Source organism: Siniperca chuatsi, linkage group LG2, assembly GCF_020085105.1.
Source record: "Siniperca chuatsi isolate FFG_IHB_CAS linkage group LG2, ASM2008510v1, whole genome shotgun sequence".
NCBI classification, from domain to species: domain Eukaryota; kingdom Metazoa; phylum Chordata; class Actinopteri; order Centrarchiformes; family Sinipercidae; genus Siniperca; species Siniperca chuatsi.
Window position 1 is genome coordinate 6,017,613 of NC_058043.1, and position 444,839 is coordinate 6,462,451.

Consider the following 444,839-nt stretch of genomic DNA (forward strand, 5'->3'; position numbering starts at 1 on the left):
GAAACCAGAGGTGTGGAGGCTGTTATGGCAGCAAATTAATGCCCATGGTTTTGGAATCACATATTCAACCATCACTTGTGGCTGGAATGTCCAGGCGTCCACATACTTTTGACCATGTGAGAAACTCACTAAGTTACTTCACCTCTGCTGGTTTTGTGTCTCAGTTTGACAGCTTGCTGGTGCCATTAAACATTTTTAAATCTAAATAAAGGTTGATAAACACACATGTTTCAGGATTTGTCATTTCTTTCTCTCTCTCTCTCTCTCTCTCTGTGCTTCCAACTCTCAGTAACCTCCCAAAATTGCAGAACTGCATACAGTCGCCTCAGAAAATAATTTCTGACGTAAAAGCTGCTGAATCTTTGGCTTTGTGTCGGCTTCCTCCTCTGGCTGCTGCAGGACTCGGAGCTTCACTTCAGTTTGCTTTGAACTCATAGTGGTGGGTTTCATTTGTTTGTCTGTTCTCTCCGGTGAGTTTTATACACTTTTTTTCCATTTATTTTCCACATATGTGTTGATTACATTTTACTAAATTGAAATGTATTTGTAAAAGAGAATCTGCTTTCTGTTTCTCCTTTCATTATTATTGTGATTTTGTATTTTTTATTTATATTAAAAGAGGACTTTGATACTTGATCATTATAATCTGATCTCACATTTCATTTGTTATACTGAAGAACACTTGAATGAGCTATTTTCTGTCAGCAGATGATTCAGTTGCTCAGAGGCACTGTGGTAGATTTGAGCACTGTTATTACTGGGGACTGAACCAGCAAACTGTCAGCTTCTGTCTTGCTTCTCTCCTCTACCTCCTCTCTCCTCCTCTTCTTCTCCACTTCCTCCATCCTCCTCTTCCTGCTCTCTCTCCTCTCTCCACTTTCCTTCTTTCTCCTTTCCTCTTGCTTCATCTCCTCTCTTTCCTCTTGTTCTATCATCAGTGGCGGAAGAAATATTCAGATTCTTTACTTAAGTCAAAGTAGCAATACTACAATGTAAACATACTCTGCTACAAGCCCTCATTCAAAACCTTACTTGCATAAAAGTGCATAAGTATTATCAGCAAATTGTATTTAAAGTATCAAAAGTAAAAGTACTCACTGTGCAGAAAACTGGTCCCTGTCAGTGTTTTACTATTATATATGATGTTTCTGGATTAATCTTACTGCTGCATTAATATGTATGTTGCATTTTACTACTGTAGATGTTTAAGGTGGAGCTCAACTACTTTATATACTGTTGGGTAGTTTAATCTACAGCAATGCAATGCATCATCTTCTATAAGATCATCGTATGTTTGTAGTGTCGCTGTCCTTTTCATGACCTCAGAAAAACAGCCCTGTTTTCGGCTTTCACCTCTCTTCTTATCTTTCCTCATCTCATCTCCTTTTTCCTCGTCTCCTCTGCTCTTACCTTATCTTCTCATCTCACCATTCCCTTCCCCCTCTATCCTCTCGTTTCTACTTATTTCTTCCTTCCTTTCTTCGTTTCCTTGTCTCCTCTCATCTTTCCTTGTCTCCTGTTCTCCCTGTCAGGTGGTCAATATGCTCCATCATTGTTTTATCGTGATCTGTGCCCTGCTCTCATTGGCCATACCCCTGCTGGTCGCCATGGAGTCCTGCCCAGCAATAGGGATGCCCGGGATGCCAGGTATGTGCATGCATGTTTGTATATGTGTATATACTGTATGTGCATGTGCGTATCTTTTTTGTTTTGTTTTGTTTGTTTATCTTTCTTTCCATCCTCAGGTATTCCTGGACTGCCCGGCAGAGACGGTCGTGACGGAGAGAAAGGACAGAAAGGACAGCCAGGTATCCAACACATACTGAACAGTCATGCACAGAGCTGGTTAGGTTAGGAGCGGCAATACTGATCCATCTTAAGTTTGTACAGATACTAGATAGAATACAGGAAAGGAGATTTAAGTTTTCAGAGTTAATGGAAGTACAATGCATACAAAGTATGCTAGTAAAGCTAATTGTCAAATTATTAGCATAAAAACATTTACTATTAAAATTAATAAAGTTAATTTGACAGGATTAGAGCATTATCATGACATTAATTCAACTAATTTCAAGTCACAAGACTTGAACCTCTGATTATACATTCTAAAATGGATCTGAAGGTGTTAAGTATTTTCTTTCTATACCTATTTCCTTCAGCAAACTCCCACTGTGTGTGGATTAAACAAACAATTTAAAGCATATTAATTACTGGGCTTTGGACAGAGCCAGACTAGCTGTTTCCCCCTGCTTCCAGTCTTTATGCTAAGCTAAGCTAACCATGTTTATGGTCCAGCTCCGCACATAGACATGAGATTAACATTGATCTTCTCATCTAAAAGAAAAGAGCTAAAGAAAGCAAATAAGCATATTTCCCAAAATGTTGAGCTAATTTCCTTTAAAGGTGGGGTATGAGATTCTGGAGAAATCCAGTACCATGACAAATACCATAATACAGAGCGAACAACAACACAGCAAATAATGTAACTAACGTTAGCTTGGTTGTGGGTTAGCAAACTGTCCCTACAGTTGCTGCTGCGAAGCTAACAGCCAGAGAGGACGAGACAGTTTCCCAGAGCCAGCACAGCAGCTCCAGACAGCGATACTCACAACTCTCCTACTGCTGTAGCTAACATCACAACAGCAGCATATCTTGGCAAACTAGAAAGTTAGCTGAATGTCCGTAAGGAAGTCATTTAAAAGTACCTGACACACAGATCATGGCTGGAATAGTGTTGTGTGGCCCGGTCCGAGCCACTTTGTTTATTTTCCATTTACAGAGCTGGGCCTGTGTACAAACACCAGAGTTTTATTCAGCACACACACTGAACAGACAGCTAGCGGACGGTGAGGACATATTCGCTGAATTTGACAAAAAGGCGTGTATTAGATTAGAGTCGCACACCCCAACTTAAACTGTCGGACACAGCGGGTCAGTGAGGCAGGTTATTATGTATAATGACCGGTCTATTGTTGCTGTCTGTAGGAGCAGAGTGGCACGGCGGCCTCGTCCCACAGAAGGGAGAGAAGGGGGAGCCGGGGCTGACAGGATTCGCTGGTAAACGAGGTCAGAGCGGGGAACCAGGAAAACCAGGGGGCCCAGGGATTGACGGACCTCTGGGAGAACCAGGAGAACCAGGGTATGTAATCAGACAAACCCTTGAGTCTTCTAATGAGGACAGCAGAGAAGTGTGGTTTTTGTTGAATTTTCTTTTTTATTATTGTTAAAACGTCCATAAAATCCATTGTAACTGCTCCAGGGCCCCACAACCTCAAAGGGGCTGGCTGCCCCAGATTCACTGTGTGGTAATATGGTAATTTTATTAAATGAATAATATAAATAATATGAAATAGAAAAGGCAACTCCTGCATTTTAAGCTGGTTGTAAAGGCCTGGCTTGCAAAATCTAGTTTTAATACCTTCACCCCAAAATCAAAACTACATATCTTCCCTCTTACCTGTGCTGTTATTTATCCATCTAGATTGTTTTGGTGTGAGTCGCCGAGTTTTGGAGATGTCGGCCGTAGAGATGTCTGCATTTTTTTTAATATAATGGAACTAGATGGCGTTTGGCTTGTGGTGCTCAAAGCGCCAAAGAAATACATTTGAAAAATTCAACAGCAATGTCTTTTTCCAGAAATCATGACCCGGTTACTCAAGATGATCCACAGACCTTGTTGTGAGAGTTTCGTGTAGGAACTATTTTCTTTCTACCGATCTAAACCCGCCAACTGTATCTCCGCGCAGAAAGAAGCTAGCAGTATCAAACTATTAGTTAGAATATTTATAATAATAATAATAATAATAATAATGTTTACATCCTGCGCTGTCACAAGCACAAGCCTCCGTCCATGAGATGCACCCTTCTTTCTGCGCGGTGATACGGTTGGCTGGTTTAGTTCAGTAGAAAGAAAATAGTTCTTACATGAAACTCTTCACAATGGAAGAGGATTATCTTGAGTAACCAGGTCATGATTTCTGGAAAGAGACATTGAGACAATATCTATTTTTGATTTTGATTTGGGGGTAAACAGTCCCTTTAATATTCCATTTGATATTATGTTTACATGGGCCATATTCTTAAATAACTTAGTATTTAATAGATTAAGTTGGGGTTCAATAGGGTCCACAGTTCACTTTTTACCCCGGGGCCCACTAGTGGGTTAATCCAGCTCTGAGCATCACTTTGTGTTGTTTCTATGGCTGCAGGACTGCAGGAGTCCAGCAGCAGGCGGCCTTCAGTGTGGCCAGAGGAACCAATGATTACCCGGACAAAGCCAGCGTCATTCGGTTCACCAACGTCATCACCAACATCAACGATGACTACAACACAGCGACAGGACACTTCAGGTGACAAAACCACCTGCTTACAGAAACCAATTAACATATTTTTATTACAAATTTGTATGATTATCAAACAAACTTTTAAACTTTAACATGCTCACAATGACAATGTTAACATGTTAATGTTAATCGGGTATAATGTTTACCATGTTAACCATGTTAGTTTACTGTGTTAGCATGCTAACATTAATTAGTACTAAACACAAAGTACAGCTGAGGCTGACGAGGCTGTCATTAGTTTTAGCAGGTATTTGGTCATAAACCATAAACAAGTATTGAACAAATTGACATTTTGACCTGATGATGGCACTAGAGGAAAAATCAAGTTGAGTAGTTGTGTGCACATCTCAAAACCTCAGTGGAATAGGTGCTGGATATAAAAATCATTTAAAATTGCAATACAAGGAGTACACTGGAATCATGGCTCCCTTTAATTCTATTAGCAACATTTCAACCAACTACAGGTTTTCCTCAGGCAAATAACATCTCCCAAGTTGTGACACTTCATCCTGAGGGGGACATGAATGTGATGTATGTACCAAATCTTATTGTAATCCATCTGATTGTTGAGATATCTCAGTCAGGACCAAAGTGGTTGACCAACCAACAGAATGACCACCACTCTCAGCCATCCATACAGCCTTACCGCTAGCTAGCACAGCTAAAAACGACACAATTCCCTGATTGGTGTGCAATTTTGAAAGCAAGCCAATCAAAATAAAGGTATTTCTGTTTCTATTTCCAGTGTGATCAAGATGCCCAACCAGATGGGAGGAAAAAAAAATCCACTTTTAATTAATTAATTAAGTTTGTGTTGTAGGTGCCGGGTCCCAGGAACGTACTACTTTGTGTTCCACGCCTCTTTAGAGGACCGACTGTGTGTGCTGATGAAGCTGGATCAAACACTGCTGACATCGTTCTGCGATCATCGTCGCAGCAGGAGACAGGTGCGAGAATAGAACAATACTACAGATTTATTTTATATTATTGTGCCACCAAATAATACACAGATGTTTATGAAAGTAAATGAATATTAAATCTGTTGAGTTAGCACAAAAAAACAAACATGGATCAGCATGTCCACGAAAGTCTAGATTTGATAGTACAGAACAGTGTTATTATGTTATTAGTGTATAAAGCAATTAAATTTTGACCGGTACTGATTCCAGGTGACTGCCGGCAGCCTTGCTGTCTACCTGTCGAGGGATCAGGAGGTCTGGCTGGAGACTAAAGACTACAGAGGGATGAGAGGAAAGCCGGCCGGTTACAGCATCTTCTCCGGCTTCCTGCTGCACGCTCACTGACCCACAGGCCGAGAAACACAAAACAGTCTTTTTCCTCACTTTTTCTAAACAGTTTTACAGCAACACTCCAAGGCTGAAACTTCAGGCAAAATAATTTCTTCCCTTCCTTCCCTCTGACCCTTTAACCTTTTTAAAAAGTACATATTAGTTACTTTTCATTTTGCCTTTATTTAACTATTAAGTCTCTTTGTGATTAAAATCTCTTTTCAAGAGAGTCCTGGCCAACAGGGAAGCAGAAAAACATTTGTACAACAAAAAATAAGGTAAAAACAATACAATTTAAAAGCAAACACATTGACTAAGAGTGCTATTTTCCAGATCATTTGATATATCTATGAAACTTGACTTAAATTCACCAACAGTCGTCAGCTCTGACGATTTCAAGTCCTTCTGTACATTGTTGGTGGAACGGGAAGCGTATTTAAAAGCTTTCTGTAGAATATCGTGAAAACGCAGGCCAGATTGGTTTTGATCTGTATGTATACAGGGAAGGAGGAGCCTACTGAAGTGCATTGCATTTACCAAAGAAAAACTATCGGAGACCTTATCTCGTAATTAGGACAATCTCATAATAACGAGGTCAGGTGTTACACCGTATTCTCTGACCCATCCGATTCTGTATTGCCTCTGCAAACATTTTTATCATATTTTATCACATACTTTATTTTGACAGCTGTTACCAAACATGATGGAACCACAGTACTTAGAAAGGGTCACACATTTTGATGGCTGTGATTTTGCTGTGCCGAAATGTGTGACTCATCAGATTCTGTGACACCTGGTCATCAATTATGCAAAAAAGACCAAATTACTCACTAATATCCATTTTTAAGCAGATGACACAGTCTTGTATGCTTTGGACTCCTCTTCAACTCAAGCTATATCAAGATGTGTTTTATTCTCAAGAACCCATTATTCCAGTTTTTATCATCCTGCATCCATACATGTGATGGTACTGTATGTAATAGTCCAGTTCTTATATCTGAATAAAGAACATTTCTGTCTTGAGGACAGGAAAATTATTCAACCATCATGACACGACCCAATTCAATCTGTTGATTTTATTTTCTGTCTGTCAGTAAACAGATCATTTGAACTGGAAAACCCAAAACACCCAAATAAACTGCTTGACAACAAGGCTTTGTATTTGTGTGTTATTTCTCCTTTTCTATCATTTGTGCGTGCCATATTTTTAATTCCTTCTCAGAGTGATCATAACAGTTACTTTGAAGAGTATCTTAATTGAATTTAAATTGTAATAATGTGTGCATCTCCATGCATTGTTTAAAGACAGATGAGGCTAATGGTTTTATAAAGAATAAGAATAATGAAACAAACTTTAATATCCTTTTTTAGTTAGGTTTGTGTATATTATTGTTGTTGTTTATTTCAGGTATAATGTACAGTGTTAGTTCAGGCAGAGCACTTAGGTCACACTTCCATTAGCTGATTGGTATCAGTTGTTGCCTTCACCAGTTAAACACTTTAATGTGAAGCAGCTGCTGTAGGATCTTGTTTGCATTCTCAGTAACTTAATGCAGCTCCGATGGTGTAAAGAAAGCAAACAGTAAACAGTGAGGCCATTAAAATTACACTGGATTACATGCATGCCTTGTTTCCAGAGAAGGCAATGGCGGACTCCGCCACTAACAATGAAACCTACTATATAGAAAGGTAATTACAAAATGTAAATACATCAAATGGCTATTGCGGAAAAAAGATACTGACCTTAGATAGTTTCAAAAATGGGGTTTGATTTCATGAAAATCTTAAGGATCATAACTTTAACCTTAAAGTGACATTAAAAATAGTTGATTGGATGAATTTATTAGGCATGACAACATGATTCAGACCAACACACAAATAATCATCTGTAGACATTTGCAAGTAATAGGATGACATGTCCCAAAAACAAGGTGGACAAAACAAATAAAAACCTCTACACTATAGATCCAAACATGCAGAAATAGAAAACAAAACATGGACAAAATCCAAGAAATGGAAAGAGGATCTGAGAAAGACAAAAAATGACAAACTGGCATATTTCACAGGATGTACTTATTAAAGATATACATCAGCTCTTTGCTGATAGATACTGATGAGGAAATTAAATATTTTGTGGAACAGATACTGACATCCAGAGTGGGGTTGGGAGCCCCAGTAACACACTGCCAGGAAACCAGTTTGTATTTGAGGCAACAACAAAGAGGAAGTTCAGAGAAAACGAAGAAGGATGTTTTTAATCAGATACATTCAATAATGCTTCATCATCAATTCTTCATCAGGTGGAGTTTGTCCTGACTTCTCGTTCAACTGTTTCACTTCTTCTGACGGGGGATTTGCTTTGTCAGATAAATGCAACAAAATAATAACAGATTCACAGTAAAAGGCATCAAACCCACAGAGATGGAACTGGTATGAGAAATTGCCAAAATGTAATAAATATACAGCAAAGATAAAAGACGTGAACAAGAACAGAACAAACAGGAGGGGTGATAAACAAAATGCAAGAGGATTTAAAACATGCAGGAAATCTACCTGGGGTCAGTGGTGCAAAGTAACAGTTATAGTCAGTTATACAATAAAAATAAACCTATTTTGAAACCTTAAAATAACAAAAACAAAATCAATGCAGGATAGTTTGAGGTGCAGGGCCATCCTATACCAAAGCCCTGGCTTCAAAATGTCACTTGAGTAAAAGTATGTAAGTAAGAAAAATGTACTTATAGTACGAAGTATCAATTAGTATCGAAGGTAAAAGAGTACTAACAATGCAGAAAACTTGCCCCTGTGAGTGTTATACTATTACAAATTATATAATTAGCTTATTATTACATTTAAATAGTTTCTGTGGTGAAATCTACAACTGTGCATATTTTATATGCTCTTCATGTATTTTATATGTAAAATCTTAATCTACAAAGTAATTACTAACTCCAGTTGTCAGATTAACGTATTGTAGTGAAAAGTACTACATTTGCCTCAAAGAAGAAGAAGTATAAGTAACATGAAATGAAAATACTCAAGTACAAGTACCTCAAATTTGTACTTAACTACAGTACGTGAGAATATGTACTTTGTTTCATTCCACCTCTGACAGCAGAAAACAAAGTTTTTTTCTAGCTCCCTGCTTCAATCAGTTTCACTTCCTGTTTTCTCCTGACTGAGCTGCTGCTTTCACTCTGAAGCAGGACAGCTCTTCACCTCCGCTCTCCATCAGCTTATCACTCCACCACAAGACGAGTGACAGCATTACCTGCAAATGGTGAGACTTTTGTGCCTTTCAAAACCAAAGAACAGGCAAAGAAAAAATATAGGTATATAGACAGTGAGGGAAAGTCACTTATTCAGCATTGTTAATACAGAAGAGGAGAGTTTCATTGCATTTCTTGCCGGAGTTGTTTGTATGTCCTTAAAATGCTTAAAATGTAAACTTAAATTTAAATGCACAAATTTAGGCCTTTAGTCATTAATTTATCTTAAACTTATAGTTATGACATGTTAATTTTAACATTGTATATTGTATCGTACATATGATTTGTGAATAACAGGTTAAAACATTCAAAATTCAGTATATACTTATACTTATATACTATACAATATTCAGTAGGGTACAGTTGTATAAGAACCTTGAACCTCCAAAATGTCAACACTTCAGGAATGTCAACTTGCTTTGTGTGGATTTTACTGATCAAATTTCTAATTATAATATATTTTTTAAAAGCTTGTGGGGAACTGGTCCCCGTGAAGCAAAACATGATATTATTTATGTTAAGACTTGGTGTTTATTAAGGTTATGATTGCGTTTAAACATGTACTGGTTATGATTAAAGTTTAAGGTAAGTCTCCAGGATATTAATAAAAGTCAATGCATTGTCCTCCTAAGTGACAAAAACAAGTTTGTGTCTCCAAATGTGTGTGTTGCTCCAGGCCCCCCAGTGGCTGAGCTGCAGTACTGCAGTGTTTCTGCTCCTGGTTCACGTCGGCCAGGTCACCACACAGTCCTGTGGAACCCCTGGGATTCCTGGGATTCCGGGCACCCATGGGCCCAACGGCATAGTCGGTCCCAAGGGAGAGAAGGGAGACCCTGGTGAGCTCACACTGGACATGAAGACATCAGATACCTTTTACACATTCTGTTCACATGTTTTTCTTCATGTTGTTTCCGATTTGAGAAAGTGTAAATGTAAACCAAATCTGACTAACACTAACGTGTCAGTGTGACTTTATGCAGACGTTGATTAAACTTAATATGTTAAGTTTATTGAACTTGTTTCCTCAAGTTCAGTGAACGTTGCACAGCTCAACACACTGCAGATTAAGAAAACACATGCAAATAGAGATAACTCAGGCAAATTAAGAAAACATGTTCACCTTTTTTGTATTTATTTGTGTTTTCTATATTTGCAGCATGTTTTGTTTTGCTGCACGTGTTGGTGAAAATTGGTGAAAATGCTTCATTTTGGGGCTTTTCTTTGTGTTTTCTTTAGTTGCAGTGAGAGAGTTAGATGCAAAATTAAAATGTCTTATGATAATAACATTGGTGGAGTGCTGTCTAGTCTTATTATATATTTTTTTAAGTAGACTACAAGTATAGATATTCAATTTACAGATAAAATATAACTCCTATCTTTCATCTTGGTGTCAGTTCACACTAACAACCTTGTGCCATGTGATGAGTGATTCTCTGTGTGAGCAGGTGAGGGAGGTCAGCCTGTCAGGGGCCAGAAGGGGCTGCCGGGTCTGCGGGGGCCCCCAGGACGGCCTGGGTTGAAGGGGGACGAGGGTCTTCCGGGGCCTCGCGGTAATCCAGGCCGGCCAGGGGAGAAAGGACGACCCTTCAACCCTTCCAACCAGCAGAAATCCTACTTCTCCTACAAACGGGTGATGTCTAATGCACCAGAGGTCGACACTGACATCTTCTTCAACAGGTCAGTGCTTTGAAGGTTAAAGTCACAGAGAGAACAGGAGTGGTAACATGCTAACATGCTGATGTTAAGCACCATCTTAGTTTAGCCTGTTAGCATTCTAACATTTGGTAATGAGCACTAAACAGAAAGTACAGCCGATAGGAATGTCATTAGTTTGGCAGGTATTTGGTCATAAACCAAAGTATTGGACGAATTGAAATTTTGACCTGATGATAACGCTAGATGAAAGATTGTTGAGACATTTAACTCACAGCTACAAATGTCAACCACATGGCACTAGAAGAAAAGTCAGGAGATCATCAGAGTCATTACCATTAATCCTCTGGGCATCATCATATCTGTATCAAATTTCATGGCAATCTATGTAATAGTTGTTGAGATATTTCAATCTGGACCAAAAAAAAACATGAGATGGAGACACAAAAAATTGTTCATGAAAGTTTTGATGATAGAGCTAGAAGACAACAACCATAAAATAATCAATAAAAACTGAAACATTTGTGTCAACTTCCCACAGACAGATTCTGCCGGACCTGGATCAACAGTTTCAAGGAGAATTGCTGACAAACGGATCGTTCACATGTGTCATCAAAGGCGTCTATTTCTTCAGTTATCACGTTTCAGCAAAGAGCAGAGTGAGTCTGAAGAGTTCGTTCTCACAAAACTGATCTGTGTATCTGTTGGTGTCGTTCCAATTTCCTCTTTTCAGTCTCATCTGCTTTATTTTGTCTTCAAGAGTTGGATTTAGTCACTCAACCAGTGGTTGAAAATCACTAAGTACATTTACTCCAGTGCTCCACTTAAGTACAGTTTTGAGCTACTTCTGCTTTATTTGAGTATTTCCACTTTATGCTACTTTATACTTCTACTCTACTTCTACACTATATTGTGCTTTCGCTGCACTGCATTTATCTGACAGCTGTAGTTAGTAGTTACCTACTCCTTAGTAGTTAGTTTCCCTGTGTGGTTGTTTATGTTATCTTATAAAAAATATGATGCATTAAACATGAACTTCACCTCAACTACCTACAATGTTAAAATACTGCGTACACCTTAAAGCATAAACATCCAATAACACAGTGATAATGTAACATTTAGAAAGGGACCATTATGCATAATGAGCACTTTTAATTTAGATATTTTTACTTTAATACATACAAGTAAGTAAAGTAAAATAATACTTCTTTATTTTACTTCAGTACACTTTTGAATGCAGAACTTTTACTTGAGTATGTCTCGTTGTGGCATTGGTACTTTTACTTGAGTAAAGGATCAGAGTATTTCTTCCACCTCTGCATTTAAATAAACTTAATTAAACTTAGGACATGTTCAGAGGACCCTGGCTTAGGGGTTGAGATGCTGACCATGAACTAAAATGTCCCCAGTTTGAGTCCAGTTTTTGTTGCATCTCTGTCTCCCTTATTTCCTGTCATCTCTCTATCATTTATAAAAAAGGCTTGAAATGCCCCAAATATATTTTATTACTTTATTGTCTTTTCATCAACCATAACTACAATCTTTCCCTAGCCTTAACCATACCACAGATGCCATTGTGGCATTTGACATAACCTGGGGTTTTGCAAAATCATCAAATGTCAATGTTTTTGTTTAGAATAGGGTTGGTTATATGCAACCCACACGTCCTGTAGGTTACTTTAGTAGATGCAAACTACGTCTCGACCTTTACCTTCAGTGGATAACAATGTCTCATTTTGAGTAGAGGTACAACACTGGATATTTGGGCTCCTGACTGTATTTGTATGATCATCTAGGTGTGTCTGAAGCTGGTGAAGGGCAGCGACAGTCACATGACACTGTGTGACTCATCTGAAGGTTTCCTGGTCACCTCCGGCTCGGCGGTCCTGGAGCTGGAGGCCGGAGACACAGTCTCACTGCAGGCAACCAAGTACAACAACATCGTGACGAGCCAGAGCAGCACCAGCCACACCTTCACCGGCTTCCTGATCTTCCCCACCACCTAGAGCCCCAGCCTCTGATCCATAAAATTATTGTTAACAACATCACAGACTTTTTGAGAACATTTACAGCACTTAAATGAAATATGTGTGTTTTCTGTAATAGTGCAAAGATCAGCAGAATTAATAAAGATTGGCTCAATAGTGGCACTGCTGTCATACCAGTGTGTTTTCATGTTTTAGCCAATTAACTATAAAGAGTGTGTACAATAGCCAGTGTTTTTTTTTTGTTATTTCAGGACAATAAATCCCTCACAGTGCACAATTCACTATCTTTCAATTGTTTTAGTGAATCGTTAATGTAGGAAATAAGTCGTGTCCTCCTCCAGTCCCAAGAATCCCTGAAAGAAGTTTCCAGCAATTCATGAATTCTGCTAACAAGTATTTTCTGTGTATCCAAAGTTTGATATATCTTATTCTTCTGTGCCATAGAGCTTCATTTTTGTCCAAAAACTATTAAAAACATATCAATGAGCCGCACTATTGCACTGGGTGACATGTTCCTTCATTACCATGAACACACACACTGTAGTTGTTGGTTTTTGTCTCTTTATGAGATTTGTTGACAAATCATGGCTCAACAGCATTAACTTTGAAACACTCGGGGGTGGAGCCCTATAATGTGTAAACACACCTGGGACCAAAAGAAAGAGAAAAGGTTTGTATCGGCTTATTTAAACATTAAATAAGTTTATATGTTATATGCTAATACATCTGTACAACAGTAATAAAACTACACTGCTTGGAGGAAGCATAGCAGAATTACTATAACTGATTGCAAATAAAATATTTAATGTTGTGGTGTGTAATATTTCCTCCAGTGGCTGACTATTTAAAAACACTGAGGTATTAGGTGTACATCTTTCTGACTGATACCAGGCCAGGAGTTCATTAATTATCCATCACACAGTATCAGTATAACCTTACAACTGTGCGGATGGTAAACAGACGGTGTTACAGGAAGCAGAGGATTGCTGGATGGATTTATCTGTTGCATTTGCATTTTTTTCCTTCCATCATCATCATTCCCACAAGGAACCTGAAAGGACAACCCTGTCATAAATATTTGTTGCTGCTTCAAATTTGTCATATCTGACCAATCACTGCTCTTTCAGTTGTTGTCTAACATCTGACACTAGCGTTTTTGTGCGGGAGGAAGAATCAAATCACTCAAACACAAAATAATTAACCTCATAAAAATTAGAAAGCTTGGTTAAACAAAAAAAAATACCGTGTAATTTATCAAGAGTTACACTAGTTTTGTTAGAGCAATTCTGACCCAGAACGGTTAATAAAACCCCCAAATCCCCAAATGACATGACCTGAGGGGACATTTGGGGATTTGTTAGCACTATTGGCCATTAAAACAAAATCAGAGTGTGTCTTAAAACAAACAGGAATGGTGTTTATCACATGAAAGCTTAATCGCTGTTCTACACTCTCATTAGAGTGTCTGAAGGCTGAACTTCAGCCCAGCGTGTCGGTAGCTGATGGGCTGCTGAACACACCATTCCTGGCGTAGAAGGTGTTCTTCACCACCGACGACTTGGCACAGGACGGAGTTCTGTAATCCAGAGTGAAGTCACCTGTGGATCCAGACAGACGCCATTAATCTGGAGAGAAAAACTGATCTAGAACAAAGAGAATATGATGATGATGGTGGCAGCTTGCTATAAACATATTGTTAATCTACACAAGTTCAATCTAGAACAGTTTAAATTAAAGCTAAACACGGATATAAATGAAATATGGACAGTTTTATCCAGAATTAGTTGCAGAAAGCAGTCTGAAGATTATCAGAAAAGAAGATTGTCCTAAAAACAAAAGACAAAACGATTTTGTGGATCCCCTGACTTTTCCTCTAGCGCCACCAAGGTTCACATTTGTGGTCCTGAGTGAAATGCCTCAAGAAGAGTTGGATGAATTGCAGGGTCATACAGATGTTCGTACAGGCGTACCTGTTCAGCCAGTCTACCTATAAACTCGTCCATTTTGAAATGAGAAGCCCTGTGTGTGCAGTGAGCGCCTAGCCTCAAAAATTAGGAGTTGCACGACCACGCAACACGACGACTTGCGGAGCCTAGGCGCTCAACGCAAAGCTTAACCGATAGAAGTGAAGCAGACAGTGCTTCTACAGTAACTTACCCAGCTTCCACCCATAATCCCAGGACGAAAGCAGAGGAAAGTCAAACTTCTCCTCAGGTCTAATGCGGCCACGTCTGTGCAGGTACAGACTCCGCCCTTTCCCCTGCAGAGGACATTTAGTTTAAAATGACTTTTAAATATATTATGTTTAAACATTTGCCAGAAATACTGATTAACCAAATTATGAAACAGCTGGCTGTGTGTAACGCTGTTATTGTCAGCTAATTATCATTATTAGCATTAGCTTTTTGGAAACAAGTAAAATCTTAGCACAAATATGCTTTGGTTTGTCATTTTTTATAAACTGTAACTATTGAAGAGACTTTTGTTTTATACATAATATTACTGGGAGGTGAAAGATTTCAAATTAAGACAAGTTTTAATTTCAAGCTGCAAGTAAATAAAAACCTAGACAGTCTGAGAAAGAAACAAACAACTGTACATTATACTTGAAACTACTGGAAGTATCTTATTCTCATGAAAAACAACAGTGACTGGGACGTTTTAAACCAAACAACGGTTAAGTGTCACAGTGATTCGTACATGGTGAGAGGAGTCCTGATAGAGAGCATGTCTGGTCTGGGGAGAAACTGGCCTCATTTGGGGGGCCACATTGAACCGCCCCTCCCCTTCCAAAGAGAGCACAGGAGGAGGAGGAGGAGGAGGAGGAGGAGGAGGAGGAGGAAGGTCGCTCTGCTTCTCAGGTTTCCTGGTAACAGGAGGCAGGACAGCCCTGATGGGAGGAGCATAAATGTGTATAATCATTAGTTTGCATGATGCATTTATATAATTTTACAAAAGTCTTCACAAATAACATTAAACAGTATAGAATGAATTAAACAGTATACAATGAATTCAACGGTGCCTTGACACTCCTTATTATGGGCTGACGCACATGAACTGTTCTGTTTTCCAGCACTGACACCATCAACTCTCCAGAAAATCATAAATTTTATCACATTAGTTCTTTAGAGTGCTTTTTTCTTGACTGTATGGCACATCTGGTGTCTGCTGGGGGTATAAGGTGACGAATGTCAAATGATGTGACTCTACGTGATGCGGCCAATGTTCGTTGCATTTAAGGAGTTGACTCTAAAATTGTTTTGAACTTTCACTAGACCATACTACTTTAACTAGACCTACTGAAAACACAATTTATTTGGACAAAAAAATTAGACACAGCTAACATGACACACTTTTGGATTCAGGCTGATAAAAGAGATCTGCTGTATTACACGAGAACGAAAAACGAAAACCCTCCGACAGCAGATTTAATGTCAATAAAGCAGCTCACCGAGGGTCAGCAGGCAGATGGGGCCGCTGTGCTGGCTCTGTGCTGTTGTTTTGGGGATTGTAGCAGGACGGGTAAAGCTTAGCGTAGCGGTTCTTCCAGGCCAAACGGGTCAACGTCTCCTTCTGGATCTGCTCTCGGTAGCAGTCCTGGCTCTGGGTCGTCAGCAGGCAACGCATCTCCTGTCAGAAGGCTTCATTTAGCAACTCAATTTACCATTTTGACACAGTTTTACATTGATTTATATCTTTATGAGACTAAATTTAAATAGTATCATTAATGCAAAGCACCTGAAACCAGGTTCAGCCAGTATCACAAATTTGTCCCATTCTTTTTTTCATTGACAATGTTAACTGACTGACAGTTGGAGCTCTTCAAGCCTTGAATTGACATGAAACTCTCCCAGTTGAATCATCAGTACAAAAGATTAACAAAAAACTGACATAAAAACTGAAGGAGAGAAGTCAATTCCCAAGGTGCACTTGGGTAAGAAACATCCATTCACAGAGCTTAAATTTTTGTTATGTATGTCCCTAACCGCTAGCGGTTAGGGACATACGTTGTTGAGGAAACTGATGTCACAAGCTGCATCTTAAATGAAATCACACCGTGTTTTGTTCCCAACTGCAACGATAAAGCATTTTGAATATACTACAGCTCTAATTTGCACCTTTTGGCTTCTTCTACATTGCAATGGTGGCTGAGGTTTATGGGTACTGTAGTATTTAGAACCATCCTCCTTGCCATGCTTATGGAAAAAACATTTTTTCTCTTGAAATAAAGTTGAAATAATTGAAACTGCCAGCCATGACACAAAACTAAAGGGCTGATAATTATCTAAGAGACTCCTGTGTTTTATGTTTACTAACACTGAGGATATCATTAAAAAATTAAATGCAATTTCAGAGTAGGAACAATACTTCTGGAATCAGCAGCGCCTCACTGCTCCTTCTAGTGGCAAGAAGAGTTACAACAGCACTCTGGACCTAATGTGCTCCACCTACAGGCAATGAGAGTCATATCAGCGTCTGACTTTGACAAAGGAGAATCCTATTTGCACACCACCTCCTACCAACAGTCAGTGTTGTTTCTTTAAACAATTACCTCAATCTTTCTCCAATCTTAACCAAATAGTTTTAGTTGCCTTATATTAGCCAAACCTTAACCATACAGATGGCAGAAAATGAATGAATAAAAGAATAAATCCATCAAAGATATTCTCCTGCCGGTAGGGGTGTCTGATCAGAAACACTCCTGGGTCGACTTATAAGGTAACAACAAATTACATTTTTTGTTGTTTAGGTTGGATTACTTGTTGTATTTACGAATAATCGCAAATTTTGGTCAGATAAAACTTTCAAATGTTCATGTAGAGATTCCTGTCATATACTGGATGGGTTTTCGTCTTTATCACATCTGATCATTTTGTTTCTAGTTTGAAACATCTCAAAAGCATTCAAAATAACTTGTATGAGTCTTGATTCAGTTTTGACTGATACTGCAAATGGGTTTGAATAGTAAAATTTTAGCTGTCGTTCTGGATTGAATTCCTTTAGATTTCGACTGTAACTCCATGAATGTGAAAAAAGTCCATAAGCGTTGAATATTTTGTAAAGAATCTGCTGAAGATAACAACACCAGGACAAACAGCACAATAAATGCAAACTAATGTCTTTCATGACCAAAAGAACAAAGAAGCATTGGATGCTTTGAAACCCCAGTTTTCCTTGACTTAGCATGTAACAAGCTGTATGCCATTATTTAGATGGTGGAGGTGCTTCAGTGCTGAAATTCCATTATGAAATGATTAGATTAGATAATTGTTAAATATCTTAATTTACCTTTGGTGTACCTGGTGCAGAGCTGTGCAGGATCAGCTTCTCACTGTGGAAATGAGATGTGGATCAGATAACACTCTGTAACATAGGGAAACATGAGACACACCACCATCTTCCACCACTGGAAACATGTTACGCTAACCTAAATCAAAATTCTTTTTCAATGCCTAAAGCCTTTAACCTTTGCCAAACAGCGGGCCCTGTGGTAATTATACAATATTATCACATTAAAAGATTCTCTTGAATCAGTTGCTTTAGTAATGCCATCACTGGGTAAATGGGCATGTAGGTACCTAATGGTTGCTTTGTAGCCAGTTAACATCTGTTGACATTTGTTTATTCTTTTTGGCAACTGGGAGATATCATAGGAGTCAGAAATTCCTGATATATCTGACTCAGAATTACTCGGCTCATGTGTACATTTTTTTTCCACTGGGCTGCACGATATGATATGATTTGATATGTGGTGTTATGATATGGGAGCGTTCACAAATTATTCTAGTGCTAGCCCTGTAGTTAAACAGATAAATGGAAAAGTATCTTAAATTTACAGCATTAATAATCACAATGCACAGTAGGGAACCTTTTATTTACCTCAACAGGGCAAGTGATGGTACACACCTAGCTGGCCGGGTATCAAGCTGGGTTGGCTGGATGTTTGGCTTGGGAATAAAATTACACTGTGGAGTCTTCTTGTAAACAATCTCAGCTCTCACCAAAACGCATCATCCATGAGGCTACAGTGAGTGCATTTCCTTCCTCTTAAAACATTTGCAAAGCAAGGTTTTATAATATTTTGAAACCTGTATTCCATGTTTACTTACTAGTAGAATTTATTCTTCACTTTGTTGGCACATTGCTGTGTGTGTTGATGCATGACCTCAATCAGTAGAATAACGTGAAACCATTGAATGGACTATGTACCACGACACCACCATGCTTGTGCGCATGCATGTCCATCCTAATATGTAGGCTATTTAGTAGCCTAACACGACAAACAAAGCATTTGCTGATGTGGTAATTCCTTAATGCTGCCTTGAGATGTTAATAAAAGACAAATTTTACTGAAACCACCTTTAATTAAACTCTGAATTAACAATATGCCATCAAGAATTACATTCTCAGAATTATTGTTACTGTAGTCTGGAGAAATACAAATCCACAATGCCCTTAATTTACATAACCATTTACAATACAGTACCTACATTTGTCAAATCATTCTTTTTAGATTTAAACTTACACACAACCTGATCTGAATGGGAGATTAAACTGGTCTGCAACACACAGGAATGAAAAGAGTTCACCTCTGGGACGGTATGTACAGTTATTTAGATTTCGACTGTAACTCCATGAATGTGAAAAAAGTCCATAAGCGTTGAATATTTTGTAAAGAATCTGCTGAAGATAACAACACCAGGACAAACAGCACAATAAATGCAAACTAATGTCTTTCATGACCAAAATAACAAAGAAGCATTGGATGCTTTGAAACCCCAGTTTTCTTGACTTAGCATGTAACAAGCTGTATGCCATTATTTAGATGGTGGAGGTGCTTCAGTGCTGAAATTCCATTATGAAATGATTAGATTAGATAATTGTTAAATATCTTAATTTACCTTTGGTGTACCTGGTGCAGAGCTGTGCAGGATCAGCTTCTCACTGTGGAAATGAGATGTGGATCAGATAACACTCTGTAACATAGGAAACATGAGACACACCACCATCTTCCACCACTGGAAACATGTTACGCTAACCTAAATCAAAATTATTTTTCAATGCCTAAAGCCTTTAACCTTTGCCAAACAGCGGGCCCTGTGGTAATTATGCAATATTATCACATTAAAAGATTCTCTTGAATCAGTTGCTTTAGTAATGCCATCACTGGGTAAATGGGCATGTAGGTACCTAATGGTTGCTTTGTAGCCAGATAGCGTCTGTTGACGCTTGTTTATTCTTTTTGGCAACTGGGAGATATCATAGGAGTCAGAAATTCCTGATATATCTGACTCAGAATTACTCGGCTCATGTGTACATTTTTTTCCCACTGGGCTGCATGATATGATATGATTTGATATGTGGTGTTAATTTGCTGTATAATGGGAAAAAAGGAAAAACCTCCTGTTATGATATGGGAGCGTTCACAAATTATTCTAGTGCTAGCCCTGTAGTTAAACAGATAAATGGAAAAGTATCTTAAATTTACAGCATTAATAATCACAATGCACAGTAGGGGACCTTTTATTTACCTCAACAGGGCAAGTGATGGTACACACCTAGCTGGCCGGGTATCAAGCTGGGTTGGCTGGATGTTTGGCTTGGCAATAAAACTACACTGTGGAGTCTTCTTGTAAACAATCTCAGCTCTCACCAAAACGCATCATCCATGAGGCTACAGTGAGTGCATTTCCTTCCTCATAAAACATTTGCAAAGCAAGGTTTTATAATATTTTGAAACCTGTATTCCATGTGTACTTACTAGTAGAATTTATTCTTCACTTTGTTGGCACATTGCTGTGTGTGTTGATGCATTACCTCAATCAGTAGAATAACGTGAAACCATTGAATGGACTATGTACCACGACACCACCATGCTTGTGCGCATGCATGTCCATCCTAATATGTAGGCTATTTAGTAGCCTAACACGACAAACAAAGCATTTGCTGATGTGGTAATTCCTTAATGCTGCCTTGAGATGTTAATAAAAGACAAATTTTACTGAAACCACCTTTAATTAAACTCTGAATTAACAATATGCCATCAAGAATTACATTCTCAGAATTATTGTTACTGTAGTCTGGAGAAATACAAATCCACAATGCCCTTAATTTTCAGAGTCCATCTGGACTGGAACAGAAGAAAGCTGTCATTCTCTGATCCTGATACTGACACACACATACACACCTTCACACACACTTTCAACGAGAAGCTGTTTCCATACTTCAGCAATGCAAATGCACTCCCACTGAAGATATTACCAGTGAAGGACTCTACAGAAAGCAAAGTGATCAGCAAGAGTTGGTGGTCTTTTAGATAATCTGTCTATCACATAATGCTCAGATTACAAAATATTCAAGCTGATTTATCCTGGATTTGAATAAGAAGAATTAGAAGAGAGTTCTGTTTCATTTTTGTGAGAATCTGGACCAAACGCCAGACTGGAGAAGAGAAAGAATTGACAATGAAAGGCAAATCAACTATGTGGACAAAAAGTTTAAAAAAAAAAAAAAAAGAAGTCATTTATGACTCCACTTATGAAGTCTATCTTGATGATGTTCTTATATGATTTTATCAAAATTTGAAAATGTACATTTGAAAATATAAATGGTGTTTATATTGTATAGAATGGCTCAGTCACAATTACAATGGCAGTGATTGGGGTCTAGTAGAGATCTTGGGAAGTATATATGCTATTGTTATCAGCTTTTGTTGGGGGTTTCTATACTGATTGTTTTGAAATTGTAATTGTTTAAAATGTTTACATGTAAATAATATCATGTATATGATCTATTATTAAATCACCAAGAATGATTGAGAGCTGATAATGCATTTTGTAACTCACAAAGTGTACATATTGTTATTGGCATATTTATGGTTGATCAGTTTGAAGTTTGAATTCCACTTTTTACTGTTTATAATGTCTGAGAAATAAATACAGAATCAGCCTTTTGAATATTTAATAAACTAACAAAAACTTACAAACTATCAATAAGAAGAGTAATCACACACATTTACAGAATACTGCTTGTTGTGACATGAATTGACTTGGTAGGTTTTTAATAATGCTACCTATAAATAAAAAAAAAGTGTAGTAACTACTACTGCAACTTACCACTATAGTATTAGTAAGAGTACTGACAGTAAATATGCTAAAATTTAAATTTTGTGCTTGGGTTAGTGTTGACGTGGTTTTAATTTAACTTTTATCACTTACAGTAACACATTTGACACATGACGTGTGATCCTAAACTGGAGAATGAAGAGCTGTTAGTCCTGTGCAACCAGTCTCCAAACCCTGGCATTAAACTCCTGCATATTTACTAAAAGCTTAGACCTTAACAAATAACCAGTTATGTTACAGAGAGTCAGTAAGTCCGTCCGACTCTTAAGTCCTGAGCAGAATATCTGGATGACTACTAGCCACATTGCCAGTGGTTGCTAAATTGATTACATTTCCTGTAGATAATCATGAAGATGACCCCTTTTGATGCTTTTAAGTATATTTACAGGCTGTTTTGCCTTATTTAAAGGTGGACGGAAGAGAAATGACAGGAAATGAGGAGAGAGAGGGGAAATGACATGCCACAAAGACCCCCCCCACCCCCCACTACACTCAACAGTCACTCTTAGGTTATACTTCAATATGCTTTGGCAGCTACAAGCACATCAGCATTTTAACACTTGAACTTAATACAAGCAGCAACGTGAGCTGCTTTTGGCTGATCGAAGACTAGACACGCTGCCATGTTTTCAACAGTTTACAATGGTTTTTCTGTGCAAGCTGAAGCCAGAAGGGCGTTACAGTAGTCAAGGCAAGAGATGCCCAGTACCTGTACAAACAGTTCAGCGGCATACTCAGTCAGATCAAACCTGATCTCTCTGATGTAATATACTGCAAAGCAACATGGCCAAAATGACTGATACAACATGCTCAGATAGAGCTGGGTATCATCAACACAGCAATGGGAGGAAAAACCATATGATACTCAGACCAAGGGAGGTGGTGTATGTTGAGAAGAAACATAAAATCCTACAAAGCTTTACTTTGTGTTACGTGCTAATTAGCAAATGTTATAATGTTAACATGCTAAACTATGATGGTGAACATTACCTGCTCAACATCAGTATGTTGTGAGCATGTTAGCATGTTGACCTTAGTATTCAGCTCAAAGCCTGAGTAGTACAGCCTCACAGAGTGTAATTGTAGACTCTGAATCTTGATAGCTCTACTACTGGTAAGGCTATGGCTAATAAAAGCCACATCATTAAGTATGTTGTTTATCTCGTCTAACAACTCACACCTGTGACTCTCACCTGCGACCGTATATATTTTAGTAATGAGTAATGAAAAGAAAGGGTGTGACAAAGTTCCACAACTTTCCTGAGATTAAACATTGAAGAAATACAGGTTATATTTGTTGCACGGAAAAGACACATATTCTGAGAGACAATAAGATTTATCATCAACTTTTCAACAAAACTATCACTTCCACAGAGGGAGAACAACTACAAGAGAGAATATTGGGACTATCTGAGTACTGGAAAAGTGGATGGAATCTTAGAAAAAGCTGATCTAAAAGAGAAAGTACTCTTATGTTACATGTTCCCGTGTTTTCATCTTCACTCAGAGAGAAAATGGCTTCAGAAAGGAGAAGGATCTCCTTGGCAGGATTTCCTATCCTGTCTGCCATAATATTTTTAAAAATCCAAAGAGGAGCAGCTGAGAGCTGAAGACGTCTCATTCCTGCAGAACTACAAGGCTGCAGTGGAAAGAGTCCAGCGGCGCCTCCTGCTGGATGATCCAGAGCTGGTCTCAGGAGCTCTGATAGACGAGGCCAAACACCTGGGCAACCTGACCTTCAACATCTGGAGCAAGATGAAGGAGATGGTCTCCTACACTCCTGTGATTCTGGATCCAAACTCTGCTCATCCAGAACTCATCCTGTCTGAAGATCTGACCAGTGTGCGACGTGGACAGAGACAGAAGCTTCCTGGAAACCCAGAAGCGGGTTGTTTTCTATTCCTCTGTCCTCTGTACTGTTCTATGAAGGTGAATACATGGCACGCTCCTCATCAGATCTGGCCACTGTTCTCTCAGTGAAGAAGCTCCAGAGGATCAGAGTCCATCTGGACTGGAACAGAAGAAAGCTGTCATTCTCTGATCCTGATACTGACACACACATACACACCTTCACACACACTTTCACTGAGAAGTTGAGAGGCTGTTTCCATACTTCCGCAATGGAAATGCACTCCCACTGAAGATATTACCAGTGAAGGACTCTACAGAAAGCAAAGTGTACTTTAAATGTTGGTGGCCTTTTAGTTAATCTGTCTATCGACTAATGCTCAGATTATGAGATATTCAAGCAGATGTATGCTCGATTTGCCCATGCAGAAAATTAGAAGAGTTCGGTTTCATTTTTGGGGGAGTGGACTGGAGTAAACTCTCAATAGATAGACAGAAAAATTCCCCTGACTGAATTTGGGATGTTTTTCTTTTTAATGAAAATATATGACATATCAGAATTTTTAAATTTCAATTTTAAAATTTAAATGGAGTTTGTTCTGTATGTGAGTCATACTTACAATGGCAGTCAATGGGAGCGAGCAGCCTGTCATGTACTTAATATCTTGGGGAGTATAAATGCATTCTCTATCTGCTTATATATGGTTTTCCATACTGACTGTTCTGAAACTTTAAATTTTAAATAGTTTAAATTTAGATTATATCATGAATCAAATCACATTATTAAATCACTGAGAAGGATTGAGAATAGATAGACAATGCATTTTGTAACTCATGAAGAGTTCATATTGTTATGGGTGTATGTATGAGTATCAGTTTGAATTACATTTTTACCGTGTACATTAGTTTTTATCTCCATTGACTTAATTTTACTTCATTCAAATCCAATACAAATACAAAATACAATTGCTGGTGTGTTACGTTTAATACTAAATTGCATTTAAACTGGTTGCTTTGTAAGCTCACATTTAATCAAATTATTTTTTGCATTTAAAATAACATATTAAACATGTTGCAAAAACAAAGTTGTCACATTAGTAATGACAAAATTAATGTTGGACCACCAGAAATAATTAATCATCTTTAATAAACATTTTATTAATATTAACCATAGAAATCTGTTAAGGGTCAGATTGATAGGTATAAATACATCAAATACAGCAATCAATACTCTGTGACTGTACCCAAAACATAAAAGAATATATTTGTTAAATAAAAGTGACAATATACTAAAGGTAAACCTAAAATGTTTAAATAAACTCTTTTTTCCTGGCAACAACAGCATGATTTAAAGTTTTTATGGTTATGTTCAGGCAACTCATAGCACTTGGTTAAGGCTAGAGAAACATTGTGGTCATTGAAAGAAAAGAATGGTTAAGGTTTGGTAACTAAAATACTTTGGTTATGGTTAAAGAAACATCATGGTCTTGAGTAAATACTGAAAAAGCAATGCTGACTTTAAGCAAAAGACTACTACATATGACCGTTGGCATTGTTAAAAAAAACCATCACTCAATCAATACTTCCTGGAACAAACCTATACCAGTGAACGTCATACAGGGGATTATGTTTTGTAGAAAACATATTAAAAATATACAGACAATTCCATTTTCCTTGAGTTTGAATAAAGATTTAATTATCACAACACAACAAAACATTATGCATCTGAACATCTGGATCCAAACTAATTTTGAATTATTTACAAGTTTAAATTTGTAACGTAAAATGTTATATGAAGCAGTTTGGCAAGTTAAATCAAACATACAAAAACTGCTTTTAAACACCTGAACTGAACAATTTTTGTTGTTGTTGTGTTGCAGCCATTTTGGCATCGGTTTGTTGACACTTGTAGTTCTTTTCACCATGTGGGAGATATTGTGGTTTTCAGAAATTCTTCAAATGCTGGCCTGATATGGTTAATTTACTAATGTTAGTTAGTATATTAACGCTAATATGAAATTTAGCATTAGCTCTGGCGTGTTCACTCATATGGTGGCAAAATAGCTACAAAGCCGCCATCTATTTAAATAAAATCCCATATTAACACTAATACAATTGATTCAGCTAATTAAAGGACATATACACTGTTTGCATCTGGTATTACTTTTTAATGAACAATAAACATGATGAAAAAGCTAATTTAGGCTATTTGTGACTAAGGCTAGCAGTGGGGGTAACCATTTTGTAATAATAATGCCTGAACACTCCCAAGTCAGAATAACAGGAGGTTTTTGACCACAGCATTAATATGATGTAAAGTTAGCATAATGTTTGCAGGTCAGCATGCTACATCATATGCAAATATTCACACTAGCTTGTTAACCCACTAACACTAGCTTACTAACGCTTAAGTTACCATGTTGATTTAATATAGCAAATATATCATGCTAACAGGAATTCAATAATTAATTAAGTAACTATCCTGTGTGAAAAATTGGGGGCGCCATAGGTTAACAGGTTAACGTTAATGTAATGAGTGAATACATTTAACCGAGTAATTTTATTAATTTGTTTTTCCTTCCCTTGAGCAACGTCTACCTCCGCCCACTATGCTTGTGTGTGCGCATGCGCTAGCACGTGTTGACGGTTGACGGTTTGGTGCGCACTCGTGAGCGCGCGGTTCGTAACATTTTCAGGCTGTGGCGGAGGTAAGCAGAGCGGAGTTTAATTAAAGTTTTTTGATTATATTATTCACAATATTAACGCATTCTAACATTGAAATTTTGTTATATGTGACTATGTTACATCTGTTCTTGTTCTGTGTTGGTTTTGTTGAGGTTTGACGCCGCTAATTGCGGTTTTAAACCGATTTTGTTTGTGAGCAAACGAGGAGCTAGCTTAAATCTCTGCAGGGGTTATTGGTGTTAGCGTTAATTGTTTCCTTGTTTACTTTCCTGTCAGGGTGGTGGAGTATACCACACACATAGCTGATGACTTCTCTAAAAAGGTAAGAAGGTGTTTGAATTAATGTCATTGCATGTGTTTCGATGCGTGTCCAACTGTAACGTAATTTAGTTTCTGAAAGTGGCAACGTTAGTATGATAGAGTCTGAGTCGCATCTTTTTATTGCTGCCAGTCAGGCTACACAGTTTAAGCCGTTATCGTCGTTATCATTTGTTATTTTTATCTGTTATGTTGCGTTGGTAAACTTGCTGATAACATTACAGTCAGTAAATCTAAACACACCATTTTTTATTTATTGGTTTAAAGACAAAGTTATTCAAAAGTAGTTGAAAACAATCAACTGTTCATTAATAAATACATCAAGTCTGAAGCTAAAATGTGATGTTCACCTTAAAATACAACAACTCTGACAAAATGACTGACAGAGCAGGGTTAAAAGGACAATGGATAACTGAATAAAAACTCTAGATCATCGTTTAATGTTGAATGAAAAACTGCAAGGTTCTAAGAGACATATTTTTTATTGACAATATAGTTACATTAAATGAAAATTTCTTCTTATCTTTTAGAGAACTCTATATAAGAAGTAAATTATGTTTTTGTACAATTTAATTTCATTTTCCAAATATTTATTGATCCAGATCATATACACTTCACAACAGACAAACAAAACACCTTAACAATGACCACCACATCAAACTCACAAGAAATAAACAGCATATAAACAAAAAATAATTCCCAAACACCCAAAATAGACAAGCTCAACTACACTGTCTTGATATCTTGTTAGCATACTGGATGTACATAAAATTTAAATGACTGTAAATCCAACATAAATCTTCATATTCAGTTAATCTTTCTCAAGAACACCCTTCAACCCTCAACTAATTGAAACTTAAACATCTGGAAGGCACAAAAAGTTTGACTATATGACACAAGTAAAATGCTTGAGTGGAAAGATGGTACAGTTCTGCTGGAACACTGTTATAGAGACCTATATTGGCAGTATCTTTAGTGGGAGTTTATACCAAGTGTAAATGTATGGAAACAGCCTGTCAGTAAAAGTGTGCGTGAAGGTGTGTATGTGTGTGTCAGTATCAGGATCAGAGAATGACAGCTTTCCTTTGTCAAAGTCCAGTTGAACTCTGATCCTCTGGAGCTTCTTCTTTACTCGAAGAACAGTTAGTGGAGCTGTTAGGGACCATGCTCCGTATATTCCATTGTAATATGCAATAGCCAGTAATCCAGAAATGATGTCACACTTCCTCTGAACAGACCCTGCTAACACACCTATTTTCCAACCATTATTGTCTCCAACCTCAACGTCCCAACTGTGAGTCCCTGAGTCAAAGCCCTCTGAGCCCAGGACACAGTGGTGGTTATCAAACCTCTCTGGGTTTTCAGGAAGCTTCTCTCTCTGTCCAAGCACCACACTGGTCAGATCTTCAGACAGGATGAGCCCTGGGTTGGCAGTGTTTGGATCCAGAATCACAGGAGTGTAGGAGACCATCTCCTTCATCTTGATCCAGATGTTAAAGGTCAGGTTGCCCAGGTGTTGGGCCACATCTATCAGAGCTCCTGAGACCGGCGCTGGATCATCCAGCAGTAGGCGCTGCTGTACTCTTTCCACTGCAGCCTTGTAGTTCTGCAGGAATGAGACGTCTTCAGCTCTCAGCTGCTCCTCTGTGGCTCTGATTGTGTCTGAAAGAGCTGCTATCTCACTGTTCAGAGCCTCAATCTTCTCCTTCATCATCTGACTCTTCTGCTCCTCTTCCTCCCTCAGAGCAGCGATCCTGGCCTCCTCTTCCTCTTGTAGAAACTGGTGAAGCTTCTTAAACTGCTCCTTAATCTGCCTCTCTGTGTTTCGGGCCTGGACCTTAATGTGTTCTGCTGTTTGATCACAGTTTCCTTTAACTTGTTCAAAGAGTTTCCGTTGCTCTTGTAAAATCATCAGGGTTTTCTGGAGCTCCTCTTCGTGGCTGCATGACAGGACAACAGGATCTCTAAATAAGTAATTTTGGTAGACAGGACAGGAGAGATCCTCCTCTGACCAGGCAGCCATTTTCTCTGTAGAAGAAGTTGAAAACACACCAGTCAGCTCAGTCAGTCAGATGTGGCGCAGAAGATATTCCAGTAGTCCCACCTGTATCTGCCGTCTTTCAGTGGAAGTTGTCGGTTTAGTCTGGGGGTGAAACTTATCTGTTTCTGTGTTTTTATCTGTGAGAGTAAGAATAACAGACTTTGTTTCCTGGTCTGTTTCAGGTGAATTGGTGGGTGGGGTTTTGTCAGACCAACACTTTCATTTCAAAGTGGCTGTGTTGGTGGAGGTGTGCAGGTGGCACATGATGCAACATGTATGAAGTTAAATTTCAGCTGTTGATCAGACAGTGGCAGAGGCTGTAGAAACGATTCTTGTGCAGGATGAGTTGTGTTAAGGTAAACTAGAAACAGGTACATCAACATGTCTAAAAATAGCTATATTTTTATCAAGAAATCATTAAGAATATACAATATATTTGGTTTTGCATGTGGGCTGCAACTCCTTCTCCTTGTTGTGCTTTATATTGTTTGGGGAAATTTTGTTATATGTGACTATGTTACATCTCTTCTTGTTCTGTGTTGGTTTTGTTGAGGTTTGACGCCGCTAACTGCGGTTTTCAACCGATTTTGTTTGTGAGCAAAGAGTAGCTAGCTTAAATCTCTGCAGGGGTTATTGGTGTTAGCGTTTATTGTTTCCTTGTTTACTTTCCTGTAAGGTAGGCGGAGTATACCACACACTTAGCTGATGACTTCTCTAATTTGTAAAAAGGTAAGAAGGTGTTTTAATTATTTGTCATTGCATGTGTTTTGATGCATGTCCAACTGTAACGTAATTTAGTTTCTGAAAGTGGCAACGTTACTATGATAGAGTCTGAGTTGCATCTTTTTATTGCTGCCAGTCAGGCTACACAGTTTAAGCCGTTATTGTCGTTATCATTTGTTATTTTTATCTGTTATGTTGCGTTGGTAAACTTGCTGATAACATTACAGTCAGTAAATCTAAACACACCATTTTTTATTTACTGGTTTAAAGACAAAGTTATTCAAAAGTAGTTGAAAACAATCAACTGTTCAATAATAAATACATCAAGTCTGAAGCTAAAATGTGATGTTCACCTTAAAATACAACAACTCTGACAAAATGACTGACAGAGCAGGGTTAAAAGGACAATGGATAACTGAATAAAAACTCTAGATCATCGTTTAATGTTGAATGAAAAACTGCAAGGTTCTAAGAGACATATTTTTTATTGACAATATAGTTACATTAAATGAAAATTTCTTATCTTTTAGAGAATTCTATGTAAGAAGTAAATTATGTTTTTGTACAATTTAATTTCATTTTCCAAATATTTATTGATCCAGATCATATACACTTCACAACAGACAAACAAAACACCTTAACAATGACCACCACATCAAACTCACAAGAAATAAACAGCATATAAACAAAACAGAAAATCCCAAACACCCAAAATAGACAAGCTCAGCTACACTGTCTTGATATCTTGTTAGCATACTGGATGTACATAAAATATAAATGACTGTAAATCCAACATAAATCTTCATATTCAGTTCATCTTTCTCAAGAACACCCTTCAACCCTCAACTAATTGAAACTTAAACATCTGGAAGGCACAAAAAGTTTGACTATATGACACAAGTAAAATGCTTGAGTGGAAAGATGGTACAATTCTGCTGGAACACTGTTATAGAGACCTATATTGGCAGTATCTTTAGTGGGAGTTTATACCAAGTGTAAATGTATGGAAACAGCCTGTCAGTAAAAGTGTGCGTGAAGGTGTGTATGTGTGTGTCAGTATCAGGATCAGAGAATGACAGCTTTCCTTTGTCAAAGTCCAGTTGAACTCTGATCCTCTGGAGCTTCTTCTTTACTCGAAGAACAGTTAGTGGAGCTGTTAGGGACCATGCTCCGTATATTCCATTGTAATATGCAATAGCCAGTAATCCAGAAATGATGTCACACTTCCTCTGAACAGACCCTGCTAACACACCTATTTTCCAACCATTATTGTCTCCAACCTCAACGTCCCAGCTGTGAGTCCCTGAGTCAAAGCCCTCTGAGCCCAGGACACAGTGGTGGTTATCAAACCTCTCTGGGTTTTCAGGAAGCTTCTCTCTCTGTCCAAGCACCACACTGGTCAGATCTTCAGACAGCATGAGCCCTGGGTTGGCAGTGTTTGGATCCAGAATCACAGGAGTGTAGGAGACCATCTCCTTCATCTTGATCCAGATGTTGAAGGTCAGGTTGCCCAGGTGTTGGGCCACATCTATCAGAGCTCCTGAGACCAGCACTGGATCATCCAGCAGGAGGCGCCGCTGGACTCTTTCCACTGCAGCCTTGTAGTTCTGCAGGAATGAGACGTCTTCAGCTCTCAGCTGCTCCTCTGTGGCTCTGATTGTGTCTGAAAGAGCTGCTATCTCACTGTTCAGAGCCTCAGTCTTCTCCTTCATCATCTGACTCTTCTGCTCCTCTTCCTCCCTCAGAGCAGCGATCCTGGCCTCCTCTTCCTCTTGTAGAAACTGGTGAAGCTTCTTAAACTGCTCCTTAATCTGCCTCTCTGTGTTTCGGGCCTGGACCTTAATGTGTTCTGCTATTTGATCACAGTTTCCTTTAACTTGTTCAAAGAGTTTCCGTTGCTCTTGTAAAATCGTCAGGGTTTTCTGGAGCTCCTCTTCGTGGCTGCATGACAGGACAACAGGATCTCTAAATAAGTAATTTTGGTAGACAGGACAGGAGAGAGCCTCCTCTGACCGGGCAGCCATTTTCTCTCTAGAAGAAGTTGAAAACACACCAGTCAGCTCAGTCAGTCAGATGTGGCGCAGAAGATATTCCAGTAGTCCCACCTGTATCTGCCGTCTTTCAGTGGAAGTTGTCGGTTTAGTCTGGGGGTGAAACTTATCTGTTTCTGTGTTTTTATCTGTGAGAGTAAGAATAACAGACTTTGTTTCCTGGTCTGTTTCAGGTGAATTGGTGGGTGGGGTTTTGTCAGACCAACACTTTCATTTCAAAGTGGCTGTGTTGGTGGAGGTGTGCAGGTGGCACATGATGCAACATGTATGAAGTTAAATTTCAGCTGTTGATCAGACAGTGGCAGAGGCTGTAGTAAAGATTCTTGTGCAGGATGAGTTGTGTTAAGGTAAACTAGAAACAGGTACATCAACATGTCTTTGACTCCACATAACGTCATATTTTACATATTTTGCATTTCATGACACCAGCTGTATTTGACTGGTATGATGTCAGTTTTAGAGAGCTGTGCCTTCTTCCGCATGTGACACCGGTACCACTGTAGTAATAACGCATTCTGCTTGATAAACTTTATGACACAAATATTAACACAGGCCTTTCTTTCTGTCTAATATACTGAAAAGAAAACAGTTTTATATCGCCACATATCGGATAACATATATGCCGATATGTCTGAGATTGGACAATATCGGTTGATAATTTGGTCAGGCTCTACTTTTTAGACCAGTTTGATCCCTCTTAAGCAGAACACAAGATTAACAATTTGGTCCAACCATAGCGTAATTTTCCCAAATAGGTTTTTCCATATTTCAGACAAAGCCACAACAAATTTAACTTAATTTAATATGTAATATGTTGTGTAATATGTTGGGGGAATATACCCTGGGGTCTATAAGAGTGCATGGCATACTTTTAGGTAGTAATGCAATGTGCGGCACAAATTACACAAAAACAAATCTAATGAAAATAAATTTATTTTGTTGTAGAAACAGCAAAATGCATTTCTAGGTAATACAGTTAGCATAGACAGCCTGTAAATGTACAGTTCATCACACATAGGTTAAAGCACTATCTGCTCTGTTTCACAAAAAATGTGAGATACCTATCAATTACATAAATACAAAATATATTAATGAAATAATTAAAGACAGTGAATTTCAAAATGTGAAGAACTCAAATATGACTCAACCTCAACCCGTCTGTTCTCACTGACTAAACTCGACCTCAGATTACCGACTTCCTATGACAATTATATATAGTATGCTGTATTTGAACACTAAACTAAAGCGGGTCAAATTGGACAAAAAAAACAACTGAATTGGGGAAACCTTTTACTTTTTGAATACCTTCTTCACCATCCCATCCCCAATAACAGCCCTTTTTATTGATTGCAGAAATTGGGGTTAGAATCTACATTTCATGCTTATCTGTGTAGTCTCATCTAATTCATGTCCTCCATGAAGCCTGTTGTGCAGCATTATTTGCTGTATGTACTATTTTAATCTTGTCTGGCGATTCAGTGAATAATGACAAAAGTCAGAGCACTGCAATTTTACATGAAGATTACATTATTTTGTTATTATAATTTCAATTATGTTTTTTTTTATTGCTCAAATACACAATTTAAATGGATTTTGTGGCAATTATGGGCCAAGCTAGTAGTTTAAGAAGCTGTTATTATTTGTTAACAGACTATCGATTGTTAACACGTTGAATAATCAATTAAGGAAGACCCTTGAAATTTGCATTCCTAAATAGTCATGTAATTTGTGTAGTAATCACCATCATCATCCTTTGTGAAGATATTTGCTCACAAACTGGACATTCACGTGTTTGCTTCTCCGACCACCATCTTTGCAGACAGTCTTTACAGAAACTCTGGCAACATGACAGAACAACAAGATCTTTAAAGATGTCATAGCAGACAGAACAGGAGAGGTCTTTTTCTGATCGGTAAGCAATTTTCTGAAAAATCCCAGACATAAAGCACTGAGTCTCTCAGTGTTCATCAGTGCGTCCTCTCAGAAGAAGAATAACGGTCTCTGTTTACTGACTTGTTTGGGTGAGTCAGAGAACGGGTGGAGCTTTGTCAGATCAGGGGTTTGTTTAGTTTCAAAATGTTTCTCTGACATTTTTCACTGGGTGAAGTAGACTAATGGCGGGTCCAGTGGGCCAATCAGCAACCAGGCAGCCACTGTTACTGATTTCAGTAACAAATGAGAAATCCAACAGACAGATGATCAGAGACATATAGAGATACTGACTGATGAACACAGTTTAGCTGTTGTTGTTTCCAATCTGAATACAGAGAATCGTGGGAAATAAACTCTAATAGGAGACATAGCAGACATTGCTGGGTTAAAGAGCCTGAGATAACATTTCATCAGATTAGGCCTCCAAACAGTATTTGTATGATTAAAAGGTTTATCTACACTTACTAGGCGCTTTATTAGGTACACCTGTACAATCTGATGCAAGTCAATACAACAGCTCTGGCATGAATTCTACTTTTACGAAGCTCATAATTTTTTTTTACACTGTTAGAAAGGTGATAATTCTATTAATTTTATTATTGAGGTTGTAGTGCGTGGTGGTGTTGTACTGGAGTGCATTAAATTGAAAGGTGTTTTGAATATTTGGCCCCCCTCATGTATGAGGCATACTGATTATATGATTATAAAATGTACAAAATGTAAAATACACCAATCATAACCCAAGATACAGTTATCCATAAACCCATTACTTTTTACAGCAAAACTAAACTTGATATCTGATGAAAGACTCACAAAAAAATGTACATATAATCTTTTCTCCAGAGATTATTAATATGAACACTGTTTACACTGGTCAAATTGAACTACTATAAATAATACTTAGAGCATAAAACTCAAATGTATTATCATTATTAATATACAATATTTCATATATTATTAGCCTACAACACAGAACATCAACTACAACATTGTTTTGTGTGAGTTGTACCAATGATCAAAAGGCACATTTGTACACAGATGATACACAAGGTTAAACAGTTGCTAAAACCATGAAATGACTACAAAAATATTAACTATATACAAATATTCAGATTATATAAGAAATACAAAAAAATCTCATATTTAAATCTAAAAAATAAAGAAAATAAAGAAACACTAACATCAGAGCTTTGGGATCATTTGTTGTTTAAACACATGGCCACTGAGATCTAGTGCAGACTACCAGACTTGCCTGTCCCAGACAAATTTCTTAGAGACAGAAACCCTCAAGTTGTCACAGACTCGGTGCTCGTGTTTGTCTCGATGGTTCCTCGCAGTTCAGAGACGTGTCTACTTCTTATCGTGTCCCAGACACTACGAGAGTTTTAAAACATGTTTTTCTCGTAGCTTCAGAAGCTGACATTTTCTGTGTCTAGATAGATAAGGTAGATAATATAGATAGACGATAGACAATTATGTACTTTGTGTAGTCACCACCTGAATCATCTTCAAACTAGCCACCTCTATTCATACCTGTTACACTGTTTACAGAGACTTAGATGCAAATATCTTCTGAGACTTAACTGGTAATATCTTCAGTGGCAGTTGATTACAAGTTTGAAAGTATGGAAACATCTTCTCAGTGAAAGTGTGTGTGAAGGTGTGTATGTGTGTGTTGGTATCAGGATCAGAGAATGACAGTTTTCCTCTGTTCCAGTCCAGATGAACTCTGATCCTCTTGAGCTTCTTCTCCAAAATAAGAGTGGTTGATAATTCTGGTAGTGAGCTTACTGAATATTCACCTTTACAGAACTCTAGCCATAATCCAGATATCAACTCTCCCTTCCTCTGGACATAATCTGCTGCCACACCCACTGTCCAGTCTGTACTGTCTCCAACCTCAATATCCCAGCTGTGAGTCCCTGAGTCAAAGCCCTCAGAGCCCAGGACAGAGTGACAGCAGTCAAACCTTTCTAGATCATCAGGAAGCTTCTCTCTCTGTCCACATCTCACACTGGTCAGATCTGCAGACAGGGTGAGGTGTGGATGAGCAGAGTTTGGATCCAGAATCACAGGAGTGTAGGAGACCATCTCATTCATCTTGTTCCAGATGTTGAAGGTCAGGTTGCCCAGGTGTTTGGCCTCGTCTATCAGAGCTCCTGAGACCAGCGCTGGATCATCCAGCAGGGGGCGCTGCTGGATTCTTTCCACTGCAGCCTTGTAGTTCTGCAGGAATTCGATTTTATTTATAATTTTTTTTTTCAGTGAGACGTCTTTAGCTTTCAGCTGCTCCTCTGTGGCTCTGATTGTGTCCGAAAGATCTGCTATCACACTCCTTAGAGCCTCAATCTTCTCCCTCATCATCTGCCTCTTTTGGTCCTCTTCCTCCCTCAGAGCAGTGATCCTGGCCTCCTCTTCCTCTTGTAGAAACCGATGTAGCTCCTTAAACCGCTTTATAATCTCCCTCTCTGTGTTTCTGGCCTGGACCTTAATGTATTCTGCTGTTTGATCACAGTTTGCTTTAATTTTTTTAAAGAGTTTCTGTTTTTTTTGTAAGAACTTCAGGGAGTTCTGGAGCTCCTCTCTGTGATCCGGTGCAGCTTCATCGATGGGTCTGAATCTGTGCTTTTTATGTGTTTTTGAATCTCGACAGACGAGACACACTGGCTGCTGATGGTCCAGACAGAAGAGTTTGAGTCTCTCAGAGTGCAGACTGCAGAGAGCCTCAGACCCTGCTGAAGCTCTCTGATCTCTCTCCAGTAAGAAGGCCTCACACAGGTTCTTTAACACCAGACTAACAGGTGGTTCACTTTGTGAAGATATTTGCTCACAAATTGGACACTCACGTGTTTGCTTCGTTCTCCACCATCTCTGCAAACAGGCTTTACAGAAGCTGTGGCAACATGACAGGACAACAGGATCTTTAAAGATGTCATAGCAGACAGAACAGGAGAGATCCTCCTCTGCTCGGTAAGCCATTTTCTCTCTTAGTGAAGCTGAAAAATCCCAGACATAAAGCACAGTGAGATAGTTCTGGCTCCTTTCCCTCCTCTGAAAGTTCCCTGAAACTTACTTTAACTTTGAGTTGTGGCTCCACTAATGTTGAAATTCAGTTTGTCTGCATCAGGTCCAAGTATCAGTCTTTCAATATCCCAGTTTCTTCCTGTAAGTTTCCTCTTTTCATGTAAGTCCGTTGTTTTAGTGTGAAGGTGAATCTTATTGTCTGTCTCAGTGTTCATCAGTGCGTCCTCTCAGAAGAAGAACAACGGTCTCTGTATACTGACTTGTTTGGGTGAGTCACAGAACGGGTGGAGCTTTGTCAGATCAGGGGTTTGTTTAGTTTCAAAATGTTTCTCTGACATTTTTCACTGGGTGAAGTAGACCAATGGCGGGTCCAGTGGGCCAATCAGCAACCAGGCAACCACTGTTACTGATTTCAGTAACAAATGAGAAATCCAACAGACAGATGATCAGAGACATATAGAGATACTGACTGATGAACACAGTTTAGCTGTTGTTGTTTCCAATCTGAATACAGAGAATCGTGGGAAATAAACTCTAATAGGAGACTTAGCAGACATCCAACAGACAGATGATCAGAGACATATAGACTTACTGGCCACTTTATTAGGTACACCTGTACAATCTAATGCAAGTCAATACAACAGCTCTGGCATGAATTCTACTTTTATGAAGCTCAGACATTTTCAGTTTTTGTTGACACTATTAGAAAGGTGAGAATTCTACTATATGTTTATTATTGAGGTCATAGTGCGTGGTGGTGTTGTACTGGAGTGCATTATATTGAAAGGTGTTTCGAATATTTGGCCCCCCTCATGTATGTAAATGAGGTGGACAAAATGTGAGTGTTTCTATAGTTCCACCAACTCCAAAAGAGTGATCAATTTAAAGAGTTACAATTAAACTTTAATTTATATCATATCAATAATTTAATCTTATCGACGTAATAGTTTGATACCTTTGGTATTTTGATCAAGTTGCTTGTAAAACATAAGGTTTGCCAAATTTAGAAGCCTACAGCTGTTATTTCAATGTGTCAGATACATATTTAATCAACATCTAGGTAGGCCTAAATCAGTATCGGATAGGACTCTGTATCGGCAGATACCCAATATTAAAGGACTTGGACTAGGATCAGGGCCCAAAGAAATCTTGATCAGGACATTCCTACCTAATTTATCTTGTTATATTTCTTGTGATTCCTTTACTTCTTAACTACACACTACTACTACAGTCTTTTGTAATAGTAGAGAGACTCTATAGCTTCTTCATCTAGCTTTTTCCCCATGTTAGCTGCTGCCTCTGTTCTTGAAATGTCCATCTTTGCTTACTGTTTGTATTGTTTGCTTAATTTTTCTTAACTTCTCTTCATTTTAAATGTCAGATCACCCTAAATGCAACACCATGGTGTGTTTTCGAAACAAACTATGCTAAAACTGCATTACCATTTACTGATAATGTAACTTTAACAAAAGGTTTGCTAAATGTTCCCTGTCAAGGAATCATCATCTGCAGCAACTTTCAAGCCCTGTTAAGTAAAATTTATAGTGAACTGAACTGAAACCTATAGCTGCCTGGAATGAAGGAATCATTTTACAAATGTATGTTGTGCTCTAGTAAATTGTTTACAGTCATAAATATGTCATTTGTAGTTAAGGCCCAGTATGTAGGATTTAGTGGCATCTAGTGTTAAAATTGCAGTTTGCAACCCTTTGATTACTGCTCGCCTTACCCTCCGCTTCTAAGCGTGTAGGAGAAACTACGGTGGCCGTGAAAAATGTGAATGGCCCTATCTAGAGCCAGTGTTTGGTTTGTTCGTTCAGGGCTACTGTATAAACATGGTTGTGCAACCTCCTTGGAAGATAGAAATGGCTTATTCTAAGGTAATGAAAACACAACGATTCTTATTTTTAGGTGATTATACACTAATAAAACATACTTATAAGTATTATATTCCATTTCTGCCAATAGCTCCTCCTAAATGTTACATACTGGACCTTTAATTGGCTAAAACATTTCAAATCACTTTGGCCTTCCAAATAAGAAAGTTTGAGCTACAGTATGTGATTTCAGACTGAGGAAATTCAGGGGATTTTACAAAAGGAGTCGTATAATTTCATTCTACAAGTTGTGTAACACATTGTGTTTGATGTGGGGACTTTTTTTTTTACAGAACCACCTGTGTTGAAGAGAAAACCACTTGTTGACTTTTCCATGTTCGGCCGTAATGCTGTTGAGGAAAGTCATTAACATTACTGCTTACAATATGTATGTCAGTATATTGTGGCAACTTGTGAGGCATCAGGCAGTTGAAGTGGTCCTTGTTGGGTTATAAAGCCAATCCGACCTGGGAAGTCCTGGGATTTGACATGAGGTCTCTTGTGGTAACTGCTTTTTCTGACTCTTGCCAGGTTTTTACTTTTTTAGGATTACTTCCACTTTAATAATGTTTAAGTATGTTTCAGGTTTTTATTGTAAAGGAGCTTTTATTTTGAAGAAGTTGCAGACACTTGAGGCACATCAAAGAGTGTTGTCTTTATCTTGTTTTCCTATTTCAGCAGATTTGGCAAATTGTCCTGCACCCAAAAACAAAAGCAATTATCAACTATTGCGTTATGATCCAGCATATATAATTTTTTTGTATCTAACATTCACTGTGTAAGCACAAGGCAACAGTGTCATGACGAAACTCAAAAAGCTATTTTTCTCCGATTGTGCTTTCTGCCTGGGGGTTTGTTGTGTCCCTGAAACGTACTTTCACTTTGAGTCACGAGTCTAGTAAAATTTAAGTTCAGCGTATGGAGCTGCAGGTCGATGTGTCTTTTTGTAATATGGTATTCGCCCGTTACTGTTCTCTCTAAGTTAAAGTTGTGGTTTTCATTTCAGCGTTTGTCTCCTCTCAGTAGTATGTACAGTTTGACACTTGATGTAAACACGTCTTCAGTCGTGTGTTTGCATTTCAGTACTTCTGTCTGCTCCACCTGTGTGTGAATGAATATTTTGAACTTGACTATGGCGATTCATCATGTATACTGTAAATCGTCATCATCAAACACCAAGAAAGTTAATGACTATCGTGCTCATGTTGAACCACACTTTACAAGATGCTTCACAATAAAAGGATAAAATGAAAAGAATGTAAATAAAAGTACACCTCCAATGTAAATAAGAATTACAATTGGGCACAAGTAATAATTCAAAATTAAGCTTTTTACAGATCGCTGTGTAGACAGAAAAAAAAAAAAAAAATCACTAAAACAACCCTAAGGGTTAATGTTTTAATATTGACAATGACGTCTGTGTTTTTTGTGAGTATGCATCGTTTATACATCTGATTAGTTCCCCTGTGGCAACCCTCTTTGGGGGGTATTTTAAGAAATATGTTCTGCTGGAAGAGTCTTACTAAAATGAAAGTAAAATTTGTAATGTAAGGTTTCAGCACAACAATTGAACTTCTACTTCCAACCTCCTGTAGTCCCTGAATGAAACTGGATGTAAAAGCTTTGCTGAAGAGAAGAAATTAAATCCAGGAAATCTTGATTCCAGCTGATTTTAATTATCAAATGTACATAATCTCAGGGTTTAGTTTCACATTAAAACACCCATTCCCTAATACAAAATGAGAAGTTCTTTTTCCCCATACAAAAATCCTCTCATCCTTTGAGTATCAAAAGCAACAACATTTAGACAAAGACAGATTCATCCAGATTTCTACAGGATTTACACACAAACCAGAAGTCTGACCTCTAACTTTCCAGCTCAGATTGGATTTTTTTCAGTGATTGACAGTGTGTTTTGATTGTACTTTCACTGCAACGAGTATGGCTGGTAGAGAAATACTGAAGATGATAGACCGACTTTGATTAATATCAATATGAATCTGGTTATCCAGCATCCCTGTGATTTCTACTCTGTTCAGGCAGATGTGAAGCAGATCAGAACTGAGCCACAAAGGTAAAAGTCAGATCTGTTCATGTGAAAATGCAGCTGAAGGAACAACACAATGAACCCAAAACTCCAGCACATAATTAAGTAGTCTGTTGTACAGTGCAGGAACCAGTAGTGTGAAGGCAGCTTCATTGATTTGTTATGGCAACATTATGTACTCAAGGGATTCTGAGCTAAAGTTCAAGAGCAAGAAATCAACAATAAACATCAGTAGTCGTGTCCAGTTTGACACTTCCTGTCGGAGCGAGTCGAAACGGTCCACACTTAAAAGAAACATCATACTGACAATAAACCAGACAGATAATTCCAGTTTTCTTCTTTAAATTGAGATGTTAAATCATTTGTTTTGTTCACAGCACTTCGTAATTTTGTTGAAGTTCTGCACAGATTTGGTTATTATTGGCTGGTTCCCTGTGGCACCTGACCGACCGAAGAAAATCGAAGGTTTCAAAAGGATTCTGGTCATTTGGCTTCCTGGTTCATAATCAATCAGTGTCTGTCATTTTCATTTTGTTCCTGGCACTGTAACCTGAAGCAAAGTGCTGTGTAATTCCAGTTATGTTTCCAAATGTAAGCATTGAAAAGTGTGGCTCCACTCGTCTCGATCCAGACCTTTTCCAAATCTAGTTTTAACATTTTGGAAATGTGAAGAGACACCAAGCTGTGGTGTCGGGACATTCTCACCAACTGTCTTCTTGTGTAAAACCAGCGATCTTTAATTTACCAATCTAGTATAAAAACTATGGTCAAGTGCAAAATGTGTCAATTGATCATTTCAGGGCAGCAAGAATCAACAGATGAGATCTCTATTTTATTCACAGCCCCAGCTTTAGGCCAGATTATAATATTTACCAAATTAGTTTTAAAAATTGGACACTTTTTTCTCTTATTGAAAGGCGGTTTGAAAAACATTTAAATCAATTGTGTCAGGGCAGAAAATCCGTGAAACATCTGATTTGTACTGAACACATCTGAAAACAAAATTAGCACACATAAGCTTTGTTAAGCAACTTGTTCATTGGACTGTTATTTGCAGTGCAATTAACGTGTCCACTCAAACAGGGATGCAAAATGGTGCAGGAAGAGTGACAGCGGGTTTCTTGGTGCATCATGGGACGGTGACGTGGAAGGGGGAGCCTGGGATGTGGTCGTCGCCCCACTTGACCACCAGGATGTAGTTGCCCCGCTCCTTCAGCAGGTAGCTTACATTGTACTGCAGGTTGCCCAAGTGTTTGACCAGAACTTCCTCACAGGGGACCTGAGGACCGTGCACGCCCACCAGAAGCATGTTCTTACCTGGGAAGAGGAGGGGAAGATAACAAGTAAGTAAAATATCCGAACATCAGTGTTGTTAAGTGTTAAAGGAAAATTCCACACAGAGACATCACTAGACAGCTTTACAACTGAATCCATTAGAATAGCAACAAAATCAAGAAGATGAGACAGGATGTAAACAAGTCCCAGGTTTAACCATATTTAACCAAGTCTACAGTTACACGTGAGGCTCTAAAACTGTTGGGTAGATGAAAAATGGAGTTGCTATTCTTAGATTCTATAAATGATGCCTCTGTACAGTGATCATTGTAGGACAATGCCCAAGGACTCCTTATTTATTTCAATTAATAAAAGGGTAAGATGCATTGAAAAATGTTGCATTTTAGCATGCTAACATGCCAATAATGTTTCGTGTAATAGTGTTTAGCATCTTAGTTTGTCAGCATGCAATGTTAGCATTAACCTCAAAGTCATTAGGATTTATCCTCTGGGGACCATTTATGTCAGTAGCAAATTTCATGGCAATCCCACAAAGATATTTCACTCTAGACCTTTGGAAGTGTTGGATCAACAGGCCAATACTCTCATCCCCACAACGACATAGCCAGTGTGGATAAAAATCAAACCTTCTTATTTGGAAGATAAAACAGATACCGTGGTGTTTATGACTCCAAAATGCCCATTGTAAATGTCACTTAGCTTTTGCACCGTAGCATTGCTTGTGCATGCATCTCCTTGCCTTAGCTGAACACACAGGAAGTTGCACAGGGATAAATGAATTTTGTTCCCAGATAATTAAAACAACTGTGTTAAATTGTGGAGCTGTTTGCAACCTGTGTGATCAATCTTATTGCTGCCCTACTGGACTCTATTTGTTACCTGAACACAAATCTTTCCCTCCTAACAGAAAGCACGTTATGAGTAGTTCATGTACACTGTCATCACAGGTCAAGAGTGAGATCATGTTGTGGGTGGAGTCTTCCTTACCGGCCTTGCTGCAGTCAACGAAGAAGCTGCTCTTCTGGCCCACAAAGGCCTTGCTGAGGCCGGCGCCGCGGCTCAGCACCTTGCTGGCGTCAGAGTCGGCCAGTCTGGGCATGGCACTCTGCGTGAAGCTGCTGCTGGATGCCCTTACTGCCGGATCCACCGTCAGGGTCGACGTCTCGCTGGCGTTGGTCACATTTACCAGCCGAGGACCTAACAGAAGGGGGAAAATCAGGTATAATCATTTTTAAAAATCAACCTTATTGTGGTAGCTTTAAAAAATGCTCATTAAAGCAGGAGTGCAAACAATAGTGAAAAGAAGTTGCTATGCAAAAACTAGAAAATTAGTCCACACTATTAAGTTGATCTTTGAGTTTAGATTATTTTGTCACTATACTGAATGGCAAATATATTTTTTACATTTGAGAAAAAGAAAAGTCACTCAATTTACTGTTGATGCTTATATAGATATTTAACTGCCCTGGAGCTAGTGTGACAACACTTCTTATATGATTAAGCTGTTATCCACAGAAAGAATATTACACCAAACGACTAAACAGAGCCATGGATTTTACATACATACATTGCTAACACCTGGTTTCTAGTATAAGTATGTAGTTGTGGTGGCACAGTACAGGTAAGTTCAGCAGAGTGACGTTCACCAATTTACCTGTGACTTTGGCCTTGAAGGGACTGCCAGTGATGTGGTTTGGTCCTCCATATTTGATGCTGACCAGGTAGTTTCCAGGTGCCATGGGAGTGTACTGCACCTTGTAGCCCTCTGGAACCTCCTGGCAGTCCATCTTTACCTTGGACGGACCCTCGATGGTCACGGCCAAGGCCCCGGGGCCCGCTTTAGTGTTGTTAATGATGAACTCTGACTGGGTACCTGCCAGATTTAAGAAAAATAAATAAATAACACTTTGTTTTACATCTTGCAGTGGTTGTCACAGTTTTGTGGTCCTTTTGTTAAACATACAAAACTTTATAATTTTATCTTTAGTAATAGTATTCTTATTTTGTTTTGCTGACCCACCTGTCGTGCCTCTCTCCAGTCCAGCTCCATACGCTGAGACCAGACCGGGCTCTCCGGTCTGTCCTGGTTCCCCGACTCGGACCTGGAAAGGACTTCCTGGGATGTGAGAGCCATTGAACTTGACATCGATGGAGTGGACACCATTCTCCCTGGGGATGAACCGGACAGCGTACTTGTCTGGAGGACAGGACAGAGGGATTTGGTTACCAGCAGTCCCAATATTAAAGATTTTGCCGTGTTTGTGAAGAGCAAGAGGACTTTAGGTAGCGACTGTCTGGCTTCTTCAGGCCTCTTAAAGTTGCCAAACATTGCCTTGAAAACACTTCTAACTCTAAAACACACAGACCTCTTTCCAGCTCGGTGACGACACACTCCTCCAGAGCTCCAGAGGGGCTGTGGACTTTAGCCGCCATCTTGCCCTGTGCTCCGTTTAGACGCACCGCAAAGGATGCTGGGTGATTCACCTTCAGACCAGATTCCTACCGAGGTCGGACACACACAGAGTCAGTGCACATGGATGGACAGTTCAACAACAGGGAAGAAAATAAAGTAACACATCAAAACACACACATATACAAATACACTCGCTTTTAAGTTGTAGAGTGAAGTGCTACAAACAAAATACTCTGTTCATGTTCACAGTTTCTATTCTATTATTTCTCTCCATGTCTTTTATTGACTGTCTTCTAGTCTTACCTGAGCTCCTGTTGGTGCAGCTCTAGCAGACAGAGGCAGACAGCCACAGTGTTAAAAAGCAGAGTTAGTCCCATTGACACTGCACTACAATCTTACAGTGTTATAGTACAGTCTTTAAGTACTCAGTAATTCTGACATGGTTTACAACATTTTGGAGTAAAAAAAAAAAAATTAAAAATCTGGAAATGATATTGCCGGCCATTCATACAAAAATTTTTGATAAGGTGGAAGAATTGCCACTAAAATATGTACTGAGTGGGACATTGTTACATTTCATAAAAGCATTATCGGGGTGGACAGAATGGATGGAGACATCTATGACAGTTTGAAATCTTTCAATACCAGCGCCCACACCAAAACAGTACTTTTTCTATACTGTACTTTGGCTTCTTTTGTAAAATGAAAAGGTGTTTTGTACAAATCATTATATTTCTCAAAGTTCTATTACAAATGTATAATAGTGTAAAGTGCAGTGTTTTACTAAATAAAATGTTCTGAAATTGGCAAAGTTTATATATATAAATAAATATAAAAAAACAACTTGATGATGTCTGTTTTTGGTTAATAGGCTGAATTAAATATTGGACAAATCAAGGTACTTCATCACATTGATGAAGAAAATCGTGTAAATCCAGCCATAAAGCAGTTCTGCTCACCGATTTGCAAACATTGCCCACAGTGGCTAAATACAACCAGAGATATTAGAAGGGATATGTAATTTGGCAAAATCCCTCTCATATCTTCCAACACTAATGCATTATTGTCATTAAGGGAGCAGCACTTTATCTGTTGACTGTACTATAAGACCCAGATTTAACTAACACGTGAGAGCGTTGCAGACTGAACAGAGCAGATTTTCTTCTACAGCTACAGACAAACAAACCACAGTCCCTAAAAGGACAGCAGGAGGTCCGCTGTGGCCTGCCTCCGTCTGCTGTAGCTAGGCAACCAGGATGATGCTGATGAAGATGATGGTGCTGTTAAAAGCCTTTAAATGAAACACAAGAGAAACACCAGCAGTTCCACACCAGACAGAAAAGGGATGACCAGAGCCAGGCAAAACTGAAGATTTCCTGACCAAATTTAAAAGGAATATTTGGATAAATCCTAATGTTTTTGGTCACCTTCTGACCTTTCCTCTTGTACCACCATCACAACAAGATTTCATGAGAAGTACCTAAATCTCATCAGTTGAGTGTGTTCAGTAAATGTCAAAGAAATGTGTCTATTTGATGATGAGATATTTTGTTTTGAAGTTGACATTTTGTCCTTAGGGTGACGCTAACAGAAACATCATAGTGTCCAAAACAATTAGTTGGTCGACTGACACGATTTTAACAACTATAAAAATTGATAAATTGTTTAGTTATCAAGCAAAAATGATGGTCACTCTTTGGTTCCAGCTTCTCAAATGTGAGGATTTGCTGCTGTTTTTAATCTTCTCCGTGACTGAAAATTCTTTGAGTTTTTGGTTGGTCGGACAAAACGACATTTGAAGACATAACTTTGGTTAATTACAATTGGCATTTTTCACTGACATTATATATTAAAAATGGTATAATCACTTACTGGATAATGAAAATAATTGTTAGTTAGAGCCCTAGTTCATCCTTAATGTTAATGATCCATTTCCATTTTTGACTCTCAATGATGATTCCTTTAGCACCTTTCTGTGGCCAAAGTGTCAACTTCACAGAAACTGCGTGTTTGCTTGGCTGTGGTCACATCCATGAGGCCAGTTGCATAAAGAAAATTTAAATAGTTTATCCTGACCATCTGTTCAGCTGCGAGGGTTCGACTGATATGGGCTGTTTAAGGCTGGTGCTTAGCAAGCCTTAAAAGGTTTTTTTTCTATTTTAAATGAAAAACAAATCCAAGCGTTGAGAGCCTCCAAAAGTACTTTCTTCTTGTTGCAGTGGAAAGGGCTCTAAAAACATGTTTAGACTCATTTATTCACATTACAACTCTTTAAAATACACTTACTCCCAGCTCACTGACTCAGCTATGAACTGTGTTGAGTTTTAAAACATTACAAGTGGGATTTGGACACTATAATCAACGAGTTGGGTTTTTAAAATAGATTTCAGTATAGTATTGTTTTAAGTAGCAGTATTTAGAAACTTGTTAGTGCTATTACTCGCCAGAAATATGATCCCGATAGATAATCGTAATCTGTGTTTGATCAAAAGCCCAAACCAGTCGAACCATCACACCCAGTTCATCTTCTCTGTATGGGAGAAATATTTGTCTTTGCTCCTAACAACACATTTTTATGCAACTGTGCCCCAGAGCCCTTTAGCAAGGCAGGGCAGGCTGGGTGTGGAGGTGTCTCCTCATGCCTCACCTGAAGGCCGGTAACAGTGAGGCGGCGAGCATCGTTCGCTGGAGCAACAACAGGAACAAGGTAGGGGCTGTCAGGTATGTGCTGGTCGTTAAACTTCACCGAAATCTCATAATCACCTGGAGAGGAGGAGGCAAGAATGTAACTCAGGGTCAAAGAGATACATCAATGAACAATCATCACGGTTAACTGTGTGCGTTTTCTGTACCAGGCTCCTGAGCGATGTAAGAGACACCGCAGGATCCGTCTTTGCGGTCGTCGAACGAGATCTCCGCCCTGCTGGGTCCCTCCATGGCGATGGACAGACCGCCGGCCCCCGCCTCCCTCGTCCAGATACTGAAGTCAGCTGGTGAGAGAGAGGATATAAGAAAACTGTAAATCCACAATACACAGACCTCTTTCTTACAGATTAGTCCAGGCCTTCTCTGCTGCTGTGCAGTAGGGGTGGGACGATACCACAAACTGGCAATACTAGGTTGTGATCCTATATGAAGTGACAACAATATTTTAAAAGCAGCTAATGTAATATCATGTAGGACAGAGCCATGTGTTTTGATTTATGAAGCAAGATCATCATTAATTGGCTATTTCTGAATACATTACCACTGAGTGATTTGCCAAACGTTAAGCATTTAATGCTTTATGGCAAATGTTTGTTGTGTGAATTCTCTGAAACAAGAAGATGATCGCTGCATTCACAAAATAGCAGCACTAAGAAGAGTGTTCGTGTGTCCAAAATGGGATTAAAGAGGATGGATCCAATTTTTTGGCATCAAGCCTTGTGTTGCTAGTATCAATACTCAAAACAAGATTTAATATCAGTTGGGCAAATGTCTGATGTAGTGTCAATGTAAAGTCCCTGTAAGGATAAAGTGTGTGTGTGTACCTGGCTCTCCTGCCTGTGCTCCCTCCAGTCCCGGACCTCCTGCTCTCACCTTGGCGGCCCCGCCCTCTCCCAGCGGTCCCACAGTGAATTGGAAGGGGCTACCCGGCACATGCATACCCCTGTACTTCACACTCACGCTGTGCACACCCATCTCTGTGGGCACGAAGCGCACACAGTAGGTGTCGTTACCCACGGCGACCAGCTCGGCAGGCTGCCTGGCTCCAGAGGGGGAAGTGACCTCAGCAGTGACGTCCTTCATGTCGATCGCTGCAAAGAGAGTTTTCTTACTTCTTTGTGTATTTGTTGACTTAACTGGTTTATTATTAACCTTATCCAGTAACTCCTAATGTATATTCCTTAGCATGTTTTATTTATTTTTATTAAAACATGCCAATGAAGTTGAAATGCATTATTTGGGGGGGAGACTACAAGGACGAGAGAAATAAGGAGAGAAACAGGATCAGGTGGAAGAAGAAAAGAGGGAAAGAACAGGAGAGGAAGAAAATGATCATGAGTGGGTAGGTTCTGATTTTCCAGTTAATCACATAATTGACAAAAAAGTGGACACCTTTAGAAAAACTTGTTACTTTTTAGTTATTTTTTCTCCAGTGCAAAAATTTAAATTGCAGTCTGCTGATCCAAAAGAAAACTTGACAAAAGTACATTGAAATTGTCAGTGTATATCTGCTATTTTAGTTTCTTTAGTGAATTTTAATAATACAGTCTTTTTGTCCACAGTGTGGAAATTGGTCTTCACTTCCTCTATCATAAGACATAATACATACGTAAATTGCATGTGCAAGACATTGTGAGTCTCCAAGTATGGTGCTTATTATTGTATTACTGTTCGGGAGGTTCATGGTGGAACAACAACTTAACATACTTTATGATGGTTTTCACTGTAATTTGTCACCCATCTGTGTATGCTGATATTGGAGAAAAGTCTTCTGGTTATTGTGATATAGTAATGGTATCACCCAGCCCTAAAACGAAAACAAAATAAAGCCAGAAACCGATAAGTGGATCCTCTTTCTCTCACACACACACACACACACACAGCGGCAACTTAATAAAGCATGTTATATTGCAAACCTTGTGCTGCCAACCCCAGCATTTTTTCCCCCTAGGGCTCTACAACGCACCCTCCACCCTGGTATCGCCCACCGAGCAGCGGGCATCAACGAACCAAACACCCCTTGCCGCCCTTGCCCCCCCCGCCAGCACCAGACCAGAGAGGCCGGAGATGAGGCGGACACGCCCAGGGGAGAGGCTCTGATTCTGGGCAATGGCAGAGGAACGAGTCCCACGACCGCTGCATCTTCCAGACCACCACAGGGAGCAGTAGGAGCGGGAGGAGGAGTGAGAGAGGAGCTGTCGAGACAAGACCAGGAGGAACCAGCTCACTAGAGGAGGAGGAGGAGGATGACAACAAGGGGGAGGAGAAAGAGAGAAACAATTGGAGACAGGGACAGAAGGTAAAGGATGAGAAAATGAGGAGGTGAGAAGGAAAAGAGGGAGACATGATGAGAAAGAGAAAGTGGATTAGAAAAGAAAGAAGACAGACAATAAGTAAGGCAGAAAGAAAGATTAAGAAAGGAAAAGGAAGGCAGAAAAGCAGAAAAAAACGAGAAAGAAAAAAGGCAAGAAAGGTAAAAGAATACAGGAAAGGCAGAAATGTGAAAATATAGATAGCGGGGTGAGACAAAGGGAAAGATAGAAGAAGAGGGAAAGAAAGACAGCAAAAGACGACATTAAGAAAGGACAAAAGACAAAGCTGACAGACTACAGTCAATACAGAGCAGCAGTAAGAAACAACAGGCAGAAACCACAGAAATGTCAGAGCTTCAGCCAGAAAACCGTTTTAGAAAAGGAGGAGGAGCAGCTCTGACGACGCAGGATGTTTTCAGTCTGAATGTTGTCTTCGTTCTGAACGTTCAGCCTGACAGAACACTGACGGTCTGTGCCACGTTGAGGCTTAACGAGTTCAGGACCTGCTCGCTTTTACCTAAAGGGTTATATCATTGACTTATGAACCAAACACACAATGCTATTACTGTTCAAGACATTTGCAGGTAATAGATATAGATAGGACAGCCAATCAGACGAGCCATCAGATTAGCAATGTAAGAAAGTGTGTGTGTGTGTGTGTATATATATATACCTGGTATCTTCAGACTGAGGTCACACACACTCCCCACACTGGCAACAGACGCCGCCTTCTGTCGTCGGGTGATGCTCTCCCGGATACGACCCTCCCCTGTCACCCGCACTGTGAACGGACTTCCTGTTGACAAACACACACACCTCAAATTATCTGTCTGAATAAAGACTTATTCCATTATGGTTCATTAAAAATCTAACTTAACTGCTGGACGCAATGTGTTTCCTACTTTACTGAAAAGTGTGAGCTTAGTTTTTGAATGGGGCCCTTTTGGAAGGCACTGACTGATAATATCACACAGAATAGTAACGTTGGTTTTCTTCCTATAAATACTGTTTTCTGGAGAAACCTGACTTTAAAATACTATGCTTGACAGTTATTTCCATCCTCAAAAATATTATTCTGGAATCAAATTGTTTTCTAGACAAAAGAATTGTTAAAAATTGTTGTATCTATAATCTTTTTGGTTGGTTGGTTGGTTTTTACCTGGGACGTGTTCCTCGGCAAAGCGGATTGAGACGATGTAGTTTCCTGGTTCAGTAGGACAGTAGGTGACTCCACAAGTCCCATCCTCCATGTCCTCTGTCTGGATGTCCACCTTACTGGGACCTTCGATGGACAGAGCCAGGCCGCCATAACCTGAACACACACACAGATATATTAAAATAAATACTATATATATATATATATATATATATATATATAAAAATAATCTGTCATGTTCCCTAATCTCAGAAATTTAGTACAATGTTATTACAGAGTAGTGTAATGCTAGCAGTTTTGTGAGGCTGTACATAGGTACAGCACTGCTTTGAGCTAAAAGCTAAAGTCTGCATGCTAACATGCTCACAATGTCAATGCTAACATGATGTTTAGCATGGTATAATGTTTACCATGTCCAACATGTTAGTTTAGCGTGTTAGCATGCTAACATTTTGTAATTAACACTAAACACAAAGCATAGTTGAAGCTGATGTCAGTTTTGGAAGGATTTGGTCATAATATTGTACAAATTGAAACTTTGACCTGATGATGGCGCTAGATGAAAAGTTTGGGGATCACCAATCACCATTACAATTAATCCCAGGAAGGAGATGAATGTCTGTACCAGATTTCATGACAATCCATCCAATGGTTGTAACCATAAATGTCAACCTCATGGTGGCACTACAGGAAAAGTCTGGGGATCACCTAAATCAGGAGGATTTATCCTCTGGGAATCATGAATGAATGTACAAAATTTCATGGGAATCCATCTAATAACTGTTGAGATATTTCAGCCTGGATTAAAGCGGTGGACCAACAAACCGACATTGCCATCCCTAGAGCCACAACGCTTGCATGGCTAAAAAAGAAATTTAAATAATTAAAATACAGCTGTGGCGATTGAAGCCCTGCATACTGACCGGCCTCCCGCGTGTCGACCACAAAGCTGGCGTTGTTGAAGGTGGTTCCCTGGACGAGGCCGTCACCGTGAGCTTTGACTTGGCTGGCGTCGCCGATCTCAGACTGGACGACCATGATGGTGATGGGACTGTTGGCGACGTGACGGCCGTTCTTCAGGATGCTGACTCGGTGTTCACCCACCTCCCGGGGGATGAAGGAGATACCTGGGAGGAGGGAGGGAGGGGGTGACAAGAGGTAGAGAGGGGCAAAAGTAAAAAGAGGTGGAAACAAGAAGGAGAGGAAGGACAGAGGAAGAAGAGAAGTAGAAGGGGGAGGTGAAGAGGAGGGATGGAGAGAGGAAACAAAAAGCAAGAATATGAAGAAGGAAGAGTATGAGGAGCAGGAATAAAAATTGAGAAGAAAAGTGGAGGAGGAGGGAGAGGAAGAAAAAATGAAATGGGGAAGAGGAAGAGATTTAAATGATCACATTGTTACAATAACTTTTAAATTACTTTAGAGCTTGTGTGTTTTTCTGTTTATGTGTGTGTTACCGATGTGGTTGTTGGCCATCCTCTTCAGCAGGCAGGGCTCGTCACGGCCGGATGGCGCCTTGATGCTGGCGGTCAGCAGGCTCAAGTCCGTCTCATTAATGTCCAGAGAGAAATCTGCCGCTGAACCCAGTTTGACCTGAGAGCGCCGCTGGTTGTCCACTGAAACACACAAACACAGGTAAGAGAGGTAGTAAGACAGCACTCTGGACATTATAAATTATGTCTGTTGTGAACTTTTATCAACTGAAAGTGAATCAAAATCTGCCTTTTATTCAGTTTTGCCTCCTCCCTGTGTGCAGCTTGAATTCAGCAGATGTGGTGAGCCGAGTGTGACTTTCCATTACTTTACATTCATTTGGTTGATGCTTTTTGTCCAGCGACTTACAATAAGTGCATTCTACCTCCATGCTATAGGACAGAGCTGGGGGAAGTATCCAGATGCTTTACTTAAGTAAAAGTAGCAATAACACAAGGCAAAAATACTCTTTTACAAGTATAAGTCCTGCACTCAAAAGTAAAAGTATATTTTCAGGAAAATGTATTTGAAGTATCAAAAGTACAAGTACTTATTATGCAGCGATCTGTCAGTGTTATATTTCTATATATGATGTTATTACTGATGCATTAAAGTATAAGCAGCATTTTAATGTAGCTTGTCAAGGAGGATCAAATTCTAACTACTTATACTGTTTGGTAGTTTATCAATAACAATGCATCATATTTTGTATGTAAAATTAAAGCTCTTCTCAGTGCAGTATGTGCATGTACAAACGGTGCTTGATTGACATCTTTCTCACCATTTTGTTGTTTTGTTGTATCTGTTGGGGCAGAACAACTTATTAGTACACAGGATTTGGTGACATCACGTAATTCACAGCACAGCTCCATTCAGCGCACATCTACGTCAAATCAGCCAGAGTACTTGCAAATTAAAGGCTCGGCACACCCACAAAGGTGTTTTCAAAGTAACTACAGCTGTCACATATATGTAACTGAGTTAAAAGTACAATCTTTCTCTCAGAAATACAGTGAAGTATAAAGTATGTATAATTCTAAAATGTACAATCAAATGAGCTTTTGACAGAATCAGAATTAGAATCGTTAATAAGAAAATGCAATGTAATGTACTGAATTTACATCTGAATCTATACCAAAACCTTTTATTGAAAAACCTGTTAACTGGCTTTTGAGCTGTGCTGCTACATAAAAACAAACACTAATCAACTAACCAGAGGGCCTTAAAACAAAATCCTGCCAGTGAGGAGAGATTATTTCATGTTGTTTCTGTATTTTGTTTAAATAAAAATAAGTTTGGAAGGATTTGTTTTACAGTGCTCCTATAAAGGTGTTGGATTATTGATCATTAATAATCTGCCTGTTCATGTAGCAGTGTGTCTGTGTGTGTTGGTGTGGAGTCTCACCGGTGATCCTGGCGGTGAACGGGCTGCCGGCGATGTGATCGTCGTTGTATTTGACCAGAATATTGTAGTCTCCGGGCAGAGTGGGCAGGTAGCTGACACTGCACGTCCCATCCTTGTTGTCCACACAGCTGATCTCTGCTTTGGATGGACCCTCAATGGCCAAGTCCAGACCGCCTGGACAGACAGACGCACAGTCAGACAGACAAACTGAATATATTTGAAATAGGATGTTATCACTGATTTACTAGAAACTAAACAAAAATAAAAACTCTTGTTCCAAAACACTGATATGCTGATACTGATATTACATCAGATAAAAAAATAAATAAAAAAAAAAAAACAGAAATACAACTTTAACTACTAATCTTGCTGGACTTTAGGAAAGTTTTCCTCTATAACCACAGCAAGCCAAAATCTGTGCAAATCTTTAAAAAGCATTTTCCTAAAACTACCATTTTACTTTTGTGCATCATTGCTGCTATTTATCTCCAGTGAGACTGAAGGATTGCATGCACCTTCCAGGGTTGACAACATTTTAATGCATTTTTAAGTAAAATGCTTTGTCGCTACGTTTGCTAGGCTGTTTTTCTTGTTTCCTAAAAAAAATTAATAAAAAGAATTCCAATTTGGGAATACATGTTTTCACTGGACAATTTAGCTTGCTGTCATGTGGCGTCACAGCGCGTTGCTGTCTGCAATGTTGCAGCCACAAATGTGCAACTTTAACAAATACAACTGATAACTCTGCTCCTCCTGTAGCTAACGTACCTTCAGAGGCGTCGTCTGTGAAGACAGTGAATGTGGCTGTCTTGTTGGCGACTCCGTAGCTCAGACCAGGACCATAGGCTGTGACATTTGGACTACTGGCGTGGTTCACATAGAACTGAAGGGGAGACTCTGCAACACACACACACAAAATCAACATCAGTACAACAAAAAGCATTAAAACTACAGGTACAGTAAACCCTGACTCATGTTGGAGCTGGAAACCTCAGTCCACATACTTTAGTGTGCCTTTGGTCCACCCCTGTTTTTCCTTGTTTGAGCTCCTTAGCTCCAGTGACTTAGCTACAGTAAACAATGACATTTATAGTGTTCTTTCAACTTTGTGTCAACAGTTTGTCGAAGGCCCTTTCCTGTTTCAACTTGACGATGCCCCCATGCACAAAGCCAGGTCCATAAAGAAAAGTTTTTCCAGTTTGGTGGGGAAGAACATGACTGGCCTGCACCCCATCCAACACCTCTGGGATGAACTGTGAGCCAGACCTTATCACTCAACACCAGTGTTGGATCTCACTAATGCTCCTGTGGCTGAATGGGAGCAACATCTTGTGGGAAGACTTCCCAGAAGAGTTGGGCTGTCAGAGCAGCAGAATAATGCCCATGGTGTCGGAATCACATGTTCTAAAGTCACATAAGGCTGGAATGGTCAGGTGTCCATATACTTTTGACTATGAACTGTATATTAAAGCTGAAACAGTGACATCAATGTCACACACAGATTCTCAGGGTGTGATGTCATCGCAGGCTGGTGGTTAATGGTTTTCTCCTGCAGATCCCCGACACACACACACACACCCAAGCTCTTAATCACAAACATACACCACACTACACAGTCTTCTTACATAGCTTTGACACAGTCCTAATCACACACTCCTCTCGATGTTTAAACCTATGACGTTAGTGTCCAAACATCCTGACAGCAGATTGATGTCTGAGAGAGAACATGCTGCAGTTCTCCTTCTGGACACCAGGTGTCTCCATTTTATCTTTCTAACCCAGGTCATGAGATCTGTGTGTGTTTGTGTGTGCTGACCTGGGATGTGTGTGCCGTTGTATTTGATGTGCATCTCATGCAGGCCAGCCTCAGTGGGGGAGTACTGCACTGTGACCGTTCCATCCAGGTTGTCCGAGATCAGCGGCTGAGCTGATTTACCTGAAGGCATCAGCACCTCACCTGCGAGAGTCAGAGACAGATGTAAATACATTTTGCATATTTCCATTTGAGTTTTCTGTTATTTTTCTGTCATTATTAGGTTTAGTTCAAAACTAATGACGTTCAGCCTCAGCTGTTTTTTGTGTTTAGTGCTAATTAGCAAATGTTAGCATGCTAACATGCTAAACTAAGATGCTGAACATGGTAAAAAATGACCTGCTTAATATCAGCACTTTATGAGCATGTTGCCATGCTAGTGTTTAGCATTTAGCTCAAAAGCATCAGCCTCAAAGAGCTGCTAGCTGTAGACTCTTAGTCTTGTTCTCCTACTGGCCTCAGGGGGCAGTAATAACCTCAAACCCAAAAAGTTGGTATGTCTGGTTAACGTTTCAATGGGAAGCAACCAGGACTGTCTCCAACACAGTGGATGAGACAAACGGGGCAAAGCACTGCCAACACAAACAACTTTAAATTTCTGAATCAGCAGACAAAATGCTTTCAGTTCATCAGTTCCTCTCTCACCAGTGATCTCTCCCTTCCTGAAGGAGAAAGGTATCACCATGTCAAACGGTCTGAAGCCACTTCCATTAACGCTACTGCTGAGTGGCTCGTAGCCGTCTGATGTCACCTGGAGAAGACAGACAGACAGAGTTTAAAGCGTCTATTCAACACTAAAACAACTTCCTGTCCGACTCAGCGACCTGCATTAGAAACATGCTGCTGCTGCGTCCAAGCCCCGCCCACACAGGAGCATCCTGTGTGGTTAAGTGCGAGCCACAGCGATGAGTGCACTGAGGAAGAGGAGAAAGAGAGAGACCACCACAACAAAACCCTTGGAGGAAAATAAATAAGTAAATCACCCGTAATCATAGCAACACCTTCTGCAACACATCTCACAAACACCTGGGTTTTATTATTTATGTTGTTAGATGTTTGCTGCGATCCCATTGGCTGACACAAAAAAGAAAAGCGATGACAGAGGAGGCAAAGCGGTCGAGCGAGTACACTTTAGAAGAGAGAGAGAGAGAGAGAGAGGTCAAGTTTAACCAGCAGCCATTCACCTGCAAGAGAGAGGAGCTGTGTGTGTGTGTTTTGTGCCCTTTAACAGATGTTATGTTAAAGGGTAATTTCACCAAAATCCAAAATGCATATATGGCGTGTTCAAGTTAGTGTGTGTATACACAGCAAGTAAGCTTGTGTGTGTGTTTTTGTGTGTGTGTGTGTGTGTGTGTGTGTGTGTGTGTGTGTGTGTGTGTGTGTTGGGGGTACCCAGGGCTGGAAGCCAGCTCCAGGGGCGCTGGCCTGTTGCTGTAGAGACTTCTGCTCTTGCATCATGGGTACCTCATCAGTAGCCTGAAGACATGACAGCAAGGGTTAACATCTGACCTCACACACACACACAGGCTGAGTCCTAATCCAGCCACTCCCTCTTTGTTTGTACGTATACGTGGAGGTTTCTCTGTATTAGGGACCATCTCAAGCCAGTTAGTGTGAGAGGGAACAACAGTGAGTCTACAACTTGTCACTTACCATTTATATCAATGAGGGTAGAGTGAATATGTCAGTACACTTGTCAGTATAATGCAATACAGTTCAACATCACCACAAATTACATCCTCCAAAATGATCATAAAGTTGAATCAACACCTCTCTGAACATTTTCAATAAAAACTGAACATTATAACTTTCATGAAGTTAGGATTTATTACAGTTGTATTAGACTGCTTTAGTTTAAGCTAGGTGAAACTAATAAAATGGCAACTGAGTGTGTTGCTACACTACAGGTATTTTAAAACAGCCTTTTAAAACATGGGTCTAAAAATTACAGAATGTCCAGTAAAGTAAAATAAAAGAAACCATTATTTAATTTGTTTCCTACGTATATACGTATGCATCGATCTAATAGTAAAGTAACATCTATTTTATAGCATATGCTAACTCTTGTGGATTTTATTTTACAGAAACAGGGTGAGATGGACGTCTGACAAGTGTCTGGATGTTAGCAATAAAACTCAGTGGCTGGAAGAGAAAGGTGTCTCTTGGTATCCATGGCGATGGATGTTTTCTGCTCATGCAGGAGAGACAGTTTACCGTTTACAGTTTGTTCATGTCCTCCACCACAGAGTAACTATGTGTGGTGACAGGCTGTGGTGAAGGGCAAGTATGTAGGGACTGGTTTGGGAAAGTGCGACACACAGGATAACAGACAGACAGACGTGTTGATGCTGACATACACTGCTGTGGCCTCGTGGGTAAATCCTGGTCTGAAACCTAAAGGCACGAGGTCAGAAAGTTAATCTGTATCCAATTTATTTAGTCTCAACCAATAGTCTCACTTAAACCCGCATTAACTGATTTTTGGACACTTGAGGGCAGAAGAACATCACAACTATAACGCAGTGGAGACTTTTCAAATAAATCTGCTTTACCACACAGTGATAATATACTAATAATAAATAAATAAATAAAATAAATAAACTTTATGTTCACAGTGATGGATTATACTAAAACTCAAGTTAGCTAAAAAAGTCTCTTTAAATAGAGTCAGCTCCATGTCTCTGGGCTACAGCAAGATCTCCATCTGTCTCCATGTCTCTGGGCTGCTCGTCTGTTCAAAGCGGCAACAGATGACTGCACTTGGCATAAGTGAGCCCATTTTGGATCCCTAATCAGTGTAAGAACAACAAACGCAATTCTGCATCTCTTCCTCACCATGACTTTAAAGGGACTGCGTGGGATGTTTTCCCCTCCAAAGCGGACGTAGATGACGTAGTTCCCGGGGGCAGGCGCGGTGTAGAAGATGTCGAAGGTGCCGTCCTCGTTCTCCATCACCTCGGCCTCCACCTCGCTGCCGTCGGGCTGAACAACCACGCAGCTCACCTTCCCCTTCCCAGCACCCTTAGCGTTCACCACCAGGCCCAGTTCCTCGCCGATGGCCACCGTGGGGCCCACACCTGGACCTGGGAGGGGGAGGAGGGCATTTTATTAGATTTTTTTTTTTCACCCCCAATGTCTTACATTTTCATAAGCGTTTACGCTTTTCGTGCATTCATCAGTGGTCACATACCGATGACGGTGCACTTGCTGGCGTCTCCAGTTGCCGTGGCACGGACTCTATAAGGCGAAGCAGGGATGTCATCACCGCCGTATTTTATGACGATGGTGTACCGGCCCGCACGGTCAGGGATATAAGACACCCGGTATGTCCCATCACCGTTGTCATGGATACTGGGCTGCTTAGGTTTACCATCCTGGTCCTGAAGTGGGAGGAGAGAAGCGAAAGTAAGGAAGAAGGGATGACAGATAGTTTAATGTGATGTCTTTTTTTCATTTGTGTGTATAATTATGAGTGTTTGTGTGTGTGTGTTACTGACGGTGATGAGCACGCTCAGTTGACCCTGGCCGGCGTCCTTGGCGTCGATGTTGAACTCGACAGGGAAGCTGGCGGGGACGCCACTGGTTAGCCCGGGGCCGCTGGCTCGCACTTTACTGGCATCGTGAGTGGGCAGAACCCGAAACTTGAAGGGACTGAAGAGACCACAGACACAGTTACTACAGACGCCGATCGTCAGGGACAACATGCTGCTGACCAAAGCACCCGAATCCCACAAACACTGCAGCCACTAAGCTTCAAAAGGTGCACATATTAACTGTATCCCAGGACCAGACTACAGTAAGTGGATTTTTTTTTTGTCAGTTTGGTGATTTGAGTTGACAAAATATTTGACCCGACTGAGCTGCCTGAAGGAGAAAATAAAACTTTGTTTTTTCCTGCAGACAAAGGAAACTATTTATTTTATCTGCTCTTCTGCTTTTCATGCATTTACAAACTGTACATTTTAAATTCAATTCTCATTACAGACTGAAAATTTTACTTCAAAACTTCAGCTTCCTGTTAAATGATTCCAACATTAGTACTTCTGCACTGCAGTTCTTCTGTGTACCTGCGGGGGACGTCCTCCTCTGCGTACTTGACGGCCACAGAGTGCGGTCCCTCCACAGACGGAGTGTAGGACACCATGTGAGTCCCGTCCCTGTTGTCAGTCACCTCCACAGGCACTGCGACGCCTTTAGGGGCGGTGACGGCCACTGCAAGCGGGGCCACACCCGCCTTCCTGCAGTCCACCGTGAAGGATTGTGGGGTATTAGCCCTAACCCCTGACCCCACACCGGGACCAGATACCTTGACCTTGCTGGAGTCCACCATGTCCTTCACTGGGACCTTGAATGGGCTTCCTGGAAAGAACAAGAAGAGAAAATGTTGGTTTAACAAAAATGTTGTAGTTTTTAAAGGGTCAACAACTTTGAATGTTTGCTACAAATATGGTTTGTGAGACCAATAATGTTAATTGTTTGTTAATTAATACAAATGTTACAGAAACATTTTAGTTTTATTACCTTCATGATCGCATTCATGATAGTCATGCTGCTAATATTTACTTTATTTTGAAGAAATTGGCCATTTATTGTTGTGAAGACAGTTGACAAAATTTCCTTAAATGTTACTTTGAGAAGAATATTTTCGATCATATTTAAGTGTGTTTTAATAATACACACTGAAGATTTTCATCTAATTTCAGAAATTTTAGCCACACAATGTCTGTCAGTCCACACTTTGGTCCAGACTGAAATCTCAACAACTATTGGATGGATTTCATAAAATTTTGTACAGACATTCGTGGTCACCTTTTCCTTACACCGTCATGAGGTCAAAATTTCAATTTTGTCATAAACCAAAAAATAAAAATACCTGCAAAACTAATGACATTCCCATCAGCCTCAGTACTTTGTTCTTTGTGCTATATAGCAAATTATTTCAAGATGTCAATTAAGGATTTTGAAAAAAGCTATGGGAATTTTTCACTATCTTCTGATATGTTATAGGCCAAACAAACATAAAATCGAGAAAATAACTGACACATTATAGATAATGAAAATAATCGTTAGTTGCAGCCCTACTGTTGCCCATTGCTCGAACATATTGTCCCAAATTCACCCTTTCCATCTCGCTGTGCATCACTGACCTCTGATCCTCAAACTCCATCTTACTTTAGCAAGTCACCAAACTATTGGCTGATTGCAATAGCTCTATAAAGTTTAACCTGGTGTTACACTCTTTGTAATGTGGTTTCTGCATCCTGAAGCTTTCTGTACCTCCAGCTGATGCCTTCGCACAGCAGAACCAACAGCTGTCTATGTAAGGTGCCAAACAAGGAACACGCTGAGCTTTTCCTGAACAAAGTCAATTAAACTGAGCTGCAGCTTTTTAACTTCAACCACATCTTTAAAACATTAAACTGAAACACTATTTTATCAGCCAATAACATCAGCATCATTTTAACATTAACCAAACACATTCACCACATCAGTGGTTGTTTATAGGCAGAAATGAGGGCAAAGCCAACTAAAAAATCATCATTAAAATGCCTTTAGGAAATTAACGGACATGTGAGGATGTGAACGGATCTTTGTTGCTGATGAGAAGTTGATTAGATTTTTGCCTTATCTTGCCATGAGCTTTCTTAAATTGATTAGAATTTAGGGAGTCATTAATTTCTGCAACAATTTTAATGACGATCTATCTAGATTTAAAAGACAAGTCTGGTTATAGTCTGTATTTTTCAGGGTATTTGTCAGCAAATCCTATAAAAAGACAAACAATTAATTGATCCACTAAGAAGTATTGTATGTGTATCCAAAGTCTGATATATCTTATTCCTTTGTGCCACAGAGCTCCATTGTTGTCCAGAAACTATTAAAAACACATCAATGAGCCACAGTGTTGCACTTGACATGTTCCTCCATCACCATGAACACATACACTGTAGTTTATTATGAGTCAGTCCCACATACTTTGTCATGCTGCTGGAAATACTCACTAGTGCACCAAATGTGGATTAATCCGCTGCTCAAAATAGTCCTAACAGATACACTGTTTCTTCCTATGAGTAACATTTGCTTAAAACTACAGTGACCAGCTGTTTTAGGAAATTACTGAGCATGTTTGTAAAATAAAACTACATATTTGTGAGACTTTTTTTTTTTTTTTTTTTTTTTTTAAGATTTACCAATGAACTTGGGGCTGAGTCCCACAGACAGGGTAGGAAACTCAAAGTATTGAGAGAGCAAGACATTGTTTGGTCTTTTAATGGGCTTTTTTGACTATAAGAAAAATATAGAATAACACCAGACTGATCCTTTAAGATATTTCACTCCACAGTGTTGGACCAAACAATCCTGCCAATCATAAAGCCACACAGTGGCATTAGTCGCCAGCATGACATGGCTTTAATAAATAAATAAATAAATAAATAAATAAATAAATAAACAAACAAACACACTCCATAAAAATGGTAAAACATCTAATCTCACCGGGGATGTGCTCTCCTCCATAAGTGATGTTGACGTCGTAGAGGCCGGGGGTGAAGGGAACGTACTCCACGCTGCAGCTGCCATCTTTGTTGTCTTTGCAAGACATCTTCGACTCTGATGGGCCCTCCACAGTGATGCCGAGACCGCCAATACCTGCCCCTCTGGTGAAGGATCAATACACCCAAAATCAGGAATAGTTTGACCTGAAGTCTGAGACTTTTTACTACACGAACAGACATTCACCTGTAAAGATTTTAATCAAAACGAGTCTGCTTCCCAATGGTTTTGCTACCAACAGTACCTGGTGACGATGTTGAAGTTGTTGGGCTTGTCAGTCAGGGCTTGTTGGAGCCCGGGGCCAGTAGCCATCACCCTGCTGGGGTCACATCCCTCTGACACAGAAACCCTGAATGGGCTCTTAGGAACCGGTGTGTCATCATACAGAACCTGGATGCTGTGGACGCCTGAAATACACACCAAGACAGTCAGCAGCTAATGAATGTAGATTACAGTAAAATGGTTTGTTAAAGATTACAGCTTTATAATTAGTGTGTTACCGTTCTCGAAAGGAGTGTACTCGACGCTGTAGATCCCGTTGGCCTTGTCATTGACCAGACAGTCTGTCACCGCTCCGGACGGGTTCCTGACCTCCGCCTTCACGTGGTCTCCTCCTCGCCGGGTCAGAGGACGGGCATCCACAGTGAACTCTGTGGTGGCTTCTCTGAAAATACCTGAAGGGGAGAGAGAGAGAACATGAAGATCAGTTTACTAGTCATGGTTAGTCCTACTCAGCCTGTGAAAACAGTTGTTTAATGTCTTCTGTGGCGCTGAAGGAGCGAACAACCCTGATGACTAAATAATAATAATAATAATAATAATAATATTGGACTTACAGAGCATCGTTATCATTCATTGGGAGTCGTGTTTGTGTCCACCTGATAAATGTAACTGCTGGATGTGTAAATAAGTAACTCAGTTCGCCATATCAACTTAAAAAAGGGGATGATGTGTCAATGCTATGTTGTGTAGCCTGATGCAAAGAAATGTGAAATTTGTCAGACCAAGAAAACATAATCTAAGTGAGTTGCTTGCATTTAACGTTTTTATGATATGTGGACTACTATTTTTACTTTGGATTTAGTCTGTTAAACAGTCTTGTGTTATCTTCAATGTTCCTTAAACAAATGTAAAAATGTTAACAATATTGTTTATTGTTTTGTTGATTTGAGAGCACAAAATAAGTAATTTGCACACATGAAGGGATATAGGGATTTGTGGGTCTCTGTAAATAATATTATAAAGAGTGCAGTCTAGACCTGCTCTATATGAAAAGTGCAATGAGATAACTTGTGAATTGGCGCTTTATAAATAAAATTGAATTGAATGAATGCCACCTTTTCTCAAACCAAACAGAGATACACACTGACTCAGATGGACCACACTGCACCTTGTCCCTCCACTCCAGGTCCGAACACTTTGACCTTGGAGGTGTCGACAGCAGGATCCACCATCACCTTGGCAGGGAAACCGGGGACGGCCTTGCCTCCGTACTTCAGCAGCAGGGTGTACATGCCGGAGGTCAGGGGGACGTAGGTCACCGTGTAGGTCCCGTCTTTGTTGTCCACCACCTCTGTCTTAGCTTTAACACCTGGAACAAACGGTCTAGTTTTTACATTTCCATCACAGAGCTCAAGACTTTTTGCCAGTTTGTCAGAGATGACTCGAATATTAGACATATTGACACACAGACTTGAGACCTGCAGCAATACAACAAGATCTTTTCCAGACCTGATTAGTTTGAAGATCATTTGGACCTGGCCTGACTCTGGTCCGGTAAGATCTGGCTAACTGGCTGTTTAAATGCATTGTATTAATGAACTATGAGGTCTAGATAGATAGATTAGATAGAAACTGTCAGTTTCTTGGCCAGGTTTTTGTACAAATTAAACAAAGTAGATACAGCGTGTTAATTAGTGAGCTTTAGAGGAACTGGCAGACTGCTGTTACCTTTTCACAGAGCCAGGCCAACTGTTTCCCCCTGTTTCCAGTCTTACTAGCTGTAGCCTCATATTTAATGGACAGTTATGCAGTGGTATCGATCTTCTCATGTAACTCTCTGCCAGAAAGTGAATAAGCACTTTTCCCCAAAATGTGGAACTATTTCTTTAAAAGCAAACATGAGGATGACTGATTATTTATCAGCAGCAAGTTTCAAGTCTCTGCATCTTGTCTTTCATCCAAATGAACTGAAAACAATGGCTGCCTGGAAGGAAGGAAATATTTGTAACAACTAATGGATGACTTGGAAAGTGGCTGCTAATAGTGTATATACTGGCTCCTGGTGAATCAAAGCAGTGTTGGTCTTACCAGAGCCTGGTGTAGAGCCAGTAGGACTGGTCGGGGAGGAGTCTAGTGCGGCCTCCAGGCTGAGTTGTCCTGGTCCGGCCCGGGAACAGTCTACATTCACCACACTGGTCTCTCCAACCTGCAGAGAAACACAAGCTGGATCAAACTTTATAATTTTAATTATAAAACGGACCGTTTCTTATTTTAACCTGTTAGTGTCAAAAGATAATTTTTGGAAATCACAGCTGAGAAGTGGAAGGAGTTTGAAAAGGGAAAATTACAAGTTTGTTTTTTTTTTAATGATCTCAATGTTCCTCCACACAAACACAGGAGTCTCCTGGACAGTTTAACCATGCTATAAGATTGATGTTCTTTGTTTCTGAGATTTTTTTTCTACCAGTTTGGTATGGTGGATAGCTCTTAATACTCTGAAAACCCATGAGCCTCTAAGCTTTAACAAATTGAGAAGCTTCATTGTTGCAGCTGGAAACAAAACACAACTTAATTTATGAATTTATCCAAAATTACCCAAAATCTGACAGTGAACGGATTTAACTGCTGAATATTTTATCAGGTTTCTAAAAAAAAAAAAAGCATAATCTTCATCTTCAGCTCGCCGGTCTTTCTTCTTCTCCAGACGCTCACCTTGGCTCTTTTCAGGCCCGAACCAGACGCCACCACCTTAGTGGGGTCAAAGGGCATCTGGACGTCGGCTTTGAAGGGCGATCCCGGGATGTGGACCTCCTCAAACAGGATGTTAACCAGGTAGTCTCCGGGCTCAGTGGGCAGGTAGGAGACAGAGCAGGTCCCGTCGCCGTTGTCCGAACACTCGATCTTGGCCTCGGTCGGCCCCTCCACCGTCAGCCCCAGGCCTCCAGTGCCGGCGCCCTTGGTGTCGATTGTGAACTCTGCTGGGTTTCCAACCAAACCTCCCTTCAGACCGGGACCGAACGCCTTCACCTGGAGGGGGGATGAGAGTTGCTGTCATTCAACAAATATATATATTTTTTTTTTTTTTTTTTTTTTTTTTTTTTAAAGAGCCCACAGAGAGTAACAACTTTAAGGAATAGAATAGAAACATGAACATCTTTTTTCTCTACAACCATGTCTCGATACCTCCTTAAGGACCACCTTAAGGATCAGATGCTGATGTTACCTTGCTCGGGTCTGGAGGCAGCTGGGCCTCCACAGGGAAGGGGCTCCCAGGTATGGGGTGTCCGTCGTAGGACACGTTGACAGCATGGACGCCCTCCTCTGTGGGGGTGTAACGGACCAGACTGATGCCCGCTTTACCGGGCTGAGGCTCCACTTTATAGGGTACCGCCCGCTGGCTGGGACTCAGCTAGTCACACACACACGAGAACACAGTGAGTTTGGTCATATTCTATATTGTTCATTTTTTAAACTCATCCCATGAAAAGACCAAAACCGACAATGAAATGATCCCAACAACAAGTGATTTCACCTTATAGTGATCTCATTGAAACACATTAGAAATAAATACAGCATTCTCGGACACTCACCACTGCCACCTCCAGGCGACCTTGACCGCCTGCACCCTTGGTGTCCACCATAAACTGCTGTTCCTGATCGACCTCAGCTCCTGAAAGACATTTATCAAATTTAACAATAATGTAGAAATGAGTCCGTCCAAAGTCCTAGAGAGGCCTCAATCAATACTAAAGACTTATTTTGTAAATGATGTAATGAGTTCTGAAAATGTATTCACTAAGAGAAACTTTATATTTTAAATGTTTGCTAACAAGTCACTTTATAGTTGGACGGAAATCTAGCTGGACGCAGAGAAAGACGGATTTCTTACTTCCATCCAGGTTGTCCACGGTGACCCTGCTCAGATCCAGCGGGGCAGCGACGCCGACCGTGAAGGGGCTCTTGGCGATGGGATCTCCTCCAAACTTCACCACGACCGCCATCTCCCCCTGCAGACACATGCAACATGCAGATCCAACACTTCAATAGTTACTCCATTTTAAAAGCACTTGGTAAGACGACAGCGTTTGATGTACAGTTTGCTGAGTAGGTTTTGTTTTTAACGTACCTATTGAACAGGTGCGTGTTTGACATATCTGTTACACAACCTCATGTACTGCTTTTTACTTAATGTACACGTGATAATAAACCGTAATGTACCTGTTCTTCATGTGAGTGAGTATTTGGTGTACATGGTGTACAGGTGCGTGTTTGACGTACCTGTTGTGCAGGTGTGTATTTGACAGTGTGGGAGTAGTCGTAGTTGTCGATGATGTCAAAGTCTTTGACGGGGGAGGAGAAGGAAACATCCAGCGGTGCTTTACCTGCCCCTTTAGTCGACACTGTGAAATGAGTCGGCTTACCGCTCTCTATACCTGCACAGGTAGAGAGAGACAGACATGGATAATTTAATAGAATTAGGAGTAAATTAAAAACACATCAAACATGTGTGCGTATGTTTGTGTGTGTCTCACCAGTGCGAGCCAGTCCAGGACCCTCTGCTTTAACCTTCGATGCATCGTGGGAAGGATCGACTTTGACGTGAAAGGGGCTCTGTGGAACTTCCTGTGTGGAAAAATTCACACTGAAATTCATCAAAGCAAACTGCTGTACATGTTTACCTTTCACACCAACATCTTCACAGATCTATTCAGAGATTAAAACCTGCAAACCTCTCAGCTGTGTGTGTGTGTGTGTGTGTGTGTGTGTGTGTGTGTGTGTGTGTGTGTGTGTGTAGTTGTACCTTGTCAGTGAATAGGACTTTAACGGTGAGTCTTCCAGCAGCAGGCGGCATGTATTTGACAGTGAATGTGTCGTTGGCGTTAGGGATGATGTCAAAGTCCACATCAGCCTCGTGGTCACCGACCATATTGGCATCACACTTAATGCCCACGCTGACATCACCTAAATGGACACACACACACACACACACACACACACACATTATTTGAACAGAATAGCAGAGTTGGAGCAAAATACAGGTTCAGACTTCAGTGTCGGATGTATAACAGATCGCAAGATTTATGAATTAGAAGGCATACAATATTTATTCTTTCACTTGCTACTGTGACAACAAGCTGTTCGGAGAAGCTTGACCCGTGTTGGCAGCTTTTTTCTTTCAACTGACACTGACTGCCACAAAGGGGTGCTAGAGTGTTTGTTTTCTGCTGTTCATTCATTTCATAAATTCATGTCAGAAACACTTTGCCCCTGGGATGCTGTACAGTCATAAACTCTATGTAAACAATTAACTAACCATGCAGCACAATCTCTGAAGCAGAACTGAGCTGTCAATCACAGCAGAGGAATTTAAAGTATGAGAGTAATGAAGCGGGAAACCACGTCAGAAACAGGTCAGATTCTTCAACCACTGACTATCTGAAAACTCCTCTCGCTCTTTTAGCCATACATTCATCATACACAATGAACTATTGTGCACATGGCAGCCAAAGCCAATACAACACAGAAAAGAAAAAACTTCAGGTAATGCAATATTGTTTAATTTAGATCATTAGATGAAAATCCTCTCAGTCTCAAATACTCGCTGCCTGCGGGCCACTCCAAATGCTGCGTTGAGGAACAATCGGTGGTGGAAGAAGTATTCAGATCTTAAGTAAAACTAGACGTACCTCAAGGTAAAATTATTCCACTACAAGTCCTGTTTTCAAAATCTTAAGTAGAAGTGCAGAAGTATTAGCAGCAAAATGTACTCAAAGTATCAAAAGTTAAAATACTCATTAAGCAGTAGAACGCCCCTGTCAGTGTGATATATTACTGGATTATTATTACTGAATGCATTGATGAGCATGCAGCATTTTAGCTGGTTGAAGTAAAGCTAATTTTAACTAATCTATTGGATAGTTTATTCTTTAGCAATACATTATATTTTATATACTCTTGTATTTTAAATGAAAACCTTGATCTTCTAAAGAAACTATAGCTGTCAAATAAATGTAGTGGAGTAAAAAGAACAATATTTCCTTTTGAAATGTAGCGGAGAAGTAGGACGCAGCATAAAATGGAAATGTACTTCAAAATTGTACTTAAGTACATGAGTAAATGTACTTAGTTACGTTCCATCAGTGGGAATAATGGATTCCGATTTAGACCCAGAGTTACAGCAAAAAGAAAGCATAAAAATGTTCACATTAACTTCTCAAACCGCTCCACTTCTCCACCGTTATTCGGTTTGTTCCACAAAATCCTCGTTTTGACAATAAAACAGCTGAATATGTTACTTTAGGCTTCGGAGCTATGAAGAGGCGATAGAGCAAGACAAATGTAGCGTATGTAGCTCTGTTGAGCGTGTTAGGAATATACTGAAAACACAGATAAACAGTGGAGAAACGGAAATCTATGAATTAAGGGCGACAGTAATGTGTATTATTTTGCATTAACACAGCTAAAACGTGTTTGAATGAATTTCTTGAATATGTAAAGGGGTTGTTAAGTTGCTCTTTAATGTATGTTTGTACTTGGTTTGAGCAGGTAGACGATGATGTGTGTGTGTTGCTCAGGAAGGTCAGAGTGATGAATTTCCTGTCAGGATGTTTCTGCCTTGAGATCATCGCCAGGACATACCAGGGAAAAAAGTGTGTGTGTGTGTGTGTGTGTGTGTGTGTGTGTGTGTGTGAGAATCGTTCACAGACAATATAAAAAGTGAGTGTTTGTGTGTACATGGCAGAATGTGAAAGTGTGTAGACTTGTTTAGTGTAAGTGTGTGACTCTTTTTGTCTGTGTAGTTCTGACACAGATGGAAACTGCTGTCACACCAAAGAAAACCGGGGATTTTCAGTCTTATTACTGTGTGTGTGTGTGTGTGTGTGTGTGTGTTTTACCGTCTCCAGCTCCTGAACAGTCCACGGTGAAGTGTGTGGGCTCGTTGGCCTTCAGTCCGGTTCTCTCCACTCCAGGACCGAACACCTTCACCTTGTTGGGGTGGCTGCCTTTACCCACATGCACCTACAAGCAGGAAATGACATCATTTATTTTCATTTTTAAAAAGGTTATTTAAAGGTGATTTCCCCCCTCAGGTCCTGCGAACAGCACAGCAGGTATTCTTATCATTACAAAGAATGAGCACTAAACATGGAGTGCCACAGGGCTCCACCCTGGATCCACTACTTTTCAGTCATTATATATTATTAACTACAACATATTTCAACACATTTTGAAATATGTTATGTTTTATCTCATCTGGCTTAATTTCACTAAACTTTATTAAATACAGAAATGACATGTCATTGTATTTTAGGTAAGAATGGTGAAATTTGAAACAAATCTGTCAGCACAGACAGCTGAACAATCATTGCACCCTAATCTTCATATCACCTGCCATCGAAGTAGTTTCCTATATTTCTAATTGATCCCGGGGGCCTATATTTGGACAGGAACCCGGAGATATGCCAAGAGTTTTAGACAATGCACCTCTAGGAGCCCTTGAAAGTGGTACCAGACTTGTGGTACTTTGGTAAAATATTTAAAATTGTTAAATTCACCAGTGTTCCACCAATGTGTATGTCAGAACGTTAGATATGTATCTACAGAAATAGGAGGCTCGTCTTGCTGGTCAAAAACCAATGACACCAAGATGGTGTTCAAGTCAACAGATTTCAAAGAGACAAAGAGAATAAGTTGTTATTATTTATAGTTATATAATTAAGTTAGTTCGCTTTCCAGCTGCAGCTTCAGAGGCTGCAATAAAGAACTGATGAACGATTGTCAAACTTGATCTCAAGAGGTAAAAATAGATCTTTGAATGAATATGTAGAGGCGGATCAATTCTACAATCTACCCTGTGACAAGGTTTTACCCCTAAAATAACAGTTATATTTTATAGCTGCTCAAGGTATGTTTTGCAGCATGGTGGCAATCAAAGAGCAGTAAGAGGTTAACGGTTTAATAACCAAGAGTATTGACAAATCCTGTGGGGTGGAGTCAGTGAACTAGTTTTACCCAAACATATCCAAGATTGAGCTTAATTAAATTTTGATATAAAGAAAAAAAAGGTTATTTTATATCAAACCTTGCTCATATTTCTCTCAAAGTCACAAGAATAATTCCTAATACAAAGAAAGTCAGAGCTTCATGCAGATTTTCCATTGTATTTTCATTTTTGCCAAGCTTTAAAACATGTTTCAACAATATTTCTATTTTTAACACTACGATTAAAATTATATTGTTAAGGACTATAAAATCTTTATTTCTGGTTGGCCCTATGTAGTAAAATATAACATTACACTGAAACTTGAAATACATGATCAAATGACATATGAAAGAATAATAATAAATAATAAACTGTAAACAAAATAACATCAAGGTCATGCAAGTCAGAAAGCTCTAAAGCAAATGAACCAAACAACACAGTAAAACATTTAAATGAAATGTCAGAATTTATTTTGAAACCAATCTAACTTCAACTTGATGGTGATTTAAAGGAATATAAATGACTTTGGACTTTAGTACAGCTGATGATTAAGGTGAGTTTCAGTCAAATGTTGGTTACAGATTCACTCTTGCTAGACAAAAAATGTAAACATTAGAAAATGCATTGGGAATGAATTTGTACATGCAATGTATGCACGCACACAAATTCATTAACTAAATCAGGCTTTGGAAAACAAGTTCAGGAATAAAAAATCTTTCCCCTCAAAGCTTTAGCTTAAAAGATACCCAGTCATTTTAACATATTACACAGATCAAAACTCAATAGACTAGAAGCTAGTCTGGAGAGTGCCTAGAAGCAGCCTTCTCAGCAATCTGAGTTTGTTTATCAGCTGTCTTCCAGGTTTGTTTTAAAAAGTAAAAAAAACAAAGACAGAGACCAAAGTTTTATTTGTCAACCTAACTCCAACCAAATCTCACTTAACCCTCAAAGCCAACACTGCAGAGGATTCAAACATCCATGGATGAACTTATTGAAGATGTAGATTTGTGTGGTGACTACTTGTGGGGACTTCCTGGCGAGTAACATGGTAGCTCTAGCCAGCCACAATAGCCCAATGTACCATCGACTCCTGTCTCACAACTGACTGCAGACCATGTCTTTTTTTGAGGGGCAGGTTATACTCTAGCAGAGCAGGATAACAGCACATAGTCAAGTGTGTGTCACCAAAGTTGAACTAAACACAAAATCTTTACCTCAGTGAGTGAATCCAGTAAAAGTGGCAATTCCAATGCAATTAAAAGGTGGGGTATGCGGGTCCAAAATGAATGTTTTGTTTATCTCTGCGTGAGATGTCTGACATTTGGTTCCTGCATCTAACAAGGCTTGTGTGCCAATGGAATAACGACAGCGACAGTTCTCACGTTAATATAAAAATCTGAAAATACTGACATGATCTCACAGTTGTCCTTTCTCTCTGAAGCCATTGTTGCAAAACACACGACTAATGTTAAGTCAACACTACGCGCTAGCTAACGTCAACTTTTACTGTAGCTGTGTGTCTGATGTCCAGCGCTGTGGGGTTTAATAGCATCCCTACAATGTACTGTTCTCTCTGACTGGATTAAAATGTAAATATGTACCTAATGACTTATAGTGTAAGGATGACTGAAATGTCATTTAACAGTAAGTGTTGCAATATAGGGCCCCTCTAATTATTAAATGATGAGGGGGAAAAGGGTTACCTAAAGCTAGCTAGCCATATCCTAAGATTACCATAACGTTACGTGAAACACCACTGCACAAAGTAATGAATTCATTTTGCAACATACAGCTATACATTGGCTATAGATTTATGTTACTTTATCACGAAAGATTAATCACTTGTTATGACTGACTGAGTCTCACTCCTCCATGAAATATGCAGGTTGTGCAATGAACTGGCAACCACTGGAAATGAAGGGGGGAGTACGTCATCTAGTGGCCGGATGTTATCAATGTTATCAGTAGCACCTTTAATCCTGTGTGCCTCAGGGCAAGTGGCTTGGATGGTTTTTCTTACAACCAAAACTGATAGTTTGAAATTATAAATTTAACTATCAAAACAGAGCACTTACTTTATATCAAACCTTTGTCAGCAAAGGTAAATATTCTGTTTTCAAAAACTTTGTGACAGTTAGGTTGGGTCAGGTTTACACCATGAGCCTCTCTTCCATGCTGGCTTCTTTACCTTCTCATGTTAAATTAAAAGGTGTCACTGCTGTGTGTTCCCAGCAGTGCTGAGAGCTGGGTGTGACTGTTTACTTTCTATTAATCTCCTGAATCAACATTAAAGTCAGAGAAAAGGTGCAGTCGATGTCAGGCAGGCTTCTGCAGCTCACAACAAGCCTGCTGAATCATCACAGTGACATCAGTTTTAAACCTGGAATAATACATTTCAGACAAGTACCAACGACCAGTTGAAGTACAAATGTTAGTGTTTCTTCTGGCTCTGATGGCTCACAAACATTGTGTTATGTTGCAGAATGTTCTTTTTTAACTAATAATGCTAAGAAAAGCTTTGTACAAATATTATGAACCAGTGTTCAGATATAAACACAAAACAAGCAAATTGAATCTATCATTTACTTATGATCGCACAATCGAATTTTCACTTAGCAAAGTCTCTAAAAACTCTTAAAAACTCCATGAACTTGTCTTGTCTGAAGAGTTCTTCTACCTTGTATCTTTTGGATTTTGTAGTTCTGTCGTCTCAACACAAAGGGAATGTCTTTGCCAACTAAAGCCTGTTGGCATAGTCATAAATTCCTGAACAGCATATCCAGACATATCTAAGGCCCTTTGCGAGTTTCTCATGGGACCTATTTGCCCTGCGGGTGAAACTATAAACACCTTATAACAAGAAGGAAGTAAGACAGCTGATAAACAAAATCAGAAACCCAACAGCAATAACTACAAATCAAACAAATTTCTCAAACTGTGATTAAAAACACAAAATTAAAAAGGTGGTTACAGTGCAAAGACGACAGGTTAGTGCATATCTCAACTGTAAAATGAAAACCTTTTCACTCTGACTGTTTTATGGTTGTTTTTTTGGTTTGTTTATATAATTAAATTGACAGTTTTGTCCTGAGAAGACTTCTATAAAATTAAATGATGGAACATCTTTCAGTCCCTATAATAAGGAGCTCAGGGGCCAAAGGTCACTGCATCTCTGACACAATTCATGTTTGACATGGATATTGCAAGTTTCATTGGTCAGTAAAACTCTATTGTAATAGATGAGATTTTTACTTCATGAGTTGCACACACAAAGTGAAAAGGTTTTCATTCAATATGAACAAAACTTAATAAAAATTATAAACCACATGCTGTGAAGATGACAGCAGAGCTTCACTTATCTGAACCTCTCACGCTTCCCAACTTAAACAGGTTAAACATAAAACCACTGCACGCACACACGTTTGTACTCTCAATGTTTCACAAGTTCCTTTTAACCAGCTTCACCTGGAGGACGTAGCACTTGGCAGGTTTACGCTGTCGCCACAAATCCCGCTCGCCTCTCTGCAGGTGCCCCGGTCAAGCGGTAGGAGTCGCTAGTGCAGCAACAAGGATGTGATCTACCAGCACGAACTGATAATTGTCGTAGTTGGGACAGACAACCAAGGCGGAGTTGTTGTTGCTGGGAAATTCGATTTTAACACTAACTACTCTCTTTTATTGGACCAGCAATTAACACTCCGGTTAACAACAGTGGTCAAGAGCTCCACGCACTGGATCTTCCAGAAAACACACGCAAATAGCGTAAACGCTGTGTTTGCATGTGTTTTCTGTATCTCACATGTGTTGTGTGTTTTGATTCATCTGCATTGGGATGTCTAAATGCAACATTTATGCGTTGTCAGAGTGGTGCAGATGTCTTCATTTGCTTGTGTTTTCTTAAATTGAGCGCTGATTGTCAGTCTTCATTGTTGTGCTATGTTGGCCAAGAGAGCTCAGTGCACAAATATGTCAAAAGTTGGCAAAACAGAAAATGGAGTATAATTATTGTCTACTTTGGCAAAACACATTGTGTGTCTATCAGTTTCTTTCACAGCCATTAAATTATTATTTGTACTTAATGTGTAATTAGGACCCTGCTTATGTTTAAAGTAGAGCTGTCCAGAGGCAATGCTAAGGATCGGTACAGGCCAAAATTTATACATGTCTGTCTAGAGTCCTCTCTGCAAGCTGGTGGCTGTACTCAGCCAAAGATCTTTGGTGAGGGAAGATACTGCACTATAACACTACTGTACAATCATGAGTGTTTTTTGTAATTTCAACATCTCAAACATCTTATAAACTTAATATTTTTTTTTAACCAGGACCTCAAGTATTTGGCTCAAGTAGCTCGTGAAAAATAACGTGTCAGATTAAGTAGCTACAGCTGTTAATTACATGTTTATTAAATCTGACACATTGAAATAAGTATAAGCATGGGATCGGACTATCGGCAGATACCCAATATTAAAGACTCAAACCAGGATTGGGGCCGAAGAAACTTGATGAGGACATCCCTAGTTTAAAGTATATAACAGATATTGATGGTTGTAGTTGTATTACTAGTGCCTACTTTCTCCATTTAAAAAATAGTTTTTTTAAAGAGGTTTTCTAAAGATTGTTGCTAACTGTTGATGGGATTCAATCTACTTGAATTATAAAAGCTCTTCACTGGTTTGTTGCTTGGATCAGAAAGGTTCAGAGTAGTGAAGTTCTAGTGTAGCTCAACAAAAAAATAAATAAATAAATAAAAAGCACATTGAGATACAGTGCATGGACAATGGTTACAGTGCAGAGAAGACTGGTTAGTGCATGTGGTGGTTAAATCATCTTCAGTAAAGTCTACATAAAAACAATTTCAGTAAAAAAAAAAAATCTAATTTTAAAAACGTTAAGGTTAGTGAGGGCCAAAGTGAGGTTGTAAAAGACAAACCAAAGGTTGTTGCAGTGCATAGACAGAGGTTACAGTGTGGTTAATGAGTATGGTGAATAAACTACTACATATAAAATGTGAAAATGAAACAAAATACAATAGGGTTTGTTACACATATAAGTTGCAGTTTTGATCATATAGTGGACATTAGTGATAGGTAGTCATCTTTTCAGTCAACAAAACATTTTATGGTGTTGATTATGTGTTAGTGTCAATTTCATATTTAGAGATTTAAGAACAAACACAAACCAACATTTAGTTGTCACTTCGGCATATAACCAACCAACGTGTGTTGGCTTCATGCCACGACACACACTCTGTGATGGTCATATTGGAGGCAATAAAATCTGAGAACTTTTTACTAAGCTGATGTTTCCGACATGTTTTTCAAGTACCAGCTTCTTAGCTAACTAACTACAGTAGCCGCCTAGCACGTTTATTACACATCTGATTAGCAAACAAGGAAGTATCTGGTAGAAGCTAATTAGTTAGCCTGTTGATATTGACTGCTTTTGCTAAATGAGCTTGCTGGCTAGTTAGCTAGTTACAGTAACAGTTTGTTTGAAAGAATACTTCAACATTTTGGTATATACGCTTATTTATGTTTTATTACTTTAAAGAGGTTGGTAGATTTTGTTTTTTTTTTTTTTACTTTGGACAGAGTAAAACAACAGAGCTAGCTGTTTCCCCCTGCTTCCAGTCTTTATGCTAAGCTAGGCTAACCACATCCTGACTCACTTAACACAGACATGAGATCAATCTTTTCATCTAAATCTCAGATAAAACGAAAAAGCGTATTTCCCAAAATGTGTCTTGTGAATGAAATAACACCTTTTAGTGTAAGTTAGTCATGATAAATTCTGGAGTCATTAAAACCTTTATTATGCAATATTCTTGATACGATCTAATCACTTCACGTATTTTTTGTTAGTCTTTTCTTAAGGCGTTTAACATTTTAAGAGTTGTATCTCTCCTCAGTATATGTAGTGATGATAATCAGAGGCTTCTTAGTTTTACTGCTCGCACATTTTGACTGCACCTTCTTAAAACTTTCCTCTGGAACAATCGACTCTAATTGGACAACTTTGGTGCTTTCTGCCTTTACTAAAGGTTCTGATTGTACAACCTTAGCACTTTCTGCCTCAACTGGATCCTTGGATTTGGGCGGGATATCACTTCCTGTTTTAACAGGGTGCTGTGATTGGCTGCTTACCCTGAAGGGGCTGTTGGGGATGCTGACTCCTCCCCAAGCGACGGCCACAGTGTGTTTCAGAGAGGAGGCGGGCGTGTAGGAGCAGGAGTACAGCCCGTCACCTTTACTCCTCACCTTCACCTCCACAGGAAGTCCGTCTGCGTCCTGACAAACCGACAGACAGGAAAACAGTTAAGAACGTGTTCAAAGCTTCCTGAAATAGAAACAGAAGTCCGCACATGTAGCTGCATACAAATGTTTGTTTGGAGGTTGCAGTCATGCGGTGGAAACATAACCAAAGAAAATTTTAAATGGCACTGGCAGAAATACAAGAATTAATCTAATGAAAAATTTTGAGAAATGATTAATCTTGTAACGCCAAACATTCTCTGGCTCGAGCCTCTCAAAAGCAAGGATTTGGTGCTTTCCCCCCCCAAATAGTAACAGGAGCCAGAAGAACTACAGTGTGAGCTCCAAAAGGGCACATCAGATACAACATTTAGATATTTAAAGTGCTTTTGAACAAACAAATTCCAGGGATAACTGTTAAATAGCTAGCTTAACTAAGTTAAGGCTATCTCAATACAATACCGATATTCACATATATACATAGAAAGGGTTACTGGTTGTGGTAATTGTTCCTCCCATCCATACTCGCTGCCAAGAGATTCACTTTGTAAAGTGATTTCAATGTAAGTGAGGGGGAACTAAATCCACAGTCCTCGTTCTATATAAAAATTATTCTTAAGTTCAGCTGAAGCTAATATGAGGCTTCAACAGTCCCAGTCAAACTAATTAAGTAAATATCTTCCAAAGTTAGTCTTTTTAGCACTAAATGCCTGCTTTGTGTTACTATCCCTCTGCCGTGGCTCAACAAGAAAACACAGTATGAGGAAACACAAAGACTAACTTTGGGTAATGAACGTAACACTTAATTGCAGCTCTATGTATAATTGTTAGTATTACTACAGACTTCATTGTCTGACACAAAGCACAAGATGCCTCACCGAACACATTCATAGAATTAAACCTTTGTTGGTTTCAAAAGGGGTGTGTGTGTGTGTCTGTATTGACTGAGAATGAGAGGTCTTTCTGCGTCCTACCTGAGCCGTGATATTCAGAGGTCCTTTCCCAGCATCCTTAGCGTTGACAGTGAACTCAGCAGGTTGGCTGACCACGCAGCCGGTCTTCTCAAGTCCCGGCCCGAAAGCCTGGACCTACAACCACAAAACCAGTAGTAATTATTAGAGATGTCCCGAGTGGATCCTAAGGATCGGTGGGCAATCCGGGAATATTTTAATGCAACGGTATTTGCTAAAATAAAGCAGATCAAAAGCCGATCCCTTCTTTACTGTATTCTACTGTGTTTTGTCCACCTCAGCCTGCTGTTGCAGCCCGGCTCTGCTTCACCACAGCCGGGCTTCTGCAGTGCAGCATTTCACTACATACGAGAGTCAAAATTAGAGTGTGATTTCACTGGTGACTGACAAAATACACAGATTCGCTAAGCTCCAACGCCATTAGTAAAGATCAGTGTACAAAACATTCAGGTAGCAGCTTCTCATTGTTAATCAGCACTGACCGTCACTTTCACTGGTAAAAATGACTAACGGCAGCGGCAGGTCATATCAGCTGTCACTAATTAATGTTAATTTTGTGAGTAACTTCATGCCAGGCCAAAATTAAACTCTATTGTCAGGTTTGTGTGATTTCTGAAAGCTGGTGTCTGTACTGTCAAAGATCTTTTGTGAGGGAAGAGGCTCCACTCTGTAGCACCGTTGTACAATCAGAGTGGACGGAGCGTTTCTGTAGTTCCAACAACTCGAACAGAGCGATACGTCTTCTCTCTAACTGATCGCATCACGTCAACTTTAGGAGTCGCATTCTCCCAGTTCATCTTTCATCTAGAGCATAATAATTTAAGCTTAGAAATTTTATATTTTTGAACCAGAACCTTCCGTATTTGGATCAAGTAGCTTGTAAATAAGGTGTGTCAGATTATCTATAGCTGTTATTTCAATGTGTCAGATGCATATTTAATTTTTAGGTGAATATTAGTATCAGACTCTGTATCGGATATACCCAATTATTTTCAACTCACCTAAACTTAACTATCTCAAGTAAGTCTTATATCTTAACATCTTATTGATTATATGCCTGAACCGAAGTTTGGTGGGCCAATCACAGCATTATTGCCCTGGTGGGATTCTGGGATTTTCTGTCCTACTGACCTTTTCTGGGTCAGTGGCGTTGTTGTCGGGGATGATGTGGGCCATGAAGGGGCTGTGTTCGATGTCCTCCTCATCACAGGTCACGTGGACGGCGTATTCTCCGGGCTCTGTCGGCCAGTAACGGACATCACATGAGCCGTCATTCTGGTCCTCGCACTCGATTTTAGCCTGGGAAGGACCCTCGATGGCAAAACCTAAAAGACACAGCAGGTCAGATTAGAGTGGATGTAAAGTAGGGTTTGACAGCATTCAATCCAATCTGACTCCAGTTTCAAATCAAATCTGAATCCTTTATATAGACCCTTATTAAATCTGTTTGGATTCAGCCTTCAACACTGGCAGCTAAACTTAATAACGAAAACTCAAAGATGTTTTGTTGGAAAAGAAGGCGGAGACAGTTTTCAGTGGCAGCCTAATTATTGTCAACAACTACAGGTGTGAAACAAACCTGGTAACGCCACCACAAACAATTATTACCATCATTACAGTGGCTACAGTTGTTTTTAGAGGGCACCGTGAACACAGCACAGCGCTCCTGCCTTCTTTAGCAGTTTTACTTTGATTAGCTACATTACCTCTGTTTGACAAGTATAGAGTGACCACAGCAGGGCCAGCGAACCAGGCTCCTTGTTTGTCAACTGTTTATCTCTGACTACTGTGGCCATGACTCGCGGTGCTAACATTAGCTAGTTGACCTACTGAACTTGAAGGGAGAAAGAGAGCGCCGAAGAGGAAACTCACTGCTATTCAAGATTGTACACATCACGTTTCTCCTCACGAGTCAGCTTAATCTAATATGATATCAGTGAAACTTTAACTGAGAAGTTTCTATCAGAATCTGATCACAGAAAAAGTCCGACTGTTGGCGAGTCAAAAATCAGCCTGATGAATATTGGTAAACCAAAAATATACCTGGTATGAAAGACTCACCCAGCACTCCGACATCAGTGCCGACAGACTCCACTACAAAGGTGGCAGGTTTACCCACAATGCCTCCCTCCAGGCCAGGACCCCAGGCCCTGATCTGCTGAGGCCCCGCCTCCCGACCAACCGCCACATCGAATGGACTGAAAAAAAGAGCGAGAGAGCAGAACTGTCAAAATGCACTGCACAATCCACTGCTCTGTGTGTGTGTGTGTGTGTGGTACACAGCATGAGATCACCTGTGAGGCTTTCCACACACACCCTCAGTGCCTCACAGAACTGTAATCCAACCTTCAACAGTTACTGGCTCTAAGTGTGTGTGTGTGTGTGTGTGTGTGTGTGTGTGTGTGTGTGTGTGTGTGTGTGTGTGTGTGTGTATAATGAAGACAGTAAATCCCAACAGACAGTTTTATTTGGCGTGAAGTTAGTTTCCATCTGAACACACACACACACACAGAGGACCTTTATTTTTTCCTTTTACCTTCAATTTTGTCTGTCTGCCTTTTCAGAATTTTCCCTCAAAATCCTCCTCTGACTACTAATAAATGATTTGTTTTATTCAAATCACAGATTTATTTTGTACTTATTTGGTCAAAATTGTAATTACCAAAAAGAAGACATTTTAATTTCATTAGTTTTTCTGCAGTGACAGTGCCAGTTTTTAGTACCAACTGATGACATCTGAACGGGCCGAAGCTGTAAGTTACTCTGTGTCCTGATTTGAACTATCGGTAATGTATGAAGTGCTGAGGTCAAAGCACTACCTGTTGCTGTGAGTTTTGACAGTCTGGAAATTTTACATCACCACATCTGGATACTAGAGAGGCTCAAGGCTTAGATGCAGTTTCCACAAATTTGTCCAAAAAACGTTTTACCAATTTTTGAAAAATGGAAAAGAAAATGCAAAAAGCTCCACTATCATTATAGTTTCTATTTCTTAACACAAAAATTAAGTAGAATTAAAATTTCAGTTTGACTTTAAAGAGTAACTTAATCCCTGAAAATCTTATCTTTGCTCACCTCCAGTGGTTTAACTTCTCACCCTGCTGCAGTGATGTAGCGGTGTACTTGAGGAACCTGTGACATCGCTATTGGGTGTGGTTACAACAAAACACTGCTTTTCAGCCTGGTAGCTTTCCCTTTCCATATGTCTGTCTCTTTCTCTCTCTCCGTCCAGCAGAAAAACAGAAAGAGTGACAATTTTATATTTTGTGTGTGTGTGTTACATTAGTCGCATGAGCTAACTGGATGAGATAAAACAGAAACCTGCTCAAGGACAGCTTCTCAATTCCCCCAAGATGTGAAGATGGCTTCTTTATTGTGGGAACCTTCTGACCCTGTATGACCTGTGATGGTGCCTGTAACATGATTCTGCTCTGGATTATGACTGAACCACGTACAGTCACGGTTCACTCTGTTGTTCTGTGAAACGTTTGTTTCATTTAATTATGTATTTACAGGTATTTCTTACATGTACAAATTCTGATCTACGTCTTGTTTGTCCAAGTCTGGCTACTCATCAGTGCATCTTGCCGCCCTTAGTTGGCTTCACTTCCCATCTGGCTGGCTTCTCAGAAATTTGGGGAACTCCCTCTACTAATACTAAACTCACGCAACAAAACACTCAATCTGCTCTACAGAGAGGTGACAAAGAGAACACGAGGCTCAGACTAAAACTCTTCGTTCCCCTGCGGATCCAACCATTCAGATCAGATGAGGTAATGTGTTGAGGTAATTCTTTGAAAAGCACACACACACACACACACACACACACGCAAACTGAACAGCTCACCTCTTCGGGATGTGCTGACCCCCCCAGGTGATGGAGACTGTGTATTTGCCAGGACTGTTGGGATAATACTCATAGGAGAACACACTGTCCTGACTGGAGATCTGCTTCACCGGCTCTTCGATGCCCTCTGAAGACACACGATCAAACAGAGTGATCAGAAATGAAATCTGAGTTAAAACAACATTCTGACATTTTGGAAAAAATTTCTTATTTGCCATCAAGTGACCAGAGTCACATGCCAGACAGGGGTAGCTGAGCCCCAAGTCTATAGCCATGCTAACTGCACTGTGAGGTTGTGCTTTGAGGTAAATGCTAACATCAGCATGCTAACATGCTCACAATGACAATGGTAACATGCTGATGTTAAGCAGATATAATGTTTATACCATGTTCACCATTTTAGTGTAGCATGTTAGCATGCTAAAAGTAGCTAATTAGTAATAAACAAAGTCGATATCAGGTTGATGGGAATGATGGCGCTAAATGAAAAGTCAGGGGATCACCAAAGAGATCACAGTTTATCCTGAGGGGGACTTGAAAGGTTTGTAGCAAATTGAATGGCAATACATCCAACAGTTGTTGAGACATTTTACTCAAAACCACAAATTTTAACCTCAAGGTGGCGCTAGAAGAAAAGTCAGACGATCACCAAAGTCCTTAGGATTCATCTTCTAGGCACCATGAATGTCTGTACAACATTTCATGGCAATCCATCCAGTAGATGTTGAGATATTTCAGTCTGGACCAAAGTGGTGGACCAACAGACATTGCCATCTCTAGAACCTACGTCGCTAGCATGGCTAAAAACTACAGCTCCCATGAAGCCGGGGTTTGGATTAAAGAGCTGCGGACCTTGACCCAGATCAACCTGACCAGGCAGACATGAAGGCAGCTGCTGTGATCCCCCCAGGAGGAGAGGAAAGACAGCTGAGATAGGAGCCACGCTGGCCCAGCTTGGACTTAAGGCTGCTCCTGGTCAATGTCTGGTCTGGACGAAATGGGACTGGCCAAGAAACAGGAATCAGAGACTGTTGTGCCCACATACTAACTGAGACCTGCTCCATCAACATCCCGGATCAAGGACTTGATGGGCGGACCGTGTTCCCAGCTGACAAACTAGATTTACATTAATGATGCTCAGTGATCAAACGCAGGTAAAGTGGACGGACACTGTTTCTCAAATGTTGAACTTTTTATGTGAAGAGGGAAACAATATCATCATCACTATCTATCTGCTGTTTATATTCCAGCAGACACAAATTCAAAAAATGTGCAGCAGAATTATTTCCTGGGTGTATACATGCAGGCTATGTATATAAATAACTGTATATATTGTTTTGTTTTATTTATTTATTTATTACCCTATTCTAATATGAATTTAATTATCTGTTATGTTCTATGTGTGTGAGCATGAAGGGACTACAAACCTTAATTTCATTATACAACCTTGTGTTGTAAAATTAGAAATAAATTACCTTGTGACTTCGAATAAGGCTTTCTTACTTCTGGAACAGAACTCAGAAGTTCCGGTTTTACTTTGTCTCTCTATAAAGCCTCTACAGTGTGAACTGTACTCACTGGGTCCTTTGACGAGCACCTTCAGGTCTCCACTGCCGGCGTTTCTGGTGTCCACCTTGAAGTCACCGACCTGTTTCACCCTCATCCCTGATGGCTGGAGACCACGACCTGTTGCCCTGCACGCCCCTGGCATGCATGCTGGACCAGCCAGAGGAAAACACACATTCAGGGATGATGAGATGTATTATGGTGCGTTGAAGTGGGGTCATGATTACCATGTTTACTGATGTGGAGAAGTAAAAACGACTCACCAGGACCCACGTCCACATTGAAGGGGCTCTTGGGGATCCCCACCCCTCCGAAGGTGACGGTAACTGCGTGCGGGCCGGCCTGGGTGGGCCGGTAGGTGCAGCAATATAAGCTATCGCCCTTATCCTCCATCATGACCTCCACGCTGTTCTGGCGGCCCTGAGGGTCTCTGATCATGGCCGTCACATCTCCTGTGCCGGCTCCTACAGAGAAGACGGAAAGAAGAGGAAACTTTAACAAGTCAGTCTTCAACTTCAGTCACTGCTTCTGAGAAACAGAGAAGAGCAAAACTTTTACTTTTGAAATGGTGAACTCAGAGAAAACACATCGCCACGTTGAAAAGATGCTAATAAATTCACTGCTTCTTCTTACAAACCTTTTATTTGTAAGAGGAAGAGGCGTTATTTCTTCTTTCAAAAACAACGTAGTCTCACTTTAAATGTTAATTCCAACCAAATTAGTTTTTTAAGTGAGCAATGCTTTAGCGGCTAGATGCTCGACTCTACAGTTTGGAGCTGGGCAGGTTCAGCACTACAAGCAGCACTTTCACATTACACATTTGATTCAATGTGAATATCAAAATGATCAATTAATGGAGACTTTAATCATTTTAAACTTCCGTTTTACGAATATTTTCTCCATCTCCTCATCACTTCAATTGAAGCCCTTATGAAGGATGCATTCAAGGTCATGCGTTTCCTGTTTCAGTGCAATCTCTCAGCTCACCCTTCACCCTTTCTTGAACGTAGCCCTGAGAATTCCCGCCATTAGCCAATAGAAATAGTGACGCATCGTGTTTGGAAATAGAGAAGTTGCGTAATGTAGCGTCTTGTCATTTGACGCACACACTGAATCCAACGTGTACAGTAGACAGAAAGAGTATTCAATGTAGCCTGGGATACAATTCTGGGGAGTGAATGTGATAAAATTGCTGATTTTCTGGAGAGTTGACGCTGGGAAATGGTGTAACCTAACCAGTGTTGGGAAGTAACGCATTACTTAGTAAGATGTTAGAGTAATATAGTACAGTTACTAATCCCAGTAACACTCCATTACTTTAACATTCTTTGTCCTACTGGAAGTTTGATGGAGGGCAGGTATCAGTTTGGTGGAGAAACTGGTCCAGGACGTATTAGTGTGGCGTAAGGACTGGAGGTGTAGGGAGGTGGTTAGCCTCTTCCAAAAAAAGGAGAAATGTGACTCCTGGTAACTCCAAAGTCGTCTTACATGGTGTATTACCTTAGCTGCCTTGCTAACGTTAGCAACTGGCAGGCCTACATCAAGAAATCCCCTACTTTTGTTCAGAGTTGGAGGGTGTGTGAATCCTGCTGCTTCACTGTGAGGTAAGGACTCACGGGGCTAAAGTTAAGGCTGTTGATGGTCAGTAAATACCTCCAAACTGTAGGCGGAGTGTGGAGGCTTTAGAGTTGTTTAAAAGCACCTTTGACAAAGCCGGGCTGAGTAACGCAAGTAATGTAATGAGAAATGTAACAAACTCCTTTTGCTGTTACGTAATTAATAAATACCATATTTACTTTTTCAATGAGTAATGTGTTAGCGACTTGGCCAACACCGATCCTGACAAGCTGACACGTGTGCGCTTACATAGAATAAAAGTGGGCGTTTTGAGTCATAGGCCACCTGTGTGCGTTGCTCTTTACACAACTACACTACAATCTGCGGCTTCTCTGTTATAGATGGTTTATAGTTTGTGATTGTGACGTCACATCCTTTCTCAGGGCTGAGTGATGAGACCTTTTCGTTGGACTGAAGGCTAATTTGACCATATCTGTGTCTGTTTGAAACACCCTCGGAGGTCGTTTGTGTCTCTGATTTCTCTGACCTGCAGTGTAGATTTCAAAGTAGGTGGGTTTGTTGGCGATGTTGCCCACAGGTTCGATTCCTGGGCCTTTGACTGTGACCTTGGAGGCGTCACCAAGCGCCTTGTCCACGTCCACCTCAAATGGACTTTTGGGAATCTGCTGACCTGCAAACAACACCGTCACCTAGGAAACACAAACAACTATTATCTGTAGGCAAAAGAAGATTTCAGATATAAACAAAGATGTTTTCTTCCCGTCTTTCTTCCTTTTATCTTTCACTAATAAAATAATCCTAAAACCTCCTTTTATAGAATTTTTTTATTTAAAAAAGCTTTTAAGTTGAATAACTGCGGTTTGACTTTACAACTTAACTCTGAAAATGTAAGTATGAGATACATGGTTTTCACTGCAGTGATGACATGAAGGCTTTGATTACCTGTAGAAATAATTTATTTTTCTATCAAACCAAAGAGATTCTCAAGAGATGTTAGGGTGCGGGATTCAAATTAAGAAAACACGAGTATAGTGTGGAATGTGGCTTCAGAGTTCAAGTTTCAAAAGGCAAAATACATTATGAGCCTGCCCTTGCTACATGTGAAAATACATATCGAATGTACCTTCTCAGAAACCGTAAACGACAGATTTCACTCAAACTGCTTCCAAATGCATTTAATTATTTTATTCATCGTTACAGGTTGAAGCTTACCTTGTGATGTCCCATGACCTGAGGAATGTAGGTGACGTTGAACGTCTTCTTGCCATCATTAGGCTCCGCCTTCAGCTGATCAACACACACACACAAAAATGTTAGGGTTTTGTGGGGGGGGAGGGGGGCATGTGCCAGTTAGAGACCATGGTTCATCAAATTTTATACAAAAACCATAAGTCATTTAACAGGTTGGAGGACACTAGTAGTGGATGAGAAAGAGGAACAGGAGGATTTGGTGCGTACCTCCTCTCTGGTGCCGTCAGGATGATCCAGGTAGACGGTGACCTGACCCTGACCAGCACTGAACGTGTCCACTGTGAACACAGCAGGACGCAACACCCTGTTCCCCGTAGGTTCAATACCTACACAAGAAGAAAATCAACACATACAGTCAGGTAAAAACTGTTAATTTTCTATATTCTCTAACAGACAACTCTACGTCAGGATGCCACAAACACTGTGATCTCACTGAAACGAATCAGGGGGTACAGAGGGAAGTAATGCAGTTTTTTTTTTACATCCAGTGCTGCTGTCGGGCTGAACACCGCCTAAAGGAAGCAGATCTACAAGCTGCTGTGAGAGTGTGTTACTATGTGTGTGTTTGTGTGGTCCTGCTGCCTCTGTACCCATGTCCAGGTATTTCCTTCTCAGGGTTACAGTCACTCAGTCTTGGATTGTCAAACTAGCCAATCTGTGTGTGTGTGTGTGTGTGTGTGTGTGTGTGTGTGTGTGTGTGTGTGTGTGTGTGTGTGTGTGTGTGTGTGTGTGTGTGTGTGTGTATCAGATATGAGGGCAGTCCTTTGTTCAGACTAACAGCTGCACACTTCCTCACATTGTCAGACAGACCAGTGTTTCCAGTGTTCCCATTAGCAAACATACACAAGCTCGACAACCTGATGGCCTTTTCAGGGTTTTCAAAAATAAACTAAAACCTATGCAAAGGTGTATGTGACTAAACATAACAGGATATTAAAAAATGTGATTCGTTTATTTTTTGTCATTGTCTGCTGCCGCAGCAACTGAACCTTCCCACAAATTAAGTGAATCAGATTGTTTCATCTAATAGAAAGTCAAAGTTTGTGTTTTACATTCTTCCTTGTATTTTCTCTCTTGAGTTTCTCGCTTTCTGTGTGAGTGTGTGTGTGTGTATACCTGGTCCGTATGCGCGGGCCTTCTTGGGGTTGAGTTTAGGTTTGAGTGGAGCTCCTGGCTTCAGTTTGGCTTTGGGGAACTGAGACAAGTAGGTCATCACCGACTGTTCGTCCACACTGGGATCAATGATCTCCTCTGGAGCTATCACCTGCACACACACACACACAGTTCAGGTTTGTCATAAATAAATGTGCTTTATACCTGAATTTCCCCAAAAGCAGATTTGGGCTGCCAGTGTGAGCGTGGCCTTCCCTGAGGACTTGGTTGGATGATATGTTGACGAATAGGATGAGATATCAGATTTATCTACAGTCAGAGATTTTGCTGAACAGTTTCTAAGATATCTATCCCTTTAATATCTATGGTTGAATTAGGTAATTGTGGGCCATGTTGTAAATCAATGACCAGAACTCTTTTATGATAATTTTTAAATTTTAAAATCAATGTCATGAAGTACTTTAAATTGTAAGGTATTGGGCATTAATCAGCTGCTCTAACAGCCCCCACTCTTGTGGTTTCAGTCTTTCCACCAGATGTTGGAACCTGGCTGCAGGGATTTGCTCCCATTCAGCCACAAGAACATTAGTGAGGTCGGACACTGATGTTTGTGATAAGGTCTGGCTCCCAGTCAGTGTTTCGGTTCATCTCAAAAGGTGATGGATGGGGTTGAGGTCAGGACTCTGTGCAGGCCAGGCAAGTTCTTCCACTCCAAACTGGGAAACACATTTCTTTATGGGCCTGGCTTTGTGCACGGGGGCATTGTCATGTTGTAACAGGAAAAGGCCTTCCTCAAGCTGTTGACACAAAGTTGGAAGAACACTATTGTCTGAAGTATGACTGTATGCTGTAGCATTAGGATTTCCCCTTATTTGAACTAAGGAGCGCAAAACATAAAAAACAGACTCTGTATGTGGACAGGGGTGATGATGACAAAGTCTTTTTAAAAAGAGAGTGACAAGTGAAAAAGTAAATGGGTATTCAGAAGATACAAATCCTTTAATTTTTTACAAAAGCGGTGAGTATTTAAAGAGTCTTTCGTAGCAGTGAACACTCAGGCTCTTCAAAAACAAAGTGAATCATTATCAGTGAATCTGCAAACAGGCCGAAGTGACCGAGCTGAACTCACAGACCAAAGAAGAGGCGTGATGTGGACGAAGATGAGTGATGATTTAAGGAGGAAATGTGGCTGTGGATGAACTCTGACAATCGACACTGAACTCAGTGGCACACCGGTGTCATTTACAGTCACCGCTCTTTTCTTTCTGCTCACGTCGTGTTCAACATTTTCCCAAAGTCACTCTGCTTCACAGGCTCAGGTTTTAAAAAACACAAACTTTACAGTGTCAAAGCCCGACTGGAATGAACTACTTTTCCATCAAACAAAGATGCCCTAAATTAACATGGGTGTGACAGTGAAGTTTGTAGGCTATGTTTTTTCTGGAGGAGACTTCCTGTGGGTGTCAGTTGACTGACAGGAAGCAGAGCATAACGTATTGCAGCCATGACAGAAAAACATCCAACTCAGAATTAATGAAATCAGAAGGAAAGAAAGTTTCTTCATAATTACTGCTGAGGTTGCTCTTCATACTGAACAAAATGCAGAAAGGGTTTTCAAGGATAAAGATGAGCTGTACTATCTGCAGAGAAACTGATTTCATTTGTTTAAAAAAAAAAAAAAAAAAAAAAAAACCTCTAATCAATTATTCCAAAAAAAAAAAAAAAAAACACCCATTTCAAAAGTGACAAATACTTCAAAGTATTTTCCAGGACCAGTCATTTGTACATAAGTCATTATAATACATTTCCCTTTTAACAAACAAAAGCGTGTAAAAAACAAACTCTGGTTCAGTGAATTTCCTCTGTTGTGAGCAATCAGGAAACCAAACAGCATCTGTGCGAGAGGCTGCTGGCGACCTTTGACCTCTGGAGGAAAAAAATCACAGCAGGGCGAATTCTGACTCTATTGGGCTGCATGATACAGGATGTGTGATGTTTGTCGGATATTTGCATGGTGATATAGGATGCAAAGCAAACATTTAAATGTCACTGCATCCATCTAAATCTGTTAGACGTTAGCATTGTTAGCAGTCCAGGCTACAACAAACAAGGTAAAGGTAAAAAGCCCCCACAGACAATAAAAACTACAGACAGGTTAAAGGTCACAGTGAAGAAGCAGAGAGCAGCGTGGAGCATCGTCAGAGAGGAATCTAACCTGCGGGATGCCCAGCCAGTCATCAGCCAGCTGCATGGCTTCAGTGGCATTCTCCACTGGTTTCACTGGATCCCAGGTCTCCCAGTCTGGACACAGACCTGCAAACAACACACGCAAACAACACTGTCAACCACAACACAACAGTACGAGCTCTGCTGGGGAAATACTGCAATAATGAGCTCAAGTTTCAATGTACGTTAAGGAGTTTTGTTTTAAATTAGTTAACCAGCAACTAAAAAAGAAAACTTAATTTGTTTCTGGTCTCATTGTGTCAGTTTTTAGTTAATGTCTCCAGCCCAGTTTGTTGTCCCTCGCTGACAGACATTACAAGACATTATAGAACCTTTTTCATAAACGCATCTGTATCTGGGGTGTCGCTGGTTTTTGCTTCTTATTTACATACTGAAAAAACATGGTGGCAGTTAGAGAAATAAACTCAGATGCTAGTTTATTAGAAACCCCTATCTTACAGGCTCAATGCATGTCACAGTATGTGAGATGGGTCTAACAAAATCTTGGTCGTAATCTGTGTTAGACTGTACTATATCTGTTTTTTTCAAAAATCTCCATTAGCATGATATTTACACTCCAGTGTGGTATCTATGTGCGTTTGTCTTGAAACTACAACCTCCAAAATCAACGTAAAGCTAAACAACAACTGAGCATTAGAAACTTAATGAAGTGAGGGTTTATTGCAGGACTGTTGTATTAGTTTTAGCTAGGTGTACCTAATAAACTGGCAACTGTATTTGAGTGAGTGAGTGTATTTATTATCAGTCAAAATACAGTTTCTGAATAAATCTGCAGCAAGTCACTGTCCCCTCATTTAAAAGCTCCAGTGTGTAACATTTAGGAGGAGCCATTGGCAGAAATGCAATATAATACTCATAAGTACGTTTTATTGTAGTAGTGTATAATCGCCTGAAAATAAGAATTGTTGTGTTTTTAATCTACAGAGGGAGCGAGTCCCCTTCCACGGAGGTCGCCAATGTTGCACCGCCATGTTTCTACAGAAGCCCAGAACGGACAAACCAATCACTGGCTCTAGATTGGGCCTTTCACCTTTTTCGTGAGTTTTGCAGCCACCGTAGTTTCTCCTACACGATTGGAAGGGGAGGGTGAGGCGAGCGGTATTCAAATGGTTGCAAACTGAAATTTCACCGCTAGACGCCACTAAATCCTCCACACTGGACCTTTAATAACTGTTTATGAGGTTCAGTGACAACAAATCACAACAGACTCCCAAAAAAGCTTTTTTTTGACTAAAAAAGGTTCCAGGAACTATGGACTGCATCTGAACTAAAGAACTGTAAATATTAGACGTGAATATTAGAAGTTAGAAAAGAAGTTAAAAAAACAATGACAGAGGTTGAAACAAAATTTTCATACACAGGGAGAGTCATCATGCTGTTATTTGTATTTACTGTTGTGTGACTGATGTGTGAGTTGGATTAACGACTGAATGTCGACAAAACACCATGAAATTATCAGCAAATAAAGTTATTTTTTTTATTTCTCTTTCTGATTTCCTTTTTTTTTTTTTTTTTAAATGAGTTGGGAAGCTGACAACAAAGCTCAACTTAACAAAACAAGAAATGTCCAACTCTCGACGCAATATGGATACTAGAGTACTGCCTTGTTTTATGAATGAAGCTGTACACAAGTTGTAGTTGCCTCGGTGTCTGTGTTTGACCAATCAGCAACGTTCAGCCCTGAAAACTCCGCCCTCTTAAGTTCCCCGGAGCATGGACTTTTTTTTTTAATTTTTTTTTTTTATTAACACCTGGAATTATCCTACAGGAACTAAATGTAGTTTCCTGGTTCCTTAAGTCAAATCACAGGTAAAGTTCCTGAGTTCCTTTAAAAGGTTCCTGTGTTAATACTCTGAGTGGTTCTTCTCCAGACTTAGAGATACAAATATTTCCAGATCATTATTATATGTTATATTGATCAAAAACACTATACATGACAATACTAAAACTTTGAACCCACATAAAATCAGCTCTACAGCCTTGAGACACACACACACACACACACACACACACACAGTGTACCTGGTGCACAGCTGTCTACCAGTGCTCCCAGTGCCTTGCCATTCCTCCAGTCCTGGCTGAAGTTGTTGATTGGCAGATCAGGCACTTTGTGTTGGATCCAGCCCAGAAGACGTTGTTTAGGTGTCTTTGACTCCGCCTGAATAAAAAAGCACCAACGTAGTCAGTCAGCTTTCTAACAGTGGTTATTAATTGTGTTAGCAACTATTTATTTTCTCTTTAATTTTTAAAATCAGGTTTTATCACTTCATTAGAAGAACATAAGTTAATAAAAACGCCACTGGATGTTACCTCTTCATCCTCGCCCTCCCAGACTGGCATGGAGATGGAGTAGTGCAGGATCAGAGTCCAGACCAGACCCAGGATCAGCTTCAGGTTCCCATCCACGATGGCTTTAGAGTCTGAAGGAGAGAAACAGACAGACCTGAGGTCAGATTCACATCTTGCTCTGGAGATAAAACGATCCAAAGAACTACAGTCATCTCTGCTGTTTGTTGGTTCTCCTGTGTTGCTGTATATTACTACTAATACACCAACAACTAAACCACTGCAACAAGACCAGTTCCCAGCAACACCATTCCCACCAGAACTTAAGAGCCCTATTCCAACAATCTGTCATTGATAACGTAACTTTAACGATAATAAAACCCAACATGACGTTCACTATGATTGAAGCAGTGAGACGTTTTTCCTTAGTGAGACTTTAAATGTACTTCAGTTCAGTAATCAATCTGCTGCCACTTCTGATCAACCTGTTTGGCATCCCACCCCACAGAATTACAGTTTATTGCCAGACAGGGATGAAAAATTGTGCAACACTGAGTCTGACCTGTGAAACACAACATCTGAATACAAGCTAGTGCTCCCAGCTTACTATGGATATAAATGTTTTACCTTTGTAGCAGAGCAGAACAGAGTGCTGCTTGATAATGTTTCTCATTAATCAGACCTCACAGTACCAGCTGGTACCTCACACCAGCTAAAAGCACACACACACACACACACACACACAGCTATATTAGCTAATCTTTGGCTGCAGCACACTGAGTTCAGAGTGAAGCAGACAAAACATCCCAGTCATTTTTAATCTCTCTGTCTCCATTTCTCTCTCCCATAATAACAACTTATTCGTTAAAGGGAAAATCAGACATTTAAGATCATTCATTTCCTGTCGGGCGACGATTTGGTTTCAAAGTTGGTAGAGACGCAAGGGTGGGGTGAAATATGTCAAGGATACAAGTAAATCAGAGATTATGATATGGTTAACTTTGTTACATTATTTATTCTAACTTCAAAAGAAATTTATTAGCGCTTTTACAAGACATGGCAATGTGCATGCATTCACATAGACATGGCAGCAAGCATGCTCAGTGTCTTGCCTAAGGACATTTTCGACATGTGGACAGGAGGAACTCTACCTCTGGAGCCACAGCTTTGAAGATGTCAGGTACATGTCGGTCCAACATTTCTTTCAGTGTAGAAATAGTGTGGATGGCTTGAAGCAGGTATGTGATCGGGGAATGTAGCAAGAGGGGCGGGTCGTACACACCTATGCACACACATGCTAGAGCATCAGGTGTGTCATTAATCTTTACACCCCTACTTTTCCCCTAATTGCGACATACTGCTCTGAGTAATTTCTGTGTGGCGAACATATGATGTGAGCTATCAAATCGATTTCCTGCTGAGCTAAATCAGACATGCCCTGATGCATCTCATCTCGTTAATGTAGTTACTAGATAACAGATGCTCCTCACTGATTAAATATGTGGCTTTTGCTGTGTGATGTAGCACCTCTGCTTGTTTTCCCTGAAGCATAATAAGCCTAATATTATATTTCATAAAATCGTCTTGTGATGTTAGCAGAGGCGCTCTAGCTTTCAGGCGAGGCAGGGCTCCTCCACTACAAAATGCTTCAGGGAAATCTTGCACTGTATGTGTGTATTTAACACACGTAGTAATAAACGAGACTACCTACATCAGCATCCATGGCCACCACACACACTTCACAGGAATTATAGCTCTATAACAGCACTAATCAGTAAACAGTCTCATACTTCACACCTTCATAGTTACCAAATATGTTTGTCTCTGCTCGCTTATGCAACTGTGTTGCTGCAAGCTGACTTTCGACACTGTGTACTGGTGTGTTCAGCATATATGAGCCCACAGTGTGTGTGTGTGTGTGTGTGTGTGTGTGTGTGTGTGTGTGTGTGTCCACCTGAGAGAAATCTGTGATCCACCTCTGGATCTACAGCTCTGCTTCACTGTCAGCAGACCAGCTGTGGTCCAAACATGTTTCAGCAGCTCAGGTTTAGGTGGAGCTCTGTGAGAGTGCTGCCTCACCCACGGGTGACACAACACTGTTAATGACCGAGTATATTATATTATTCAACACACACACACACACGCACGCATGAGGGGTTGCGACATCCTGTTTTCCACATTCCTAATCTTTCTCTCTTTTGCCAGACTCAACACACTTATCTCTTTGTGTTTCTGTCTTTTTCTTCGTCTATTTCAACTCGTTTTTCTTCTGGTCCCTCCTCTCACCTGTTCACTCTCTCCACCTGTTTGGTTTTTCAAGTCTCATTTCTCACAAATCTCTTTGTGGCTTTCCCATATATATTCCCTCCTCTCGTTTTCCCTCTAAGGTTTATCTGCCACACCTGTGTGTGTGTCACCACCAGCCGCCTCTCCAGCAAACATCCTGTCAGTGAGCAGCTCTAGTCAGCGGCCTTCACCCTCCACACACACACGCAGCTCCACCCATAGCTGAGCTCACTCACTCATTTTAACACTAATCAGTCACCAAACTGGACACTTTTCTTTATGGAAACCAGGTGAAGAACATGCAAACCGTTACTGTTATGATATGGTTGATTCCTCTCTTACCTCTAGTGCAGTGGTTTCTAACCTTTTTGGCTTGTGACCCATTAAACCAAAGCAATTTCTGTTTTTGACCCATTGACCAGTTGCACAAGTCTATGATTTAAAAAATAGTGATTTTTGTTCACTGTTTTAATAAATAATGGGGTGTCCGTACAGCATAACAACAATTTTGTTTAGTATACAAGTTTTTATTCTGCTTTCCTATCCTGTTATTGTTTGTGATGCCTCAGATTTATCTTGGGACCCCTTAGTCGGGAACCACGGCTTTAGTGCCATCTAGCCATGTGGATAGTTTTGGTTTTATTTGTCCAGGTTTTGAGATATGTAGTTTGGGTGAAATGCTACTGTTTAATACAACTTAATTTCATTCCAACATGCTGGGAACTAAAAACTGAGTGGGTGTACGTGTATGTGTCTGTGTCCTTGCCGACACGGTTTTGTGAGTAACAAGGCTATTGCCATGGTAGCCTATTGTTCCCATAAAGGACGAGAGTAAGAGAGAGACAAAAAGAGAGAGAAAGAGAGAGGGAGGAGGGATGGAAAAACTTAAATGCAGCGAGTCAAAATAATGATAGAAGAAGAGCAAAGCAAGCTCTCAGGTTAGGTGTGTGTGTGTGTGTGTGTGTGTGTGTGAGAGAGAGAGCGAGTGAGTTTGTGTGAGTGCGACACAGAGTGTGTTACAGAGGGTTTTAACAGCTCTAATAATCTGCTGCTTTGTTTCTTGCTGCTTAAAGCCTGACCTCTCCGAGTCCCTCATCCTCCTCATGTGATTGACTCGCAGGTCTGGGGACACAAAATCGCTCAGCATTCTACTTATTTGGGGCCCCAAAGTGACAGTTATCTTCTAAACAAAGAGACAAAACTAATGTTTTACATAGTGAGATCTAAGCGACACTAACATAACACTGTTACACACAATAACACTGATTGTAATGTTCTGGGTTTTCTCCAAAGAGCAGCAGCAACATGCCAACCCACACACACCTGGACAGGTAATGACAAATGCTATAAATCATATCCTTCATGCCTTCGAGGACTGGCCTTGTTAAACACAATCATGTAAATGAGAGTCCTGGAAGTACTTGACCCCGCCCAGCCCAAATAAATAAACTGAGGATCACATGTGAAAAAGAGTGGTTTTCAGAGACTGGATGAAGACCCCAACAAAGATGATGGTAAGATTAAAAACAGGTCTAAATAACATTTAGAGTTCTTGTAATATCCTGAGTATCGGGGCATAATGTAATGGATCAGAAACCATTAAAATAAAATGCAGATCCTTTCTTTATTGTGCTTTTCTATGGCTTTTACTTAGCAAAGGCTTTCTTTAGCCCTCACACTCTTTTTAATGGATGGTCCAGGTGACAACTGAACCAGTAACCCTCCTTATCTACTGACCTACACCTACTGTAGTACTGTATGTTAACATGCTCCAACCAATAAAGGCTCATGTAAGAGGTTTGCCATGACTCACCTGCCCTCTCAGCAATATTAAACACTACAGTCACCTCCTCTTTCATTCAGAGATTTATCTGTCCACAGATCCATTCACAAAAGGTCCCTGTTTAATTCAGCCCGGATCTGCGTCAGATAAACAGTGTTTAAGCCTCTCAGGCAGCCACTGTCGTTGCTGATAGCTGCTGATTTGTTGACCCGTCGTTATGGAGACAGACACACAACAATACCGAGGCAACAAGGACACTTATAGAGAAGTGGGGGCTGGGAGAGTTTACGTTGGTATTAAGAGAGACAAAGAATGTGTACAAGGAGAGACGGAAAGTGAGGGAGAGAGAGATAAAGTAAGTTTGGGTGTGTAAAGGTGAATCGGGTTGGAACAAAATGCCTCTCTTATCAGCGTGGCACACCCTCTCTGGTGCAGGAAGTTACATAACACATAGGTAATTTTTATAATGGGGAAACATAAATTTAATTTGTGTGGGACAATTTTACGCCAAATCTGTTTACGCACGCTATTCTGTCTGTAGCTGTAAGCGTGGTGGGATATAGTATGTCAGGTAGTGAGACTAGGTAACTGTTTGCTCTGTGTCAACATTTCTTTTCTCCCACCTTGTGACATCAGTTACATAAAAATGCAGGTCTGAAGCTGCCAGTATGCTTTAGAAGTGCTTGTCAGATGGTCGAATAGCTTCTTTTCTAGCCTAACCCGACCCAGAGACTGATGACTCGATGCATGTCTCCCATTCAGGTTAGTGGATGTGGGACATCTTTTTACAGAGGCGTGACCCTACTGTAGGTTTAGTCGACATGAAGTTAATCTAGCAGATCTGTCCCTTTCAATCCAATGTAAACACACACATTAATCTGTGAAGTCCAGTCACACCTTGCCTACAGGTGGAGATAACTGGAACAGTCTCTTTGTCAGGTAACTGTAGCTCACACTGTTGAATCCCTGCCACGCTCTCTCTCTCCCTTTCTATGTCTCTCACCCTCAGAGGCACAACTGCTGTCAGATTTACAACATCTGTTCCTTCACACGATGACTACATCACCATCTCACAAACACACATGTTCAGCTTCCTACCCAACAATTTACTGCTGGACAGTACAGAACAGTCGACGCCTGAGGCAGATAGTCACTGATGTCAGCTAACACACAGCCGGCCAGGCGCTGCAGGAAAACATTTACTGTCCCACGCCAGCAGCCAGAGACAACACCTCATCAGTTATAAACCTGTTTAATTATACGACACATAACTCTTCAAAACCTTGTTCTATAAATTAATTAGAAATCAAATAAAGCCTTATGTTACTGAATTAGCTGGCATTTCTTACATTATAGATACACACATTAGCAAAGGTACACTGAAGTGAGATCAGAAGTGTCAATGTACCTACATACAGATTATTTTCAACTATTTTCAGTTTTTATGAGTAAACCAGTTGTGAACAATGCAAAACTTGTCACAAATATGCATTTACTAATTGGTTCGGTCAATTAAACCTGCAATTACAGATTTTTTTGCCCATTTGGGGGCAGCGTCATCACCTTTGTTCGGTTATATTACACATCCAGCAGTTACGGAGCAACATTATCACACATGATTAATGTAAGTCCAGTATTTACTCTCCGTTTTTAGTCTCCACCAACACCTGAGGGAAATATCCGGCTCTTTAGCTGCTAAATGCTCCACTATGTTCACCAGCTGGTCTCTAACTGGTCTGTCTGCTGTTTGGTGCAGAGCAGGTTTTTGCACGTTTTATCTTCTCAGTTACAAATGCTGTATACTTTTACTGCTGACAATTCTTAAACGCAGAGTTTTGAATGTTAATTTCCATTCAATATGAAAATCAGCAGATTCTTGAAACTTGCTACAGATAAAATACTGAATAATTTTACTCCCTCAAGGCTGTAAAAAATGTTTGTTTGTTTTTTTAAATCACTCTCTGGCTGTACTGGTTACAACTGGTGATGAGAGGCTGCTTGGTTTGTTTAAAAAAAAAAAAAAAAAAAAAAAAAAAAAAAGGTCACAGGCCAAAAAGGTTAAGAACCACTGTGACACTAAAATAATCCATCCTTAAATGCAGACCTGATGTTCAGACAACTCAAGCAGGTTTTAAGAGTTTACTAACTGATTTTCATACCATACAGAAATAAATGAACACCAGTGGCTGCCTGGAAGAAAAATGCAACAAGATTTGCAAAATGGTTTGCTGGGATGTTAAGTACAGAGCTTTTAGTGAGTAGGCTAAAACGCTGATATATTCCTTGAACAGGTTTTAATACATTTTTGACATCAGTGACAGTTATTACACAACGAGCTGCAACAGGGCGTCATTAAATTGTAATTAGGAAAAATTAGCCTAAAAACAATAAAAGTCTGGTGGGGAAAGTGAATTTTGGGTGGAAATGCCCTTTAAACCGAGGTACCTGCAGTGGTAAACAGGATGTCGAGCTACCGTGTGTGTACAGACTGTTTGACCCATGGTGCGCACACACACACACACATTCCTCAGTGGTGAGATCATAACCCCACCCACCCCCAATTCACCACACACACACCCCCCCTCTGAGAACCCAATGGGTGGTGGCAAAGGAACAAAAGCCACACACACACACCCAGCAGTGTCGCTCCATATTCTTTAAACATTACAACCACTTGATTTAAACACACACACACACACACACACACGTCCAGGTGTATGACATCACTCCTCTTTTCTGACAGACTGATCGCATGTCAACAATCCAACAAAGAATACCATCATCATCCGAAGGCCAATCAATATTGTTTTATCCTTGTGGTTTTAGGGTGTGCACACTTAACTTGGTGTGCCACGACTTTGGAGAAACTATTTTTATCTGTATATTTCAATGCATTTATGTTATCTAAACATTCATCCAACTAAACCCTAAATATGTTTTAATTAAATGTGAGTTTATTTTATTTTCTCACTGTCACTCTATATAGAAGCTTTTACAATGAACGGTAAAATCTTACTTACACCCATACACAAACATCATATGAACTTTGAGAATTAAGTTTTTTAACTACAAACTCGTAGTACAACAAGTTAACTACAAACTGCAGGTATGAACATGTTGCTCAGTCTGCTTTTTCAGGAGACTAACGTCCCTTAAAAAAAAAAAAAAAATGTAATTTTGATGAACACATAAAAGTGGTCCTTTATACAAAAAGGAGGTGAATGGAATAAACTATTTTCTCCTAAGGAAATAGTTCCTATAAAAACAGTTGACAGCACGTTCTGTGGATTATCAAGAGTAATGGGGACAGTAATCATTGTTCAATGCTCTGAGCACCAAAAAGTCACCACCCCTGTATTAGGGTGGAGGCAGACATTTCATCAACATTGTTAAGTATGACTAGAGGTAAGTAAGAAAGTGTGTTTCTAATAGTTTGGGTGAACTGACCCTCCTCCAGTGAGGTTAGTTGTTTTAAAATTATCACTTAAAATCTACTTTCAAGGTCTAACATTTGAACCGTTTCCAGAAAATAAAGTATTTCTGATTTCTGAAAAGTCAGCAGTCTTCCCCCATAGCATCATGTCGGCACTCCCAAACTGTGTCACCCACTGATGACATCACTGCATGATGCATTGCTGTAATAACGGTGCCACTTAATAAGAGTCACATGAGTCATGCACCAGCAGCTCAGAGGGGGGCGATCCCACCAAAAAAAACCCAGATTACAGAGAGAGAAGGAGGCAAGAGGCTTTTAAATGTCTTTTATTTGGTTAATGAGGGGCGACCGAGATACAGTCTGTGTCATTCTCTCTCTCTCTCTCTCTCTGTGTTTAAATCGGTTCATTGGTTGGACTCAAACAGCTGCAGAGATGTGGTTAGGGGCCAGACCTTGAAACCAATTCAGAATTTAAAAATCGCTTGAGATCTTTGCTAAAACTGCAGTCGAGACAGAAAACTGTGTCTCAAGCAGGGCCACATGTAATTGCCATAGTCCAAACTTTCTCCAGCACAGCAAGAGATAGCAAAGATTTGATTTGAACCAGGGCAGGGCGATCATCAGAGATGCCATCAAACTTCTCCAGACCAGTAAGCAAGATGATCTGGTCCACTATGTCAAATGTAACGCCATGGTCAAATAGTATCAGAACGGAGCATCACCAGCAACCAGGAAAGAAAATAAAGTTAAACATAAAATACCATTTTTAAAACTACATAAATAATAAGTTTCCACTAGGAAGACTGAGGAGCTAAAAGAAGTTTGATGCGAACAAACAGAAGAAACATGAAAATATGAGAACCGCAAGAGAGCTGAGTAACCAGCACAGTGCTGCCCTGTCATTAACACACACACACACACACACATCTGGCATTACATCTGCATGCATAAACAGGACACATACTGACAAACACACTGCAGCGTTTAGCCTTGCATGACCTCACCATCCTGGTTCCCAGGTTATGATGTCATCAGAACCAGCCCGGCCATGTGGTCAGGAAGAGGAGGATGAAGAGAAGAGAGGGGATAATGATGGAGAAAAGAGAAAAAGAACACGACAGAAAAAAGGAGAGGAAGAGAGACAGACAAAAAAGAAAATTAGCTAATTAACTAAGAAGAATAAAAGTGTGTTTAGGCAGAACATAAAGCAAATTTTAGGAGGTCAGATGATTTCAGACAAAGTCAATGGAAAGACACCAACAGTCGCAGGTTCAAAAGCTCCAGAAAAGCTACTCAATGGACCCTGAGGGGAGATTGTTTTGTCAGGTTAAACATGTTTTAACTTGAGCATTAAAAGGACTAAGCCTTGATACCTTGTACGCAGTCTACCAGGTGAGCTTACCAGGGCGACCTTTTTAACTATTTTATTTGTATAGACCAAATGATTAATTTAAATCAAGAAAATAATCAATGACAATTTTTAGTTGCAGCCCTATTACAGCCTAAATGGTCAAATACTTCATTTAAAATCAGGAACTGTCTGATCAAAGAACAAACAAACTAGATCACAAATCGGACCAAACGTGTGGTGCCCAGGTGATCCGGACATATTCTGTCAGTGCCAAAAAAGTGTCGAGGTTCAACACCAAGGAGAAGAGTAAAGTAGAAAAGAGAAAAGAAAAGAAAGAAGAAGAGAAGAGAGGAAGAAATGGGACAAGAGTGAGTGAGAGGAGCAGAGTTTGAGATGTTTGTATCTGAGCCAGGCTGCAGGAGGTTCACCACAGTGATTATCACTGAACAATCCTCAGTAAACCACCACAACCACACATAAAACACACAGGCTGACTTCAACAACACTGTGTGTGTGTGTGTGTGTGTGTGTGTGTGTGTGTGTGTGTGTGTGTGTGTGTGTGTGTGTGTGTGTGTGTGTGTGTGTGTGTAAGTAAGAGAGAGGGACAACAGTTTTTTGTTGGAGTGAAATGTCTGTCCGTCATCTTCCTGCCAGTCAGATTACTAAATATTTGGTTAATGATGAACAGTCACTGTCTGTAACTCTACGTCATGTCTGCTGCATCTCCAACCAAACAACAGAGGTGTGTGTGTGTGTGTGTGTGTGTGTGTGTGTGTGTGTGTGTGTGTGTGTGTGTGTGAGATTATATTCCCCACATCAAAAACAATTCAGGATCAAGACACCAGCGGCACGATGACAACAATTCAGCTTCATAAAGACATGAACGTCTGCTGTGAGACAACAGCACGACTGGTAGTGACAAGGAAACAAAGAGACGTGTGTGTGAGTGTGTTTGTGCGTTGGACGTTTATTTTTGTTTGCAGTGGTTTTAGCACCACAAAACAAAGTCTCCATTAGCCTCCACTGTATTCAGTTGGCATCAGAAGACCCTCAAGACACCTCAGACACCTCAAAACCTTGACAGAGACTAATCTACCTAATCCTTTTTGTGATTTGGGTGAACTGACCCTTTAAAAAAAAAAAAAAAAAAAAAAAAAAAGGTGACTTTGCATTACAGATATTGTGATTTATACTAACCCCCGCCCAACACGTTTTTCCATGAGCGGTTATGTGACTGACTATTTCTTGGCTCTGAGCAGTTGCCAGAAAACCAGCGGAGACTCCAGGAAGTTACTAATCACAGGCAAAAAAAATTGTCTGGCACATGACCACCTGCACAACTGCAAACTGATCTTTTTAAACTATAAATTGTTGAGCTTTAATCCTGGTAGGTGGATTTTATTACCTTTGGACAGAGCCAGGCTAGCCGTTTCCCCCTTTTACCCGTCTTTGTGCTAAGATAACCGGCTGCCTGCTGTGGCCTACTATTTCACAGACGGATACGAGAGTGGTCTCAACAACCAGCAGACAGACCTCTTGCTCGAGTCACAAGCCAAAAAGGCTGGGAACAACTGCACTGAAAATTTATAATAATCTAATTTAACATGTGTTCATCGTGAAACATGTAGAAATCTGACTTTCTGTGATTGATCCTTTAAATTTTTTCTCAAAGTGGATTTCAGTGACATTTGTTCCTTTAAGCTTCACGTTGAAAAAACAGCACAAAGCTGCAACATTTAGACCTGAAACCAACAAAGACGCTGTTGTGTGTGTGTGTGTGTGTGTGTAAGTAAGTCTATATCCCCACCACTCTCATGTTACCTTTTCTGCAGCAACACAGAGGTTCTGTGTGTTGTATGTCTCACACACACACACACACACACACACACACAACAGCCTAGCGTGAGAGGAGAGTTTACAGAGTGAAATGATAAACAAAACTTTATTTTTGTGTAAACATAAAGCAACTTCAAGGTCAACATTAAAACAGAAATAATCCCGCTGAATAATCTGTACAGCACTGAGCTGCAGGTTTGGGACACACTTTGTTGTTCAAATTGGGAAGCTTCGTGAGCCACATGTCCAGCTTCTTAAATCCTCAGACTGAAAGCCTTTAACCTTTATGGTTTAGTCACACCTGAATGAGGCTTTTGGCAGAGTCACCACATGTCTTACCTCGGCATGTCACATATTGTTATTTTAAGGATAAGTTAGCTAAGCTACTCAGAAATGGCATCAATTTGCATGCGAGTGGTATTATACATGTTCTGGCAAACTCCCAGAATTAACATTGATTACAGCTATCGTAGAAAAGGTTTCAGTCGTAGTCATCTGGACACCGTTTTCAGAATCAAGACGTTCGGCTCCCATCCGGAGCTCGTCCCGTCTTGATTCTGAAAACAGTGTCCAGATGACTACGACTGAAACCCTTTCTACGATAGAACACTCCTGGACGAATGAGGGACTACACCGTCTTATTGATTACAGCTGACCAAACTTGCCAGTGATAGTAGCTACGAGGTGGGAAGAGCTATATCTGGCTTTTTCCTGGTTCCAGAAGAAGAAATCTTTTAATCTCTAATTGTTAATGTTATGTGACTTACATTTGGAGCAGTTCAAGTCTTGGATGGGCATGAAACTCTCCCAGGTGAGTTATCACAACAAAAGATTAACAACTGCGTTAAAAACAACTGGTTCTTGGAAAAAAGTCGAAGGTACAAGCATGTGGACTTAAAAACATTGGGGGGGAGAAGTTAACTACGACTCCCGACTACGACTTGCATATTCTGTTGCGCGTGCTGCTAACGTCGAGTGGAAACTAAAGATTACGCTGTTGAAAAAACGGATTCTGGGTCAATTTTGAATTCAGCAGCGATGGCGCCATGTTTTGTGCACAAATTCAACAACGTAGCATTTTGATTTTGGGCCTCTGACTGGCTTCTTCTCCAGAGTAACAGTGGCCGAGGCTCATGGGTATTGATTATCAGAAACAAACTTGAAATAACTAAAACTGGCAGCCACAACATATGATTGTTACATCATCCAAAGTCCCAAGTTTCCAAGTTCAGTAACAATGAGGATATCTTTTAAATAAAAACTTGAAATGGAAATACAAAATGGGGAAAAACCAGCGGCCTCTCCCACTTCACAACCCTATAGGCAGAGAATTTGACGGTTGCCAACCAAACGTGTCTGTAAACATGTTTTCCAGCTTGCCACGTCATTGTTAATAATACAAAAAATGCTGGCCGTGGCAAGTTGTGCACAAAAACAGTTCGCTCTTTCAGATGTGTGTTGCTGTTTTCTGCACTGATGGTTTTATAGTGTTTTGACTCAAGCTCTGTTTCTTACAGTGTAACCTGAAAGCAGTTTTGTTCTTCCCCCAAAAATTGTTCCAACACCACAAGTCACGCTTTTTTAATTCCTCCAAAACCAGCCTTCGTGGTGGAGAATCAAAACATCGATAGAAAATTGCCAAAGTTATCCAGGCCTGATACTTTTTCTAGTTTTGACCTTATTGCGGGTGACGTAAGTTGTGATGTGGTTGTGATTATTGATCTGGTTGCAATTATTATCGTGGTTGTAAACACTGATCATCTCGACAGAAGCAGTAAACAGAGAGCTGAAGCAAAGAATCTGGACTTTGAAACCATTTTATCTGGACGGCCCATGTTTATGCTCCTCTGCCAGCGGACACAGCTTGGCTTTCACTGCACACGTTGCTACTGCAGCTCAACCAGAGATGAGAGCAAAGGTCAGAGCCATAAATATGACAGCAGCTCTGAATTTTCTTCTCCTGGAGGAGTGAAACCGAAGAACTGAAACAGACGAAAGAAAAGAAAGACGGAACAAAACCAGCCGAGAAGCAAACGGGATACCGCAAGAGTAAAAAGGAGCTGTGAGGTTTCTATGTGAGTGAGTGAGAACACGGCCAATTCAAACAGTCCTGCCAGCTATGACTTATAGACGTGGGAGACCTTTGCATGTAAGAGCACATTAGAGTCTTGATGGTTCCAATTTCCGAAGGAAATTAAAATGATTCATGAACTTCCTCATCTCTGCACTTTAGTTCACTGAACTATTATTGTTTTGTTTAAGTTTTTGCTTAACGTCACTGGAAATCGCTTCCATCATTAGATATAAACGTACTCTTAAATAGTGTAATTTTAGCCATGCTAGTGGCTCTGGGGATGGCAATGTCGGTCTGTCCACCACTTTGGTCCAGACTGAAATCTCTTAAAAACTATTAGATTGTCATGAAATTTTGTAGAGACACTTCCCAGAGGGGTGAATCCTCATGATCCTGTAACGTTTCCTCTAGCGCCACCATGAGGTTCACATTAGTGTTGGATGGATTGCCATGAAATTTGGTACAGACATTCATGTTCCCCTCAAGATTAATTGTAGTAAATTTGATGAGCCGCCTCTCATCTAGCGCCATCTTCAGGTCACATTTTCAATTTGTCCAATACTTTGGTTTATGGCCAAATCCCTGCAAAACGTTTTCCAGGCTGCTGTATGGGAGGGCCTTCCTTACATCTCATATGTAATCTATTAGATAGTGACTGGAAGACACTCAGAGATCGCGTACACCTGTTCGAACTTCAATAAAAAGGCTGTGGTTAAATCACTGGATAGTATTTTTCCACATTAAGACAAATATTGTGCGCCCCCATCTTTTCTATTGTCGCCTCGACCTCTTCACCTACTGAAAGCTCAGACAGTCTTATCTCTCTCACAGGACCTGAACGCAGCATCAGGCAGCTCTGGGTCATTGAAATTTGGTGACACTTCCTCCTCAAAGCCACACCCCCACCCCCCCGGTCGACTCCAGCCAATCACTGACTTTGTTTACTGAGGTTGCCGGGACAACAGGTGGAATGTGCCTCATCCCGGGCTGACCTTGGGACACTTTTCTCTCCAATCACCAATCACTCCAGGGTGTGTGTGTGTGTGTGTGTGTGTGTGTGTGTGTGTGTGTGCAGCCTCTAAACCTCCGTCTGCGTCTTTGTCTCGGTACAAACTGTTCTTTATTGCGATAAAAGTGAACAACAATGCTGCCAAATCAGTTTCAGCTGAATCTTTTCCTGAACTTGGTATGTCTGAATACCACAGTTGTTGTCATAAATACCTTTTTTCATAAATGTATTTTAGGTCTAGGTGAACTTTATTTTCCTGAAGGGGAAATTCATGTGGTCGAGCGTGTTTGAAACATCAAAACCACGAGGATGACAAGACAGCATTCAACAACATGACATGCACAAATCTACAGAGTTACTGTAAATAGACAGAAACCCAGGAGCATAAATAAAAGTTCAACCTGTACAACACCAGCAGGTTTGAGAGTCAAAAGAGTGAGAAAATGCCAGATAAAACCACCTCGGTGACAAAACAACAGCAGTAAATAAAACAACGACATGACACAAAAATGAAAACAGAAACGTACATGTCAGAAACCGAGAGACACAATCCTGGTAGACTGAAACCAAACATGTATCAGCTGTCAGTTCAACGAGCCAAAGACTGTTGTTGACACACAGCACCATGGCAACCGAGTGGCCGAAAGAGAAAGAGTGAGAGTGAAAGCGACAGAGAGTGTGTGTGTGTGTGTGTGTGTGTGTGTGTGTGTGTGTGTGTGTGTGTGTGTCTGTCTAAGTATGTCTGCAGTGTGGTTTCTGGTCCAGGACGGGGGGGAGAGGGAGAGGCCGACCAAGTTTCCATCCAAATGTAGTGCAAGTGTTAACCGAATTTTATGAAAAATCGGCAAAAGAAAATGTGAATTAATGCCTGTTTCCACCCACTACCGTTACAACTCCTAATACAAATATTAGGAGTTGGTTCGTCAAGATAATAAACGGTAGGTGACGCTAATTTTCCAATTGGGTGCCATTACACCATTGCTGGAGAAGAGGACGCAACAAGATGATGTAATTAAATGAACACCAGTCAAACCACAAACATGTTGGATTTATTTTTGTTTCAGGTATTCATTTGAGGAAGGTTAAAGTCTCATCGCTCCACACTGATCTGATGTTTTCGTCTGCCGCTATTTTTCATCTCTTCCTTGGAGAAAGTCTGTTTCCGCTGTGCTTTGTCGCATTTTGCTTTTATCGATACACCAACTTTTACCACTTCAGCCAAACGTAAAAACTTTTGAAAATGAAAAACCAAATTGAAAATGTGCATAAAAACAGGTGAATGGAAACCCACCTAGAGACAGAGAGAGCAAGATATGTCTAAATTGTAGCTATTATTACCATAAAAACACCAGCAGTAAATGCATTTAAGTGTATTTCAGAGCTGTATGCAGCATGATGTCACCAGACATTAAGACTAGGGTTGTAACAAATTATTATTTTCATTATCGATTAATCTGTCAGTTATTTTTTCAATTAATCATTTAGTCTATTCTGATCATGCAGATCAGCCATGATATGAGTGATCCACATTAAAGGGAGACTCCAGCAAACAAGTTGGGGGGGGGACTTGAGACACAATGATGATGCTCAAAAATCAAAACAGGAAGCACTCCACACCTCCCATGTGTAACGCAGGCTGTGTCGTCTCCAAGCTTAAAAATAAATAAAAAATCCGTATACCTTTAAAGTGGCAAATTCTTGTAAACTTAGCTGCTTGCTGAGACAAAGCAGCCCCTCCTCCCTCTACCAGCGGTAACTTACCTGCAGTGAATCCCAGCAGCGGAGGACAGAGGACAGGAGGAAGGACACTGACTGATGTTGGAGTTCTTCATTCTTTCTAAACTTTGCTCTTTAATGTCAGGAACATGATTTATTTTAGGGACATTTGAGATTTGTTTCCAGTGAGATATTACTGAGTTTATATAGTGACTTTGTAAACTTTACTATTGCTGTCCTAGAAACAACATTTAGTTATATTTAAAAATATTCAAATTCTAATCCTGTTCTGAATTTAAAAGACAACCAGGTTGACAGTGACTGTATAGCTAATATGCACATTTCAAAATTAGTTTATCGTCAGTCATATCGTCATCGCAGATTTTCCTCATATCGTCTACTGGAAAGTTACCAGACAAAGAGTGTTTAGAGCAACAAAGACCAAACAAGCTTCTAATGAAGTGGACGTAGGCTGAATCACTGCTGCATATTAAAACGTAACAGATATGTTTACGGATGAATGACTGTCTTCCAGGCAAAAACAGTCTCTTCACATTGCGAGCTAATTTACTCTTCAAAAACACAGCCTGGAGGCATCGCAGGTTAAGTGTGTGTGTGTGTGTGTGTGTGAGAATGAGGTCACACAGTCTGATTAACTGTAAGCTACAGATCCCATCGGGCCTGTTCTCAGTGTTTTATTTTAACCTGGTTCCTCTCACCCTCAGCGCTACAAGCAGGGAGGCAGCAGCAGGTAAATACCTTTCAGGCAGCTTTAAATTTGTAAATTACATTTTGGAAGAAAAAAAAACTAAATTCAAAACCTGTACGATGGCTCAGTGGTTAGCACTTTCGACAGTAACGTTGTGGTTTCTTGCTGGGATGTTTCTCTGGAAGCGGATGGGTCTAATTGCTGGTGTTTGGCACTGTGAGCCCTTGCACTCTGCATGTTTTAATGGACCATGTTAAGCATCATGATCCAATGTTGATATAAACTTTGTTTGTGGTATTTCCAATCTTTGGCACATATCCTAAAGATTTTACAATACGCAACAGCAATCTCTTTGTTTGTCACTGTTTTAGCTACTAGTTTTGGTTTTTCAGCACATTTACTGAATGTTTCAGTCTCTGCGCTCTCATCAGCAAGCAGCTGTTTTCAGCAAACAAGCTCTGATTATATAAAGAGTACGGTCTAGACCTGCTTTATAGGACAAGCGCAATGAGATAACTTCTGTTATGAATTGGCGCTATATAAATAACATTATATTTAATTGATAAACCCACTGTACACTATCTGTCAAGCACCAAACAGCAGACAGACAGAGTTAGAGTCTAGCTGGTGAAGAAAGTGGAGCATTTAGCAGCTAAAGAGTCAAATATTTTTCTCAGGAGTTGGTGGAGACCAAACCAGAGCTAAAAGGAGAGTCAATATTGGACTCACATTCATCAGGTGGACACAAACAACACTACGATCGGATGTTGCTCTGTGTCTGATGGATGTGTAAATAAGCCGCTGTTTAATATCAAATTAGCCACAACAAATTTAAAACTTGTCAATGGTGTGTTTACAGCCTAAAGTGGCCAAAAAAAATATATTAAAGAAATTTGGGGGGGCACTGGCAACCCACCTGGCCCCCCGTCTGATAATAAATAAGTGATTAACAAAATATTCTAAATGTTCTGTTGATTGACTAATTGATTAATTGACATTTCAGCACTAGTTAAACCTACACAAACAGGCTGAAATCCCTCTTCCACTTCAGTTATGATGCACACACACACACACACACACAGGCCAACGTCCAAACAGGCAGGTTACACACACACACACACACACACACACACAGGGTTTTGCAATCTCAGAGTGATAAAGTCTCAGTCGTTACGTTTGTGCTCCACTAACTCCAAACACACATGCTCAAAGTGAGTCACTGGTTTTTATTCAATCTACATTTGAGTTACTATTAATTTTATATTTTTTTTTTTTTTTTTTTTTTTTTTTTAAAGTGAACTCAGAGAATCCTGACTTTCCACTTAAAACTCAAACTTCTGTGCTGCATTAAAGGACCATGTGGTGATTTTGCAGTTTTTTGCCCGTCAATTGAATATCGACGCACATGTGACAAAATATTTCAGGGTGAAGCTGCAAGCGCTGAAGGAGGTCGGAGGACACTGAAACTTCACTGAAGCTGATAGACGTTAAAGTCAAACTCATCAACACTGAATTCTTGAGAAAAGCATTTCGAAAGTGCGAAACTAAAAGCATTTTCTGATTAAAAAAAAAAAAAGTAGCTGCTGTCACATGATGGAACTGCAGTTATCAGACAGAAACGGCAGAAGATGAAAGATGAGGTCGATCCTCAGCTACATCAGGAACAAAAAAAAAAAAACACAGCTGGTGGATATGAAGCAGGGTGGAGTCCACACACACACACACACACACACACACACACACACAATGTGAGCAGCGTGAGAAGCTCTTCATTCATTTAGAGACTCCGATCAGGTTTCACCCTTTATTTCACCCTAATGTTCTGCTGGGTTTAATCAGCTTGATACTTCATGACGTCTCCTGATTTTATGAGAATTGCTTCCAAACATGATTTTGAACTGACGACATGTTTCAGAAGTCCACTAAAGAAAATGTCACATTACTTCTGTTGTGCTGTGAAACATGGTTAAATACAATAGATTTTCATCTGCTCTTTATCTGCGTACCTTCCCTTATTAGTTTAATAGGATTTCTGTTATTGCAGTTTTATAACAGTTTGTAAGAGGGCTAACAGGGAGTTATCCCAAACATAAGTAACCTCATTATGTAGGTTAACATGTTGGATAACTGTACATTTCTATGTCTGTGAAATTACTGTTTTGGCAGTCAAAATGAATATATATTTGTTCATGCATAGCCCATATAATTTCCTTAATAGTAATAACTGTGCTCTATGGTCATTTCCATATTTAGTCAGATTCATCAAATACTCCAGCAGTCTGTGGCAAAAGAAACAGTTGGCGCTTCAATACTTTTCTAGATATTAATTTTTTTATAAACAATATTTTTAAAAAAAGGTATTTTTTAAATTAAATTAAAATTATTAACAAAAGATACCCACAAATATGTATAAATACTAAAAGAAACTGCAGTCCCACCCCCAGAGTGTTTTAAAGCAGGTTTTTAATTCACAATGAAGACAAAGAAAACAGCATGTCGTTCTGTAAAATCAGCACAGTTAGTTTGAGACAGCAGAGAAATGTGAAGTCCATGACACGTTGGATTGGTAGTTAAATACGGTAGATGGCAGTTGTGAGAAAGTCATATAGTGATTTTTTCCCCCTTCAGTGGGCTCTGTAGGACCCCAACAATGAGGAAGTAAAGCCAATGTTAACAAAACACACAGGTTAAAACGCTGAGGATGTCAACGTCTCAGCAGACAGTGAAAGCAGCAGAGCGTCGAGGAACAAACAGTCTGACGAGAAGCGAAAGAGAGACTGGGAATTGAAAATTTAACTGCTCAATGAATTAAAAAAAAAAAACTTAATGAAATGCTTAAACATGAGATGTGCGTTATTTTTAACTGAACATGTGCTAAAAATACTCCTTTGTCTGTCTCAGTGTGTGTTACAGACAAAAGCCATGGGGCCTCCCTGAGGGGCCCCACAACTACAGCTAACCATTACACACACACACACACACAAAAGAAGATGTCGTCTGACAACAGCAAACATCTCTTTCCCACGCTCCCTCGCTCCGTTTGCCCGGTACACTCTTCCTGTCGTGGAGGTGAGGTATCTGACAAACTAACGTTACCTGTGTGACCAGACTGGATCCCTTCCAGCGTGTCCAGACTTCAGCTACCCAGATTCGGACTCGCTGAGGTTTTCCCCTCGTGATAGTACCAAAGTGTTAACAGAGTTATATAAAATGTCTCGATAAAGAGTCCAGTTCTCATGTTCCACAATAAGCACTGAACTGTCCTGACATGCAAAATACAGTTGAGCTGTTGCACTGACAGCTCAACAGTTTTATCAGGATATTACATATATTACAAAATATTCCTGCTGCAGGTATTAAAACACAAGATGAGCCTTCTGAAACTAGTAAACATCACCTGTGTTTAAAGTAATAATCTCGATGATTTTCATTTAAATAAATGTCTGTTAAGTCACTATCGCCGAATGAACACAATGGTGATTGAGCCTATGACCCACTGATTAAATTATATGAAAGTCCTTGCATTTGCAGTGTTAAGAAATGGGTGTCTGTGGCGACATTCCCCGAGAAATTGCTGTACGAAGTTACAGCTAATGCAAACCGAACATTTCCAACAGCTGCAGCTTTACGTTAAGAGCATTTAACTGGCAAAACACGAGTTGACTTTTATTATGTAGTCACAGGAAATGCAATGTGTTTGTCAGTGAGATTAGCACTGACCGCTATCTTTCATCAAAAACGCATCTACAAAACAAGAGAACGGTCATTCGACATTTTTTGACAGCGGATCAGTTTGAAATACTGCAGGGAGTAATGGAACAAGAAGGAGCCGCCACAGTGAGCTGTTAGATGAAGAGCTGCAGGCGACAGGCTGCACTCCTCCAACTTCTCAGTGAGGTAACCACCTCCTTTCACGGACTCATGCTGTGTGCAGCATTAAATCTGATCACGGTTGCCAGAATGATGGAAAAAGGCCAATTATTACCTGACTTTATTAAAATAGTAATAAATAGACAATAGTTTGTTTTGCTGCCCCCAGAATTCTGTGACCTGCAGTATTAAACCACCAGTAACCACAGGTGTCACCAAATCAACCAGGACTGAAATCTTAAGGATAACAAGTTTAATATGAGACACATCCTTCAGTCAGGTCTCTGGCCACACTAGCAGACACACGAGGCTGTGGGGCTCATTACACACCAGCGTTTGCCTGTTCGGTTTGGTTCGTTTAGGCAGGTGTGAAAGCTGTCAATCGAACTCTGCTTCAGACCAAACAACCGGACAGAGGGAGAGCGTGTGTGTGTGTGTGTGTGTGTCACCCACCCAGTTATTTCCTCTCTACTGTGGAAAATCAAACCGCCACAGTTTTACATGACTGAACACGCTCCGACCTCGGCTCACTCCCATCCCCAAACACCGGCCAGCCTCCGTGTCTCAGGACGGTTTCACACTCGAGCTGGATCGTTTTTTTTTTCCTGAACCAGAGTTTAACCACAGATGTCAGTACATCTGATGAAGTATAAAAGCTTGTGTTGAATCTAGAAAAGCAGTCTTGGTACGCCGCCAAACAGAGGTCTGGATTTCAAGTGAACTCTGGTGCGGTCTGAGAGTCTCGCAAAAACAACTCACGAGCTCAGTTCAGCTGTGGAAACAGACTTCCAGAAGATACTCAGTGTCAGTTTTCTTTTAGTCTGACTTTCAATTTAATTATTTTGAATAAGAGGAAAGGCTGAAGTGCATACGGATCCCATAAAAAGACCAGGAAATATGAATCGTGAACAAGATTCTCCTCCTGTAGTTCAGCTCACCTTTCCAGCTGAGAGTGATGCTGTTTAAACTCCATCAGCAGCAAAGAGACGTCTGATAATGTCTCAGTCCTCTAACAAGAGACTACTACAAGAAATGACAACAAAATAAAAGGGATTGTGGGTAGAAAAGATGGATGCAGCTTGTCATGCCTGGATACCTGGATTGGTGTGAACACCAGAGAAGAGGAAAAGTCTCGCTGAAGTTAACAAGACTAGAATCAGATCCGAGCAGATCCGACACGTTTACCACAGAAGAAAAAACACCACAATGTTTTTCTACCACAGCAGTGAATGAATGAACGAACACAACTCTGTATTTCCTCTTAATTCTCAGAAAAGTTAAAATATCTTTATCAGAATCCTGAAAGCACTTTACATCAACTGTGCTGTGTTTAAAGCTCTATATAAATCAAGCTGACCTGTTTAATAGTGCGAAATGTGCTCCACACAACACAGAACACATTTCTCCATGTGTTACTTTGCAGAGTATAAAATCTAAATCGTTTTTGAAGTAAACAAAATAAGTCAAACTTCTTAAATGCACGAGTGTTTAATGTCTGAAACAACCAAACAAGAACTTTGACTAAATACAGAATCAAACTAACTAAATTATGATTTTAAATCAGAAATATCTGATCACACAAGAAGTAAACAAGGCTAAGAAACAGAGCAAGCATTCAATACTGTGAGTACAAGACAGTTTTAATTTGATATTAAACACACTCGGCCCAACATGGAGGAAACTAATCAGTCAACGAGGAAAAATGCAGCTTTGTTGGTAAATTCTATTTGGCAGCGACAGAACGAGGCAGCAGAAGAAGATGCACGAGAAAGTTTACGCTTCCATGCTTTCAACAAATTCAGTAAAAACTGTTTTTTAAGATTGCATGTATTAATTTTGTATATAAAAACTATTTAGGCCTCGATAACCAGATGTCATTAAAAGCTGGAATGAGGGACTTTTACATATAAATGAACGTCTGTTACATTCAAGTCACACAATGCTGATTAAGCCTATCACCGCCAGGTAAATTGCTCTGTATTTCGCAGTATACATAAATCTGGTGTCCGTGGCGACATTCCCGCGCTGACGCAACTATAATGATGCGTTTTACGTCAACCAGCAATGATTGGTTTGCCAGAGCTGAAGGGGGGAGCAACTGTAGCGACGGAGTAGGCAACGGCAACTGGGAGTATGGTGGAAAAACGTAAGACGTGCCCAAGAAAAGTTTCTCATGCTACAGATTAAAAAAAAAAAAAAGAAATTCAACGTTCAGAAGGATTAGAGTCAAAAAACGAAAGCGATCGACGGCGAGGACCAACACGGATAACCATTGGTGTAGCTTTAGCTTTTCCTTGTTGGAGAGCGCTGAGAGAAGAGAAGGACTGAAGACAGACACAGATGTCACGTTACTGCTTTTGGACAGTTGGTAAAATATTTGGAGTAGGCTGTGTAGCTATTACATTTACTCTACCTAAATGATTGATTAATGTCTTGGAACTGTGGAAATTTCTCTGTTTGTAACTATTTCTGAACACGAGCCTGGGTCATAAGCAGGACGTCGACAGCGTTTGTGTAATTACTCTCACTGCCAGGAGGGGGGGGACACAAGTTCAGCACTGCGGGTTTAAATTTCCATTCGGCTAATGTTAGGTGATCAATCCAAAACTGTGATCTTATATACGTCACTGTGAGACTCGTCCACTGACGGACGATTCAGAGCTTTGGAGACCAAATACAGCCAATGTCAAAAAAACTCTGAGTGTCCAAAATCTCACAGTGTGACTGCTGCTACGACCCTCTTCTACAAACCAAGTAGTCTGAAAACAGCATGAAAGGATGCAGAATACACTGGCTGATGAGGCATTTTAAGTCGTATAACAATACGTAGAGGGTAAGTGCCATTTTTAACAGCAACAGCTACGACCAAAGGTTGTTTTTTGCTGAACTGATGACGTGAGATTCACCAGACAGACATTCAACACACAATGTGACATGCCTCAAAACTAATAATCAGTCTGACACAGATTGTGACCAAGATTTTGTTAGACGAACCTGTAACATCGCTGCTGTGATCCCACCGTGTATAACAAACAGCCAAAGAGAGACACACACACACACACACACACACACACACCGAGGTGTTACTATAGAGTTGGACAGGCAACAACCGACCTCGACATTTTAACAGCAGTGTTCACTTGACTTGGCGTTTCCTGAAGCAAACAGTTTTAAAAATCACTTCCATTACAACGCTGTCGCACCACTTTACTTTCAAAACCTTATTCTTTCATTTAATTCATCTTCTACACACCAAAACAGGCCCAGAACAACTGAATGAAGACTTGGATGCAAAATGTTCACAAATAATTAAAAAAAAAGGCTCTGACTCTGCAAGGATAGGAGAGCTGAACTACGACCTCCAGCACAGAATCACAACCGACCAGGAACTTGTGTAAAATACTTTTTGACCAGACAGCGCCTTTAAAATCTCACAGCAGTGTGACAAACCAGCATTGACGTACACTGTTGATTGAATTATTTGCACAGTTTCTGCCGGTCTGCAAACCTGCTCACAACATTCAACAGCAGCAAAGACAACAAAACATCTCACTCATCTAAAAACATGACTGTGGAAGGGAGGAACAAGGACAAACAAATCTGAGTTATTCACAGGTTGTTATCTTGGAAGCTAATTTAAGAAAACAAAACTCAAACATGAATTTACATTTCTTTTTGTTCATCTGCCTTGAACGGCTTCTTAACATAATGCGCTGACAGCTGAAAAGAAAATCAAATTGTTTGAGACAACATATCAGTTCATTAAAAGAGCTTCTTGTTTGCTAAAAATAAACCTAAAACAATGAAAAGTCTTTGATGCCGTTATTTATATAGAAAGATATTCAGAAAAATAACTGCATTATGATGATCTGTCAGTGTTGTGCAGCCTGGGTGAAAGGCAAACAACATGAATTTAAGTCAGATGTGCGGTAATTGTGTTTAGGAGACAACAACAAGGTTGTTAAAAAGATGAAGCAGAATAATTGAGCAGCAGGTGGAGGCTGATCACATTCAATCTCATACAGCTGACATTAACAACAGTTTGCTCTGGCTTTGTGAATTTTGGGGTGAAATATTTTCATCCGAGACCCAAACCGAGAGACTTCACCTCTCCACATGGAGCCAGGCTCATTAACACAGGTGTGTCCTCTCTCTGTGGGAGCCTGCTCATTAAAACACGCTCTGCTGTTGTCGTGTGGAGACTCTACACCCACAACATGCCAAACTCCATTCAGAAATCTGTCAGTTTAAAGCTATTGATGACAACATGATGCATTTCATCAGTAATTATTGTGGGACCCAATCTGTAGCCACGGATATGACTGGTTCTCTCAGTAACCCATACTTTACTGAAACTTTTAGAGGTGATTTGGTTCCAGTTCTCACAGTCGTCTTTCACAAAAATGTTACACCGAGGTGGGAGGCAGCAGAAATTTAAACATTGTCAGAGATTTTCAATAAAATATTGACTTAACTGTGAGTTGTGTGTATGCCGATTTGAAAATAAGTTCCTGTCAAATCCATAAATACTCTAACAAAATATTTATATTATTCTAATGTCGCGGATAGGCAAGGCGACATTAAACTGTACGATTCTGAAACACAGTTTGGCAGGGAGTTCTTGTCACACAGAAGCGTTTCATTTACAGGAGCTAACAGGACCCAAACTGACTAAAATGGGGATAAATCTCATTAAAACGTGTAATTTAAGTAAAATTATTTCTTCTACCACGCGAAGACCTTTCATTAACGGGCTAATTTTGGTTAACATGCTGGTTAAAAAAAAAAAAAAACCTGGGAACCCCGGGAAACACAAATGAAAGGACAAAAAGGTACGGATTGTACTTTGGTCTCCAGCAAAAGTGCATAGCCTACATTATGAAACACAAGTAAAAGTTTTTTTAGAAGCGTCTTAAGTCACTTTTTATTTCAACAGAACATAAGACACTCAATAGCGCGAAATTCAATGAAATATCAACTTTTAAAAAGTGGTTTTCCTCTTGATTCCCAGCTCCGTCTGTCACCTAGCTAACTTAAATGCAGCCAGGTGGGCGGCAGCTACCACTTATAAAAACTAAGTTTTTGTACGGAATATTTGTTGCTTTGTGTATTAAATGTATGCCGAATTGAAGAGTGGGTCTGACTAATTCAAGAGACATCCTTTACAATAATGTATGATATACCTATCTGTGTAGAAAAGCAATTAGACTTTGAAATGCTACATTATTAAAAGGGCAGCCCATGCTTTTCCACGACAAAAAAAAAAACAAAAACGGTGCTGGGGCTATAAACTGGGAAAACTGGAGGGGGGAAACTTTACTGGGACAAGTAATATTAGCAAAGCCAGCATCCCTGTCATGTGTAGACTCTCCACTAACAGGCAAACACATTTTGGGGCCAAGAGTTGGTGGTTTCGGCGCCTTAGAGAAGCCTCCAGACGAATGAATGGACCGCCGCTACTCACCTATGGAGACCAGCTTTATGTTCTCCTTGTCCAGGAACTCCAGAGCCACAGACACGTTCTCCAGCTTCATCTGCCTGAAGTTGGGCCTCGGGTGGTACTTTCTGTACATCTTCTTGTGGCTGAGGACCTCCAGCAGGGAGATAAGCCTCAGGCCGTCGCCCAGGTCCAGCTGCAGGTCCCCGATCCGCTTGTTGACGCACTTCAGGTGCTCGTTGATCCATCGGGTGAAGGTGTTCTGCTGGATCTTCTTCCACGGAGCGTCCTCGGCCAGGTCCTTCTCTGTGGCCGGCATCTTCAACGCTTCTTGTTCGGACTTTGGTCAAATGTGACAGGAGGTGCGCCGGGGAGCGTGCTTCGTGTTTCCTCGGAGAAGCCTGAAGGTGGTTTGAAGTTTTTTTTTAACCTCGCGGAGCCCGACTCGGCTGCTGCTGCGTTCAGGTGCTGCTCGGACTTCTTCCGCTTCTTCTTTGAGGTTTTATGGCATTTGGCATCCTTAACGTTGCATTACTGCCTCCTTCTGGACAGCGGTGGAATATAACAGAGTACTTTTACTCAAGTACTGTACTTAAGTACAAATTTGAGTATTTACATATTGAGTATTTTCACTTTCTGCTACTTTATACTTCTATTCCTCTACATTTTGGAAGCTAATATTGTAGTTTTTACTCCACTACATGTATTTGACAACTTTAGTTACTTTGCAGATTCAGATTATTAATACAAAATAAATAATGATGTATTATTATGGATAAAGATAAGACTTTATTGATGCAGGGGCGAAACTCACAAGCTACCAGGCAGTATATAAGTATTTACCTTCACCAACATTAAAGTGATGTACACATGAATGCACCACTAATTATAATCCAGCAATTTAATATATTTTATTCTGAAACGGGCCCATTCTGCATAATGACTACTTTTACTTTTGGTACTTTATATTTTGAGGTTAATACTTTTGTGCGTACTTTTACTTAAGAAGGCAGGACTTTTACTTGTAACAGAGTATTTCTACACTGTGGTATTGCTACTTTTACTTCAGTAAAAGATCTGAGTACTTCTTCCACCACTGCTTCTGGGTTTAATCTTCCTCAATGTCCATTTCTTCTAAAGTCTTGTAGTTAGTCCAGTTGCTCTCATAAAACCAAACAGCCATTTTCTTCCCTCCGCACTCTAATAAACTTTTTACACTGGCTTCCAGTCGTGGAGGAAGTAGCTTTCTTAAGTAAAAGTACTAATACCACACTGTAAAAGACTTGTAACACACTTAAAAAGATTAAAGACAGAAAGACAATTTATTTACTTGTACATAGAAGTAATTGTTTAAATAATTCATAGAAATAATTTCAATTCAAATTCCCAAAGAAATATTAGAAGAAAGCAAATGTATATTTAAACATTTTCACACACATACATGATTGAGAATGATACAGAAAAACAAAATAAAAATGACAATGAGATAGCTTTTCTATTTTAAATTAATAATCCGTTTTCACAAAATTCACAATAACATTTCATTTGTATTTTTGAATAAAATGTCGCTTTTTATTGTAATAATTTTATGTTTATATTATGTTACATTTCTATGATTATATGTATATTATTTATATTATGTTTTTGTACTTTATTTTTATTTAAACAGTGAAGATCAACATGGTCACACAAATTTCTGCAAAACAATTACAACATATGTAATTATTAAGTTTCACAAAGAATGAAATATAACATAACAGAACGAATCACAGTTATGTTTTATTCTCTTATTTCAATGTGCCTGCATCATATAAACTCAGCACTTTCATTGGAATTAGGGAAACAAATTTCACAATCCCCAAATTTCCGGCATCCGTGAATGCAGCATCAGCCTTGGTCAACTCACTTTCTCAAAGATCGTCTATGTGCACGAGCAGATCAACAAAACCATAAAATAGGTGTGGGAATTGTTATATATGTCTTTTTTAATATGTTTGGCATTTCCATCGTGGTCTAGAATGAGAAAATAAAATGTGTACTTCATAGTGACATGTTGGTGCTTTTGGTCATGATGAGCAAACTGTTATAAATAAAGGATACTATTAAAAACAGGGAGAAAAGGGAGGCTTTAGATAATAAGAAACACCTGCAGAAAAAGAAATGACAGGCTGATCAAATCTCTCTGTTGAATATCTAATTTACAGTTAATATGCAGCTATAAGAGCATTTATTAGGCTGTTAGTGAAAAGGTAAACTATGAAGTCCCGTTTTAAACCCAAAAAGGACACATGATGATGAAAAAAAAAGTTTCTTCACTCTCCGACAAGAGTTGGTTTGTTCAGCATTGTGGGAAAAGTGATTCTGCTGATCTATAAAAAACATCAGTTTGCTCTGTTAACGTTTGTCCAGAAATAAAATACTTAAAAAAGCAACTCAAAGTGCACGTAGTATCTTTGTTCTGAGCTTTCAGCTAAATCTCATGGTCTTCCACAGAGGATGGAGTTTGCTCCTTGAAAGCTCCGGAAATAGCTAGTTTTTAGTTTTTAGTTTTGTTGTCCCTCAGCTGTGTTGAGTTGTATTATGGGATGTATAGTTGTGTTTGGTGAAGTTTTCTGTTCCTGGAAAAAGAGTCAGAGTGATGCATCTCGCTGCTCGGATACATTCATTAGAAACCGGACAGATTCTGAAAGATGAGCTGCGATTATTGATCTGCTCTGTTATTTCCTATCGGTTTGGTCTGTTGTTGTTTTTACCTTTGGACTCACACACGGATCAATAAACTTTGATCTGATCAGCTATATATATATATTTTTAGATCTTAACGGTGAACAAACTGAGCTTGTGTTTGTTTGCAGTCAAAGTCTTTAATCTGCTGTTTAGACAGAACAACCCTCCACACACATATACACACACACACACACACACAGCACACACAGCACACACACACACACACACAGCACACACAGCACACACACACACACACACACACAGCACACACACACACACACACACACACACACACACACACACAGCACACACACCCTTCTTTGTGCTGATCCTGTAGTTCTGTCTGTTCAGGATAAACAGAAGGAAGTCACAACATGATAAACTCAACCAACATGATATCTGCAAAATGTTTCACCAAACAAGGTGAAAAGATTTCAGGTGTGATTTCTGTGTTTGCTCCAGTTTGTTTTCAACAGCTGGGACTTTTGCAACGACTCTTTCAACCTGTGAAATAAACACCTCCTCTATTTTTAACCTGTTTCACAAGGTGCAACGCTTTTCTTTGACTCAAACAACCAAAAAAAAAAATTATTTTTTTTTTTTTTGTGTGTGTGTGTGTGTGTGTGTTGGGGAATAAATTGGAGATCCGCCTTTTAAAACAGGTTAAACATTGAAAGAAGAAGAAGGCAGGAAGGCAGGAATCATACAAATAAAAATACTCGTGGTAAATAAAAGCTATGCATCTAAGATATTGACTCATAATGTTGACTTTTAAAGACAAAAGTAAGTCAAAATTCTGACTTTCAGGTCAAAACTATTAGATATATTAAGTAAAAATGACATTTGAATCACAATTATGAAGTACTAAGTCAAAATATTGATGTAAAAAGTAAATTATAAAGTACTGAGGCAAGTTTATTTGTATTGCACATTTCAGCAACAAGGCAATTCAAAGTGCTTTACATAAAACACAAAAGCAACATAGGCCAATATAAAAAGACATTTAAATATAATTAAAATAGTTAAATATAAAATAAAAAGATAAAACAGGAGTAAAAGTTACAGTGTAAGAAATGAGTTATTTTATTTAATAAAAGGCAGCGGCAAACAGAAAAGTCTTGTGTGCCGAATTGAAGAGTGGGTCTGACTAATTCAACAGACATCCTTTGCAATAATGTTTGATGTGCCTATCTATGTGGAAAAGCAATTAGACTTTAAAACGCTACATTATTCAAGGCAGCCCGTGCTTTCCACGAAAAAAAGGTGTTGGGGCCATAAACTGGGAAAACTGGGAAAACTGGGGGGGATTTAAAAGAACTGAGAGTTGCAGCAAATCTGCAGTTTTCTGGGAGGTTGTTCCAGATATGTGGTGCTTCTCCATGTTTAGTTTTGACTCTGAGGACAGAAAGCAGACCAGACGACCTGAGAGGTCTGGATGGTTCCGAACGAAGCAGAAGATCAGAAATGTATTTATGACCTAAACCATTCAGTGCTTCATAAACCAACAGCAGTGTTTTAAAATCAGGAAGCCAAGTGTAAAGACCTCAGACCTGGAGTGATGCGATCCACTTTTCTGGTCTTAGTGAAGTCAACATTTTACTATTTAAGACAAAACTACGAGATAAAAAATCTGATGTTTGACTTTTAAAGACAAAACTATGAGATGCTACATTAAAATGATGACTCTTTAAGTCAAAATCTGAATGATTTATAATGTTTAAGATGCCAAGACGATGACTTTGAATAATGAAGTTGAATTTTCTTTTACCTAAAAAGTCATTAATTGTGACTTAGAACATTGTAATCTTAATTTACCATGAGTGTTTATATTTTTCTCACGTCTGAATTTTCTTCTTTTCCTGGAGAAGATGGGCTTCTTTAGCCACCGGTAACATTAAAACAATACTTTTCTCCTCAGCAGGAAGTCTGTCAAACAACCTGCTGGGTTTCGTTAAAATGTAAAATATTACATTTGAGGATTACAGTACGGTATCTGTATAACTGTATCTGTGACATGATGTAATTTTGATGTGAACTTTAATGTCAAACTCTCAAATATTTTAATAAAAACTGATTGTACAAGAAGAACAAACACAGCCTTGTTTCGGTTCTGTAAATAGTTAAATGATGTTCCTAACAGCTCAGTCTTGATTATCATTTTATTGGAAACAACGTGAGTTCAAGCTAATAACCTTTAAACATCAGAAAACACATTCCTGATTTTTTTAAATTTATGTCTCTATGAAGTAAACTCACCATTTTGTTTTTAATCTACTAGTTTGGAAGTTTTCTGATGCAACATTAGACTCAATAAACGAGAGACAGTCAGAGATGTGTGTGTGTGTGTGTGTGTGTGTGTGTGTGTGTCAACAGCTGATTCCTTCTGCATGTTGCAACCGTCTCGTAAAGATGACATCATGCTCCTGCTGGATGATTGATACGTGTTTGTCGTGTGAAGACATTCAGCTAATATCAGAGTACACACACACACACACACACACACAGGTCCAGGCCTGTTTAATGGTGCTGTATTACATCTCACTGTGTTTTCATCAGTGTTGGAAAGTAACTAAGTTCATTTACTCAAGTACAATATTGAGGTACTTGTACTTGAGTATTTCCATTTCATGCTACTTTATACTTCTACTCCACTACATTTATGTGACAGATACTTTTCAGATTAAGATTTTTAAAACTTGTAACAACTTTATGAAATACAACGTATTGTTTAAGATTAAACCGATATTTACAAAAGCAGTGTCCAAACTTGGAAACCTGGGCATTAACACCTCAATTGGATTATGGACTTCCTGACAGACAGACCTCAGTTTGTTAGGTCAGGCCACAACTGCTCCACCACCATCACACTCAACACTGGCGTACCACAGGGCTGTGTGCTGAGCCCCTTCCTCTACTCCCTCTTCACACTCGACTGCAGGCCTGCGCATGGATCTAACGCCATCATCAAGTTTGCAGACGATACTACGGTGATTGGTCTCATCAGCAACAACAATGAGACTGCCTACAGGGAGGAGGTCCAGCATCTGGCCACATGGTGCTTAGACAATAACTTGCTCCTTAACACCTCCAAGACAAAGGAGCTCATCGTGGACTTCAGGAAGGAGAGAGGAGGCACACATGACCCCATCCACATTAACGGGATGGATGTTGAGCGTGTCTCCAGCTTCAAGTTCCTGGGGACCCATATTTCGGAGAACCTGTCCTGGACCACCAACACCTCCTGCCTGGTCAAGAAGGCTCACCAGCGCCTCTTCTTCCTGAGGACACTGATGAAGACCCAACTGTCCTCAGCTATCCCGGTGAACGTCTAACGCTGCACAGTAGAGAGCATCCTAACCAACTGTGTCACAGTCTGGTATGGGGACTGCTCTGCTGCAGAGCGCAAGGCACTGCAGCGGGTGGTGAAAACTGCCCAGCGCATCACAGGGACTCCACTTCCAGCCATTGAGGACGTCCAGAGGAAACGCTGTCTGTGTCGAGCCCGCAGCATTCTTAAGGACTCCTCTCACCGAACCCAGAGGCGGTTTTCTCGCCTCAGGTACCTCCGGACCAGGACCAGCAGACTGAGAAACAGCTTTTTAACAAGAGCTGTCTTCCTACTGAACTCTGCCCCCCGCTGATTCCACTGTCCCCTCATATACCTTAACTTTAAATGCTGCTATATTGTTTTTGCTGCATGTACCACATGTTCATTTGCACTACCAGACTATTTATTTATACATATACTGCAATAACTCATCTACTGCACTGTTAACTATTTCCATAATTTGCACTACTTAATATTCATTGCACTGCTGTTCATTATTGTACATATCCATCAGTATACTTCTGTTTATAGTAATGCCATCTGTATATAATGCCCATAGTACCACTTGTAAAATATCTTCATAATATTGCTCTATCCTGCATTTATGCACACAGTTTATATCCTGCACTTGCTTATTGCACTTCTGGTCAGACCTAAACTGCATTTCATTGCCTTGTACTTGTGTAATGACATTAAAGTTGAATCTAAAAAAAAAAAAAAATCTGAGGCCCCTTGTCATGTTTCAGATGTCTGATTGGAGAAAAAGTCCTAAAGATTTATACAAATTTTCGTTGTAGAACTTCGTTTTTTTTCTTCTTGATTGTCTCACAACCCCAAATTTAAAATCCTGAAATGATGAGATCTCAGTCTTGTAATTATGGGACATGAAGTCATAAGTCTCCAAATGTTTGCCTTCTGTGAATGAAATGTGCTTCCATTACTGAAAAATTACCAAGATCTTAGATTTAATGAGGTCTCTTCTTGGCAGCTTTACACAAATGTACATTTTCACCAAATAACTTTACGCTGTACAAATATTTGCACTCCACATTTGATCCAAAATACTGATTGCACTGCTCGTATCTCTCAACGTTCATAGTATCTCTGCACACAATGTACAATTTAACACATCAAACATTACGTCATCTGTATACTCAGTTGCATATTTGTATATTAATTTAACATGTGCATACTCATTCTAAAACACCTCATTTTATTATTTTTCTTCTATACTGACACCCCCACCAAAAAAAGATACTTTACTCATCAAGTACACGTGTACAAGTCTGAAGTAAATGCTGTGCAGCTGCAGTAAAGATGTGCACTCTGGGCGTAGTGACGCCCAGTCGTGAGTGCTGACAGCAGTGGAAGAAGTACTCGGATCGCAGTACAAGTGTAGAAATACTCTGCATTAAAAAATTTACTTCAGTAAAAGTACAAAAGTATTAGCATCAAACATACTTAAAGTACCAAACATAAAAGTACTCATTATGCAGAATGGCCCATTTCAGAATCATATATGTTATTGAATTATAATTATTGATGCACTGTTGTGTTCATCACTGTTGCAGCTGATAAACGTGGAGCTAATTTTAATTTACTCTATATACTGCCGGCTAGCTTGTGAATTTCACCCCGGATCAATAAAGTCTTATCTCTATCCAAAATAATACATCATAATATATTTGTCAATTCTATTGTGTTATTAACCAGAATCTGCAAAGTAACTAGTAAAGTATTGCATGTAGCAGTAAAAAGTACAGAAGAAGAACCTCAAAAATAGTACTTGAGTAAACGTACTTAGTTACTGAGAGCTGATTGTGGTTTCAAGAGCGTGCTGCTTTTAAACTTTTAACATCATCCCAGATTAACAAATCAAACATCAAACTGCCCGTGAAAAGTTATCTGGATGAGAATAAACAGGATCATTTCATCATGTCAGCCTGGATTAGTTAAACCATGTTTCAGGACCGGTGCCTTGATGTGTAACCATTAGTTTTTATTATTATTACCGATGATCTGCAGAGTTCAGCGCTCATTGTGAAGTTTGTGAATGAATGAATGAGCCGGAAGCTGGTTTGGTGGGTCAGCTTGCTACAACTTTAATCCAAACATTTCTCTGCTTATTCAATACATCATCATCATACTGTATCCTCTACATAGCTCCCTCTCATATCTCTAAACAATTTTAACAAAATAAGTCTAGTAGCACATCATTCAATAACATTTTATTTTACAATTCTCTCTCTGTACTGTAGTGTTTTTCTCTTTAAACATCAGGAATATTTGTTCATTTTATTTATTTTTTTAAACACAGAGACAAGACAGAGTACACGAACGATGACAAACGCTCAAGAGTCCAGAGTGTGAACCACACACACACACACACACCTCGAAATAATTTAATGTCTGCTAAAAACATTTCCACAGAGGCCCGAAGTGTTTGAAGTTTGTTTAGAGAGAAGCTGAACCTTCTTCCTATTTTTAAGAACAAAAACATTTTAGCAATGATTTATTATTCTTAAATCTTCACACCACTAGTGGGTTCGTCCTGAGGATGGCGCCAGAAGAAAGGCCGCGTTGTTCCCTAAATTAAAAGAGACGTCTTAACAGATGGATGGTAAAATTGTCACGTTTAAGACTTGGGAGCGCTCACGTCATCAGACAGACTTTGGTTTGGTGTCCGTATTTGACGATTATTAATTACTAAGCATCAAGTCGAACATATCAGAGCTTTAACAAAAATGTGAGCTTCTTGGTCATAATTACGTCTTGGCGAACACAGTTAGCGCAGTTGTCATGGGGTCGGTTCTGAACCAACGCTATGACAACTGCACTAACTCCATTGGTTGAAGAAGTCCATGAGTAGCAGTTGAAAGCTTGGAAAAAGCTAGTGAGACATTGCGGATCACCAATGTACAGCTTCTCTCCACACCCTTGACGCTGACAGACCTCTGACAGTCAAATAAGCCATGTGTGTGTTTGTGTGTGCGTTTATCAGAGAAAGTGTGTGTGTGTGTGTGTGTGTGTGTTTGGCCGCACACATACACAAACTGTGGTGTTAATTAGTTACATCAGAGGCACGTTGACCCCCTTTTCTGTGCCCCGAAAATGAAAAAAAAAACCAACAAAAAAATAGAAAATAAATCTGATTTTTATTTTAATAATTTGGCTTCAAGTTTTCAACCCTGAAAAGAAAAAAACTAAACAGAGAAAACGCCATGTTAGACATCCAACATGGCCGACTAAAACCAGAACAGAACAGAGCAGGACTTCCTGAAACCGCCTGTATGTGAACACTTTCCAACAGAGCCAGGTACAGGTGAACTGAGGCACTCCGTCAACAGCCTGGATGCAGATTTACTATGAAGGTGATTTTCATGAAGCATCAACGCAGTATTTTAATGTGGATTTACTTTATTGTTTTACTGACATATGGAGCTGAAAGCTATTGTCTTTTTGTGAAAATCTGATGTGGTCCGGTCTGATGTAGATTTACTGTATAGAGGCACTGCGTTTGACGGAAACAGGACCAGATTAACCCACTGGGAGGACCCGGGGCAAAAATGAGCAGTGGGCCCCCAATGATTAGATAAAGTAGGTAAAAAACATTAGGGTCGTTACCATTACAGTTTTTACTGTGCAGATTACCAAACTAATTAGCATTTAATAAAATTACTATAAAATTATTAAAGTAAAATGCCACAATGACAAACTGAGGGTCTTAGGCAGTTGCCTGCTTTCCCAAATTGGTAATTTTTATTTTGATCAATTTTTTAACCTGACAAGAAAAATCCCGACCTCTTTGGGAAGAAATGGCTAAATTTAAAGATTTAGAGTTCATTGGTACCAAATATCAGCAGCTAAAATCCAAACGTTATCATATTGTTCTAAGAAAGCAGCACACTGAAGATGTCAAAGAGACATTTATTTTTAGGAGGCAGGTGAAAGCACGGTGCTGGTTAGAAGAATTTTAATGAGCAAAATTAAAGCTGAATATGGAGGTGAATATGCAGCCCAGTCCATCCAAACCAGTTCTGACAGGGCTACAGGTAAACACCGCTTTCTAACAGACGCCAATAGCCAATGAAATCGATCAAAAGGTGCGCAGATGCTCCTTCTAGCAAAAGCAGACCTTGCATTTTTCAGTGATGAATGTGGCTCATGTTCCCCTGACTGGACTGAGGCTGCTGGAAAGCGTTACGTTCGCCTCCATCCCGCTCGTGTACGACGGGACGGGTGTGAACATCATCTCTGGCAGGTTTTTCGTGTGGAAGCTCGGCCTGCTGGAGAACGCTTTGTTACCCAGAAATCAGCAGAGAGACGAAAACCAAAAAGCCCCCACCACAGCTGAGAGAGAGAGAGCCAACAATAAAAACGACAACAAAACTCCCCGCCACAGAAAAAAAACACTCAAAAACAAAATAAACCAAGAAGCTTCTGAATCCTCTGTAGAAACCACAACCTTTATATTCCCTCTACAATTATGTACAATTAGACTTTATACAAGTAAAGCAGTGATGCTCTCCTCACAGCGCTCTGTGTGTGTGTGCGTGCGTGTGTCCTAGGTGGAGCTGCTCTTGGAGAGGTTGGGGTAGAGGACGGCTGCCGTCACGGCGACCATCACTGCGATGACCGGCATCCACGGACTCCAGCCGCTCTGTCCGAGAGAGAAGAAACACACACACACACACACGAAAATACAGACAAAGAAAATCAGGTTAGTCTGCATCGTCATGTCCGAACATTTTGACTCAAACTGGACTAAAGACTGAAACCAGAAAAGAGAGAATAAAGAACGAAGATGAAGAGGAGCAGAGGGAAAGACAAAGTTAAGACGACTGCAGAAAATAGAAAAACATGGGGAAAAAAGCAAAGCCTATGAAGCTCCCAAAGTCCAAAATATGATATTTTTTCTTTATCTAATTTTTATTTAAAGAGGACGGTGTGCATTAATAAACATTGTCATTTTAAAAACATCAGAATAACTGTGCGAGGGTTAGGGGTTTGGAGCTGTGGTCCCAAGACAGCTAAAACAGATACAAATCATTATATATGGCAAAGCTGCAATTAAAATAAGAGGAAAAATGAAGATGTATGTACACTTTATCCTCACAACCTTAAACAATAAAACAAGTATAAACACTATACAAGCCAATCTGTAAAAATGTCAGACCATTCTTATATCAGAGTCGATTATTATTTTTTTTACAATATTTTAAGTTTGACTTTAAAAACACAGCGGACAGAAACGTTCCTTATTTCCACTGGTATTCCAGAGGTTTGCTGCTCTCACACAAAAAGCTGATTGTCCCATTTTACTGCACCAGAATGGGACAAGACAGTCGCCTGACAACTGCACTCGTTTTCCTGGAGGTACAGGAAATTACACTGACAATAATTGTGCTTTTGTAGAGTACTTCAAGTGTTTGTTTACAGAGCGAATCTATTGGCTTTAATATGAAAACTGCTGTTTGGGACCATCCTGCAACACTGCAGCTGGAGGGGAACCATTGCATGTACTGTACAGTCCTGCAGCATCTAGTGGTGGATAAGGCCAAGATAAGGTTTGGAACAGCTACCTAACGTAATGCTTCTTTAAAATGTCCCCCAATAACTTCCTGGTCACCATTTCTGGAGACATTCAGCCAAATGATTTTCTGCGAGAAGCTGTCAATACTAAAATACACACTTCAAAAAGGTTTTAACTCATCCTTTTGGGAGAAATTCTGTGTAATGAGTATTTGGGTTCCAGCTCAACTAATGTGACTCTTTGTTTTTCTTTTTACTTTTGAGGCCACTCTCTTGGCATTTCATCAACATCTAAACCTCTGCATCTTTCAAAACCACGTAATTGATCTAAGATGAAGTCAAGGTCTAAAATCTGTGTAGTCCTTTATCAGTTAGGCCTGTTGTCTGTCAATAGACACAACAGATGGTTTCTGCTGAGCACAGCCAGTCTTCATTCAGAGTTTCATTACATGACCGGTGAAAAGAATAATTAATGGAGTTAACTCCATTTTAAGCTGACTATGTGCATCAAATATGAGCACGCTGCATGGCAGAGAAGTAGGTTTATAGTAAATGATCTTGTTCCCACAACTCGTGCAAAAAAGATAATGACTTAAATACCGAATAATAAAAAATAAACAAAAAATATAATCTTTTGGGACTTCAGGAAAGGTAGAGGAAAGGAGGAAATAAAAAACAAAGTAGCAGGCAAGTAAACGAGGCCAAGGAGGTTACCTGAGTAGAAAAACACAAGTTACAGACCAGTTTTCCTTCACTGCAAATGACTGGAAACACTGGTCAGACATTCCCAAATAAACAGACAAGCAGCAAACACAACCAGCACAACACAGGACGAACATGATGGACAGAATGATGGATGTTTTAAAAATAAAGAGAAAAAGCATCAGTGACTGGAGGGGGAAAAAGACTTGAAGACAAAAAGACAAGTGGAAACAAAAACACCAGACCTGTAAGCAGGTAAAGTAAGACGACAAATAACTGAGATTAAGCAGCAGACTGGATACAAGAAAGGGAAGGAAAAATTAAAAAAATAGTAACCACAAACCCTGTTGCAAGAGATGGAGAAAATGATGCATAAAATGAAATAACAAAAAGAAGCACCAACACCCTGAAAATGAGCGGGAGCCGTGAAGAGACAGTTAGTGAATGAACGAATGAGGCCGGAGGAGAGTTTCATAAAGAGGTGGTCAGAGCCCGACTCTTTAAAGGGATAACTATCTTCACGAGGCGCTGCATGCAATTCTGCATTATTTGAGAGAGCTTGTACGTTTGTCTAATACTTGGGGGGGAAAATATCAAATTCTAATTGGTTGAAACGTAGCAAATTTTCATTTGCCCTTTCCACATGAAATAATAAAATTTAGGACCACTGTAAAATTTTCAAATTGCCCTAAAAAATGAAATGCCTTAGCCTAAATAAACTGTAACTGAACTCCCCCCCGAAATTTGACTTCTTGGCCTGAGCTTTAAAGCTGTGCAGACAGTGTACGGATCAGTTGACCGGCCACAACATGGAGCTCACACTGAAAAAAAACTCGGACCCCCGGTCGGTTATGTCCAGTGACAATTCCAATCAAGTTTATTCAAAACAGATGTCCTCAATGTTGACAAAAAGACAAAAAAAAGGGAGGGAGGGATTTCTCCCTAAAACCTTTCAGCTCAGCTGCCCACAGGCGGTCACAGCTTATTACCTGACATGTAGCAGCGACATTATATTCACAGTACCATGCTAACAAAGCCAGAGAGCTTTTCTTGCGGGAACCTGAGGACCAAAGATGTCGGGAGCCCGTCCCTTTAAAGAGCCGAGTTTAGTGTTAGCTGCAGCAGAGCAGAGCAGAAGAAATGTGACTGACAGGCAGACAGACTGACACCCATGCAGTTAGAGCTGCTCAAACCAGAACACAAAGACAGACCGCCGTGATGATGATGATGATGATGATACTCAATCTTAAAGGGAAGTGTGGGAGGTGAGGAAAGCGTCCTGCTGATCAGAATTCAGGGTTCAACACTAACAGCCTGGTTACCTTTATGTAACAGCCGTCTACACCATGATGCACTTAATTATAAATTACTAAACTTTACAACTTAACTTTCCGTAACTAAACCCAAATGCCCCCAAACTGATCCTCCCTTCTCACTGGTTAATGTTGTTATAAGTGATGAAAACTAAGGTATGTAAATGTTTTTTTTTTTGTAACTACTTGGTTCCCCGTCAGATTTCACCAGCTAATATTCCTGGGGTCCACAAATGTGTGAAACAACATACTGTTACATGTATGTTCATCTAAACTTTCCCTTCCTGGTAAATAATGTAAAAATTTGAGGCTAGGGTATTAAACTTCAATACTTTACTGGTACTGACCAAATGTGTCCAACAAATACTGTCAAATACTGAAAGTTAGCATTGAAAGTTTGGTCAGATTTGTTGTTCTTGTTACTTGTTTTTGATCAGATAGTTCCTGATTGAAACCATAATTTAATCAATTCTTCAATATTTTATTTAGACAAAATTATTGTACAGCTTTTTAAACATTTAAGGGACTTTGGTTTCTTTTGTTGGGAAAAAATACTGTAACTCGGTATCGTCTCAAAACTAGTATAGAAACATTTCAAAAGAGACCCACATGGATGCCCCTATCCATACGGTGGTCATAGAAAACACACGGCAATAAACTGCCAACTACTTTTTATAGGAGCACAGAAGGTTAAAGGTCATGAACATGGTTTAGATTTGGCAGGAATAATCATTTTAGCCAAAGGAAGACGTTGTGGGGTCAAAACATTGCTATTAAAAACTTTAATGAGTCCAGCGAACGGGTACTTTTCTTTCTTATTCTCATGGTTCTCAACGTGTGACCCTCAATTCATCACAGAGCAGGACGATGTTTTCACCTCATCTTTCCTTTCACAGATGATGAACAGATGGAGGAAAAAGAGACGGACAGAGAGACAGACTGATGTCATGTCGGTGTGTACCTTTCTACCACAACTGGCCGAAACACCAGTACAGCAGAGCCAGGACAAGGCCAATGAATATGGCTTGGGCAGGCTGCAATATGGATGGCTAGAGGGGAGGGAAGGAGGGGGGGAGGGGGAGGAGAGGGATAAGAAGAAATCAGCCGGCAAATCAACCAAAACCAACATGGAGGATGGAGCAGCTAGAGCGAGGGGGGAGGAAGGGGGAGAGAGAAAGAGAGAGAGAGACAAAGACAGAGGGGGATTTGTAGGAAGGCAGGTTTGTATCTAATCAGTCGTTTCTACAAAGCAACAATGCCATTTCTACACATTCAACAGCCACATTCACCCAACACCACAGAACAACTGCCATCCATCACCAGGATCTTTTAAAACAGCAACATTTACCTGTTGGATTTCAGCTCATTAACTTTCTGCACCAGGACATCTCATTAGCACTCAGAAGTTAATCTCTACCAGCTGCTGACTGACAGTGATAACAGTCCACTGGTTTTTAAAGGCCACCGTGAAATGTTTGGATCTTTTATTAAAAATACATAAAGAAATAGAATAGCACAGCAGATATCACAAAAATACTAGACACTGGCGGAGTCTCTAGTGCGCTTGCTCTATAGGCCCCACTATGTGGAAGATCGGGTAATTTTATACTGGGAAGTCAAACTTTTTTGGCTTCATGCACCACTGAGCAGCTTTCATAGAAATGAACGGGGCCCCGCCTCCGACGCTGTATCCAGTTCTCTTTATAAATCCATGGTGCCAATATATGACATGTTGTGCCATGTTGCGCCTAATGGACTTAAAGGATAATTCTGGGTTATTAGAACTTGAGTCTGACTTTAATAGTTTGGTCCATCATTTTTATGAGCATCATACTGTAATCACCAAAGTAATTGCTGAGATCTGGGAACACAATGACGTCACTTAAAAAGGCGAATGACGCATGTCAAAACACTCACACCTATTATTTTCTGTCAAAGGTTCCTTTAACTAGCTGAAGAAAAAGCTGTTTTTGGGAGCCGACTGTCTGGTCTCAGCTCAACTTATAAGGTCACAAGGTGAGACCGAGGTGGGGCCCATGTATGTTAAGTGGGCATAGACTAAAAGTCTTTAGTGCTGCAGAGCGAGGGATGAACCAACCAGCAATAGCCTTAAAAGGGCCTCACCAATGGGGAAACTCCAACACTTGACTGACCAATGCTGTAACTTCATCCTCACTCAGTCAGTAAGTCACAGAGTTTTGCATTTATAGGGCTGGTGCTGCTTTGCTGAGGTCCAACCAAAAAATCTGGGGGTGTGGAGTTAGAAAGAAGTGAGCTTACCAGATCTCTGTAGCCCGCTCCTCATCTCAACTTAAGGCTAGAGGCTACATTAGCCGCTACTAGCAACACACACCCGTATCTCTGTTGGCAGTTGAGTTGAGCATTGTGGGTAATGTAGTCACCCACATTTTGAAGAGGTAGAAGAATGCAAGGAATATAAAAGCCAATATCTCTGGTTCTGCTGCTTCAATATTGATTTTTTGTTTGTTTTTTACTGTCCATTGTGAGTCTGACCATGTTATAGGGGTGCAATGCTAAATCGGTGGAGTATATAGAATTTTCCAGCATTGAAATTCACCAACTCTACAGCAATTTTAAAATCACATTCACTCCCGAGCTTACCACATTCTGGCTACTGCATCCTGACTCTTTAGCATCCTGTGTGTGCTACAGAAGTAATCTGATGTGGCTGATATGTTTCGCACTTCAGATAATCAGAAAGGTTGTAAACAAACCGTTTATCCAGATTATCTATCTTTATTTGGAGGTCAAACTGAAAGTGAGTGCACCTGAATAATGCCTGATTGCACAGGAAAACTGTTTGCAAATAACTACAGTAAATATGGTAGGTCAAAATTGGAAGAATTGTCTAAAAACTGGATAGATGTTTACAAAGTGCACTTTGGATCATAACTTTACTGTTCACCTACATTCTCTCTTCCACATAAGTTTGTCAAACCTGGAGGTTTGTTTCTAACCTGTCTGATCGTCTGACTGCTTATGTTTCTTGAACTTCTTTTTAGTCATGTCACCATGTTCCCAGATCTCAATTATTAACTCTATGAGTGCATAGAGTGTACTGAAAGAAATGATTGCCAAAGCTATGAACAATAAGACCAAAGTTGTAATAAACAGAAATCATCCTTCAGAAATGTTCATTAAAACAAAGTCTGTTGATCTAGTCCTGAGAGTCTGGATCAGGACTCTTATTCTGAAAAGCTCTGGGGAAACAAAACATGAATAACAAGACAAACATCTACTGTCACATCAACAAAAGGCTGAAGAGGAGGCAGAGCTGAAGACTGGTAGATGAGAGAGAAGAGGAGAAGAGGAAGAAGAGGGGTAACAGAGGAGGAGGAGGCTGCTCCGCCTCACTGTCATCTTCTGATTTTCTGATTTGTATCTCCTGGAGTTTTCACAGCGGCAGAGACAAACTAACAGCTGTTATTTATCAGCTAAGGATGAAAAGGCAGGAGAAATGATGAGGTCACATGTCTACTGTCAGTGTAGTTGAATTAAAAAAAAAAAAAAAAAACAGTTGTGCATTTGTGTATTAATTGAGCTGCATCAATCTGCTGGGATCACACTTCAAATTTTATTCTTGTTACTTTGTAAATTATTATTTTCTTATCACATATTAGATTCTGTTAAAATTATTTATTCCATTTGTTTTTACCTCCACCACAGAGGTTGTTATCAGTCCTCTTTGTTAGTTTACAGGACTGAAGGTTTGATTTAAGATTCATTTGGAGATTCAATCAACAGTGGTTGGTGAGACTTTTTTGTGTCCCGAGTTAGCAAGTAAGCAGTGAGGACGGAGGCTGTGAACTGGAAGTGTTGGGTGGGTTTATGGGTAGCAAGTCCAAGACTGCCACAGTGTTCATAAGCAAGTCTGGTGCTTCTCCTGCATTAATCTTTAAGCAAATCCCCCCCCCAAAACTGTGGGGGAAAAAAACATCAAGAAAACAAAAACATCTGGATTTAAAGCTGAGTAAACACAAAAATAAAGGTTACAACACAACTAGTCCGTATAGTCTTTGGTCTTGTTAAAAAGGAAGAGTGTGTGTGTGTACTCACGGAGCTGGTCTTGTCCTGCAGCAGCTTCAGGCTGCTCCTGCATTGCTCCAGCTCCTGGTGGATGTTCAGCTTCTCCTGCTCTGTTCTCTCATAACGCTGACGGAGGTCCAAAAGCTGAGACTGTGTGTCTTCATACTGCACATGCACGCGCACACACAAAAACACACACATTTCTATAAATTGTCAGGTCATCAATAAACATATAGAGGTGACTTAACAACTTCAAGGGATTGTGTACCTCTCTCTGCAGTGTGTGTGGGTGTGTGGGTGTGTGTGTGTGTGTGTGTGTACCTCTCTCTGCAGTGTGTGTGGGTGTGTGTGTGTGTGTGTGTACCTCTCTCTGCAGTGTGTGTGTGTGGGCCTGGGCCTGGTCAAGCTGGCTGTTCAGCTTGCTTGCGTCCTCGAGGTGTTTATTCTCCAGAGAACCCAGTTTGTCCTGCAAAACCCCCTCCCTCTTCTCCAGAGACTCCAGACTGCTGCTGAGGACCAGACTCTGCTCCCTGGTGCTGTACACACACACACACACACACACACACACCACAAACATGTCCCGTCATTAACCTCCGAAACACATTCAACTCCAAGAATTTACAAACCTATGATCTTAAGAATTGACATAAAAATCAACAAATTCCCACATTTGCAAGAGCCTTCAATTTTTCAAATAAGGCAAGTTTCCTGCAAAAACGGTCAAACTGGAAAAAGTTCACCAATTTTACTGATCACAGCAGCTTTCACCTGGAAAAACAGCCCAGTCCAGAAAAACTTTTGGGAGCTGAAGTCAAACATAAATCAAGCCTCAATCTCCAACACACTTCGCTGTAACAAAGGTGGAGACAGTTACAAGCACTAAGGTGACCTTTTTAGACTAGATTTAGGGCACAGGCTACTTCCCATGAATAGGTTCATTACTGAGATCCTGATAGATTCCTAAACTGGTTTTTACTCTTACTGGAACTTATTACATACTATGATAAAAAAAAAATTGCACAAAACCCACCTCACTCACAGAAAATTCATTTTAGGCCACAATGATGACAAAACACACTGTGGAGATTGGTAACGACATGTATGAGGACACTGAGAGGACTTCAGGTTACTAAGATCAGAGTGTTTATTATTTTTCCTGCTCAAGCTCCATCTGTTCACTCTCACTGACCTCATTGGCCTTAAAAATTGATTCTGATCTAGGAAATTATGTGTTGAATGGATGGATTTCATTTACTGACAGCACAGATCTTGATCTGATGGGACATTTTGCTGGCCCGGAGGAAGTCTCCCCTCTGTGACTGAGTTCATGAGGAAATTCCTTCTGACACAACTTGCAAATATGATTATCTGCTTATGGAAGCACATGTACGATACACTGAATTATGGAATTTTATACATGTGTTAACATTTAGAAAAACCTGGTTTTAGATATGTGGATTGAAACTTTTGAATAGTACTGTGTGTTTGATTGTTACATTTTTATTTATTTTCACATGGGTCGCATGCACACTGTGCTGCCTTGTATATGAAGAGTTCTCTATGTATTATCTACACAGAGGAAACTATAAGTCAGAGTTAAAATGTTGCTGAATTACTTGAATTTCAAAAATAGTTTTTTTTCCCCCTCAGGATGGGCTGCGATTGGCTAGCTGTATCACTGCAACGCAACACAGAGGAAGAGATACTTCCATTTTCCAGCTGCAAGCAGCAACTCAAGTCAAAGCGTCAGAGCTTCACAAAGAAGCTGTTTTTTTTGTCATATCAAATGACATTTAATGACAGTCGATGCTGTAACTTTGCAGTGTTTTTCAGCTACAAATGTCTGCATGTAGGGTAACATGTACAGCTGGAGTCTAGTTTCTGTTGCTTCAGAACTTTTTGTGCTGATGTGTCAGCTGGGTGTCACTGATGCAACCAACGCAGACCTGCTGACATTAAAATACAGCTGATCAATATTTAATTTTAATGATAACTTCAACTCGACACAGACTGCATCAAGTTGAATACTGTATTGGGCAAAACGTGTCCAGCTGTTGATTATCAAACTAACTTCATCCTGATATTTGACCAGCAGCGCCGCTTGTGCTCCTCTGCTTGTGTGGTGAGTTTTTTGTCTGATTGTGACTAATGGAGCCGACTTCTCCCAACTTCTAAAAGCTGGTTCTCTTTTTCCCCCCGCAACATTGCGTCGTGCTGCTCTGGTTTATTACTGTAAAGCCAATGTATGTGATCAATCAATCAATCAATCACGTTCTGAACTGAATCAGACAGATCCTGACACATCTTATCTCGTGATCAATTTAGTTATTACATAATAGTATAAACAATTGCCTCACTCATTAAATATGTGGCCGTTGCTGTGTAATAAACAACCTCTGCATGTGACCCAGAAGGTTATTGTTACATTTCATTTAATAATTTCTTCTGACATGAGGGCAGGTGGTCTCTATTTTACATGAGGTGGCGTGCCTCCATGATAATACATTGTGGAAAAATCCAACTGTTTATTTAAACAGCATTTGCACCTGAATCAGGAAACAGTGCAACATGTTTGTGTTGTGGAACAGTTGGTTTTTGACTTTTGTTTTGAGCTGCTGAAGGTAAATATTTGCACTAAACTGAGACATTGTTGAATTCGGCTTCATCTCCGATTGATCATTTAAAGATGTTTAGGAAATAGTTTTAGGTAGTACAACATCCCACAGCGAGCTGCAGCTGACATCTGCAGTTAGTGCAGTTTTACTGGAGTGGTGCATTACAGATATTCATGAGAAGTGCTGCCAATGGCACCTACAGTTTATAGGAAACTAGTGAAAACACAGCTGATGTCCAGATAAAATCCTGCTGAGCTCTCAGCTCCGATGAGAACATGCAGTGATGTTTTCTGTCCATTGAGAACAGACAGAGCATAGAGGTGCAGTCGGTGAACCTGCTGACTGCTCGGTCTGGTTCAGTCAGCTGTCAGTCAGCTGTCGTCCCCTCGCCCTGTTCTGCCTGAATCAGCTGGACATCATGTTTCCTCCTGTCCTTCTCGTCCTCAGTCCTTCTTTTAATGCTGAATCCAAACACTGAACCTGCCAGAACCCGTGGACTTGGCCGCGCTCCTGTCAACAGTCCTGAGCCAAAATTCATCAACTCGATCACGGCTGTCACAAAGACTTTCTAGGTGCAGTTTTAATGTCCACCCTAGCAGTTTGACACGCATTCCTGATATGTTCCACGTTGAATCTCAGCTTTACATTCAGTTAAGTCTATATAGTTTTAATTTGAAGTGTATTAAATTAATTTATTGTTATCTACTACAAAATATTTACTATATTAAGTTTCTTTTCATTTTATAAAGACATTTTTAAAGCAATTCTCTGAAATGTTTACAAATCTTTTCAGTTCTGTCAGCTGGAGTTTAGCTTCTGGGTATTTGAATTTCATTCATGGTTGTACGTAAAATCACCACCTGTAGTACAGAAGTTGTTGCATTTGTTGTGGTGTGCTAGTTCCGTTGGAATTTAACAATTATTTTAAAAGGCAAGGACAATTTAAAATCATTTACTGTATTTAATGATGGTTGATGACTTGCTTTTGGTGTTTGAGGCTACAGAAAATGCTCCCAACCTCCTGACAAGAAAGTTATATTTTAGGGGACCATTTATTTTACCTTCCCATGTGATGACTTGCTGCCTGTCAGTTTACAGTAATGTGTACAGTAGTGATGGCAATATTTCTAATGATCTGTACTGTAACATCTCTAACACTATCTTCAACGCTGATGATGTTTTTGTAGATGAAGGACAAAGTTTTAATGGTCTGTGTTCTTGACCTGTACATGTATAAAGATTTTTCTGATAAACTGATCAAATATCAGTCTTTGGTTGCAAATATCACTGAGCTAGGATATGGACGTAGGTTAGTGATACTGATAATCGGCAGCATTGGGCATGTTCACAAACTGACTGTTAGCTGATTGGCAGGCCGACCAAAAACTCTGACCCATCTCGGTTTTAACAGTTAGCCTGTGTTGTTATCCATCTAGATTGTTTTGGTGTGAGTCGCACCAAAACAATCTAGATGGATAAATAGCACTACAGGTAAGAGGAAAAATATGTATTTTTGATTTTGGGGTGAACTGTCCCTTTAAGTGTCAACCAATGTAACCTCTGTAAATATTCCTGTATACCTGGTGGATTTAAATAAAGCATTTAACATGTGTGTTTGTGTGTGTGTGTGAATACCTGCTCAGCTCAGACTCCAGGCGGTGCAGTTTATCCGTAAGAGCTTTCCGTTCAGCTCTCAGGCCGTCACAGTCCTGCTGCAAACACACACACCGCTGCTGCAACGTAACACACTCCGCTGAGACAGAGAAAGTGGGAGAGAAGGTATAGTTATATTTAATGTCTGAGGAATTTTCATATTGATAATCTTGACTCAGAAAAAAAACATCATCAAAAAAACCATCATTGGCATTTTGAGGCTCCTGCAGTGGAACAGGAAACTAGCAGCCACACACACACACACACACACTCACCCTGCAGCTGGTTGGCTGTATTCTGCTGTAGTTGCTGCTGTGTGAAGGCCTCCTGCAGCCGGCTGATCTCCTCCTCGTACTTGGCGGCCGTGTTCCTCCAGTGCTCCAGCTCAGATCGCACGTTGCCCAGGTCAGCCTGCAGGGCGGTGATCTCACGCTCCCGCTCCACCGTGGCTGCCTCCATGGTGCGCCGCAGGATGATAATCTGACAGCAGAAACACAATCCCATGGGTCAGTCAGTGATGACACATGACTGGGATTTACTGTAAACTGACAGACAGCAAGTCTCATTCTGTCCAAGAGGGCGTGTGGTTTCTTAGTGTGCAGGGAGGACTCAAAGAGAGTCAGAGGAGAGACAGGGGGTGTCAGATGGAGCCACAAGGAGTCAGAGGGGAGTCAGAAGCAAGTCAAGGAGTCAGGAAAGAGACCGGGGGGAGTCAGACGGAGCCACAAGGAATCAGGAGAAGTCAGAGGGGAGTCAGGAGGAGTCAGACTCAGGAAGAGTAAGAGAAAAGTAAGAAAGAGTTGGGAGGAATCAGCTGGGAGTCAGGAAGAGTCAGAAGGGAGTCAGTAGGAGATAGAAGAGAGTAAAAGGGACTCATGATGAGTCAGAGAGGTGTCAGGAAGTTTAACAGCTGAGAGTAAGAAGGAGCTGAGAGGTATCAGAGTGGAGTCAGGATGGAGAGATAAGGGATTAACTGGAGGTCGGGTGGAGTCACAGGGGATTTAGGAAGAATCAGAAAGCTGTCAGGAAGAATTGGAGAGGAGTCAGAGGGAAGTCGGAAGGAGTCAAAGAGGTATCAGAGGGAGTAACAGGGTATCAAGAGGAGTTGTGAGGAGTGAGAGCGTAATAGGCCGGAGTGGTAGTGAGATGGAGTGGTACCTCCTCCTGGGCGGAGTAGAGCTCCTCTCTGGTGGTGCAGATGGTGCTCTCCCTCTGCTCCCTCAGTGCCTCCATGTCAGCCTGCAGCTTCCCAAGCTGAGCTAAACACACACACACACACACACACACACACACACACACACACACACACACACACACACACACACACACACACACACACACACACACACACACAAAAACAAAGGGAAGTGAGGTGGTCGCAAAGTAGATCATGACACATACAAGTGTATAGTATCTCACTGTTCTGTGTGTATATGTGTGTGTTTGTGTGTGTGTGTACTAACTCTGCAGGTACTGAATCTGTCTGGTCGACTCTTCAGTCTGCTGAGAGTTACTCCTCCTCTCGTCCTCCAGCAGAGCTACAGACAGACACAGAGTCATATGGTCACCACCTTAATCTCACTGATCTGGTATGATGTCATGTGACGTACAATGAGATTAATATCTGAATTAAATTTCCTCACAACAATGTCAGAAACTCATTTTCAGAACATCAGGTAGAAGAATTTGTGGATCCTGATTCGAGCTAGGATTGTAGTGGGATTATTTTATACTGTTAGTTACCTTGTAGCTCCAGACATCTCTGCTTGCCAGTGTTGGCTAATTCCTGGGCCTCCAGAAGCTCTCTGTGAAGATGGTGGATGACCTGCTCTGTGTCTCCAGGCTCTAGACCAGCCCGATGTAACTCAGCTACACACACAAAGAGTAACTTAACATTTAAAAATGTTTTTCTTTAATGAAACAACATGTGTAATGGCCATGTCATACACTACAAATTAATTAAGTGAAAAACAGAAAAAAGCCATTTTAACAACCTGCAGCCACCAACACAACTGCACAGCTCCCCCTAATGGACAGTTAACTGTATTACTGAAACTGTCAAATACCTTGGCTCATAACCCTGGTTAATGTTGATCGTCTGTTAGTGCAGAACAGAGCAGAACTACAAAGCAGAGATGAGCTGCCATGGTTACCTTTGAGCAGAGCTACTCTGTTCTGTGGTTCATTTAGCTCCTGGTCGTCCATGTTGCCGTCTGAAACACACACACACACACACATTTATAAAACACAGTGCTTTAAACAACCATATTTTTTTTATTTATATATATTTCATTTTATTTTTTTTAAACAAAGACACATAACAGCATTTTAATTTCAGCCAGTGTTGCCTGGTCCTACAAAGATTTACTTTTCTGAATTATCTATAAAAATATTAGAAAATAAGTTATTAATGAGTTCTTAGTGGGTTACTTATTCTATAATGAATTCATAGATGCAGACTGATGAGAGAACAGACTTCAACACTGTTAAAAGTCAACAGCAGTTGAATTGAAAAAGAAAAACCTTGAAACTAAAACAGATGAATGAATGGGAGGGATTGAATCACATAAATGAGACTTAAATACTTTAAATACTAACATAAATTTTTTTGTTAAAACATGACTCAGTGTGTGTATGTTTTACTGACCTGACGTGTCGTCACTGCTGCGGTCTTTGCTGGGACTCAGCGTGTCTGACATGTCCGACTCTTTGGCATCCATCTGATTCCCTGTGAACGAACACACACACACACACACACACACACACACACACACACACGTTAGCCAGGTGGGAATAGAATGGGTGTGGAAAAACTATCCAAAGCAACCAGCAAACAAAATAAAGGAATAAAAAAATAAACCAAAATAGCCAGGCACAGAATACCAAAAAAGAAAGGCACAGAAAAATGTATAAATAGGCATCCACATGTGTGTGTATAAGTGTGAGCGCGCACACACACACTTGTGTGTAGTGCACTGGATTATAGTGTGTGAAGCACAGCAGGGTTCAGGTGGTGAAACAGAAACAACAAAATGTGGCAGTTTATAGCCGCTTTAGTACCATTCACTTTTACTGTGTGTGTGCATGCGTACTCTTGTAAATCCGTCTTTCTGGATCCAATCTGACAAAATGTACAGACAAAATGTTCTCACTCCCAAGGTCTAAAAATCAAAAGAATATTTGATGGTTTAGAAGTGATTTGAGGGTTAGATTAAGGGTTGGGGTTAGACATGTAGTTGTGGTGGTTTAAGTTAAGGTTGGGGGCTAGGAAATGCATTATGGCAATTAGGGTCCACAAAAGTATAGAAATATAACAATTTGTTTGTGTCTAGAGAAAATGTATTTCAGCACAGTGTGAGAGCATTGTGTGTGTCCGCAGACAATCCAAAAGGATGACAAACAGTCAGACCTCTCACAACAGCAAAGACAGAGGTCAAGGGTCAGAGGTCACTATAGTAGGATATCTCCTTGTCAGCCGCTTTGCCCTTTGTGATTACTGCTTCACAAAAAGTCAGCCAGTGTAACTGTAGAAAAGCCCTCTAATGAAACCCAGACACGTGAGGATATTGTCTAACATTTAATAATACGTTAACAAGAATTAAACTGAGTAACTGGCACAAAATATATGAGTTGGTAAGTTTCTGATGGTTATTTTATAACTAAGATGATGCAGATGACACACAACTACCATTTGAGGACAAAGTTTCTCCAGGGATGTTTTGGAGCCTCATGTGCTGAGATTGGAAAACTAAAATCTATTGATTTTAGTGAGCATGTTGGCATACTTCAGTTTATCATTGTTCCACTGAACACATCACATACTCAAAACATGGTTCCAATCTATTATAATTAGTATATATTTAGCAGCTGGGACACAGAGAGCGTAAAGGTGGATTTATACTTTTGCGTTAAGGGGTTACGTCGTACCTACAGCAGCTACGTGCGTAGGCTCTGAATCTACGCTGTGTGATACACCTGTTTAATGTTGCGGCGGTGAAATCAATAGAAGAAATCTGGCGCTTAACTATTATTCAACTATTATCCTGCGCTGGAGGTATCAACAGTGGGATTCCCATTAACCCCTTGTGTAAAGTATAAATCCAGCTCAAGTCTGAGTGTGCATGCGTGTCCTCTACCTCTGAGTCGATCGGGGCTGGCCAGGAGGTCGTCTTCTGCCGTCTGGTTGTTCTGTAGGTGCGCGTCCATTACTTCTACAAACACACACACATAAACATTACCTGTTACTGATGATAGACTATGGTTCAAGAACACACATTTTTATCTTAAAGCTTCACAAAGTCTGCCGCTCATTCACTGTTTACATAGAAACTGATTTTACATCAGTCTCATCAGATTTAGAGTTAGTTTTCACTCGGATTTCTAGTGTTAGTTCACAGACTGAAACTGCTCCAGGACTCAGACAATAGAAGGAAATTGTTGATAAGTACTTTTTACTTGAACCTAGTTGAGCTCTTACCATCAAAGTTGGCCAGTTTGTGGATTGAAGAGCTCACAGTCTCCTTCAGCTGTTTCACCGCTACAGGGAGAAAAAAGAAAACCAGGAGAATCAGTGAAAAAAGCCAGTTTAAAATTTGTAAGAAATTCATATCTGTCCCTAACTCTGCAAATGTCCAATAGCCCAACAACCAGCAGTCATACAGCCATTTACACTGACTCAGGGTGAGCTATCAGCTTAGTGGCTTGTTGATGTAAATTGTAGAATCTCACTGAACTAACGTTTCACTTTAGTTACTGAAGTTGCTCAAATATGGGAGGTTGTTTTCATATTTATATATATCTCCTTTATTTAACCAGTGAAGTCTCACTGAGATTAAAATCTCTTTTTCAAGGGTGACCTGGCCAAGAGAGCAGCATAAACATTGTTACAACAATAAACACAAACAATACAAATAGACAAATACAACTGTCACACACTACCGAGTGAACACAATATCCAGTTAATATGCAATACAAGGTCACAGACAAAAATCCAGTTACAATGCATAAACAGGTACAATTTCCTAAAACGACTTTTAGTGAAAATTTAAGAGCAATCACAATGACCAAGAGTACTCTTTTCTCGATCTTTAAAACTGACTTCAATTCCTCCATAGTAATCAGCTCTGACAAGTTCAGGTCCTTCAGTACATTATTCCAGGAAGAACAGCAGCATATTTAAAAGCTTTTTTTTTTTTTTTTACTTTGCACATCAAAAGAATCTGTGACGAGTTAGCGTAAATAGCTTTGTAATAATACTGATGTGGTTGTCTTGTTTATCACATCAAAAGTTGCAGGTATTACATGAAAATGTACATCTACTGTGGCTACCACTGTACAAATAATAAATGAGTTGTTTGTATTACAGTTATGTTGTAACCAAAGATCTGAAAGTTGTGTAGTTGGCTCTGGACAGGGGAACCAGATGAATGACTAAAACATGTAAAATATGGACTAATCCAGGTTTTAGATGAAAGTAAACAAGTCATTATCACTTCAGTGGCATCTCACTTGTATAGCTGTGCAATAACATGTCGTATGTAAAGGATTTTCCTTTTTTGATGTGTTTGTACAGCAACAAATAAGTCCAGCAAAACCTGTATAAACCTACTACACGTTGAAATGTCATTAGAAAAAAGGGGACTACCAAATCTAGACCTCTTAATGTTTAACTTTTCAACGAAATCAGTTGCCGAGATGTCTTTTCATCTGCAAAAAATACACTTACTGGGCTGTGCTGTTATCAGCTGCTCCCACAATGAACTTCATCCACAAGCCTGAACTCAATTTAATTTTGATTCATCTCTATATGAAATCCTCCTGTTTCATCAAAAGACAGACGCTCTACATATAAGTTACGTTTTCTAGCTGCAAAGAAGAGAATTCTTGTTTCACTGTTCTTCAGTGTCAGTGAAACTGCATTAGGTTCGACTGTGCCACCACAGTAATGGCAGTGTCAGTAGAGAGAGCAACACATAATGTCTACTGCAACCAGCCACAACGGCAGCAAGTGGGACTGCCAGTAATGCTGCTATGTAACTACTAGCAACACCTGTATGTAACTGGCAGCTGATAGCAAATGTCACTGCAACCAACAAACAAGGAAAAGAAGCGATAACAGCTCAACATTGGCGGATGTGTGGCTGGTATCAGAAATGTAGGCAGTCAAGGGAAGTTTCAACAGACTAGATACTTGAACTGCTATGGTATGGACACAGGGTTAGCATTTCAATTGTTAATAGAAAAGGAGCTGAACATCCAAAAGAAAGAACCAAAAGAGAAGGACGGCAAAAGAAACACAAGAAGAAAGAAATGAGGAGGTTAGTGAACTAATCCAGTGAAAAGCTATAAAGGCAGCATGCAGAAAAAAAGAAGAAAAGAAGAAGTGTGTGTGTGAGTGATGTTTGAGAAGCTGAGAACCAACCAGTCAGATGTAGGTATGGTTAGAACCACAACATACCCATAAAATTACCAAAGCACCAGTAAAACCAATTACTACAAGACAAGTCAATGAGCGCATGTGGCTGAGCAACAAACATTTCCAGCAAGACAGTTCAGCCAGCAGTGAGACAACAACAACAAAAAAAAGATTATTTTGCCCCAGGGGTATCTATGTCTTTCCATAAATGGTGTCCTTGTTACTCATGAACCACCAACTTCAATAATTTTAAAATAGTTTCGAATGCAAACTGCTGACAGTGAGGTCTGTGGATTATTCTGAATAACAGGGACATAGCTTCTGGAAAGAGATGCTGCTCTTGAGATTTTCAAATGTAATTCTTCGATGCTTTGAGCACCACAAACGAAATTTCATTCACATTCATTGTGTTGAACAATGAACGAAACCAAAACTATCTGCATGGATAGATACAACTGGAGGTAGGTTAGAAAACAACTGTGTAATTTGGATGTGTTGACCTTTTAATACAACATCTATCTTGTGACATAATAATCTGTACTACTCAAGTCAAAGATGTCTGTTATACTTCACCTCCAGACTTTCTTTACATTGTGTGGAAAAATCAAAAGTATAAAAAACAACTGGAAAGGTCAAAACATCAGGTCTGTCAAGAATCTCTTTTCCTGCCTGAAAAGAAACTAGTTCTGCCAAGATAGCCTTTTATCTGTTATGTATATTCTCATATGTAAACAATTTCGAGTTATAAACCATATATTCTTCAACCAAGCATACATCAGGTTTAAGTGCAGTTAATTGTTCTTAAACCAAGATCTACAACCTGCTCCAACAAAGAAGGTTCCTCTGGAGAAGAAGCATGGATGGATGTATGTATGGAAGCACATTTCCACCAGGAAAAGAAGAAAACAATATGTGTTAGGCATTTTAAGAATGAGCAGAAATCAATGAATGATGAGATATCACAAGAATTCTGACAATGTAAAATTTAAGATTTTTAACTATTTCATAATTTTGACATAAAACGTCAAAATTTTGATGTATCTTATAATTGAGAAAGTCAAGAAGTTCGAATTACCATCTTATAATTTTGATTTAATGAGTTTTCTTTTTAAACAAACACTTGTTTTTAAGTCCGTTGTTTTCTCTTAATCTTTTCCTGGCATCCGTGCTTCTGTGTGTGTTTGTGTTTTTGTGTGTGTGTGTGTTTGTGTTTTTGTGTGTGTGTGTGTGTGTGTGTGTGTGTGTGTGTGTGTGTGTGTGTCAGCATATAGCAGGAATGGATGTTTGTACTCACGCGGACACTCAATCAACTGTTGGATTCTAGTCGAGTCTCCTCCGCTGTTGTTAACATGACAATTGTCTGATAGAAACACAGAGCACGGACATTACTAAGATGACTATCAGAGTGGAGTTGGGTATTTCTTTCAGACTTTATTGATTCTGCTTATCAATGCCTCCAACATATTTTGTTTCCATTTTTAAATAATAAGATTCAATGAGATGTGGCTAACACATTTGAAGCAGATTGAGGCTGCCAGTTGTCATTTTTGGGATTATTTTTTGTAAAAGATATTCACGTGTTTCCACTAATTCTTTTTTCCCCTCTGGTTCCATCATTAGCTGATTTTGAGGCATTATGACATCAAAACTACAGGAAATGCTTTATCATGTTAGATGGACTCCCTTCCTTATAGCAGCTATGTATATTGAAGAGCAGAAGGTCAAAATTGTACTTTCTGCGATCGATAAGCAGAATCAAAAACCATCTTTCTTAATGAACAAATTTGGAGCGGGTTCCAATTCAGAATCTGCTCTCAATACCCAATCCTGTATCAGAGAGGACGAGATAGAAGAGCTGAAGACAGACAGAGAAGATAGAAATCATGACAGAGAAAGGACAGACAGATACAAGCAGGTAGAAAGCATGACAGAACTAACGAGTTACAGAGAGACTGATAACTACACGGACAAATAGATGCTCTAGAAACAAATGGACAGGGCAGAAATCCAAGCCATACATGGCAGGTATTTTCAGACAAATAAAAAGGTATAATAAAGGTGGTTCTGGACAGATACCACAACACTAACAACAGATAGTATGTGGACAGGCGGACAGCAGACAGACAGCTCAGGCGTAAACTTTCATCTCTCAATAACTCTTCAGTTCAACACAAAATGTGGAATTAACCTATTATTAACTACACTACAACTTCCTGAATAAAATCATCAAATCATCTCATTATTTTCAATCAGGAAGAGTCACGAGCACTCAGAGAACTAACTACTCCATAAACTAAAACATGAGTTTTTACAGATTATATCCTGTTGTCAGAATGGAAACTTTCAGGATATCTTCTCCACACAAGATGTGACCAAAATTAAGAGTGGAACCCAAAAATGTCTCAGTCTAAAAAACAAAAACTGCCATAGGTTTACTGAAGTGCTCCAGTCAGTCACCTAACATTATGTATGTTGAAAATGAGCAGGATTTTTAGATCAAACAAAGGCTCAACCGTTTTATCATCCCCACAAAAGACAAAATCTACACTAAAATTACTTCTGACAAGCATGATCCAGGACTGTGATACCATATTGGTTGCCTAATGCATTAAACTACAACTACTAAATAACAGTATATTTAAAGCGTGAACTAAATTAGACTATACCATTTTAATATAAATGAAAATTTTCTCTGGATCAAAAGTTAATTAAGCATTACTAATAAACATTTGAAAATATGGAAAAATAGAAAAAAGATTTCAGTAAAGAAAGACAAACTCCAGTTAGATAAACTATAATGTCTGGAATCACCTCAGACGATCGGGTTATCTATATTTTTGTCTTTTATAAAATCTTATTTTATAGGTTTGATTTTTATATTATGTTATTATATCTATTCACTGAATAGCATTTTATTCTACGATGTTTAAAATTTATCGCGATTAGATTATTCTTTCTTAATTGTACTGTACTTCTATAGGAATGTTTTCTTCTATTCTGTAAAGCACTTTGCAAAAACTGCTATATAACAGTGCTACATATAAATCAAACTGTCTATTATTATGATAATCAAACTAACTACCATCAATATCTTCATCTTGACCAACTGCACCATCATCTGTGTCTGTATCCTCCTCATCCTCATCCTTGGCTTCCTCCTGGCTCTCAGGTGTCTGCAGGCTTTGTTTGTCCTCGACAGGCTCCTCTACTGGTCCGTGGGAGACAAAGTCGACATCTGTCATGTGACCAGATCAGATATATACGATTTTGTCGAGACTTTACCAGCCAAACACATGATCAGACCAGAGTAAAAGTCCCAATGACGGCAGGTTCCTTCACAAAGTGGCTACTGTGGCGAAGTGAGCAGTGAGACAGTCACCTCCAGCATTCATATTTAGTGTTGTCATTCAATCACCAGAAGTCAATCAGTGACCAAAAGCTCTTTTTCCCCCAGAAGAAGAAAAACAAAGCAGTGGACAGTTTGGCAACCATGGAAACAACCCAGATTATCCAGAAACCCCAACAAACCCTGTTTAGGCTCGACAGAGTGCCACCGTGTCGCTAAGACAGCCTGTCTAGTCTGAAACAGCCACACCAAATGGTTACACAAACCATCCTGTCATTCAAAGATCACATGTTTGAATCCATGTACACCCTGGTGTTGATCCTGGGGACTTGGTTTTGGCATATGGCCACAGTTGAAACTGCATGTCACGTGACACACTTTGACTAAGAAAGACTTTTATTGAAGCTAATTAGGGTCATTAATATTTTGAGCTTGTGAAATGATGTTCACAAATAATTTCACAGCCTGCAATTGTATATCACCTTTTGTGTGCATATGAAAACTATTTGCATGCACGTATCTGAACGTGTGACTTTGTAAAGACGTTTTGCAGCTGTAGAAATATTTTGTGTACCTGTAATTAAAATATGTGCAAAAATATTTTCAACAGTGAGGTTTCACACAGTCTGAGAGCAGACACACAAATGTCTTATCTTTGTATTTGACACTGAAGTTACAAGCCACAAGCTACGAGTTACAAGCACGAAGTTTGCCCTGTTGAAACACCTGAGCTGACTAGCCAATCAGCAAGTTGCCCACTGACCATCCAATCAGAGGAAGTCATACTATCCAATCAGGGGGCAAAAGGTTCTAGCGCGTTCTGGATTACTTCGTCCATCTGTAGTATGCTGGAGTCAACATAGAAGAGCCCGAGGGAGACGGATCCAGTTTGTTCTCAAGTCTTTTCTGTAGCAGTGATCCTCTCCTAACTGTTAACGCTTTGAACGGTAGAAATACAGGTTTGTTTTTTGTTTTGTTTTGGTAAAAGTGATTTCTAACTCATACATAACTTAAACTTAAACAGAAGGGCAAACTATTTGTGCAGCATAATTAAGCCCTTATTGTTGGCTAGCTAATATCCACTGTGCTATCGCTAACTATTAGCCAAGTTGACTGACAAAAGAACCACTAGTTAACCAATCTTTGGCTAGCTTTAATATTTATACTGCATAGGTTGTTGTTGAATGTGCATATAGGCTACCTGTAAGTTATAAACCAAAAGGTTACACACACCAAACAAACTTTATCATAAACAATCTTTCACTTGAAACTTTAATTTTTGGCTGTGCATTTGACAAGATGTCCACAAAGCTGCAAACAGCTATCTCTATTAAGGAGTTCTGCTCCTGTGTGTTTGATATTAAAGAAATTTAGCAGATCATGAAAGAGGTGTATGACAGATGAAACAATGACAGATGTTCAGTTTGACTTCCTCTGATTGGATGGTCAGTGGGCAACGTGCTGATTGGCTAGTCAGCACAGGCATTAAAACAGGGTCAAACTTCGTGCTTGTAACTCGTAGCTTGTAACTTCAGTGTCACATACAAAGATAAGACATTTGTGTGTCCATCTCTCAGACTGTGTGAAACCTCACTGTTGAAAATATTTTTGCACATATTTTAATTACATGTACACAAAATATTTCTACAGCTGCAAAACGTCTTTACAAAGTCACACATTCAGATACGTGCATGCACATTTTTTTCACATGCACACAAAAGGTGATATACAACTACAGGCTGTGAAATTATTTGTGAACATCATTTCACAAGCTCAAAATATTAATGACCCTAATTTGCGTCCATAGACTTTCCCCATACACAATCATTATAAAATAAACTAATTTAGTTGAGAACTTTAAACACTGATATTGTGAAATTTCTCTGTGTGTTATCACAATCTGGGCCAATAATAAAAAAAAAAAAAAAAAAAAAAAACTAAAAAAATTCTCAACAAGCCGTATCAGTATAGTATTTTCAGCCAGAGAATAATTTTTAATCCTTATGCACTACGAGGCCAAAAACGTGCAAGCCTAAAGAACTTTTTCAGCGTATGAATGGAATGCCATCTTGAAACAAAGAGTCCAGTTCTCTTAATACAGCCAGGTGTCCTGTCCAATTGTCCCTGAACAAGACACCTGTATGCTGTGTGTGTCATCACACAGTATGAACAAGATTTTACTTTAATTACAGCTAGTGGTTCTCATTGAAAACAGTGAAGAAACAGTAAGACACTGCATTTCAATGACAACACCTGTACTGAATGATTGTACTTTTGCACATTCTATAAAGTTTATCCAAATCATCCAGTGCACTGGCTTAATCTCTTCCCATTCCATGTACGTCTGCACACTATGCACATTTATTTAAACACTATACACATTTTATAACAGAATCACAGATTTCTGCACTGCACTAATCCCTTAACATTTCTTGTATCTTTGCACGCTATGAACATAATTAATTTAACAAAACCCTTACTTTGTCTGTAAATTCACTTGTATATATCAAAGCCTGACCTATACATTGGCCGATATTTTTGGTCAACATGTCTTATCTAGATGTCTTGGTCACAATTTGTCAAAAATGTTTGTTTATGCTACATGTTTATGTTAAATATTGAACAATATATTGTTATTTGATTTTTTTGGACTCTCGAAATATCAATAAGGGTATCAGCCTGAAAAAGCCAGTATTGGTGGGCTCTAGTATATATTTGTTTATGTGTATTTGTATATTAGAATATAATGTATTTATGTATGTTTTTAATCTCCAGTATTTTTAAAATGTATTATACTGACTGAATAAAGCCTGCAATTATACTTCTTAAGTTAAACGGTGAGTGTAAATTAACATCACATGTCCCCATAAACTATCAGAGGACAACCTGAGGGCCAGACATCAAGCTACCATAAACAAGACCAAAACAGAAGATGACGAGCCAGACTCCCACTGTCACAGACAGAGAGACAAAGAGAGTGAAGAGAGCAGCGAGCAACAGGAAGTAATGTCGACATCATGCAGGAACTTGTCATGCATCATTAGTGCAGGATAAGGAAGTGAAGTTAGCGGCCACAAAAGAGACAAACAGCGGCGGAGAGGACGAGTGTCCCAGAGCAGACCAGAGAAGTGTGGACTCACCCAGACTGTTGTTCTCTTTAATGCTTTTCTCTTGTAGCTGTTCTAACCGCACTGTAAACAACAACAACAACAACAGCAGAGAGAAGCGTTGACTGACAGGAAGTCCCAGCCGAGCTCTCTGATTGGTCAAAGACGTGTTCTGACCCGGCCACTGGTTGCTATGGCAACTCTTGTGTTAAAGTGATTGGCTTGCAGTGTGTCAGCTTGTTAAAAGTTAGGGCAGGACTGTGTGTGTGTGTGTGTGTGTGTGTGTGTGTGTCTGTACCCTGCAGGGCGGCGAGCCTCTCGTTGGTGAAGTCATTGTCGGCCTGCAGAGCTTCGATGCGAGCCTGGAGTACCTGCTCCTTCTCCTCCATCTCCTCGATCCGCAGCTCAAACTCCCTCTTCTCCGTCGCTCCCCGCTGGGTCAGTTCCTCTTGCCGGCCCTCCGCCACCTGGACGAGCAAGGTAGGGACGGAGGGGATAGAGGAGGGAATAGAGGAGGGGGAAGAATAGGGGAGACGACAAACCAGGAAAGGGGAATAAGGCAGAGGACAGGGGAGAGCCGGGGTATTAGGAGCAAGTAAATAGAAAAAGATGAGCGGCAGAGGAGGGAGAGGATCAAGGGAGGAGAGGAGAAGAAAAAACAGAAGACAAGAGGGGAGAAAGGGGGGGAGTGAGAAAGGAGGACAGAATTCAAAGTCAGAAGGAAGTAAAAGGGAAAAGAGGAGAGGAGCAGGACAGAAAAATGAGACGGAGAGAGAAAAGTAATAAAATGAAAACTATTAGTGTTTAAAAACAAATTAAAAACATTTTTTTAAAAGCAAGCAAGCACCATACAGTATATTAAACATATTTTGCTCCAAACAATCTGCTAAATTAAATATATTCGGTAATAAATCAAGTATTATTGCAGGGAAATTAAATCCTATGTCATTCAGAGTAACATCAGAAACCATATTCCAGTGTCTGTGCAGGTACCTTCATTTTGTCAGTTAGCTCTTTGATCTCGTTGACGGCGGCGTTGTACTTGTTGGCGAGTTCCCTCAGCTCCTCCTGGCCCCTCTCAGACATCTCCTTCAGGTGGGTGCACTCATCCTCCGTGTTACTGAGTGAGCGCTGCAGTAGAAACAAAAATCTTTGGTTCCACCAACACAACAGCTCCATGTCTCAAAATGACCATCATATGAGTGTTCATACAGTATGTATATGTGTGTCCTACCTCCACCTCTGACAGCTTCCTGACCACCTCGATCTTCTCCTGCAGGACTCTCCTCAGAGACTCCTTCGCTGTCGTCTCGTAGTTGTGTTTGTCCTCCTGAAGAGCCAAGAGCTCCTTACGGATCCCTTCCTCCGTCTGGGACTGTGATAGAGGAGGAGAGGATTTTAAAAAAGTGGATGATAATTTTGATTTAATTTTGATCCATTTATTGTAGGAGAATTTGTTATTTCTGTCAACAAGAGATATTCTGACAGAGCCACATTAGTGTGTGTATTACCTTAGAGTAAGCCTGTAGCTGACTGCCCATAACCTCCAGTCTGGAGAGCAGACGGTCTTCATCAATCAGAGCCTGGTGAAGACAGACACAAATTCAGTTTACAGCAGTGTTGAACATATTTGTTCAAATCATAAGAGATAAAGGGGAACAATGGAAAAACAGACAAACATGCAGAGTTGGTAATTGGTGGGGGGGGGATTACAGTGTGCATCATCAAAATAACATTAAATGATGGTTTAGTTATCTTACACAATAGATTTGCACTGAACTGAGGCCCATTTGTTTGTTCTACAGACACTAAATCACTGAAAACAAAATTCCCAGTGGTAATGACCATTTTAATTTTGAGATTAATGTTATTTACTTGGAACATGTCATTTCCATATGATGTGATCACAGCAATACAGTAAAATGTGTACAGTACATTACAGTGTAGTGTGCTTTTGAGATGTCAGAATGTAGGCTTCCTATAAGAGATCAGAACGTAAGGTACATATGGGGGGTTCAAGTCAGAGGTGGGAAATCAGAATACAATAATATCACAATATGCTAGAAATGTAGAAAACGGTATCACTATACATTAAGTGTGTGACTGTTATATAAGATATATAATGTCATCTGTGTGACTTTAGAAAAACATGTTTTCAGAGAGCTAGAAATCCATCATAAACTGCATTCAATTTAGTGATTAATGCAGGAGTGTCTGAGCCTTTTTAACACACAGACAGCAATGTGTACACAGCTGCCATCACTGCCATTACATTACTAAACAGATAAACTGACCAAAGGCTAAACTGCCAGAAAGAGTGAAACAGCTGGAGTTACAACCTAGAGGATGTATCCTAAATTTGTACCTCTCTGTGTTACAGTACAGGACTAAAGTATGATAATGGTATTTCCTACCTGCCAGCTGCTCTCTGAGGCCTCCTGAGTGTTGGCTAACAGACGCTGCAGAGTGGCTAACTTCTGCTCCAACATCTGCTCTCTGTGTAAGGCCTCCTGGCAGAGAGAGACAGGGAGAGAGGTGGGTAATCAATGACTCGAATAAGAAAAATCAGGAGGAACAAAAGCAACAGGGTCATTTATAGTGAAGAGAACAAGGTCTCAAGTGTCATTTTAAATATGTTCTTAAATATGTTCTTCTGTAAAAAAGAGCTTTAAATTTTAATGAACTTAGTAACCATTTCATAAACTGATACAAAATTAGTGCATTAGTTAACTTCAATTAGTCATATTAGTTACACATCAATGAACAGCATCTGTCAACCTGTTAATCATTTTATATGGCTGCCAATTCCCTGCTGGTTACTTTTAACTAGTGAGCTCTAGCGACTCTTGTCTGTGCAGCTTGTCTGTTTGTTATACTGTCATGATCGTTCAGACCATTTAAATATCAAATAGCTTTGCAGTATTTGTTTGGTCTCCGTTGATCGTAGGTCTGTTAGTTGACTCATGTTACTTTGAAAACTTGCATCAAATCTCTTTATAGATCAGGTGTGTTTTATGAGGAAATCACATCATTTTGGCTGTGAGGGGAACATGTTCTTGATTCAAGTCCTTCACAAATCAAAAAGAGGAGGTTACTTAAGTCTTTAGGAAAGATTCCCTTGCACTTCTTTAAGAAAACATTTCCACTTACTCCGCAGCTTTAGATCTTTTCTGTGCTTCCCTAATCAGAGATTATTATTTTTTCTTAAAAAGGAATATTATGTGATCTCTTCTACTATAATGTATCAATGTATAATGTTTTTATATTTTTATTGGTATGATTTTGAATTGTGTGTAATGAAGAACAGATGATATATGCTTTGCACTGTGTAATTAGGTCATTTCTGATCAATGAGACAAAGTCATCTCAGATCACTGCAAAGAAATGCTGCAGAGTTCCTCCTCTGCTCATGTGGATGCTGAAAATGTTCACAGCAGTTAAGGTTACATGATTTGCTATCTGACATCAAAAATGTGTTAAAATGTGTCTGATGACTAATGAAACCAATTTGTATGTCTGACTCCTCGGATTTACTCTTATTATTTTTAATGTAGTTTCACAGAATGGCCAGTAGGTGTCAGTGTGTTACCTGTAGATACTGGGAGAGCTGGAACAGTTCCTGAGAATACATACTGGGAGTGTTGGCTGCAACCTAGAAGACACAAACATACACACACCATGGTAACATATTGACAGTTGTCTGGAATTCATTCAGCCTTGTGTTTGAATTGAAGGCAGACAAAAAGATAAAATACCGCAGAGGTCAAAAGCATATGCTGCACGCGCACACATACTCAGTGTTTCAGTATTCAGTATCACTGCGGATGAGCCCTGAATCTCCTGCACAGTAGTTCTAGCAAGCAACTCCCCTAAAACCACAAACTGTGTTTTTCACTAGAGCTGTAACGATTAATTGATTGGTTGTCAACTATTAAATGAATGGCCAACTATTTTGATAATTGATTAATCGGTTTGAGTAATCTAATCCTAAATCTAAATTCTCCGATTCCAGCTTCTTAAATGTGAATATTTTCTGGTTTCTTTACTCCTCTATGACAGTAAACTGAATATCTTTGGGTTGTGGACAAAACAAGACATTTGAGGACGTCATCTTGGGCTTTGGGAAATACTGATCGACATTCTTCACCATTTTCTGACATTTTATAGCCCAAACAACTAATCGATTAATTGAGAAAATAACCGATAGATTAATCGACAATGAAAATAATTAGTGATTAGTAATTAGTGAGCTTTAGAGGTGTTGGTAGTTGTATTTCTGAACTTAGGATAGAGCCAGGCTAACAGTTTCCCCCATTCATAAGGGCTGTGTATTTATGTCTGTGTATGTTGCCTATATCAAGTTTACCACAGGTGGCAGTATAGGTTAGTGTGGTAGGTGAAGTCTATATGGGCACAGGTGTAACAGACAGTCTAATCATGCACGGGTGATGGGGAGGTCTTGTGTTTTTTTACCGCCTCGCACGCTTCAGGCAACCACACCAGAAAGCCAAGCCAGTCATGATATCATTACCAGGTTTGTTTGCAATATAAAAGTCATGTTTTGCTGTGAACTAAAATCTCCATTAAATGGGAACCTCACACAACAGTAAATACTGCCTGGACATCCACTCACTGAAGCACGTCAAAAATAAGGACTGCCCGCACCTAGCCGGGTGGCTAACTGCTGGTCAGGATAGTCGCTACACCCCCTGTTTCCAGTCTTTATGCTAAGTTAAGCTAACTAAGTCCTGACTCCAGCTATGTAGACATGAGACAGATATCTATCTGAACATCTAAGCTTATTTCCCAAAATGTTGACCTACTACAATTTTGAGTAACTATTGTGAAACCACAGCTACATGTAGTGTTGTCCAAAAACTACACTCATTCACATTCTGCCTGTGCATTCAATACATTTCCTCATTAAGTCAATGTGACAGCCTGGGTGTGTGTGTGTCTGAGTGTGTGTGTGTGTGTCTTTCTTTTGAGACCCGGGAGGTGCAAGGATTCTGCTGTAGGACACTTAATTATGTTAGAGAAGTGGTTCAAATCTAATCACAGCTCCTCCCTGACACAGACACGGCACACCGTCAGCTCTAGCCTACATTCCTCAGACAGGTTACACTGAGGCCCTGTTGTTTTTACTGTTGGAGGGAAACACAGAAAAGGGCGAGGCAGAAGAGAAACCTAACATGGTAAAGCATGGTAAAGGACAGTTTGGAATTAACCTGGCAATGTACCGTACGATATCAAATGATACAGTACGCAGCTGTACAAGAATTTCTAAATAAATAACATCTAAATAAAATACAGTAAAACAAATTCCATTTATCAGGAAGTGTCAAGTAAAAGAGATTATAAATCTGTTCTTGTGACCCCAAAGCAACAGGATTTCAACCTATATAGAGAACGTCACATCTCCTGTATACAGTATCACAACCCAGTTTCAGCTCCGGACAGAGAACAAGACAAATTGTGTTCTTGTGTTGTGTAGCAGGCTGCTATCTGGCTAATGCTATGTTCACACTAGCACTTTTTTTTTTATAGATGGAACAGGAATTGTGGGGAGAGAGAAGGGGAAAGGAAATGGTGAAGCAAAAACATATGATTGGTTGATGCTTCACAGCGTCATTGGAGCGCTGAAAAGGCCAGCTCAGCTTTGAATCTACCACACCTGTCATGCAGCGACAAGTGTCGGGCGTGAGTTTGTAGCTTCATGTCACCGGCTTCCATTGAAAATGACTTGTAGCCTGTTGCTCACCAGTAGTCTGAACACAGCGTTAGTATGACCATCGGCTCTGCCTCTGATAAAACACCGATGTTACTGCTTTATGCAAGATTTGCTTGGCTGTACTGAAATAAGGTCTCCATCTACATTGACGGTTACCAGAACAGTGTTCTGTCAAATTAATGCAAAACCATGAAACTAAAAAAAAAAAAAACAAAATATAAATGTCTCCCTTTTGGTTTTTTGTTTTTTTTTTCCTCAAAGAAGAACACAGGACAAGGGATGTACAGAGCAAATATGTATGCTGCAGCAGACCAAAAAAATGCAATTTAATTGGACTAAATAGTTTTGGAGACACCTAAAGACACAAAGCACTCCGAGTGAACGGTGGGAAAAAAAACTGCCCCCTGATCCACATGAAAGAAACTGGCAGCTATCCCTGCATTCCTCCATCAGCTGACTACTCTACTCTACTCTACTCTGTGTGTGTGTGTGTGTGTGCGTGCACAAAGACTAGTTGCACACAACACACAAACTCAGCTCCATCACTGAGGAGCATGCATACATCAAAATCTGAGACGGAGACAAACAATTTGCACATGGGACAGAACAACACCACACACATTTCTGTTCTTACCTTGTCTACAGGTAGTGGTAACGGAGCCTGGATGACACTGAAAGAGGAAGAGAGAGGAGAAAACAGTTTGTCACCATGGAAACAGCAGGGATGGAAGACACATGGAGTAACCACGGCGACAGAAGGAAATAAAATGGTTCTTGAAGGTCTTGTAACACTTTTTTTCACCTCCTTGTTAAATAAAAACCTCATCATAGCACATCAAAAAGTCATTCATGTGAGAAATCTAATCTCTACTTCCTTATTTTCCATTAATTCATTTTTTCCCCCTTTTACCAATTTGATTAATCGGCTAGCTTAATTCCCAGACTCAATATCAGCTTCAACTAGAGCCTCAAAAAAACTGACACACAGACACACAAACAACTACAGCCTCAAAAAGGAACGTCAAGTTCAATCAACACCTGTGATGGTCACAACAAAACCAAAACGCTATGAGCACAGAGGAACCACTGAACAGGCTTCAGGCTAGAGGGTGAGTCCAGCAGGTAAACACTGCAGTGGCTGTTAAGTGTGTAAATCAGCGTGTTGAAGTGACTGAACATCAAACAGTGGTCAATAAGCTAACAGGGATTCCTCACACAGAGAAGCCTGAGGCCAGTTTTCAGATGCAGAATGAGCCTGTAGACAGCTTTACGCATGGCAAGTCATACAATGTTTGCCTTTAGCTAGCTCAGCCAATCACAACAATGCACCAATAATGTAGCAGTCAATCAGGGCCCAAGAGTACATTACATAAAGCTCTCTACACATGATCAGCAAGGTGCAGAGCTCAGTGCGCAGACTGAGTGTATCGTAGGTTTAGATCACCATGTAGCAAGAAAAGCACAGACAAATTTGAAAAACAGAAGAATGAGCTTTTCTTTACAATGCTGGCAATGATCTTCTTTCAGGAGGAAGATGGGTAAGAGCCTGATGATCAAGAAGGATTTAGGTGCATTAAACCTTTTTGTCAATTTCATCCATCACAAGTTGCTGTTGCTGACAGCTGTCATTTCACTGGTTAAAGGTTGAAACTGAATCATAAATTTGTATACTTTTAAATCATATAAAAAATAATAAAAGTCCAATCAATCAATTCACTCTCAAACTCTGAAGTGCTGATAGAACACTATATATTTATTGTTAATCATGACATTTATTTTAAACACGCAACTCTTTCAAATAGGTGTAATTGTCAGTATTTTCACAACCCGTATAACAAGAACTGAGGTCTCTTCTTGAATGTATGGCAGCTATGTAAACTACAGAGATTAGCTCAGTTTATTTAGCTATGTACAGAATGCCATTGAATTAAATTAACCAGCCAACAAGCAACAAAAATATTTGATCAACAAAACTTAACAGTGCAGAATAATTCAGTTTTTACATATTTTCAAATGTACCACAGACTCTGGATAATTGTCATGTTCTCCATGTTATTTTGTTAGCAGTGCAGTTTGGAGCTACAATGACTGGTCAATTGATTAGCTGATCGAAATAAATTAACCAGCAACTTTTTTAATAGTCGTTTCATTGTTTGAGCCATTTTTAAGCAAGAATACCAAACATTTGATGACAACCACAAGGTGGCTCGTTTCCTCACAGACAGTGTGCTGTAGCACAGGCCAGGTGTTTTATATGACATAACACAGATGGTCCTGTTATTCCCCTGTTAGATTAGTGCAAACCATGTGTATTAATCATAGTGAGTTGTTTCCACCATTTTCTCTTCTGTATTAATCAAATGGACACAGTTAGGAGTTATGACTGTAGTTGCATGGATGGTGATTTAAAAAACTGAAAATTCTGATTTAACGCATCAGAGCAAATTAAAAACAATTAGAAAAAGATTAAAAGAGTTTTTGATCACACATCACTGAACCAACACCAGATGTGAAGCCACATTTCTACCCATATTGTGGGAAAAACTGGCCACCCTCAGTTTCTGCCCTGCATGAACATGACATCAGCCATTCAGTGGAGATATTTATCCAAAGTACTGTATTCTACAGCAACACAAGGTCACACAGGTTTGTTTTAGTGGGGGTGAAGATAATCCAGAATTTACCTGGAAACAGTCAGAGTTCAGGAATGAAGGTAAACTTAACTCTGGGCAAAATATAACCTGACTCTGTTAATGTGTAACTACAAACCAGCAGGAGAGTTGCAGACTGCAACAGCTCCTACAACAACTATGAGGAAATAACACAAGTCTATCCCAGCTCACACTGGACGAGAGGTGGGGTACACACAGGTCACCAGTCTGTCACTGGGCTGACAAATACAGATAACCATTCAACCTACCAGACCACTTAGTTGAGAGCAGACCACACCCATAGGCATTTGAACCTAGTGCTAACCACTGTACCACTGTGCTGCCTGTGTATTCATATTGTCATAATTTCTTCATGTGTATCAGGAGCCAGTTGCACCAGCTGTTTGTAGCTCAACCTTATCCTATTTGTAATATGTTTACTAAGTGGAGATTTAATCTCATAAATACACTTAATTAAAATGGTTTGCAGCACAAACGTAGATGTTAGCTGTTAGTTGGTTCAGGAAGATAGTGGCTGTAAATATTTACTAGCTAGCTAATGTATATAACCTGTTTGGTAAACGAGGTAATAGATTGTCAACATATCTGACCTGAATGTTGATCAAAACGCTGTTTAATAATGATGTAAACTGGTATGGTATAAGAGTTATAGTATGTAGGCTCCACTCTCAGACATTGACGGGCGTCAACAATAACCTTGATAAACCAACATCAAGATTTTAACAAGACATTCCTATAAACTGTGAGTACCATTAACTACATTTCACAAAAGAACACAATATACATCAAATTATAAAACATTATGCAAATAATATTAGACTAAATGACCAAATAAGACTACTAGTTCTGAAACACATTTTTGCAGACACAAATAAAACAGTCATGCCCACAGTAAAGGATCGTCAGGTGATTTAAATATTCTGCTTGCCTTGGTCCCTTAGAAATACTGATTTACACATTGCTAAGGTCTTTACTCACTAAGACATTCCTTAAGTTTTACTGATGCAAACAATTTTAGAACAATAGAGACACCAAGAAACAAACAAAAGAAAAGAAAAAATAAATGTTTGCTAGTACTAAAATCCTGGCAGTTTTTATTAATCTAAAAAGGCAGAGACAGACAGAAAATAAAGGAGTGGGGAGGGAAGAGTACTTTCATTAATGATTGCTGCTTTGTACTCAAGGCCAAAGCTTAGGTAAGCGAATAGGATAAAATACACTTCAAAGGATAAGCCAATAATTTTAAAAAGGACTTTTTTTTTTACATTTAGCACCCACAGTGCAGGTTCTCTGCAGAGATCAACATCATCAATCACGGTAAACACCAGAGACTCTCTGTTTGATCCTGATTTCACTGTGCTGAGTTAAGTGTTTTCATATCAGAGCTGCATTGAGCTCTGCTGCCTGTTGATCACCTGACACTCAGGAGGAATTGCAAGTACCTTCCAGGAAATAATCCTCATCGTCTTACAAACTTCCCAGTCTCATTTGGTACAAGACTTTATCTTTTAAAAAAATCTAGTTTTTTTTAATAAGTCTCTGTGAGCTGTGACAGCAGATAATTTCAAGCTACATTTCACATTGTAAAAATTAATAAATTAATGTTACTTCCTGTGGTTACTACTTTGCAAAGGGGGTTACTAAAACTTGACAGACAGAATGAAACTGGCTGTAATTTTGAAGTACACACAGGATAACACGTTAACTTTTTTCTAGAGAGCACTTTTTGCCATCTTGATTTGATATTTAGTGGCATTTTTGTCTTTTTCCAGCTGCATACTAGCAATTAAGCACTTTTTTGTTCCAACTTCTTTCTGATTACTAGACACTGGTGGTGGGACTTTCTGAGGAAGACTCTTGTCCCTAATGACTCCATCATACTGTGTGGTTCCAACAGTTTGTTTCTGCTACATTCATTCAGTCACAGCGGTCTGTCACGCTTTAATTTTCATCACCAGGGCAATCACTGTGCATAATGTCTTATTTATCACCACAGCCGGCAGCAGTTCTGTCACTCAAACAGCATCATCACAGCAGGAGGCCTCCTGTTCATAATTAGATTTTTTATTTGCCGATTCATTCATATGAATCAAATAACCCTTTTCCATAGTAGGAATTTGACAACCTGTAACGTCACACAATCTGAACTCATGAGGTAGAACACATTGCTAGGTTTTTACTCGCGTTGCCACTGTATTTTACCACAGGGGTGTTTGAGATATACGTCATTAAATAAGGCAGAAGTGGGACCGACCTCATTTAGGCATGCTAGCAACGCAATGTTGGTCTGTCTGTCGTTCAGTTGGGCGACCACTTTGGTCCACAATGAAATATCTCAACAGTTGTTAGATGGGTTGCCTAAAATCTGTACAGACATTCACGATTCCCAGACAATGTATCCTAATGATTTTAGAGATCCCCTCATTACATCAAGCGCCACCATGACGTTCACACATCTGAGGTTTTTTGTGAAGTGCATCTACAACTATTGGATAGGTAGTCATTCATGTTCCCCTCAGGATGAATTGTAATAACCTTTGGTAATCCCCTCCCTTTTCTTCTAGTGCCATCATCACGTCAAAACTTTTTTGCCCAAAGTAATTTGTCCAACACTTTGATTTATGCATTATACCTGCAAAACTAATGACATTCTCATCAGCCTCAGTCATACTTTGTGTTTAGTGCCAATTAGCAAATGTTAGCATGCTAACACGCTAAAATAAGATGGTGAACATGGTAAACATTTTACCTGCTAAACATCAGCATATTAGCATCGTCCTGTTGATGTTAACCTTTAGCTGCTCAAAGGTTTGGCAGGCGAGAGAAGTAAGCGGTTGTGGGACAACAATGGAAAAAATGCTTGAGCATCCTAGTGTTCTACGGGTTTAAGACCCTAACCACAGTGTCCCCTCATGTAGTCTGGCAGCAGACTTTTGCTGCATTGAGGCTCAAACTTCAGGGTGTTGTGAAAACTGAACTTAAGTTAAAGCTTCACAGCAGATTCTGTCTATATCAAGCAAATCACGCAAATCACGCATTTTCAGTCATCATCAAACACTGACTGCAAGAACCAGACCAGCACTGCTCCAAAATAACCCATTTTTAAAAAGACGGAAAATATCCACAGCATAACATGACCTAAATTCACAGCTCTTCAGCTGTGGCTCACAAGAACATCAACTCTACCTACACACACACACACACACACACACACACACACACACAAAGCGCAGCTGGTCCACAGGAATCAGTCATCCACATCAGATCTAGCGGAGTCTGTTTTGCAAGCAGTCCAGCAGGGACTGATGATGGAAAACACTGGCAGGAGTTTCCATGTGTGACCTGCTCGGATATTTCTACCACCGCACACAGACATGTAGTGGAGGAGACATAAAGCTGACTTGGAGAACATTTTGACCTGTCCCAAATATGGCTCAGCATCAAATCTCAATGCATATTTGGCACTGACTGAAATATGTCTGTAGCACCGACTATCAAAAAACGGTCAAGTACCAAAAGCTGGCATCAAATGTCTCATCAGATTCGTCCTCTTCTTTACTTACTTTTCTTTTCTGTAAAAGTTCCTGATATAAAAATCAAGATTTTGCCAATTTTATACCATCTTATTTAGACAAAGTTCCTGTAAGGCTTCTTGTGTTTAGATCATTTTGGTATCAATACTAGTGCTGAAACCACTGGTGGATCAATCGATTAGTCAATCGACAGAAACGCAACAACAATTTTGATAATCGATTAATAACTACTAAACTAATAACTCAAATGTGAGGATATGGTGCTTTCCTCTGTTTTATATCATTGTAAATCTTTAGAGCTTTATATATTTGTTCATTGCTTGCAAAAAGAGTTCTCTCTCTCTTGGAAGAAGACCAAAGTTTATTAATTGGATTAAAGAACTGTCCTTAACTCCTCCTCTGGATAAGATTACTTACATTATTCAGAAGGTACACAATCGCTCTTTTGGGGTCCTTTATACAATATATGGAGAATGTAGATTTAAGTAATGTGATGAATGTGGAGGGCAAGCTATAAATATTAGTTGTCCTCTGCAGTTGCCTGAACTATCTGAACTCCTTTTATTATTTGATTGGTCTGTTTCATGTGAATTATCTCTGAATTTGACAATGATATACAAATAATGAAAATATGATGTGAACATGACTATAAGGGAACCCTTTTGAAAAGCAGAGAAATGTTTTACTATAATTATTTACATTTTATTTATGATTATTGTGATTATTATTGTTTTGTAATTATCTTTGAAATGTCTGACATGTAAGTGAGGGCCCAATCTTAATGTTGGACTTTAGTGTATTTGCCTTTATATTATATTATTTATATTATATTTATATTATACATTATATTATCCCTCATACTGGATGTAAACAAATTAGCTTTTTTTTTTTTTAACTGAACACGTCACTTTGGATTCTGGGAAATTGTGATGGGCACTTTTCAACATTTTCTGGAATGTTTTTAGACTAAACAAATAATAGATTCATCATAAAAACAATTGGCAGATAATGAAATCGATAATGAAAATAATCCTTATTTGCAGCTCAGTTGATACCAAAACATATGGACACTAGAATCAAAACATTTCAAACGATGCCTAGCCCTAGTTCTGGAGGACACTTTGACCAATCCAGGAGGACCTCCCTACTTGCCACAGATTTGTACAGAAAGACTGGCTGTTTTTAAAGCAACAACTACTGTATATAAGAAACCACAAAAGAGTAAAGGATGCTTTCCACACAGCTGCTGCTTCAGGTTTGGTCCCATGCATTTACCTGCAGACAGCAACAGTAATTGGAACACCCCACAAGAAATTGCTCTCTAACAACTGTCAAGCACTTTAGACTTCCAGCTTCATTTTCTGACAGGATGTAGATCATTCAGGGCCCTTTAACAGATACAATTAACAGTTCACGCCTCACATTGTGTTGTAAACACAAATCTTAAAATCTTAATAGATTTAAGCTATAAAGCCAGATGAACAATCAATCAGCAGCTTGTCCTGGCCTCATCAGGACTGTCTGAGCCTAAATAACCTGGCTCAGATTCTGGACAGCAGAGACATTACCTGTCAGGTCTTCTTCCTGTGTGTGTCAGCTGGTGATTTGTCACAGGACAAAGTTCACTGTTCGGCCTCTATCTCAGCCTGACTCAGCTACTCGTGTGGGAAAATGGATCCTTCCTCCCTTACTTCATTTTCTTTTCTAGTTTCAGACCGAGCAGCTGATTCCTCGCTACTTTTCCACAGTGTGAGTGAAGTCATCCCATAACACAAACTTTCTTTCTTTCTACTCTTTGCTCCTCCCCTCCTCTGAGCAAGATTTTCTTCCTTTAACTTGTGCAAGTTACTGTAGCTCCACCCCTCCTGGCACTCACTGTGAGGAAACAAACTCTCCTCCCTGTGTATGCGCCTTCACTGCCTTTATGGTCTGTGGGACGCTAAAGGTGTGCTGGATAACTAACTTGCCATTGCATGAGGGGGCTGAGTTATCATTTTTCTAAGCAATGGTTCTGAAAATGAAACATCCTCTCTAACCACTGGACCATGAGTATGTGTGAGAGTGTGGGTGTTTTAAAGAAAATATGGCAGGTGATAACAGACTGATAAGGGAAACAAAAGAAAGCTATTGTCATTAACAAAACAACGACTGGAGATAAACAATGCTGGATAAACCTGAAACACTTTGGAGGTGTAACATCTACAGGTCTGACTTTGTTATTTCAGAGACATATTTTTACCTGGTAGAATTATTTTTCACCAGATAAAAGAAGTTGCATGTTTCCTGTACAGAAACTGGAACTGTGAGACATTAAATTAAGCAGAGTTGGAGCTTTAATTTACATCTTGCTCCAACTTGTGAATTGGTTGTTTTTGTGTTGTCCTCCATGTTCTCCTCTCGGTGTGTCACCACATTAATAATAATGTGAAAGAATGACTCCACACTGAATCACACAGAGGAAGAGAGCTGCTGCTGCACGTTTTCAAACATTTCTGGCCACACCCCAATCAGTGAAGTCACAGCAGGTGTTTTGCATTAAATGGAAAACACAATAATATGGGTGTGTTCACACACTGTTCACACACTGTTCACACACTGCCCCCCCCTTTACATAAAATGTAATGGAAGTGGCTGCAGGGAGCTAAGACTGCAGCTATTTCAAAAGACATTGCATCCACTTTTTTTTGGCAGAGCAAAGTGCTCTAAAGATTAAACTTTTCAGAAAAGATTTTCTTATTAAGTTCCTCTGACTGTTAACTATTCTTTTGAGTTTTCAGGTTCACACCTACAGTTGTAATGAAAGATAACACTGAATCAAGTTTTCAAAGGACACCGATTTTGTCTCATGTATAAATACAGGTGCTTAGCTCACACGTAGAAAGCGACTGTATAAAGCTGTATTTGGCAGACTTCCAGATGGCTAATGCAATAGAAGCGTAACAGAAACATTCTTCAGGTATTAATAAATCTGATTTAGCTTCACATCACTCTCTCTCCAGCTGCATTTCATAGAGAGAGAGCTGCATAGAATTAAATACAATAAGTGGGGCTGTCCTCGATAAAGAAAATGTCCATTTATGTTGGTGAAAGTTATTGCCATATGTGGATTTGTGACTGTACATGGCACCACTGATATGTAAGCCTATGATGGTGTAATTTACTCCATACCGTCCCTACAAGGGATGTTTAATTAAGTAATGATCGATTGACAGTTAATGGGTTAGATTAATCAATAATATTTTGATTCTATGAAGATTATATTAAACTGTAATTCTGCCCGGTAGTATTTGTTTATTCCTGAGACATCAGTTGCATCTGTGCAGATGTTTTCAGTAGCTGGTCTTTGAATTTCCATTTCATTTGGATAAACTGTGAGGCAATGCAGCAAGACTCCAATGTCTGTCTTGGTTATGTGTTGGAGGTTTGAGTTCATCTCAACTGGCCACCAGTCTTCATCTAACCAGCTCACGGCTGCTGCATATTTGACCATTCTTCCTGTCAACATCAAACCTTTGCAAAACTGACCTGCCAAATTTTTAACAAGTTGTTGCATACGACTTGGCCCTGACCATGTAGATATGCTCACGTTCTTAAAGTGGCTATAAATCGAAATTTTTATTATAACAATGTATCAAATGACTGTGAAAATTGTGACAATGTGAAAGGGGTTGCTCGTAGTGATGAACCTACAGAGAATTATCACCCGAATCTGCAGCTCCCCTCGGCTATACAGAGATTTATAGTTTCAGCTCATTGTTTAGCTGTAGCGCCCACAACTATACTGTTTGGGTTCACTCTCATAGCATCGTTTTCAGCTAAAAACCTCTAAAAACCCACTGTACACTACCTGCTCCGAACCAAACGGCAAACAGACACATTTAACAACTAGCTAATGAACATAGTGGAGCAGTTAGCAGCTTAAAGAGTAACTAAACCCCCAAACCACTTTTTTCAACTGAAAACCAATGTATATGGGTATTTAGTAGTGTTGTTGATGGATTCAGGTCCAGATCTTGACATTTTAGGGTAAAGTATTTGAATTCTACATATTGTGTTTTATATGCATAGCGACTGCCCTCTCCAGGTTCAAACACGGCTAATGCAATTCAATTTTGCTACTGGCTGATCTAGAGGCAGGTGACATATATGGTGGCAGCTTTCGTTTGGGGTTTAGTTGCTCTTTAAGAGCCAGATACTTCTCTCAGAAGTTCACCAAAAATAGAGCTAAAATATCCTGAAACATGTAAATGGTCATGGAGTTTTAGAAATCAACTCTTCGTTTGCCAACACAGACAGCAGGAGCAGAGCAGACCCAGAACTCTTTATTTCCGCCTGTATTCATGCAGGTCAGGATGCTCGTCTGTGTTTTGCAGACTGAAAGCCGGACAGCAGGGCAGCAGATGGCACTGCCCACCATGGCACTGTGCCCCGGCATCACACACACAGATTCCACATGGTATCTACTGTAGCCAATTACAAACTCACTCTCTCTCTCTCTCTCACACACACACACACACACACACACACACACAGGTGGGACTCCCAGTACAGTAGGAAGTTCCATGCTGGGTCAGCTACTGGTCTGCTACGGCCCATTTAACTGAACACACACACGTTTGTGGTACTACAATTTGTGAACATTCTCCAGCCCTCAGCGTGAATTAATGTAAACATCAAATGACCACTTGACCAACACCAGCAATAGTTTTCAAATGGTCGATCGCAAAGATCAAAAACATGAAACACCATTTCCCTCTCAGCTTTTTAACAAAATGGCTGTCCATGTCAACAACTAGACTGACACTAATCACATCACTATGCAAGCAGGAATTTGGTGTGTGTGTGCGTGTCTATAAGCAGCCATACAGGAAGTAACAGCATTATTTACAGTAACCAGAGAACTATTAATACCACCACTAACTGGTTCATTCTGTCCAATGATAATGTTGCATTAACAAGCATTAACAAATCACAATCTGTCATTCAAGCCGTAAATATGAAAGATTCATGGCTCAGTGTTAACCAATGAGAATGCTTACTCGCTTCGGCGGCGTGCCTCCATCCCATCAGGTAGGAAGAGTTTGATTGTTGACACGATGCAGCCATGGGTGACTGGAAAAACAGACAGACAGCCATCACGTTAATGTACAGCCCTTCAGTACTGGTTACCAGTTCTGAGTCAACGTCATGGCGGGAGAAATTTGAGTTCTGCAATAAGGTTCACCATCATCAGTGAATGTGTAGAGAAGTACTGAATAACACTATCACCCACCAGCTATGGAAAAGTCCAGACTACAAGACTTTCAAAATCTCAGAACTGCTTAACTGTTCCCACTATAAGACTTTGTCCCCAAAGTGTTGTCATGTTGATGTGGGGGTGCAAAACCTCAACAACTGATCTCACACGAGATGGAATAATCTTGAAACCAGCTTCTTGTTTTTGGCGAAGATAAAAATCACGTATGTTTGAAGACTTATCGTGTCTGGGACAGCTCACTAAAATAAAAATAAAAAATCAAGACTTGTCTAAGAACAGCTCGAACTAGACAATCCATCGTGAATAGTACAAACAAGAACTCCATGTGGACTTAATTTATTTCCGTACAGTATGAAAATCTATTAGCTGTCTCTACAAACTTGCTTGAATTGTGCAATCTATTGTAATTAATGTTACGTGTGTTACTTTGTCAAAGTTACTTTATCATTTTGTGGTAATGCAATTTAGGTGCTGACTGATATAACTCAAGCACGTTTCAAGAGCCTGTCAATTCATTTTCATACTGTTAATGAATGGAAACCAACGGGTGCCCAGAACGGTAGGAAAAATGCATCTAAAAATATAAAACTGTATAGCATGCACTGATAGATGATCAGCAAAAAAGTAAAGTACACATGACTTATAGTTGAAGAACTAAAACCTGCCAACACACATGGCTTTATTACAGTCTTCCAGAGAAAAGGAGCTACAACTTAAATTTATTTGGTGCTTATTTTATCTAATGTGATCCTGTGTATTTCTCTCCAATGGAGGTTGAATGCACATTGGGTCTCAGAACGAAAGGGATATTAGTGGAGCTGAAAATTTGACCTCAATATCTGCTCTGCACTGTGTTTGCGAACAGCACTATGTAGTCTATGACCTAAGCAAAATAAGCCCTAAGGTACCCTTGAGGGTTAATCAAGTGTAATTATTTCAGGGTTGTATGTGTGCATGATCAACTACAAGGCTGGCAGATGAAGGAAAAACCTCTCTCTGTTCTAACTCACCATGACCATGTTTCTTTGATTCTTTCAATTTTCCATCTCTCAGCATAACACAAAATTTGTCCAATATAAGCGGTGTTTGTGTGTACTAAAACTACTAGAACTTTAATATATTTTGTAAGTGCATGTACCTTTGCGTGTGTTCTCAGTGACGTCGACACCAAACTGAATGATATCGCCGGAGAGAACCTCGCAGGGCGGACTCTCCTCCGAGCCGCGACTCAACCTCTGGCTGTTGATGAACGTCCCATTGCTGCTTTTAGTGTCCTGCAGGTAGAACTGACACATACAAACACAGCCGGTGAGAACCATGTGAAGAATTCGATAAAACAATGTCACAAAAACAACAGACATGGACAGACTATTATACTCATTGAAATAAAGTAGAAACTTAAAATCATTGAGGACACTGACAGAAGGGAGAGAAAAAATGTGATACGGGATGATAGTAAACATTCAGCTGCAGCTCATAAGGAAATTTCACAACCGTCAGTAGTAATTTTCAAACTATACATCATACTAGTGCCATATGACAGCAGCTAAGAGCTGCCATGTCCAGAATGTCACGATCAGCCAGCAGGAAGGAGATGATGATACATTCAATACAATAATAATGCTGTCTTTTCATGATATATCAATATACCAACCACTAGTCAGTTTTTAAAGGTATTTAATGCATTGAGTTGTATGCAGGTTAACTGGTTAGCTACAGTCACTTGTTTAATTTTGTAAGAAGCTGAGCCCCTCCAGACACACAGTGTTAGCTTTTTCCTGTACTGTGTTTTGTTGCTTGTTTTGAAAAAAACAAAACAAACATGATTCTCAGATTATGATTAATAATAATAATAGCAGCCATGCTAGCATCTCTGAGAGACTGTACTTCAGCCAAATGCGCATATCTGCGTGCTAACATGCTCACAATGAGAAGATGAACATGCTGATGTTTAGCAGGTAGAATGTTTATCATGTTCACCATCTTAGTTTAGCGTGTTAGCATACTAACATTTGCAAATTAGCACTCAACACAAAGTACAGCTGAGGCTGATGGGAATGTCAGTAGTTTTGCAGGTAGTCGGTCCAAAGTATTGGACAAATGTAAATTTCAACTGGGTAACGGTGCTAGATGGACAGTCAGGGCATCACAAAGTCAGCAGACTTCATCCTCTGGGAACCATGAATGAATGTGCAAAATTGGATGGCAGTCCATCTAATAGTTGTTGAGCTATTTCAGTCTGGACCAAAGTGGTGGACAGACCGGAACTGCTATCCTGGGAGTCACGCCGCTGATGGAGCTAAAGAGCACCTACACATTTTGACGGTATATTGATGTTTCTTAGGTCTGACGCCAAGGGTCTTTTATCATCCAGCACATACGCAGAAATATTTTTCTCTTCTTGGTTTGCCTCCCTATTATGCCACACACAAAACATGTTCATTAGTGTGTCTATCCCTGAACCCCTGGGCGTGTTCCATAGACTTTGCACTGAGATGACATTATGTAAAAAAAAAAAATTTTTAAAGGAGAATGAACAGCTTTTCTAAGCTCTGGGGAGGTTGTTGAAATGTGTATTGTCTAAAAAGGAGTAATAATTGACCTTGTCTGGCTTACAGGGTATCTTGTCAACAGTCATCCTGTCAAAACATCTTTAATAATTGCAGTCTGTGAAGAAAATGCTTTCTAAACTGCATGTTTTGTTGTTGTTGTTGTTTTTTGTTGCAGTACTACACTTGGCCACCGGGACAAACTAGCAGCAATGCTGACTGACTATCCAGCTCCATTAATATATCCATGGATACACAATAGATAAAAGTAGTTATTTGTATTTGTTCATTCAGTTTTTTTTTTTTTTTATGTATTTGTTCCTCCATTCACAATGAACTCATCATTTCTCTCCTCCCGTCAGTACAGCGGTTATTTGTTGATTCAGATTTTTTTAATGTATTTGTTCCTCCATTCACAATGAACTCATCATTTCTCTCCTCCCGTCAGTACTTAGGGCCGTGTGACTAGTGGTTCATAATTGAATCCTGAGGCCATACTGTAATTCCACAGCCCAGAAATATACAATGATAATATATAATGATACTGACAATACAGCAACATTTCACGTCATTTAAAAGCACTTAGACAGTCACATAGCCTGAATCCACGAGGACAATATCAACAACAACCACGACACAAAACAGCAGGAACTCAGTTTCATTCACATATTCAGAAAACACACATATGCTGAAATCAATTATATATTCACAGACATAGAAATGAAGTGAATACACACTCACACACACGTACGTTAGACAGGAAACTGAACACACTAGCCAAAAAACTGCACATGTACAGGAGAACATACAAACATAAACCTGATGCAAGAACACACACAGACACAGTAAGGTATACATTACACTACACCACACACACACACACACACACACACACACACACACACACAGTGATCTGAATGCCAGAGGCCGGCCTGCCTGCCTGCCTGCCTGTCGTTCCAGGAGTTTCATTCATCAGCTCTCCGTAATAACTGAAAACCACTGTCGATTATCAGAGAGAGAGAGACAGACTGAACACTGAAGAGAGGAAGGAGGGACTGAAGGAAGAAAAAGCAACACTAGGGAGACAGAGATGCTGAGACGGACTGGTTGACTTCGCTGTTTATCCGACTGCAGTGTGCTACAAAAAGATACCAATTCACAGATCATGATAGCTATATACACGCACACAGACAGACAGTTACCGCCTGTCCCCATGGTAACCTGGAGACAGGGAGGGACCTAACTATAGAGCTTTTCACCCAGCAACAACACACACACACACTATGCGTCACATACCTCACATATGGCTCTCACACACTTATGCCCAGTATGTCTCTCTCTCTCTCTCTCTCTCTCACACACACACACACACACACAAAAAACATGACGTCATCAACCTGTGAGCAGCAGACTGCTGGTTTAGTTTCAGTCTCAGTCGTCTGTCTGTGTCACTTGTTTTTGACACATGATTTTTATTAAAGCACTTGACATGTTGACATGTTGAAGTAATAATCAAGTGACAACAGCAATAAAATGGAAAGTAAAACACTGAAGCCATGTTCAGACAGACAACAGCATGGCATGAAAAAAAATAAAAAATAAAAAACAGCCCCCCATGTTCCTTTGAATGGGACCACTGTATTTGCACAGCAGGGGTCTCAATGCAGAGGCTACACCAAAAATAAGCAAAACTGTTTAACCTGACTCAACTTTTGTCGCAGCGAAATGTAACATAATGAGGCAAGGCGCTGGCTGTGTTAGGCCATTCGAACAAGTGCATTTACATGAAAAGGATAGTAAAAATGTAAAATTTAAAAAACAAACAAATGAAAAGCAAGCATGGTCCTTTCAAATAGTGACAGAAGCTGGTAAATTGTGAAATGTCTGATAAGATCTGTGGGGTTTTTTCATTTCATTTACAAGCTGCTGATCAGTGCGTCTGTGAGATCTCAACACTTTCACCTGCTACAGAAACTACTTGTCCATCTCTTCTTTCCCCATACTTAAATTCAGGGGACAAGTAAACTAGGCCTTCAGAGGAGTTCCCAGTATCTTTCTGTCGGTTACAGGTTGTTGCCTGATGTCAGTCAGTGTTTGATCTCCCAAAGTAATTTTAATACCTGAACCTTATAAATCATACAGGAAGTCCCTTTCATTACCACAAATGAACTTTGGGTTTATGCTGAATCACAGTTGCTTCATTTCCTCATTTATCAGCGTTAGAGGGCTGGCTCAAAATTCATTTTGAGGAGACATAGTCCATCAGCAGCAGTCATTTTCTCACTCTGCACTAATCCCAGCTGACTAACTATGAAGCACTGGTCACACTGGCAGTCCACCAGTAGTTCAGACAGACTTCAGTCAATTCTGTAAATCTCTCTCAAAAGAATAATTCTGGTTTACTACAATTTGAGTCTTCTTTTGGTATTTTTGTCCATCATTTCTACTGCACTAGAACACTGTGTGCACACAACTACAGTAAGTACGGTAGGTCAAAGTTGAAGCAGGAAGTGGAAATGTAAGCTGTTATGGATGATTGCAATAGACAGTTTGGGTAATAATTTTACTGTTGGCCTTCATTTTCTTTTCTAAATAAGTTTGTCTAACCAGGACGTTTTTTTAAACAACCTGTCTGATTACTGTGTTTCCACATCTCAGATATTAATTTCGTAAGTATAGTGACATCATAATTAACTTAAATGATTAATTAATTGAAATAAACTAGAATTATCCTTTAAGATGGGTTTATACCTGTGTGTTAGAGGGTTAGAGGGTTACGGCGTCCCTACACAGGTTACGTTCGTAGCTGAGGCTTTAAACATAAACTAGCTACCTACCCAAACCAGATGTGCATACATTCATTTTCAAAAAGAAAGACACAATCCGAAATGGACCAAAGAACAACCAGACACGGTCCGAATATACCCAAGGATGATAAGTAATAATAACATCATCATCTTAGAAGTTTTAGTCAGGTTTTAGAGATCTACATAGCACAGAAACTGCCCTCCTCAAGGTAACCAATAACCTCCTTTTAGCAGCCGACGGGGGGAGAGCGCAATTTAAATTCTTTTAGACGTAAGTGCAGCTTTTGACACAGTAGATCATGCCGTTTTAATTGACCGTCTTAAAACCTGGGTTGGCATCAAAGACACTGCACCATAGGTAACTACTCATCCTTTACAACTCATATTACCTGTGGTGTACCGCAAGGTCCAATTCTACATGCTTCCACTTGGCCAAATCATTCAGCATCACAACGTTTCTTTTCATTACTACGCAGACGACACACAGATATACCTTCCCCTGAGACCTGGTGACCCAAAAAGCCTAGATGCTGTTTTAGATTGTCTCAGTGATGTCAACTTTTGCTCAACTCAATAACTCAAAATCAGAAATAATATTGTTCAATCCCCCAAACCCCATTAATCTCACTGAGAATAGCCTTGGTCCCTTGTCTGCAAATGTGAAGCCCACTGCCAGAAATTTGGGGTACTGTTTGATTCTGATCCAAGCTTTAAACCACAAATCAAAATAAGTTGTCCAATCCTGTTTCCTCCAACTAAGAACCATCTCCAGAATTAAACCAATGCTTTCACACTTGACCTGGAAAGAGTTATTCACGCATTTATCTTCTCTAGACTAGACTACTGTAACTCCCTCCTTTCTAGCATAAACCAAAAGTCACTCTCTCGCCTCCAACTGGTTCAGAATGCAGCAGCTCGGCTTCTCACTGGTTTTAACAGACGACATCACATCACCCCAGTCCTGGCTTCTCTCTCTGTATTTTAAGATTTTACCGATCACTTATAAAGCATGTATGGGTCTGGCAGGAAGCTACATAATGTAAATGTTGACCCCATATGAGCCACCTCGCAGCCTTAGAGCCTCAGGTGGGGCCCTTCTGGTTGTTCCAAAGTCGAGGCTTAAATCTTAAGGGCCCCTCGACTGTGGAACGACCTGCCTGAGGAGATGAGGCTCGCAGAATCAGTGCCTTCTTTTAAATCACTTCTTAAAACTCATCTTTATAGACTTGCTTTTATGTCATGTTGTCCTTTTATTCGTCTCTTTATTGCTTTTATTGTTTCCATTTGTTTTTATTTCCTTTGTCATGTCCATTGTTTTTAAGTTGTCATAATTTTTGTGTCTTGCTTTGTTTGGCTTTCTGCTGTTATATTGCCCTCTGGATATCCTGTTTCTACTATGCCTTGTCTGTCAAAGCACTTTTTAAACTCCGTTTTTAAAGGGTTGTTGTTGTTGTTAAATGTGCTCGACCTGAACAGACCCAAATAGAGAGAACAGCGACACTGGCAGCAACATGATACTCCACCAGTTAACGAGCAGCCATGGTGGAAAGTGCATTTCAGAAGTCATTTTTACATGCACTTTTTCAACACTCTTCTCACCTCAAAAACACTATTTTCTCCTGTGATGATGATGACGCACCACGTAATCAGAACTAATATAGAGTCCGCTAGGATCTATTAAGGTATTTAACTTATTGACACACAGATCTGATAGGTGTGGCAATACAACGGGACCCTACCCAACCAGATTACACCAAATTATGTCTCTGTTACTAGAAACTGTGCAGACCTGCAAAGATCTATTTCGTAAGCTCTGTTGCTTCATTTCAGAAGTTACTGCAGCAAAAATGTCACACCACAGCAACAGTCTGTGGCTGGCAGTTTTGAATGTCAACCAGAAGAACTATCTGGTCAAAATAAATGCCTCCTGAACATAAGAGCACTGTGGAACAGACTTAATGCTGAAAGTCTGGCTGTGTGATTCTGATCTTCTCACACACAGTATTTAGAACTGTAACTAACTAAATTATTTTCATTATCGATTAATCTACTGAATATTTTTGTGATTAGTCGTTTGGTCAGTAAAATGTCAGAAAATAGTAGAAAATGCCCCTCACAAATTCTCACCTTTGAGAGGGTGGAACCATCAAACGTTTTGCAGGTTTGATTGACTGCATCAATTATCAAAATAGTTACCCATGAACTTTCTATCAACTGACTAATCAATCAATCAACTTATCGTTGCAGCTCTACTGTCTCTTTCTGTTCCTTCTCCTCTCTCCAATCCATCTGTGTTCTCCGTTCATCCCACTGTTTCTCTACTACAGGCATTAGTGATTAATCTCCATCCCCATTAACAATTACGTAACAACAATAATCCTAACGCCCTGACAATTACTAATTTCTATTAATTTCTGGATTGTATGAAAAACTTAAATGTACATTAATTTAAGTCTGCTGGTATGCTGAGTTCAAGTGCTGGTGAGAGGCTCTGAAGTATGAGACTGGAGTGTTTCCTGGCACCCTCAAGACTAACGAAAACATTTTGAAAATGATTAAGGATATTTTGTAAGCTTCTTGTATTAAAAAGGCTCTGAAAATAATTATGGAAGAGGAAGACAATTTTTCCGATCCATACATTAAAATCACACAAATGCACCACTTTTCAAACCAATCTACATTTGCGACTGACTTTCACCACCACCAACATTCCTGCATCACTTCCACCCACTAACAGAACATTTCTCGGGGAAACACTGCATCCCTTTATCCCTCTGTCCTCCTCCTCCCTTTCTCTCTCCCCATCTCTCCTCCCTCATTAGAGTCAGCTAAATGAATTCCATGTAATTGTGTTTGGATTTTAATTTGCCCTCAGCCTCCAAAAACAGTGCAAACCATCAGCTGGCAGCCAACAGGCATGACAACCACTTAACCAGTCAGCAGGTCAACACATGACACCAGTTAGGTGGGACGCTGCACACACACACACACACACACACACACACACACACACACACACGTGTTAATAAACCAACAGCAGTAGTCAGCAGACCGATAAACTCTGGGCCTGTATTTATCAAGTCTCAGAGTCATTCAGATTCACACTGAAAGTTTGACTGCAACTAAAAATATTTCCACCCCAGAGTAGGACTTTTATTAGTAGATTATTTCTCCAGCGTCCTACATTCACTCTCTGGAAGAAGGTGGTCTCCTTTGAGAAAGAATCCCCATTTTACTACACTGAAGACTAAAATGAAATGAATGACATCTTTTAGTTTCTTCTGAGTAAAAATCAACACATTCATGAGACTTACAGGCCGATGTAGACAATTTGATGACTGTTGACAAATGTGTTTTCATTTACTATTTAAAATTACAACCAGTTGAGTTCAATCCTACCTTGTATCTTTAGCTGTTTAGCCTGTAGCCTTTTAAGCCATGCTGTAGGGATGTTGCTGTGTCAAATCCTACTGACTGTGGTGATCCCCTGACCTTTGAGAACTATTGTATGGACTGGTACACACATTCATGTCTCCCTCAGGATGAATTGTAATAACTTTGGGTATCTCTGACTGCTGTTGGTCTACTGTCATGGTCCAGATCTGTGCATCAGGCTAACCAGACTATTTGGCCCAAACATAAAAAGATCATGCATCTATGACCACTTGCATGTTTTCGAATCAGCAGGAATGTAATATAATGCAAGCTATAATTAAACAGATGACAAAGAATTAAGCCACCAATTTGTGTAAAATATTTTGAATCACATTAGTAGCACAGTGTTGGAGCTTTTGTGCAGTAAACACACTAAGTTTCGAGGGATCAAACTCATCACTGTAGCTGTATTTTCTTGCTTGCAATTACACATTAATAGCAAAAATGTGTTTTCTATCCACTGAAAAAAGTATTTTGGAGCAACGAACACAGACAAAGTCACAAGAAGTTTTAAAGATTCCCAATTTTTCAAGTCTTAAAACAAGTCAGGTCCCTATGTGTTAATTGAAACAGGTTTTGCTTGCTGCAATCATTCCTCCTGTTCATACAGGCCTTTAAGAGATCCCTTCTTAATGTCCTTTCAATGTAAGCGATAGGGGACACAATCCATAGTCTTTGTTCAGTGGAAAAATACCAAGTTTATCTGCAGTTAATATGAGGCTTCAGCAGTCTGAGTTAGACACCTCAAGTGAGTATCCTCCAAAGTTGTAGTTTTTCTGGTACACTATTCTCCCTCCACAGCTCAGCGCGTAAACACTGCCCGGGAAAACACAAAGAGGGAATTCTGTACTACAAAACCTGCAACTTTGTAAGATACCCTACATACATGATATGATTAAATCAGACTGCTCAAGCCTCATTAAGCTCAGAAACTTACCACTTCTGCACTTGAAGCATGTTAGGAAGGGATATTTGAATGGCCAGTATGAAGAAGAGGAATAATTACAGCAAGCAAAAACTGTTTCAATATGCATATGGGTATGTAAGTATTGTGTTAAGACAGACTTGAAAAAATGTGAACATATCCTTTTATCCAGTTAATATCTTTAAGGAGAAGTGCTGAATGTCTTTTGTCCAATCATTTACCACCTGCTGGGAAGTCCTAACAAGTCAGAACAGCTCTGCGGCTCTCCTACATATAGAGATAAGATGATATTCCTTGGTTAGGAAAGATGATAAAATCAGACCAAATATCTGTCACAGAATTTTGGGCCAGTCAGGACAGATTTCCTTCTGAGATGCTTGATAGACATGTTCTCTGAACTCTCAGAGCCCACCACTGAAGCAAAGCAGCTATGCCAACCCTAAAAATACAAAAACACTGAGACTCATATGTTCATGTTATAGTTCAATTTTTATTTATTTATTTATATATATATATATATATATATATATATATATATATATATATATATATATAATATATATATATACATATATAAATATAAATGGAAGACATATCTATAAATGGCAGACATATCTCCAAAACTCAGCAACTCACACCAAAACAATCTAGATGGATAAATAGTACCACAGGAAAAATATGTATTTTTGATTTTGGGGTGAACTGTCCCTTTAAAACGATGCTCAGTTGGTACTAAGGGGCCCAAAGTGTGCCAATAAAATATCCCCCACACCATTACACCACCACCATCAGCCTGAACCGTTGATACAAGGCAGGATGGATCCATGCTTTCATGCTGTTTACGCCAAATTCTGACCCTACCTTCTGAATTTCGCAGCAGAAATCAAGACTCATCAGACCAGATAACGTTTTCCCAATCTTCTATTGTCCAATTTTGGTGAGCCCATGCCAGTTGTAGCCTCAGTTTCCTGTTCTTTGCTGACAGGAGCGGCACCCAGTGCTCTTCTACATACCTCAGTAACGGTTATTTGAGTTACTGTTGCCTTTCTATTAGTTCGAACCAGTCTGGCTATTCTCCTCTGACCTCTGCCATCAACAAGGCATTTTCACCCAGACAACTGCCGCTCACTTGATATTTTCCCTTTTTCGGACTCTATGTAATCCCTAGAGATGGTTGTGCGTGAAAATCCCAGTATATCAGCAGTTTCTGAATTACTAAAACCAGCCCGTCCGGCACCAACAACCATGGCACGTTCAAAGTCACCTTTCTTCCCCATTCTGATGCTTGGCTGAACTTCAGCAGATCTTGTTGTATCTAATAAAGTGGCCGGTCAGTGTAATTTATTACTGTACAGATCAAAGATCATAGCCCCAGCAGTCAAGTGGAAGGTCAAATGGTAGACTAAGAAGAAGCCATGAAATGTGTGTTAATAATTACTGATAGTAAAAGTATGAAGAGGCTCCTTTGTGGGGCTGGATGTCAAAGGATTGGTCACACCACAGAAAAGGAACTGAGGCGTGGGATTTTCTCCATACTTCCTTAATGAATGAAATCGGTCACAGTGAAGGGAGCGAGTCATGACTGGTACGTTTAACCTGTTATATTAGCACTGTTGTTGAGCAGAGAGACAGAGGCTTGTAAGAGGCTGGCTAGCTAGCGAGCGAGAGAGCGAGATTTCACACATGTAACCTGTCATATTGCTGGGTTCCTCTATGTGTTTATATAATGTATTTTTAGCATTCTCACACACACACACACACACACACACACACACAGGTCTCTGTTCTGGAAAAGTTCCATGTTGACTGTTCAAACTAAGGATGTCCTGATCAAGGTTTTCTTTGGCCCCAGTCCTAATCCTCATTCTTTAATATTGGATATCTGCCAATACAGAGTCCGATCCAATACTTAAATTTATTTAAATGTTGATTAAATACCGGTATGTATCTGACGAATTGAAATTCCAGCTGTAGCCTACTTAATCTGGACACACATTTCTTTACATTACTTTTCACAAGTTACTTGATCCAAATATTGAAGGTTCTGATTCAAAATTTATAAGCTTAAATTATTTATATGCTACGAATGAAAGATTAACTGGGAGAATGCAGCTCCTGAAATTGACGAGCAGTGCGACAACAGCAGCCTGAGGTGGACACAGTAAAGATTGGATTTTGATCAGCTTAATTTTAGCCGATACTATTGCATTAAAATATCCCTGGATCAGCACTGATACCATTTCTTAGGATCGGCTCAGCACATCACTAGTTCAAACATTATGGAACCATTTTGGACAGTGCTGCAGCACTCATGTGATATTTGGCAACTTCCACATGAGCCGAGCCAGAGCAAGAAGTTATGTGTAATTTATGTGGTGAAAGATTGGTTGTTAAGTTAACTTGGGGTGCTTTTCAAACATGATGCAGGCACATAAAACTGGCAGGGCATTTACAGGTTACAGTGTATGTCTGAAAGAGGCTGTAGATGGATAGAGAGCAGGAGAGTTTGTTGATCCCGGTGTGTGTCGGTGCAGAGAGCCAGCTGACTGAAGCCTGGACTACTGCCACTATTTCCAAAAGAGGCGGTTTGCTGCTACTGGCAAACTGAAAGAGGGTTTTATAAGTCAGCATGTGAGCATATTCCTGCAGCACAGTGTGTGTGTGTTTCCTTGAAAGGTGAGTGTTGGTGTGTGTGTGTGTTTCAGCTACAGATTTCAGCTGCCTATTTTCAGCTCTGTCACTGTAGTGGTCAATATGGAAGACAGGGGGAAGAGAGAGAGAGAGCGCACAATGGACAGTATCTATTGAACTAGTAGCTCACGAGACAAACTTGTCAACAAAATATCATTGATTTTACTGTCATATGTAATTATTTGAGCTGATTAGTCAATAGACAAAATTAAATCGACAGCAATTTTGATAATCGATAAATGATTTAAGTAATAAATAAAGCAAAGATGTCAAACTTCTGGTTCTATCGTCATTTGGAAATCAAATCTGTATTCTTTATAAATAACACATTTGTCCTTTAAAAAGGAGCAGTGTGTAGGATTAATGGCATCTAGTGGTGAAATTGCAGTTTGCAACCATGTGAATACAGCTCGCCTCACCCTCCCCTTCCAAGCGTGTAAGAAAAACTATGGTGGCGGCGAAACTCGCGAAAAATGCCAAAGGCCCTATCTAGAGCCAGTGTTTGGTTTGTCTGTTCTGGGCTACTGTAGAAACATGGCGGTGCAACATGGCGGCCCGCTCCCTCCAATGCCAATAGATCTGCCAATCGATCTTCCTAAATGTTACATACTGGTCCTTTAAGGAAACCGAACAGATATCTACTTAAGTGGCATGGGGAAGCTTTTTTACCAAGCAGAGTGAATATAGTGTTTTCTAGTTCTGCTTAGTTTTATGAAAGTTATTCTCAAACAAGATACTGTATTAATTTCATGATCACTGTGGTTCTGATGTGGAACTGCTGGGAAGCACACATTTGGTTCATGGGTACTTTTTTAATGATACTCTATATACCATAATGTTCATTTAATAGCAACAGTCCTGATGCCAACAAGATCAATCTATCACATAATACACTGCAGTGACTTAAATACTTTACCATGTATTATTAAATGCATTAAATGCAGAGGTTTTTGAATCTCACATTTCAATTTGTTGCCTTTTTGAAATGATTTCTGTAGTTTATTTACAAAGGAAGTACCTTACACAGAACATGTATTTCTTAAGAATAGCTTTTTGAATCTGCTGCAGTGTCTGGAGATGTAACTTTCCTGTAATTAAACTAATTACCTAAATTTATAAGCCACATGCCAGGATTTAGCATCATGTGTTCTGGTGGCTGGTGGTGACTTCTAACAATACGCTCATGAAGGCAGATGGTGTCGACAGCATCCTCCTCCTTCCTGTCTGAGGAAGTGTTGAAAAGTTAAAGACTGAGGATGAGTTGTTTCACTAGATAGTAAAACAAACTGGTTCACCTGTCAACTGGAGCTTATTCTGGTCAACATGAACAGCTAACATGTTAGTTCTTCTGGCTTTTTGACGACCACCTTCCTACCAGGCTGGATAATGAGCTGTGGTTGGTATGTTAATCTTTTCTAAGGTTCACACTATACTTTCACTTATTTAGCAGCCAACAAGACCTGTAGAAATAGGGCTCCTCATAATTTTTGGTGTAGAATAGAGTGATGTAACAAACGTTAAGATAGTAAAAGGGCTTTAACACCGCTGCACTCTTAAAAAAAAAAAAAAAAAAAAAAAAAGATATAGTGCTTTAAAAGGCTTGCATCATGTATGAACGAGTTATGCAACCTGCCTCTAATTCAGCAAGTTTAAGTATCAAGTTCAAAATAGTAAAAGTTAATATCACGTGTCAGGATCAAACACTACACACAGACCACACAAGAGAAATAAAAGAGGTTCAAAATGGAAGAAAAATGTCTAGAAATTTCCTAATTACGTGAGTCTTACGTTCTATGGTGACCTACTGAAAAAAGGTTTCTACTGGAAGTATCTAACCAAGCAGGCAGACCATGCATTTCTAAACATTGTGTATATTAAAAACTGTGTGACTTTAAAACAGCGCAAAACACACATTTTTCTCATTACCAGACTGTTTTACCCAACTTATTATTATTGCTCTGTTCTTTCCCCTCTGGCATCCATAGGGTTGGGTACTGAACCTCAATGTAAAAGTAAGATCAGACTCTAGACTTTTAACAGTTCCAAGGACTCCAAAAAAACAAAACAAAAAAAACTTGCTGAAGCAGCCTTTAGCGCCTATGCCTTAAAACTATGGAACACAGTACTACCACATATCCGACAATCAGATTATTGTCTTTGGTTTTTGCCATGGCTCTCGGCCCTCTAATATTTTATTTTATCTTTTATCTTATTCTTTTGTTGACTCATTACAACTTAGCATGTTTTTTTGCTTTGTGTACCTCAGGTAAGGTTTTTTTGTGGGGGTTTTTTATAATTATTATATCATCATCATCATCCAAAATAATTTCAATACCTCCATCAACTGTTTTCCAGGCACTGTGACCTCTGACCTTTGATGTCCTTACCAGTGGTTGCTTGTAATGTAGAAACTGAAGCATATTCTACTATTGACTACACTGCAAGTCATAGAGGAAACAGCACATTTAGCAAAAAGATTGAAAAATAAACAGTTGAAAATTGGTCATCTGTACTAGCTTCACAACCATCAGAAGTTTCACTTCTAATAAGGGGTGGGTGAAAAATGATTGAAAATTGATTCTGAATCGAATCTTATTCTAATGCTTCATTGTGGTGTCCTGCTGCGGTATCTGCATGCAGTATTCCTATCACTGAACACACACATGCACAATGCCAGAGCTGAGTTTGCCAGGGTGCCTTTCCTGCCAACAGTGTCTTATTCCTTCACACTCACACACTCAGATAAAAACAGAGCTACAGAGCTGTGTCCTGTCTGTGTAACAGCGTTCCTGTGCTGTGTTGGTATTCAGATTGAGGCCATTACCATGCCGTGGAATACTGATACCAGACAACAGCTTGGCTCTACTGTCAGCACTGCTTTCCACCGGCTGCCTGGTTGACTGCCTGATTAGCTCTCTGGTTGTCTTTATCACAAACTAACTACCCTCCTGTGCAAAAACAGACTAAAGAGGCTGGTGAATGATGCTGTATTAAAACCGTGCCCTGACTAACTGAATGTGGCCTGTGTCTTACAGTGATGTTAGCACTCTTGTTGCAGTGAGGCTGTAGCAGTGAGGATTTATGCTTTGCAGAGGCAGCTTGGGATGGCGGTGTATTTTCCAAACAAATTATCCTTTTAAAAAACAGTCAGTGTTTTCATGTACACCATATTTATTCAGAGATTTTAGGATTGAATCAATTCCAAAAACAGCTGACAGCTGTATAAATTGCCTTTCTAGTCATGCAGCTATACGCGTATCCATTCACACACATTACGTTTGTGCTTACTGACGCTGAGTGTTAGGGGGCACTTGTAGTGCAGCAGTAACACAAAAAAGGTATAGGGAATGGAGAATCTGTTCCCTATTTCAGAGTATATCTGGCCCCACCTGAGGCCTACAGCAATCTAATGACTCATCAACTGTAGGGAGTGTGTGTGTGTGTTCTCATTATAACCGAACAACTAGACTGACAACAACATAATCTTTCACCAAGCACAAACAAGACCTGATGTGCTTCTATAGGATGAGACATCCTGGAAAATTAATTGCTGTTGTGCCACTGCCAAAATTGTAACACCCAGGTCTGACAGCTGCACAAATTGCAATTTGAGTCCTTAAATCTATTTACGTTGACCTTAAATCAACAACACATATTACATTAGTCATGCTACTAGACAAGTGAGGCTGTAAAGTGCATTACACACCAGAAACTTAAATTGTATTCACTCGGGTAAGTTTCTCCTGAGAGTGGAGAAGAGCGGAGGACATGTTATTACCAAAATCAAACAGTTTATCCTCCAAAATTCAAATGTCAGCTTGTTAACATGCTAACTTTTAGCCTGTAATGTTAAGGGTGTTAACATGTTTGTAAGCATTCTGCAGACATGCTTACAAATGTGCATTTCCATCCCTAGAGCCTAGAACCCTAGTTAAAAACACAAGAGGAAAAAGGAAACAGCAAAAACTTCTGCCAAACTCGTAGTTAAGGTTTAAAGCATGCCAAGTGTTTGCTTATCAACAAAAGGGCTGTAACTTTTTCAACAAATCAAGTTTGAATGAAAGAGAACCAACACATAAATTTGTCCAAATTATTTTAAATGCAACCATTATAGCCTAATCCTAAACTACATTGCATAATTTACATGGTTCTGTTAATTTGTGCCGTCTCCGTTGTTTAAGTGCCTTACAAATAAGGTCAATTCATATTTGTTGTTGTGATAACCTTCCTGTAGGGCAATTGCATTTTACCATAATTTGCAAAGGGCAACGGGGCATGCACAAGATCAGAGTGAAATTTTACACTCCCGCTAGATTACAAGGCACAGCCTGTTGCTCTCAAAGTTGGGACAGATCATTAAAAGATTGAATATTTAATTTTTCCCCACCAAAAAGGTTCAAATAGTAGTTTGAATTTCAAATGAACCTTGACAGCTTTAGTCAATATGCTGACTAAATGCTAAATATTGGTCAGTGATGCTAAATATCACTGATCAAGAAATTAAAACTGAACTGATCAGAGTTGTTTTGTTTCACATCCTTCACACTACCTTTACGGTTTATTGCTTTGATGAAATTTAAAAACTTAAGAAAATGTAAACATGATATGAACTATAATTTTACTTCCACTGCACTTATTTCCATCATAGTGGAATTACAACATTTGCAAAAGGATACATTCAGAGGTTCAGTATAAGCAGACAGCAGCTGATGTTCTCATTTACAACCACTGAAAAATATGATTTAAACAGGTCCCAAATGAGCAGCAGCCGTAGAGCTAAATACAGTACATAACTCACCACGGAACCTTTATAATAGTACGATAAACACTAAGTACAAAATGACAATGTTTTTTCACCTGGCGGGAGGGATATTCCCTCTGTGGAGCTCAGCACAGGCTTCTACTTGCCAACTGGTATACAGCTGTTTAAAACCATGAGACATCAAGCTGATTAGACTCTTAAACCATTTATTCATATTATAATTAAAGTCTGGGTTTCCCCTGCACTCTTTTCACTTCTCAACTCTAAATCCTCCACAGAGGACTGACCAAACGTGACAATAGCCTGCAGAAAATACTGCGGATCCTGATGTGAGGTATTGCATGGGGCATATAAGCCGCCAGCAGGGAAACAAGCAGCACAAGACGACAAATTTTGCTCCAACAATGTATCACACATAGCTGCAGCACTGATGCTGCAGTATGTGGACTCGCTAGTAGACTATTAATGAAGCAGGAAGCCCGACGATTCAACATTTCGGACGCTTACCTGCTAGTATAAATAAACACATGCTGCACCCAACCAAGAATTGGATTAGCATGTTGAATTCATTGATATTTCATTTACTTTTTCTTGTAACATTTACTAAAACCTGGTTGTAGCTTGGACACCAAAAAAGTGTTGTCTTTACAGATCAGTGTCAGGGCTCTGTAGGTGGAGTTACCAAGTAGTGTTACAACTGTGACCTCCAGAAGGGTAAACCTGGTCTGATACGGTCAACTGGCACGTGTTAAGGTTCAGTGTCCACACTCACTGGATGAATGAATGAATGAATGACTGGATGAATAAGTGATACAGCTGCTTTACAGAGATCTCCACTGTGAGTGCTAAATCTGGTTTAATCTACTACGTATCTGCCTGTGCACACCACCGACTGACTGACAGGCTGTTCAGAGCTTTCTGAGTGGCTTAGTGACAGCCTGGTTGGTTTAATGACAGTTACTGAAAGCTGAATAACTGCTCTGTCTCAAGTATAAGGACACTTGTTAGGTAGCATTTCAAGTCGTTTTCACAACAGAAAAGCAGAGTTGCAACATAAACAATGGCTCTGTTCCATCAAGTGTCCCAATGAGTCGTTATACACACCACCATGGCCTTGGAACTGGCCTTTATTGGTGTTAATACATCCACTTGTTTTCCCACTTTTTTTCAAGAGAAGCAAAAGCTCTAAAATGTTAAGTATAAGTCTGGTGTCATTCTATAGGTTTCTTATTGTCAACAAATCCACAAAAAGACCAAAACCAACAATGTGGTAGTCCGTCTTTCAATACTTTCTGACTTCCCTACTCTGTCTGTGGCATTCAGCCCCAAGTCCACTAAAGATCTATATCTTTAAAAAACACCTCACAAATATTTTAGTTTAGTCATTTCCTAAAACAAATTGGTCAATGTAGTTCTTAACAAACTTTACCTAAACAGGAGAAAGGTTGTTGACTATTTTCAGCAGCGTAATTAATACACATTTGGTGTTCTAGTGAGCGAGTATTCCCAGTAGCAGGACGGTTTGTGTGGAGTTGACTCAAAATAAACTTTAGTGTATGTGTTCATGGTAATGAAAGTGGTGGTAATGAATGGAGGTCATGTCACACAGTGTAACAATGTTTTTTAAAGTTTAGTGTTTTAATAGTTTTAGTCAGTGCTAATGACAATCGGCAGCAAAAAAGTACCCAGCCCTTATTATAAATCAGGCAGGGCATATGCAAAGCTCCCCTGAAAGTTCCTGTTTGGGGAAATTTTAAAGCAGGAGTATTTTGAATTCAATGTCTCCATGCTGAACAACCTTGGGACTGTGAAAAACAAGTTACATTCAACATTTACCACTAGCATGGTTATATAGTTTTTGTCTTGTTTTCATGGAATGTAAACAAACTTCAGCTGGGGTTGACATATGGTTGCTGTAGCAGTGATGATAAAAAGAAATAACTATAAATGGAAAATATGTGATAGACTCCAGTAGACAAAAACTATTTATACAGTATAAACCATGAAATCACAGTATCTTTAAATCACATTTCAATCTGGGGACAGTTTTTTAACGTTACGGAGGAAGGAAGCAACAATGAATAGCACTGACATCTCATCTGACTGTCCTTCGGTTGGACAGCAGGCTGTCTGATTGTCTGGATCTCAGCTCCTCTAGAACTGTGGTTCCCAAACTGAGGTCCCAAGACCTTCGGGGGTTAAAAGAGAAGCAGCTGGGTCTGATCTGACCTTCCCATGATGGCTGCTGCTTAAATAAGAACACACTTTATTATTCTTTAAGAGCCCTTCAGATATTCATCCCACCAGCTGTGCTCATCTCAATTACTATCCTTCCTTCACAGTAGTCAGTGTCAAGGCAACACTCCCAGCAGGAGGCTGTGACATCAGCAAGCTACAGTACATAACAGGTCACAATCCTTAATCACATTTCAGTCTGGCTGCAAAACAATAAAACTGACCAAACATAGAAGACATGATGTCATCATGTGGTGATTTTTTCCAGCGGCTCTAGTGGAACATCAGGTTTTGCCGTCAGTCCCTCAGAATCGAAGAGTGAGAGATCTTTGCGGGGATCTCTTCCAGTCCTACAGTAGCAGACCCTGCTCTGATGTACAGAATGACAACATCAATAATAAAGCAATCTGCTGGATCACTGGGCCAACTGATTGATTCATCAATCACAGGATGCGACCAATCACACCTGTTTCTCTCCAGTGCACACTTATTACACACACAGACAAGATGGAGGTGAAATCTGCTGAGCACAAAAACCACCACAAGTATGAATATGTGCCTAACACATTTTAAAACAGTTTTCATCGACATTTTACCTTGTTCTACTTTTGGTTGCTGCGTGGTATGGTCGATCACAACGCTCATAGTCAGAACAATTCAGGCAAAAGCAACAAACTTGGATCAAACTCTGTTTCAACAGGATATTAGAGCAAAGTGAAACTATTGGCTGGTTTTTGAACAAACTTAAACTGCAGACTCATGTGACAGACCATGTTCTTACTACAAGAGGAACCTACAGTTATGAGGTATTGGTTAGGCAAGCCAGGTCTATGTGCTTAATTCCTGTGTGTGTGTGTGTGTGTGTGTGTGTGTGTGTGTGTGTGTGTGTGTGTGTGTGTGTTTTTGCAAGAAAAAGTGAATACTGAGCCATTGCCGTTTAACAGTCTATCTGCATCTCTAAAAGCATCAAATGTATCAAAAACCTACTATAAACCAAAAAACTCCAAATTCTTGTGACCCATTTAAAGTTTGACTGACATTTCTGGCCTAATGTATAATGAAGCAATACATTACCATAAAAAAAGAGAAAAAAGAAATGTAATGTTTCTTTTCCCCATTGACATTCATTACTAAAAAGAAAGCCACAAAAACTTACATTTATATTAGTATGTTGTATTTAACTGGAGTACAGTTCAAATGTGAGCAACCAAGCATCTATCCAAAAAAATAAAAAATAAACCTTGTAAAGTGTTTCACATCTTAAAAAAAGTCTTTATCCAAAAACAGGTGTTGCAAAAGGCAGTTCTCTTATATTTGGGTCAAGAGAACACCTTTTGAATATTCATTCAATATCGGTGAAGCCTTTCTTGTACGATCGGGCTACTTCAGCACTACTTCAGAGCCCGTCAGTGACCAGGTTCATCATACTGAGAAACAATTGAACGGGTTTATCAGCTCAACAAAGTACCAGTACAGCTCTTATCCAAGCCATAAAAAACCTCAGGAGGTCCAAATGTTTTTGTGATTATCATCAGTTTCATCCATTTCAATACAGATATATTGGTGAATCGTTAGTGAATGTAGGTGTCTGCATGTTGGTCAATCCATGTGTGTGTGCATTTATTCCTGAACAGAGGAAAGGATGACGCTACTGGTGTCATTATAAATAGCTTACGGTGTGTGCGCCAACACACACAGGGTATTTCAAAGTCCCTGCAAGCCACATAGTTGGGTAATCCCATGGCTGTCTGAGCCTGTTCAACCTGTTCTACATAGAAACTACAGACACACAACGACAGATGCTACGACACGCAGATTTGATCCATTTGCTGCAGATCTCAGACCTGTGGATTGTAAAGAAATTACAGGTTGGTTTCCCAGATAAGATTAAGTCTAGTCCTAGACTGGACTAGGGACATTCCTCGACTGGACTAAGGACATTCCTCAATTGATATCTGCTCTGAATTTTGTTTAGTACAGGACTAAGTTTAAGTCCTGACTGGAAAATAAGCCCTGCAGCTGTTTTTTACTCTGTTCTATTCATTCATAAAGTAAAAGGAATTAACAATAACAGTTTTGACCTTCAACACTGACACTTTTCCTAATGATAGTTACTTTATACAGAGACAAACTGTATAAAAAGAAGACAGTAGTGCCTATAGGATTAGTGGATTTACAGAAAAATTATGATGCCAACATTAAGTGGTTCCAGCTTCTAAAATGTGATTTGCTGCTTTTTTCCCCTGTTTTTCCTCATGTTTTGATTTTGTAGCTTCTTGATTTATCACACAACAGTGAGGATAAGCAGGGTGAGTTTAAGATTTTGCCTTTAGTGTACCCAAAAATGACAACTTTGTTTTCAAGTTATTTGTGACATTAAAATGGTGCAGATGAAGAAGACAGGTCTTATGAATCAGGGCACATAACAAAATAGGACCCTGTATTTGAAACAAATCTGAGCCAAATGTCCAATAACAAAATAGATGTTCCCACAAAATAAAATGTACAATTTTTTTTACTGGATCTTTGTGTTTAAAATCTGAGAAAATATCCCTAACAGACAACACATATTGGTTTTAGAATAACACATTTATTATGACATACATCCTAACCTTCACGGTTGCAGAGTGGAAACAGAAAACAACAGCCGGGGTCATGACCTGAAAGGCTCCAGGTATGGAAAGTTCCTTGACATGGTAAAGAAGGACCAAGTATTTGTTGGATTTTGTTCATTCAGGTTCACACTGCACAATTACAGGCAGAGTTTGCACACAGAAGTCTCACAGGTAGCTTGTCAACTGGACAGGGTTTCGGTAAGCTGTCTTCAAGCAGGATAGATATTTTTGCAGAGGGCGGAACATAAATCCAGAATCCATCCAGACTTTATTTTGTTCTGCTTTTTTCCCCAACTTTCCTAGCATGAGGAACAGCATCTGTGCCTTTCTACCCATAATCCCTTGAGTTTTGGGAACATTTCCTGTGCTCAACTGGGATTATGTATTACAGTGTTGGATATGTCCACAGGAGGCAACACTCCAGAGTTTGATGTTTCCCTCCAAACATGCTTGATGTGCTTGCCTGCTGGAGAATTTTGGACAAGGTGTCTCAACTATTCAATTATGACTTTTCAACAAAAAGTGTGCGAAGAATTGCACCAAATTCATCTTAAATCCTGGAGGAAAGTCGATCCTGAAGGGAAAATACAGTAATAAAATAAGCCTGTCATTATCATCTTCTCTTACCTTGCCGGTCTTGTGGTCAAACCAGACCAGGGCATGATTCCTGGACAGCACCTTGCAGTCGAAGGTGGCATTGTTTTGTGCCGGGCGACACCGAGCCACAGACCTGCCGATCTTGACTGGCTCATCCAGGTATACATGCCGCTCCTGGAATGGGTGCGAGTTGGGTCGGCAGGCGAACACGGCCAGCGCTGAAGGCATTGATTTTGGCTTGAGAGTACTACTCCAACCAGAGACGAGGGACAGGTTTTCTTGATCCAGAGTGGCGGGCTTCTGTTGCAACTCCCCAATGAATAATCTACAATATCTGTGGCCTATATGTAGGCAGAACTGTTAGTCCTCTAAGCTTCTAGGCACTAACTAATAAACATTGTCCACTGTACACAGCCCGGGCTGCACCGCTTTCCCACTTCGATTCAACAAGACTCTCCTGTGTTTGAAAAAAATAAAAAACAAACCAACAGGTATAAAAAAGACAACACATTCCCTTCACTGACTGTCCACCAAAGCTACATAACGACACTTACATCTGACAGCAGGCACTATGTACAGACCAGGGTGCCATGTGTCAAGACATACATGACTGAGTATAGCTCTGACAGTCTGGCAAACAGCCTCCCACGTCCATCAAACTATTCCAGCACTGAAGCAGGTGAGGGAAGCCAGTCAGCCACCACAGACTTGATCTTTAATCTCCCAAGATAGCAACAGCTCACGCCAATAATTGTGACTACTGATCGAATGAGCTACCAATCCAGGAAACTATCTAATGTGTATGGGGAGCAGTTAATAAAAATATTGCGCGCTTTCTAGTTGTGTCAAGTCTTGTCTTGCGGTAAGATATCAAGGGGCACACACCCCAATGTGCAACACGCCAGTCGGTTTACACACGTTTGGCGTTTAGTAATGTGTCATCTGTAATTTATTAATTTACAGCCTGTCATAATCTGAGTGACATTTTTACACTGATACAGGGAACCTTAGCTAGCTACCTAACGTCACCACTCCCTCCAGAGAACACCTATAAGACCGCTAACGATACCTAGCAAGACTTAACGCCAAAAACAACCCTGAGTTGTAAAACATTCACGGTCCAATTATGGTTCGCCAACTAAAGCAGTCGCCACTCTTCGTCTGAATTAGTTAGTACAGAGGCTTCAAAACACTCAGCCGGGATGAACGGGGGATTAGCAGGTCTTCTTGTGCAACTAAAATGCTAATTGGCTAGCTCGCTAGAGGACAGGCAAAGCGCTAACTCTCGGCCAACGTTTTCTGGCGTTGTACCAGCAAGCTAGGCTAGGCTAATGAGTGCTGACAAACTTATCACCCAGGTCCTCAAATGTTTTCTCCCCACCCCTCTCAACCAGTTCGCTTACCGAATGGAGGCGAAATGCCATCCCTGTCTCCTGGAGCAAATAAAAGCATCAAGCTAGCCCGTCTTTTGGCTACTACGGAGCCCTGCAAGCGAACGTTAGCATGAATGTGGTGAGCTACCAAGCAGCTAGCCGGCTAACTGACAGTCAGGGCAGAAACAGACGCGGAAAAATCAGGGGAGTTTCTTGACTGCGGGTCCTCACGCATCACACCAGCCCGATTATCTTCCAGGAAAGACCTCGGTAAAAGCCACAAGTTGCGCAGTCGTCGTCTGTCTCAGTCCAGGTCGTGTTTGCCGTGACGGTTAACAGTTATAGCCGCCGCCTTCCTACAGTTTTTTGGAAGGAATCTAGAAGAAGTTGTCCTCCTCCGCAAGTCCAAGCCGCCATACTGTAACTAAAGAGCAGACACACAGGGTGCGTTCACTGCCCGATCAACTCCGCTCACCGCCGAGCTCATTAAATCACTTGACTCTGGGGGAAAAAACGTAGTCTTCGTTTTGGATTAAATGATATGCTGTTAATTACGGATACTTTGGAAGCCCAGTGCTGCTGGGTGGAAATGATGAAAAAATAAATAAATAAAAATACTTCGGATTATGAGTCATGATTTTGATTTACTAAATCAAGATTTCGAGATATTTAGTCAAAATGACGATTTAGGAAGTCAAAATTATTAAGACTTATTAAAAGGCATGTTTTTATTTTGGTCGTTCATATCTATTCTGTTAGGACATTAGGTTCCACAGTAGGCCATACACAGAGCCTTAGCTTTATATTTGGAAGTCAACTCAATTAGCCTAATTTTTTATTGGTTTAATACTATTCTTTTCAGGCTGGTGTAAATGTATCATATCTATCACATTTTGGATAAAATATGGTGTTTGGATTATGAAGGTAAAAATATAGGCCTGACTGATACGGCAGTCATGTCTTAATGAAAACATAAAATACAATATACCTACTATATTAACTGAAAATATTACTGATTTTGGTCCATGCCCAATATTTAATCACAGATAGTAGGCCTTTATCATGAACAACAGAACAACTGTAAAGTTTGTATTACAATATCTAAAATATTTAGATGTATTACAAATGTCAAAGCAATACAGTAATATTACAGAAATATTACTGTGATTTTTCAAAAGGGTGAAGATTTCACTACTAGATGGCAGTAAAACAAGGCTTTATGTCCTGTTTTTCATCTGTATTATATCATTTCATAATTCCAAACACATTTACAGTAAAAAAACAAACAACAAAAACATATTTTAGAGGTTTTCCCATTGGGATGCCGCAATTCTGTGATTTGGATTATAGTTTCAAAGGAAAGGGAATTTGGGGAGTTGGGGCTCCATTGGTTGCTTCACGAAACCCAGGGAGTCTACCTTTAAACTGGTTTTCTGTCTGAAGTTCCTGTTGTTGTGTTATGGTACTTTTCAGTAGACATATTCATAATACCACTACTGTAACTTTCCAGTATCACAAGAACACCATATGACAATATTTTACAGTTCCATCTTAAGGTTTTGTCCAGGTGACTTGATTTACGGACTGGGACAGCAGGGCGGGGTGGGGGCGACGTGTGAGGAGATCAAATTCTGCTTATGGCTCCAGAAACGTCCCTGCTGTGTTCTGGTGAACCGACAGCTGAGACCAAATCAATGTTGGATGAGACAGTAGAGCAGTTAAGTATGGGAGGATAAAACACCAGACATCCCTGCTGCTCATTTTGGGTTCAATTCAGTCATCATTTAACAGGAGATATAACAAAAAACATTCATAATTTATTGTTAATGTTTCCAGTTTCGTCCATCAAAACCTGTTCTCAGCCTTTTTTTGCCTGTCAGGCTGCATGTAGAGTCATGCAAAGTTTGACCCTTGTCTGATTCACAATTATGTGGTGAAATAAGAATACAAATCAACTATTAATATTATAACTATTAACTATTATTATAGCTGTAACCAGCTGAACTGTGGGTCCAGTCTATCAAATTATTCAGGAAGGGATAAAAAGATTTTTGCAGTTTTGTTCAGAATTCACTAACTGACTAAATTTTAAACAATTCACCCTCACTTTAAAGGTTTTTCACAAAATTGAGTTTTAACATTCAGATGGTTGCTATAGCGCCACCATTTGGGGAAACTGTTCCCTCAGTCTTGGCTTGTTTAGCAAAGTTCAGTGCTTTTCCCATTCTTGTTAAGGCACACTTGCCTGTAAAATACATTTCACAGAGATTAGATAAATATTGCCTTAAAAATATAGAAAATTGTTTATAGTAGTATTTACATTTGTACATGTTTTTATTTTCTGACCTATATTTTAGTGTATTATATTTTTTGCTAGTACTTCTATTCCTGTGTGCACTGACGTGACAGTGAGCTGCTGTAACAAAAGAGTTTCCCCTCGGGGATCAATAAAGTATTTCTGATTCTGATTAATGGGCCCAAATTGTGATTAATGATCTTCTTTGTAAAATAATATTTTTTATTTGAGTGTTAACATATAGGACATGTAGTGATAAATTTTCAAGAAGAGCAATCTAAATAGGTCTAAATAAAAAAAAGAAACAGTCAGCTTAAAAACTAAAAGCAGAAAAATCCCCATTTAAAATGGGTCTAAACATGCATTTAAATATTTAAATGTGCAATTCAATCACATGTGAATTAGGTCTTTTTATTCTTGTGATACAGTCTCTAGTAGAAATATATTTTTCTATCTACAAGTAATTTCTCAACCTCCCTAAAATAAACCCCAGATTGAGAATCTTTGATATAATTTTAAAGGACAACATATTTAATTTTCTATTATTATTATTATTATATTTAATAATAATAATAATTATTATATGGTTATGTTAGTTTGTAAATACTAGTAAAAGCATTTTGTATGTATTTATTTTACGCTTATATGTTTCATGTTTTGAATTTGTTGTGAGCAGTTTCATGCAGGAACTATCAGTAGAACGAAAATAGTTCCTACATGAAACTGCTCACAACAAATCTGTGGATCATCTTGAGTAACCGGATCATGATTTCTGGAAAGAGACGTTGCTGTTGAGTTTTTCAAATGTATTTTTTTGGCGCTATGAGCACCACAAGCCAAGTGCCATATAGTCCCAATATATTAAAAAAAGACAGACATCTCTACGGACGATATCTCAAAAACTCAGGTAACTCACACCAAAGCAATCTAGATGGATAAAAAGCACTACAGGTAAGAGGGAAAATATGTATTTTTGATTTTGGGGGTGAACTGTCCCTCTCAAACGACATGTTGTGGTTTTACAAAGAGTTATGTGCCGAACTATTTCTTGTCTGGGAACAGTAACTTGGGAGTCTCTGCTGGTTGCCTGGCAACCTGACAGTGATGACAAGACTTCAGGAAGTTACTGTGTTAGACGCGCTGGTATAGGCATATTTTATAATATTTGGACTGTTTCCCCCTGTTTTCAGTCTTTCTGGATGCTGCCTGTGGCTTCATATTTATAACCTGCACACATGAGAGTCTCAAAAGAAAAACAAATAACCATTTACTGTATTTTATTCACAACCATGTGTTGCTGATGTTTGGTGTAATATAATCACAATTTCTGTGCCAACAAGTTCTTTTAACACAACATCAAAAGCTGCTTTTCCACCAAAAGTACCAGGAACTTTTATCCCCAGGAACTACTTTTCAAGGAACTAAAAAGTTTCTTCAACCCATTGTTGTGGGTCATACATATTAGTATGTGGTCCTGCTGGGGGTCTCTGCAGGTCTGAGAGGCCTGAGGATTGATGCAGGGTTCACTTCGGGATCAGACTGATTATCAGTCTTTGACCAGAGTGAAGGACGAGACAAGGACTGAGCGACTAACACAGACTGTCAAGATCAACCAGAGGTGACAGACCCATCAGACCTTCACAGCCAAGTCTTGCAGCGTTATTGTAACGTGGTCCTGGTCCAGGTCTTGGTCATGGTATAGATCCTGGTCCTAGACCCAGCAGTCATGCCCAGCCCTCCAACAGAGCGAGCAGGGGACCAGCTGTCACTGTGCTAACAGTCTGACTATTATTTGAGATTTAACAGCATCTTACTGTGTTTAGCTTCTTAGCCCAGTTTGACATCACAGCGTCCAGTTACACAGCGTCTGTGTGTTGGTAACAAGCACATCACTAAAATATAAGCTGCGTTAAAAACTTACTTTTATCAAAGCACATTTTTATAAATGCTATGGTTTGTTTTATGTTGTCCTGTTTGCTAATCACTCTTGTTATTTAATTATCTACTTCAGCTTCATGTGAAGCACTTTGTAACATTGCTTTTGAGTTCATTACTATTATTAGTTCAGCAATAAGGATATTTTGCATTTTAAAGTTCTAAGGTTGTGTTATATTGAACGTTGCATTTTATTCCATATCTATTTAACTATTTGGCATATTTAATTTGATTCCATATTTAAGCTGAAATGCTTGCAAAGTCCTTAAACTGCTTACAAAAAATAGAAATGTGAACATTTACAATTTCATGACAACTGGCAACTGATGAAGATCCTGTGATATGATCTAAATATCCAAAACAGTTGCTATGTGGACCTCAATGTGAGATTTGTTTTCTCAACAACTGTTGTTGAATTTTCTATTAATTCATTTATTTATCTATTTATATATTAAGCTTATTATTTGTATGTGTACTGTATGTTCAAGTTAATTTGGTCAGTTCAACATAAATGAAATGTCAATTCTCTAGAGTATAAAAACCAACCAAAAATAAAAACATCAAAACCATACAGAATATACAGATAATGTGCAGAATTAGTTTAGTTTTAGTTAGTATTATATTTACTATTGGTTTACTGTAATACAATATTAGTAATTTAGCAAATATTAGTTACATTTCTGGAAATAAATCTGACTGATTTGCTTACTCAGACAGTGGAAGCATTGCTTTTTTTGTTGTTCTATCTGCTTACCTATAATAAGGTGGATTTGTGTCACAACTTGGGTCAGCAGGGGGTGCACCCCTTTCCTTCTGTAAGCACCCCCACTCTGGTTCATCCATCTGCTTGCCCAGTGATGGAGCTATTAAAGGATTTAGATAAAGCTGATTTACTGCCTTGTTCCTGAATGAGAGTCGGGCTGTAATTGAAGAAGTAATTCATTCAATGATGTGAGTTATCCTCAGTGTGAAGGGGAAGGACACGGATCAGCAGAATAGGTGCAAATGGTAAATCTTTTTAAATATGACAATTATTTGGCCCAAAAGGTCAGTGAGGAAACACAGCGTACTTTACAAAAACTGCAGATTTCAAAATGACAAAATCACTTAAAAAGTGCAGCACTTTTGTCAGTAAAAGTTTCATAATTTCTTATCAATTCTAGTTTCTAGTTCTAATCTAATGTAGTTGGACAGAGGTCCACTTATTAGATTTTTCCAGTGCTTTCAACTGCATATCACAGTCTTCCTCAGTGGATGGAGTTTGAGCTGAGCAAAGTCCATCCATATGTGATTCTAGTAAACTTTTGATTAAAGAAGTCAAAATTATGACATTTACTAAGCAAGTTTAGCTAATTTAAAAAAAATAAGAATTTTGACTTAGTATAAGTAGAAATTTTGATTTCCTAGCTCAAAATTATTACTATGCATCTCATAATGGTGATTAAAAAATGTGAATTTATTATCTCAAAATTTGACTACATATGTCATTATTTTAATTAAAACATCAAAACATTGATTTACAAACTCAAAATGATGACTATGTATCTCATAAATATAAATAAATAAAATCTATTTCATCTCATAATTAATAAACGTCAGAAATTTGACTTATCTCATAATTGTTTGTCTCGTCTCATTATTATGACATAGAAAGTCAAAAGTTTGACTCAGTATCTCATTTGACTGTAAAAGTTTTGCATCTCATAATTTTAATTTACCATGAGTACTTTTAGTTTTATCATCTCTAACTTTTCCTTTTTTAATTTCCTGGCGAAAATGGTCTTCACTGTGCGGTTTACGGAGCCCTATGGACTTAAATACAACTCAGTGCCAGGGACGGCTTTACGTGATGGCGTCACCACGTCGTGCGTAAGCTTCTGCTCCTATGCTAAGTGCTAGCTAAGCGGCTACTTTCTGTAGCGCTGCCTGCCTTCTGTTGTTTGAGGGACGCTAACTAGAAATTTTAGTGAACTTATTTAGGAAACCGTTAACAGTCTCCAGAGCGCGCCTGAGTGTCGGGCCGTCGCCATGGCTCTGCAAGGCCCGGAGGAGTTGGGGGAGCAAGTCGAAGAGCCGGAGGATCTGGACGACCAGGACGCTAGTAGCATCTCCCCGGCCGAGGAGATAACTCTGCCCCCCGGGCCCGGAGGCGACGAGGAGCCGGAGGAGGCTCTCCTACTGCCCTGGGACCGCTTCTCCGCCTGGCTGCACTGCATCTGTGTGGTCGGCTTCGACCTGGAGCTTGGACAGGCGGTGGAGGTGAGTCAGAAGGGGACAGCTGGGCCATGTAAAACTCCTACACATTGTAGCTAAAAATGCTTAAGTTAGCAGTTATCGAAGGCTCAGACTATTTCCTGGACTGGAGCACACAAACCTCTCCATGAAGCTGTGTGTTTGGCTCTTTGTTTAGTTATTCTTTAGTCTAACAGTGCTGACATTTTTACACACTAATGCAACTAAAAACAGCAGAGTAGTTTTTACTATAGGATAACAGTTTCATTAGCTGATATTGTTTATCGTAGCCAAGGTGAATTGTGTGTGTTTTTTCTTCCCAAGAGTTAGTCTGGTCCAGCAGCATCAGCTCAGCTCCTATTTCACATGGATGCATCTTTGCTGAAACTCTTCCTCAGACAGAGACACACACATTGAACTTTATCAGCGTTAAACCCGGGGAGTTGAGCAAGGCATCTCTGACATGGAGGGTTTGAATCCCACTGTTAGTCCCCAAGGCTAACAGCACAAACACCTGTTGTTCTCACAGGAGTTTGGGATACATAATCAATAAGCTGACAACAAGTTTTGAATACAATACACTGCATGTGTTAATAAGGTTTTATACAGTGATCTGGGTTCATACTCCTGCAGCTCTTTCTATTTCACTTTCTGTAATGAACTGAACAAGACAGACTGCAGAACTTGCTTTTATTTTTTTATTAGAGCAGTTTGTCATTTTGACCTACTGATTGGCTAAAGTATTTTTGGAAATGAATTGGCTGCAGGCAGATAATTTTATCTTTAGTAAAATACCATCACAATTCCCAGAGGCCAATTACCAGTTTACACAATTATAATCTGATTGAAAGAAAACTGATTAATCTTATCATTGCACTGCAAATCTAATTCAGATATTAGTATCTAATCAGTACTTCACAGTTTTTGATACTCTGTGCTATGGACATATTTCAGTCAATACCTTGCCGTAGATATTATATTAGGTCACACTTTATTTGGATAGTTTGCCTACAGATAGTTTATAGAGTATTTGTAACATTTCAACAACTTATTAGTTGAGATTCAACAATTCAACTGTTTCACAAATAAAACTGTTTTTCTAGGTTTGGTTTAGGCACAAAAAACATCTGTTATGTACATGAATTGTCACATATACTCTTTTCTCTTTTGATAATCTGTCAAACATCTACAGACAATGCGAAACAGTTGAAATGTTACAAATACTCTATAATAATAATAATATTATCTGTGGGTGGACTATCCAAATGAAGTGTTACTTTATATAATCAAGTTATTTATTTAATGCTAACCCTATTTAATGCTAGGGTAAAGGGTAGGCTGCCCCTGTACAGTACATTAATCACTTAAAATCACTTTATATCACAAATTTCCTTCCTTTTAAACTTGTTATACTGAAAAATAAATGTAAAATTTGTTTTGGCCAATTCAGGAACCAGTTTTAAATAAATACCTTATCACAAAATTAAAAATGGGTGTATTGTAATACAGTGACCACTAACTCGAACAAAATCAAGTGCAGCAAAATGGCAGATAGCATTTACAGAAAGTAATGGATCCAGTGACATTAGAGACAAATAAATGTTGGTAAAGATGTCCAAGTTTGAAAAATCTGTGATGAAAAAGTGCTGATATTTTGTTTTTAACAACCGGTAACCGTGTTCATCTGTCTTCCAGGTTATTTATCCTCATCATTCCAAACTGTCAGAGAAAGAGGTGAGTCAGACTGACGGGGTGGGATTTTGAATAAAAGAATTAATTTTTACGTTATGTAACATCCTTTTTGTAAATAAAGTCATCACATGTACATTAAATTCTAGAAGATCCTAGAAGTGGGGTAGGGTTTGATAGATTTTGTAATATTTTTGTTCATCATAACGATAATCATTGATCTCTTGCTGTTTGCTGTCTGTTGTGTCATTTGTGTTGGGTGTATGAATCACTGACTCAAACTGAGATGACACTTGATGTAGATCCTTTTTCTTTCAGAAAACAAGCATCTGCTACCTTTCCTTTCCTGACTCCAACTCAGGTGAGTTCCTGTTTCGGCCTTTTAAAGTTTTGTGTGACGTCTCTGAACGCAGCAGAACACCACAGTGGAGACTTTCGCCTTTTTATGGTGATGTGTCAGATTAAGGGCCGGGTTATGTTAGAAAAGAACTAGTTCCTACGACGTGTTGTCCGACCACATGGGAAGGCAAAAGTGTTTATAGCTCAGAACAGCCACACTTGAAGGCAGAGTTAAAAGTTGGCTGTCACAGAGCAGAGGGAGGTGTGATAATCATTTAAATACGAGGATAATGGTGCAAATTATCAAACAGTCTCTCCTGGAAGACATTCATAGTGTGGGACTTAGTTGTGCACATCGAAAGTGACAGTAGTAGTTGTGTAAGGAATGAAAAAAGAGGGCTTGAAAGGGAAGTTCAAACCCTGCTTACTTTCTCACCTCCGCTCAGCTGGCCAATTGCTGCATGAGGTGCGTGTGAATGTTGGATTGTTGGTTTTGGAAAGGGAATGTATTAGAAACACCTCACAGTATAACACAACACAGTTAAACACCACCACAAACTACAGCCTCCAAAATTACCATGAAGTTGAATCAACACCTCTCTGAAACAGTTTAATAAAAAACTGATCATTATAACCAAATATAGGTAGGATTTATTGCAGGTCTGTAGTATTCAAAGCTTCAAATGAACTAGTTTGTATGATGTGTCATCTGAACACATCTGAAAGCAAAAGTGTTTCTGCCTGGTCTGAATGGCCACATGTAGGCGAAAAGCTTGCTGTAATAGAGAGAGGGGCGAGATGCAATGAATCATACAAATGGGGATAATGATGAGACTCTCATGCTGGTGACCTTTAAGCCTTGGCGGTCTTGGGCTTGTGGTAAATAGTGTTCACACACACGTGGACAAACACCTTTTGTGGAATCGTGTGTGTGTTTGTCTGCAGGTGTGTGTTTTTGTTCACTGTGAGTCAGCAGGCGGTAGAGCTGACGAACCTGCTGTCCTCAGGATGACGACAGGATTAGGACAAAATGCTTACAGGGCTACTATATATATACTGTAGGTGTGTGTGTGTGTCAGAGAGACATTACACTGTAGATCTGCAGCTCTCTCTCTCTCTCTCTCTCTCTGTGTCTCCCATAATTCATTCTCACATCTTGATCACAGCTGGCATCATTTGTCTTTAAGTTACTTTGATTCTTATTAAGGATCAAGAAAATTCAGTAGTAGTGGCACATGATTTGTTGTGTTGTCTCTGTACTCCAGCTGCAGTTTAATCTGAGGGTGTTTACATCCACATCAGATGGAGAGTGGAGGAACTTTAGCACCTGTGTTAGAGATAGGAATAGGACCAAAACAGCAACAGGATTAGAATAAAAAAACTAAATATTCTCACTTTTTTTTTTTTCCTGATCAGGTCCTTAAATTGAGCTCAAACCAGCAGACATGAAACATCTTTCATAGAGCCTCAACCATCACAGCATTTAATGAGTCAGATTAAGGTCTGAATTTTAACATGACATATGAATGTCTACAAAGTACTGCTCTCTATCTTTTTTTAAACATTAGCATGATTATAGCTAAAAAAAAATCCTTATTATTTTGTACAGTATTGATATTACAGTTATTTTTTAGGATTATTGGTCCATCTTTTGCAACAAAACACTGCAATTATGCTGCACTTGAACACTGTACATAATACATAAGCCCCCAACATGAAACTGTGATAAACAAGACTTGCTTCAAATGTACAAATACTTAAAGCTGCATGAATTGTTATTTTGTACGTGAACAATGGATCAAATGACTGTGTAATATGTCAAAGATGTGAATCTTGTGTAGTGCTGAATCCACAGAGGGTTCTCACCAGCTCTGCAGCTCTACAGAGTTTCAGTCTTTTAGCTCCTAGCAGCAGCAGGCAGCATTTACTGTTTGGTTCGCTTTAAACCCATTGTACACTACCTGCTCAGCACCAAACAGCAGACAGTTAGAGACTAGCTGGTGAAGAAAGTGGAGCATTTAGCAACTAAAGAGACAAGATATTTTTCTCAAGAGTTGGTGGAGACCAAACCAGAGGTTTTTAGGATGATAATGTTGCGCAGTGTGAGAGTGAATATTGGACTTTCATTCATCAGGTGGACACAAACACAGGCTCCAATAGGATGATAATGTTGCTCCGTGTCTGCTGGATGTGGAAGTAGGCCAGGTTAACCACAGCAACTTTGAGGTGATATAATATAATATGTCAGATGTTGTATTAACAGCTTGTTCCACAGCTCAAAATTAATGAATGCAGCTTTAAATAAGAGCAGACACTGGTATTTGGTAGGCATTCTGAAAGTAAAATGTCTTTATTGTATCTAGAGTTGAAACAATTTGTTGATTTAATCAATAGTTGTTGTCAACAGAAAATTAATTGGCGACAATTTTGATAATCGCTTCACCATTTAATCTTTTTTTCACGCAGAAAAAAGACAGAGAAAGGTAATTCTCTGGTTCCAGCTTCTCAATTGTGAACATTTGCTGCTATTCTTTGTCTTGTATGATAGTACACTGAATATTTTACTGTTTCTCGAACAAAGTGAGTCATTTGAAGATTTCAGCATGGCCTTTGAGAAATCGTGATTGGCATTTTTAACATTCTCAACAATTTATTTTTACTATATTTTTTGTAGGCCAATTGGATTATCCCTTATTTAAGAAAATAATCTGCAGATGATTAAAACAATAGTGTAATCCAAAAATATGTGTAATCAAGAATATATAATTTGTTATCATTGTAAGATACATTTTCCAGCCCTTCTCAGCCGCTTTTATCAGCAAATCAGACATCTTGTGATTTATGAAAATAGGGCCACAGTTCTTCCAAACTTCAGACTTTTCCTCATGTGATGATGTTGTAAGTAAATTCTTCTGGCAGTGATCTCTTCTTCACTCCACTGCGTCCATTTTGCTAATGAATTCCTCAGCGTTATAGACAGTGCTGGCAGGGTCACAGGGTCAGACACATACTCCGATTGAGGTCAATAGAAACGCACAAATAAAATGAGGAGAATTTGGAGCCTGTTAAGTCCATTGAGACTGAGAGTCAGAGTTGTGTTTCAGCTGCTAAAGGTCTGGCCACACCGGGTGGTCTTGAACGCAACCCAACTGCATGATGTCATGGAGTCTTGGCTGAGCTCTGGGAAGTGTGTGTGTGTGTGTGTGTGTGTGTGTGTGTTCGGAATGTCTTAAACTCTTCATAATTATCTCATTTTCTCTCTCATACTTCTGGCGTGTCTGATGGAGGATGTGTGGAGGTCACGTTGAGGTTAAAGGCCAGTCGGTGACTCATCGGGCATTTCCTATTTCCTTTTCTTTTTTTTTTTTTTTTTTTTCCTGCTTCCTGCTTCCTGTTCCTGTCTAAAAATCAGGAGGATACCGGGAAGACACTGAAGAGCCGACTGGTGCGCATCAAAAATCACAGAAAATGCATCTAAATCAAAGCAAAATATAAACTCTCGCAACAGTTTTATATAACCTTTAACCAGAGTAGCTTGGATTGAGTGAGAGGCCGAACTTTTGCTTACAGGCATGTGGAGTAGTAGTGATGACGGTTAAATTTATTTTTGTGGTGTTCAGACGGTCACTGATGTAGTTTTCAGAGATGTAGCTGTTGAATGCTGCAAATAAATAGTAAAATCATAAATATATATGTGTGTGTGTATAAATAGGTTAGCTTATAAAAGTTTATAAAACATTATTAAAGGTTAGATTATTAAAGTCTATAAGAAAATGGGCATAATTTATTACTTAAGAGGCTGCCTGGGTTTGTGTCCATCAGCAGTGAAATGGTGTGCTTCATATTTAACCCATAGATTTCAGAGTTGAGGTTCAACACGGCAGTTGGCCTTTTTCAGAAAACGGATCTCCTTAATGAGGCTGAGTATTTGACCCAAACCCAAGATCCCCTGGCTTGTTGCAAAAATAGCAATTTGGAGATTAATGTAGATAAGAGTAAAGGAATTATTATTTGTGACAAGCAGGATTTTATAACTGGGCATGTTGTACTTGATGACCAACTTGTTTAAACTTTTGAAAGTTTTACAGATGTTTTGGTACACTGCTGTCTGAGCTCTCAAAATACGAACCATGTTTTTGGAAAGAAATTTTGGAAAGAGTTTACAGAAGTCTGATTGAGAGTGTTGTAGCATTGCACATCTTGGTTTGGTCTGCAGACTTGGGAGTGACCTGGCTACAATAGTTGGCATGGCAGTTTGAGACTCTGAACTCTGGGAGGCAATAGGCTGCCTCTGGCAACCAAAATATTTTAAGGAAGTATTCTATCCCAAGTGCAGTCAGCATTTTGAATTCAAAAACTGTGCCACCAATCGGTATTTAATTTGATATTTTATTCTTTTAAATAAGTCTCTGAGTCTCTGACTTTGTTTGTTATTGTGTGTGTGTGTGTGTGTGTGTGTGTGTGTGTGTGTGTGTGTGTGTGTGTGTGTGTGTGTGTGTGTGTGTGTGATTTAATGCTTTTCTGCTCTCAATGCTAAATACACAAAGCTAGCTAGCTAGCTAAGTAATTTAACACAAAAAAAGAAAAGGTCTGATAAAACATATGCATTGAATAATAAAATATAATAAAGAAAAGTATATAAATTATGTCGTAGACAAAAAGTTCCTAATCCTACCCAATACCATGTATTGTGTTCCCATGGTAACCATACCATCACTCTGCTGTTTTCCCAGGTTGCCTTGGCGACACCCAGTTCTGCTTCCGCTTTCGTCAGGGTTCCAACAGGAAGTCATCACTCGGCTGCTTCCTGGAAACCACCGACCGGGACGCACCGCCCTGTCTGAAGGTTCCGACTCTCACACACACACACACACACACACACACACACACACACCCCACTACAGACCCACATATATAAACATGCTGCAGTGCATGTGACATACATGAATTGTTCGATTCTGATTCTCTGTGTGTGTGTCTGTGTATGTGTGTGCTGCAGAGGGAACAGGGGCATTACTATGGTTACGTGTACTTCCGTCAGGTGCGAGACAAATCCCTGAAGAGAGGATACTTCCAAAAGGTCAGTGTCAAAGTTCAGCTTCAATGCATCGAAAACTTGCCAACATATGTAGAACCATCAATGTAGAGTCAGACAAGACTCATAAATAAATCTGTATTTCCAAAAGACATTAAAAATGATAAAAGAAACGTTCAGAGGACACAGGTTTAACAGGAAACACTGATGTCATATAAAATGATGATATTAAAAACATGTGAATATAAATTCTGTGTGTGTGTGTGTGTGTGTGTCTACGGCCCTCTACCAGTCTCTGGTCCTGATCAGTAAGCTGCCCTATGTGACCTTCTTCCACTCCCTGTTGAAGATCATGGCTCCAGAATACTTCGAGAAACAGGAGCCCTGTCTGGAGGCTGGTCAGTCTGATTACCTTTCTCTGTCTGTTTGTCTCTACCTGCCTGTCTGTCTGTCAGTATCTGCCAGTCTGTCTCTACCTGCAAACAAACGCTCATAAAGAGAGACTGTGAGTGTCGTGTCTCGACTCCTGCTGGTTCAGAGGTCTGCAGAAAAATCCAAACAAGCCTCAGGGCACACTTTACACCCCCATCATGATTTAAAAAATGTTTAATTTTGACACACAAGGCATCACATGCTCGGGCCACTTTGTGCTTAAGAAAAAAGCATGCCACTCTGACCACTGGCAGGAGCCTCAGGTCCTCAGAAGACAGACTTGTGGCTGTTCAAAGGTCCTGGCAGGAACCACAACTGATCATGCTTTTGTTGTTGTTGCCTCTCGAATCTGGAACAGCTTCTCAAAGTGTCACAGAAGCCAAATCAGTGCACATATTTAAAAGCATCTTAATGGGCCAGTTCACCCAAATTACAAAACATCTCAACCTCTGCTGTTATCTATCCATGCTGATAGTTTTGCTCTTGTCTGTCCAGGTTTTGAGAAATCTGTCTCTATGATTTCTGCCTCCACCACATTACAATGGAGGTGAAAGCAAGTAATTTTATGGTGCTCACAGCCATGAAAAATGACTTAAAAAAATAGAGTAACACATCTTTCCAGAAACAGTGTCCCTGTAACTCAGGGACACTGTTTTGTGGTTTGCACAAACAAAATTCAATTCACCTCCAGAGACAAATAAAACCAAAACTATTTGTGGAGAGAAACCACAAGAGGAAAGTTGCAAAAAACTTGTTTACTTTGGATTTTTCTTTCTTATAACTTTATAGTTTGTGGTTTGTAGAGTTTGTGTTAATGTTTTTATACACCATCTTGCCCATCTCTTCTTTTTTTCTCTCCTTGTTAACTACTTTGTAACTACAGTTTTGTGAAGTGATATATATACACTTCTCCCTCAAAACCTCTCTAAAACGGTTTCAACAGAAACCTGAATCTGTGTTGTCCCAGTTAAATAAACATTATTACTTCATGATAGTAGGGTCTATTGCAGGGCGGTTTTATTAGACTGTATTACTTTTAGCTAGGTTTACCTTTAAGAAACTAGCAACTGAGTGTATATAAACGTTATTTACTTACACTCAGTAAAGCTCTGTGAGAAAAGAGTGAATGCTTTGATCTGTATAAAGATTCTGACTCAGATCGCTGTTGTTTGTGTATTTGACTGACAGCTTGTAACGACATAGACCGCTGGCCGACGCCCCATCCTGGACGAATCCTCACGCTGCCCATTATGGGCGTGGTCATCAAGGTACACACACACACACACACACACACAGTAACTCTATGGGTGGAGACCAGTAGACGTTTCATTTTGACTTGTCACAGCAGGTAAAGCACAGGTGCAACTGATTCATTAATGATAGCTCATGCACTACATCAGGGCCCTGCAACTGGAACACTTAAATGGGATGCAGCCAATATTAGTGTAATTAGTTACACCCGTGTTTGATAAGTCAAAATGTCCTTCATGAGAAAAGCTTAGTTTCTTTTAAAAATACATTGCAGACTTTCTGAAGCTTTAGTTCTGAATGTGTTAAGTGTGTTGTGAACTGTGACTATTGGACTACGGTCTTCTTCCACAACCCCTCCACTCAAGAAAAACATTGCTCAGAACACAACCATGACTAAAGCCACCCACATTTATAGTACAATGTACTGTGTCCACTACATTTTTTATCATATTTTGGAGCATAAACAAGTAATGTGATGCCCAAAACACTATGACTGAGTGACTCATGACTCACGTTCTGTCCATGTGCAATCTACTATGACGCGTACGCTATTATCTGATCTTTGATTAAAGCAAGCCGAAGCAGTGTAGAGTGATAATCTGTGTTAAATGGGTTTCTGATGAGTGTTCAAACTGACTGTGTTGAATCTGTGTGCTGCTGCAGGTTCGCATCCCAACCTGTTATGACAAACCAGGAACGTCACAGCTGGTCCAGTCTGCCCAGGTTATCTCTCTCACACACACACACACACACACACACACACACACACACACACACACACACACACACACACACACACACACACACACAAAAAAATAGTGCTGTTTTCTAAGTGAAGGAGTTGTTCTTTCAACATTTGGTATTTTGTATTAATTTGTGTGTGAACATGCATTCAATTTGTGATTATTTCAGCTGAAAGAGATTGTCTGTCTGTTTTTCAGAGTGACAGTCAGGTGTCCATTGTGCTCCCAACCATCCATGAAGTCGACCTTTTCAGGTGAGACCTGCAGGTCACAGTGTTTTCCTTCTCCACAATACACTTGCTTGTGTCATACTGTCCCCACCTGCTGTTCAGTGGTGGTACTGCAGCAGTAGCTGAATCTCTCACAGTCCTTACTTTTTCTTCCTCTGGCGGTACCTGCTGACACGTGGTGGACAAAACCTCCTTCTCCCCTAAAGATTACCTGCCAAAAATAGTTTTTATGGGACAAAGTAAAGATGGATCTTTCCTAGAAATTCTTCATTGCAATATTCAGATTGTGTTTCTAAAACTTGATTACTCTTGTACAGTTAGTGCCCTTTTTCACAGAACTCACCCACAGGGTCAGTGTGACCAGCATGAATAGTCATGGTTATTGTTAAAAGGTCAGCTTGACTGTTTTTGTTGCGGCACTGTCACCCTGTTGTGTTAATTTGCATATTCTGTGTTCAGGTCAAAAAAGAACAATAACCACCTCCTGCTCACATTCATGTTAATTTCTTTATTTTGCCCTTTATCACAGGTAGCTCACAAAGAGAAGTAACAGAACTGAAAGAAAAGAGTATTTGGAAACCAAAAACACCATTTGCTCTGCTCAAAATGTGTACTCTATTTGTCAAGTAAAGACGAATAAGGAAACTCTCCACTGAGACAGCCTCATCAGTCTGTAATGCCTACAGTTGTTCCCCTGTCCAAAACAGATATTCAGCAAAGCACACAAAATGCATTTTAAACAAATATGTGTTCTGTCAGTATCATTTTGTGCTGGGAAATCGGCGAGAACACTAACAGAAGAAGAAGAAGACTATAATCCCCCAAAAATCACCTTTGTCTTCATTTTCTTAAAAGACCATATCAGGGTTTTTCCATGATTTAGTACTACATATGAATTCTTTACATTACAACCAAAGATTTTCCAAAGCATACAACAGTGTTGTGGACTGTTGAAGGGGTTTTTCTACCTTCCAGCCAATCATTTGTTTCCGATAATTTCAAAACTTTGTGAAAGTCAACCTGAGAAGACTTGAGTCTTGCTCAAGTAAATTATATCTATACAAATAACCTTTGCAAACACCCCAGTAATGTCACCATAAAGCTTTTTAGTAGGGAATGAAACTGTCTTATATACACTCCAAACCTTTACCACACACTCATTCTCTCTGTCTCCAGGTGTTTCTACCCGGTCTTCTTCCACATCCAGATGCTGTGGGAGTTGGTGTTACTGGGGGAGGCACTCGTCGTTATGGCGCCATCACCAGCGGAGTCGTCGGATACCGTGCTGGCATTGGTCAGGTGAGTTGGAGAGGGTTAGGGGCAGGACATTGTGCGAGAAGGTACCGAAGTTTGACATTAAATAGAAAATTTGAAGTTAAATTTGATCAAATTTGTATTCTGACGTTAAAAAAGACATAAAATGTGTAGAAATATGTTTTCATGTCTTTAATCCAGTTAAATGCAGCATTTCACATCTTAGATTCAGTTTAAAGGTCTTGAAATTATTGGTTATTATTATTATTATTATTATTATTATTATTATTATTATTATTATTATTATATTGGTTTCTTGGTGAACTGTTTGGTAGGGGATACCTAGAAACAGACTGGTTACATGTCATTTTTTTTTTTTTCTTTCGATGATGGCATTAGTTGTATTTAATTCAGCTGCAGCTCTCTGCTCATTGGAAACTCATGAAGCCCCACACGGAAGATTCAGACTTTAAACAGTAAGATGTCTCTGTTTTCGTCTCTCTCTCTCTCTTTGCAGCTGTATCTCTCCTCTGCGTTACTGCAGTGACTTCCGGCCATACTTCACCATCCACGACAGCGAGTTTAAAGAGTACACCACCAGGACGCAGGCTCCGTGAGTAACGATGAACCAGCACAGCAGTCACTGATTTTTCCATCTGCATCTACTGAGTTGTGTTCTGTTGGCTGCTGAGCTGCCACACGGTGCCTTGCTTAGCAGCACTCCAGTGGTGGTCGGGGGGGAGGAGTGTCTTGGGCACTTTCAAAGCCTGTATGATTCCTGCTGGTCCACGGATTTTAACCAGTGACCTTTTGTGAGTCTGATCCTGAGAGGTTCAACGTGGCTGTGTTGTGTAGTGTTGTCATACACAACCCTGGACGCTCCATACAGGCAGAAGAAGTACTCGGGGTACAGTAGCTGTGATGTTCTGATGTAGGGAGAGTATGTGATAAAAATAGCTGATTTTCTGGAGTGTTGACTTGCATCAGTGCTGGGAAATAGTATGCCGGAGTATCCTCATGTGTCGACACGCCGCTGATGTGCGGGCTTAACATAGAAAACAATGGGCACAACTGATCTGATGTGTGTCATAATCACATGTAACATCCTCTAGGGAACATTTGACACTATTTCACCAAGTTTCAGTTAAGTTTCTCTCTGTCTTACATACTGTACATTTGTGTGACCAAAGCATATGAAGGAAAATAGTGTAAAAAAAAAAAAAAGCAATGGTGGTTTTGTACAAAATGGGTATATAAAAGAAGCATCATGAGCAGTGAACGTAATAAACATAATTTCTCTTTTTTTCTCTCCTTATGAGAATATTAGTCATGTAGTCAGTTAAATTTAATAAAAAAAAATTTATTTTGGGGGCTTTTAGCTTCATTCGATGCTGACACAAAGACAGACAGGAAAGATTGGGAGAGAGTGAGGGGATCCCCAACTGGAATTACATGGCATGTGCCTTAGACCACAAGGCTACAGGGACGCTCCTGTTAAATATAAATAATATTACACAATTACATTTTTCTTAAGAAGTTGATTCTGCTCTGCTGTCAGTTAGGCAGTAGTTTGTGGTGTAACAAGTTCTCTGTTTAGAAGTTTTTAAAGTAATGCTATCTGGGACTTTTCTCCTGAAGGTCTTCTGAACACAGTCCTGTACCTTTTGATTTATTTTGAAGCAGATTTTCTTTCAGCTCAGTGTCTCATTGTTCGTACTGATGATTCAGTTGATTCACAGTTTTGTGTTTATCAGTGTTGAAATGTTCCAGCAGTCAGAAATTAGACTTTTACTTCCAGAAAGATAAAGATCTTAATAGTGTTTGTTTAAAAGAATTGAGCGTCAAAGAAACTTCAGGAGGTTTGCTGTTTGAATCTGGCTCCTTGTTCTTGTAATTGTGCAGAGATTTGATATTATTTGAATAAGTTAATAATTGTAGAGTCATCTGTGATCTTTTTGTTCTCTCTTTTTCTACAGGCCGTCAGTCATTCTAGGAGTGACCAATCCCTTCTTTGCTAAAACCCTGCAGCACTGGCCGCACATCATCCGCATCGGAGACATGAAGCAAGCAGGTAGATGAAACTGCTACTAGTCAAGAAGTTTTCAAATATTCCACTTCAGTGAAATGTGATGTTTGTCTTTAATTAATAAAATACAACTGTCATAACCTTGCAATGCAATGAAGTCCACTGCAACAGAAACTTCAGCCTCAGAAATGACCTCAGAGTTGTACAAAAATGGCCAAAAGTATGTAGAAGCCCTTGTCCACATACTTCAGCGTACTTTTGGTCTGGGTCTGGTTTTCTTGGTTTGGTCTACGACCCTCAGTTCCAGTGAAGGGAAATGTTAATGCTACAGTATACAATGATGTAAAGGGGTTTCTAGTTTTCTGGTCACTCTGTGTGTGTGTGTGTGTGTGTGTGTGTGTGTGTGTGTGTGTGTGTGTATATATACTGTTACCATTCAAAATTAAATACTGTATATATACATTGGTGGAATGTAACTAAGTACTTCTACTCAAGTACTGTACTTAAGTACAAATTCGAGGTACTTGTACTTTACTTGAGTATTTTAATTGATTGCAACTTTATAATTCTACTCCACTACATCTCAGAGGCAAATATTGTACTTTTCACTGCACTACATTTGTCTGACAGCTTTAGTTACTTTGCAGATTACAATTGTTCATAGCCTTCCTGTCCAGTGAAACCCATGTATCTCCAAATTTGGTGATTTTGAATTTGAATGTTTGTGATAAACTGAAGGGTGAAGCGTTCCTTTATGGGTTGAGAAATGTCTCCTACTACTTAAGCTAAATAAACTATTTAAAATCCCTCTTGAACTAGCTGGAAAATGAATAATCTCAAAGCTGAAAACAGGGCTGTTTTTCTGAGCTCATGAAAATGTGACTTTATAGAGATACATTATCTATAGATGCATTGCTGTATTAAACTACTAGTATATAAATTAGTTCAACCTTAAACGTCTACGGCAGTAAAATGCAACATACACATTAATGCAGCAGAAATATTAATCCAGAAACATCAGATATAATAGTGAAACACTGACAGGGATCATTTTACTGCACATTTTACTTTCAATTTTGCTGATAATACTTACATACTTTTACTTAAGTAAGGTTTTGAATGCAGGACTTTTACTTGTAGTGGAGTATTTTCACAGTGTGTTATTGCTACTTTTACTCAAGCATAGAGTCTGAATATTTCTTCCAACCACTGTAACACGTAGGAAAAACTCTGCACTGTCTGTCTTTCCTCTCAGGAGAGATGGCCAAGCAGATGAAAGTCAAGAAACTGAAAAACCTCAAAACACTGGACTCTAAACCTGGTAAAAGCTTCATACTCAGCATTTTTTTGTGTTTGTTATTCAGTATGATTTTATTTATTTTATGTGAAGCACCTCACAGAACTGACCTGCAACTCACTCTCAAACTCACATTTACATTTAATTTATGAGGCAGCAGATTCTCCACCAGGAGGAACTGTTCAGTCACTGTCAGACCAGCTGCACGCTGTCAGCAGGGTGAGCTTCTGTTTCTTGACCTGTGTGTGTGTGTGTGTGTGTGTGTGTGTGTGTGTGTGTGTGTGTGTGTGTGTGTGTGTGTGTGTGTGTGTGTGTGTGTTTGCAGGTGTTTACACTGCATATAAGCCGTATCTCAACAAAGATGAAGAAATCATCAAACAGCTTCAGAAGGTAAGACACGGGTCTCTCATCAGTATCCTGCACATGATTTCACTTGTTTTATTGATTGACTGATTGGAGCCATGCACTTCAGCCCACATTGCTTTAAATAACACATTATTATTATTTTTGGTAATGTTTTTATTCAACTTCGTTGTGGTAACACCATTTACAGTGGTTTCATTAAATGTGAGTCGTCCTTTTTCCAGGCTAGATCCCTTTAACTACCTAAGAAGTTACATTAGCATAGCTACTGAACCGCCATAGGCTCCATAGCTGAAGTGCACCGCCTCAAAAATGTAACTACATGTCAGGGCTACTGCAGCTACAAACATACCATGTGGAGTAGGGCTGTGAGTAACAACTGTAGTATATAAGTAGATATTAGTTATCGTCTCCTTTGCAGTAAGACACATTTAGCAAAACCCTCTGCTCACTGCGACCCCACGCTTGCACTGCAGTAGCCTCCGAGTCAGTAATGAGAGGAGGCGAAATAGAAGTTACCTGGATGTAACTCCTGTTCTATAAGTATGCACATTGCCCACTGTCGCTCTATATTACAAAGTGAAGTGAAACCGTTAATGTGGGGAATATAATCAAAACACGATATGGCCTGATCACATACATCCATCTTGTGTTGTGATGGTGATATCAAACGGAAAAATATGTATCAAAACCTACAGTACAGGACTCTCTTTAACCCCTTGTGTGAAGTATAAGGCCAGTTTAAGGATCCCACATTTTGTGAAAGTAGAAAGGTTTGTTCTTCAGAGCTCACATTTGGCTGCGCTACTTAATATAAAAAAAATTGCCCGCTACTATGAACAATACGTGGTTTTTAGCTATACTACCAAACTACTACTGAGAAATGTACTTAAAGTAGTAGCATCACTACTCCCCAACATTGCTGGTTGGCTGCTGCAGTGTGTGGAAATGTTCACCCACAAATGTGAGAGCAGTTTAATGTTTGATAATTCTGTTGAATTATGATTTTTGTTTTTCAGGGTGTTCAACAGAAGAGACCCTCAGCGGCCCAAAATGCAATTCTTCGACGCTACTTCTTAGAACTGACGCAAAGCTTCATCATTCCTCTGGTAACAACCAAAGTTGGTCTCATAGTGACATAGTGCTGTTTAGTTTAGTCTGTTTGTGTGTTTGTGAATCCATGTCAGCTGTACAGGGACGGTAGTGCTTTTAATACGCCATCTCGTGGACTGATGTACACTAGATAATTCATTATTAGTTAACTTGGGGCCCCTCTGGAGGATCCCCATGCTGAGAAACACGGCTCTAAATGAACTGTTTCATGTTTTCATTCAGTGCTGCTGCTGGGTTGAACTGAAATAATTGTATAATAACTGTGTGTGTGATTGTGTGTTACAGGAGAGGTACGTGGCCAGTCTAATGCCTCTCCAGAAGTCCATCAGTCCATGGAAGAGTCCTCCTCAACTCCGACCGTTCATCCAGCAGGACTTCATGAAGACGCTGGAGAAAGCTGGACCTCAGCTCACATCCAGACTGAAAGGAGACTGGATAGGACTCTACAGGTACACACACACACACATACAGTTGCAGCTCCCTAGAACTAAAAAAAAGGTATTTTCTGTGTTGTAACCTTGTGTCTGTGTCTCTGGATGTATTATAACACTATTCTACACAATATATAGATACCGTGACTTTTGAAATGGTTGTCAGGGCAACTGCAGAGAGAATACGAGCCTGTTTATTTGAAACAGGCTCGTATTAGAGACACACCTTTTATTACAATTTGTGTGACGCAGAACGAAAGAACGAGAAAGTAGAGGTATTTGGAGTTAATCATGGAAATGCACATTATCCTGAGCATTATGTGGACTCCTGTGTGACTTTTATCTGCGTCTGAAGGCATTTCCTCAAGTCTCCAAACTTTGACGGCTGGTTCCGCAACAGGAGGAGAGAGATGACACAGAAACTGGAGGCTCTGCACCTTGAGGCGCTGTGTGAGGAGGTGAGGAGGGAGGGAGGGAGTGTGAAGATCATGTACAGTCAGAGTGATTGTGTAAACCTGAAATGCCAATTGATATTTCAGGAAAAAAACCTGAGTGGCAATGCCGAAAATTAAAAAAAAATCTCAAAGTATCGCAAAAATGTTTTTATGCTTGGCTGAGGTGGAGAAGTTGGTTTATTGATAAAAGCAAAATGCTTTACTAAACTTAAAGTTTAATCATGACGTACATGAAGCAACTTTAACATTCACTGAAGAGACAAAAACATCAGATCTGTGTGGAGCGGTGAGGAGACTGTAACCTTCCTCAAATTAACACATGAAACAAACATAAATGCCATATTTCCATCACGTTTTCTACATTCTTTTCACCATTTGAAGTTTGACTGGCGCTCCTCTAATTACGTCATCTCGATGCGCCCTCTTCTTCTCTACTGTTTTAATGGCACCCGACTGGAGAATTTGTTCCACTAGCTGTTTATCTCGATGAATCTACTCCTAATAATCGCATAACGGTAGTGGATGGAAACACACATTAATTCGCATTTTCTTTTGCTGATTTTCTCGAAATTCAATGGAAACTTGGCTAATGATAATATATCAGATCACCACTTGTAGAGTTTGTGTGGACCAAACAAAAAGTCCATCCAGCATCATTAAACAGGTCCAACTGACCATTTCTGTCTGTCTGTCTGTCTGTCTGTCTGTCTGTCTGTCTGTCTGTCTGTCTGTATGTGTGTGTAGGATCTGCAGCAGAGAGTCGAGAGACATTCAGAGGTGGAGACCGTTGATCTGGTTCTGAAGCTGAAAGATAAACTGGTCAGTACAGATTCATCAATACAAATATTACTGCTTATACTACTACTGTTCATACTGCTAATACTAGTGCTGCTTCTACTACTACTACTACTACTACTACTACCTATACTGCTGCTGCTACTCCTAATGCGACTGCTAATATTACTACTATTGCTCATATTGCCATTACTATTGCTACTACCATAACTACTGCTAATACTGCTTCTGTTACTACTACTACCACCACCACTGATATTACCACTGCTAATACTACATTTACTGCTGTTTAATACTGCCCCACTACTGCTAACACTTACTGATACCAGTACTATCACTGCCACTGTGATTACAACTGGTACCAGTTACACTACAACTGCTACTAGTAGTGATGCAGCTGATACTATTACTACTCCTGCAGTAGTTAAGTGTACTGCTTGTGCTAGTAAAAATAATACATAGCATTTTGTCTAAAAAAGATATCTTATATTTGGGCCAATATAGTTATACATAAATATTAAAATATGACCGCCCCAATTCAACATGACAGATACCATGTTTAACATCTTTTACACGTATTGTCACATTTAAATAAACAAATAACCAACAAATATATCAAACTACAGTCAGATAGCCTCTCTCCATTTTATAACTTTGAAGATATTCAGCATGAACCAGTAGATTCAGCTGTTCTGTCGTAAACTTACAGCTTTGATGTCAGTCCAACCTGTTGGGAAAGTTTCCCAGAGATACATGTCTCCCAAGGAGAAGGTGGTCAGCAAAAATCCCATACAAGTGCTGCTAACAGACAGTCATTCATTCTGAAACTGTTGTAGGTTGAACTAGGCTAACTAAACACTTTTAGGGCTGACTAACTCTGAAAGACTCACTATAAACAGGCTTAAAGAAAGTGGCTAGCCAGCCAACATTAAGGCTACAAACAACCCATAATGCAACACTCTCTGTAGAAGCTGTTCTTTAACCAATACTTTCTTCATTCTATCTGATGTTGTGAATAAAATATGACCCCCACTTTTTCAAATATAATTTCCAGAAAAAAAACGACGTCTTATATTCTGGCCAATACAGTACTACTGCTGCTTCCACTACTACTACTACTACTACTACTAATACGTCTACTACTTTTACTGCTAGTATAGCTACTGCTATTGCTAAAACAAGGGCTACTACTGCCATTGCTAGTACTGGTACCAGTACTATTACTTCTACTGCTACTAATACGGTTTGGATCACTGCCACTGCTATTACTAATACCACTTTTAAAGGACAATTCTGATTTATCACAATTTATACCATCATTACAGATAGAAATGATCGTCAGAAGTACAAAAATAAGTTGTAATACACCAGAATTGTCCTTTTTTTTAAATATGCTTCTTCTACTAGTTATAGCATTTTGACATGAAACCCTTCATATGAATGTTTCACTGGGGATTTAAATTAACAACTAATGATTAGCAATGATGATATGTATTAATTTATAAGTCTAATAAAATGTGAACATTGTTGAATGCTCTCTGGCTCATGGTGCTCTCTGCTGCAGAGTCAGGCGGAGAGGGAGCAGCTACCGGTGCGTCCAGGGACTGTGGCCAAACTGAGGGCCCACATTGAGGCTGTCATCCTGGCCTTACCAGAGGACCTGCAGGGCATCCTCCACAAGCCCTCCACACCCTGACCTTTAACCCCTCGGTCTGCAACTCTAACCCCAGTTTGAGCTTGTTTTAAAGTTTGGGGGGGTAGTGGGTCTCCTCCCAGTTGGCTCCTAGGTGGAGCTCAGACTGGGTCGCTGTTTGAGGAACTCTTCTGGTCTAATATGGAAAGCACACAGCACAGTTTATGTTTCCTAAAATGTACATCTTCATTTATATTTACCTTTTTTCCCTCAAAACCACTACTCACCACTCAGTGGAATTCAGACTAAACGTGTCCCTCACGCCTCAGTGATCATGTGGTATTCAAACAACCAGCCGGACCAGCTGGACCAGGCCGGAGCTGCCTGACATAAACTAAAGAAAGGAGTGCTTGATGCATTTCTAATTCATCACAGCTTTGCTCTTTCAGCATGCAGCTCAGTACCAGAAGTTCATCTGAGCCTTTGGTGGCCTGTGTGCAAAGGGATTTGTCATCACCTTGGAGGTGAGAGCAGGAAGATGAACCCAGCTGACCTTTTAACCCTCAGCATTTTTACCTCCTGACGTTTTTAATTTTTACTTTTTTAACTTGACGATGGACTGCTGCTGTCCGGCGGAACTAACTTTAAAGTTTTTCATCCATTTTAAAGAAATGTTTTTAAAACAAGTGCACTTCATTGCTAACTGGACCAGTGTGCCCTTCACACGCACGCACACACGCACACTTTTATGCAAACGGACTAACTCTAGCAGAGCCAAGCAGTGCTTTATAATTCAATTTTACTAAAATGTTAAAACACACACAGAGCATTAAGCACCAGCGACCCTGTAATAACTGTCAATGCAGTAAACGCTCTTGTCTCGTGTGCTGTAGAGCAGTGTGCTCAGGAGCCAGTCACATCCTTGTATCCATGTCACATGATCTTTGTGTAGCCTATCATAAAAGTCCGAGGAAATATTCAAAATTGTCCTGAAATGTTGAGAAATATTGGTGTGGGTTGTCGTTATATTTGGATTCTTCTGAAGACTGAATCCACTTGTGTGTCACTTTTGTTGTGTGAAAACGTGGTTGTATTTTAGCTGACTGATTCTGAGCTCCTCTGAGGGTTGAGAAAAGTCTTTGGCCCACTGGACTGTGAAACTCTATGGAGAGCCATTTCCACCAAGAAAGAAAAAAGCAACAGAAATTTTAAAAATACCCATGGTAAATCAAAATTAAGAGATATACGAAGACAAAATTATAAGACATGAATTACATTGTGACATGACATTGTCTCTTAAATTAAAATTATGAGATCTTAAGTTATAATTTTGAATTAAATCAAACTTATGACATTGTAATCTGTAAGTAAATAACTGTCATGATATGTCAGAATTTTGACTTGTTCTTAATATTTCATAATTCTGACTTAGTCACAATTATTAGTCATCATTTTAAGACAAGATTTTGAATTACTATCTTATAACTTTGACTTAGTATTAAATTTTTTGACTTATCTTGAATATTTTATTTTTGTCGTTCCTAATATTTCATCTGTTTGTTTTTCCGGGGATGGTCTTTTATAGTGAAACCCTTTGAAACTTTGATAAACTTGAGCTCAGTGCAATACTGCTTTCCTCCCTTTCTGGAAAGTTTTCACAGGGCAGCAGTGACACAAGAAATGCATTTGGGAAATATCTACTTTTTGTTTCTAGTTCACCATTTAAAATGACTAAATCTGGCGAATCTAATTGAATTAATTGCGGTCTTAAGGCTTTTAATATTTTTTAAAAGTTACTTTTGAGGAGTTTATTTTGTGCTGTGCATCAGTTTGTAAGAGCAGGTTTTTGAATGGAGGAAGTTAGATTTTGTGATGAAAATCAAACTTCTTTGGTGAATGAACTTGGCTACTAAAACATTTATATACACAGATGAACCTGCTCTCACACTTCCTAAGCTGCTCTTTCAGACTCAGCTGACATGTATATTTGGGACAGTAATGCTAAAGTGACAGTAACGGCAGGTTTATACTTCGTAAATGTTACATAAATTATGCAAAGTCAACAGTGTCAGCGACAGATTTTGTAATCTCACAGACGATGTTGTTTGTGTCACACAGCTGTCACTGGGTGTGTGATTACGTTTTGAGAAAACAGACGATGATAAAATGTCTCCCTCATGTGCTGGTATTAATTTCTCTGAATGTAAAAAGAAAATATATAAACGTGGGGCGAGGCCTCTGGTTGCAGTAGTAGTAACAGTGTGTACTGTTGCTGACAAATTATTATTATTTGAGCTAAATCTTATATAATATGACGCAGTGATCACATTTTAGCGTTGCAGTGTAATCAAAATGAGAAAGTTAAGGTTTAAGATGAATTATGTTTCCTTTTTTTTCAGTTGTAATGAGACACTTGTACAGTATGTTCCTGACAGCAGTCAAACACTGACATATTTATAGAAATTCAAAATGTCTTCCAGAGGCAATACATTTCAAACCCAAATATGGAGTTAAGTATGGAAGCCCCTTTCTGCCAGGGGAAAAAGTTAGGAATGATAAAAACAATATCCTAATTCTTAGATACTATTTTCATAATTCTGATTTTAAGTGCATAATTGTGATTTAGTAAATCAAATTTGGCTTATTATTTTAACATTTTGACTTAGAAAGTCACAATTTCAAGTTAGTATCTTGTAATTTTGATGTAGTATCACAATTTTGATTTAGTAAGTCAATATTTGGACTTGTGTTAATAATTTTGACTAAAATAACCATAATTTTGAGTTGGTGTCCTGTAATTTTACTTAATAAATCTTGCTATTTTGACTTGGTACAGTACATTAAAATCTTGATTTAATTTTGTCAAGACCTATAAAGTCATGCTTTTGACTTAGTAAATCTCATAATTTTGACTTATGTCATATTGACTAGATCATAATATATTATGATTATAATATATTTATATAATTCTAAACTTTTTTTTTCCTGGCAGAAATGTGTTTCCGTACTTAGGTGTAATTAGTCCCGCCTCCACACACCTACATTGAGTTACTGTGAATAAATTAAAAGTACAAACTGTCAGAGCTGAAAACGGATACAGTCAGAAAAAGTCCTGCAACAATGGCTAAACAATCAGACACGTTTTAACCAGTGTGCTTTTAGGAGTGCTTAGTAAACTGTATGGTGGCTTGTGTGCATCTGAGAAAATGGGGAAAAATCAACACTACAGGTAGCATCGTTTTAACTGATATTCAACAGATGGAGCAGCTTTTTGATTTGGGTTAAAACGATGCAGGTAAAATGAAAGCAGAACCAAAGATTTGATAAGTTAGTCTCATTCTGAATGAATGAAGACTCGTTCCTGTAAAGATAATAAGAGCAATGCTTATTTAACTGCAGCTCGAGGCTTTGTTCTTACACTAAACTAAATTTACTCTGCTGAAGAGTAAGACTCTGACAAAAATTGGCCTCTGATCACCATCCTGCTCAGGATCAGTGTTGCCTTCAGACAAAAAATATTGCTGATGTCTGTTTCAAGTGTTTTCTGATGAACAAGCAAACTACACAGATGCATTGTAAAAAATAAAAACCAACACGAAGTCCTGTAAAATACAAGAAACTACCGACAAACTCTCACTTCTAACAAAGGGATAATTAGCACTGGTGGGTCTATCAAAGCATCATTTCACTGCATGTTTTGGCCCATTAACTACAAATTGTGTTTAATTTGCATAAATCCACTTCAGACTAAACTAAACATTTCAGTTTCAGTGAACTTTGAGCTAAGTTGTCAAAATCAAATCCTCAACAAAACAAAATTAAACATGGACATCGAGAAAAGAATAATGTGAAATTTATTGTAATCTGTTCTTGCAGCCGGCTAAAATTTTGAAGTTAAAGGGCCAAAACATGCGAAATCATCTGTCTTTGAAATTACAATTTTTCAACTCAAAGCTTCTTTAGGTCTGATTTATTTGAATTCAGGAACATTTCTGGACACCTAACAACAATGTAAAAATTAACAAAACCATATATAATGACAGCAATAACAGCTTAACAGGTCATTTAATTGGTTATAGTAATTTGTATTTTCAGAGTGTAAATTACTATTACTGTCACTTATTAGCAGAAGATTTGTATTTTCTGAAAGTGTAGATAGTGTTACACATAATTGCACATACAGTTATTTTATGTTTGCATTTTTCAAAATATCAGTTAAAAATGTTAAATGAACCTGTTGTCAAACTTTTGGATTGTCTTTTTGTTTTTGTTTTTTGTCATTTTCCTTTGAGCATCATGTAACACTTTGAAATTTGCCTTTTTTTGTCAAGCAGATAATTGTAAAGAAAAATAACAAATGTATGCTGGTTGGAAAAACCTGTGACATCTGGTTGTTGGGCAACCATGTAAATTTTATATTTGTAAAAAAAAAAAAAAAACAACAACCACCTTATTTTAACAACTTTGAATTTTTATGGAGGGCTATTCCACTCTGTAGAGAAAGAAGAGTTTTGTACATAATGCTGTAAAGTGAAATAGTCGCCCAGATATGACGTACAATAATTATTTTGCTATTACAACAGATGTCTTACTAAATACAGAGATATAAATAAGAATCGCTCCATAAATGTGTTCATTTACCTTTCTTTGAATAATTACAATGTTGTTGAGACACCTTGACGTTTTGAATTTGTAGTTTGTTTGTTAACAGACACTGTGGGAATGGAAAGTTTTAGTATTTCTCTTAGCGAGGTGTTTTCAGGATCAGTTAACATTGTCACCATTATGTCACATCACTGGTTAACCACTGAGTAACTATTTTGCTAATGTCCAGCTATTTATTGGTGTCAATGACCATATGTTCTTATAAAAATGTGATTTATAATGTAATTAAAAGAACCTAATACCAGAAAACATTGATATGGACAATTAACCAAAACCCTAGATTACATTCAAATAATGTTTTTAAAATATGTTTTTACAACTTTATCAATCATCTAACTATGGTATGGTTAAGGTTTAAAAAAAAAAAAAAAAAGATATTGTTTATGGCAAATAGCCTACGGTTTAAGGTATAGTTTAGGTTAACATAACTGTAGGTCTGCAAGAGGACACAAAATATATTTTTGTGATCTGAAGGATGTCTTCTGTCAGCCCAGAAAGATGAAATATTTGCCTGCGATGAAACCAACAGTGAAATTAAATATTTCCACAGACTGAGCCAGCCACTGCCCAAGCCTGCCATAGCTAATGCAGCGGACTTGATGCTTGATGCAAGAGCAGCACAATATGTGGAAATGTTGGATTTCAACATTAGTTTTTACCTCAGGAAAACATTTTATCATCAAGAGCAGACAGAAGACATATGTGAGATCACAAGAAGATTTTTAGTGGGCACTATTCCTATTTAATCACAGAGTAACCTAACATACGGAGCACTGAGGTCACAAATGGGGCTAAAGTAAACCATAGAGGGCTAAATAAGTCTTATTATTGGTAGAACCCATATTTGAGGTATCAATCTGCTCACATCTGCTGCCTGTTCTATCAAATACAAATTTTTGACGTATAATCCATGACATATAAATGAGAGAAAATGGGTAGCAACTATTTTCAAATCAAAGGTTTCCTTTCCTTACAGTTTGTTGGTTCCTTTGAGTAATGACAGCTTTGGCTGCTATCCATTGGTGTCGGTGAGTAAAAGTTAAAAGCCAGCTGATGTGGACAGAGGAACAGTCATAGCTGTCTAGCTAAGTTAGCTTGTGGCTATCTTCAACCTTTTTTCAATGCTAGCAATACTTTCATATTTCTGTGGAAGGGCCAAAATGTTGGACCCATTTTTACAGTGCAGTGGGAGAAAAATAGTACGACACTACAAATTCAAAATGTCAGCTTAAGCTAATAACATATAGCTATTATGTTGCATAGCGACACGTTTTTTGCTCCAGAAGCCATATAACCACTACACTAAACCACTCTGATGGCCTGAAGGACTACAGGTTTCATAAAAGTACTGATGAGAAGTGTTGTCATGAAATTGCTCTTTGACTTGTTTTAAGATGATGGCCTACAGTCGTTTTTCTTTCAAATGCAAATATGTTAATCAAAGTCTTATGTTAACTTTATTGTAACTTGAACCTTGAGGGAATATACTCACTGAGTATCTTTCATGACGTTTGTTTGCTTTTGCGTGATACAGTATTATAATAAACAATTCACACAGCGGCCATTTTGAACATTTGGGAACTTTTATCTGGAAGACTAGCTAGCTCTGCGCTACGTAACTCCTGCTAACCAAGATGAAACACACATAGCATATTTGTGTCACAGTTTTTTTTAAGTGAAAAACATGTTACAAACAGACTCCAAATATCCAGAGGGATAAAGGTTCACATTTTATTTTGGCCCGTAGCTAATGTTAGTGTTAACTAACGTTACCTAATGCAAGCTAAGTTCTCGTATTGTAGTAAGCTAGTTAGCTTCCCAGCTAGCTGTTACAGTGGCTTCTTATGTTTTGAAATAACACCATTGTGTTCTGCTTCGTATATTCATGCTAGTTTCTGACCAAATTTTCAAGAAAGCTGCTGTGAGAATAAAGTCAGATGGGATTTTCCATGCTACATTTCAGGTTCTGGTGAGGTCACTGTCCTCGATTGTATTTTTAAAAAATTAAAAATTATTTTCTGTTTTGCTGAACTGACAGTAACAGCTGACATTACTTCAGCCATGGTGGTTATTTTTGTCATTAAACAGACTGCTTCAATTTTAAAGGATTCTCTTGCCTGTTTTCTATGGAGAGCACTATGATTGTGTCTAATCTGTGCACATGGATTGCTGTAAAGAACAGATTTTTAAAAACTGCACAAAAATGTATAAAACCTGCAATAACTTGATTTGTTTTGGCCACTTGGCGGCAGCGGAAGCAAGTTTGAACACAACATTTGCATATCAGCCATTTAAATCGATATAGCAAACAGTTGCTTATTTAAACATCCAGCAGTTACGGAGCAACATTAGCATTTGTTTAGAGTCTTGTTTCTGTCCACCTGGTTAATGTAAGTCCAATATTCACTCTCTTTTAGCTCTGATTTGGTCTCTACCAACTCCTGAGGGAAATATCTGGCTCTTTAGCTGTTATATGCTCCACCATGTTTGCTCTTACTGTGTCTGTCTGCTGTTTGGTGTGGCCAAAAACAAACTGAGAGTGAACCAGAACAGTAAAGTTGTGGGCTGGACAGCAAAACGAGCTGAAACTCACTATAAAGCTCAATAAAGCCGAGGGAGCTGCAGGTTCAGGTGTTGATTCTCTGTAGGTTCATCACTACGAGCGACCCCCTTTCACATTGTTTCACATTATTTGATACATTATCATAAAAATATTGATTATACCCACTTTAAAATGTGAGGGGAAAATAGTAAGGCTTCCAAATATTCATCAGGAATTCAAGGTAAAATCAGGGAATTACAATAACAAGTTTTTTAAGGAATGTAACACAGTCATTTAGTGCAATACCAGCTAAATTTAAAAAATAACTAGTTACTGGTTTCAGAAAAATAGTAATAAATACTATTTATATTCCATATGCTGCCACAGACTCTTATAACTCACAAATGACTGCATGCTGAGCTATTAACCTTATAAACAGTGCTTGTATAAGCTAGTTTGGACCAGTACTACTTGTAGTGAACAAACCGCAGTCAGTGACTACAAATCTTAAAACTGAGCTAAACAAAATGATTCAAATCAGCTAAGTGATTTGTTATTTGATATCCGTCTTCTCATCTCACTCTCAATCACAATGGGGTCTGACGTCCGAGCTGCATGTTATATAAAATGTACAATCAATAACAATATTCTGTCAGCAATCTCTTTTTTTAATAATATACAAAATGAAGGAAACAAATACTCTTAAAAAGAGAATGATATAAAGTCAAAGATGTTAGTAAAAGTTAATTCTTTTACTGAGACTCGTTTGTCATCTTGTCTAGTAAATATAATCACTCATACTTCAATCAAATCAGGAATGTTCTCATTTCATTTATGATGAATTATTGATTGATTAATTGTTAGGATTTTATTTATTGTTAAATTAAGAACAGAGGATACAGCTCTTCGTACACATGCACGTGTTTCATTAAAGCTGTTCTGTCTTTCTCTCGTCCCTTTCCCCCACGTTGATAAACTCCCACATCTTCTTCTCTCCCTTTGGTCGATGCCCTCTGCGCTTGCTGCTGATTGGCTGTCTTGCATGCCATTCATAGGCGTCCTCCAATAGTGTGTTTCCTCTGGGAGAGTAGTTGATGGAGGACCAGGTGAGGACGGAGCCACAGTACGGCCTAAAAGCACAATTATATTTTCAAATAACAAATAATACAAGTCCATAAGTTTATAAATACTACAATAATAATAATAATAATAATTTATATATGAAAGGACATTTAAAGAAATTTTTAAAATAACATTGTTTTATAGCGTCATGGAGAAAGCTCACATATTCCAAAACTGGGTTTTGGGGACTTCAGAATAAAAAACCAAACAAAAACTCTATGACTGTTGTCTGTGTGTGTGTTTTTGTTTACAGGCTGATTCCAGCATGTCTAGACTAGACCTGATATAGGTGCCTATTGGATACCTTACTTTGGGGAATTTAAACATATTTTGACCAGACGCATTTTATTTATAAATTATAGAATCATTTCTGTCTGATATGGCTTTTTCACAAAAATAAGTTAAGTTAAAAATTCTTAAAATTGCATCTACTCTTTTTCCCTCCTTGACAAATTCAGAGTCTATGAATGTGCAATTTTTTTTCAGCTATTTCAGCCTCACAATGTCTCCATACTGCTCAAGGCATCAGTTTTAAATAAAAAGCTTTTCCTCAATGAAATAAAGTCCACAACTGAATAAAATTCAGAAATATCTCCCATTCCCCTGAACTACCCACCAGCAAATGTCAGGCTTAATATTAGCTGCATTAGCTAGCAAGCTAAAGTTTTGTGACTTTATGCAGGAATGAAACATAGTGTAGATTAAATGCTTTTAAGATTTTACTGTTACTTTACTTTTTGTACTGTTTGTAGACGTGGATACTTGTTGTCTGTGTACATTTTAGTAATGTTGGGTAGATATACTTTTATTTTTTATTTTTTCAACCCGACTATAGATTACTAAAAAAAAAACTGATCACACACACACACACACACACACACAAACACATACAGGTAGAAACCGCTGGTCATGTAGTTGAAGATTTCTTTGTAGCGGAGAGGATAATCCCACACCTGGACGTCTGTCACCTGACCATCAAAACCTGAAAAATCAATCACAGGCTCACCTGACCAGACATACTGAACACACATACACACAAACATGGACACAAACAGCAGATAAATAATATTAGAGACAATGATGAAGATTAAAAATGATTACATACAAAATCCAACAGGTTGTTAAACTGTTTGTAGTCAAATAGTCAAAGTGTTAAAGTCCTTTTCAGACATGAATAGGAAACACTGCAGGCTTCATCTGTCTGTTAAAGTGATGGCTTTTTGTCATTCAGACATACAGTAGCTGTCTGTTAATGTTCCTTTGGGCTTTATTCAGACGTGACAGGATAGTTAGGGAAAAAAGCCAAGTGTTTGTGCAATATTATTACTGTAGTTGTTGTTTTTATCTCTTTTGAGGAGGAAAAAAAAAATCCCAGACTGATCTGATGCGAGCAGAATCTCCTCAGCATCTTCAAATGGGCTCATTCAAAGTGATTTATGGTTTTTTAAACTGATTATCTTTTACTGAGACCTTAATAAGACGAGGATACCCGGTTAAATAGAGTGCAGGCTGCATGTGAGGCAGCAGGTGTAATGATGAATCTCTATCAGCTGATAATCAAACAGCAGCAGGTGGTAGAGATGCTGTGATAAACTTGAATCTTTTTACAGCTTGCGAGTGTTGGCAAAGACACTACAGAACCTTTTCTGTTTGGATTCAGCCATGACAAGCTGTGTGAAAAATGTTTTCTGGCATTTTGTTTACATGTCACACATTGCCGTCGATTCAGGTCAGCATAAGCAGTATGTCGTTTTGAGAGTCAAACTCAAATGGAGTGAAAACCATTACCGGTTGTAGCCTACACCTAAGTGGAGCAGACATATACGGTGCCCCAGAAGGATCACACATAGAAAAAATACGTATATTGAGGCCACGAAATGTATTGCGTGCCCACGAGATACAATTCGGTGGCACGTTTTAATAAACTCGTGGCCACGAGATACGTGTATATAGTGAGAACTGCTTAAAGGGCTTAACCAGCCGATGTGCAAAGACAGATCTCTCTCCATAGCCTTCATGACGGGAGGAAAAGGCTGCAGCCAGGGTTTAAAGTGTAATATTTAATGTTATCTGTGCTGTCATTCTCTTGTTCCCCTTACTTTAAGCCCCACAGCAAAGCAAGTACACATTTTGACTGTAAAAAATCTACTAACGGGCCGCTTGTGTTAACTTTCCTCCCCGACAGCAGCAGCTGTAGAGATGTCGACTCTCAGCTCAGGTGTCTGCTGTCGGCTGTCTGGAAGTGGAGGAAAGTTAATATAGAAAAGGGTCCGATGAGGATGTGCTTCCTCTCCACACCCCAGTGCTGAAAAGGGACAGATGACATCATTATGAATAATAATAAGCCACATGCTTCTGAGAGCATGGCTTATTATTATTCAGAATGACATCATTAAACCATCATTTTCTGTGTTAACCTCCCTCTATCTGTAAACCATAAACAACTGTTTATCTTCTAACACCTTTCCAAGCCTCCCATTCAGGGCTACTTATGTTTTATATCCATAATAATATCATCATAATATCACCTTTGTTCATGTGCAATGATATTCTTGGTTTTGTGTGATACAGCAGATGATGACCATGCACCTTGAAACAGAGCACTGTGTCCTAGAGGCTTGCTTGGTGAAGATAAGCCGAAGTTTGGATTCATCAAGCAAGCCTTGGGGGTGACGTTGCGAAGTCTAGACAAAAAGCCAGTGTTTGTGCTCTTAGTTTCAATGTGACACACAGAACAAGGCCGGCCACTCCGTGACATCTAAAAAGATAATCAGAAGATCAAGAGGTGTGCGTTCAGGATGTGCTGTAATTGGTGCGTGAGGATACAACCCTCTATGACAAGATATACAAATACTGAACTGTATGTGATTTCAGTCGCTTTGCAAATCGATTCAGGCCTTTATGCTTTTCAATGCTTTATGCTTTTCAATAAAGGTCTTGAAATGACTTTGCCTCCAAACTTTTGATTTCAACCACAAAGCAGTTCTCACTATATACACGTATCTCGTGGCCACAAGTTAATTAAAAAGTGGGAACGAACTGTATCTCGTGGGCACGCAATAGCATTTCGTGGCCTCAATATACATATTTTTTCTACCTATGATCCTTCTGGGGCTCCGTAGAAATGATAGCCTACGTATGCAAACAGGTGATTCAGGGCGTGTCTTTCCATTCGTGGCCGACTGTAGGAGTGGAAATCAGGCTCATGCACATGTGCTCGGCTCCACAATTATTGAGATTTATAAAACAGAAACATACAGATGCACAACTTTATAAATCCGACGAAACAAATGCGTATGTATATTTCTGATATTTTTGTGTTTGTGCCTACACAGAGTTTTAGCAGAAATTCAGACCGAAAAGATTCCTGCGTTAAAAAAACGCAGGGGCTGCGCATGTTGTTTGCATGCACCGGTGAGACGTGAAATCTGATCCAGGAAATCCAATTGGAGCAACAGATTAATGCGTTTAAAGGTTTATCAGACGCCAAAACACTGCACAACGTAAACAGCAAATACAGTGTTTACCTTAAAAAGTAATATACCAGGAATGTGCGCTTGCATGTAGGCTATTGGATTGGCCAACGCAGCGCCTTGTTGGATGGCGTTGCGCTGTGTTGCAGTAAAAGTTGACCCTGTTTTGTTGGAGCACCAAGCTTGGCGCCCCTGCTGCGCCAACGCACTGCGTTTTTTCACGCAGGGCTACTGCCGCTCTGAACGAGGCCAGACATCTGGTCGAGAGACTGCAAATCTACAAAAATGTGTTGCCTGATTCCAGACCTCAGAACTGCTGTCCACATCTCCATTTTTTTCCAGCTATTCAAATGAAATTCAGCCTGATTATCAGGGTACAAAAATGCTAAACAAGTCAAATTTGCTTCAGTATGTGCTACTCTGTCCTCACCTGAACATTGGCAGGCAGCATCTTCCTGATGCTAATGCTCGAGTCGCGAAACACCTGGGCCACATTCTTCACGGTGTCCACGGTGAGGCAGACTCTGTTCCAGATGTCCGGTCCAATGTTTGACCAGAACCTTATGTCAGGATGCAAATCCAGGTTGTAGTAACTGTAGCTCCCAAAGTACAGTGTATACCAACCAACGTTATTGGCTCCCAGCTTCAGAGGGGTGCTGGATGGACTGAGTGTGAAGATTGAGTTGCTGCTTGTTTGTTGATCGATCAGGTAACGCAGACACACGGACACACCTGCAGGGGTCAGTGTTCACATGGGGAGTGTTGATTGAAAGTTAAGTAAAAAACAAACACATGAACAACTGTTTGGTTGTTTTAGTGCATGAATTAAAAAATACTTAACAAACTAAAGTACACAATATATAGTGCAGACAACTGGCCTGTGCAATGACAATCCACCAAAGACAGTGGTTCACATCTTCTTTCATGCTTCAAGTTAGCATTGACTTGACTTGACATTATTTAACCTTAAACAAGTGCTTTATTTGTCTTAACATAACCATAAAAGCCTTAATCATGATTTAGTTGCTAGTAGCAGATATTGTAGGGGAAACAAGTAAAAATATTTTGGTAAATATTTTGCAGATATGTTAAATCTAAACATTTTACAGTGACAGTGAACATTTGCTAACTGTGCACTACCTGCCCAGTGCAGAAGCTAATCCAAGCTAACTGTATGTTGTCTGCCAAACATGAAACAGCAGAAAGCCAAGGTAAATGAACTGATGAAGTTAACACGTTTCTGGATATGTACTGGGTACAGGCCTAGGGGCCCAAAAAAGCTACAGTAACTACAAAGAAACACAAAACAACCACAAAAAGATGCATAACCACAAAACAACCACATATACCACTATACTACCACAAAAACATGCAAGTTAACAATAAAGAGACACAAAATGTCTACAAACGACGTGAGTGAGTGAGCAGACTTTTGAATTTTGTTTTGTTTTTTGGCCATATTTCACAACCCAAGATTTTACAGGCTTTTTTGCTCTCAAGGACAGAATTAATGGATTTTCTCTGGGAAAAATGCAAAGACCCGCCATAATACTGAACCAGAATAAACTGATAGTATAATAAAGTGACGTTACATATAGTTTACTAACACAAAAAAAGTGGATTTTGTGTTAAATTACTCTTTTAGTCTTTCTGCCCCCTGGTGGTCAGAAATCACTTAATGCAGCTTTAATCTGCAAAACATAATGAAGATCATGATTCCAGCCTTTTGACAGGAGATTTCACAAACAAGCACAAAACCGATTAATGTGGTAACAATGTGCTGGATTCTGTTCCTGTTCGGCCTCTTTCCCACTCAAGAATCAAAATTGTATCATCTAACAGCATTACCTCTTAACAGGAAAAAAATACCAGAGAGAACACGAGAGCAGATCCGTAGATTAAAATAACATTTTGGATTTCACATCCTGAAACTGTGTTTCTGTTTGGTTATGTAGTTTGTGAATGTACTCACCTCTAGTAGGATGTGGTGTGGTCGTGTGAGGGGTGGTGGTGGTCCTTTTCGGGGTGGTGGTCCAGGGAGCATAGGTGGTGGTGGTCCTGCGACGGCTGGTGGTGGTCGTGTGAGGGGTGGTGGTGGTCCTGTGACGTCTGGTGGTGGTGGTCCAGGGAGCGTAGGTGGTGGTGGTCCTGCGACGGCTGGTGGTGGTCGTGTGAGGGGTGGTGGTGGTCCAGGAAGGGTAGGTGGTGGTGGTCCTGTGACGGCTGGTGGTGGTGGTCCAGGGAGCGTAGGTGGTGGTGTAGGATCGGGAAGTCCAGGAGGGACTGGAAGGAGAAAAATTGGGGGGAAAGAAGGATATTTCTCCTCTATTAAGAGACAAAGTGAACATCTTCCCGTTTAAATTTAGTCCATAAGGTCCTGGAGAAAGAAAGAGGAAGAGATATCACAAAAACAAAGTTGTCAGCATAATACAAAATCTTCTGTTTACTCATGCATCCTATGAACGTTTGTTTTCTTATGTGCTTATTTTTAAACGTGTGATTCTCACATTTATACTATACAATACTGTATATATACTGTGTTAATTAAAGTTGATTGCCTCGTAACATCATTTAAGGAGACATTTGGTGATATAGTCTGTCTCTCAATGCTTTCTGACTTCCCTACTGTGTGTCTGTGGCACTCAGCCATAAGTCCATTAGTTCCTACTGAAGATGTAAATGTTTAAAAACGGCTCACAAATATATAGTTTACTTTTTAAAAAAAGTCTCAGTAATTTCCTAAAACAGATGGTCACTGTGGTTTTTAGCAAGCAGGAGGAAATAGTGCAATTGTTGGGGACTATTTTCAGCAGCGGATTAATCCACATTTGGTGCTCTAGTGAGTATTTGGGGGCAGCAGGACGGTGTGTGTGGGATCGAGTCCAAATAGTGTGTGTGTGTTCATAGTGATGAAGGAACATGTCACCCAGTGCACCACTGTGGCTCGATGTGTTTTTAATAGTTTTTGGACAACAATGGAGCTCTGTGGCACAGAGGAATAAGATATATCAGGCTTTGGATACACAGATAATATTTGTAAATAGATCAATTCATGGTTGGTTTTGGTCTTTTAATGAGATTTGTTAAATACAGAAAACATTAGTCATTAATTATTAGGGTTTGATAATCTATCCTGAAGTGTAACTAAATTACACCAAATCACTGATAAACTAAAGATAGACATATTTCATACTTACATCTTAAACAGACATTTATACCATTTTTGTTTACTCATTTCAATCTGTGTGTGTGTGTGTGTGTGTGTGTGTGTGTGTCTGTGTGTGTGTGCCTGTGTGAATTTCAGGAAGTAGGACTTGGAGATTTTTGCTGGCTATGTCCCAATTCCATACCACATACTAAGATTACACAGTTTGCACAGTATACTAGTTTTCATACTGTACCTTTTTCTGCAGTTAGTATCTAACTGAAAAACACAACTATCGTCCACACACATTAGTTAAATTGCGACTTTGAAATGCAGCCAAACAAACTTCATAAAGTGAAAAAAACATGGTTTTCCAAAGATTTTATTTGTTTTGTTATCCGCTATCCACAAATAGTTATACTTTTTTTTTTGCATTTGCATTGTGCTTTGCATTGGTCTCCATCAACAGCAGACCACAAAAATCCTTTTTTTAGTGTTTTTCTAATGTGAACACAAGACATAATAAAGTTATTTAACTAACATACTCAAAACCTGCTTGGAGTCAGTGTGAACCGGGAGACAGCTTCGGTCTCACCAAGACAAAAAAACTTTGACACCTGACCTGATTATATTTTACTCGTGACATGTTGCACAGTGTGAGTTCCTCTGCATAAAAGTGTCTGCTAAATGGATAAAATGTGAATTATGTGTGATTTGGTTTTGTTTTTATAACCTGCATTTAATCAGTAAGTCATTTGAAATATTTAAACATCTGTGTGTGTGCGCACCTGTTGTCCTCGTCCATGGTGTGGATTTGGTGGTCTTGAGTCCAGAATTTGTGACGACCAATGCTGACATCACTGCCATCACCATGGGAACATAAAGCAGCTTCATCTTCATCCTCACCTGGCTGACCAGAGTCTCTACAGTGAAGCGTCTGCGTGTCCTCGCCGTGTGAAAGTGTTTATGTGTCTGTCGTCCCTCTGAACAGGCTGCACCTCAAGCTCGTATATTTTCATTTCCTGGTTCAGGCGTCAGCAGCCACTTTAAGTTTCATTTCTGTGCAGTGTGGGAGTGAAGACAAAACAGTGAAGCTATTATCAGTTAGATACATTTTTAAATTGCATACTGCATCAGTTCCTGTAAATTGTTCGCGCTTATGTAGGCAATCTGAGATCAGCCCTTGGTGGCAGACTCCGCCACTACCAATAAAAAATACTATATAGAGAGATAAATAGCATAAAAATGGGGTTTGATTTCATGAAAACCTTAAGGATTATAACTTGAACTAGAAATAATGAACAATACCAAAAACTGAACTCACAAGGAGGAGGTTGGGGTGCAGGTGGAGGTGGAGGAGCTGTGAGAGGAGCAGTGTCAGGTGATAATGGCCATGCCTGACACCTGCATGAATATGCTTGGATGTTACTAGTCAGCTGGTAGCCAAGCAGCTGATGAATGAGCCACTGAGGGTGAAGCATGAATGAGGCAGCTGATTGTAAGCTCGACTTCAGGGCCTGATCTAATGCTGTGCTCCAAAAAGGCAAAAATGCCATAAAACAAAAAAAAAATTTGTTTAAAAATGTGAATTAATTGAATTTGTGGAGCTCAAAGCACAAAAATATTCAACACGCATTATGCCTTTAAAGAAACAATAACGTCCTTCTCCTGGGTGTTGTTGTGTGTTGTGAACAGTTTTCATAGGAACAAGTTTATTCTGAAGAAATAGTCCCAATGAAAACTGTTCACACTGTGTTGAGTTGACAGGTTGCTTTTGAATTTTAGGCTTGTTTAAATATAGTTTCTCAGTGCTGTGACAAATAAAACCAAAACTGTATGGATAGATACCACAAGATTTTTGGTAAATGTTCTTAGAGTTTAATAATCATAATAATAATAATAAACAGCACAATAAATATAATAATAAACTTTATGCATAGCACAAGCCTTTCATAAAAGATATGCAGCTCAAAGTGCTTTACAAAAATACAAAAAATAAATAAATAAAAAGAAAACATTTTAAACAACAGTTAAAATATTAAGTGTTATAAGGTTTGGGGGAGGGGTATCACTTTAGGTTGAACTACATTTACTGTGTTTACTTGGTTTTATTTTTGACATTATTTACGATCCGTCAACAAACCAGACAAAGTTCTGAAATAGACGAACAGTTTGGATATACAGTATTTCATGGAGTATTGTGCAATCACCACTGAGAGTGTTGTAATAATCTACATGGAGGAAACCAGCTCAGCCAGAGTGATGTGTGGAGCAAAGAAGACCACGTGATGTCTGACTCTGCTGTGATTTCCCTGAACCACAAACACACCACAGTTTCCTCTTTGTGTCATAGGTACCACCGAGGTTGTGTTCTCTTTGGGTATAAATACTGTAATCTCAGTGTATTTAGACTAAAATACAAACATAAAATATAAAAGATTCTGTTTTTTTCCTTACAGTGAAAATATAATTGAACAGTTAAAAGAAACAATAAAATAGGAAAAATTTAAATGATGAAAAATGTTGAGACTTTGTTGTGGGGGTTTGGGATGGTTTTGGTTCATGCTCCTGTTCCCTGCCGTGTTTGTGAACTCCTCTTTTCACGGACATCTACAGAAACTTCACCCAGTAACAAACCACTGCAAAGCAGAACTAAAATTAACATTATATTAACGACTTGCTGTGTCAATATGTCTCATCTTTCAGTTCCTATAACCTGCTTTATTTTAAAGGTGGATTGAGCATTTTCCATTGGCAGGGTCGGATTAACCCACTAAAGATCCTCGGGAAATTATGAGCTGTGGCCCCTTATTGAGCCAAACAGGTCCCCCGAACAAACCAGTATTTTCAGTATTGTCAGTGCCCTTCAAAACCAACAAAAGAAATAATGTGGCAGAGCTATGGTTTAAGTTTCACATTTTGTGAAATACTCTCATTTGCTTCCTTGCAGAGAGTTAGATGAGAAGATCGATACCACTCTCATGTCTGTACCGGACTATTTCTTGGCCAGGACTGGTTACAGTTTGTTTGTTGTATGGATTTTGTACGGAAATTAGATTAAATATCTGGCTGCTGAAAAGCAGCAGATTTTGTTACCGTTGGACAGAGCGAGGCTAGCTGTTTCCCCCTTTTTCAGTCTCGAGTGTTAAACTAACTGGCTGCTTCATATTTACCAGACAGATATGAGAGTGGTATCAATCTTCTCATCTAAATCTCTGCAAGAAAGCGAATAAGCGTATTTTCCAAAATGTGGAACTTTTCCTTTAAAATTTGGTTATGTTTTCTGCACAAAAATGACTTGGTTAGGGTTTGGGAAAGACCATCATCATGGTTAAAAGAAACCAACGTTGACTGTCGGTTGGAAACAGGAAACAAAGTCCAACGTTGTATTGATAAATCCATCCAACCCGACCTCCACCCTCTGTGGACTTGGTGGCTTTCCTGGAAGGACAGTCTCTCAAGATCAGGTAAACATGCCACCTCAGGGCCCTACCATTCAATTTCTATTGTGTTTTAGTGGTTGATGTTACCAAACAAATTAGCAGTTAATCAAATTACAAGTTAAAGTAGCTGCCACCCAAACAACCTTCAGGGCCCCTGCAGGTCTGGAGCCCCGGGGGAGTTGCCTGTTTTTCCAGCGGTGGAAGTACATTTACTCAAATTCTGAACTTAAGTACAGATTTGAATCATGTGTGCTTGAGTATTTTCATCACACTGAAAGATTAATTATCTTGTCAACAAATGATCTTTGGAGAGATCTGTTTGTGTGTCTCAGCCTGATGACATCATCACCAAACAATCCAGACTTCCTTGTTTCTTCTTTTACTGTTTTATTTATTAACCCTAGTTTTGCTGTTTTAAGTACTCCATTTTGTTTTTATATTTTTACTTTTATGTCCTGTCTGGTAACACTTTATTGTACCCCTATTTAGCATGTATAATCAATATATAGTCACTTAATACATCGTTTATAACACAACGATGTAAATGTAAGAATATGAACATTTTTATGTGTTTCCAAATGTATTTGTCAACAATTTGGTTCTCATCTGCGTATATCTGCATCTGTAAACAGTTAATGAATGATTGATAACAGCATAACAGCTGTAATCATATTAAATGATATATGAACAAACACGCAGGAGCAAATACATTGTGTTATAAAACATTTATTATCAGCTTATACAGATGTACAAATCATTCACAGGTGTGTTTGAAATTATGTATAAATGAGTTAAAATCTCATGAAAGACAAATTGAGACTTGCTAGATTTATTCCGCAGCTCTTGACCTCATCTTGTGGCCTTCATCAGCAGATGGAGTTTGCTTACAGTTTTCATGAGACTGAAGAGGAAGTTCTTATTAAAAGATAAATTGTTAATGAATAAATATAACGAATAAATTATGACAATATAATTACTAAATATAATAAATAAATACTTCATATTTAAACATGAAGACATATTTTGTACATTTTGTGTAATGCACCTTACAAATCAACATATCAGTCAACAATTTAACAATTAACAATTTAAAAACTTTAATGCTGTTTAGCACTGAACAGGTGATGCAGAGTTGCAGATTATTTGGTCACTGTGAGCAACGGAAACTTAGAAAGACACAAATACAGACTGCGTGAAGACGATCCAGGCCTTTGACACAAACCTGGCAACGCAGAGAAAACAGACTGTGTCAGTTCTGCCAACAGCAACAAGAGGAAGAGACAGAGCAACGCTTCCTGATACACTGCAGTCTGTAGGAGGACACAGGAACCAACGTTTGTACCAAAATAAAACTCAAACAACAAGAGTTCAACACTTGAATATTTACTGACCCTGCCATGGTTGCAACAACTCCTCTTTAGGGTTATTATTCTATTATTCTTACCATTGCTATTACATAACATATTTCACCTATAACTCATCTTATTACTATATATAGTCTTTTATTTATTATTCTATATTTAATTAAATTTGTGAATACTATGTTTTCCTTATTTACATATAAGTTACAATAACTTATATAAAAAATATTTAGAAAAAAGGGGGGGAAGAAAGTGAGGTCAAATAAATTTTATTTATATAGCTCAATGCAACAAATCAAAAATTTGCCTCAAGGGGCTTTACAACCTGTACAGCGTACGACACCCTCTGTCCTCGATTCGGAAAAACTCAGAAACTTTTTTAATGATTAAAAAAATAATCTTTTTTTCTTTAATTATAGAATACTATGTAGTACAGTGATGTACTAGCAGCATGTTGATTGATGGTGTACAAAATGTAGTACTTTGTAAACCATTTGTCCTTTTTCCCTGCATTCTTAATTACTATGCGTACACTGAAAACACTGTACTTAGTGTTAGTCTATATTTTCTTTATTGTTAACAAATCCCATGAAAAAAACAACAGTGTGTTTCTGACGTCCCTACCCTTTCTGTGGCTTGCAGCTCCAAGCCCATTTGTTCCTACTGAAGACGTGGCTCATCACAGTATAGTTTCTTAAAAAAAAAAAAAAACGTGCTCAGTAATTTCCTAAAACAGCTGGTCACTGTAGTTTTTTGCAAACGTTACTTAAACAGGAGGAAAAAGAACATTTGTTGGGGACTATTTTCAGCGGCGGATTAATCCACATTTATTGCTCTAGTGAGTGTTTGGGGCAGCAGGACGGTGTGAGTCAAAATAAACTACAGTGTGTGTGTGTTCATGGTAACATGTCACCCAGTGCAACAGTGTGGCTCATTGATGTGTTTTTTAATAGTTTTTGGACAACAAAGGAGCTCCATGGCACAGAGGAATAAGATATATCAGGCTTTGGATACACAGATAATGCTTGTTAGGAGATCAATTCATTGTTGGTTTTGGGATTTGTTAACAATAAGAGAAATAAAGAAGATTGGCAGCCTTGAGGTCACGGTCACATTAAGTTTCTTTCCCTGCACTCCGAAAAAGGGCGCGATGTCACGTTTCTAATGCGGGTAATAAATAAGTGTGATAAATCTGAGTGATCACAAACTATAAACGGTGTGTAACAGCGACCCTACGGTTTGTAGTCTGGTAGTGTGATAATGTACTAAAAACGGTGAAGAAACAAGCTAGAATAATAACTTCTACAAGCTGAGCACATCTAAACTCTGAATTTATCTCCTTGTTCGGGCTTCAGGAGAAGAGAATGGGAGGCAGAGTGAATATTTTTATACATGTTAACCATATATTTATCCTTTCATTATGTTCATGTCGATAAAGTAAATTAGAATTTGAAAAAAAGAACATATCAACATGTGTGCCTTTATTTTGAAGGCTGTGTGAGCGGAAGTATTGTCTTCCGGTTTGCAGTGTTGCAGGTGCTGCTGCCACCGTGTACCGAGCTGACAGCAGCCGCGATGACATGGAGAGCAACACACACACACACACACACACACACACACTGCCGCTGCTCTATAAAACCACAGACACAAACACAGACGGAGACACACAGCGAGCTGTTTAGTGCTTACTACAGGAGCTTTCTACAGGAACCATGGGCGTCATCATCTCACACATCTTCTCCAGGTTCACCTCCAAGAGACCTGTCAGGATTTTAATGGGTGAGTTTTGATTTTCTTGTGACAATTCATAACTTTATTATGGTGATATTTATTATTATTATTATTATTATTATTATTATTATTAGTTATATATAGTATTATGGTGGGGAATTATTCAGATTATTATTAACACACTTAAAAATAGTCGACAAAGCATTGAAAATGTTACTTAGGTATGTAATCAGGAAAATGTGCAAAGTAATAAGTAATAAAAGTAAAAATACTCAAACGAAAATCAAATGATTATCAAAATAGTGGCCAATGTCAATCGGCTAATTGATTAGTTGACTAATCATTTCAGCTGTACTTGTATAAACTGTTGGGGAAGTTTAATTTATAATTAAATATATTTTATAAGTCCTTCGTATGTTTTGTATGCAAAACATCTTTATTAGTAAAGTAACTAGTAACTAAAGACGTACAATATTTCCCTCAGAATTGTAATGGAGTAGAAGTAAAAGGTGGCATGAAAAGACTCAGGTAAAGTACAAGTACCTCAAATTTGTACTTAAGTACAGTACATTAGTACATGAGTAAATGTACATTCCAGCACAGGTAGTTGCTTCTCTTGGATAGTTTTGTAGTTTTATTTGGTTATTTTTCTTATTAACAGTGGTGTGAAAATAAAGGTTTTAAAGTCTGTAGCAACACTAATAATAGTAACTAGTGCTGAAACAATTAATCGATTAGTCTATTAGTTCAATAGTTAACTGTCAGTTTTGTCGCCATGTTTAATAATCGATTTATCAAGTAAAAATGTGAAACATTAACTGGTTCCACTTTCTCCAGTGTGAAGATTTAATGAACCAGTAGTGGAAAGTAACTAAGTACATTTACATAAATACAAATTTGAGGTACTTTACTGGATTATTTTCTTCTCATGCTACTTTACGCTTCTCCTTCACAACAGTTCAGAGGGAAATATTGTACTTTTTACTCCACTACACAGTCATTAGCATTACTTACGGGTTACTTTACTACAGTTTATAAGATTAATTAGTTCCACCTCGACAACTACAACAGGAAAATATCTGGCTAATATTACTTATGTTCTTTAAGTGACATTTTCAGTGCGTGACTTTTACTTGTAATGGAGTATTTTTATATTGCAGTTTACTTGTACTTTTACTTAAGTAGAGGGTCTGAATACTTCTTCCAGCGCTGATCTTTGTAAACTGACGTCAAAACAAGACTATATGAAAATAGTGTTTAGTTGCAGCCCTGCTATTAACAGTAATAGTAACTGTGTTGTGTGTGTGTGTGTGTGTGTGTGTGTGTGTGTGTGTTGCTGCAGTGGGTCTGGATGCAGCAGGTAAAACCACTCTGCTGTACAGACTGAAGCTGGCCGAGGTCGTCACCACCATCCCAACTCTTGGTCAGTGATCTGTTTATATTAATACACACATTTAATGTAAATATAAGATAATACAAAATCATAAAATAAACTGCTGTGTGTGTGTGTGTGTGTGTGTGTGTGTGTGTGTGTGTGTGTGTGCAGGTTTTAATGTGGAGACAGTGGAGTATAAGAACATCAGTTTCACAGTTTGGGATGTTGGTGGTCAGACTATCATCAGACCTCTGTGGAGACATTACTTCACTAACACACAGGTAATACCACTGCTGTTACCACTACCATTATCACAGAGTCAGTAAAAGTAATTTTTATGACGCAATAATGTCTGTCTGTCTGTCTCTGTCTTCAGGGTCTGATATTTGTGGTCGACAGCAACGACCCCGAGAGGATTAAAGAAGCAGCTGACGAGCTGCACAGGATGGTAACGAGCGGCCATCTTTAGTGCTTCAACGCTCCTTCATTCATCACTTAATACGCGCACACCTGTGCCAAAATGTTACCTTCAAGTGCCGAGACGTGATGAGAAATCTTTCTTTTAATTAATTAGTACAGAGCTGTCTAATTAAAGTAGCAGTTGTAGTAATCAGAAACAGAATCAGCGGTATTGGCCAAGTATTTGTATACATACAAGGAATTTGACTCTGGTTTTAAGTTGCTCTCAGTGTTACACACAAAACAATTTACGGGAAAATAGAAATAGTAAAATAGTATATAAAATAAATATATATAAATATCAACAACTACCAACAATATACAATGTCTATATACAAGTTTATAGTATCTATAATACGGTAGTTTATTGTTTTATAGTACTGCAACTGTTGCAGAAGTACAAAAGATGGAAACTTGTTCATAATCATAATCAATCCCACCACGAGTGATCAGTTCTACATATTAAACTGAATTATATTAGAGGAGGACATCACTGATGGGTTGATATCTAAATTTAAAAACAACTCAAACTTTCCTGTTAAACTCCCTCGCTTGTGTTTGTGTGTTGCAGTTGGAGGAGGACGAGCTGAGGGGCGTGGCCTTACTCGTGTTTGCTAACAAACAAGATTTGCCCAGAGCCATGTCCGTCAGTGACATCACCGAGGCCCTGGGCCTATCAGGAGTCTCCCAGCCGGTAGTGCCCAATTTCTGCTGATAAACCCACAATGCAATTCGTCCCATTTTATAGCTGTGAAAATTACCATTGTGATGACACAAAGTGATGATGATTTATAAACATCTGAAACAACAATTTACTGCTCACTACAGAATAAACTCTTATATAGAGAGTAGTGAAGGAGTGAATCAGCTGGATACACAACACTTTTCACTTTTCGTCTCCCAGTTAAAAATTTGTAAAATCGAAACTTTTAATTTAAAAAACCTGTAACATGACTTTAAATATATTGAATGTCAGAATGTCAACGTGATCATTTCAGCTAACTTTATTGTGCCACACAGTGTTGGCACAGCATACATTTAAGTGATCAGAAAAGAGGAAATCTCCATTAATCAAAGTTAGTCTGAACTCTTAAAGCTCATGTGTACAGCAGGTTTAATTTAAACCTCAAGTACAGCGACCTCTAGTGGCAGGGAGCTGGGTTCAGACTAAACTGCAGGACACTGTGATTGAGTTTAAGTGATTTTTAAACTGCAGCTAAGCTAATGCCTTTGTCCCTCTGTGTGTCTGTGCAGTGGTTCGTCCAGGCGTCCTGTGCCGTCAGCGGTACAGGTCTGGTCGAGGGTCTGGACTGGCTCTCCAACCAGATCCTAAAACAGTAGACGCTGCCGTGACGCTCTGGTGTTCTGCTTTATTTTGTTTCCTGCTGATCTTCGAACACGTCTGGCAGTCTGCTATGAACTGAGATGATCCGGTGAATCCAGGAGAAGCGTGAAGGATCCCTCGTAGCTTCGACTTGTTAAAAACACCTCGATCACAAAGACATTTTACTGCTGCGTTCACAGCACACATAAGATCCTGTGTATCCCAGCTTGCTTCTGGAAAACACTAAGATCAATTTGAATTTTATCACCTCAAACTGCTGTTACACTGCAGTGAATGCCACGAAAAGTGACAAATATCTGTGCCTATATATTATATATGCAAGTATTCCTACATGTGTTTTTATTGTTTCTTCATATTTATGGTAAAACCAGTGTGTCTCAGTGTGTATTGAAAAGTCGACGAATGTCAAATCAGACAAACATCACGCTAATTCATTGATTATGATTCATAAAATGACACTGCAGCACGTAAGTCAAATGTTTCATTGCTAAAATCAAAGTGGCCAAAAATCAGACGTATATATATTATTTTGTGTAACCGGTGGTCCTGCAAATTTTTTTGGGCCCCCATATTGGGAACCACTGTTTCTCACTGATTCTCTTCATCTTTTCATCTGTTTACAAATTATTGTACCGCAGACGTTAATCATCAGTGATTTTACACTTGAAATAAACTTATATTCGTATGTACTTTTACAAGGCAACTATATGTTTCTAGTTAATGTCTTGCTGGTTTGTTGCATAAATTTGTACTTTGTTCATTTTTTGTGTTGCTATTTGGATAATCAGTTTAGGTATTTCTGTAACATTATGGCCTATTCTTTTTTTCCACATGTATAAGATAAGTCTTAATGAAAATGTATATTTTTATATTTGTAATTAATTTTGTTCATATTTATTTTATAATAAAGTTATGGTGGCCATTTGTGCGTTTGTTTTATTTTAAATACAGACAGACCTGTACCAATTCTTAGTAGCTATAATTCATATTACCAGTGACTCCCAACACCAGGAGGTACTTAGCTTAGCTTGGTGATACATGGAGAAAATGTGAAGTAGCTAAACTAATTTGAAAAAATTGAATTTGAACAATTTGAATAACAAGTACATCCTCATATTGAGTCCACTGGAAGTTCAGAGTTTGCATAAACTAGTTAAGCGAGTAGAGAAACAGATGGCTAAAAGTAATGGAATAAACAGTTAGCATTATTTTAGCTATTTCAACTGATTATTACTTCAAGCTAACTATTTCAATGGCTTATCCATCACTTTAAGCTTCACTTTTAAACTGTTACTTTTAGCTTTATCACCATTTATCTATTATTTTCAGCAATCCATTACTTTTAGCTATCTCTTTTAAATATTTAGCACTTTTAGCTATTTCACCAAAATACTTTTAGCTATCTGAATTATCTGTTACTTCAAGCTAACAATGTTTATCTGTTACTTTTAGCAGAATATTTCATCCATTTATCCATTGCTTGGCTTTTTCACAATTTATCCTTTTCAGATATTTCACCATTTACTTTAAGCTAACTATTTAAAACTGTTTATCCATTATATTTAGCTATCTATTACTTTAAGCTATGCATAAATTGTTAAAATAGATAGTTCAAAGTGATGGATAAAGTGAAGCTGAAAACAGCAGACTGACTCGGGCGGGTGGAGTTAGTGCTTTATTTATCACTGAAAAGCCTTTTTATTATTCATGACACTGAAACAATTGAACAACTGAAACATATTTACAGTTCAACATCATTGATCGTGTTGTGTTTTCCTGCGTCAGTAAAGTGCAGCTCCATCAAACACGAGTCCTTCACCTGGTTACAGCAAGAAAACATCCTCCCCAAAAAACAGAAAAATAACATCATCATCATCATCATCATCATCATCATCGTCATCATCAGTAACTGTTGATTTAGGCTTTTAGAAACGTCTTCACCGTGTTAACTTCCCCACAGCAGACTGAAGAGGTTTGTCTGTTGTCAGAAGGCTGTGACCTCTGACCTTTAACATTCCTACATGTAATGTCTATGATGTTGGAACTGAAGCGTATTCAGTTGTTTTTCTACAGATAATCACTGTGAATCACTCTGGATAAAGGCAGATTAATGAATAAAACCAGTGAAGAACATAAAAGGCCCCAAACAATGATCCAGATAAACACCTGTGAAAGCACAGATCAATATTGCGATGTCAGGAGAAACACTCAGCTGATTATTTGGCAGAGATGTCGGACTGTCCGTTTTTATGAAGCAAGGTCCTTACTAAGGTTTTCGCGATACCAGAATTTAAAATTTCGATACAGTACTAGTATTAAAAAAAACGATACTCGATACCTCTTTCGATACCACGGCAAAAAGACAACCGTAGTCCTTACATACATCAAGATGTTACATTTCTTCAAAGTTTACTGAATGAATAAAATGTACCAAGACAAAAGTTGAGCCCCACATTTTTTCTTTGAGTTTTCAAAATGGAGAACTCAACAAATACTGCAAAAGTGAGAAGATCGTTTGATCAGATTTGTGCTCGTGTTGTTTCACAATCCAAATCTGAACCGTTGGTCAGAGGTGAACGGTATATGATTCTCATTAATGAGCACTACTTCCATTCAAATATTAATTTTGTATGAGGCAGAAGTTGCAGATTTTGGAATAAAAAAAAAATCTTTAAATGAAAAAGGGTTTAAGATTTTCTTTTCTGTAGTTTCACACCTTCGGGGGTCTCCTGTGGCAGCCATGTTGGTCCGCTCCTGATAACATGCTAATGCGCATTGCAAGCAAAAGGCATGAAATGCTGGGATGCTGGACAAAGCATTGCTAATGATATTTTATGTTGTATTACAATTACCTCGACAAACACAGAAAGTTAATATTGGCATTGGAAGTCGTTGAAGGTTTTTCTTATAGATCAGGAGGAGGTCGGGGCCAAAATATTTTCACCGTGGATAAAGTAGAATTGACCTTTGACCCCAGAGAAGCAGAATTTGACCCTGGCTGACCTGACGAGTTTCAGAGTGTTTCATTCATAACTACTATGATTTTAGTAGTCAATATTTTAAAATAGCAGATAGTTTAGTCTTCAATAACGTTTTTACATAAAATACTCAGGGAGCACTGACTTAATGATTTACAGTTCAATAAGTCTAACGTGTGGTAAAAACTAAAGTTACGTAACTTTAGTTTCAACAGCATTTTAATGACTATATTTCACTGTGAAGCAGATCATAACTACATGTTGAAACTACATGTTATTACTCATCTGTCAGGAGCTTGAAGTGGTGAGACGTTGTTATAGCGCAGGAAAAACACGAGGATAGGGATGAGGTCGGGGTGGATGGACGGGTCAACAAAGCGAGTGACATGGAGCGTCTTTTCAACCAAATTCAGCCCAATTTTAACTCAAGACGTCTAGAATATCGTTTGACCTGCAAATCACCAAATCCAAGTTGACCAGCTGATGTTGTAGACCTCTGAATATGTTTCTCTTCACCTTCCAAGCAGCCGCTGGCTTCAGTTCATCTTAGTAAACTATGAAAATCAGCTCGCTGGGACTTGGGACTTGCTTGAGTTTGATAATCCACCATAAACAGGGATGTGGCTGTTGTTGTGATGTAGCAACGCAAGACTTTTCCCATCGGTCTGGACTTACGGCTGCTTTGAAAGTAGTCATAATGACTGTGATGTAGGGCTGCAACTAACAATTATTTTTATTATCGATTAATCTGCTGATAATTTTTTTGATTGATCGATCGGTCTATACAACATCCGAAAACAAAAAATACCAACCACAAATTCTCACATTTGAGAAACTGGAAACATTAAATCTTTGACATTCTTTGCTTGAAAAATGACTTATAATGATTAATCAAGTGTTAATTTTTCTGTTGATCGACTAATCGATTCATGGACTAATCGCTGAAGCTCTACTGTGATGATGACTCAGCAAGTTTCACGACTTTGCAAGTTGATTTTCATTCTGCTGTAAAATAAATGACATATGAATGAAAAGCAGCGACTGCCTGGAAGTAAGGAAAGAATAAAAAAAATATCCTGCAGGACGTTTTAACAGCCGACACTGACACCGTCCAAATCTGACGTCCGTGTTTTCTCCCGCATCTCCTTCAGATCCTGGTTTATTATTCCGCACATGTTGTTTTGCTTTAAATCCTCTGTCCTTGCTGTTAGCTCTTTTTCTAATAAAATAAACATAAAAAAACAGAAACGTACAGGTTAATCTATATTTGTGGAGCCGGTATAAAAAGCAGCGTTTTTACACACAGAATAAAACACAAGTCCGCGACGAGGTGTTTCCACGCCACCTTCTCTTATAGCGAGGGTGTGTTTAGTTTATCCTCCGTTTTCAGAGTGACAGGCTCCACCACAAACTTCAAACAGAGTTCAGCAGAGAGGGAGCACATGTTTTTCAGTCCCAGGCATCCCAGGCGGGCGGGTGTTGTTCCCCTCCTCTGATTCCTGAGCTGTTGCATTGACAGTACCAGACTGGGACTTGCCTGGGTGGTAAAACATGCAACCTCCGTCAGCTTTGTTAGGCTTCAGACTCGCCCTTCTTCTTCCCCTCCTCCCCGGCATCGCTGTCCTCTGACTGGCTGTTGCTGAGCACTAAGAATTGTCCGTCAGAGGCAGGCGGGTTAGCGGGGCGACTCGAGGCGGCGATCAAACGGCTCTGCTCCTCCAGATCCTGGAGGCAAAACGAGGAAAAAGACATCACTCAAGTTAATATCAGTACAGTCGGTTCTAAAAATAAAGGGACACATTACGTTGCTCTGTGTGTGTAGTAGATAACTGTATCTACCATCATCCTGCAGCTCCACATTTACCATTATGGTGTTTGGTCTCTGAAAGTCTCTTATTAGCTTCAAACATAGATACTGCACTTGTTTTTCAGAATAAAACAGGGCCATTTGAAAATAAAGAAATATTAGATTTTTATTAGAATTTTAAAAGGTTTCAAAGATAGAAACAGTAATCCAAATAATTCAGTGAAATCTGAGAGGTTTTTGGGTACAGGTGAAACCTGACTCAAGATACATCAACAAATGAGTGATTGATCTAGAGCTGCAACGATTAGTCGATCGACAGAAAATTAATTGGCAGCTATTTTGATAAACGATCATTAAAGTAATTTTTTTTTTTATGGGGATTTGTTTTTTGTTTTTTGTCCTATGTGATAGTTAATGGAATATCTTTGGGTTTTGGACAAAACAAGTCATTTGACGACGTCATGTTGGGTTTTCAGGAAATTGTGATTAGCATTTTTTATTTATATTTTATTGACCAAACAATTAATCGAGAAAGAAATCTGCAGATTAATTGATAATGAAAACAATCGTTAGTTGCAACCCTAGTTTAATACAGTTAAAAATGATGAGGATTCACCTGCTTCTACGACAGACCCTATATCTATCACAATATGTTATTTCTGCCACTACGGGTCCCCCATTAAAAACAATAACAAAAGATGGATGACGTCGTGAAGTAGTGTGGGATCATGGGAGTTGTTGTCTTCATTGTTACACAACCACCATTGCTGGTAAAAATCTATCTGACGTGACTCAGGCAGAAATCATTGTATTAAAGTTTTACGGGGGGCAGCTTCGGCGACAGAACAGTGGTGAATAATGGCGCACCATCACGAGTGAGCTATACAAACAATAGTAAATAATAGAGTGGCTGGCTAGCTTCGCCGACTTCCTTCCTCCCTCATCTGGTGTTTCCACAGAAGTTAGAGCAACTAGAGCGGATGACGCCGTTGACAGGCGACCAAATGAAATGCACCGTTACCTTGAATAAAATTACAGATTTCTCTGGGTTTGAACATTGTTGGAAACGTTTGAGATATTGTAAGTACAACTCAACAAAATATATAACATACGGTAGGTTTAGTTGTTTTTAGACATTTTAATGCGTAAATGTTACATATGAGAGTACAAGTAAACAACTATGTTTTAGTGTCATGGTTAAAGTGTGGGGTTAAAGGTCACCTTCTCTATCTGTCTCTGTTTGCTGAGTTCTTCCTGCTGTTTCTCTTTGGCCTTGTCCTGCTCCTTCCTCTTCTCCACTGCCTTACGGTCCTACACAACAAAAACAACAACAAGGCAACAAAAATAATTAACCCCTGACAACAACACCTGAAGGTACCATTACCATCACCAAAATGTGAGTGAGCTAGCGTTAGCTTCAGTTTAATGAAGTTTTAAATCAGTCTCACCATCTCAGAGTGGAAGGCTATCTGCTTGGCCAGACCGATGCTGTCACAGATCTGAAACACACGAAGAAGACAAACAGGTCAGACAGACCAAACAGAGCGTTAGACAGCGAGACTAACAGATAAACACACACACGACCTTCTCTCCATCGTTGTTGGACTCGAAGATGTAGCAGACGGCTCGGTTGTCACCCTGCCCGCCTGCTGTCTGCAGAACGAAACCAAACAGCCTCTTGTTGTCCTGATGGGACAAACACTGAACCACACTGGAGAGAGGGAACTATAGGAGGAGAGAGGTGGAGAACAGAGGGGAAGAACATAGAAGAGAAGAGAGGAAAGAAGGATGAAAAAGAAGGAGGAAAGAGATGATAAATCATTAGAAACGTGTCTGAGATTAAAACTATCTAAGCAGGGAGACAGAGATCATCTTACCCTGAGACGAGTGACTTGTGTCTGAGGATCAATGAGCCTGAAAAGAAAAAAACAAACATCGATGTAAAAGGCGTTTTCATGCATAGAAAGAAGTGTTTCCAAAATGAAAAACTGAAAATAATTAGTTATTAATATCCTCTCCATATCAGTGTCATGGTGAATTCTCATTTAGTAGTTTGTGAGTTGTCTGGAAGGTGCAGAACGCCACGATGTGAACACACAGCACTTCAAATGCAGCCAGAGGCAGATGGTGTGTGTGTGTGTGTGTGTGTGTGTTTTTTTAACAGTTAATTAGTACAATCATGATAGAAATAAATAATAAAGAAAAAAGAAATGTGTGAGTCTGTGACAGGCAGGATTAATTAGCTCCAGTAATCTGACTTCTCCCACATAAAACAGGCAGAATAATGAGTTATAACCAGGACTGGCACAATTCATTGACGTAACCGATGTCATCGATTACGGAAATAAGTCGATTTGCATATCGTGCGTCAGCACATCGCAATGAAGTATGGCTGCACCCACAGTCTCCCCTCGCTCTACCCCTCCCGTGCGGTCTACTGACTGTCGCACATGCTCTGCAGAGAGAGAGAGTCTCCTGTTTATGTAGGCCTACTTATGTCATTGTTTTGTAAAAGTTGGAAGTGCACCTGTTGGTGCCGATGTCATTCGGTGCCACGTTGGTTTAAATTGATTCGATAGGCGACGTCATTAACAACAAGCCTCCTCCACATGCGGCTCACCTGCTTCTGTGAAAACGGCACACATGTTACATTTGTTTGTTTTTAAGAGAAAATGACTGAATAAAATATTGAAATAATAATAATGAGACAAGTTTTTGATATTTATTTTGGGTAAATTAATTGTTATATTAATCAAGTAATGAAAAAATAATCTTTAGAACAAGAGATAAATTAGTAATTAGATTAATCGATAAAAAAAAATCGTTAGGTGCAGCCCTAATTATAACTGATCCGTCTGGTGTGTGTGGCTATTTTGTAGCAGTCTGATGTGATTTAATGAAGGTAAATGCAGTGAAAAGCTGTGCATAACGGCACTGCGCTCTAACACATCTCCAATCAGAGGCTGCAGATTTATCAGCATGTCTGTCCTGCTGCCTTCAGACGGCTGCAGGGATTTAATGAACTGATCGAGAAACTTTTCATACAGTCTAAAGCAGCTGTGGACGACAGATCCTGTAAGAATCACCTGTTTTAATGTATGTATCAATGCAGGCAGACTTACTGACTGCTTTGATCACATTGAAAGTAATTTATTTATGTAAATTTAAACGCATCTACTGGTTGGAGTGGTCTTTAACTTAAATTAGTTTATTTACGTTTTAAATCATCGAGTAATTGCTGCGCCTGTGCTTCCAAGTATTTAGTTTTCTTTTGTTGACAAAATCATCAGACTGGCAGCAGATTGACGATGAGCCAGAAGTATATTCTCAGCATAATGTCTAAGACACATTTTCCACAATGACACACACACACACTCTCTCTCTCTCTCTCTCTGTGTGTTTCATACTTGAGGCAGTCACAGGTGACCAGCAGGTGTGATTCGGTCATCCTGAAGATGTTGTGGATGGCTCTGGCTGCCAGGATCTGCCTCATGGTCTCAGAGATGACCTCTGCTGACTCAGCAGTCCTCACCTCCATGGAGCCCAGGAAGCGAACGATGAAGAGCTGATGGAGGATGGAGTCTGGACAACAGACACGGGGGAGAAAATTAGAATTAGAAATTAGAAGGAGGCACACTTGATAACTTACTTGGACATTTTCATTAAAGTTCCCCTCCAGACGTTTTAAAGTATGTAAAAATACTCTGCTATGATTAATATTTAAGTAAAACAAAAAAAAAAGACTCTGAAAAAGGGCTGGAAGCACATCTACTCCTTCTCCCTCATTGAGAAAGTCTGGATCTATGAACACCCCGCCCACCACCGCTGCATGTTAGGTTGACCGGTGAAAGAGCAGTGCGCATCAAGATGAAGATGTAGACTAGAAGATGTATCAGAATGGTAAGTGTAGTTAGCATCTATTATTTGTTTATGTTGTTTGTTAGCTTGCAACTGGCAGTGGCTGACACAGCGTTAGTGGTTGTGAAACATACAATAATATCTGCTACGATGTGTGTTCACATTGTTATTATGTAACGTTAGTAGATAGTGGAAGGAAGCTCCAGGGTTCAGTTTACATCCAAAAACTGCACACTCTGTCATGTTTGCTGTCAAAACTTTCACTACGCTAAGTTAGCTCAAACTCGGCTCTGTACTGACAAGTCCGCTCTGCGCTGGAGGTTTCAGGTTTCTTTGCTGATGGTGTTCTTTGTTGGTGGTCTTTCGAATTTGTGACGTCCCAAATCTAGCTTGCTCTGGATTACGTTTGATTCTCAGATTTTAGGGAAGTGTACAGACATCTCCCCCCTTCAGTAGAGGAATGTGAAAACACCTTTCTAGCGACAAACTTTGCACAAATACAAGTCAGTAAAGACATTTTAGGGGACATAAACATAAGAAAAACACATTTTTGAGTGGAGGGTCCTTTAAACAAAAGAGTGACTAAATTGGAACCGGATGCATCACTGTAACAGAAACCATGAAAAAATGGTTTCAATAACATGAGGAAGACAAGAGCAGACGGTACCTTCGCTGTCTTCTGATGTGCTGTCTCCTGACTCTCCAAATGGATTACTTCTTCTGTGGACACACACAGAAAAACACACAGAAACACACACACACACACACACACACGCACAGAACATTGAACATTAACCATCAGCTGCTGCATTAGACAGGACTCTCACTCACTCACATCACAGGGATACTTTGATCGACCAGGTGCTGTTGAGAATCACAAATTACTTGATTAGTCTTCATCAACAGTTTTCATAGAGTCACTTCCTGTGGTAACAGTAGTTAAACTGTGTTCTCTGGATTATACAGAGTAACGGGGACTCTCCGTCCCACACCCTATATAATAGACATTGAATAGTTTACTCAATAGAAAGCAGTAAATCGAGATTTCGGACACTTACTAATCATTATTTTGGCGCTCAACTGTAATTTTCGGATCTGTAAAATGTGGGGCATTGCTTTGTGGGATAATTAGCAGAAAGCACTTTTTTTGTTCCATTGTGGGATTTTTAAGGGCACTATATAGAGGATCCACTACACTACTATTTTACTGTGGTCTTTCCAGGTCTCTCTGGTGGAGAGGAGGTGGTGTGGCTCAGATCCTTCCTAGTGGGCGACACCTGAAGCTTCTGAATTGTCCTCCTGGATCCTCTTCACTTATGTTTTACAATCTACATTTTGTCATAATTGTATACTGTCATGTATGACTTTCTGTTGTGAATCTATTCTGTACACACAACATCTATTGCATGTCCGTCTGTCCTGGGAGAGGGTCTAAGGACAGAGGGTGCTGTGTATAGATTGTAAAGCCACATGAGGCCAGTTGTGATTTGTGATGTTGACTTGACATGACTACATTTACACACACAGAATTAGGACACTCAAATAAAATGGCGGACAGTAAATATAGTGCACTGTATAGTAAATAGGGAGTGATTTCAGACACAGCCTCTGTTTCTGGAAAGAGATGTTGCTGTTGAATTTTTAAAAATATAATTCTTCAAAAGCTGTGAGCATCACACACTAAATTCCATTCATCTTGATTGTATTGGGGTGGAGGCTGAAATCTCAAAACCTGGACAATAAAAAAAAAACCCTACATGCTTGGAGAGATGCCACCAGACATGAGACAAACAATACGTTTTTTCATCATCTGGGTGAACTGAAATAAGAGGAAACAGACATGAGGCTTTAGCACGGTTTGCAACACACACACACACACCTACCTGCCGGACTGTGCTGCCGTCTTGCTCTGTCCTGAGTTCTCCTCGGTGACGGGGGAAATTATGTCAAACTGGATGGGTGTTTCCGGGGCAACCAGCGCATCCAATGAGAGCACGGAAAGGGCAGGCGATGGCTCTGAACCCACAGAGCTAATACTGCTCGCTCGGCCCACACGCCCTTTACTGGAATAGAGAGAGAGAGAGAGAGAGAGAGAGAGAGAGAGATGGATGGTCTTACTGGTGGAGGCCTGACTCGTCCAGTTTTCCCACAGAAAAATCTGATTGGCCACCAAGGGTCCATCTTCCTTATATCTGGCAGCTGATAGGTTATAAGGTTGTCGATCACACCATGTAGCTATGTAGTTGTTGTATGTAAAGTGCTTGCTTTTCAAGTGTAATAAAGACAAGATACACACACCTGCTGGGTCTCATGCTCTCATGTCTCTGCTGGAAGGACGGCGACGGTGTCACGGCCTCAATAGCTGATTGGTTCACTCTGGCTGCCAGCTCCTGCCAATATGATGACAATACTGTCAGCATCAACCAATAGGAAAAGATTTTGAATGTATGAATTCAAATCGCTTTTCAGTAAAAGTTTGTTCTGTTTTTTTATTTGTACAGTGTCTCGCTACTCTTATTTCATACTGTGTATATATTGATATTAGATACACAATACATGGCCAAAAGTATGTGGACACCCAGACATTCCAGCCATGTTATTAATGAACATGCCATTCCAAAAACAATGATCATTAATCTGCAGTTAATGGGTTTAAGCGCTGACTATCGTGCGACATGTCTCCAATTCGAGTCCAGGCGGGGACCTTTGTTGCATGTTGTTCCCCTTCTCTCCTTCCCCTAATTTCCTGCAAACTCTCTAATGTGTGTCTAGTGCTGAAAAGATACATTAAACCCTGTTGTTTCCCAGCAACAAAGACATTTTCTCTTTTAACTTCCTGTCTACACTGGAAGTGGGAATGTGTCGCATTTTGTCATCCAAGTAATCCGCTGCTTGTGACCACCTTGCACCTGCATGTCAGCAAATATTTGACCAGTTTTACATAATAACGTACTGTGGTGAGGACTGCCATCGCCATCACCTCTATTAGCTGTTGCTGAGACGCTAATCAGATCACTTCTTCCACACAGTTCCAGGATCAACTAGTCAAGTTATCATAGTTAATACTTATGGTGACTAGTGGATCTGCGGGGGTTGTGGAAGTGCCAGGTCATCTGACGTCTTGTGGACGTTTTGCTCTGAGTGGTTGACTGTTTTTCCAACTAGGGGAAATAGCCATCAATGAGCACAACACCAGACAGATTAAAATCACTGGACAAATCAGAGGTATGGGGCTGAAACCAGGCCAGACTTCACCTAAAGATAAGTGCCAAAATTTCCACTACAACCTGTGACCAAGTTCATGAGGGAAGTAGGACACAGACCTCTGCGTTCTCACTCAGGTAGATCCTTTTGGAAATGTTGTTGATGGTGGAGATCCACTGGTGGAGGAAGCAGCAGAGAGACGGCGTGAGGAGACAACAGAACGGCTGACAGTCAATACAGAGCAGGTCACATGACAGAAAAACATTTTACCTCCTCGCAGTCCTTCCTGCTCTCCGACTGCAGCGTCACCACTCTGACAGAACACAAAATGAGAAAAACTCAAATACTTTTTTACAAGTGGTATTTATACTCTACTACACCTCTGAAAAGTTAAACATGGAGAGAAGAGTTATGCTGTATTCATGAAAGACAAAAGGTAAAAAACGGTAGCCCTCTCACTTCTTTCCATCAAAGGAAGTGACCTGAAAGCAGAAGCGGCGGTCGTCAGAGTCGACCGCCATGACGGAACAGTTGTCGAGGTCTGTGACCAGCCCGCCCGCCACCTCGCCTCGGCCCTGCTGCATCAGATTACCGCCCTGCGTGAAGAAGTACTGACGCTCCCAGGACGACGACACCAGCCCCGTCTTACTGAGAGACAGGCAGAAGAGCTATTTTAACTTATTGGAAGATGACACAAACAACAAATTAAGTGTAAAGATCCTATTTTCCAACTTATTTCCAACTTTAACACCAGATTCCAATATTGCCACAACAGCAGTCCAAGCACATGACAGAAAATGACTTTAAAAGTAAGTAAAGTAAACTTTATATAACCATTTTCGGAACGGTATTTAGACAAAGATAACATAACATACCTTACAATTAAAACTTTGTCGTCATTAAAGGAGAATGGGGGGTTTACAACTTGGGTCTTTTTTCATAGTTTTGTTTGTTCTTTCTATTAGTTATAATAACATTGTATCATACAAGTTAATATCTGAGATCTGGGGACACGGTAAGATCACTAAAAAGAAGTCTGACAATTCAAGAAACACGAGCAGTCAGACCATCAGACAGTTTGGAAACAAACCAACAGTTTATTTAGATGCTATTGATATTTGGAGATCAAACTGAAAGTGAGTGCACCTGAAATGTTGTAATAACCCCTCAATGCACCGGAAAACTGTGTGCACACAATCCACACAACCACAGTAAGTACAACACGTCAAAGTTGAAGCAGGAAGTGAGTCTGTAAACTGTGATGGATGTTTACAGTGGACATTTTGGGCTAATAATTTTACGTTTGCCTTTGTTTTCTCTTCTAAATAAGTTTGTTAAAAACCTGTCTGATCGTCGACTGCTCGTGTTTCTTGACCCGTCTGACATTTTTTTAGTGATGTCTCCATCTTTCCAGATCTCAGATATTAACTTGGTCGGGACAGTGTTATCATTACTGATTGAACTGATGGACAAAACACAGAAAATAAGAAAAAGTTTCAGAAAATGAAGAAAAGTTGTAATAAATTGGAATTATCATTTAAAGCCGTTTTGGATTTGAAAGTGTCCAACTACCCGGTGGTAGAATCAAAAAACACACTGCGACAGAGAGCAGTGCACGTCAGCGTAATCCGACCCAGGGACTGCATGTACATAAAATGCACCAGGATTTCACCAGGATTGTTTAATTTTTTTCTTCTGACATCAGAATGATTTCAAATGATATTATGATCAGATAACAATTGTACACATGTGGACATTAAATAAAAGTATTAAAATATGTGTGCATGTCCTACTTGCGGATGTACAGGTAGCCCTGTTTCCTGGTCAGGTTGCGACAGACAGGTGAGTGGGCGGGGTCAGGGTCACACGGTGCGTACAGCAGGTCACATGATCTCTCCATCTCCTGGATGGACTGCTGCATCTGCCCAACCTCCTCCTCCATCTCGCGACGCACACTGCAAACACACACACACACACACACACACAAACACACACACACTGAATTCACACGTTCCCCTCACATTTGTCACTGATGTCTTCATATTGCTAACATGTTTCCATCCATTTGCAGTTTCTTCAAAACCACAAAACCTTTGAAACGTTAAGTTAAGTATTTAAGACCTTGATTATAAAAAAAACATTTAAGACACTTTTGGTTGTGGTGTTGGTGTGTGTGTGTGTGTGTGGGGTCTTACTTCTGGACACTGGTTCCAATGGTTCCCAGGAAGTCCTCCCACTGCTGGGTGAGATTTTCTGAACCCAGCTTAAAGAAACTGATCTGCACAGAACAAACACAGATAAAGATAAAGACACATCAGCGGGTTTCAGTTCTGTTCAGTCATTTTATTATTCCAAATGGGAAGTACAAAAACAACAGTACAAAAACTGTCACTGTTAACAGAGAGAAACATGGTAACAGCTCTGAACCAGTTGGGAAAACTTCAGATTTAAAATGAATTTGACTGGTTCAGTCTAATATTCACTGCCTGCTCCACTTCAACATCACAGCAGTCTAATGTTTCTCTCTGTTAACAGTGACGCTTCTTCACATATATTATAAATAGAGTGAAATTCACTGGGACTCGTTAACTCAGGGACAAACTCAATAACTTCTCCTTAGGAGCTGTTCCTGATGAATGACACCCACCTGTGTGTGTGTGTGTCTGTGTGTGTGCATGTGTGTACCTGGGCCTGCATGTAGCCCAGCAGCGGCTCCAGCAGAGCCGTCTTCTTCTTGTACTGAAGTGTGTTCAGCGAGCAGAAGTAGTGCATCATGGTCTGGTGCTGTTTCTTGCGGGAGGTGTAGACATCCTCCACAGCCTCCACCCGCAACTGCAACACACAAGACTTTCCTCTTATTTCAGCGTCAAGGTAATATCATATATTTTTGGTCAAGATAATCAGAGATTTTCATATTGGCACATAACTTCTGCTGACCAGCTTATGCAGCTGCTGGTTTGAGGTCATTTCTATGAAAATCAACCTGCAGAAACTTGAACCTTGCTGCAGATATATAGGAAAGTTTTTAAGATGCAGTTGCATCCCCACATAACAATCACTGACTGTAACTCTAACAAAAAACACAACTGACCAATGGGCTACTCTGAAGCAGGTTTCAGCTCTCTGCAAGCTTATTTTCATACAAATAAACTGAAATGGGTGCCTGGAAGGAAGTCAATCTAATCAATCTAAAAACTGAAGTGTGCAATAAAGTGGTCAACAATAAAGTAAAAGATATACAATTAGAGGTTAAGGGCTAAAACACTCAAAACCAGACTGGATGAACCAGAAGTTTTCTAACGTAACTTATTACAAATTATGGGAAAAATAGAGATATTTATTTAATTCCATTTAACTGCACAGCAAGTCAGTAGAAAATGGAAAATGTGGAAATTGTCAAAAAGTAATTGAATGGATACTTGAATTGGGTTGAAATGGAGCAGTTCTGTCAAGGAATTTCCTCTAGAAATCAATAACTGCTGATAAACTCAACACAGCTAACTACACAAACTCAGAAAAAGTTTCATCTGTATTTTCCCTGTAAACAAATTACACAGTTCCTTCAAGGAAACTTCAGAGAAAATAATTTAGATATTACGGACCCGTACAATAAAGAATCACCTAGAAGGTTAGTATTAGATTTTAGTAAACCTAATGTGAGGAGTGTTTCTGTCAACAAAGTGATTACCTTGTCGTTGTCCCTCTTCTTGGAGAGGCGGCTGTATCTGTTAATGGCTGTGTCATGATCTGCAGACAGAAACAGGTAGGTAAGACTTTTTGGTAGTATAACATTTTCTTTTTCATTTCTTTTTCATCAGTAACACAGGTTAGAAAAGAACAGAGCAGTAGTCTTCAAGTGAAGACAAAAATACTCCAGTAACCATAAAAACAAGGTGAAATCTCCCTTTAAAGCCAAGAGCCAAAAGAGTCATGCTGACACAGAGATCTGCACATTTTGTTCTTTTACATTAAGTGTTACAACTCTGACCAAGTCTCTGTCAGAGTTAGCGGCTGTAAATTCTCATCTTATCTTCATTCAAATTAGGACAGACTGCCCTCCACGTGCACAAATAAAACAAAAATAAAAATATGTTTAAGAAATGTTAGATCGATTAATTGTTTTAAGTAAATTATGCCAAACATGTTTATGTTCACACTTCAAGCTGCTGTGAATCCTTTTGGGTTTTAAATGGTTGTTGACACAAAATAGGCAATTGACCAATCCTTAGCCTCCGTAGTTATTCAGAAACAATTAACTAACTTAATCCCATCAAAAATCGACAGATGTTAAGATAAGATGCTCCTTTGATTACTTTATCTCAGTTTACCCAACTGACTCTACCCGAGCTGCCAGTAGGACGGATATTATTTGTTTTTGTAGCCGAGATGTATATTCAGTAAGGTAATAATTGTATTTAAAAACATAATGCTAGTCAGCAGAAGCGATATTAACATAGCAACAGTAGCTAAGGGTGGGTGGTTCTTAAGATCGGTCAATTGGAGGATGACTCCTTGATGCAGAATATTAATTGCAGCCCTAAGTAGCAGTACTAACTTACCATCACTGGCTATTTGGAAGACTTCTTTCAGAGTGAGGATCTCTGGAGAGAGACAGAGAGACAAAAAGGACAGCAAGTTAGAGTGCAAAGGATATTTCTGCTATCTGTGCTTATGTGTTTATGTTTAGCACAAGTGTACTTTTTCCCAAGTTTGGGCCCCTTAGTTCCACTGAAGGGAAATCCTATATTTTGGACAACAGTGTGCTTCCAGTTCTGCGGGAACAATCAGTTTGGGGAAGACATTTTCCTGTTTCATGACAATGCCCCCGTGCACAAAACCAGGTCCATAGAAAATGGTTTTCCCAGTTTGGTGTGAAAGAGCTTGACTGGCCTGCACAGAGTCCTGATCTCAACCTCATCTTTGGGATGAACTAGAACACTGATCCAGAGCCAGACCTGATCTCCCAACATCAGTGGGCGACCTCACAAATGCTCCTATGGCTACTATTTTTGGTCATGTAGTCAACAACAAAACTCTTGTCAGTTGCTAATCTGACAAATATGTCAGAAACAGTTCTCGTTCTTTGATCCACAGTGTGGCAGGATCGGATTATTAGTGTGCTGCATGTGTGTGTGTGTTTCCTACCCTTCAGGTCTCTCTCTTTAAACTGAGTGATAGGAAACATCATGGCATCTGCAAGCTGGGTGGACAAGACAGCATGACAGGAACTCAACTAGAAAGAGAGCGAGAGAGAAAGAGAGGAAGTTAAGGATGAATCAGCGGGGCGAACACACTGTGACCACAGAAGATGAACATGGTGTTTCTTACTCTCCTTCTCACAGATATTAATAGTAAATCGATTGTGACGTCATATCATGTCAGGTAAAATCTGTCTGTGTGGCACATCCAGAAGGATAAACAAACTGGCCTGACAGCAGCTATGGTGTGTTTGTATTCTCTCTCACCTCATCAATGACTTTTGCAAACTGCTGCAGGGTGGAGCTCATCACCTCATCATCGCCCCCTAGAGGAAAACGCTGCAGACAACAGCAGCAACATGGAGAAATGGATTAGATCGATTCCTGTGAGGAAAATATCTCGTGAAACGCACAGCAAAGGAATCTGTGAATTCCTGGCAGTTTTCAAGATACCTCGTCGTGGAACAAATGGTGGTTAAATGAAGACCTGAAGTCGCCTCTAGAGGAAAGGTCAGGGGTCATCAAAATAATTACAAAACTGTCAAGATCTTGTTTTGAACCAAAGTGTTGGACAGACAGATGTGCCAAAAATTTCAATCCTAGTTACCTGGAAAAATCTTAAAATGTAACAGTGTTGCATATAACCAGAGGTGTAATGAAGGCATACGTGTGAAGTAACAGAAAAGGCCAGTGGCTAGTGATAAGCCTGTTGATTTCATGATGTTGGTTCATAAGGCTAATGGCTAGGGTCAAAAGGCTGATGCTAGTGTTATAAAGCTGACGTCTAGTGTTTTAACGCTCGTGGCTTCCGTTTTAGGGTTGGTGGCTAGTGTTATAATGCTGACACCAAGTGTGATAAGGCTGGTGGCTAGTGCTTTGAGGCTGATGGCTAGTGCTATAATGCTGATGGCTAGTGCTATATGGCTGGTGGCTAGTGCCATAAGGCTGGTGGCTAGTGCCATAAGGTTGGTGGCTAGTGCCATAAGGCTGGTGGCTAGTGTTATATGGCCAGTGGCTAGTTTTAAAAAACTGTGGGTAGTGTCAGAAAGCTGTGGCTGTTGATATACTTTATGGCCTTTGGCTAGTATTATAAGGCTGATGGCTAGTGTTACTAGTCTGCGGTCTGCTACTAGTGTGTTATAAGACTGGTGGCTAGCATTATACTGTAAGGCTGATAGGTGGTGTAATAACGCTCATGTGTTAGAGTTAAAAGGCTGATAGCTAGTGTCATAAAGCTAATGATTAGTGTCATATCAGGCCAGTGGCTATTGTTATATGGCCTGTGGCTAGTGTTATAAGGCTGTGTCATAAGGCTATGGCTAAGGTTGTAAGGATAATGGCTAGGGTCACAAGACTGATGGCTAGTGTTTAAAGGTTGGTGGCTAGTGTTAAATGGCCAGTGGGTAGTACTATAAGGCTAATGTCTAGTGTTATAGCATGGTGGTTAGTGTCATACAGGCTGGTGGCTAGTGTCATTCGGGCTGGTGGCTGGTGTGACTTGGCCTACCTGTTTGTCGTACTCTTTCAGCAGTCTGGAGGTCAGGTGTGTTGCAGCACTCAGCTCATTCTGAAGGAGAAATCAGCAGACACACTTTCCAATCAGCTGCCACCTACTAACGTTCATGTACGTTCTGCCCATACCTGCAAAGCTAGTGACACTACACCTGTCAACAGTGTGTGAGTGAGTGTGTACCTGTGCATCATAAATCCTCTGCATGGCCTGATAGAGCTGTGTGCAGTAGTTGGAGATGGCTGCAGTGTCCTCCTCAAACACTCCCAGCAGAGAGCGTGTCTATATACAAAACACATAATAAAACTGATGAAAACAAAGTCAGTGTTAATCATTTGACCAGTCCATAAAACCTCAGCGAGTGAAATGATCCCTTGTGTAACTGCCAAAACCAAACCCACACCTATCTATGTAAATCCACACCTTCTACCTGTCACACAGTACAATACTGTTCTCAAGGTGTGTCTCAACTACATGTTTTGACTTAAGCTAGCCAGCAAGCTCATCTGTCATTGTGAGAGATAAAATAAAAAAAGATTTTGAATTTTGGTGCATTACTGACGGCTGGGTGGTTGGTCTAATCCTACCAATTTATTAAAAGGACAGGTGGCACCAGTATTTGTAATAGTTACAGAGGTATCGTAGTCCAGGGGCCTTTATCACAAACAGACATTAATGCTGGTATATCACATTATTGTTGTATAATTATATTGGATATATTTCACCTCGTTGTAAATCACATTTTGCTGTAGCAATGACCACATTTCCCTAGGGGTCTCACTGTTTCATGCCTGGGCAAATTGTTTAGAAATGAACTAAACTAAAACATCCAAACAATCTACTCATACATCTACACACTGAACCTTTTCGGCATATCATACTCTGGCCACACCCCAAATCAGTGATGTCACAGCAGGTGTTTTGCCCTGGATTTGCTGCAGGAAACAACATCACTGATTAGGAGGTGTTTCAGCTCATCTGAATCAGTGCAGCTGCAGCTTTCTGCCCTGTGTGACTATCTAACAATAACATAAAGCAGCAGAATTGGCTGCTTGAACACTCGGAGGAGGGGAAACTACTAGCCAAGTGGCTAAGGAAGTACCCAGCAAACTAGTGATTTGACGAGTTCATTTCTGTGCAAACAGACACTGAATAGCGTGCCTCCGTTTGACATTTTGACCTCGCATCTTGACGTAAACCTCCACCAGCTGATCGGTATAGCCGTGACATTTTGATGCCGATGCACAGCTGGAGTATCCCGTTTCAGCTGTCCGCTTGACAGCTTTAGTTAGCTGGGCCGTTAGCGGTTAGCATGCTGCTTGAACTTGGCATCTCTTCGCTGGTTGTTAGCAAACACTGAGCCTACAAAGACAGTTAGCCTAGCCGTACAAATGGCTAACGTTAGCATGCTATCTAAAGCCACCAGGGAAAAGCGAGCTGTTACCTGCGGACTGTCCTCCAGCGTCTCCTCTATCGGCAGCTTCTCTATCCCGGGCATGGCTGCGGCAGGCGCGTTGGTAATCGGTGTGAATCGACGGACAAAATGCACAACAACACAGTCCGACAACTCCCACTCAAGATTTCTCTTGGCTACACGAATTCACAACACCCCAAAACAGCTCCTCCCGGTTCCGCAGGTCCCGCCCTCCAAATGGATTTTGATTGGATAGAAAAAACTTCCATGAATTTGATTGGTTTCTTGTTTAAAGGGGAGAGGCGCCATTTTGGCTCTCACCAGGATCGCCCTTTCACTGTACTCGTATTCAATTCAGAGCCATAATGGCGGCCGGTTCTTAGTTTGCAGATGAGAATTTCTTTTAATTTATAGCTTGTATTTATTGATACAATTTGATCATGCCAACTGGTTTATAAGGTTTCTATCGTTATAAAAAGCGTGTTTTCCTGTTAAAGGCATTTTTGTGCGATATAGGATATTAGATATATCTTCAGTAGGCCTAAATTGTACAGATTATAAAGATCGCTAAAACTATTTTTTAATATTGATTACTCAAACATAACAGAAATACAAACATTTTTTGTGAAAATTTTCAACTTTTAAACATCCATTCACCCCACTCCCTTCTACCTCTATAAAAAATACATGCACTGACAGTGGGTTTTATCTAGCTAAATCTGTAACTAACAAATATTTTCATTCTAGATTAATCTGTTAATTATTTTTTGGAATATCAATTAAATATCAGATCATATTGAAAAATGACCATTACAATTTCCCAGAGTCCAAGGTGACATCTTCAAATGTCTTATTTTGTCTAACAAACAATCTAAAACCAAAAGATATTCAGTTTACGATGAAATAAAACAGTGAAAAGCAGCAACTCCTCACTCTTGTGAAGCTGGAACCAGACATTTTTGTTTGACAAATGATTTAAACGATTGATTGATTCGTTGAAGATGTTAGGGATTGATTTTCTTTTTATTATTGGATCACAGGCAGATTTTACCTGACTTATGAGATCACAATCAATTTACTATTAATGTCTGTGAGGAGTAGAGTAAGAAACACTGTGTCAAACACTAATCGTTTCAGTGCTAGTTTTATCTGTCAGGTAAGGTAAGGCTGTAATACATGTTGAGACAGGTTCACAGTCACAATCTGTTGTTAATGCTGTCCAAGAATGGGCTCCATTATTTCAAAAACATGTATTTTAAACATGTATCTCATATATTCCAATGTGCTCTTGTAATGCTTTAGTCACTAATTTGACACAAACATATTAAAGGCATCTGTAACAAGGATATACACATAATAAACACATATCAAAGCAGAATAAATAAAGACAAAATAAATATTATGACCTTCAAATTGTGAAACTATTATTTATGAGTTATAAAACTCAGCTGCTATTGTGAAATGTTACTTCATCCTGCTTCTTGTCACAGCAATTTATTGCAGGTCATTTTTAATTTTTAAACATTTTGGGTCTTGAGTTATTTGTTTCCTAAACCAGAAAAGCTTGTTTGTTCATTTATTTACTCATTTGTTTATTCATTCATTTACTGAGTCAGTGAACTCACAGGTTACAGCAGAGACAGGCTAATGTGCAAAAATAATGAATCCAGTAGTGCAACTCCAAAACCCTTGAGGTAGAGCAGTGACCTGTTATCAGTCATACTGATGTAGAAACAGGCAACTAGCATATGTATCCATAATATGAATACAGGTAAAAGTATGAATAAAAAAATGCATTTAATTTTTCATAAAAACATATGAAAATATATATTTATATAATGGAATAATAACAGCACCTCTTCTTTGAACATGTAGATAAAATCACATTATTTATTTAAAAATGACACTTCAGCTTAAGTGTCTTCCTCTACAGCTTCCTCCACATTGGGGAGCGACTGGGAGCGAGGGAACAAGTTCTCCGCCACGCTGTAGAGTCCGTGCAGCACACTGCAGCTCAGGCCGCTGCGGGACATCTCAATGTTGGGGGCACCGTACCACATACCAGCCTCCTCGTCGTAGCGCTCCACAGCTAACAGAGTGGTGGAGCCGTCGTATCCTCCGACCACAATGAGCTGGTCGTCCACCACCTCAATGCCAAAGTAGCTGCGGGGGTTGTACATTGATGGCAGGGGGCTCCACCTGTTGGTCCGTGGGTTGTAGGCCTCAGCACTGCGCAGGTGGGAGGAACCACTAATGGTGCCACCAACCTAAGACAGAGAGAGGGTGGAAAGTGAGTCCAGTGTTTCAGTAGAGTAAGAAATCATACTGAGTCTGGAGGAAACCCTGAGCAAGTCTCACACCATAAGTTCAAAGTTAAGGACTAAGTCCAGCCACAGGAGTCCTAGAGTCACAGGAAAGCTAATAGAGAAGAGCCCCAGTGTATATCGAGCATGCACTAGAGTCCTTCTGCGGCCTAGCTAGTTGAGCCAGCTGATGTCCTGCTAGCTTCCTGTACACATGAATGGCATAAAATAATTTTATGATACGGCTCTTTTAGATTTGAATTTTTTTTTAGGACCAAATGGCCCCAATTCTCATTATACAAGGAGTCATTTTGAAGTAATTGTGACGCTCAGAAACATTTATTCACCGTTTTACAGCCATTACTTTTCTAATGATTGTGTATGGAAAAAGGGCTTTTCAGGCCAGTGTGTTTCATGTGATACTGCAATACAGATTGTGGCCACTAAGCCAATATTCCCTCACAGCACATTGCTGTTCCTGGGGGTTTGTTTTGACCAATAGAAAACCATCTTAGTCCCAAAATAGAGGAAGCAAAATAGAGGAAGCTTTCAGAGCTTTTTAGCTGTCGCACCATCCAATTTTATATAACCCTGTTCTGCCTAAGTATAAACTGCTCCACAAAAAAGGCAGACAGTTATGAGACAGGAGCGACGTTTTTTCTTTGGTAACTTGTCTTCCAGTTAGTGGCCGAGTAAGCTAGCTTGCTAACTAGCGTGCTACTGGTTAGCTCGCCTGCCACAGAAGCTTGCGAAAAATAGCCCCACCAGTGAACAAACCTCCAGAAGTACTTATTACGTGAAGACTCGCAAATGAATGTCACAGTGCCACTTACTGGTCTGACTGCGGCTTTATCCTAAAAATTTGTTTTTCCATTCACTAATGATCATCATACAATTAATTTTCCCTGTTTATGACATTTAAAATATTTTGTGATTGCTTTAACCTAAAGATGAACTAAAGATTTACTTAACTTACTTAACTTACTTTATTAATGGATTATAATTAAACAGAGGCCAGAAGGCCTAGAATAAGTAAGGGATGCTGTATAGCGAGCCGATGATTATTACGAAATTAACCCGAGAGAGTGATGCAATCACTAATTTGACACCAAATATTGATTTAATTGATTTAAAAATGATTTTAAACGTTTTAAGGGCCACACACTTACTGCATAGATGTGGTCTCTGTAGGCAACGACTCCCAGGCCGCTTCGGCTGCTCCTCATGGGGGCGATCATGGTCCACTGGTTGGTATCCGGGTCGTAGCATTCAGCCGTGCTGAGGCTGCGTCGCCCGTTGAAACCCCCACAAATGTAGACCTACAGACCATGTTTTGGAGTTATCGTAGTTGAAAAAATAGTTGAAAATTCATGTATCATTGAGTGTCACTGAAGATAATATTAACAGAATAATAACAGAATTCAGTTACTGATTACTGTGTACCAGTAATTTAAAAATGTAACACTGCTACATGATTGTCAGGAACAAAGAAAGGGAGATTTTTTTAATGTCAATGAGAGTGTGCTTGTAAAATCACAGAAATTAAGTTGTTTTTGTTTGTTTGTTTTTACAGTTTTTAAAGCCATTATATGCATAACTTTATAGTGCCGCTGCTGTAAGGACTCAGCCTTGTACATGGGGTGCACGCTCTACCAGGTGCGGTACCGGGGCGCCCCGAAATGCTGAAATGTTTTTATTTGTCTTTTATTTAATTTCCTAAATAAACTTAATTTTGGTTCACCCACCCCTTTGTTTCTTCCTTTTTGTTGCTTCCTCCCAGAGCTGGGGTTGTAACATAACAGAAGCACAGTAAAGTCAACAAACTGATCCAGCAACATGTTTTATACAGCAATATCTATCTTAATTTTGTTTACTTAGTCACCTTAAACTGACGGTCATACCAGACCAAGTAAGGCTATGGTGGCAAAACCTGTTGAGAGTATTCAACTGAGCAAACGTGCGTCTTGCAACCACTATCACGACTTCCGTGTCAAACGGAAATGACGTTGAAAAGACAAAACGTAACGAAATGACACCCCTCTCCAACAGGAAGAAAATGGCTAACGTGAACATGATGTCAGATTGAATAATGAAGTGAAAACATTGTGGCAGTTAGGTCTGATTATGAGGCTAGTTTGGTGGTTAAATCAACAACGTCATTGCTTGTTTCAGTCATCTCTGCTTCACTCACCTTGCCATTTAGAGTTGTGGCGCTGGCTCCACACCTCTTAGCACGCATGGGTGCCATCATGGTCCACTTGTCAGTCTCAGGCTTGTAGCACTCGACAGTGTTATAGTAAGCTTGCCCATTGAAGCCTCCCATGGCATAAATGCACCCATTCTGCACAGCAACGCTGACATAGCAGCGGCAGAAGTTCATGGGTGCCACCTGGTGCCACGTGCAGGTGACAAGGTCAAACCTTTGCACAGTATTCAAGTAAATTTCATGGCTGCAGCCACCGATTAAGTACACAAAGTTGTTGAGGACAGCAGAACCATGGTGAGCGCGCCAAATCTCCTCAGCGCTCACAGTGACCCAGCACTCAGCTCGGACATCATACGCCTCGAGGCTGGTGGCAGCAGTGTTGCCATCTTTGCCTCCGGTGGCCAATAAAATGGCAGGAGGGAGGCGTGGGCGGTTCAGCAAGTTACTGTAGACAGTTTTTGAGCGTCCGTTGGCCCTAAAATCTATAAATGCTGTCACTGCATCATTGATGATGGGCATACATTCGACGCTGTCCTTTACCATGGCGTTGTCGATCACGCTGTTTTGGAGGTAATCAGCAGTCATCAAGCCCAGCCGCACCTGGACAAATATAAGATGCCAGTTAGAAACAGTCTAAATAGATATCAATCTGATATGAATCTTATATCAATCTTATAAGTCTGTGTGATGAGTGCGGAGGTGGAGTCAGGCTGTGATTAGCCTAGCTTAGCATAAAGTCTGGAAGCAGGGGTAAATTGTTAGCCTGGCTCTGTCCAAAGTTCAAAAGTTCAATAGTCTGTCAACCATCAACCATCCACCCTGACCTACTCCCTAAGACACACAATCACACAATTTCTGCCTTTTCTCCTGAGAGAATAAAGTTTTTAGTTGCGCAGCCGCAAGAGTTTGCTTGTCAGGAAAACATAATCATATGTTGCTGTAAGTGTTTGAACAAGTCACCAATGCTGTCGTTTTTCTTGCTAGTTTTCAGCATACAGATTGGGCTTTTTCTGTAAAAATGCAACCCAATGCATGCTATGTTAAGCTGACTACAGCTACAGTTGACTTATTGTTTAGTTACCTTGGATAACAGCAGAGAGATGTGTCCTCGTCTTTGGTCAGGCAGGTGGTTAATCCAGCGGAGGACGGCCTCAAACACTGAGTTTTCTCGTTTCACATTGAGGAGATCGCTCTCAATGATAGCAGCTAGCTGCTGCGCAGAGAGCTCCAGGAGCTCCTGTGAGACACAAACTATCTCCTCAAAGCAGTGCAGGATGTAGAGGAAGACCTTGTCCCTCAGCTCAGGGCAGTGGTAGAAGTCCACCAGCCTCCAGATGCCGATGCAGTTCCTCTGGCACAGCTGGTCCTCCAGGAAGAAGCAGCAGGTCTGAACAATCCCCAGGACCAAGAACTGGTCTGCAGCTGCCAAAACCTCCACCACATTATCCTTTGTCACGGGAACAGAGTGGGTGTAGGCATAATTGATGATGAAGTGCATCATCTCGGGCAACACCCCAGGGATAGTGTAGATCTGCTTCTTTGAGGTCGCCCAGGCACCGGTGAAGAGAGTGCTGTGGATCAGGATTTAGAGGACATCAGGGTTTTAGATCACCTGTACCTTTTGGACCAGATAGTCCCAGGAAATCTGGGCCTTGTGTTCTGAGTTATCTTGATTTGATTATTGATCATTCAAAACTGGCTTACAATTTATCTGGAGATGTTGTCATAGCAACAAGTCGATAAATCCAAACCTTAGTGCATGCTTGTTCACAGCTAAATCATGACAAAGACTTTTCAAGGTAAACCCCATAAACCAATAGCAAAGTGTTGATGATTACACAATTATATATGCTGTGATAGAAGATTTGATCCATATTTAAGCTGAATCCTTATGATTTTCTCCAGAGGCCGCTATCAGGCCAAATGTTCTACTTGTTTGCAACAAATGTAAAAATATAATGGGCAGATTGAAGTGAAATTTGCTGAGACCATTCTTGCCTCCATGATGATAATAATCTCACTGGATTTCAATGACCACATGACCTGATTGTGATAAAGTAACTGCTTTTCTGGAGAGTTTGACGTGCATTGATGCAGGGAAATATGACAGTGGCATATCCTGACACATCAACACATGTCAACCTATGATGACATGCATCAAGATGCTGCCGGTGTGTGTTGTCAGTAAGATACTGTAGTGGTTTCCCTTGTCGGTCAGACTCCCCCAAGAGGTTGCAAAATAAATCTGAGTGGTACTGAGACAATTAACAGGATAGCTTTTTAATTTTTAGATACTCTTCTAATCTTTGCTTTTTTCTTATAAATCAATGGATTATTTTACCTCCACAGGCCTAAATATTTTTCATATAAAAGTTTGTTTGACCATATGCAATCAGTGACGATGGGTCACAACCACTGCTCTAAGAAACACATCGGCTCTGTCCAAAATAAAGTTCATTATTATTATTAAAACAGTGGGTTGATATGAATGATTATAATTCAGTTTTTTAAAAAAAAGACTATTTTGTATTGGTTTTCAGATGCAGTTCATACACTGTGATCATTTTGGAAGTTTGCATCTGTTTACCAGCTTGTTTGAAGAGTTTGATATTATACATTATTATAGCTGCTGAGATAACCTACTCACCGAAAGTACGGGCTGCAGCTACAGAGGATGATCTTGTGGGCATCGAACTCAGCGTCACCCACCTTGATCACCACATCACACAGCTTCCCCTCCAGACGGAGTTCAGTTAAGACTGCAGATGCCATGCCACTCATCCTTTCCTCCATTTCACTTCTGTGAGAATTTAACGCAGCGGAAGATTCTCCTTGCTCACTCATTTTTTTTCTGACACGTTAGTCACTGTGTTTTGTCTCTACTCTGTCGCTCCTTAGAGATTTCTTCAGATGTTTGATTTCCCCCAGAGACTTATAAAGTGTCAGAATCCTCACGACCAGATTCTAGAATGTTTCATTGTGACCTCACAGAATCTGGAACTGAAGGAACTGTTACACGATAACAACTCATTTGCATAATACAACTTTATATTTATATTTATATATACACTCAGTTGCCAGTTTATTAGGTACGCCTAGCTAAAACTAATGCAGTCTAATACAACAGTCCTGCAGTACAGATGGAATGTACATTCACTTATCCATACTTTTCTTGAGCATTTCCAGTTCATGGCACTTTATACTTCTACTCCACTACATTTACAGAGGGAAATATTGTACTGTTTTATTTCACTACATTTATCTGGTAGCTGGAGAGTTACTACTTACTTTATAAATTAAGATTTTACATATAAAACACACGAGGAACTTTTGGAATACCCAAGAGTATATAACATTTGAGCTTAAAAGATCCGTTTGTTGATTAATTAATTAGTTGATTAGTCAATTATCAAAAAAAAAAGTCATTTCTCATGCAAAACTGCCAAACATTTCGTGGTTTAAGCTTTGAGTACTTTCGCTTTTGATACTTTAAGTAAATTTTCCTGATAATACTTTAATACTTTTACTTAAGTAACATTTTCAATGCAGGACTTTTACTTGTAATGGAGTATTTTTACAGTGTGGTACTGGCACTTTTACTTAAGTAAAGGATCTGAATACTTCCCAAAGAAATTCAGTTTACACTGATATAAAAGTAGAAAAAAGTCCAAAAAGTGGCATTTTTGCTTGATATGGAGATCGTGCAACTCATTCCACCTTAAAACAACTTGATGCAGTTTACCGTTGTGCTGTGTGTTTCATTACTGTGTACTACATGAAAAAGTAGACTGTTCCTCACTAGTAACAAGAAAAAAACTATACTTTCCTTTTTGTTTTTAAATGCCTCCTACTAAAGCTGCCTCAGTATATCACAGCTGTTCTCAGAGTTAAATCTACTGTTAATCAGAGCAGATCCCAAGACTGGCTGACTCTTGTTTCTGATGCTGTCTGTATGTGTGACTGGCTGTGTTTTGTTGTTTTTTCTTATTTCTAACTAATCAGTTAATCATTCATTGTTGCAGCTCTATATGCTATATAATCTATTTTGCTTTAACAGACTACTGTGGTTATTCACATGAAGCAGATTTGTGCAGGAAAACGCACCAAGTGAGCACAACATAAACTTAAATAATGAAAGTATGAAAACTAGTTTTTGACACACAGCCCTTCCACAAGACAGGGATTCAAGATGCAGGGCCTGCTATTTCAATTTCAGTTGATTGTAATTTAGTGGTGCATATTTTTAGACATATTTGCAATTAAATTAAATTTCCACAAACCATGCACACACTGAACCTGGATATTATGGGGCCCCTGAGGGTCTGGGGCCCGGGGCAGGTGTCAGTTTTGCATGGTGGGTAATCAAGCCTTGATTTTGCAAAGGCCTGAGCAAACATGACCAAACACAACCTTTTAAATCACACATTAACCAACAAAAATAATGGAAATACCTTTCATTGTATTATCAAATTATATTCTATCTGCACACATGTGTTGTCTTCCATAATGACTTAGTGTGCATCATTTTGTGCAACATCAACACATTACAACAACTTTAAAGAAATGTCATTGGTCTAAATGAGCTGACAGCCATTTAGAAACATAACTGTTCTGCCTCCTTTGTCTTGACTGACACAACTGATAACGATATATCTGTTAAGATAATAACTGCTGGAATTAAAGAACAATTACCTCCAATAAACTCTGTTATCTTGTAAGGAAGCAGGATAAAATAGCATTTTATAATAGTGAGTTTCATAAATGTATCAGATTATTTCACAATTTTAAGCGTTGTCTCTATTTATTCATATGCTCATCTATTTCAACATGACTTATTTATTTATTTAATACTGAAAACTTTGGGTCTCCATGCACTTTTAGCTCTGCCTGTTAGACAAATCAGTGTGAAATGATGGTTATGTGTCCCTTGCATTTTTTTGTGTTCAATTCTTGATTGTTGGTGTTTTTGTGATGTGGAAATTCATTACTTAGTACTTATTTATTTAAATGTTGCGATAGTTACTGTACTCCCTTTCCCTACACAGAGACCGGTGGTGCAATGTACATTTACTCAAGTACTGTACTTGTACAATTTTAAGGTACTTGGACTTAACTTGAGTGTTTCCATTTCATGCTACTTTCTACTTCCACTCCGCTGCATGTCAGAGGTAAATGTTGTACTTTTTAACTCCACTACTAACTTTTGCCACAAGAGGGTGTGAAGCGCTCGGCCTGTCAGGAGCAGTCAGTACTGGCTCAGTAAATTAAACAGAGTACAACTTAAAAAAACATGGGAGAAACCTGAGAGACCACCCTCCACAGAAAGAATTATACAGAACAAGCTTATATACAGGTTTACTTACTGTATATACTTATATATAGGCTTTAACAGGCTTCTATAAAGACTCATATAAAGACCTACATAGAGCTTTTATATACACTTTTATACAGACTATGGCTGCAACTAAAGTTTGTTTAACATTTTTTCAGTTAATTGATTTATCAGAAAGTAGCAAACAATGCTCATCACAGTTTCCCAGAGCTCAAGGTAATGATTTCTAATGTTTTTTTTGTCTGACCGACAGTCCACAACTACAAAGAAATTCATTTTACAAAGATATAAAACAGAGAAAAACTAATCCTCATATTTGAGAAGCTGGAACCTGAGAATGTTTGGCATTTTTTCTTGATAAATGACTGAAATGTTTAATTAATTATCAAACTGGTTTCCTCTGTCAAGTTATATCAAGATGGTGTAACACAGCAGCTAATCTTCCTCGGGTCCATATAAAAATATACAAGTCGGCACCATTTACACAGAACTTACAATTACATAATGACAATGACAATGCAGCACGCAACAGCTACACTCATGAAGACATTAACTTAACAAATTAGAATAAGATCATATCCATATAATATACATACAATATAACATTTGATACATAAGAAAACACAGACATGGACAAGCTCAGAGAAAATAAATGGTGCTACAATAATCAATAATGAGAATATCTTAAAATTGTTTAACTTTATCTGAAGTCGCTTTTCAGAAGATGCTTTTTCAGTAAATTCTAGACACAATTTTCTTGAGTAATCTGTTTAGGAAGTGAATTATACTCATACTGCATATATGACAGTATGCTGGACTGAGTTTGTGTTAGTTTTGGGCAAAATGCAGCATATCAAGTAAGATAATTGTGTGTATCAATTCAAATATACAGGGTCTTTGTCATTATCATTGTCACTTCTAACAAAACAACCTGATAGATTAACACATTCAGAGATCAAGGACAGGTTAGAGTAGCCTATTTTTTGAATATTTTTCAAAGAATCATTTGTTTAAAAATCAATGCTATTTGTTTCAGACAATATATATGTTTTAGACACACCGTGATAACAATAAATGTAACAATAATATATATATTTTAATACACAAGCATGTGTATTTCTTTTTCTTTGTTGGTTTGTTTGTGATATGTTTGTCCTGTTTAATTATTGGATAAGGATGTGGAGTAAAAAGTACAATATATCACTATTAAATGTAGTGAAGCACAAGTATAAAGTAGCATAAAATGGCAATTCTCAAGCACAGAGTACAAGTACTTCAACATACACAGTAGTCTAACTGAGTAAATGTACTTAGTTACTTTCCACCACTGCTGGTAATCCAGCTTTACTCAAAACACTGATTTTGTAAGACAAAATTCAAAGTCAAACACAGTTTTTATTATTTTTATTATGCTTTACAATGACAGCAAAAGATCCAACAAGGACTAAGCATCTAACTAACTAAGATCTATGATATATGATTTACCTAGCACATAATATACTCAAAGAGATGATTTGCCACTCACATAAATGTGTTGTGGAAGTATATATATATATATATATATACTTCACAACACACACACTATATATATATATATATATATATATATATATATATATATATATATATATATATATATATATATATATATATATATATATATATATATAAGGTAACAGTGAAACACATATATATATATATATATATATATATATATATATATATATATATATATCTTCCCATATACAGGAAACACTCTTTCCCATTACAGTCGACAGTGATGCAACAAATAAATATCTGGAGACAAAGAAGGGTAAATAAAAACTATACCCAAAAATATCAGTTTGCCAATTTCCATTACTGCAATCTATCATTCATTTTAATACTTGTAAGTCTTTTACCAGTGTACTTAAAGAAGGAAGTCCACATCTTGAAAGAATAATTTCATAATTTCATTCGTTTTTCTCTCTCCTACTGGCGGATATTGACTTCCATGCAGGTCCTCAGGTCTCCAAAGGGCTTTTGGAGAGGAGGGGACCGGACACAATGTTCTCACCTTCACGGTCTAAAACTCCCAACTGGTCCCCACAAAGATAGCGAACACACACACACGCACCTCCTTCTCTCTCTCCTCTCCTCTCCTCCTCCTCCTCTCTCTCTCTCAGAGTTGTTCAGACTTGAGGGAGGAATGGCGGCTCCTCGGAGTTTCTTCATCTCTCTCTCCGGTGTGTTTCTGGTTTTATATTCCTCTTGTGGATCTACGACGTCGGGCAACAAAAGAGCAAACCAGGAGCGATGCGGGTTCAAGGTAAAACACAAAATTATACTTTTGACCTGGTTGTTTTAGCGACATTTTAGTTCAAGCTGCTGCTGCGTCGTCTCAAGTCTCCAAAAAAAGTTCAGTTTTCGGAGATGGTTCCGTCTGTTTCTAGATAAAACGTTACGGCCAGTTTGTGAAACTAAGTTAGCAGATGAAATGAACTAGAGTTTGAAGATGCAGTTTTGTTTAAAGTCCGCAGTGTTTTTTTAAAGTCAGGTTGCATCAGTCACGCTACCTTTCTTACCTGTCTGTCCGAGCTGCAGCTGCGGTTCGGCACGGTTTTACGTAACGTCAGAAACCAAACTCTAACTTTAAAAAGTGCTAATTTAAAGATCACGAGCTCTACTGTAAATCTGGAGACCTCAGAAAACGGAATTTAAACGTTTTTTTTAATAAGTCAAGTGTCCTCCTAAATTCGGCACACATGTAATCTACCATAGAGATTTTATATCTGGTCCACACAATTCCCTGTATCCCAAAACAACGAAGAGACAGCATGTGACTGTGGTCAACTTTATGAAAATACGTTTGATAGCTATAGAGTTCTGGATCTATGCTGAGTTGAAAATTGACTCCCAAAGCTCATGTGATTTATTTTTTTTTACAGTATCCTTAAAGTCAGACTAGTCACACTCCTGTCCTACCTGTCCTGTCCGTTGAGAGGTAGACGTGCTGTTCTCTGCTTTAAACCAAGTTCCTTTAAAGAAAACGGTAATTAGAAGTTTCCGCCCTTTTGAAGCAAATCTTATTATCATTAAAGTACATTTGCTTTATCTGGTATATCTTTGGTTACATTCGGCATATATATAATCCACTAAAGAGCACATAATTGTGATAAAACCCTAAATCCAACAGCCAAGGTGGAAGGGTAAATTTAAGCAGGCTAAACAAAACCAGATAATCAATGGTTAAAGCAGAAATGATAGTGAAATAGCTTCTTCTTGGTGCTGAATTATATGATTGAAGGGTAAATCACAGAGCTTCCACTTCTTTCCATTTGAGTTTTGTGGTTTAGGGGAATTGCAGGTAGTGAAGCTGATTTCCTGCCTTTTTGTTTGTTCAGTTAAAAACATTTGATGTGGAAAACAGGAATATGTGAACCGACTCACCGCCTCCACACTGCTGTTCTGCTTTTGCAGTTCAAAATGTGTGCACTTTAAAAAAAAAAAAAGTTCAGTCCTGGGGGGGAAAAAAGCCACCAGTTATGTTTAAGTCAGATTTTAGCCTCAAAAATAAAACTTTTCTGTTGGCAAAAGGTCTTCAGATACCTCAAAACTTTAACATGATGCCATAATATTCTTTACTCTTTTACTCTCATGCAAACAATACATTACAGTTATTGATCTTTTCTAAAGGTTTTCTCCGGTTTAGACTTGATTGTCAAGTGAAAATCTTGAATCTAGAAAATGACAACTTTTCCCAAACTTCAGTGTGGCATTTGGAAGTCCACACGCAGACCGTGATGGGACGTACCAGACTACTGTCACGGTTGAATCCCTGGTTACTCCCATCCACTCAGAGACCTGGTTCCACATCAGTGCTAAACCAGACCTCGGAGCTTTACTCCACAACTTGCTGAACGCTCAACAGTCATGTTAAGTTATCTTTGTCATTGAGAAAAGTTGGGTTGAAGATGCTGCCAGTAGCTGCTATAGGGTTACAGGTTGCCATAGTAACCATAGTGTAATTCAATAGTCACTATACTAACCAGTTTTTTACCCTTTTTACGCCGAAGCTGAGCAGCATGTTGTTGAGCTCAGGTCACCTCTCTGTAGATGTCCACACAACTAAGTGGGGCTTCAATTAACAGTTATTTTCATTATCAATTAATATGCAGATTATTTTCTATTTTAATTGATTAACAAATTGCAAATTTAAAAAAAAATGCTCATTACAGTTTTCCAGAACTGAAGGTGAGGTTTTGTCTGACTGTCAGTCCAAACCCAGAGATATTCAGTTTACTGTCCTGTCCTCTATGACAAAGTAAAGCAGCAAATCCTCACACCCGAGAAGCTGAAACCAGATCATGTTTTGGCATTTTTGGTTTTTAAAAATGACTGGAAATGATTAATCAATAATCATTCAGTATTCTGTGGATGGACTAATGGATTAATCGACTTATCTTTTCAGCTCTACAGTTAAGCAGTGTGAAAGACAAAGGTTTAAGAAAGTTATGGGAAGATTTTTGACAGTGAGGTGATTTTCTTTTTCATGTTTGCAATGTGGAAAGTACAATTATCTGATCGTGTGTGTGTGCGCGCACTCTACAGGTTTTAATTTTCCTGTGTTGATAGATGACTTACCTACCTTTGATGCCGTGTGTGTGTGTGTGTGTGTGTTTGTGTGTGTGTGTGAGTGTATTGTCCTGGTTTCCTCTCTCTGGCTTTGAAGTGTTTTCTACAGGAAGCTTCACACTGTTTACTCTGCTAAAACATTCCTTCCTGCACCCCCACCCCCACCCCCACGCACACACACACACACACACACACTTTGTCTCTCTCTACCACCTCCCCCCCTCTCTCTCCTGCTTCCCCTTTCTTTTCAGAAACACACACATCAAAGGCTGCTGGATGGGGGTGTGAGGACCTGCTATTCTACAGGTGTGAGGTTATTAGAGCTGCGTGTGTGAGAGAGACCCGTAAATGCTCTGCTAGTTTTACATGTTGGCATCATGTATGAAAAGGCCCCTGAGTATATTGAGCCACAGCTGAAATAATTACTTGTTTAACTGATTAATCAGCAACTATTTTGATAATCAATTAAATTGTTGTTGTTTTTTTAAGCAAAAATGCCAGACATTCCCTGCTTCTTGTTTCTCAGTTGTGATGATTTGCTGCTTTTATTTATTATTATTATTATTTATTATATATGTGATGATATATGTGATAGTAAACTGTGTATCTGTGGGTTTTAGACTGACAAAACAAGATGACTGAAGACGTTACACAGGTCTTTAAGAATTTCTGATGGCCATCTTTCACGTGTTTTTGACATTTTACAGATCACATGATAAATCGATTTAATTGAAAATAATCAGTGGATTATTCGATAATGAAAATAATCATTACTTGCAGCCTCAATTTAGACATTTTTGTTATGCTAGTGCCCATGTGATACCTGAGTTTTAGTATGATACCAAAATTAATTACCGTACTGTAACCGTATGTTTTTCTACATCGATTTTTTTTTTCTAGTTTTATTTTGTGTGTTTGCTTGTGAGAAAAATGGAGCAATAGTTTGCATTTGAAGAGTGATTTTTTTTAGGTCACTCATTTCCTTTCGCCACTTCCTCAAAGGCTGGAAGTCCTTCTTTCTCTTGACACTAAGAAATTAAACTTTCAATTTAGCAACTTTCAGTCTCAGTTCCAGAGTTAGGCCGTGTTCACACCGGCGTCAGCACTGCATGATTAAAAAAATGCTGTCTCCTCATTCATTTCAATGAGGCTACCTCACAAGCGCACATTTGTGGTAGAATGTGCTGTGTTTCGGTCTGAATGTGATTGTAGTGATCTTTCCTTTCATCTTACCACAGTAGGTTGATACTTTCACTCTCATTGCTCTTTGTCCTGCACATGTTCATTTTTTTTATACTTTTATACTTTACTACCTATACTTACTGGAGCTGGAAGGATGTGGAAACAACACGTGACAGTAGCAGAAATACAACATAACATAGAACAAATAGTTGTTGTAAGGTATTCAGATAGATACGTGTTCATTTCCAGTTATTCCATATTTAAACAGTAGTTACTCATTCAGCATCATATTTCTTCTTCTTTCCTTCTTCCTGGACAATATTGAGCCATTGGATCAGCTTCTTGTTATACTGCATCTTTTTTGCTGCCATAAGCAAATGTTTTGCCAGGTATCAGTCTCTTCCTCGTATAGCCTCCTCAAATGTTCCCCAGGTACAACACAACTGTCAACTGTCTGCTTTTGATCTGGGTTTGTTATGAAGAACTGAGTTGCATTCTTCCAGCAGGACTCTCTCCGTGGTTTTTTGCATTGATTCCCAAATGGTTTTATTTTTATGTGTAGTGTTGGAATACTTTTGCTTTCCCCTAAGGCTTAGTGAGATGATATGCTACATATACTGACCCTGACATATAAAGACCCTGTTAGCAACCCAGCTGAAAGAGAGCTCCGCTGATTTAGCATTTCACTTCTATAACATAGTTGGACTCAAGATGGACAGTTTAAAAACAGCATAATCAGTGGAGTTTGTCTACATGGACAAATAATCAGGCTTCTCCAAAAGAAATGCAGGTGTGTTAAAAATAGAATTCACTTAATGGTTGTTTCAGAAGTCAGGTTACTGCTGAAGGCCAGAATAATAGATGGTTTTGGTCCATGTAATCTCTCTCTCTCTCTCTCTCTCTCTCTCTCTCTCTCTGTGGTTAAACACATCTGCTGAAGCCATCACATCTGTCTCAGCGGAGGAAGACACACCAGGAAATCATTCAGCTTCCTCCTCTTTCTCCCGCTCTGGATTCTTCATCCTCCTTTCTCTCTCACCCTCCTGTCATTTATAAGCAGGTTTCCTCTCTGTAACTATGTCACGTATCCCATCCTCCTCCTGGGCTCCAGTGTGTTTTTGGCATCAGAGAGCCTCACAGGGCGTCACGGCTGGGTGGGCGTCCGATGTGAAACACGTGTGTTTTCTGGTTTTCTGGCGACAGAATTAGGCAGAAGGTGAAGGATCAAACTTCACCTCTTATGTAAAACATCTCAGGGAAATATTTCTTTATTGTTGTCTTTGTGGGAAGTATCCTAAACAATACCCTAAATAAGGTGATGTTAAGGTGATGTGATCTAAATAATTAGATGCAGAGAAAACTCATTGATGAACAGAATGAAAATGTGTCAGAGTGTTTGGTGACGGGCAGAGGAAACCTTGTGGAGTCTTCATCTCCATGTTTTTGTCCACATTTGTTGCTTCAAGGAATACTTCTCCCCCTGTAGACTTGGCAGGTAGCTCTGAATAGTTTGTAGATTGGCCAGGTTTAACTCACAGTTACAATGGGTTTACAGGGCGACATATACATAAACAAAGGCGCTCTCTTGTCGCTCATGAGCCTGTGGCGTGTTAAGCGTTGAGCTCTGATTTTCCTCTTATTTTCTCACATTGCACAAAACCTGTGCATAATGAAGTAGTTAATTTGCCGAGCGATGTCCCAGTAGCTTGTTAAAGTTCTGTCATATTGAATTGTGAAGCCAGCTTTTCCTTCATTTCGTTTGAAATTCTTGTCCGTAGGTAAGTGAATTACGGTCAGAGTTCATTTGCATAAAGTTGAATCTTTATCAACCTCGCCACGTCGCCCTGCTGGCAGCACCAGCATGTTTTTCAAGGTTTAATTCACAAGGAACAGCATCCTGTCGCTTCACCGTGGTTTGTATGAGTGAACAGGGTGTTAAGAGTCATGGCAAGAAAGAAAGTGTCAAAATGTATCACAAGATGTTAAACATCCATACTAGTCAAGTTCATAATCATGTTTACTTATTCTTTGATCAGACAGTTCCTAATTTAAGTCATAATTTTACCAAATTTATTCTTTATTTTATTTAGGCAAAGTTCTTGTACAGTTGCTTGAGTTCAGACACCATTTAACATTTGAGAATTTTGGCTTCTTTTGTTTGTATATTATTATATTGTTGTTATATTTCTCAAAGTAAGGATATCGAAAAAAGTCTAATTTCGGTATCAGTGCTATAACTCAGGTAAACAAACAATACCCAGCCATAGGAGAGACTCAGATCTCTTCTTCTTTTCATGTGTGTAATGTCATTGTTAGAGTCTGACTGGTACATTCGTTTGAAGCATATCTTGAGAAGAGGGTTGCATGCTTGTGGCCTGCTCCAGCCGCCGCGCTCCCTTCAGTCGCGCTCGTGTGGCTCCGCCCACCCTGGTAACTGTAGGTCCAGGTCACATGACTACATTCTCTGTTTTCTCGGCCTGGACCTTTACACATCGACTTTACTGCACATGAATGCGGTTGGTGGTGACCAATGTTGGTTTGTGTCTTTTCAAAGAAAGTCAGGGTTTGTACCGGTCCTGTCTGTGTAACGAGGGAGAGTCTTTTAAAGGACAAACTGTCACAGCAGGAGTAGCTCCTCCTGGGCGAGGAGGACTTGTGATGAAGAAGAGTGGTGGGGGGTCATTGAGGGGCAGTCATGCAGGAGGAGGAAGCTGCAGGTTTTGTTCCTGTGGTGGGAAATCTCTGGTTGGCTGCTCCCGAACACACACGCACACAGAGTTTTTCTCAGAGTTTGCATTGTTGCACCTCACTTTTGTTTCCAGCTTTTTCTTTCTGGACTTGTTCTTCCTCTGGAGCTGCAGAGCTGAGATCAGATGTGATTTTTATTTTTTTTTATTTTGGTTCAGCAGCCGATCAAATCAAATATAAGCAGAGAAACAAAATCTGATCACATCTGCCAACATGACGCACTTCAGAGACACACAAACAGGGCAGGAAAGACAACTCTGAAATTGGTGCATTCTAATCATCACCGACCAGTTATCAGTTTGCTGATATTTATCATCTGATCATTTACTTTCAGTGATCAGTGATATGAATCCAGTTAAGTTCTATATTTTGGTCATTATGTTTTTTCATATTCCAAGTGAAAAATTAAACATTTGTGTTTTGATACAATATGACAATGTTATTTTGTGTGGGGGGAAAACGTTCTTGATGTATATAACAAAGTTATTTTATAGAGGTCCTGCATATTAACGTTTATGCATTTATATATCTTTTTGACAGGACTAAAGTAAATCAAATAGTTGTTTGTAGTCAGTTCCAGGATTGTTAGATTTCCAGAAATTCAAATTGTGAATAATTGGTATAGAAACTGGAATCCCACATCGTCTGTTGGATTGATGTTTACAGGCTCACTGGCTGAACTGCTCTTCACTGCGTGTCGGCAGTCGATTTAACAGTATCTGGTTTTCCCATCAGTGTGCATCTCAGGTGATTTACTGATCTGCTTGACACCCAGGGACGAAGCTAACCTCTTTCTTTACAACTTTTCCGTCAACACTGAAACTCCAGTACAATAAAAAGTTTAGTGGCTCTGATCAAAGAACGAAACCGAGCATAGCGCCACCACCTGGTGAGGTGGGGGTTGGAAAGATTTTGACAAACTTCGGCTGTTACTCAGTTTGGGGGTGAAGCTCTGTTCTGTTTCTGTGAAGTGTTGTTTTGTGTTTCAGCGCACCCCGTCACACAGTTCATGTGTTCATATTGACAGTCAGAACTGAAAAAAGTAGTTGACTAAAATTGACCATTGATAATTGAGACCTGCAGCAATACAACAAGACCCTACCAGACCTGAGTAGACTGAGTAAAACTCTGACCCCGGGTTTTGGTTACGAGCGGCCGATTGGACACCATGGACGTGGTGTTGTACCAGCTAGTTAACCCCCCCAGAATACACTCCAAGATATTCCAGTGCAGCCATGTCGTCCCATATGGTAGTGTTTGGAGATGTGTGTGTGTGTGTTTGTGTTTGTGTGTGTAAGAGACAGGAAGATATTAAGAGGAACTCAGCCCTGAGGCCTTTGCATGAACAAGACCCTCATCAACATCACACACACACACACACACACACACACACACACACACACACACACACACACACACAGTGTTAGTGTTAGGTTCTTTGTGGTCATTGAACTAAATTCTCATGTTTTTAAGAATAAAAAGAAGTTTAAGGCTGTTTGGTGACTTTGTTAAGCAGGTACATGTTAGTTCTCCATCAGACCAGAAAGTAATACGTTTGTACGTCCATATGAAATAGAATTTGCTGGAAGCTTGGTGACGTGCGGGGCGAAAGGTTATATTAGAAAAGAACTGATTTTTGAAATCAGAAATTTAAAGGTGTTTATAGCTGTTCTGAGTGAAAAGCCGGCCGTCTTAGAGAAAATTACAGAAATTGTTGCGTAGCGAATGAAAAGAGAAATCTTGAGAGAGAAGTTCAGACCCTGCTTACTTTCTCACCTCCGTACAGCTGACCAATCACGGCGTGAATGTCGGATTATCAGTTTCGGAAAGTTACAGAAGTTCTCGGATCCAGACCCGCCAATTCTGGCATTGGAAAGGTGTGGGAGGGGGTTCTACCATCTGGTCTGATGAAACATACTGGCAGCTTAGGTGAAAATCGTGAATCTTTTGGTACTTGACAGATACTCTGTACCAAAAATGTAATCCCAGCCCAAACAGAAATTTTCTATCTGTTTGTACCTCAGCCCATGAGCAGTATGTTGATTAAAGGTCAGCTTGTGAGTGTGTCCCGTGTTCTCTGTCCCACATCTGGAACTGGTCTGGTCGCCCCAAACAAAATGAGGGAGAGGGAGAAGTCTGCTATGTGAACCTTGAAAGCCGTAATTGAAGGAGTTCCTGTTTAATCAGATTCCTCCTTCTCTTCTTCCTTACTTCCTTCCTTCTCTGCAGGGATGGTGATTACTTCTCCCATCATCCTGCACTCCCCCGCCTGAATCTGAATCCTCCTTTTCTGTATCCTCCCTACTTTCCAGCCTCCTTTCCTTTCTCCTTGTATCCTTCCCTCCCTCCCTGTTTCCTTACCTCCAGCACTGTGATTAATTGCTGTTGAAGTTCAGCTAACTGAGCCTGCAATTAGCTGTCTGATTACAACAGGAACTGATTCTGTGTGCATGTGTGTTTGGGGATTCCCGAGGGAAATTCTGCTCTCGTCAGGGATCAAGTTTTTGTGGTTCCCTATGTTTATAGATTTGTAGTTCACTTCTGTTCTTTGTTGCCAAAAAGTGCACCACAGCAAGGAGTCGAACCTACCACATTTTGCCAAACATTTAGTGTGTCTGCTGACTGTGTGTTGGATGTCCAACAGCTGCTTTTCAGTTCTTTTTTTGTTACTAATAATGAACTGTTCCTTTCTCTTCTTTTTTCTTTTCTTTCTTCAGTTGTTTACTGATGTGACTCAGTCTGTTCAGGCCTCAGGGTGTGTGTGATAATGATTATTACTAGTGAGAAACACCTGGCAACAGGAAGGAAGAAAAGTGTCTGTCTGTTTGAAAAATTGTCAGTTGTAAAGTATGAGGATTGGCTCGTGACGATGGGCAGGGTCACCGGCAGAGTGCCCTGGAAGAAAAAATGCTTATGGTTTGTGGTTTAAATCCAGAACCGGGCAGCTTGGGCCTTTCTGTGTGGGGTTTGCATGTTATCTCCGTGTCTTGTGTGGGTTTCCTCCCAAAGTCCAAAAACATGACTGTGACCCTACACAGTGTACCGAAAGTAACCTGGTTATTAATCTCTCTGTATATATGAATCTAACATCATCACGTTCAGCCATTCAGTCTTGTATTTGCGAATGTACATGCTGCAGAAAAAGTCCGACCAGAACCAACTTCTTTTTTTGGGGGGGGGGTGTGCAAACAATCAGGAAGTCAGTGAAAATCTTCCCTTGATTTTAATTAGCCTCCCATTTCATGCTGCCAGCGGGACATATGTGCACACAGCAGCATTTAAATCTCTAAAGGTCAAAGGTCACCAGTGGAGGCAAACTGAAGGCAAAATATCATAGGATCAAACTGTGTGTGAATTTGTATCTTTCTTAGGACCATTTTGAGGACATTCTTGGAAAGTAAAGACATTTTGTCCTATCCTCACTTCTTCAAAAGGCTGTTGATGGTTAAGACCAGGTTTTAGGGTCTATGTTAGTATTTGTTTTTAAGGTCTAGGGAACGGAGTCTGGCAATGAGGGGCTTCACAAGTATAATTACAAACGTGTGTGTATGGATGGGTTGTTGAAGTACAGTGACTGCTAATAAGCATGGTACACTTTCTATAACACACACACACACACAGTAGGGGGTCTCTCTGATTGGTTTCAGGTGTATACGTGTGTGTGGTTATGTGTGTGTGTGTGTGTGTGACCACAGTCTGACACCTCTGTAACAAGCCTGAAGGTGGAGTGTGTGTGTGTGTGTGTGTGTGTGTGTGTGTGTGTGTGTGTGTGTGTGTGTGTGTGTGTGTGTGTGTGTGTGTGTGTGTGTGTGTGTGTGTGTGTGTGTGTGTGTGTGTGTGCGTGCGCAGCCGGGCAACATGAAAACAAGGTCAAAGCTGTAAAACTGCTGAAACAGTTGAGGCTGAAACCTCATGAGAATCCATGTCTTTGTGTAGGACCCAGAGAAAGGGATTCTGGGTAACTGTAGCTCACAAGGGAGTCGATATTCACACCTCATCTTATCTCTCTAATCATCATGCGGTACTGTATCTGCTGTCCTTTGTATTAAATAGAGCTGCTGGGTGGAGCTTGGAACAATATCCAGGACCCTTCAGTTAAATAAATGTAGAACCAAACAGCTGCTGACCTTCCTCCATCAGCTAGCTTTTACTCTAAAAATACCAAATCCAGCGGATTTTTCTGGAAGATTTCCACTACTGACGCCATCCGATGGTGTTACAGGTTGTTGTTCCTGCTTCGGTCAGTTAGAGAGGAGCACCCGAAGAGTTAGCAACAGGCTAGCAGCTGTGTTTTTGTACCGAGGTGCTTACAGATACTGAATTCATTCTTTTATGTTTACATCGTACCACCGTGTAGCCTAATGCAGTCCAAAATAAACAGTTGTCAGATCATGTCTAATCTAAAATAGCTGCTTGGATTTAATGCAGTTATATGAGGATATACGGTTGCATCATCCTTGACATACTTTTAACATACTGTATGTTAAAATGTCAACTACTAATTGATCAGGTGACGTATATGGTTCACATTCTTGAGGCATTTTTTGAATTTCCAGGGTTGAGGCACTTCAGCCAAAACTTTGGAGTTTAGTTGCTCTTTAAGAGTTGTTATTTCTGTAACTCGACTTACAACAACCCTGTACAGCTGCTTGTACTCGTTTGATGTTGTTTGTGGCAACTTTTCTGTCACTATTTTCTGGTTCTGGTGCAGGATGACATCCCCATTCTTAATCCCACTTACAATGCTCTGATTGATCGACTGTTTCTCACACCTTGGAAACAGCTGTTGATGTGCACAACACACCAGACCTGAGATGTGGGTGGTGATTCAGATTCAGGTCTGGAACCAGGCGACTTACCAGGCCCCTGACAGCCACCCCAATAAAGACAAAGACAAATTTAAATATCCAATATTCTTATCTCTAAATAGGAATCGTAGCCTACATTTGATTTAAATGATTTTAAGAAGCCTAAATGGTCTAGCAAACAAACAGGACCTGGCTTACAGGGAATGTTTAGAGTTTAAATACATTTTATTTACATAGCCCAACATCACAAATCACAAATCTGCCTTTTTATTTTTAATGTTGTGTGGTTCTCTCTCTCTCTCTTTCTCTCAGGTGCAGTCTGGTGCAGATGGAGGTCGCAGGTTGGCCGTCACCCTCAGAGCTGACAGTGAGTTCCTCTGTAATTCAGTAAATTTGGATAATGACTTTGGTTTATCGTGAATTCCCAGGTGCTGGAACCCTCTTTACTTTAGGTAATTGCCCAGATGGTGGCACTATTCCAAGCAACCTAATATTTTGGCATCAAACTCATAACAGTAAAACCTACAATAGAACTTATCTTCATGCAGGCAGTGGGGATTGGGATGTCAGTCAGTCCCTATTTATATCCAACATTTAGGTCCCTGACAATCTCTCCCAAAACTTGTTTTGCGGTGTCATAACATCATCTGTGAATATGCATATTCCTTTTAAAGTAAAAATCAATCACACAATTTGATCAGAGCCTAAAATCATTTTTTATTTTCCGTCATCTTACCCAGCGTGAAAATCTGAAACCCCCCTCACCCCCACATCTCCACCCCCATCATCCTCTTCCTCCTCCTCTTCGTCTTTTGTTCTTTTCTCTCTAAAAGTCAAGTTCCTGAGCCGTAGCCGATCCCTGCTTTCTGCTTTTGTCTGTGACCATGAGCGAGAAGCACTTTCAGATTACTCTTTGTGTGTGTGTGTGTGTGTGTGTGTGTGTGTGTGTGTGTGTGTGTGTGTGTGTGTGTGTGTGGAGAGTTTGCAGTTTTCAAGCAATCCCTGTATCAAACTGCAAGTTTAAAGGAGTTCTCTTCCTGAAAACAGAGAGAAGTAAAATAGAAATCAGAACAAAATAAAGTGTAAAAACAGTGTAATAATGATCAATATGTTCACTTGTTTTATAGGAATAATACATTCACAACTATATTTAGCTGCCTTTTATGATTGGATCATATAATATAATTTAGATTTCTGATTATGACTCCAACTCTGCTAATCAATTCTGTTTTTCATTGAATCCTGATTCCCTGATTCTTGGTGCATTATATGAGAAATAAAATAAAATAGATTGAAACCACAAACCACCTCTATTTTCAGCAGATTAAATCTGTCATAAATTACATAAATCCAAAATTGGATTCACATAAGAATTGCAATTAGGGCTGCAGCTAAATTTCTTTTAAATTAAAAAAATAAATTAAATAGCAAAAATGCCCATCACAGCTTCCCAAAGCCTAAGGTGGTCTTCAAATGTCTTGTTTTGTCCGTCCAAAACCAAAAGGCATTCAATTTACTGTCATATATGACAAAGAAAAGTAGCATTTCGTCGCACTGTAGAGCCGAAACCAGAGAATGTGTAGCATATTTTCATAATTTCTGCTTGAAAAATTACTAAAACAATGAATCAATTATCAAATTAGTTGCAGATTATTTTTTCTGGCGATTGACTAATTAATTAATTGACTAATTGTTTCAGCCCTAATCACAATTCTTGTCGTCTACAATTCTGAGTTGATTCACAGATTCCAATAATCGATTTTTGTACATTATTTATTAAGTTATGTTGACTGACTGGACAGAGGCAGGCTAGCTGTTTACCTCTGTTTCCAGTATTTATGCTAAGCTAATCTAACCATGTCCTGGCTGTATTGATCTTCTCATCAAACTCTTGGCAAGAAAGTGAATAAGCGTATTTCCCAAAATGTCAAACTATTCCTATAAATACAACGTATTATCATGACTATTCAGTGTTAGCAGAGGGTCGTTCGGTCCGAGGGTCTCCCAGTGAATTTAAATGTTCAGCTGCTTCCACGACTCCTTTTCTCTAGAAAAGCGATTCATTTTCATTTAATCTAATCTTAACACATATTAGGTCACCAATGATGTGGGGGTCAGAAGGTCATGTGACTTTGAAATAATGATGCATCCTGTTCTTAAGAAGAGATGAAATGAAAAGTGTTGAAACCCACTCACTTTAAGCCAAAGTAAAGCGCTGAGGTGTTTTAGCATGACAATCAGAACCAGCTCATTGTGTGTGTGTGTGTGTGTGTGTGTGTGTGTGTGTTGAGGGAGTGACACACCTCACTGCTTCCTTTCCTCTCCACCTCCAGCTTTCAGAGGAGGATGGAGGAGAGTCAGAGGCTTCCTCTCTCTCACTCTGTTTGCAGTGATGTCATGGGGAATATAAAGCAGGGTGACCTTTGACCTCCTGTAGGTCACTAATGGAAGATGATGAGATCAGCAAATCTTAACACGAGTCTGATGTTATTCTGTACGTTTCTTATTTCTCATATAAACAAATGTGTATCCAGAGCCTGACATATCTTATTCCTCTGCGAGCAACCAGGGGGCGATCAAAATGTTTTGGCTTCACTTCTGGGGAGCTGTCATGTCGTCCATCTTTATATACAGTCAGTGCTCTGAATGGTGCCTTGAACTGGCTTCTTCATTATAGCAACAGCAGCCGTGGCTCATGGGTATTGTAGTATTTAGAGTTATTCACCATACCACACTAAAAAAACAGATTTCTCAGAAACAAACTTAGAATAATTAAATATGATGGCCATAACATAAAGCTATAGTAGCATTGATTTATCCAGGAGACAGAATCACACTTCCTCTTGCTTCCCTGATTCATCTTTGAAGAGGAAGAGAGGGGTGTGTGAGGGTTACAACCTCAATCTCCTCCTCTTTGCTTCTTAAACTAGAATGAGAACAGGAGGAAGAGGAGCGGGGAGGTGAGAACTAAAGATGAAGGTTTTCCTCTTCCTCCAGCAGTGAACTTCTCCTTTGGCCCTCACATCCCTCTTTCATCCTCCTCTTCCTCCTCTCCTTTGTTTTTAAAAAACTGACTACAAAGAGGAAGAGGAAGAGGACGCACAAGCTGCGACCTTCCCCACCTTTATATCCTAAAGAGAAGCTTTATGATTGAAGAAGAGGAGAAGAAGAGGAAGAGGAGAGACCAGCCGTGACCTTCTTCTTTAGCCCTGAACATGACCCCCGCTTTGAGGAGGCGAGAGGAAGAGGAGCAGTGACTCGTGTCGTATCCCATGCTCTCTTAACCTCCTCTCAGTCATCTCCATCCTTTTAAGCTCCTTTCCTCTGTCCCATCTTCCTCTTCCTCACCTCAATCCACTCCGTCAATAGGTGGCTGGCAGGAGGAAAGAGGAGCAGTCAGTCGTGTCTGAGCTCACGCCCCCTTTTCTTTCTGCATCCTAAGTCCATCTTTTCTCCTCCGATTCCCTCTCGGTTCATGGCTGGCTGCTCCTCCCCCTCCTCCTCCTCCTCCTCCTCCTGCCCCTCCATCTTCGTCCTTCACGAGGTAAAACAAGAGAAATGTTGGGAACAGGAGGAGGCGGGATAACGGTACATATGGTGATTGAATGAGTGAAGGTGTGGTTTATAAAAATATGAATGACAGGTCTGTGCTGATGTAGCTCTGACAGCTGGGGAATGTGGAGATATGATCGCTACATTATGCTACTGCTAACAATATGTCAAGTCAAACTATGCGTGTTTGCTAAGCATGACTTGACTTTATGTTCCTACGCTTTTAATCAAAGAACCAGATATTTTCCAACACAGTTGTTTCATTCAACAAGGAAAGTTTCATTTCCATGTTCACGTCATGTCCAGCTGTCAGTCTCCTAACATTGTCTATGACAAAACAAACGTGACTTTCACTGCAGCAACCCTGGAAGCCTGAAAAATCTCCTCACGTCACTCTATTCAAAACTCTTCCTCGCTGCATTTAGGAACAGACAGAACTTTTACAGCTCGATGTGCCTCATTGCTTGTACTGACGAAGTTTCATGTCCATCACCGTGTTGAAATGCTCCAACGGGCTCACTGTCATTCAGTGGTGGAAAGTAACTAAGTGCATTTACACAAGTACTTTACTGGAGTATTTCCATTTTCTGCTACTTCATACTTCCACTCCACTACAATTCAGAGGGAAATATTGTATTTTTTACTCCACTTATGATGTATTATTCCAGATAAAGATAAGACTTTATTGATCCTTTGGTGAAATTCACAAGCTACCCGGCAGTATATATAGCAGAAAATAAGGCCCACCTTTACCAACTGCAACATTAAAGTGATGTACATACTAATGCATCAGTAATTATAATACAATAATATAATATACATTATTCTGAAATGGGCCATTCTGCGTAATGAGTACTTTGCTGATACTAATTGTTAGTAATGCTGATACTTAATAACATTTTGAATGCAATACTTTAACTTGTAACAGAGTATTTATACACTGTGGTATTGCTACTTTTACTTAAGTAAAAGATCAGAGCACTTCTTCCACCACGAGTGGTCAATGATGTCACCATCTGCACCATGAGGTCATAGGTGTTAAAATATGTAATAATTTGTCGGAGAGGATGAAGTGTGGTTGTATGTGCTGTTGTTGATCTCTCTCTATTTCTGTCCATGTCTCTCGCCCTGCAGACTGTTCATTAAACTACCCGTTGGGGAAACATGTGATTCATGAGGTCACCAACGTCTCCTTCAGCCATCTTTCCTGCGAGGATCAGGCCGCCGTGGTCGTCCACTGGTCTGCAAGTCCGCTAGGTACCTGTCTGTCTGTTTGCTTACATGTTTGTCTATCTGTGTGTCTGTTTACCTGTCTGTCCATTGTCCCTTTACATGCCTCTCCACAGGGAGAGATTTAGAGAAAGGAGGGAAAGTGAGGGAGTAAAACCTTCAAAGTGCTCAAATCTGTAAATTTACCCAGCTCTGTGTGTGTGTGTGTGCGTGCACGTGTGTGCGCGTGTGTGTGTGTGTTTCCCTTTGATCAGGCCTGGAGAATAAGAGAGAGGATCACATCTCACACTACAATACCACGATTTGACCGTGAAGGAATTGTGTGTGTGTGTGTGTGTGTGTGTGTGTGTGTGTGCTCAGTGTAAGGTGAAAGCTCTCTCTCTCTCTCTCTCTCTCTCTCTCTCTCTCTCTCTCTCTCTCTCTCTCTCTCTCTCTCTCTCTCTCTCTCTCTCTCTCTCTGCAACAATACAGCCTGTTGTTTTCTCACAGAGAGACAGAAACCTTCCAGAAATGTCACAGTCACATGTGAACAGCTGCCAGAATCCGTCATCTGAAAAACCAAAAATCTGTCAGATGTCCTCCTCGGTACCTGCACAGCTTCTTCCTGCTGACAACTTCAGAGCCGAAAGTTTAAAAACAAACAAAGTTGGAAATGTTTTTCTTCAGCTGCCCAACATGTTTGTCGGACCCTGCTGCAGCCAGAACAGAGCAGTGTATATGTATAAAGCGAAAACTGGGGTTTAATTTCGATCCAGTGTGATTGTCGCTCATCTTTTATCATACTTTTCTCATTTTACAAGATATTTGCAGATTTTTCTGAAACATATATACTTTTACTAAAATTATTTATCTTGAAACACTAAATATCACTAAATCATGACACATGAATAAGACAACGTTCCTGTCAGTAAGCAGTAACAGTTTCTTTTCTGATTAGATTTTACAGGCTGTAGCAGGTGGAGGAGTCCTGCTTTGGTTTATTGAGAATTCAGGATATGACAAGAATTATGTGACTGCCAACAGTCATGTGATCCTCATCATATTACATAACCATTTCACGTTGTTTTCATTGTAAATTAGTTGAATGTTATGAATTAGGATTAGGAATTTATTGCAGTTTTAGAAAGGAAAAAATACTCAGGTCATTTAGCAGTTTCTACATTCAGTCCTCTTGAGTTTAGTCTGTCCTGCAACACCTGATATTTGCACTTGGGGAATCACATGACGTGCCACATGTGTTTTACACTTTAGCCATAATACTTTATAGACATTAACTTTTATTAGGTGGGCGAAAGCTAAAGGTCTTAATAACATCATGCAGAGATTTTTTCTAGTCTTATGTGATTATGTAATCTGGGCTTAGATCTTACATAAAACACATCACGGAGAAGTGAAGTTATTTTAAATAATATAAAAAATATGGGTTCACCAAAATCAGTAGGATTCATCCTTTAGGGTAATAGAGCCATGCAGCTAAAAACTGAGCACAAACCTGCCGTCACACTGCAGCTGTCGTTAAAATGCAAAAACATCCTCGTCTGTCCTCGAGAGAGAGAGAGAGAGAGAGAGTTAGAGAGAGAGTTAGAGAGAGAGAGAAATAGGTGTTCAGGAATCTGCCTCAAGACAGAAAAACCTGTTCTACTACTCGCTCGCTCGCTCGCTCTCTCTCTCTCTCTCTCTACTCCCCACAGAGCTAATAGGAAAAACATGTCCTATGGATGTAAAGATATAATTACAAGACAGCCGTGTTTTCAAAGAGCAGATAGGAGGAGGGGAGGAAACGAGAAGAGAGGAAGAGGGGGAGGGGAGGGGTAAAGGAAACAAGGAGAAGAGATGGGTGGAGGAATACAACAAGAAATACAACAAGAAGAGGAGTGGAGGGGAGGAAAGGGAACAAGGAGAGGGCAGGTAGATATAAGAGGAAGCCAGGAGGGGAATGAAGGGGAGGGGAGGGAAAGAAAAAAGGAGAGGAGGAAATAATAAGAGAAGAGAAAGGGAGGAAAGGAAATAATTAGAGAAGAAGGGGGAGTAAAGAAAACAGTGAGAGGAGGAAAGGAAATGAAACGAGGAGACGGGGAAAGGAAACTTACTTGTATTTGTATTTTTAACTTTAATTGTCAAAACCTGTCAATATTTTTTAGAATTACTATATTATCTTACTTATCTGTATATATTCTAATAGCACATTTTTTCTGTTTATGTTTTTATTTCACACATGCTTTGGCAATGTTAACATCTGTTTCCCAAGCCAATAAAGCCCCACTGAATTGAACTGATAGGAATAGCAGAATGAGGTAATAAGAGGGGAGGAGAAAAGGAAAGGAAACGAGGAGAGAAGGATGGATGTGGATCATTGTTGGAGGATGGAGAATCTGAACTTCTTGTTGTCTCTCTGCAGGAATCGAACACATTAAAGGCTTCAGAGTTTATCTGGAGGACAAGAATCCAGAAGGGAAACAGTGTCAACATCTCATCCTCAAAGACCCTCGACAGCTCAACTTCTCCTACAAGAACACGGTAGGACCAAAAATAATGACAAACTAACCAATCACAGGGAAGGCAGCTGCTTGTTGTTGTTGTTGTTTACAAGTGTTAGCTATAGTATATTTTTAGTTTTTTTGGGGGGGGGTTATATTCATGTATTGCTGGCTGGCTGGTTAATGTTGTTACCTTTTTTTTTTCAAGCATTTGTTCCCAAAAATGTCAAATCTAAAAAGCAGAGCTTAAAGAGATTGGTTCTGTTTCTGTTTTACTCACATGACATATGTACGTTGAAAGAGTTATTGTTGGCTGTAATCATTTCCCTCCTCTACATACTGGCCGGGAAGTGATCTCTTCCTAACTTGACTCAAAATCCACAGTCCTCGTGTTTCTGTGCTGAGCTCCGGTGGAGGGATACGTCCCGATATTCGCATGTAGATTTGTTGCAGGGACAAAACACAGGCAATAAACTTACACATGACGGCCAGGAAAAGATAAACGCTTTATTATTTCAACGAACATATGGGCATGTATGTGAGTATTGTATTAAGATAGACTTGAAAACATTTTTAACCTATCCTTTAAATATCTGTATCCCTAAACTTTGGAATAATTGCCAAACAGACAGGCTGAATCTGTAGACATTTAAGTAGCTATTGCATTTATTATTATTTATTTGCTTGTTGGTGTCTTCTTTTTTACTTTAGCCTGCCAAGGGACTGCAGATGAGAATAAGCCCTTTGGCCAAATCTGGCACATTACATCACACGAAACTCAATTAATGTGCATTGTCCCTGATGAATAAATACAGCAAATATGTTTTTTAAACAAAAGATAACCTTCTTTTTGTGCAGCACTTTGTAAACTTGCCTCCTAAGACTATTAGTATACAGTGTTTTCATTGTTTCCTTCCCTAACTTTTGATGTTCACCGCAGTGACCAAAGATGTTCGATGGAACCTGTTCATGTCTTTATTTTACTGTTGTTATCAGACTCTTTGTATTATTTATTGTTGATTCATTATTGTTTTACTCATACAGAAGCTGAGCAGTCAGCCATTCAGCGGTTTGACCTTTGACACCGACTACATGGTTCGTGTTGTTCCTTTCCCGACTCTGATGAATGAGAGCTTCTTCCCTCCGTCCTTCCTCAGGACCAACTGTGAGTCCAGCTGTCTCCTCATCCAAACAGGATCAATTAGTTAACTGATTAATTAAACAATGCTTATTTATTGTTTTACCCAGAGTCAGATGACAACATCTTGCATGTGTTTAGCTTAGCACACTAGAAGCAGAAGGAAACTGCTAGCCCAGCTCTGCGAAAGTAAAAATGATGCAGTCCAACAAATCCAAAGGTGATGTGGTTTTTAACAAGGTTTACTGAACTGCAGCGACTGGAAACAGCATCTCTAAATTCTTTGTATAGTCCTCATAGTGGGGTTGGCAGGTTTGAGCTCTGTCTTTACTGTACTGTCAACAAAATACAGCTACCTCTTGATTGGGTTGGTTACTAGCTTATTAGCTAACAAGAATCAACACGTTGACAGAGTTGTTGGAAGGCTGATCCCCCTCCCCTTATGCTAAGTAACAACAAACAAAGGAACTCTTCTTCTTGCTGTCTGTAGCGCATCATCTTGTTTTCTAGTGCGCTATGTGCAGAACTTGTCTGTGTATGCAGACCCAAGATTGTAGTATGTATAGAAGCGCTTTACATCCTGGACCTATCTCTGCACTGGACACACAGAGATGAAAAAAGTATATTGCCCTGAAGTGAAGATGAGGACAATGAGAACAGAAACAGACAGGGACAAGCTCTCTAACCATTTCTGTGTGTGTGTGTGTGTGTGTGTGTGTTCATCTTACAGCGTGTGAAGTCCTCCTGGGATCAGACAACCTGGTTTGTAAACCATGTAAGTTCCTCAGTGTCATCGTCATAACCAGAGCCATATGGAGACAGAGTTAGTCCAGGATTGTCTTGTTTTTAGAGTAGTTAAATGTAAGTAATACATTCCCTTGAACTAATTTTAAGCCTAAAAGAGTTGACACAGTTTCTCTCTGTGGATGGAGCAATTACAAAAAGTTTTAATCCAATCAGCACCATGAAAAAGTTTGCAGTTATTTGAGATATAAAGTTATTTCTACACCCACCTGAACAAAAAAACCCGGTGCAGATGTTTTACATTAAAAGCCTACAAAGAGGGATTATGTTTTGTCATCTTTGCCGCATCTTTGAAGTGGTTGAGTTTGAGTGTTGAGTTTGACAGTTGCTTAACAACGACTGAAACACATGATTAGTTACTGAAAACAGTGTTAATGTTAAACAGAGAAATGGAGAGCAGCAGAGTGGTGAGTCTGACATGACTCTTGTTGTACTGAAAACAGAAAACAGGGAGGCTTCTTACTAAAATATGATCAAATATACTTAAAAAGAGGAAATCTAGAAATAAAGACAGTTATCTCTGCTGTTGAGGTAAACAAGAAAATTGAGAATTTATGGTAATTGGGACATTTAATTAATACTTTTTTACTACTAATTGTTAGTTCCATCATTAAAGGGCAATCAGTGCATGTCTAAAAGAGTGGAGGTTAAGTTTTGTTTCTGTCTGCGCAGTCTGGAAGCCAAAAACCCTGAACGTGTCTCAGCTGGGGTCGAACCTCCACGTGACGTTCGACCACGCTCCGGCCTCCTTCGGCTTCCACTTCTACTACCTGTACTACAAACTGCGGCAGGACGGACCCTTCAAACTGCAGCGCTGCAAACCAGTAAGTATGGTCAGGTTTGGAAAGTCACAAAACATTTCTGATTCTGCCTTCGGAAAGCAGGTTTCAGACGCTGTTACAAAGTCTTTCAGTAGCCAATGGTACAGGCTGCAGTTATTTTGCACTTTTCTACCTTAGCAGACAAAGCACTTAACAATTAGCCTGTGGCCTGGTCATAAATTTGGGGTTCAGTTTCTTGCTCAAAGACACGTCGACGTGTGGGCAGGTGGAGCTGGGGATCAACCACCAAACCTCGACCACCGAGATGAGTGGAGGCTGGAGGTTTACGTTCTGGTGTACTAGTTGTTGCTCATTGAAAAGAAGTTGATTCCAGCTCTGAAAAGAACATTATGACTGTTGGTCTGATTTCCCAGCCCTTGTGATTTGTACATTGTGGGAATTAATTTGTTACTTGTTGCTGATAAAGATATGATGCTACCTGAGTTTTCAGTTGATTTAGTCAATTTTTTAATAAGTTTACTGTGTGCAGGACGAGAACCAGCCCAGAACTACATGCATCCTCCAGGACGTCACTCCAGGGACCTACACTATAGAGGTACATAAGCACAGCACAGGACTGAGCTTCATTTACACAACACATTTGATATAATGCAAAACACTTAAATGATAAAATTCATATCTATCTGTTCATATGTTGGATTGATAATTTTTCCCTTTCTTTCACTACTTTACCTCTTTTCTGTGTCAGTTGAGAGATAACAGTAACACGACCAGGAGGCAGACTCAGTACCACGTCAGCCAGGGTGAGACACACACACACACACACACACACACACACACACAGTAATCAATTTAACTGTCTAGGGCTGCAAGTGATGATTATTTTCATTATCGTTTAATCGTTTGGTCTATTAAATGTCAAAACAGTGAAAAATGCCCATCACACTTTCCCACCCAAGACGATGTCTTCAAATGTCTTGTTTTGGCCGCCCAACATTACAGTTTTCTGTCAACTAATTGATTAATCGATTAATTGTTCTAGCTCTTTAACTGTATCAGTTAGGCACAAACTTTCTCAAATTACTGTTAAACAGTACACTAAAATGTGTTTCTGAAAACATTTGAGTTGGGATAGGCAATGCAGTAACAGAATCTTGATTCATATTTGATCAGCACTGCCTAGTTTGACAGTTTGATCTGAGTTTCGTGAGCCTGGTGCCTTGCACTGTATCAACCAATCAGAGCAGCAAAACGTGTGATTTCAAATCTGGACTGGAGACGCTCCTCTGTCAGTCATTGTATCAAACCCGCCCCATGTTAGATAAACAGCTGCCCGACTGAATCCAGGATGGGTGGAAATCTGTTTGAATGGGAGAGGGGCCAGATGTTTTAGCATTTACCATTATCCGTAATTCTTACATAGTTGTCACATACTTATATAGTTACATAGTGTTACTTTATAGGACTTTGTCTCACGCTGGGTGTTTGTGTTTCGTCTCCAGTCCACTCCCCCTGGGCGGGGCCTATCCGTGCCATGGCCATCACAGTGCCTCTGGTCATCATGTCCGCCTTTGCCACTCTCTTCACTGTCATGTGTCGCAAGAAACAGCAAGGTGAGAGCACTAATTATTGGTGATACTGCTTGTTTTAGTTCACTATAAGTCTCCTGCACACTCGTGTTTAATGAACATTACAGGCTCACAGGGCTTTTAGTCTTGGTAACACTGCGAGGTTCAAGGAGACCTCAACATCCACTGTTTAATGAATTTGTGAGCTGGGACAAGGATGCTCCATTATTTGAGAGTGGACAGATGTAACATTATTCTAAATCACTAACCCGTCTTGTCCATTTGTCTCCTCTTAGAAAACATCTACAGCCAGCTGGACGAGGAGAGCAGTGAGTCGTCCAATCACAGTGCAGCTTTGAACACGGAGCGGCCATGGCCCCGCCCCAAAGTATTCATCTGTTACTCCAACAGAGACTGTCCCAAACACATCAGCGTCATCCAGAGCTTCGCCTACTTCCTGCAGGACTTCTGCAACTGTGAGGTGAGACAGAGGCAGACAAACCAGACAATGGATTGATGATAAGGAGGAAAAGTGAAATTATAAATAAAATGTTGAAATTAAATGGCCATTTAAATCAAAGTTCCTTTTTGAAGGTTGGGGTGTGGTTCTCAAATCCCTGTTGACTCATGTTCAGGTTGTGTTGGACCTGTGGGAACACCTGGAGATGTGCAGAGAGGGTCAGATGTCGTGGCTCAGCAGACAGCTGGACGAAGCCAACTTCATCATCACCGTCTGTTCCAAAGGCCTACGGTACTTTCTCTTCTGTCTTCCTGTCAAAACTACTGGTGACGTTTTCAAAATGCCTTCAGCTGCAGTTCCTCCAGTGGCCACTAGGTGCTGCTAAAACTTTCTGACTGCTTTGTGGTGAATATCCCCAAAATTCTCTAAAGTAAAAACATAAATATTTAAATTTCCATAAGAAGTTAGGTACTCAGAAGTTATTGTATGTGTTGGTAGATTGTTTCATTACATTAAATTGATGCTTAAACAGCTATATGTTGTCCCTCCATCCTTCCATAGTTCTTTCTTTACTTCCCTTTTTCTTTCCATCCTTCTTATTGGTTTCCTATTTTTCTTCTTTTCTTTCCTTTGCCCTTCCATCCTTCCTTCAGACTCACCCTGTTTCCCTCTCTTCTCCCTTTCTTCCCTCTGTCTCTCTTCCCATATCAAATGTTTTTTGCTCCCCCAGAGCATATATATTGCCGTTGTATCTACTTGGGGTTATAATGTTAAAATAAGTAAAATATGTAACACAAATTCCATACGTTACTCATGCCAAGAATGCCACATCATGTCTCTCGGCATATAATTCAACAAATCTGTCTTATATATGTATAAACATACGTTTGCCCATAGGCACATTATAATCCTACATCACAAACATACACACATACATAGCATACATACATATATGTGTAGATACACACATACCAGTATCTACTCACATGCAGTGGCGTTTTTTGCCACTTTGGGGCATTATCACCTTTTAAGTTGATATGGTGAACTTGTTAGGAAAAAGTTGATTAATTACACATTCAGCAGTTAAAGAGCAACATTATCATTCATTTGCAGTCATGTTTGTGTCCACCTGATTAATGTATGTCCAGTATTTACTCTCTTTTAGCTCTGATTTTGGTCTCTACCAACTCCTGAGAGAAATATCTGGCTCTTTAGCTGCTAAATGCTCCACTATGTTCACCAGCTAGTCTCTAACTGTGTCTGTCTGCTGTTTGGTGCTGAGCAGGTCTACAGTGGGTTTTTAGGGCTTTTTGCCTGCTGAAAAAAGTTGTGGGCCGGACAGCTAAACAATGACCAGAAACTCACTATAAAGCTCTGTAAAGCTGAGGGGAGCTGCAGAGTCAGGTGGTAATTCTCTGTAGGAGTGATTACTTTCGCATTATCATTTGATACATTGTTATTATTAAAATATCAATTATAGCTGCTTTTAATGAAATAATCTCACCGAAGGCTCACCCAAGTTGAGAGAGCCCCGAGCTACAACCGCCCCCATGGTGTGTTTGATTACGTTGAAAGATCTGGTGGCTATAGTGGATGTTTTCTCAAGCTAATCGAATAGACCACCCCAAACTTATAAAACGTATTAACTGATCCACAGATGGAGTATCAAATCTTCTCTAGACTAAGACATGACATTAAGTCATGGAACCAACTTCTTGCTTTACATCTTTCCTTCTGTTCTTCCATCCATCTTTCCTTGTTTTTACTTCTTTGTATTGTATCGTATTCTAACCGGTTCGGTTCTCTTCCTGCAGCTACTACGTGGAGAAGAAGAGCCGCAGAGGGAAGACACCAGTCAGTCGCCGTAGTAACAGCAGCAGCAGCTCTCCGATTGGTGGATCAGGTGGTGACCTGTTCATTGTGGCCGTGGCCATGATTGCTGAGAAGCTGCGACTGGCAAAGCAGAGCGGGACTCCGGAGCTGAACCGCTACATGGCGGTTTACTTCGACTATTCAACAGAAAACGACATCCCTACAATGTTGAGTCTGGCTACCAGGTAAATGCAACACTATGGACAAAATAACAGATAACACTTTCAAAAACAACAACAACAGCAGCCCTACACTATCTATGTGACCAGTGGTTGATTTATCAAGAACATAATTGGAAGATTAATCAATAATGAAAATGATTAACTGCAGCCGAAGAGAAAATACAACATTTTTAACAAAGTAGAGGAATATTACAATTCTTCTATTATGTACATTTTTGTTGTTTTTATTTCACACCTGCTTTGGCAATGTAAACGTCTGTTTCCCATGCCAATAAAGCCTTTTTGAATTGAATTGAATATTACAGGAAACAACATGTGGAAGATGGTTATTGATATTTTCTGGCGTTAAAGTTGAAAATAATGTCCTGTGTTTAGGTTTAAGTTGATGGATCAGCTGCCTCAGCTCTTCAGTCGGCTCCACTCCAGTCAGTCCAGTTTGGCTGATCGCGAGTCGCAGCCTCTCAATGTCTCCAGGAGGAACTACTTCAGAAGTAAGTCCGGACGCTCGCTCTACGTTTCCATCTGCAACATGCACCAGCACATCAGCCAGAACCCCGACTGGTTTGAGAAGCAGCTGGCTCCTTCAGGAGGTAACTCAGCCTCCTCCGGCCCCTCCTTGAAACATCCTCCTCTCCCTGCTGACCCGGCTCCAAGCCCTCCTCCAAAGTCTCCCTGCGCCTCCTCCTGTTCTCAGCCCGAGCAGAAGTTTGACTCCGGCTTGGTGCTGAATGAAGTGGTGGTGAAAACACCGTCGCTGGAGGGCAGAAAGGGAGCGCCAAGGAGGAACATGCTCCTGCTGGCCCCTGGCTCCAGTCCCAGCCTTAACCTAGGCCCCAGCCACAGTCCCAGTCCTGGTCCCTGCCCCAGTCCTGGTCCCTGCCCCAGCCCTGGCCCCTGCCCCAGCCCTGGTCCCTATCCTAGTCCTGGTCTCTGTCCCAGTCCAGGCCTGCCACATTGCTCTCTGTCTATGCTGGGACCCACTTCAAGGTAAACAAGGTGTTATATATATACATTTAAAAAAAAAAAAGAAATTTGATGTCTTCTTTACCTGAGGTCTTCCTCATACACCTGTATTTATTTGTGATTTGTGAGATCATCATCTCCTGATTAGATAAGATTAGAGAAGCGGCCAAATCAGTCTCTTATCTTTCTGAAAATGTCTAATATCAGATGACTCATTTAGGCAACTTAGGAGAAAAGGCCGTGATGTTTCATCATTAATTGCCTATTAAATACAGGTGTGTTCGCTTCTTTACTTTTACCTGAGGAAGACCATCTGTGGTTGAAACATTATATCAGTCATGTCCACATGAAATAAAAGTAGCGTCCTTTTTTTCGTGTGCATAATTTGGTCTCCACTTTTCTGTCTCTCTTCATCAGCTTAAGCATGACTAGTTAAATGCACACCGCTCCACACCGTTAGCTTGAATATTTACATTATGGCAGAAAGCAGGAGTAGTAGTAGTAGTTTTGAAGCATGATAAACTGTGTATATATTATTAAACTGATTAGCATTAACACAACAGACACACTTATTGCTCTCTGTCAGCTCAGTGTCAGCATGGTTCTCTGATGCACTGACCTCAGACCAGCCTGCACAACCGGACCCCGCTGCGCTGTGCACTGTTAATTCGTCCGTAAATATTAGCTGCTAGTGCTGTTTGAAAGCCATACTCCTGCTGCAGCGTCAGCCATTATGCTGCTCTGAACAGAGCACAGGAGGATAACAGAGCGCCAGCAGATCTGGGACCGGCTGACCACCTGCCTCTTAACGGATCACGAATGCATAAAATAATTAAATAAAAGCAGCGCAATTAATATATCATAACGGATTAAAGAGTAAAAAGTATGCTGCATTAAAACTACTCTGACAAGTACAATTTACTCAAAAAAGGTTACTTGAGTAAATGTAACTCGTTGGTCTCCACAGCAGATAACATGAGACCACTTGTCATTCTGACTGCTGCTGCTTTTCTGCTCCTTCAGGTCCACCTCTGGAATATCTGGACTGTTACCAGAAGAGTCTTCCTCCTCCTTCTCCTCCTCTTCCTCTGCTCCCTCCATCCTCCAGGATGGGGTGTGCCCTGTCCCCGCCCTGGCAGAAGAAGGCCATCCTTCCCCTCCAGAGCTCCCGCCTCCTCGTGATTCGGGCATCTATGATTCGTCTGTCCCTTCCTCAGAGCTCTCCATCCCCCTAATGGAGGGACTGTCACATGACCAGGCTGACTCCTCCTCCCTGGCTGACAGCGAATCGTCTTCTTCTGGGCTGGGTAAGGCTGGCTGTTTGGCAAATACTACAACTTTTTAGAAACTCGTCTGATGTTTTTTTACAATTAAAATACCATTCTGTACTATTATTCTGCGTTATAATTTCATTTTAATTTATTATATGTCATATTACAAATTCTGCTCTCATTTCCTCATGCAACTGAGTGAAGGCAAAATAAATGACGTCGCTCACACCTGGCCGTGTGTCTTTCAGGTGACGAGGAGCCGCCTGCTGTCACGTCGCTCAGCTGCGGCGCTGCCACAGTTTGTAAAGCTGAGCTGCACCACCATCACCACCTGGAGCACAGTGACGGACTCGCACCTGTGGCGTCATTGTAGGGGACACTTCCTGCCGATCAAAAAAAGGACAAGCCCAGTGATGTCATCACCAAAAATGTATTGGTCTTGGATCTGAACCCTTTCTTAAAAGTGCTGCCAGCCATCGTCGTGGAAACGAAACTGGAATTGATTAAAAGGCACTACTGTGGTTCACCTATGGAAATGACTGACTTCTAGAACGTTGGTCTGTAGTAACTATAGTAACCACTGAGTTAAAGAACCCTGGTAAATATGGTTACCACTGAGTTTTAGAACACTAGTCGTTGGTGACTATGGTAACAGCTGTGTCGAGAACACTAGTCCCTAATAACTATGGTAACCACTGAGTTCTAGAACACTAATCTTTGGTAACTGTGGTAACGACTGCGTTTCTAGAACACTGGTCCTTAGTATTTACGATAACCACTACATTCTAGAACATTATTCTGCAGAAATTATGGTAAACACTGCATTCTACAACACTGATCCCTGGTAACCACCGAAGCCCCAGAGTTTTAGAACAGTAGTCCAAGTAACTATGGTAACCACTGAGTTCAAGAACACTGCTGCCTGGTAACTATGGTAACCACCGTGTCTAGAACACTAGTCCCTAGTAACTAAGGCGACCCGCTGGTCGCCCTACCTGGATGATTTTTGAAGGGCTGGATCTCCAGACGCTGGCAGAGCGGACCACCAAACCAAAGACTGCCGCAGCACTGTTGATTGAGTTGATGTTCGGTACCAAAACATGATGTGGAAACAAACTGTTTGTTCAGGCACTTTTTGATACGGAAACACAGGAAGACACAACGCCATAAACACGTCCAGATGTTTCCCGGCAACAACATCCAACGGGCTCTAAGCACCTTCTGAGATTCTGTTATCCACAAAGATTTTTTTATCAAGAGCCGCTGAATGTGTCATCACCTTAAGGACTCTGAAAAAATGACAACATTTCAACTCAGAGGATATTTTTTGTATTATTCTCAACATTTAGGACCAAAACCAAGTAAACAGTAAATACTTTGGGGAAAACCACATATTCATCAATGAATGCTGTCTTTTAAAAAGTGCCATTCATTTAATGTGCCTTTTTATTTTAGGAGGAGCATTTTCATTATAAAGGGGAATTCCCCCAAAACAGTTAGTAATAGAACATTTTATCAATATTCATTGGATTTTAATGAGCGCTGAGTTTTTCCTCTTATATGTTTTAACAGCATACCTTATTTTAAAATGTTTTCAACATAGAAATGTTTTCTAAATGTTTGTTGACAATGACTCATCGTTGAAGCTGGCTAACCATAAATCATTTAACTGTCAAAGAATATTGACAAACTGTTAAAGAACTGTCAAAAATGTACTAAAACCTGCTAATGTGATGTAATATGGTGGACGAGCTGTGTGAATTAGGGTTAAATTGAAATTTAGTTTTTATTGAATTTTATTTTCTCTGTATTTTAATTCACAAATCCAGAACATACAGTACATTTGAAATTAATTTGGCTGGTGGTGCCACTCCTACACCATAACGTATTGAATACCGTGGTTACATTAAGCTTGTGATTACATATTTTAAAGTACTGAATATACATTTATATATACATTTATAGTTATGTATTTCTTAATGCTTTGTAATCCTTTTCTAACATTGTTGCGGGAAGCAGCGATGATGGAGGCATTATGAAATGTTTTAAGATTATTAATGGAAGTCCATTCCTGCCAGAACAAGAAATAGATACATGAAAGATGTCAGATGAAATTATGTCACATTTTTTATCTACTAAATTAAAATTATGAGATAATATGTTTGGCCCCTTGAAAGTAAGTCAACATTCTGAATTCAAAATAATCAGAAAGTAAGTCAGAACTTTTTACTAAGTCAAAATTATGACTATAACTATAATTTTGGCTTAAAAAGAAAATACTTTTAATTATCTCATGATTGTGACTTAGTAATTCTTATTTGAATAATTCCTAACTTTTCATCCTTTGTTTTTTCATTTCTTGGTGCAAGTGGGCTTCCATACACGTCTCAGTTATTGATCCCAGGAACACATTTCATATCTGACACATGTATAAAAATGACTGTCAGTTAATAATTCTTTCATGATCAGCCGCTGCGGTCATTTTGTTCTCTCTTCTGGATCGAACCATGAGCTCTGTGTTTAAAGTTTTATAAAGTCTTATATTTTTTGACTCAAATATTTGAGTTGCTGCTGAAGGCAGAGCGACGACTTCTGATTCGTCTGCAGGTTTGAGTTTGTCGGAAGGGAAGATTCAGCATTTCCTACTTGTAAATATTATTTTTATTTTTTCCTGGAAATGTCTGCTCTGCTTCAATTTTGTATAGTTAAACTGTTGTTTTACTATTATTTCTACATTTTCTAGGAATGTACTGTTTTATAGTACTTTAATGTAGGAAATAGATAAATCCATCTAATAAAACATTCCTCTTTTCATCTTTGATTTTAATCTCTGACTGTTAAGGGTTTGTGAATTTAATAATAAGCAGTTTTTTTGCAGTTACTTAAACCAGATTACTAAAATTTATAAAATCACAATATGCATATTTTTTAATATGTAGGAAGTTACGGAGCAAAACGTAGTTTATCAGGTAACCAGAAGGATAAATACTTGAGTACAGTACAAATTCATGAAGAAATACTCGTATATAAGTATTTATATTGCTTTACAACTGCTGATCATCTCTCATTTGCTTCAAGCTGACTAACATGTTTTAGTTTCTTACAGTAAAACACACACACACACACACACACACACACACTCTGACATAAAAACCAGCAGACAGCTGTATAGTGTTTGAGCTGTGAAGCTTCAGTGCTTGAAACAACAGAAGCCTCTAAAACTAACAGACAGCCCAGCACTGGTCTACCTTCAGAATAAAAGCACAGGCTTTGTCCCCGTTAGGAGTCAGGCTGCAACTAATAATTAATTCATTATTTATTAATTTTTTAATAATCAACCTTAATTGTTTTTGGTGCAGATTGAAACGTTTCTGTAGCTCTGATATCAAAAATGTATCTTATATATCTCATATTTAAAGGGTTTCCCCTCGGGAAGTATTTCTGATATCAATTGCTGAAAAGCTGCATTGAATATTAGATTTAAAACTAGTATTGAATCGACTCTAGAATTGAAAATACCATAATATATTCAATTTTAAAAGTTATTTTTTCTTGATGAATGACTTTTATTCTATTTAAAGAATTTTGCTGATTTATTTTCTGTTGATCAACTAAACGATTAATCGACTAATCATTTCGGCACTAGTTGGGAGACAATTTCTTCTAAACTGTCTCCTATTTCCATCACATATAACACAGATTTTAATAGGTAAGTCTGTTATTTAATGGGTAAATATATTCACTTGTTGGTCATTTTCAGTATTGGACAGTAACTAAGTACATTTACTCAAGTACAATTTTGATGTACTTGTACTTTACTTGAGTATTTCCAATTTTGTACTTTTTACTCCACTACGTTCAATTGACACTTACACTTATTAGTTCATTTTTACATTAAAAAATATGACATACGATATGATACAGTACTATATTACTAATCTACCCAGTAGTATAAAGTATCTAAAATTAGCTCCATATTGATGAACTACAACATTAAAATGCTCTCACATGTATTTGTTAGTGATAATATAATATTCTGTAATAATATAACTCTGTGAAAGGAGCCATTCTGCATAATGAGTACTTTTACTTTTGATACTTTAAGTACATTTAGCTGATAACACTTCGGCACTTTTACAGAAGTAACATTTTAAATTCAGGACTTTTACTTGTTACAGAGTATTTTTAGACCATGGTATTTCTACTTTTACTTAAGTAAAGTATCTGAGTACTTCTTCCACCACTGGCAATTTTCAGTGGTGGAAAGTAACATTAACTCACGTACTGTAATTAAGTACACTTTTGAAGTACTTGTTCTTTACATGCATTTCCATTTTAAGCTACTTTATTCTTCCACTCCACTCCACTTCACAGGGGAATATTGTGCTTTTTACTCCACTACATTTATCGGACAGCTTTAGTTACTAATTACTTTTCAGATTTTTATTTTACAAAGAAATCCTATAATACGTTTCTAAAATTATATATTGTTAAGGGTTGAACTACCAAATAGTAAGGTATATAAAGTATGGTAGTTAAAATTAACTCCACCTCGATCAGGTACAAAATTGATAGTATAATAATAATAATAATAATAGGATAATGTAGTATATGACACAGTAGCATTACAATGACAGGGGCCACTCTGCTGCCTAATGAATGGGCTACTTTTACTTTAGTACTTTTTGTTGCTAATACTTTTATTTAAGTGAAATTTAATGAATTTGAATGCATGACTTTTACTTGTAACAGAGTACTTTTACAGTGTGATATTGCTACTTTTACTTAAGTAAAGTATCTGAGTACTTCTTCCACCACTGGTCATTTTCACCTCGGAAGTGTCCAATGAATTCAGCTGCTCTTATTTTGAAGGCGCCACCGGAAGTCGGATGTCTGGCTGTTACTCGCGCTTGGCGCTGAGATGAAACGAGGCTCTGCATTAATCACAGCGACTCACAGTTTGTTGTTCGGCTGAATCTTCGGGCTGAAGTTTGACTTTGACTTATTTCAGAAGGAGAAAAGTTCGTTTTCACTCACCGGAAACGGAAACGGTTCGTTTGCTGCGTTTGTTCTTTTTTTAAAAATCAGTCGATTGTGGATCTTTTGTGGCTCGTTGGGAGGAGCTGCAGCCCGATGCAGACAGGTGATGGATGTCGGCGGGGTTCAAGGTGAGAAGCTGCGCTGCGAGCCTCGAAAGGATTAGTTCTGGTAAAGAAAAAGGCAAAAAAAAAAAAAAATAATAATAATAATAATACAAAAAGACGATAATAATGGGCGTTTTCTGTTAGTGTAAGAGAATCAGACAGGGAGTTAACTCTTCCATCACATGTCTGTCTGTCTGTCTGTTACGTTATGAAAGCTGTGGGGTCATTGTATAATGATCAGTGGCCGAGAGACCCTGAAACACACTGTCTACTAGAGAGAGCGGGGGGAGGGAGGCAGAGAAAGAGAGGTTTTTATTGCTGCCCTGTGAGTCACAAGTTTGCTGCATGAGAGTGACTTATAGCCTGCAAATACACACACACACACACACACACACACTTCTGTAAACAGTTTGATATATTAAAGCCTACTGATACTACCAGAAGTAGCCACTCAGATCCTTTACTTAAGTAAAAGTAGAAATAACACACTGTGAAAATATTCCACTACAAGTAGAAGTCCTGCATTGAAAACCTTATTTAGGAAAAGTGTGTAGTATTATCAGCAAAATTTATTTAAATTACTCATTCTGCAGTAAAATGATCCCTGTCAGTGTTTCACTATTATATCTGACGTTTCTGGATTAATATTACTGCTGCATTAATGTGTGTGTTGCATTTTACTGCTGCAGATGTTTAAGGTTGAGCTCATTTTAACTACTTTATATACTGTTATATACTTGTAGTTTAATCTACAGCAATGCATCATATTCTACTAGATCATCATGTTTGTAGCGTCGCGTATCTCTACAAAGTCAACTTTTCATGAGCTCAGAAAAACAGCCCTGTTTTCAGCTTTGTGTCGATTCATTTTCCAGCTGATCCAAGAGGGGTTTAAAGAGTTTATTTAGCTTAAGAGGTAGGAGACTTTTCTCGACACATAAAGGAACATTTCACCCTTCAGTTTATCACAAACATTCACATTCAAAAGCACCAAATTTGGAGATACGTGGTTTTCACTGGACAGGGAAGGGTTTGAAAAATAATTGTAATCTGCAAAGTAACTAAAGCTGTCGGACAAATGTAGTGCAGTGAAAAGTACAATATTTGCCTCTCAGCTGTGGTGGAGTAGAAGTATAAAGTTGCATAGTCTGGCAACACTCAAGTAAAGTACATGTATGTCAAAACTGCAATTAAGTCCAGTACTTCAGTAAATGTCTTTAGTTACATTCCATCACTGGATACTACTGAATCCAGAGGTTGCAGTACAATAATAGAAATAATAGCATTAGCAATATTAGCCGTAGTACTGGACCACAGCATTATCAGCACCAGTGAAAACATGCCTAATACTGCGGAGCTGGTGTCAAAACAACTGCCAGAAGGGATTCAGAAAGAATTCAGACACAAGTTTTTACATGTAACGTGTTAACTACCCAAACTCAGTTTTCTGAATGAAACTTGTAATTAAGATCTAAAATGTTTTTTAAAAAACAGCATCTCATCTGTGGTTTTGATCAGAGTGACAAACACTGCTTTAAAATAATCTCTAAGTAACTCTCAAATTTCTGGACACATTTCAACGTCCGTATGCATCACTGTCAATTTTCTGTTCATATTCTGAGATCAATAGGTATCTATTACTGTGCTTGATTGTAAAAGTTGAGCTCCTTGTCATTTGAGCAAAGATAAAACGATGATTATTTTGTCGACACCTAACAACTGCAGCTCCCGTGAGGCTTGAACAGCGCTTCTATGGGATGGCGTAGGGACGGGTGATCGATCTATCAAGGTGCATGTAATGTTATATTGCAGTATCAATATACATCATGATATTGTACATTTTCCAGAATTTATGGACAAACCATTTATAGATCAAATAAGCATTTTAATAGACATCTTTTTGGGATAATCCAGCAAATTAAATACCTGAAAAAAATCAAGGTACTTCCTCATATTGATGCTAAATTACTATAAATCCAGTATTGCTATAATCCCGATCTGCTCATCAATGTGCAACACTGCCCACAAAGGCCCAAAAAACTGAGATATTTAATAAACATTATTGAGAAATCTGTGACGCTTCCCAAATTTCCATCATCTGTCATCATATTGCCCAACCCTGGGATGGCAGGTCAGTTTACACAGTTTCGCCTCAGTTTTATGTCCTCACACATCCGAACGTTGCCCAGTTTCCTGCTGCAGGAAGATGATGTTCACTGCAGTTTACAGTAAATGAGGTCGTACTGCTGCAAAGTACTTTTTTTTTTTTTACATGATTTTTTAAATTATTGATTAATTTGCTGGTTATTTTCTCGATTAATTGGTTAATTATTTGGTCACAAATTAGGTAAAAAAAAAAAGCCGTTATGATTTCCCACAGCACACAGAGATGTCTTCAGATGTCTTGTTTTGTCCAACTAACAGCCAAAGATACGGTTTTCTATCATGTATGACAAAGAAAAGCTGGAACCACCAAATATTTGGTATTTTTGCATAAAAAACATTACTGAAACTATTATTTGATTATCAAAATTGTTGCTGATTAATTTTCAGTCATTGACTAATCGTTTAATCAACTAATCGCTGCAGCTCTAATGTCTTTTACTCTCTTTTCAAAGCTGCATTAATTGATTTGTTTAGGCCAGTATGGGGCACAAGACCGCCATAACAAGATGACTGACACACAGCCCTGAACTAGGAGCTGACCTTATGAGTTGTTATGGCAAACTACTTCCACATCCAGCAGCCAGAGTAACATTATCACCGCATCAGAGTCGTGTTTCCACCTGATGAATATGAGTCAAATATTCACTCTCCTTTTAGCTCTGCTTTGGTCTAGAATATCTGGCTCTTTAGCTGCTAAATGCTGCACTTTCTTCAGCAGCTAGTCTCTAACTGTGTCTGTCTGCTGTTTGGTGCTGAGCAGGTAGAGTACAGTGGGTTTATCAGAGCTTGTTTGATGAAAACACTGATACTGACCACAAACGGTAAGTGTGCAGTAAAACCAAAACTAGAAGAGGTAAAAGAGGCTAAAAACTCTACCAGAGACACTTTCACATCTCACAGAGTCATTCGATTTATTGTTAATATAAAAATATTGATCAGTGGTGTTTTTGTATTTACAGTAAACAAAATAAATCCCCAACATTTTAAGTAAAAGCTGAAGCAATGCGACCGACATGTGAATGCGACCGTGCAGTCGTAATAACAGATGAGGAGACTTGAAGCAGTCGCTGTTGATCTTTTGGAGGAATGTGGTTCTGCCACTGTCGAGGGACAATGAAGAAGTTGTTCAGGTGATGTTTGTTCTGCTGCTTTGTTCTGTAACTAATCATCATGTTGCTACCAACAGTATGCTGTCCTGCTGGTTCCAGGAGGTGTGTGTGTGTGTGTGTGTGTGTGTGTGTGTGTGTGTGTGGTGATTAACAGTCTTGATCAGTTAAAATGTCAGCAGCAGTCCACAGCTGAAAGCAAAACCATTGTGCTCTATATTTGAGAGTTATTTTAAGTTAAATAATAATTATTGGATTTTTGCCTTTATACTTTTTTAAATCTGTAGATAAATCTGGTGGCCGATTTATGAACTGAACACATTTACACTCACAGTGAAAGCAGAGATGTTTGTGTTAATCACGGTTGGCAGTCTGATGGATGAAAGTAGTCTGTGTGAATACTGAAGTTATTCATTCTCACTAAAATTAGTTATGACTGAAAAAAATCACATTAACGTTTCTGTCCGACCTCCACAGTGTGGATGTGAAAGTTGTGTGTGGAGTAATTAAACTCAGCTAGAATCAGTAGCTTATGATTATAAATCATCAAACGCCACGATTTCTTGCATTGTAATCAGAAGAAATGCATCATTTAATAAAAATCAGAAACGTACAGTAATATAAAAGTGGAAACTGAAAGAGTAGCCAGCTAGCAAAAGACATGCAGGGTTGCGGCTCACGATCGGCGCTGTGTAGGCCGATTGCTTGGTCTTTAGAGGTCTTTGTTGGAGGATATAGTGTAGATTTATAAAAGTAAAATGGAGTTCATGGATCAGAGGCTTGCAGCTTTTACTTTTTTTAGTTTTCTCTTGAAGCAGCTGATAACAGCACAGCCCAGAGTATAGGTCTGGCTGTCTGTTTAAACTGGACTAAAGTTCTGGGGGGGAGGTTGCTTTTTTTGATTATTATTTATTTGAATGGCATTTGATGACAATATTTTCAACATGTAAAAGGATCTCTCATACAGATTTCTTAGCAAAAGCATTTAAAAAGTGAAGTCCTTTACATACATTACAGCGTTATACGTGGCTTTACACGTGCGGTGCCGCTGCAGCAATGGCAGTTTCATAAAGTTCTTGTACGGCTTCGTGTGTTTAGACAACATTTAACATTTGAGAACTTTTTCTGTTGAATGGAAAGAACGGTTTTGTAGAAAAAAATTCTCTAAGTAAATTATTGAAGATAAAACATATTCTGGTATTAGTTATGAAACTATTAATCAGCACAAGTATTAAAAAAGCACAAATATATTCATATAAATTTTTGCTCGATGAATGACTTAAATGATTAATTACTTTTTAAAATGGTTGTTGATTAATTTTCCGTCTATGGTTACTTGACCACTCAAATCATTTTAGCACTAAATGTTTGTGTGAAATGTTCTAGAAAATTATAGTTATAATGAGCGATAATCATGATCGTGTAGCTTTTGATTTAGAACAATTGAAATATTTCAGTTTGGTGGAGCAGCTTCGGTTCTGAGCTGAGTTTGTAGGTCTGACCTGGGATCAGCTGGTCTCTGAAAGAGACCGAGAAGGGCAGTGTTTCCTGATCGATGTCATCACATCGTGTTCAGCTTTTTCCTCAGCATGAAATCATCCCACCTGCCTGGAAGATAAGATGGTGCTAACATGTGGCCCCTCTGAAAGTCACATTATTTATATCTGTTTACATCAAATGTTTGTTTTGTTGGTGTTTTATATCAGAATCCCAGAAAATCAGAGAAGCTTTGAGGTTTTTGTTTCTCTCATAATCGCAGAATAATCGAGCTTGACAGTTCACTCTTGACCTCGGAAACAGCAGTTCATAAAACATACTCCACCCAAGGTCCACTTACTCTCTTGTTCTGGAGCTTTTGATCACATCACACAGCATATAAAAGTTTGCTCACTAATCGTGGAACTGTAGATGTTCTTTCCATTTTTCTGAGCAATTATCCAATCCACTTAATTGACCAAAACCAACAATGTGTTGTCTGTCAATACTTTCTGACTTCCTGTCTGTGGCTCTCATCCCCAAGTTCATTGGTTCCTACTAAGGAAGAAAATCTTTATAAACAGCTCACAAATATATAGTTTTATTTTTTTAAAGTCTCAGTAATTTCCTAAAACAGCTGGTCGCTGTAGTTTTTAGCAAACGTTACCCAAACAGGAAGAAATAGTGTATCTGTTGGGGACTATTTTCAGCAGCGGATTAATAAACATTTGGTGCTTTAGTGAGTATTTGGGGCAGCAGGACAGTGTGTGTGGGATAGAGTCAAAATAAACTGCAGTGTGTGTGTGTGTTCATGGTAATGGAGGAACATGTCACCCAGTGCAACAGTGCGGCTCATTTATGTGTTTTTAATGTTTTTTGGACAACATTGGAGCTCTATGGCACAGATACAATACTTGGATCTAATAATTGTTGCTTTAGGTCTTTTCATAGGATTTGTTGACAACAAGAAAAATAAAGAATATCACCAGACTTATCTTTCAAAACTAACCACGTGTGTCAACATATAGAACAGAGTTTGTGAAACAATATGTTAGTTTTACTAAAGTTTTGTTCTTCACAAGATCTTCTTATCCTCATTCTGAACACCAAAACTCCCAGTTTGAGTCTGAAAAATGTTTACTGAGAGACAGACAGAGATTAAAAACAGATGGAGGGTAAAAGATTCAACAACAGAAAAGAGAGAGAAAGACTAAGAGAGAGAAGCAGGAGCCGCAGCCAAACACACCTCTGATCTGTATTAGGCTATAAGTGTGTGTGTGTGTCCAGGGTGGGATGATTTGTGCTATTGGAAAAAGCACTGCAACTCCCAGGAATGAATGAGTCACACACTTAAACACACACATATTTAAACACTTGTAATGTACACACACACACACACACACTCATGGAGTTTTGAAAAAGCTTTGATCAGATAAAAATGCAGAACAAGTTTCTGGTTTGAGGTTTGTTGATAAATGTTCTGTTAGCATCTGGAAACTCAACACTCCTAAGTGTGTCTAACATTTTGTTGTGTAATGCCTTATAGAGTGGACTCATATTGCTGTACAATGCAGTACACTTAACTCTGTAGAGATTGTTAGGTGTGTGTGTGTGTATGTGTGTGTATGTGTTTCCTATTGTAGATAAGGTGACCGAGGGCAGGAAACAGGACTGGGTTGCACCAGCTATTCGTAAATCCTTCACTAAGTCCTAAGTTCTAAACTACTTGCTAGTTTCAAGCTAGTGATTTACTAAATGCACCAGTAAAACTTAAGGAATGTCCTAGATAGTAAAGACTTCAGTAATGTGTAAATCGATTGCTAGGAAACACTGTTGCTAGGTAAGTAAGTAAGTAAACTTTATTTGTTAAGTGCTTTTCACAGTCATAAGTCACAAAGTGGTTTACAAAAACATTAGCATACAAGAAAGAAATAGATAAGATGACCACCCAAGCCAGAAGAAGAAAAGTGCAACTAAAAACACAGTACGTAATAAAATACACAATAGCTATACAATTAAAATACGCAATAAATACATAAGGTGCAGGCCTGGTGCATACAGGTTACCCAAACGACTGTCTAAAAAGGTACGTCTTTAGCTGCCTTTTAAAAGAGTCCACAGTAAGGGTGCGGGCAGAGCTTTCCATAGTTTAGGTGCTACGGCCTCAAAAGCTCGATCACCACAGGTCTTAAGGCGAGTGCGCGGGACAGACAGCAAATTTTGATTATCAGACCTAAGAGAGAGAGCTGATGAGTAAGGGCGTAGTAGTTCAGCCACATATCTAGGAGCGTGACTGTGCAATGCTCTGTAAGCAATAGTGAGAATTTTAAACTTGATCCTATATGCAACAAGGAGCCAGTGAAGAGATCTTAGTATTGGGGTAATGTGAGACCGTCTGTTTGACCTAGTGAGTAATCTTGCGGCATTTTGTATTGCCTGCAGGCGATCAAGGGCAGACATCCTAAGTGAGGAAAAAGTGTGTTACAGTAGTCAGTGCGAGATGAGACAAAGGCGTGTACAAGCATCTCTAATTCAGTAGTTGAAACTACAGATCTCAGTTTACTAATATTTCTTAGGTGGAAAAAACAAGATCTGGTCAGCTGTTTAACATGGGTGTCGAACGATGAGGATTGATCAAATATTACCCTTAAATTACGCAGGTTGGAGTGGGCAGCAGAGGAAAGATGTCCAATACTCTGCATAATCATTGGGGCAACTTTTTCTGGAGCAACAACCAGAACCTGTCTTATCAGCATTGAGCTGTAAAAAATGTTCTGCTGTCCAGTTCCTAATAGCATTAAGACAGTCTAAGAGCCTAGATCATCTAAAAGCCTCACTGGGTTTGAATGAAAAGTGGAGTTGGATATCTTCTTATAAATGACAAGCGATATTAAATCTGTTTATGATCTGTCCTAAGGGAAGCATACATTGAGAGAATAACAGGGGCCCCAGAGCCGAGCCCTGAGGGACACCACAAGATATTGGAGAAGCCAAATGATATATTAAATTTAACTGCCAATCCTTTGTAAATGTGGGTGTGACTTTGCTTTATTTATATATGCATTCATGTAGAAATCTGTGTGTTAAGAGTGAGTGGAAATATCTGATTAAGCTAACACAACCGACAGTATTTGGACATTAAGTCAACATTATTCGCATAATGTTTTGCAATTTGAGGTATGTTGTGTTTTTTGTGTCTTGTCTGATTGCATCATTATTAGACAGCATTTTTAAGTGTCCAGCATTCAAAACATTACTTAAGTAAAAGTATGTAAGTATTATCAGGAAAATGTATTTAAAGTATAAAAAGTACTTGTTATGCAGAGACCTGTCATTTCTACGTAACGTTAGTAGATAGTGGAAGGAAGCTCAGGGTCCAGTTTACATCCAAAAACTCTACCATGTTTGCTGTCAAAACTTTCACAACGCTAACTTAGTGCAAACTCGGCTCTGTACTGACAAGTCCGCTCTGCGCTGGAGGTTTCAGGTTTCTTTGCTGGTGGTCTTTCGAATTTGTGACGTTCCAAATCTAGCTTGCTCCGGATTACGTTTGATTCTCAGATTTTAGGGAAGTGGACAGACATCTCCCCCCTTCAGAAGAGGAATGTGAAAACACCTTTCTAGTGACAAACTTTGCACAAATACAAGTCAGTAAAGTCAAGGTCTGACAATTTAGGGGACATAAACATAAGAAAAAGGCATTTTTGAGTGGAGGGTTCTTTAAAGTACAGTAGATAAGTAAATTCACTTTCCACCACTGCTCTTTTACTCCTCAGTCTTTAAAGGGGTCATATATTTGCATATATGACTAACTGTATGTAACAGCTACAACTGGCAGTACCATCTCTCTCTCTCTCACACACACACATGATTATGTAATGTGTTGGGACTGAACAAGGCTTCTGGTATTTTTGACCTTTGTTTGTGTCTTTCTCATTCACTTTGTGTTTCCTCGCCGTCTGCTTCGTTCTCTGCAGTGATGTCCAAAAAAACCCCCAACAACCTTGAAATAAAATAAAATTTCAGATAAAATATGGCCGACTCCAGACCTTTTAGTTTGTATATGGTTTACTTGTACTGACCAACAGATACCACCAGGGGGAGCGCTTGTCAAACTCAAACCTGAACCGCACAGCTGTCAACGTACAAATAACAAACTGGCTTGTTTTCTCACTGCAGAGACACAGAAGAAGAGTCAAACCTCCTTCTCTAGGATTTATACGCCTTAAAGACTTTTCAAGTCAGTCTTAATGGAATACTCACATGCCCATATGTACAATTAAAGAGTTATTGGTCGCTGTAATCATTTCTGCTATTCACGCTGGCTGTGAAGTGATTCCCTTCAATATAGAAGATGGATCCACAGTCCTCGTCTCTGTGTAAAACTTACTTCTGAAGTTCAGTTGAAGATAATCTGAGGTTTCAGCAGTCTGAGTTAACAAAGATGTAAAAGTAAAACAAAATCTCAAAGGAGAGGGATGTAATTATTTCTCGTGTATTATTTTCACACGAGTGTTTTATGGGGGGAAAATCACACACAAAGTCATGTACACATAAAACGTGAGAATAGTAAACCGTAACAATTTTAGGGGTGCAAATAGTGATTATTTTCATTATTGATCAATCTGCTGATTATTTTTCTGGATTAATTGATTAATCATTTGGTCTATAAAATGTCAAAAAGGGTATTTTAAATGTCAAAAATAGTTAAGAAAATAAAAATAAAAATTATATTTTTTGCTTGAAAAATGACTTAAAGTATTAATCGATTATTAAAATAGTTTCTGATTAATTTTCTGTCAATCAACTAATTGATTAATCGACTAATTGTTGCAGCTCGAAAAACTTTAGATTACTTCATACATACATGATGCAAGTGTATTACACAAACCAACTTGTGTACACACATAAATACACAAACAAATTACACAAATTAAACAAGGTCACAAAAAAGCCAATAAGCTTATAAAAATGAAATTATTTTCATCAGATCTCGAAACAAACCAGGTTTGATTCCAAAATAAGTTTTCATTGATCATCACAATAAAACACATTTCATAACTTCCTGTTTGAGGTTCACAGTTACAACATAGTGTAGGTGGCTCGTCATCTGTCAAGTCAAACTAAATGCAAAATAAAAATCACTCCTTTGTTTTTGAAGTGTACACTGAAGGATTTTATTCCTGTTTTTCAATCTTGTCTTGACAGCTTTTCATCAAAACAAGGTTCTTATTTATTTTGATAAAAAACTGATTAATGTCTTTTATGTTGTGTGTGTGTCCAGTGAAGTTTAGTGGGGGTTCTTGCACATCTCAGTTGCTCTGTAGAGTTAAAAGAGAGTGAACGCTGATGAATTAATCTTCTTTTCTTCTCTTCTGCCCTACCTTCCTTCTTCCTTTCCTTCTCTCCTACCTCCCCTTCCTTCATCTGTCTCTTTTTCCTTCCTTCATCCCTTCTCTCATCCCCTTCAGGTCGAAGCTGCAGAAGAAAACTTCCTCCTTCTCTCTTCTCTCTCCTGACGGCTGGTCCCTCAGAGGGGTAAGACCAAACCTGATTCATATTATTTACTGTGTTATGACAACTGTACACTTTATTAAGACATAATGCACGACAAGGTCCAGATAATAAAGGATGAGATAGAAGTGAAGAACCTCAGAGTGCATTATGGCTCTAATATCACATACAAAAGGAGAAATGAGAGCATAATCTGATTTTCAAATATGTCATCAGTTTTATTCGTGTTTGCCAAGTTTCACCAGTGAGAGGTAACTGGTGATGTTGTGTGGAACAAGTGAAATTAAGTAAGGATTCCTTTAACAAAACTAGACATTTGGCATTTAATGCATTTAAGTGCCATATTACATTCTGGGTTTTATAGAAAAAAATTCTGAAATGCAAAAACAAACACCGTTTGCTTTAAAAAAAGGTATATATACTAAAGTTTCAGAACTACAAGTTTCAGCCTAACTCAGCCTAGCTCAGGCGTAACGTAAGCCTTTACTGTCGTCTTTGTGGCATTTGTAGGAGGCAGAAACGAGTGGACAGGAACTGTGACTATCATAATAATAAATAACATGAATGAAGCTCAGGCTTTCACAAACTGACCGCAGCATTTTATTTTCTGTGGTTAATATCCTGAACAAAACCTAGCTAACTTAGGGACATCATAACCAGTCACCACATTGATTTACGTTGTTAATTTGCCATTACATGTAGTCATAATTAACTTAGCCTACATTGTTTACTAGCCTTCATACAGCTTGTGTCGGGTCCGCTCTGTGGACTGGATGCAGAGACGTCGGGCTGTTGTGGTAGGCTAGTTCGGTTTTACAATAGAAACACTGTACAGAGTTTTCGTGGACACTTTCTGTCGCTTTCTCTGGCCTGTCTCTTCTCTGCGCCCCTCGCTATTTTCTCTCTTCCTCCTTTTTGTAATCTGTGCTGTCAAATCACACCAAAGACGCTCTGAACCGTCTCTGATCACATACAGTGTCAGCACGTTGTGCGACAGTAATAATCTGTGTGAAACACAGTGCGCTGTATATAATTATATGGATTAAACTAAGCTTTGATGCAAATATTTGAATTGATGATTTTAGTAATCAAGTTACTCGAGGAAGCGTTTCAGCCCTAGTCCAGTGTGTAACATTTAGGAGGATCTATTGACAGGAATGGAATATAATACTCATAAGTATGTTTTCATTAGTGTATAATCGCCTGAAAATAAGAATCAGTGTTTTCATTACCTTAGAATAAGCTGTTTATATCTACAGAGGAAGCGGGTCCCCTTCCACGGAGGTCGGCATGTTGCACCGCCATGTTTCCACAGTAGCCCAGAACGGACAAACCAAACACTGGCTCTAGATGGGGCTGTTCGCATTTTTCGCGAGTTTTGCAGCCACCATAGTTTCTCCTACACGCTTGAAGGGGAAGGTGAGGCGAGCGGTATTCAAATTGTTGCAAACTACAATTTCACCATTAGATGCCACTAAATCAGACACCCTGGGCCTTTAAAGAAATGTTTTGATTTTGGTAAATAAGTTTATTTGCGTTCTTTCTGAGCACGAGACCAACAGAAATGTAACAACCACAGTTTGTGATTTTAGGTGGAGTTATATGCTGTAACTATAACAGTAGGATGCTGATGTTTAGAAGGCAATATTTACCATGGTCACAATCTTATTTCAACGTGTTAGCATGCTAACATTCGCTAGTTAGCACAAACATGCTAATAAGTACAGCTGAGGCTGATTGGAATGTCATTAGTTTTTTGCAGGTATTTAGTCATAAAACCAGTATTGGACAAATTAAGAGTTTGACCTGATGGTGGCGCTAGATGGAAACTCAGGCGATCACCAGAGTTATTACAATTTATCCTGTGGAGAACATGGATATCTGTGCAAAATCTTATGGCAGTTCATCGAATAGATATTGATCTGTATATTGATATGTCTGGACCAAAGTGGTGGACCAACCAACCAAGACTGACATCCATAGGGCTGCTAGAGAAGCTAAAATCATTAACAAACCAAGAATAAAAGCCTAAACTATTAATTAAGACGCTTGTTGTAAAAAAAATTTCTTTAACTAAGTAGGCCTTTTGGCAGTTTCATTGTTAACTGACATAAATAGCATATACTCGTCACTTTCTGTAAGATGTTTTTTTTCTTTGTATGATTTTTATAAACCAGATTTAATGTTCTTTGTGTGTCGATATTTCTACTGCTGGTGTCTCCGTGTCTCCTGTAGCTCCTAATTATAGACGGCCTGTTTCCCCCGACGACCGTCACTTCCTGTTTGTCCAATGGGAACTGAGTGGACACACACCAACACACACACAAACACACACACACACACATTGTGAGAGGTTCCTGTTCCTGAGGGTCTGTAGATCCACTCAGAGAGGTGGTGAAGCTGAGGAGGACAGAGCAGCTGCTGAGGAGGTTTGGACTGTGACTAAGGAGGTGGAGGAGGAGAAGAGAGGAGGGCAGCGGACAGAAGAAGGTAGAAAACGGGAGGAGGAGAGAAGAAGTGAGAAAAAGAGGAGAAAAGAGAGAAGGAGGAAGAGAAGAAGATGAGGAGAGCAAATTGTGAAGTTCAGAAAAGGAAAGAAGAAGAAAGGAGAAAGAAGAGAATAGCAATGTGACTGAAGGAGGTGATTCAAAGGAGGAGAGAGGAATCAGGCAACAAAAAGAAGAGAAAGGAGGAGCAGGGATCACAGGTGCCGTGTGAGGAGGAGAAAAGAAAGGACAGCTGATGTGACTTTGGGGTAAAAACAAAGTGACCTGGAGGAAGAGGAGAAGAAGAAGAGGAGGAGGAAGAGGAGCGGCAGATTACTGTCTGCAGAGAGAGTTAATTGACACTTGAACTGTGTTTGAGAAGCAGATCTAATCTCGATGATGGGCTGCTGTCTGTTTGTTTACTATCGGGTGAGTCTCTGCGTCTGTGTTAGTGATTTCTAATGTATCCCAGAATGCCTTTCAGTGACAACCAGAAAGGAATCTGAGGGTTTACTAACACATTACAGGTCGATCATATAAGGACAGATGTACGGTGTGTTTGTCGCTTCATGTTTTATTTGCTAGGTATCTTCAACTGTTTCGCACATTTCTTATCAGTGCCACTCAGAGCAAACAGTTTAAGGTGCAGTGACAGTGTTACCCTGCGATGTGTTTTTTGAGGTGGACACGTTCTTGTCAACGTGACCTACGACAGTCTGCTCCATGCGATGCCTGCATTCATGAATTCCTGTTCAAGTGTGTGATTCATACATTTCATATTACAATTTTGTGCAATTTTTCTGTACATGCGGATGTCTTCACGTGAATGTTCTTCGTCAACACATCTTAATGTACATATTGTGCAGAGAGTATGATGCAGTAATTATATTGATTCAATGTGATGTTCTGATGATCACAGACTTCATTTGCATTTCATCTGTTCAGCGAGGTACACAGGTAAGAGAGGACAGACAGACAGATAAACACAGACCACATGGTATAAAGAATGGTGCAAAAACAAGTGTCAAATGCAAGTACTGACATAAAAGTAAAAAAGTATGCTCTTTTAAGCACGGGCATAGTGTGCAATAAGGTGTGCAAAATGAATGTAATTATAAGTTATGAGTTAAAAAGTTACAAAGATGTATCGCACTGTCCCGGAAATGTAATTATAAAGTCCATTAGCACAGCTACAAGAGCAAATGGGACATTAACCAACATAATGCAGACTACCTCCCAATATTCATTGCAATTGACCTGCCAACAAAAAAACAAAACATAACAAAACCACCACAGACATTGTTAACTTCAGCTGTAAAAGATTCACACTATGAGAGTGCAGGAATAACTGACATCATCAAAACCCCCGTGTGCTGGCGTACATTAATTTTTTTTCATTCAATGAACGTCACACTATTGAATAAAAAAATATTGTTGAATTATCGTTTTTACACGTTGATTTTGGTACAGATTAAATAAACAAGAAATAACGTGTTAATTGTTGAGCTTGAGAGCTGCTGGTTGGCGGATTTTATTACTGTTGGACACAGCCAGGCTAGCTGTTTCCCCCTGTTTCCAGTCTTTATGCTAAGCTAAGCTAACTGTCTGCTAGCTGTAGCTTCATATGTAGCGTACAGACATGAGAGTGGTATCAATCTTCTCATCTAACTCTCTGCAAGAAAGCAAATACGTCTATTTCCCAAAATGACAAACTATTTGTTAAAAGTCACAATAAGTAGCATTTCGAAATAATGTACTTTGGGGCCATTAACACAAAAATTTCAAGGATATATGGGCTGGAGGACCAGACTCCTCCTCTCCTGGTTTCTATAGCGACAATGAGTTAAAGGTAAAGTCTGCCAGGTTAAATAACATCCAGCCAACAACAAAGTCTCAACACAATACTGAACAAACAGCAGACTTCCTGCTATTGTTACACTCTGCTACACTGATCCCAACATCCTCCTCCTCCTCTCGTCCCCTCTCCTCTCATGTCCTCTTCTTCAAACCTCCCCTTTCTTCCTTACCTCTCCTCTTGTCCGATCTTCATCTCCCTCCTCTCCTCCCTCCTTCTTTCCTCTCCTCATTGTTCATGTCCTCACCTTATCTCACTTCCCCCCCCCGCTCTCCTCATCTCCCCTCCTTCTTTCACGATCCTTCCTCTCCTCTCCTCTCCTCCCTCTTCTCCTCTTCTTCTATCTCTCCTCCCTCATCTCCTTCTCTCATCTTTTTGAACCTCTCCTGTCTTATTTTGTTCGTTTCATCTCCTCCTCCCTCCTTTTCCCCTCCCCTTCCCTCTTTCTTCGCCTCCTTTCTCCTCCTCCTCTCCTCTCCTCTCCTCTCCTCTCACACATACAGCCATTTGCCCTCAGTGACCCAGCTCATCAGGTGTTTGTGTGATTTCTTCCTGTTTTTGTCGTCATGGCAACGTACAGGAACTGTTTGGCTCCTTCTCAAGTGTAGCTGCACCTGCGCAGCTTCCCACCAGATCATTGGTGGTTGCCATAGTTACCACAGAGGTTACCTGGCGTAAGCAGATTCAGCGATGAATGTGTGACCACTTGTTTAAAATATTATACACAAAAGCAACAAATCATCATGATCATATTGTTAGTAGTACTTTGATACTAATACAGTAGCATTTGAATTATTGGAGTTTAAATGTGATACAAAAATTAACAAAAACAAACTCAGCATCATCATGGCATGCCAATTCTTCTTTTTACTGTTGTAATATTTTTGTAAATAACTTGTAACTTGCCAACGAACGGAGTGGAGCAGGTAGCTTTATATAGCGATTTATGGGTGTTATGCTAATGATCAGATATTACAAACACGCACCTCCTCATGAACAGGTGGATCGATTTACGACTCTTCAGTCGAGCAGTTAAGAGAGTTTGGTGAATCCAACTTGGAGCATTCGAGCAGTAAAAACCTCACCGTAAAAAGTAAGAGAGGTTTAGGGTAAGAATATGAAAATGTTCTTGCATGAGACCCAATGACATTAGCTAAAATCCTTGACCCCTGACCTTCTGTCCAAGCACCGCCGAGACCAGTGATTCTCAACCTCTCGTGACTCCTTAACACGGAGCAATGCGACCCCTCGTCACTGATTCCATACCAGTTGTGACCAGTTCAACCAAAGAGCAATTTGTCTCCTTTTTTATTTGAATAATTTTTTACAATCCTGAAGTGGTAACATTATCCAGTAATTCACAAGAAAAAAAAGAAAAGATTAAAGACATAATTTTGTGTAGCAGAAATATGTTTTTTTCAGCTTTCCTGTCTTGATCCCTCATTTTTATCTTACGAACCTTTATGGGTCCCGACCCTCATGTTGACAACCACTGTCCTGAAGATGCTAGTGGATACAAAGTCAACGAGACTCAGAGGAAGAAAGTACATTTAAGTGACTTAAGAACAGTTTTCAGGTTCTGGTTCTTTACTTTTTATAGCCTGTTTCTATTTTGTCCATTTGAGTCTTTCCACTTTTACTCCATTGCATTTATCTGATGGCTGCAGTTACTGAACATGAGAGAAGATCATAAAATGTCGCTGTTGTCGGGCAAAAATTTCCACGATGAGAACTTTTAAACTCTGAAAAACAGCCTTTCTTTAGTGTGATGGTACAATTAATTTTAGACATTATCGAAAGAGAGAATTGTCTCAATCTGGACAATACTTTCTCTTTTCTGCTTTCCTTCATCCTCTTGTCCTTCCTACTTTTTCTTCTTTTCCTTCTTCACTTAATGTGGAAGTATGAAACTCTTCAAACTGTAGATATGATTTTTTTTTTTTTTTTACCAGAAGGCAAAACAATGAGTACTTTTACTTTGGATACTTGAGTATCTTTTACTGCTCAAGAGCTGTATAAACTGACCAATCTGTAACTAAAGCAATGAGCTAAAATCTGCATATAGAGCTGCAGGTTGTTTATCACTACAAACCAAACTTTTACATTATTTATTATTAATATATTTGAGTCATTTGATTCAGTGTGAAATTAAAACATAATTTATTGGAGCTGTAAAAGACAGTAACTGGACTGAAATAATGAGAGCATGTTTCTTCGAACACTTGCTCTCCATCTAACATAACGTTTGCTGTGTTTTGTGTGTTGCAGAAGAAGAGGAAGCAGGCCAGCAGAGATGCAGACTCCCTCAGTCTCTGCAGTCTGGACATCAACGTAAGTTCAGCTCCTCTAAACTAACTCCTCTGTTGTGGCTTAGTGTGTGCTGTCAGCAAAGTTTTGGACTCTGCTCTTGCCTCAGAAAGTGGTGAAATATGTCAGAAAATCTTTGCTGCCCTTAAGAGCTGTTGACTTTTACTTTGAAAAGGCTAAATACTTCCTGATTCTGTGGTGACAGGATGTTCATACCTTTAAAATATGATCTAAAAATGGAATGCAGTGTTGTGTATGTTCTGTCTATCCTGATCTATGGAAGTGTTTCTCAGTGTTGTCATCTAAAGTGTAACTGTATATAGCAGTGGTGAAATGGGACTTTCTGTCCAAGAAGTTTTTACATACAGCTTCAAAGAGTTACTTAACGCTAAATCCAAGTTTTGAGTTTGGAAATTACATACAGTATATGTACTATCATTCTTATCATGGTATCAAGTGTTTCTGGTCTATATTTAGTCATGATAGGTGAGCAAACAACTTTAACGGCAGACCTTTTCTTCTGTATGTTGTGTTTTGATCATGACTTAAGGGTGCCGCGTGGAGTTTTCTTGTAAACAAACAAAAGTTGTGTTTACATTCAATGTTACTCACCACGTGTTGAATGCATTTCTTTCATCATAAAACATTTGCAAAGCATATTTTAAACCTGCATTGTTTACATCCATGTTTGCCAGCTAGCAGTCTTCTTCTTCACTGCCTTTTGTTGGTGCATTGTGATGTTTCTTGACGTGTTACCGCCACCTGTAGATCTGTGAGATAGTGTGAAACTATTGGCAGCAATATTGAAGTCCCCTTTACAGATAAGTGTATTTTAGCGTTGGGCTTTGAACTGTGTGCATAAAATGTTAGATAATGAATTGTAATTCAGGACATTATAGAACATTTGTCAAGTGTGTCTTAAAGGCTTAATGAGAATTAATATTTTTGAGAGAGAATAAAATGAGATGTTATTGTTTCCTCCTCAGCCACAGGGTATTGTTTGTTTATTTATCTAATTATATATAGGGGGAATTTTGTGTAACTGATAGCAGTGGTGAAATGGGACTTTCTGTCCAGGAAGTTTTTACATACAGCTTCAAAGAGTTACTTAACGCTAAACCCAAGTTTTGAGTTAGGAAATTACATATATTTACTATCATTCTTATCATGCTATCAAGTGTTTCTGGTGTATATGATGATAGGTGAGCAAACAACTTAAATGGCAGACCTTTTCTTCTGTATGTTGTGTTTTGATCATGACTTAAGGGTGCTGCGTGGAGTTTTCTTATAAACAAACAAACAAAAGTTGTGTTTACATTCAATGTTACTCACCACGTGTTGAATGCATTTATTATATATTTATTTTACATTTTATAACTCTTTTTTGAATTTTACAAGTTATATACAAAAGAAGTAGCTCAATATAAACAGACACACAGGAGAAAAAAAAGTACACAGAATACGTCTGTCCTCTGAAACCCATCCTTCCCTCCCGAATTTGCTACAACAATACATTTATAATTTAAAATATGAAACCACAGGAATTACAATATACAAAGAAAGAAAATTATACACTATAAGATGCACTATTAATCAGTTTATATCTTAGTGACGATGGACAAATAGGATATCGAAGGTGTCCATAGTCTCCTAAAATTAGCAGATTTTCCTCTGATGGTAAATTTGATTTCCTCTAGTTGAAATGACCAGAGGAAATTAAAAACTTGACATCTTTCTACCACCAGGCATGAGAAGGTGGTTTTGGATTTTTCCAGTTAAATAGGACAAAACAACGTGCTAACAGGCAGCTAAATGCAACAGCATTGTAAATATTCGTAGACGAGGCAGTAACTGATTTTTGAACTTTGTACTTTGTTATCTCCAGGACTGACCGGGGGGTATTGTTTATTCGGACCCTCGAGGGCTCTCAGTCCTCGTGTTGGGCCCCTCCTCATGTACATGTCTGTATTTTTAGCCCTGTGCCAGCAGCCTGTTCCTTCCCGGGCGTCTCCCTCCCTGCTCAGTCTAACACAGGATGTCCACCTTGTTCAATACACCCCAATGTTTGTCTGACAAACAGACCCAAACACATCATCAGTCTTATTTTGTTCCAAACCAGTGCCGGCAGATCATGAACCTGCACTCTATTGTTTCTCTACTGTCATTCCCAGTAGCCCAGTGAGTCACACACACAGTCATATTGTGTTCTTACTAAAACTCCAGGACCTGGAGGCTATTGTAATTGATTTAAAGGTCAAAGGTCATGACAAGGGGTTAGATTTTATATCAATATTCTGGAGCAGCAGATGTGTCACACTACCAATTAAATAAGGGTTTGCTTGAGTCAGTAGAGTCAACTGAATCCATTCTGGGATCGGTAGGGTGACTCTTGTTCCTCTCTGGGTGTCCACAATCCAACTGTCCCATTCACAGACAATGGAGCTGAGTCAGAAGGGCAGCTTTTGTTAGCTGAACATGAGGTCTGTTTCATGTCATGTCAGATGTCAGCGATGATGCTCGGACTCTGATACCAGTCACAGTTTTCTAAGGAAACCATGGAAACGTTTTCAACAAAATTACACAATGATCAAAGTTGTTCTGATGCTTCATTACCGCATACAGCTGATCCAGGATGTGTGTGTATATAAGTTTTTCTCTTTCTTTATTTAGTCTGCTAATGTACCCAAATCTGGTTTTCATTCAATGGACATTTCATTAATTCCCTGGAGACTTACACTAACCTTAACCATGCAAGTAATGATTATTTTCTTTATCGATTAATCATAAGTGTCTTGTTTTGTCAGACCAACAGTCCAAAACACAAAGATATTCAGTTTACAGGTCCATTTGAGAAGCTGGAACCAGAAAAGTTATTGGAGTTTTTGCTTGAAAAATGACTGAAACGATTAATTGATAATCAAAATATTTGCAGATTCATTTTCTGGCAATCAACTGATCTTGTCAGCTCTATACCCACTACATGCCTAACCCAAACCCTTACCCTAACCTGAGGGTACCTGACCACATGAAAGGGTGAGAGGCTGGGATCATTGTTTTATTCCCCCACCATTTTCTTTTAATAAGATGTTTTATCATTAGAGCAGTTTTATATTGATTTTTACTTGTGCCCGTGCGCCACAGACTTCATCCTTGGGATGTAGTCCATCTCTCTAAACCTAACCTGAACCAACAAGCAAGTCTTAATATTAAAATTAAATGTTTTTGTCCCCACAGTGTGGCTCTGTAAACAGATGTTTACCACATCACCACATGAGTACTACAAGTAAACACACAAACACACACAGTAATTGACTTGAAAACTACTGGAGAACCAGGGCAGAGCTTTGGCTGCCTGCAGGCTTCTCTCTCTCTCTTTACCAATTACAGTTCAGATTAACATTGACTGATGTTGAACCGAACAGTCCCAGCACCACCAGTAGCTCCAGTATCAGCTCCAGTCAGCATCATGATGATGACAAACTGTTGAGTAAAGATACTAAAGTTCAATTTCGAGGTACTTCTACCTGCTTTGTTCACATCTACTTTTTTACAGCGATATATTGTACTTTTTTCTTCACCACATGTACCGAATGACTGAAGTTTATTTGTAGAATTAATTTTGCTTGTGAATTATATGATGATGCATTGTTGTAGATTGAACTATCAAACACGATAAAAAGTAGTTAAATCTCACAGCAGCTGGATTAACTACAACATGAAAACTTTGTTACGAATTAGTATTTTTGGGATATCCCTTCCTACCCTGTCTGTGGCTCTCAGCCCCAAGCTAAGTGGTCAAATCTAAAGTTTCTTAAAAAAAAATACTTAGTAATTTCCTAAACAGCTGGTCACTGTAGTTTTTAGCAACCGTTACTCAAACAGGAGGAAATAATGGATTTGTTGGGGATTATTTTTATTGGTGGATTAATACACACTTGGTGCTCTAGTGAGTGTTTCCAGCAGCAGGACAGAGTAAAAATAAACTACAGTGTGTGTGTTCATGGTCATGAAGGAACATGTCACCCACTGCAACAGTGCGGCTCATTGATGTGTTTATAATAGTTTCTGGACAACAATGGAGCTCTATGGCACAGAGGAAGAAGATATATCAGGATACGCTTTGGCTACACAGACAATACTTAGCAATAGTAGGTTCAAAATGTCTTGTCCTTATCTTATCGTTTGTAAGTAAAGGCTCAGAATATAAATGAAAAAAATTGATGCTAGGTGAAAAGGGAGAAAGGAAGGAAGGAAGTGAAGAGAGTGAGTGAGTGAGCCAGTGAGTGAGTCAGAGAGAGAGAGAGAGAGAGAGAGCGTTAGCAAGCTGTGAGCTGTCAAACCGACTGACAGTGAGAAAGCTTCAACAGCTATTTAATAGAGAAGTCAGTTAGAAACCTGGAATAAGAGATCCCGACCTCCAGATGGTCTAAACCTCCAGACCTGTCTGAACCCTGGTGGGATCAAGCCTTTACTGGACCTGAAGATCCAGCAGACCTGTGTTTGAAAGATCTGCTAATAGCCAGGCGTTTTCAGGAGACTACCAGAGCCGGGTTGTTAGGAAACTCTTCTGGTTTCTCCACTAGTATCAGGCACTTTTTGGATACTAACAGCACTAAAGACTTTGTGGATCTCATTCTTAACGTTTTGTCAGTATCACACTTTTCACACACAATTTCTCCAGACTACTTCTGGACGCTCTGCTGTTTCCAGACTCTTAAATGGACCCTCTACCAATACCAGACTCTTTTCTACAGTAGATGCTCTGCTGGAGTTTAGTTCTTTGTATCAGACTATTTCCGGACTCCTTACCAGCGTTAAACTGTTTCTGAAAATTACACAGCAGCATATCAGCACCAAACTCTTCCTGGACACTCCACCAGTTTGAAAATATTTCCGGACACTCTCTTGGTACTGGGAAAAGTCCAGATCCTGTGCTGGGCTTTGTGGTGAGCAGTATGGTGGTGGGGCTGAGCCCCCTCTGCCTGCTGGTACTCCGGTTTAAGTCTGGATGCTCTGTGGAGTTCAGCAGAGGGAACAACAACATGGGGAAACAGGTGGAGGTAAGATGGAGAAAATATCTTCTATGGAACTACCGTCTGATTAAATTCAGTTATTTTCCTCATTTCTCCTCAATAAATCAAAATCTCAGCAGTGAATTATTTAGTTGTACTTATGTTGTATTTTTAATCAATGTCTTAAGTATCTTTTAGTAGTATTTTGGTTCATACATTTCACGCAATGAGTCCATGCTAAACTTTGTGCATTTTTTATATTTATTTGTATTTGGTGTGACTAAATACGCCCTCATGTTGTGATTTACCAGTTTTTAATCTAATATAACGTAATCTGATTGAATCTAATCTAATGTCAATTAATATAATGTGATCTAATCTGACCTCATCTTATCCTGTATAACATAACCTAATCTAATGTAAAGTAATCTGATTGAATCTAATCTAGTTTCAACTAATATGATATCATTTTCTTAATTTATTAGTTATTTATTCTAGTCTAGTCCAGTCATTTCCCTATAATCCACGATAATTTCAGGATTATAAAATTATTTTGAGAACAAATCAGTGGAGAAATTCCTGTAGTGTTTTGTTGAGCGTCTGTGCTGATCAGCGGTCAGTCATTATTTTTTTACTCTCATAGTGTTATTTTAGGAATTTGTGCAGTAAGAGTTTAAATTCTTTGATAGTTCAGAATCGTAACTATAAAACTGACAATAAGATATTAAAGAATATTAAAACTAAAATATTATAAGAAATTAATAATAAATAATAAAGAATATGTGCAATGTGCAACATATTTACATGTGAACAAGACAAAACAATGCGCACCAAAACACAGAGACCATCTTGAACTCGAACACAGCGCCCTTCTTTGAATCTACCCATACAGATAGTCTTTGTTTTATCAGATGTTTGCCACCACCTCGATACAGTGGAAGTGTTTGTGGGAATAGAAACAGTAGAAATATTTTCTACTAAAAAAATGTACTCTGCCTATGTAAGTTTGTTTGTTTCACTGTTAAATGGCAAATGAGTTCTTTCATAGATTTCCCTTTAGGTTTTTTACACAGAAGGTCACTTGACTTTCTGTGACTACAACATCTGGGGGGTTGGAAAAACAGATTGAGCTCAGGGCCTCAAAACAGCCTGGGCTGCCTACTAACACTAAACACTTTTTGTCCCAAGGGATTGTTTTCTCCAACTTGAACAAAAAACAGTGAAGTGGCAGGCTGCATACTCCCATATCATCATGTTGTTTTTCACGATGTGGAGCTGTTCTTAGATTTTCCGCGTTTGTTCTCAGGCCTCAGCTGTCCTCTCAGCTCTGTGAACACTGTCCTTCCCTGTTCAGGTGTCACTTTCGCCTCTAATGCCTCTTTTCTAGCCTGGTTCCAGCCTGTCGTGCTCATTGACCAAACGAGTCCTCCAAATCAAACGACAAAAAACGTATTCCTTCTATGCCCTCCAGAACAACACATATGAGCGTTTTCTGATCTGATGCCACTATTGATAAGATGTTAGATTTTGGGAAAGATCAAATTACGGGTTAAAATTACTTGGTTTAGGTTAGGGGACCTTCATCGTCATGGTTACAATAGTAACCACTTGGTTACAGTTAGCGAACGGCTGCGGTCACGGTTAAAACAACAATGCTGACTGTCGGTAGGAAACGGGAAACAAACAGCTGTCCATGCCCATGTTAAAGTACGACATTTTGTTGACACATCCTACCACCCCAACCTCTTCCCTCTGCGGATTCTGTAGCTTTTTAACAACGTCACACTACTTCCTCATTTGCTCCCAACATACAACAGTCAGAATCACTGTGGAAACGACCAGGCATTCGTTTTTCTTGGGAGGAGAGTCTCCATTGACAGCTGTTTCTTTGGTTGAAACAGAGAACAACTGATCGAATCAGAGCTTTGTAGGTTAGGACCGGGGACATCATCTTGCTGTGTCGGAGCCAGAAAACTAGTGGACAGAAAAATGGCCACAAAAACGACAACAAGCATGAGATGTTTGCAGCTGTACAGGCTGTTGTACAGAAATAACAAATGTTTCAAGCGCATGCAATCGCAACATCGCTGGTTCGACTCCAGTCGACAACCTTTGTTGCATGTCGTGCCCCCACCCCATTTCCTCTCTGCCTCTTCACTCTCACTCTGTCCAATTAAGACGAAAAAATGCCCCCAAAAATATCTTTAAAAAGAAAAAACAACTCTTAAAAAGACATATTTCTTTGATCGACATGACAGATGTTAAGTTAACTGCTCCTAACAACCTCTAACCATGGCTTCTGTGTCGACTGAAAAAGACGTTGATGGGACTACATCAGTCACTACTGATATGTTTGTGCAAAATAACCCCCTCCCAAACAGCTAACATGAACACGATGTCAGACTGCATAATTAAGTGAAATGAAATGGCACCTCAGTCTGATTATCAGGCTTCCCCTTTTTCATTACAACAATAACAAAATATAATGTAACAAGTTGTTTTGGGTTCTACTTTTTGTTCCAAGAGCAAAATTTTAGGGTTGCAAATGATGATCATTTTCATTATCAATTAATCTGCTGATTATTTTCTTAATGAATTGATTAATCATTTGGTCTTGACAGCGTCAGAAGATAGGGACAAAAAGCCCATCGCAATTCCCCCAGAGCCCATATTTAAATATTTAAATAGTTTGTTTTCTCCAACAAACAGTCCAAAACCCAAAGATATCCTGTTTACTATCATAGTAGACGAGAAAAAACAGCAAATATTCACATTTGAGAAGATGGAACCACAGAATGTTTGTCATTTTTGCTTAAAAAAAAGACTTGAATGATTTACATTTACAATCAAAATTGCAGCCAATACATTTTGTGTCAACTAATCATCTCAGAGGCTGATACTAAATCCAAGTCCCAGATACTTTCAGGTGGTTTATGGAAAGTCTCAGGTCAGTGGTTGTTAACTTCCTGTAATGGAAGTGCATTGTGTGTCACGCACTTAGGACACTAGGACTCTGAATCGCCAGTTTTTACAGAATATTCAACATGTCATGTGCTTGTGGGTCCTGCTTTTTCTGATCTATAGATACTTTATCAGTTTAATAAATACTCAGTATTATTACTGATGTTTTTCTATCAATACACCTCACCTAAGATTATTAGAAATATGTTATTCAAGGTCTTGCCCAATTACAGTTCAGCGGACCTGCAGAGCCGCCCCGCACTAAACTCCTGTAGCCGACTACATGAGTCTCATGTTTTACCTGTAAGATCCGTGATGTGAAAACATCAGATTTCCACACAGTCAAAAAAATATAAAGTGTGCGTCCTGTTCATAGTCCAGTTATAAAATCCTAGCGCACTGAGGAGCGTCTCTCCTGCCGGGCTCCTGACAGCGCTGTCAGCCACCACCAGAGTCAGTCACACTGAATGATGGAGGAAGTTGTACCAATGTCTGATTCAAAAGTAGTTTAGCTGACTTGGCTGCATTCATTGCCGGAGATGAGCGTGTCGGAGCAATGAACAGGAACTCTGCCCTCTGTTTCACCTTTCTCTGTTTCCATTAGTTAGTTTTGTAGTTTGGTAATTTTGAGTTTACAGCCTACTGTGCTGTTATCCTGCGCTGCATAAAAAAAGTGCAGTGATTCGGCTTCTTGACTGATGATTCGAAGCATTGATGTTTAGGGAGTTTTTTTTATTTGACTGTGTGGAAATCTGCAGTTTTCATATCCCAGATGAGACAATAAAACACAAGTTTTAAAGGTAAAACATGAGACTTGGCTGTTACAGGAGTTGTTCTTGGGCTCTAGCTTATCCACAGTTGGCTTTTTGTTTTATTGTATTCGAACTCAGTCTCAGTCAGTCTGCTATAAATCTCCTGTAATTAGATAACCAGTCTGTTGCTGACCAACTGCTCTGAATTGATCTTTGTCACACTGAATCAACTGAAGCGCCATCACACACAGAAACTCATTACAATATGTCCAATGGAAACTTCTCAAGTGTAAAGCAAATAAACTGATTATTTATTATCCTCAATGAACCCCCACATTTTTTTTAAAACAACAGTTATAGCTTTGATAAATACAACAATATCATCTGCTAAGAGAGAGAAAACACACTGACTTTAATTACATACTTTAACTGGTGTTTAAATTTTATATTTTAGACACTCATCAGACCTCCAACAGCAACTTTAGAGGCTACCAAGTCACAGCTTTAAATTGTGAGAGATGAGAAAAAAACTCTTTGGTTTTGGAAAAATCATTGGGACTTGAACTTGAAGCTGAAAATCTTTCAGTGACTCCGGAGCGATCAAGGACAAAAAAAAGGTCTGCCAGAGGTTGATTTATTTTTGGTCGACTGGTTCCTGACTGGGAGCGCTGATGGAAACAAAGTTTGATGGTTCCTGTGTTCCAGTAGGTCAGCTGACTTTGGGACACACACACACACACACACACACATACACATATTGATTTACTGTAAGTCTGTATCGGGACAAACAGCCTGGTGGCATTTTCACACACAGAGACTGACCCTGACAATATGGAGGCCTGATATCAGTGTGTGTGTGTGTGTGTGTGTGTGTGTGTGTGTGTGTGTGTGAGAGAGAGAGAGAGTCTGGCAGAGAGGGAAAGATTTTGAGTCACACTATTGTTTAACATGCAATATATCAACAATACAGAGTCAACTTTCCCGCAAACTACTAGAACAATTTACACTAAAGTTTGTTCATAAATTCCCAGAATATAGCATCATTAGCACCGTAGCATGCAGATCTGTGTGAAAGTGAGTTAAGCAGGTTGTGGACTCATTGTCTGGACTTCGATCTGTGTGAAGCCACAAGTGAATCACAGGACTTTTTGTGTGCTAATGTGAAGATAGTTTGACTCTGTTCTCTCCTCCAGGAGCCCAGCACCAAGCGCAGCAAACTTGTATCCAGGGTGACGTCTCTGGCCAGCCTGCTGCCGCCGGTCAAGACCGCACCACTAAAGAGGATTGGTCAGACGCTGCAGGTGAACCGCCAATCAGATGTCTCCACCTGTTTTTCACATTGAGTCAATTAAGTTGCAAAGTGGTAGATGCCCGCTGCTTCCGGAAGGTTTTTCCCTAATATGTATTCCTATTTAAAATTTTTTTTTATGATATCCTCAATGTTACTGAACATAGAAACACAAGACTTTCCCGAATAATTTTATAATCCCACAGATTAATGTTATGACCTTTTAATTTCAACTTTGTTTCTTCCGTCAGTTTGGCATGGCGGACAGCTCTAAATACTACAATACCCATGAGTCTGAGATGGAACCAGTCAGAGGTGCAAGTCTGAATGGTAGTGAATTAAAAACGCTTTGTTGTTGAATTTGTGAACAAAACACGCCATAGTTACTGACTTCATCCAAAATTGACCCAGAATTCAAAAGTGAACTGATTTAAGCTGCAAACTGTAAAATCAGTTCTCTCAAAGCTGTTATCTTTAGCTTCCACCTGCCGTTAGCGGTGCACCTTGGGAGTCGTAGTTAACCTCTCCCCTGTTATAGTTTTTATGTCCACAGGCTTTTACCTGCAATGTTTTAATCAAAGAACCAGATATTTTCTTCACAGTTGTTCATCCTTTGAACTAATGGTCCAACCAGGAGAGTTTCATGCCCATCCTCGCTGTAGAAGTGTGCCAACTGTGGGTCACGTAGCCTAACATTGTCTATGGGAAAAATGAATGGGACTTTAACTTCCGGAACCAGGGGCGCATAAACTAGCTCTTCCCACTTCACAACTCTGCTACAGATGCTGAAAATGAGACAGTTTGTTGCTCTGACAACCAGCAGTAAAAAAGAAAACATATCTGAAATACACATTGATATTATTCTACAGACAGTTCTGTCTCTGTCTCTGCAGCGCTCCATCAATTTTCGCAATGAGAGTCAGATGGAGACAGACGCTCATCCTCATCCCTCCTCCTCGACAATGAAGACGCGTGTTATCTCAGCGACGGTCTCCAACCCTTCCTCCTCCATGACTGTGACACGGGTTTCCACGGCAACGGCCCCGGCCGCCAAGCGCCGTGACAGCAAGCTTTGGAGTGAGACGTTCGACGTCCGACTGGGAGCGACGCAACCTCTGAGCCCAAAAGAGATAAAACGACAAGAGGTGAGAGACGCTGCTGCTGGACCGGAAGTTTTTTTTTGTGTGTGTCACAACATTTATTTTTCATAAAAATACAATGTAAACAAAACAGCATTCCCATTGTCTTTTTAGAATATTTTTTACAAAATACAGTATTTATTCTCAATGGATAAAGAAAATTACAAGAGAAATATAAATGACAATAAATACAAAACATACGTCATTACAATCAACTTTTCAGAACACATTTGACAAAAACAATCCTAATCCATCAGGGGGTGAAAAGGTTGACTCTCAATTTTACGTTACAAAATTCTTTCAACCTCATCGAACTCAACATTTTTCAAATCCAGCACAATCCATCAAATTTTATCCTCCTCTTAACACTTATAGATAACCCAAACTAATTTATAACATAATCTACAGTTGTCTTTTTTCTCAGACTCTCTCTCTCTCTCTCTGCAGGCTATATTTGAGTTGGCTCAGGGCGAGCAAGACTTGGTGGAGGATCTCAAGTTGGCTAAGAAGGTAAATAAAAACCTTTATTTTTCTTTGAAGAATTGACTTTCCGCCTACATTTATTCTACAATACCGGTATATTTTGAGTAAGCTCGTGTGTGTGTGTGTACAGGCCTACCATGACCCGATGCTGAAGCTGTCAATCATGACTGAGCAGGAACTGAACCAGATCTTTGGTACACTGGACTCACTGATACCCCTGCATGAAGGTAGGAGCATCTGATGGAAACATGCAGCAGCCTCCACAGCTGAGTTCTGTGGAGTAAAATGCCTTTACGTTAGTCTGATTGCAATTAACATGTCAGTCTCATGTCTGAATAAGCATCCTGGTCACTTTTACTTAAAACTCTGAGTCTGAACTGAATGCTGTCAGGTTAACAAAAAGACTGCAGCAGCACAAGTTTAAACTTGCACAGAGAGAGATTAAATGTGCGTCGGCTGCCACCTCAATCTTCAATCTCAGTCTGTTATGCTTCTCAAATCAGATCGGTCTATAAAAACTAATTTGCCTTTGCGTACACAGTAATAATCTGACCAGCACTCTCTCCCTAAATTTCCAATGTTTCATGCCAACTGCGTAGGTGAATAAATGATTGAATATCCATCAAAATGCTTTACATACAGTCCGCGAGTTTATAGGAATTAAATGAGAGTCCCAATTTAACGACCTGTCATCCAATGCTTGTGCATTGTCAGGTATTATAAAACAGGCATGATGAAATATAAATAAATGTTAAATGATGAAACTGATGCAAGAATGTATCAGAGGATTCACTGTGAGAAGAGGGGTCTCACAAAGATCATTAAGGCTTTAATGGTAAAATAAGATTTAAAATCCATCTGTTTTGCAGCTCTCTCTCTCTCTCTCTCCAGGTGCCAAATATCGTGCGAGCAAGCAGCTCTTTCCATAATTGTCCTGTCATGTCTGAATAAAGGAAAATTAACATAAAGAGACATCTATGAATGTCAAAAAGTCATCACTTTAAGAGCTAGATGAAGCCAGCAATGTTAATGATCACAATGTTGATCAAAGGCTGCAGTTCCTCTAATTGCCACCAGATGGTGACTGTGTAGAATGAATGAGAAACCGCCAACATCTTGCTGCACATATAAAGTTAACACTGCAGAAGTGGTGCAGCCAAGGAGACTGAAAGACTTCACACTAACTGAACTTTAACCTGAGAAATAGTGAGCCTCTGAGGAAAAGGAGCAGTAGTCCAAACACTGAATATTACAAACTCCTAAAAATTTTAATCATACGGCATTTAGGCAAAAATCCATGTAAACCAAAAGCATTGATTTGGATGGGACGTGTGCATGTTTGGCTAAATGTTTTGACAGGTTGAGATCTGAAATTTAAAAAAAGGATTTTGTGATTTGGTGTTCAGGTGAGGCAGACAAAAACTGAGCCATCAGGTTGGACTTGAGGTTTGTGATTAGGGCTGCGTATTGAACGCTGAACGGACTGAAATATGTCCGTGGTACCAAGTCTCAAAAACTGTCAAATACCATCAGTGGACATCAAATGTCTGGTCAGATTTGTTATGAGTAAGTTTATGATGTAAATAAAAAAATTCGGCCAATTTTAGATTGTATTTTATTCAGACAAAGTTCTTGTACGGGTTATGTTGTTATGGACATAAAAGCACGACTAGGACAGTGGAAGTGAAGTAGTAGGTTACATTTATTTATAGGAAACACAATGAGGAACCAGGAATGTGGAGGTATTGCTGGAAGCCGGTAGACTGGAGGCAGACAGCGGACCGACACGAGGCTGGGGAGAGCAGGTAGGATGAGGCAGGAACAGTGGTCTGAGGGGAAGCAGATGAGAGCTGTGGTGAGGTCCTCCTGGAAAGCCAGAGGGCAACTTGGAGGCAGGTGACACAAGCGAACCTGGACACAGGGGAGTCAAAGAGTTAGTCAGGCGTTCCGACATGCAGGTAATATCTCTAAGACGGTAGTCACGAGCCAAGTTACGCCACTAAAGTAAACGGACGATCTGGCAAAGACTGGTGAGAAGAGCCAGGTAGATATATTGTCAGGTGTGATTGTGGATGGAGAGCAGGTGAGCAGCAGCAGATGGGTAACAGGTGTGTCAGTTGCTGATTGGCAGTTCCTCAGAGGCCCCGCCCCACTGCGCGCACACATACACACAGGAGGAGAACCAACAGGGGACAAACAGACAGAAACACTAAGAATGGTACAGCTGTACCATGACATATGTAAAAAACATATTTATATTTCACAAAATATTTTTACAAAAAACTTCATATGATATACTCACTAGTATTTGAAAATTTCAAAGAATACCAGCCCTATTGGTGACATGGATTGAGTTTGGACATTCACTTCAGGCTCATGCTGTTGTAGCTCTCTCAGTATTTCTGGATGGCACTAAAAAAGTTAGTGTTGCCATTGTGTCTTATTTGATGTTCCCCATGCTGCACTCGATCCTGACCCATGTCAAAGCATGTTTCAAAACTGTCTGTCTCTCCTCAGACCTGCTGAGTCGCCTCCGAGACGCCAGAAAACCTGACGGATCCACAGAGCATGTGGGACACATCCTGACTGACTGGGTGAGTTTTTCTTAACAAATACATCATACTGAAAATAATTACAGTCTGCAGCATTCAGATGTCATTTAGTCTCAAGTTAACCATCAAAGAATTTTCACGTTTCCTTGTCTCCTACTCTGCAGTAACCAGCTCTCTGTTTCTGTGTCCCTGCAGCTGCCCTGTCTCTCATCCTACACTCCGTATTGCAGTAACCAGGTGAAGGCCAAGGACTTGTTGGACCAGAAGAAGCAGGATCGGCGGGTCCAGGACTTCTTGCAGCGCTGTCTCCAGTCTCCCTTTAGCAGGAAGTTGGACCTGTGGAACTTCCTGGACATCCCCCGCAGCCGACTGGTGAAATACCCGCTGCTGCTCAGGGAGATCCTGAAGCACACGCCCAACGACCACCCAGACTGGCAGCACCTGGACGAGGCGGTGAGGAAAACCAACGTTAAGATACTGTACACCTTTGTCCTACAGGTCTGGTTCACCCTACTGTCGACTGAGGTAGTAGGAAATAAAAGGATTTGTGTTGGAATTTCTTAAAACCAATCAGAATTGTCAAACACACTGTGCAAACATAATCCTGAGACAAGCTTAAAAAGTTGGGAGTAACCCAGAGGACTTGGTATTAACCCTGAAATGTCAGGTATAAGTCTGGGATAAGCCTGAAAATTAGAGAATGATGGCCCTGGTCACGCCAGCATTTAAAACGGCAACATTTCAGTAAATCCACATGAACATTTTGACATTTCGTGAATTTGCCCGGTTGACCAAAGGGAAGCTGTCACTTTCAGGGTCCCCTGGTTCCAGAAGTAAAAATCCTATTCATTTTCTCAGACAACTTTAGGTGACTGACCATTGGAGCACTTCAAGGCTTGGATGGCCATGAAACTCTCCTGGTTGAATCATCAGTACAAACCTTTAAAAGTCAGGAAAAAAACCTGCTGTCAATACTGAAAAACTATTAAGTAGTCAGGAAGAACCCTGAAGAAGATTTGGGAGTATCTTTGAAAGTAGGGGTATTTGTTTTATTTATGTATTTAATTTGTATGTTGAAAACAAATAAAATCAGATCAGTCTGGGTCCTCATTTAAGGTGGTGTCCTCTGCAGCAGCCTATTCTTTGCACATCTCAACTTTTTTCATCATTTCCATGTAGCTTGTTTGCTACATTGACAGGTTGTTGTTGATTCTCATAGAAAATGGCAACAGAGAGCAGAAAGAATCAGAATCTGTCAGTCAGCTGTGGGAGGGGGTTAACTCAGTGGGCCGCATTTGTTACATTAAATGATGAGAAAACGGCTCAGATGACGTAAAATGCATCTTGATGGGGTTAGATTTTGTCTGTTTGCTCTACAGATGCAGATGGTTCAGAGCGTGGTGGCAGACATCAACAGGCGGACGGGGGAGTCGGAGTGCCAGTACTACAAGGACCGTCTGTTGTACACGGAGGACGGACAGAGGGACGAACTCATTGGCCGGTCCAGGACCCTCAGCTGCCACGGAGAACTGAAGAACAACAGAGGACTCGTCAGTAGATTTCTGCAATTTTATACCCACCACCAGCCCCCAACCGCATTTTCTACTCTGTCTCTTCTGTACTTGACAGTCCTTCTTTTTAACTCATGCGGTCCAAAAGTTAAATGTTATGGTTTGGATCCTGTGGAGGCCGCTCTGAGGACTGTCTCTGTCCTACCTTTTATGTAATGTATTTTGATGCTTTGTAATGTGATGGTGGGTTCTTTAAAGGTCCATAATGTATAAATGTAACATATAACTCTAATAATATACACTATATTTATAACAATCATTTAAAAGTACACCTATGTAATTGTGATTGCTTACTTTCAGTTTTTATCTTTCTGAAAGTAATTTCTATTTTAATTATTTTACCAATTTGATGACCAGAGCGACCAGGATCCAAATATTTTAACTGCCATTTGTTGAAAATAAAGTACACACATCTACACAAAAACACATGACTCACCAAGTTAAGCTCTCTCTGTTTGTCTTTCCAGAAGCTCCACGTGTTTCTGTTCCAGGACGTCCTGGTCATCACCAGGTCCGTCTCGCTCAACGACCAGCCAGTCAGCTACCAGCTCTGCCGCCAGCCAATCCCCATCCGGCAGCTGGACCTGGAGGACCTAACAGACGGAGAGATGAGAGTGGGCGGGTCCATCAGAGGAGCCTTCAGCAACAACGAGCGGAGTTAGTAGATCTCATATACCACAGATACTAAAACACAAATGCATTTCATGTTGTCGTTCCACAAGAGGAAATCAGGATCGGTTTGCATGCATTCACTTGTTTTTATTTTGTCCGTTGTAAAACAATTTCTGTGTACCAGTTCCATACAATGTACTAATACTGTAATGTACATTGATGGCCAAAAGAAATTTAGTGTACTTTAGTTCTCAGGCTCTCTGAGGCTGGTTTGGGCCCCTTAGTTTCAGTGAAAGGGAATCTTAATGCTACAGCAACAATATTTTAGTGAACTTCCAACTTTGTTGCAACAGACAATGCCCTCGTGATCAAAGCCAGCTCCATAAAGAAATAGTTTTTCCAGTTTGATGTGGAAGAACTTGCCTGGCCTGCACAGAGCACTGACCTCAACCCCATTCATCACCTTTGGGATAAACTAGAATGCCAAGTGGGAGCCAGACCTTATCACCCAACATCAGTGTCGGACCTCACTAATGCTCTTGTGGCTGAATGGGAGCAAATCCCTGCAGCCAGATTCCAACATCTGGTGGAAAGACTGAAACCAGAAGAGTGGAGGCTGTTAGAGCAGCTGATTAATGCCCATGGTTTGGAATCACATGTTCAATTATCACATATGGGTGGAATGTGTCCACATAGTTTTGGCCATATAGTCTATAAACTAGTGTACTAATGTTGTAAATAGCCCCTCCTTTTCTTTTGTAAATTGCATTGTGGAATAATAGTTTCCATCAACAGCACACTCAAAAATCTAGTGAATTCAGTATCAATACTGACGTCTTTGAGTGTTCATTGATTTTTGTCACTTTTTCAGTGTGAACACACTATATACTCAAAACCCAACTAAACCTAGTATGTAGTATGGGATTACACAGCTAATGAAATAACCTGTGGATTAATGTTTGTGTCAGAAGCAATTGAATTTGGTAAATCTGAATTCCTATTTTCCACTTTTTTTAAGGTATTTGATCATTTGAACATTCGATCAGTATTCGACCATATTCTGATTTTGTATGTAGAGGTTTAAAACAAATGAATGCCAAAGATACTTTTGATGCAATTTAGAAACAGTGTCTTCATTTCATTGCATAGTTTGTTAACCAGACAGCACTGTAAAATGATTCGCTTAGTATGTATCTTGGTCACTATTCTTTAAGAACCAAATTTAAAGGATCCTTTTTAAAAAATTCTGTTTATTCTATGTATTTATGTACAAAAATGACTTTTTTAAACTCTCAAATATAGATATGGGTATCGACACATTCTGGATGGAAATGGAGAACAGATTCAGTTTGATAGAATTCAGCGTCAGAACTTGAAATTACAAAATACAAATTTAAAACCAATTAGCACGGATGTATAACCATAAAATCCACCCATGTCTCTCTCCTCCTCACAGCAAAGAACTTCTTCCGGGTTTCGCACCGTACTGGAGGTCAGCTGCAGAGCCACTGCTTCCAGGCCAGCGACGCCTTCAACAAACAGCAATGGATCAACTGCATCAGACAAGCCAAGGAAGCCGCAGCACTAACTGGAGACCAGCCACCACAGACAGGACAATGTCTGGAGACAGGGCTGAGTGGACAGATAGGGCCGCTTGGTGAGACAGGTCTGAGTTCGCTTGGTGATTCAGGGCTTGAAGATGAAAAAAGGATGTGGGGGGAGATGGAAACAGGGCGGGGTTTGGAACGAGAGGTGGGTCTGAGCGGAGAGAAAGATCCCGGGTTGGGTAAAGATGCTGAGGTGGGTTTGACTCCAGAGACAATGAGGGGTAAGGAGATGGAGACAGGTTTGGGTGTGGACGGTGAGACGAGGCTGACCATCGGTGAGACAGGTGAGATGGAGGCAGGGCAGGGGGTCGGTGGCGAGATAGGGGCAGAGCCAGTAGCCACAGCAGACGTGAAGATGGATGGAGGAGGAGGAGAGACTCTCAGCATAGGTGCTAATGATGTTCCCACCTCCTATCGCTCCTCTGCTTCTCCCTCTCAAGAGGAGGAGGAGGGGGAGGAGGAGAGGGAGGTGTTGGAGGAGGAGCGGCGTGGCGCTGAGGAGGAGGGAGAGGTCGGCATGGACACCTGCGAGGTTGACTCACTGCAGTGCGAGGAGCTGACCCTCAGGTGCTGATGCTGGGAACCAAACGAAAAAGAGGATGACACACTGAGGGACTGGCACTTCAGCCAATCAAATCGAGGACTTGATGATGATGTCACTGACAGACAAAGTGAAAAGAATATCAGCGATCGGACAACCTATACACATTAACCGTCGTGTTCCGGAACGCTGCAACTGCTGTATCCTGACTGCTGGTAACCACGGTAACCACAACAGCGGCCGCCACCACGGCCTGGAACACTGGCCCCATGTAACTGCAGGGATACCGTGTTCAAAGATGGTGCCCACCAGGCACATACTGCAAAAAACATTTTCAAGGTTCCTCAGGCTTTCTCTTTTTTTTGGGGGGAGGGGCATAGAGCAACTTCCTGCTGACTCCCCACACACATGTGAGGCACAAAAATTATTTTCTCGGCTCTTTGAGACTTTTTTTTTTTTTAATCTGACCTAATGGCTAAGATTCTGATAATACAAAGACTAAAGTTGGAATGTTTGTGAAGCTCAGAAAAATGTATTTATGGTTTTACTGCCTTTTGAAATGATATATGTGTATGTGTTTTGGGCCAGTGGCTGTCACGTGACCTGCAGTTCCAACTGTGGCCGCAATGCCAAACATCACAAGCTAACGCTGTTCCTTTTGTCAGGTCACTGTGGCTACCACTGTGTTCCACATCAGAGGCACCATGTTATTATGGTTATCGCAGTTCAACAGATTAGAGGGTGACACACAAGAGTGAAAGTAGTTCATAGCTTGTTTGATCCCAGTTTATCCTGAATTTATTTCTTCATAACATTAGCTCACTTACTTTTTTGTAATTGTAATTTTGCACTTGACCTGCCATTTGGACAAACTGGTTTGCTGCCAATAGTCTTGACCTTTGCACAAGGCCAGCACCTCTTATTTAACTCACAACTGTCAGCTGTTTGGGCCGTTAAAGTTACCCTGTGGAGTTTGTGACGAATACTGGTGCTATGAGTGGGTTGTTTGTATCTCGTGCTCTATACTAGCATGTGCATAAGGACGTACATGTAGGCGCACAAGCACGCCTATTATGCATTACACTTACAGTTGGTGGAGGTAACGAGGCCAGAGAAAGTTAGCAATGTGCTAAACACTGAATGTAAACATAACTTGTTTGTTTATAAGTAAACTCCACAGGGCACCTTTAAAACACTGCTCTACCAATCAATTTAAATTGACTAGCAAAGAAGAAAGATACTTTGTGAACTTCTGCTATTTGCTGGTTCAGGACAGTGGGATTTTCAGGAATCCTCTGCACACACTTCTGTTGTCAACAATATCAGTAGCATTCCTAGTAATACACACAAAGGGTTATGACATGGAGACCAAGTGAGCCAATCATAGACTTCAAGTAAAGTCAGTTGAAGACAATAAAATAGCTTTTTGCATTTAAAACACTATCAATGAATGATAATGAATCATGCTTGCAGCTGCAACTACCACTCAACACTAATGCAATACTTAAAAATATGAAACTGAGCATTGCAGATGTATTGTGACTATTGGTCACGTACCACCTCTGTTGTAAAGATGTGGGAAATGCAGACTCTGGCAAGAACTATGCCAGTTGGAGTCAGGAGCGCAAACCTTGTACAGTTTTCCAAAACCAACTAAACAGTAATCATCTCAAACTTGAAACTTGTATCTACAATTTTGGTGATTTTCATTCTTCCAGATCAGTTGAAGGATTCCTTGCTCGTCAGAAATTCTCCTAACTTGTTGTGTTTCTAAAACTCTTTAAATAATGTCTTAAAATCAGTTACAATGTCTGAAAACACTGGAGAAAACAGAGCTGTGCACCCAGTTCTCATGAATTATCAAAGTTCCAAATAACTTATTAGCCTACATTCACGACGATTTGTGAATGTACATTCAAAAAGAAAACGCATTAGCAAATACATTTTAGTGAAAAGTAATGCAGGCCCACATTGCAATGATTACAGTATGTGCGATGTCAATACTCAGTGAATTTCATTGCAGGCAGGAGTGATGTTCATACAGTGGACTGAGATATGGTTGTGGTGGTGGGGTGCATAGGCTTTTGCCCTTGACACAGCATCCTGTCCTATCTCTTATTTGTAACCAACGGTCAATATTTTATTTAACCATGACCATGATTTTTCTGTAAAAGAGCTTTAATTACCTATTGCCTCAAACCTGCATTTATCAATATTTTTAATGTTAACATGAAATAAATTGACTGTGTAATGTGAATGGTTGTAACACCTTAGAGGTTTTCAGCAAACAAGCTCTGATAAACCCACTGTACACTACCTGCCCAGCACCAAACTGCACGCAGAGAAGATTATTAATAAGAAAATTGGACAAACACGACTCCAATGGGATGATGTTGCTCCGTGTCTGCTAACCCGTTAGTGATAGCAACGTTATAAAGTGAGATGGTGGCTGTGGATCTGTCAGCTTGTTTGATGTTTCTCCATCTAGTTGCCAAAAATTGATTAATGCAGTGTTTATAATAGTTGGCGTTTACAGAGGAATATTGCTGAAGATAAATAACTATAAATAAAATGTTGTCAGTGAACATTTTGCAGACATTTACTGTGAAGAAAAATTTAAGATCTCCACGTGGTATGAACTTTCCCTCAAAACATATTTTGCTAATCCCAAATAGTTGTGTATGTGTATTACAGATACAGTATTGTAATTTTAGCATGTAGTCTACTTAACGCATTCCAAATGCATTAAACGCATGTTACGTGGAAGAGCTGAGCATCAATCCCTACAGTTTTGCCACAACATCCTGTAAAACTGAAGCATCTTGCAGCTGCTGTACGTGTCACTACAAAGCTGCTGCAAAGTGAAATGTTGAGTTATTTGTCTTGTCAATCAGAGAAGTCCTAAAGGAGGAGCCTGTTGTGTATGTACTGTATGTATGTAAAGAATGTATATTAGTCTATCTGTATATGAATGTAGGAACAAAGCCAAGCATGTCTGTTTGATTCGTGTCATGTGCTAACACACAACACGTGAAATAAGACTTGCATTGTCAAGACAATCAGTTTAAATGACCACTTTCCAGCATAGTTGTGATGCTGAAGTTGCTAATTATGATGATGATGATGATGATGATGATTGATGATGATTATTATTATAATGGTTTAAGGCTACCACAGTGTTAGGGCTACCAGACAGTTACCACATTTTGATTATTGGTGGTTATTTGCACATCTCAGACGTTAGAGAAAATGTCCCAGACAAAACTTGTGCACACTATCAGTTACTCCTTATTCTGTTGAGTAAAAAATAAAAAGGTAACATTTAGTTAAGGTATCAACTAATGTGTGGATTGTCACAAGACCAAAGCCTCAATAAACTGTTAAAAAAGAAGCCTGTCACTGAATGGGTGTTTACTGGAGGTTGCAAAACAGACAAAATGAAAATTTGAAAGGTTTTTGCCTTTTAAAACAAGTGCAATTGGCAGTTATAAACATACAGCCCTATGATATTACTGTGGATTGTGAAAAGGGGAGGACCTAAGATTGAGCCTCAAAGAACACTCCTATTGTCAAAACACCTTCAACCATGACATGAAACCTGTTTTGCAGGTAATTTCTCGGCCAGCCACAGGTACTATAATTAACGCCAGTTTCTCTAAAGAATGTAAGTAATGTAAGGAAGTGTTATCTGTGGTATCACACTCTTTAGCAGAAATGCTAAAACCTGAAGTCTGAAATCAGATTGCCTTAGCTGTGCATTGCATTAAGGACTCAAACATTTTTGCAAGGCAATTGCAAAGTGGGCAATGGCAATAGCTGCCATTATATAAGGATATAGAGCAGAATGTATTACTCTGCAGCCATTAGCGTGTTAGCGCCAACTAACTGAAATCACATGAACTTGTTCAAAACTTGAAAGACTTGTTGAAAGATTAGTCTGAGGAAATTTGATTAAAAACTACTTCATTCAGGATGATGCAGCAAGTGAGCACAACAGCTACAGAATAATAATAATAATAATAAACCTCTTAAAACTGGATTTTGACTCACAGGCTTTTTACAAGGCAGGGTTGATATTGTACCTTAGTGTTGCTAATTCCTGTAAATATTTGCAATTAATCAGATTATGTGCAATTAACTGACATACAGTGGACCTGGGGCTTCTGGGGCCCCTGGAGCAGTTGCCCACTTGCCCTTATAAGTAGAACTTTAGCTACCAGCAGTGGCTATATCAGCTTTTTCATTTGTCATAATGCCTGATAGAAATATTTCAGAAAGCTATTGAAAAATTATGCATTAAGGCAAGTTCAAGGGCTGCTGAGTGTGTGTGTGGTGTTTTAAATGGACCGCCAGACAGCTCAGTCTTATTAATTATCTCTAATGATAAGTTAAGCCTGTTAAATCCTAACTGTCTAGATGTTCTGCAGTATATTTAGGAAATAGTAGTGATAGTATATTTAAAAAATATACAGAAAAATATCTGGATGTTTTGATTTATTTTTCACTTGTGTTTTAGCTGTTTGTAACTGTTCAGCCTGATCATTACTGTCATCTGTGCAAAAAATACTGATGGTAAGTCAAAGGTTGGATTCTGAATTTAAAAAAAAATCAAAATTACGAGATACCAAATTAAAATGTTTATTGTCTCATAAGTTACTCTGCCATTATTTACTTAATATCTCTTAATTTTGAGTTAGTAATTTTGTACCTGCTATCTCACAATTTTGACTTGCCTTTTGTATTCCTTTCATCTGATCTATTTATTTTCTTTTCCTGGAAGAAAACGGCTTCCATACTCAAATTGCAAACTGACACTGAAGGAGATAACCGTGGTGCAGTTATAGTAAAGCAAAAATGAAAAAGCTTCAGGTGATGCAAGTCATATGTTTGTGACTAGTAATGTCCCCACCTTCCATGCTGTGTTGAGGAACTTTATGTACAAATTCATGTGTTGATTAATTGATTCAAAAAAATGTAAACATAATGGCCTTAACAAAGTGACACAAGGCACTCCTCTTGTTTCTGGAAACGTAGGAACAAATGTCTGTATGTGTTTTAATAACTGTGTATTTCTATGTTGTTTTCCTCGTATTGTATTATTTTTTTCATACTGACACGTGGAAATAAAGTTGAACAATAAGTATGTCCAAAAGATGGCAGTAAAGCAGCATTTAGTAAACCAGCTGCAGTTAAGTTAAATCTCAGTGAAGAAGAGCTCAGTTCCCAGGAAGCATGGCGCGGGTTGTGTATTGGTTCGATTCCCTGCGCTGCGGGATCAGGAGGTAACAGCGGTGTCGTCGCGGGGCTCTATCCGAGAAACAGTGACAGAGTGACGGTTGGGAAGAGACGCGGCGGTTTGGTCGAGAATCTGACAATGGACGACAACCTGGTTCGGAGGGAGGCAGCCCGTCCGAGGAGGGTGTCTGCTGCTGCGGAGCTTGAAGCTAATGTTAGCCTGCAAGATGGCGAGGTAATCGAGGTTCACCCAGCCAGAGAAACTCAACCAGGTCCGGGCAGACTGAGTGCTGCTGGTGGGAGGATGGAGAGGAGGAAATCGGCACCGCAGGGTCTCTACCAGAGATATATGCCGATGGAGCCCCTCAAGTTCCCCATACCGAGGAAAACCAAGGAAAAGAGAGGTGAGCTGGTCCGCATTCTTCGTGCAATTCAGTAAAATTATAATACAGTTAATAACCAACAGTTGTATTTTTCTTTAAATTGACCATTATACCGTTAATTAAATGTATGTTACGTCCTGAAGTTACCCGTCCCTTTAACGTTCGGGTGTGTAACGGAAACAACTGCTAAACAGCTAAACCAAAGTTTATTTCTGACCTGTTTTACTGTGTCAGCTTGATGACAGGCTACAGCATTATATCCACCTGTGTGTATGTCATATGTTTGACTGTGCTGTCGTGTATATATTAACTAAATAAAACTATAAAAGCTTTGTAGAAGCTGCAGTGTGTTTTGAGGTAGTTAGCAGCTAATGCAAGGTAAGGATGCAAGCTAGCAGTTAGCCAGCTAGCGTCAATTACGTGCTTATAAGTTACTACTTGCAGTCTGTTTTATCCTACCAGCTAATTGCAGTTTTGTTTGCAAGTAACGGTAAATCTGCATGGATTCAGCTCTGCGTCTAAAGCTTGATTTCAGCTTCATGTTGACGTTAGCTTAACGAGTATTAACGCTAACCAACGTGAGGTATCTGCCTCCTGGATTTGTTTACATTTGAGTTAGTTGGTGTGTGTGTTTCTGGTTTGGGTACCAGCACACACACACACACACCAACTTCCACACACACTTCCACAGTCTTTCTCAAACACACACTCAGAGCAAGTGTTTCTTTGTTTTCTGCTATTTTCTTGATATATATATTTTTTTAATGAATTGTAAATGTTTTCTTTTTAAATCTCATTATTACTTGATGCTTTGGCAATATTGTCTTTGTTACACTCATGCCAATAAATCATACTGAATTGAAACTGCCATCAGAGCGACACTAAGTTAAGATGAAGTACTTCCTAAATGAGAACATTTTCACAATCAAAAAACTTTGACACGACTGCAGACTGTACAAAACTCAGCTGCTCTGCTTTTAACCAGGACCAAGAGGTACGACCACATCACACCTGCTTCAGCCTCTTTACATTGGCTCCCTGTTGGTTTTAGGATTGATTTTAAGATCTTGTTGATTACTTTTAAGGCTCTTCATGGCCTGGCCCCAGATTATATTTTAGACCTTTTAATCCCTTATGAACCTTCACATAGTTTGAGATCTTCGGGTCTGTTCCTGAGTCCAGGATGGAAACTAAGGGGGGCAGAGCTTTTGCTATCAGGGCCCGAGGCTCTGGAACAACCTGCCCGAAGAAATTAGGTTGTCTGAGTCAGTGTCTTCGTTTAAGTCTCGTCTCAAAACACATTTTTATCTGAAAGCAGATCCTGATTTTACCTGAACTGGCTGTTTACTTTACTGTGTATTTTATTTCTTTATATCTCGTCATTCACTGTGGTATTTTATTTCTCTTGTTGTGAAGCACTTTGTACTTTGTTTTGATAAGTGCTCTATAAATAAAGATTTATTATTATTATTATTATTATTGGTCTTCCCTTTTAAACAAGTCAGTTCAGGGTAATTTAGGGTTAAGTTAGGTTTGGTGTGATGTACAGGTTCGAGATTAAGTCTAGCTGTAAATTTGTCCTATTGTTTTGACACTGTAGAGGTTACGCTTCGGGCTTAAAGGGTGTTGTGTAGAAGTGTTTGTCCAAACTTATCCCTTACGCCAACCAGTCGTGTTCTGCTAAGCTTTACCCCAACCTTGCCCTAACCAGTTACAGACGGGTGACAAATTAAAGGAAAAACCAACATAAAGTGACTTAGTAAGGTGTTGGGCCACCACGTGCCGCCAGAACAGCTTCAGTGCTCCTTTGGTGTTGATTCAACAAGTCTCTCTGGAGCTCTACTGGAGGGATGGACGCCATTCTTCCAAAAGATATTCCCTCATTTGGTGTTTTGATGACGGTGGTGGTGGAGAGCGCAGTCTAACACGTTGGTCCAAAATCTCCCATAAGTGTTCAACTGGGTTGAGATCTGGTGACTGTGAAGGCCACAGCATGTGATTCACATCATTTTCATACTCTTCAAACCATTCAGTGACCCCTCGTGCCCTATGGATGGGGGGCATTGTCATCCTGGGAGAGACCACTCCCATCAGGATAGAAATGTTTTATCATAGGACAAAAGTGATCACTCAGAACACCTTTGTATTGATTTGCAGTGACCCTTCCCTCTGATTGTGTCTAGAAGGTGACTGTAGATTTGCGAAACTCTTGCGATATTTGTATGTGTTGTTTCTTCAAGGGCTTTCTGCCAGAAAGCCTTTCACAAACGCAGGACTTTCACACAGGTGGCTGCTGTTTGTGTCCCCGTGTCAAGTCAGCGTTGACTTATTATTTTAACCCAAACCATGATCTTTTCCTAAACCTACCCAAGTAGTTTTGTTGCCTAAACCTAACCACTACAACTGAAAACTGAAAATTAAAAAGATAAAAATAAGTCAACTGAGTCTAAAAATAATAAGTCAACTTTGACTTTTGGTTTCACAGGACACAAACCCAAGTTTCCTAGGTGAAAGTCCTGTGTTTGACCCATTCATCCACGAGAGAGTCGAGTGCTGCTGTGCTGAATCAAGTGCTCATGTGCGAAAGTTTCACAAATCTAGGGTTACCATCTAGACATGACCCTTCCCTTCCCTCTAAGGGGATAAGTGGACCCAAACCATGCCAGCAAAAACATTATAACAGCGCCACCAGATCCTCTTACTTTAGGGGTCAAGTATTCAGGCCTGTACCTTTCTCTTGGTGTACGCCACACATGCACTCGCCCACTTGTCCAGAATTTGGTGAAGGATGACTCATCTGACCAGATCACTTTTTTCCACATCTCTGTAGACCAATGCCAATGTTTTTTGCACCACTGAACTCTCAAATGTGCATTCATCTTTGTAATGAGGGGTTTATGCACTGCAACCCTACTATAATATCCAACTCTATGTAATTGTCGACAGACTGTTCTTGCTGACAGTCTGATCACATCCTGCATTGACATTCTCAGTCACCTGAGGAAGAGTTGCTCTTCTGTTTCCAACACTGTTATGCTGATGTCTTTCCCACAGATCTAAATGCAGATGTCTCTTTAGTCACTGTTCCTATTGAAACTCTCTTTGTGACTGAAGCTCCTGCAATCCATGCCCAAACAATTAACCCTCTTTCAAAGTCTCTGCGATCTTTTCCTCTTGCCGTCTTGATACAAAATCACAATCACCTGGGCCTACTTAGCATCTTTATACATGCCACAGAGCATGATTGGATATTAATTGCTTAATTGTACCATGCAGGGCACCAGTGTAGAAGCATCTGCATTCGTTATGTTTCTCCACTCATTTATTTAGGTTTTTCCTTTAATTTGTCTAACCCCAACCACAGAGGACAACTGTACGTGAAACTGTGTCCGAAAGAGACAAAAAGACCTTGACACAGGAGGGGCACGCCACTGATTTTTACCCATCAGCATCAGTTTACTAGAATTGGCTACTCAGCCTGTGAAATCAGTAGTGTAATGTCTTCTATGGCTCTGCAGGAGCTTTGTCAAGGCTGAGAAAATAACCCCAATGATGTCATAATGATGTCTCCAGCTTGGGCTTGGAGACAACAAATTATAACAGAAACCCTGTGTTACAGGCATGCCTGAGTTTTAATCAGGCATGGTCCTTATTATTCATTGGATGTCTATGTAGGCAGATGACTTCACATGTGTACAATCATAAATTTTGAGCTGCATGCAGATGATGACAATTGCGTTGCGCGGTACCTCACAGACACAGAAAGTATAATTTGAGCTTATTGAAAAGATGCTATTGAGTTGCATTATTGGAAGCATAGGATCCAGCATTTTTAAAGGAATAGTTCGACATTTTGAGAAACAAGCTTATTCGCTCTCTGGCGGAGGATTACATGATAAGATTGATACCACTCTCATGTCTGTATGGTAATTATGAAGCTGGAGCCAGGCGCTGGTTAGCGAAGCTTAGCACAAACAGCAATCCTGACTCTGTCTGAAGGTACAAAATCCACATATCAGCAGCTCTGAAGCTCACTATTAACACATAAACAAACATATCTCATTTTGTTTTAATCCGTAGAAAAATAGACGTGTAAAAATGCTGTTTTATTTGGGGGGGTTATGTGCCAGACTATGTGCTTCAGCTCATGACACTGCCACCTCCTTCTCCCCTTGTCCTAGACTCATTGAGTACATTTACAGTACATGCACACTAGTATCCTGATTTTGAGTATCATCCTGTTTTTGATTAAATTCGAGGTGTGCCATAGATGTAGAGAATCTGTAGCAGTGCAGGTGTGTCTTTGACTTTTCCACATCCAACAAATCTGTTTTATTCTCTGTACTGACTGAGTCACTTCACAGATAAAGGATGAAGTTTGGTTTCTGGCTACCTGGAATGGATTTATCTTCTCCATCTAATATTCAGTATTTATTTATTTTTAAAAAAGCTGACGACAACAATACAATTTATCTTCTGCATTAAGCTGTGTCACGCTTTCATTTCAGCATTTAGACCATCATCACATAATTATATTTTTTGCTTTTACTAGCTAACGTCTTCATAACTCAAGTTGAGCACACACATCAGAAGTATGTGAAAGCTTTGATATTTGCTCGAAGGTGCTCTCTCTTTGTTGTTTTTCATTCAGCTCTGGGTGGAAACACATGATGTGATTTTGCATGTTGGCTAACTTGCAGAAATATTTTACCATCGCACAATACAGCTTGCATACTGAATTACATAAAAGTATTTTGGAGCGGTCATTACATTTAGCTGTATCACTGTTTGTATTTTGCAAAACCACACTTTAGTGCTAGCTTGGGTCCACCATATTGTAAACACTATATACATATACAGTATGTCCATTGCCTTATGTGTGACCTGCAGTGTAGATGGAAAAGCAGTAGGTTGCTTTCAGGCACTGACAAACGAATTGAAACAAACAAATTACTGCTCCTTTAAAAAGTGGAACCAGCTCTTGCCCAGTGTTGTTCCAGTGGTTGTGAAAAAGCCCTCAATGCTATACTTGTGGCAATTTTACCATGACAGGGAATGATCTTTTGTCAAATTTTGGTCATGAGTGGATGTGTTTGCACACTGACAGCACCTCTCTCTGGTGTTTGACGCTCCAGCTGAGTACTCTCCTCCTCATTGAAGGAGGCAGCTACTGCAGGTTCTTTAGTCTCCTGAGAATTTGGCACAAAGAAGGCTGTTATAATTGGGGCGGACTAACATCTGTTTTTGTGGGCTCCCCAGATGCCCAAACCTTCTGTTGTGGGCGAGGTTCACCTGAAAGGTGCTAAAAGCTGCATAGAGGATTGGCAGTATTGGGACATTTATTACACATTTATTTCTGATTTCTGATATGTGTGAAAATAAATAAACTACTACATTTATAAATATTGTAAATGAGCTCAGGTTAATGTCTTTATAACTTAGTGCTCAGCTTGTAAATAAATATTTGGTCAAAAAGTATAGTGTACTTTTGGTCTGGTGTAGTCTGGTTTGGTTCCCTTAGTTCCAATGAAGGGAAATCTTAATGTTACAGCAAACAGTAATATTTTAGACAATAGTGTTCTTTCCTGTTTCAACATGACAATGCCCCCGTGCACAAAGCCAGCTCCATAAAGGAATGGTTTTCCCAGTTTGGTGTGGAAGAACTTGCCTGACCTCAACCCCGTCCAACACTTTTGGGATGAACTGGAACACTGACTATGAGCCAGGCCTTGTAACCTAACATCAGTGGCTGACCTCACTGATGCTCTTGTGGCTCAATGGGCAAATCCCTGCAGCCAGGTTCCAAACTCTTGCGAAAAGACTTTCCTGAAGCGTGGAGGCTGTTATATTATAGTAGCAGATTAATACCCATGATTTTGGAATCATGTTCAACAGTCACATATGGCTGCAAATGTTCAGACTTCCAAACACTCTTGTCAAACAGGGTGTAGGGTACACACATCCCAAAAACTTATACAGGTGCTGGATCAAAAAGCCAACTGAAGGCAATAATCAAACAAAAGATCTGCTGTGGGAGAAATTTTGTGGTGTTTAAGTTATGCGATGACATGATAGTTAATCTGAGAAACATCCCTGAGTCCTTCAGACTTGGCATGCTTTATGCTGGGGGGCTTTGAAGGTAAAAGATAAGCCGAAGACCTTGGAGAATGCTTCACGTTCATAGTAAGCATGGATGAGATCTGGTCTTGGCCGTCAGACACTGTGTCTACCCCCATCCTTATGGTGTGATTACTTCAAGGCTTGGATACCATATAAAGCTGAGACAAGTGTATGAAGAGTTTAAGTTTTTGGTCTTAATCTTTGGTGTAGATCTCTGATATCTAATTTGTGTTGTAATAAACTCATTTATTCAAGTAAGGACAACTGAGGCTCATCAAGTTTATTCTTCTATTCAACAAAGCGAAGCTTGACCAGAAGTTTTCCCACATCATCCGCACACTGTACTAATAGCGGCCAGCAATTTTATTCGTCAAATTGACGATGTCTGACGAAGAGCTCTGTTAGATCAAAACGTTGCTCTATCAAATACAAATAGCTGGGAGCTATTAGTGCAATCCACACACTCTTGACCATGTAGTGTATGTGGTAAGCTCGAATCAGGCTTCTTGGTCAAAGGCAGAAGCTTTTGACAGATGCTAATGGATAAAACACAACACGCTGGTATAGGTTAGCCAGTGAATCACTACTCCTACAACAAACCTTTTTCACTGTACACCCTGCACAGTTCTAATGGTTGGGTTGTCTACACATGCTGAGAGCTCATTGGAAAAGGATTATTAGTGATTATTAATGATCATTAGTGAGAGTCCAGGTGTAAACACATACTGACCTTTGTTTCTATATTTCAGCTCTGTTCCAGTATGTCTCCACTGAGTCCAGGGAGTATGAAGACATGATGGCCATCCTGACCTCCGGCTACATCGACACTGGCTCTGCTGGCTGCTTCACCTACTGCAAACCTCGGCTCGTCCACAGTGAGGTGCTGGAGAAAGAGGTGAGTAATGGACAGGTGGAGGGACATACAGGGCTCCAGACTAACTTTTTACATTGGTGGCACTGGTGCGCCTAACTCTTTCATTTAGGCACACCACCACATAATTTAGGTGCACCCAATAATACATTTTAAGCGTTACCTTTTTTTGTTAGTTATACACATTGGTCATTTCTTAACACATAAATGATTGTAAACAGGAATAAAGGTGCCGATAAATGTTTTTAATGGACTTAAATTTAATAAAATGTAGCTCTTCTTTGGCTCTATTAGGAGCAGTATTAGAGCAGTATATCGCCTCTCCCCATTTAGAGAGACGCTGTGCACATTTACGCACGAGCCACAGCAGCGTAACTTCTTTGATACCCGACAGGATCGGTCAGGATCTAATGTTAATTAATGTTCTTCTACGCATCCGCAAGGTCACAACACAGTCCAGGTTCACACATTGAGATTGTTTGGAGTAAAGCAGCCGTCCTCCTGATAAATCCTGTGCTCCATCAGAGCTGTAAAAATTTATTTCAGAAGCTAAAAGATGAATTCTATTTCCTCTGTGGTGATGCCATCACCACTGCACACCCAGTTGGTGTTTGTTTAAAAAATATTTTCATACATTATTTTTTTAAATCAGACCTGCTAAATTTCAGGCGCACCAGTGTGACCAATGAAAATGTTTAGTCGCAGATTTCTGGTCGCATGTTGGACCCTGGAGCCCTGCTTTAGCGCTACCTGTAAGTGAAATGCCATCATATTTTGGAGAGTCTCTCAAAGATGAAATGTTCACCCATCATCTAAATTTGGCTGCATTTGCATAATGTGTACAAGAGTTTATGGATTTTCTGTCAAAGAATTTGGAAGCTAATTATAGAGACGTGGTGATAAATATACTGTAAGTGTTTTGAGAAAAATTTTAATTTTATGATGAATGGTCGTGGCTGCCCTATGTGGTTAGATTTGTTTTCAACCAAGGAATCTTGAAAAGGCCATTCAGACAAACTGGGATATGCTGTAATTGTTTACTATGGAGCCATGTTTGGTATGACCAGCTGAGCTTCTTATTTGTTCATGGATTGATTGTGTGTGTCTGTTTCAGTTTGTGGAGAAGAGGAGGGAGATGAAGGCAGACGGGAGGACAGACAAGGAGCTGGAGGAGAGCTACTGTTTCCTTTTGGCTGATACTGTTAAGGTGAGATTAACACTGAGCTGTGTTGTTAATTGTTGGTGTCCAACAGGGCAGGAAGAGGTCCTAGTTAGATGAGCACAATCAAGGCAGTAACTATTTACTTTTGTTTGTTTTGGCATCTATCCTGTGCCATAGGCATTTTGTACCAGTCAATCTACTTAAATTAAGTCTGAAAAAGGATTATACTGAAATAATGGGATCAGTTCACTAATATGCTTTAATTGCAAAAAGAAACCAAACTGCAGAGGGTTTGTGTCTTAATGGGGAGCGTGGCTTAGATAGGACAGAATGTGACATTGCCTTGTACTTGGAGTATGTGGAGTACAAGGCATCGTCACAGATTGTTGAGGACAGAATGACAAAAACAAAAGGCCATCATTGTAATGAACAGTTAATCAATTGATAATAGTGAATGAGCCTTATTCTATAAGGTATATATTTTATCCAACTTATCATTTCATTTCTCAATTTTCTGAATTATTTGTCTGTTGTAGCTGTCCTGCGTCAGTGAGAAGGGGCTGTTTGTGGGTCAGAGCTGGCTCACAGTCCTGGGAAACCCCAGTAAAGGTAGGAGTGAACAGATACATGCTGATACATACATAGAAAATAACAACATTCATTGTTTTTGCCTTTTCCATCCGTTTATTATTCATTCTGAGCTTTTTGTTTCTGCATGCTGAAAGGATGCATGCACAAAGTGGTGAATGTATAATTTCCAGTGGAGACTCTAAGATCAAAGACAGACAGGGTGTAGAGTATGCACGTCTAAAAAAACTTCTACAGGTGCTGGATCAAAAAGCAAACTGAAGGCGAAGATAAAAGATCTGCACACTGTACTGATAGCAGCAATTATCTGGGAGCTGTCAGTTTGGATATTATTAATGTTATTGCTGGCAGCTGTCTGTACAGTGAATGAATTAATGAATTTATTTGATGACTAAAACCACACATAACACTGCACTGCAGCCATTACATACATTAAAAATCACAGAGGATGAAAACACAATAAAGCCTGAAGGCTTATTTCCATTGCGGTACTCTGATGTGCAGATCTTTTGTCTGATCTGTGACTGTAAGATCAAAGACATGCATCTCTGTAGTTCCCTAAAATCCACCTGGTTTGTTGAATCAGCCTTTGCGCACAAAGTTAGTGTTAAGTGGAAAGAAAGTTACATGTGATCTTAATTTTGTTCTTCTTTGTTGGTGTGTGTGTTTCTCTAGGAGTGTATCTGTCCAGGTACTCAGACTTACTCCAGATTAACTCTATAACCCCTGGAGCCACTGGGGAGATCCTCATCTTCAAAGTGATGAAGGTAAATCAGCTGGCTGGTGATCATCATCATCTCTGCCTCTGTCAGCTCATCTGTCAGAGGCAGGAAACACGCGATGTAACCAGAGTTTCTGCTTCCTGCTTTTGCTACAGTGCAGACGCTCCTTTCTCTTACTCTCTGCTTTGTTTTCATTTAGCTATTATTTTTCCTACTTTTTGTAACTACAGGGCTTATAGTGTGGTTCCCTCTCACACCTAGAGGTAGGATATGTATTTGTGTTTTGAACGTTCATTGGGAGGATAATTTATGACAGAAACTCTGGATCGCGATCATCAACTTGGAACTGCCTTCAGTTCCCAAACAGCAACTTACTGGACTACTGACAGCAGTGCCATGGACAACACCATGCCTCTGTGCTCATCGTTGGAGTGCACAGCCTACCATAAATTACTACAGAAGATTACCTTACTTGAAACAAGCTAACTCTAAATGACACCATAACTATCCCCAGACTCACTGAAACAGTAAGTCATGTGCATACTCTGGGTGCAAAACCTAAAGATAAGCGTAAGATTGTATTCTCTGGAGGGAAACATTTGCGGCATCGTCCCCGGACATCTGGCGGACAGCCAAAGGTGAACATAAACACAGACCATAGTCACCCCCGATATTACCACTAGAAAACAGGTATGAACCATTAATAAATCTCCACGAGACAGAAATGGAGATGGCTGCTGATTAAAATGGACAAAGGAGAATTCTGAAGAGTTTGAGCCAACAGAAAAAGGGAAGAAAGGAACGCATGGGGATTGAGCATAGGGGAAAAGACCCATCTAAAGAGACAGTTCAACATGTAACTTTGGTTGTGGCAGATGCTATCAGAAGTGGTAAGACAATTAAAACATACTGTTTCCCAGATGCCCAAAAATAATTTAAAAAAGTATTCTACATGTGGGGGCCAATGATATTTGCAGAGAGTAATGAGACGTGCTAAAGCAGGATTTCATTGAACTGTTTCACTGTTTGTTCTGGGGATGTAGGCATCTTTTCAGGGCAGGTGGCCTCTACTCAAACAGATCTGGAGTTAATATACTGATGGACCATTTTTGGTTCAGCCTTCTACACACATTGGCCAGGCCTAAGATGATGCACTCTGACAAACAGCAGCCTCGGCGGCACAAAGACAAAACATCACAAGCCTCTATGTCAGCGTGTTGATAACCACCTCATAGATAAGTCTTCCAGTTCCCCCTCCCTTCTTTCTCCCCTGTCCCCTGCCTCATCCCTTTTGGGATTGACTGACAAAATAGAAGAGCTGGTTAAAGCTGGCATTAAACTCACCCTCCGAGCTCAACTGCATGTCCTATCTCTGTTTTGATAAGTGGTCGAGTGAACAAGATGCAGCCAACTCACACTGCGAATGTATTAAATTTAATATCCATTTCTTGTCAGCACACACTTGTCACAGTCGGCCCTCAGCCCTGTCAGAAATAACCTGAAACTGGCCCCTTTTTTACTATTTTAAAACTTGATTTTCTAACAAGTTAGCAACTGTTCTTATTGAATCAGCTCCTCCTAGTTTTAACTTTATAGATGTGATCAGAGGTGAAAGAAAAGGAGGAGGAATTGCAGCCTTATTTAATGATGCTTTCTTGTGCAAGCAGTTATCACTTGGTGAATACACATCCTTTGGATACCTTTCTGTCTCGAGTTTTATTGTCAGCTGTCTACAGGCCACCAAAATCCTCTGCCAACGTCTTTGATGAATCTGTACATAGTATGTAGTGATATAAATGGTAATAATCGGTTTCTGACAGTGGAGTTCTATCTATGTTTGGTTTCAGGGGAAAGTGAAAAGCATCTATGAAAACATGAAGAACCTTCTAGATCCAACGCCTCGCTTCGACAGCCACATCTCCAAGAACGCCAGCAAAGTCACCTCACTCAACTCCTACCGTGCCTTCGAACTCACACAAGTAAACGGACACACACACACACACGGAAAAACATCTTTGCAACTACAGGCTCAGAGCAGTCTTACAGAATCCATTAATAAATACACAGAAACTGACCATTTATCCCCGGGCATTATTACACTTGGACCAAAATGATTTTTATGCAGCGGTACATCACATTTTATCTGCTGTACAGTGAAAATCATTATTTAAATGGTTTATGATGATCAACATGACTTTTTCTGTTGTTGATGATGATGTTATCAGGCTCTGGTTGTAAGGTTCATGTTGTGGTCAAGTTATGGCAGAAACAGCACTGTTGTTTAATGCCAAACTAAAATCATATAGAATATCTCAGAACACAGATATAAATGTGTTTGCATCAGGGAGTCAAGTTAGCATGTCACATGACACGCTTGGTGGTCGGTCGACTTAGTGCCTAGTGAAAGTTAATATTTTTTGGCTTTGTTAAAATATTTTTATATTTTAAGGTTGCGTTATCCTTTTAAAGAAGAAAAGCATGGCTTTGAACGCTACTGTTCTGTTGTTTATTTCAGCAATACTTCTATGAGTACTCATTTGACGAGCTGCGGCAGCGGCCTCGCCAGGTTTGTCCGTACGCCGTCGTCTCCTTCCAGTTTAAAGGAAAAGACTCTCCACTTCCAATCAAACCTCTGGCCCCCATCAGGTATGGAGTTAAAAGTTAAAAATTCAACTTTGTGTTGTTCGAATGAGCCATCTCGGCTAACACCAAAACAAAGAACAAATTATTCAATTCAAAAATATCCAGAAACATACAGTATATTAAACACTAAATAAGCCAATCCAGAGAACAGTAGACTGACCAGGGAAATTAGGTGGTTTTTGAAAAGTTTATTATCTGGATTGTGGAGCTCTTGGAGGATATTAAGGAGCTCTTTTTCATTATTTTGTTGTTAATCAAATTGTTTGTAGTGTTTTTACAACTCTTAAGGACGAGCTTACTTCCTCCCGAGGTTTCTCTAACATAAATCTAAATTTATGTGATGTGAAACCAAAGTTAAGTTTGGTAGGTCCGGTCTGATCTTAAAGTCTTACAGGATAATATTGGTGTCTTATGTATGTTTCCACATATACATGGAAACGTAGCAAGACAGTTTTCAGTTAATTTTTGTATGAAAATTATTTTGTATGTAAATACTTGAAACTTGTTTGCGTTGGGTCATCAATCACAACAAATATACACATTTAATTATTTTTGGGTGGCATTGCTGTGCAGACTTTTGAATAGAAGTTTCAATTATAACTGTATAACCATATAACTGGCAAAATGCCATACTTTGTTACTTGGAAGGTAAAAAAAAAAAAAAAACTAATTCAGAAATCTGGATTATTATCATATGCTTTGTACAGTTGGCAGTAATGTATATTACACAGAATTTGTTGCAAATGGGCTTAAACTTACAAAGTCATTACACTGAATTCTGCATCAGCTACAGTCTTGATCTCAGCATTAAATATCTGAATTGATATGTTCTTTGTGTCCTGTGTTTGATGGACAGGTTGAACAGTCAATCAGCAGAGGGGAGTAAAGGTGAGCACTGGTCCCTGTTTTCTGTTTAATCACGCCAGACCTTAAATATGATAGTTGTTGACAAGATAGTTGACAATTACAGCTCAAATATAGGACATAATAGGAAGTCCTCTTTTTCCTGTCTGTCCTGTCATCACTAATGCTGATGTGTCTCTCTCTCATATATTGTGTTTTGCTCTCTCAGAGCATGCTCAGTTCACAGTGTGGACTGGAGATTTGGTGAAAGGTGACCAGGTTCTCTTTCAGATCTGCCTTCGCTCCTTCTCTCCTCCTTTCCTGCCCCACAGACTGTGAGTACTGAACTGACTTCTCTGACTGTTTTAAGATATTTTTTCACACTCCGAAATGTGCCCGTTTGCCTTGTTATAGAGTCAGATGACCAGATCAAATCTAATTAATCTGTGTCCGGTACAGAGGTAGGAACAGGATGTGTTTTGACTCACTTGGTATGTAATCAGAAAGTAGGGACAAGTTGCTAGGCTTGCTCCTTCAAAAGTGAAAAAATACACCTTCAACAACTCTTCTGTTTGATTTAGCTCAGGAAATACCTACTGAATAACATTATCTGTCTTCTTTGTGGGAGGCTTTTATTGTGAAGCAGCTGCAGTGTGTTGATCAAACTCATTTGGTCGTTTTCTACTCCTGTTATCCACCAGTGCTTTTGTACGCAATGCTCTTTTTTTCAGCTTGGCTTTGTCTTTTAACTTTTAGCCACCTTAGATTTTAGATACACAGGGAAGACCTTGGATAAGCTCTGTGTTGACACCATTAGCAGCAGATTTTATTGGTTTAATGGGAAGTAGCTTCGTGTGAAAACCTTTTAGGGCTATGACATATTATGTGGGATCTCACAGGGGGCCCCTTCTTTTCAACCTTTGCAATGCTTCCCTATGGCTATATTACCATCACTACCACTAGCTATGACAATATGCAATTTCACAGGGAGAAAAGACAGTTTGGTTGTGGGTGCAAAAGCTCAGTCAGCTGGTCTGTGAATACTTGGACACACCGCCATTAAAAATGAGTGAACAAATTAAAAACCCAGGAGTTATCATAGATGGCAATCTTAGTTTTCAGAATTATATGAACAGCATCACGAAGATTGATTTGAAAGTGGCTTTGCATTATGTTTCAGTGCAGGTTTTACAGAAGACTCTGAGGCGACACAAAGTGTTTGATCAGTCGGCCTCTTCTTGGTGTTTAGTTCTTTCATGTCGGCTTGGTGTGTCTGGACCTTAACAGTTAGAACGTGGATAGATGTGTAAGTTTGACCAACACCAGACCACAAACATTTACAATGCTGGTTGCAAAAGTTGGTCTGAACTACTACCAGAATTGCAGATGGATGAAAGATGATCTGTAATTCCTCCCTTGATTTCTTGGTGGAAGAGAGCTAAAGAACCAGAAGCAGAACCAACTGGAAGTTAGTTATTAGTTGCTTAAATATAGGAGCCTGTTTCATTCTGAGTTAAACAAGTACATCCTCAAATTTTAAAATGATTTGTTCTGTGTGTATCTCACCTTGTGTCTCTTACAGACAAGAGAAGTTGGAAATTGGTTGGTTGATGAGGCTTGACCAGGTGACCAAGCTCCTCCCCTCTGATCTGTTGTCCTACAACCTCTACAACAGCAGCCAAGAAGGTGAAGTCAAAATTGACAGTCACGGTACATTACATGCAGCTGATGGGACTTTGAAGGCTGATACTTTTGGACTGAGTTACAAATAGCTGTTATTCTGTGGTGTTCTTCCAAGTTGACCATTTTCATATGAAGAAATTCTTGTAGCTTTAGATTTGTAGTAATCACCATTTATGAAACTGCATTTACACCATCACAGGGCGCTAAAAATCCTTTCAAGTGTGAAAGAATGTGTTCCTTTTACCATTTGAATTTTATTATCACTGTTGTACTGTCAAAATATTGGTAAAATCAAACTAAAACAGAAATTGAATAGGATTTTGTGTGTTTTTGTGTGTGTAGTTGTGAAGAATGGCCATTGCTGCAGTCTTCTGGAGGTGACTGACAGAAGTCGGTCTACGACCAGCGTGACAAGACTGCTGCAGGAACTGGAGATAAAGAGAGTGGTGGGTTTGGCTTACTTTAATATTGTAAATCAGTTTATTTTGCTAAGTGCATTGAATGCTGATACATTATAGGACAGCTATACCACAGAGAAATAGCAGGATCTCATGTACAGTACACACAAGACATTCAACAACAGTGTGATGATTATAAACATACCGTCAATTTTTAAATGGTGGCCAGGGCCTTTATTTTCCTCAATGACAGAGAAAACCATGCCTTTATTTGAAACAGACTTGTATTAAAGGGCTTTATTCATAATTTCTCCTGTTCCCTGATTAATGCATTCTCAAGACTTTCTCCTTGTTTACCTGTTGTCTTGATTAATTTGGTATTATGTACATTTCAACAGAACTAATTCCATCAGTACAACAACAGAGTCATGTCACCACTCTGCTGAAAACACTTTCTCTTTTTAACACAAACTGTTTTCATACACTAATTATTTCCAGTCGCTTTTACGTTGCTGTTTTTTAACTCAACACTTCCTGGACAGGTATTTCACATTAAGTGTTCCAGCTGCTCACTGTGCATAATCCCTCCCTTTATTGTTAGGCATTTATTGTGAAAAGGTGTTGAGTTTCACTGAGAATACCTTAACAGTGATTTTAAAAAACAGCAAAGTGGAAGCATCTGGAAATATTTAGCAAATGAAAACAGTATTAGTGTAGGAAAAAAATGGAAAGTGAGAGCAGCAGTTTCTAATAAATTCAGTAGAAAAGTACATTTTCTGGAGAATATGTGTGTGATTGATGAAAACTAAATGTTAATGCTTGCTAAGCTGTAACAGCACAAACAGCAGGAGGACAATGAACTGTAGGAGGAGTGTTATGAAAGACTGGAAGAAAATAAGGAAAAAGAAAAAAACAATGGAGGGAAAAGGGAAGGAGCAAAAAAGAAACAAAAGACGGATTTAGTTGACAGAATAATTGCTGAATGTTCTCCCTACAGGTTCTGGTGACTCCACTTACAGATAGAGGCTTTCTCTTCCTGCTATCCAGTGTTCAGATGGCCACACCTACTGGTATGACATGGGACACATGTGGTGTACTTGTAAGGGTAATGTTTGACAAGCCATGTGGTTATTGAAAAATGAGGCACAACCTCTGATACCTTTGCAGAGTGTTTTACTTTTTATCTCTGCATAAGGTTATTCCACACAAGTAAAAGTATTGTTGATTTTTAATTTCCTATTTTGGGACATTACTCTCTTCAAATGTAAAGTTTTTGTTGTCATGTGGAATAAATCTTATACGACTTCAAGTTAGGAAATCAATGTTTATGTATTTTCAGAGAGAGGAGAGAGCTGGAAGAGGTGTCTTCAGGCCTTGTTTGTCTTCCCAGAGTCCAGAGATGCAGCCATATCCGGTGAGTAACACAAATCTGTATTTGACACATTGAAGTAACAGCTGTAACTACTTAATCAGACACACCTTATTTTTCACGAGCTATTTAATCCAAATACTGAAGATCCTGATATGAATGGAAGTTGAACTGGGAGAATGCAACTCCTGAAATTGAAATTGACGTGACACGAACAGTTAGAGAAAAGACGTATCACTCTGTTGGAGTTATTGGAACTACAAAAACACTTGCAGCTGTGTTACAGAGTGGATGGTCTTCCCTCACAAATGATCTTTGGCAGAGAACAAACAAGTTAATTTTGGCTTGTCATCAAGTTACTTGCAGGATAAACATTAATTACTGACAGCTAACATTATCTGCCGCGGGCAACGTTTTTTGTCATTTTAACTGGTGAAAGCAACAGTCAGTGTCAACTATAAATGAGAAGCTGCTACCTGAATGTTTTGTACGCTGATCTTTGCTAATGATAATTAACATTGGAGCTTAGTGAATCTGTCTATTTTGCTGACTTCAGTGTCTGAACACAGTCAGTCACCAGTGCGCCCAAATGATGTTTCACATTCACACACACTCTAATTTTCACTCTCATATGCAGTGAAAGGGTCGCACTGCAGAGCCCAGCCGTGGTATTGGAGAGCAGTGCTGCAACACTAGCAGGCTGAGGTGGACAAAACACAGTAGATTAAAGAAAGGATCGGATTTTGATCGGCTTAATTTTAGCCGATACCGATCTGTTAAAATATGCCCTGATACCGATCCTTAGGATCAGCTTGGGACATGTGTATCTTTAATTGTTTTGTTGTCTGTCGGACAAAAGAAACTGAGAGAAAAGAATGAGCTAAAAGAGGCTTGAAGGCTTCATAGAGCTGAGTAGAGCTGCAGAGTTGGACGACAATTCTCTGTTGGTCTGTCACTGCGATCAACACCTTTTTCATATTACACATAATCAGTTGATCCACTGTTGATATAAATAATATTGATTAGTGCAGCTTTAACAAGCACAAAGGAATCAACTGTGTGCAGTATGTACAAACCGAAGCTTTCACTTGAAAATTATCACCATGATGTAAATACTGATGTTGTTTTCCTATTTCTTCCCGTAGCAGTAAGGTATGCTTCCTCTTCCCATGATGCCTCACAGTCGTTGATGTCTGGTGGCACGGTGATGCCGCGTCTGAACCAGTTTATCCCAGCGTTGCACCATGCCCTGGTCAAGGCCCGTGCCAACCCCCCTCCTGAGCTGTCTGCCGGTGTGGAGCGCCAGGCACGGGAATACCTCATCGGCCAGAACGAAGGGAAGGTATGGCCAACTCCTCTTTAAATCACAACCTCTAGGGTTGCACAATTAATCGAGCTATTATCGAAATCTCAATATGGTGCAATATCCAAATCACAGAAGCTGCAATTTTTTTGATAAAGGTATAATGTGTGACAAAACAGCATTATAATGAAGTACTGTAGTGCTGCAGAGATGCCTACATATCTTGTTCTCCAGATGTAAGAAAACGTGTGTTAGGTACAGACCTCAACAAACAAGTCACATCATTATGAAAATGAAAATTGTGACGCAAAAATTATCATTCCCATTCATCGTGAATCATATCGCAATCGTAATATCTGTCTAAATAATCTTAATTCTTTACCATATCGTGCAGTCCCAGTAACCTCCAAATTTCTGTTTGTATTTTTTTTTCCCCCCTGGGACTGTGACATGATCTTCATTGGATTTTCTGTGCTGCTCTTTGTTTGTTGAGCTGCAGTGGCTGTCGCTACTCATGCTACACAGCTACAGTCATTGATTGGTAAACACTGAGGGACATTAATTTTATTTTTAGCAGTTAACACTAGAGTGCCAGAATTTTCATTATGATGGTTTGCTGGTGATTCTAAAATTCAGGTCAGATGGATGGGGTTGAGGTCAGGGCTTTGTGCACAAGGTCATTGTCATGTTGAAACGGGGCATAAGTATGTGGACGTGGGCGTCCACATACTTTTGCAGTGTATTCAGTCTATATGTGTGTTATATTTGTTCCTTGAATCATTTCTCATAACATTAAAGTACACATTTATGTCTTTGCTCTCCAGGTTCGACAGTACCCGATGGGCGAATACGAATCCAAATTGGATGAGCAAGGAAAGCTGTTTCCTGCTCCCAACCACCACCGGGTGAACATGGATGGTTATCTTCGCTCCTACATGTACAGCCCCGCCCTCTACCTGTTATCAGTGGCCCGGGCCAGGCAGATGGTGGAGGCGCACTGTGGCCCAGAGGAGCCAGAGGAGGTGAGGCTCGCGAAGAGCTGTGGAGACCAGAGAGAGGCGACGGGGAAGGGGGCGACTGGCAACACTAGAGACGGCCAGACCAACACTCAGAAGGTGAAAACTGACATTTGGACTGTTGAAGGAAATTGTGTTGTTTACATAATCAATACATAACATAGATAGATAGATAGATAGATAGATTGATTTTAATTAACGGAAACATTACTTATCATCATCATCACTACCATTGGAAAACATAATAGTATGGACAAAGACTTGGTGTCCGTATGGTGTAAAGAAGACTATTTAGAAACACTAAGTTCTCTTGTGATTTATTTATTTAGTGTCATTTTGGCCTTTCAGTTCGTAGTGCAAACTCAAATGTGTTTTCTTTGTCGGTCAGATGCAGCAGCTGATAAACCTGGTTTTGACCTGTAAGAGGAATGCAGAGAATGAGGTGAAGAGGGAGGAAGGAGAAGGAGTGAAGGCACCAGGGAGGAAGAGGAGACTGGAACAGGAGACGGCAGAGAGGACGCTTAAATTCCTGAAGGCATCACAGGAACCGGGAAGACATAGCAAGATTCCAGGTGAGGAGAAGAGGCATGAGGTAACACTAGCAGCTTCTTTTCCCCTGCCAGCAACGTGCTTCATCGAGGGGTTCATGCCTATGTCATAGCAATTCAACTGCTTTTGCTTTGTCTTTTGCCAGTCAAGTGACAGGTGATGTTAGGGGAACTTAGTTAGTTGTAAGTTAAAAAGATTAGCTGACATTTCCATGCATGTGTGTGTGTGCATGTGCATGCGTCTTGGAAGTAATTGTTACAGAAAACACTGGAGAAGCTACATATCTTGTCTAGCCTGTGAACACCTGGGGATCTCTCAGGAAAAGGTGGAGAAAGTGGCTGGAGCAAAGGTTATCTTAATTACCTCACTTGATCCAGACCCAGATATACGGGGAGAAATGGATGGATGGATGGATGGATGGATGGGTGGCTGTGGTAACTTGTCACAGGCACGGGCGAAAATAATTTTGACATGTTACAGAACAAATAATTAATCAAGAAACAAGGGTTTGATTTGATTTTGTCTGGGTCAGAATTGGATATGTATCTCTGAAATCATAAGTTATTATTCTACAAAGTCTGACCCCAAGTTTGCTAATTATCAGGCTGATGTAGGAAACAACTCTACTTTCCTTGCCACTGTTTATGCTGCTAAGAGCAAATGTTTGTTTTTTTTTTGGTCAACTTTTGTCTTCTCATCAACTTTGTGTGCATTTATCTCTGAAGTTTGTTTTTGCTTTGCATTCACACACCTTAAGAGACTCTTCTTATTTTATTGTTCATCTTGCAAACAATGGGCGATGTGTTGCTTACTGACATGTTTTCTTTCTGCTTTTGGCTCCTAGTTGAGGGAAACCAAGTCCCAGCCTCTCCTGGCTCTCTTGCGTCTGTGATTGGCTCAGTGGGTTTGAAGGACGTTGATCTGAGGGAAGATGGATCTGAACTAGCTGCCAGACTTCTCAGGCTGCTAACAGGTGACTGGATACAAACACTTTCTGCTGGACAACATACACTAACTACTATACCACATGTGGAGCCTTTAACTTTTTATTCATATTCTTTTTGTTCTTTTCTACTCTTTTGTCAGCCAATATCTGTTTTCTTTGTCACTGCAACGTATCCCTTTCTTTTCTGCAGTTCATCAGTCACATCATCTTATTCCAGTTGGTCATGTCGCATTGAAACTCTAGAAGGAGATCATAGGACATCATGAAATCATTGGTTGTGATGATGTTGATAGCATTTTGAAAACTGAGTGTATGTTTCTCTGCTCACTGACAGGCATCAACAAGGCTGCCAGGGGAACAGCCAATCAGAGCCTTTGTGAAGTGCAAGAGGAGGGGCAGAGGGAATCCTGTCCATTTGATAGTTTGGCCACCAAGCTGGGTCTGCCCACCAACTGTGACATTGACCTGAGGAAGCAGGAGGAGCTGGAGGTAACTGTGAAGTTTTAAGTAAATATTTGTGACTGGCAGATATTTTATCTTCAAGGTGTCTTTTCCACAAATCATACAGTATAGATACACAGTAAGGACAGCTACCTGTGGTTTGGTACAGTCACCTTTGAGTGAGTGTTGAATTTACCTTGAGCTATTGTTGCCTGTACTTTACATACAGCACAGTCACATTATGATAGTGTACAATAGGCTGCTAGAACTAAGATTATGTGCACATGTGCAGTGAAAGCATGCGTCACGCTGTTCCTTACTTTAGCATTCTAGTTTTTTGGTTTGACAGTGAAGCGGATTATTAGCACTTTTCAGAACTGGTGTGTAAATGCAGTGATGGGGGCTACCTGGCTATAGAGGCAGTTCATGAGGCTATGAGATTTCTTACTCTGTTGTAACTGTTTTCCCCAGTTTTGGAATGCACTCCCTGAAAAAGTCTCATAAAAATATAATCATTCTTGGATAGAAATATTTTTTCCGACATCTTCTGGTTAGCACAATGGCTAACCAACTCCTTTTCGCCAAGAGGTTGTCACTAAAAGGACAGGTCTATCTCAAAACAATAACTATGTAATATACTGGCTGTGAAGTGATACTTTCATAGCATGACTAGTACACAGTCCTCGTTCTGTGTAAAAATGACTTCTAAAGATCAGTTAAAGCTAATATGAGGCTTCAGCAGTCTGAGTTGGATAAATTGATGATTACACTGACCAGTAACTCTCTAAACATACATTTAGCATATAAGTATTGTTTTACACTTGAAAAAAAATCCAAACACATCCTTTTAAGGTCTCTGTGATAGTTTAGCTAATACTGCCAAGCTAAAAATGTCATTAATGTTACTGTATTTTTTAATCCCAGAGGGAATATTGGATCATTGTCTTGCAAAAGTGCAGGTACTGCGATACGTAGCTACAGTAAGACATTGTAAAAAACATTACATGAAAAAAACTGTGGAAATGATTGCATTACTTATTAGTTATAAAAATAAGTTTAGACACTTCTTGTACTATGAGTTCCTCTGCTAGCAGAAACAGAGTTTAGCCTCTTTTCAGACCCTCTTTCATAAAACTCCAGTAGGTCAGAAGTTCCTAACATAAATCCTTAAAATGGAGCAGGTATGGTTAACAAAGTGTGTGGTTTTGTCTGTGTGTAGGAGCAGACGGCAGGCAGCATCAGTAGTTTGGAGGGATTCAGTCCCAGCTCCCACAGCGGGGAGATGAATCACCACGGAGCAGCAGGTAGAGGAGAAGGGCTGGGGAGGAGAGCAGGAGGATTCGAAGAGGATGAGGAAGAGGGGGAAGTCCCGTGGGTTCTCATCCCCATTACAGGTCTGTCTGTCTGCCTGCCCAGTCAGGATATACATAAAAACAATACCATTTATATAAAATGCCAAAATAGTTATCGTTAGTATTCAAATATTTTTAGTTAATTTTTACAAAATAAATCAGCAAGCAAACACATTTACTTAACACATATACAAACATTAACACCAGCATACATCCATCCCATACATAAATGCATCATAATATTAGGGAAAATAAAAATAAGACAAAAGAGAGAAACAAAGGAAAAGGTTACTCACTGGTTTCTTTAAGACACAGCAAATATGCATTTTGCACTAAAACCTTTTCCAGAGCAGCTTATTACTCTGCCCAGCGCTCAGGATTAAGGCAACAAGCATCAGATCACAATGTAACTGTATGATATGAAATACAAGTCTTTTAATTGTTTGGTGAAATTTAGTATGCAAAATATTTTGCTATACTACTAGTGGCTTGCAATGCTGGTTTTGAAGGACCTGGTCCTGACCAGACAGCAGAGTCACAGGAGTGACAAGAATGAAATGAAAGTTGAAGTTAACTGTAAACTCTTTCTGCAGGTCTGTGTTCAGAGAGGTACACCCAGAGAGATAGAAACATCCCTCAGGACCCTCGCTTCCAGCACCTCACCACGGCAACAAGCATCACCACAACAACCAAACCTCCCAGGAAGAGCCCCACCTCGTCTCCTGAGCCCAGCCTTCCTCCCTCCCCATTCCAGTGCCCATCTCCCGAGCCTAGTCCTCCTCCCTCCCCCTCCCAATGCCCATCACCTGACCCCAGCCCTCCCCCTTCACCCTCCCAATGCCCGTCTCCAGAGCCTAGTCCTCCCCCTTCCCCGTCTCAATGCCCGTCCCCGGAGCCCAGCCCTCCCCCCTCTCCCTCCCAATGCCCATCTCCACAGCCCAGCCCTACCCCATCTCATTCCCTCTGCCCCTTTCATCAGCTCAGCCATCCCCTCTCTCCCTCCTGGTGCCAGTCCCCGGAGCCTAATGAGCTCAGCCCCTTTAACAAGGACCACAGTGGTGCTAACGAGGAGCAGTTAGCCCCCACAGCCTCCATGGAGTTTGCAGGTAACCTCAGCCACACTGAGTTACTCTCAGGGTCTACTTGTTGCATCTGTTCAAGTTTTAGACTGTAATGCCAGTTTTTACTGCCATGTCATGGATATTAGTCATTTCACAGTTTGGAACTTCAACATTTGAAAATTGGTCAAATTTTATTTCCTGCTGCAGTATTTGCTAAAGCCTGGCTGTGAGAAAGTAGACGTGGAGCTGAGGTCACATTTCAATGTTTTTTGGCCTTTAGCTTTTTCAGTGCTAAATTGATTTGATGTTATAATGTAGATTAGCGTTATGTGATTAGTGCAAATCTTACAGCCACTATTTGCTTTAGTTTTGCTTGTTATATAAGTTAAGCTCTTAAGCTTCACTATGTGATGTATGTGCATACAAAAGTTAATGGTCGATTCAGGTGTTCTGGGGCACCAGTTGTGGAATGGTTTTTGTGTTTACTGCTAATGAGTGACATTACATTTAACTGAACATAAACATAAATATTTAACAAGATAGATGACAAGTTATAGGGAAAAGCCAACGTAAAGTGTCTCTAGAACAGCTTTTTTTTTTTTTAAATATCAAATTATATGTACCGTCACTTTATTGTTCAGGTCCCAATCTTTAGTGTTCACTGCAGCAGGTCTTGCCTATTTCTAGAGAAAATACAGTAATTCTGTCCTCTAGACCAAATAAATCTGTGATATTGCCTCGTACTCCACACAATGTCACGTCCACTCTGATCTGAACCAGGCTCGTCCTATCAAGACATATAAAAACAGAGATCACCACTTGTCATTGTGGAGTTCTGTTTGATTCTTCCTGACCATCACAGACGGTGTAAATCCAGGTTCTACATACTGTCTCTGGAGGTCAGAATTCATAGAACTGGAGTTACATATGTAACTCTCTTTTGGAAATGTAATTTGAAAACAGATCAAGAGCGTGTGACTGACAGTTTGGTCGCAGTTACACATGTGTGAAACAAGCTGTTACGCCGCATCTGCATTTGTTATATTTCTTCACTTATTTATTCAGGTTTTTCCTTTAATTCATCAGCTCTCCGTATGTATTTTAATGGGAAGTGCTTTCACTTCACATATTAAGCTTATTATTCAAATTAGGCCCAGACCACATTCTGCATCCGGAGTTTCTTTACTCCGTATTCATCTATTGTGTTTCCAGTCTAACATAATCTGCCTCCTGCAGGAATGTCTAAGGACAGAGAAGCGAAACCTCAGTGGAAAGAAAAGAAGAATGAGGAGCCATCCATTTCTGTATCCATCCAGCCATCTATCCCTCCAGCTTCAGAGAGGAGGACAAACCCCTCACCACCAGCCACTGAGCGAGAGAAGGAAGATGACGAGGGGAAAACAGGGGAGGTGAAAGAGGTAGAGGCAGAACCTTTAGAGGAGGAAAAGGAAACACAGCCAGTTGAGAGAGTGCAAAAGCGAGGGGAAGAAGAAGCAGACGAGGGTAATCAAGATGAGGACATGGTGGACATGAAACATGTGGTAGCTAGTGATAAGGAGCAAAAAGGAGAAGTGAAGGAACTGGTAGGTAGCTCTTTTTTTTCTCCGTCTGTCTCCTCACCTCCTTCTCGCCCGCTCAGAGATATTGACAAAATTGTGGACAAACACGTGGGCGACTTCTCCTCTGAGATACAGCTCCTCCTGCAGGAGGAGAGCATTCATTACAACTTCCCACAGTCCCCTCACTCCACTTCAAACACAGAATTCACAGCACTTCAACACACACTCCCACACCCCCCCATATCTCAGCCCATATCAAAGTTTTCACAGTATGTGTCTTTCTACAATCCCTGCCCCCCTGTCCAGGACTATGTTAACTCACTACAGGACAGCATTGACAGCATGCTAACAGAGTTTGATGACAGGTGGCCGAGCCATAAGCCTGTCACCAACCGGACTAATGCTGATGCTGCATTGGCTAGCAGAGTTAGTGCTTTTGTGTCCAGCATCCGAGCAGCTAATGCTAAAACAGGCAGAGATGATGATGGTCTCTGTGGTGAACTGACAGCTGCTGATGCCGGTGCTTCAGTCAGTCAAACTCCTGCACTCTTCAGAGGAAGTGAAGTGTGGCAGCCAAATACAATCACTAAACAGTTTCCTGATGCTACAAACAACAGGAATCCCCCAACTTCTAATGTCACTTTATCTGTTACTACATCTGCGTCTGGTTCTGTCAACAAGCCTACCAGCACTGCCGTCCTCCATCCTTCTCCTAACAAGTCCCCACAGTCCCACTGGAAACCACAGCAAAGCCACACTTTAGAGGTTGATAGAACAGTCACTCATAACATCAGACAAACACAGGACAACACCACTTCCGGGACTATACATTGTATCACTAGAGTAGAAGGTGGGAGTAGTACAAACTATGAGGTGACTTTGCCAGGGTTCAGCGGTGTCTCTGAGCCGGTCTCCAGTCCGGCCTCTGTCTCCGTCCCGAGGCCCGGCACAGGTCCGGCTCCCCCGGCCACAGCCCTGAGCTCCCTGATTAGCCAGCTGCAGCCAGAGGTGTTCAACAGCCTGGTGGAGATCATCAAAGACGTCAAGAGAAACTCCCTGCAGTTCTACCTCCACAGCACCGAGCCAGAGGACCAGGTCTATGAAGACGTCAAGGTAACCTCAAGGGCAGCATAGTTCACGCTGCATGAATAATACGGGCAAATAGATGAGCATGGATGCTTAAATACATACAAACCTATGTTAATAATTTAGTTCTTAGAGTTAATCAATCCATCAATGAATGTGAAGGATTGATGACTTTAATTAGAAGATTCTGGTCAAAATTCTGAAAAAGTACATTAAGTGATTTTTAAAAGTTAGAAATTGAATGAAGGGATCAGTCCAAACTGGAATGTAATGGCAGAGATTCATAAAAACTATTTGACCTCTAGTTTTGCTTTGATCAAGTAGCTCTTGAAAAATAAGGTGTCATCCCATATTGATGTAGTACTCTTATGTTGCAGGAACACCTGATGAAGCAGGGTAACGTGGAGCAGAGTCCTGTGGCTTTTCTGAACCAAGAAAACTCTGACAACAGACTGCTGGTCATCATTAAGAACAAAGACATAGCTGGACACGTACACAAGGTACTAATGAATAATCAGTTACTTACTTTCTTTTTGTCCTTACTACTAGTAACGGTAAACAAGGTGGACGTGACTTCCTGGCATTAACCTAGTGGTCTCTGCAGGTTAACCACTCTGTCAGTCTACTGTATATTTCAGTTTTACAGGTCTACAGAGGGTTCAGTAAAATCTGTGTTATTTGGTGTTTGTCAACCTTCCTCTGACTTGGCAGGTGGACTGCACTTTATTTCCCCTCTAAGACTGGATTTGAGGCGATCCAACCTTTTTTTTTTTTTTTTTTTTTTTTAGCATCTTTTTCTTTGTGCTGGCTTTCTCACTAGCTGCACCAGCTGTCATTGATATTAGTTCCTCAGGTTGCCAGATGTTCAAATTGTGTCCAGCGGTCAGTCCCAGGTAGCTGTCACGCCACAAACCTTTAAACAGACCTTTGTGGTTAGTTTGGTTTGATACGCTCCAGAAGTAGCGTTGACCTTCTCACAGCAGAGTGGAGACGAGACCCTGCCCGATGTGTATATTGACTAACTGACTTGTGCCCCTCTGGGACCTTCATAAACCATTGATGTCTGGAAATGTGCAGGAGCCTCCAGACAAACAGGTTTTCTCTGTTGTGATAGTAGCAGAAAATGAGAGTGCAATCTATTGTTGCCCCATAGCTGATTTGACTATTTTGTGCATGTTCCAGAGGCTTTAACCACACCTGGCACGTCATAACTTCACCTGCTGTTAACGGGTCAACGCCCTGCTGTTCTGAGCAATGCAAATGCCTCTGGAGGAAATCCCCTCAGAGTGAACACGCTGCATGTTCTGCATTCAGCAGTACATGAAATCTACTTTGTTGAGTGTTAAAGTTTTACCTGTGTTTTTTTTATTTATTTGGTAACCACAATGAAATATGGACCACATAAAGTTATTTTGGTTTTCACTTAGTTTCGCTTTTATGATGCCCCCTCTCCCCTTTGCACCATTTTTTCCCCTCTTCCTCTCTCTCCCTCTCTTATTTCTTTCTCTGCTATTTTCTAACTCAGTTGTGAGGCTTTATTTATGTTTTGGGAGGATAAATAGAGAGAGAGATCGCACCTGTAACAAAACATGCACGGACATAAACCTGCAAGTAGACTGCAGACCGGGTGTCTTAGCTGCCTTCACAGTGTGCATACTGATACCATACTGGTGTGTGAAGAGGGCAGTTTTGCACACCAGGTGTGTATTGATCCCCGAGGGGAAACTCTTTCGTTACAGCTGCTCATTATCACGTCACTGCACACAGGAATAGAAGTACTAGCAAATCAAAATATAATACACTATAATACAGCTAAGATAAATTAAGTACAAAGTAGATATAAGCTAAAATAACTTAAGTACAAAGGTTGTTCAGTATAGTATGGTATAATACAATGTAATAATATAAGTAATAAGTAATAGTGCAATAATGAGTACTTTCAAGGTAAGTGTAGCAGATTAATCAAATTATTAGAGGTGGATATTCCACAGCAGTAATATAAGTATTAATACATATCAATAAACAGGGAATATTAAACAGAAACAGAGTATATGGCACAGCAATATTGAACAGAGAATATTGCACAATATTTTAAGAATTGCAGAGATGTTAATGATCAATGTCCTGTTTAATGACCTAGGGTCAAACAGACTAACCATTAGAGGGAGGAGTGAAAGAGTTTGATGGCCACAGGCAGGAATGACTTCCTGTGGCGCTCTGTGGTGCTTTTTGGGGGGGATGAGTCTTTCGCTGAAGGTGCTCCTTTGTTTGACCAGCACGTCATGGAGTGGGTGGGAGACACTGTCCAAGATGGCATGTAGTTTGGCCAGCATCCTCCTCTCTGACACCACCGATTGAGAGTCCAGCTCCACCCCCACAATGTCACTGGCCTTACGGATCAGTTTGTTGAGCCTGTTAGCGTCCGCTAGCCTCAACCTGCTGCCCCAGCATGCAACAGCATACAGGATAGCACTGGCCACCACAGACTCATAAAACATCCTCAGCATTGTCCGGCAGATGTTGAAGGACCTCAGCCTCCTCAGAAAATAGAGGCGGCTCTGGCCCTTCCTGTAAACAGCTTGAGTGTTCTTGGTCCAGTCCAGTTTATTGTCCATGTGTACTCCCAGGTACTTGTAATCCTCTACAATGTCCACACTGACCCCCTGGATGGAAACCGGGTCGCTGGTGCCTTGGCCCTCCGTAGATCCACAACCAGCTCCTTAGACTTTGTTGCATTGAGCTGCAGATGGTTCTGCTCACACCATGAGACAAAGTTACCCACCACAGCCCTGTACTCCGTCTCATCACCACCGCTGATACATCCCACCACAGCAGAGTCATCAGAAAACTTCTGAAGGTGGCAGGACTCTGTGTGGTAGCTGAAGTCTGTGGTGTAGATGGTGAAGAGGAAGGGAGAGAGGACAGTCCCCTGAGGGGCCCCAGTGTTGCTGACCACGCTGTCCGACACACAGTGCTGCAGGCGCACGTGCTGTGGTCTGCCAGTCAGGTAGTCCACAATCCAGGACACGAGGGGGGCTTCCACCTGCATCACTGCCAGCTTCTCACCCAGCAGGGCAGGCCAGATGGTGTTGAAAGCACTGGAGAAGTCAAAATACACGATCCTCACCGTGCTTGCCGGCTTGTCCAGGTGGGTGTAGATGTGGTTCAGCAGGAAGATGATTGCGTCCTCAACTCCCACCCGGGGCTGGTAGGCAAACTGAAAGGGGTCCAGGAGGGGTCTGACCATGGGCCACAGCTGTTCCAGCACCAGTCTCTCCAGGGTCTTCATTATGTGGGAGGTTAGTGCCACCAGTCTGTAGTGGAGACTGGGAGCCACTGGGACGCGGCGTCTTCGGCACAGAAACGTTATGATCCGGGATATCCTGGTGAAGCCACGTCTCTGAGAAGCACATCAAACTTTTTTTTTCTTTTCTGTTCATCATTAACCAAATTATTCATCTATTCTTCATGCTGGACAGATACAGAGAGTGGTTTACTGGATGATAAATAGCTAAACTAAAACAGGACTAACAGGAGGTGTGTTTATGTGTTTGGGTACTTATCAGATCCCGGGTTTGATGTCTCTGAAGCGACACCCCTCTGTGGTGTTTGTGGGAATCGATACACTGGACGACATCAGGAACAACAGCTACAACGAGCTTTTTGTTTCTGGAGGCTGCATCGTTTCGGACGAGTTAGTCCTCAATCCAGACTTCATCACTCATGGTAGGTCAGGGATTAGAATCCAACAGCAGTATCCAACAAAATGTAGTTTTAGATCATTGTAATGGAAAAACACCTTCTTTTTATTTTTGCTCTTACTAGTCTCATACTAGTTCCACTTAACGGATAATATTGAGAATCTTATTTTCAAGAAATACACAAGATTTATTTTGTCATAGTGAAAAATATTGTATTATTGTGCTAAAAATATTTTGGGAATATTTGAATCAGTCTTTCTGTGACACATGCATCACTGGAAGTGACCTTTTTTGTGTTTCAACTGAACTGATATGTTGATTAATGAGATGTTGTTCTGCAGATCGACTGGCTGCACTGCTGATGTTCCTGGAACAGCACAGTTCTCCAGACAGTGTCTGGAGGTGGAAGGTTCACTGCAAAACCCACAAGAAATTAAAAGAACAAGCCAGGTACTGATTCTGTGCCATGCAGTCAGCCAGTTAGCTGCACCAGAGCCCGTTTTTTTAGCCTTTACATTTTGGCACATCTACACCATTAAAAGTCATGTTGAATTAGCCACTAGCAAGTTTATGTTTGCATTATAACCATGGACACCTTTTAACTGGATTACTTCGATACTGAGGACTTCCAAGTGGATTTATTGCTATTGTTTTCCTCAGTGGACAATGTAGACACTGATATACAATGTCACACTGAATCCAGCAGTGTGTGTGTGTGTGTGTGTGTGTGTGTGTGTGTGTGTGTGTGTGTGTGTGTGCGTGCAGATGCAAGCTGCGTGCGTGCGTGTGTGCATGCGTAATGTCTGTGTGTTCCCCACACGTCTCAGTCAGTTATGACTGAGACAAAGGGTTACAGCCCCACACAGTCAAAGCTAAAGATCTCCCAAAACATGGAGAATTAATTAATTGGAAAGTTTGAGTTTTAGTCTTGGTCACTATACTGTTTACCCAACTGTTAGAGGAAGCACAGTTAACATACTCTCTACTACATCCTGCAGATCATGGGCTCTGACTTGCGGCTGAAAGTGCAGACTGTTTTGAAATACAGACAAGAAAGTAGGTTTTTAAACGTGTTTGTACATTTGTTTGGTTGTCAGGTTCAGGAGAGATGCAGCCAACCTACTGGACGTACTGTCAGCCTATCAGAAGCGGCAGATCGTTGAGTTCCTCCCCTACCATCACTGCGACATGAACAACCATCAGTCACCTGACCTGGACTGTCTTAAGGAGCTCCAGGCCCGATACACACAATACCGACACACAGTCTTCCTGACTGGTATGTACATGTCAGGAGCACTGGCACTCCAGTAGGGATACCCTGAACACGTTTTTTTCCGCCGATACCGATTGCCGATCGTCTATGAGCCATATCAGCTGATTTTTATTTTTATTTATTTTTTTTTTAACAAAGTGATTTAAAAAGTCCTTGAAATTCAAATGAACCTCGCTGTCTTATATTTATACTAAAGTTTTGTTTATCAAGTCATTATAATTAAATTGCTCAGAACCAGAAATCGCTCAGCTTTTTCTTTTTTAAATTCTGATACATCACCGACTCTCCCTCTCTGATTTGTCACCCTCTGACTCGTCACCGGCTCTCCCTCTCCTTTCTTCCTCACCTTGATGAGCCAGTTACCGAAAACTAAATATGCCAGGGAAGTGTAAATTTAATCTAGCATGGCTGGAAATTGAGCAATTGGCTTTTGACTGCTCGGTTTTATACCAACTGCTGACTCCTGACTCCTCTTAACCAGCTGGTTGGGGCCGCAAGTGATCAACAACTGCTAGGCTAAAAACAAAGGCTTACCTAGTCTGTTGCAGACCACATTTTGGCCTTTGTCGTGGCTCAATAACTGACATCCATAGAAACGTTTTATCTCAACTAATATCCTATATGTTATGATCCACTAAAGTTAGACACAGTACGAGATGAATAAATCTCTATCTTTTCGTTAGCTTTGCCGCCATCTTGACTGGAAAGGAGCCTGCTGGATGTCGCTGTTATGCGTCTGCGTGCTCGCCATATTGGAGAGATCACGATCCGCTAGTAAACAAATACAATGTGCGTCCTCGAATGGTTTTCGCGATTGGCGACTAGAAAGCATTAATCCCAATCTCCCGATTGCATATTTTTACTGAATATCGGCCTATAACGATCAGCGTCTGATCGATCTGAGTATCCCTACACTCGAGGGTGTTTATCAATACCGGTGACTCAGCAGTGATTACCTGATTAGCTGCTGAGATTTGAAAACCTAATTTTACCACCTGAACTGTAGTATTGATGTTACTTGTTTTATTTTTGTTTTTCTACTCAGATCATAATTTTGAGAAGTTCCCTGCATACTCCAGTGGTGGCATCATTGTGGCGAGTATTGAAGGAATTCTGCACGACTTCACCAGACTGGTCGGTTACCATGACATCAAGGACAAGCAGCCAATCCTAGATGACATGCTTGCTCCCAAACGTCAGTTATGGCAAATATAAAATATAAAAATCCTGTTAAAAAAATAAATTGCTTGAATTATGTTGCATGACCGTTGAACTTCATAAACCTCGACTTTCACATGTGACCTGAGGGGTGTACTACGAAGCAAGATTAGTGTTTTAGCCAGCTATGTTGAGCCTAAAGCCTGAGTTTTCAGTGTCACAAAGGTGGCTCTCTTTTACCCTGATTAGATCACCATGGCAACTCATGCTGAACACACAACCTGCTCCGGAGGAGGATATGTTCAGAGGTTCAGCTTAAATCAGCTGTAAAAAGCACCACTCTTTCACTAATCCTTTTCCTGAGGAAATTCTGACTGAGCGATTATAGATTCTCAGCTGAGGGAATACATTATATATGCAAGCTTGTTGAGTCGTACATTAGTAATGCCACCAAACGAAGCTGTGAAGTTACAGTAGGCCTATCGCAAACTGTATGCATCGCGTTAGTAGTACCCCCCAAGACTTGTAAACAGACTTTAATGTGTGAAATCTTCACACTTCCCCTTTAAGTAGCATAACTGTGATTGTGGACTAAAATATTCTTTAAGAAAACTTTTTTAAAATCCCTGTCAGTCTTTTGAAAAGTATGCAATGGCAAATACATTTCTTTATTTTAAATAGCTGGGGTTACAAAAAAAATTCAGACCTTAAATTGGGGTCCAAAGCCAAAAAAGATGGGAACCTCTGGTCTGGATCCTCCTACTGTTTTCTATTGTCTCGCCATGTGTTCTGCTCAGTGCTGTCCTCTGTCTTCAGGTCTCGGGAGGCAGCTGAGTCATAGTGACTCTGTGTTGGGCTCTGAACCCTCACCCTCTATCTTCCCAGAGCACATCCATCCCCTCTCCTCGAGTGACCAACCCCAACATCTCCTCCAGCAGTCCGTCTCCAGCCTCCCCCCTCTCTCCCACCTCTCTGACCAACTCGTCCCAGATGCCTCCTGTAAGGAAGGTGTGCCGCACCATTCAGGCACAGACTTTGAGGTTCTTCGATTCGCCATCTCACAGTTACGGGCTGAGCGTCAGGCTCAGCAGCTGCAGCAGCAGCAGGCAGAGTTGAGCATTAATCCCATCAAAGGCTTCCTTCCCAATCCCATTTGTACAGGTAGCCGTCACACCACCCCTCTTTTAGGTCAAGGAGGTCCTTCTGAGTCGGTCCAGCTCACTCCTGGCAAGAAAGCAGTGGCAGCCACTCTGGAGTTAATTCACTCAGCACTGCAGCTGGAGCTGGGGGAGGAGGAGAGGAGGGAGGACGGAGCAGAGACTCCCACAGAGGGACAGAGGAAAGGAGGAAGTCGAGGAGGAGGTGAGCCTGGAGATCAGAGAGATGGTACACCAGTAAGAGTGGAAAACTGGGGTCCCAGTAATAGCGACACGTCTACCCCTTCGTCCAATCAAAACACAGCTGCAGTGACAGGACCAAGTAACCAGATAGACTCAGCCAGTGATGGGAGAGGGAAAGCAGCTCAACAAGGAGAACCTGCATTTCTCAAAGCAGCTAAACATGGTGCAGCTAAACATGGTGCAGCCTCCTCCAGTGCCACAGCTTGTCCTGTAGAGGGCGACAGATCAAGGTTAGTAAATAGTAAACCATTTCTGCCTTTTGTCTACAGTTCAGTTTGTTTTATGATGGAATCTGCAACATTTAAATGGGTGAACAAGTCCCTGGGCAGGTCGGTGTATTTGTCATCCTGAAATATGGTTTGTGCTGGTTCACGTAGGCACTGCGGGACGCACTGCAAGTACATAACTTCTCAGTCAGTGTGACTGGCCCTGAACTGCTTTTAGTCTTAATACACAGATTACTCCATATAAGCAGTGGGAGAATTTTCATTGAATTAAGTTGGATTGTGTTGGAAATTTTAAGGAGAAAATTCTCAGTAAGATTGCTTTTATACTTGCTTTTAACTATGCGTTTGTGTGTACATTATGGATACCTTATGTATTCTGTGTTGGTTGTGCACCTCCTCAGAAATTAACAATACACGTCAGCAAGATACAACCAAGCACGTGAAGCAGACAGAACAAACCATTACAACAAACTGTTGGTGGAAAGTTTTGATACGAAATATATGATAACGTACCATCTGATGGTGCCACTGCATCATTAACAGTTAACAGTTAACATTAACAGGTTTAGTAACCTCGAGTGTCGCCTTGTGTAGTTTAGTTTTGTGCAGAATCAGAAGTTCTCAAGGAAGATATTCTGGTGTTGTTTAGGGATGATTTAGCCCTGACCCTCCATTTTTAATCATCCAGGTACACAAAGTATGTGAACAATGTCTCAAAAAATCTGCTGAATCCCTCATCTCTCTCTCTGACAAGATAGTGATATGTTGTTAATAACAAAGAACATTTCTTGTTCAAATGGAATAATTTGGTATGCAGTGATAACTGAAACTGATCAATTTTTTTGGGGAGGTTGCTGGCAGCAATACATTGTTGTACATCGCAGCAGCATGACTACAAGTACATGTAGTTATAATCAAGTGTATAAGCACTAACAGTCACCTGTAATAAAGAAAAAACTAACATTACAGCATCAAGACCGTAAGAGACTGCAGACTGCATTTTTCACGCAAAAGATTGTTGTAGAAGGTATTTTAATCTCCTTATTTCCTCATGTTCTCTTTTTTATGCATCTGCTGCGGATTGGTGCACACCAGTTTTTTCTGTTTGTGCTTGGTGCTTATATACGTATGTCTCTGCTGCTTTTGCAAATACGATACCAAAGTTTTGATACCAAGACAGTACTTTTTTGAAAACTTCACAAAACAATACAAAGTTCTATGTCGTATAGGCTTCGCCCTCTAAGGCCATCGTTAGTGGGTTCATCCCTCGCTCGCGCAGCACTGAAGACTTTTAGTCCACGCCCACTTACTACTTGGCTCCCATTTTTCTTTGTGGGATCGCGGCATGGCAGGCGATGAGTCACTGCAATTTCTGGTTGCATCCCTGACACAGTGAGGTGGGAGCTTGTGGACACGTTCGGGTGAACTACCTGAAGACGTTGTCGGAACAGGTGGAAACTATTAGTAGGCACGTAGCCTGGACCCAGCCATGTTGAAAATGCTCTTATGAACCAAATGTTTTGCAATAAAACAAACCAACATCCTCTAAAGAGCAGATTTCTTTAGAAAAAACAGTCTGCCTGTGACTCGATTCAGCTGTAGCTGTCCCATACAACCAGAGGTTTCACCCACACACGTTTTTTCTAACATAGTGTGTGATTATGAGCTTCAGTGTGTGTGTGAGTGAGAGAGGAAGCTCCAGAGAGGAAGCTGCGTTACAGACTGTGAAGTTGTTAACACACCTGTAATGTTTAGGCTTCACAATAAATTGTGAGTGAACCCTCCCACTCCCTCCCTGTGCATCATCTATCTGGGAGTGGAATTAGACTCAGTCAGCAGAGAGCGGAGGCGCTGAGCACACTTCTCCGCCAGGTTGCACTTCGCAATGTTGTGACAGCTCTCTCGGTCATGCAGCCAGCTGCTGGGCACGATGTCGGCAGGTCAGTGGTGCTTCCCCTTGGCCTCCTTCATGAGACGGCCGCAGAGGTGATTCATTTGTCTTCTTGGTCTTCCCCCTGCTCGTTAATTTGTTTCTATCTGCAGGATGTGTCGTTTTTCTGTTCTTCACTCTGTGTTTTGTCAGAGTGCTTTTTATTTATGGTGCTTTAACTGTGCGCTCTCCCTCATGCCTCGCCGCGCATGGAGAGCTGTTTACTCTCCTACTCTGCTCTATGCTGGACTGTTACAGTGCGTAACCATCGTCTCCGCTTCTCACAGCAGCAGGTTTAATGTTGTTTTTCCCAGTTCATTCCTTCATGGTGAATATCAGGTATTGTACTGTCGCTGTGCCATCTGTGCGCTTATGATGTGCTTTGATGTGCCATTGCGCTGTGACGCATTGTATGGACTGGTTATTGATTTCTGATGTGTGTTTGTGCTTGCGGGTACCGGACGGACCCAGTGGAGCATGGACCACATCCTGCTTCGCCTTATCCTTATCCCACTAGCTACAGCCTTAGAGGGCGAAGCCTCTACGACATATAACGTTGACGTTACGTGCCGTAACTCCAGATTCTAGGAGTATAGGTGCAGCCCTCTAAGCTGTGGGCCCCACTCGTTCCTTTTAACTAGCTGAAGAAAAAGCTGTTTTTGGGAGCTGGTTGTCCGGTCTCAGCTTAACTTATAAGGGATGGGGCCCACATAGTAAGTGGGTGTGGACTAAAAGTCTGCAGTGCTGCACAAGCAAGGGATGAGCTCACTAGCGATAGCCTTAGAGGGCTGCGCCTATACTCATAGAATCTGGAGTTACGGTATGTAACCAACAATCTCAAATGCAAAATGTTGTGTGAATACACACAGCTGTACAAGAACTATAAAACTCTGAATTTGGCAAATTATGATTTGAGTCAGGAACTGTCAAAGAATAAGTAAACTATCATAAATTATGAGCAGATATTCAATGTCAGCTTTCAGTAGATAAGTTTTTGGTACTCAGACACATTTCACTCACACTGCCAGAAAAGTATTGAGACTTAATACCCAGCCCTACACTGTGATAGACATATTGACTGTTGCTGTTGCTTTCATGATGTCTCTCTTGCAGTTTGTCTGTATGTTGCTGCTGAACCTCTTCTTGTTTGTAGAGACACACAGTCAGGCCAACAACAGCCAATAAGAGGAGAGGGAGCACCACCTGGCAACAGCACTGTGGGAACTGCCAGTGGCACCAAGGTAACAGGAAGTATCACCATGGTAACAGACCAGGAAGATAACCTAAATCCTGCTCTGCCCCGTCTACAACAGATCCAACAGCCCCAACATCATCTGCAGCAACTGAACAACCAGCAGCAGCAACTAAATGAGCGACAGCAGCTCCAGCAAGGTCCGTCACACCTACAACAACCACCTCACAGCCAGCAGCAGCGTGGCGCCGGCCTCCTGCAGCCCCCCCACCTGCCTCGACTCCCCAACCAGCCTTTCTCTCGGGGCCCCTTGCTTGGGCCCCTGACTGCCCTGGGAGGTGGCCTCCTGGGGCCCACGCCTGTCTGGCCAGGTGGCCTCGGCCCTGCAGGTGCTGCTGCCGCGCTGGTCTGGGGCTTCCAACAGGCTGGCAGGGACTTCACTGGTCATAGACTGCTGGGGGGGTTACACAACCCTGCAGGTCAGGGCAGCAACAGATACAGAGGGGGGCAACGAGGAGGAGGCTTTAACGGGATGTAGAGAGTCCGTTTAACTACACCAGCTGATTATCCCAGGTAACAAGTTCCCCACTAACCTCCACACACCTGCTGCGGACCATGCAGCAGGTTTAAGAAGAGGAAGAAAACCAAAAACTACCACCCCTGTTACCAGAATCTCATTCTAGTCAAATGCAGAGGTTGAAACACTCACATCTCAGGTGCACAGGTGCACTGAAGAAAGAGGGCAGAAGGAGACAGCACTCTGTATGCAGCTCCCAAGGTTCATTATTTGTCATCACAAAATAAGGGTGATGTCTAACCCTGATCCAGGACCGTCATAGTACATATCAGGGTCTCCAAGAATCTGGACATTTCAGTCTCTCGGGTTTATAAAATTGGTTACAGTAAGAATGTTGAAAATACAAACTCGTCTCTTTTTTCGGTTAGGGTTAAGGGTTATTTTTGCATTTATCTGATATTGACTGTAGAGATACATTTTTGAAAAGGGGACCGTCCTAATTTGTATTGACTTTAATTTAATATATATATATATATAATTTAAGAGACCTTTCTTAGTTCTAGTAAATTGTGTTTTTAGTTACTCTGCACCCACCTGATATCACTTCCCCCACCTTTTAAAGTCAGAAGAAGATTATCTACCATTGTTTGACTTGGTATTTTCAATATTCTCTGTCCTCTGAGTGACTGAAACGTCCAGGAGATGGAGATCCAGGACTGTGATATGTAGTGTGACAGTCCTGGATCAGGGCTTGGTGATGTTCCCGGCCACATGTTCTTCATCAGACGACCAGACACTGAAACACTGTGTCACTCTCTGATGAAACTAGATAAAACCTTGTAGTAACCCTTGTGTAGTGTGCAGTGTGTGAATTAAAATAAGTCAATGTACCTGCTTACACAGCAGAAATCAGCTGCTGTAGAGTTTGGCTAGAATACAAACCTGCAGCCTGCTGAGTCTCGGATTGGAAACCTACCATTTACTACCTACTGTAACCACTACCTGCTGACCTGTTAGTACTGAAGAAGTCAGAAAAAACTCTGAAGGAAAAGGCCATATCTCTCCCTTTGGATATTAAGAGTTTTTTTTTTAAATAACAGAGTTTCTTTGCCATGTTTTGCAAAGTTTTATTTAATCTCACTCAGCAAAACAAACTGAAAGAGATCAACCTGGCATGTACATGAGCTCTTTAATCAAGAGCATTGACTAAAATGTTAAAAAGCTCTGGTGGATCCCAGTTCCCGGAACCCTCGAGGATGTTTTCTACAGTGAGAAAACATGAGGTATTTATTCGTTCTCTTTGCATCATGGGAGACACCGAGATGCACCCTGGGTCTTAAAGTGGAAACTGAGACTATGGAAGAACTTAAGAAAAAAACCTGTAAAGGAATAAGATGGACAGACTGCCTTACACGTCTTCCAGCGGACACTCTTTATGTCTTGTAAAAAAACAGTTTTTTGTACTGAATGTTTGGTTTGTTACCCTGGGAACTGTTTGTGTTTAATGTTGTATGTACAATAGGAAGTGACTCTGTAACAGACTGGTTTTAACTTAAGTCATATTTTTATGTTTTTTTACATCAGAGATTTTTTGTATTAAAACTTGCCTGCGTAAACCAGCCAGTTTCCCTGACCTCAGATTGAGAAACTGCAAGATGGTAACGAGAAATCATTGTGCAGGCAGTGCACTGGGGAGGTTAAGTCTCAGTTTGAGGTCTTTATGGGCCCACTTGGTTCCTAGAAACTGAGACCTGATAGGGACTCACATTGGGTCGGGTCTAATTGAATTGTAAATGTACATATGTTGGATTCAGTAAGGATTTCCACCGGTACCAGTGTATCTTTATTTCATCGTTTACCGTCATCTCAAATATACGGAGCCCCCGAAACCCTGACAGATTAAAAAAAATAAATAAATAAAAATAAATATATTGTTTGCACAAGATGATATAGAGCCTATAAAAAGTATTCACTCCCTTTGGAAGTTCTTATTGTTTTACAACATTTAATCAAAGTCAGTGGTGGAAGAAGTACTCAGAGTGAAGTAAAAGTAGTAATACCACAGTGTAAAAATACTCTGTTACAAGTAAAAGCCATGCATTCAAAATGTTAAGTAAAAGTATTAGCACCAAATATACTTAAAGTATCAAAAGTAAAAGTACTCATTAGGCAGAAGGGCGTATATTATGTTATTGGATTATAATTATTGATGCATTAATGTGTAAGCAACACTAATATTGCAGCTGGTAAAGGTGGGGCTAATTTTAATTACTATATATGCTGCTGGGTAGATTAATTATAATACATCATCATTTATTGGTTGATTAAATTTTGTATTAATAATCTGAATCTGCAAAGTAACCAGTAACTAAAACTTTAAAATCATCGTACTGAAGTAAAAAGTGCAGTATGTCCCTCTGAAATGTAGTAGAAGTAGAAAGTAGCAGAAAATTGAAATACTCAAGTACAAATACCTCCCATTGTACTTAAGTACAGTACTTGAGTAAATTTACTTAGTTACTTTCCACCACTGAGTAAAGTACATTTAAAGTGGCTTTTTTGACACAGATTAACAGAAAAAGACCCTTTAATGTCAAACTAAAAAAAAATCTCTACAAATTGATCTAAATTAATTTCAAATACAAAATAAAAAATACTTGTTTGCTCAAGTATTCGCTCCCTCCAAGGGGATCGTGAGTGAACAGCCACTGAACGTGACATGAACATCGTTGTTTTGAAGCCGTTCCTGTGTAACTTTGTGCTTGAGCACATTGCTTTGCTGGAAAACAAATCTTCTCCCAAGTTGCAAATCTTTTGCAGGCGGCATCAGGTTTTCCTCCAGGATTGTCCCGTATGATGCTGCACCGATTTTACCCTCTCAAGCGTTACTCAGTGCTGCGGTCATCAGACCACAGACGTGCCTTTTGGCAAACTGTCACTCTCAAACGTTGAAAGTGACACAAACAGACTGACTCCTTAAGTTTCGGGGGGCCCAGTGGGGCACTAGGCTTACCTGAAGACCTTCGAGGTACCATGAGGGGCTTGCAGTCTTGTCTGCATTAAACCCCAAACTGGTACTGGAAGTAATACAATGCAAACACCTGAAGCCAGAAAAGATTTTCCACATGGGATCTTCAGAAGTACTCACATCTGAGGGAAAAAAACAGGTCAGTCAATACATTCAAGCACTTAAGTAATATACGGTAAGATAGAGCTGCAGCTAATGATTATTTTGATTAATCTTCTGATGTTTTTCCTCAACTGATCAGTTGTTTGACCAATAAAACGTAAGAAAATTGTCAAAAATGTCTGTTGCCAATGTCCAAAAAACACACTGAAATATTAAAAGTTAAAAAACATTTTTGACTGAATGTTATGAACAGTCAGTGTTCCTGGTGTTAAGCTACTATTCAGACAAGTTATTATTCAAAGCAGAGTATTTTTGTCTTAAAGAACCCCTCCAGACATGTTTTAAGTATTTTTCTATAACATAAAATATTCATGACTAAACAAGCAAGAGTTTTTAAGTTCATAAAAAAAACTTATGAGTTTGAGTTTTAAACTAATACTAATAAGTCAAAATTTATTTAACACGAGTTTTGAAAATGTGTTGCGTTTTCAAATTGAACGTGCTGTTTGTGTCAGCTTGGGGGAAATTCAGGGGGCTGCCAAATTAAAATAAATCAAAACAGAAGTACAGTTGTAAGAAATGTAAAGGGCCTCAGTACACTTTACATTATTTATTACATTTGCAATAAATAAAAAATACACTAATACAATTAAACCAGAAAGAATGACAACACAAAGCTCCTCGTCCAGCAGGAAGCTGAAGAAACACAAAAACATCTTTCGTTCATGATTTTAAGTCAGCTGTGCTCCAAAGACAAGGACTGTGGTGCCTCCAACCCCGAAGAAGACAAAAAAACCCAAAACACCTCTTCGGTACAGTGCCATTCCTACGGAAAGTGCATTAAAAACAGAATTATAAAATACAGTCTTCACATAAAATTGGTCACCCATATAAATTCAGTTGGTGAGTAGGAGAAAACATGTTTGTCTCATTAGGTACCCGGTGGAGGAAAGAGAAAACATGAGCGCCGTTTTAGTTTCAGAGGAGCATCGGTGGTATAAAGGTGCTGATGTGAGGTAGAAATGATTTAAAGAAAACACTGAGGTGTTTGTAGTGAATCAGTCAAAGTTAAAAACTCAGTCAAGTGCTCGTGTTGAACCTGCAACTCACAGTTGTCAGAAATTCAGACATGTTTCTAGATTTTAAAATTGGGTGTTCAGACTGAAGGCAAAGCAAATGTTAGTGACTGTGATGTGCTGCTGATGTCTACACTGTTTAGCTGACTATCACAATTGACTGCTATAGTAAATATAACCCCCGATGTCCACTGGATGCAGCTGTGTCACAGTCTGATGGAGACAATCAGTCTCCTGTAAGACCTTTTCAAAAAATTAAAGTTCACACAAATTCAAACCAACATGAAATTATTTCAACTTAATTTGTCCGCAATACGTTGTAGTTAACGCTCTGTTCTTTTGCAGCGACTCCGCTGCCTCACTGAGTGATAAGCTGACGTTACTGTAAGGCAGTTTTACCTTTTAATCCACTATTTTTCCATCAGTATGTAGAATCCAGACTGCTTAAAACACTTCTCAGATGGCTTGGTGTCACGATTATCCGTTCAATACAGCTCAGTATTTTCTCTATTTTGCGTTAAAAGAGGAGTCCACCGATTTAGCATTGCACTCTAAAAACTCATTCTTCCTTGTCAAAACCTGGCGCCTACATTACCCACAATGCATTTATACCGCTGACAGTTCTGTGGGAGATTAATGTGTGTTATGCTAGTAGCGGCTAATGTAGCCTCTGGGCACTAGCCTCAAGCAGAGATGAGGAGCTGGCTACAGAGGTCTGGTGAGCTCACCTCTTTCTAACCTCACACCTCCAGGTTTTTTTCATTTTCAAACTTGTAGTCTTCAGCCCCCAACCGACACTGACTCAAGTGACATCACTTGAGGCAATTTATCAGACTTCACGCAGCTCTCTCTGCAGCCACCAAAGCTGTATACAACCTTTTTCACACATGCACATTAGCACTCCCCAAGACCTGTAAACAGACTAAAATCAGTGGAGTTCTCCTTTAATGAAGAGAACAACAATAGCCTAGTTTATAGATATCAGAGTGTCAGCGAACTTTATGCAGTCTCTTTATAAGTCTCTTCCTGTTGAGCTTACACACTCAATTTTGAATTTGAACAGATCGAATATATATATATATATAAATGTGAATATTCAAACAGTAGTGAGCATTTCGGCCATGACGGAGCCACAACACAACGCATCCACACCCGACAGACATTGGGGGTTAGAGTGAAAAGATGTCCAAATTATTGCCTAGCTGTGATTGGTGCACTGAGGGGGAAAGAGGTGTTGCTTAGGATCGGTCAGTTGCATACAGTCAGTGGAAACACGTCAGTAGTTGCAGATAGATGCGGATTTGCTTTAGGCAGCGTGAATTTGCGCACTAGTTTAAAATGTTTTGAGTGAAAAGGTCTCTCTGAACCATGAAGCTGTATGACTCCACCACAGTTCATCAGAGCACATGGCTGCAGCAGCTAATGTCTTTAATTATTTTCATTATCGATTAATCTGCCAATTATGTTCTCAATTGTGTTGAGTCTGACTGCACCAGAAGATGCACACAGAGCCGTGTGTTTTCAACAGTCAAAATAACAGATTTGGGAAATAGTCTTGTGTTGAGCTGCTGGCAGGGAAAAAAAACAAAAAAACAAGCCCTTCTGCCTCCTGACGGTGCATTCAACCAGGACAGGTGGGACATACAGCCCCAAATCAAGATTATCTGTCAAATTCACTCCGATACGATCAGCTTTACTTTGAAAACCAAAAATCTGCTGCAGCTGTTTGTTGATATTCAAGTGAAATGTGAACCTTGATGAGAGCGATCCATGTTGTGGCACATTGAACATCCAGTTTCCAAGTGTTGGCCGACTGAACGAGATCCCGAGAGAACACTGTGGGTTTTCTGTTCAGTGTTCTCCGCGGCGGCTGGTTGAAACACTGTAGTGTTAACGTCTCCGTCCTGCATCAGGAACACACGGAGCAGGGGTCAGAGGTCATCGGGGTTCGTTGTCGTGGCGCTTCAGTAGAGGATTCAGATCCGTCTCCAACTCCCTCTGCTTCTGTAATAAACCCTGAAAACACACACAAACATTGGTTTGTACATCTATACTTGTGAGGACCCTCACCTACTGTTCACATGCACATTAGTATCCTTTTACTATACTTTCTGCAGATCGACTTATCGTTTCAGCGTTTACATTCACATCAGTATCATGTTTATGATCAGGTTTTAGGAGGATCCTGGTCATGTTTTGCACATGTAAACATTATATCCCTGTTTCAGAAAGAACCCATCCAGTTGCATTATGGGAAATGTAGGATCCAGTGCTTTTGGAGCTTGGCCCATACTTGGGACTAAGGAAATCTTGGCCTCTGCTGCTTCCATTTGACCATTGTGTTTTTTAATATGCCCTCCAGTTTTATGAAAGAGTAACACTAAATTGGTGCCTGACTTAACCAGCAGCCACTATGATTTACCAGTAAACACAGTAACAACAGAAAGCAGAAGTAGTTGTATTATATAGTTTGTAGTACTCTGTGCTAACATTAAGCTACATGCTGCAGGTGGAACAGTCAAACCTCAAGATATATACAGTAGAGCCTGACTGTACATCGGTTATTATTGATACACTTCACTGGAAAAATAAACTAGTATTTTTCTTTTTCTCTACCATTATTTGCTGTTTTAAGTTTATTTCTCAACTGTAAAATGTCCTGCAAACATCTGGTTCACAGTTGTAAAACAGAGAAAAGTAAAGGGATGTTTATCAAAAATGTTTGTTTTGCGCTTATGGTTAAAAAAAACAACAATGCTATCGTACTGTTAAAAGATTTAGGGCTACAACTATTACATTACTTTTACTATCAAATAATCAGTCCAATTATTGTTTTCATTAATCAATAAAATGTCAAAATAGTGAAAATTGCCCATTACATGTTCTCAGAGCCCGAGGTGACGTCTTCAAATGTCTTGTTTTGTCTGACCAACAGTTCAAAACCCAAAATATTCAGTTTACAATCATAAAAACAGAGAAAAACAGCAAATCTGTACATTTGAGAAGCTGTTTTTGCTTGATGGAATGACTTGAACAATTAATCTATTATGAAATTTGTTGTTGATTAATCTTTGGCTGTTCAACTAATCGATAATCAACTAATCATTTCAGCCCTAATCAGATTTTTTGTAACTCAAATATTTACATTGGCCCTCAGATGTGTGTTACCTGCCGCAGCTGGGCCAGGCCTCGCAGGATCTCCTGCTGTCGGTGTGTGTGTGTGTTACGAAGCAGCTCAGGGTGGAGGAGGGGATCTCGATGTGAGGGAGCAGGAGGAGACGCTGAGCTCTGAGGAGGAGCTTCTGACGAGGAGAAAGTATAGTTTACTTACAGTGTACAGAATGTATACTCTGTATTTACTATTACACGTCTGTCCGTCCTGGGAGATGAAATCCCTCTCCTGTTGCAGTTCCTGAGGTTTATACCTTTTCCCCCTGTTAAAGGGGTTTTCTGGGAGTTTTTCCTTATCAAACCAAGGGTCTCAGAATAGACAGTGTTGTATGCTGTACTGATTGTAAAGCCCTCTGTGGCAAATTTGTGATTCATGGCTATAAAAAATAAAATTGACAAAAGCAACAGACATAAAATACAGACACAATATGCGAGTGAATAAAGAGACTAAACAAACACAAATCTGTGGTACTCATTCTGAATACAAACCTAACAGTTCACACAGACCCTTTTTAGTCTTAAAACTGCTTTTTTCCCCTCCAATTTAGGACGTACATGTCTGTAGGGCTGTAACTAACAATTATTTTCATTATCGATTAATCTGCCAATTATGTTCTCAATTAATCAATTAGTCTGTAAAATGTTAAAAAAATCTGGGAAAAATGGCAGTCACAATTTCTCTGAGCCCACATTAATGTCTTCAATTTGCTAATTTTTTCCCGACCAACAGTCCAAAAACTAAAGATTTTTTATTTACTGTCACATACGACAAAGAAAAGCAACAAATCTGAGAAGCTGATGTTGGAGAATATTTTGAATTTTTGCTTGAAAAATGACTGAAAGTTAGTTTCAGCTCTACTAGTGAGTTTTTTCAGCAGCACGACTGCCTGTGTGTGAGATTGAGTCAAAATAAACTACAGTGTGTGTGTTCATTGTAACGAAGGAACATTGTCTGTCAATCAGCTAATCGATTAATCAACTAATCGCTGCAGCTCTATATGACTGTCTACTTGTCCACTTTTTGCCCCAGGACACCGACAGCTTTCACAGCTTTATTTATGGAATCTGTATCATTAGCAGAGAAAACACTCAAATCTTTTCCTTGAACAGAATGGAAAAATACTTAATTACAAATAAAAACCCTGCATTACCAGTAAAATGTACAGCTCCAGAGTTAATCTGTCTGCGTCTCTAACCTGTGTGTGTGTGAGGTGGGGGGGTGTCAGCAGGCTCCAGTGGATCCAGGTTGAAGACTTCATCAGTCCGGACATAAGGAATGAACTCCAGGACTGGAGGAGGAGGAGGAGGAGGGGTGGAGGAGGAGGGCGGGACCTGTTGACTCTGAACTCTGTGTCTGACGAGAGGAGAGCGCCCCCTGGAGGAGACAACATGAGGCATCAAAACAGAGGAGTCAGCTCACTAAACATAAAACCACTTCACCGTCCAGATTAACAGACCTGCTGACTGGACAGGTTTTTATTTACACAGTAAAAATGTGACACTTCTTCATGACTTCCCACAGCCAACTGTCAGCATTTCCTGGAGTTACAACTGCTTGTTCTTCCTGGTTTGTGGTCATTGTAAAAATACAAATGTTTATAGTGAAGTTCTGTTTTTATTGCTTTTTTTCTCCCTAGTTTGGTGGGCTTTTGTTTATTGCGTGTTATGGCTTGCGTGGCTCTACCGCCTTGAATTCGCTGCCAGTAAAAACTTTGGAGTAACCTTTTTGATCTTGTTTTTTTCCTCATTTACGTACATGAAATGGTGCTCACTTGTGACACAAGGTGAATTTTAGAGAAAAGTGCAATGCAATCCAATTTAAATTTATCATTGAAGTCAGTGGGAAAACAGATTTTGGCAATGCTTTTTATTTTTTACTGGTCTTTAAATTTTTAATAATTATGTCAAATTAAAAAGGTAAAGCAGGGACAGTGTTACACTTCAATGAATAATTATTTACTTGGGTTGAAACGAAGAAGTTATTTCAGAACTTTGTCTCAGTTTCCTTATAATTACTACCAAAATGTTCAATGAAATAAGTTATTATGAAATAACAGACCTAAAAATTAAATGAAAGTATTACGGACATTTTCTCTCATTAAAGATGAGGAAAGTTTGTCATGATTTAAACAATTTATAGGTCAAAACTGGTCCTTTTTGTTGTTCACTAAAGCCATGTAATTCCACTCCTGAACTTTGCTTGCTTTGAAGATTTCAGCCTATTTTCTTCGAGAGAAGCAGCTTTCTTATTGACTGTAACAAAGTCAACAAGGCTGGCCATTTTCAAGATGAAGCTCTTCTTCCTTTTTTAGGCAGTCGGGGGTTTAACAGTAAGGCAACTGCAGTCAGAGCTGCTCACCTTTCAGTGTTGATGGCGGCAGAGATGCTGTGTCCTTTGGAAACACTCTCCACCTGGAACAGTACCAGTCATTAACACACATCCAAAACACAGAAATTATCATCAGCCAGCAGAGAAAAACTAAACAATGTTTGTCAGGAAGTTAGTTTGCAGTAAGAAAGTAACAAAAGTTTGTGAATCAGAATTACGGACCTCAAGAGCGTGGTAAAGTTTTATATTTAGAAAAAAAAAAAAATATCAGTCAAAAGCAGCTTTTTAGAATTCAATGTCAAGAAGCCTCCTACCTTCCTGGTGGGACTGGTTCTGGTCTGTGTGGGGTTGGAGAGGAGATGAGGCTCCTGGTGCTGATGAGGAAGAGGAGGAGGTTCGGTCCTGGACAGACAGGTCTTCTCCTGCAGAGCGAGGAGCTCGGCCTGCCTCTTCAGTCGACTCTCCTGTCTGTTCCTCTGCAGAGGGGCCGGGTAACGCTCCGAGGCTGGAACAAACCGACGGCTGGGCCTGGAAGAACAGGGGATCAGAGTAAATACTGACTTACTGGGTCAGAGCTGTGTGACTTTGTGTCGTCTTCGTTCTTAGAGACAATATGGAGGTCGTGAGAGATTTCTAAATCAGGCACTTTAAACTTGAGAGGGTTGAATAAGGAACTAGACTTGAATCCATTTTTGTAATGTTCAGTGAATTACATTTGGGGTTCTCAAAAAAAAAAAAGGAATAATAATAATGAATTGAATTTAATTTAATTTAATAGAGCAACACAATTTAATTAGGGCTATCTATTAACCCCTTAACACCCACCCAGCCTTTGAGGATGGTCTGGCTAAATTTCAATAAATGGACATTTTTTTGATCACTGATTGAGATGAATGTGGACATTAAAGGATAAGTTCACAATGTGAACGTTTTGTACTAAAAAGACTAACTTTGGATGATACCCACTTGATTGGATTAAATGTGGATTTTGTCCATCACTTCCAGTATGAACAGCAGGAATGATTACAGCAAGCAACACCTGTTTTAATGTACATAAGGGCACCTGACAATTGTTTTAGAGTACAACAAGCTCAGATTTGTACTTGAGGAAATGCACTTACTTTCACAGTTACATAGATACTTTCCACCACTGTCTACTGATACATACTGTATATTACATGTTCACATAGTACTAGCAACAGAAAATCTGCTTTGGAAGGCATCATGTAAAATATGTAGTCACTTAACCAACTACTTAAAAGAAACTGCTTTAGCAAAGAGAATTAAGTTTAGTTTTAGTTTTAATGCGTATCTTCTACTTTAAACTCCAGTCTAGTAGATGGTGGTAATGCACCTGCATGCTGGCTTTCCAACTGCCAATAAATACGAAGAAGAACAAGACTCGTGTGACTTGTTATTGAGAGACAGTAGCTTTAATAAGCCCAGATCATTATTTCTGTTGTATTCAGGTGTAGCAACAATTGTCCACATTGAGTCCGATGACTTCACAGTGATCATCAAAACGTGAGACGTGTGTTTTTCTACCTCTGTGTGTTCCACTCAGGCCTCCTCTTGTCTCTCCTGCTCCTCTCTGTCCTGGCAAACGCCTCATATGGGTCTCCTCCACCTCCTCCTGGCAGACAGATGTTCTCCTTGCCTGTTCTCACCACTCGGTTCTTGCTGTTTGGAGGAGCAGCAGACAGAGAAGGAGGTGGCTGGTACTGTGCAGAGACGTGAGGAGTCTGTACTCTGTCGGCTCTGAGTGGGAGGGAGGGAGCTGCTTCTACACACACACACACACACACACACACACACAGACACAGAGAGAGAGAGAGAGAGAGAGAGAGAGAAGATAACCTTTATAAGGATTTTCAACATCCACATTACGCCATCAAATATTAAACTGCATGTCTTTTTGAGACACTACGCTGACATTTGTCTCACCCAAGAGTTTATTCAGGGTGGATAAATCTTAAAAACACCGCCTTGGCATTTCAGTATGTTCGGGGGAAACTGGCAAAATGATGACGTAAACCTGCCCAGTCATGGTCAGGTGTGTGTGTGTGACAAAGTCAACAAGACAACGTTTTGTTGCCTCTTACTTTCTCTGTAATCGATCATTTTAAAATGTCAATATAGCTGATCACACAGCAGAGTTGTTAAGGACGTTGCTTTAATAAAATAATCATAAAATAATGATTTGATTATGGCAGTGCAGCAGCTTAGGAAAATAGGTATATGAACTGTGAACAAATCACTATTTCATGTTGTCTGACAACAGAATGAGTATAAAAAGTTCGGCTGCATACAAACACAGTGTAGGTGATCATTTCAGGCATTCATTTTATTGTAGACAGACATCTTAACAAAAACGACCTGGAAACGCTAGTGTGGACACATCATTTTCACATGTAAACAGCATTTTTTTTAAATAGATGGCTCAGTGTGAATGTAGTCTTAGTACAGTTTCAAAATCTGTTTACAGCTTGCTGTCCTCATACACTGATGCTGAAGAAGTACTACCATTTCCCACAGAGGCAGTAGTAGTTGTAGTAGCAGCAGAAGCAGTAGTAGTGGGAATACTAGTAGTATTAGCAGTAACAGTAGTAGCAGCAGTGGTAGCTGTAGTAGTAATAGTTGCGTTACCTGTCTGTACAGCAGTGTCTTTGTAGGGGGGGGCTGAACTGCTGACCGCCTCCTCCTCCAAACACTCGCCATGTCTGGTAACTGCTGAATGCACACACAGTTAGAGGAGTGGTCATTACAAACAACCTGCTTGTTTTTAAGATCTCTTTCACACCTGTACATGAAAAAAGCATACTGACAGACTGATTGATGTAGCACTGATGAAGCAGGATGACAAAGAGGAAAATCTAGTTCTGGTGACTGACAGCAGTCTTGCAAGACTTTACTGAACCTGATGTGTTTATTTACCTTCTCTGGTGTCACAAAGAGCTCATACAGAGACAACTAATTATAGCGTTATTAGTCCAGACTGAAGCTGGACCTCATCAGTCACAAATAGTGACAAACAGACAGAAAGTAGGAAATATGACGGTGGGATAGTTACTGTGCGGTCACTTCATTTACTTTTTAAATGAGGAGCTGATAAAATACACAACACACCACTGTTCAGACTCCTTTTCACTTTCTGACTGATCAGGAAAATCCCTGCACTCATGCTGACACGCATACGTGTTACCATGGTTGAGGTGAAAGCACCTCAAGCATGTTTTTTGGGGTCAGTATTTTGTAGTGCAACTGTTTGGGTCTGTATTGCAGTAATACTGCAGAAGCTCTGCTCACCGCTGGGCTCCAGTGTCTCCTGATGTCTTTCGTTATCGTGGACTTCTTTTGGCTGCTCTGCCTGATGGCTCGGCTGCAACACACACACACACGCACACAGACAGAAGTCAAACACTGACACAACTGCAACTACAGCAAAAAAAAAAAAAAAGAAGAAGAATCATGCACTGTTTGCCTCTGTGTGTGTGTTCTAACCTTCTGCCGCACCCTCTGTGTGTCCAGCTCGTACCGTCTCTCCAGCATCTCTCTCTCCAGTGCCACCCTCCTCTCTTCCTCCTCCTCCTCCTCTCTCCTCCTTGCCTCCTCTCGCTCCCTCTGACGCCGACGCTCCTCCACCTGGGCCTCGATTGCTCGCTGGGGGAGGAGACGGGAGGAGGAGAGACAGTAAAATACTAGCTAAGTGATGAGGCCTAAGTGTACTTTTCCTCCCTCGCTGTGTTCCTCCCATCTCTCCACCTCCTCCTACCTGCTGCTCCAGCTGTTTGAGCCTCCTCCTCTCTCTCTCTTCTATCTGAGCGGGGTCAAGCAGGGACGTCATGGTCCTCAGATAGCTGGATGAAACACAGAACAAAGAACACTAAACATTTACTCATATGCATCTGGAGCTAGCTTTGTTCCAGACCTCACCTCCCACATCTTCGATTTGTTAGGCAACTCAGATACAGTATGTCGGGTGATGTGCTCACTGAATGCTTTTTAAAAGTTTATTACTTTCAAATACACTCTATAACTAATTTAAAAAGGTGTGTATTGCTAGTTATTCCTGTGACACAGTTCAGTTCAATCATTTAGAAATTATTTTTAACCCCCCAGAGCTGTTCATGCCTTCATCGATCCACTTGTACCTCATCTTTCACCCCTCCCTCCTACCTGGCTCTGGTCGGGTATCCGCTGGTTGTATCCACGCTGGCTCCCCCGACACTCTCTGCTCCACTGCTGCTCCTGGCCTCCCAGACCAGGGACAGGGTGGACGAGGGCTCCCACTCTCCTCGCTCAGAGCCGTTAGACGGGGCTGGAGGTGGAGCCGAAGTTTGGACCGGAGGCCTTCTCTGCAGCGAGTCAAAGTGTGTGGCCCAGAGCTCGTGGTCCTCAGTCTGCAGAGAGACGTTCAAAAGAAAAAGTCATTAACGGAAAAACCACATGATCATGAAACACAGCCGTACATTAAGATGAATTACAAAATCTCTCATGTCTGGTCTCTACAGTGTCTCTATTATACCTGGCTCTGCAGCAGTTTCTCTTGTCTCCTGCGTTCAGTCGTCTCCTCTCTCTGTCGGTCCAGCTCCTCCAGCCAGCGTCTCCTCTGCTCCTCTCTCCTCTCGACACTCAGCACCTCCTCCATTGGACTGACCTCCTACAGAAACAACACAGTGCAGGATTTTTGATAAACATTTTTTTTTTTTTTAAATCTCATAATGTTTGTTTTTTGTTGAGCTAGTCAGACGTGTTCATTCAACACCACATATTTTTTAAGCACTTTGCGTGAAATCACAGGAGCACAATAAAACTACAGTCAAATCCCATGAAAAGACCAAAACCAACAATGTGTTAGTCATCTCTCATCAGTCATCTTCCCTACTCTGTCTGTGGCTCTTAGCCCCAAGCCCATTAATTCCTACTGAAGACGTAAATCTTTAAAAACACAAATCACAAATATATAGTTTCATGTTTAAAAAAGGCTCACTGCAGTTTTTAGCAAATGTTGCTCAAACTGGAGGAAATAATTCACTTCTTGGGGACTATTTTCAGCAGCAGATTAATCCACATTTGGTGCTCTAGTGAGTATTTGGGGCAGCAGGATGGTGTATGTGGGACTGACTCAAAATAAACTACAGTGTGTGCGTTCAAGATAATGAAGGAACATGTCACCCAGTGCACCATTGTGGCTCACTGATGTGTTTTTAAACAGTTTTTGGACAACAATGGAGCTCTATGACACAGAGGAATAAGATATATCAGGCTTTGGATACACAGACAATACTTGTTAGTGGATCAGTTAATTGTGGGTTTGGGTCTTTTCATGGGATTTGTGGACATGAAGAAAAATACAGTATATAATATCACCAGACTTATCCCTTAAAATGTACAGTGTTGTGCTGCTTGTTTTTTCACAAGGTACATGTGTGTAGCACAATCTGCAAACTGTCAGATTTTTGAGAAACACCATCCTGCATCTACTCATCTCTGTTTGTGTCACTTAGTGCCTTTACATGCACTTTGGTAACCTGGTTATTGTTGGCTTTCTGCAGTAACCTAATTTTTCAAATGTCATGTAAATGAGGAACTGTTACCATATTCTAGTATATGGGTTTAAAGAAATGTTAACTCATTTCCATTTATGTTCAGATATGCTGCGCAGTGTGACACTCCACAAGCCAGATTTACCCCGAATCTGAGGCTAGATCTGATGGCTGCATGCTGTTCTCTGTGGCTGACGGAGCTCTGAACTGATAACACACTCTCTGTGTCCTCCTCAGCCTGAAAAACACACACACACACACACACACACACACACACACACACACAAAGATTATGAAATATTTTATGAAAGGAAATATGTTTCCAATCTGTGTAAACAATGGATCAAATCTGATAAAAGGTCAGTCTGGTCTTCTCGAGTTGACTTAGGTTATTACGTGTGTCATTGTTTTGGTTTCCAACCTTTAGTTAAAATGATATATTTAACTGAATATATCCATGAACATGTTGTGCCTCCATGACAGTTAGTGGAAAAAACAGACTATGAAAAGGTGCATTTCTTTGTTTTTTTCTTTGTTTGTTTGTTTTTTACTTCAGATGACAGCATGAAATGTCACCAACATTACCTGTTATATAAATAAATACATTTGCACAACATTGATTAATACTAATCAATTCTAACCAGTTCTTACAAGTTACGACGGTGTAGTCCCTCATTCGTCCAGGAGTGTTCTATCGTAGAAAAGGTTTCAGTCGTAGTCATCTGGACACTGTTTTTAGAATCAAGACGTTTCGGCTCCCATCCGGAAGTCATTCTCAATTGTGAAAAATGGTATGAGTTTTTTTTTCTGAGTTCTCAGACCATTTTTCACAATTGAGAATGACTTCCGGATGGGAGCCGAAACGTCTTGATTCTGAAAACAGTGTCCAGATGACTACGACTGAAACCTTTTCTACTATTCTTACAAGTTATGTTACTCAAAACAATTCAACCAAATTTAGGGGAACACACACGAAATAAAAATTCCAATTTTTCTTGCAAAATCTCCCTGAACAGTTAGATGGAGACAAATGTTATCAGCGCCACATTTCAGTACGAGGAACAGTTTGCTGTTCTTGGGTGTAAACAAAGTTGCAGTCATCTTGTTCCCACAGTGACGAAAACAACCAACAAAGTGAAACTCTAGATGAAAAGGTGAAATATCGGCCGTACCTGGAGTCTGCCAGGGGCTGAATGCTGCTGCTGCTGCTTCAGTGCCACTTGTTCATCTAACACACACACACACAAAAACTAATTTAATTTGTCAGAATTACTTTAAAAAAGTGTCCCCCCCACCACCATTATTTTTTCATCAATTGTATCTTACAATTTTTGATTAATGATTTAGGTGTGTCAGAAATGTTAGCAGTGAGCTCATCTATATCTAGCTGATATTGCTCAACCTCCCTCACTAGTTCCAACTCCTTCCCCCCAGAGAAAATAGAAATTTTTGTGTTTAGGTTGGGGTATGGATTATCTTTATGACCTTTTAAGCATGTTTTGGTGAAGGTTTGGAGACTTGAATCAAACATTATAGTTGCTGTATTTAAAGCCCCTGAAAAACTGGTTAATAACTGGTAAATAAGAGTTTAAACAAACATCTTCAGGTGTGATATTCATTAAGAGCTTAACACTCAAAAAATCTGATTAATCAGGACTGTGTGGGTGTGGTTTGATCAGATTTGATTGAGAGTAACCAAACAACTGTCATCAGATTCTGACTCAAATGTTTCTGAATCCTGACTGGTGCACTGAAGTATGTGACATCACCTTTTTCTCACTAACCCCCGCCCACTTCAAACTAAGAGAAACTAAGAGAAATACAGAAATCTCTACGAAATAACCAAAACTGGTTTAACTGTGGCAGGAAATAGTGTGATCACTTAACTCACAGTAAGAAGCTGATCGAGAAAATATGTTTTCAGGGCCTTTAAAAAGCATTAATGGCCTATATTCACTCTCATTTTATCTCTGGTTTGGCGTCATCCAACTCCTGAGAAAAATAACTGGTTCTTTAGCTACTAGATGTTCTACTTTCTTCACCAGCTAGTCTCTAACTTTCTCTGTCCATCATTTGGTGCTGGGCAGGTAGGGTACAGTTTTTAATCAGAGCTTGTTTGCTGGAAACACTGAGACTGAACCAAACAGTAAATCTGCAGTAAAAGCAAAACTAGGAGCTAAAAGAGGCTTAAACACTTCGTAAAGCTGGTGATAATTCTCTGTGGGTTTGTCACTATAATAAATATAAATATGCATTCCTGGAGTTTTATAATGCTTGTGTGTGTATACCTAGTTCTCTCCTCCACTGAGTCTTCTTGGCGTCGATGGCCGCTCTGCTGTCTGACTGTCGCTCCTCCAGCCAGCTGAACAGACATCCAGACAACCTAAACGAAGGCAGCAACATTCTGCTTTTAACCACCATTTTAGAAATAGAGCACACTATGGGAGCATTATGGACCTGACCTGCACTGATACTGCAGTCTTGAACAGTAGAACCAAATGGGTAAATTGTGAAACTAAATATCTCCTAACCAGCAAATCGGATTATTTCTTGTAATTTTTGTTGGCTGAAGAGAAAACAAGTCCCCATGCAATTCCTCTAGGAGACAGAACCAGAACGCAGCAGTCTCTAATGCATCTGTAAATCATACTGAGCATAAAACACTTTTTGTGTGGTTATAACAGTGAAGAATTGAAGAAGTGGAATATAGGTCTGATCCTATTCTAGGGTCAAAGAACAGTATTGTCTGTGACCTCTGACCTTACCACAGTTCAGTACAGTCCTGTACATTTATTGTTATCAGCTAAACACATATTCAAATGTCTTTTTATGGGACTGCATTGCACAAAGGTCTTGTACAAATGCCTGTTGATGTGGGCTCCTCACCTGCTGTCTTTATCCTGTGAGCTTTCAGTTATATCAGTTCCTCCTCCTCCTCCTCCTCCTCCTCCTCCTCCCTTCTTTATTTCTTCCCCTCCTCCTCTGTCTTCCTCCTTCCTCTTCCCTCCTCCTCCTCTTCCATTCAGTGAGGAGCCAGATTTTAAGTCTGATTGATTTCCTAACAGGGAAAAAAGGCATGAAGTTGTACATTATATTGACATGGATGGAAAGTCTAATGTTCAAGCTATTGTCTCAGTTCCCTCTGTGCTGTAGTCCTGGTCTCGGCAGACTGCGACTATCACTGTTAATATAACCATCACTACCACTACCCTGGGTTCTGTGGTCCTCTGGTGGGTGTCGGCCGTTGCTGGAGGTCTGCACTGTGTTGAGGATCTGCTGTAGCTGCTCATTGGTCAGACACACCTCCTTCAGTCCTGCGTCCCCACTTGCCAGCGTGTCCTTTGGTCCCACCTTTCCACCGACTCGTGTCCCACTATTCTGAGGCTGTCCTGTTTTCCCATTGGCTCTCACGGAACCAACAGTAGTGCTGTGTTTGTGTCTGTCTAACTTCACCTTCAGCGCACGCACACACACACACACACACACACACACACACACACACACACACACAGAAAGAGAGAGCAGTTATGTGTGCTGTCAGACGATGAAGGTCACAAGTAAAGTAAAGAAATGGGACATAGCATGACACTTACCTTGGCCACAACTGCACAGCCGCTGCCCCCTTTGTGATGCTCATGTGTCTTAGATGATGTCAGAGGGGTGCTCCTCCCCCCTGTGTACGCGGTGTTGGAGGTGAAGGAGACGGCTGCTCCTCCTGCCTTGCTCTTGCTTTCTCTGTGCCTCCCTGCCTGCTGTCGGGCTGGATGCTCCTCTCCCTGCACCTCCTCCACACAGGACGGCTGCCTGGAGCTCAGGATGTTTGCAGCTCTGGGCCTGAAGGACAGCTGCTGGGATTAAGTTAAATCAAATCAGACAAAACTATAAAAGATAATACTTAATAATAACATAATAATAACCTGTGCTGTATACTGCAATATGTGGCCAAAAGTGTGTAGACACCATGTGCTTTTATGTCTAGAAATGTATTGACCAGGCTGTAAGGATGATTCCTACCTTTGCTGGATTCTTCTCAATGCCTGCAGTGGAAGAAATATGTGACAGTGAACAGCCATGAATTTTACACCACACACACACACAGGTTCATATGCTAATACCTCTGTAGGTCTGAAATAAGGCAATGCAAAAACACAGGTGTTTTACATTTACATTTTTATTTTTTTACAGTTGTAAAATGTAACAGTTTCACAATACTTTAATGACCTGCTTGGTTGTAAGGGATGAATGCTATCAAAATTACTGTAAAACTACTACTACTGTGTTTGAAACAATTATCAAAACAAAACTAAACATATTTAATATTCTTATCATTTCAGCAAAGACCAAATTACATTATTTTTTTAATGAGAGTAAAGACCTAATGAGAAAAGCAAACAAGTGCGTACATTTTCCCTGGAAAACTAAAGATTATAAAAGCTGAAACGTCTCACCATGACTAAGTAAAATCAATTTGGGTTTTCCATTTTCAAGTTCAAACAGCAGGCCGTCTCTGTTCACAAAAAGGGGAAATATCAGAGCAATCAGCAGAAACACAATAACATAAAAGTAGTAAGCAAACTGAAAATGTTATTGTAATCTGTATCGTGTGTAAAACACTGGTTCTTTTAATGTTTTCAGTTGTCTTATTGTGTTTATGTTTTAATGCTGTCTTGCGCCAAAAGTAATTTCCTCTTACGGGACAATGATGAGCTAAACTGAACAGGTTTGTGAGTTAGTGCTGAATTAGTGCTAAACCCAGCGACAAGAGACCGTCCTGTAACTGAAGGATCACAGCTTTCAATCTCTCAACAGCTGGAATATTTATTCATTGACGACCTTTCAGTCTGTTCAACCTTTATAGGGTGTGTGACTAAAACGTTGCAAATTAATAAATATTCTAGCAGTAAGCGAGGCAGTGTGTGGGAGTGCAGCCATTTTTATTCAAATTGTAATTTCCTTTGAATCACCTTTCACATATTCAGGTGTGCAGAAGCTTTTTCAAATTTCTTTTCTTTCAACAGCCAAACTGTCTCTTTCCAGAAAAATCACACAATCATCTCATGCCTGTGCTTCTCAGTCATTTGGGCGTAAAGATGTATACTTGCCTGAACTTTGGTCTTAATTACCAAATTGCTGGTTGCTTGAAAATAGAGTTTGTAGACTTTGTCTTTGTGGCATTGAGACATTGAGACAGAGTGGTACACACTGTATTATGTTGCCAGGTAATAACAGTACAAAGTGTGACATGGTGCAGCACAGCAAAACACCTTACAGATTCACATTCATTACTCTGCTTTCTAGCTGGACATGTTTCATACAAACGGGCTTAGGTTGGTGAAAATGCTGCTTAAATGAATAACAGGAACTCCAAAATCACACCTGTAACTCATTAGTGACACGTCTCATGTCATTGAAGTGTCTATTTGTATTTTACTTTTTACTTCAACACCCTGACGAAAAGAAACATTTTACCCAGAGGGGCATTCAATATTAAAAAGGTGTTTTATTATTTATTTCTTGTTTGCAGGAATTCTAGTTAGAATAATGTTTACAGCACATTATTGTTTGACTGATTCCTTGTCGACAAATTACAACAAACAGTAAAAACTCTGTGGGTTAAAGGCCGAACCACAGCGACGACTACTCGTTGTTTTTATTATCTGCACTGCTTACGAGATCAGTAATGTTGCGTGTTTTACGAAAAGCCTTTGTTGTTTGTTCACAGTTTGGTCACAAGCTATAAAATAATCCCCCTACATTTCACTGCGACACGTTCGGGCAATATGTTAGCCTAGCTAGCTAATGGTAATTTGAAAAAACAGACTCACCCGAGATTCATGCCGACAGAAAATATTTACCGAGACGGCGGCACGTTCACCGACAACCTTATAAAAACAGAAAGAGACGGTTAGTAAAACATGTATAATCCAGTAAAAGCGCTTCTGTCCGGTTCTGGACTAACCTCACTGGCAGTCAAACGCCAGTTCCTGGTTGTTAAATTGTGTACGTTGGTTGCTGACAACGACCAAGAACGGCTTCACCGATTGGCTAATTCTTTCCCACTGTAAGATTAACGGCCAATCAAACGTCTTCATTTGGACGTTTACGTTAGAAGATGTTGCATTTAAGGTGACGGGGAATTTATTTAAAAGAAAGGACCAATGACACAACTTACGTTACTACTTACCGCTACTACTACTAACATAGTTACTACTACGATTCCAAAACAATATAAATGAATATATGCAAAATTTGTACTTTTGTTTAAAAAATGTGTTGGCCATTTTTCCAGTACAGCTCATGAACCTCATGAATTTATTTCGTTTAAAAAAAGTTATCTGTTTCCTACCTCTTTAAATGCAGGAAGTTTTCTTTAAATTAAGTGTGGTATTGGTACTTTATTTGGGTGGTTCTTCCACCTCTGATGTGAATATGAACATAATGCTTGAATTGATTTGAATTTGGGTTATTGTTGCACCACAAGACTCCAGCACTATTTCTAAGTCATCCGTCTCTTTCCCTAAATATTACTGGGCTTCACTAGTGAGTGAGTGTAACATCGGAGCCTGAAATTTGGATAACAAAGTCCCCCCAGCCCGTGGAGGACGAGGAGGTGGATGAAGACGGGGTAGACCCAGCAGTAGGTGGCGCCAAAGCGTCGCAGTCATGCAAATGAACTGTAAAAGCCAAACAGGCTGCGTTAGCTTCACTGTAATGACGTTAACCTCCTGGATGTTTTCTCTTGCCGTTAATGAGTTTGAAAACCGGGGACCGACATCCATGAACCTCTCGGGTCTCTGAAGGATAACCACCCTGACCTCCGCCAAGTCAGCTCAGTGTCCACCCGGCGATCCTGAAGGTATGTTGTTACCGGGACAGCTCGCTGCCTCTAACCGGAGAGACTGCGTAACGTCAAACCGTGATGTTAGCTATTTAGCTAGCGTTAGCATGCAAGGCTACTTAAACGGCAGTTAGTGTCGAACCAACGTCATTGTTTTCCATCAGCGTCCGGGACACAGAGCAGCAGTTAAAGAAGACTTTTAAAGCGAGATGACACGAAGCGATGTGAAGCTTTACTTTCATTCTAAGCTGATTTAAGATGAGTCTAGCTGATTTAGCAAGCTAGCTAGCGTGTTGTCAGGCTAAGGTCAAGAAGCTGGCCAGTCTGACAGCTAACGCTAACTAATATGGTACCCAAGAGTCTATAAACGTGTTATGTGGCGGCCAGCCATACTGCTACCCGTTATCAGCAGCACCGGCTAACGCTATGATCAGGTTAACATTGGAAGATGCGCTGGTCTCGCTTTCAAGATTAAAAGGTGGGTCCGTAAAAGTTTCATTAGCTTGAAGCTAGCTCGGTGTAAATATAATAAAGGTCTCTAATGGAGGTTGGTGTACCTTGGATTCACATGGACTGCCTGGGGTAATGTACTGTTACAAGTTAGTAGTAAGTAGATTGTTATTAGCTGCTGCATGGCATGTTGACAGTGGAGGTTTGGTGGCTTTGACTAGGTTTAATTAGGTAGCTTCTGCTGCACTGGGTGTGATTATGACCATGCTGCTAGTCGTGTTTATTTGTTGTCATACAGCTGCTGCAGGACTGCCCTATCATGCTGCTCTACAAATGACAAAAATATAGTATATAAATAATTACAGTAACAGTAAACAGACTGCCATTCATCAGCTAGGTACCTCTCTGGTTTTACAGATTCATAACTGTCATAGCTGGAGTGACTGGTGGCTTTACGGAGGATGTACAGGGTCTTTTCTCTGTCATCCAAGTCAGCTGGGTTCCCTTGTGATTGATGATAACTATATAACAGTATTGTCAATATTTGAGGGGAGAGAAAAAAAGGTTGCTTCCTTTCTGTCTGCCTGGTTTCTCTCACCATCAGTCGATGTCAAGGGCATGTGTCCAGATCTCCATACTCAAAAGTTTGGTATTGTAATCACTAGAAATGTCTATAGAAATATAGGTTGAGTAGCAGCAGTAATCAGTATGGTAGCTACAGAATTATTACAAGATAAATTAGCCCCAGTTTGTGCCTGTCTTTTTCTAATCCTCAACATTCTGGATATACAATTATTCTGTTTTCTGCAAAATATTTAACCTGTTTCCCAAACTGCAGCACTCTGTCTCCTAATCCAAACAAAGATGGTAGCTGGAAATGACGTACATTCCCACTCAATTTTTGACATCAACCAAAATAAAAAAGTTTGAATTAATTATATTTGACTATATAAATGTTGCTTTATTTTATTTTATATTATCATACACAATGACAAGCATATGCATTTATTTCATCCAGCTACCTGAATTGGAAAATATTGTCGCAGTTTAAGAAATAATCTAAAAATCTTTTTTGTTGTGCATTGAGGATTCTGCATATAACTTCAGAATAGCGGTATGTGTCTTTTCAAAGAAGGCCAAGTTTTTAAGTTATTTAAAATAGATGTAACACAAATGTAATGACAATACATAAAAGGTACAAACTGTTGCAAGGGATATATGTATTCCTATAGAAGATATCAGTGGGTACTGAGCCAGTCAAATGTGGATGTAGAAGTTAAGTCATTGAAATAATTTAATTTGGTGACCAAAAAAATGTGTAAACACTTAAATGTTTAATAAACTGAAAGTCACCAAATCTCCATAGCAAATATTTTAAAATTAAGTCTAGTTTAATGATTTGGTTTAGTGTGTGGAACTAAATTCGCAGGTCCAGGTTTGTGTGAATGTTGGTGGACAGACTTACTAATGACGGAGGTCTGTTGTGACTGTGTCAAAAGAGGGTTTAACTTGAGATTATTATCCTATGTTGACGTCAACAACTCTGGTGTTTGTGTGTGTGAAAGTCTTATCAAGCCTAGTTGCCTGCCTAGCCTGCTGAACATGTCTTAAGATGATGCAAATTTGACAGTTTTGACATCAGGTGTGGGCAGCGCTCGATGTGTATCTGCTTTTTTTTTTTTTTTTTTTTTCTTTTGTGGAAAATTACAGACACCATCATAACCATGTGTCAGAGCTGTGAATAGATGCGGGGTTGGAAAAACATACCTGGTGAGAATATGGAGGCAGCTATTCAGAAACATCAGCTGGACTAGTGTGAGTGTTGTGGTGATTGTTTATGGATTAGGGATGCTCAAATTACACTTGCTCTCTCCTGATTCTGAATCCAGTACCAGAGCCCGAACGATATATCGTCAGGTCGATGTTATCAGCCGATATCCACTTTTTACAGATAAATCATATATTTATCCATATACTGTATATTAGCAGTTAAGTATGTAAATATCCTGCCTCAGAAGATATCTTTGTCCCAAGTGTTTGAGATGACCATATTTGTGGTATAGTATCCTAAAATGTTAGCTTTTTCGGTTGGGCTTTACTCGTTTTCTCTTTGTTTTTCAATTTAATATCTGTATACCTCACAGTGTGGAACTGATTGTGATTTTCTACGTATGCGTAAGGCTAAAACTTCACATCACTTTTTTACTGTTAAAGAGACATTCATACATCTATTTAGACCTGTGCAAATTTTAGTTATGCCGTGCTTGATTGCAGGTGCGGTGTTAGAATTTTATATTAATAGAGATAAAAAACAGCATTTAAAGTGTTTTGGTCACATCTGGCCGATACCTGATCCACTTAATAAGGTCAGTATTTGTGCCGATAATGATCCAGTGTATTAGATTGGTGCGATGGACCAGAAATCAAAACTGTTGGCAGATATTATGAAGACATTTTATTTTCCTTGTATATCCATTTTCTATTCAAGGAACTTACCTCGTCTGCTCCTAAAGATTTCCTTCTCCAAACTCTCAACTTTTTCTCCTGCACTGCTGCGCTCTCTTTCGTGGAATGTAAACAAACGTCGGACAGGCTTGGCATCTGTTCCTATAAGATCATGTACTGTCGCCAAACTATAAATATAAAATTATGTGTGACAATGTTCTGTCGGTATGCTGCAGTATAATTTAGACTTTATTCTGTTGTTTGATAATTTAGCCTTTTCCAGGCAACCAACCAACCAACATCTCGAGCGCTTCTACTCAAAACATTGATTACTCAATGTCTAAAGCAAGAACCTAGGAAATTCTTGCATGTGTCTTTGGTTCGACCGGGATCAAACAAGGACAGGTAGGGTAGCTGGCTAACTTGGGGGCTAAGTCTGGGCTTAAGTCTGGCTTTTTGCTCCCACAAATATGGTAAATCCTGCAGGATCCTAACAAGGTCCAAAAGGCAACATTCACACATGCATAGTAAAGGATTGTAATACAACCAGTGCTCCATGCTGGTTATAAAACAGGGCTTCTAACAAATAGTGATTAGTTACCGTAGCAGTAATCAATACAACTTCCTATTGCATATAAAAGATCAATAAGAATTCTCAGTGTAGACCGTCGTACTCATATTCCATCTGCGCAGCCCTGAGCATGAACGTGAGGTGACTTGATGAATAGAAAGTCTTTATAGAAGAAATCATATGACAGTATCACATAGATGACAAGTATTCCCACCGTGAAGTAATAATCAGCTTTTTAATTGAAAAAAGGAAGATCTGCATGTTGAAAATTAGCCCCCAATTTATTCACTGACATCAGTCACACAGACCTTTCTGCATCATCAGGGGAAATTCTGCTCTAGTAACCTTTTTTTCCCACAGCTGCTTTAGCCTGTTAACATGTTAAACATGTCTACGGTATATACACTCAGTGGCCACTTTATTAGGTACACCTGTAAAATCTAATGCAATCCAATACAACAGCTCAGCCATAAATTCTACCTGTACAAAGATAAAAATTGATTCACACTGTCAGAGAGGTATTAATTTAAGTATATGTTTATGATTGAGGTTTTCTAGTTTGCAGAACTTTATATTGAGAGGTGTTTCTAATGTTTTGCCCAACCCATGTACAAAACACAGTTATAACAGCGCCACGGCTTTGACCAAAACCTTAGAACGTGATTTGAGTATATGAGCGTCATTGACGTGAAAGTCTTATCCACTGACTGACACGTCGTGAGTTTTGGTTGCCGCAGTAACGCCATAGTCTTGGGTTTGTTGTGAGAGAGGAGCCCAGATGGTAGACATGTGTGGTCTTGATGGTTGTTTTGACTGATCTGAGCTTTTGTCTCACTCAGACGATTGTTGATAGGACGGATTGTTCTTGTTGTGTGTGTGTGTGTGGGTGGGTGGGGTGGGTGGGTGTGTGTGTGTGTGTGTTTCACTCAGCAGCTGTTGAGTTCTATCGGGGGACACGGGCAGCAGCTGTGTGTGTGTTTTTATGTTTTTCCCAGTCGTGGTTTGTGTTTTTTGAGACTGACAGATGTGTTTGGGGTTTCTCTCCCACAGGGCTGCATGATACAGAGAAAGAGCTGGATCTCTTTTCCTACACTACTTCCTCCATTCCTTCCCTGCCTCCTCGTGTCTATCATTATGTTTGATTGCTTTGTCTGTCCTTCAATGGCATCTCCTTTCCTTCATTAGTCCTTCTTTTAATTCACTACCTCTTTCTTTCCTTTCATTTCCGCCTGTCCTCCATTACCCCCCCTCCCTCCTTCACTTCCTTTCTTCCCCTGCTTCCTGTTCCTTAATTATCAACTCCTTACTTTCCTTTTACTACCTCCTGTCCTTCCCTCCTTCCTTTATTACTTCCTCCTTTCCTGGACCACCTCCTCTTTTTTTCCTATTCCTCCAGAAAAAGTAGAAACGGAACAGGCACTGGTATTGATTACATAAGTTAAGTATATTGCCTGATTGATTATCTATTACACTTCTAGTTCTCTAATTTTCTTCTCTTCTTCTTTTCTTTTCTGTTTGTGAGTATCCCAGCATAGTTGTGTGTGTGTGTGTGTGTGTGTGTGTGTGTGTGCGTGTGTGTGCGTGCTTTACTTTTGACCTTCATCGTCTGACAGCACACTTAACAGCTCTGTGTGTGTGTGTGTGTCTCAGCAGTAGCTACCTCCAGCCCTTATTTAGCATAATTTAACCTGGTTATGCTTCACTATCCACTCAGCAATAACACACACACAAGCTGCTGAGTTAAGATATCATGATGGGGATGATGATGATGATGATGATGATGATGATGGCGGCGTGTTGGCTCTTGCTCCTGTGTATTGAATTTTGTCAGACTTAAACAGCACAATGCCAGGATTTTAGATTTAGAACAATACCACAAAGAAATTGATGATTGGAACACAACAACAATCATAAATGGCATGTTTTATTATTATATCCAAAAAGTATTTTAAATATTGACATGCATAGCTGGTTTGACAGTTTTTTTTCTTTAAGTAGTTGTATCTTCCATTAAACATCCAGCGTTAACATGCATGTCCAATTTACCTCTGAAATGTCATGATCATGTAGACCTATTTGCTTTGTGTCATCTAACATAAAATGATAAACCACATCAAACCTCCACACGGGCATCAGAAATAGTCCAGGCTGCCTACAAGGGATCCAGTCCTCATCAACACCCATCACTTTCAATAGGCTACAGTGCTAACGGTGAATAATACAGTTAATTGGGAATAGCCCTTACCTTAAAACAGAAGTGATCAATGAGACCTGTTTTTTCCCTGATCTTTGAGTTAAAGTTAGTGAAGTTGCCGCGCTTCGATGGCGATGACAAGAATAGCATGCATCTTTTATTAGAGTTAATTAGTGATGAATCACCCTCATGCATGAATCATACATCAATAGCCTAATTTTACGCATGATCCATGATTATGAAGATACAGAAAAATAGAAACGCATGGCAAAAACAGCATATTTTCATTTCTTTAGAGACCCCCAAAATTTCACAAATTGTGTTTTCAGGTGAGCTCATGTCTTATTAAGGAGAGCCAAGCTCCCCCTGGCTCCCCTGTAGTTCGCACCCTGAGAACAGTACCAGTAAGTATAGTATAGGTATGGGAGTAGTATAAAGTAGTGTGTTTTCCGAATGTGATTGTTACACACATCACTCCTGTGTGTGATATACAGTAATGGCCCATTAGAACAGACAGGAAACACTTTGTATCCATGTTTGTTGAATCTTATGCTTGTGTTTTCTGTTTGGATCCATTTTGTTTTGCTGCTTATCTGGGTCCGGGTTTAGTTATCAGGATGCTAAACAAAGTAGCCCAGACCTCCCTCTGCTTCTCGACTTTGTCCTCCAGCTCCTCCTGGGGGATCCCAAGGTGTTCTTGGGCCAGACGGGATATATTATTCCTTCGTTGTTTCAGTCCACTACAGTGCTACACCGATATGCTTGTCTGTCTCATCTTACCATCACTCATCAATAAGACCCCTAGATATGCCGCAACTAAATGTGGTTCTTTCCCCTTTGGTGACGGTTTGATCTGGCCAACTTATTAATTAAGCAGCAGGCACTGACCTCTCTGATGTAAATTTGGTTAAGCTATGTAGTATGGACCAACACAGATAAATGTTGTCATGCAGCGATGTAGGATAAATGACCTAAGAGGTGGTTGGACAGAAGATCAAGCCTGATAATCAGACTGAATTGCTATTTTGCACCTCATGGTAGCGGTTGCCAGGAGCAGTTAATGATTGTCATACCAATCAAAGAAATATGTTGAGTTATTTCTATAAACCAACTTAACAACAACCTACAGCTACGTAATGTCCATAGCATCCACGCTTGTCACCATTTTTGTGGTCATTTTTCTGTTGTAATTTTTCTGGTTGTGGCACAGGGAGATGACGTCATCATTCTTAATCCCACCTACAAAGCTCTGATTGGTTGGTTCTTTTTTTTTTTACCAGGGAAACAGCCATAAATATATAGATTCACTACCCAGAGTTCCCAGTCTGAGGCCTGTGTGGATTGGAGATGTCTTCCAGTTCAGCTGTTGTGGATGAGTTAATGTGTCCCTGACCATTGTTGTGTCTTGAGTTTGTACCTGTATAACAATGTGGTTGACCTCTGACAGATTATAATCTGATTACCTCAGATGATTTAAATGCAGGTGGAACAGGTGTCTTTGTTGATTGTAAGCACATTTGGTCAACTGTCCGCTGAAGTAAGATGAGTGTCTAACAGGTGAAAGACACCTTTTTTCGGCTGTTGTCGGGTTTGTGTGTTCTCTGCAAGATAGAGCCAAAGATCCTTTGTGAGTGAAGTACCTCCAAGTACTGCGTGTGGACTTTGGAGTGGAGTGTTTTTGTGGTTAATTGTTTTGAACCAGGACCTTCAGTATTTGGATCAAGTAGCTCATAAAAATAAGGTACGTCACGTTTAGTAGTCTACAGCTGTAATCTCAATGTGTCAGATACACATCTGGGTAAATGTAAGTATCGGATCAGGATTAGGGCCAGAAAAACTTGATCAGGACATCCCTACAATAAAGCATTTTAAATTAGGGTTATCCATAAAAATGCACTGAAGAAATTACCCCTTACAAGTGCTTGGTTTAGGATACATTCATAAAAATTGTTTTTATTAGGGTGTGATTTTTGTCTTAAAGTTTTAAAGTATGTAAAAATACTGTGCTATGATTAATATTTTGTGCAACATGGTTATCCACATAAAAAGTAAAAAACTCTTAAAATGGGCTGGAAGCACATCCACATCTCTTTCTCCCTCATTGAGAAATTCTGGATCTCTGAATGCCCTGCCCACTACCGCTGCGCGTTAGGTTGACCGGTGCCGATAGATGAGAGACATACATCCACGGTGAGAGAGCGGTGCTCGTCGAGATGGCTAGCGTTAGAGGAAACATCGGAGAGATTCAGCCATACGTGTTTGAGCCTCAGTCAGACCCAGATGAGGAGTCTGTTGTGCACCGCAGACGTATCAAAATGGTTAGCATCTTGTATTTGTTTATGTTGTTTGTTAGCTTGCAACTGGCAGTGGCTGACACAGCGTTAGTGGTTGTGAAACATACAATAACATCTGCTACGATGTGTGTTCACATTGTTATTACGTAACGTTAGTAGATAGTGGAAGGAAGCTCCAGGGTTCAGTTTACATCCAAAAACTGCACACTCTACCACGTTTGCTGTCAAAACTTTCACTACGCTAACTTAGTGCAATCTCGGCTCTGTACTGACAAGTCCGCTCTGTGCTGGAGGTTTCAGGTTTCTTTGCTGATGGTGTTCTTTGTTGGTGGTCTTTCAAATTTGTGACGTCCCAAATCTAGCTTGCTCCGGATTACGTTTGATTCTCAGATTTTAGGGAAGTGTACAGACATCTCCCCCCTTCAGTAGAGGAATGTGAAAACACCTTTCTAGCGACAAACTTTGCACAAATACAAGTCAGTAAAGACATTTTAGGGGACATAAACATAAGAAAAAGACATTTTTGAGTGGAGGGGACTTTAATGAATTCTTTAAAAACAGTCAATGTTGCATAAATATCCTTAATACCAAAAGAACTTACATCTTTTTGCAAGATATTTATTTGCAAGTAAATGGGTAGGGATGCTAATGCATGGCTAAGACACATCTCGAGTCAGACATTTTTTATTAAAAAATTTGAATAACTAAATTTTGAAGTTTTTGAAATCCTGCAGAATGTTCGACAAGTCTTCTGACAAGCCAGAGTAATATGCAATTTAATGAGCTCTCTTTCCTTTAAACTACTCTACCAGGCTGACAACGTCTAGAAATGAGAAATGTGCTGCAAATCCTCAGTAACCCTTGAAATTCAACCCAGATGCAACTCACTGCCAAACTACGCACTTCTACTCTTAGATATTCCTGGAATTCCTTAATTGGCTCTATCTCTGACTTACTGAAGGGCAGAAGGATTCCCTCTCTCACACACACACGGTCCTTCAGTCAGAAATAGCAGCTTAATCAGTCTGACGGTGTCGTAGAGCTGTAGTGAGCCCACAGCTTTGTGCCAGTGATGGCTGATGATGTAAGCTATGCTCACACAGATCCTCTAAGCTGATTGGCTGGCTGTTCAGGTCATTAACCACACCTGTCAGGACACAGTGGGACGATTAGAGATTGTGTTGTTTGTCTGTTTGTTTGTTTGTTTGGACCATGAGCTCCCGCGCTGCCTCCTACAGTTTGAATCAGAAATGATGATTTCACAGCAGAAATGATGTGAGGGTGGCCGCTGAGCTCAAATTATTCCTGAAGTCAAGTCTGGCATGTTGTGGCCACACTGGCAGGAGGAGGTGGCGGAGGGGGAGCGTGTGCAGGAGATGTCCATTCTTGTTAGACAGCATCTTTGCAGACCTGTAGCCAACACTGCATGGACCAGTACCAGTTCGCACTGATCTATCCGACATCAAATCCACACACAATCATTTTACATACTGCACAAAACAACGCAATACAAAGCAGCCCCCAGCCATAATGCATATATTTTACACGGGGAAACTCAGGTCTCTGGTGATTCGAACACTGAATAAAATCCATGGCAATCATGGTGTGAAATTATTTAATAATCTCTACCATACTATATGTTAGCACTTCTGTTATATTTCTGCCCACAGTAATCGTAGCATGAAAATAATGGCACATCCATAATCCACAGTATGAAGGCTTTTCCTGTGTGTAGGCCTAAATATCATATCATAATAAATTAATATTCAATATCACCCAGCCCTAGGAGACAGGAGGATTGAAAGAGGGGAGGACTTAAAGAGAGGGGATGGGAGGTGAGGGGATTTGGGAGAGGGATGAAGGAAACAGAAGGAGGAGGAGGATAGTATAGGAGAGAGCACGGGGGAGGCAAGTCCTTGACTTTGCCCTCTACCAGCCTATTCCCAGCCCCCTGCATCACACTGCATACAGGAGCTGCCTGCTGGAAACACACACCTGTTGTCTCTGTGCCAGGAATTCACTGGAGACACATATAGATCCACTAACAAAGACAAGACCACCATACAGAGGGGTTACCAAACACCAGCTGTTTACTGAATACCCCAATACCTAACTCTGTGACCACATACTTTTTGATCGGAACCAGGAATAAAACTCAGGTATTTATTATTGGTGAATCAGTCAGTATGATAATATATTGGGTGATATAGCTGAAAAATGTATAATAATGTGATGTACGATAAAATGTTTAATTTCAGTCTATCGATAATTTTTAATGACCTATTTTTAATAAAGACCAGGTGAAAAAAAGGTTCAATTTAACCACTTTACTGTGAATTTCAACAACAATTTCATCTCTGTTTGCACTCATTTTCTCCTCCACGCTGTTTCTGTTGTTGTGTCACATGTCGATGGTACAACCGAGCAACACACCAGTTAAAGGTGGGGGGAATCCAATACCACGATGTAGCGCGAACAACGACACAGCAAGTAATGTAACTAACGTTAGCTAGGTCGTGGGTTAGAAAACTGTCCCTACAGTTCAGAGGACGAGACGGTTTCCCAGAGCCAGCACACCAGCTCCAGACAGCGATACTCATCCTCTGGAGACCATGAATGTCTGCGCAAAATGTCAGGGCCATCCATCTAATAGTTGTTGAGATATTTAATTCTGGACCAAAATGGTGGACTGACAACATTGCCATACCTAGAGTCATGCAGCTAGCATGGTTAAAACATGCTATTTGTTTTGATTACTGTTGCAATGGTTTTAGTGTCTGTAACCGTAGTGTAAATTGTGGTCTAATGTTTTATGCTTTCCAGTATTAGAATATCACTGTAGCTTACTGTATTTTAAAATATTAATTATTATTAGAAGTGGTGTAAATATTTGAGGTTTAGTGTCTTAAATAAAAACAAACTTTGTGGTCAGTACAACAGAAAAAGGAAACTGATGCAATGACAGTCACAATCATTATTTTGCCTTGTAGGACTTCATTATCTATATTTACAAAATTACAGCATATTTATATGAATAATGAGTATTCAAAAGTCATTCTTCCTCTATATCATTTCAAATACTTATTTCTGAATAAATTGCCTTTTTTATAATCTTGATGAATGGTTTGACAGCATTATTTGATACGATACAATAATCATATAGAATTAATTTTGACCTGCTCTATGAGATTTTGAAGTCAAAGTTATGATTATAGCATTTTTAGCAATAGAATATCAACCATTCAAAATTGAAAGTTATTAATTGATCATCTCTTGGCCCATCCTGAATATGTGCGTATTCAGCTGGACCACAGACCACAGAGACAGTGAACGTGTTCATATTTTGAAGTGTTGGATAGACAGTGTGTGTGTGTGTGTGTGTGTGTGTGTGTGTGTGTGTGTGTGTGTGTGTGTGTGTGTGTGTACTGAGTGCAGTGGAATGTTAGAAGTCATGGATCATCAGGGTGATTTCACTGATCCCAGAACAGATGTGACCTGATGTTTGCTGCTAACTTTAGATTTTATTGCTCATGGGAAACACTGTCTACTCTGTGTGTGTGTTTTATGTTCCTATATCCCGGTGGGGACTTGAATGCACACTAACCCGTGGGGACTTGTGTCATCGTGGGGACAAAAATTCAGGTCCCCATATGTAGAGACAGCTTTTTGAGGGTTAAGATTTGGTTTTAGGGTTCAGGTTACAATTAGGTTAAGGTTAGGCATTTAGTTGTGATGGTTAAGGTTAGGGTAAGGGGCTAGGGAAAGCATTATGTCAATGACTGTCCCCCAAGGGGATAGTGAAACAAACGTGTATGTGTGTGTGTGTGTGTGTTTGTTTGTGCGTGCAGGCATGCGTGCATGCTCCAGCCTGCATCTGGGGCTCATGCTTGGTCAAGCTTGGATCGTGACTTGAGATCAGACTGTTTCCATCGTGGCTAAATACGTGCTGTGAGTAGTCGTGATCAGAGTCTGTGGTGTGGGCCCAGTGCGAGTGCGTTTTTGTACAGCAGGAACAGCACAGCATTTCGTAACTTGATGTCATGTTGGAGGTTGAGGTTTTCAGTAAGCGTCTGGTGCCTGCAGCTCTTCATGTAAGCAGCTCACTTCTCTCACGTTCTAAAATAATTATACTGGACCCTGAATAGTTTAGCTTGTTATTTATGGCCAAGATTTTGGTTAAAAACAAGATCTTGTTTTTGTCCTGTCACAAAGCAGCATGCCTCGGCTTTGTGGGTCAATTCATCCCCTTTCTTTTGGATTGTAGGCATTCATTATACACTTATAATATTTCTTCTAGCATTAGCAGAGGCGCGGTTTATTTTAGGCTAGGCGAGAGGCTTCACTGTGCAAAACCCTGAAATTGACACTCATATCAACCACTGAGGGCAGCAAACACGCCTTCAGCAGCTACTTTGTCAGGAGAAGAGAAACTGGTGGATCTGTTTACAGCAAACAAACAGAGGACTGAGAGGATCCATCGCCTCGTGTTGTTTTAATAAATCAGACTGACATCAGTGTTGTCCGAAACAGTAATATTTAACTCCAGAGTTCTCCATTACATGAAATGTGCATCAGTTTTTACCTACAGCATCACATGTCGTACGTGCGTGTTTCATTTCCTGTCAATCCTTTTGTGTGTGGTTTAGAGCTGCAACGATTAGTCAATTAATCGATTAGTCGTTCGAAAGAAACGAGAACGAGAAACTGTCATTTCTGGCAATCTAATAAATTTGGGTTTTGGACTCTTGATCGCACAAAACAAGCAATTTCAATTTTTGTCACTTTGGGCTCTGGGAAATTGTGATGGGCATTTTTCACTTTTTTTATGTTTTATAGCCTATAGCCATTTGATTAATTGAGAAAATAATTGCCGGATTAATCATCAGTGATGAAAATAATCATTAGTTGCAGCTCTAGTGTGGATATGCGATTGAAAGCAATTTATTTCGCAAGGGAAATGTGGACCTCGCCAGTAACAGTGAAAACTACTATATAGAGAGGTAATAACATCCTGCAAATAATGTAGCCTTATTAACCTTCAGGGAAAACAAGCAGAGGCGCTTCATCACACAGCAAAGGCCGCATATTTAATGAGTGAGGAGATTGTTTAAAGGTCATGTAGTAACTAGCTACATTGATAACGAGATGAGATGCGTCAGGGATCTGTCTGATTCAGCTCAGCAGGTGAATGATTAATCAATGACATCGAATGTTCACTTCTCAGTAATTAATCAGAGCAGCAAGTCGCCATGTCAGGAAAAAATAAAACCTTTTGGGGTTTTTACAAATTGTGAAAATTAGAGACAAACATTTTAATCACTCACAGTCAGGTGTGGGTGTATGAGGGGGAAAAACATTGCTGAATTTAGTTTGTTTTACCCGGTAGAGTCTGCATTGAGTTGAAGTTAGTTTAAAGTTTGTATTGACCAACTGGACTCGATAACCGATTTCTTGGGGAAACTCTGCATTTCCAATAGGACTCTTACCACCAGTAAGCACAGGCAACGCCAACGAGGACTGAAATTTTTAAGGATTATAATTTTAAGGACCACATTACATTTTTTGACTACGTGAATTTGACGTAATTTGCATTCCTCAGCTGAGCAGAATTCAAAATAAAGGCCTGTTTTATAACTTTAAATGTTGCATTAACCTGATGTAAAAGATGAGCGAAGTTGCTGTCTTGTGTGTATAAAATGTGCTTGAAAAATGTCTCAGCGTGTCTGAACTGTTGCGTATGGACGCTGTGTCTGGTACTCCATTATCATCAGTGAGCGTCATGCCTCACTACAGCGTTGATACTGACCAGATGATGCCTGCAGAAACACACACACACACACACACACACACACACGAGCAGGCAGTGACATCATTAATGGGCCTGCTCCTCTCTTCCAATCCGCTTCTTTGTTCCCTTATTTCTTCCATTCTTCCTCTCCTCTCTCTTGTCCTTTCTTCTCATGTCTTCAGGCAGACGATGAGTCATTTTGGGGCAGCTTTGAGGTGCATGATGGGATAGGAGGATTGGACCGGAGGTGGTAGAGGGGGATTTGAGAAAAGGCAAGGAGAGAAGAAGAAAATATAGCCAAAAGTATGTGGACACCTGAACATTTCATCCATATGTGATAGCTGAACATGATTCCAAAACCATGGGCATTTATCTGTTGATCGTCATGTTGAAACAGGAAATGGTCTTCACCAAACTGTTGACACAAAGTTGATAAAACACTGTTGTCTAAAATATAATGGTATGTTGTAGCATTAAGATGTATCTTCAGTTGAACTAAAGGGACCAAACCAGGAAAAACAGAGCCAGATCAAAAGTATCTGGACTGTGGTGTCCACATACTTTTGGCCATATACTGTAGTGTATGCGGTATGGGTCTTAGACCACTAAGCCACCAGGACACCCATCAGTGTAAATTGAATTTATGAAGTGTATTTCTGCTTTTGTTAGAGGCGTCTGTTTGTGACATCACTGTTTATATAAAAGCAGTAGTGGACGTTTAGGAGGTTAATGATGAGTAAAACTAAAGTTTAATGCAGACCTGCCCTAGTTTACATTATTACCATGCTTCTCATGGTACTTTCACATGATAACAATATAATACACAACGAATTATAGAATGGACACAGCATTAAACCAGATCGTATCATTTTCTTTTTTCAGGAACCTTGAGTCGACTAATTGGAATATTTTGAAAGACTAGACCATCATCTCTTGCGTGCATTGAATAATTACCCTCACATAGAAATGTATGGGTTGTTTTCCAGATCATATTCACCTGGTTTTTGAAATAAGCATTACATTTGTCTTTAGCTGTTTGATGTGGTAATTGAAAAAAAATCTGGCGTTGTACTCCATTGTTTTCGTCTCCAGCATCATTGTTTCAAATGCTAATCATTTTATAATTGTGGTTTTTATTTCAGATGTTACTCAGCAAGAGATAAGCTTTGATTTCATTCTGTTGCTCAGATTTGTGTGCTGACTGCTTATTGGACAATAAATCCTGAATCACCATATATCCAAATATCCTCAGTGGAGTTTCAAATAATCAGCAGAGAGCTGCGAGGACATCTGGGATCGCTACAACAAAATCACGGACCGTATCTTTAAACAGTTTTTTTTTTTTTTTTGGGAGTAAAGTGTTTTCCAGGAAGTTGAAGGTCCCAGTTGATACAGTAGGATTTTTTTTTTAATTTCTCGATCCTTAAATTGCTTAATACGTTCTCTTGTTTAGGAATGGCTCTCCAAACACAGAGCTTAGTTAAAGTTAAAAGGAGTTAAAATCATTCCCCTGTGGAACCGGACTCCTCCTGTGAATCCTCCACATCATTAGAAGCCAACAGGATCGTGTAGAGGGGAACGTCTTTTCACACCCTGGCAGTGCCGCTGCATCGCCCTGCTCATTGAGCTATGTAGAGAATCAAAATATGTGTGTGTCTGTATTTGTGTACGCTCTGTGTGTGTGTGTGTGAGAGACAGTCTGGTCGAAGCCGACGTGCTGAAACATTTAATGTCAACTGTTTGTGGCGACATGCCCAGAAAATTGTGAGTGTGTTATTTTTCTAAGCTGCCTGGTTCAGACTCCTCTAGATCAAAACTGTTGTAAATGACAATGAGCTGGAGGATAACATAATGTAACATAATGTGTCTGGGATTTTTTCCCCCCCAAAATGTGTCTTCTCTTCAGTTGTGACTTCACTTGTTCCCAACCAGCTCCACCAGTTTAAATCACAGACAAACTCAGCATAAACAATTTGTTTCTGAACATTTTTTTTTTTTTCAACTTAAAATAACTGCACTCATCAATATGTTTATTAACAATGGATCTAATGACTGTGTGTAATGTGTAATGGGCTCACTCAAAGTGACAAACCCACAGAGAAGTATTACCCACTTCATTGTAGAAAAGGTTTCAGTCGTAGTCATCTGGACACTGTTTTCAGAATCAAGACGTTTCCGAAACGTCTAGATGACTACGACTGAAACCTTTTCTACGATAGAACACTCCTGGACGAATGAGGGACTACACCGTATTACCCACTTCAGTTCCCCTCAGCTCTACGGAGCGTTTTAGCTTCTTTCATAGTTTTACAAAGCATTGACTTTTCTGTAAGTGGCCAAAAAATCAGTTAACGTAGCTTTAAACACACATTAAACAATTAAACTCAACAGGGTGTCATTTCCTCTCTCTACAGGAAGCGGTGATCCTGCCTAACTGACACCCTGCTTCTCCTGCACTCCACCCAACTCTGCCCCCTCCCCACCCCCTGTCCTGGTTGGGTCTCTCTGCTGCCGGCAGTGGATTGGAGCACTCTGATTGGAGGCTTTGCAAGGTGGTTTTTCGGTCTGGCGCCGCCTCCCCCCGGGGCCGGCGTGCGCTCCCAGCAGCCTGTGGTGCCCTGTGCCCCCCCCTCCCCATCACTGCACACCAGAGCCCATGCCCAGGGTAAGACCGGGACCTGGACCACCATCATGTATTACAGTCTGTCAGTTGCAGGTCATTGATTGATAATTAAAACCAAATAAATATTTCTAATCATTTTTGATAAATTCCATTATATCAGACCAATAAAAATGTGAAGGAATATGTCAAGTCAATTTTATTTGTATTGCCACAATGTGAGATCACAGAACGGGAAGTAATGACTGTAAAGAAGTGAAGGTACAGAAGGTACATTAATATAGCGAATTGCCTAAATTGATAATGGTTAACTGAACTTTTTTTTTTTTTTTTTTTTTTTTCACTGTGGCTCGCCATGTCACCATGGCAACCACGGAAAGCACACTGAGGAAAACAATACAGGAGCTAATTTTACTGGTATCTGAGTTCACTGAGTTACACACCTCTCCATCAGCAGTGGGCAAACAGGTCATCCAACAAAAAAAACAACCATGCTCTCAATTTTGTGAAATTAGGCTACGTTGTGAAATTGTTGATTGCAGCAACCTGTAGCACATGGTAGAGGTTGTTATTAGGATCAATCAAAATACACAACACGGACGGCAAATGCAGCGGGAACAACTTGCTGTCTGAAAGAACCTTGATTTTGTGTGCTGCAGGTTTCATCTTAGCACAAACTGCAGAGAACACCTGCCAGTCTTAACCTTAACATTTCTTAACAGTAACTGAAATGTGTCTGTGACACTGAGTGTCAAAGACTTTAACTTGTACACCGAGTAACAAAAGCTGACATCAAATGTCTGGTCAGATTTCTAATCTTGTTTCCTTATTTTTTGATCAGATAGTTTCTGATTTAAATCATAAATTTGCCTATTTTAGACTGTGTTTTTTGGGGCAAAGATTTGCTTATGTTTAGACACCATTTAACGTTTGAAAACTTTGGCTTGTTATATAAAATAAAAATCAGGGAAAAACTTGTTCATATTTCTCAAAGTAAGGTTTCAATAATTTTGGTATTGATTGATTGCAAATCTTTATTATCTCAAAGGGAAATTGATTTGCTGCATCACAACAGAAACTCCGGTATCGTATCGGCACTAGCACTAACATTTTAAATGATACTCAACCCGAGTGAGAGCTGCTGCCTGAGCAGAACTGTGCACAAGGCCTCAGGGCCGGGTTATACTAGAAAAGAACTAAGTGTTGTCTGTTATCACAGGTGTGGGGGGGAGGGGTTTTCCCGAAGGTATTCGACCATCCGACGAGCTGTTATGATGAAGTATACTGGCAGCTTCACTGTGAAACACAGACAGAAGAAGAGTTCTCCCTGTCACCCCTTTTGATAATTCCATCTCTCCTCTGCAGGAGGAGTTGCGGTGCGTCCGCCAGGAGCCATGTGCCTCCCTCACACCAACAACATGGACAGCAAGCTACAGGGGGCGGGGCCAGGGGGAGGGGCTTCACTACGACGAGCAGGAGGCGTTCCGCTGGAGCCCTTCATACACCAGGTGGGTAGGAAATAGTGTGTGTTTCAGAAAAGCTGAAATAAAGGTAAAGCTCCGTGATGATATGAATCTTTTTATTTTTATCTGGAAAAAAAAAAAAACACTTTCCCTCAAACAAAACCAAACTTAAACATCTGAAGTATATGAAGAAATAAAGAGTCTCAGTATCCTGTTTGTGATAATGTTCCAGTAGATATTTAAGTTTTTATGTTACCTGTTTTGCCTGTTTTCTCTCTCACCTGTTTTCATGTGTCTATGTTTTCAGGTGGGGGGTCACACCAGTATGATGCGTTATGATGACCACACAGTGTGTAAGCCTCTGATCAGCAGAGAGCAGCGCTTCTACGAGTCTCTGCCTCCAGAGATGAAGGAGTTCACTCCGGAGTACAAAGGTCAGTCACAACTCACTGATGTTTAGTATTAGTGTAGCCATGGATGCGAGCTGGATTTGTTGGTGAGCTATACCAACCTCTACCAACCCTTTTTGTCTGACGTACTCCACTCCACAACACTATTATCAATGGACTCAATTACCCCCTCTTCGTATCCCTTCATAGAGTTGTTCAATAAAATTTCACTGCATAGAAAACGGTGAATCCGTTACGAGACATTTATCCTGGAGTTGTCTGTGTTTAGGCTTGGTCTTTTTTTTTTTTTTTTTTTCTTGGTTTGGTCAAGTTTGCATTCATACTACTACGACTCGGATTGGCAGAAACTAGACATTTCAACCGTCTATCCATTGCTTTCAGCTGTCCATTTTGACTTTTCTACTCACTTGCTAAAGTTTGCACTCTCTCCCAATCACAACACTTATTATGGTGTTACAACTGACTCAGGTCTGAGGCATGTCCTGTGCATTCAGTCTGTCGTAGCTGGAATAGATAGTGGTTTTTGTGACGATAACTATACGAAACTTACTTGTGGCCTCAACTTGTAGCCACTCTACATTGTGAACACATATTCTCCGACGCTGGTTCTTTTACGGAGTGTCAACACCTGTCTTGTAGTGGCCATTTCACCGCAGCCACAACACAAGATTATAGATGAGTTTACTTTAGATAAATCCATCTAATCTGACACCAGATCCACACACAACACTTACACATTCAGCTTGGGGCACAAAACAAAACAATATGAAAGCAACCCACAGACATAATACATAAAAATGCACTCTGCCACATCTACATCAATTATGTTATCGACAGATGATAAAGACCAATTCAAAGAGCCGCAAACACATTCAAGAGTAGTGCACTTATGGGACATTTATTTTTATTTGTCATATCATTCATTGTAGGATTAGAAATGCTTACTGCTAGACCGAATGATTTTGGTTGAAATGTTGTATTAAATATGAAATAAGCCAGCAATAAGAGAGACAGTGTGTGAGAGTTTTATTCAACTTTTACTGTCCTGTGATGCACCTAGCTCACATTCAGATGTGCAGAGATACCTTTTCTGTATTTTGATGACATGAGGTTTAGAGATGTTATAATGTATTGGTTGATTTATTAGTCTTTTGTCATGCCCCCAGACTTTTGGGTCTTTTGAACTTTTGTTGCTTTCAGGGAAGCTAGGTCTCTTTTAGGGGAGCTCAGCCCCCTCTGGCTAACCCGTAGTTCAAACACTGCTCTAAATAATCTTTACTCCTCTGGGTTCAGTGGCGGATGGAGAGGCAGACAGACAGAAGACGAGGACGGAAGTGCAGATGTTTACTGGCAGTAAAGTGGTTTAGCTGCTCTGCTCTTTATCACCAGGCACATACTGTAGCTGATTCCTCTTGCTTTTGCTGTAGTTACAGACCCAAACACACTTTGACAGCCAGCGTACACACACACACCTCATCCTCTGCTACATGTATGTGACCTATTTATCATTTTAGCAAACTATGTAAGAGAGGAGACGATGACGAAAGTGCGGGTGGTAGCGTGGGGGGCAGGGATGAAGGGAGGGTGGGAGCTGAAGAGAGATTTTGATGGTGGATGGAGCAGGTGTAACTAATAACATCAATGATGGCTCTGTTCCATTTAGGTGTGCTTCTAAGTCACGACAGTGAGGCAACAGACAAAACACGAGGGACCTGACACTCAAACATTAGTTTCATCTCTCTGTGACGTAAAAATGTCTTGTTGCATACTGACTTTTTTGACACTATTGTCCCACAATGCATTGCACAATAGAAATCTGTGTTACTCCCAGCTGCAAAAAAGTTCATTGCAAAGCGTGGTGAGAAAGCTCTGGAAAGATCTCGGAAGACAGAAAAATAAGTGTTAAATCTCCTGCACAACCACAGTGCACCCACACAGGTGTTTTCACTTATTGTGCTTGATTAGACCTCTCGTAATGACTGTGTGGGTGTGCACAGATTGCTTGATTAAAGCTGGTGTATGCGATTCTGGAGAAATCCAATAACATGACAAATATCATGATACAGAGCGAACAACGACACAGCAAGTAATGTAACTAACGTTAGCTAGGTCGTGGGTTAGCAAACTGTCCCTACAGTTGCTGCTGTGAAGCTAACAGCCAGAGAGGACGAGACGGTTTCCCAGAGCCAGCAAACCAGCTCCAGACAGCGATACTCACAACTCTCCTGCTACTATAGCTAACATCACAACAACAGCATATCTTGGCAAACTAGAGAGTTAGCTGAATGTCCATGGGCAAGTCATTTAACGTTACCTGACACACAAATCATGGCTGGAATAGTGTTGTGTGGCCCGGTCCGAGCCACTTTGTTTCCCATTAACAAACTCTTAATATTCATATTACGGTAGTGGATCAAAACACACATCAACTTGCATTTTCTATTGACGATTTTCTGCAGATTTGGTTAGAATTTGCGCTACATTTGGAAGGACAATTGACATTTCCTTCACTGTCCTGTTGGTTTTCATCCAGAGCAGAACTCCAATCATCCAGTATAAGTGAAAACACCTGTGAGGGCTGTGCAGGGTCGTTAAATAAGAAACAATTGTTCTTTCTCTTTGGGAAGTTGAATTGTTTGTGGCATTCTGAAGTTGCAGTTTGATTGACTTCCGATGCCACACATATTGTAACATTTCCTGTTAATATAAAACAGTAGAAAAGGTCTTGATGTCTTGTGTATACTGTACAAGAACAGGATGTTATAAAGTATTATAGAACTGGGATCTACAACAGGAAATGGGAAAACCTTTAATGAGCTGGATGTAGGATGAAACATTGTTGCAGATGTAACAGACTTTCAAAACAGATATTGCAAATGTTGTAGATGATTACTTAATACTATATCCCACCTAACTAATGACATATTTTGTTTTTAGTGCTAATTAGCTAATGTTACCATGCTAACAAGCAAAATTAAGATGAACATGGTTGTGAACATGGTACACCTGCTAAACAGCAGCATGTTGACTTTGTCGTTATGAACACAGAAATCTATTGACAAAGAAAACAAAATCTGATGTGGACTTCGAAAACATACATTTATTTATATTAAGATTTGCAGATTATTACTTAAACTACATCCCACCTTTGTCCGGCTATTCAGTGTCTCTAGCACACTGAGCAACTTTACATAGGGGATATATTCCCAATACATTGACCTGCAGTTACTAGTATGTCTGTATTCCCACCAGTGTTGTGGGTCCCAGTGCCATGACAACAGTGATCCATAAGGAGTCTATGTTTAGCCCTGGATCTCTGCCCACTACCATTGTCCTGCTGATAAAAAACAGCAGACAGACAGACAGCTGCCTAGGGACGACTTCCTGAATCCGTCAAGGTTGTTTCATCCAGAAACTGTTTGACATTATCAGATTTCTCCTTGTGTCGTGGGTGTGGAGGAGGTGAAGACGTCCAGTTTTCGGTGGACAGTGTGCACACGCTGTACTGTTCAAGGGAAGATTTAACTCTTTAGATTGGACTTGATCTTTGGAGTTGATTTCCCATCAGTGAGCAAACGGACATCAAAATTCAGTTTGGACAAACAGGGAGGATGTTCAGTGTCTCACTTAGCGGGGATGAGATGCTGTACTCTGTTTTTAAAAGTTAAAACTAACAGCTTAATGTTTAAATAAAACATTGGAAGACATTCCTATCTGGGGATTCCATCTATAAACAGTTTCTCAATTGAATTTCCATTACATTAACTATATCTTTATATACAGATGGATGACAAATGACAGTAAAACCCAACATTAAGTGTTTTAGTAAGATGTTGTTCCACCTTGAGCTTCCAGAACAGCTTTAGTTCTGGAGGCTCAGTGGATTTGGAGAAGTCTGACCTGGATTTATAAACTCACAGCATGTCTGATATAGACTGTGGAACCATTAAGAGCTTTTAATACCACCAGGAGGATCTTAAACTGAATTGTGAAAGTAAACAGGTAGATAGTGGAGATTTCAGAGGACTGCACTGATGTGCTCAGATTTGTTTCACCTGCGGCTGAATTCCAAATGAGCTGCAGTCTGTGACTTGTTTTAGCAGGAAGGCCATTAGGAGGTAGCAGTCTACATTGGACCAAAACCTTTGACCTGATCCAAAATGGACCCATAGTTGAACCAGACTTGCATAAAAACTTTTTTTTTTTTTCAAAGGAACAGTCAGACCAGGACTGAATAGACTTAAGGATAATCAGACCTGATCCAAAATACGGTGGACTCAAACAGAGAGAGAAGAGCAACACTGGCAGCAGCATGATGCTCCACCAATTAAAGCTGCAATACATGTCATTTCTCCAGCACGTCACAGTTGTATTCTCTGTCTGCCTCAAAAAACACATTTTTCTTTTGTGATGATAATCCCCACGGGTATTATTAGACATATTCACATGCACCTGAGACTCGTCGCAACACATTAAGACCCTACCACACCTGATTAGACTCAGTATAATTTGAACCCAGCCCGACTTGTCTCGGTTACTAATGACTGAATAGACCCATCAAGACCTTTTTAAAAAAATTTTAAAAATAAAAATGCTCTCGTCATTTGTTACTTCTTCCTTTGGTGAGTCTCGTTGCTGTGACGGGTTGTCCCTTTTCTAAACATTTCAAAGTATTTTAGAAGACGGATTATATTTATATGTGAATCTGTCTTGGTATTGTAATAAATGTTATTTCTAAACATCCTGACAGTATTTTGCTCCGTCCTGTCAGGTATGGTGCTGGTTTGTTTCGAATGTGACTCTGATGGCTACATCAACCTGGTGGCCTACCCCTACGTGGAGAACAACATGGAGGGAGGGACTGCGGAGCATGAGGAGCGCGAACCCCCGGAGAGGGAGCAGCCGAGGAGGAAGCACTCCCGACGCAGCCTCCATCGCTCCTCCTCTGAACACAAGGATGAGCGGCCCGAGAGGAGGGAGGCGCACGACACCGACACCTCTGAAAAGTAAGATCGTGTTAAAGGAAGAGATCTCCAAAAAATGAACCAGTGGTGAAACAGTCAATTAATTTATTAGATGGTGTTCAGAAGATTAATCAACAACTATTTCATACTGATAATTTCTCACTGAAAAATTCCAAAAATTCTCTGGTTCCAGCTTGTGAGGATTTGCTGCTTTTATATCACTTTTATACTGAATATCTTTGAATTTTGGGCTGTTGGTTGGTCAACAGAAGACATTTGAAGACACATTGGCCTCTGGGAAATTGTGATGGGCATTTTTCTCTATATATTGACTCATCCAAAAAAGATTAATTGATTATGAAAATAATCATTATATTGCATTCATTGCTCCCAGCACTGTTGGAAATGTAGTCCTTAGTCCACATATTCATGTCCCCCTCAGGATGATCATCGATCCTCCGACTTCTTGCGCCATCATCAGGTCAAAATACTTACTACCTGCAAAACTAATGACATTCCCATCAGCCTCAGCTGTACTTTATGTTTAGGGCTGATTGGCAAATGTTAGCACGCTAAACTAAGATGGTGAACATGGCAAACATTCTACCTGCTAAACATCAGCATGTTAGCATTGTCATAATAAGCATGTTAGAATGCTGACGTGAGCATTTAGCTCAAAGCACTGCTGTGCCTAAAGCCTCACAGATGTAAGGTTTACATCTGTACAGCTGGCTGTTTGGGGCGAATACACGCAGACCTAACAGGACAGTCCAGCGGTCAAATTTGTGTGAATAAGTCGAACCTGAACAGAGGGTCACGAACAGTAATTTTTGCAATTATTTATTTTCCCTCTCCTCCTCCTCCCTGCAGTCTTGCAGAGCTGAAGAGTCCCAGGCTCGACCCAAAGATCCACTCCGACGTCCCCTTCCAGATGTTGGACTGGAACAGTGGTTTGAGTTCAGAGAAGATCAGTTACAACCCTTGGAGCCTCCGCTGCCACAAACAGCAGCTCAGCCGCATGAGGTCTGAATCCAAGGACCGCAAACTCTTCAGTATCCTTCCTCAGCCAATCACATCCACTGATACAAACAAAAAAATTGTAAATCTACTATTTACTAGCTTTTTCTGCAGCTTTCAAAACTAACTCCGTCTGCTGAGGGAGACCGTGACATGCAGTTTAAAGCTCTTGAAAAAAACTATGAAGTGGACCTTATGATGATGATTTTTCAGTCGAGCAGAAGTGTACCGGTTCAATAAGAGGCACTTGATATAAAGCCGCGTTTCCACCAAACACTAGTACCCTTGAAACCCGTACCTACACGTACCTAAACCCTGGATCTGTTTTGCCTTTCCACGACAGACAGTACTCAGCTTGGCTTTAGGCTGAGTTGATGCACGCACACACACACATCAAAAAAGGTAAGCTCAAAGCATACATAACACACGGCTGGGTAGTTATCAGGGCTTCTGGGCTAACCCCCTTCACTTTTCCAGCAGTTGGGAAACAACAGACGAGATTTTTCTCGGTCTTGCGAAGCTGACCCTAACTGATACACTGTAACCTACGCTGTATATTTACTGCCATATTGACAACTTACTGCTGACCTTTTCCTCTGCTCCGCTCGCATTCACCGTAACTTTTCCGCGCTCGCTCTCTCTCACTCGCTCAACCACACACTCGCTACGCACACACATTACAAACTGAGCTACGCGACTCTTATAACAGCAAGAACACAAAAGAGGACATCAAATAATTTTTCGTGTTCACCAAAATTACAACATAAAAACAATTATATGTGGTTGTTTATCACAACAATGAGACAAGCTTCATTTGAGAAAAGGCTGCAAGACAAAAAACTGCTGAAAAAAACAGGAGAGTGAGAAATCCTACATCAGACCACTCTGGTTGCTCCGATTCTCTCTGACCAATCAGTGGTCTGCAGTGTTTTATCAGTCTGCAGCTGAACTTTTAGTATCAGCTCAGCTCGCTTGGAACCTCAACAGAGGCGTTACGAAAAAACGGGATGGTATGGCGTGGTTCTTTTGGTACCATCCACAACTTCTGCCAATGGAAACACGAAAATAACCGCTCTAATGTGTAACGAACTGAACTAAATTGAACTGCTTGGTGGAAACGTGGCTTAAATGTCAGTGAGACTGTGAGGAAGAGGGCAGGAATAAAGGGGAGGTTGGGAGGTGTCTGAGGTTGTCGGGTCAGAGGTTGTGTTTTTATCTTCCGCTTCAAAGAGAGCAGACTGCAGCTGCCTGGAAAACACAGCAACACACACTCGCATCAGTTTTCAGTCAAAGCAGATTCAACAGGGCTGCTGTCAGAGAAGGTTAATGAAATTATCAGCTTCCAGTGATCATCTGTGGGGCTGACAGGATTTTCTTGTTCAGAGCTTTCTGGGAATGAGGAATCAGACATCAGAAAAGGCAGTTGGCATTTTTATGTGTGAAATATACTGTATATGCTATATGCTGTACTGTCACACAAAGTACAGTAACACTGTGACAAAGATGGTGGACACATTTCTACCATTGCACGGTATTCGTCATATTGCCCAACCCTAATATATAGAATAGTATAGTATAACTTTACTATAGTAATTTCTCTGTGTGTAAATTGCAGAGATATGTGTATAGTATTATATAGAAGTGTGTGATCCATATTTCCATGAATGGACGATACTACAAATTCTCAAATAGTGAGCGATGCTTTTATGTACCTCATCTAAATAGATAAATATTTAAATATCTAAATATTTTATTTCTAATTTTCATTGTATTATGTTGATGTGAAACATTTGCAGGAAGTGTTGAATTTTTATTAATGAAACCTCAATAGCTTAACATTGATAGTTCATTATAATGTAAAGAATGGAATTATACAGAAGAGAATTATTAGACTGATCAGTTGAAACATTAAAAGTGTAGCAGATGTGAAATATTTAACTTCACATTGGCTCATTTACAATATTTTGTTAATGGCATTGTTTAACAAATTTAGTTCACTTTTTTTGCATAAGAAATGCAAAAGAAATAATTACATGTGATTCAAATACAGAACATTGTGTTGTGTGTATCTCTCCAACCCCAATAACAAATCTCCAGGTTGGGTGAAGATCAAGGAAGGTTCGCTTGTCAGACAGAAATTTGCTCCTTAACGGCAGTGTTTCAACCAGAGTTCCTGTTGTTGGAGAACGTGGTTCACCACTTCTCTTACCCCTGCATCCTGGACCTGAAGATGGGCACCAGGCAGCACGGAGACGACGCCTCCGAGGAGAAGGCGGCCAGGCAGATGAAGAAATGTGAACAGAGCACTTCAGCGACGCTGGGAGTCAGAGTGTGTGGCATGCAGGTACAACAACCGCTGCTACTGCTCAGACAGCGTCATCAAATACATCGCAGCGTCAGTCCATGACAGTCCTGAACAAAAGATAATCACCTGAGGATGATGGAGAAATAATACAGGCTCATTTATCTTTAGGACATCCAACAATTTGTCAATGTCACAGTTCACTCTAAACAAAGAACCTAGAAATGGGATAAAGTCTCTGGGGGTGGGTACTTCAGAGTAACATTATAATATTAGATTACAACTTAAACTCATGCAAATAGGAAAATACATTGTCAGTACTGTTTTCCAAAAAAAAAAAAAATGTTGGATTTTTGACACAGTTGTTGATTCTTCTTACTATGGTCTGATTTTATTTTGAAAATCTGACTCCATGTGCAGTATAATATATTACATAATGCATTGAACAAGCGAAGGAATGTAAATATCTTGAATGTGAACAGTTGTACTGTTGTCAGTGAGACGTTTGAGCGGTTTCCCACCTGTCTCTGCAGGTGTACCAGCTGAACACCGGTCACTACCTCTGCAGGAACAAGTACTACGGTCGCGGCCTGTCAATCGAAGGCTTCCGCCAGGCCCTCTACCAGTACATGCACAACGGAAAGGGTCTGAGGCATGACCTCTTTGAGCCAATCCTGAATAAGCTTCGCAGCCTGAAGACTGTGCTGGAGAGGCAGGCGTCCTATCGCTTCTACTCGTCTTCACTGCTCATCATCTATGAGGGACAGGTGAGCCAGCACTTAAAACACTCTGAAGGATTAAAATGTATGTTTTGGTAAATCTTCTCTGTGATGATGTGCTTATCAGTTGAACTAAGTGTGATGGATTAGGACTAATTTATTCTTCAGTGAACACCTGTCAGACGACATAACTTTGCAGCAGCGCCAAGAGTGAAAAGTGGCTGATCGTATGCAACTGGTGGTTCAGCGTCATATGCCGATCCTTGAGTGGCCTAGAGTGGTATGCCGCTCTGTTCCACCGGCACATACCGTTTCCTACCGGCAGGTGCCGCTTAACAGCAGTAAGCCACTGTCACACCAGTACCGCCCCCGGTGCATTATGCAAATGTGATGCCAATGAGATAGTTTTTCGACAAGCACCGCCGTAAATGGATATTTTTTCTTTCTTTATTGACAATGTTAACACAACATAGCGCTGCAAATAAAGGAATGTATAAGTTTCTGCTGTCATTCTGTTGTTGTGATATGTGCGATATGCTTTTGAAATGACAGTAAAGTAATATCTTTACTCAAAAGCTCATATTGGAGATAGCCATAGCTAACATGGCTATTGTTAGCCTAGCCACCGTAGCCAGTCTGACTAATTGATAAAAGAAATTTTGAGCCGACACTGTTCATAGTTCAGAATTTTCACTATAAAAGCGAGAGGTGAAACCCAGATGAGGTTTGTTTACATTCCACAAAAGTAACTGCAGCCAAGCCTGGATTACCAACCAGGCCCAGGGGCCCCAGACCCTCAAGGGCCCCAAAGTCCAAGATGAGTTATGCAGCAAGTACTTTGTGGTGATTCGATTAACTGCATACTTCCTGCATTTTTACCTTTTCTTGTAGAAGGGCCCTGTATCAAATCTTACAGGTAATATTATGCTTACATACATGTAATGGATTTGCTTTCAAATTATAATCAAAGTAACTTGGGGCCCCCTAGTGAGTTAATCCTGCCCTGACTGCAACACACTGTGAGATGCTGAATATCCCACTTCTTGCAGACACCCCAACCAACCAGTCTCTAGTGCTGCAACAAGGATGTGGTCCCTCACTGGCTTCCCACCCACAAACACTTATTTCTTGGAATACATCATCTTCTGTTTTCTCACAATACAAGTTTTTTTCTTATGAAATAAACCCTCTTGGATGTGTCTCATTGAAACATCAAATCACAGCTGTGTGACACATGACAGCATCACAACACAACATTGACATATCATCACCTTTTAAGTTTATATGGTGAACTTGTTAGCATATTTACACATCCAGCAGTTACAGAGCAACATGTCATTTATTTGGAGTCGTGTTTCTGTCCACTTGATGAATGTAAGTCCAATATTCACTCTTTTAGTCTGTTTTTGGTCTCTACCAACTCCTGAGGGAAATCTCTTATATCTGAATAAAGCATGTTTCTGTCTTGAGGACTGGAAAATGATTGTTCAGTCAACCATCATGTCTGTGCTTGACTATGGCGATATCCTTTATTCTCATGCTGCTCACTCGACTTTAATGCAGTTTATCGTTGTGCTTTGCGTTTCATTACAGGAGATAAATATCGTACTCATCACTGTGTACTATATGAAACAGTAGGCTGGTCCTCACTAGCAACAAGAAGAGAGCTATGATCATTTTTATTTATAAAGGTCTCCTGCAAAAGCTGCCTCAGAATTGTACTGTTTAACTCTAACTACCCCTCTGATAAAATATACTGAACTTGGAAAGACTGCCTTCCACTACTTTGCACCTTATTAATGGAATGAATCTCAGAGGATTTTAAAATTTTAATGTCTCATCCCACTTTTAGACTTTTAACTTCAAATATATGTAGTCAAGAAACACGTTATCTAAACCACTTTATTTGGAGGTCACACTGAAAGCGAGTGCACCTGAAATGTCTCAACAATCCCTCACTGCACAGGAAAAACTGTGTGCACGTAAGTACGGTAGATCAAAGTGGGTCTGTAAACTGTGAAGGATGTTTATATCAGGTGACGGTGATAATATGTGCGTGGTGTTTGTAGCTGGTCAGGTTCATACTGATCACTACTGTGTTTGATTCTGTCTGTAGAAACCTGAGGGCCCTTCAGTCCTCAGCTCTGGGCAGCATGCGGCCTCGCAACAGAAGACTCCTGCGGCCCCTGCAGAGCCCCACTGTGGCACCGGGCCCCACGCGCCTCCGGCCCCTGACGCTCCCTGTGAAACGGACATGAGCCAGAAACCAGACCCTCGTTCACTGTCCTCTCAGGGACCTGGACTGATGGCTCCGCCCTCCCCCTCCCCTCATTCTCCCCCACAGGCCCCTCCCACCAAGTCAGACTGCCACTCCTTCCTCCCCCCTCTCTCCTCACCTCATCCCCATCCAGACTCCTCCTCCCCTGCTCCCAGCTTGACTTCCTTCCCCCCTCCTCCGACCCCCAGCCCCAGCAGCCCCCTTGGTCGACGTACGTATGATCGACTTCGCCCACTCCACCTTCAAGGGTTTCCGCGGCGACACTGCGGTGCACGACGGCCCGGACCGGGGCTACGTGTTCGGACTGGAGAGCCTGGTCCAGATCCTGGAGAGCCTGCGAGATGACAACCTGCTGTAGCTTTGAATACACACACACACACACACACACACGCAAACACGCACGCAAACACACGCACACACACACACACACAGCTTGTTGTGAGTTAGTTCAGGTCGTGCCGCAGTTTTCTCAAGAACTGAGACGGTTTGGTTGTAAATATGGAACAGGGTTCTTCAGCATGTCACCATGGCAACATGGGCATTCTACAGTCGAGTAGTTACTATAGCAACAGCCAAGAGGTGGGACAGTGGAGCTGAAATGGCTGCAACTTCAAGCTGACATGGAGAACCTCTGTCACACACACACACACACACACACATTTGTACTTCTATACTTGTGAGGACCCTCATTGACATAATGCATTCCCTAGCCCCTAACCTTAACCATCACAACTAAATGCCTAACCACAACCGTCACCCAAACTCTCACCCTAAACTGATTTCTAACCTTAAAGTCTCCCTCCACTCCGAAAATGTGTTTTTCTTATTGTTACGTCAGTTGGATGTTTGAGCTTCATCGTGCAGAATGACATGTGCAGAGTTTGACACTAGAAGGCTGTTTTCACGTTAATCTGCTGAAGAGGGAAACCTTAACTCTGAGTTTAACACGTGTAGATATGAGCATCACAATTAGTTCCTGGTCTTGAGTGAGAATTGGTTCTTCAGTGACATCTTGTGTCCAGCAGTTAAACTTTTGAAAGAAAAAATATTTGCATATTCCTGGATTCTGGATTTTTCAATCAGGGACAAGGAGTAGATTTTAATGAGGTCAGTTTTCATAGAAAAACATACTAATGTACAGAATTTTTATACGTCTTAAAACATGTCTGGAGGGGATCTTTAAACTCAGATGAGCACAGAGAAACAAATATCAGAAGATGAATGTGAAAACAGCCTTATAGTGTCAAACATGCATCGTTCTGCACAGTGAAGCTCAAACATCCACATAAACAATACGCACACTTATGAGTGGAGGGGGTCTTCAACCATAACACCAAGTCAAACTTGGAAGGATGTGAGGACCATCCAAAAATGGCGGAACTCCCAAGCTCCAAAACTCAAATTGGTCCTCAACAAAATAGACAAACAAGAGCACACACACTCAAACACACACACATCCCGGGAGCAGTTGTCTGTGGAGCTGTTTGACAGCACAGCGGGACCGAGCGTCCTCTCTGAACGACCAAGCAGCTGGATCCCAGGGGCCGCCCACTGAAGTTGGCCAACACTCACTTTACCATCCTCAGCCCCCTCCCCCCCACCCCCAACCACACACACTCCTCTTTCTCTACAGAAACCAAACCTGGACAGGTGAATAGACTCCTTTAGCGTTACCTTGAAAACGCATTCAGAAACACATCCAAGCATCTGTTAAAGCAATAGATGGCGATGATAGACGGCAACTTTTTTCTTCAGCGGTGCAGAGGGCAGCATCACCCACAGGGAGAACGGTGATAAAGTGCAACAGAAATCTGCATCATAGAAGTAGGCTTTAAGGAGAGATAATATAGATAATTTCTAAAATGCTGTATGTCCGTTTTTGGGGCTTTATTCAAAAACGTTAGTAGTCGGTGTCCTGTAAAATCATCCTCTGGGTTATTGTGTAATATCAAAAGCATAAGTGTTACTTTCCCAAATCTGGTCTGGTGATATTTTTCTTAACTACTTATTGTCAACTAATCCCATGAAAAAAACAAAACCAACAATGACTTGATCCACTAACAAGTACTGTGTGTGTATCCAAAGCCTGATATATCTTCTTCCTCTGTGCCATAGAGCTCCATTGTTGTTCAAAACTATTAAAAACACATCAGTGAGTCACTCCTTTGCACTGGGTGACATTTTCCTTCATTACCATGAACACACACACTGTAGTTTACTTTGACTCAGTCCCACACACACCGTCCTGCTGCCCCAAATGTGGATTCGTTCACCGCTGAAAATAGTCTCCAACAAATGCACTATTTCCTCATGTTTCAGTAACATTTGCTAATAACTACAGTGTTTAGCTGTTTTAGGAAATTACTGAGCCTTAAAAAAAAGAAAAAGAAATTATATATTTGTGAGCTTGAAAGTTCTTTTTATATATCAAATTATTTTTGGGGGGGTATTTTATGCCTTTATTTGATAGCCGACAGTAGAGAGATGACAGGAAATTTCTGGCTAGACTATCAGGGGACGTTGTGGTTCATGATCGGCGCCTTAACCCCTAGGCCACCAGGGCGTCCCTGAAAGTTTATTCATGACCTTGGAAACAGCAGTTGACAAAACAATCTTCCCACAGTGTCCATTTAGTACCTGATCGAGTTGCTCCGTTGTCGTGGAATTATAGATGTTCACATTTTTAAAAGCTTTGAAGACTTTTCGTCCATGTTGGCTTTTAAAGATCGAAATCTCCAGAACAGCAACTAATTGGTGTTTCCTGTTGCTGTTTCCATGTCAAGAATGAATTTTCAATCCCTACATTTGAGCCAACATGGAAGAGAAGTCCTTAAAGTGCTCATAAAAATAGAAACAATGGATTGTGTGATATGATCAAAAGCTCCAGAAACAACTACTTAATGGACCTTGTGGTGGGGTTGTTTTGTCAACTATACATTTGTGAACCATTTTTTAAAGATTTACATCTTCAGTAGGAACAAATGGTCTTGGAGCTGAGTGCCACAGACAGAGTAAGGACGTCAGTGTTCAGCGACGGACAAACAGACTGTCCGTCTTTTCATGGGATTAGTTGACAATAGAAAAATATAGAATAAAACCAGCCTTATTCTTTGAGTTATGGCTGGGTGAATAACAAGAACATTTAATAAGAATAATATTTTTCTTACATATATTATATACATATATATCTGATAAAATCACAATGTGGCAAATCTGTGCAAAATCACATAAAATATTCAAATTCATGTTCATTGCAATGAAAAAAAAAAAACTCCCCTTCAACTAATTTTGACAGGTTTTTTCCTGGTAACTCAGCAGAATTGGCCGCAATGTCTCATTTGAAGATGTCACCATTTATCTCATCTGATTGGTCCTGATGAGACCGTGTTAGCCAATCACATTTGTCCATTTATGCTTCCGTCACCAAGTTCCAGAGACCGGCTGCGACGCAGCACCGCCCCCTGCTGGACAGCAACAGGAACTCAACCCCAGGAGCTGGAATAAGAGAGAGCAAATATGAATATTTTATTTTTGGTTTATCGAGGTGATAATTTATTTTTTTATTGTACCTTTACCCATGTGTGTGGTAATGTTTTGTCTTTTACATGTCTCCACCCCAAATGTATAAAATGTAAAGAAATTAAGTGCATCAGAGACACAATGTGTGAAATGTCAGGAGAATACACAGTATTATTTGAGCTAACTGAAGCCGGTTTTATTTGCTGCTGACTCGGCTTCAGTCACAAAATCGGGTTTCATGAAGAAAACTGTCGCAGCAAATCCAGACTTCAGTCAGCTCACTGAGCCCAACACTTGTGCCTGCTGTGGAGTTGTTGCTCAGGTGGGAAACTCTATTGAACGTGTGTGTGTATGTATGTGTGTGTGTGTGTGTGTGTGTGTTAGAACAAAGGTAGACGCCATCTTTAGTCTTTGGTTTGTTTCACTTCACATTTAAGGAGTTGGTAAAGGACTGCATGCACATTAACGTCCTCCTGTTTGGGCCAGTTTCCACCACAGCGTCAAACATTCTTGTTACAGTCATCACAGAGTCTAAAGCGGCGGTGGTCCACATGTCCTCTCCGATCATGATGTTTCTTTATGATTATTAGCCGCAATGATTGATCAGTTATTTAGCAGCATTTTCTGCATCTGACATCATCCTGACTGTTTGTTAGAACAGTGAAAGTAAGTGAGATTAAATCTTTCCAGAAGCTTTTGGGCTCATGTTGTAATTACTGACCAGACAGGTGAATCCAGCCACAGCAGAAGGTTCTGGGTCATATGAAATGGTTTTGATAACACACTGCCAGTTCTCTTCAGTCGCTGATGCAGAGACGTACTCGTATAATTCAGTATCACAGAGCTGTGGGGTCAGTTCATCAGGGTGTAGAAAATCTCAATACACATTCACTAATGGCCCTTTTTGACCAAATAGTTCCAGGAACTAAATCACGACCTTAAAACTGCAATAACTGATATTTTTGGCCACTTGGGGGCAGAAAAAACAAGTGAACACAACATTGACATATCGTCACCTTTTAAGTTGATATGGTGAACTTGTTATCAAACAGTTGCTTATTTACACGTCCAGCAGTTATGGAGCAACATTAGCATTCATTTGGAGTCGTGTTTCTGTCACCTGATGAATTTAAGTCCAATACTCTCTCTCTTTTTGGTCTCTACCAACTCCTGAGGGAAACATCTGGCTCTTTAGCTGCTAAATGCTCCACTTTCTCACTGAAAACAGCTGCCTGCTGCGGCCGAAAACGGCACTATGAGGGCGGAGAGAGTGAAACAAAACAGTAAAGTTGTGGGCCGGACTGATAAACAATGAGCTGAAACTCACTATAAAGCTGACGGGAGCTGCAGATTCAGCTGATATTTCTCTGTGGGTCCGTATCAATTATTCATAAGTAATCATTCCTCTTTGCATCTTCATCACATCTAAAGAACCGTAAAGTTTAGGAAAGTTCAACTAATATCGGATTAAAACTTGACTGCTTCAATTGAGACATATTTTTTTAACTCACTTAGACAACAGCACAGTTATTGTGTTGTTTGTAAGTGACTGTTGTGACGTGCAGAGGTGACTGATAGAAGCTTGGCTGCAAAGTCGCGAGGATCTGCTGACTGTTTTTTCTGCTTTAGTAGGAACCTGTTAATTAAAGTTTTCGTTTTGTTCGCCACGTTCATGCTGTATTTTGCACACTCACCCTCATCTCGCTCATATTTAGACTAGTCAGTAAGTCGGCTACATAAATGTCCTTAAGATTAAAATATATTTCCATCCCAAGCGGAGCTGCAATGATTAGTCTAAAGCCTAAATTCTGTAGTTCCAGCGTCTCAATATGAATGTTTTCTGTTTTCCTTCATCTTCTACGATTATAAAACAAATATCTTTGGATTTTGGGATTTTGGTCGCGTGAAACAAGACATTTGAAGGCTTTGGGAAATTGTGAAGAGCATTTTTCACCATTTTATGATATTTTATAGATCAAACAATCGATTACTCGAGAAAATAATCAACAGATTAATCTATAGTGAAAATAATTGTTAGTTGCAGCCCTAATCTCTAATCCTAAAATGGATACAAGTGGCAGCCGGGGTTTGTTTGCAGGCTGAATAAATGCTGTAGCAGTCTCGAGGCTTGTGATGTTCAGACTGCAGATTCTGCCCTGATAGTTCCTGGACCATCCTGTGAAAATGTTACTGAGTTCCTCATAGGTTCCTGGAAAGGTAAATGCAGTCAAAAAGGACGATAAGTGCAGTAAACGAGGTTCACCTTTATAGAGGGTCACAGTGCCCTCAAAGCCCGACGATGTCATCCCGAACTCACTGTGTCCAACATCACTGGAAGTCTATTTCTGCCATGAGAGAAAAAAGCAAGAAGTAAGCACTCAAGTCAAAGTTATGAGATATGGAGGAGCATTGCATTCACAAAAAAAGGAGACCGTATCTTGTTATTATGACTTCTGTATAGTTATGAGATAGTTTTCTTGTAATTATGAGGTCTTTTTGTGTTTTTGTGATAGTTAAAATTATGAGATAAGGCCTCAAATTTGTTTTGTTTTTTTGGTGAAGAAGGCTCTTCTGTAGATACTAAATCAGATTTAGGAGATTTAATTAATAATATTTGACTTACTATTGTAATTTAGACTTAACATTTTGATTTAGGAAGTCAAATCTTTTACATAGTATCTCATAATTTTAAAGTAAGTCAAATGCTGATGTAGTATCATAAGTTTGACTCAAAGTCACAAAGTTGACTTAGCTTTTCATAATTGGATGAAGAACGTCTAATCTTTTACATATCTCATCTTTTAGTATAAGGCATTAGTATTCAGGGCATTTTATGGCTTCTTTATTAGAAAGTCAGGAAATGAGGGGAGAGAGAGAAAGGGAACGACATGCAACAAAGGTCTCCTGGCTAAGTTATAGTTTGTTGTCAGTTTCTTAAAGCAGTTCTCCACTGATTTAACATTGCACTCCTATAAATAACACTGTCGGACTCATGATGGACAGTTTCAAAATCGATGCAGCAGAACCAGAGATGTCGACTTTTTTTGCTCCACACATTCTTCTTCCTTGTCAAAACCGGTTGCCTACATTACCCACAATGCAACTCAACTGCCGACAGTTCAATCAGAGCTATAAGTGTGTTATGCTAGTAGCGGCTAATGTAATCTGAGCCACTAGACTCAGCTAGAAGCAGAGATGAGGAGCGGACTACAGAGGTCTTGTAAACTCGCCTCTTTCTAACTCCACACTCCCAGATTTGTTTCATTTTCAAACTTGAAGTCTTCAGCCCCGACCGACGCAGACTCAAGTGACATCACTTGAGGCAATTTATCAGATTTAACGCAGCTCCGTCTGGAGTCACAAAAGGCTTTATACAGACTTTGATGTAAAATTTGTGGAGTTCCCCTTTAAACCCCAACGCCTACAGGGCACTGTATCGCATCATTTTGACTTAGTAACTCATAATCTTGATTTACCATCAGTATTTTTGTTTTTATCATTCCTAAATTTGTTGTTTTTGTTTCTAGCAGAAATTGGCTTCTGCAGAGAAAGTGTGACTGAGAGAGAAAACAGACTCCAACACAATAAACATGACTAACAACTCACAGATGCTAACAGGCTAACTGTATGCAATACCATTTATGCTAACAGCCTGAATGCACATCACCAGCAGTCAGTCACATGCATGCGTGAAAACTTCTCCTACACAAAGTTAAATCTTGATAAACTTCAGAGGTATTGATGCTTTATACTAACAACATAAGCAGCTGGATGAGATCCAGAGCTTTTCTTTATGTTCATCAGACAATCAGGACTCCTGTGGGGACAAAGATGTTCAGCCTCTCATCCAAAACTCCAGTAGAAGTCTGCATATTAAAAAAACTCTTGAAGACATGAGTGGGAGACAGCAAGCTCTGATTTTCCACATCGAGGCTCATCAGGCGTCAGCGCAGCAGGTGGAGGGGTTGAACCCGGGTCATCTGGCTGTTGAAGGAGGTCTCTAGGACCTCCTGCTGTGTGTAGTCCACATCTGTCCCAGCAGAGCGTTCAGATCAGATCAGCGTGTCAAATGTAAAAATATTCATCTGAATCATTTAATCTTGTATTCCAACTTTAAAGCTTATTTTTTTCTCAAAAACAGGTGTTCCTGCAAGGGGTCGAAATAAAATCTGTGACTTCAGTGTGTCTCGGCTCATTTCATGAAGTATCAGTTTGTTTTATGTGGAAGTGCTTTCATGTATTGTAAATACAGGAAATCATCATAAACCACCTGCAGATTTCAGGTTGCAAGGCCACTCAGCTGCTGGGTAAGCTTCAGTGTTGACTCTTCATTTAAATTAAATCCATCTTTTTTATTAAACCAGTAAATTCAAAAGTCCAGAAGGCAGGAAAACATTTAAAACGTGTAGATCAGAGCAGGTGAATCCAAGGGTTCGGTTTCAGAAGTTTAATAATCATAATCAATATATATGGTTGTTATGCTTTCCATATTAATGGTAGTGTAATAAAGAATATTATATAATAATATATAAATTATTAACGAAATAACCCGACTTTACATGCATGCTGCTAGCGTGGCTGCAGACTCTTTGTCTTGTTTTTATTTCTTATGTACTAA

The 444,839-nt window shown here is 39.9% G+C and overlaps 17 protein-coding genes and 1 long non-coding RNA gene across 47 annotated transcripts; 8 read left to right on the top strand and 10 right to left on the bottom strand.

Moving 5' to 3' along the window:
* The first annotated feature begins 300 nt into the window (after positions 1–300).
* LOC122882617 (complement C1q subcomponent subunit C-like) lies at positions 301–6,778 on the top strand. 2 transcript variants are annotated; one of them, XM_044210196.1, is made up of 7 exons: positions 301–439; positions 1,533–1,647; positions 1,746–1,808; positions 2,986–3,139; positions 4,209–4,349; positions 5,164–5,290; positions 5,513–6,778. In XM_044210196.1, exons 2-7 carry the CDS (start codon positions 1,542–1,544, stop codon positions 5,645–5,647), a joined length of 726 nt encoding a protein of 241 aa, XP_044066131.1. In that variant the 5' UTR covers positions 301–439; positions 1,533–1,541; the 3' UTR covers positions 5,648–6,778. The 2 variants fall into 2 exon arrangements, with proteins under 2 accessions (XP_044066131.1, XP_044066120.1); XM_044210185.1 differs by having other exon boundaries at positions 317–470.
* Positions 6,779–8,758: 1,980 nt separating this feature from the next.
* On the top strand, positions 8,759–13,039 carry LOC122882625 (complement C1q subcomponent subunit B-like). Its single transcript, XM_044210205.1, has 5 exons — positions 8,759–8,912; positions 9,578–9,737; positions 10,347–10,578; positions 11,096–11,213; positions 12,351–13,039. The coding sequence occupies exons 1-5, from the start codon at positions 8,910–8,912 to the stop codon at positions 12,558–12,560; spliced, it is 723 nt and encodes a 240-aa protein (XP_044066140.1). The 5' UTR covers positions 8,759–8,909; the 3' UTR covers positions 12,561–13,039.
* Positions 13,040–13,090: 51 nt separating this feature from the next.
* LOC122882629 (photoreceptor cilium actin regulator) lies at positions 13,091–17,863 on the bottom strand. Its single transcript, XM_044210217.1, has 5 exons — positions 17,832–17,863; positions 15,994–16,172; positions 15,243–15,432; positions 14,700–14,802; positions 13,091–14,140 (listed from the first exon to the last, which is right to left on the bottom strand). The coding sequence occupies exons 2-5, from the start codon at positions 16,167–16,169 to the stop codon at positions 14,022–14,024; spliced, it is 588 nt and encodes a 195-aa protein (XP_044066152.1). The 5' UTR covers positions 16,170–16,172; positions 17,832–17,863; the 3' UTR covers positions 13,091–14,021.
* An 11,930-nt stretch (positions 17,864–29,793) lies between these two features.
* LOC122887434 (E3 ubiquitin-protein ligase TRIM35-like) lies at positions 29,794–31,306 on the bottom strand. Its single transcript, XM_044220649.1, has one exon. The coding sequence runs from the start codon at positions 31,304–31,306 to the stop codon at positions 30,239–30,241; it is 1,068 nt and encodes a 355-aa protein (XP_044076584.1). The 3' UTR covers positions 29,794–30,238.
* Positions 31,307–33,257: 1,951 nt separating this feature from the next.
* Positions 33,258–36,627, bottom strand: LOC122887439 (E3 ubiquitin-protein ligase TRIM39-like). Its single transcript, XM_044220665.1, has 2 exons — positions 36,546–36,627; positions 33,258–36,261 (listed from the first exon to the last, which is right to left on the bottom strand). Exons 1-2 carry the CDS (start codon positions 36,625–36,627, stop codon positions 34,811–34,813), a joined length of 1,533 nt encoding a protein of 510 aa, XP_044076600.1. The 3' UTR covers positions 33,258–34,810.
* A 3,193-nt stretch (positions 36,628–39,820) lies between these two features.
* LOC122882638 (filamin-B) lies at positions 39,821–116,622 on the bottom strand. Of its 4 annotated transcripts, none has more exons than XM_044210242.1 (50): positions 116,187–116,622; positions 90,677–90,786; positions 90,389–90,524; positions 88,335–88,432; positions 86,123–86,270; positions 85,214–85,332; positions 84,968–85,042; positions 84,282–84,444; positions 82,441–82,641; positions 82,190–82,327; positions 80,612–80,738; positions 78,826–78,962; positions 77,896–78,089; positions 76,768–76,881; positions 75,686–75,829; positions 68,455–68,578; positions 66,360–66,520; positions 66,091–66,181; positions 65,837–65,991; positions 65,448–65,565; positions 65,149–65,228; positions 64,782–64,967; positions 64,271–64,585; positions 63,647–63,764; positions 62,727–62,927; positions 61,837–62,010; positions 61,581–61,743; positions 61,280–61,440; positions 58,852–59,143; positions 58,282–58,435; positions 57,975–58,164; positions 57,620–57,867; positions 56,177–56,260; positions 55,430–55,535; positions 54,788–54,928; positions 53,740–53,868; positions 52,972–53,145; positions 51,551–51,709; positions 51,020–51,223; positions 50,100–50,252; positions 49,614–49,736; positions 48,595–48,855; positions 47,453–47,719; positions 46,775–46,912; positions 46,570–46,685; positions 43,876–44,008; positions 43,530–43,706; positions 43,164–43,382; positions 42,497–42,706; positions 39,821–41,530 (listed from the first exon to the last, which is right to left on the bottom strand). In XM_044210242.1, the coding sequence occupies exons 1-50, from the start codon at positions 116,476–116,478 to the stop codon at positions 41,343–41,345; spliced, it is 8,109 nt and encodes a 2,702-aa protein (XP_044066177.1). In that variant the 5' UTR covers positions 116,479–116,622; the 3' UTR covers positions 39,821–41,342. The 4 variants fall into 4 exon arrangements, with proteins under 4 accessions (XP_044066177.1, XP_044066162.1, XP_044066167.1 ...); XM_044210227.1 differs by lacking the exon at positions 48,595–48,855 and adding an exon at positions 52,348–52,368 and having other exon boundaries at positions 116,187–116,620; XM_044210232.1 differs by lacking the exon at positions 48,595–48,855 and having other exon boundaries at positions 116,187–116,620.
* A 7,669-nt stretch (positions 116,623–124,291) lies between these two features.
* slmapa (sarcolemma associated protein a) lies at positions 124,292–192,608 on the bottom strand. Of its 14 annotated transcripts, none has more exons than XM_044210277.1 (26): positions 192,157–192,608; positions 190,784–191,210; positions 169,276–169,423; positions 167,920–167,992; positions 157,310–157,346; positions 154,534–154,596; positions 153,359–153,454; positions 152,456–152,527; positions 152,179–152,319; positions 151,938–152,075; positions 151,243–151,411; positions 150,978–151,028; positions 147,574–147,726; positions 145,786–145,851; positions 142,554–142,613; positions 142,213–142,287; positions 140,724–140,804; positions 140,230–140,289; positions 139,820–139,945; positions 139,540–139,614; positions 139,235–139,335; positions 138,352–138,556; positions 138,059–138,176; positions 134,173–134,344; positions 133,839–133,973; positions 124,292–126,874 (listed from the first exon to the last, which is right to left on the bottom strand). In XM_044210277.1, exons 2-26 carry the CDS (start codon positions 190,979–190,981, stop codon positions 126,779–126,781), a joined length of 2,709 nt encoding a protein of 902 aa, XP_044066212.1. In that variant the 5' UTR covers positions 190,982–191,210; positions 192,157–192,608; the 3' UTR covers positions 124,292–126,778. The 14 variants fall into 14 exon arrangements, with proteins under 14 accessions (XP_044066212.1, XP_044066199.1, XP_044066222.1 ...); XM_044210264.1 differs by having other exon boundaries at positions 191,308–192,608; XM_044210287.1 differs by adding an exon at positions 130,723–130,810 and having other exon boundaries at positions 190,784–192,608.
* Positions 192,609–198,187: 5,579 nt separating this feature from the next.
* Positions 198,188–222,694, top strand: dennd6aa (DENN/MADD domain containing 6Aa). The gene is made up of 19 exons (XM_044210374.1): positions 198,188–198,616; positions 200,285–200,323; positions 200,597–200,639; positions 205,351–205,463; positions 205,617–205,697; positions 205,945–206,050; positions 207,273–207,352; positions 207,999–208,058; positions 208,277–208,332; positions 209,485–209,607; positions 210,080–210,175; positions 211,539–211,633; positions 212,844–212,909; positions 213,211–213,275; positions 214,268–214,357; positions 214,647–214,810; positions 215,148–215,250; positions 215,992–216,066; positions 217,607–222,694. The coding sequence occupies exons 1-19, from the start codon at positions 198,386–198,388 to the stop codon at positions 217,736–217,738; spliced, it is 1,818 nt and encodes a 605-aa protein (XP_044066309.1). The 5' UTR covers positions 198,188–198,385; the 3' UTR covers positions 217,739–222,694.
* Positions 222,695–225,529: 2,835 nt separating this feature from the next.
* Positions 225,530–233,643, bottom strand: LOC122882705. Its single transcript, XM_044210386.1, has 5 exons — positions 233,411–233,643; positions 231,450–231,854; positions 229,908–230,209; positions 226,896–227,023; positions 225,530–226,012 (listed from the first exon to the last, which is right to left on the bottom strand). The coding sequence occupies exons 1-5, from the start codon at positions 233,520–233,522 to the stop codon at positions 225,811–225,813; spliced, it is 1,149 nt and encodes a 382-aa protein (XP_044066321.1). The 5' UTR covers positions 233,523–233,643; the 3' UTR covers positions 225,530–225,810.
* Positions 233,644–238,939: 5,296 nt separating this feature from the next.
* LOC122882713 (ADP-ribosylation factor 4-like) lies at positions 238,940–243,025 on the top strand. The gene is made up of 6 exons (XM_044210395.1): positions 238,940–239,205; positions 240,500–240,580; positions 240,704–240,813; positions 240,909–240,980; positions 241,563–241,685; positions 242,246–243,025. Exons 1-6 carry the CDS (start codon positions 239,139–239,141, stop codon positions 242,330–242,332), a joined length of 540 nt encoding a protein of 179 aa, XP_044066330.1. The 5' UTR covers positions 238,940–239,138; the 3' UTR covers positions 242,333–243,025.
* Positions 243,026–243,998: 973 nt separating this feature from the next.
* On the bottom strand, positions 243,999–262,551 carry appl1 (adaptor protein, phosphotyrosine interaction, PH domain and leucine zipper containing 1). Its single transcript, XM_044210409.1, has 22 exons — positions 262,336–262,551; positions 261,075–261,173; positions 260,889–260,948; positions 259,649–259,720; positions 259,329–259,416; positions 258,743–258,784; positions 257,872–257,930; positions 256,869–257,015; positions 256,379–256,461; positions 255,977–256,138; positions 254,643–254,831; positions 254,454–254,496; positions 254,303–254,359; positions 253,278–253,369; positions 252,863–253,042; positions 251,647–251,699; positions 250,529–250,703; positions 248,999–249,035; positions 248,706–248,846; positions 248,570–248,620; positions 248,343–248,432; positions 243,999–247,039 (listed from the first exon to the last, which is right to left on the bottom strand). The coding sequence occupies exons 1-22, from the start codon at positions 262,387–262,389 to the stop codon at positions 246,887–246,889; spliced, it is 2,127 nt and encodes a 708-aa protein (XP_044066344.1). The 5' UTR covers positions 262,390–262,551; the 3' UTR covers positions 243,999–246,886.
* A 1,613-nt stretch (positions 262,552–264,164) lies between these two features.
* Positions 264,165–269,732, bottom strand: LOC122882725 (kelch-like protein 10). The gene is made up of 5 exons (XM_044210420.1): positions 269,462–269,732; positions 267,896–268,385; positions 266,800–267,414; positions 265,778–265,927; positions 264,165–264,572 (listed from the first exon to the last, which is right to left on the bottom strand). The coding sequence occupies exons 1-5, from the start codon at positions 269,656–269,658 to the stop codon at positions 264,219–264,221; spliced, it is 1,806 nt and encodes a 601-aa protein (XP_044066355.1). The 5' UTR covers positions 269,659–269,732; the 3' UTR covers positions 264,165–264,218.
* Positions 269,733–274,150: 4,418 nt separating this feature from the next.
* On the top strand, positions 274,151–304,611 carry il17rd (interleukin 17 receptor D). Of its 2 annotated transcripts, none has more exons than XM_044210433.1 (16): positions 274,151–274,454; positions 285,811–285,865; positions 290,185–290,307; positions 292,679–292,797; positions 293,802–293,922; positions 294,626–294,670; positions 295,372–295,523; positions 296,011–296,076; positions 296,230–296,284; positions 296,984–297,094; positions 297,346–297,530; positions 297,685–297,800; positions 299,324–299,566; positions 299,939–300,550; positions 301,550–301,833; positions 302,046–304,611. In XM_044210433.1, the coding sequence occupies exons 1-16, from the start codon at positions 274,335–274,337 to the stop codon at positions 302,168–302,170; spliced, it is 2,532 nt and encodes an 843-aa protein (XP_044066368.1). In that variant the 5' UTR covers positions 274,151–274,334; the 3' UTR covers positions 302,171–304,611. The 2 variants fall into 2 exon arrangements, with proteins under 2 accessions (XP_044066368.1, XP_044066377.1); XM_044210442.1 differs by having other exon boundaries at positions 296,014–296,076.
* Positions 304,612–306,699: 2,088 nt separating this feature from the next.
* On the top strand, positions 306,700–345,760 carry arhgef3 (Rho guanine nucleotide exchange factor (GEF) 3). 5 transcript variants are annotated; one of them, XM_044210567.1, is made up of 13 exons: positions 306,947–306,965; positions 317,161–317,227; positions 319,439–320,118; positions 323,813–323,875; positions 333,770–333,877; positions 334,758–335,009; positions 335,451–335,513; positions 335,617–335,713; positions 338,004–338,080; positions 338,234–338,491; positions 339,418–339,588; positions 340,077–340,266; positions 341,678–345,760. In XM_044210567.1, the coding sequence occupies exons 3-13, from the start codon at positions 320,086–320,088 to the stop codon at positions 342,400–342,402; spliced, it is 2,037 nt and encodes a 678-aa protein (XP_044066502.1). In that variant the 5' UTR covers positions 306,947–306,965; positions 317,161–317,227; positions 319,439–320,085; the 3' UTR covers positions 342,403–345,760. The 5 variants fall into 5 exon arrangements, with proteins under 5 accessions (XP_044066480.1, XP_044066485.1, XP_044066502.1 ...); XM_044210572.1 differs by having other exon boundaries at positions 323,816–323,875; XM_044210545.1 differs by lacking the exon at positions 319,439–320,118 and having other exon boundaries at positions 306,700–306,965.
* LOC122882803 lies at positions 337,171–337,996 on the bottom strand. Its single transcript, XR_006379463.1, has 2 exons — positions 337,789–337,996; positions 337,171–337,638 (listed from the first exon to the last, which is right to left on the bottom strand). It is a non-coding gene; the product is annotated as an uncharacterized LOC122882803 (long non-coding RNA).
* Positions 345,761–347,556: 1,796 nt separating the features above from the next.
* tasora (transcription activation suppressor a) lies at positions 347,557–386,716 on the top strand. 4 transcript variants are annotated; one of them, XM_044210473.1, is made up of 29 exons: positions 347,558–348,008; positions 354,857–355,002; positions 356,093–356,185; positions 356,677–356,749; positions 357,404–357,495; positions 359,298–359,429; positions 359,966–360,096; positions 360,950–360,981; positions 361,166–361,271; positions 362,519–362,622; positions 362,962–363,065; positions 364,015–364,087; positions 364,357–364,431; positions 365,532–365,728; positions 366,514–366,804; positions 367,094–367,277; positions 368,099–368,227; positions 368,535–368,689; positions 369,861–370,035; positions 370,587–371,099; positions 372,291–373,726; positions 374,077–374,199; positions 377,266–377,425; positions 377,742–377,850; positions 378,498–378,676; positions 379,719–379,868; positions 380,648–381,461; positions 384,542–384,629; positions 384,702–386,716. In XM_044210473.1, exons 1-29 carry the CDS (start codon positions 347,744–347,746, stop codon positions 385,116–385,118), a joined length of 6,546 nt encoding a protein of 2,181 aa, XP_044066408.1. In that variant the 5' UTR covers positions 347,558–347,743; the 3' UTR covers positions 385,119–386,716. The 4 variants fall into 4 exon arrangements, with proteins under 4 accessions (XP_044066417.1, XP_044066408.1, XP_044066390.1 ...); XM_044210482.1 differs by lacking the exon at positions 384,542–384,629 and having other exon boundaries at positions 347,557–348,008; positions 384,702–384,872; XM_044210455.1 differs by having other exon boundaries at positions 347,559–348,008; positions 384,542–386,716.
* Positions 386,717–388,822: 2,106 nt separating this feature from the next.
* On the bottom strand, positions 388,823–406,468 carry ccdc66 (coiled-coil domain containing 66). Of its 5 annotated transcripts, none has more exons than XM_044210494.1 (22): positions 406,309–406,460; positions 406,175–406,231; positions 404,798–404,856; positions 404,364–404,386; positions 403,943–404,197; positions 403,559–403,802; positions 403,236–403,407; positions 402,638–402,732; positions 401,522–401,577; positions 400,495–400,587; positions 399,329–399,463; positions 398,980–399,203; positions 398,576–398,660; positions 398,305–398,463; positions 398,110–398,182; positions 397,450–397,533; positions 396,349–396,586; positions 395,118–395,331; positions 394,834–394,886; positions 393,671–393,849; positions 392,472–392,605; positions 388,823–391,319 (listed from the first exon to the last, which is right to left on the bottom strand). In XM_044210494.1, the coding sequence occupies exons 2-22, from the start codon at positions 406,183–406,185 to the stop codon at positions 391,242–391,244; spliced, it is 2,664 nt and encodes an 887-aa protein (XP_044066429.1). In that variant the 5' UTR covers positions 406,186–406,231; positions 406,309–406,460; the 3' UTR covers positions 388,823–391,241. The 5 variants fall into 5 exon arrangements, with proteins under 5 accessions (XP_044066429.1, XP_044066465.1, XP_044066455.1 ...); XM_044210530.1 differs by having other exon boundaries at positions 403,943–404,183; positions 406,309–406,459; XM_044210520.1 differs by having other exon boundaries at positions 392,472–392,602; positions 406,175–406,468.
* A 266-nt stretch (positions 406,469–406,734) lies between these two features.
* ip6k1 (inositol hexakisphosphate kinase 1) lies at positions 406,735–440,916 on the top strand. Its single transcript, XM_044210585.1, is given in 10 exon segments — positions 406,735–407,205; positions 423,344–423,594; positions 424,915–425,057; positions 425,320–425,446; positions 430,194–430,428; positions 431,257–431,438; positions 433,572–433,747; positions 434,239–434,472; positions 436,541–436,902; positions 436,904–440,916. Coding segments are annotated over 8 exon segments (1,587 nt in total). The 5' UTR covers positions 406,735–407,205; positions 423,344–423,594; positions 424,915–424,943; the 3' UTR covers positions 437,061–440,916.
* The last annotated feature ends 3,923 nt before the right edge of the window (positions 440,917–444,839 follow it).

Excerpts from the sequence above, each read along its gene's own strand:
- LOC122882617 (XM_044210196.1), top strand. The coding sequence starts at position 1,542 with ATGCTCCATCATTGTTTTATCGTGATCTGTGCCCTGCTCTCATTGGCC. Across the intron at positions 4,350-5,163 it reads ACAGCGACAGGACACTTCAG|GTGCCGGGTCCCAGGAACGT; the intron begins GTGACAAAACCA and ends TTTGTGTTGTAG. Across the intron at positions 5,291-5,512 it reads ATCGTCGCAGCAGGAGACAG|GTGACTGCCGGCAGCCTTGC; the intron begins GTGCGAGAATAG and ends TACTGATTCCAG.
- LOC122882625 (XM_044210205.1), top strand. Across the intron at positions 9,738-10,346 it reads GGGAGAGAAGGGAGACCCTG|GTGAGGGAGGTCAGCCTGTC; the intron begins GTGAGCTCACAC and ends CTGTGTGAGCAG. Across the intron at positions 11,214-12,350 it reads ACGTTTCAGCAAAGAGCAGA|GTGTGTCTGAAGCTGGTGAA; the intron begins GTGAGTCTGAAG and ends ATGATCATCTAG.
- LOC122882629 (XM_044210217.1), bottom strand. The coding sequence starts at position 16,169 with ATGCGTTGCCTGCTGACGACCCAGAGCCAGGACTGCTACCGAGAGCAG. Across the intron at positions 15,433-15,993 it reads CATCTGCCTGCTGACCCTCG|GGCTGTCCTGCCTCCTGTTA; the intron begins GTGAGCTGCTTT and ends TCCTCCCATCAG. Across the intron at positions 14,803-15,242 it reads ATCAGGACTCCTCTCACCAT|GGGAAAGGGCGGAGTCTGTA; the intron begins GTACGAATCACT and ends TGTCCTCTGCAG.
- LOC122887434 (XM_044220649.1), bottom strand. The coding sequence starts at position 31,306 with ATGGCTGCCCGGTCAGAGGAGGCTCTCTCCTGTCCTGTCTACCAAAAT.
- LOC122887439 (XM_044220665.1), bottom strand. The coding sequence starts at position 36,627 with ATGTCAGAGAAACATTTTGAAACTAAACAAACCCCTGATCTGACAAAG. Across the intron at positions 36,262-36,545 it reads TGACTCACCCAAACAAGTCA|CTTCACTAAGAGAGAAAATG; the intron begins GTATACAGAGAC and ends GGGATTTTTCAG.
- LOC122882638 (XM_044210242.1), bottom strand. The coding sequence starts at position 116,478 with ATGCCGGCCACAGAGAAGGACCTGGCCGAGGACGCTCCGTGGAAGAAG. Across the intron at positions 65,566-65,836 it reads AATACACACCTGCACAACAG|GGGGAGATGGCGGTCGTGGT; the intron begins GTACGTCAAACA and ends ATGTGTCTGCAG. Across the intron at positions 44,009-46,569 it reads TCACTGTTACCGGCCTTCAG|GAATCTGGTCTGAAGGTGAA; the intron begins GTGAGGCATGAG and ends CGACCTCGGTAG.
- slmapa (XM_044210277.1), bottom strand. The coding sequence starts at position 190,981 with ATGCCTTCAGCGCTGGCCGTGTTCGCCTGCCGACCCAACTCGCACCCA. Across the intron at positions 152,528-153,358 it reads CCTCAGAGAGCAGCTGGCAG|GCTCTGATTGATGAAGACCG; the intron begins GTAGGAAATACC and ends TGTCTTCACCAG. Across the intron at positions 139,615-139,819 it reads GAGATGTCTGGAGCTACAAG|CTCTGCTGGAGGACGAGAGG; the intron begins GTAACTAACAGT and ends GTCTGTCTGTAG.
- dennd6aa (XM_044210374.1), top strand. The coding sequence starts at position 198,386 with ATGGCTCTGCAAGGCCCGGAGGAGTTGGGGGAGCAAGTCGAAGAGCCG. Across the intron at positions 209,608-210,079 it reads ACCGTGCTGGCATTGGTCAG|CTGTATCTCTCCTCTGCGTT; the intron begins GTGAGTTGGAGA and ends CTCTCTTTGCAG. Across the intron at positions 216,067-217,606 it reads TGAAGCTGAAAGATAAACTG|AGTCAGGCGGAGAGGGAGCA; the intron begins GTCAGTACAGAT and ends TCTCTGCTGCAG.
- LOC122882705 (XM_044210386.1), bottom strand. The coding sequence starts at position 233,522 with ATGAAGATGAAGCTGCTTTATGTTCCCATGGTGATGGCAGTGATGTCA. Across the intron at positions 231,855-233,410 it reads ACCATGGACGAGGACAACAG|GACCTTATGGACTAAATTTA; the intron begins GTGCGCACACAC and ends TTCTTTCTCCAG. Across the intron at positions 230,210-231,449 it reads CACACCACATCCTACTAGAG|GTGTGTCCGTGTGTCTGCGT; the intron begins GTGAGTACATTC and ends TGACCCCTGCAG.
- LOC122882713 (XM_044210395.1), top strand. The coding sequence starts at position 239,139 with ATGGGCGTCATCATCTCACACATCTTCTCCAGGTTCACCTCCAAGAGA. Across the intron at positions 239,206-240,499 it reads ACCTGTCAGGATTTTAATGG|TGGGTCTGGATGCAGCAGGT; the intron begins GTGAGTTTTGAT and ends GTGTTGCTGCAG. Across the intron at positions 240,981-241,562 it reads CTGACGAGCTGCACAGGATG|TTGGAGGAGGACGAGCTGAG; the intron begins GTAACGAGCGGC and ends TGTGTGTTGCAG.
- appl1 (XM_044210409.1), bottom strand. The coding sequence starts at position 262,389 with ATGCCCGGGATAGAGAAGCTGCCGATAGAGGAGACGCTGGAGGACAGT. Across the intron at positions 261,174-262,335 it reads CGCTGGAGGACAGTCCGCAG|ACACGCTCTCTGCTGGGAGT; the intron begins GTAACAGCTCGC and ends TTTTGTATATAG. Across the intron at positions 257,931-258,742 it reads CTTCCAAATAGCCAGTGATG|ATCATGACACAGCCATTAAC; the intron begins GTAAGTTAGTAC and ends TTCTGTCTGCAG.
- LOC122882725 (XM_044210420.1), bottom strand. The coding sequence starts at position 269,658 with ATGAGTGAGCAAGGAGAATCTTCCGCTGCGTTAAATTCTCACAGAAGT. Across the intron at positions 267,415-267,895 it reads TCTCTCTGCTGTTATCCAAG|GTGCGGCTGGGCTTGATGAC; the intron begins GTAACTAAACAA and ends ATATTTGTCCAG. Across the intron at positions 264,573-265,777 it reads ACAGAGACCACATCTATGCA|GTTGGTGGCACCATTAGTGG; the intron begins GTAAGTGTGTGG and ends TCTCTGTCTTAG.
- il17rd (XM_044210433.1), top strand. The coding sequence starts at position 274,335 with ATGGCGGCTCCTCGGAGTTTCTTCATCTCTCTCTCCGGTGTGTTTCTG. Across the intron at positions 290,308-292,678 it reads CTGGTCTGCAAGTCCGCTAG|GAATCGAACACATTAAAGGC; the intron begins GTACCTGTCTGT and ends GTCTCTCTGCAG. Across the intron at positions 295,524-296,010 it reads AACTGCAGCGCTGCAAACCA|GACGAGAACCAGCCCAGAAC; the intron begins GTAAGTATGGTC and ends TACTGTGTGCAG.
- arhgef3 (XM_044210545.1), top strand. The coding sequence starts at position 306,931 with ATGCAGACAGGTGATGGATGTCGGCGGGGTTCAAG. Across the intron at positions 317,228-323,812 it reads ACGGCTGGTCCCTCAGAGGG|AAGAAGAGGAAGCAGGCCAG; the intron begins GTAAGACCAAAC and ends TGTGTGTTGCAG. Across the intron at positions 335,514-335,616 it reads ATCTCAAGTTGGCTAAGAAG|GCCTACCATGACCCGATGCT; the intron begins GTAAATAAAAAC and ends GTGTGTGTACAG.
- tasora (XM_044210455.1), top strand. The coding sequence starts at position 347,744 with ATGGACGACAACCTGGTTCGGAGGGAGGCAGCCCGTCCGAGGAGGGTG. Across the intron at positions 356,750-357,403 it reads CCTGGGAAACCCCAGTAAAG|GAGTGTATCTGTCCAGGTAC; the intron begins GTAGGAGTGAAC and ends GTGTTTCTCTAG. Across the intron at positions 373,727-374,076 it reads AGGTCTATGAAGACGTCAAG|GAACACCTGATGAAGCAGGG; the intron begins GTAACCTCAAGG and ends CTTATGTTGCAG.
- ccdc66 (XM_044210494.1), bottom strand. Across the intron at positions 404,198-404,363 it reads TTGAGAAGAATCCAGCAAAG|CAGCTGTCCTTCAGGCCCAG; the intron begins GTAGGAATCATC and ends ACTTAATCCCAG. Across the intron at positions 399,464-400,494 it reads GATCTAGCCTCAGATTCGGG|GAGGTCAGTCCAATGGAGGA; the intron begins GTAAATCTGGCT and ends TTGTTTCTGTAG.